The 446,623-nt window shown below is 32.6% G+C and overlaps 18 protein-coding genes and 8 non-coding genes across 33 annotated transcripts; 12 read left to right on the top strand and 14 right to left on the bottom strand.

Moving 5' to 3' along the window:
- Positions 1–14,853: 14,853 nt before the first annotated feature.
- Positions 14,854–17,508, bottom strand: LOC113403695 (sterol carrier protein 2). Its single transcript, XM_026644275.2, has 2 exons — positions 16,236–17,508; positions 14,854–15,653 (listed from the first exon to the last, which is right to left on the bottom strand). The coding sequence occupies exons 1-2, from the start codon at positions 17,340–17,342 to the stop codon at positions 15,150–15,152; spliced, it is 1,611 nt and encodes a 536-aa protein (XP_026500060.1). The 5' UTR covers positions 17,343–17,508; the 3' UTR covers positions 14,854–15,149.
- A 522-nt stretch (positions 17,509–18,030) lies between these two features.
- On the top strand, positions 18,031–20,639 carry LOC113403687 (GATA zinc finger domain-containing protein 14-like). The gene is made up of 3 exons (XM_026644271.2): positions 18,031–18,195; positions 18,352–20,272; positions 20,391–20,639. Exons 1-3 carry the CDS (start codon positions 18,125–18,127, stop codon positions 20,535–20,537), a joined length of 2,139 nt encoding a protein of 712 aa, XP_026500056.2. The 5' UTR covers positions 18,031–18,124; the 3' UTR covers positions 20,538–20,639.
- Positions 20,640–21,371: 732 nt separating this feature from the next.
- Positions 21,372–33,430, top strand: LOC113403677 (myeloid leukemia factor). Of its 4 annotated transcripts, none has more exons than XM_064217603.1 (9): positions 21,372–21,613; positions 21,909–22,075; positions 23,204–23,292; positions 23,909–24,011; positions 26,275–26,395; positions 26,929–27,066; positions 28,294–28,368; positions 29,992–30,033; positions 31,001–33,430. In XM_064217603.1, exons 1-8 carry the CDS (start codon positions 21,561–21,563, stop codon positions 30,023–30,025), a joined length of 780 nt encoding a protein of 259 aa, XP_064073673.1. In that variant the 5' UTR covers positions 21,372–21,560; the 3' UTR covers positions 30,026–30,033; positions 31,001–33,430. The 4 variants fall into 4 exon arrangements, with proteins under 4 accessions (XP_064073673.1, XP_064073672.1, XP_064073671.1 ...); XM_064217602.1 differs by having other exon boundaries at positions 29,992–30,042; XM_064217601.1 differs by lacking the exon at positions 29,992–30,033.
- A 102-nt stretch (positions 33,431–33,532) lies between these two features.
- LOC113394799 (uncharacterized) lies at positions 33,533–44,001 on the bottom strand. The gene is made up of 5 exons (XM_026632228.2): positions 43,882–44,001; positions 37,925–38,653; positions 37,473–37,677; positions 36,703–36,862; positions 33,533–33,912 (listed from the first exon to the last, which is right to left on the bottom strand). The coding sequence occupies exons 2-5, from the start codon at positions 38,301–38,303 to the stop codon at positions 33,745–33,747; spliced, it is 912 nt and encodes a 303-aa protein (XP_026488013.1). The 5' UTR covers positions 38,304–38,653; positions 43,882–44,001; the 3' UTR covers positions 33,533–33,744.
- On the bottom strand, positions 42,273–379,360 carry LOC113394793 (uncharacterized). 2 transcript variants are annotated; one of them, XR_010309412.1, is made up of 11 exons: positions 379,091–379,360; positions 346,591–346,807; positions 324,878–324,923; positions 243,663–243,871; positions 242,495–242,667; positions 222,264–222,436; positions 221,667–221,886; positions 221,043–221,382; positions 219,806–220,913; positions 218,122–218,880; positions 42,273–42,288 (listed from the first exon to the last, which is right to left on the bottom strand). XR_010309412.1 is itself a non-coding variant. In XM_026632215.2 (10 exons), exons 2-10 carry the CDS (start codon positions 346,654–346,656, stop codon positions 218,666–218,668), a joined length of 2,550 nt encoding a protein of 849 aa, XP_026488000.1. In that variant the 5' UTR covers positions 346,657–346,807; positions 379,091–379,360; the 3' UTR covers positions 216,737–218,665. The 2 variants fall into 2 exon arrangements, 1 of the variants encoding a protein (XP_026488000.1); XM_026632215.2 differs by lacking the exon at positions 42,273–42,288 and having other exon boundaries at positions 216,737–218,880.
- Positions 54,631–57,619, bottom strand: LOC113394800 (uncharacterized). Its single transcript, XM_026632229.2, has 5 exons — positions 57,481–57,619; positions 55,933–56,697; positions 55,554–55,758; positions 55,306–55,459; positions 54,631–54,857 (listed from the first exon to the last, which is right to left on the bottom strand). The coding sequence occupies exons 2-5, from the start codon at positions 56,300–56,302 to the stop codon at positions 54,684–54,686; spliced, it is 903 nt and encodes a 300-aa protein (XP_026488014.2). The 5' UTR covers positions 56,303–56,697; positions 57,481–57,619; the 3' UTR covers positions 54,631–54,683.
- Positions 65,713–65,796, bottom strand: Trnal-uaa (transfer RNA leucine (anticodon UAA)). Its single transcript has one exon. It is a non-coding gene; the product is annotated as a tRNA-Leu (tRNA).
- LOC113394807 (uncharacterized) lies at positions 70,076–74,423 on the bottom strand. Its single transcript, XM_026632239.2, has 3 exons — positions 74,280–74,423; positions 73,869–74,051; positions 70,076–70,497 (listed from the first exon to the last, which is right to left on the bottom strand). The coding sequence occupies exons 1-3, from the start codon at positions 74,332–74,334 to the stop codon at positions 70,286–70,288; spliced, it is 450 nt and encodes a 149-aa protein (XP_026488024.1). The 5' UTR covers positions 74,335–74,423; the 3' UTR covers positions 70,076–70,285.
- Positions 84,616–91,460, top strand: LOC113394809 (uncharacterized). The gene is made up of 3 exons (XM_026632241.2): positions 84,616–84,790; positions 90,047–90,252; positions 90,691–91,460. The coding sequence occupies exons 1-3, from the start codon at positions 84,736–84,738 to the stop codon at positions 90,826–90,828; spliced, it is 399 nt and encodes a 132-aa protein (XP_026488026.1). The 5' UTR covers positions 84,616–84,735; the 3' UTR covers positions 90,829–91,460.
- Positions 91,522–95,675, top strand: LOC113394808 (uncharacterized). The gene is made up of 3 exons (XM_026632240.2): positions 91,522–91,832; positions 94,450–94,670; positions 95,467–95,675. The coding sequence occupies exons 1-3, from the start codon at positions 91,781–91,783 to the stop codon at positions 95,626–95,628; spliced, it is 435 nt and encodes a 144-aa protein (XP_026488025.2). The 5' UTR covers positions 91,522–91,780; the 3' UTR covers positions 95,629–95,675.
- Mtsh (mitoshell) lies at positions 97,326–102,815 on the top strand. Its single transcript, XM_026632198.2, has 5 exons — positions 97,326–97,454; positions 98,295–98,382; positions 98,467–101,140; positions 101,218–101,361; positions 101,448–102,815. Exons 1-5 carry the CDS (start codon positions 97,331–97,333, stop codon positions 101,676–101,678), a joined length of 3,261 nt encoding a protein of 1,086 aa, XP_026487983.2. The 5' UTR covers positions 97,326–97,330; the 3' UTR covers positions 101,679–102,815.
- LOC113394805 (uncharacterized) lies at positions 107,588–110,232 on the top strand. Its single transcript, XM_026632235.2, has 3 exons — positions 107,588–107,695; positions 108,482–108,663; positions 109,134–110,232. Exons 2-3 carry the CDS (start codon positions 108,482–108,484, stop codon positions 109,621–109,623), a joined length of 672 nt encoding a protein of 223 aa, XP_026488020.2. The 5' UTR covers positions 107,588–107,695; the 3' UTR covers positions 109,624–110,232.
- On the bottom strand, positions 111,655–111,726 carry Trnad-guc (transfer RNA aspartic acid (anticodon GUC)). The gene has a single exon. It is a non-coding gene; the product is annotated as a tRNA-Asp (tRNA).
- Positions 120,230–124,373, top strand: LOC113394803 (uncharacterized). Its single transcript, XM_026632232.2, has 4 exons — positions 120,230–120,463; positions 120,622–121,118; positions 123,491–123,618; positions 124,019–124,373. Exons 1-4 carry the CDS (start codon positions 120,282–120,284, stop codon positions 124,037–124,039), a joined length of 828 nt encoding a protein of 275 aa, XP_026488017.2. The 5' UTR covers positions 120,230–120,281; the 3' UTR covers positions 124,040–124,373.
- Positions 127,515–133,548, bottom strand: LOC113394797 (outer mitochondrial transmembrane helix translocase). Of its 2 annotated transcripts, none has more exons than XM_026632225.2 (8): positions 133,206–133,548; positions 132,553–132,661; positions 129,659–129,803; positions 129,380–129,547; positions 129,133–129,261; positions 128,624–128,763; positions 128,270–128,398; positions 127,515–127,969 (listed from the first exon to the last, which is right to left on the bottom strand). In XM_026632225.2, exons 1-8 carry the CDS (start codon positions 133,376–133,378, stop codon positions 127,808–127,810), a joined length of 1,155 nt encoding a protein of 384 aa, XP_026488010.1. In that variant the 5' UTR covers positions 133,379–133,548; the 3' UTR covers positions 127,515–127,807. The 2 variants fall into 2 exon arrangements, with proteins under 2 accessions (XP_026488010.1, XP_026488011.1); XM_026632226.2 differs by having other exon boundaries at positions 127,516–127,969; positions 132,553–132,649.
- On the top strand, positions 134,123–142,043 carry LOC113394792 (nucleolar MIF4G domain-containing protein 1 homolog). Its single transcript, XM_026632214.2, has 12 exons — positions 134,123–134,418; positions 134,649–134,877; positions 135,501–136,129; positions 136,205–136,295; positions 136,866–137,078; positions 137,280–137,401; positions 137,949–138,145; positions 138,342–138,517; positions 140,115–140,296; positions 141,008–141,172; positions 141,269–141,400; positions 141,729–142,043. Exons 1-12 carry the CDS (start codon positions 134,224–134,226, stop codon positions 142,023–142,025), a joined length of 2,628 nt encoding a protein of 875 aa, XP_026487999.2. The 5' UTR covers positions 134,123–134,223; the 3' UTR covers positions 142,026–142,043.
- Positions 146,627–199,449, top strand: LOC113394796 (phosphatidylinositol 3,4,5-trisphosphate 3-phosphatase and dual-specificity protein phosphatase PTEN). 3 transcript variants are annotated; one of them, XM_026632223.2, is made up of 9 exons: positions 146,628–147,349; positions 170,293–170,465; positions 188,135–188,276; positions 191,457–191,555; positions 191,676–192,068; positions 192,383–192,480; positions 193,040–193,160; positions 196,648–196,708; positions 198,439–199,449. In XM_026632223.2, exons 1-9 carry the CDS (start codon positions 147,115–147,117, stop codon positions 198,440–198,442), a joined length of 1,326 nt encoding a protein of 441 aa, XP_026488008.1. In that variant the 5' UTR covers positions 146,628–147,114; the 3' UTR covers positions 198,443–199,449. The 3 variants fall into 3 exon arrangements, with proteins under 3 accessions (XP_026488007.2, XP_026488008.1, XP_026488009.1); XM_026632222.2 differs by lacking the exons at positions 196,648–196,708; positions 198,439–199,449 and adding an exon at positions 194,834–195,165 and having other exon boundaries at positions 146,627–147,349; XM_026632224.2 differs by lacking the exon at positions 196,648–196,708 and having other exon boundaries at positions 146,629–147,349.
- Positions 205,510–209,860, bottom strand: LOC113394798 (N6-adenosine-methyltransferase non-catalytic subunit). Its single transcript, XM_026632227.2, has 6 exons — positions 209,695–209,860; positions 209,383–209,547; positions 208,655–208,855; positions 207,904–208,060; positions 206,720–207,029; positions 205,510–206,225 (listed from the first exon to the last, which is right to left on the bottom strand). The coding sequence occupies exons 1-6, from the start codon at positions 209,758–209,760 to the stop codon at positions 205,979–205,981; spliced, it is 1,146 nt and encodes a 381-aa protein (XP_026488012.1). The 5' UTR covers positions 209,761–209,860; the 3' UTR covers positions 205,510–205,978.
- Positions 210,209–210,280, top strand: Trnad-guc (transfer RNA aspartic acid (anticodon GUC)). The gene has a single exon. It is a non-coding gene; the product is annotated as a tRNA-Asp (tRNA).
- On the bottom strand, positions 211,449–213,984 carry LOC113394779 (SCO-spondin-like). The gene is made up of 5 exons (XM_026632199.2): positions 213,918–213,984; positions 213,431–213,706; positions 212,733–212,930; positions 212,173–212,379; positions 211,449–211,677 (listed from the first exon to the last, which is right to left on the bottom strand). Exons 1-5 carry the CDS (start codon positions 213,982–213,984, stop codon positions 211,496–211,498), a joined length of 930 nt encoding a protein of 309 aa, XP_026487984.2. The 3' UTR covers positions 211,449–211,495.
- On the bottom strand, positions 215,534–215,605 carry Trnad-guc (transfer RNA aspartic acid (anticodon GUC)). Its single transcript has one exon. It is a non-coding gene; the product is annotated as a tRNA-Asp (tRNA).
- LOC113394804 (uncharacterized) lies at positions 330,274–333,201 on the top strand. The gene is made up of 2 exons (XM_064217442.1): positions 330,274–330,532; positions 332,527–333,201. The coding sequence occupies exons 1-2, from the start codon at positions 330,352–330,354 to the stop codon at positions 333,054–333,056; spliced, it is 711 nt and encodes a 236-aa protein (XP_064073512.1). The 5' UTR covers positions 330,274–330,351; the 3' UTR covers positions 333,057–333,201.
- Positions 379,361–391,527: 12,167 nt separating the features above from the next.
- On the bottom strand, positions 391,528–391,599 carry Trnad-guc (transfer RNA aspartic acid (anticodon GUC)). The gene has a single exon. It is a non-coding gene; the product is annotated as a tRNA-Asp (tRNA).
- A 4,457-nt stretch (positions 391,600–396,056) lies between these two features.
- Trnad-guc (transfer RNA aspartic acid (anticodon GUC)) lies at positions 396,057–396,128 on the top strand. Its single transcript has one exon. It is a non-coding gene; the product is annotated as a tRNA-Asp (tRNA).
- A 986-nt stretch (positions 396,129–397,114) lies between these two features.
- Positions 397,115–397,186, bottom strand: Trnad-guc (transfer RNA aspartic acid (anticodon GUC)). Its single transcript has one exon. It is a non-coding gene; the product is annotated as a tRNA-Asp (tRNA).
- Positions 397,187–397,276: 90 nt separating this feature from the next.
- On the bottom strand, positions 397,277–397,348 carry Trnad-guc (transfer RNA aspartic acid (anticodon GUC)). The gene has a single exon. It is a non-coding gene; the product is annotated as a tRNA-Asp (tRNA).
- Positions 397,349–446,623: the final 49,275 nt, after the last annotated feature.

The raw sequence follows: 446,623 nt of genomic DNA, 5'->3' as shown, positions 1-446,623 counted from the left end.
TTTTGAATAGTATTTAGAATTTTGAAGAGTTTTAAATAGTACTTACTGGTAAATGAGAAAAATTTCGAAAATGATATAGAAAATGTAAGGGTTTAGTTTATTTCGGATCATGATCAGCAGTTTCATTGCCTCAAACAATATAATGGCAAAGTAACTTTAGGCAAGTATAAAAAAAAATATATTAACTACTAAACAGGTAACAGAAAATGTATGCTTGACTATGACCTCGAATAAAAAAAATATTTTATAAATTTAGCAATCCAGCAGATAGTTTCGATAAAACTTTATTCAGTGAACTGAGAAACTACTGTAAAGATAAATTAGGTGTTATATAATCATATCATTCTCGACCTATACAGCGAGCAGACTGATATAACTGTTATCGTATAAACAAGGTTTCCATAGACAATTGTTGATTCAATTATTGGACATATTCCTAACACAAAAAGAAATACTTTGGTCATTACAATGATACAAATATTATATATAAATTTTTTCTTTCTATGCCGTTTCCAAAAAAAACAGAGGTAATCTTACCAGCTGTTTCGTGGGAACTGTAATACAATACAAAGTTATATGCGTAAATTATTCAGCTCAGCGTTTAACATTCAGTCTTACCTAAATACATAACTATATATATTTTTTTTTTAAGGCAACCAGCTTTCTCGTCGTTTTTTCCAAACCGATCATACGACTTGGGAAAAAAGGAGCGAACACTTTTCTTAAAGGCTTTCAAAGCACATGCAAGCCCCCTGGTGTTACGGATGTCCATGGGCGGTAGTAGTCACTTTCCATCAGGTGAGCCTCCTGCTCGTTTGCCACCTCTACCACACAAAAAAAATGAAAATGCTAATGCTAAAAGATCTTGAGAGGAACCTTTCCACTTTTAAAGGGGAGCTGTTCTTTCTTATCTACAAGGAAAACATATCTATTAGAAATTTTGAATAGACATATTTAAAAAAAAATCTTTTAGTATATTCATTGTCCATGGTAATCTATTAAACTCTTACGGATTTCCCTATACATGTTGTTTAAGGGGTGATTAGTAAAACAATATTTTGTCTTCTTTTTTCGAATCTCAAAACATTGTAGTCAGAAAGAGAGAGAGATAAATCAACGTACCAACGTATAATACCTAAAAGGTTGCTTAAATGTATGGGTAAGTTGTGTTCACTCAATGTTACGTCAATCGTTAAAAGGTCGCTTTATAAAAACTAGTCACATGTTAGGTATGGCACTGAAACAGGTTTTATATGTTATTATGTTATGTTAGTTTATACTTATATATTTACAACTTTACTATATGCCTTTGATTTGATTTACATCTAGATAGACTGTCAACTGAGAACGCGTCGAAAAAAATAATGGCCAATAGTTAGCTACTAAGTACCTACAGGAACAGTAAAGTAGATGCACACCAAGATAATAAAGTTGGCTCGTTCGTTTTCGTTCTTTTTAGTGCGACATAATTAAATATATAAAGATTACCTAATCTAAGAATTATACATATAGATAGTATTAGGTGTTTTAGCCTTTGTTTAAACAATACGATTGTATTTGCAAGGCCTGAGAATTTTTTAAAAGTTTCTATAATGTGTCATGAAATATGAATTTTCGTATATATGTACTTATTATTCTTCTGTACGTACTCTACGTCTCTATGTAACTGAGCTCTACGGCCGGACCGATTTTAAATAAAGTTTTTTTGTGGGATTTGGGTTTACCTTCCAATTGACCGCGGAACTGAACAAGGTTCGAAACGTCAACGCCAAGTATTCCGATATTAGCTGTGGCAGCAATTTGACAAATTGGACCAGGTTAGCCGGCTCCAGTTCGAGATTTTAACGACTCGACACAACAGCTTAGCTACCACTTTACGCCGATTTTTAATGAGAGAGTGGTACTTTACCGCGCGGGCGGCCCATTCGGCTGCAACCCGAAGGCATGCAGCAAGGCACTACCTCTTAAAAAATATATTTTCAAACTAATTAGTCATTACAATTGTAGGTTTAATATAAGTACCTCTACCGTGTGACTACAATGTAGATGATCCAACTACACAAAAAATATTATTGTGCAGACTGTGCAATCACAGGGTCACTTTCTATTCCCTGACACTCATAATACGATCGGTAATCCTACACTACCAAACTGACATCAGCACTGCGATACTATAAACATGCCTCTACAGTAGCTCTATTCTGATAATTTAATTACATTAGAATCCATTTTTTTTTTAAATAAATACTGTACTCACTGATTAACGTTCGAGATTAAGATAAGATTGAGTTCGTAAAATGTCCGCCAGAGGCGCTGCAAGCTCGACGGTGTATCCATTAATAATAAATTGCTTTAAAATTTTAAAATAAAAAAATTAATGTCAAGGTTCGGTTATTTTAAAATTAAAAGCAAGTTTAGAATAATACGACTATACCTGATTGGTAAAGAGTCGTCTAGTTATTATGTAATAACCTGACATCTAATAATCGCCAATTATTTTTTCTTGTTTTTTTTTTAATATTTCAAAATAATTAGCCTCAGATCTGCTGCTCATGGTCATTTAAAAAGTAAAACTAATTCGTGCTTCAAGAAAATAATGCTAACTTATGTAATACTTATAAGGTACATAATACAACGAAATGGTAACTATGCCGCGTATGTGTAAATTTTTAGACTTGATAGGGTAGACTCGGTATAAATGTACCACTGTAGCTACGTATGCTTTGATTCCAGCTGTCAGTCTATGTATATACATAATATGAATATGTAGAGTCTTATAAAATGGGCCATACTCTACAATTGTACATTATAAATTTATTTGATACAATGTTTTGCTTTCTTACAATTGTAAAACTGCAAGAAAAAATCTTAAAAGAAAGAATATTATCATACATTAACGAAAAGAAAATTTATCAATTTTTTCATTGGATAACAAAAATAAAGCTTTAACCTTTGACTTTGCAATAATTCATAAAATAATGGCTGTAAGAGTACGTAGTACGTAGACGTATACGCTAAAAGCCGGGACTTTGTATTATAAACATCTCATTATTATCGTAAAAATTGTTAAGTACTTCAAATAAGTACGTTACATTATATTGATCAATGTTTATGATATGGATAAGATAGTTTAATCTTTAAAATACTATTTGTACCTTTATTGTTGTATGCTTTTAAATATATTAAAAAAAAAATTAAAGGCAATATACATTCGGATATTAATATTTTGTATTTCACATGAAAATTAGTAAAATCACTTTAGTGCATGCCTTGATCCATATATATAAAAAAAAACAAAACATACTTTATTCAAGTAGAACTTTACAAGCAATTTTGAATCGTCATTTTACCATATTAAGTGAAGCTACCACCGGTTCGGAATGTAGATTCTACCGAGGAGATTATATAATATCTTCTGCCTAAAAGTTAACAAGTATTAGCTTCACGCTTTTTTGTCATCTATATAATCTTACTTACTTATTTCTCGGGAAAACGTCGAAGAAAACCGGAACAAACTTGTGTCTGAAATCGAGTCTTCGTTAAACAAAGTCTCGAACTGGGGTCGGCTAAACCTAGTCCATTTTAACCCCAAAAAGACGCAAGTTTGCGCGTTAACTGCTAAAAAAACACCATTTGTCGTATCTCCACGATTCGAGAACATTCCGTTAGCCGCCACAGCTAGTATCGGAATACTTGGCGTCGATGTTTCGAGCCTCGTTCAGTTCCGCGGTCAATTGGAAGGCAAAGCCAAATTGGCATAAAAAAATCTCGGTGTGCTCAGCAAGGCAAGACAGTATTTCACGTCGGCCCATCGTCTAAGACTATACAAGGCACAAATTCGGCCTCACATGGAATACTGCTCTCACCTCTGGGCGGGTGCTCCCCAGTACCAGCTCCTTCCATTTGACCGTATCCAACGGTTTTTCCGAACCTATACGACTTGGGAACCTTCAAGAAAAGAGCGTACTCTTTCCTGAAAGGCCGGCAACGCACCTGCAAGCCCCCCGGTGTTGCAGATGTCCATGGGCGGTGGTAGTCACTTTCCATCAGGTGAGCCTCCTGCTCGTTTGCCACCTATGACATAAAAAAAGAAAAGTTTTATTTATTAATGGTCATTCACACAAATTATATTGTCCTCCTGACTAATTGTATCCACAGTGGTCATTGTCAAATCAAAAGTGGGTATTCCTAGTATATCCTATTCCAATGGAAGTAGGAAAAAAGATAAACAAACCTTAGATTTAGGCATTTCATGCGATTTACTAATAACTCAGCTATATTGTGATCTACTAAGATTTTATGATTAATATATCTTTATTTATTATACAACACTTAACTACTTATTTCCACTTTAATTTTACTTCCAAAATTCCGATAACAGTTTCATCGACGTTCAAAACGCCATTTTTTCGTAAATTCATAGTGAATATTTATCAAGCTCTCGACTAATGATATCGCGTCAATTTGCTTTCAAATGTTTATTTGGTTTTTTCCTCTTATGGTTGGAATAGATCCAGTCAAATTGCGCGAGACATGTTATTATAATACACAAGTGTCTGCGCAAAAACTCTCGAAACCCTCACTCTTATAATCTGGAATGGAATGGGATCGGTACGAAATCTGGTGCAAGAAGTATAATTACGTGCCTTCTGAGGCACGAGAGTCTTAACACTGCTAGAGAATTTATTGATTGGAAAACCCAGTAACTATTTGGACTAATACAGAATTTGAACCTACTATTTCTTTCACGGATTAAATAAATTAAACTAAAAATAAAAATACGCCAATGTTCTATCATTCTAATTGGCCTGCAGATAAATTACGAGCTTGTGCACTCGGGCAAACGAATAAGAATAAATTTAGTTTATAATATTGGAAAATTTACTCCAGGATCAGTGCTTAAACTCGTAAAAACGATAAAACAAATTAACTTTGAACGTAAACTCGGCGGACTGCAAAATCGAGATTGCGCTTGAGTTGCTCGCATAATATATATGTACATATTATAATTAATTACAATCTTGCTTCAATTTGTTACAAATTCTATTTGTTAACAATTTGATGGTGGGTCTTCTTAAGGCAATAAGCGCACGGGTGCGAGTAGCGTTCTGGCGATTTTCCATCCCACAATAAAGTTTTTTAAGAGAACTGTGACGCCTCACTGGTGCTCCAAGAGTTGATCATCAGTACATTTACCTTGCACGCTTGATGGAAGGGCCTGAAGCCAACCACCACATTCCTAATATTACAAATTATTATGTCAATGTCAAAATCTTTATTAAATATAAAACTTTGAAATTCGATCGATTGTAAAAAAACTACAGGAAGAAGTACGTTTCGACGGCGACGTACTTCGACTTTCGATGGTTCGACCTTGAAAGAATCGGTGAACGAAATTCAGCGTTTTAACCGACTTCATTATTTATCTCAAATATATATATTTTTATTTAAAATGGTATATGTGTGGCTTACATTATAGCTTTAAAATAATGGTGGGTCATCGTATATTACTTATGCAATTTACTATGCGGTACTATGCTACGACGAACCGGTTCGAGCAGTTGTAAATAACAAAATATTATTTTCACAATTCAGCCAACACAATCTGGCTACTATTGGGTAATAAACATAATAATATTATTATGACTGGGTGACTAACTTACAAGGCAGATCCTAGGTCAGGACAATAAATAGGCTACCTGATAGTAAGTTGCTCACCACTGCCGATAGATATTGGTACTCTACTAATATAATTAATCATTCCTTACAACGCCAAACCGTCACCTACCTTCAGAACTAAGACGTTATGCCCTTGTGCCTGTAGTTACGCTAGCTCACTTATCCTTCAAATCAGAACACAACAGTACTAAGTATTGCTGTTGGTAGTTAATGAGAAAGTAGTACCTATTACCTATTCCAGTCACAGAGCCTTAATACCTAGGAATTCGCAGTAACGCCTGGGTTAGGAGTTGCATTCCCATACCGACAGATAGAGTTATATTCGCATTTGGCTGTTCCTAAAGATCTGGTAACGTCACCGAAATTTGTCCAGGAAGACTTTGTATATGACAAAACAAATTAAACGTATCGTCGATAAGATGTACTATACATTTGATATACATAATACACATATGATACTAATATTATAAATTCTAAAGTAACTCTGATACGCTTTCACATCTAAATCATTGAATCGAATTTGAATGAATGAAATAAAATGAAATCGAAATTTACTTGGTGGTAGGGCTTTGTGCAAGGCCGTCTGGGTAGGTACCACCCACTCATCAGATATTCTACCGCCAAATAACAGTACTCTGTATTGTTGTGTTCCGGTTAGAAGGGTGAGTGAGCCAGTGTAATCACAGGCACAAGGGACATAACATCTTAGTTCCCAAGGTTGGTGGCGCATAGGTGATGTAAGAAATGGTTAATATTTCTTACAGCGTCTTTGTCTATTGGCGGTGGTGACCACTTACCATCGGGTGGCCCATATGCTCGTCCACTAACCAAAGCCATAAAAAAAATGAAATATGGCGCGAAGCAAGCTCGAACCAAGGAAGGAGATACTATTTTATGCCTAACACCAGACAACCTCCTAAAACGCGACCGAAGCCGCGGTGACTAGTATGTAATAAATTAAAATTCACAACCGGTAAATTATAGAACAGCAAGCGAATATTTTAAACATTTTAATATTGTATAATATATTGTAAATACAATTCATAATGACTAGCGAAATTTGAATATACAAGCAAACAAAAAATAATACTTTAAATTTAGATTAAATCGTTATATCATTAACGGTGAATTTCCTCGTACGTATATAATATACTACTGCATAATAGTTGAACATTTACGGTTTACCCAGAACTGTCTTGATCCAGGTGATACAAAAAACCCCGAGCGTCACATTGGGTGGCGCCCCAGAAGATATACTTAAAATCGTTTTTGTATGGAGATCGTCTGAACTGCTTGCACTGAGGCGCCTGTTGTGCTACAGATGACGGCTTTACCTATTAATATTGTTCATAGGGTTAATAGTTAAACAAAGTTGTTGTTTCTTATAAATATCAAATCAATGATAACAGAACGATAGAAATCAGTGTGAAATTAAACACCGCTAAAAGTATAATGTTTATTATTTTAAGATATTAATACATACATTGCTCATTGCCATTATGAATCAAGTGATAAATTTATTGAATCAGGTAATGAATTTATCATCTTAAATCATGTTTGTTTGTTTAGATCAACTCTTGCAAGCTGAATTAGGACTGATTCCTCTTATCCGAAGTGGAAGTATGTGTGGGTAGGATAAAGCATTTTCTGGTAAGATTTACTTGATTTTATACCCAAGATTGATTCCATACAAAGGCACACCTCAACGGTCACCAGTATTGACAAGAAATTTTGTATATAAATAATTGTTTAAAAAAATGTGTATTTATTATTTTAACAACGACTGACTTTTGTTTAACGTAGTCATGTTGTATTAATAATACTGTTTTATAATACGAACGGAACAAATACAACAGTGACCTAAATTATGACCTCTGTGCTGGTTTTTGAGATAGTGCAAAAAACAGGGTCACCCAGAGTTGGGCATTTGAGACGTTAAATATTGTTTCTATTTATTTCGTTTAATCACATCTTCAATTGTGTCGTCATCTCCAAGGTCCCTGTATTTACAACTATCCGAAGTATTCCCACGTTTTTAAAAACGTGGGTGATTAAAAATAAACCTTTATTCCCAATTAAATAGGGTCTATTTTTATATATTATTAAAAATCATGATAAAGTCTACAAAAATAGTACCTCCGAAATGCGCTAAGAAATATAGGTTATATTTAACAAATACCTAATATAGCATATATTTAACAAATACCTGTTAAGCTTTTAATTAAAAATTATACGGACAGAGTGATGATATTATGGTCACGGGTTCAATCCTGATTCTTAATCCTTTGTGATATTATCTTATCTACTATACATAAAACCTTTTTGCTGTGATATTAATGATGTTCTTGAGCTCAAGTCGAAGATGTATTTTTTGAATACATGATAATATATTGATTGTTCGTAAATCGTTCGCAGCGCTGCGCTGCGCTTCACCGTATGCACGCGGAACCTTTCAAACACTTTCTCTGATTCTACTCATTATATGCAATCGACGCCTTAATATCGCGTTTGTTAATGAAATTATTTACAATTATCAGTATACTTGTCAAACAAAATTAGTTGCAATTAAACGGAATAATATTACTTGGTAATCCCGGAACTTAGACGTTATGATATATTTTTAAAAATGTTCTTATAATGGATTTTTAATTGGAATAAACCATCAACATAATTAGCAAGAAACCATCTTAAAAAATTCTTAACAAAAAAGGCTGTATTCAAAAATATATGTTAAAACTTATCTGCGGACGAGATTGCAAGGTTGCAACTAGATTTCTTCTCCATCCATTGTTATGATGATATATAAGATATTAAGATATATATATTGATAAAGGCAATATATACCTAGCAAATATAATATCCTATTTCTTGATAAGCTATTTCACTTTTATTTTAATGCTATCTTCCCTGGACTGCATGTGATATAAAGTAGTCGTACTATAGTCATTCGATTTATTTGGCGATAACAATAGGTTTTTTTTTTAAATTAATAATTCAAAGGAGACACTTTAAAACACCAATACGAAACATTGTAACTAAACTTTTATTTAAAAAATGAAAACATGTTCCTTTTTTAAAAACATATTCAAAAAGCGAACAGGTTTAACATAACAAAGCTATTAACTTTAACAATATTTTTTAACAGAGAAGTATATTAACATAATATATCTTATACATATAAAATTATAAAATTGTTTGTCTTGACTGAATGAACGCACGAATAAATTAACTGAATCTATGAAAGCTGGAATTCAAATCATACATTTATTTTATAAGGTATGCATTCTAAAGAAAGGGTTTTTGGCAATCTTAACCTAATCTTAAGGGTGTTAAAATGGTGGGGACAAATGAAAATGCGAGAAAATTATCTAGATTAGATTTCTATATCTCGAAAAATATTTAAATGCGCCAAAAAATATTAAGAGAGGATGTCTTATAATAAAACGAAACTCTGCTAAATTTCAGACCAGAATTCAGTTATCAGCTTTCGGAAATGTATTCGAAGCTTGAGAATTACGCAACGCAATTTTTTTTCTTTTCGGAATTACGTCTTTTACACTAAACCGCATTAGCGTGCAGACGCACCTGTCCTCTCTTTTATTGGTGAGTGTCTTATTTATCAAACGATGATTGAATGCTTTATCAAAATACCCGTGTATTGGTATCCGCAATACATCGATAGCATCGATATTTTATCAATAAATAATTTACGTAATATAAGAAATATTACGTCAAACATAATAATAATACGTCTTAGTTTACAAAAACTAACAAATGGTACAAAAAATATTTTTGTATGCCTGATTCAACGTTCGTACTTGTGGCAGATTTTGACAAGCAGGTTTCCTCACTACGGTACCCTTCACCGCCAAGTACGAGATGAATTATAAACACAAATTAAGCACATGGTATTTCAGTCGTTTTTGGCTGAATAGGATCTCGCATAAAACGGTTAAAATTCACGTGTTTCACGTTCACGTATTCACGTTTTTAAAAACAATTTCCACAGGTTAGTAGCCGCACTTATTTAACCATCCAGTAAGCACTGAGATCGTCGACTAACGAAAAAAATTTGAACGGAGCATTAAATGTACAAATTAATAAATTTTAGTGTCTGTTACCGCTAAGTTATGTATTGTTAGGTTTTATGATTTCTTATTATTTATTCCATATTGAAATACATTTTTTTTAAATGAATAATTTTAATTAAAACGTATTATAGTTTACTGCTGCTAATACTAGTTAGGCATAAAAAAGTCCAAGACCTTCCTTGGGATTCAAGGTTGCTTCATACCGAATTACATCAAAGTCGGTTCAATGACTTTCGGTGAAAGAGTAACAGACAAACAGACAGAGAGTTTTTTGGATTTAAAATATTAGTATAGATAAAATCTTTGTTAGCTTAGGATGTTTACGACGAGGATGTGCCAATTCTGTGGCGCTGATCGAGACATTATCCAACATACGATGGAGATGTGCCACGCCTGTGGTGCAGAGGAAAATCTTGATCCGCGTTTGAAAGAACTTAACGCAGTATTAAGTTTATTTTAATGCGTTCATATCTTTGTGTGTAATAGTGAACCTACTATCTAAACTGATCGATCAAAGAATATATTTTGTTATCTTTTTTTCTATAATATAGGTACGCCAAATGGGCCACCTAATGGTTAGTGATCACCATCCTTCATAGTTGCTGTTAGAAATATTAAGGATTCATCACATCGCCAATGTGCTCCCAACCTTGGAAGCTCAGATGTTATGTCCCTTTTGCCTGTAGTTACACTGGCTCACTCACAAATTAAACCAGAACACAAAAATACTAAGTAATGCTGCTTGGAGGTAGAACGGATAGATAACCCTTCTATCAACTAAAATATCGTGTATGTAAAAATTATTCGAATGTAAATTAATTGAGTACAAATAAATCTCGATCAATGACCTGATCTAAACCTTATAGGTATTATAAGGCAGTTTTCGCCATAAAAGCGCCCAAACCGGTAATAGAACGTGGTAAGTATTCACTTTTCCGTCAATTTTGTCTCCTACATTGACATAATTGGTTTCTGATGGGTGTAGTCAACGGCATCATATTAATAAATATCTACTGATATATAGGAAAATATGAAAATACACAATAAGTAATTATTTTAAGTTTTCAATGTGACTCCATTGAAACTGACATTTTTTTTAAACAATGCAATAATTTTTCTTCTCCATGGAATTTTCCTTAGATTAAAATGCATACTTAAGAACATGGGTTTTGAGATTGATTGTATGTTTTTCCTTTCAATCCGTGGCATAGATAGTATGTTTTTAAATATGGAATATACTTTAGAGATATTAAAATAGTGAAAGGCATGAGGTCGCGCAACTCCAACGGCTTTCGAATGCTGCAAAAGTACAAACACTTTAAAATTCGTAACGGATGAAAACGATAATTCTGAGAACATTTAAATTAAATTTACAATATTTATTTTCTTAAATAAATTAGACATATTTTTACTACAAAATTAACTTTTGTCATTATCGTATATATTATGAAATAATTTTATGAAGATTTATGATATGGTATTGTTGTCAGTTTTGTTATTTTTTTTTCCTGAATACCTACCTAATATTATCAATAACCACAAACAATATGTTCTGGAAAATTCTTCATATTAAACAACATAAATCAAGGAAAACGAATCATTTTATTCTTAAATAATAATACTAAGACAATAATTTTAAAATAAAATGTTCATAGTTACTTTCAATTTAATAGATATGAATAGTTTGTATATAAAAAATAATATAATAAGTTATATATATAAGTTTGTATATAATAGTAAAATTTTTGTGTTAATTTATTTTGAACGTTTGTGTTCCATACATATAAAGAGGATAATAATTAAATATTGTGTCTAATGTTTTTGTCTTCTTTAATTACCTATGTCGTTAGCTCTTGCTTTTTCAATATGAGGATGATTTTACATACTACGGGAGTCTGTATGTACCTATATGCTGACTTAACTGCCGTATTTTCCACGTCAGTGTTAGGTTAGGCAATAATACACTTCACGATCCTTTTGCCCTTTTCTAACTTCCTAAATTGTTTTTTACTACGACAACACATTTTTATTATAATTACGATGTTTCTTTTACTACATTTCGTACCTAGTTAAGCCATCACCCAAATCAAATTTCGGGATATAAGGTATTAAACCTTATTTCCCAATTCTTGGCCCGCTAGGGCTGGCCAAAGCAGTTGCCTGCATTGAATTTATAATATAAAATGATGTCTAGACATAATGAATCGATATTTCGTTATAGATATTGATCACTAAGTTATCCTTATTACACGAATATCATGATTCGCGTGAAGTTAGACTATATATTTACTTTAGTTTACATATCTAGCAAAAACAATTGAAAAAGTTACGGTTCACAGTAACAACATATTATTAAAATATTCAAAAAGTTCAATGTGAGGTAGATACAATTTTATTGAATTTTTAAGAGCAAATTTTCAAATGTGTCTAATAACATAACATTGTTTTTATAAAACTAGTCTTCATTCCTATTTATGTATTTATTATGATATCTATTAACACATCTTTTTATTACACTGAGAATTCAGCACGGATACATATCCGTCGCAAATAAAGTTATGTGTATTATCAATAATATTTTGTTATCGTTGATTCATGCAAATTTTTAACGAGTGCATTTGTAAATAAAATTGTTAATTATTAACTTATATTCAGCTTGCAGCTGATGCTGATACTCTTACTATTGGGTGGATTCCGCCATCATGCATTAAATTACGGTTGAAGTGCTTAAGTGCTCAATTAAGGAAAGCACATAAAACACCCTTAGTTTGCTGTGACAATACGACACTATTCAAAACAAAATAATATCCATAAAATCGTTTATCTTCAGTGCGAAAACTTCAGCTCGTTTGAGAAAAATGTTTTCAATCCGAATGATTACTTGTGCTAAATGGACATAGTTTAACATCTTAGTATTTAAAGTATATTCGCAAATTTATATAACCATGACTTTGATAAATAGCGTGTTATTTTTGTTATAATATTTACTTTAAGGTAAACATTGATCGTATATACAAGAGGAAAGCCAGCAACACAAGAGGTTTTTCTAACTTCCTCGACATTCGTCTATTATCCTTCCTTATAATTATGTTGTTAGTTTTGAAATCCCTTTATGTACAAATGAACGTTGAGTCAATGTAAACATCGTTGTACTTGGAAAATTGAAAAATGCTAAGCTACAGTTACAGGGCATCTTTTTTAGTGATTACTAAGTTACTGTTATTTAATATGCCTAATGTATCAGTGCACTTTATAAGGTCATGTCCTGATGTCGACAATTCGACCATATTATTGAAAATTTTGGGAGTATACTTATATAACTTTGCATGATTCGAACGTTTTGCAGATCACTACTTACAATTTTTTTACTGGTAACGCTAAACCCCGTCTATAAAAAAATCGGTTGACAGACAGGATAAAAAGATACTTAACTGTTTTTTCTTTGCCCATTTATATAGATATGTACAAACAGATGATATCTAATCTAAGTGTTTCAACTGCAAATGGCAAAATTATATAATTTGGAATTTAAAAAATATTTTTTAATTAATTAATTTTTTTTTAATTTAATTATATAAGAATTATTCGCGTCATCATTTTCCGTGGTTGCGAGCCACTGCTACCACGCCTAAGCAGAGTGCGGATTTGTTTTTCGCCCAAAGAATCGAAATTGGAATTTTTCGGAATCGAAATTTTATATTGTCAAAATTTCATTCGTTCCAAATATCCCTATTTAAGTTTTTCCCGTTAAGTATTATTATATTGTTTCGTATACTTAGTTATTTAAGTGCTAAATATTAATAATATGCAAATAAAACAATACCTTAACATTATGATTGCCGTATATGTATTTTGAAATGATAAGTGAGCGAGATATAAAATTTCCTTATCAAACAATCAAGTTTGATTGCTTTGCTAGTAGCAAGAAATGTTATTAAAATATTCAAAAATTTCAAATTGTAGTATCAATTTCTTTGACAAACACTTGCAACTTTTCACAATTCAATACACACGGCGCCATCAATCTGGTATGATGATAACGATGGAAGTATTATTATAAGTATATAATACAAAAAATTATAAAAATCAAGGACTATTATAATTGTATTTTTTAAATTCTGAAACGTACAGAATAATGGATATGTTTGTGTGGGTAGAGGCATTAATAAATAAGTATTATTATTCATGTGCATGGACCTTTGAACTGCGTTAGCGACCTGAACGCTACAGTGTTTAACATTTACCTACCATGAACATTACCTATAATCGCAATACTTCATATAAAATCTTAAACAGTACTTAGATCATTTAAAAATGGCATTAAAACCTTTTCATTAAATATAAGTGAGTGAGGTAGAAACTATACCTTAAGTACACTAACGTATTCATAAGCATCCAGATAAAAAAAAATATCTGGCACAATATTAGAGATCTTAGATAAAAAAAACTACAAAACAACGGAAATACATATTAATTTTTTTTATGCAATACACCTTTCTGAGATTAGTACCGAAATGATAGTAGTAACTAATGCCCAAGAAAATTAATCAATTTACTAGCTTTAACTTTTATTGTTGTTTTTACAACTCACTTATATGTACATCTATTATTATATACGAAATTAGTACCTAATCATTGCTCGCTTGAAGGTTATTAGTACATTAACCCCTATTATTATTATCTACATTCATCTACTCAAAAATGTATGCCAGTCCTTTTATTTATAATACAATAAAAAAAAATTGTTATAAGCATAAACAAGGCCTTATCGTCAAATACCTGACATTTGTAATCGTCTAAAGTCTTATATTGTAGATTTTTAAGTAATCAATTTACATTTATCTATATAATTATCTTATTAAAATAAGATTTCACAGACGAAAATATCTAAAATTAAAAAAATACCAATAGTTTTGCCATTTTTCATTTAATATCAATCTGTAACCAAAATTTACAATTTAAATTTAAAGATAAAATATCTTATGTTACCTAACTACTAAACAAGACCTTTTTTTTATTTTTCGTCATTGGCTGTAGATTACGCACGCGCAATCTTAAAGATTACGTAAAAAGAAAAAAAAAATTGATAAAAAATCGTTTAATATAGAAAAATATCTAAACAACAATAATAATATATTTAAGTGCAATTTACAAAATGGAATGATATTTATACAAAAAACAATAGCATTAAAAATATGATTTAATTTTTCTTAACAATATTTTAATATATATTGCACTGCGGTACATCGAAATGAAACTGTCGAGTCTTCAAACTGTCGGCTTAACACCTAATTTATTGTGACGTACTACTATATAAATGCCCAAGACCCATTCTTCCATAACCCAGAATAAGATAAAAAACCAATTTCTAGAGTTATTTTATAGCTTAGAGCGAATTGCGTCGATTCTACCGGCTGCAGATCTCTGTAAGTCAGTGAGCTTCATTGCTAAGCCCATGTTACCCTGAATTTTAATTTTTCCTTGGAAAAATGCTTTTTGAGGATTTAGTTTTCCAGAAATCAAGTCCGCAACATCTTCGTCGTTTATCGTGAAGGTGACGTCACATTTATCCTTACCATTGTACGTAACATTGCCTTTTCCTTCTTTAGCATTTATCACCCAGTATCCCTCGTCACCATTTGGACCATTTCTTACTTTGAAACCATAGATGCCTCTAACTTTTTCAATGAGTTTGTCCTCATCGGTTTGCATCGCTTCCTCGAGGATCTTCATATACTTATATACTTTGAAATTTTCGGGGTTGTTAGTGATGGCAGCGACTTGATTGGGGACAGCATTGTTGAAGCCTTTGCGGTACATGGTGATGACTACAGCACCTCCGAGTCCCAGGTTATGTTGCAAGGCGATACGCGCACGAGGAACCTGGACAATAACATGTTGATTAATTTTATAAATCAAAAATAAAAAGTATGAAAATAATTTGGTAATTTTATTTATCCTTTTATTTGTTATGTCATAACATTTTTGCATCGTTAACAGTTGAATGTCATTAGAGATAAGGTAATCTTTGTTACTGCGGTATTGCTTATCAATAAAATATGACAGGTTTAAGAGCATTGTCCTGTTGTCCTCTTTGAAACAATATCACAAACAATACAAACTAGTAAAAACAAAAAGGAATATTCACTCACACAAACAAAATAAGAAACATATACAACGACTCAAAACAGATTGATCGATTTTTAATAGAATTTGGAATAAATAATATTTTTTCAAAAAATAAACCACAAAATGCAACTGCTGTTGCTACTTTGCAATGTTACATAAACTATATTTTTGTTTCAAATTCATATTAATTTGAAGATTTATTGTAAATAGTGGAATTTTGAGCGTGGAATGCATTGGTACATTACAAAACATATGAGGCATTTCTTTATACCAAAACCGAATACCTTTACAGAACAACACAAGGCCATTTCCACATTTACAATGCATATGACAAACCTGTCTTTCACCCGCTTCTCCACGCAGTTGCCACACAAGTTCTGCACATTGGGCTAAACCAGTCGCACCAAGAGGATGTCCCTTAGCTATTAAACCACCGCTTGGGTTGACCACAACTTGACCTCCGTATGTATTGTCTCCTGCATCAATAAATTTACCAGCTTCTCCCTCCCCACAAAGCTGCAGACCCTCATATGTTATCAATTCGTTAGCAGCAAAGCAGTCATGCAATTCTACAACGTCAACTTGTTTTGGTGTTATTCCAGTTTTTTGGTAAATACGTTTTGCAGCTAAAGCAGTCATATCAAAACCAGCAACTTTCATCAAACTGTTTTGTTCAAACACAGCCGGTGTGTCTGTAGCCATTTCCATACCGATGATTTCGACTGCTTTCTGCTGCAGTCCATAACGAATAACAGCTTCCTCTGACATGAGTACAGCCGCAGCTGATCCATCACTAGTTGGACAACATTCCAATTTTGTTAATGGACCATAAATTCTACGAGAATTCAAAATCTCTTCTACTGTGTACTCCCTTGAGCCTTGAGCTCGGGGATTCTTTGCACCATGGCGGTGATTCTTAGCTGCAATTTTTGCTAAGTGAACTTCTGTAGAACCATATTTTTTCATATGCTCCAAACCTGCATTGCCGAAATACTGCGCAGTAATTGGTGAGCCTGTTAATTCGGTAATTTCGGCCATTTTCAGAGTATGCTTATCCAACGGATTAGTTCTATCGGTGAATGTGGCATTTCCGAGAGCACCTGGAGTCATTTTTTCAAAACCAACAGCTAGTATAATATCAGAAATACCACCTTCAATAAGTTGTTTGGCCAGAAAGAGAGCATTAGAACCTGTTGAGCAGTTATTATTTACATTGTAAATAGGAATACCGGTCATACCGACCTGGTATAAAACCCGTTGACCACAGGTGGAATCACCGAAAACGTAGCCGCAAACCGCTTGTTGTACATCATCGTACTTAATACGAGCATCAGCGAGAGCAGCTTCAACAGCCTCTTTGCCTAAATCGGGATAATCTCTCCCAGTACTGGGCTTGACGAATTTCGTCATACCGACACCAACTACAAAAACTTTCTTAGGCATTTTCGTATTGAATAATTACCTCGATTTCTTAATGTCGAACTGCGATGACCACTGTGAAATTATATTTTCAAAAGACCACAACTTGCTATGTAAATTATTTTCGCGCACGATCTAGGTGAAACTAATTACTTGACAAATACCGACGAATTGAAAGAAATAAACGATATAAATTTACAAGTAATTATAAAAATCTTGCACCTTGTATCGCCAGGGCAACACACAAGTTATCACGTGACAACTCAGTTCGAAATGAATTGAAACAATGAATGACAAGCAATCTGAATCTGCGAATTGGAATTTGAACTCTACTAATTGCATGTTTGGATAAGCGTCCAAACATAAATTTGTATATGATCTGTAAAAATATTTATACATAAATATCTAAGTAATTTGAGGTACTCTTTATCATATTTAAATGTGAACCAAACTGATGGTCATAGTTCATAAAGTGCCTTTTTTTTTGTTACGAATTACGAAACTTGCACTGTTTTCATAATTTCACTATATATCTTAATTTCTTTTCAAATGGTATAACATAATTAAATATTATTAAAATATCCGCGTTGCAAATAAATTCTGAAGAAAAAAATATTATTTCTTTATTTACATAAAAAGCCTGGCACATAATAAATATAAAATAAGAAAAATCACTTCCATTCTTTTTAAATATAAACAAAGGACTATTGACATTTTATATTATTCGACGCAAAATTGTTCCAAATGTAGAAAATCTTTTTTTCCAAACTTTTTGGTATTGTAAATAAAATTAAATAAAAGGCGGAATGGCTCTAGATAGGCAAAGGATTTTAAGTGAATTAGGTAGTGTAATGAATCAGTTAAAAAACACAGATTGGTGAGTTATTTAAAATTATTTTAACTATCTTTTTTAAAATACGCATAATAATAATAATCACGATTTTTGAAATAACGGTGTAAGTTTTATTTGCTTAACTGATTAATCTTTTAAGTTATATTTAAATTCTAATTCTTATTCTAATTTTATTTTCAGTGGATGTATGGGTAAATTATTTGGAGATTCTGGACAAAACCTAGCTTCCCACGGCATTTTTTCGAATTGTAACGCGTATAAGCACGGTTATTGTCATAGTCATGGGTACAACCCATCATGTGGCGAACCTCATGCAAATAATACGCATAACTTTCGTGGATCTTGTTTAGGTCGATGTAATCCACCAAAGTTGTACGCTGATACATACAACTATCTGACTGAAAATCTTATGCAACCAACAATTAATGAAGTATATAACGACTTACACAGCATTACGCCAGCTAATACTGTAATGAATAATCCAATGGCAAAACAAATGGGGTTTCCCACCGAAAATTTTTCGAGTCAAGGTAATATGGGTAACATGCCTAATAGCCAAATACAAAAACAGGGTAATGTTGGCAACTTTAATTCTAGTAATATTTATACTGGTGCCAGTAATATACCACAAAATAATACTCCCACAAATAATCCAAATTTTAATAATATGGATAATATCGGTGGAATGGGACCACAAATTATGAATATGTTTGGAGAAAACCAACTTGCAAAACCTGTTTCATTGCCAACAAACAATCAACATAATCACAATGACAATGTTGCCTTTGTTGGACAACATTATGGCGCCAGTCAACCAATGCAACAAACGAATTTAAATCCTGTACAACATTCTCAACAAATGAGAAATATGAATTCCGAAGGAGGATTTACTAATCAGATGGCAGCAAACAATAATTATCAACATCAAGGTCAACATTCCCAAGGAATTGCCAAATTTAATGAAATGTTCCCAGGTGTTATGAAAAACGGCGATTTAGGTTTTGACCCTATGGCTATTGCAATTCAGATGAACCCTGCAAATCAAAAACAGGCAGCTTTAGATACCATACATAAAATAATGAACAATAATAATGGTGGAAACACAAATGATAATACTGTCAACCAAGGATTTAATCCATCAACAAATAACAACCAATATAATATACCACAAAATCAGATACAAAATAACATACCAACTAATGAAACTTGGCAATATAATGCTTTAAATCAACAGACTAATCCACAAATGTTGTCACAGCAACCAAATATAGCTGAAACTGGTCAATTTCAGCAAGTTTCAAAGCCAATTACTCATCCAAATGGGGTATTTCCTGGACAAACAAATCAGAACGCTTTTGCTGCTGTTACAAATGCACCTTCAGATGGTCAACAGCAACAACTATTACATTACCAGCAGCAATCCCTATCTGGTCCGAATTCAAATAATGTCCAATCGAATCTTCCAACACTATATGATGGAAATACTACTTCCAATATATTGCAATCTCAAACAAATCAAATACCGAATAACGCAAATACTCAACAAATAATAAAAGAGCCGATACTACCAGTAGATACGTCAAAATTTGTAATGCCGAAGCAAAAGTATTACAATTATAATACTCTTGGTCAACCCGTTGAAATGCTGCCAGGTAAAATGTATCACACCCCTGAACCACCTCTACCCCAGACATTATCTCCGCAGGTTGCAATGAAATCAGGAAACAATTTTTCAAAATATAGTAATGTCAAATCTACTGTAAGTAAAACTTCGTTAATGGGCAACAAGCCTGTGGGTAAATGTCCAAGTAGAAATCAGTTACAACAAATTTATAATAAATACAAAGGTTCGCAATCATTCACGCACCAAAACATAAAAGACCAAAGTAGCAAAAATATTAGCCATTCGGAAGGAAGATTTAATTTACCACATAATACACAACATCATTTATCTGCACAGAAAATGCCTATTGAAAATGTCGGTGGAGATACCGTAGCAAATAATCAACTAAATGACGAAAGGACCTATAGAAAAGAATATGTTAGAGAACAAATTGGTGACGCACCAATTACAAAACAACCAGCCAATGTACCGGAAAAGGTAAAGCTGTAGTTACTAATGATTTTTTCTCTTTGCATGTGTAAAAACTTTTTATAAGATTGAATTTATTATACGTAGCTATTATATACAATTATGAAATAAAATAATATTATTTCAGTTGTCTCCGGTTGTTAATCGCAAGTATAGAAACGGATTACAAGACATGGTTTATACGTCATATCCAACTTCAGCTGCTTGGTCTTTCCACGGACATAGTAGAGCCTCGATCTGCCCCTCTGCACATAGATATCGGAATAAAATTTAAGTGTGTATGTTGAAATTAAAGTGCAGTCAAAGTGTATAAATGTAAAATTTAAAGAAAATAAAAGATTTTATTGTGATAAGTAAATATTATATTAAATTTTAACGTTTTTTAATTTCACTTAACCTAAAGAAGTTTGTTGGCTATAGGATCTATTAATCCTATCTAATAATACCGCATACCATCCGACCACTAATATACGCCAGATGTTTGTAAAGCCGGAGCTTGTTTCGCAAAGTCAGAAAAGATCTCTCTGGGAGCAGTCATGTCAGCTATGCTCTGAATGTGAGCTTTCCACAAAAGTGGAGAGACGAGAGGGGATATATTATTTTGCTAAGCGTGCAGCGAAGAAGTATATGATATGAAGGCGTAATTTTTCAAAAAGGCTGCGAAGTGGGACAGTCAGTTCCGCATGATTAGTCAACATTTCAAGATTGACACCTGTCACTTTGAAGTTTGCTATTTAGAAGTTTCCTACTTTTTAATTATTTAGATTATTATTAGTAGGTATACATACCTTCAGTTGGTTTATAATAAAAAGTCGTATTTAGATTTTAGTATAAAAATTTGTTTCTAAAAAAAAAGACTTATTAGACTTTAAATTTTATACCAATACCCTAACTTAAAAAATATAAGAAGTACGTAATGGTACAACAGGTATTATGTAGAATAGCGGGTGTTTTGCGAATAGGGCATTTTTAGAATAAGGTCTATTACACTAGAAATTGACAAAGCCTATTAATTGTTTATTTTTTTTTTGTGGTCCTATAATGTTATAGTACAGTAGTTAACTTATCTGTAACTTTTTTTATTATTTTGTATCTGTATTTATAATAGACAATAATTGTTTAGCTTTAGACAGCAGAGTGGAAATTTCACTGGACTTGCTAGAGATTTCGATTTTTCCTAACAATCGTTTCGTAAAGCGACGATTTCGATTGTCATATTACTTGTAACAAAATAAAAATATTACCAATCTTTATTCTGAGTTGATATTTTATTGGAGAATCGAAAAGTGGTTTTAAAATGTCCCTGTTTGGATCTTTGATGGGCGACGTGGAGGATGATCCGTTTTTTGGGTAATTTTTTACCTTGTTGAAGTACATTATATACAATTAACACATGCAGTACGACATTTTTTCACTATCATTTTAAATATCGTAACCGCAACGCTATCCTGTATTCAACCGCATACGAGTATATTGATTAAAAAATACATTTTGTAATGTCAGGTATCGGTAGAAAAAACAATCAATTTAAAAGTACCTCTTAGTTATATTGATTTTTAACCTTCAAACTCTTCATCTTACATGTAAATCAACCTCTTTATGTGTGTATAATTAAGGGAACGTAATTATATTTAAACTTTCCCAGATCGCACATGAGACATATGCGCCAAATGAACAATATGATGAACTCGATGTTTGCGGATCCCTTCGGCATGCTGAGAGACGGCCCGCTCGCCTTAACAGGGTCACGTCATGGCAGCTCCATGATGCCCTTCATGCCACAGATGCCATCCTTGAATAGACTTTTCACAGGTATTTAAATATGTATATGTAGTTTACTCTCTTTATTCAAATAGTTATATGATCAGAGAAGATCCAGTGTATAGAACATACTACGATTTACACACACAAGGATTAATTGTTCAAAATCTGGTATGTACTTCTGTTTGTCATTGTTTATCTCTTGCTTGCAAATTAAAACAGTTAGGAAACCTACAGGCATAATTCTGTCAATTGTATATTCTCCAATGTACAGTGAAACAGCATGGTGTTACAAGCTCCAATCTGTTTAAAAGGAGAGATTTTTGCCCAGCATTAGAAACATACATGTTGTATATAATTTAAAGATATTTTGAAATAACAATTTGTCTTTTAAAATACTGAGTTTTTTATCACTAGACATTTTGTTCTATTTCTGTTGTGAGTTTTTATAAATATGTAATTGTCTAAATTTCAAAAAAAAAAAAATTTCAACATAATTTATTACATCTAAATTTCATAAAAGTAAAAACATATAAAATTTAAATCAGTCATCCTACTTGTAAAAAGATTAATGACACATACTTGGCAAGCTATTTTCCTGTGGGTGGATAAATGTTTGTCTGAGAATTCCCGTCCAGGTGTGATATATTCCCAAGCCAGTATATTTCTCAATCCTTGAAATTACTTTTAAATTTTGGAGAGATATGTTATTTTCTGGAATCATTAATTTTTATTTTATCATTATCAGTTAAACTTAATATAAGGCTAGCTCAATAACATTGTTATACCTATTAATACTGATGTATAAATCATTTTAAACATAACATAAACTACTGATAATTATTAAGTAGTTTAGTTTAGTTTACAAAACTACAAAAAATTTATGATAAAATGAAGCTGTAATGTTTATATTCTCAAACTGAAAGCATTCATTGTTAACTGCATCAGTGACATCTAAATATTAGTTATATATTAATGTCCTTAATTGAGGTTTTAAAAATACTGATGCATATTTTTGTAATAAATTCATTCATGCCATGAAGTTATGTGTTCTGAATGTAAATACTACCTAACCTAATTGTATATAAAACCTGTTTTATTTATTTAATACAAAAATATTATAAAGTATGTACAATATTAAAAAGATATTTTTTGTAATATTTATAAATTTGTTTTCAGCTGACCTCACTGACGGGCACATGAGTGCAGGCAGCTCTTTCTCTAGCAGCACAGTTGTAATGTCCAGTGGTCCCAGTGGAAGCCCACAGGTTTGAATCCACATGTCTTTTTTTTTAGTTTTGAAAATATGATCACCTTTCTGATTTTGGTGACAGTTGCTATTCTAATCAGTGCCTCGCTAAACGCACAAGAGGCATAAAGTAAAATCCTTTAGTCTCTCCCTCCCTCCTCTCCAGGCTGTTTCAAATAACGGAAATGTATTTATTGTTAGTGTATGAAAATAATTATTGTAAAATATTACATTTAAAAAAAAAGAAAAATTCCACTGAGTTTCTTTCGCCGGTTCTTCTCAAGTCCGAGGTATTTATTTCCGAACCGGTGGTAGATTTTTGACTATAAATTAGCAAGTGTAACACTTCTCTATTGAATAACGATTTTTGACTTTGACTTCATTCCTGTGCCTGATGTAAATTATAAACAAAAATTAAGTACATGGAAAATCAGTGAATCTTGTTGGGGCTTGAACCTACAATCATTTGATATGATATGTGCATTCTAACCATTTGTCCCTCTTGGCTCTTACATAAACTGATAAAGATACACGAATATATATTTTTTTTTTTTTCATATAAAAAAAACATGTCCTATATTGCTTCACAGGGGCAATCCAGTAAACTATATAATTATAACTGTTTATTTTTTTAGGTATTTAGTTCTTCGAGCAGCATGAAGATTGGTCCAAATGGCGTCAAGGAGACACGTAAAACACTGCAAGACTCCCGTACCGGCTTGAAGAAAATGTCCATTGGTTGGTTGAAACATATTTTTAATTCCATATATAATATATATAGTGATCTTGTTAAAAAAATTCGTTGTTGTCAGTGTTGTCGCTTAAACGTAACTTTGTATGTATTGGCTTATAACACAGTACCACTGTAGCTATATGAGCGATGTTAGCAAGGGAGGCTAACTTACGCATACTCACGTAAATGTATAGGGTGGTAATTGGAGGTTTAAATCGGATTATTAGTATTTCCTTAATACGGGGTATTGCTACTATTTTTTTTTTTAAATGAAACATTTTGTAGCTCTCGCGTGACTAGCTTTCGGCGCATTGTTTTGATAAAGCAAATTTAATTTCTCAGCGTTCCAAAAAATGGACGCCATGTTCTTCCCCGCCGAAACTATAACTATATTTTTTCGGAGTCCTTGAAAATGGCCTTTTCCAAGTCATCCATGATGGATACAGATAGATCCACGCTTCGTCCGTAATCACAAACCAAACATAAAATTATCTTGGTCAGCCTGGAACTATTCCAGATTTGCCATTGAAATGTTAACTCGCCTCTTTTGCAGTAAGTATCTATTGAATGGCCTTTATTCTTCACTTTTTGGTCTGCCATTACAATTATTATTATATTTTTAATTGTCTGTCGTCGATGGTCTGTCGTCATGATGTTATCTTCGGTGGATGGAGCAACTATAGAATATGGATGAGCCAAGTCTTCTAATATTTCCACAGAGTCATCATACATATCTTTAACATACGTGGGAATGAAACGATCGGCAGTTTCAAAGATAAATAATTTACCATTGTAAGCACGAATCCGATGAAAAAAAAATGTCCCGCTTTGTTTTCTTCACCGGTTTTTCCGATTTTTCCGAACCGACGGTGTGTAATAATTCTATATTGAACAAAGCTATTTGATTAGACAATCTTTAAAGAGGTATTTGATGATGACGAAGCAAAGATCTCACTGAGTTGTATCGTAATACATATATAAGTCATTATTTCGAGAGCGAAAATTGATATCCCCGTCGTATTAAATATATAACATAACATAAACAGCCTGTAAATTTCCCACTGCTGGGCTAAGGCCTCCTCTCCCTTTGAGGAGAAGGTATGGAGCATATTCCACCACGCTGCTCCAATGCGGGTTGGTGGAATACACATGTGGCACAATTTCGTTGATTAGACACATGCAGGTTTCCTCAAGATGTTTTCCTTCACCGCCGAGCACGAGATGAATTATAAACACAAATTAAGCACATGAAAATTCAGTGGTGCCTGCCTGGGTTTGAACCCGAAATCATCGGTTAAGATGCACGCATTCTAACCACTGAGCCATCTCGGCTCAATAAAATCGGCGTATTAAATATATATTATTTTCCAATTTCGCAAAGTCAATAAAAGACGAGATCAATACGTTGTCAATAGAAGACGATTAATAATTATTATGTTAAATGTAGATACGTAATTGTCTCTAACATGCGTGTGTAGGATTTGTGATTGTTTGCGATTTCTCAACAATTAACATTCGAGTGCAAAGATCCGATACTAAACGTTTCTCTATATCGGCATTCAAGGCTTTGTAACAATGGAATAATGTTAATTTCTTATGTAAATGTAATGTGTTAACGCTTACCTTTACATTATATATTTATGTAACCATTTGTAATGGGTACTAGCTGTTCTGTTCTTCGAGATTATGTTCAGCAATATTCCTATTTACCCCTACTTTTAAGCTTATCACTCGTTTTAGGAGTGGTGACGGCAATAGCCCAAGGGATCAGAACCGATCCGGCGCTGTTACATGTAGTCTTAATTTATATGCCAATAAATGTATATCCAGGTTTACGTGTTATCATTGTCAATTTATATCACGATCAGTTCGAGATTTAGTCGTGATGAGTTACACAACTCTCAGTGAAAGTTATTAACTCATTTAGTCTTACGTAAGTTGAGGTTTCTCGGAAGCCAGAAAAAGTAATTTGCTAAATAATATTTTTGTTCTGAATGTCGTTCTTTTTATTGTCGTAGCTGTGATATTATATAACGTAAAAATATATATAATTTTGTTAACTCGATATTGAACATAGATCAAGTTCATGTTAGTGTCTGCCTTCAGATCTAAATGACACCAAAAGATCTGAGTTCGGTGAAAGTTATACATAATTAGACAATTAATTTATTTTACCTGAATAGGATACTGAATATCCTGGAGAATGTCGTGCCCACTCTCGCTTCCTGTCTAGGTTCTGTTCTAAAGCAGAATTAATGATGCTCGCAGGTCACCACATCGGGGAGCGCGCGCACGTCATAGAGCGGGAACAGAACGTGTTCTCCGGGGACGCGGAGGAGAGGCAGGAGTTCATCAACCTCGAAGAGGAGGAGGCCGATGACTTCGACAGGTACGCGTTTGCATGTTTGCTCGAGGATAAATTGACCAAGTGACAACCTGATTTTTGGGGTAACTTTTTAATAATAGAATTGTGTGCTTCACAAAAGTTACTCGTTTTGGTGCCGGAAAACGCTTTGTGTACTCTGCACCACTAGCCAGAGGTGGTATGTGGATACTGACACGAGAAGGGACCTAACAAAAAAATATTTGATCTCAAGGTACCCAACAGAGACCTATAGATTAAACTTATTATAATTTCGTAGTCCCTCAGATGCGGTGTAATATTTGAACAGGTATAGTGAACTCTACATTGAAGTAGAGTGAAGGAATAAAATAAAATTTAAACAATTTCAAGTGACTACAAAACATTACACGATGCTGACGAGAGAAAATTAATTATAAGATTTTTATTAAGAATTAATGATGTCACAGTGTCGTATCTGTAATTTTCACTCGGCGGGTTAGTAACCCGTCATCGGTACCGTCACGAGCTCTACTGGTTTTTATAAATGCAATAAATGTAAAACCACCGTTCGCCCACAGAGAGTTCCAAGAGCGTGCGGGCGCACTGCGGGCGCGCGGCCGCGCGGCGCTGCCGCCCGCGCACGCGCCGCGCCTCGCGCTGCCCGCGCCGCCCGCGCCCGCGCCCCTCGCGCCCCTCGCGCCCGCCGCGCACTCCAGGTGAGTCGCGGGCGCCCGCCGCACACGCGCCGATTACCGTTTTCGTTATAACGGTTCACTTTTGAAAACAGTACTCGTACCTTGTAAATTACAAAACAAATCGTGGAAAATATTCTCATATCATGAAAACAGAAATAGAATCTATTCAATCAACTATTTCGATATTGTCGAATGCGAGCTACTAAAATTGAATATTTTTTTTTAACTTGTAATACGTTCCGTACACCGATCATCGATATTTCTTTACTGTATAAATGCTTTTGATGTTGACCGGCACAACTTTTCTAGTGCATGAGATATGCATTTTTAAGCGAGGTGTCGGAATGGAACGACTCGTTGCCGAAGAAATACCGATATTGTGACCACTTACGATCAGTTGGCCAAGATAAAACTCTTAACTGATGTGATTCTTTAGTGGAATTGGACTCGGAACATATTTCATTCTCCTCGAACTCGTACTCGAGTACTTACTAGTTCAAAACTAGTAAGCAAGTGGGTTACCTAACGTGCAAACATCCGGCCAAAAGTAATACTTATTATGTTAACGGTTCACGGGAATCGAACCTGTAACCTTTACGCAAGAACAAGGGTTCACCAATCGACAACAATGCCACCAGTCAACAATTATGCTTCTTTTAGCTTTAGTGCTTATTAAATAGAAGCATGTCAATATTTTTCTTAGTATTTTTAAGTTCAATTACTTATTTAAGATTACTGTCTTTTCTTGTATTTAGTATTAGGCTAGCATGACTTTGTAGTGCTATATATTGTATCAAAATTGTGTTGCATTTTATTTTTATTTGGAATGGGTAGATGGGCAGATTTTTATATCTCTCTCTGATATATATTACAATATTATTATGGTAAGTTTTGAGGGTACCATCCGACCACCAGTCCGCCAAACACAAATGTACATTTGAGTTCCGGTATATTGGCTTATGAACAGTCAGTGTAATTAAAGGTTAGTTACACTTACTTTAAACTTCCCTTAATATCTTGGATGCCCGAGCGTGCCGGGCAGAGCACAGCTCAAAGTTAAGAGGCTTGAGACATGTCGCCGCTGGTGGGACGACCCGGGTGGTACCGGACTCGGGAGGATTTCGTTTAGCCTCCAGAGTATACAAAGTTGAGGACAAGTCCCCAAGTCGCGTTCCCAGAGCCGTAGCGAGTCGTAACGAGTCGTAGCGAGTCGTAGCGCGTAGTTAGCAGGCGTGTGTGACGTTGCAGCGCCGGCGAGCGCCGCCACCGCCTGCAGCCGCGCCGCCCGCTGCGCGCCGCCGCCAGCCCGCTCGCGCTGCCCGCGTGAGTAAACCCACCCCCTCCCCGACCATTGCCAAACACGATCATTTTGAAACAGATTTTAAAACTTCCTTTTTTCGCGAGCGATCCAATAGTTTCACAGCGCCCCAGTGTATCGCGGACTACAGGTTGAGGACCACTGAACTACACTAGAAGTATGATCTATTCCAATAACGAGAGGAGTAGGGTAAAATAAACGACTTCGACATTGAATTGACGCGTTAAAGTGGATATGTGTAAATATTGAACTGGAATAGTTTTGTATTGTATTATATCTTGATCAGGCCCGGATTAACCATTTTGGGGCCCAAGGCAAGTCGAAGTCTCTTTACTCATTTCTAACTTTCTATCCTTTTTTTACGACTACGCAATTTTATTTATACTTACGATGTTTTAAGTGTTGGCATTGCGTATGGTAAGCCATAGTTCTGTTCAAATAGAAGAATCATTTGGTTTCTCAAATTTATCTCGGAGCCGGCTTCGGATATTCGGTCCTTAAGACATACTTCAACAACTTTTATCAATATATATAAAACTCTTTTGTTACTGAGTGATTGAGTGACTGACAGACAACGCACAGCCTAAACCTCTGGACCTAGAGACTTGAAATTTGGCACACGTATAAGGAGGGAAATAGGGGTTGACATTTCGTATATAGGATAGTCTGGAAGACCGTCATTTTTGAAGTTAGAAGTATGAAACTTTATTTTTGGGCTACTGATTAAAAATTAGTAGATACGTATTTAAGCGTTTCTGAATATTCTACCCTAAGGATGGAAAATGAGTTAACATTCCGTATACAGGTTAGTCTGGAAGTTTGTGATTTTGAAGTTAGAAGCATGAAATTTTCTTTTTGGGATACCGATTAAATATGAGTTGATACGTATTTAAACGTTTCTGGATATTTTACGCCTATGGAGGGAAATAGGGGTTGATATTTTGTATATAGGATAGTCTGAAAGACTGTCATTTTTGAAGTTAGAAGCAGGAAACTTTATTTTTGGGCTACCGATTAAAAATGACTTGATTCGCATTTAAGTTTTTCTGGATATTTTACGCCCAGGAGGGAAAATGGGTTAACATTTCGTATACAGGTTAGTCTGGAAGTCCGTCATTTTGAAGTTAGAAGCTATGAAATACACAACAATGTCAACAAAGAGGTCTTAATTCATTAACGTAATATTCTAAGTTAATTTGTAAATATATTCAATTATTCATATTCTACGCGAGCAAAGCCGCGGGTAACAGCTAGTACATAATTATAGCAGAGCTATAACTAATTCGCATGAAATTTGTAAATCAAACAAATCAAATCGTTTGTTTTTCTTTACTCCTTCTTCAATTGGAATAGGCTTAATACGTTAAGACTCGCATTTTTGGCCTTTAATTAATCATAGCTTAGATCGTGATCGCGTTTGGCAACTAGCCTACTGTCACGCGGACTTGACGCGCATCATAATATGATATGGAAGGAATCTCGTCGGGCACACGCGTGGTTCGTTATCCATTATAATAATATTAAATTTATCACGTCTTAATACATTTTATATCCGATTATCTAATCATGACTAGATTGCGATTAAAATTATATATTCCAAATTTAAAATTAACGTAATCGATTTCCAGTTCCAGATATTGGAGGCGCCGATACTACTACTAATAGATATAGTAATTTATGTAAAATATTATTTATTTTCATACGCTTTGTATATGCGCTATTTTATTTATCTTAGACGGTAGTTTTTTTTTTGCCTATTTCAGCATGCCTTTTTTATTATTGCTACGTGGTTTTAATGAAATATTTACATTATTTATAAAAAAAAAAAAATCACAACTAAATGGTTAATTCATTTCCATTTTGTTGATAAGGAGGTTTTACTTTATTTTATTACTTAATTTGGTTATTGTCTTTGAAATACGTTGCATATGAATTGTTGTATCTGTGTTAATGTTATGACATAGAAGCATTGTTAGATCATCTTCGTATGTTCTTGAGTAATGTGTTAAATGTTTCGTGCGTACGGAATTAGTTTCATATACATACCAACTTACTCCTTCCTAAAAGGCCGGCAACGCACCTGCAACACTCCTGGTGTTGCAGATGTCCATGGGCGGTGGTAATCACTTTCCATCAGGTGTGCCTCCTGCTCGTTTGCCCCCCTATAATATAAAAAAAAAACTTCATTGCTCTTGGTCTAATTCTCAACTATATATACTCATTATAAAATGTCTTGCCTGCGCGATTCAGAAACTCGAATAAATCAGTCAGCGCCATCTATCGGTACTTTGTTTATAAAATACAGACACATATTGATTTGAGTGAAATGTCAAACATTCGTCATATATTTCATGGTGTGATTTGGAAGTTAAGTTACATATCGAATATATGTTTGAATTGTATTATTATGATACATGTTATGTTTTTATTGAACAACAAACTTATTCTGATAGTAAATTGAATAAAGAAATTTAAAAAAATACGCGGTTTCACGAAATTATATGTAAACAAAGACTGTAATATACTTTATTTTCTCTTTTCTTTTTTGAACTCTAAACGTAAAAATCTTGACAACTGTGTCATTAATAACAGATTAATGATTATTGTCATAAAAATGATATAATTATTATTTTCCAGCTCCGGCGTGCGTGAGGTCTACGGCGGATCCCACCCACAGAGACACAGGCACAAGCACCACAGACACAGGCACTCGCCCATAGACAACTAAATCTATGCGACTTTGAGCGGTAACGACAATTTCAAACGTGAATCTGAATGTTGTGACTATAAATCTGAATTCTTTGTCTACCACCTACCTTAGTGCTTCGTAATCGAGATTAATTAGAATATTTACATATAATAGTACATCTTTGACATAGAGTAACTATTTATCAGAGTTGCAACGAATATTCGTCTATTGTTTTTGGGCTTAGTTAATTCGGCGTAATACCAAATACTGAAAAATAAACACTGTGCCGAATACCACAAAGGTCTCTCTTAAGGACCGGATAATTTAATAAGGCTATATTTACTCATTGCAACTCTTACGAAACCATTTTACAGCCACCTAGCGGCCATGACAAATTCTCTAAATATAGATTTCGATTAGTTAAAAAACGTAGTTTGTAATAAAATCTCAGGAAACTATACATGCATAGGCCTTTACGCTGCTGGTTTTTAACTCGTTATGAGAATTGTCTTACACAAAATTTAAGACGAAATGACGTTTTCTCCATCTTCTCCTTCAGAAAATATGATGTATAAAAATTTTAACATTTATACATATTTTTTGTCTAACTTAATTGGTGATTTTATATCAATCCAATAAAAAATCATAGTAATGGAATTTCTAGAAGATGGTACACGAAACGGTTAGCAAAATATCTTTTTTTGACGTCGTTACCGCTCATACTGCGTGTATATTATACGGTTGACAAAAACAATTAATAGTAGCAATTAACACAAATCCTAGACTTATAGCCCGTTTACATTTAATGAAACATGAATCTTATATTCTTCCACCGTTAAAATGTAAAACTACTAAAATTTCCAGTTTTTTTTTTAAAATTATTATTATAAGTAAATATTTTCGTATTAAAAGTAGAAGCTTAGATGTTTAAATTTAGAACTACGTCGCGTTATTGCATCTTGAGTATGTAAGATAACTCAGTAAAAAATATAAAAAATGTTTTTTTTTTTTTTTTTAAATAATTTTTGTGATACTGGCACAAGGGATAATAAATGAGACTTATTAATAAGTGTCCTATTTGCCCGCCTAATTTCCTACTATTTATAACACAATTTGTCTCGTTCTAAAGATGCGATATATAGTAGTCATTTCCTTTACTTCGGCAGGAATAAATAATATATATGTTTATTTCATTGGTACTTTTTGCTATTATTTTTAGTTTTAAAAATGTTTAATGTAAATTTAAGGGTCAGCGAGAATACCGACTGCTGAAATGGACCGGCTGCTCAATTTCAAAGAAACAAAATTGCGTTTTAGTATGCTCTCGTGTTCTGAATGATTTTCCTATCGACAAATAAAATATTTTCTCACGTGCGGATTGTATACATAAAAAAAACCGTCTGTAAATAGAACGTGATTTTCATCGACCAAAGAAAATGGGTCCTTGAAATCGTTTCTTACTTCTGTCCAAGAAACTCAGATAAGAAAATTTTCTTCTTAAGTTTTAGACGACGGTGATTTATCGTTCATATAGTATTTGTAATCTTAAATGTGACGAGAGCGAATAACTTTGATGTAGTATATTGTATCATTAACTATTATTATGTCGAAAATAATATTATATTCCAAAACGTTTCTTTAATACTGGAAATATATTTTCGCCCTTAAATTCGCCGACATTATAAAATGAAATGTCGCAATGAACTTGACTCACCAAGCCTCATGATACGAATGGGTCAAATGTTATAACATAAATCTTATACATTTTAAACTTTTTGAATTAAAAAAAAAAAGTTCAAAATGTATAAGCGCCACAAACGACAGATTGACTTAAATTTTGATTATGATTTTTTTTTTTTATAATAGTCATTATTTTACAAGATAATATTTGATCCATTTATATTATTATTTTATGTATAAGTATGTTTAAGAATATATAGTTAATAGTCGTGTAATCTCTTAGTGTATTTTATGGAAATTTTAGTATCCCGTGATTTCAAGATGGCACAAAGTAGACAAGGGTGCTGGACAAGCGAATCGCCCATTCCTGAATTAAATTATTTTTATTTTATATGTGTTTTTTAAGCTACTCTGTATATTCAGATACGTATTGCGATTTTCTTTTGTTTAATAGATGAAGCTGTTTAGTGAATTAATACAAGATTATCTTTAATGTAAAAAAAAATCTAGACATTTCTATGTAAATTTGGAAATGGTAGTTCTGAGATAATTGTTTCTCTTATTCTGAACGAACGCGGAATTTCGTAACTTGGTAATCCTATGAAAATATTTTTAGATGTAATATTGATGTTAGCGTAAGAGAACCAACAATTCTTATTATTCGTGTGATCCTAAAAATAAATCGGTAGCTAAGAAAACGCGTTTTCATTTAAAAATTCCAATGCACGCCTTAGAACAATAAATACGTTTAGTATTATTAACGTAAAAAAACGCATGAGTACGTTGAAATAAAACAAATATGGACGTCAAAAATCATATAATAAACCCAGTTGAAATTAAATATACAATTCACCAAAAAAGTAACTTCATAAATAGTAATAGTAAACAATACAAAAAAATATTTACCATAAATTACTAAAATAATAAAAGAAACTTAACCTAAAAAAAATTTGGGCGCCAATTTAATTTTTCATGTCGTCGGCCATGTTGTTATTGCTGGTGTTATTCAACCTCATAATGACATGCGACATATGTCATCGTTAATGTCCAGCAGTTGGTTGATGAATGTGTGATTGGACATCATCTTTGCAAGTTTAGCGATAACTTGCAAAAGGGCTCTCTTCTTATACCTCATCTGTACGCTGCAACGCTCTATTTCCTCTACCACTGAAGGGTCCACCTGGGTTAAAAAAACCATCTTATTAAAAAAATTTAAGATATTTTCCATAGACAGTTTGACAGGGTTGTGCAAAAATATTTCAAGTCAGAGACAAAAGAGACAAAAAAAATATTGAAGAGGGAATCATTTTTATTGTTGTTTGTTACAGCAACCCGGTTTAACTATGAACTGTGTTGAACAATTTCTGCCCAACACAGTTCAAATACTAGTACTAACCAGTTAGACATATTTCTAACATAGTTTAACTATTTAATTAAGTTGTAATTGCATACATTCGACATTTCACCTTTCTACAAATAATTTCAAACTAAGGAAGTTAATGATGGTGTTAGAATTTATAAATCCAGGAAAATTTGTAGTGCTTTGAAAAAAATAAAATATACGGGACGGGATTTTTTAGGGGGTTCTAGATAGGTTCTTTTTAAATAGTCTTATTTACTTTGTAAAGCGCTGTATTTATAAAAATCATTTTCTCAAGTATATACTAAATAGAAACCAACATCCAAACTAATATTATAAATGGGGAAATGTGTTCGTTGCGTTTGCACATCTTAAATCAACCGATCGTCTTTTAATTTTGCGTACACATTTATTAATACACCCCCCCCCCCCCCTTCAAGCGGGCGAATTCAATTATCTCAATTATAGGAAAATCGCGTGCAGATTGTTAACAAACAGACCTTGAAACTTCATGTGTGTCAAAACTTGTTTAAATATTAAAATAATGATTGCATGGATTTATCGTACACAAGGATGAATGCTTGATTGGACATCACGTAATGGTTCAGCCCATCATTATGTTAGAAAATTATTAGTCGAGTTATTGCTATTTTATTATTAGTTATGCAAATTGTTACTTACAATTTGATAGCTATAGTGTGTAATTTATAAAACTAAAATCAAGTGACTTGTAAACTCAGTCTTTACATATTCACAGATTTTGGGCCGTCCGGGTAGGTATCAGGTATTCTCTAAGATAGTTTAAATCTATTTATCGATTCATACATTCAAGTTGATAATATCGGTTTAATATTCGGATTGTAAATACGAATAACATTAATTTATAAATATTAATGAAAAAATTCGTAAAACTTTTTGTCGTATAGGTTATAATTTTTTTTTTTAAGTTTTTACATCATTTATTTCTAAATTGAGATTCTAAATCGAGATGGCCCAGTGGTTGGAACGCGTGCATCTTAACCGATGATTTCGGGTTCAAACCCAGGCAGGCACCACTGAATTTTCATGTGCTTAATTTGTGTTTACAATTCATCTCGTGCTCGGCGGTGAAGGAAAACATCGTGAGGAAACCTGCATGTGTCTAATTTCAACGAAATTCTGCCACATGTGTATTCCACCAACCCGCATTGGAGCAGCGTGGTGGAATATGCTCCATACCTTCTCCTCAACGGGAGAGGAGGCCTTAGCCCAGCAGTGGGAAATTTACAGGCTGATTATGTTATGTTATATGTTATTTCTAAATTCGTTTTGCGACAAACTTGTTATTTAGCAATGTTATCACACTGATAATGTTAGGAAATAATATTGATAAACAGGTAAATTAATATTACGTAAAAAACGTTTTGTGATACATCGCTAATTTTATAAGCACGTTGGAATGATGACGTGTACCGACATTTTTGTATTTTTAATTTATTGATAGTTAAAATATTTATCACTTATAAAAGTTACAACAGTTTACATTTATAAAGTTTTTTTTTTCCATGTATTAACATCACTAACTTCGAAAGACTTTCGTCTATAATTATAATTGGTTGATTTAAAAAAAAACACCTACGCTGTGCTTTCAATTTAAATAAGGAATATGCATTGACTTATGTGTCTACTACTAGACAACTGTTCAAAATTAAAATTTTGTCACAATGATTAAAAAGAGAACGAAAGCGGTTGGGGAGGTTATTTCTTTTTGTGCTTGTCTCTGAGAGTATTATAGTGAATATATTTGATTCAGTAATGGTCATCGTTGTAATTGTATTAAGAACATTAGACAGTAGTTATAACAACGTATAATTAACATTACAGATTTTTGCTTTATTCTTTGTTTAGAATCTAAAAGAAAACGAAAAGCAATCAAATGCTTACTTAAATAATTATGCCTTCAGAAAAGTTTATTGTTCTATTATTTATTTATTTAAATTAATTTATTTTTATCTATTTATGTTTTGGTAGGTATTTGTTTTTAAGTAATCTATATCGGCCTATCTATATACTGCTCCCCTTTAAATAAAACTAGTAAAGAGTAAGCGAAATGGCATATCAAGATGAAGATGATTTGTCATAATTTACATCAAATAATTTATTCAGAAGAAAATACGAAAGAAATTAGTTACTAAAAATGTCGGAATTTATTAAGAATAAAAATAAATCGCTGTTTTCAACAACCGACAGCTCTTTTTGCTTGCTCGCATTTGACTAAATGAGTTGTGGTGAATTGACCGTAACTTAGTACGCAAAATCACAGCAGTGTAAAAATGTATATGTATAAAGTTAATGGGAAAATATGGAAAATTGTAACAAAAAATATTATGTGTAAGCTGATGATACAAATAAAAGCATAAAATCCGTGTGCGTCTCGGGACGCCCGACAGAAATGATAACTTAATATAATCGCTGCTATATTTGCGTAAGAGAAACGAAAGCCAGCCGTAACGCGTTACGTAACGAAGCGGTTTACCTTCCCATAATAAGTTATCACTTCAAAAACTTAAAATTGAACTGAGAATATATGAAAAATAAAGAGCAACTTAAAGGTGAATGTAAATGACTAACGTTTTTGGGATCTGTGAAGGCACTGAATTTGTACTTGGTTTTACGCTTCTCCGTGCCGACGTCGGAGAAGACTGTGAAGGCTGCTTCCTTTATGCGTCTCCCCACGGGAAAGTACATGCCGGCCTTTAGATTTCCCTTTGGATCTCGTGATAGCAAACTCCTGGAACAAGGATGAATAATCTATATGTATTACTTTTAATTATTGTGAAAGCATAATCGTTTTCTCATGAAGACAATCAGGAATTTTACTATTGACTTCCAATCGCCTTACGCCAATTGGTTGCGTATTGGCATAAGTCGTTCTAGTTATAAATTGAATGCGGGTCATTGTCTCTAGCCACTGCTGATCAGACTTCTGACGAGACTTTAGAAAGTTAGTACTGTATACTAAAACGCTGCTGGAGCTTTGTGCCTTGTGGGTTTGTAGATATGATGGCTATCCAATCAAACCTTATATGTGCTATTTAGTAGGGCTTTGTGCAAGCCCGTTTAAGTAGGTATCACCCACTGATCAAATATTTTACCGCCAAACAGTAATACTTAGTTACGTTATGTTAAAAGTATGAACTAGCCAATGTAAATACAGATACAAGATCGGTGATGTAAGGAATGGTTAATATATCTTACAGCGTCATTGTCTATGGGCCGTTGTGACCACTTACGACCACGTGCCCCTTTTTCTGGCTTACCTACACATATATTACCTATATATATAAAAAAAGAAATGCTCCCTATGTAATTATTTAAGTAATTTATCAAGGAAGGTTTACCTAAAATTGTAGACCAAGTTTCGCTTTTCGGTGACGTATATGCTGTCGAGGTAGGGTTGTGCCGCGTAGATCAGCGACGTCTGGTATTTGACGATGTGTCCTCTCGTCTCCCGCTCGTGCCACTCGATGTAATTGCTGTTGTGAGGGTTGTAGCTGTACTCGTATTCCTTGCGGCATTGTGGGTCATCAGCTTTGGTAAACCAACCTATTAAGATATTCTGACATCAGTATTATTCGCTATGTTACGCAAAATAAGATAAATATTTATGAAAACAATTAAAAACTATTGGTCTATTGTAATTTACATACGCATAAAAAGACCTATTTCATATAAGTATGTTCCATTATTAGTAAGCTGAATTGATATTTATTTTTTATTTTAAAAAGGTATTTAATCAAATATAATAGTTTTGTTTCATACGTTATAACTTGTTAATTTATAGACAACTTACCGGTATGTGGATATGCACGGTCGGACATAACAGTAATTATTCGGCCAACATGGTATCCCGGATCGGCCAGCATGATTCCTGGCCGTCCATCTATAATGACCTGAACACCGATCAAAACGTGCTCCTTCTCCGCGCACCCTACGGAATCCGGCGTTTCTCCCATCGTCACGTAGCCCCTCACGTCCACCACCGCCTCCTCACAAGATATCAACGCGGTCGCCGTCGCGAAGCCAGGAAACTTTTTGTCCAAGTGTTGCCATTTCCGAACCAACTCTATTCCCAAACCGACACACGTGTACTTTCTTCTCCTGATCTGTGGTAAGTATTTTTTATAAAGATCGTATAACGGTTGCTGCGACTTAACATGACAGTCGTACATAGCGATGAAGTTGCTAATTGAGTCATAATTATTGTTGACGAGAAAGGTGCGGAGGATCGACTCGGCTTGAGTGACGAGTTCCTCGTGCGCTATCGATGTTAGTTGGAGTGGTTCCTGTGGCTGCGCCCAGCGTGGGGGCGGCAGGGGCTTGGTCAGGTAGTAGACGGCCTGCTTGCGGTCGTCCTTCCCCGAAGCGAGTCAACTCGGCCACTCAGCACCCCAGCGGCCAACCCTCGGGCCCGCCGGCTCAGCCTCTGCCAATATCTTGGGCCAGGCATCGTTTCGGCCTAGAACGCTCTGTAAGAGCGCCTCACGCTTCTCTAACACCGATACTACAACTTTTTCACGCTCTGAAATAGAACAATAAATAAACTATTACTTTTTTGTTTGTGAGAGAGTATAATGTCATAAGTATCTGCCAAAAAAAAACACGTAAATAGATATTGTCTCTTGACTTTTCTATTTACAGAATATACAGAAGTGATTGTATGAAATAATAATATTTAATAGAACTTTAGCTATATGTTTGAAAATAAATATTTTAATCGGGTAAGAACTAAGAAGGTACGAAGATGTTGTAAATGTATTATCCAAGTCACGGATGGTATATAGTTGTAATAGGAAAGTTATGAAACGGGTTACGAGAACCTAAAGTTAGAACTCTAGACACGCACGATAGTTTGTACGTGTTCGGTTTTATTCGTCGACACGCGTCCTTAATTTGCGTATTATTTGTGCATTGGCATTTTTTTTTTAATTATTAAATATCACATGTTCTATGTGCCTTTATGATTTCTATTTTTTATTTTAGTGTACCTGCATATTTACATGAACAGGCACAATTTTAGTTTGAGCATTGTCATTAAAAGTTTTTTTTTTTTAACGAAAATATTCAACAGTCAAAGAAATAAAACGTACAGAAAAATAATCCTTTATTTTAACGCTATGCTTTCAGTGTAAAGGAATAAATAGGTATTAGGTATACGTCTATTCCTTTTATGTAAAATATTATGATATTTTATGTAAGTAAATATATTAGTTTTTCTAAAATGACGTAGATCGTAAGTATAGATAATTAAGAATACAGTTATATGTGTATAATTATCACTAATGAGTTCTTAGTCATGTTTAATTACGATTTTCGCTAAATCAAAGCCAAAATATATATCGCTCTACTATTATTAGGCTCATACAGAGTTTCAGATTTTTTAGCTTCTTATGTTTGAATCGACATTTAACAGGATTCAATTGAATTTAGAACTATCAGCGACTACATAAGCTTAATACAGTAAATTTTATTTAATACAATTTTTTTTTGATTAATTTATAGTTCCGGAATAACATTTCGAATATCTTTATGACATAATTGACATTATGTAATTAATAATTATTGTTAGTGTTGTATTGTTACAGCGTCAAACTGTGACTATCTCTAATGTAGCTGAAATAGCCCAGTGGATAAAACACGTAGAATTCAGTCGAAAGTCACGAGGCATGACTGAATGTTCACATGCTTAATTTGTTTTACACAAATCATCTAGAACTCGGGGCAGTGATGAAAATCATCCATTGTCGGTTAGATGGTTTTTTTTCTACATTAGTATCCACCATCTATCAATGGAGTAGGTAGTGTACTGCCTAATTAGCTACATACGACCATTCTCAATAGAGGATGCCTTTGCCCAGAAGTGGGACGTTTACTTTACGTTTTCAACCGCCGAATATCAAAACGTATTGTTGTGGTCCGATTTGAAAGGTCAGTCAATGTGACTACAGACAGGTGCAGGTAGTGCATTGATAATGTATAAAATGTTTATGAACGCATGTACCTACTTACCTAATGTATGTCGGTACATATGTATCTATAGGTTATTTAAATTTGAATGAATCATTCATTTATGAAACTGATTCAGTCGAACAATAGTCTTTGTTTAACACGAATTTACCTGATGTTTATATATATATGTAGTATAGATAGATAAATTAGAAGTGTTGTATTAGAACATAAATTGTATTTAAAATAAGGACACGTGATATTTCATTGGTTTTTGCTCAGGTTTAAAAAAAAATGCTTAACGAATTCACGATGTCCGTTAGCCCTGCCCCTAAACTCTTCATGTAGGATTTCCCGTCCTATCGGATTATCAGTGTCAAGGAATAGCACTGCATTTTCACTGTTTAGTGTGTTTGCTTGTGCACAATAGCAACTTGCACAGTTGCACAGTCTCTCTTGAGAATGTTTATCGAAGCCAAAATCGTTCATGATTCAGCCAAAATAAATATTACTATTTAGAAAGTAAAAAATAATTGTTTCAATAATATCATATATTAAAATCCAATAACATAATAATTTTTATATCAATAGCTAGCAAACTGAAAATACAAGCTTTCATAAAACTTTCCACAATTGCGTAAAATGAAACGACAATTTCATTCATTCGCGGTCGAATGATTGGTCCACGATCAATGCAATCAATCAGCTGTTGTTGACACGTTGATAGTAACGAACATCGACCTTGTCTCATTCGCCTCAGCAGCCACAGCTGATGTGAACGTTGTACATTCCATTCACTAGTGGCCTTGAATATGCAAATATTATGAAATAAAAGAACTGATATATTTTACGAATTCCACATAACAAGTGAATGTAACGTAAGTATGTCTGTCCAACTTGGCCAAAAAGAATGTTTTAATTGAATATTTTTAATTAATTAAAGTATTTTCACAAATTTCCTCAATAAATAAACAAAACCTAATTTCTTAGAAATAACGTAAATTTACGAATGCATTTCCGTATATAGACGTTGATATAAACTGAATTTGCATACCTATATAAATAAAATAAACGGTATTTTTAAACACGCAAAAGCAAGGTTTGTTTCTATTAATATTTCCTACGAATACGCGTATTTAGCATCAGTGAGAATTCCCAGTTAAACGGTGATTAGTATCACGGAAAATGACTCAAACAGTTGTCAGAAAACGGAGCTATTATGAAATCTGTACCTATTTATTTTGTTAATATATAAGTAATTCCTCTTGTTCTGGTGATTATTACTCACAAAAACTTTGCAAATACTTTTTTAATTATGAGTTGTTGCAAATTAAAAAGTGTACAGGAAGCAGACGAGGTTACTTGAACTGGTTTTGATAGCACGTTTCGCGTCACGAGGCCATTGTGTCACAGACCTTCTTTGAAGGCAAGTGATTTTGTGGAATTTAAACGAGTCACGGGGACAGATTATATATAAAAAAGTTAAAAGGATATGTTAAAATTGTAGAAATTCTTTTAAAATAACTGGTACATAAAAAAACTTACAAAAATAACGTTTCTAAAGTTTTAATAACGATCTAAATTAACTTTACAGTATTTTAAACGGTTCGGTAAATCACGTGTCACAAAGTCGATGTTAGCGGCGCTTATCTTACACGTGATTGGACGTTTGATATTTGGAATTGTTTATGATTTAATGTTGCTGGCGCATTCAATTAATATTATCCTAATTAATATAATAAATACAAAAGTGATTTTATCGTTACCGCTCAACCGATCATCATGATATTTTGCGTACAACTTGGTATACCGAAAAAGACATAGGGTACCTAACATCTGCCTCCCCGGAGTGGCGGGTACTGGTTCTTCATATTATAGCAATCAAAATACGACTAACAACAGCATTTATGTTTTGTTATAAAAACATCTTATCACGATATATTTTATTAAACTATTGAGAATGTTTAGTCTGTTCTTGTTTTACCAATTGTAGTTTTCTACCGATGACAGCATTCGATTTTCGAAATTTTTGATTCGGTTTAAGAAGAAATAAAAATACGAATGGAGGAATAAATTGTGCAAATGAAGTTCGAAAAAGGGACAAAACCTTAACGAAAAGTTTTATTATTACATTCCAATATTCCAAATCTAATTTTCTGAGCCGCATTTGACAGTCCCGGCTATCTCTTATCTACTTTGCATCTCATATTACTTGTCATGAAATGTTCGTGTCAATGCTCTATAACAGGTAAATGATCCCACGTAATGTTATGACGATATACGATGTAAACTTCTCTTTGTTTTCACTGGGTATATGGAAGCATAATTTATTTTTACGTCTGACATTAATTGATTTAAAAAAAAAGTTTTTTTTTAATCATACAAAGGTCTTTAATCATTATTCGTTATTTTCAAATAAAATATTGTGTTAAGTTGGTTTTCCATTCAAATTGATATTTGTTAATAAAAGGGAATAAGTGTCCCTTCTTATATATTTCGGAAGGCAACTCGAATAATCTATAGCTATCACGATAAGTGGTTATTATTTTTATTGTCTTTCAAAGAAACTTATTAATAATCTATTTGATGACGTCAAGTTTCGCATAATTTCGCTTTGAATTGAAATAATTATCGATCTTTTATTTTTATTATTGTAATATAATATACAATATTTAAATTTTATCGTTTATCACGATAAAACGCATTAAAAGATCATGAATAATAAAATTAGTTCCTATAGCACTATCTGGTTTTTATTTTTTATTTTATTGAGTTTGTCATTAAAGAGTATCTATGAATGTTACTTAGGCGGTGATTAGTAAAACAATGCTGTCTTCTTCTTTCGAATATCGAATCATTCATGATAGAAAGAGATAAATTAGTATTTAACTAAACATCCGTAAAAAAAAACATTTATAAATAAGGCGGTGAATTTTTAACACTTGTCAAAGATAAAAAAATATTTTTTTACAATAATAAAAATTAAACATAATAATGCTAAGTAGCTATTAAAACTAGAATTTAGCGTTGTTAAAAAATCAATTATTTTTTGAATTGGCGTTTGCGTCAACGCGTAACGTAATTTTCTTGATATTGTGAATTTGCGTAAAATGCAACACGTAGGCATTCCCATTCAGGCGATACAACTAACATTCATAAGATGTTAATATAATATTTTTATAAATGACTTATTTACTTTGAAATTAGGACGTAGTTGAATTAATACTTAATACAAAATTTGAACACAATCTGTGTTTATGGAAACATCGTATAATTAAACATAATTTATAAATTATGCGCTCATTACTATAGATTGTCAAAGTATTTAGGTATTAAAATATAATTCACTTTATTGTAACTGTGATTATTATTATTATATGCCACCAATAAAACGAAATCAATACTAATTATGATCGCCCTATGAGTCACCTCTTTACACTATATAAAAAAAAAACAATTAGAGAAATTCATAATTATAAGTTTGATATGTTAAGTTTATCAATTAAAACTCGTATACATTTAACAAAATAATTAATCACATTTAACAATAACAAAAAGCAATTAATCACGGCTGATAAAACTTCGGAAAAAAACGTCTAAAACTAAACTTGATACATCCCTAAGTTTTCGCAGTCTTTGTTTATATCGAAAAGAACACAGTTTTAGTACGCAAACGCGGCATTCCTCCACAACACGCGCACATATCTTTGTTACTATGACAACATAAATAAATATCGGCGTACGCTATTGCCTTAAATAAGTCTTGTTTCATTTATAAAATAGGATGTTTAAAACAAAACTCACCCATACAACGGCTAGAAGCCAAATAAAAAAGAAAAAGAAAATCGGCTGCCCCGAGAATCGCTCTATCCGGGACAGTTCTCTCTCGCACGACTACAGACAAACTGGTCGTCGGGTTGTTGTGCTTGCATTATTATACTCGAACTCGCGGTAAAGATTATAGTGATGTACGTGAAGCGTTAACGTTGTCGTTAAATTAGTTATGAGTTTGAAGTTTTACGTAAAAGAAGTTAATGCTTTACCCGCAATCAGAGATAGATTGTAAGATTGAATCTGGGAATAATGTTTGAGTTAAACATTTATTGCGTAAAGAAGTTTCACTTCTGTCAATTTAGGAAACTGTTATTTCTTAATTTCATACTAATAAAAAAAATTAAGACTAGCTAAAGTTGAAGACTAATCTGCTTAATTTGGCTTGTTATATTTTCATGCTTGATTGTTGCTTATATGATTTACAATCGTCATATTTAATCAACAATTTATACTATTAATTATCATACTTAATATAAAAATATGATAGTTTTAGTGTTTATTCAATATTATATGAAAAATACTTTACAGTCAAACGAATGAAAAATACAATTACAAAAATATATAATCGAACACTTCATAAAATGAAAACTTTTCGAATTCGATTAATAAATAAAACGTTATATAAATTAATAAATATTATCGTTATGTCGAGTTACGTGTAACGTTACAACCGTTCCCTCAGCAACGTGGCGACACTAGTTATGCGCATGTCTGAAACTCTCTCATTCGCTCAGCTGACTCATACTATCTCATTTCCACCTTCATAATATTACAGGCATCAGTTGATGTCTCTTTCTCACGATGTTAATGAAATTCTCTACCACGCGGGCAAGTGAATGACAACTTATACAACTTATAACTTTAAAATAAAACTTTTAAATAATCGTTATTTTTATGTCCGTTAAATCAAATTTTATGCGATAAATTTTATTAGTTTTGGTTGATTAATTATTATTCAAGGATAATCATTTTATTTTAAGCTCGAATTAAAATAAATAAAACTTTTATTTTATATCAAGTATTTGCGTCTCACTTTAATATTTTTCACGTGTTAGTTATTTAATTGAACATTGATAAATCAACACTTCGACTAATCTTGATACTTGTGTCATAAAATTTGAATTTACAGGAAACCGTTGGCGTCTATGACCAGCCTTGAATGTTAGAGAAGCGTAGAGGCGTAGCACTTATTGACCGTAGCGAATATCTACTTTGCGGCCTACGAATGAAAATAACGACAAACAATTAATTATTTCCTAAATAAATACCAACAATAGTTTCAATGTTTAATAGATTAAAAATTATGTTTTAATTAATTAATTGCATTAGTAATAATAGGTAAACAGTTAATATAGAAAATAAAAATTGTCTTATTATTAAACATACAAGATGAAAATTAAAAATGTAACGATATTTTACCCAAGTTCGTATATATAAGATCAGTCAGGTACAGTATAATCTGTATCAAAGTTTATTAGTTTCGAAAATGCTAGTCTCAAGATTTAAAATCATCAGACAGGTTAGAAAAAAAAAAAGTTAAAGATCACGCTATGACCTACGGAGGCGGATCGTTTAATGAAAACGAAACTAGTATTTTATAAATACGATTCATAAGAACTCTGACGTTAATATTGTTATATTTAAGCGGTTTAATTAAACACTAGTACAACATCAGATTGTGTGAATTAAGGGACATATTGATCAATTGGTATTTAATTGATTTTTTTTTAAACGTGACAATATATTACATTTTTAGAAATATATATTGTTGGAATAAACATCTTAGCCGAGCGACATCTGCGTCATGTCAAACAAATACACTTTAAAAAAAAAAAAGGCGGGAGTTTTTTTTTGGCGGCAGACAGGTTGGATCGCGATTATCATATTGACTGTGTAGTGTTGATGGTTATTTGTCTTGTAGATTAAATGTTTTTTTTTCTTTTGTGGTAGATTGATTGTTATTGTAAATTAAAGGTCATTGTTGTAAAGGTTAGCCTATTTGTTTTTTTTTCTTTTAGTAATTCCTATTTCTGGTTCTAAAAATATTGTTTATACTAATATTTTTTAAATGCGTTTGTGTTAGTAATATTATCGTTCTCATAACGCAATGATACAAGAGATTTAAGTGCTAAGCTATAAAATATATTATAATTATTGGTATACCAATTGTATACGGCGTCAATGGTGTTATGTTCAATCATAAACAGGACAAAGATACTGCCCATTATGTACATAGCCACTGTACTAATTGAGATAATAAATATATGTAATACGGACATTTAGCAATGCAATCTCAATATTTTTTTTATGTAGTTGTTTTCAACAAGGGCATCGATTATCTAGACTGTCACGTGGTTTCAGTACGTTCAAATTGCTTTCACTGATTACGCCTTCTAACTTGACGTTTTGACATTGACATTAGATTAATGAAAGAGGGGTCACCAAACATTTGTAGTAAATACAATTCTAGTAAATAATAAGACCAGTTTCTACACGCTTAATAAAATAATATCATAATTCGGTGCGTTCCCTTTTCATTATCCTTATCGATATATCACTAAATATTAAATATTTATTCGTTGAATAAATAATTCGGCTATTAAGTTTTAACCAACATATTTTAATTCTGAAGTTGAATTTTTACAGGCTGACATACTGGTACCGACTAGCTGACCTCTGCAGACAAAGGATGAATTTCTGATACATTTTTGTCCTAGTAGGGACCTCGATTTATAGAGACGTTTGTATTAAAACGCAGAGGCCATTCTTTTAATAATTCAAGTTTTTCTAACAGTACTTAAACATATTTCAAAGTAGTTGTCAACTATGTTTAAATTTAATGAGTTGTGTGAAAATAAAAGTTTATGTACGCGCGAATTACGTCGTTCGCAGCCGAAGGACTTAAAAAAAAAACCGAAAGTACTTTAAAAGTGAATTTATTTTAAGTCACAAACTTATTTTACAAATATTAATACTAATTTAATTAGACTACTTCATGGGTTGAGGTTGTAACACAGAATGCCCCCAGAACCAATTATTATAAAATAATATTAATACTTTTCTTAATTCTAAGAGACACAGAAATTATAAAGAAAGATCGGTGTGGCCCGTTGTTGGGCGGCGTGATGATGCGCAAGGGTTGCTGGAACGGGCCGTCGTCGGTGGTCTCGGCGAACGCGATGTCCTAATGTACCTCCATAGGGTGATCGCATACATAACACGCGCAAAATTTATAAAACACAAACTTAAAATCCCCGTTTTACCCCCTTAGGGATGGAGTTTCATAAAATCCGTTCTTAGCTGATGTCTACATCCTACCTATATAAGGAACCTACCTGCCAAGTTTCAAGTTTGTAGTTGTGATAGTTTCTGAGATTTTTAAGTCATTACGAATTGATGACAATTCACATAGCAGAAAATCCTCAAACCCGTTACGTAGATACGTGATACTACTGAGATTTTTTAGTCAGAAAAACTTATTTTTTTACCTCACCTATTTTTGGACCTCGAAGATGATCTTGGTCAAGTCTTTAATTAAAAAAATTATTGGTAAATTAAGAAGTAAACAAATAAAATACTATAACGTTAAACAATAAGTGGTAATTGGAAAAATATCAAAATATGTGTACCCTATTCAAACTATTTGATACTATATCTAAATTAATATTTTAATTGCGAAAGTAATTCTGTCTCCTACGCTTTCACGGCCAAACCACTAAACGAAATTCGCTGAAATTTTGTATGAAGCAAGCTTGAGCTCCATGAGAGGACATAGTCTACTCTTTATATACATAACACCCGATGACAAACCCTTAAAACACTAGCTAAATTGCGGGCGACAACTAGTTGACAATATAATAAAGACAATTCAAAGACTATATATTTTCATATAATTATTATCCAATAGTATAAATATATCTATGTATAACCATGACTGCGATAAACACTGGCCTTTGGACAGCTGGACACGTGATGATAACAATGATATTACATATGCAATTAATGTTAAATAAAAGACAAAGAAATAATTATTATATATAATACTGATATATACTTGTACATATTTTTATTAAGTACCAATGTGTGTCAATATGTAGTGAGTCTGAGTTTTTATGCAGGGTTAATCTTCAATAGCCAGGTTCTTAAGAAGTTGATTTCGTTTAGGTTATTTTGTACTCATTCTAAAATGAATTAGCACACATCGAAGGAGTTGCGATTAAATAAACGATGCTGCTGCCTCTTCTGTGCTTTGCACGGACTCGTTAGAACTTTTAACAGCGAAGAAGAGAATTAGGAGATTAATCTCCGACCACCAGTCGGCGCATATAACAGCCCGACTGCCCATGGTAGGTTCTGTGACATCTGCTTAAAAGAAGCAGTGGACTGAGAGGAATTTTATTGACCCTACCCTTGATTAAACCCCTCGAGATCTGTAGCTTTATAACTAGACCGACGAGGGAATTATATCTGCTCTGAAACTTGCAATATAATTTTTAGATTTTATTATAAATGTTCCCAATAACTTTGTAGTATGTATTTAAAAGCATCCAATCAAACGTCTTAGACTGAATGACATATCACAATAACCTCTTAGTTTAAAATTATATTGTAAAGAGAAACTGTGTTTAGTTTATGTCGAAAATCGGCTAAACGATACAGTTTTCTTTCATTTCGCTCACAACGTTTATTTGTTTAGGTAAAATTTTGCAAACTGAATAAGAATATTAATACAAATATATTATATAATATATTTTACATATAGGTTTAGTTCCATTTATATGCGAAACCGTACCGAATTACACACCTAAGATTTGCTTGGAAGAACTCTTCATATATATTTTTTCTGCAGTTGTACTTCTTTGGCGCAATTTGTTTTCATAGCAAATGATAAGAATGGTTTTTTATGATGTGCGCGCACAGGGTATGATCAAAACTACATCATGAACTGAACCGCCAATGTAGTGTCAAATCGGTCGAAATAGACAAATTCACACCTTAATTTATTTTTATTTTGCACTAGCTGCCCGCCCCTACTTCGTTCGAATTATATTCAAACAAAGTTAACCCTCCCACTCCAATTTGAAAATTTTAATAGGCTTTCTTAGGAAGCATATACATCACGACAGAAGTATCTATAATAAATTTCGTTTTTATATTTTCCGCACATATTTCTTTCCGTAAGAACATTGTACAAAGTATTAGAAAAATTAAAAAAAAAGTAGATTGAAATCGGCGACTCGAGAATGACTCTCGAGTTATTGCGTGACCAAGAGAAGTAGCGATTCATTTTTATATAGATTAAGCAGCGTAATCGAAATTTCCTTTTAAATATATGTACTGGTTGGATGCAATTTATTGCAGGTGAATATCTCAACAGATAAAAAAAGACATAAATGGCCAACACGCGCTTTGTTTTCTCACGTGTGCGATGTATATGTTGCGGTCAAATCTCTTGACCAGTCAAAATTACTTTTAACAGAAAAAGAGGCAAAAGTAATATTGACCGAGAAGGTTAAGCAAAAGTAGTTTTGTCTGAAAATCATTGGTTGCTTCTGACTGCAAATATGCGGTTAAAAGTTGTCTTAACTGATGCTCTTAATAAAGACCACTTTAACTGCTAGAACATCAGTGATTTTAACTAGTTAGATTGTAAATAAAAGTCTATAAAATATCTTAATATTGTAAAATCGTTTATTATGAACGTTTGGTATTAATATATCAATACAAAAAAGTTGTTCTTTTTCCCATTGGAAACCTTCAGTAAGGTACCTGGTCCCCTGGGGGTCGGACCGGTTTATGAGTGATTAATATTCACGAAAACGGATCGGATACTATTCCTCGACACGGATCGGACAGGCTACGGGCTCCCGTTCTTAATTCCGCACGTGGCTCGGTGGAACTCTCATCAGGGGGAGTAAAAATGCCTTTTTTTTTTTTTGTTTAACGAGGAGGAAATGCATTTACGCATGCCGCCCGGTCGGGGGACCGGGACGGGTATGTGGGACTCAACCGCGGCCTAATGCCCCGTGCCAGGGCACGCTGATGCTAATGCCCTGTCCTACCCACTAAAACCATCCTCGGGTTTCCACCATGCCGCCGAGTGGTGAGGCAACGGGATCGCCAAGGGCATGCAACCGCGACCCCACCAGCGGCAGCCGCCGTAAGGCGGCTGAATATTCATGGAAAGCGCGCCTAGTGCGCGCCTTCCCCCTCATCCTCCACGTGGGAATGTGGCGAACTCCCCCGAGTCCGCCACTGGAGGCTGGGCGTCAACGAAGCTGACGCCCTGCGGCGGATAAGATGGTAGGCTCCGCCGCTGACCGCCGGTGTAAAACACCTGGGAGGCTCGAGTAGCGAGCCCTCCCACTCCCTCCTAGCCAACGAGGCCACTCACATGGTCCGCCCTGACGCCGATCAGGGACGTACCAGGAGCGGCCCCGCGGCATCCCTCCCGCCAGTCTTAGCCGCGGCCGACGAGCAAGCTCAAGCCGGCCCCGTTGCCCAGGGTACACCACGAGGAGGTGACTGACATGTACCCCGGGAGTAAAAATGCCTAACCTAACAATCCAATATATATATATATGTAGGTTAGTTTTTTTTTATTAAACTTAACTCTACTGCTGAAAAGCGAACTTTAGTCGCAATCGATTAGTGAAAATTAATCTGAAACAGATCTATTGGGCAAAACCCGATTCTATTTGACTGTAATTTCGGTCATAATACTGTTTCCGATAGCCTGCGGTCAAAAGGACTTTTGGCCGGATGACAGTTTCGACTGCAACATAAACATTAAAATGGGCTGATAATACGAGCATATCTGACATTGCATTATCTACGAGCTCAAGTACACGACATCATTCGTATGGAGATAGTTGATTATCTACTAGAATACCATTATTTTTGCTTCTAAGGCTGCGTGTACATGGTATACTAAAATCGCCGGACTGCAAGTATATCACTCCATATTATAAAACAAAGTTGCTGCTTTTGTCTCCCCGTCTAACGCGAAAAAGACAAAAACCCAACCGAACGAATTTTCTTACGCTTTTAATTAATAGATGGATTGATTCACGAGGAATGTTTAGGTGTATAATTATTGAAGGTTTTGTTTAAATTTGCTTAAATATGGCGATAACTCTGGAAGATGTCATAAAACGACGACGACTGGGAGCGTCGCTGGCGTGCGCCATACCATAAACCCATAGAGCTCTATATTAAAAAATAAACGTTTTATACAGACCAATATTCTACCCATGTGAATCCGGGACATGTAGCTAGATTTTATATATAAAAAAAAACACGTTCAAATATACCAAATTCAGTCAATATATATCAGGTTTAAGTCGGTTAGTGGAGGAATTTTGGCAATCGAGCAAAAATAAAATCATCCGAAAAACAGAATTGCTGGTAGGGAAACGCCGGTAAAGAGCTGAGGTAACCTGGTAAGCCTTGAAACTGGCTATGGTCAATCAAGAAAAGCTTACACTCATTCACGAACAAACTGCGTGTGGCCAAGCCACTTGGTAGATTGGTAGCTTAGTAAGCTTTGTACAAAACCATCTGGGGAGATACCACCCACTAAATAAATTAATCCAAAATCTTAATTAAATATAGAAGCATTACATGCATACATTGATTGACAAATAAAAAACTTTCGGTCAGCGGTTCAGATTAAAACCTGAAAAGAATCGGCGAAATTAACTAAGCTGGTTTGTTTATTATGATTTTTTTTTGTCAGTTTGCCATTGTTTATATTTAATATATCAAATAAATAGTTGTTGTTTCATTGCCAAGCTATGCTATCAACCATGAACAGAACAATTATCATTGTCACAGTTTTGTAATCTAAGCTGTTATGGCCCTTGGGCCTAGCTCACTGATGATTCAAACCCGAAAACAACTATACTGAGTACTGATTTGATTTGAATAATTATTTGTTTTCAAAACAGACGACGGCATAATTTATATATTATCCTACTACACTCAGTGCCGGATATGCGGTTTCCGCTACAATCGCGGTTATATGCTAACTTCATGGTATTATCTAATCATGTCCAGTGTAATAACAATCCGTAAAGTGACAATATATATTTAGACAAGTAATCATTTCATAACTTATTTATTTTAACTTCGATGCAGATAAATTGTAAATCCAAGATTTTTTTTAATTTCACATTGTGTCCGAATATGATCCTTTTCTTACTGTTATAAGAATAGATGGTTGTTCTCTTGGTTTTGACTTCAAATTCCTGAAAGAAATATTGTTAACAACTAAAATAATAATAAGTTATAGTAGAAAGTCGTGTACAAGCCCGTCTGGGTAGGTACCATTCACTCATCAGATATTTTACCACCAAACAGCAGTACTCAGTATTGTTGTGTTCCAGTTTGACGGGTGAGTGAGCCAGTGTAACTACAGGCACAAGGGACGTAACATCTTAGTTCCCGGGTTTGGTGGCGCATTGGTGATGTAAGGAATGGTTAATATTTCTTACAGCGCCATTGTCTATTGACACTTACCATCGGGTGGCCCATTTGGTCGTCCGTCTATCGATATCATAAAATAAAACAAAAGTCGACTACAATATTATGAACGAACCAGTAACACATGGCATGAGATTCATATCCGAATCTAGCTTCGGATTAAGTTAAATATTCATCAGGATCTCTGGCGGGAGTTTTGAACTGTAACATTGATAGTTAAACTCTGTGCAAGCCTGTCTGTGGAGATCAACAGTTATTATACTCGGAACTACATATTATAACAATTGTCTCCATTTGTGTTTCGGTTTGGAGTATGAGTGACCCAGCTGAAATATTTTCACAGCGTAATCTTAGACTTAAAAGTGTAAGTACACTTCTAACAGTGACAATGAAAAATATTATTTTAAATATTATTTATCGTAATGGCATGCCGACAAGTCTGTATTTTTGCCTCGTGATAACGTCTGATAACATCCGATTGCTTAAAGTTGTCAAACACGAAGACAACGATTGATCTTTTTGATATGCAGCAGAAAGAGCTTGGTAAATTTATGGTTGAATTACGTTTTTATGCCGAAGTTAGGTATGTAATTGTTTTGAAGCCTGATTAAATTTTCAATGAGTGTATTGTAATAATTGAATAAATAAAACTTATATAACTAGGTTTAATACATGTATAACTCTTTTCTTCTGTTTTTTTTTGTCATTTTTTTTTGTCATTTTTTTTTTATATTAGAGATGGCAAACGAGCAGGAGGCTCATCTGATGGAAAGTGACTACCACCGCCCATGGACATCTGCAACACCAGGGGGCTTGCAGGTGCGTTGCCGGCCTTTCAGGAAGGAGTACGCTCTTTTCTTGAAGGTTCCTAAGTCGTATCGGTTCGGAAAAACCAATCAATTCACGCTTAAGCCGCTACATCGATCTAGATAAAAATTAATATGGAGATAGTTTGAGTCCCGCGGAAGGACATGCATCTATTTTATTTTTTAATTTACCCCCCGAAGGTTTAAAATTATGGATGACGGCTTGTGTGCTATCGGTAAAGTTTTATAAATTCCGTGCAGGTTCAGCTAGAAGACTATAAATACAAGCTAGTGGCTTTATTTAGTCAACCAGAGTTTTTGCTCTGATAAATCTATTAATCGTGAATTCTACATTTTGATTTCTAAAGACCGCAAGAATTAATAAGTCAAGTGATATTGTGGAGAAAAATTGAATGTGGGCTGTCATATTAGGTAATGTAATCGCCATTATGGCTGTTTTATTCTAATGTCTCTTTAATTGGTTAACATGAGCTTTTGCTCTGAAAAATCTATCAGGCGTATGCTCTTTATATGTATAATTCAAATTAAAATATACTTTATTTAAGTTTGCACGTATTATGATCATATTACACATGATCAATATGTTGATTTTAAATGAAATTTAGGAGTCTTTTTTGTAGAAGAATTAGAACCTAGCTGTTTATCATCTATATGTTTATAATTTTTGTTAAATAAATTCCTTATTTCCTAAGGTTTTTTTATTACATATTTTTTAAATTATTCTTTAACTTGGTCCGGGAAAAAGTCTCTTAAGTAGTAATTTTACTGTAATTTCATTGTTTTATCATGACTATCCCATTATTGAGCAGGTTTACTAAATAAGTAAATAACAAGAACTAAAACATTGTAGTCATAACAATGATTAAAAAATTAATGCATGTTTGTAATGTTAAGATAATTTTTTTTTTAGAAATTTTGTGACCAATCATTATGTATGTATGTATGTATGTGTGTATATATGTATGTATGTATGTGTGAATGTATGTATGTGTGTATATATGTATGTGTGTGTCTGTCTGTCTCTCTGTGTGTGTGTGTGTGTGTGTGTGTGTGTGTGTGAGTTTGTTTGTGTTTGTATGTATGTATGGAGTTATGTTATTTACTCAATTTGTACCGAGCTGCATGAAATAAGAGCAATGAGAACGATAGTAATAGATAAAATACTTTAAACTTTGATTTGGTTAATATGATCTTTTATTTCATATTGGTAAACAAATAATGTTGTTTTTCTTTCAAAAGAGGTTTCTAGTAAAAAGTACATTACGAATAAGACGAAGGACAAAATGAAACAGTCTTGTAATTTTTTTTTAAATTTTATTTGCCCATAAGCCGAATAGTCTAACCCAAAGATAAAACTACAAAATGACACTAAAAATCTACACTACAGTCCCACGATGAAATAACTGACTCCGTTAAAACTCTTTATTCATATAAGGAACTTTCAAATTAGATATAAAATGTTTATGTGCCCGCAGAAAGTTGGACGATCTTGTCGTTGATTCCAAGCAGCTCGGTCATATATTCCTCATCAGTCATGATGGTGGCTAAGCGCTTTAGAACGGACAACAGTTCGCCATCTCTTAAACGAAGTTGATCGTTACATTGCTCTACTTCATCAACAACTTCATCAGGAATCTGTAACAAAAACCGCAATGTAAGTTTAGATATTCATACTTTTTTAAATGTTTATTATAGAAGTAACTGATTTAGATAATTAAATTGTAATTTTCGTAATTTTTATAAAAGGAATTTAACAAGTAGGAGGGTGGATAGCTTAATTCTTATAAATCTTTTAAAATGACAATTTAAGTGTTTGTAAGAGCGTGCTTTAAACAAATACATATATTTTTATTTTGTGGCATTGCGCAAATTTGTCTGCGGAAATCGAAAACTTATCTAGAACATTTTATATAGCTTTAACAAATCTGTAATATTACACTTAGAAAAGACAACAAATATTTGAAATGTATTCACGCTTTGAATTACATGGAGGGCTACAATTATAACATAATTTAAAGTGATGACAATTGCTATATATATATATATATATATATATATATATTATCAAATAAATATGCCGTACCTTTTGCAATTCCAAGAATGAATCAAATTTCAGTTTCTTCCTCTGTTTGCCATTGACGCCGTCAAAGAACATGGTGAACTGCTGATCTTTCTTCTTGAGAGGGAAGTAGATACCGGCGGTCAAGTGTCCTTTAGGGTCACGGGCCAAAAGACTCCTAGGAAACAAAATGAAAACAAAGTTATTTTAAATGCTAATAACGTAAATGCTCTTTAGAAATTGATGTTAAATGACTAGTATTTCTTGCTTACCTTAAATCCCATACTAAATTTCGCTTCTCGGTAACAGCAACAGCGCTTAAATACGCCTTTGTTACATACACGAGAGAAAGACGTTCCTTCACTTTATCTCCTCGGGTCTCCCTTTCGTGCCATTCCACGTAGCTGGGATTGTGGACGTTGAACTGATAGCTGTATTCCTTGCGACAGTGGGGCTCGTCGGACTGGGTGAACCAGCCTGCAAAAAATAAAATAATAAATATTTGGTTACGTGCAATGCATGTGCATACATTAAACTGAAGTTCTACTAGTTAGGATTCAATGTGATTTTACGTTTTTATATTTTCACAACCAAAAATTAAGACTTTATATTTAAGCTAATTAGCTTTGTTTGTCATTGAAAATGTCTTACCTGTATGTGGATAACAACGATCCGCCATTACTGTCACGACGCGAGAGATGTGATATCCCAGATCAGATAAGAAGACACCCGGCCTTCCTGCAACCCTCACATGAAAACCTACAAGTACGTGGTCCTTCTCCGTTTCAATCAAAAACCCTTGAGGTCCAGGAAAAGACGTCGTGTAGTCAATAAGGTCTTCAATATTTTCATCGCACGACACGAGCATCATTGACTTCGTAATACCAGGAAAATCTTTCTCTAGGACCTTTAAGCGCTTCATGACTTCCATACCTAAGCCCACACAGGTGTATTTGTGGGCGCGAATCGGTGGATTATACTTTGGAAAGAACTCAGTCAGGCTTTCATCGGGAGATGCCATATAAGCATCATAGAGATTTACAAAGTTGCTAACGGAGTCATAGTTTTCCGCGACGACAATTCGGCTTAATATCGCCTCAGCTTTCGCGACCAGATCCTCGTATTGCTGTAAGGACAGGTGCAAAGCAGGGCGCGGCGCCCCCCACCGCGGTGGCGGAAGGGGGTGATCGGCCGGCCACTGGGGCGCGGCAGGTTTGAGGAGGCTGGAGCCGAGTCAGCTCAACCACTCGGCACCCCAGCGGCCAGTGACGCGGCGAATAGCTCTCTCCTCGCTGGAGGTGGATGCAACGTCAGTGGGAGCATGGACCCGGTCCATCTCCCGAGTGGCCCCAACGCCGGCCGGCGCGCCCAGAGACCACTCTAAATCCTGACTTAACGGTTTTATATTTAACGTATCTGGAAAGATGAATAATTCCAAATTAGAACGGGCCGCTTGCTAGTATGCTGATTCTGGTAAAAAGTATATTTAATAACGTTCATCATTTTATAATGTGTAATATATTATTAAATTTATCATCGGAAGTTGCGTCTTTAAATTATAAGATTAGGAAGATGACAATTTTATCTTTTTTACATTCAGTTTAACAAATTATAGTATCATTAACAACTCTACAACATTAAAGCACAATTATTATCTAGTAATACAATTTTACACGCGGAAAAACCATAAAAATAATCATACGATCGCATTGAAACGAACGCCTTGGAGTGAGTCTGTTTATAATGATATCATTTCTGGTACATACATAATAATGGCGCAATGTAATACAGTAACCATTGACGCATCATAGAATGGCGTGTAAGATCACATGGAATTAGGGCTTAGGTTAAAGCCAGAAATGTATTATGAGCGTAACGCGATCATTTTGGGACACAGTAAAAACAAAAGATTCATTATTTTCACTTCTAAACCATGAATGTACAAGAAATCTGTTGTTAATGATTGTATATTTCAATGAACATGGGATAGTAAAGCCAATATTATAAGGATTACACTTGTTAAGGGTGGATGACTGGATGTTGTGTAAATCGATAGCAAAAATCAGACGGCGCCTTTGTTACGTCGTCAACTTCCATAATGCCATAGATAAGATACAGGGATTCCCATCCCATGATAAGATTATTATCAAAGCAAAAATAGGTCAAGGTTATAAAACAGTATAAATATATGTAACGTACCCATAGTAGGGGCTAATAGCCTTGAGAAATAAATAAATTGTCCTCTTCGAACTGTTTTTGTTTACTTCACGAGTGAAACTGTTTCGGTCTGCGTAGACGTGGTCTATATAAAGCGTTTATTCCGATGTTCCCCTCCCCTCTACCTCTCGACCGTACGTCATTCAAGTGTTTTGTATGTGTGCGGGGGTATTAATATTGACATGTTTGCGTCTGGGTGCGTTGGCAGTTTCACGTTATTGATGTTGTTTTGTTACTTTTGAAAAACGGAGCGGGCAGACTATTTTAAGAAAAATATGACACACACATATTTGGCATGACAATTATAAGTATATTTTTTTATGTATTTCAGGAATGCACCGGCAAATTAATCATCTGATCGAAAGGGCTCACTCTCTACGATAAACAATAGCAATCGTTGGTCTAGCTAACTGAACCAACGATGCAGTTTACCTGTGTGATGTACTTTCAATTCCCATACGTAATATAAAGTTTTTGGTGTTTTATTATTAAGAAATTCTCTGTAGCAGCCCAGAGATTACACGTAAAGTCATTCCTCCTGCAACTAAAATGTTTTCAGTTGTATCGATATTGTCTTTCGATTATATGAATGAAGGAGTATATGGTCTGCCCAATTGGCTTGTCGCCGTTGATTATGGTCACCGTGGCGTACAGTCGGACAGTTGGACACGAAGAAATAAGTACCACTTCTTATTCTATAATTTTTAATTCGAATTATGCATTATCAGCAGTAATAACAGTTGAGGCAATAAGGGTATTTATATCTTTTAGAAATATCTTCAAAATCAAAATATACTTAATTCATCGAAGATATTGCGAGCATTTTCGGAAGATCATTAAATAAAAATTTGAACTACAACCGGTTGGGAATGTAGATTCTACCGAGAACCGACAAGAAAATCAGTAGTTACACACCGACAATCAGTTACACAGTTTATTAAATAAGATAAATCAATTTTACTTATCTCGTATGGAAATCAACGAATACTCAATGAACACCTTTTTTTGTTTTGGTCTATGGATTTGATTTTACTTTTAGTTTAAACAGTTATAACCATAGTTAATATAAATAGTTTGCAAGTCGCTAAAACATACTTACCGTGTACACAGTCTCACCGGAGGCATCAAAACACAGCACACAGAGACATTGTGTGTGTACAGCGTGTATGTGTGCAAGGTCTACGATAACACTATGAATATAGGTACATGTTTTACGTAAACAAATAACATTGGCACGTGTCCACGGGGTGTATGGTTGTGACTTATCTAATGATAGCTAATTAAACATGACACTAATCTACACCAACTCAAACGTGATTAGTATCGAGGCGTACTGTACCTAACTGTGAAAGTGAAGACGAATGACGGTTATTGTCATCCAACTCAGTAGGTATTCAGGTTCCGTAGATTTTTTTTTTTTTTAACATGTCTAAAGATTTTATTAAATTGGGTTATATATACGTATTTTATATTATTTTATTTTATAGTACTGGTAGGCGGACAGGCTAATTGTCACATTGGCAGATAAAGAATATAAACGATCCCTTAAATCGCTAATGTGTCACTGACCTTGGGGGTTGTAGTGGGAAGGATGGAGTATACGTGAGGTATCTAACCAAACTAAGTAATTTTAGGCAATAGTAATTATTTTATACATATTTACGTATATTTATATCTAACGGGACTTAAATATGTACTTGTATTTATATTTAAGGTTTAAAATAACAAGCATGCGTTTATCATATTGAAAGTAATTAAAAGTTTAACAATTTGTTTAACCTTAATTAAATCATTAACAATATATACTACTGTTATAAATGAGGAAATAACTCTGTCTGTTACCTTTCCAAGCTTAGGAAGCTCAATCGATTTAGGTGAAATTTGTTATGGAGTTTGAGTTCCGGTGAAGGACATGGCTACTTATTTTAATTCACCTCTCGAAGCGGTAAAGTAATTAGTGAGTTTGTATGTCATACAAAAAGCCAATCATTTAGGTAGTTAGTAATACTTATAGCAATTTGTGTTGATAATAAACAATTAAAAATAAGAATTTAATTTGTCGGACTTCATTTAGAGATTGGGCAAGACTAGGTTCTCTGGCTTCTTCGTTATTTGAAATTCAAACAAAGAAGTCACGTGGCATCGCGTGGCGTATTATTTTGAAATAAGCATTCACAGAAATACAACAACAAATTTATTTCGAAATGCAGAAGGGCAGAGTTTAACTAGATGGAGAAGAAAATAAGGGGATTAGTTATCAAGCGCTGTTTTAGTATATTTTTGTTAAGGAAATCTATAAGTTATATGTAGTTACTATTATAAATAAACCTGAGGTAGCCAACTGAGCCCATTTTGTGATAAAAGTGATGTATAAAAAGATTGCCTGGCAAGCAACATTGAATTTTCGTGTGCAATTGTGTTTATAATTCATCTCGGACTTGGCGGTGAAGGTAAATCTCGTGAGGAAACCTGCATGTTCTTCTCCCAAATGTGTCTCTACCAAACCGCATTTGAGTGTATTGGAATATCCACTAAAATACTAGGTACCCACTACGTTTCTTCGGGGGACGTCACAGGAACACTTGCGCATCTTATCATGACGCTCTGACGGTTAGCCAATACCAAGGGTGGAACCCTGGGTACTGAGAAACACCCTAGCCCCAGCAACGCGTAACTTGGCGTAGCCATATTTATTTATTTTATATTTCGTCGAGTTTTATCTCGAACATTTATATAACGACACTGTACTTGACACGTTATTATAAAAATGTCTTCGTGATTCATTTACATAATTCTAAGAAACCTATAGCTCTCTAAGTAATCAAATGTGTAACATTAACATAATCTAATTCGCTAAAACGAATCTATACATGACCGTTTCATCACCGTTATTTACATTCCGTTTAATCACATTATCTGGTAGGTTCAATCCAGTTCAGTCGACGTCGGTGTAAATAATCCCAGGGCTTACTTAGGGTTGTCAACCAAGTAAAAAAAAATATTTCGACCATCACTCATATAGTTTGTATATATAGTATCGTATAATAAACACAGTTAGATTATAATCTATCTCGCGACTGTAAACTGTAGAAATATTTTGCCCAATCGAAGGACTTGCACAAAGTCTGCATTAAACTTTAACCATTAATAAATTTGTAATAATAACAAACTGAGTCATAGATAATATATTCTGGTTGTTTATTTTAATCATATTGTGATTACATTGAGTGTTAGGTAACCCCTGACGAAGCCTTGGTAAGCGGTTCCCAGTAGCAACGTTGTGGCGGGGCGTGACGGCTGACGTCTTTTACTGCGAATTGATGACTCATTGCGTTACATCATAATTTTACTGGGCTCCATACTGACTCAAATGCAATGTTGTTATAATTTATATGGGAACTATGTTTATATAACAATTTTTTAAATAATACATAAAATAAACTATATTTAAGAGTCATTTTTCTATTATAACTATCTACTACTGATTCGGATTTAGATTCTGCTTAGTAGAACCGGAAAAAAAACCGGACAAAAGTCAGCTGATATTTTCAACCATAATATAACTTATCATATGTAGTATATATGATGCAATAACTAATTTATATATTTAGTATCTACTGAAGTTCAATTTAAATTGTATAACTTAAATATATCTGTTCTTTTTTTAAACGTTTATATAAAGAAATATCTATATTACACTATGTATTAGAACTAGGTAAAATACATATTGAATAGGTCTCACATACTGCCCATAGTAACTAAACGTGTTTTAAGTGTTTAATAATAATTGGGTTTCGAATAGTGATCCCTTGGTTTGTAGTGTTTTTATTACAGCTGCCTCGTTTGTTTTTCCGCTATGTACACGGACGTGTTGATCATAAAATCTTTATAATCTTAAATAAATGGTGTCTGCATTCCCGACCTTAACCTATGACTATCCGTAAAAAGAGACGACACGATTCCATTCTCAATAAACATATTAATTAAAGAAAAGTTTCCATCGCCAAATTCATAGTCAATGTATCTTTTTTGGGACAGAAAAAAAAGATAAAATATTGCAGACATATGACGTTCACGATTTTTTCTGTCACAATTGATTTAGTCATCTTTGCTTGATTTTAGTAAAACAACCAAAACAGTCTAGTGGTTAAAATAGATGAATCTTAATCGGTGATTACGGGTTCAAAGCGAAGTTTTACAAAATTTTCATATGCTTAATTTTTTAGATTTTAATTATTCATGCCGTTACATCAATTGACAGCAATTGTGACGTGATCTGAGACGATTCAAAGCTTATTCCATCACGCATAAATGCGGATTGATGGTAGATACAACAAACCGCATTCATGCATTGTGTTGGAATACCGCGTTTGGAAGATGATGTGGCAGAATTTCTCACTCACAGGATACTAGGTTTCCTTACGATATTTTTTTACCACGAGATCACTTATAGGCACATTAATACTTTTTGGCATATTCCCGCTTAAACTTCCCGTGTGCTAACCACTGAATAATCTAATCTCATTGTAGTCCTGGCTTTGAATTGTAAAGGTTATTCAAAGTTGGCTTTCATTTTCAAGTCATTCACATTCATCACCGCGTGGGTTTTGACCGATCCATTGACGTCACGTCTCTTACGTCATTAAACCTTCGTGCTAGTGATAATTCTATGTAAATTAATGACACCAGTGCGAATACAATTATTTGAGCCTCTGGAATTTGGCCAGTTTAATAGAAATAGAACAGAGTAATATTTCAATTTAAGCCTCGTAATTTTTTTATGAAATATTATTATACAATAGGTACTGACTGCTCACGGTGGCTTCTTTCGCATTTGAGGATGGTGGATAACCGGGGATTACGGGCAGGTATTAAGTACCTGTGTTTATTCTTTACCCTGAGAATGTGTAACTAAGACAGAAAAGATTTTAATATTGGTTAGGATTACGGGAATGTCGTTCTGTAATCTATTTTATGAGGACATAATAATAATATTACTATGTAATGTAGTTGTAACTTGCGACTTCGCTCGCGTTTTTGTTGTCGGTCGTTAAGTGTAAGACATAAAAAAGTAGCTTATGTTTTCTTTGAATATAATTTAACTATATACCAATTTTGCTAAAACGTATGCTACTATTGAATGAATGAATCAATGAAGAAATAGGTCATTCGTTCAGAGATCAAATAAACACAACGTCTATGTATGATGTCGACGGTTGTAGACTTGGCGCTACATGTTATAAAAAAAGTCCCCGGCCGCGTTTGTATACGTTATATGTCTGTCTAAACATCTTAAAGTCAAAAACTACCGAACGGGTTATCTTATTATTTTGTTTTTTGTTAATTGGCTGACATATGACGATAACTTACATGGTGAGAGGGGTGTAATGTAAGCCCGTCTGAGTGCCACCCATTCATCAAATAATGCCAAACAGCAAGACAGTATTGTTGTGTTCCGGTTTGAAGGGGGAGTGTGTCAGTGTTACTAGAGGCAAAACATCTCAAGCCCCAAGGTAGGTGGCATTTCCGATTTATGAATTGGTTTCGTTCCGTCTACCAATGTTACAACAAAAATTTGCCGCCTACTAAAAAGTTATACGTATACGATATACGGTATATATAAACCCTTATTCAACCCGTACGAAGCCAGAGTGGATAGCTAGTAGCGTCATTTTCTATTAAATCTCAAGTGGGCGGTCATTGACCTATCCCGTATAACAATCATTATATTCGAATCGATTTAAAAAGGAAGTTCGATAGGGGTTCATTTTGTTTGACAGAATATATAGTTACATTATTGGTTAATTTTCTTTTTGTCAACACAGTATTCTGTAGCCTGTTCTATCCTATACATTTTTTTTTGTAGTATAGGTAGATGGACAAGCGAATAGGCCTGGTGGTAAGAGGTCACCACCGCCCATAGACATTGGCGCTGAAAGAAATATTAACTATTCCTTATATAGCCAAGGCGCCACCAAGCTTGGGAGCTAAGGTGTTTTATCCTCTTTGGACGTAGTTACACTGGGTCATTCTACCTTAAAACTGAAAGACAACAGTACTAAGAATCGTATATTCGTTTGCCGGTAGCATATCTGATAAGTGGGCACTGTAGTGGTACCTCTACAGACATGACATGACAAAACTCCACCATGTATAATTAGGATATACCAAAGTTATATTTTTTACTATTGTTGCTGTTGATATTTCTTTATATATTAAATATTTGCAATGTATTCATTCGATATAGTATTTATTTGAAACGAACCGTCTCGACTTCACAGCGGTCGAATACGGATCTATACAAAACGTTAATCTTGAAGTTGTCTTCAAGATTAATGAGAATAATTTTAGTAAGTAACTCACCAAATGAGTTAAGAACACATTCAGGACAAACATAGAAATATTAATTTATACTTAATAAGTTTATAATTGCTGGATATGTGTATTTGATATGACCTTTTTAAACATAAATGTTATAGTATGAAGTTAAAAAATGTCTTATTTATAAACGAAATGCGTCAAGAACTCGAAATAACCAAGGATCATACAACACTTAACCGATAAATCGGTAAATCAGACGACTCAATCTAATATATTTGTGTGCGTGTGCGCAAACTACGGATGTGTGAGTAATGATATATTTAATTTTATTTGTGTGCGAATGAAGTATAACTCGTTTCATTTTTTTTTAATTTTAAACTTAATACAATTGAATATAAGATTCAAAATTGTTGTTAGCTACGTTATCGCACATTCCAGAGATAGCTAGAGATTTCATTTGTAATTTTCCTATGGTCTTTACTTAAATGCGCAGTTACATTTCTTGTTTATCTTTTTAAATGATATATTGTTGATGTTTTCAGTAACAATGCTCAAGGGAAACCTTCATACATTGCGACTTAATAAATAATACTGCCTGTTCGTAAGAAAATTGTTGCGTCGATTTGTTTGTGTTTTTTTTTTTTTAATAACCTGATGCATATACTCGTATACATTACAAATTCACCTTTTTGCGTTAAGTATCTTCGGTTATAATATTGGCTTTCAGTGTGAATGTGTGCTAAGTCATATGTATTGAATAAAACTTAAATTAAATTAAAACACCTCTGACTCAGAAAATATCAAAACAGTATATATACATACTATCGATCATTGTGAATGTTCAATCAAAAAACATCGGCATCAAAATCAGTTCATCCCTTTAAGAGCTACGTTGCAACACGCAAGGTAAACTGGTAGATAACGCCCGTCGTTTGTAGCGGGGCTTAAAAATATGATGCAAGTTCTATTTTTATTAGCTAATCAGTTTATTATATTTGATACATGATATTATATATAATAGGAATACATATAATAATTAGTTCAAATCTCGTTAAACTCTGTCGTAAAACTCATTGTCTTTGGTAGTTTTTTTTTTTTAATATTTGATAGTACGCCAGATAAGTAATCCAGGCGGAATGATGGATCTATGTCGAAGGGCTTAATGTTTACTAGAAAATAAGGAAGTTATTTATTAAATTGTCTATTTTTAGAAGGATTGTCTATTTGACAGTTTAACAGTTTTCGGTCATTACCCTTATGACATCACGGACCACACCTTTTTCCCATTGTATTATGAGAATGAGGGAAGGCGTGTATTAGATCATTTGCAGACATGGGCACTCACTGACTCACTCAGTCTCACTTGATTATGGCTATCAGGTGGGCTATTTGCACAGGGGTCTTATTAAGGCAGACGCATGTATGTATTAAATTTAAAAAAGTCCCCGTGGCTGATATCGATTAGACAAGGATATCATCAATCAATGATTATACGTTTCGTTATTTTTTTAATTTTGTTTCTTTTTTACTTCACGGTTGGAATCCAAAATAAAAATAAAAGATCGTTGTTTTTTTTTTTGTGAACATTTTTAGTTATATTGGTTTGTCTATCATTCTATACGTGTACTTTGACAAATAAATAATTTGACTAAAATATAATATAATATTGTATTGTAATTTTATTATAATACAATACTTTAAATTGATACTTATAAATAAAATACCTACAATCAGCTTATTAAGTAAAAACATTTAATTCACCTACAATCAACTAAGTAACTAACAATATGAAACTCAGCCAAAATTAAAGTCTTATCAATTATATTTTGTATTCTTATTTTCTGCTAAAAAATATAAAAATCAAAAAGTTCTACAATTTTAGAGTAGTATAAATGTCAGGTGTGGGGTTCGAACCCACGCTCCCTCTCGGGAACCAGAGCTTAAATCTGGCGCCTTAGACCACTCGGCCAACCTGACTTATTCATTGAAGTCAATTATCACTACACATTTCAAAATTGTACACAATATATAATATTTATTAATATTTAAATAATAAATATTTTATTTAAAAAAATTAATTAAAGAAAAATAGATGTATATTAATAAAAAAAATTTTACACATAAGCAGCCTGTAAATTTCCCACTGCTGGGCTAAAAATCCTCAAATCCCTTTAAGGAGAAGGTTTGGAGCATATTCCACCACGCTGCTCCAATGCGGGTTGGTGGAATACACATGTGGTGGAATACACATGTGGCAGAATTTCGTAGAAATTTGACACATGCAGGTTTCCACACGATGTTTTCCTTCAGTGGTGCCTGCGTGGGTTTGAACCCGAAATCATCGGTTACGATGCACGCGTTCTAGCCACTGGGCCATCTCGACAATATATTAGCAATGATAAATAAAAATCGAAAATTTGAGTCCTGAATTTTATAAACTTTAATTTAATTTTTCAATTTTTAATAGTTGTAAGTTAGTTTCGTTTTCTAGATACATTTACCTATTTCGTTTTTAAATGTATAATCTATTACAATACCGCTATTTGCGCCATCTGTTGATAGTGCCGTGACCAATGTGCTAGTGATACCGTAAATACAATGAACTAGTAACCATATTCGATCATAGATGGCGCTACTAAGTGAATATAAACATTGTTAGTGTCGTCCCAAATTACTTGATCTGCATGTTATGGGGGAAGTTTTATAAATATAATTTTTTATATCACCTCAGCACTAGTATTGATTTTTGTATGTAGCGTAAAATAAGGTTTAAAAAATAATTTTTAGTAATTTTTTATTTATTTATTTCAGGGTTCGTAAAAATCCGATTTTTTTATATATATCCGATATATATCTGATATATATCCAGGCTAAGAAAACGAAGCGAATTTCATTATGTAAACACTTAAAAATGTGAAAGGAATTTGTAAAATAATACAAGTGTCGAAATACCAATTTTTTATTAAAAAAAAGTAACAAAGGAATTAGTGTCTATCTATTTGAGAAAGAAATTTTTAATGAACACTTAAAAAACAAGTTCCTTTTATTATTATATCTTCATTTGTTTGTGAGATAAATCAACTCATTTTATTTTAATATTAATTTATAATCGACTAATCATAAAAAGTAATCATTCAGAGTCAGGCCTTAAGCATAGATCTATGAGTGTTGTTCAGAAGATAGGAAAAAATCAATTCATATATATCAAGATAAAAATCAATTGATATATATCCGCGAACCCTGATTTATTTAAATAGGATGAAGACAAATGTTATTAAATCTTTATTTACATAAGAATTGTTAATATTAAGTCCTTAAATATATATATGAATATTAATTAAAAATAGTTACTGTATAAATCATGACAAGAATGTTAGCAGCATTTTCACGTTCGCCTCCCATCACAATTCCGATTAGACCAGTCTTTATAATAAAAAAATAGCCCGAGAAATGCTAATGAACCGAAAAGGCTGATTTTTTTATATTATGTTGTGGGAGGCTTAGAAAAGTTTAGGTTGAAATTATCGACCTCGATTTCCTATGTGCGTTCGCCGCCACCGCCATTTTGAAAAAATGGGTAGAATTTAGTTCTTTGACGGTGACATCCCTAAATAATGCTGCCCATTCGAGTCTATCCGGTTTGTCGTCTCTGTATGAACTTAGTATGAACATGTCATTTTCAACAGACATATCGTGCCGAAACTGATATCAAGGGAAGGGAACCTCTGGATGTTGCTGATGAAAAGTTCCACCTGCGTCAAGTTATACACAATAGAAAGATGCTGCCTAAACCTGTGCAACATTTCGTTTAGGGCCAAATCAGACAAATAATTACGAAAAAACATTTCTTCTCATGTATAAATAAACAATTGACCTATTTGTCCGTTAGCGACCTACGTTTTCGAACTGAATTATGAGGTTTTGACGGATTAATTTATGACTTTTGTGCTAGTTACATTGTTGTGATACAATCTGTCGCGACCGCCGGATGTAAGCTGAATGGGTTTCCTTCTTTTTGTTTAGATATAAAAGATTTTAGGTTAATAAGTTCGCTACATTAGCTGCTATAGTATTCTAGTGTTTTACTGCCCCGTTTGTTTATTACCCAACTAATCCAAGCGCAGGGCTTCAAATGCTGTCTTAGGCTCTGACGGCCCGGTGGAGGCTTTGGCTGGGATAGGCTCATACTCACGTGCTTACTTGCAAGAGGTTAGGGGAGACTGATCTCCAGGCAAATGCCTTTGGGAAAAGTATCCTGATCTTCAATTCGTGCGTAAACGGCCATCGCAATAGTTTTAGGGTGAAGATTTCTAGTAAACCTGTTATCTCCCCGGGGTCTGGGAATGTTTTTTAGACTTCTCCACAAAATATAGCTTGATGTGATTCAAAGGTTAATAATTCTAGGTACCTACTCTTGTAGTTGATACGCGCTTAGGAAAGCACCAAAAATATATCATTCGGTCGTGTCGTATTATTGTTCCATCAGACCATGGATGTGTAGGAATAGAAAGTCAAACTGCCTGTGTTTATGCACACATACATTAATTACATACATTGTTTTATCATTAAAAAGTAGTAATCATATCTTATTGTCTTTGATTAGTACCTATATTTATATAACTACAAGCTGTGCCCGCGACTTCGTGCGCGTTGTTTGGATTTAAGTTACTTGGATATTGTAGCATGATTTTATTATGATTCTTTATATAATTCTAAAATAAAAGTAGCCTAAGTTACTCCTTATTACATCCGCTATCTGCCAGAGAAAGTCCCGTTGAAATCGGTTCAGCCGTTCCAGAGATTAGGCGGAACAAACAGACAGACAAAAATTGTAAAAAATGTTATTTTGCTATATGTACCGTGTATATACATATGAATTTAGTAAAAATGGGTTATTTTAATTTTATTATATGTATAGATTATATTTGACAGTACGCTAGAATAATATGTAAGAATAGGATCTACGCCAAATGTATGTAATAATAATTAGGTACATTTAAAGTGAAAAAAAATAGTTAATTAAGCCGAATAACTTCATAGTGATAATAACACACCAAGATTTTTAAATCATCTCAGTTCACAATCAACAACTTTTCTACGATAAGTCTCCATACAATTAAGAGTTTATAAATTTAAGGTCCTGCTGCGACGTTCAATCGCACACCGTTTTCACCGGAATTTGTTTATTCTGATTTATAAAAACCTTTTACGAATGACAAATTTGAACTTTAATTTTAAAACTTTTAAATTATTGAAATTATCACATTGAAATACAACCGTTTGTACAAAATATATGGTTTCATATTTTACCATTGTCAACATTTGTGATTTCAAGATTTTTTTAAAATTATATCAGTATGAAATATATATATTTAATATATCAATTCCTTTTTATTGTTTACGTAGGTAACAAGGAAAACAAATTGTATTTATTATTTTTCGTTTATTATATTAACATTCGTCACGTCCGTGCAAGGCTTGTGAAACAGATAAATTAAATTTAAACATTTATACCCTGCTTAACATATTTTTATAATACAATTTAAAAATATATTACAAAAGAAATGACACAGAATGGTCATTGCTCCATACATAAATTAATATTTTGTCATCATTTTTTACGTAGTTTTAATACATAGTAGTATGTTGTTGGCGTGTATCTCATTTTCTCATACAAACATACAATTTTATTACATGAATTTAATATTTAATTATGATTTTGAGTAAACATTTTATTCAAAGTTTCACCAATTCACGGCCTCGCTTCTAACTAAAGTTGTTAAGCAAGTGCTATTATTGAGTTCAGATTCGATTTTTTATGATTTAAACTATGCACAACATTTATTGGTAAAGCCATTAATCTTTTCAATTACAGAATATCTTACCATACATACAAGTAATAAGATAAAATATGAGAATATAAAACATCATAATTTGATTATAAAATGAAGTTCACTTTGTATGTTGTTCTTTAGTCAATAGAAGCACTTTTATTGCTTATACAAACTGGATACAAATTGGCTGGAGAACAAAATCAATAAAAAGGTGCTTGAATCGGTTGGAAAGTCGATCGGTTATGCCGATCTTAATCCAACTTGATAATTGTTGTGACCATTTTTAGTGATGGAAAAGCAGGCCAGTCAATGAAAGACTTAATGTTGATCACAAGCTAAACCATTATAAGTGAGCCTTTAGAAGTGCGGCAAAGCCACTGTCAATAAGAATTTCTTCATATACCTCCTAATATTAAAATACCTAAAATACCTCCACGCCACTCCTCACTGCTGTGGGTTCTAACCTAGTTTACATTCATTTACAATGTAATAAAATAAATTATTAATTATCATTTTATGTTCTGAGTCATAAAGATTTTCAGAACTTGTGAACATCAGAGAAAATCCTTTACAAACATAGAAACTCCGAGTCAAATTTAGAAGAAGTTGACTTTACGAGTAGTGTTGTAAACTTAGTAATATTTTAACAATATTAAACCTAAGCTAATAAACGTAATTACAAGACTATGTTTCAATGTCATAGCCCCATTACAATCATCGGTGAAGCACTGGCATACTGTTTCCAGGTGATCTTCATTGTCAGCCTTGTAGCAGTCCTTATGATGTCTAACCCAGCCGCAGCCACGAGTCACTCGGACCTCAGCATCGTGACCCTTGTGGAGAACTGGAAACAATCAGAAGATCAGAGATAATGTTTTTTTTTTTATATGTTAGATAGGCGGACGAGCACATGAGCCACAAGGTGGTAAGAAGTCACCACAGCCCATAAACAATAGCGCTGTAAGAAATATTAATCATTCCTTACATCGATAATGCGCTACCAACCTAAGATGTTCTGTCCCTTGTGCCTATAGCTACACTGGCTCACTCACCCTTCAAATCAGAACACAACAATATTGGGTAGTGCTGTTTGGCGGTAGAATTTATGATGAGTGGGTGGCACCTACCCAGACGTGCTTGCACTAAGCCCTACCACCAAGTAATGTTGGGAATTCGGTCTATGAAAGCATGATGCCAAATTTAATTGTTTTATTTACGAAATACCGTGTATTACTTATATTATAAGTTTACATGATAAACCAATTCAAGTAAACTTAAATAAATACTGTAAAACTCATACAATTAAAAATATTATATTTACAACTCTTAGTTTAACTTTAGTCATGCAAACAAACTTTTACGCTGTTCTTCGATTACCTATTGTGGGATATCTTACGTCGAATGACGTGCTCCTAATTTTGTTAAAACTCGTGAAACATCTTTAATACAATATATAACACGATACGTCTGTTTATAAGAATGCGGAAAACCCCAATTTTGCCGACTAAACTAATTGGTAGGACTGTTGTACTAATTTACAAAGTACAGGATGTATAATGAATAATATTCAAAAGTCAAGTGTCTGTTTTTTACCTGGACCAAGTAAAACTTGCGAACTAACATTATAACTTTATTATAACTCACATATTAATATTTTTTTGAAAATATTCATATCTTATTCAAAATTATGTCTTAGCCCTTGTAATAGTGCAAAAACCTTTATTAAAAGTGGGACGCCTCGCCTGATTGTCTCCACTAGTGACAGGAGAGCTGGTTCAATCCAGAGGATCGAAATTGTGATTCAACGGACAATTGCAGGACCGGATTTAAGAGTCTGGAGGCAGAGAAGTTTCTTGCCAGTTTTTCCCGGTGGAATCTACATTTCAACCCGGTGATAACTTTACTTTTAATATAGTATTGTAAAATGACTTTTGAATTTAAATTTCGTTGTAGTTCCACTTGAATATTTTTATTATGATTTTGATTTTTAGTTGAGGTCCTAATTATTTCTATCAATTTGAACCTGTCAGTCAGGTTTGTCAATAATTGATTTGCTCTTTATAGCAGCAACTCTTAAAAACAGTAATTAGTAATATATTATAGTTGAACTTAATAGTCGAGTTAAATTTTTCGGTAGAGAAGTTCTTATTAGTGTAGAGCATGGATGTTGACAGAGATGGCCCAGTGATTAGAACGCGTGCATCTTAACCGATGATTTCGGGTTCAAGCCCAGACTGAATTTTGACCCACCACTGAATTTTGATGTGCTTAATTTGTATTTATAATTCATCTCGTGCTCGGCGGTGAAGGAAAACATCGTGAGGAAACCTGCATGTGTCTAATTTCAAGGAAATTCTGCCACATGTGTATTCCACCAACCCGCACTGGAGCAGCGTGGTGGACTATGCTCCAAACCTTCTCCTCAAAGGGAGAGGTGGTCGTAGCCCAGCAGTGGGAAATTTACAGGCTGCTAATGTAAAATAAAAAATGGAAGTTGACAGTTTTATAAAATACAGTGTTCAGAAAAGAACATAAAACTGTTACCTTTTTTATTTGGTGGTAGAACTTTGTGCCTTAAACAAAAATTCCTTTACCGGTTTAAGTGTGGTGGTTCCTCTATGCCCTGCGGCTATTATTATATTATTATTATAATCAAAATAAAATTAATTTGCGCATTATATCAATGATAAGTACCCAGATGGCACAAAGGTTAGAGCGCGTGTGTGTTAACTAATTATTGCGGGTTCCCAAGCAAGTACTACTAAATTTTCATGTATTTAATTTGTTTTTATATTTCATCTCGTGATCGACGGTGAAGGAAAATTCGTGAGGAAACCTGCTAGTGTCAAATCTCAATGAAATTCTGCCACGTGTGAATCCTTCTCCAGACCTTCTCTACAAAGGTTACTCCTTACCCCAGTTGGACGTTGACAAGTTGTTATTTTACTATATTAATAGTATTATATACTACGTGGAAGTCACATTATTACATGTGTTTAAAATAAGTATATATTATGACATATTTAATAGTTGTTGTTTATGTTAACGCGTAACCTTTTATCTCAATATATAAAGTTCACCAGTAGTATTTATTTTATTGATCGGAAATGTAAAGATTACATATATATTTACTGTAAAATTACAAACATATGTAATTTTTATATATTTGATTTTAAAAAAATACGTGCCAGGTGCGATTCGGACTCTCGCATCAGGGATTCCGCACAAATTGTAGCTATGTAATTATTTCGTCCATCTCGAGAATTATAAAAACAATTATAAAAACAACTCTAAATTTGAAATAAAAGTCTTATTAAAATATAATGAATGTAATTAAAATGATATTAAATATATTATTATTTTTCAAATTATTAAAATATACTTAAATAAAAAAGTATTTGGTTGATGCGATTTGCAGCATCTAGCGTTCAATGAGGTTCAAGATACAATTATATTATTATAAAAGTTTCATTAAATTAAAAAAAAAATTAGAGATCACGTGTGATGTGTGACACACGTGATCTCTACAAATAAATATTAATTATTTTATGACAAGCTGGCTGAACCTGCGGCTTTACTGCTACCTAATACCTGCCGATTAATCAGTGAGTAGCATTTCGCTTTTAAATATATAGATTTAAAGCAAATAATTTGTTAATTCATCATTAATTTCACATTTTAATTTATTTCTAAGTAGGTAACCGATAATATCTCGTGACGGATAACATAGACGTATTAAGTATTAGGAGAAAATAATGACAATGGAGTACAACAAAATTCCCCCCCTCCCGCCCCCAATTGATAAGTCATACGAGAAAACTCTACCTAGAGTTTATTAATATTTTTTTTTATAAATATTTTTATATTCGAAAAACTAAAACAAGTAACGATATACGAGTAAGTCTCCATTTTTAATTATTATAGGTAGTCGGCGGACAAATAGGCCACCTGATGTTAAGTGGTCACCACTTCGACGCTATAAGAAATATTAATCATTATTTTCATTACCAATGCACATTGGGTGCTAAAATTGTATGTACCTTGAGCCTGTAGTTACATTGACTCACTCACCCTTTATGGTGGAACACAACAGTACTAAGTATTGCCGTTTGACGGTAGAATATCTGACAAGTGAGTGGTACCTACCAAACCAAGTCACAGTAACTAAGTCAAAGTTAAGAATACAAAAATTGTGATTTAAAAATGATTACTTACTAGTCTGAATTATTTTTCTGCAGAACATCTGTTTGGCTGCTGGTGGATTCGGTCCTAAGAACGCGCTATGATCACAGCTGGTGGCGCGGAGGTACTTCTGTACGGTCTCCGTGTCGTAGATAGTGGGGTTCAAACACATCGAGTTGTTCGCGCTGTTACACTCGTAGCAACGGATCGACGAGCCTATATTATATTTAGAGGTTATATATGGAAATACAAACAGAAATAAATCCCTAAAGCCTTAATAAAAATATAAGCTTAAATATAATATTATAAAAGAGAAATTAAATTTGTCTTATTTTTACGAATTAACCGATTGCCGAAAAATTCACCTAACGGATTCCGCAACTTTAACAAATCACTTTTTTTTTTAAAATTATTATTAATTTAATTTAACTTCTGTCAACTTACCAAATTCAACACAAACAGCTAAAACGAGAATTTCCAAAAAATATTTAAACGCCATTTTTTATAAAGCTACCTAACTCTCCCGAGTAAGTGTATAGTTTACGCGTCTCTAAACGACTGATGCGTTTCGCAGCTTTGAATAAGCCGATAACTTAACGTTCACAATGCACATCCTTATTCTGTAAATAAACTCGTATGCGATGTGAATGAACTGACATACTAAAATTCTTTTGTTTATCACAAGTAACCGGAAATTGTATTGAACGTCTCTTGTGATTGATGTATACAAAATTGTCACCTTCGCGAAAATGATATAACGCTTATATACAAAATACTATTTTTTTTTTAAATCATCGTACTATTAATGAACGCAGTTAAAAACACCAGTTGTTTACCGTTAAATCGCGATTCTGATTATTAAGTTGAAAGAATGAAATAGTCTTCCTCCCAAATTCTAGCCCGCCTTTAAAATAATGTACTGAATGTAAGTTTTTTTTTAAATTATTTAATCAGAAACTTTATACTTATTATTGATATTAGATTTGATATTGAAAAGAATCTACACTGAATTATTTTTTTCCTTTAATTTTATACGTGTTAACAATTTTCATAATAGGAAAAAAAATTAGTATAGGATCATTATATAAGCAAGGTTTACTTATGGTTTGATTATATCTATTTATCTATATACTAATTAACATTTTGCATACACCAGTGGCAAAATCACACAAGTGAAAATTCTGCAAAAAATCTGCAAACAAATAAAAAACGAATCGTAATAATAATTAAATAATCACACTAAATAACGAAACAGACATGAGCTAAATCTAAAGCTAAACAGACATAAGTTTGCGTAAAAAATACTTATACAGAATAATGACATATTTCATGGGACACTTTTCTAATACGTATAAAAGCCATGTGTAATTATTAATTGAACTGCCCGCCTACAGTACACGATTCGTCCTCGTGTCTTATTAATTAAATAATTAATACTTCGCGTGTTTAACCAGAATAAGCGCTTTACACGCACTGCTTATTTTGAATTGTGTCTATTCGTTAATTGTTATGTTTGATATGACCATGAATGGTTTTTGTAGATATAGAACAACATAGATAAAAACATAATAATTGTTTTAAAATAAATTCTCTCAATTCTTACTTCATTCATCAATATTGTTATTTTTGCTATCTTATTCTGTTAAGTCAATAAATGTAAATATTTTGTGTTTAGTTATTAAATATTGTATAAAAATAAATACTTGCATGATTTAATGCAGACTGCAAGTAATAAACACCCGGGAAGTAGTATGTTAATCATATTAAATTTTGCGCCTAATATAATTTAATAGCAATAGCGTGAAACTTATAATTGCAAAAAAATTGTATCAGGCGCAACCGCTTATTTTTTTTCTAAATCGTATTGGTTTTATCACTTTGAGCAAATAACTCGACTATTGGTCAAAACTGATACTGTATATAGCTTATATAAAAATGGTTATGCAACAATTTATTTGTAACGTCACTTCTGAACTGTCGGAAAGTTAGTTGTATTGTGAGCTTATATCTCGGTTAGCCATTGTATTTTACTAGCAAATACCACAAAGGGAATATCTGGATTGGTTCGGTTTCTGCGTGTCACATATAAACATAAAGTATCAAAGGAAACATTAATGAAGGTCGCTTATTACATTTAGGTCGAATATGCTGTCAGACAGTACAAATTCTTGAATGAAACAACCTCATAACGCACTTTCGGAAGCAAAATGGGGTCACGTAGTCTCGCACTTGTTGTTGATCTCAAACAAAGGCGGTTAGACACTCCTCTCCAGTTATTTATCAACTAGTCTGTTATTGGACATCCTCAGGTCTTGTTATAAGAATATATTAACAAAAATAAACGCACTTAAACATTATATTAATTTTCGAGTTATATGTCAGGGACTAATGTTTTATTCTTATCTAATATATTTCTATGAATGTAGTTTAATTTAACATATAACACATATATGAATATACTAAAAAATAAAAGCTACTTATTAAGTTGCTCATTAAAAGAGTCATCTCATTAATATCTTAGACTTTAATGAGATAACTCTTTTAATGAGACGACGCGACGACTTGAAATGAATTACTTTGTAGGAAACCACATGGCTTTTTAATGAAAACTGAGATTTTTGAAACAAAAAATTGAGAGGAATAATCGAGGATCTACCTAGATCCTAGATAGAAATATTGATACAGATTTGAAATAATTAAAGGTTTCGACCGTAAATAAGATAAAAAAGTAGTAGGAATGAGGAAGGAAAGAGTTTACAAGGGAATGTAGAATAATGTATTTTTTGCGCCAAAGGTCAATGTAACCTAGGCCTGAATAACAATTTGTATTTAAAACTATTGAATTTTATGTATAGTCTATTTAAATTTGTATCGTCTTTGTATAGATTTAACTTTGGGAAGTTGGGCCTGACCAAATATTCCATATGAGCATCTCTTATAATAAACCCTCTAGTAATAAACTATATCATCATAGTGCTATATTAGAACGTGTATTTTATATTGTTTTGAGATAATATATTTTAAATAATTTATATTTAACAGCTAATATAATTAAAAAGCTTTAGTATTTGTAAAATAAATTTGGCTAGTAAAAAAATCCCTTCCATTAAATTTTTTTTTTAAGTTTTCCACTAAGATAAAGATAAAAATAAATCAAATATCGAGAATTTAATTTTAAACATAAACGTTGCGTTGGCAACACAATGCGTAGCTTTATAAATAGCATTGTTATGCAATATAAAGAGTTACAGGAAGATGAGCGTAAACGCTTGAAGGTCCATATTTGTCAATCTTCAATTACTCAGCTATCTTGATGTATCTCACTGTAAAAATAAATACTGACCACATACATCGGACACATATATGTATAAATAAATGAATTTCGGTATATCGGTTTGAGATTCGTTTCCTTCGACACAACGACAATCGGCATGCAACCACCATGAAATATACAACACAATTTTTTTTATTGAGAAGATTGTACTATTCTGTATATCTGCTATTATATCAGCTGACTGCCTCGTTAATGGTATAAGGTAGCATATTCCGAGGTCGTCAGTGTAAACACAAGGTTATGCCGACAAAGTTATCGGGTTTTTCTATTGAAAACATCTCAGTAACAGCCTGAAGTCTGGAAGTTGGCTGCCATGGGAAGCACGTAAAGCCATCCTGCACCTGAACTCTTTCCTATCGGGTTGTGAGAGTGAATAGAGAGTGCACATGTATTTACGCACACACTTGTGCACCATATCTAGTGCGCAGTTGGCTGGTCAACCTTGAAATCGGTCAGAACGACAATTCTGCTAACAAATTGTCAGTTTGTGACAATCGATTCCGAACTTAATCGTTGCCGTTCAGAAGTTTTTCTATTCCAGTAACGCAACGCTTTAGCGGTTCGGTCGTAGTTGGTTCGAAATATAATAGAGATCGTATCACAACCGATTTAAATGAGTAAAATTGACCTTCAGTTAATAAACTGAGGTTTATTTGAACAATTTTTTTGATGCGGACAAGTATGCTAAGCTCTAATCTGTTAATAGTGTAATATAGTTTTGTTAGATTAATAGATATGCTCCATACCTTCTCCTCAACGGGAGAGGAGGCCTTAGCCCAGCAGTGGGAAATTTACAGGCTGATTATGTTATGTTATGTAATAGATAAAACTGTACTTTTCCATGCCGTGAGAACTTTTAATTGAAACAACACTCAGCTAAAAATGTAATTACCTTTATTTTAAAACCTATAAATGGTGTATGTTTTGTAAGTTGTCCCTAATAAAAAATAAAATTATCTCTTACCGTATACTACGTGTAACCAAGTACAGTCAGCGTCAAATAATTAGAGACGCTCAGGGTATTCAAATAAATAGACACTACCAAAAACTCAATAATAATAATAATTTATTTATTTCACACAGAAAACATATATAAAACTATTACATGATTGCACTATGAGTAAAGACTTAATGTGTAATATAATATGGTCATCAAAAGAAAAACAGGTCAAGTACTGGCTATCCTAGCTAGGCTAAAATTAACTAGCCTGTGTTAAGGATAATCAGTCCTCTCCCCGAAAGTTGTGATAATTAAAATACATTAGGGGTCTATCGCCTGGGTATTACAAAACGTATCTTATGTAAAATGATTATAGGTAAGTAATTAATTAAATTAAAATAGGTAATAATTAAGAGATGCGATTTTTTTGTTGTTTTTGTGGGTGCGGGAGTGTTCGTGCGTGTTACTGTATATGCGTGTGCGTGCGTGTGTGTGCGTGCGTGTGCGTGCGTTTAAGTGTGTGTGGGTCAGTAGAAATTAGGTTATAGAAGTAATATATTTTTCTGTTTCATCGTACGTCTTGTTAAGCAGGAACGCAAATACCATTTTTTTACACTGAGCTAGTGGCAATTTGTATATAAACAGTTCTGCATTCAGCTTATTATATAAGTAAGGACCAAGATAATAACCGAATCGTTTAGTAAAAACTAATTTTGGAGTGTGTAAGCAACAAATATCGGTACAAACAAAGTTTCCTTATTGTTGTCAACAATATACTCGCTCAAAAGGTCGAGACGTTTTAAATGTCATATAGATCGTTTCAGTCAAACCGCCATAAGTATGGTTCAGTCATCTCGCCAATGGTATCCAAGCATTCTAAGTGTTCAAAAATACGGAACACATTAGAAAAATAAACTAGCATATTATAGACATAAACGGCTTCCCAAAGATGAAAACCTCTTTAGGTAATCTAGTATTGTTTAAATTTCATTCTTTTATCTATCATTGCATGTCAATTATTATCTATCAGTTATATCAATATCAAGTGCAATATTAAAGCGAGTTAGTAGCAGTATTAATAGCGTTTCATGCTTAAATATGTCTACATATCGCATTAGTGACACCACAAAACATCGAATTATATTTTTAAATAAGGAAGGTGTCTCCGTAACAGATAATTCAAATGAACTGGGAATATCCGTAAGTATTATGAGTTACATATCGAATTATTTGCATCTCTTTCTTTTATTTAGAGAAACACCGTATACCGTTGGCTACAGAGATGGCAAAGTGATGGTGTATTGCAAAACCATGTTTCATTTGGTCGTCCACGTCAAACAAGTGGAAATGGAGAGCTAGTAGAGGTGGGAGGAAGAATGAATGGCCCCCGATACAAAGCGTTCTCGAAAACGTTTTGCTCCCAACAATCATGATTTTTTGTCCTCATGAAAGGATTAAGTTTGTCCAAGATAACAGTTCCGTGCACAACTCCAAAATTGTTCAAAATTACTTGGAAAGTAATAGGGACCTGGAGTTATTTTCGATGCCGCCTCATAGTCCCGACCTATACCCGATCGAAAATTTGTGGGGCAAAATGGTTCAGATATGGGACAGTACGCGAGCAAGAACCGCCGCAAATTTAAGGACTCACGTCGAAAAAGTTTGGGAGTCCATGAGAGGAGACAATTTTTTGCTAGAATGCAGTATAATCATTGCGAAGACGTCTTTCTGACGTAATTCTAGCAGACGGTGGCTATACACGATTTTAGTTAAATAAATAAAAATCATTAGAGCTAAAAATGTTTGTTTTTTTACACCCGACGAGAGTTTTTAGTGTTCTGTGCGTTCGAAAGTAATTTGATCGAAAGTGCTCATTTTGTCGTTAATATGGAATGTATTCATTTTAATTAGAGACACAAGAAAAATTAAATACGTGTTTTAGTATAAAAATTAATATTTATTTTTTTAACATGAACATGATACAGAATAATAGATAAGCACTCTTGCTCTATGAGATATATATACTAATTCTCATTAATCAATGAGGTTTACATCTATTTTCAGTCAACAGTTTATTGCTTACAATATAATAATGCTTTAATTCGCAAACCAGCCAACCAACCAACCAGCCAACCAGTCAAAAGTATTTTTTCGATTCAGTTAGACAACAAACGATTCTCGACGATATTCGCAAAATAACAATTCCAGAATTATCGGAATTCCGTGCGTAAATAGCATTTCGTATTTTTTTAATATTAAACAATCGCCATTAAATATTATGATGTTTAAAGTGCCTCCTGAAAATTTTACTCATATAGATTTGACTGGTTTGCGAATTAAGTATCGTAAACGACTATGCACGATTTTTTTTAAATAAGACATATCTATGACCTCGTGCTTAAAATGAAAAGGATGGCAGTAGTTTCTATCCCTTTCATTTTATGCCTAAATATTTTAATATTAATTGATGTAAGAAATTATATTTAAAATATATAGCAGTAAAGTTTATTTCTCTAATGTGTTCCGTATTTTTGAACACTTAGAATGCTTGGATACCATTGGCGAGATGACTGTAACCATACTTATGGCGGTTTGACTGAAACGATCTATATGACATTTAAAACGTCTCTACCTTTTGAGCGAGTATATTGTTGACAACAATAAGGAAACTTTGTTTGTACCGATATTATTGACTTTTTGGACGCGTCTATTTATTTGAATACCCTGAGCGTCTCTAATCATTTGACGCTGACTGTACCAACTGCTGCAAAAATTGATAGTATTCATTTTAACAGATACATAAAAACTAAGTTGTAATAAACCAGTAAGCAATTAAATGAAAATTAGTTAAAACCTCTAAATGTTCCATAGTTGAGCTTAGGCCTTCTCTCCTAATCACTTGATGCAAATCTAATTGAAACAATAAGATATTAAAACATATAACAATATAATATAATCACATATTACGAGCTCCTTTTTAGCGAACAAGCCTTATGATTACGAAACATGACGTGACCAATCTAAAATTAATTTTGACATAGCAAATTATATTGATTGAATTATTTGAAAATGGAACACATATATATATTTTAATTACAATACTTTTAGATACAATACCTAACAATTGTTTATCTTCTGTTAAATAGGCAAAAAAGTTCAGTATATTTTTATGTACATACATATACAAATTCTTAAATTTCGACCAATTTTTTTCGTTTCCCTCACATGAAGGGGGGGAGGGTATGTGGGACTTGCCGGTACCTATAAAGCCTAATGCGTCGTTCGTCGTCGTTCACCGGGATTCCCACTTAAAAAACAGCCGTACCCATTCCATTTCTTACGAGGGCATCACAGAACCACTTGCGCCTGCTACCATGACGCAAGTTACAACTTTACTAGGCCAACACTACTTACAATAAAACTTTACTAATCACTTCTTCAATAGTAATAAATATGACGCGAACCACGCGACCCAACTAGTCAGACGCTTCCTGGATTGCAGCTCGTTACTACGTCCTATGCGCAGAAGCAGGAAGGAGCAATTTGTTCGCCTCTAATCTCTTAATGTCGGACTATGCGGAGGTTGAGTTGAGGTCGTGTGTGTTGAACGCACACATTGATAAAAGGTACTAAACGTATATAATAAATTAATTTAAATCCAAAATAATACCCTTTGAGCATACATTGTCGTTTTAAAATTTAGAATACAATAATATAAATCAATATCTATTACCATTTTTTTGACGCCTTGCGTATTGTTTTGATTTATTAAGACTTGTTGTTATCAAACGCTTTACCGAATTGAAAATATATCAGAATCCTTTTTATTTTGTTAAGATTGGAATTCGTATTTTGTGATTGATTAAGGTCTCTACAGGCTCTTATTTGACATCACCTGTTTCTATGTGTGGGTTAGTTTGCTACTGATTTTAAAATCAGTTTCATTGTACGTATACAATATAATCTAGTATTGTAAATTGGATTTTTTTAGTACATGGATTAAAGACAAGATTTTTAATACTTAGTTCAAAAGTATTTTCAACTTGGTAACATGTGAGGTGAGGACCTCGCGTGTCCTGTTTCAGACTGTAGCTGGGATGGCCTCGCGCTACCTTAGGCTCTAGCTCGGAGTGCTTGGGCTAAGATAATTTTCTCTCCGATCCATGTCGAGGAAGGCCATTGCATTGATTTTAGTGGGTGAGAATCCCATATAACAAGGTTCCGGGAACCGGGTACCGTTCTGAAGATTTCCACTTCGTGAAAAATAAATTGTAAGCTTAATACTATAGAATTCAATAAAAATAGGTCTAAACACTGGGTACCTAGAAAAGTTGCAAAAATAGTCTAATTGACGTAAACACTAACGCGTTTAATTCAATAAAGTATATTAAATAGATTAGTATTTTAAATCGAAAAAAATAACAGGAATATATTAATTCAGTGGTAACTATTCCTAGTTTATATGCTGATCAAATATATATTCAGACAAATATATAGGATTTATCAACAAAATCGAATTTAGAAGACTATGAAAAAACGAAAAATTAAACAATTGAAAATTAACGAATCGCCGCCATTGAAATTAATAACAATATTAAACTGCGAAACGATCTATATAAAAATATATAACATAAACGTAGCCAGAACTAGACAGCGATGGTTTATCCCGTGCCACACAGAAATGATACTTTAGAAATTATCAAATGAATCTTTCGCTGGTTTTTCTCACGAGTATTTAAACTGCAATCATATAAATAAAATCATACCTTTGGTAATTTTTAATTTTTAAAATCAATAAGTTATTGTAACGCTTATGCAGAGTTAAAGCAAAAGTATTCCTAGATAATTAACCACTGATAGATTTGACCCTATAATGTGCAATCCCAAATATAATTCAAATAAAACATTTTTTTTTTAAATCAAAAACATATAAATATTAGGATTGAATTGTTGATAATCCTTAATCGAATTTTTAATATCATTGTTTGATTGGGCAGAATATTCTAGTTTTCGTTACTAAAATCGGAAGCGTTTCGATTTTACATTGGACTTAATTGACAAGTTAATAGACTTAAGCTCAAAATTATAGTAGCGTTTCTAATGGCTTAATTTAAAAATAACAAAAACAACATTGGTTCTAAAATCGTGTAGTATGTAGATGTGTATATAACCTTAGGCTGCATAGATAATATATACTTACTTGTTTCAATTCGCTTCTTCGCTCGCATGGGGAGATGGGTGGCAATTATTAGATACCCTATGTATGTTTGGTAAAACGTGAGAAATGTCATGATGAGTTCGGTTGAGTAGTTAAGACGTGAGAGAAAGAAACAAACAAATAACTTTCGTATACATAACATTAGTTAGAATTAGGCCAATAAAATCAAATCAAGTTTATTCAAGTAAACTTCACAACGAAGCGTTTTTAATCGTCAATATTAAAATACTACCACCGTTTCGGAGAGCAACCTCCAGCGAGAAGAAACGGCAAGAAACTCGCATAGTTGCTCTTTTCAAATAAACAGATTAACAATGCTGTTTATTTACAATAATTAGTGTCCTGTGATGGTACCCGAGCTTAAATCCAGGCGCTTTATTCTAAAAAGTACTCTTTTAATGAATAATAAGACTTATTTATTAATTTAGTCTTAATAAACTTTTTAAATTTCGTAAACGGTAAATTGGTTACATTTCCCGGTATCTTATTATATATGCGTATACCATTGCCCAAAAACGTTCTCTTTACCGTATGCAAACGGAAAGTAGGGGTTACAAGTTTATTCTTATTTCTAAGATATGCCTAGCAATATTTCGCCAGTCAAGATTGCCTATAATTAAAACTGGAACGTCAATACTATACGAAAGTGCTCTGTAACAAATGTTTGCGTTAAGGTGTGGCGATTATATGAGTAGTCACTATTTCCCTTATTCCTTCCTCATATCACTAGCTAGATAAAGCCTATGCTCTGCATCAGTATAACCTTATTTAGACTTTTCACATTTTGTTACAAAAGTAATAAGTCAATTTTTATCAATAATTATTCTTATAAAAGTTACCATGCTTAAAATTTAGAATTATTTTGATTAAAAAGTATAATTAAACTATCTTCTGCGCTCAGATTACAGACGGACACGGGGAAGACATTAATTACGTCACAATTTTTCTTTGCAATATTTTCAAAATTCCATAATTTGTTGTAATACAAAATGAACTCAAATAAAAACTCCTTTATTAATTTCATTATATTTCTGTAATCTAATGCAAAAGAAGGCCACAAAATTAATTACTTAAAAAAAAAAATTCAAAAACTTTAAATATTAAATATAAAAACACAACCCTGAACTCGATCAACTTGACACAATTGTCACATTGTATTCAATCTAATTTGAAAGCAGCAGACCTGGATACCAGCCCTTTCCACCTATACCGGTGCGCTCAATATATCAGTCAATTTGCCATGTCGGCCATCACGGCAATTGAATAAGCGGTGCCCACCGTCGATTTGATCATAGATATAGCATAAACACCAGTACTAGTCCTGTAGTCTCGATTCAGTCGCACCGTGACCTGAACCGCGCGCGGTCTTCAGCGGAGAAAACCGGTTCGAGCAGGATTTAACGGCAATATGGCGTTCGTGACGTTTTGCTTTTTGGCGGTATTATGTAGTTTGCTCCAACAAGGTTTGTGGTTTATTTAGTCGAAGTGTTCAATATTGTTCTCTTTTATTAAGATTTATAATTTTATGATAGTTTAGGCAAATGCTATGTCCCTGAAAAGTTTAATTTCCGCTTTTCTGTTCGCAGTATGGACTTGTATTACACCTACTCTTCTTTACAGACTTAGACAATTTTTTATTTTTTTAATTAAAATATATGATATTAACATGTTTAATTTCCCAATAGAAGGTAATTTTTGTATCAGTTTGTTCAAATGACGGCAAATAACTATGCTCTCGCGCTTTGAATCTGTTTTTCTGTCTTTGTGTGTATATGTGTTCTTGACTGATCGCATACCTTGAAAAAAAAACTGTCACGTAAAATCCAACCAATCAAATCAAATTGAAATAAATCTTATTTAAAGTAGTGTAATATGGAAATCACTCCAAAGTGATTGAATCATTTCCATCCTCATACAACAATGTACAGGGAAGCACTTTTGAATAATAATGAAAAAATGTTTATTAAGATTTATTGAACGTAGAGTGATAAGTTTCGATTTTACCGAAAGACCATCTAGACTAGAAATTTATTTAAAAGTTACTCTTTTTATGTATACCACTAGACATTCACGAGTTTTCTTAACATTTAAGTTAAACAACGAGTTACCTATAGTCCGGTGGGTAATTCCCTATAATAACGAGGGATGTCCCATTTGCACATAAATCACATACTAAAACCTAATTGGTGTATTCTGATATATTTAAAACTATAGATCATAGGGCTACGTCGTAGGTTTTAGGTATAAAAACATGGCCTGTGTCCTGCTTGGAGTTCAACCTTACTTCAAACCAAATTTTAGCCGTGAAAGCGTAACAGACGGACAGAGTTATTTATAATATTAGCATAGATTAATACCTACTTATATTCATAAAATTATTGATATTAAGTCTTATTATATTAGTCCACGCATTTATACATTAGAAACGAAATAGTTGCTTGCACTTATCTTAAGGTTTCTGGCATAGAATCATTAGAAGCGGATTTCCTGATAGGAAAAGTAGGGCAGGGCCTAGCACATCTAGGTTTCTAGTCTAGTCGAATTTTTTCTGCTACTCACAGACCCTGTGAAACACACATCAACGTTTAATGACTCAAGAATGCGCCCACATTTCAAATAACCCCTTTAAAAACGAATTAAATGAATGTTTCGTGTTTTACAGTGAGTTGAGGACGGCAATCTTAGGCAAGGTATCAAATCCGCCTCTGATCGGCGTTTTCTCGTATTCGATAATATATATTTTTTAATTTGCATTACAATGCATGCCTCGTGTTACTTATAGTTCGATAAAAATAGAGATCGTTTATGCTTATAGTACTGCGGTTTCTTATTGTTTACTCGAAACGATCGTATTTCTCGCTGTATATCCAGTAATATGATCGAAAAGATACTTGGAAAAACTATACACAAATTGCTTAGAAATATTTATGTGCCATAGGTTTTAGTAGGACCTTTATAATGTCCTTACTGAGTATTTAGGTAACATCAGTTCAGGCACTAACATATATCTACTATGAATGTAGCTAATATTTTTGTAGCTTAATCCACCGCGCAACTGCAATCCGGGTTGGTGGTAACACACGTATCAGAACTTCAATTTAATTTGACACAAATAGTCTTCCTAACAATGTCTAACACGAGATACATTATAAACACAAATTAAACGCATGAAAGCTTATTGTTGGTTGCCCGGGTTTGAATCCGTAACCGTAGTCTGCTGATAAGTTTCACGTGTTCTACCTACTGCCCCACATCGACTCAAAAATGCTTCTTTATTGAATAAATAATTTCACTTTGACATTGACAAACCACTTGTAATAAAGATAAATAGATTAAATGCGCATTTCCTGCTCTACGGATCTTAACCCATCACGCTACTCCACTGTGGGTTGATGTTTATAATAATGTCAGTAATCGTTCGTTGCTTGCGGAGTTCCTTGTGATTTCTTTCTATGAAAATATTAAATAGTTAAAATATTAAAAACAAAATTTTACTTAAGATTATTAATGCTATCACGATTTTAACTTGCGACTTTCGATGAACTCTCGTCAGTAAGTTTCCCTAAATTAGCTCTAAAGATTCGCGTATACCTATATTATGTAGTTACGTTAAAAACATTTATATTTTAGACGTTGCTATTTGAAAATTTCGTGAATTTCTTATGGCGCGGAAGGTAATTGGGCAAAACTTTCATCACCGCCGAGCACGATATGAATTATAGACAAAACAAAATATATAAGGTAATACGGTGGTGTTTGCAGGGTTTGAACTCGCAAAAAATTAATTAAATTCAACTACGCGTTATACTGAATCATTGCAGAATCATAATTCGAATCTGTTATATATATCGTTACGATTATAGATAAAAGAAATAAAAATTCTCTTTTGCACGCAATAAATAAGCTTCTATGTAAATCACCGCTCAGTATATAAACAAATATATGAAGTGAATTTTTATCTATTTCTAATCGTAAGTAAGCTAGAAAATTTTATTCGGACGACTATACTTTTGTAGTGCTAACGCTCTCGTTATAATTGCAATAGTCTGATTGCAGCTTGGTGGTTTATATTGGAGCTCCTCAATAGCTTCTAGTATTCCTACGAGATTCAGCTCACTTCCCTCAGTACCACTATTAAAAATACAGCAGTTGATGAAGGCCGATAATAATTTATACAGCAAGTTTAAATCCGAACGAACATATCTCAGATATTCATGAACTTCACCGTATAGGTTGACGCAAAACATCGTGAACGAAGTTACACATTTTGGTATATGTCAAATCAATTCAAATTCCTGTATTCAATATAGAAGCATTACACTTACTTAACTATTGTGAAATTAAACACTACCACCGGTTCCGAAAAGAAAATACCCTGACCTATGAAGAACCGGCGAAGGAACTCAGTTATATCCGGTGTAAACACCACTGGGGTAGCGCGGTAGATCAAACAATTTCTTTAATAGAATTGGACGGCTTTAATCAATTATGGAACATTATGGGTTGTTAACATAGTTTTGTGTCTGTTGTCTTTCTGTCCGGACTGCCGTTCCAACGGATTTTTTTTATGGTATAGGTTGGCGGACGAACATATGGGCCACCTGATGTTAAGTGGTCACCATCGCCCAGAGACAATAGAGCTGAAAAAAAAATTACCATTCTTTACATCACCAATACGCAACCAACCTTGGGAACTAATATGTTATGTCCCTTGTGTCTATTACACTGGCTCACTCACCCTTTAAACCGGAACAATACAGAGTAATGCTGTTTGGCGGTAGAATATCTGATGAGTGGGTGGTTAAACCCAGACGGGCTTGCACAAATCCCTACCGCCAAGTAAAATTAGGATTATAGGAATGAGGAAATAGAGAATTCAATTTTATGATGTTAGGAAGTCATTTCACATTCTTCAAACCGGAATAAAACAATACTGTGTGTTGTCCTTTGGCGGTCGAATATATGACGAGTGAATGGTACCTACCTAGATGGGCTCGCACAACCCTGTACTGTGAAACCTGGCCATCTATTTTGATTTTGACGTAATAATTATATATTTTTGCCTTCAAAAATATACAAATAGTATATAGTCTACATCTGTCTTGAAACTATATCACAATGTAAAAGTTTTATTACCAATAGATTTTAATATTACTTCGTATGTAACATCGAAAAAAAAACAGAAAGCCATTTTTTTAGGTTTTAAATTCTGAGTTAGGCAACACTGACTTACATCAAATTTGCTTTTAGGTTGACTAAACAATGATAAAATATATTTTGGGTTTTCTTACGCCATTAAATTGTAATAAAAAACCTTCAGTAATGTTTGGTTTGTACGCTTTTCAAAATATTATACCATTTACAATTTATGTCATCCTAGAAGACAGTCAGCTTAGTTGCGGGGTTCTCATGGTGTTCATAAAATAGCGAACTTATAGAGCTGAATTCGATAGGCTTTTGGGGTGCGCAACGTAGCAAGCTCGGCGGTGACCAATAATGATGGCGTTTTTATGAAAATACAAATTAGAGAAAGATGTTTTTTTTGGTAACGCGTTCATCAGAGCAGGTTAAGATGCGCAGAGCATATTCACTTTGCTAGCATACTACACATTCAGTGACTAATGTTTCATAATTATGCAGGTAAATTATATTTCGTGGGATTATGGGATAGTTTATAAAAACAGCGCTAGATTTCTGTAATTTTTATCTTTAAATTGATACGAGGTCAAGAACTGGAAGCGATCCTATTTGTATATTCTTCCGACTATTTATATCTTTATGGGTTGTTGCAAATATTTCTGCTTGGAGATGTTTTATGTCTGTGATGAAAACTACTTATTTTTATATTTTAGACTAGTATTAGGCTTCTTTTAGCAAATAAACAAATTTTTTATTTAATATTTAATTAATAAAAATATAAAAACTTTATTTATTTTTTAAACATTGCGTCAGAAAATTGTATGATCGTATTGAACATAGTAATTAAATTATGTGCCAAGGATCGTAGATACGATTCTATATCTACTAAAAGAACTTGTCAATCAGATTTGAGAGACACAGGTACAGTAACAGTAACAGTCTAAAAAAGAAAAGCTATATTAATTGATACCAAGAATAATAAATGAATTAAGATAATTATAACATTGTCATAACCAAGTTTTTGCTTAAATCGTGTACTAAAACGAACAAATTACGTATATTAGGTAAGTGTTAATCACCAAACAAAAAATTATGTTTTGCACATTGCATTAAAGATCAATTGCTTGGATTGATCTGGTTTAATATTCAATTGCGACATATAACTCACACATAGCCGCGATCAGGGATTAACCATTTCCGGACCCAAAGTACTTCTCGGGTTCCCTTTATCCTTTTCTAGCTTCCTAAACTATTTCTCTTCTATCAATTTTATTCATAATTACGACGGTTTTTTACCTTATTACCAAGAAATGGATGCACCCTATTCAAATAAGTTAAATATTTGACTAAGAGAAAATTTCCAAAGTTTTGGTCTGTCTTGGGATTTCCTTAGTTACTTTTACTGTCTAAGGGACAATCCGGCCCTACTAGTAGTAAGTAGTAACTTATTAAGAATAATAGTAAAAATGTTCATGATATGACTGATTTCTTTATAAGGATATTAACGCTTATCATAAGGAAACCAATTTCCTCGACTATTTCCAAATATCGATTAAATATATATACGAAACTGTCACCAGGTCTAGCCATCACCTGCTATCAATGTAACAGTCACAACGACTCCCGATGTCTGATGGACAAACTGCCCGACTCACTGCGACTGCCCTGCGGTCCAAAGGACACGATGTGCAGGAAAATCTCACAAGTAGTGGAGTTCGAGATGAACGGCATGCCGCCGGACAGCCGCGTCATCAGAGGCTGCGGATGGGATGAGACCAGCTACAAGGTAAGTTAAAAGCTACTATAGCAAAAACAAAACTTGTATCAATAGTTATTTATCTTATTAAAAGAGTGATCTGTGTCACTCTACTAATAAGATAAATAACTATTAGAACTAGGTGATCTTAACAGAATAAAAGTGTTACCGTACTTATTTTTTTAATAACACATATGAAAGAAATGAAATATAAACATCAATACAGGAATGATATATATGTTGGTTAAAGTTCTATAGTAATTTTATTCCACCAATCTGTGCCCAATCGGCGTGTTAGAATAAGGAATAAAGCTTTTGTCCAGCTGGGTTATTATGTTACTTTTCGTACAGAAAACAACATGAGATTTGCTTGAAATTTGTTCGTGACTTACACTGATGAAGACAAATCAAATAAAAATACAATAGATGGGTTTATTGGCAAGACATTTATTCAAACATATGTTACAGGGCCGTTGCTACCAACGTTCAGGGTTTGGAGGCAGGCAGGAGGTGTGTTCGTGTTTAGAAGACGGCTGTAACTCAGCCACGGTACCAGTCGGTGCCACCGCGCTCATGATCCTTACATTCGCTTTACTAAGATTCTAAAACGTTAAATAATCAAATCAAGTGTATGTATACAAAGTTGTTATATGAGAATACAGTATCTTTTAGAATGATTGAAGCCCTTCGGTTGCAGCTACTGGTTGTGAATGATATGTTCGAAATTTAAATAATTATTTAACTAACAAGCTAGATACCAAAGCGAGAAGAGATGTCGATCGACGAAGTATTAAAAAATCAAATACATCGATCACAAACACTGATTTTACGTGTAGATTAGATAGTCGAACGTAATTAAATATCATAAATTACATAAACATTACTGAAATCACTGATGTGCTTATTAAAAACATATCGCTTATTTAATTAGATAGACCATACTGCGACTAGGTCACTACTTATCTAAATGAAGTTAGATGTATCCATTAGGAGTCTATACTGTTACAAATATGACAATGGGTGTGTCGGTTAGCGCGACAGACGAAGCGATAAATAATTTAGCGATGGCTTGTAAATAGACACTAATTAGACGATAACTCAAAAGTAACACTGCCTCTTTAATATTGATCTAATCAGAGTTGTATATGCACTTTATATTGTTGTAATATAGGTATGTGACGTGTTAGCTTTATTGTTGTGTTTGTAAATGCAAAATATTTATTAAAAGTTTTTCACGATCTTGTCTTTTATTATACTGAACTGTAATCCACGTGCCTTAGTCATAACCAAATTAAAAAAAAAACAAAAAACTAGATAGCAATTTTTAAATCAGGATCCGAAGTAGATTTTCGAATAGATTACCTTGTTCACCTTAATCGACTAACAAACTCAATTGTGGTCTTCCGTTACGCAGCATCTCATTCAATGAGTGACATCCTCCTGTTTGGCGTGTGATGACACAATCTGAGTACATAGTAGATAGGTTTCAGTTAGTTGCTATAGGCTAAGTCTAACCCTGGTCTGATTCAGGGTGTAGTTGTGAATAAGTCGTCCAGACATGAAGTGTTACGGCCTTGGACTTCTAACACTTTTCGGACTCATCCATTATGGTACGTTAGTTTCTTAAACTGTTTTTAAATTGCCTAATTATATTTTATATTTAAGCGTAATATAAATAAGAATAGTTTTAATTATTAATTTACAACATACAAATATTACGTTAGTAGATATATCAGTTCATAATATATATTTTTTTTAATTATAGATTTTGATAGCATTATAGATAAAAAATATTAATTTAATTTGAATCATCGTTGATAGCTTAACATTATTGAAATTTTATTCAACAATAAAATTGAATATTTTATCGTTTTAAATATTTAAACGCTTACAATTCAAATTGAGACATAACCGTAAGCCCAACTTACGTTAATATCGGATGTCAAGTAGTACTTCCGCGAATATATATATATAAATAATTATATATAGATTATATATATATATAATCTTTAAATCTCTAAACTGTAAACTTTATATAATATATATAAATACCTTTAAGTTTATTGAATATTCGACATCATTTAATAAAATTAGATTATTTTTCAAATGTAAACCAAAATATATACTAATGAAACTAATTAAAAGCTGCTGTACTAATTACGTCCTTTTAGAATGAAAGAATGCTAGCAACATTCTCTAGATTCTCTAAAGAGTAAATTAGTAGGTATCCTGTTACCAGTGGAAACAATATTATAATACATATTAAGATGTTATTACGAACATCTTACGTCGTTTACATATTATTATGATCAATTACAATTGTTATAAGAGCCAAATCAAAATATACATTATTCAAGTAACCTCTTATAAACCTTTGCATTTTTTATATTACAATATTAATGATTTTTTAATCTACCCCAAGATCAGAATAGTTTATATTACCGAGAAGAATCGGTAGGAGAGTCAATAGTTACTCTGCTACGCCAATTGAATTAAGTGCTAATTGCAAACTAAAAATAAATAAATGCTGCTGGCATTTTTGCCACCATTCCACGCGGACAAGATTTATACAGTAACTATTTTAAATTCATATTTGTTTATATATTTGAGCACTTAATGTTATATATTTTTTTATCATTATTTGTTAAAATAAATATTTATATTCAATGGTCTCGAATATACTCATATTGCAAACTTGAAATTCACGTTTCTTATATAACCTATGAATATTAAAGGAATTTATAAGAAATTAAAATTTTTACCAGTTTAAACTAGTTTACAATGGAACTAGTTGAAATAAAGAAAGGTTATTGTACCGCTCTTTACCAGTTTGAACTGCTTACGTAACAAGATAATGCGTGAAGAATTTAGAACCATTACGAAACAAGCAATGATAGCTCAAGTGAAGTGGTCGGCCTAAGCGGTAAAAATTTAGCAGCCTTCAAACTTAAGTTAGATTCGATACAAGGAACTCATATTTTTACTTTTACTAACAAATTTAAAGTGTCAATGTTGCTTAAAATTACTTCTTTCATGATTAATATTTCCTTTAGCACATTATTTGTTCTTTAAGAGACACTATTGAATCTAACGTATTCACGCATCCTCTTAGTCCACTTATCGTTTAATACACCACTGGAAACAAGAACTGTAGAATAACTTGGTATTCTATAAACCAATCATATTTATGAAATTTTACTTTCATAAGATCTTATCGTTAATAAAAACTTCCGAAACAAGGAATTTTTGAACGTGAAAGAAGCCCTATTAACATGGTAACTTTACGGCTTTACTTTACTTATTACTGGTTTCGTTCTAGGAGGTGGGGTTAAGGAGGTATTCGGTACCTTTTCAGTACCCCTAACCACATGCGCAAACACTCATTACGATCGGTTGAATAGTTATGACGTAAAAACGTAACAAACAAACAATAAAACCAACTCACTTTCGAAATCTTAGCTAGGATTTATTCAGTGTTCAATTATTTAATATGTATAAGTATTACCAATATATTATCTAGCAAATATTTTGGACTTCTAAGAGCAAATTATTCATGTTAATGGCTTAATCAAAATATTATTTATTTATGTGTTCTTGAAATCCCTTTTGAATCGTCATGTTACTGTGTAATTAAATTTAATGCTTCGAAAAGTAGATTCTATCGAGAACATTCGACCAGAAACTCTGGACTTACTATTCCATCATTTTAATCACAGAGTATGTCAGTAAGGTATAATTAAATTCATTTATTTATCCTGCATAGAAATCAACAAATACTAATCTTTAATAAAATCCAATTTACAACTGGACAATTTAAATATAACTGTGGAATCTTATTATAGAATATATGTTTGAATTATCTTCTAACCCTACCCACATTTCGAATGAGGAAGATTTTTATTTTTGTTATTCAATCACCCAAAGATATAGCTTTAGACCCTGACTTAACACATTTTACTCACCTGACATATTAAATATAAAGGCATTTTTATTTATTTGTGTTAATTTAATAAAACATTATGATATTATGTAAGTTACAATAATATCACTATAAGATAAAACTTGCTGAGTCCATGTAGAAAAAGTTAACTAGTTTTCTATATTGTCTAGGATCTGGGTGTTTTTGGTACCGTCGTTACTTTGATTTCGTTAGTGCTTTAGCTACTTACATTACATTGGGATCAGAGTGAGATGTTGTCCAATATTTATTTAATATTAATTTTAAAGGGTCTACAATCTTGTGTTATGAATGCAACAGCGCATCGAATTCGATGTGTTCAGACGCCGTGTTACCAGACAGCATGAAGCGCAACTGTTCCGACCACGACAGGGGAGTGTCTCACACTCTGTGCAGGAAGATGATACAGCATGTTGATTATGGAATTAACGGTCACTTGCCCGAAAGTAGAGTTATTAGAGGATGTGGATGGGATGATACCCGGTACAAGGTAAGGTGTATCAAATATATAAAAATTAAATAAAAAATTACTATCAGTAAATATCCCACTGCTGAGCTAAGCCTTCTTTTATTTCCTCTATGCTGCTCCGCGCGCGCGGGTTAAAACAAATGTGGAAGATTTTAATCTGGCTCATGAAGGTTTCCTGACGATGTTTTCCTTCGTCACCGAACACAAGGTGAATTTTTAACACAAATTAAACACGTGAATGGGAGTGAACCTGATTTTCGCATACACTTTAGTAAACTGATATTTCTTCTTATTCGTAAATATATATAACAGTAAAAAGCGACCTCTCCTTTTAAGGGCAAGATTTATAATGCAGATATCGATCCGCCAATTCTTCAAATAAACTGTGACTTTATCAAATTGAATCAAAACTTGTTGCTGTCTAGTCGTTTTCCTATTCTACTAACTCAACAATCCAGTTCGTCGAAGTTGGATCGGAATATAATCGCGATCCTGTCTTAGCATATAATTATAAATAAGTAAAATTAACCCCCAGTTACGATTAACCTGAGATATATTTTTGTATAGTCAAAGTTAATTTGGAGAATCGGATAATTGTCCCCCTGGATTCCTCATAATGTCCCCCTGGATTCCTCACCGACCACTAGATTGATACTAGTTAATATTTAACAGTTTAATGCATCAGGATAATTTGATATTTCCAATTTTTCTTCGACTCGAGCTTATACAAAAGAAAGATTTTTTAAATTATTATTTAAGATATGTACCTAACATTTATTGTCTGCTAATAGTATAAAATATATATCTATTTCAACAGGGTGTTTGCTACCATCGGTCAGGTTATGGTGGTCGGCAGGAGGTGTGTTCCTGTTTTACAGATCTCTGTAATGGAGCGAGTGACTTCTCTTCTCATCCTCATATCGTCGTCAGTTTTATTTTAATATGCGTTTTTAAATCGCTTAACAACAATATATTTTAAAGGAAAGTAGCTAAATTTTTGTCTTTATATAGATAGATAGTGACAGTTACAAATTTCATTTAACAAAATAGAAATTATATATAATATATAATTTAGATGATCGCATATCTACTTATGATTAAATTATTACGAATAAACCTTTTTTTTTTTATTTCTTCACTTTATTTCCTTAACAACGAATTATTTTTCGAGTATTATAAATGTGTGTGAAAGTTTGTATGTTTGAATGTTTGTTACAGAATAATCACCCAGGAGCTTGGCGCAAAGTCGATTCTGTCGTGAAATTTAGAATATGTTTTTTTATTTATAATATAACAATAAAAAACTCATCGAATCAGGCTATTGAAATAGTTAAGACATAAGGAGCTACTATATCTTTAATTCTGCGGAATAAAACGAAACATTCCAAATTATAAAATGATAAAACTTTTTTCTCCTCAAAAAGGTTGAAACCGTTTACTGAAAAGCAAAAATCGAATGACACGACGTCAAGAAACAAATGAACGAAATCATATGGTTCGTTTCAATTATTTGGCAAGTTAGACATCGTCCATTACACATCGAATATCAGAAAACGATGATGATATTCTTCATAAAGATATTCATTTAGAAAATAAGCAAGGTATAAGTGCCCATAACGGATTCGAAAGATCTAACCATCCTTGTTCTTAAGCGAAAATAACTTGGAATTGAAAAAAAAAATTAATGTTAATTATTAATTAATTTGACATGTCCTTATAAAAACTACTTTAGAGAAGGATTTTAAAGCTGCCTTTAACGGTAAGTGAATATATTTTTGGAAAATGTAAATGATTTACGAAATCTTGTTTAGTTTCGTTTTTAATATGTAATTCTGTTGTAGTTCAATCTAGCAACGTGAACGTCACACCAGCCATCTAGATCACGTTAAGACACGTCGCTTAATATTAGTAAAATAAAAAAGATTAATTACTTATTTGGATAAAATAACTTTTGCTCATTTTAATTAAAATATGAGAAGACTTATGGGATACTTTCTGTGATATCACAATGGCATAGAATTTATTTTAATACCATTTAATTTGATGCTTAGAAAAAAATTGTACCCAAGAAAATATGAAAATTAATAAATCATATGAAAACTATAATATATTCTAGTTATTAGCTTACTTAGTGGTAGAGCAGTCATTCATCATAATATATTCTATTAATGTACCTCCAAACGGCAATATTTTATATTGTTTTGTTCGGGTTAGATAGGTGAGTAAGCCAGTGTAACTACAAGCACGAGGGATATAACATTTTAGTTCGCAAGGATGGTGGATGGTGGCGCAATGACGATGTAAGATTTGTCTAGTATTTCTTACAGTATCAATGTCGGAAGGAGGTGGTGACCACATACTACCAAGAGGTTCATTTGCCAGTTTGTCTAACTATTTTTAATTAAAAAAATGTCCTAATATTTGTCATCCTAATAGTTGTAATTTCATCACGCTGAATATTGCTTGTACTTTTTCTTCCATTGGTTTCGTTACAATTGTTAATAAAGCCCTAAACATCAAAACACAGTGTAGTAACAAAATATAAGTATTTAGTAAGGTTTGCTTTTTTATATCGACTTAAAAGTCAGTCAACGAAAACACAGATTTCGTTTAAAACTCATACCAAAGCGAAGGCGTTATGTAATGAACGTTATGATATTTATTCCACAGGATCAAACCAAATGCAAGATTATGGTGGTTCAGTATCGAACAAGTCGAGAGAGTATCGTGATTGCGAAGGAAGAGAATGTAGCCAAGAGAGTTCTTATTCCATAACCCAAGGAACGTTCTTCCGGAAGAGTTATGGTATAATATTTTCTAAAGAAATCTATGTATATATTTGTATATTTATATATTTAGATAGACTGCCAAGCGGAGAACGAGTCCCAAAAAATAGTGACCAACGATTGACCACTAATTACTCGCACACTGGTAATGTAAATGCAGCACGTTTTGTAAATGGATTTAGTATATAATATGTTTTATTATATATTATATTAGTAGCAACACTGCAGTTTAATTAGCATTCAATTTAAACTATTGACGTGACAAGCATAAATTATATTAGAAAACAGATAACATTTCGTGGATACACTTAATTGGTAGCGGGGCTTTGAGCAAGCCCATCTGGATAAGTATCACCTACTCATCAGATGTCCTACCTCCAAACAAAAATACTTACTAATGTTGTGCACTGAAGGATGAGGGATCCCGTGTAACAGTCACGAGGGACATAACATTTCAGCTTCCAAGTATGGTGCCGCATCGACAATGTAAGAAATGTTTGATATTTCTTACATTGCCAATATCAATGGGAGGTGGTGACCACACCAACAGGCGGCCTTCGCCCTTCGAAGTCTTCGAAGTCTTTTTAAGTCTAGAAATGTAACATTATTTTTCAAACGTTGTTATAATATTCTTCTCTGATCTTTATGATAAATAGACATGTATACAAACACACACATACAAATAATAAATGTGTTAACCATTATGAAAATACAATCTAAGACGTGACTTCTAATTTACACTTCTCTATTGATGTAATATAAAATAATTAATAAAAATAAATACAAATTTCAGTTTTAGATAATGTAATTAATTTAATATTTCGAAAAGTTGTACAATGTTTAACATATTTATTTTTAGGTTGTTCCAATAAAGAATTGATCGACCAGACTTCGTATTGCAGAGTTGTCACTGGACCGGAAAATTCTACTAATCAGCAACACTCCAGGTAATTCATATTATTTTCTGGTTGTTATTTAATAATAATAAAAATAGGTGATGCGTTTCGAATCAAACATTTATTTATTTTCAGATATACAAACTCGTCCGCCCCTTCTTTTAGCTCTCCTCCGAATTCTCCCTTAGTTGGTCTTGTATTTGATCCATCTTCTCCAAACTATAGTGGAGCCGGTATCATGACTGACCATCTTAATCCTGACAGACGTTCACAAAGCTCATGGTCTGTTTCTCACCAAGAACCTATTGGAAGTGGAGTAAAGAAAAAAATTGTAAAAAGTCACGACAAACGTAATGCTTATAGTGCTGATCCACGTTATCAAGAGAAATATAAAGAGATGAGTACAGAAACTGATCATTCAAGAAAAAAGGATCGAAACTTAACATCAGAGTCCACATCGAGTCTCGACTTCTTTGCCGAAGGGGAAAGAATGGTATCAGAACTTTGTAATATACCGGATACAAGTTCTCGTAATGAGTCTCACAAGTCTCAAAAAGTATTAAATCAAGACCAAGATGACAGAAATAGACACGTGGGTTCGTCAGAAATATTACTTACGGCTCTTGATAAGATCGTCATCCATGACCAAATTCCTAATCAAATTGTTCAATTAGCTATCGAAGCGTGCACTGATGCAGAAAACATTGCAATTGCACACCATAATAGGCCTTGTTTCAAAAACATCCATTCTATTTGCGCTAAAACACGATCCAATGTTCAAAAACCTGATAGCGCAGTGGCTAACCTTCACTCGCAAGGTATACCGTGGGTTATAAAAAATTTTATATTTTCCTTTGTAAGGATTTTAGACGGATGGAAAGGAGTTAAAGAATTATTGAGTGAAAAGCATGATACGTTTTCTAGAATAGAAAATAAATATTATAGTCAAAATATAAGAGAATGTTTTGTACAATGGCAAGCGGTTACAAAAGAAATGTTGACGCACATCTATAAGACATTCAAATGTCTTGATCACGGGTTTACAATGGAACAGAAAAGTTTTACTCACAATTATTACGCTACAAACTCAGCTGCGCCTCGTCATCAAAATCAAAGTAAATTTCAGTCTATAAAACAACACATTACTCCAAGACCAATTAATGCTTCTCCATCCTACAGCGTGATACAACCACCATGGCTGCAACCACAAACACCAACGACTCCACAAAACTATAATGAGAGCTCATGGTCGATTAGATCAAGCGTGCCGTATAAAAAATACCCTGTAATACCACCACAGAGTTCTCAAAACTTCTACACACTGAGCGATCAAAGTGAAAACGAAACATATCAAAAGACCCAATATAAATGTGATCCATGCTGCATTCGCGAATCAAAACCGAGGCAGTCTTGGACAATCACAAACTTACCAGATTGTCGAGTGTTAGAAGGTATGTGTCATGCGGACCAAAGAGAGCTGTATTCGCAATTAAAACATAAAATGGACGCTGAACTTGGCAAGTCTTCTGGTCAACCGATATTGAGTAACGCCTCTTGTGAAATACTACAACGTCGTGAAATAGATCTAAAGGCAAAAATGGTTCCTTTAAGTCACGTTGAAAAAAATTTAATACCAAGTATGGCATCGTCAGCTGAGATTAGAAATTGCTACGCGCAAAAAAATAACAGCTGTGGTGATACTAAAGAAGAGGCTGATTTTTTTGCGGCATGGGGTCAGATGGTCCAAAAAGAACCTAGTGATTTTTTGACTCATCATACTCACAACGTACAAATACCTTCAAACGTTGTGACGGTTTCGAATAATATTTCTGGCCCCGTGCAATTTATTGATCCTGAAAATGATGAGTTTCACGAAATATCAAAAGTATATATGAAACCTGGTAGTTACAAGGTGCCAATAAAGCCAGTGGAGACTGTACCTCCATTTTTGCAAAATACTTCTCAAGATACCTATGAGAATCCTGTTGAGGACACTTCGTCTTTGAAAGCAAAAGTATCATTTCAACAAGTTACACTAGCACCGCAACCAAAATATAATTTAGAGTCGTGGCCATGTTTGATGTCAAGACGAGCTGATGACATAGTAATGGAAGAACAAAAGTTTAAATCTTCCACATCTCAACTCTCATGTTTGGATATGCGAGCCGTTGAGGCTCTTGATATATTGAGTTCAATGATGTCTGATAAAGCTTGGGAAGCTGCTAAGCAATCTGCACCAAAATTAATGGATTTTATACATGAAGGATCAAGGTCAGATACAGCACGACTTTACAACGCATTAGGATTACGTACGAACGAAGAATTATCTCAAGATTTAAAGGACATGAAAATGAACACAAGCCCAAATGATCCTTGGACAAACTCCAGCCAGACATCGAAACATATATCTTCAGAATGGAGTCAAACATCACAAACTCAAGATATATCTCAAAATAAAAGTCACGCTAATGATAATAGCCTTAACATGGAAGACAATTCAAACACCTCATGCATCGAACAGGGTAAGACTACAGATTATAACGAACAAGACGATACTGCCAATAAATCTGAAGAGTCTAAAGAAAATACCCGTCGACGTAATTTTGATCAGACTGGCAATTACGTAAGAGATGAAAACCAAAAAAAATCTAGTGGAAAATCAAAGGTTGCTGTCTCTGGTACTTGGTACCATCCTAAAAAAAAGAAACCACTACCGGGTACCGTTATTAAAAAATTTGAGAATATTTTAACTAGCTTATCACAAATAAATGAAGCTACATTTATTCAACGAGATATGGATATTAAAATTGTAAGAAATTTCATAATTTGAATTGTAATAGTAAATTTAAGTACAAAATTATGTCACATACATATTTATGATTTCAGGCTCCAAGATTTTATGAAATTGTCAAATATCCGATGTCTCTTAATGATATATCTACTAAACTGCTAAATTCATCATACACTGAATTTGATCAAGTAGTCCAAGATTTTCGACGTATTTTTAACAACGTCAGATTATATCTTAAGGTAATATTTATTAATACACAAGAAAAAGTAATAACAGTCATCATATTTAAAATTACTCTAGTATATTTTCATTTCATTAATTTTAGAGTTATCCAGATTCAACAATGAAAAAACATGTAAACAAAGTATCGTCTGAATTTGAAAAAATATTAGCCCATGAATTTCAAAATAAATGTGAATCGAGAACAAAAACACACGAACACGATTCCAGAGATCAAAGTAACAAGAAGTTTGATAAAGATAATCTAGTAAAGACTGAAGGTAAGAAAGAAGAGGCTAAGACTGATTCTAAGTTGAACGAAGATGACAAACATTAAACGTACTTTTCATTTTAACATACTAAGTTATTACTTACTTATTATCATTACATCAAACAACAGTAACATTAGTTTTTGAAGTTTTTGTTTTTCTTTAATCCTCTTTATTTATTTATATTTATTTGTTTCAATAACTTATTTCAAATGCTAAGATGTAATCGTTAAATCTTCTATTGTACAAATGTTATCGCAACTCGATTAATAGTTATATTAAAATGAATTCTAGTCAAATGTAAATTAATTTTTAATAAATGTCAGTGCTGTTATCAGATCTAGTAATAAATAAGACTTAATTTGTAAGCGCTTGAAATTTTTTTTTCGAAAGGACTTTACGGGCTTCCAGACTTAGTTTAAACATTTTTTTATTTCAATGAGTATTTCATTTTTTATTTCTTGTTCCATTAGTTAATAATTCACGTCATTTGCTTTAATTAATATTATTTCATGAACTTTATTGTCTTTTTTAATATCTATTAAATTTAAATAAAGAAAAATAAATTTGTGTTCTCAATACGTCAAACAATGCTCAACTTTAAAAAGATCTTATTCATACAGCCATATCATTAATATTTTTGTCCACTTGGCATATAACTTAGTTTTTTATACCACAATCTATGGTGTATTATTAGGCAAAAGTAAATAATTTCAACCATATCCAACATGGCGTCATTAGGTTATTTGGATGCAAAGACAAAGAAATAAAGAAACAAATTTGTATCTGTTTTCCAATTTGCTAGAACATTCTACACAACCAATGTATAATAATTGTTTCCTCATCGAATTACTGAGTGGATTCTGCGTGAGTTTGTCAAGTAATATTCAGGAATAAAATGGCAGTTGCAAAATAAATCTTTATACAATGTAATGTTATTTTTTACCCAATTTGTTCATTTGATCTTTCGCACTAGTTTAATTATATATTTAAAATGATTTTTGATTACATTTTACCTGCCATAGACATTAAGTGAATTCAAAACGACGTCTCATTCGATTATGATTCGGGATATATTTAGTAACGATTGGTTTTTAAATTTTCAAAATTCAATTTCATGGCGTTGAATTAATTTTAAGTATTCATTAAGGTGTTATTTTATTATTTAATTTATTTACCTGAAATTATGGCAAGGAACTTCTATAATAAATGATGCAAACGTTGTTTTGTACTCGAGTTTTAATTAAAGTACCTTTTTATTAGTTTTTCAAACATACTTTACTGGTCAGTTTTGTTTTATTCATTAAAAATGCGATACAAGTTCATTGCAACGGTATCAACGTAGTCTACGTAGTTGGTATTTTGAACTTCGCTATCCTCCAAATTAATTGTCCATCAATTGGTTGAAAAACAATGTCTAGGAGATTGATAGCTTATGAATAAGCAATAGTTGTACCTACATATAACAATAGCTGCAACCTTGGCAACTAAGACATTGTCCCTTATGCCTTTAGTTAAACTGACTCACCCTTCAAACCGGAACACAACAATACTAAGTACTACTGATTGGCGGTAGAATATCTGATGAGTGGGTGGTACCTACCCAGGGGGGCTTGCATAAGGCCCTAACTTCGTGTAAATATTGTCGAAACAGTTAAACGTAATGGTGGCAGCAGATACGTTATTATGTATTACAAGCCAACATACAACATATATTTTCATGGTTTTCATGGTTAACCATATACTGACCACGCATTAAAGACAACGGCGTGAGGAATGGCACACTTCTTTTGTCCAATTGCTTAAGAAACTATTGGTTTTGCTTGCGGATAGTAGAACTTAGATAAGCCATAATTCCTAAGTACCATTAGTTTGCTTCGTACAGACCAGAATAGAAACAGAATGTATGAACAAAACAGATTCGTGCTTTAATAAAAAAATTAAATGGGCTTTACTGTGTCTACGTTTCCATGGATGGGAATGACCACACACTATTTGAACGTCTACTTCTAACAAAATTAACAAAAAGGTTTGAAGCAAAAAAAATCCATTTAACAATGTATTTTTCTAGTCTATACTAATATTATATATGCGAAATTAACTCTGATGAAGTGTAAACCACACATGTCCTTTATGATATATCATAGGCCTTACTTTTTAAACCTAAAACGCGGACGAACCCGCGGGCGGAAACTAGTTACAAATAAACTGTCGCCATAAAATATGTTCCAATTGGCATACAATGTACGAGTAGGAAATTATCACAATGAGGTAAATACAGAAATTTTTCAATGATAAAATAATACTAACGTTATTTAAACATTCAGATTAAACACGATGACTCAAGGTCCTTCAAGCAATCAATTGAAGAGAAATGGAATTTACCTAAAACATAACATTATGTATGAGTCAGGGTCAATGGACAAATAATAAATTATAATTAGTAATGTGTACTTAGAAATCATGTATAGTCATATCTTGAATTATTTTTATAGCACTGTTTTTAGTACCCGTGCAAATTCAGAATACCTCCCGTATCCTGAATCTGTACGGGTTATATTTTCAATTGTTTGTTTTGTTTTTCTTATTTCCGAAAAATAGGCGGCCGAAGACTTGAGCTATTGTAGCTTTAAAATTTGTAATAGTTCTAAGTCGTAATTTTGTTAATGATCAATATTTTGCGGTCCAGTGTTATGTTTCTTTAAGAATTTGTGCTGGTATGTGTGTTTGTAGATATGTGTATGTATGCTACAAACAATAAACATACATACGTAAAGCTTTATTTGGTATTTTCTATCGAGAGATTGCCAGAGGCAGCCCGAAGTTAGAAGTCGCCAGGAATTATTATTACAATATAATAATTATTATTAATCTGTGTTTATTTGCGTTAAACATTATATCCCTTTAGACAATATTATTAAAACATATTCATTTTATTTCAGCAACAGTATGATGTCATACTGTTGCTGAAATAAAATATTATCAGAAAAACTTAAAACTTAAATAAATTGCTGTTATGACATTTTTATAGTATATGTTTAGCTAGAAATGGATATTCAAGTAATCGAGATTATATGAGTAGATATATTTAGCAACATAGAGACATTTCACATCATTGATTAAAAACTTTAAGAAGTTCAAATATTTTAGAAGAAAAAACAAATAAAATCAAAGTTTAAAAAAAATAACGTAGCTTAGGCATGTCAAAAAAAACTTTTACTAAATGTTAGTTAGGCTCATTCCGCGTTATATAACAGCGGGATACCAACATTAACTTATTAAGATGAATACCTTAGAAGTTTAACGAGAATTGTGAAAACAAGACCAACCTTACCCACCCCAGGGTAAATCATACATTTTTAACCGCATTTAAAGTTCGTATAGCGTGCTCTCAACTTGTATGGTAGAAAAGAACGCAAAAGTAGAAATTTATGAATTATAAAATGTAAATAAATAAATCAATAATTTACATTTCAAACAGCATACTAAATATATATTTTTTTTATGTCATAGGTGGCAAACAGGCAGGAGGCTCACCTGATGGAAAGTGACTACCACCGCCCATGGACATCTGCAACACCGGGGGGCTTGCAGGTGCGTTGCCGGCCTTTCGGGAAAGAGTACGCTTTTTTCTTGAAGGTTCTCAAGTCGTATCAGTTCGGAAAAACCGTCGGCGAAAGCTGGTTCCACAGAGTGGTTGTGCGAGGCAGAAAATGTCTCGGTTGGATGAGTGAGTAAGTGTATCAACAGGCACAACATCTTAGCTCCGACTGGGTGGTGCATTGGCAAAGTAATGAATATTTAATATTTCTTACAGCGCTATTGTATATGGGCGTGACCACTTACCACCAGGTGGCCCATTTGCCAGTCCTACTCTGTATAAAAATAAATAAAAAAATAAAACTAGTCTTCTCTCATTTTTTTATAAAACTGCAATTTTATTACAGTACATTGTAATTATTTAACTTGTTGCTTATTTAGATGTTGAAAAAAATGAATTCGGTAAATTAATTACGAAAAACAATAAAACTCTAAAAACAAAGACAGAAATCATTTGAATAGCAATATTGCCTACAGTTAATCAATCAATGACGTTTTTTTTTATTGTATCATTAAAATAGGGGTGTAATAAAGTCGTGTGTGGTGATAAAAATAATCGTAACAGAATAATGTTGCCACTACCAAGATCATTTCGTATTCCAAAAATAAAAACCCAAAAAGATACTCGACGATATCAGACACATACTTCACGCTGAAGAAAGTTCACTCGAGTGAATATTAATTTCTATGTCGAATGCTAATACACCATTGTTTGAATGGATTGGATTTGTTCACTTATGAATTCATTTGTCACATTTTGTTTCATAATTTTTTTACATGCTTCTATTAGCTTGACCTGTATGTATCTGTGTAACGGAATTTTTCAACGTGATTTCTTCAAGACTGGTGAACTTGTAAATTGGCAACCAATGACAGTGCAATAATTGTACCCTAGTTTTTCTTATGGTATAGGTAGGCGTTAAGACTACCAAGATGTTTTGTTTCTTGCCTCTAGTTACACTGGCTCACTCACGCTACACACGGGAACATAACAATACTAAGCACTGTTGTTTAGCGTTAGTATATCTTATGTGTGGGTGGTACCTAACCTAACCTACCCAGACGACCCTGCTCGAAGCAAAAACACCAAGTAGTATCCAGGATAATGAAATGTAATAAAACAGACTTGTATTACAGGTATAACGGCCTACATACCGTCTTCCTAGTGTCAGTAAATAACATTCTTTCGCCTGTTTTATTCGTAGTGTCACTTTGAGTATAAGAGCAAATGGAAGAATACTGAATTATAAAAGAAAATCAGATACAAAATTTACATTCATGATAATGGATTAATTCATGCATTCATAATTTATACCAATACCTGAGATTTTGATCACATTTTGTTTAAATTTATTAAATTACCTACTTATTCTACAAAAACTTTATAAAAATGGGAAAAGCTAAATTTGTAATATTGATGAAAATATATGTTTAATGTAAGTATTTAAAAATGATTGATGATCCAGTCTCAGAGGTTATTGGACCAGTATGAGTAGTTACAACTGATTTACCACTTTTTCTATAGCCATATAACATTTACATGTTGATGTGTTTCGGTGACAAAGAGCAAAGACCGAGACCTACAAATACACAGGATGTAATATCATAGATCCCACGATGGGCAGCGAATTGACGTTACTAGGAGAGGTTCATATTTCTCCCAGTGCATGTGAATAGGACCTACTTATCATCAGGGTCCTAATTAAGTTTCCTAAAACAAAAACAATGGTATAAGACTGTGCATTATAACCAACGTAAAAGAACTTTAAAATTTACATTTGCGATCTTTTTAGGCTTATTTATGAAAGAGTTTTCAAGAATGACAACTGTCAGGGGGGAAGTAAGATCGAAATAAACGAGTCACAGTCGCAATGATGGCCATAAATAGTTTACCAAGAATGGAGCACCTACGGAGAAGCTCTTCGGCCAGGTGGACCGATGACCACAAGGAAGTGACAGGAACCGACCGGATAAGGCTATTTGGCGAACATTGGAAGATGTAGTGGACTGCGATTGGTTGACTATTTTCATCTGTTTTCAACTTCGGCAACGAGGCGATAGGTATTAACTAATCATATTATACGACATCAAGAATACTTTTTTCTTAACTCTTAGATCTAATAAAACACATTTTGGTGATTTTTTATATCTCTCAATATTTCCTTGTCATTCTTTCGGTTCTTTCTCTTATATGACCCGATAATTCATCGGTAATAAATTAAGATATTAAGGATGCCGGCAAAACTGGGAAATCTCTTTGTTCTCTTATCGCGAAAATTGGAAAAATTAAATTATCCGATGTTATTGTTTTGATTCCATCAAGTGCCTTTTCGATATTGATTATTTCGCGATAATATTTTACAATGGTCTGAAATTTCTTGTATAAATTGTGAACGACTGATACGTCGCGTTATCAGTTTCTCCAAACAATACTTGTGATTAAACTGTGTGGACAATTTTATCCCGTTCAGAAATAAATATCAAGGTAAACTGCCCAAAATTATACATTATTGAAATTCATGTTGGTTTTAACTGAAGCATAATAAAATTAAACCCCTTTAAAACTATTGAGTAAATTCGAAGCTCATCGCAGAGAACGATCGTGACCTATCAGAAAGTTACATGCGATTTTGACTGTGATATAATAATGACATTTAAATTAAAAGATATATGCATCAAAATTGCGTATCACTGCAAGTTGATTTGACATTATTAACAACGTATTTTTGTAAAGTTATTTATGTCTGTTATATCTTTATCAATGATATTAATTAATCCATTTAAACGTTATGTCATACTAATGTTGCATATACATATCTATATTACATTGATGATAACAAGGTTCAACAAACGTTAAGTTTTATGCAGAATACGACATTTTTATATCCTAACGCATATTGTAAAAGAAGTAAAAAGTCAAAAATCTTTATTCAGTATAGAAGCATTGCACTTACTTACGTTCCATTAGGAATTTCATCCTGTTAGACTCACCGGATTTTCCTTTGCGTTGTATGTCAGATAGTCATTTTAGAATTTAATTTATTTGATACTACTTTAATTTGAATGAGTAAGTATTGCTGCTATTAATATATTGGTAATTTTTCGTTACTGTAAATGCCAGTTTCACTAGAGAATAAAGCTTAAAATTTGAGAGAACCTAACCTAGTGCTCAAAAAATATTGTATTCCATTTTAAAATTTTATAAATTTTTTATTATCTACCTGTAACCTTAATGTAATCTTAGTTAGCAATATTTCTATTATCATATCAGATGCTGTGGCAGATCTTGTCATTAGCCGGTCTCGTGGTGTCAGTCTCTAGCCACGGTCGTGTGTCGGACCCACCCTCCAGGGCTTCGATGTGGCGCTATGGGTACTCAACACCAGCCAACTACGACGATACTGGACTATATTGTGGTGGCTTCGATCGTCAATACTCTGTAAATCATGGAAAGTTAGTACTGCTTTTTGTAATTCATAGCTTTTTGAGAAAAAACGTTCAACGTTAATTTCCCTTTGTCTATAAATCATATTTTTTGTATTCTAAATTTCGCTTCGAATTATCATATGACACATAAATAATAATAATCAATGAAAAAGCTTAACAAACATTATGCTCTACGCCTAATATTAATATTTAAGTACTAGAATCCCGAGCTGACCCAAGGGTTAAAACGCGTGCATCTTAACCGATGATTGCGGATTCAATTTGTTTTTACAATTCATCGCGGCCCTCGGCGCTAAAACATCGTCTAATTTCAATGAAATTCTACCATATATGAGTCCACTAACGTACCTTGGAACAGCGAAATGAAATGAGCTGCAAACCCTCTCTTTAAAGGAAGAGCAGGCCTTAAACCAGCAGCGGAACATTAACAGATATACTCTTCCCTTATAAGTAATACTTCTTTTTTTTAATTTTAGGTGTGGTATTTGCGGAGACGCGTTTGACTTAAGCGAACCGAGACCTCATGAAATCGGCGGCAAATACGGCTTAGGTATAATTGTCGCGGAGTACGAAGCCGGACAAGTGATCGAGACCACCGTTGAAATCACCGCTTACCACCGTGGTTACTGGTACTTCAAGATTTGCCCTAACCCGAACACGAACGAACAATCCTGCTTCGACGAATACCTGCTTGAACTGGAAGACGGTGGAACCGAATACTATCCGCCCAGCGTAGGCAAATACACAGTGAACTACCGTCTACCTAAAGACTTAGTTTGCGACCATTGTGTCCTCCAATGGAGATATGTAGCTGGTAACAATTGGGGCATCTGCGAAGATGGTTCAGGGAAACTAGGTTGTGGCAACCAGGAAACGTTTGGCGCTTGTTCTGATATTAAAATCACAAAGTCTACAGTTGACGCCGTGGTGGGCCCGATGCCAGTGGAATTGGATACTCTATCTTAAACAAATTATTGCAGTATATACGTCGAAGTCATGGAGCTCTCAATAACAATTCGTCTAGTCAAATTTTATATAACTTCGCTCAATACAAATACAGCGTGATATTTTACATTCACTTAATTATTTATGAAGAAGTCAACTACAACAGCTTCGTCTCGATTTCATAAAATAGATAAAAAAAATTTTTAAATAATATTAATATTCGCTCATTGGTCGAAATTTGACACTAAACATTATTAATAATTTGAGGAATACATTTTAATTTATAATGTATGTATATCAAAAGTAAAATTAAAAATCGATTGAGGAAGAAGACGAAAATAAGACTCCAAATTGTTTTGCCTTTGTCTATTTATATAAAAGTAAATGTTGTTATTTTTTTATTATTTATGATTAATATTAAGCAGTCAGATAGGAAAATGTTCTTTTTTCAAATATTTGTTAACGTTGTATTTTATCCTTAAATTAAGTGTTACTTAGTTACTTAACATTATTTATGAATTACGCTTCAACAAATGCATTTATTTTACAACCAAGTTATTGAAAGCTTTGTGATAAAAAGCGGCGATCTTTGAAGTCAATGTTACAAATGAAATAAAAAAAAATTTATACATACCTAGTTTTTGATTGTCCGATAACGTAATCCCTTTATTGTTTCCAAAAAGATTGATGCAATTAAATTATTCATTTAATCTACATTTATTGCGGGGAAATAAAGTTTTACGATTTCCATTATTTATTGCGAAGATAAGATTTGTCATATTCTATAAAGATTATAGATATTCTAATAAGATTTGTCATATTCTATAAAGATTCATCATTCGGTTTATTTATTTAGAAAACTAAAAGTATACAACAAACATTAACATTTTGCGAGCGTGAGTCACACGTGAGTTACACTCCAGTTTTGGTGTGCAATCACATTTCTGTGTTTTTACTATCTATAACGACCGGTAGATTAAATAATATGAAATTTTTCTTTTTATTTTTGCAAATATATAACTAACTTTTCGAAAGAATATGGTTTAGTTATTTGATTATAATAATAATTTTATTATATAAACTCTTCCTTCTCCTCTGTTGAGAAGACTATGCTTTTCGATATTTCATAAATTTCATCTGATGTTTGCGGACTTATATAAAGATTCACAGGCTCTGACCCATGTATCATAAAATGTCGTAATACAAACATTTTTTTAATGACAAGTAAGGCAAATGGCACTTGAGTCTCTATAAATATAAAAAAAATGTCAAATCATAAATTTAACAAAATTGTCTAAATCTAAATCAAATTGTCTTTGATTATACACGTATTATATTTGATAGAAAAAAGGTAACTATCGATGCTGTATGTCCTTCACGGCACAAATAAGAGAAACATTAAAAAAAAAAAAAGATGCTGTATGTGGAGCTAATATTTGTTGAATTGCAGGTAGTATATATTATATACATATATAATTGTATTTAACTAACTTAACGTTGTATTTTAAATGTTGGAAAGAAATAACTACTTAGTTTCTTGTCGGTTCTTCTCGGCAGAATCTACGTTTCGAAACGTTGATAACTTAATATAATTTTAGAAAAATACTATTTGAAAGTGATTGTACAATCCTACTTGAAAATAATATACTTTGATCAAATAAGCAATACTTATAAACTTATGGGTTTTAAATAATAAAATAATGGAAAAAAATTTAACGCACGTTTGGGTTGCGTTGGAAACGACTAACGAATATTCAAATATAGAACAAAGGACACAACACCTACTACATAAGAAAAATGTATGGCAATGCTTTATCTTCTTCTTTCAATATCCAATTACTGATGACAGAAAGAGCTAAATAGAAGTTTATTATTCACCGCTATACAACTTTTATGTAGTAATAATATTGTGCATGTAAAATTAAGCCATGCTAGATAGTTATAAAAATAATGGAACATTAATATATTTGAATGGTAAGACTTCAACTAAAATAAAATAATTATCCTATAAAAATTATAAACTGTTACAAAAAAAAAACATTAAAAAGTTAACTCCACGGCGGGGAATCGAACCCCGGTCTCCCGCGTGACAGGCGGGGATACTTACCACTATACTACCGAGGATGATACGTAAGTTTCTAAAAATATATATTATTAAGTTATTTATGCATATTAATAATATATCTGTATTTTATAATATATTATGTATCTGTGATAACGCTTGTTTCTTTGTGCCTGAATTCGGTTCAAGTAACAGAACTGGCGAGCAGCACCGTGTGTAATATTACACGAGCCATTTGGAGCCACTTTTGACCTCATAACTCAAAAACTATTCGACATAAACGTGTCAAATTTGGCTCATATATTGAGACTCGCGAGATACATATGTTTAATACTAATCCGCGAAAAATAAACTTTTGTTGAGCAAACAGTCGCACTTTATCATCGATATTTAATTTGATTTAAATGTTTAATTAAATTACATTATTTAATATTTTTATTGTATTTCTACAGACTTACTCTCCGTACCTTGTTGTATTGTTGTATGTTGGCTACAATTTGATTTACATTATTCTAAGTTCCCCGTATGTCTTTGCAGACATAAAGTCCTGCCACCAAGTAAAACTCCGAGTCAATGACGAAGTCGTCGTTTTAGAGTGCAATGCAAAATTTTCGGCATCAATTCGCAATCCTAAAATTCTGATCGCTTGGCAATAAAATGCATACCTACATCTTAAAATAAAATAATTGAATATAACAATTATAAAAAAAGAAATACAAAATATTATCACTAATGAGGTCTTGTCATAATTAAATACTAATTACACTATATGCTAACTAAGTATTATTAAAGTGTCCGCCATACTATAGCATAGCCATTTAAATATTACGAGTACTAAAATACAAATCTAATCAAAGGCAATGAGATTTAGACATAGACAATTTATTACTTTCTACTGGTTGATTTATTCTTAGCACGTTTGATCAATTAAAACTAATTAAGAAGGTACTTATATAAAACTCGTAAAAATAATGAAATCATACCAGACGTATTCCATAAATATGGACATTAAAATATATATTAATCTTATGAAAACTTCTCAGACTCAAGTAATATGAGTAATGTACTCTCAGAAAACTTTATATAACTAATAAGTTAGAATTGTTTGCTTGATTTTTTTTTTTTTAGTTTCAAGCAATAATTACCCAAACTCGAGGCATTTAACTTTCACGTTTTGATAATCACTAATTTATAATAAGCAGAACAATATGTTAATTTTGCGAATTATGTTTTAGCGATAAAGAGTTCGTTTATTTTTTACATTTTTTTTTTAATTAATTTTTATAAGACATAATCAGAGTTTTCTTTTGTTATATTTATTAATTAAAAACAAAACAGTCGATAAAACCAATTTGTCCGTTATACAAAAAAGTATTTTAAAAACATGTTAAGATAACGATATTATTAAGTCCCTTTTAAAATTTAGGTTATTTAAATATTTTATCCTTTTAAATACACATCATAAAAAATTACTTTTATAATTTACCTGATTGTATAAAGAGTATATATGCTAATCTTATATAATTATTACGATCTATTTCCTCGGTAACGTATATTTAATTAAGTACTTTTAAAAGTACCGTTATAAAAATCTGTTCTAAAATTAAATTAGATTTTTTTTTTTATTTTGTTGTAACGTTGCCGAAATATAACAAAATAGTAAATAGTTATGCTTTAATAAAATCTATGTGTCAATTTAGTAGTAGTAAATTATGTTTTTGTTATACTTATTTCGAATTGACAATCGTTACAGATAATGCAATTAATTCGTAATAAGTCGCGGTCGACATGACGTCATGGAATTGTAAGATCAATTTTAGGAGAAAGCGAGAATATTTTAAGATCGATTCAATTAGAAAGGCAGAATGAGAAAAATTCACCATCGGACTTGACGAACAGACGTATTAACCGACGCGTAGAGTGAAAACCATATCGAGTTAATAGAGAAATAAAATACTGCGCTTATAAATTCTATTTTATTCTTAACGTTCGAAATTTGAAATTAAAATTGTGAGTGATGTATCAAAAAAAAATGTTCTTAATTCGAAATATAAACCGGTGTTTGAGATTATATGTTTAAAATGAAGTATGTGTTTATTGTGAATTTTATTTATTTATTCAATAATTTAGTTTTTTCATATTTAACTTATTTCTAAAATGCACCGATAGTAGAACATTAAACATAAGCTAAGTGTTTATTATGGAATCTGCGTAATTTTTCAAGGTGAGTGAGCCAGCAATATATTTTTATTACATGTTTAATGAAGTCTAAATATTTTATGTTATTAAGTGATTATGGATTTTTAGTTTAATTTATTTCATAAATCCTTTTCAATACTTAATTGATATGATAGTCAAAAAATGTATTAACATTTTTCCGGTATTGAATGAAATAAAATAAAATAACGGAATACTTAGATAAGTAATTTTTTGCAACCTTCACCTGTTTATTGTGTGTGTTCGTTTGTTGGTTTACATAAACAATATAATAAACATGTGCGTCAAATCTTGTAGTTAAAACAATTGTTATTTTTATATATTGCTCCCAATTTATTGAGCAGAAATTTTACACAGTATTTTTTACGGGTTATCTAGTTTTTTTAAATTATTATTTAAATAATTATTACTTCTACTTTGTAATTTATCATATTTTAATTAGTTCTACATACGGTTAAAGCATGCCCGTGCACAAACATATTAATAAATAAATTTAAAAAAATTAATAAATTCGTAATTTTTTTTCTTTTCCGCATATTGACATAAGTATTACATTATACATATTGAGGATTTAAATATATATATTAATATTTGATATCAAAATCAAAAAATCAACTGCACAATATTTTACCGCGTAAAATTGTATCTCAACTGCTAGCGGCATTTTGACGTTTGATTCGAAATTTTGTTTCTTTGGGCGAATATAAAAAATTGATTTTGATTTGTATCTTACAATATGCGGTTCAAAACTTGCGAATACAATAAAATTCGTTTCAAGTTCATCTGATTAGCGTAATACGAAATAAAACATATCGGTATTGATAATAGATACGATAACTGTATTGCCGGAAACATTCGCAAAAAGTCATAATGGCACAACAGTTTAATAAAATTTATTCTTAATACAAATGTTTAATAACTTTATTGTAATTTTCATTTAGAATCAAAGTATAATGGAAAAATTTTGAAAATATGAAATAATTTTAAAGCAAAACGTATGTACTTTTTGTGCCATGTATATAATATAATTAAATCCAAACCCACGGATAACAATGTTCTTTTTTTTAATTTATTTATTGGCACAAGTTGCAGTAAATTCGGTTACAAAGTTTCAATATATATACATATTTCTTTGTTGAACTCTTAAATATATTCAATAAACTATTAAAAAGTTTTTTATTTAAATTATTTATGAAATGTAGTGGTACAATATATTACTTTTAAGTTTATTAAAAAAAAAACATTTGTGAATTTATTATTCGTTGGTTTTCGAGCATATATTAAATATAGCATATATATACATTTCACTATGAGTAAATATAAATTAAATAACTTTCCCCATGAAGCCACATTCCGAACCGGTATGGTGTTTTCACTTGTAACAAACTTGTAATAATATCACAATTTTGATGCTTGGATGAGCCTACTTGAATCAGATATTTTTGTATTATTATTCTGAATAAAGAAAAAAAAACATTTTAAACATTATTTTGTATGGTTATAATAATCAATTGTTAATTTCCAAAATCCCTTATATTGCAAGTGCCACAATTGATAAAATGTCTTATTATTTTAATTAAAAAAAAAAAAAACAATGAATATTCTTTATTTGATAATACAATCCATTCGAATCACTGATAAATTATTTAAAAAAATATATCTTACAGACACTACTACTAATCCAGTTAGGTTTTTGACAAAATCTACATTTCGAACGCTTTACATTTAAAACAATATCGTGATACGGTGATTCAAGAAATTACAATTAATTGTATACGGAGTGAAATATACTTCTTACAGTAATGTTTTATCATCGTTATAAAGTCATTGACTTATTTGACTCCTATATAATAATTACTATTAAAGTCTTACGGCATAAACCCTACTTTAACATAGCCTTCTGGCGTATTGTTAAATATTATAGATACAAAGAGATCTAACCAAAGACAATGAGTTTTAAACATAGACAATTTTAATAACATTGTTATCTTAACTTGTTTTTAAAATGCTTTTTGTATAAACACATTAATTTTATCAACTATTTCGTTTTTTTTAAATTTATTTATTATAGATATAAAAACAATTAAGTAATTGTTTTGTTTAAATACTAATTACACTACATGCAAACTATTATTAAAGTGTCCTCTACCATAGACCCCTCTCTAACATAGACTTCTTACTTTCGAATATTACAGATACTAAAATACGATTTACCTAGTCAAAGGCAACTTGATTTAGACAGAAAATTTTACTAGTATTTAATAATTGATATATTCCTAACATGTACCATTGTTAATGAGCAAAGGTGACCTTACCCTCGGAAAGTACATACACATGAAACGTATGCAGGGCCAGACCATAAGTTTAGGGGGCCCTGGGCTAACACTACTTAGGGGCCCACCTAAGACATATCTGAACGTAGACTTGAATTAAATAGATTAAATGGGTTTGATTAATTGCAGGCCTCGCAGGGCTGCAAGCCATACGATCTGTTTAATTTAATTAAGTTATGGATTCATTCGCATTATCGTCTATTTTTGACTTTGACTTGACTTAGCTGAGGCCCCCTTTATTCCACGGGGCCCAGGGCTGAAGCCCAAAAAGCCATATGTTAGATCCGGCCCTGAACGTATACCATTAAAAAAAACCCTCACTTTCAAAATGAAATCTATTTTAAAACGCCAGCAAAATTGACGAAAGTACAAAAATCCTGATTAACCATAAATAGATGCGAAGCGAAAATACGCGACTCGATTCTCTATCAAGTATTAAGTAATCAACTAAATGTATCGATGTGTACTTTCTCCACCAGGAAACCGTATATTTACACTACAAGACTTAAAATTACTAAATGTACTTTAGCTTTCTTTGTCGCAATTTTTATTGCAAAACACGCGCCTCATTAGCAAATCAAATGAGCACATTTAAAGGATAATACGAATCCATCACCTCTTTATTATCTACATTGTATAAAACACACTCGCTTTAAAAACATTTATGTTACTTTTATACTATACTGGGAGTCGTTCGCGGCTTCGCTCGCGTTTTAGGGGTTTGTCGTCAAAAATAACTTGTGGGATGGACATCCTTGGAGTTCAAGCTTGCATCATATCAAATTTCATCATATTCAGTATGGTTTGGCCTAGAAAGAGCAACAGACAGACAGAGTTACTTTTGAACTTAGACATAAGTATAAATTGTATATTTTCATACAAGTAAACTATTTTTGTTTTAGTAAAATTTATTGTTGTATGCTCAATTATGAGAATTATTCTCATAATGTATATATTATGAGGATAGGGGTGAGATCACCTCCGCCCCTGAACATGCACAACACAGGGGGGCCGCAAATGACTTAATATCATCACGATCCCCACAGCCTCTCTGATCTATGCCGCAGACTGTCATCGCAATGGTTTTAGTGGGTTAAAATCCCACATAATCTGTATCCCCAAACAGGAATCCAGGTATTTTACGAAAAGATTCCATTGCCTCAAAAAAAAAATTATTTAAAATAAATACCCATACATATTATATAATAGAGCAATGTTAGTCGATAGTCATCAAAGAGGTTCTGCATCAGCATTGCAAGGAAGTTCTGGACTTAGTTTACGTGATTAATTCTACTTATTATAAACTCCTATTGCGCTTTGTATGGGAGCGTATGAGTCGGTAGGACTAATGACTTGTTTTAATGTCAATGCCAGTATAATTAGCCAATTAGGTACAGGGATATAACAACTTAGATCCCGGGATTTGCAGCACATTTATGGTGTCACGAATGGCTTACGAAAGTAACTAACGATTTACTAAAACTCAATTACAATGAAACTGTTTACATTTATTATTGGTATTTGCGTGAAGATTTTTGGCATAGTAAAGTCCACATCTATTTGTGGCGAGTCGAATCGGATGGATTACCAGATGAGTCGTATCGAAATAGCTGCAGCAAAAAAAATCTAATTACATAACATTGTATAAAAAAAATTCTCCTACTACAAAACTTAATAAGCGAGACTCAAGTGATCTACTGAGTCTTTGTGATGGAGATAGACCGAAGAAAGTCAGTTGGTAACCGGCGGTTGTTCATAATTGAGCTCTTGTTGTGGAACGGCGGATAAGTGTTATCGTTTGAGGTTAAGTTAACTGGACCGTTCAGATGTTTCGTGTTTTTAAGTAATGCCGACTTAGTTTTGTCATATTGGGGTAATTAGTTTGAAAATAATAACGTGAAAAGAAGAAAGGCATTTCAACATTTGGTACCATATATAAGACGCCTAAGAGGACTTTAACCTCACTGTGCTTATTTTCAATCACGACATATATTATATGATATGTTATAAAATTGATAAAAAAAGGTTCATGACCGCGTATCGTAAACAACGGTTGTCTGACGTAGTCGCGAAACTACCTTCTGCGTCGCGTTACAACTTTCAACAAACATTTGTATTTGGTACACATCTGCTTAAAACTAAGTGATCTCTTCTCTTCAATCTTCTAGAAGTGTTTTATTAAAATGTATTCATAATAATATTGCTCAGTCAGAGATTTGTGCACGAATAATGAGTGTATGCTTTTGTCCAGGGTGACAGAGGAGTGCGAAAGTTTTTTGTAAGACAAAAACTTTATCGAAGTAAGTTATATGATAATAATCATTTATATAATATGAAGACAATTTTTGTAGCTGTGTGACAAAGATTTAAGTTTGGATTAAGTATATCATGATGTTTTGGAACCAAAACAATCATAAAAGCGGGTAAATTTAATGTCGCAGTAAAATGGTAAATTAAATAGAAAATAGTGAAATTAAAACAGTTTTATTAGCTAGTAATGTAATTAAGGTTAGTTATGTCTCATCTCATTTCAAGTTTTTTTAATGGTTGAATAACGAATTTCTTTTTTTTTTTTTAATGTATTTAAGCTTTTGCCACAATGAAATCCTTGAAAAACAGCCCAGGATATTGTTATATAAACCGACTAATATTTATCGTAAATGTTTTTCTTTAAATCATTCCAAGAATACAAAATTTATTCAAAGTACAATCAAGTAGTGTTTGTAGTAAGCTTGCATGAAATAACTGAAATATTCTGTTAAAAAAAATAAAAAGAAACTTTCATTTCAACCAGTTAACGTTCGTTCAGGATGCCCACAACGTTCTGCGTGTTAGTGAACTTACAGTAACAAAAAAGCTTTCGAACAAACTCTCTGTACAAAACTTGTTTTAACTCTTTACTGCAACTAATTTCAAGTACGTTCTCTTCGTTAAAATAACGTTTCAAAGCCTTAATCGATAACCCGAAATATATTTTTCTGCAACTTTGGGTTTCATAAATCAAACAAATCTGAAAGTTATTTTTGGACTCTGTACAAATGTTCTTTCACGTTCGATAACAAAATACGTTACAATTTTTTAGTGTAAATAGTTATTAGATTTCAAAAACTAGAAATCGAAATGCTAATAACCGGACTACACAAATAGGCTTTTACAAGCACTTTTAAATCGTCATTTTACAAAACTATATTAAGTGAAGCCACCACTGCTACGGTTCGAAATATAGATTTTACCGAGAAAAACCGACAAGAAACTCAGTACTTACTCTTTTCCAACATTTAAAATACAAACTTATTTAAGTAAATACAATTATATATGTATACAATATATCCTGCTTGGAAGTCAACAAGTATTAGCTCCTTTAGCGCTTTTTATCATGTATACCTATTGTATTGAATAATATGCTTCGTTTTTTGTAATGTATATTTTACAAATGGTTTCTATACCATCGTTTCGCCCTCTTTTAAAGCGAATCCGTAATATTTCATGAGTATAAAACCAAGCTCAAAGCCAACAGTTACTTGAATAAACTTGATAAAACAGTTATTAGTGATTGGTTAGTCGATGACTTTTAGTTTATATTGATTGGTTGATTTTATAAAAGATTGTAATTGCAAATAGTTCATTCAATATGAGTACCTAAATAAAATTATTATTACTCATATCTGTATATATCGGTTCACTAATTTTAATTAAATAGTAACTTAGTAAATGCACAAATCGATTTAGGATACAAAGGGAACAGAAGTATGGAAGTCATACATTTAGTTGTCAACCTATTTCATTTGAAGGAGCACAGCTGTATAACTCTTTGCCTCTAAGTGTTGTAAATTCAAAATCTCTAAATATATTTAAAAAACGATTAAGAACCCATATATTAGAGGATTTCATTGATCTTGTTTGATATCACTACTGTTTATTATTTGTAATATCTTAATTGTAGTTATAATTTTAAAATTTCCTTTGTAAACGAACTTTGTTCTTTTTGGAAATAAACTTCTTTAAACCTAACCTACTTTAGTTTTTTTTACTTATTTCTATAAGTATATAAGTTGTTTTTTTTTCAGATGCTGTGCCACTTTCTGGTCATTGTATCAGTATTAGTGTCAGTGGCAGGTCACGGTAGAGTGTTAGAGCCGCCATCCAGAGCGTCAATGTGGCGTTTTGGTTTCCACACTAAGCCGAATTACGACGATGACGGACTGAACTGTGGAGGATTCTATCGTCAATATAATATTAATCATGGAAAGTGAGTAATTTTGACAGAGGCTTTAATCTCTTGAATTAGGTATTGAATTTTTTTTTAATTTAATTTCTATTTTTGAGTAACTCTTTCTCATCTAAAGTATGAACTAATTATTCAAACGATTAGATACTCAAGATAGGTATATCTGTTGTTATTACTAGATGCGGTATTTGCGGTGATCCTTACGACATGAAGAAACCAAGATCTCACGAAATCGGCGGCGCATATGGACAGGGTATAATCGTGGCTCAGTTCAGAGCTGGTCAAGTGTTCACAGCAACAGTTGAAATAACTGCATTTCACCGCGGCTACTGGTACTTCAAGATCTGTCCTAATTCTGAAAGGAGTGACCAATCATGTTTCGACAAATATCCAGTAGAACTTAAAAATGGAGGATTCAAATATTATCCACCGAAATCAGGAACTCATAAAGTCGACTATCGTCTCCCTGAGGGATTGTTTTGCGATCATTGTGTACTTCAATGGAGATATGTTGCTGGTAACAACTGGGGTTCTTGTGGCAACGGGACAGGAGCACTGGGTTGTGGAAACCAGGAAACATTTGGCGCATGTTCAGATATATCTATCAGTGCGCCGAATTATATCCAAAATGGACGATTTCCGGTCCACCTGGCGTATTTAAATGATGTTGATAAGGGTAAGAGAATGTTCGTTTTTTTTCGGTTGATAGTAATTTCGTATATTTTTTTAAATATTTTAATAGCACAATAATAATTTACAAATTCGGATGGCTGAGACTACAGCAATTCAATGAAATTTTTGGAAATAGTAGGTATAGGTATTTATTCTCAAGTTATAAGCATAACTTAATGGCGGTCACAGGACATCTGTACGCGCTATAAAATGCTGTAACTTTAATTATTGACGTATTAAAACACGGACGCTTCGTTTCGCACTACCAGGAAGTTTCATTAGCATTTGATTTACATTTGCTTTTGTTGCTTCACTTTAATGTTCAGTACGCTCCATCTGCCTTTTGTTTTATATTCTGAGTTTTTACGAATTTGTATGAAAAACACCCCAAATTAAGGAGGATTCAAGATACATCAGATGTAAGGCGGGACACTAACGCAGTGACATTACACTTACTAGTTATTTGCTATTATTGCTTTTAATAAAATTTATTATTTGTTTCGTATCGAATCAACGAATGAAATCGATATTACTTATCGTTTTCACATCTTATATTCGATTATGTCACTATTATACAATCGATGTTTTCTGTAATTGTATATTAGAATGCTAGTCAAGGTCCAGTGACTTGATGTTTGCGTCGTTCATTCTTACTTATTAAGTTTTCAATGGAATAAGTCTAATAACAATTTTATACTGGTAGTATGTCACTGAACATCTACTAAATTGCTGGAACGATTTTATGTTTTTTTTGTATGTGTTCGATTGAGAGTTAATCGTGACGGATAGCGGAAAAAAATTGGTGGAAATTTTAAGCGGTTGCTTTAATGTTTGTTTATGGATAGAATATATCATTTATGACTTTAGTTTTTGATTGCACTGCAATATTAATAATATATAACTTTGTCTGATAAAATATCTATCGATTTTTATCTTTTAATGATACAATTGAACTGCTATTATGCTACCATTCATAGTAATAAAGAGAAATGCATTTAAAGATAATGTTTTATAGTGATATCTACTCTTTTGTTCTTGAACTCCAAAAAGGATTGGTTTATATGAAGTGATCTTTGTTCAATGTTGTACAAGAAACAGAAGTATAGAAGCTGATGTTCAGCGCCATCTAGCGGCGATTTATAACAAATTGGATAATATAAAAATCTTCTCCGTTAAAGATATTATACTGTCAAATATAATAAATATTGCCAATCAAAGTACTATTGGCCGAAAAGCATATTTACTAGCATGGGAAACTATTTTACATATAGCAATCTTGATTATTTGATGGAAAAAAGAATATAGGTATTTGTGGCAACATTACGTATTGCATAATTAATTAAGAAACATTTTCCTGCCTTCACGCCTGCGGAATGAACACAGCTAAAGAATTAATCTGGAAAAAAGTCGCGCCTCTAAGCGTTAAATTATCAACGTGCATTTACAAATATAATATAATGTGTATTGTTTTGCTGTCGCTATTCTTACATCAGTCATCTCACGCACACAGACATATTTTAACCACCAGCGTCACTCATACTAATAGACGCCTATAACTTAGCATGGAGCATGGATGAATAAATCTAAAACCTCTTATATTTTGTCAACGTTACCAATGTCATTTTCTAAATGTAAAAAAGGAATTAATAGAATTTAGAAAAATCTTGGCCTTGGCCTTGCTCCTGTTATATATGTAATATATATAAATTGTTCAGGCAGTACAAGCATTAATTTTACTAATTTAGAGTAGCTACTTCGGGACAAGTGCCACTAAACCCAGGGTGCAGGGTGTACAAAAAACCCGGGCGCTACACATGAGGGAGTCTCTCACCCATTGGGGCGCTTTAATGATGATCAAGTCTTGGACCATCATTGAAGTGCCCCAGAAGGTGTCTTATATTAATTTTTTCGGGCGAAATCGCCTCCAGGCTGTTTCTTATAACTAAAATATAATTATCATTGTACATGGAAAATGGTAAAAAAAAAATATATATCCCGCTGAGTTTCTTTCGCCGGTTCATCTCAGGTCCGAGGTGCTAAATTCCGAACCGGTGGTAGATTTTTGACAATCAATAAGCAAGTGTAAACACTTCTATATTGAATAAAGATTTTTGACTTTGACTTTGACTATACAAAACTTAATGAATTTTACTAATCCTTCTTCGTGGATCAATTCGTACATTGGTGAAAACCGCTAACCGTTCACATACTACCTTGAAAAAAGTATTGCCATTAAAAATATATAAAATAAAGGGCCTGTTCCAAAGATTATTTATAATAAATATAATATGTTTCGGACAACAACTGTTACCGTAGCTGTTATCACTGGCTACATCAGTGTATTGTAATTATCTATTTTTATTATATTTATTACAGGTCTGCTTGATTTACTCCGAAAAATAACTCCAAGTCCCATCAAAAAAAAAACTGCCGTATCTAATAAAAATAAGAAAAATCATCGAAAACCTAGAAATAAAGAGACAAAACACTCGAAACGGAAAAAGGTAAATATCTTCACTTATTGTGCTATTTTTTACAGCACATTGACTTTTTAAGTAAATTGATAAAAGTGTAAACGTTATGCAACACTTTTTCCTGTATCCACGACAGGTCTTAAATATTTCTTAAAAGATTTATTTTTTACCACAATACAATATTATTTCCCAATTCTTGACCTGCATAGGAGTCCTTAGTAGAAACGGGGCCTTATGCAGTTGCCAAATGGAAATGTCATTCTTATAATCAGTTGCAACCAAAACCGACACGACCTAGATTTCATACGCAGGACCAACGGCTCTCCGTGGCATAGAGACACGGACACGGCAAACAAAAGATATAAAAAATCTATTACAATTATATCTCTATCGCCTTTTATAAACCAGCTTTTTTATATTCTTTTTTCAGTTCTGGCAGACTGAGACGTGAATCAAATGTGCCAATAAAGGACGCTCCACAAACACATAGTTATCATTTTATTTAAAATATAAAAATAAAACACAAATAAAACTTTTTAAATAATTTATTCCCTCTATTTACATTTGGTGTTATCTAACATTTACTATCTACAATGAGAATTTAAATACAGTCCGGCACAGCAACATACGCTCAGTTTTATAATACATCAAAACAGGTAAGTACGCAATTTGAACAAATTAGCTTGAAATTTGAGCGACATTATTGCCACCGACTGTACTTTTAACATAGCGTGACACGCAGAACAGATAACATAATAAAAATGACAACAAATCCTTTAAAAAAACTGTGTTAAAAAGTTTGTTTTTTTTTTAATATGAGGTGAATTTATTCAAAGCATATTGATATTAATAAGATGTTTTTCACAGGTTTATTTTTAATTTATTTTTTTAACTTAGAGCCTAAACTAATATGTTATTTTGAAATTGCATTCGTTTTATAAACAAGCTATTTCATCGTAAACTTAGTTGAGTTTTGCTGTTTTGGTTGTTGTTTTAAAATTAACAAATATACAACTATTCGTTCAGTTTACACATTTATTATTTTGCTCATACCTTAAGAAATATCGAAATCGGTGACGCAATCGATCGTACTTACGATTTGAATTTAAAACAAAAAATATATTATACATATATTAATCGTGTATAACAACCAACAGCCGTATATAAATTAATTTAAAAGTATACACATCAGAAGCATTGTTAAATGTACATAATATCATGCTAAATGTATATTATACTTTCAAAGTAAACCCTCACTTATATTTTTCACACGCGGTAAACTCTCTTAGAAAATACTCTTTAATCTATATTCGGTAAGACAACAAAACAAACTTAATTATTGCATCAATCGTGCGCACAACCAAACGTTGGAAGCATGACATTGCAAGCGACGCTAAAGCATTTTGCATACTCACAACCCACACATATATACGTATAGAATTTTACTTTAAGTAACGGTAAAAATGCTTGTTAGGAATATTTTTCTTAAAATTCGAATGAAGTGTCACACTGACATATGAATAGTGCCTTTGCCTCATTACAAATTTAAAAAATAAACTGAATTAAACAATTATAGGAAAAAATATAATTAACACGTAAAAGATACATTACATTTCACTGTAATGTAAAACAACTGTTCAGTATTACATTACACTGTAATGTAATACTATTGTTCAGTATCGTGTCACTGTAATGATACTTTTCCTTAAAAACGTTTTTCAACGGGTGTTTAGTTACAACATGGGTATCTCTCTTTCTAATATTAGTGGTTGTCATTCTAAAGAAGAAGATACAGCATAGTTATATGTAAAGTTGTTCTTTATGGTAAAAAAAATTTATATCATTTGTAATGTCAGCTAAGTGTCAGACAGAAATAATAACAGAATTACTTTATATTATAAACAAATCATTGCACAGTTAAAAATTGACTGCTTATAAATATAAACAAGCCATGTATTAAATTTAGAAACTAAGTTTATAAAACGAAACATTATTGACACCGAAAACACCAATAAATACCACATACATAGATAACAAAAAAAATCCCGCCATTTTCAATGTCAGTATGACATATTTATAACCTAAAAAACGCAACGTATGTTACACATTTTTAAAGTAAAACACAGCCCGTACCTAAATATTATAACGTGCCTAAGAACAGTACATACAATTAATTAATGTATTGATATAAATACTCGAATAACCAAATACCTAAAGCTTAGGTATATAGTCACAGAGCCTTTAACAAAGTAAATAACAACTTTACTCCCTGGTCTAACTTCAATGAACAAAAACAAAAGATAAAAGATAGTTTATTAAAACAATGGTAAAAAACAAATTTGAAAGCTGCAGCGTGAATAAGTATTTCTTTTATAATCAAATACTTATTTTTAACATTTTGTTTCACAGTATAATTTGTGTAGCGTAAATTTATATACTAACATTAGTCAAACTTCTTCTTGCATAAGTAATGTATCTGATTCTTAAAGGAGTTTCACTTCTGTCCTGAGTAGTTTTGTTATTCTAAATAATTTTAAATTGTAACAATTATCTTTAATACTTCGGACATAGTATATAATTTCAAATATACAATTTAATAAAATTTAATCATAAACTCTTCGCCGATAGATTATCTACAAAACTATTAACATTCGTAAATAATGTTCTGATTTTATTAAACCTTTTAAAATATTAATTAAAAACCAACACTGCATCTCATAGATCCTATTATACCAATTCTACATTTCTAGTTAAAAATTGAAAGCACTTCAAATTTGTATCGAATAGTATTGAAAATTAAAAAAAAAAACAGATACACAATACATACATCAATGTAATAAGGAAAAAGTATTCAGTTAATTGATAACACGGTTTTATTCCTTCAATCAAATTGAAAGAACATAGATAATTAAATAAATACATACTTGTACAACAGTTATATTAAGTATTAGTTATAGTTATATTAAGTATTAGTTTATAGTATTAGATACAAAATCATAAGATAAGAATACTTACATGGATACACGGGAAAGCAATCAAATTCGAATGACGTAATATCAATTGAAACTAGGTTTCAGTAATAAACGAGGAAAATAACCAATATTTGGATATTATATCCAATATTTGGTCCAAATTTATGATTTTTTAAAGCCGAGTTTCCTGCAAAAATCTAACTAAACATTTTAAAAAACCTGCCTACTGTTTTGAAATACTTCAAACATTTTTTTACGACACAAGAGAGGGACACAGATTTATTAGCTCTAATCGTGACATTAAAAACATACATTTCCCTCTAGACATGGTATATAATTTTTTTTATTGTAATTTACTGACGCTGTCATTAAAATAGTGGAAGAGAGGATCTACTGAGTTTCTTGCCGGTTTTTTGGTAGAATCTACTACTAATCCGATGGTAGCTTTACATTTAATTCAACACTGTAACACGAGGTTTAAAAGTGCTTTTTGCAAAAATACTTTGATTTGATTTTGAACAATTAACTCATCATAAAAAAGAGGGTCTTTTTTATAAAAAAAAGGGAGCTAATTTTTTTGAAATATGGACACAGGACAGTCGGCTTTACGAGTAAAATAAATATTCAAAAATGGAATAACGATTTTTAAAACAGAATATTATAGAAAACCTTAAGTATTTTACTAAAATTAATTAAATTATGATGCAATTATTGTTGTTTTACAAGAGAAGACTTATCTTGTTGTAACCGAGTCAATATTGTTATATAAATCGAAATGCCAAATCATGTCATCTTACACATTAATTAGGTACTTCAGATATATTTACGTCTAATCACTATTCAAGCAACATCCATAATTACATTGGTATGAATGTATGTATAACTTTAAGATATAACTTTCGAGAAGAAACAAAAAAAGTTGAAAGTACACAAAAAAAGCAAGTAAAAAAAATTAGGTACAGATGTATCAATTTGTTCAATTTAGAAGACAAAATATAATGATTACAAAAAATATTTATGAACTAAAACTGATTCTGGTATTACGAGTACATGACAAAACTGTTAAGTTAAGCTTTAGTACTTCTTAAGAACTTCATGAAATCAAACCTACAAGACAAGACCTCAAACGAATCCCGGACTTTTGATGACTAAAACGCTAAAATGTTCCGATACTAACCCTCTGCATCGGCACCATCGATCCTAGTCTATGGTAGTGTCTACGCACAGCCCGCATGCCGGCGCAGCGGTTAGTCCAGCTCGATGCGCATGTTGGGTGCGAGCGTGCCGCACTGTATCTTGGACTCCTTGAGCTTGCCGAGAGCGAGCCGCAAGTCCTCCATGGTGATGGGTCGCACCGCGTCCACGTACTCGTCGTCCGAGTCCGAGCTGCTGGACTTGTTCTGTTTACACTGGAACAGATTTTATAATGTTGTGACATTTGGAATTGGAATTACAGATTGAAATCCTGATCTGTTTGAATATACAGAAATATTAAATTTATTTTTAATGGTAAGTAAACTTCGCCACGTCTTCATTAAAAAAAAAATCTGAGTCAAGACGGCCTAATGTATAGACTATGTGGATTAAAACAAAGACCACGAAGATGACATAACATTAACAGGATTTAATGTTTCGAAGGTCATTTTTATACCTAACTTTCATACAATTTGACACATGAATATGTAAAGCAAAAGCTCGCGATTGCTCACCTGCTCCTCCCTCGCGAGTTCGTCCCTTGCGAGGTCGCGCACGCGGTACACGGCGGCCTGGCGACACAGCTCGTGCAGGTCCGAGCCGGAGAACCCGTCCGTGGCCGCGCCCAGCCGAGCAAAGTCGATCTGAGGAAGGAACGAATTATATGGAATTATGGAACTACGATACGCACGCGGGCCGACATGTCACACGGATCCGCACACGCACGTGTCCCCGCAATGGGACACGGATCGGTACACGCCTGCGGCCCGACATGTGACACGGATCTGCGCACGCACGCGGCCCAATGTGTCGCACGGTTCCGCGCACGCACGCGCCTCAAGCTGTCACGTCAAAAAAGCAGCACGTACGTCGGCGGCGGTGGGCTCGGCGCGCAGGATGAGCTGCAGGATGCGCTCGCGCTGCGCGGCGCCGGGCATGGGCACGTGGAAGGTGGCGGGCATGCGGCGCTGGATGGCGCGGTCCAGGTCCTGCGGACGGTTCGTCGCACCTGCGGGTCGGAACGGGCAAATAGTCACATTTCACTGTTCATCATTTAAAACACATTGGGTACGGTAGATTTTATTTCCATCATCTTTTTTCTCTCAATTTTTGATCATTATCGAATAGTTACATTTTTTTTTCATTAAATTATTGCTCTTTTGGACAATTAATGTGTCAAATGTAACACCCAAATACAAATACACATTATTAAACAAATAATAATTAATATTGTGACTTAATAGTTATTGATATACATTATAACATTATGAATTCAATGAATTAAGAACATTACAATATTTTTTATACTTCATCAGTGAAAAAAACTAGGTGTGACAACTGCATGCCCTACAAAGAATAAGAAAAAAAATATAATCACCCATGATGATGACAGTGCAAGTGGGGTCTGTGATGAGTCCGTCCCACAGCGACATGAACTGCGTCTTCATCATAGCTGTGGCCTCGTGGTCGTGTTGCGTGCGCGTGCGCAGGAACGACTCTATCTCATCTACAAACAAACAGATACCGATATTGATCAATTATATATATTATTATAATAACAAGAAGGGCTTTTTTTTATTGTTTTGGCATTTAATATATTAATTTCTTAATAAACAAATACTTACCAATGAATACGATACATGGCTGCAACTTGACCGCTAAGCTAAAGACGGCAGCGGCGAGCTTCTGAGTCTCGCCGTACCACTTGTCAGTCAGAAGAGAAACGTCCAAATTGATGAAGCTCATGTTAGCCTCCTTGGCTGTTGCCTTTGCTATAAGTGTTTTACCACAGCCTAGAAAGAAAATTTTACATTTGAAGAAGATAAGCGCCAAAAAAATTAGTTTTAGATTTCGATACATAGATCGAGAACTGATGCACATTGTGTTTAGGTGTAATAACGTACCTGGTGGTCCATGCAACAAGACACCCTTAGGCGGCTGTGTGAGCCGGCTGTCGGCGAAGAGTTCCCGTTTCTGTATAGGCAGGATGACTGTCTCCCTCAACTCATTGATTAAATGATCTAAACCAGCAATATCCTTCCAGTTGACCTAAAATTTAAGAAGAAAATATTGAAATGATTCATTCTTCAGCTATTTGTACGTGTGTAGGTCATTATATTATTTACTGAATGTGTTTATATAACCGCCGAGAAGAAGGAAAACATTGTGACGAAACCATTATGTGCAGTAGAGCAATTTTGCCATATATCACAATGGAGAAATATATTGAAAAAAGTTTCAATCCTTCACGATAGATCGAATAGACCTTGTCTAGCAATAAAACATTTGGCGGCTATTACTTTTTGTTATAAGTAACTAAACGAGTGATGAACATGAGCGTAGAGGGAGGAAGGGGATGAGGACGACACAGGAGGACATGGATGTACTGTGATAGGAGGGATATGATAGAGATGGATGTGATCGATCAGATGACGAATAATAGAGACGAAGGGAAAGACTCGTAGCGCAAACCCCAAATAGATTGAGACACGGCCAGGGAAAAGAAGGAAGACTTTACTTTTTGTCATATTACATTGTTTATATTACAGCTGATCAAGCCTATATGGTAGGGATAGACAAAAATCCGAATAAAAGTGGAAATTCTACAGTCCAAGTCCACATAAATACGACTAATGAACCGATCGTAATTAAACTTAACATAAAGTTTTGATGTAAGTTTTCGACCTAGTATTAGGTATATGGCTAAAAAAGCAAAACAAGTTTGAAACATTTACTAAATTATATTTTTTATTTAATCGTGTCAGTAAGAACTGCACATACAAAAAATAGTCCAGTGCATATTGATTTGATAGTTTAGATATAACATACATACATGAGTTTTATTTATTTAAATTGATATAGTATTCGATACAAACTATTACGATTTTTATCTTTTACGGTATTTATTTCGGTCTGGACTGCTTACCTAAAAATAGGCACTTATCGGATGTATGTTAGATTTCTGGCATTTTACCAATTTTGAAACAAAGCGATCTCACTTGAGTATAGAGATATATAAATAAATAAATACATAGCAGTAACAAATGTTAAATTTATATGATGCTATTGGCGTGTTTGTGAATTAATTTATTATTGTAACTTCAATAATAATTATTTGTTTTGGCGAGGAAGTTAAACCGTTATTGATCGTTATTGTAATGAGCAGCTGAGTCCTGTCAGGTGGAAATATAATTTTAACTCCAGGAACTGATATTTTATCAAAGCCAAGTATTATATATAATACTTGGCTTTGATAAATACATAATATAAAATACATAATAAAAAATTTACTCCGTAACTTCAATAACAATACAATACCCTGGATCTAGACTCACATATATATGGTAAGTCGAAAATTACGAAAGTTTTACTTAGATTTATATTATGTTAACTCTACCAAAAAATCGATTGAAAATATACTCTATGTAAATAGGCTCTTACGCGCAATTTGAATCATCATGTTAATAGATGAATTAAATTTAAATCCACAACCGGTAGAAATAATTTGTTAGTAAGCTAATGAAAAGAACAAACTAACTTAAAGTGATTAATTATAATCTGAATATGTATGTTATGAGTAATTATTAATGAAAGAAAAAATAAAAACGCATTTTATTAACATGTATTTATTTATTTGGAAATGTACTTGAAGCGGATGGTTTACGAAATCAGGGAGACATGGTAAATTAGAGCCATTAAGTAAAAAATTACATAACATCCAATAAGATCGAGATACCCTATCAGGGAGATCAAAAATAAAGTATTAGTGCAAATTAATTTATGATACGATTTTATTAATATAAATTATTTTATGTTTTATTGTGAACTTAATTATTGAATAATTATTAATTATAAGTAGATAATTATAGTAGCAAGAGCAGTAATCCGGAAATATACTTAATTCGGAATTATATCTTCTTTATTTATATATAAATTTTAATGACGAAATAAATTTGCATAATAGCTCCAAAAAAATAAAAACTACCTTTTGCAACTATATACATATTACATGTTATAAATAATCCTCGGAAACGGCCAACAGAGCCTCGAAACATTTTATTCAGATAAGGTTTTGCTTTTTGAGTTTATAGTCTTGAAAAATGTTATATAATGTTTAGATTCCATCATTCTTATCCTTCAACTTAATCTTTTGTTATAACATTTAAAAAGATGTATCTCTATAAAAAATTAACAGTTTATTCTGAAGATTTAAAAACAATTTTCATACACATTTAAACTCATATATTATTTTTTTTTATCATTAATACTTTGTTCCTAAAACCTAATGTCTTTTACTGCCGACGAAAGCACCAACTATTAACCAATCTGTTGCTGTATTTTACCATTTTGTCGAATCTTTCATTCAAATGGAGCTGAAGTTCACAATCTCTTTTACTCGCAAGCAAGAATAAAAATAAATTTCAATTAAAATACTACTTTTCAGGTAAAATCTTAGAACAATATATTTATATTTTTTAGCTAGTGATAAACAGATAAATACCTGACGAGATTATTATACTTATAAATAATACATAAGCGATGTAAATAAATTACCTAAATGTTATATTTTGAACTCCATGTTCTATAAAAGAAACTTTCTTGTGAGTATTTTCATTGAACTAAAAGGACTATTACTCACAAAGATTGATTTTCTAATAAGTCCGAAATTGGATTTTTGCTGTGATAATAGACTTATAAGAGTAATGATTGTGTAAGTTGTTTATAAGTTACCTACTATATGAGGTTTTATAAACAAATAGGTTATGTAACATTTTTAAGAAGTCATCTTGCTACTCACATTGATTTCCTCCGGCACGACAAGCTGTGATGCAATTATCATTTCATGATCAGTGAGTTTGTCCAACACCAGTGAGTGTCTCCCGCCAAGTCCGGCTCTGCAAGATATCCTTAACACATACAAGCTCTATACATCCATTCCATATGTGGGAATGAAATCACAAGGAAAAATTTTAAAGTCTAAATAATCTATGTTTATATATTCCATGAGTTTTTTAGTTTAATGAGGGTCAAATTCTGAGGCGATTTTGGATTGATTTCTATGAAGTAGTTCTAAGAAATATTTCATATACTTTTATCACGTAAACTGATTGGACACACTTTTCTCTCTGGATAGATTAAATATGGCATGGAAAAATAAAACTTTAATAGCTCAACCACAAAGTAAATTATTTTCTTTGTAACTATTAAACTATTTGTCACACATACTGGTAATTAAACATAGTCACTAGTCATATATATATAAATATCTTTCTGGTGTAATTCTCATACATAACTTATTAACATAGAAAAAATAAAATTTGATTAAAAATATGAACTAAATATTGAAAACGAATAACTAATAGAGTTTAAAAATAATCAGAGGCTGAAGAGATGTAAAGATTTTTTAGTTTCAGGTTGCATTGTGCACTTATTTCAAAAATCAATACATACTTGCGTAACTGTTCCCGCGCTCTTTCCTCAGCCTTCTTTCGACTTTTAGACGTTGGATCAATTTGGTTCACAAGCCATTTTATAGAGAAATAAGTCACAGCAGATACAAAAGCAACGCGTATTGCCATTTGGAACACATCGTTCCTCGTAAATGCTGAACCTTCCACCATCATGCCTTGTGAGTATTAGCAAGTTTACCAAGATGTTAAATCAAAGCTGTTCTTCTTATAGCTATGCTATTCAGTTTTAACACAGAAATCAAAATAAGAATAAGAATTTTGCAATTTCCCGTACTGAGCACTAGGTGAATTTCATGTCAGTTCCGTACTTCATTATTCATAGACAATTTTTTTTCATTAGTGTGGCGTTTCATTAAACTTATATTACTATTCTGTTTATTGTGTAATTAGTATTCTAAGCATGTTATAACTAGCTAGAATTGTAATGTTATACTATTAAATACAATTTAATCTAAATAAAATATTTTAAGCAAAATTATCCTGAGCATAAACTTTTACCTCTAATATTAATTTACTTTGAATAGTATAATGATAATATAAATTTTATTAAAATTAAAACTCTTGAGCTTCATTAAAAGGTAATTTATATACAATATAATTTATGTCGATCAGCTTATTTATTTATATCAATATAAAATTCTTCTTCGTCTATAATTTTTGTATATAAATACACCGTGCTTCAATATATAAATAAATGTAATATAAATTATTAAATTACTTAGTTTTTCAATTGAATACATAAAATATTATTATATAAGCTTATCATTTGATAAAATAATATAATTCCTATGCATATGACTCCAGAGTATTACAGTTTTTTTTTTAATTACGTGAATTAAAGTTCAGTAAACTAAGGAGTATTGACATTAGCAATGTCAAAGTCATTTTTATGTGAAGGAAAATGTCATAGTAACGTCATTTTCATGTGTTATAAACCACAACAAATCTAACCTCCTAAAAACGTATGAATATCTTAAAAACACGCATAAATCTTTAACATGAAGAAAGTTAAACCAAATAGACCAAAGTTTACAAACACACGCAAAGTTCTTCGAAAAGAAAAAAGAAAACAAAAGAAAATCCACCGAAAAGAGCATTATTTGAAAAAGAAAAATGAGCCTAATGTTAAAACTAGTGCTGGAAAATTTGTTAAACGTCCAGTTGATAACTCAGAACAAAAAAGCGATATTAAAGTGAGTATATTATTTGTATAAATATGATATTAGATGTATTGTACTTACTTTTATAAACAGTGTTACAATATTTTTAATACAATTTGAAAAAAAAAAGTGTTTATCAAATGAGTTATTAATTTAAAAAAGACCATTATATAAAGTAAATAATTATAATATTCTGCCCTTTTAATATTTATGTTTTGCAATAGATGAATTAGAGAATAGACTAGAAATTATTTAAATTACAGAAATCACAGCCACAGAAACAGCCAACCGCACAAGAGATAATGATAAGGCAGCTTGCAAAAGAGAAGAAGGAAACAGAGAAATTGAAGTCCCTAATGGATTCCCAAAGAAAGCAGATCATGGTAAAAGCTAATGAAGAAGAGGATAAGATGATAAAAAAATTGGAAAAGCAACTTGGATTGAACAAGTCAAAGAATAAAAATAATTACTTCACTGATGACGGACTGGACTGTATCCTTTTTATATAATTATAAATCAATCTTTCTGGAATAAAAACCAGGTATGTTATGGATACTGGAGCCAGGTAGGAGAACCATTAAAAAAAATCTTCTTTTTAATTTCTTTTTTGTGTAGTGTTATACTTAAAGTGAGTAGATATATTAACATTTTTAATGGCTAATTGTTTACATATTAATACCAAATAATGACTTACAAGTAAAGCGAAATTGTATCATTTAATTATGTGTATTTCCTTTATTTCAAGTCCTAAACAATCTAATATCTATATTATAACTAATATCCTATCTATAAACATATCCCAAACCAGTAAAATATTATTCATATATACATAACATACATATCCAAAATCTCAAATCCATATCATGCCTGATAAAAACTAAAATTAAAAAATCTAGACTGGTGATCTACACCAGTTGTTAAAAAAATTAAGTTTGGCTATATCATATTCAGTTAGAAATGGCATATTTTTGGTTTTAATTAATTAAAATTACTATCTTTTTAATTTAACTTTAAGCTTGCCAGTTAAAGTGGCATGGTGATTTAATATTATATCAATTAAATTCCATGTGTATTATCTTACAATATTTATATTTCCTTACAAAGTTTATGCTTAGATCTTCTGGAAATTTGTGATAGGGCAACATCGGAACAAATTGTGGCTGCTGAAAAACATTTAGCCGAGGTTGAAAGAGATTCTGATTTTGAAGAAGATCTTGCAGTAGTCACTGGCAAGGAACTGCCTAAAGGCAATGACAAAAATAAAAGCAAACGTAATGATGATAACTCTGAAGACGAAATGGAGACTGATGATGAAATGGAAGTTGATGAAGAAGTAGATGATGAGGATGATGATGATGATGACAATAAATTTGGACTTGATGATGACCAATTTGAAGATGATAATAGCCAGGCAGAAGATTTTAATGATGAGAACTTTAGTGATGATGAACATGTAAGTGAACACAGTGAATCAGACAATGAAAAAGATAACAAAAAATCAAAAATAAACAAATTAGACAAAAAATCTAGCAAAATCAAAATTGTATCTGAAAAAGATATCAATAAAGTGTTTAGTGAAGATGAAGTGTCACACTTATCTAGTGATGAAGATTTGGATGGAGCTTCTTATCAAGATGAAGATAATAAAGTTGATGAAGTTTCTAGAATTGATAAAACTGAAAAGCCAGATGTGTGGGAAGATATCTATGGTAGGAAAAGGGATAAAGAAGGCAATATCATCAAGGTACAAAACAACAAATTGTTTATTAAATTTGAAGACATTGTATATAAGATTTTATTTTTTCTTTTTTTATTTTAGGAAGAGAAAGGAATTTATATTCCTCCACACTTAAGAAATAAGGATTCAGCTTCTGATAAGCAATTAGCACAACTGAAACGTCAGATCAAAAGTAAGATAAAATAATAATTTTTAAGTTATCTATAACAAATTATTTTTCGTTTGACTCCAAATATCTGTATGTTAATACAAAAACTTAAATTCAGTGGAGTTTTGTGAAAGTTATTTGCTGAACAAATATTAATTAAATTATGTGCCAATAGTTTTTACTTGGTGGTAGGGCTTTTTGATATTGTACCACCAAACAATAATGCTAAGTTTTGTTGTATTCTGTTTTGGATAGTAAGTGAGCCAGTGTAACTACAGCCTCAAGGGACATAACATCTAAGTTCCCAAGGTCTGTGTCACTATTCATGGAGTATTATTTCTATTCCCTCATAATCCTATGAGAAGGCAAAATGGAACAGAGCTCAGATATATAAAGACATCTTCTAAGGTCCTTGTTATTACTCGTTACTGAAAATGTATTGACAGAAAGATCCAAACACTTCTTACTTACTCACTTATGGAGTGAAACTCGAAAATACTTAAGCCGTATATTAAGGCTAACCAAAAGACCAGCGAAACGGTCTAAAGTAAGTAACAGCCTTATTAAAAATAACAAATTTTAAATATGTTTCAGGTGTTCTTAATAAATTAGCTGGTACAAATTTACACTGGGCTTGCACGTCTATTGAAAACTTGTATTCACACAACAGTAGGAACTCCGTGAATACAGCACTCACGGAACTGTGGCTTGAAGCTACGGTAAGCCCGGCCAGCACTCCAGACCGGATGGTCGCAGAACATGCCGCATTGGTGTCGGTTCTTCATGCTAATGTAGGATCAGAAATAGGTCAATTTTACATCTACTTACAGTCTATATTCCTAGCCAGATTTTACATTATTATTTAAAGATAAAAAATCCAAAATTTCATTGATCATTAAGTATTTTTTACGACAAGCAACGCCCCGTTTATTAAAAAATTACAATTTGCTTTTTCTATATCAAAAATTACAAGTAATAAATACAAAATTTCAAAATTCTTCTTTGCAGGAGCTCACTTCCTAGAAGAGTTATCGAGAAAATTTGACGAAATGTTGGAAACACCTCAACCGGTAGAGGATAAACGACTGGATAATCTCGTATCTTGCCTGGCACATTTATATTGCTTTAAGGTGTATATTATCAATAATAAATTTACAAGTGAAATTTAATCTTTTAGAAATATATTTGCATAAACAGCTCCGATTATGATCTGATTCCTTTATATAAAATTGAAGTAAAAAAGCAAAGCAAAAGCCTCTTCTCCCCCTGATTAGAGGAGTTTAGAACTTGTGTAATTACGTTGATAATGAGGACCCGTCTTAATCTAGCCTACAGTTGGTGCAAAAACTGCGCCTCGCAGATGATGGTCAACTCTTGCACCATCGTGGGCCCTTGTTGTGTTTAAGCCGAGGCTGCTGAGTTTCAATGCAGGTTTCTTCGCGATATTTTTCTTAACTGCCGAGTGCAAATCACGTTATGACCTCAAATAAAGCACTTGAAAGCTTCTTCGTCAATAAATAACAATCTTCGGTTTGATATAAAATGAATTTGAGTTTGAAATTTTCAGTAGAAAAGATATTGATTTACCCACTAGGCAGTCATAAAATTTTTAAAAGTCTAAGAAAATACGAAATTAAAGACTGAACACATATATATACTATATATATCCACCTTCAGATCTACCATGCCTGCCTGCTGTACGACATCCTGGCGCGCCTCGTGTCGCAGCTCAGCGAGAAGAGCATGGAGTGCGTGCTGACGGCGCTTCGGAGTGCGGGCGGGCTGCTGCGCAGAGACGAGCCCGCCCGCCTGCGCACCTTCATACAGGACTCGCAGGCGCGCCTCGCGCACGCGCACCACGCCGCCGACAAGGGGTGAGTGAGTGAGATAAAAAATAGAATACAAAGTGTCACGGTAATCTAAATGATCCAATAGGTGGCGCTATTCTCTATCTTCAATTATACACAGCCTTATGAATTATTCTCCAACAGAATCGTCTTCCGTAAACGAAATAATAATTTACTGAATCACAAAAGAAATATTTACTCAAACTAATTAACTTGCTTGCAGGTCAAGGGTGAAATTCTTAGTAGAAGTATTGCTAGCTGTTAAAAATAATAACCTGAATAAAATACCTAACTATGACCCAACATATGTGGAACATCTTATAAAGGCATGCCGCAGCGTTGTAAGACGAGGGAACTACATCACACCGCTTAATATTAGATTAGAAGATTTGTTGAAAGGTAATTAAGTAATTTTATTTGCTTAATGAATAACTACTCGAAATAGAAAATGTGCGCTCGACCGTTTGAATTCTTAAGACAATAGAATTCAGTGGGTTGACGTTATAGATAAAAGGTCCCCTGGGATTTTAGTTGATATGGGGGTCTCTCAAGGATCAGTTCTTGGACTTTTTCTTTTCCTAATATACATAAATGACTTGTTCTTACTTGTGGGGCACAACATGACGCCAACTTGCACTTGCCCCCCCACATAAACGGATTGACAAGCAGACTTAGCTCTGTGGCATTTATTGCGGGAAAAAAAAATAGACTATTTACCGATGTTGATACTATTCGCTTATTATATTAAATATATTATTAATATATTTCAGTTACTTTCATAGAATAATGTCTTACGGTATTTTGCTTTGGGCCGCTATATCCATAGGATATAGTTCTGCAGAAAAGGGCTGTTCGCGCAATCGTAACCTTGGAGCTAAAGAACCACTTAGGCATAAAATTTAAAGAGTCAAGATGTACTGCTTTTCAATATATATTCTGGAATGTTATGCATGTACGGAAAAATATTAATGATTTTGTTATAAAATGTTATACTCATAACATGGTACAAAGAACAAAATAAAACTTATCCTTTAACTCGACTGCATTGAATAACTCTTGTGGCGCGATGTATACGGTTTTAACTCTTCTGGCGCGTTGTATACGGTTTTACCATAGGAGTCCAATGAGCGTATACAATATCTTGGTTGCCAAATTTAAAAACAGTAAAATAATGCATGTATACAATGAGTGAGTTCATGGTTGATACACCTTGGGGTTGAAACGATCTCCTCCCGGATATTTCTTTGTGATATTGGATTTATGTAAACAATCACATATTGACATAAAAAACCTCGCTGAGTTTCATTCGCCGATTCTTCTCAGGTGAGCGCACTTAACGTACAGCGGTACCTTCTTTTCCAGACCGGTGGTAGTGTTTAATTTATATCATTTGACATTACCTAATCTGACATTGAAAATTTTTTTTTTTAAATGTAATATAAATATTTTATTTTGTTATTGTCTATTAAATGTTATTTTGTGTATTTTTAATTTTGGATTATTTTGACTCTGAATTATTGATATTATTTTTAATCAGTTATGGGATTTTATAAATTGATTTATATTGTTAAATTTTACTGAGGAATTATTACAATAATGTTTTGGTAGTCAACTTAACTGACGCATTGGATTACTTTAATGTGAGATATATATATATATATATATATATATATTTTGTGAAAATAAATAAATAAAATTTGACACTCAATAATTAAATATATTGATTTAATTTGATTTGACTAGACGTGTTATTGATCTGTAAATTTAATTTCAAGAACATATCAATATTGTTCAACAACAACAGTCAAAACGAATGTAATAGCGGACGAATAAAGGTGCCATATTGCTTTTTTTTTATTTTAATTTTTAGAAGCAACTTCTTTTAATATTATACTGCAGGACCTCCTCTCCTCTTGAGGAAAACCTTTCCAGCTTATTCGGACACAATGCTCCGATGTAGGTAGATTTTTATTAATTCAACCTAAATTTGTTTAAGCTCATGAGAGAGGCAAGTGGTGGGTAGTAGGTTCAGCGTGGGAAGGCAACCGAATACAAGAGGCTGAGCCGACCGCCAAACCACTACCGTCTACCGACCAGAAACTTCTAGAACTTGCTAGACAACAGCGCATGAATACAGACGTTCGACGGAGTATCTTTTGCGTTATCATGTCGGCTGAGGTTAGTTGAAAACATATAACTAAAATTATACGGCATGTATTGCAAATGGTATATCTGGTTATGACTCGAATTACGATGGTTACCAGGATACTACAAATACCGTAAGTTGTAAGCATTGCCCTAAATTCAAAGCGTTACCAGTTTTTATAGAAAGTCTTGAAAAAAATTGGAAAATATTTTGTTTAATGGACAATGTAAACCAATTCTATTATAAACAATGTTAATTAAATATTATCCTGCACATAAACTCTTTTCGACCGTTTTGAAATTCGGAGGGAATATAAAACGTAGAGTGTCTGTGTTTGCTCACACGAGCACTGATCTCTGCTCCCAATATCAGACTGTCGCCCAAGAGATGGCAAAAGACGTAAAGATTGACGAATGAAACGTTGGCAAGGCGACGATCTCAATTGCAACAGACAGATATAGAAGAGTTGAGAAGTATCTGGAGGGGCCTTTGTCGAAGGACAAGCTGTTGTTGGATAAACCGATCGTCAGTAATAAATACCCTGGTAGTATTAATTGTAACTTTTAGTAAAACAGCAATAAAGGCTTATTTTATAAATTTATTTATCTCTGTGGCAGTCGGTTTCTTAGTTGACTTTTTGAAATTGGTAAGGAACAAATTATAATGTACAGGATAGTATCGTATAAACAAAGGTTTATACTAAATTACATACGTATGTACGAAATTAATTTCTGTATATTCAGGACTACATGGATGCCTTCGAGAAACTTCAACATCTGGGCTTAAAAGGGCAACAGGAACGTGAGGTGGTGCACGTTTTACTGGCCTGTTGTCTGCAGGAGAAGACTTATAACCCGTACTATGGCGTCCTAGGAGAGAAGTTATGTAGTTTCGATAGGAAATATCAGGTAATAGACATTGCTTAAAATTATATTAGAATATAGGTATATTGTACCTTTAAAATTATTTAATTTTGTTTATTGATTAATAACATCTTGTTACAGCTTTCAATACAGTATACAGTTTGGGATAAAATTAAAGACCTCGAATCGCTTTCGAAGCAGCCTATGACGAACTTAGGGCAATTTCTCATTCATCTTATTATGGAGAAGGGATTGCCGCTTTCCGTTTTAAAGGTAATATATAAAAGTCTCTGATAAATATCCCGTTGAAAAAGTAATTGCAAAAATATCTTATATTTTTCCTAATGGTGTAAGCCTGTCCTCATATCACGGGGACTTAAAAGTTTTTACGAGTAAGTGTGTGTTAGGTGGGTTTATGTCACCTTGTCTTAAAAAGTAAATAATAATATCATTGTCAGTTAATGCGAAAGTAACTTTGTCCGTCTGTATGTTACGCTTTCACGGCTAAAGAATTGACCTAATTTGGAGTAAATATATGATGTACTCATACAATAAATCCTAGAACAAAAATAGAACTAATTCAGTATATTTTTTTTTACAGATAATACAATTCTCAGATCTAAACAAGAAGTCAGTAAGATTCATGCGCCAAATACTTCTCGCAATCATCATGAACGCTGATCTCCAGGCTTCCCTAGAAGTCTTCCACAGAATATCAAAATCTCCCAAACTACACATGTTCAGAGAGAGTCTTCGTTTGTTTATACAACACTTTTTAATTAAAAACGCAGGAAAAAAAACTACGATATTAAGCGAAGAAGAAATGGCAACACTGAAGGAAAGAGCAGTTGAAGTAGATAAAATATTAACAATGCACGAAACTAAGTTGAGGTTTTGATTAAATATTTGTTAACGAGTTATGTGTTTCATTTGTTAACATGTTTTAAGCGCAAATACCAAAATGAATTACTTAAGGGCACAGTACATACTTTTCACATTTCAAACTGGAACACAATAATCCTTAGTATCGCTGTTTAACGGTAGAATACGTTGTGTGGACGGTACCTACAAAAGCCTTGACGGAGCTCAACTACTGAGTAAAATAAATGGCGACTTACGAGTAATATTTTTCATTTATCAAGAAAAAAAGTACTTTAGACTTTTCCAAGATTCCAAGAAACTCAATAGAAATTATTAGAAATGTGATTCTGTCAGCTTCTCTGTACTTTCGTGCGATTTGAGTTGCAACTTCGTAAATTTAGTATATAGTAGTGGTATCAACGTACTATGGAGTGTGATTTATCTCAAAGCTTTAAAGATGCTTTGCGACACGTGTAAAATCCTAATACTAAATAAAATTTCTTGTTCCCATTGATTAATTAACAAACTACTTGATCGTGTTTGATTAGATTTTGAATCATTACGACGAACAATATATTATTTGAAAGTTAAAGAGTTTATTTCGAAAATGCCAAAGGAAACCCAATTATTATTACTTACAAATACCAAGGGCAGGTCAAACTTGTATCCCTTCAAATATTTTATTTGGTATTTTATTTCAAACACAGTACAACAACTTGCAAAGATTATGCAATATAAAATATTCTAAAACAAATGAAATCTAAAGAAATGAACTGTTATTTTTATTTCATTCCTTGTACCACCTTTTAGTTCCCACTAAAAAGTATGGCTTATATAATTGTGTAGATGGTTGTATGAATAGTCAGATATTTGGCAAAATGTATGTACTAGCTTTCGAAAGGCGCATTTACATTTGTATACAACTTCATTCGCTCGTGGACATTATTTATGCAAATATAAGTCGATACCTTCATATATACCCCACAGTCAGTCGTTGTCATGCGAGCTATCTTATCAGCGTCTGCCTTCGGACTAGTTATTATCTACAATCGGTAAACGTTGATAACAAATGAATCAGTTAGCATAGCAACGACAGCCAGTCTACCTGGTACATACTTTATTGTTCAAATATAACACAACAAATGTCCATTTTGTATGCAGCTGTTGATATAAAAATTATTAAATAGCAAGTAGTAAAATTATTATTACCTAAACAATATCCTACAACGCGTTACCATGTCATAAAATATCTAACTAAAAGGTGTTTAGTATCTTATACGGTATATTTCTTTAAATGATTCGTATTATGAAAGTTGTATCTCATTAATAAGTAGATAACAAAGAAACTTCTCGTTATAACGTAATTACATAAAATTTATTCATTTTCTATTAAAGTATGCATAATGTGTTTTAAGTGTATACAATAGTTGTTTCGAATATGACCAATAATTCTTTTTTTTTTGTATGCAACAGTTCGTTTTCACATTCATCACAGGTATAATGTGGTAATTAATTTGCATCTGGTATCGCCCGCTTGGAATTCATTTTGTGATGAGAATAGTCCAAGAACTGGTATAAAACCTTTTATCCATATTACCTCTGAATGGATGAATAAAGGAGCATGTATCCTAATATCCTAGGGGCTTGAACTTGATTCTTACAACATTTCATTAAAATCAATTCAGTGGTTTATTCGTGAAATAGAGAGTCATATGAAGTTACTTTCCCATTTAATACAGAACGTATGTATTTATATATATATATGAATATGGGTACCTATTACAAGTATCCAGCGCTTATATATTTATTATTTATAAATAAGCCTACCTAACTATGTATTAGATTAAACTATGTAAATTTCTAATTGATTTAATTGTTAACGCAGGAGGTGTGAAGGAGACCAGCCGACTGTAAAAATTGATTTCCATAATGTTATGTATAATGAATTTGATTTCTATCAATTTAGTGAGGTTGTTGCCTTGTACCAGCAATTAAGGCGGGGTTTGAAAGTTATTGCAGAACTATAATATAATCAAAGGGTACCTAGATGAAATAATAAATTTTACTCCATAGCCTCTTTCAATTGATTTTTTCAAATAAAGCATCATTATGATACGTCTTCGCTTAAGGTTATCACGATAATTGAAAATGGCGTAAGTAAATAATATTGTCATTTTTCATCTTTGACTAAACAAAGCTTTCTTTAATGAGCTTTGTATTAAAAAGTATTTTTTTAATTAAATCTGGTTTAACTAAAATATAATTTAACCATGCAAAAATAATTTAATATTAATGTTGTGGTTTTAATAAGAAAGATGATTAAGCAATTTTCGTATATACATACAATAATTCGTATATATACTTATAATCTAGTCGAACATGCATTTAAATCGAAATTATTAGTAACTTAAATCTCTATATATCTAAGTTCTCACAGAATAAATAATAGTACTTACCTATTACTTCCTTAGTTTAAAGAGTACCTACTTAGCTAAAAAAAATTGAAGTCAGTTTTATGTAATATTTTATCTCTTATATTCTGTCCCTACTTTAAATAGTTTTTTCCATTTCATCTAAAAAGTTCTTACAAAATATAGTATTCATTTTTCAAGTATTTTCATAGGTTTAATTTTTATTCTCTGATGACAGAAACTATGACGATAATAATTATGGTAATGGGTGATTTTTATATAGCATCTTAAATGTTTATAATTCTCAACATATTATAAGAAAATTACAAAACAAAGTAGTATTTTATGTACATTTAAATAATGTTTTAAACATAACGATTTAAAATATGTCTTTAAAATATAGTACTTGAAGAAAAATATTGTGATTTTGCACCAAAAATATAACATATGTTTACTTAATGAGCTACCTATTGGTAGATTCGATCTGTGTTATTATATTTTTGTATCAGTAAACGTGCTACTCAATTGCTATATTTGCATTTCTATGACCCAAGCTAAACTGTTTTATATCAACGAGTCCTGAAGTATGAAAATTGCGTAAACGCAAATTTCAAATCAAGTTGTAATTCATGCTCGTGTAACGCGATGCATGCACGCAGGTCGGGTGGCAGCAAGCTGTCTACTCGCATCCGATGGAATTATCTACGCTAGCATAATGCGTACATGAATTATACCGATATTTGCAACGTGGGTGTGTTCTCTCTGCATTTTTTTTTAAATATAAATCGATCGAACAATCTTTTTTTAAAAATAATGTGTAGGTATTATATATAAAAATATTGATCGATAATGTTTTTGGCCTGGATTAACCAAAGGCAAAGTAGGCAACTGCCTGACTGCGAGTGAGCCCAGCGTTACGTAGGGGCCCCGTTGTCTGACAAAACTAATCTAATCGAAGTTTTGGATGGACGAAAACTGACAAGTTTAGTATTTGTTAAATGTAATGATATTTTGATTGATTGTTTCGTGTTTCATCTTTCATATTTTCAAATATAGTTAGAATTAAAAAAACTCGAAACCGTCAACTATAGGAAGAAACATGAAGGTTAAAGAGAAACAGGCAGTAATATTTTTTTGCCTAAAGAAAACCTCTTTATAAATACATTAATTCGACCCTCTGATCATGAATCTATAATCTCCAATCCATACATTTCTCTGTACTTACTTAAAATTTCACATTCAAAATTTAAGAAAAAATAAGTTAAGCACTCGCTAACTTAAATATTTGTGTAAATCTCATTTGATAGGTACTTACAATGTAAATTTGTCTTTTAAAGTGATTTTACGGTATTCAAGCGCTGATAAAAAACAGATCATATTAAAGTATAAAAAAAGCAAATCTGGTTTTTATGGAGATGCTCGGAGACGAGGATCGTAAAGATTAAGGGAACCTTGAGGCCATATTTGTATAGTCATATTAACTGAAGTTTTATTGATTGATTAAAGGGCAAAAACGCTTTTGAGTATGTACGTTTTTGCCTATCACTCATTATTATCACGTGGAATTCGTACAAAATCACTAAATAGATGATATTTAAGACACTTCTTGGAAAATACCAAATACCACGCATGAAAATTATAAAATAATTTTGTTTTGAAATATTTAAATATAATCATTATGTATTTGTCTTTAACATATAATACATCTATATCATGATCATAACTTATCTCAATTGACCTACAAATACTACAAGCTACTTATTTCACTTTTTACAGTTAGTTGGCAGCAATCTCTTAATTTTGTTATTAATTTAATATTTCTTTCGGTTATAATTTTGAAATGAGTAAACAGTAAATTAAAAGTTTATTAAAAAAAAAAACATATAATAATTATGTTTTAAATTTGTACAATTTTATTTTAAATTACATTTTTACAACCGATTTAAAAACTACTAATTTTGAACGCACCTTGAGTAAAGCTAAAACTAACGCCATCTATGTGACTGATGAAAAACCACATGCATTTTCTAAATGAGTGGTTATTGCCTAATTTAACTACATAAACTCATATTCTAAATTCCAAAATTGTAATAACTTTATAATTAAAATCATGAAATTATTTTTTTATTTTTAAACTTATAACAAAAATTAGAGATATTCTATTTATGCATTCAATTTGAATAGTGGCGCTAAAGTATTCTATCGTCGCGACACCTTCCGAATGAAATTGAAAGCTGCAATGAACAAAGAGAGCTAGCTAGCCACTACTAGAAATTAAGGTTGTGTTTTATCTCTGTCTGATAAGTATGCACGTTTAGTGTGCGAACGGGACGGCGTTTAGACTTTCAGCCATCAATTCATAACCATCTTTCTTTCTTGTGCAACTGTTTCTCGTCGGTCGTGTTCTAGGATCTAGTGCTAACACAGGATGGACGCCATTCGTGCGAGATAAATTGTGGCATCGCTCGCGTAGCGACAGTGCGTGCATCGGTGGCGGGCGTGGAGTATGCTATATGTGTGACTGGTGCGTTCGGGTGGCCTCGGTGTGGTGCGGAGTGTGTAGAGTGTCCGGGGAGAGCAGAACGGTCACAGCGAGGACTCAGCAGACCGGCGGGCCGGCTAGGCTGTGTGGGGAGGCATGGCGGGCGCGAGCTGATCGGGCAGTCGCGGCGTCCGCTCGCGCTCCGCCGGCCTCATGCGAGCGCCGGAGGTTTTATGGGTATTTGCGTGAGCTGCCGGCGCCGCGAGCGAAAGGCACCCGAAAAGCGTTGGGTGCCAGGAGCGGGCGGGCCCGCTAAGGGCGCGGCGGCAGAGTTGCTACCGCGGCGCGTCCACCTGCCAGCCATGGCAAACTCCATTTCCAACATCAAAATGACCAACCCTATCAAGGGTATAGTGAGCAGGCGTCGAAAACGATATGTAAAGGACGGCTTCAATTTGGACTTAGCATGTATCCTTTTTGTGAGTGATGTGTGAGGTTTGTGGTATTTAGTTCCTCGACATGGTAAGTGTGGTAGTTTTTAAGTTCGGGGACATCATAATCGTATCTATTTCTATTTAAAAATATATTCGTATAACCCTTTCGCAGTACGAGATCATGAACTTTATAACCTGTGTTTTATTAATATCAACAATTTTACGTCTTAGAGGTTATAACGCGAATAGGTGTCAAAATAATCAAATTGTATTGCAATATTCGGGTGTAAACATTCAAGAAAGTGGACAGACCAGTTGTATTAAGGTTACAATGGTGTCTAAATTGCATTTGAATACACATTATATAGAAACTGAACTAAAATAACACAAAAAGAACCACTACTACAGATATAAACCTTGATAACTATACATACATAGACATATAGCCTAGTGATATCTGGCATAGCAACAACTCATAACCTATATATCTATAACAGGACACATGCAGTTACTGTTATCTGATTATCTTTGTGGTAACCTAAAGATAAGCATCATTTAGTACTCTTGTGTAAATTTAAGGTAGGCCTTGGGGCCGATCAATGTCAGAGTAATACCATTGTTAGTTTGAAAGTTTTCTGAATGCCATGTTAGTTTCTCTTAAACATTTACATGCCTATTTTGAGTAAAAGTTCTATAGTGAAATGTTGATTTTTCACTGCCATAGGTATTTAGTTCTTCAAATTTTAGTAGTAATTTATTAGCAATAAATATAACAGTAATCCATTTCATTTCAAGGTACAACCAAATCTTTAATAATTGTTCATAATTTATTTAGTTGCAACTTGCTTTTTAATTTATTGTGGTTAAATTTAACTTAGTATAATATTTCTGAATTAATAGCTTTCCCGATGTACTTCATACTAAGAGTATTAATTATGAAAAATGCCTGTGAATCTTATAGGTGGGTCAATGAATATATAAACTAAGACTTAGTATGTTGTTATACATCTATACTTATCTGTAGTAATAATATAAATGCGGAAGTCTGTTGCTCTTTCAAGGCTAAACCACTGAACTGAATTTATATTATGATATTAGTATGAAGCAAGCTTGAATTCCTAGGAAGGACATAGGCTTTTTATGCCCAATACCTGACAACCAGCTTTTAAAATGCAAGGGCAACCATTCATATATTAAACCTCTACAACATATTAAATTAACTACAAGAACGGAAATCAAAATATTTAATGTTACTTCAATTTCATTTATTGCTGCTCTAATGTTGTATTTAAATGAAGACATTTAATATAATAATTATTTAAATTTAAATAGTGATACTGCTTAGTAATAAAATAAATCTGCAGGGATATCAAATATAATATTATAGTCAAAATTATTGAAAAGGGAAAGACAACAAATATCTAGAGATATAGTAACATTAAAAACAAATGTCCTGTTAAATTTAATAAAATATTTTAAAAAAGTATCTAATTTGAAAGAAATTATTATCATTAAGTATTCATGGAGATGTCATTAAACATTTCAATGCTAATATAATTGTATTAAAAATAATTCAACTTGACTGATGAACAGTAACAATATGAGAATCATACATAGAGTTATTGTATGTTTGCGTTATTTATCTGTAGTAGTAAAGTTGATTCTAAATACCACAGCCACATTAGCAAGTTTTCGATATTAAATTTATTCTGTTTCATTTATTTCCTCAAGATCACAGGACTATTTATATAACTATATTTGGTTACTAAAGTGTGATCTCTGTTAATAGCTACTCTCTTACATAAGGTTTCAACCAAGGTCAGGTTTAAGGGAGCCCATCTGGAAACACCCCTGGAACACAATAGATTTGCAGAAATGTAAATTTCCAAATTCTGACAAGCAATAAAACTTTATATAATATTTGTTGAGGTTTTCAATATCTACATATTATTTTAAAATTATTTCTGTATTAAATTTATATTGATACATCCAACTTAAAAAAAGTTTCATAATATTCAGAAAATAAATATGGGCCTGTTTCTTATCCTTTGTTAGCCCAGTGCTTCCAGACTTCTAATGGGAGCCCTGGTCTAGAAGTTTAGTCACGGTCATGAAACACTCTGCTAAGAATAATATGAACCTTTGTTTTAAGTTTGATATCAACATATAAATTGTTAGACTTATTAATAGTATGACTTTTGAGTTAATAATGTTTCCTATTTTAACATTGGGCATAACATATTTTCCTTTTTTGATTTAATTAAAATATTTAAAAAAAAATGATGCAAATATTTCATGGATATATCACTATTATAAAATGAAATCAGTATATTATTTGATTACAAAGTCTTTAAATTAGTTACACATTAAATGATAGCTCATTACCACATGTGGAAGTAAAAGACCTTGAAAAAATGTACAGTTCAAAAGAGTAGGTATACCTAGATTTAACTTGTCTATTTGAGAATTGATATGAACCAAGTTATAATTATGCACATAAGTTAAAGAGAAGATCTATTTCGTGTTTTATTAATATTTAATAATACACATTTTTATATCAACTTCCTAAAATTATTTTTTAAAACAATATTTTACTAACAACAGATTATATCACGTGATTAGAATCAGGTATTTTTAGTTAAAAAGATAAAAAAATAGTTTTTATATATATTTTTTAAATTACACGAATTTTTAAATTTCATAAAGATCCTATAATAGTTTTAAAAGAACGAAAGGGTGGTGCATATCGCAAAAGTATACGAAATATAACCATTTATATGCGATGTAATTAAAATGCGACTATTAACGTCCGCCATATTAGTAGTCTGTTGACGTGAAATAGTGCAAGGAATTTCATGAAACCTCATTTCTTAAAATTCGCTGCTATTGCGGCAATCAGGGAAACGAATTCGCTAAATAATCTTTGAATTTGATATTAAAATCGTGAATATGAATTTAAGTTTATTTGTTATATTGATTACTAAGTATTTATTAATTGATACTCGCATCCTTTGGTGGTTGTAACAATAGTTGCATGTATTAAATTTCGCTTGACAACACAGATCGATTTTATATTTTACGATTGAATTGGGCGTTAAATTTCGAAATCTAGACACTTGGTAGTTGATACTAATATCAGCAGATTAAATACAACTTATAAACAGAAGTTCATCTAAACTGTTTACATATACAAATAAATGTTTATTTTTATTTATTTTATTTATTTTTGTAATAACTGAAAACACTACTAAGTCAATATGTAACACTATGAGTAGCTGTGTTTCGCGGCTTCACCTGCTTTAAAATTAGACTACAGACGTGCCAAGCGTTAATTCCATGTTCTTATATACAAATTTATTTATTATTGATACATCAACAGTAACAAAATGATGATGTATACATTTTTGTTTTATTTAATTATTATAAAAATACACAAATCAGTGCTCAGTAATAAGAATGCTTATTGTAGCTTCCGTTTCTATTAAACGTTTGATTTATATGTTATTCGATATATATAACGTAGAAATAAAAACAATACAATGTTTGTATATCTAGTTCTCAATCAGGTCTCCGGTTTAGATGTTTTATAAACTGCACTGACAATTTTATCAGTTGAATAGTTCATTCACCCGCGTGCACGGGTAGCGAAATATACGATTTTAATATGTATTATCATTATTGATATGATTGCGTTTTTATAAAGCTCGTAACGAATTGACCGCGTGATCGAAACAATTGTACCTACATATATAAATAAGTCTTGAGTACCGATGTTGCTATTATTTATTCTTAAAAGTGACGGTATTCAAAATATACTTAAATTTTATGTCATGTAAATTATTGGTCGAACCATATTATATTTGATTATTAATTGTTATTATAATATGAAAATTATTTTGAAGAACTAATGTCGTAATTAATAACTTCCTTATTTTGATATAACTTTGACTCATTAAATTAATAACAAATAAGTCGTGTTTTGATTTAGTTCTAGTAAAACATTTAGGGATAAAACGAGTCAGAGATTTATTGTCAAAATAAATTGAATTTGATTACGGCAAAATATTTTAAAATGCCAATGAAAGAAAAGCAGTAGGTTCAGACGTAACCTCTTGAGTTCTTTGTGGTGTATAAATTCCATTAAAAAGTTTTTTTTTTTTTTTTAAATAATTCGATCAGCCGCGGGTTCGACTTTCGCTTGATTCTCAACGTTAAACTGCATTTTATGGTATTAATTTATATATATTAATAAAAAATAAAAATTACCGTATATAGTTACTTAAATTGCTAATATTATAATATTGCCAAAATAAATGTAAAATAGTTTTTGGTGATGTTTCGACAAGATGCGAAACGCAAAATCGATTTTAACGTTGCGTAGTCGATTATTCAGTAGTATAATAGTCGTATATATATACATATATATTAAATTGAAAAAAATACTTTAGTTTAACATACGCGATAACAAATTGATAACAATATAAACTTGTACAGAATGTAGTGATAATAAGCTTTTACGAAGATCTTTTCTCTCACTAAGTCGCTCTCCTCCATGTTAAATTTTTACCGGGGTTCTGTAACAAAATCTAATTAATCTAATTTGTATATTTTTTTGCTGTCTTTACTCTACGTTAAACGCCTTACGCACACTACGACATCTTGTAAGCACGGGCTAATGCGTGTCGATAATTTAACGTCTGTGAATTAATCTTTAATGTGTTTTTTTTTAATCTCTTTAACTGAGACTTAACATAAATAATTTATTAAGTTATTTGTTCAAATTAAATTATCGTGTTATTGTGTAATAGAGCTTAATACGTAATAGATTGTCGTAATTGGTAATTTCTGCTTACATTGTGGATGACGGATTGTATTTTGACCACTGACGTTAATGATGTATGACATATATTCTTACGTAACGCTAATAAGGTTTTATAGTAAATTATTGCAACTTTTTAATTTTCAAACCGCAAATTAGACTAACAAATGCTAAGTTACTATTAAAGCTATATATTTATTGTTGTGTATATTGTAAGATATACTAGATAGATAGACTAAATAGTTTTATTGATAAAGTAATGTTTTTTTTGTTTATCAATTAAAAATTATCGTTTAATAAAACGAAAGACTATTAAGACAAAATAATTTTAAATAAAGCTTTTACGTGAAAACGCATAATTCATAGGTTTATAAAAATTAGCTACGCTTACTAATTTTTTAATTTTTTTTTATGTGATTGGTGGCAAACGATCAGGAGGCTCACCTGATGGAAAGTAACTACCACCGCCCAAGGACTAATAATCGTCTTATCATATAAGATTTTCTTACAAAATTCTTATTTCAAATGTTCTTGATGTTAATCTTATTGACTACTCTTAGACATAATCTTTTAAATTTTATTTAATCAGTAGTCATTCATATGTGTTTTACTCATATCGTTTTCTGTGATTATATTACCTTGACTGTCGGATGAAAATACCAGTAGTCCGACCATCAACCCGCCCCAAAACAACGTCGTAGAAGACGCAGTATACACGCTAATATTATGTAAAAGTTTTTATATTTTAAAATATAAATTAGGTACTAGTTTTCGCCTGTAGCTTTGCGCCACGCGTTGGATTGGGGTGAGGGGCGTTCATAGGTTTTAGGTATAAAAAGCCAATGTCCTTCCTTGTGGTTCAACATTGCTCCATAATAAATTTCATCGAATTTGGTTTAGCTTTTTTGCCGTCAAAGTGTAACAGATAAAGTTACTTTCGCATTTATAATATTAATACAGATAAATTACACCCATTAGAAGTCATAGCTGCCCACGCTTATACTTTGACTCGTGTCGGTCGTGATCCACTGGATTGGCTTTAGACCACGAATCCTCCGAATTCTCCGAATCCACGAAGTAGATCTGGATGAAGAGGAGACAAGTAACAAGTCTCTATTGAAGCTAAGCAGATTCTAATGGCTTTTTTGCGAAACATCTCCGGTTTGATATAAAATCTCGTTTAATAATTTATTTTTAATATGCTAATGAAATTGCGTCTATATTCATTTAAATAATTGTGTCTTAGAAAATGACAAAGCATCGTAAATAATAACGTTGCACGTGTAACCAGTAGATTAATCGATTCTGTTTTTTTTTGTCATTTACTCGACTGTGAATAGGTTAATAGGGGTAATGCGTTTACCTTATATGTAAGCGCCACGGCTTTAGCCTTAACTCCACTGCTAATTTTGACAAATTGTTTTGTTATTTATTAACTAGCTGTTACCCGCCCGCTTCGCTTCCATATTCAAAAATGTATAGTTATCGTCCCCAGCTTCGCTTGCGTTTAATGGTCTGGTCAATGAAGTAGCCCATGTCTTTTCTTGGGGTTCTAATTTTCTTCATAGGAAAAATCATCGAACTCATAAAATTGGGGTGACTGTTAGTGTGCTATAGGTAAAGTTTTATAAATTGCGCGTGGGTAAAGCCACCGGTTCAGTTAGTATAGCCTAAGGCAAATGGAGTTAACAGATAAACCTTAAAGGTCTTTCTACACCAAGCCGATCGGGCACGACAATTTAGTGTAGGAGTTGCACTTGATCGATACGATATTTTATGTTAAATCAAACAATCCGACGACTGTCTCAAAAACAACCTCGGACTAGACGATCGAGGCCGATCGATTTTGTGGAGAAGTGTCATAACGGATTATCACGTGTTCAAATCGGCAAGCATCACGGATTCTTATTTAATTTGTTTATAATTCATCTCTTGCACGGCGTTGAAGGATACAATCATTGTGAAATCCATATGTATCGAAATAAACACTATCACATTTTCCTATAGCGTATTCCAATCGAAAAAGAAATAAAGATAAACAAACCTTAGTACTAACAGCTCTGCTATATTGTGCACTAGAAAAAAATTTTGATTAATGTATCTACTATTTAAATATTTATATCCACTTTAATACGACTTTTAAATTTAAAATGACATTTTTGCGCGGATCCATAGTGATATGCAGATTATTAAATATGATATCGCGTCAATTTAGTGTCAAAGTTGTTAATATTGCTTTGCTCCTCCATTGGAATTGACTATACATACCTATCCACCAACCCTCATTGGTAGGAGGAAGGTTCAGGAAAGGCCTTTGCCCATTTCGAATGCTTGTTAGATACAAAAAAATGTGGTTTTCGTTACGTTCGTACAAGTGCTTCGTTTCGTAGGTTAAATGACGTCATCAGAAATCAACTAGCGTCCGGAAGCCACCTTATTGTAAAACCTGTTTAAGCGCTTGTTCCTTTCTGTGCATCTGCGACATGTATACGGACCATAGTTATTTTAAATAACAACCTCTTGTGAAATAATTTTACATACAGATACTGTCTGTTTTTATGTATGTAGTCTTAGTAATTTTTTTTTTTATGGCCACACGGAGATCTGTAAAGATCTGTGAACTTTCTTAAAGCTAGTGGGTAATTGACTTATGGTTGATTATCTTCCTATTAATCAGTTTTTAATTTTATGCCTTTTTTTAATATTATGACTTTATTTACACAATTTTAAATGTATATAGTATAATAAATATATGTATTTAAGATGAATCTGGTATCGAATTGGAATTAGGAATTTAGTATAAATTCCAGTTTAGATAACTTCAAGTGCAATAGATAATACATATCGATACAAATATTTAACTATTTGGTACCTAGATAAATGTGGGTCCTCGATTCGGTCATTTTTATGTAAGGTTTTATAAAATGTTATTGATATTTTTTTTTTAATAATAAACGCTACGAACGACACTGAAATAATAAACGTAATATACCAAAGACTGTGCTTGTGTGTTGGTTACTTATTCGACGAATTCGAATAAAATTTAAAAAACCGATTACGTTATTTTCGTTTAATATAAAAAGGTTATAGTATGTTTTTTTTTAATTAACGTCTATCGCAGCGATCGGTTTATAGCTTAACAAATAAATACTAAGAGAATCCAAGAAAGAGATGTTTCGAAATCGTCGCTAGCAATCACCGCGGTCGGAAATTAGTTTAGTGTGCTGTACCTCGCTTCGTAGCCGAGATTACAAAACCGTAGTCGTGACATCCAACGAATGACCTTATACAGATTATTTGTTTAATAATTACATTTTTACAGGCGATTTTTAGGGGTCAGTGGGAAATATAGCTTGACAGTTTTAAATATAATAATTTGTACATAATGGGTTAATATAGCCCAGTTGATAGAACACGTGAGTCTTAATCGAGGGATTCAGAACCCGGTGAATATTGTATTGCAATATTGTATTACGTGTTTTATTGATTTGGTTAAACTTCGCCTTGTTGAAAAACGAAATTCTGCAAATCTATATTCACCCATCTGTTACAAGGAAAGCGTTACTAAAAGCTTTGAACTCAACTATTTTTATTTTATTTAAAATAGGTACATAAAACGGGAAATCGGTCACATGATGGTAAGCGAAAGCCCATAGACACTGGCATTTCGATAAATATTAACCGTCCTTAACATCGCCAATGCGCCGCCAACCTTGGGAACTAAGATATTATGCCTTTAGTTATACTGGCTAACTTTTCAAATCGGAACACAATAATACTAAGGATTATTGTTTGGCTATAGAATACGAGATGGACTTAACCGTGAATGTAATTGGCCATTTATAAGTTGTATATTTGCTAGTATTTATGAAATATTGTCTACGTCATTGCGTCGACATAATATGAGTGATACGATGTTTCCCAACGTATTTGTACAAAACCCAGTCGGTATTTGAAATCGCGAATCACTTTTATGTATAATTTTAAAATAATATATATTTTACAGTTATTTGTTTATATTCTATATATTTATTTATTTAAAATTCCTTTTAGTCATAAATGTAGTATTTGTACGGAACCAATATATTAATTTTCGACTCGCCTTACATTCCTTCATTACGAAGTTGGAAAATCAATTTAGAATTTAAATTTTTTTATCTCTGAATACGAACTGGCTGTTTTTTACGGTTCTGCTGTAGATTTAAACGGTGCCTTGTTTCCAATTTATAATCACTTGTAATCGGAATAATAAAAAAAAAAAGAATATTTATATCATAGACCTGTTTCAATCCTCTAATTGTATTAATTAGCGGAGTAGGCTTGGTGCTTATTTATATAACACGCTGTGTCAATGTTTGTTGCTAGATACACATGTGTCAGGATTTCATCTGACACCTACGGGTTCCCTCCCTTAAGAGGTTTTCCTTCATCTCCAAGCATGGGATGAATTTTAAACAAATGAAAATCAGTGGTGTTTGTCAGCCCCGGTTTGCACAGGCAGGCTTCGGTTATCGTCTAATACATATATTATAAATTATTATTAATGTTATAACATGATTATTTGTAACACGTAAACATATAATCAAGTAGAACTTAATATCTGCTTAATAAAAAATTTAAAATCACTTTAATACAAAGCACAAAGTCTAACAAGATGAAATGTTGCACTTGTAATTCTAATGGAACATAGTCGAGAGTAGAGAGATTTTTTTTTTTATTTGAATCAAAAATAAACTGAACTGGGAGCCAGTTGCCTGATGGCCGCAGAATTTTATAAATATAATAACATACATCGTACCTTTATAAGTTTAACACAGATTTTTGGCAAGCGTATTGTTTAAAGGCCCGTGGTTGTCAGACAGTTATGGTAGGAGATATTATCGTGTTCCAAATTTTAATCGAACATAATATGGTGCGAGTAATATTTAACGCGTCGCTGTATATGGACGTTGGAAAAAGTTTTGAATCGAAAGTATTGTAGGTACTTATCCCTACCCATATATAAATACGTTATGTAATCTGTATAATTGTGTTATATACTGACATCAATATCAAGCTGAGATAGGCCAGACTACCTCTAGCAGCTCTTTAATAAATATAAGCTCTATAATAAAGATTCAGTGTCTTTAGAAATAAATTACCTGAGAAAAACTGCTAGAAAATTATTATAATAAAATTTAACTTTTTTATATGTATGTACCAGTCAGAATAACTTTGTATTAAAACATACACCTACATACATTTTCATTTATAACTGTTGTCTATGGATACTTAGCATCATTATCAAGCATAGATAATATATTTATAAAAGATGAATCTTAAAATTAAATTTTGTGAATTTTGTATGATTACTTTTTCCTTGCACGTTTTTTTATTGTATATTATTAAATCTATTTTCGATTTAAGTTTTGGTCCGTTATACTAAAAATTGTTATTTATGATAATTGAACTCTCCGATCGTGTCGGATTCGCCGTCCCAACGGATCCCGAGAGTCAGGTAACAGAGAATGCATCTGTGTTTGTGCATACACCTGTGCGCTAATATATATCTCGTGTAGTTGGCTGGTCTCCCTTGAGATTGAAGTCGGTCAAGAAGCCATCATCGAATGATTATATAAGAACACGGCAATTGAAATTCACGCTTGTCAAAGGAGAATCTGCAAAGTGCAGCGAACTCTATAATAATATTTTCTGAAACCTCCGAAACGCGAATAACGCTAATATGTCGCTCTAGCTGTTTTTTTCAGATAGGCATTACAGAACTACGTGTACTCGTTTATTATAGACTAGCTGTGCCCGCAACTTCGTGCGCGTTTGAATTTAACAAAAAAGTTATTGTTGTAGCCTAAGTTACTCGTTATTACATCAGCTTTCTGCCAGTGAAAGTCCCATCAAAATCGATCCAGCCGTTCCAGAGATTAGCCGGAACAAACAGACAGACAGACAAAATTAAAAAAAAATGTTATTTTGGAATATGTACGGTGTTTATATATACGTATGCATTTAGTAAAAAGCGGAATGAATTTTATACCAGTTTTAAAACGTTATATTTAAATTAAATTTGAATGTATACAAATGTTCCCAATGTTAAGTTTTTGATGGAATTTCCTGAAAGTATAATTATGTCCTATAATAATAATAGAAAACCGCATTGTGGTCACCATGCTGTCTGGCTCTGCACACGTAATCTAGTTAAGTAAAGACTTGTACGCTGAGAGCTAGCAGACACTTCAGCTACGTGTGACGTACAAAGAAAAAAATGTTTCTTATTATTTTTTTAATTTAAAATATTGTAATTGCATTCGAATATGTTTTAAAGTAAACTCTATAATTTTTAAATATTGTAATAAATGCAATACTACTCAGTGACATAATCAATTACCTACCATGTGACCCTTAACAATAATATACACTTACAAAGTTGACATTTGCAAAACATATTCTGTGACATACTTTATGAAAGTATATCTAGACATTTGACAGGCAGACATTTTTGATATTTGCCAGGTCAGTGAATTGATATCACATTCAACATGAATACAGGTGAGATTGAAATGAATTTAAATTTCGAACAGAGTATGATTTTCCTATTCTACAATTTTATACGAAATCAAGTATACGAAAAGTTAGCCGTACGTTATATTTATTTATTAGAAATATTTACCACAGTCACAAGGGACATAACATCTTAGTTACCAAGGTTGGTGGTGCATTGGCTATGTAATGAATGGTAATATTTCTTACAGCCAATGTCTACGGGCGGTATTGACAACTTACCATCATATGGCCTTTTTGCTCGTCCTCCTACCTATGTAATAATATATATATATATATATATATATATTTAGACATTGAAGATAGATAGAATGTCTACTACGCTTGTAGTCATACTGGTGAGGTGACCGCTAGCTCTCGTACTAATTAGTTCGGAATTTTATTCTGAGTAATTCATATTATTATATTATTATATGACTAATATAAATTTTGCTGACTAATATAGTTTAATTGGGATTTTTATGTTGTATATTTATCATCAGAATTAATTTAAATGTATTTTATAACCTAACGTTATAAGTAGGTATTCATTAGTCAATTGTATAATAATTTATCTCGTCGATAACTACTCTGTACGAGCTTATTCATGTGAATATCGCAGATTATGTTCTGTCTTTGACAGTTGGGAACTATAGTAGCGTTGTTATGTGTTTATTCTCCAATCTTTGTTAGTTTTAAAACACTGTATTGTATGCGTTTGGACAGATCTAAAACTCGTTAAATTTATTATAATTAATAAAAAGGCCTTATATTACCAACATGGTTACATTGCTGATAAAATTAAGTTGTAAATTTAAGTGGTTTTTATGAAACTCTGAGTTGAAGGCTTCCTCAGGAGATTGTTAGATTTCTCCATATTCATTCAACCAGTATGATTCAGCTATACGCATGATCTTGTCCTTATAGCGTGTGTGGTCTTCTTAGTTTAGTTTTGCCAATCGGTCCCATTCAAGAATTCAACTTTTTGGCACATTTATGGTCCTACAGTCTAGCATAGCTTTATTATAAATTAACGTTTGAGCAATTTAAAAACGTTCAAGTTCCGAATGGCCGAATGGTGCTATACATATGTATATGTAATATATATAGATTAAGCGATAATGCTTTACCCCCATATACGTTGTAGTCGGTTAAAAGTCAGAAAGAGAAAGTCCTTAATCAACTTTACTTTAATATAATTTATATGGGTAGATTACTTATTATAAAATCGGTTTTATGGTAATAACGGCACTAGAGCTTTGACTACTTAATTATTGAACTAGACTCGCCTTTGCATGCGATTTTGTTCGTATTAGTTTTCGGTTTGTGTGATGTTTTTGTAATCTATAATTCTATATTATTCTTTATTATATAATATCATAAATACTCTGTCTGTCTGCTTTAATTTGATGATATGCAAGCTTGATCTCCAAGGAAGATAATGGCTTATTTTTTATGCCACCACCAACCCCTAAAATGTGAAAACAGATTTAGAGTAGGTAAATTCAAATCTTAACCGATAATAATAATTAAAAGTTTAAACAAATAAATAAAATATTATTTACGTTATTTTGTTTGTTCTTAAATTAAATTTTATATGTAGTTACATAAATTTAAATAAAAAGGTTATTTAAATAAAAAACTTAGTATGTTTAAAATTCGAATAAAATTATAGTTAAATACAGTAAAAATAATTTTAATGGATTTAGACGTTATCACATTTGTTACTTCTAAATATAAACACGCGAGATTATGATCGAAAGATATGAATTTTAAAATAATAATTATTAACCATGAAGCGCCATGTTTTTATGTAACGGTTTTTATTTTGTTTTTATCTAATGTCTTAGCATGAGTTGATTTTATATGAATACTAAACATAATATAAATAGCTGTACAAACATCATTATGTATATTCAAAGACTTGAATAACTAGTTGTTTTTAAGCGGATACGCTTGTGTAGTGCTCTGCCTGAAAAAAAATTGACTATCATTACATTTATCATACTAAAATATTCTCCGAAACTCGCCGCATATTCTGATAAAAGTTTTATGTATATTGGTATAGTTGTTTTTTTTTTTCAGTTAGGGAAGCGAAAAAGCATCTTTTATTATAATACTCTATTTTATAGACACGAATAGACTGACGAGCAATACGGTTGAAAGGAAGAAAGACTAAAGCGTCGAAATAAGGCTCTCGGGAAATTTTGGCTCTTTCGCATTACATTATTTGTACTGGCAATTTTTTATATTCATGTGCAACAAATAAGGAGAAGGAATAAAAGAATATGCCGAAATCGAGCCGAGATTGATGTTAATTTAAACTTTTTTATTTATAGTAGAAATTTTATTTCACAATATTATAATGGCTAAATAGAACACGTGGATCTTAGCCGTTGAACGTAGGTCGGGAGTTACTGAGTGTATCACGTGTTCATTGTTTTTTTTAATAATCATAATACGTCTCTTTTGCTTACTTTAAGAGAAATATCGTCACGACAACTGTATATACACGGACTAGCAATGGACAGTGGTGAAATTATCTTAAAGCTTTAGTCCAGTTGTGGGAAATTCATTGGCCATTGCTTATATTACTTAGCACGTTTTAGTTTTAGTATTACTTGGTGGTAGGACTGTGCAAGCCCGTCTGGGTAGGTACCACCCACTCATCTACTCAACAGATATTCTACCGCCAAATAACAGTACTCTGTATTATTGTGTTCCGGTTAGAAGGGTGAGTGAGCCAGTGTAATCACGGGCACAAGGGATATAACATCTTAGTTTCCAAGGTTGGTGGCGCATAGGTGATGTACGGAATGGTTAATATTTCTTACAGCGACTTTGTCTATGGGCGGTGGTGACCACTTATCAGGTGGCCCATATGCTCGTCTGCCAACCAATGCCATAAACAAAAAAAGGTTTTCGTTTAAAAAAAATACTTGACCAATATACTTACCAGAAGATGCTGAACGTTTCAATGAAAAATAATATATACATATATTCCTTATAAATAAAGTACTACGCTTCGAAGTTCCACCAACTTTAAGACTATTGAAGTGACGGGTGTGAGTTACATGTTTTTGTATTATAAAATAAAATGTTGATTTGCAAAACGTAATCGGATAATATAAAGGTCATTTATATAGTTAGATTCTTTATTCTTTTAAAATGATCGTATTTATTACTTTTCGTACAAGTGTATAATACGTTATAAAAGTTTACAATATACAGTCGTAATTATGTTCTCACGGCCCTCAATTAATTAATTTGCTTTGAATTTGCATTACATTTGTTTCGAATTAGCTTATGTTACGTTTAATTTATATATTTAATAGTGGTTATCATTCGACGCAATGAAAATATAACTTTTTATATAAAAATAAAATGAAAAATTCATTCCTTGCCCTATTTAACGATATTGGCTTCTTTATAAATTTTCAATGGAATATTACGTTCGTTATTAACTAACAGACATTGAAAAACAAATGTCGATCTAGATTAGATTTTTGTAAGTTAAATAATTGATTGTCTACGAGTCTTAATTATCGAAAGTTAATGTTTGTAAGTTTGTTCTCTATGCTGTTAATCATTCTTTTGTGTTGTTCTGCGTATGTCTGAGAAGGTTCCTAACTGAAAAAAAAACAAGTATTTTTCTTCTTCTGTTTGTCCGTCAGAACAATTTTACCTATTACGCTACGCTACGGATAGCTAGTTAGATATAAAAATAACTCAATCGCATAAGTTTATATGCCAATAAATGAAATACTCTTCAATTATCCCCCCGACGTATAAATGTAAAATGAAGCTAGTAAACTAAATGTTTGAATATAAAATTCCGTTGTCATGGCAACATGATTAATTCTTTGCTCTGTCCATTAGCAGTAAAGTGTCTTTACACAATACTTAATGGTTTAAAATAGTACAAACTTCTGGAACCTTGGAGCGGATCGTAACTGCCGCGAGTGGCATAATTTATTTATATAAAAAACTGGTTTAATTCATTTGAGGTTACGTCGATCCTCAACTAAAGGATTGTAATCACAGACGCACAGAAAAGTAGACTATTCGTGTAATATATATTTATGAAAAATAAACTATACTTTTGTGAACGTTATAGCGTATATGTTATAATAAAAATGATTTACGATTCCCAAATGTAAGCCCATGAAAACAGATTTTCGTTAAGAAACACGTTTAAGTTTTTTTCCTGGATTTTGAAAAAATATATTTTTTTGTTACCTAGATGTTGATACTCGTTTCGATTTTCATAGGATTGAATATGATTATAATAGCTTGTTATTTTAGCGCGAATTATTAAGTTTAAATGCTGATAATGTGTTACTAAACATACTCATAATGGTTAAGAGAATGAACCTTGCCTTACTACTCAAAAGTACTCGCGAACAAATAAACAAACCAACTATACTTAGCTTAACGTACTTTTCATTATTTTATTCACAGATGTACAGAAATTCATAAATAATTAATCTCCCACGTCTATGGCTTATGTGCTCTGTAGCTTCTTTAAATCTACGGTCACGCTTCGACCCAAGGTCGATCTTCAACGTGGTACAGCGGGAGGTATTAACTAATATCGTTTTTGGAACTAATCTTAAAAAAGACATTCTTGAAATTTATGTCAAATATTGTCGTACCGGATAAACCCTTTACTGTAATATTTTGTGGATTATGTTCTTTATTTATATGCTTTTTTACATTTATTTGAATATAATATTTCAATTATAAGTTAAATTGATATTTACGATTCATATAAACGTCTTATTTTTATGGCAAATAATGACAGTGAGTACTTGTATTCAAAAACGTTAGGGCATTTATTTTTATAACTAAAAAAAAACTTAAATGACATTTGTCCACATAATATATGAAAACATAAGTATTCATTTTAAAAATACTTATCAGAATTCCTTATGTTGCTCATTAGAGCTTGATTCTATAAATGGATACAAAACGTGTGTTTACTTGGATATCAATTTTGGAGCCAAATATTTGGCAGATGCTTGGCACGTGCAGCATCTTTGTAATTCTAAATTGTGAGTATTATTGCCATTAAAGCGATAACCTTCCAAATATAAAAGCGAATAAATACTTCATACCACACGTGAAATAAAAGATGATAAACCATACATTGTAATGAAATCGCTTACGTACTTTCATTCCTCATCGGTTAACATTGTATAAACTATGGTGAAAATGTACATAAAAAGAACCTCGTTCATACAAATATGCTGTAGAAAAATAAAGTTGAAGCACTTGGCAACACAGCTCGTCGGTACGGGCATCGCACTCTGTATTAAAGCTACACTTAACGATCTCAAGGTCGTTATTCAATAGTGAAATTAAACGCGCTTAGCAACAATGAACGCTTTACATAACTGGGCTGTGCTCACTCTTAATTAAGTTTTATAGTCTGTTGCGATTCAAAGAGCTATAACCTAATGCTTGATTTTATTGATCCTCTGATAATATCACCTTGGGCTATGGTGAATCAGGTTTGGTTTTTGCTACCGTTTTGCTATCGAGTTTTGAGGGTGTGATAGAACTTAGAACTAGTTTTATTCAAAAACATATTAAAAACTTTGATTAAAGATTAATTTGTATATATTTTTTTACGCTTAATGAGTTTTAGGTGTTTGAAAAAAAGCAATGAATTTCTTAAATTATTTTCGTCTTTCTGCGAATTATAAATGGTATAAAAAACATATATATGTATATTTATAGATATACCCATTTCATCACGATATTTTTTTGCTCAGTTTTACAAAATGAACGGGCTTCTTAGTATTATCCTATAAATCTCACAGAGATATATGTTCTATCTACGTTACTAAAGATTTTTGGCAAGATTACATTTTAATATTTGAGCACCCAAATAAAATTAAGACCGTTTTCGTTCGCTGCCAAGATTTTCAGGATAAACTATTTCATTGGGTTGATATTATCGTCTTCTGAGTAGGAAGCTTTAAGTTAAATTAAAACAAGTTCGAGATTTTCGCAATTATCTTTTAAGTTTCAACTTTTTATCTTTTGCAAAAAGTAACTAATTCCTTGTGACATCCAAGACATAATGGTTATGATTAATTTTATAATTTTGCATTCTTAAGTTTTTCAAAATATTCGACGTGGTTATATTAGCATAACAACCGAAAAAGAAACTGCTGTTAGCCTGTTTTTAGTTATGAATTTATAAATAATGCGACATCATACGTTAAATTTATTTGAAAGTAGAACGTTCAAAAGATAGTACCAGTTGAAGTCAGTCATAACATTAATTCACATGGTCAGAGTCCAGACGAAAGTCTGCAGTAAAAGTTACTTATTAAGCATGTAGGTCACTTGGGGTGACATTATTAAATTGCATTGTGTATAGCATCGGCATTTTACATAATTGCAGATAATCCCCGCTTGTTTGACGTGAGTCAGCGAAGTTTGCTTATTGTAATTGGATTTCTTTGGGTTGTTGCACTTTCCTTTTAAGTCTGCTATTGTGAATTCCTTTGTATGCGAACGATTCACTATTAGTAACTACTAATTTTATTTAATCTGTAATTTATCATTTCGATAAAATATGATATCTTTTTTGTTAATTACCGCTATATAAATTAATTTAATTCCGTTTGAATTGGATTTATGATGATGATTGGAATAAATATATAAATCACAAGATTTACTATGTAATGCTTCTTAATAGCAAATTATGTTGATGGCAAATATTAATTTTAAAGACGTCTCATTTTAAATGTTTCATTTAAACAACTGTCATAAAAGCTATCAGTGGTGAATGATTAACTTAGATCGATCATTATTAATCATCTTGAATTTATAAAATTTTTATTAACTATTCTAAATGAGATGAGATTTAAGATTTCTACAGCGTTGACAGGCAGCGGTTTGCATGTTGCAATCTCTAACGCACGTCCAATTTACGAATGATTTACTCAACATATGACAAAAGCTATAAAATATCTTCATTAGTCTTGATATGATACTTAGAAGATTGATTACTACCGTTAAATATGTGTTTTACGTGTTTATTGTTTTCATTTAAATTCAACATTTAGTATGAATGGAAGGTATATTTCTCAAGAAACCTCTGCTATATTTTGCCACATCACGTAATGTTACTTGAGTTACAAGTGTAACTGCCATTACTTTAGCGGTCTAAGCTGTGCAAGTACATAATTGAGTACCTTAATTGAAGTCGACTTCACAAATTGCATCTTGCGAAAACAAATTCATTGTTATTCAAGCAACGTCGAGGTAAATAGCGCCGTTTTAGATGATAGTAGTTAGACATGCCCAAGATTAGCTCGGTCTGAGTTTACTTAAACAAATCTTGTCAGACCACTGAATACAAATACGCAATACAAATTTAAGTAGCACTCAACGTTTCTAGCATAACTAAAAAGCTTTTGTCACTTTCGTTTTAGCGCTCAGGTTACCTTTTAGTGGCGCCCCGAGCAAACACCGAGGATTCTACGAAAATAATTAAATTAACGGCAACGACCCTACGTGTTCATGACTAAACCATCAACTCTACATCGCACGATTGAAAACTAAAGTAAATACATTAATATTTTGACCTATTCGTTTTTTAAATGTTTTGCTTTGTAAATTAGTCGAAGTGAATACATAATAATATCGTCTTTTCAGCTGTAGTTCAGATTTATATCGAGTTTCATACTCTCCTTTATGAACTTATGAACATTTATAAAATTCATATTCTTAAAGTGCCATCTTCTATCGAAGTTCGGTGAGCATTGAGGCTACCTGTATTTTCTATGCCACGGAAGCCTCTGAATAATGAACGGGTGCTTTTTTCATACCATTGGTGTAGGTTGTTTAGCCAAGATCTTCTACTTCGACCTACACTTCGCCTTTCTTGGATCTTGCCCTGCGTGATATAGTAACTAGTATTTTTGGTTTCTCATAAGATTTCTCTATCTATTTAAGTTGATTTTGTAAATTTATAAAATAGAAAAAAAATAAATTGAAAAGATTTCAATATGATATTTTTAGTATACATTTTGACAGTTATGGCCAGCTGTTATCTATGAAATACGATTATCGTTACTTAAAAGTTGCTTTTGAAATCAGAAAACTTGTATCATAATAGCCATTTCATGTCATGCCAATCCATTTGTCTGGTCAACGTAAGAGTTGGTTCTCATTTACGGTTTTTTTTTTAATTCGTATTCCAGCTAGATGTGTTACGTCATATCCTCGCCATAATTTCTCAACTTCATTAATTTTTCTATGTTAACAACGTCTGGAGGACTTGTGAAATAGATTTCAACTATCGATAAAAATTATGCGAATGGACATTAGACCGTCAGATTTTGTCACGAATCTTTAATTGACTTAAATTTGTCTAAATGTTTAGTGATAACTAAAAAATAATGCTAATTTATGTTAACCCAGATTTAAAAGTAACAAAACTTTTATTAATCATATTTAGGCTGAAATGAGACACCGTGAGTTATTACTTTGTGTTAGAAACTCCTGTATTGCGTTTTGCAATGTAAAGTAATGATATTTAATAGATTCGAGTATGTACCGCCGTTAAGAACACGTTCCTGAGACATCAAAATACGGCAATGTAAGGTGTCCCTTAAAATAATCACTTGTAATATCGACAATGGCACTAAAAATTAACATTAATTAATTAATTGTCAGTCGTTAAGTAAATAATTCGAATGAAGTGACAAAAATTCACAAAGACAATTCGTTACGACTTTTGACAGAATATAATTAATACATTAAAATATACGTAACGAAAAAAAATATAAATATGCTTAGTCTCGCTAAAATAAAACTGAGATATGAACGTCGATAACGGGGAACGGGGGACTTCGGGATTGTTTTTTTAAAACAGACTCAAGCAAAACTATTTTCAATAGAGATACATGACAGGGATATATGACAAAAGTATAATTCCGACCTCTTGTTGGCCAAGTGGAAATTTGGTAGAACTGGTTAAATAAAATTTGAATATATTATATTTGTTAATCATAAAACCGGAAGATCGAGATGTGCCAAATACAGTTAGAATGTTAATTAGATTTCAATAATAGCATTTAGTTAAAATTGTTATGAAATCCAAAAAACTTTCTGAGGAATCTTTTTATAGGTTTTGTTTTGAATTTTTTTTTTAAATACCTAACGTTTTTTTAATATAAGCTTGAATAAATAAATCTCGTATAATTTTTGAGTTGTGAAAGGTTGGTTTACATGTAATGTAGCGTACTAATGAAGGTCTATTTGTTAATTTCCAGTTGTCGTCCTTGATGTAGCCATTACTATCTTGTAGTGGATTGTTGTAACAATTTGAAATTTATCGCATCCGGACGTACTCGGTTTAAATGTTCTCGATATAAATTTTGCATTAAATCTTATCTGTCCCTCAGACTTTCCATAATTTTGCATTTCATCATTTAGATTGTATGTGTCGCAATCTATCGTCCGGTCATCGACTCAAACATTACTTGGACAATGTCATCACGTCGTGTGCAATTAAGCTGTTCTAGACAAAATTATGTGTTTTCCTTAAAATCAATTTTAATTATTTGAATATATTATGTATTAAAGTTTTTCCACTAATGTAGTTTCGTTGTATTTTGTATCGAATTTTCCTCTGTCTTTAAGGAATAATTCTCAATAATATGAAATATAACCAAGATGTTGTTTTACGGCGTCATCCACCTGTCATATTATTTGTCGTTAAAAATAAACACTTATTATTATTACTTATTGATTGTAGAAAATCTACCACCGGTTCGAAAATATGTTTAAAAAGAACCGGCGAATGAAACTCGGCGGGCGTTCTTTATCTCAAATTTAGCAATTATGGATTTAATTATGTCACCATAATTTTATTATTAGATTAAGCCGCTGGTATGCTTGGTATACTTACTTTAAACTCTATATCATAGGTTTTATTTGAATCATATACTAGAATACGCCCGCGTGTAAGGAAGATGCAGTTATTTGGTAACCTATATAATTTTTTCAATGAGGATCGGTTAAGTAAACTGAAAAAGTCACAAACAAATTTAATTGTAGTTATTTTAGTTAATTTAATTATGTCTCTACGATACAAAACTAACCGCAGAAACCTACTTGAAGCTTACTCTGGAATCAATTTAACGAAGCAAAAATAAATTGAAATTAAATTTAACAATTCTAAAGTCATTAGATTTGTTATTCGTATTGTTATAATATTATTTATCCGGTCAATTGGTCTAATTTAAGTCAGCTTCGTGAAGGTCGTTTCGAGATACAAATTAGTAAATAAATATTTATCAATATTATAGAGAAGAAACAGCTAGCGTAAGAATTGGGTAATGACATTGAGGTTTTGATTTGTAATTTAAGGATTGTCCAAGATTTTCGGAATCTTGCCTATTTCTAAAAGAGTTGAACGCTATTTTTTAGAATTCTATCAATACGAATACCTAACAATTTCTCCAAATTTTCTCCAGATTATAATATTAAAGGTTTATACATGTAATGTAGCTGACAGTGTTGTACACGGTATCTCTTTTAAACTAATTGACAGGGTAAAATCACTTTGTATCTATTCAATCTCACATATGCAAAAGAGACGGGTTTATTTTTGGAGCCGTCGGTTTGCTTAAATTTGGGAATTGTGTAAAATAAGTCGCCATCGATAAGAATAGTTTGGCTTAAGTTGAAACTAGTTTGTTCGAAGCGAAGTCACTGGTAGCATCATAGCATCAAACGGTGCTCCTAACTGTTAAACCACGTGACTTTTGCGTCGTACGATAAAAAAAATATCGTCATATGCGTGCTAGTTGGCGCTCGCTCGGGGTAGATCGTCGGTGTTAGGCATGTATGAAGCGTATGTCTATCCTTAGGGTTCATACTTGTTTTATACTAGATTTCATCAAATTATTTTTAGTATCTTGGCCGTTAAAGAGTAACAGATAATATTAATATACTTTCGCAATTTTCATTTACGACATTTTATGTTAAGGTGGTGGTTGTTGAATATATTTTTTTTTTGTTTCATTTCTTTAAGAACAATTGGAAAAAGGAAGGTACTTTTTATCCTATTCCATGTATCAATCGACTTCTATGCCTTAATTAACTTCGTCCGGCCGTTCGAGCATGATAGAGTAACAAACTTCCACCATTCGTATTTGTATTAATAGTATGATATCTATTTTTAAAATGTTACCTAGGGAATAACTATAGGTGAAAAATTTCGGAAGATTTGATTTTTTTTTTTTATATAAGTGGTTGACGATCATTAAATGCTTGGGTCCTACTATATATTGTATTTTAGTGTCGTCTTATATGTATAGTATATGGTACAATTTTAAATTAATTTAACTATAATATTTAATATCGAAAACACAGGTTATAGTTTATATTCAAAGCTGTTTTCGAGTTCTGTTATATAATTCACACGTTTGGTAAAAAAAAAAAACTTGTGAATAAAATATGGGTTGTGTTTAACTTCTTATCTGCTGTTGTATTTGTATTTATCGTAACCTTGGACTGAATTAATTGATGTGTTTATTTATATATGTATTTTTTTATCCAAAATTTCCTCGATATTTCCTTAACATCGTCACCAGATATAACAGATAGGCTGATAGCCATGGGTTTTCCCGCTGAGAAGCTGGAAGGAGTTTACAGGAATCACATAGATGAAGTCTACAGGTTCCTGGAGCAGATGCACAAAGATCACTATAAGATATACAACCTCTGCGCGGAGAGGTCATACGACTCCAATAAATTTCACAAGAGGGTGAGTACCGTTTTTATCAATTTACACTTTAGCTTTTTTCTATGATAATATTATACTTTTATTTTAAAATATATATCATACAGCTTTTCGTGGCTGTTCTGGATTCTGAAGGAAAATCATTGAGTTCGTCGTAATTTTCTGGTCCCATAAAGTAATGGAAATTGTAACAATTCCTTCAGCAATGATGAGCTTCACGATATAGGATAAGTGTTTATTGACTCAATTCTAACACAGAGTGTGTTTATCTATAATTTACACAGCAAACACATCATGTCGATATAATATTATGATCAATGAATGAGAATATAATTAAATATAAATTGACATTAAAATTTCGAAGTCAAGAGCGTCGTAACTGTTCTCGTGGGGATTAATGTCATCATCGTCATTCCTGTTTAATTATTTACGTTTTAACCAAAATTGAAAGTTTATAAAAACATTAAATCAATAACACTTTTGTTCTCGTACATTATGCGTTTAAAATATTTGGTATTTTTTCCAAATAACATGTATTAATCTTGATTCATGGCGGTGTTCATAGACCTGCCCCGATTTGAAACACTTTTCTTCGCGACTCGTAGAAATTTGTAGTATGAATTGTTAGTTACTTGGAACCACGCGGATGTATACGTCAGAACCTCCATTTGACCCCACGAGTCAGGGACACTGGATATCTACCAATTAATATAGTTAATGATATAACTTCCTAGATAGGTGGCTAGATTATAACTTGTTACGAATTAATTAATAGGAACTATTAATTATTGGTATTCAGGAAATGATGAGGTCTTGTATTCGTTTGCTGATATCAATACAATTTATATATATAGAAAAAAGTCGTTCGCTTGGATTGCGTAATATTGGGAAAAGTACGTGGTGATTTTTAATATGGTATGGGTTGGCGGATGAGCGAATGGGTTACCTTATGGTAAGTGGTCACCACCGCCTATAGACAATGGCGCTGTAAGAAATATTAAACATTTCTTACATCGCCAATGCGCCACTGGGGACTAGGGTGTTATGTCCCTTGTGCCTGTATTTGGCTCACTCACCCTTCAAACCGGAACACAAATATACAGAGTACTTCTGACTGACGGTAGAATACTACCAAGTAAATATTTATTTCCATATAAGTAATTATAAATAAGTATACGGCTACCATCAAAAGGCACTACGGATTAAATATTTAAATGAAATTAATAACCGTCTCATATCAGTTCACTATTTGTCTTTTTTTGTACATGTTTTATTGCTGGTACGATAAATAATTTAACAAATTACTAGGTAGGTAATACTTTTTGTTCGTAATGTCAAATTTATGAAGGAAATGCAATCGAATATTTATTTACATCGATGATTTCAAATTGATCGTCATATACGAAGGTCATATACGAAGTGTGCGTACGTTTTTTGTGTGTGTGCTGTATGCGTTTTAGGAATCTTAGTTTCATTAAAGGTAACACGTTTTATGAGGATTTATCGTGATTTTTTTTATATTTTGATCTTATAAATATACGTTGAATATATATTTGAATTATTTAATATGATTTTCTCTTCTATTTATCTTAGTCAAAATCGTATAATAATTCATTTAAGCAAGATCTTACAAAGATATCGTAATCGTCATAAAACAAAATTAAATTTAATGTGACGTTAGCACCGGTTTGGAAAGTGGATTCTACCGAGAGGAACTCATGTTTATCTCTAGTCATATTCATGTACATTACGTAAGTCACGTTATATATAAAGATATATAACGTTATATATATATAGACTAAAAACTTACATGGTGGACCATGTTAATCCAGAACGGGTGAGTGTATTTTATACAACGCGTTTTCTCCAAGGGGTATTTCTTTACCAGTGAGCATGAGATTCATTACAAGACACATTTTGTTATTATAGAATATGATGTACTGGCCACCTGATGGTAAGTGGATCGCCATAAATATTGGTTCCGTAATTTTTTTTAACGATTCCTTACATCGTCATTGTGCCCCCAAACTTGGGAAATGTGCTGTCCCTTGTGCCTGTAGTTATACTCCATTGGGCTAATAAATAATTGGACTATCAAATGTATAGATATTATTTCAAATCCGACTGGCGGTTCCAGAGAAAACAAACTCTTAAACATTATTATATTACTATTGATTAGCGCATGACAATTCACTAATTCTTCCCTGGATATGAACCCGCAATCGTCGGTTAATATTTGTAAGAAGAATTGAGAGAATAAGTAATTTTGAAATAAGTTAAACATAGCGTCATAAAACCGTGACTTTCATCATAACTGCGTTTATTGCAATTAATATATCTGCGAACACGTAACAGTGAGTCACAGAGGCGATATTCCTACGTGACGACACCCTCGTAACCAGACCTCAAATAAAGAAACGATTACAACTGTGCACGCGATATTGAACATAATGTTTAATTATGTTCGATAAACGTTCGCCTCGTGGATAGACGTTTAAAGGATAATGTCATTTAATTACAATGCAAATATCAATTAACTATACGTTTTCCTTGTAAGTTATTACATACAAATTTGAACCTTTGTTACAGGCCTGTCGTTTTGTGTTTATTTTTCCTCGAATATAATTCTACCCACATACTAATCACGTGCAACGTCTTAGACAGGCTACAGTTATAAAAATAATGTACTCGCCTCCGATCGCAAGGGATCCAAATAAACACGAGAAAAACATAGTCCATAAATGTGTGCTTAAATACGGCTGTACTTTTCGTTACTATATCATCATAATCTAAAGGAACCACCAGTAAGCACGCAGACACCACAAAACCACAATCCCTTTTCATGTCTCCCGAAGCTGAGAATCCTACGAAATTACTAGTAACGAAAACAACTAAAAATTTTTTAATTTTTTATAGTCTTCAATAGGTCAACGATTTACTGATCGTCTAGTGATGTGAAAGTCGTTAGCCTGAATTCGACACCTTGGGCTATTGTCATCACTCTTATTCCAACTTTAACGCTTAATTCGAGTTTTCATATTGTTTACACTTAAAACTAATTCATATGAATCGCGATAATATATAATGGTTTGCTTTAAATAGTTTGTTAAATGACCATTCAAAAGTGCTTGTAAAAACCTACTTGAATAAAGTATATTTTGATTTTGATTTTTGATCAAACACTAATTTTCATTAAACTAGAGGAGGCTTTACGCCCAGCATTAACCTCTTACATTCAAGCCAAAATACCATAATTATATTTATTATTGAATGTTTTGAGCGAACAAGAAATCAAAAAATCAAAGACCTAAAACAGAATAACGTTACCAATAGCTGTTTTTTGTGCACATTATATCCCTTTGCGATTGATTGTATCGATATTATTGATCCTTTTTTTTTATCGACTCGGGTAAGAATACTTCAAGGGTGGTCCCATTTCATTGAAAATAATTCACCGCTGAAGGTAATAAACAAGGAATTCTTTAAACGGTGCTGTCTCATTAGAACAGAGTGTTTTAGGTTTAACAATATTTTAATATACATATTGTTGTTAGGCTTCAAAGAACGATATTATTTTTATATATCCTTGTCGGAGAGTCACGTGTCCCTTATAATAAAAATATATTTATACTTGATTTATAAATAAATATGCGTACTTTATTGGATTTGGAAAAAGTTGCGTGTGATCAGCTTAGGACATCTATTCTTAGATAAGCATAGATGTCCTAAGCTGATGAAAGATATCTTTGCTTCAAGTTATATTAAAGAGAAATGAAATGTCATAAGATTTATGTGCCAGCTTCTAAAGAAAAAAAAATCTATTATCAAGATCATCGATCATCGAAAGTATTGCACATTCGATGTTCCAATAAGGAAGTTATTTTAGGTGGACGTTGATTAAAGCTCAGGGTTGAGTTTCTTGTCGGTTCTTCTCGGTAGAATCTAAATTCCGCGCCGGTGTTTAAGCGTTTAATATTGTTTATTATTTATTATTTATTTATTTAACTCTTTATTGCACACCAAATATACACAAAGATACAAAATATGTTTTCTTTAAAAGAAAATTGGCCAAGCAAAAGGCGGTCTTAAGGCTTATAAGCCATTTCTTCCAGACAACCTTTGGGTTAGAAGGATAATGTGTATGGAAGACGGCAATATGGTGGTGCAGTAAAAACTTACATTATGAAATAATAACGAATACAACTCATGTTTATTGACGTATCAAAAGTTTTATTCGGCCCTACTTATAAACATTGTTTAGGGTTAGTTTGAAAGTAATATTTCGTTGATTTACCATCCAAACTAACTTCTAACTTAAAGACATTTGTAGGTAGCGTTGAAAATCTATACCAATATTAAAAATTGTGAAATTGACCGTCTATCTATCTGTCAATCACGTCGGTTTTATGTATAGAAAAGTAGTCTATGTCCTTCCTTGGGATTCAATCAAGCCTCATACCAAATTTCATGAAGTTCGTTCAGCGGTATAGCCGTGAAAGTATCACGAGTTACTTTCGCATTTATAATGTTAATACTTTGAATAATAATAATATTATAAATTGTAGGCGGTGCAGAGAGTTTTTAATATTGACTGTAAGTTTTTTTTAATTTACTTGGGACGTTGCAAGAGCAAGTACCAAACAAAAAATATAACATCTTAGTTCCTATTTTGGTAACGATTTGACCATGTCTAGGGGTGACCACTGGCCATCCTGTGGCCTATTTGTCAGCCCACGTACCTATTTCAACTAAAAAATAAGTAATAACTTTTTTAACAACAGATGTTTCATAAACTTTTATTCTAGAGAGGTATGGAAAGCGATTTAAGATATATATATTTAATTATAGATATGAATATAATATAAACTTACGAGATACTAATTTCGTGTCCAAGATCGCACGTCCGGGAAAGTGTCAGACTATGTGTCGCCCTGTTGCCCTTCCTTTTGATAACGATAAGAAACATCGACTGGTGACTGCAGATTGGCGCGCTTTATCGTTTCAAACCGTTCTATTTCTACACAGATAAATACGTCTTTTCTTAACATTTATTAAAACTAAAATGTTCAGAACGAAAAAAACAGTTGGAAATTTGTATGTATATGTAATTCACATTAGGAAATAAGATAAAAATACTCAATCACATTTAGCAACATATTAAAATTTTCAATTTCGATTTGTGATACGTACATCCATATCTACGTTGACCTCATAAAAATAACAATGGTCCTAGCCGAAATCAGAACAATGCTGCAAAAGTATCGAATTGGTACGTTGTCATACTATGGATTACGATGTAGGTACCTAAAGTTCTATTTCTACTAAATGGGTAAGCATGAGACCGCATACTCGGTTCTGTCAACCGCAGGCCTTATCTTGTCGAACGAGTTAAGCTGGTATAACATTTGTATAGCAAGCTATGGATATGTGCAGCGATACTTTTTTGTTATAAAGTGACGAAGCCTTGTGATGTACCATACATAGTTGGTTATCATTTTTAAAATAAGTTTAGAAAAGGTTAACTTTGAATAATTTTGTATATGGTTCATACGTATTTTTATTACTAGATTGATATTTTATTTAGACTAAGTCGTCAAGTGGGAATACTCTTGAGTTTTGATTTAAATTAATAATAATGATAGATTTAAGTTATGTAAAACAGATTTTTAAACTCGCCTAGAAATATATGTATATACAATTATACATATATAATGTTCGCCTGTTTAATTATTTCGCATATATGACTGAAACGATTTTATTACAATTTTACTTCTTGTTTAATTTATTCTGTTAAGGGTGATGAGTAAATGGGCCACGTGATAGTCTAAAGTCACCTTTGCCAATAGGCTGTCGACCGGCAAGCCACATCTAAACCACTCCTGGTGCTCCTTAATTGGCAATCCTTCAAACCGTTGCCAAACATGAATTTTAAGATGTCATATCGGGTAAAACAAACCGAACACAGTACATAGTATTGGTGTTCGATGGTGAAAAAAGTGATGTGTCACTTGGCACCAACTCGCCCAGACTACCCGGTACCGGTAGTCAACTACCCGGTAGGCTGTTATAATGTTAGTTAATTAATTTTCGGTATTAAATTAGAATAGAAATAATATATATCTATACATTCTTAAACTATTTTAACTTCAAGTAGTATTGTAATGGCCGTTATCAGACAGACATTACAGTGAAATGAGGGCGTTATGTACCGCGAAATATCTTTCAACTTTAATAGAATTAATTTATGATAACAATGTACGAACTGCAATCGATTTCGTCTGCGTTATGTCTAGTGCTTCGCAGCCTCGTGTTTTATGTTATTTGCAATTGTTGAACAAGTTACATCATGTTTTGTGACCTTGGATTTGCACTTCGCTAGAGACCTTCGATTAAACATGACTTCCACTTAGCCAATGCGCCAGCATTACGTACGGCTTGAATTTTATATTCAACTAGCTGTGACCGCGACTTCGTGCGCGTTTGAATTTAACAATAAAAGTTATTGTTCAGTTCGCAGATTTTACTATAACTTAGTAATTCTTTATTAGGCCGTTTTTGTGATATTAAGTCGTTGGTGGGAGACGTGACGTGACGGCGGCGCGAGGGCTGCGCGCTGTACTGGGCAGTATTTGGACATTGCAGCGTGACTTTATAAATAAAAGTAGCCTAAGTTACTCCTTCTTACATCAGCTATCTGCCAGTAAAAGGCCCGTAAAAATAAGTCCAGCCGTTCCATAGATTAGCCAGAACAAACAGAAAAACAGACAAAAATTGTAAAAGAAAAATGTTTTGGCTTATGTACCGTGTACATACATATGCATTTAGTAAAAAGCGGTTATTTTAATATTTAAAACAGACACTTAAATTTTATTATATGTATAAATTATAGGATATTGTTTCAAGAAAATGAGATTCACATTTGTAACGTAAATATAAACTGAATATACCTGAAATATATTGGATTCTCAAGATGTAATTAGATTCAGTGGTTTTGTTTTAAAAGAGCAACAGACAGAAAGACCGAGTTACTTTCACGTTTATAATATAAATATAGATTAGTATAAATAATATTGTTACTAGCTTAAAACCCCCCTTCCCCCCTCCACGGCTTTACAATGGTACAATATATTTATAAAGAAAATGATATGACATCAATAAAATTAATACTCTATAGCACAGAATAATGTAGCATTTCTTCTTCTACCAGCGACAATTTTATTAGAATTGGTTCCGGAGATTACCCCCTAATATACAAACAATTTTTTTTATCTCTTTATGATGTTAGTAGGTATAGATTCATTTGCATAAGTATGTGAATAAAATACAGTTTCATTTAAATATTTTTTTGCCTAATAATCAACGAATAATAATACATATTATCTTGTATTGAGTAACGTATCTTATTTATTAATGAATTAAAATTAAACATAAAAAAATCGGTCTATATATTGGCAAACATTTGCCGTAACTCTTCTTGTTAATATTTTTTCTACTACCATTATTTTGTTTACGTATATAGATTAAATAAAAAGTGTTCTTTTTTTTAAATGTTACGACTACGAAATTTCCCCGTCTTAGAACAACAAGCGCGGATGCAAGCAGTGTTCTGGCTATCTCCCCGTTTCAGCCGTTTTCCTATTCTACTAACACAACAATCCAGTTGCGGTTCGCTCGAAGTTGGATGGCAATAGAATCGATATTGTATCATAACACATATAAATAGTAAAAAATAATTTATAAAAAAATTAAACCGACTTCAAAATTAGAAACAGGACTTACAGCTTTAGGACTTACGGAAAGGTAAACAAAATTAAAAACCGGATTTGTCAAGATATACCTAATTCAGTACACATGCCGAAAATTTTTGAGGTATTCTAACAATGTTACATACGTAGATGTCCAACTGATAACCTCCTTTTTTTGAAGTCGGTTAAAAACTGGTCCTCATTTGCGATTGAGCTGAGGTTAATTTTCGTGAAGTATAGTCTAAGTTGGATTGAATAGAGCCTGGAACGTATCATAATTCATAACCATAATTAGTAGAATTGTATGTTTTATTTTGATTCTTGTCCGTGACAATCGTTTGAAGAATATTTGTAATCATCTACCTTGTATATTGTTGTATCAATAATTTACAATATACGTTGTGAAGGCTCTTGCTGTAAGGCCTTATTTACCTTACATTCTCTTATCATGGTTACAATATATGTATACAAACAGTTCGTACTATATTATATATAAAAAGTATGTTTGTGATGAATATACTTTGACACCGTTTAATCGATCCATCAGTATTGGTACATATTTATTATATATATTTGTACATGTATATTTAATGAAATAAATACATTTTAAATTCATCTTATAAAATATTCTTAAGGCTTGTTATACTGTACAGTACACTGATTATCATACAAGATATGTCAATATAATTGTATACGTTTATTATAAAATATTTTTTCGGAAACTATAGTTTATTACCGGTTCTTCGCTTCGATAGAACCTAGAAACGGAACCGTTGATATGTTTAAATTAAATTTAACCTCGTAAAACGACGATTAAATGTGCTCGTAAGAGTACTTTAATATAGTAGGTAGGTATATTTTAATTTTGAGCAAGGTTTGTATTTTAGCGAAAACTTTTCAGAGGTATTGCAGTTTGCAGCTGTTTCGTTAGTATTGCATATATATTATCGACCTCGTAGTGTGATTCCTGGAAGTGCGCCGCAATCTAAAACAAAATGTACTGACAGAACAATCGATATTGTTCCAATCTCTGTCTCGTCGAAATGTATTACCCGAAAATGGTGTATTGTTGTATGCAGATTTTAATAATTTTTAACGTAACATTTATAAGTTTAAAAATACCTTATTATTATATTTGTATAGGCGAATTATTTGTTACATATAATTTGCTTGTACATATATAGTCATGAATCTCTGAATTATAACCGATGTATTCGCAAACTTCTGATTGTTTTTTTTTTTAAGCGATTGTCTTCATTGGTTTAAAAATGAGTAGAGTCGCAATTTCAATAATCTTAAAGAGATTTTACGATGGTACAAAGTAAGTATCCTTATTCTGATTTCTTTCTCTTTTGAGGTATCTGCCCTCGTACGTACGGTTCATTCGAATCCATTCATCACAAAAATACGGGAAAATAGTTCTTGTATTATGTATGGACGACTAAACAGGACTTAATAAATATATAAATCAGCAAATGTTTATTTTGTTATGTACAACTAAACAAAACTATACGCCATACGATACATATGTATAACCAATATATAATTATGTTTTTCGTAGTTTCACCAGTTGATGATTTTTTTAGTCATATATCTTTGAAATAATTGTGTTCGTTCTCCTTTTGATACGAACTGTTGAACGTATATATTTGTTCAATACAAATATCAATTTCAATAAGCGGGTATAATTAAAATCATTTAAACGTGTCGCTAATACAATAGTATTATGTTATATCACATAAAACATCTTCAATGTTTACGTAATCTCTCCAATTTCCCTGATAAATGATAAACTATCACGCACTCCGCGCGATACGGGCCACTCGTGAATAATTGTGATCTTAAAGAAAAACTTTTGAGTTGAAAACTAATCATTTACGGCTTCGACTATAAATGAAGCTTATTATTTTATTATTATTATATTCCTCCTTTAATAGTAGTGTATTTTCTCCTTTTGATCAGTGTATAACTATAAACTCGCTCAACAAATTTTGTCATTAACAGTATTTATGTTCAAAAACTTAATGGTTTTGGTCTACTGTATTGAATCAATATTCAGAAGTCCAAATAAGGAAAATTTTGAGGTTCCAAGAGCTGAATCGTTGGCATCGCTTTTCATGAGGATAAATTATGATATCAGGTCTCAAACTAATTTCACTTAACGCGTAATAATTTCGTTTCATTACATTTAACGGTTTTTATATGAAGAAGTGCTCTGGTATATAAGCCAATTAAATGGAAATTTGATAATGTAGGTCATAAAGGCCAAGACCAAATGGCATAACTACTGACTTAAATTATTATTTTTAGGAAAAAAATTTTTTTTTTTTTTGAGATTTTAGATATCTCAAAATTTTAACCGAGTGGAAGTTCAATACGATCTCTTAATAAATACCGAAGTCGATTTTCATTAAATTATTTTCAACGCGGTGTTCATGCATGCATGATATAATTTTATCAAATGTTATACTTTTTGCTTCTGCGCCCGATAAGAATTAACGTATGATTAATAAAAAACAGACAATTAAACACACCTCCGTTAAGTTATATAATACTGTGAAGATTATGAATATATATATTTGTATACATAGGATTTATTGTATGAAATTTATCGTTTTATTTATAATTTATTTTCGTAAAGATTATCATTTTAATCCCATGACATTAATAGATATAATAGATTAACTTAATAAACAATTGAACGTGATGGTTTGTAATGAAGTCGTTATAATTTTAAATAGCGATATTATGTAAATAAAATAAATATTACATTATTTTGATAGAGAAAAAGAACGTTTTTTTTCCTAAATTAAATTCATTTTTCAATTGTGTTAACGTTAGGGGTCGTTAGGTTGTGTATGAAATAAATTTAATTATTTTTTATGACATTTTGATGCAAATTTATGTTAAAATTCGAAGAATATTTCTTTTTTTAAAATAACAAGAATATAAAAAATTAGGTATATTAATACTTTTTAATGAACTATCCATATATATCAAAATATAATATTTAGAACAGTCACGCGAGATTATGTAATGATTCTAATGATACCCCACACAGTGTCAGATATTTAAAAGGTGTGGCGGAATAAGGACATATACATACATACATACCTACTTTGAAAACATTGCAATTTTTCGGACAATTGTATAATAACTAAAAGCATATCTTAATAGATTGATTAAATGTATTACGTATGTAACTAATCAGATCCACCCCTTTATAAAGCTTCTTCAAATCAATTTCCGAAGCCATACGAAGGCGATGAAATAAATTATTTATAAATGATATTAAATGAAACTCAATAATCTCGTCGTTTACATAATCTGTTTACTATCGGCCGTGAATCAATAACTTTTTTATTTTATTTTGATAAGCTTTTGAAATTGGAATTAACCAGTTATTTGGTGTTGTCAGGGAAGACTGAATTTCTTGATATTTTTTGGCGCGTAACGTGTGTATTGGTAACCTTGTCTCGGCTGTGTATGGGGTATATTAATTGTCATGGCGAGCGATGATCGGTATAGAAGTGGATGCTGTGCAGTCTCAGTCGATCTAGTGGATAAACAATCATCTCCATGTAAAATACAAAAGGGTAAATAATATTGAATGGTCGCACAGTGTCGAAGTATAGAAACTCCCATACTTGCTCTTATAAAACAAAACGGTTTTTCAGTGGGGTTAGTATCTTCAGTTATTGTTCTTGGTCAGTATTGCGTTGGAAATCGAGCCTAAATTCAAGTATCTTTATCCAAAAAGTATTATTTTGATGAGTAATAAGATTTGTTTCGTGTTATTAAAGAAATCTGTACGATGCCCTGCCGGCTTGCGATAATTCCTTCTCGCGATGTATTATTTCGACCGTATATACATATATATATACATTGACCGCTAGCTTTTGGCTCGTTATATGTTTCATATTATTTTAGGCTTGTGGATCCTAATTTACTTTCACCTGTGACTTTGTATTTTCAAGTAGGTAACATAAGTCTTTTTTTTTTTTAATTATTTCCCATCACTAAAGATAATTCAGAGCGTGATATAATCACGGAATTCGGACCGTATAAAATCTTTCGTGCTTCTTATCTCTGGTGTCTAATATATTTCCACAGATTATTATAATATGTCTTATCAAATATTTGACAGCTGCGTTTTGGCGCTTAAATTTTTTTCGGCCGACACATAATATTTTAGCCCCCACTAGACTTGAAGTACTTATTGTATATTAATAACATTCAAAGCTATGCAATTATGATTTTGTTGATATTATCTATTCTGATCATAAACGTTTCGCAAATTTTATTTTTAAGAAGCTTTAATTAGCTCGGCATGTAGGTAATCACCATATTCTAGGCGTTTTATGATATTGAATTGAACTAGCACACGTACTAATGTCCTATGACAATATATATAATCATATTTACCTAGTATTCTGGTCAGGTTACTATAAAATAACAAAATAAAAATATAAAAGACTAGAGTGACAGCTTGCCTACATACCGTCCTCTAAGTGTCGGTAAATGTTACTCTGGTTATTAATTTAACTATTATATTATTCAAAGTTATATTTGATGCATGCATTTTCATAGATAACTCTTAAAAAATAGATATTGTTTGAGATTTATTTTTAGAAACGCGGCTTACAGTACATTGAACAGGCAGAAACCGTCACGTAAGGAAGGAAAAGCGTTTTAGCCCCTCCCGATGACCTATCCCTCTCTATCTCGCACTCTTCGTCTCTTTCTGTTGTATAATAATATTTAAACTTATTTTATGGTATTGCTTTATGTTACATGGATTTTTGATAATAATTTCGTCATTGCCATTTAATTATTATCAAACGTTGTTAATTAATTTTATTGTGTCTCTTATTTAATACATAATATATAACGGAAGCTACTTTATTCCAACCAGGTGTCCCACGATACCTGGCGATTTTTTTTTTTTTTTTTCAAGAGATTATTTACATTAGACCGATGATGTGTATCAGTGTCTATATCATAGACAACGTTTATACAGAACACAAACAAAAAACAATAAGTAGTTATTACATCATAATACATATTCATCGTTCACGTTGTTGTCCGTTTTTTTTAAACACTTTTAGTGAGCTCGCCCACCACCCGACCGTGTCACGACCGTGACCGCGTCGTTACACAAATGTCATTATTTGTTAACTCAGGGCTCCGTTTATCGTTAACTAGCGTTACGGTCAGACTTTACTTTAGTTTTACAATCGAATATTAATATTTTAATATTATAAAAATGTTGTTTACACATATATCGCGAGACCGTAACTAATTAAATAACTATAAGCAAATTATTGAAAACGTAATATAAATATTTACTACGTAACATACGATTAAGTTTTGAATACATAACATGTCGTTGAGTGTTTTAGATAAAAACGTTGCATTTTATAAAGAAATAGTCTAACAGATTGTTATAAACAACAGCTCTATATTTTTTTTTTATAAATGCGTTATAGAGACGATTGATTTTTTTTTTTGGAAGATATTCAATGTACCACCCACGTGCTCACTGGGAGCAGCCTTTAACCGCTCTATCTCACCATGTCATTATTTGTTAAGATCCAATGGAAACGCTTAAGCCTCTGGTCAATGACCTATCCCCGATTCTTGGCCACGGTGAAGTGTTTTGAGACGATTGGGCAACAAACGAATGCGATGAGAATAAAACTTGCTTTATCTGTACATTGAATACTATTTACTATCTTCGACATTTTGATTAAAGAACACTCTTATATCTTGCAACTATAATAATAATAAATATTGGACAACATCACATACATTACTCTAATCCCAATGTAAGTATCTAAAGCACTTGTGTTATGGAAAATCAGAAGTAACGACGGTACCACAAACACCCAGACCCAAGACAACATAGAAAACTAATGAACTTCTTCTACATCGACTCGGCCGGGAATCGAACCTGGGACCCATGAAAACCGGTGTACACACTACTCGACCACCGAGGTCGTCAAACTATAATCTACATATATTTGTATATAAAAGCGAAATACCACTCCCTGATTAATCACGAAATCTCAGAAACTAACACCTACTAACTTGAAATTTAGCAGGTAGGTTCCTCATAGGGTGTAGACTTCCGTTAACTTTTTAGTAGTTCGTAGGTTTTACGAAACTCCATCCCTAAAGGGTTAAAACGGGGGTAAGTTAGTTTTCATAAATTTCGCGCGAGTAAAGCCGCAGGTTCAGCTAGTATTATATATTATTATTATTAAGACAATGAAGAAAAAATTGTTGAGATATATCTAATGAGTTCGTAACTAAAAAAGTACGTAAAAAGAGAGGAATTATAATTGAACTAGTTCAAAGGGTAATGTGCCGTAGATTCAGATGAAAAAATGTTCTAATTACGACCACTAAAGGGCGAACAGCGACCACACGCCGTAATGTATACCATGCACTATTATAATTATTATGTTAATAAATTGCTCTGCTCTGCTCTGTGGTTTCCGCTTTGATCGTTCCTACTCCACCCCCAAGGGCCTTAGTGTAATGTTACATAGTCTACAAGCATCAATATATTTTTTAAATTGACTCGGAGATTCTCTGTTTAGCGTTTACAAACAGACAAACTTTCAACCTTTATATTATAGTATTTTAAGCAATTGTCAAGTTACATTTACGTAATACATATAAGCCGCTACAATGTAGGTAGATTTAACACTTGAATAAAGTATTCTATGTGTATGTTAACTTATTATACAGGATTATTGGTAATTCGACGTATTCCCGTTAGGAGGTGATAGGGGTGATTATTTGCGATAATTTTAACCCCCATATGCATGATGCAAAAGTGAACCATTTTTGAGTTATCACGTTTATTAGATTTTTTCAAAATAAGTCAAAATTGCAACTTCAAAAATTTATTAAAAAAAAAGTATCAATTATAATCTATTTTTTTCTTCTGATATTATTTCAATATATTTTTTATTTTTTTCCCTCAATGCCTATATATCTGATGCCCATATGCCTGAAAAACAAAAAAAATCATTATGAAACTTGTTCTGCAGATTATTTTAAAAACATAATCGTTTACTTAGCTTTCCGAAAATGTATAAAAACTAGGAATTTATTTCAAAGCAACCGAAATAAAATGATCAGAAAGGACGCTGGTGTAAATTCATATTCGAACATGACCGAATTCGGTCTAAAGGTCGCTCTTTAAAATTCCCACAAAATTGATTTAAAATAATAACCAATGTAAAAAAACTTACTTATTTACTTAACTTACTTAATACAAATTTCAAATAAAATTTAGATACATAAACAGTTCAGTAGCTAAGTTACAATTAAGATATTTTGTAATTTAGCCTAGTTCTTGCTCGAAGTGACTTCCCCTATTGGGAACGCAAAGTCGTCAAAAAGTCATTCTTTTTCTAAGTTGTGACTTAATTACCGAACTAGTCAAATTATTCCGCATTGTATTTGAAGCGTTCATAATTCTTATTTTAATATCTTCTGCGGATGACACAGGCGAGACGTCATAAACTGGGGATTTCATGTGACCCCAAATATAGAAATCAACCGGCGTTAAGTCCGGACTCCTCACGGGCCACGGGATGGGTCCCCTTCGGCCTATCCAACGTGCAATCCTAACCAAAATGCAGGACATCCATCTTACTGGTATATCATATTTTGCCTAGTAGCCAAAGGTACGTCTTCGAGGTGGCCACACATTTTATTTGCCAGAAAATCTTCGTAAGCTGCAGTATTTAGATTGATTGGTAAAAAATATGGTCCGATTAAATTGTCAATTATTGCCATCCAGACATTGACCGAAAAACGGCGTTGTGACCCTTTTGGCCTCTTTTTATTAGGGTTTTTGTCCACTTTTTCACTCCAATAATATTTATTGTGGTCGTTAGTAATACCATCTTGATCAAATTTGAATTCGTCGGTCCAGAGGATTTTTTTCAAAAAAGATGCATCTTCTAAATCCTCATTAAGCATGAATTTACAGAAAGCAACACTTCTTTCAGCATCCTCTTCGTAAATAACGTGCACAGGATTTAAATGATAATACAAAATATCTTAATTGTAACTTAGCTACTGAACTGTTTATGTATCTAAATTTTATTTTAAATTCTTATTAAGTAAGTAAGTTAAGTAAATAAGTAAGTTTTTTACATTTTTTATTATTTTAAATCAATTTTGTGGGAATTTTAAAGAGCGACCTTTAGTACGAATTCGGTCATGTTCGAATACGAATTTCCAGCAGCGTCCTTTCTGATCATTTTATTTCGGTTGCTTTGAAATAAATTCCTAGTTTTTTTGTTTTTCAGACATATTTGAGGGAAAAAAATAAAAAATATATTGAAATAATATCGTTTTCTGTCTCGCATTTTTAAATTTGGACCGATAATTATTGTTTAAATATTGAAAAATATCCAGTGTTTAATCGTTTTTAATTGAATAAAAAATATATTGAAATAAGAATTACCAATAACCCTGTATGTATATTCATATATTTACATTTTGTGACAGAAATATTTATAAAATAATGCTTTTAAACTCTATATATTAATAAATTACCGTTAAGTTTATTGCGAAATATATTATTATTTGTAACCCCCAGAAGGTCAATGGATATAGGATGGTGTTCGATTCTGACCCCTATTGTGTTCAACATTCGGTGCACTTAAAGATTATATAGAATATAGAATTGAAACATTAGTAATTCTTTGTAAACATGCTTTGCTAGATAGTTTTCTAAATTTAAATCAACTTCTTTTCGGCTTATTCTGCGATGAATGTTTATAAGTCGTACAACGTTTCCAAAAAGGTTTTATATATATATTTGATCCTGCATCAAGGTCACCTTATTGATTATGATCGTGTTCCCTTAGTTTGTTTGAAATGTCAGTAATTTTGGTACGATGTACGAAATCCCAATATAAGTCGCGACCGCAGACCACTTCCAGTAAAAGGTTTCTCAGGCGATTTTCTGAAAATATGCTAACCACATTCCCACATATCCGACGCACACGTCTCCGAATGAATACAACGTAAACTCGACTGTAGCGTTACGTGAAATATCCTGATTCCCATCAACTTTATTGTCTACGTCTTATTTGTTGGGTTACTCTATTCGACACGAATAAATCATATTTGTATTTTATTACCAAAGGACTTTGTGTCTAAAGACAAATTGACGTTTCAATCTTCGGTTATTCATAGCCATTCGTTGTAAGTAGCAAACCAATGGTAGCTTCTGAATAACGCCTCGTATAAGATTCTACTATCCGTCGGGCTTGAGGGGATATCTGTAAGTAACCAAACTCACCGTTTGCTAAGAGATGCAGCGTTCTACAGTCTCGCTTGCAAATTGTCGTTTCAAATCTATAGCTATCTCATCATATCATATAAATTTTATCTACCCGTCTCGCTTTCGCATGAATAAAGTTATCACTTTACGCCATAATTTCTTTTATGGATAAATATATAAATAATTATATTATACAATCAGTATCGAGTTAAGTTGTGTGCGATTTATTTAATTATTCCGTGTTTATAAATTCTTCTATTTCGTGTGTTTATTAAATATATTGTATATGTGTGTTAGAGGTACAACACACATAGAAACTACGGTTCCAAATTACGAAGTATAGTGTGTTGTATAGCATAGTACTTTTTTATTTATATTAACAGAAACTCCTTAATTTAATACCTTTTTATATTGATAAGGGTGAACCCTTTAACAGTTTTAACAGTTTGAAAACTGAAACAAATAAATTGAACCGACCATTCATTCGTTCATTCAAGGGGAAACGTTCTATGAAACTTTCAGACATTAGATAGAACTAAACGTTGTGAGAACAATTTTGTAACATTCAAAACAAAAGACAATTGATGATGTATTATGGTCGTTAAAGTTATATATAATTTTATTATTTCCAGGTGGAGCGGTTCGCGTTCGAAGACCATGCACCGCCGAAGATAGAACAGATCCGGCCGTTCTGTGAGAACGTCCACGAATGGCTGAACAAAGATTCGCGGAACGTTGCTGCTGTACATTGTAAAGCTGGCAAAGGACGAACAGGTACGATATTGTTACAATAATCAATACACGTGTAAAGAATCAATATAGTGTGGTAAGCGAAGTTTGTTTTAATCATCGTTTCCGCCCGATATTCATTGATTTTTGAGTTTAAGACAGTACACCGAATGCTTTTTGTTACCAACAAATATATACGTATATTTTCTATTAGCCAACCATATTTAAAGAACACTACCGTTTGTGACAAATATTTGTCTTGTTGATATGAATGTTTGTCGTTGGCTTGGTGTTTGTGTGCCTTCAGACACCTCCGGCACGAGGTATTCCAGTTATTTGTACGGGTTGCATCGATTCGAAACGCTTTATGGATTGAAATACCTTTATTCGGTAGTCAGACATTTGCGGCGAAGTATTTTTCCCGTACATAAAGATTTGTGGAAAGTTACAAGTTGATATCTTATCTTTAATCTAGGTTAAGACCAGTTAAATACAAGAGCTGTTTTGTGGATTTACATTTAAAGTGTTAACTATTTGACCATGCCATGCTTAATTAATTAAGAATTGGCCGTAAAGCACACACACACAAAAGGTTGTTGTCAAATGAAAACTTTAAATGAATAATCTTATTGAATCGATCAAGTAATTTCATCCTACCGGGTCAAAGATAACAGAACAGACGAATATATTAGCAAAGGTCGAGCATGTGTAGACCTTCGAATCAGCATACGAATACGGTTAACATCTAAAAGGCGCGTTCATGCGCCTCCCTCGCCCATTCCAGATATTTATCGGAACCGCTTCGTTCAGATATAATAGTTTCCAAGCAGTTTCGATAACAAAAGTCGACTCGGCAAATTACACGTGCTCATTCAATTCCCTTTGATGTCGTTCACTATTGTCATGCAAACAATAAAATTCTCCCAAACTCGGGGGCGTAATTGCGAAATTTCTTTACGACCTATAATTGCCCGAATTGCAAACGGCGGAACTTTCACGCGTTGTCGTAAATTTTGCGCAAGGACCCTTTGGACGGCCTCCTTTTTGTGGTCAACCCTGAAGGGATAAAAAAACTGGCAAAGCCATTCGATATGAAAGGAACACGTTCGGTCGGGCAAGGATCGTGATCATTTCTCTGTTATATATTTTTATGGTTAAATGTGTATGTGATAGCCTTAATTTGTTTTCTTTCCTTTGTGCTGTTTTTTTCATGAGATATATTTTTGATAATTTTTATCTCATAGTTCGAATGCATTTTACTTATAATGTGTTCTAAATCTGATTTAAGAAAGTAGGTTATCAATTTGGCTGTTTTCTTTGGGCATTTTACGCGATATCTTCGCCTCGCCAATTGTGAGCGGATTTTGTTGATAAATTTTTATTAAATGGGATTCCACGCGGGGTGGTTGTCTAGTTACTTAAACAAACATATCTATACACAGGTAACGTCTGTTGGGTTTTCCTAGTTTTATATATTATATAATCACTTTATAATATAAGAGTTCCTGTAGTATAATTCAATAATCACTTATAGTAAACAATGAACACTCAGACACACTACACTAGGCGATTGAGGTACTATCCTCTTAGATAAACTTCAGAACAACCTGTAATAATACGAGTAGCATATTTCCATCCGACGAACGTAGGTTTCCTCGCGATGTACGTTTTGCCCTCGAGAATGATCGCGGATCAATTCATCAAATAATAGTTTTCGATTCTAATATGTAACCTTGGTTCGATTTGTTCAATTAATAATTAATTTACTGTATAATATGAGAGTGTAATTTTTACATTTTCGCTTTATATATTAGTTAATTAAAAAAAAAAAAAACATGTTATTTTTATAAACTAATAAAAGTTGTCTATTAAAATATTACCATTCGTGTCTGTTTGTGCCTCTCTTTGTTTGAAATATTGAACGTCTTTTTCGTACAGATTAATATTTTTATGGAATGTTATGTTATATAAAACTGTGATTTGTATGTATTTTGTACGATGACGGACTCTGTAAAAAACTCTATATAACGATCACTAAAAGTAAAGTAGTACATTAATGTACTGGATTACAGTATGAATAATTAATATATTAAGGTATACAAAGTATAAATATACATATATTATGATGATGTCCTCCTGACCGATATCGGCCACGGCCGTTCTCTTGGGATACTAGCCAATTTCGCAGGACATATTATAAATGCACGAGTGTGCGAACTGAAGTGCAGTCTTTATTGCTCTCTCATAATCCGACGGGACTGCAAATACGACACGATGAAAGACGAACTGATAATGACTCGGCAAAACACTCGATAAATTTATTACCGACTGATGATGCTTTATAATCGAGCTTCTCGACCAAGGAGGTAGCTAATAATATTAATAAATATATTCACTCACAAAGGCGCGCCCCTCCATGTTAAATAGTAATCGGCGTGCATTAGTATGAGTGAGTGGCGTTCGTGCTTATATGATGTCGTAGTGTGCGTGAGACGACTGAGAGTAAAGACAGCAAAAAAATACAAATTAGATTATATTTGTTGAGTTTATTTTATTAAACATTAATTAGTTTTACGTGGAGGGGCGCGCCTTCGTTAATGAATAGACGTATAATGTAATATTATATTACAATTTAATTCAATAAGGAACACATTAATAGAAGAGACTCATAGGATTTTATATTCGTTGGAATTTGGTTCGATTCGTAAATTTAATTTGGTAATGGGTAGGGATGGATGTTCAAATGAATGGTATTTTTGATATTGACGAAGTTTGTTAAATTTAGACCTTAGATTGAAGGGAGAGGTTTAAATTAAGTAAAATGTATTATAAGAATATTACTTATTTCAATGTTTTCCGACAATTTTGGAAACTTCAGTTAGATAGTCTTAGACGTTAGAAGAATGCGGGTTAATTTTACTCGAGTAATTATAGTAGTAGTATTATCTCGAGTAAAATATATTGTGATTTCTTTTTCTCATCTCATTATAATCTTTTAATTTTGTTAAAGTAAGGTGGTTAATAAAGAAGACTATATACATATCAGATAGATTAGATCCCAGACCTCTGTTATATTAGTATATGTTTTAATTCCCTTTCTCGTCCCATAGTCCCATGTTAATTTATTGCATTACTTAAAGGAAAATTCTAATCAACCTTACGGATGGATTTGTTCGTAATGTTGAAAAATGATTTAGAAAATTAATATATTCAATTTGTTTACAGGAACCATGGTGTGTTGTTATCTCCTGTACAGCGGTCAGAAGGCGACGGCGGACGAGGCATTAAAATTTTACGGGATAAAAAGAGCTCATGACGAAAAAGGTAAGGGCTTCAAAATATTCTGCATAGTCGCTACCGACTACAAGAAATCTTTGTAAATGATTTGAACTATTGTCGTGGAGGAGGGTCAGTAAATAACGTATCCCGGGGTACCGTCCGCAGGCGTGACGATCCCGTCGCAGCGGCGCTACGTGGAGTACTTCGCGGCGCTGGTGCGCGGCGGGCTGTCGTACCGCGCGACGCGCGTGCACGTGCGCGAGCTGCTGATGTCGCCGCCGCCCGCGCTGACGGGGCTGCAGGCCACGCTGGAGCTGAGCGTGTCGCAGGTGGAGCCGCAGTTCAAGGCGCCGCTGGGCGCGCACGAGCTGCGGCGCCACGACAGCGCGGCGCGCGTGTCGCTGGCGGCCTGCACGCCGCTGCAGGGCGACGTGCGCGTCGACGTGTACTACAAGCCCAAGATGATGATGCGCAAGGAGCGCCTCTTCCACTTCTGGTTCAACACCTTCTTCGTCACGGCCTGCGTGGGCGCCACGCCCGTGCCGGCGCCGCACGACAGTGAGTGCCGCTCCTACATTCGTGATCCCTTTGAAAATTATATTTACTGTAAAATAATGGCCTAATTCTAAAGGTTACACTGAAGACGATACGCGTGAAGTACGATACTCCCTAAATACAGTATGGAAAAGTTTATTTGTTGATAGTTACTATTGAGATCTAGCGGGTTATTAAAAGAGCCAACCCGAACGAAGATTTTTTTTAAAATTTAGAACAAGAATGAAATACACTAAAATTTCAAAACAGCGTTGTATAATACAGCGTACATATAATAAAATATTTCATGTAGTTAATATTATAACTATTCTTCACAGGTCCCAACTTAGAAACGTTCAAGCTGACGCTGGACAAGTGGCAGTTGGACGACGCGCACAAAGACAAACAACATAAATTATATAGTCCCGATTTCAAGGTAAAAATTAAATTTTAATATCGTAACTAGCCTTTCGTGTTTTTTATACCAATTGTATACATATACATACATTAATGTCAAATTTGCTTCGTCGTCGTCGTCGTTTGTCGTAAATCCCGAGATCCTGGATTCGAACCCCAGGTTGGGGCGATAAAAAAATACTTGGTTTACTATCGAAACATTCTCAGTAACAGCCCGGAGTCGAAAAGCAAGTGAAGCCGTTGTTCTACGTCATCATCATAAACATCATAATCATCATCGTTATCATCATAAACATCATAATCATCATCGTCATCATCATCATCGTCGTCATCATCAACAATATTATCGTTGTCATCATCATCATCGTCATCATCATAATCATCATCACAATCATCATCATCATCGTCAACATCATAGTCGTCATCATCAACATCATAATCGTCATCATAATCATCGTTATCAACATCATAATCATCATCGTCATCATCGTTATATATAAAGATGATTTTTAATCCAGTTTTTCCCATTTAATAATGAATATTTCGAGCTGGTCGTCTAATCGCATTATGTATTCCAGGTGGAACTAATAATCCAGAAGCAGCCGGAGTCATCCACGTTCAGCACGCAGTCGATCCGAGCGCCATCCACGCCCTCCACCGCTTCCTCCTGCTCCGACGCGGACGAGCACTGGGACTCCGGTGAGCCGCCCCGCACCCGCAACCCTCCCGCACACAAACCGACCGCCCCCCACACACCTCACACTCCCCCGCCCTACTGTGACGATAGGACTCACAACCCACCCGCACACACTCCACCCAGGCCCCACACTCCCCCACCTTACTGTGATCATAGGACCCTGTGTATGGACACGTCCTTTGAATTGAAATCGTTTCCGGACGAGCCTGTGGGGAGAAGTAAGCATAAGTCGGTCGGTGTGCCCGCTGGGGACTTATTATGTGAAAAGTCTTTGTGTTCGGATATGAGTTACCCGTTGTCTGTGGACGGACGGGGCCCGGTGGCTATGTGTCACGGAAGGGATAGTGTTAGAGATCAGAGTTTTGGTGATATCGATGGTATGTATGATAACGTTCAGTGTCCCGTTAACACAGAATTGTATCCCAAAAATATGAATACCAATAGTAGCAATAGAGGAGACTCTCAATTACCGAACTACGACAACTTATATCTTGCAAACACAGACAGGACGAAATACCATGTTAGTCAGGATCCCCAGTCCGAATATTCGGTAAACAGAAATCTTAATCCAAGTCATACATGTAAAGATACGGTTAACAACGGAAATAAACATCATATAGACGAAAGTCTCTACACGCGCAGACCCGAATATCCCCTCAAGGCGGAACGGTTCACGGGTAATCCCGAGTACACGATCGAATCGGATTTATACGTTAACAAACGTAACTATCCAGTTAACACCGTGTTCACAAATAAAATGGAATATTCCTTAAACACTAATATCTACCTTGAGAAACAGAGCTTAAACACTGTTTATCCGACCGAACCGGAATATCCCATCAACCAAAATTTATTCCCCGAAGATCCCGAATATACAGCTAATAAAGAAAAACTAACCGAATATCGAGTAGATACCGGATCGAGTAAAAACGACTTAGATAGGAAAGATAGGAAGTTCAGAGATGCGCTATGCAAGCCTAGGCTCTCCTTGGGTGACATGAGGGCTTCGTGGAGGGAATTCAGCGGGAAATTCGGGGAAAACCGCAAAAAGAAACATAGAGATGATTGTCAGTAGCTCCGTCATATACATTAACATATAGAACTATGTTTTATAATATAGAAGAAATAAGTTTTAATGTTAAGTTTGTTGGTGACTTAATTACGGGCTAAATAATATTTTGGGCGATAACTTAAGCCATAGTAAATAGTATTACTGGATATAAACATTCGCGCTCGAAAGTTAAATATATATAACAATTTTTGATAAAAATATTTGTACATTGACGAATGGCGAGGTATCTGAACGATTGAATGATTCCCAAATTACTATTTAGCTTAATATTCAAAAGTCGAACGGTAAGACTAGAAATTTTAAATTAGGAATGGAAGTTGAAGGCTTAACTGTAAATGAATCGATGTTAGATTGTTTTGTAGTCTATATCATAATGGATTCAAAGGGATACTGACTGCATTGAGTGTGATGACCACTCCCGTTTTAATTATTAAATTGATCTCTTCCACACTATGTTGGACATATTCCTATTCCGTTGTAAATTCTGGAACTTTTCTTGAGTGAGTGCCCGATGACCGAGTTTGTTTGATATGATCGAAAATTTTTTTTTTAACCAAACAAAAAATATTATCCGAAGATAATAGACATTTTTCTTTTTTTTAGATAAAACATTGAAAATGAGCTCCTCCGTCTCCAAAATTTTCGAATTTCAAATAGCCGGTATGTTTCAATAGAAATTGTCAATTTTATGTCTATATGTAACATTAACTGAAGTAAACAATAATAATAATTTTAAACATCTTCTATGGAAATGGAAACCCTACATACCATTCTTACACCACTCTCTGAGATCTAGACAGTGATTGTGGCGTGCGAGTGAAATGATTCACACTAAACAATGCAATTATAACTAATCGTTCTACTCTGTTTAATTAACAACACCATGTTTAAAACCTGATAACTCCATGATAAATATATATAGTTAAGATCAGAACACAGTATTTAGTGTTCTTTATTTAAATTATAAACAAATCCTTAAAAAATATATATTATATGAATATTTTGTTTTTTTTTTAACTGATATCATAAATACCTCAGTTTGTATTGCATGACAAAAAAAATAATAATAATAAAAATTGTGCAGTTTAAATTCCATATATCTTATATGTGTACTATGTCAGCGGTCTTGGATGTTATCAAAGATCATGAGTCTAGCGTGAGTCAAATATTATAGTATATTAATTGATTTGAACATCAATTCTATATTATGAAACAACCCGGTGTTGCTAGTTAAACAAAGTACGATCATTTGAATGTTTATCGAAAAGTAACGCTCGAATAGGATGTATATTTTATGCGGGCTCTAAAATTATATGTCACACGTATTTTTTATTATCGGCTTTTATGTTGAATGATTCGTAAATTTGCGAAGTTTGTAGTTGTGTGTTTTATATTTTGTTTATGATTGTTATATTTTTTTAAGACATATTCGATGGGATAAAACTTAAAATAGTTTTTGTATATATCGATACGTGTGGCAACACAGGTATAGAACTTTGTTTTTTTTTTCTTACCGTTAACATTGGAGGCGAGTAAAGATATTTTAAAATTTTGATCTCAAACCGATAACGAATTTTCAAAACAACTTTATTTTTCATAAAAATAAAATATTGGTCACGTGTATGAAAAAAATGTCAATAGATTGTTAAAGATTGTTTAGTTCGAATGTCTTGAATGAGACGTTTAGATATATTTCTCTATTACTAGAAGCGGAGTAGGTGATACAGCCTGGAATAATTTTGAAAGTAACTTCTTAAGAAAAATATATATGTATATATAATTGAAATAATGTATTTGTCCTGGTGATATAATGAAATATTTAGCAATTAGACACACATAGAATTATTTGAGATCATCAATAAAATTTGCAATTTCGTGGTGTTGGTAATAGTAGTAAAAAGGATACTGTACGTTTTTATTCGAAAACACTTTATTCAAAATTTTATCAAATACGTAATCGCCAATTTCATCTTCTTTCGTTTAAATTAAAACCTTTGTATGTTTACAAATGTTTTTCAATGAGGCAACACAATGTCATCAAACATGATGGTTCCGTTTAGATCGATTTATGGTCACACAGTAGTCTGATACAGTTCAGAATAATCGGTTAGGATGTTCATGAGTCAGTGTCGTGTAGTACTGAGCCAGTCAGGACCGGATTTAAAGTACCGGAGGCCCTGGGGCCACAGAGGAGTGGAGGCCCCCAACTATTATGTTACAAATTAATTTGAACAATTTAATTTCTGTCAGTAAGGTTTGTCAATAATTTATTTACTCTCTGTACGAGTAAGTTTTAAAATAGTACTCAGCAATATTACTACAATTCGATTACACCTAGAGATCTAAACCTAAGTTAAGTATCGTGGGGCCCTCCCCCTCCCCAAAGCCGGGCCTGACTGAGGCTGGTGTGCCCGCAGGGGCGGGGTGCGAGCGCGTGGGGCGCTACCGCCCGCTGTCGCCCGACAACAACACGCACACGTAAATATACGCCTCCTTGTGCTCCAGACGCGCTCATTCACGCTCTTGTACTTCTTGTATCACTCGTGCTGTACTTATTACTTTTTGGGTGTGGTCGTCTTTATTACTGAATTCTAAAAAAATAAGTTTATCGATGAAATCCATTGAGGTGGGTCACGAGTAGAGATTTAGTTCTTTTACAATGATGGACTTTTTTCTCGTTACACTTTTTTTTAAATACATTTTTTTACTTTCTAACATGAGGCACATAACATGCGACTGCTTCTATTAGTTTCGGCTTAGTCCTCGCTGATCCATCTCAATTACTCACGCGATAGAACAGTTTTTAATGTAAATAGCCATAAACGAATACAATTGATTACTTAAATATTATTAATTGAAGTTGCCTGAATGAGCCTTTCTTTTGATCATATAGTGTTTGATAATTTTGAAATAATATCTTCACTTTTATTTAATATATTGTATTTGTTTTGTCGACTGTACCGTACGTCAAACGCTGTTGATCATATAGGAAAGTCTATAGAGTATTTTGTTTTTTTTTTTTTGTGAATAAACTCGTTCAAAGCACGTAACAATACTACACCCCGGCTTGCCCCTATGAACTAAAAATATAATCGTGCTATTTAAAAACATTTTGGAAATGGCCTTTTTGGGAGAAAAAAAACATTCAAGAATTTTCATTAATTAAAAATGAATATTAACCAAAAAATCGCCATTTTCAAGACCGCTTATAATGAGATACGTACGTTTCGATTGTTTTCCGTCACCGCTTATTCCTGTTCGTAATCACTCGACCCATTTGTTTTAATTAATTCTTCGTCAAAAGTAAATATTGCAAACGTATAAGGCCTGTTATACACCGATGGGCGGGAAAGAGAAAAGAAAGCGATATCTTCACTGTGGGAATAACGTTATATGATGTTGATTATTTCATATAAAACACTCTTGCTATCGTCATGCTCAGTTTGGTGTATAACGGGCCTAATATTCATGTTTCCAGATATTTGTGACGCCTCTTCTTATAGGTGTTGAAATTTCGCTTATAATAATGTGCATGCTTAAAAAATCTTGGACCGAACATTGCACCATCTCATTGTAAATAATTATGTACAATAATAATGTTGGATCAAATATTCTGTCCAAGCTTGGTGACCGATTTTGTGTTTGTATATATGTATTTTTGTAAACAGGTCACGCTAATGTCCTTGTGGAATGTGTTTTGTGTAAAGGTTTTTTTATTTATAACATTATTCGTGACACCCGTACAGACGTACGACTTAAATGGATTATGTCCACACTATAAATATTAAAAATAAAACGCCCAAACGCGGCTTTATTCCAATTCCGAATAAGTTTCGTTTGATTTGGGTGTCACAAATATGTGCAATGTTTTCGTACACCGTAACCATCATTCATTCCTCACTCGCTTCGCACAACCCTGAACGCATCACACATGCCACACAATTTTTGAACGCCTTTTTTTTTAATTTACCTTTTTGCTTTTATGTTTTGCGCTACGTCAGAGGCGTTTAGAAATTGAAATTAACTCGTTAATGATTTTTGAACTTTTTGCATCTACAGTAAAATTGTACTTTGATTCTTATTTCTTTAATATGCATAGTTAGTAAATCATTTATCTCTCGAAGGGTCAGAAAGTTCAGAATCGATTAACAAAAATGTGGCATATGTTATCGTTCCGATAGCTTATATGGGATTCTTACATTTTTCAGGTGAATCCACGTACTTGTGAGGGTGGCACGTGGGATCAGTGACCTCCGCACCTATACATTACCGCTTACCCTCCGCCGTACGGCAAAGGCTCGAACTCTATCTCGGTGCCGTAAAGACTAATTTCGTTTGGAGCCTTTACCGTAGTGACTTTGCTAAACGATTAGTGTTCTATGTGTGTTTACGATGTGTTTATAAGTAATTGTACGGGCTGTGCCGTCGTCCCGGATTCTGGAACGTTCGGGCTCCGAACCGATGTGATAATATCGAGTGCTGAACGATTTTATTGCCCAGGCTGTTGCGCGAGTGCGGACGTAGAGACCGGAGTAGCGTGTAACGACTATACATTGAAGTGTGGCCGTTTTTTCTTCTGTCGGTACCCAAGAGTTAAATGTGGTCACAATGCTCTTATTGTAATCAAAACTAATTCTTATGACTGATTGAGTACATTGATTTATTATTAAATTGATTACGTTTTTTTTTTAATTAGGTAGCCATTGCAATTTTTCTAACATATAGATTTTATGGGGGACAAAGTTTTTAAATTTCGAATCAAACAATCATTCAATCCCTACCCATGAAAAATAGATGTGTTTTTGTTTTGATCTTATCTTACTGTTATTTATTTTTCGCAATTTGAAATTTATATATCGAATATTAATTTAAAAACATTGTTCCGTTACATATTTATGACTAATTTATAGTTAATAAAGGCCAGTGTCGAAACGACTACGATGTCGTTCACTTACTGTAGGTATTCAGACTTTACACAGCGTTAATATTATTTTTATGTGAAATATGATTGAAAATTATACAAGAGAATGATGTTAGCATGTCGAGTTAAATTTTTCATAAAATTCAATAGAAGGTAATGAAGTTATGGCCTACGTTTATGACAACACTTTATAGTAATAACAATTTTTGATCTTTCAGTCTGTGTTTAAGGAAATATGGAACCAATTATCTGTGGTGCTCCTTCGTTTTTGCATCCTTCACGTAAAAAAAAAAAACAAAATCTTTTATAATCTTTTACAAGTGTCAACTTACACTGGCGAGTTATATAATATAAGCTTCAAATACAGTACAAAATACTTCATACAATAACTAATAAAGAAAATAAAATCTTTAGGGTTTTTCGAATTTCTTAGGAAATATCTCCAATCTCTATAGATTTTTTGTATTGCATAATTTCATTAGTTTTTTTTTTATAACTATTTTATAGTGAAATACAATGCCGTTCGGCGAGGCAGATAATCCCACCATAGACCTGTCGATGCACTAATTTCAACTAAAGTAACAAAATATCGAAGTCTCGTAATACATATTTATACTTGATTGTTTAACTTGCTGGTTTATTTGTTATTAATGCATTGAAATTAAGGTCCAAATTAGTTTGACTTAGTTCCGAGTAGGACAGTAATATTGTATAGATTCGAAGATCTCAACAACTGCCATCTTTTTAGGCTACGTCACTGTGCACCTTGGGATTTTTTTGGTCATACATAACAATATTATATATAAAATACTTTAGATCATATTTATTTATAATAAACTCTTTTTATTTAATTAAATTCCAATTCGAAATACATAAAAACAATAAAACTACTAGGCTTAAATAAGTATATTTTTTATTATTATTATTGCAGCAGAAAATTCCCAAGTGCACACGTAAATAAGTAAAATTACCAAAACTGTTAGCGCCTTTTTTCTATTTCCCCCTTTCAGCTTTATGAAATTAAATGAATTCTATCCAAAGATCCAATAGTACTTATAGTCTTTCAATATAATATCCATTTAAAAGATTTGCCTAATTTATAATTAAACTTTTACACAAACATTAAATATATAATTCAATTTCATACGAAATTGTATAAGAACTAATAATGATACTATATATTTTTTTTAATTTAAGTTTTATAAAATTTGTACGAGTTCTCATGAAAATATAATATGTCTTCAATAGATTCGAAATTCAAATACAAAGTCAATATAATATAAAATATAAATAGTTTAGGGCTGTCAGTTAATACACCATTGATTGGATCATGGACGATAATACACCTGGTTTCACATAAAATGCAGATTTTACTTGATGCGATAAATTAATTATATTTTATTTTAGAATGACCCAATAACAAATACCCCTATTAAAAAAAAGTGTGATTTTATAAATTTCATTCTCAGAAATAAGGAATTTGGCAGCCCTATACAAAACATTTCAATTAAATTATGTTCAAGATGATTGTAAAATATTTCATTAATTTTACATCTCATTATACAGTTTTGTTACAGTAGCCTGTTAAGATTAGATATTTAAAATGATGACGAAATTTAATTCTTGTTCTCAGTTATTTGTTGCAAATATGCAAATACAAAATTAATCGGCATAATCAATCTAATCTGTCATCAAAATAATTTTACATACATCAGCTATTATTCCGTTGATTGCCCATTGATGTGTATCAGTCCTTAATTGTTGACGCAGAAATCCTTAATGTTGCCAGGATATCAACTTTACCTTACATACACATTACATGCAGCAGAAACGCAAGTTCGTAAAAAGCCCGAGCCCAAAGAGGTTTTACTTAAATAAAAACTATGAATACAGGTTTGAGATATGCAATGTAAATTATATCCTATATTTTAACTTGCCACCGTAGATAATATATTAAAATTAAAACGAAACAATAATGCATGTGGTTTTTGTTTCTTGAAAAGGATACGGCAATGAACTGATGTTGGGCTCTATGAAAGCCTTAATAATCAGTTTTTAATTATTCAATCGACTTGATATTTATTTTATAATAAAATGTACTAGAAAATTCTGTAAAAGACTCGTAGCTCCTAGTATTTTGTATTTGTTTTTTAATTTAATTAAAAAGGTTGAAAAGTAAGTAAAATTATTGAAATATAAAATTTTACTCTGTTATGTTCATTTCATTTTGAATGTTTTATGTAATATTCCAAAAAAAAAAATTTTTTTATAATTGTGCAATCGCATTTCGTTTTCGGATAAAATTCGATCTTAGCAACCAACTATTGCAGGGCAATTATTCTCAATTACAAATTGGAGTTTTAAAATGCATTTAAAATAGTTCTCATCTGTATGGATGCAATAGCAATTTTTAGGTGATTTCTATTATATTATATGTACTTTTAATGAACTGTATAACTCACTACAGTAACTGTAAACATCACAGGATCAAAATCGACTCGATCGTTTTTGCAATACATTTTCCTTTTAAATTTGGATAGAATTATAATATATTTATCTTTAATAGACCCACCAAAATAGTTTTACTAAAGAATAAATACCACCCTAAAGTTAACAGGACTTAATTTTTTTTTTTATAAATTTAAAAATAAGAATGTCATAGTATTAAATTAATGATTGTGAAAAATATATAGAAACAGTCGGAGAAAATAAATACGATTTTGTAAATATTGTTATTAATACATTAGTGTTACTCAGATCTGTTTTTTTTCTGTACTATAAGTTAAATGTGACATACCAGTTACAAATTTGAGGTTATGTTTCAAAATGGCGGGCCCATAGTTTGGCTTTTAAAATCAATTCTAGCTGGTTTCTATGACGTTTTAGGTACGTTAAGATAAGACTAATAATGTGTTCAGTACTGATTGGAAATAAAATAAGGCGAGTGTTCAAATTAAATTGAAGTACCGATAAAAACGCAAAATAAACGATTCATTATTAATAAACCTCTACAGGTAGTGGTAAGGATACCCTTGGTACTTTTATTGCTATTACGAAATAATATTGAATTATCGTGTACCAGTCTTTAACACATCTATGTTTTAATAATGGTAGAACCATGTGATTGATTTTAAATTAAAACAAAATACAAAGAAAACAAAATTTAACTATATTTTAAGTATATTAAACTCACCAAATTTATATTAAATATTTAAATTAAAACTCCATCCATATTGAAAAAAGAAAAACGAATGTTGTAATTTGAGATTCGTATTACATTTAAAAAATCTATTATAATTTGAGAGCGATTTTATTTTATATTCTAATCGGAAATAAGAAAATTGGCCTTTACTAATAAAATATTGTTTAAAAAGTATCAAGTTTTCCGGCATGAGTCACCGATTACAAAATGCTCATGTTGCCATGAGTAATAAAATTCTATGGAAGGTCAGCACATGTGTGAAGCTGACGGTACGATAAGAGAAAAGTTAGATAGGCTAGGTTCTAAGTTAGTTTAAGAACGTCATAGAATCATCTAAATAATAGTAGGTTTTTCAAAATTAACAATTAACATTATTTTCGGGGTTCGGTTTAAAACAATAGAGTGCGTTATAAATTTTAAATTCTTAATTCGAATTTTGAACATTGAGACAATTTAATTTATTATAACGTCACGTTAGTGGTCTTTCGGGAAACTGTTTTAAGCGTTGTAAGTGCTCTGTTTGTTTATTTAATACGTAACCCCGATTTTTTCGTATAGGTTTAATGAAATAAGGAATTTTGGGCTAAGGCTGTCGCAGTCACACGAATGCTTCCAAGTTGAAATGAAATTGTTTAACTTTTTTTTTTTCTTTTAATTAAGTGTCATGATTTTATAACATGTTTCTCATTAATTAGTTAGTAATTTAATTCTTTATTGTATTGCTTTGACTTTCAAAAAGGTACCAGCGCATCTTTACGTTTAGGATTTACGCTTAAGTGATGCGTTGTTTGTTAGCGGAATAAAATACTTGCGTCCGGATTTCTATACGCGTTTATATCATCGAGTACAAATTTAGTATTTATTAGTTGGTTCCGTATCGGACAGATTTTAAATTAAGTGACTTCATCTGAATGATTTCTTAACGAAATTTTTATCGCAACGTTTAGTATTAAACGTCCCATTCCAGATTAGTGTTGACTATTATTTTGCACGAAAATTTTCGTTATCGGTTACTCGCTAATATCCTATCCCTCTTCATAAAAGGTTTAGCTTTAAAGATTGTTGTTTGCCTTATAAAAAAATGTGATCTTATGACGATTATACTTAAAGGTCGCAGCTCGCCGCAATCGAGTGTGTGTACACGGTCTAATGCCTAATATATTGAAAAATTCAAACAAAATGGAGCTCGTTATTTCGATATCGAAATGAGTGATTTTTATTCAAATTATATTTTCTACTATTGATCGGTGCGTGTACATGACATTGCGATCGCGACGCTGAGTGAAAAATATGCCTTGTATAATGATAACAAAATGAATTATGTAATATAAGATTTGACATTGTGCGGCGTTACGTAGGATCAGTGGAGAGTTGTGTCAATTGGATTCAGAATACCGTGCGAGGGGACTTTATGGATTCCATTGCAGATTACAGAGCTTAGGCCTGAGTACTTTTTTATCTGTGGATTGTCTACGGTTGTAATTTTTTGACAGAAATAAAGTCGGTTATACAAACGTAAATAAAATTTTCTTTTTTTAATATCTAAAACGACTGTATTTGTATCTTGTACAACTTACACATTGACGGATCGATAAAGTTCCCTCAGCAGAAACTATATTAACGTTTTTTTATGAATCGTAAGAAATTCTTAGTTCCACAATAATTAAATAAAATATGTAAATTTTTTCTTATCTTAGTAAGTAAAAGATCTCATATGACATATTTTTGTTTTGTCTTTTTTATATTTTGATGAACTTCAGAATAGTCGAGTTGATTTAAAGACAACCTATGTAAAATAAAATATATTGATGTATATACTATTGAGTTTTATTTTATACCATTCCTCCTACGGATAAAAATATATCGCTAGATCTCAACACGGAGAACTTATATATAATTTTAATTAATAATATAAAGACGACAGTGAGTTTGTTTGTATGTTTATTACGCATTCATGTAATTACTTCAGATACCAATCACTGGAATGTTGCACACACGTCAGGTATACAGAAAAGGATGATGATTATGCTCTGACCGATTTAGGCGTCTGCCGCCTATCTTGAGGAGCCCAGCTAACTCCCCAGAACGTATTATAGTGAACGGGTGTGTTCACAAAAACAAGTGCACTCTATTCCCTCGCTCGCATAATCCGATGGGACGCCAGGTTCAGGTGCAGGACCTACGGCTTTATGGGCTTACCGAGGCATTATTATTGAGAATTTTTCGATGGAATAGCCCAATAAATTTGCAACGGCCTGACCTGGAGTTTAAACCCAGGAGCTCAGGATCTGCGTCCGTAAATCATCAATCATCGTAAATCGTAAATCATCAATACATAACACCTGGCTTCTGTTTTTGAGGTTTGCAACTTATTTTACCACGCTGTTCTGATGTACGTTGGTCATACACGTGTGGCAGAATTTCATCTGACGGTTTTGGAAGCAAGAGATGAATTAGTAACACAAAATAATCATATGAAAACTCGGTGATCCCTGCTCAGTCTTCAACACTAAATTTTTGGTTAAGATTAGTTTTTTCTACTAAAGAAAGAATTAAAAATACTTAAACAATATTCGATAAAATTCAAGTTTGTTATTTTTAATTAAGCGAATGATTACACTTATTTATAGTAGGCCTGATAACTAACAAAGCTGTTATCATTTCGGAACTTTTTATAACTCTTTATAATTGAATTTTACTGAGTAACATTTTATATTAAATTAATGGCTCTGTTTGGTTCTGTTGGCATGTTAAATATGTTAAACCAAGGAATATCTACCCAGTGCCGTCTCAAGCTACGTGCCCAAGGGCCCCACATAAAATAGGGGCCCTTTTGTTAGCATATTTACTAAAATTAAAAATCTAGCAAAATTTTTAACAAAATAAATAATTTGCTTGATAAAGCCTGATAAAGATGTTAGTTATTTCTTACAAATTTGGCGATTTCGAAAATATTTATAGCAATCAGCGTATGCACAATGTGCGAGGGAAATTTTTAGTTCTTCGGCGGCCCGTCAGGATGGAGGTCCTGGGCATATGCCCCGTGTGTCCTTATGGTAAAGACGGTAATGTATCTACTTCAAAATGACAACACTATAAAATAAAAACATCAAACTATGGAGGGAGATCTTTCAAATTTGTAAATAAAGAACCACGTAAAATATATATATTTTTTTATTTAAAAATACTCAATTATACAGATATTTCGAGTTGGTATATAATGTAACGGTCTACAGCGAGACATCACTTTAACCGTAGATAATTTAATTGGATTTTAATATTTCATAGTTGTAAAATTTTACTTCACAGTTGATAATATATTTTCTTACAATATACTTTAATTGCTTGTCTATTAAAAAGTAACAATTCACAAATATTTTAACATGAACAAAAGTACAGTGGACAATTTACAATTAATATATAAAACTCGGCAAACATTCATAGATATTATTTATATAAAAATAAAAGATATTACAACACGGTCACAATATCTGTTCACCTCGCTGCAAGGACATTCCTTTTATCTCTCCAGACATTGTGACCAGATCGTTATTTCACTGCTTAAATCTAACATACCACAATCAAAGTCTACGAGCAAGCGATTAATAAGGAACGTATGCGACCGCTAAATCGCACCTCTTCCCCGACCTCTGCCTCTGAACCCACCTCTCCCCCTGGGCCTCGAACCTTTACTAGTATTCGGTGGACTTTTGGGTCTCAAGGCCTCTATTCTCTCAGTGCAACCGGTCGTTTCTCGACCCTCATTAAAGTATGAAGCGTACAGTTCAGCATTGAAGTTTGAGTTGGTTAGTTCGTGTCCAATGGTCACCCAGCCTGGACGAATTGTGGAATCGCGACCAAAGAGATGTACTCTGAAACAAAATTTTATTCATTTACATACACTTAAGTGAATACATAAGAAATCAAGCGACATTATTTATATAAGTATTGGCAATTTTTAAAATAATTAATTCAAATAAATAATCAAATTATTATTTTTTGACAATCTATTGATCTATATTTAATATAAAAAGAAAGTCTTGTATCTATTTTAGGACAAAATAAAAATGATAGTAAAACCTTTTTATATTAACATAAAAACTCTAAAAATGAAAACACTAAAATCTCTATGCAAACTAAGAGACTAAACACTTCAAACTGCAAAAATGAGAAAGCCTAAGAATAGGAAACATAGACAAGTATGTTAGTCTCTTGGGGATGAAAGCAGTTTGACATATATAAAATAAAGAAAATTTCAGATGTAATTTAAAAAAAAAAAAAAATTTACGCAAATCAATAGTATATCTCATTAATATTATCATGTCTATCTGTTTTTATATAATTTAATGACTTAATCTAAATTTACCTTCTCCGTCCCAAACAAAAGTGCTCCATGATATGGAATATCTCAATTGGTTTCTCCGTACTTCCAAATTCAGGATCCTCAGATATAATCAAATCAATGTCAACATTAGCATGTATGAAGTCACCATCTACTGATCTCCTTACAGTTCCCTTGATTCCCATAAGACAATGCTCCTTGGTCCTCTGGAATACAGCATTGTGTTCCAGATTCTTCGAGTGGCCAGGGTTCTTGATGTTAGTTTTAATCCAGCAGATATCTTCGCAGCGACGGAATCCCCACTTTTTTAGACACTCTCTGCCCATATCAAGACCTGGCATGTATTATACTGTATTGTTAATATTAATGAACAATAAAATTTCTTTGACATCAGAATTATGTTTAAATATAATTGAAAAAAAAAGATATATTTAAAAAGGGATGGATAGTGGAAGGGCCTTTAGACTAAGACGATCCAAATATGCATTATGCTGTGAAAGCAGTCAGTCTGTCTGCATATCCTGCGCGTAAAATGCGCGTTCACTACGAATACAAAAAAGGAAATGATGATGATTGATGAGCGAATTCATAGATTTAGGGTGGGTTAGATACCGCAAGACGGCTCTATGTTTGTGCTTTCCATAAACTTTACGTGCTACTATTTCAATAGGTGTTTGATCGCCGAGTTATGTCGTCAAGGACATAAAAATGATAAATTTTGCTCTTCTAGAGTAGTAAATCGAGTCATCAACTACCACCTAAAAGTAATTTTGGTGCTGAAATAGCTGTAATTCATTTTAAAACCATTTATAACGGTGTTCAAGGTTAGCTGGGGTGACGTCATCGTAGGTATGAAAAAGAAGACTCGCTCCGTTTTCATACTGTGTAATGAACATAGGGTAAACTAACTAGTTGATCGGTAATAGACTGGATCTAAAACATATATATTTATTGTGTCAGGGAATTGACTACTATCAATTTCTTACCCAAAATTTAACGTTTTATAAAGAAGTTATATAATTATAAAGAAAGAAGCTTTAATGTTGAACCAATATAAAAAAATATAACGGAAATGCCATCCATTACAAGACTATATAAAACTATATATGAGTTACATACTTTTAGCAGGATTGCTATTTAATTTGTCACTTTTGTAAACCGAGCAAAATGGTCTCATTTATTTTATTTACTTGGATGTAATGAATTACCTTCTGAGCTTCCACACCATAGGAATACAAAGGACCTGGGCTGTGCGATGTGATGCAGCTCCAGCGCCAACACGTCTCGCCAGCGCCAACCTGCGCCCAATGGAGGCTCCACCAGAACCACATCAAACTTGCTACCCATTGACTTGAGGTCGAAGGTCTGAAATTTAGAATTTGGTACTCGGAAAAGATATAAAAAAAAAAAAAAAGATAAAGCAGTTATTGCTTCATTAATAAAAATTGACCATTATGAAGCTGAATACCTGGATATCTAAATAAATTCATAGTGGAATGGAAATTACTTTTTTTTTATAAAGTTACCTCTGTCTTAACTTCTGTATATAACTATGAAACATGAAGCAAAAAGATATCTTTTTTCTTCAATATGTTCCCGATACAAGTTTCACTAGTATTAAAATTAAATTAATATTATTTTCTTATTTACTTTACAAAGACTGAGGAATAAACAAGTTACATATGAAGGTAAAAGTACTTTGCCCATGGACACTAACTCTGTAAGAATATCAACCATTTCCTATATGATCAACCATAAAGTTCCCAGAATCAGTTACACTGGCTGATACGAAACTACAGATTTATATTAAATTAACTGGTGAGTAGGTACTCACCTAGCAGGCCCGCACAAAGTCCCGCCAGTGGTAAAAATTCATTGGTTTTAAATCACAGTCTTCATTTTCATAATATGTGTGAAATGAATACAGAACTCTGTCTACAGTTTTATGTTTAAACTTACCTTTAGGTCACATTTTAAGTACATAGGAGGAGTTGCAGTTCTTGCTATTAATTCATCTTTCAACTTTATTAATTCTCTAAGTTTGGGATACTCCTCAAACCTATCCGCTAAGCCTACATCACGTATGAAGTTCTGTGGTCGCTGTCCTGTGTCGACAAAGTGCTGGCAATAATCATTGTGTGGATTTGATGACTGCGTGCCCTGTAAGATAATGTATTTCTATTATATATCTTGTTATCTTATATTATAGTATTATATACACATACAGATATATTTTTTTATATATTAAGCATTTAATTAGAATGATTACTTATTACACATATTTTATTTAATCTGCTTAGACTAAGTGTTTGTATTATTTTTTAACTTTATTGGTGAATATATAGATATATATATATTATACACAACTAGAATTGTTCTGTCCCTTGTTTTAAGATAGAACTATTTTTAGTATTGGTATAGTAGCAGGCAAAGGATCAGCCAGATTTATATCATGTGACTTTACAATTATAGCTTCAGTTTATAAGTCATTTAACTATTGAATTATAAATAATTATTTAAATTAGTTTTCCATTTTAAAAGTACTTATTCAATTTCAATGCTCTCTTACTACAATAAATATTTGAATTAATAATTTATTTCAAAACTGCTACATATCAACATTTTAAATGATTTTTTAAAATATAATACAATAAGTAGTAAAAACTTTGTATTTTAATGAAACAAACCTTCAAAAACGTAGAGGAATCTGTATAAACAAGACTATCGGGTTCCTTTTGCACCGGCTTCTCGTTTCCATCGGCACTGAATTCGGTAGCAGCTTGTTTCTTAGGCAGGACATCTAAAGACGCTCCTAAAGCTTGCCGAAGTTCGCTTACGCTTGATACACCTAACTGTAAAATAGATTTTATGAAAAAAAAAATTATTTAAATAGTTTTCTTATGATCCACGAGTTATATTGTTTTTGTTGTAACACTTTTTAACAAAATATACAAATCAGCGTTGGCATTATCTAAAGATTGTATTTGTGACATATTTACCGTTTGGGCCAGTAATTTCTTTCGTTTTTGAGATCTTTCGCGGAGTTCTTTTAATTTTTCACTCATATTTACGTTACAATTATGATTGTACACATAGAACTCATAGAAGCAGAAGTTATTTTGTTATGTGATTAAAGCGTCCTTGCTTTTGTAGGTTGACAAGTCGTGACAGTTTAAGTGAGAATGTGACAGCAGGACAGAGTAGCTATAACAAAATATAGTTCAACAGTTTTCATCAAATAATGAAATAACCAATCGAGTGTAAAGCGATTAAAATATAGTTGTCCTTTTATAACTAATCTAACTAGCTAACCTATAACACCAAAATTAATTTTAAGTATTTATAGTTTAGAATTAAACATAATATAGGTTTAATAAATGCAGCTTTTATATTATATTTTAAAGAGTGCATGAAAATGTACTTTCTTTTATCTTTTTAACTGTAACAGTATAAATTAAAAATAATTATTATAATTTAAGAACTAGATCGATATTTTTCATCTTTTAGTCACCATCCTCGGTAGTATAGTGGTAAGTATCCCCGCCTGTCACGCGGGAGACCGGGGTTCGATTCCCCGCCGTGGAGTTATCTTTTTTTTCGATAAAAACATATTTCGATACTATATTTTTTTATTGTATACTGATCATCTTAATAAAAATGAAATAGCACAATATTATTTTAAAATACCTTTGTGAGGAAATATAAATTATTAATTAAATTCTATATACATATTTTATAGATACGATTTCAAAATCAGATTTACTTAGTTCAGACTAGCATAGGATATAATAGCAACTTAGGGTCGAATTATAATATTTGAGTCAATATTTACGCTCGCGTCTATGGTGTAGAGCGCTTAAATTGCTGGTGACAGTGGGAGTGATAGCAGTTTGTAAAAATGAAAACCATGAAAACGAGGTCTAATAGGTCTTTATTGCTATTGATTTCCGAGGTCTACGAGTACATGCACCCTGCTGATTCCTGCAAATACCTGTATCCAGCGGGACTAAAATGGTTCGGTCCCGCAAATACCTGGACTGTAATTATCGTGCGGAATTCAAGTGCGTCATCACTCAGAACGCACACAAAAATTTTATCATAATTCTAATCTTATACTATAAATACGTAAGTGATTCAGTTTGTTACGCTTTCACGTCATGATCTTATCATGTAATTTTGCATTTTAAAGCTGTCAGGTATACAGAAAACATATAACACTTCGTTTTATACAAATATAGATATAGTACCTAGATACAGTAGCTAGTTTTAATTTTTCTAGGCGTTTGCACAGGATATTAACTTCTTTGCCGTTTAAAAAATTAATAGTAAGATACTATTAAAGTAAATTTATATGAATTATATTTTGTTACACTTGAGTGTACCATCTGTACTAATATTATAAATGCGGAAGTAACTCTGTCTGTTGCCTTTTCATGTTCAAATCGGTGAACTGGTTTAGATGAAATTTCGTATGGATTTTGAGTCCTGAGGAAAGACATTGGCTACTTTTTTTAGTTCACCCTCGAGGAGGAAAATGTAGGGACAGTTTGTGGGCTATAGGTGAAGTTTTATGATTATCAGCTTCAGTTCAGCTAGTACTATAAAATACATATATGCGAAAGTAACTTTGTATGTTACGCTTTCACGACTAAGGCACTCAATTTATTTGTATGAAATTTTATGGGGATTAAACTTAAGCCCGATGAAAGGAAAGTTGGAGATTTGTGTGTCTCAATCTACTAAAACAACATAATTATTTGTATCAAATTAAAACATAAGCTTTATTCAATATAATATGGTTTAATTGTTTTGTTTCGAGCATTCATTGGCTGGCACGCATTTTCCCTTTTCATTTCTAAACAGGCCGCGCTTACAGTGGCATCCAAGATGACAGCGGCGCGGGCGCGTGCACGCATGCGCGTTACATCTCGCTTCACAACCGTAATGACATGTGTACTCCTCGTTAGAATATGGACATTTTCCTGTAAACAATAAAATAGTTGATATTTTATATTAAAAATAAATTGAAGAGGTGTGATTCTGCCTCGTAATAAAAATTGCGGGCACACTAAAATATAAGATACGAATTAAGGTGCACTAAATGCACGAACTACATACTCGTATATGTGGAGATACAAATTTTACAATAAATAAAATTTAGGTAATCTAGTCAGGTAAACCTTGGTTATATGGGATGCATACCCACTAAAACCACTGCGATGGTTGAATTCGATATAGATCGGAGAGTATGTGGGATCTATCATCCCGGCTGACGTCCTCGTCAGGTCTGTTTGAAATAGGAAACATGAAACCCCATCTCACACGTCCACGGCACGAGGGGTACGCCCTATCTTTTAAGCCCCAGGCGTCGGGGCTTTTCCGACGTAGACCCTACTCTAACACGCAATTCCGATCATCGAGGCAAAAAGTAATAAAATAATTGAGTAGTTAAATTAATCCACGTTACAAATACATACGAGGAAGACAATCCTTTTCTTCAACACAAAGGCCAGAATAATGACGCAATAGTGGCGGTCGGCATAGACATCCTTGTGTGCACGTAGTCTCTGGGCATTGTGGTGTCGGCTCGGAACAGCTCCCTTCACACCAGCCGCACCAGACGAACACTTCGTCGGGCAGGCATTCGTCTATAGACGGCTCGTTGCTGCCAATCGTTATTACAGCTACGAAATAACTACTATTTTTTCCAAAAGTATATCGTGTTAAACGTTTTGAAAAATAATTGCTGATCACTATAAGCCCACATTAAGTCGGTACTTGGCTTTATAAAAATAAAACAAACCGATAACCAATATACTAGAAGTAAATATAATATTTCTATGTCCAGGAAATATCATTGTATATAGCATTATTGATAACATAAAATTTTATTAGAGTTGCATCTGTCGTGGTCTTGATTAGTTAAAGTTGACTGATGAGTTAAAATCCGAATAAAATGTTTAAAAGGGCTTTAAGTATACATATGGATATACAAATATTACATCAAATAAAATAATACTGTAGTAAAATATTAGACCTTGGGGGCAATTCTTTAACAAGATGCATTGTCCATCTGGTGCTTTCAGATAGCCATCATCACAGAAGCAGCCGGCGATACAGCTACTGTTACAAGGTGGGTTTGGGTCTGAGCATGTTTTATCACATCTCCTGCAAGAGCTGTACACCTGGTGGGCGCCACATGCCAACTCGTATGGTAGAGGAAGTTCGGTTACAGCTGCAATACGATATATTTTCTTGTTATCTCGTTATGGCGAATTGTAAATGGAAGCCTGTTAAGTTGGAGAAGCCAAGGTACGGATATCACAAAATTTCCTTTGCCAGAGAACGATTTTTGGGTTTTGTTTTCCAAATTATGTTACTGAATTATATAAAGAACTACCTCCTCTGTAATTTCTACAACAGACGAGGTTCATAATATTCTTTGCTTCATAAGTTTTGTTCGACGGGAACAAAACAATTGGGAAAAAATTGTAGGTGCTTACGTGTGAAATTGTATACATGTACCTCACATACATATAATTAAATAGTTCAAGAATCAAAACGACGTCTTTTGTAGTCAATTTTATACGTAAGAACGTTTATCGTAAATCTTATTTTCATTATTATTGTTTACTCACGTAAGAAGACATGTTTAGAATATGTAGAATTGAAATAATATTAGTTAAAAAAATTACAATGTAAATTGTTGAAATAACTTCAAAAATGAATACGCACGAAAATCGTTCCTTTTTAGTCGAGAACATTCTTCGTATTTGAAACATTGGTTATATTTGTCTTCCGTCGATTTTTTATCACAGAAACATCCACCCCAGGGTTCTGTACATACATTTGTGCCATTTTCACAAGACTCGTTACAAGATTCGCAGAGTTTGAAAACCTCATTTCGGGAGCAATCATAAGTTATATTATCTGAGTAATTTCGTTCCACTTTTTGTAATGTTATGTTGATTTTTGATTTTCCTGCTGTATTTTGTTTCATTTCTACTTCGTCTGTGTGAAATGAAAATGTAAAATATAGTAATATATAATATTAAAATTAACTCCAAAGAAGTCTTTTACGAATAATGTATTTATTTAAATTTAATGTCATCCAGGGGACATGGACGCTGTTCCTCTTTTCTCAACCAATCGATAAAAAAGACGATAAAATTATAAACTAATAATATATTTATTACTTGTTTAAATAAAAATATTTACTTACTAGCAATATTTCCAATAACGACATTATAAAAGACAACACTCAAACAAATGTACGTGTTCATATTCATGTTGGCTTTCTCTTGGTTCTGACTAAAATGACACATTACACGCATCGGAAAATCGCAGTAGCGTAGCGGAGCGGCTTATTCGGAACATAACCACGCCTGCTGACAATCGGCGGAATACCCGTGTTTAAATCTGGCTTTTTTTTTCAAAAGGTATAAAAACGTTTGCCTAACGTTACCTTTAAGAACTATTCCAAACATTATATACTGCTAAGTACTTTATTGATTAAGGTTTATTTTTTGGTTTGTTGATGATTGAGGTATTATATATATTCTGTCATTTTGCTAAAAAATAACTTTACATATAAGTAGTAAATTTATCGACATAATTATACATACAGTACATATTTTAGAAGCCCTCCAAAATACTGCTGCGTTTACACACAACTGCAGCAGGATAGGAGATAAAGACATGCGATTGCGACGACCTGGATGTGACGATCCAACAATTACACTATTGTTTCGCGATTTCAGGAAACATTTCTGCCATCGAGTTAAACGGCATTAAGCGCTAAATATCTGACGGTAAAAACAAAGCACGAACAGTATTATTTATTATCCTTTACTATAATAACTTTGATTACAAAAATAAGGGCTGAATTTAATATTCATTTCCATGTTTCCTTATACGTTATAATGTTAAATAAGACGAACAATTAATCTGTATACATTAAATGATTAGAGCTAATCATATCTAAGACCTAGGGGTCTAGGGTCTAGGTTTATAGGCAAAATTAAATTATTACGACTATCATATATATTTTTGTAAGATCTCAGTGTAATGTTGTTTGCGTGAGACACGACTTCTAAGGAAGTATGCTTAGATGGCTTTCTGTGGTTACGACTTGATAACATTGAGTATTGCCGCCGCAGGTCAACAATTTTCTTAATGTAACCCGCCCTCTTCTCTTTTACCTCAGAGGCTTATTTTGCGTAGAAGACATTTCAAAACTATTTATATTTTAATATAGCAATAAAGTGAGAATATTATTACTAATTTCAAATTAGAATAGAATACGCGTGTTATAAAGAAATAAGAAATGACCCTAGCTAACCTTAGCTTACTTAAAAGATACTAGAATACTAAAAAAAAGCGAGATTCAGTAAAAATCAACCAATTAAAGCAACTTTTGTGTAATTGCAATACACTTATAAATAATATTAAGTCACGTTTTGCTACGTATTTTTTTTATTAATTTGAATGCCATGTCTAAATCGTTGTTCTGAGGTTTGAGTCCAATTCCATTCATTCAGTAAGTGCTAGCGGATAGTATTATCTATTTTATCCATCTTTGATTTTAAAAATGTATCGGTTTATTTGAATTAGAAGATTACTATTGTTGAGTCTTTTTTCTTTATTTAAATCCGATACTTGTATTTATCTCCATAACAATAATATAATGTTAAATTTTTTTATAGAATTAACGTAGTCCGTACTTTAATTATTCGTATATTGACATAATACATTTAACACAAAAACTTTAATTCATTAAAAATCTGTGTTGAATAAGAAATAATATGTTAAAAAAAAGTATTAACAAAAAAATGATAACTCCACGGCGGGGAATCGAACCCCGGTCTCCCGCGTGACAGGCGGGGATACTTACCACTATACTACCGAGGATTGTGATTAGTGAAGCGAAATAATCATATTAAAATTACAATATAAAACAACATTTACAGTCGACAACATAAGTCTATAGACTATTTATATTTATAGATTCACCGATCATTATACCAATGTAAACGAATTTTAACGCTTCTTATAGCTTCAAACATTTGACTCTCAGTCAAATAATTATAATATTATCAGCTAGCGACCCGCCCCGGCTTTGCACGGGTGCAATGCTGATTCTAAATATAGGTACTACAGAATGTATTTACAACTTTCACAGTATTTCAGTCATTAGACAATGCAAACCGCTATGTCCCTGCGTTTTAAATCTGTAATAACTTCGAAAATATTAATATAAATTACATGCTGTAAAGGGCCTTATTGATTTATATTAAATGCAAAATGTATTTAAGTACTTAATTGGATTAGGACCATTGCTGTATTGCTTAAAATCGCTTCGAAAATAAGCCATTATTTCTCGTAAAAAGTAAAGGATAAAAAATGGTTGTAATGGGCTATCCCTAAGAGATAGATATATACCATTCCGGTATTTTTTAAAGACCTTTTTAAGGTGTACAATACAGTAGTAAATTATTTTAATCTATCTCGTAGTGTTCAGCCACCGTTTGCAATGTAAGCGCAAAAAATGTGTTTATTTACGACATAACTCCAGACACCTCTAAACTTATGATTCATTCTGTGTTTCTCTACTATATTGTACATGTATTACAAACCCAAACCTTGTACACATAAACCTTGCTCTTGAATCAATCTATCTATTAAAAAAAACCACATCAAATTCCGTTGTGTAATTTTAAAGATCTAAGCATACACAAGGACAGACAGCGGTAAGCGACTTTGTTTTATACTGTGTAATAATTAATTCATATCTACACCAACTAGTCTATCAACAAATTGTATCTCTAGTGTATTTTATTTACGATATTTAATTTTCAAGGCACTACTATTGAGTCAAAACTTGCAATTGAAATTTTATGTTCAAATCTATTTTTAATATAATATTTTGTATTCATATTAAATGTTATAGTATGTTGTCTAAAATGAAATTAGAATCGTGCTAAAAGCATGCATACTCTCGCGAACACGATGTAGGTCAAGAAATAAATTAAACAACGAGTACTTTGAAATGCGCTATATTTTCTCTCAGTTGCAATAAACTACAAAGTTGAAATATACAGTAACGTAAAGTTATAAGAAAATACAACATCTTCACATAAAACCAATCCTCGTGCGGAAACCAAAACCGTGTGTGTGTGGCAGCCATAGTTAAGGGGAAGTTAATAAAGTGTAAAATAATTTAAACTAATATTTATTTACACCGACAACGTGCAGTGATTTATGTCTGTTAATATGTCTTTTTGCATGCGAGCTTTAAAAAAAAAATCACTAAATATTTCATTAAATAAACAATATATATTTAATCTGCCCGACGACAGGGCCATTTGGGCCAAAAATCAAATATTAGAGCACCAATTTGTGTTATTACGTCATAACTTTAAATATGGCTACCAGTTCACCTTTGACTAGACGAAAAATCCACCAAGAAACGAACTTAGAGGCAAAATAGTTACAAAACGTTCAATGCAATTCAATTATAATAACAATTTTGTATTATTATTAAAAATTTGTAATTTTAAAAGTAAAATGTTCAATTTCGCTCACAGTTTTGCCTCTAAAATCTACAGAAACCTATCAACATAATCTACAATATGAGAATAGTTTTTTTAGTCGTCATATAAAAAGGTATTTATTTATACACATCCAAGCCCGGCAGGATTTTAAGCTATATTTAGTATTTACTGTATAAAAATGGCCGAGTACAGTTAATTTATAATTATATTCTTTTTAATTTCAATTTACAAGAATACTTCTATGGATATTATTACTATTGCTTAAGATTTCTTCGGAGGCATTTAGTTTACTACTTTCTTATGTTACATATGAAAGATTTTGCTAGCCATACCTATTTTACATATAAATATATATGTTACAAATAGATGTTTTTATATTGCAAAATGCGTTATTGTTTAGATTTATTTGTACAAAATTTAAATAAATGACGTAACTATTTTTGGCTGTATAAGATTAAGTCTTTGGCCGAAATTATAATCTGTGCGTCTTTTTTTTTTAATATATATTATCATTAATAAAATTTATCGGTTTTTTTTGGTTCGTTTTATTTAGATTTTGTACAAATAATTGAAATATATTTAATGTAAAGGTAACATGAAACGAAATAGATAACACATTGTACATAAAGGCACAAATAATTTAAGTACCTAAGTTTATTCAAAAACTTACATTAATAACTAATCTATAAGATATTATATGTAACTTGTTATTCGTATATTAAAATATATGTAAGTTACATTTAAATTAAGTAATTGATCATTTATTTTCACATGATACGCGGTAATACATATTAAACAATTCAAAATTGTTTACATATTATATCGATATATGAATGACCCTATTCGTTATAAGACTCGCATCTCATATAATACAACACCCTCTTAAAAGCACGCTAACATTTTTGGCACCCTACAAAATATCTAAATTCGTCTGGACTATACAAACTCATTCGTATTAAACTCTTTGCTACAATTAATTATGTACCTACATAGGAACAAATGTATTCTAAGGACTGTCTGTGTATGTACTAGAGATATGTACATTTGAATTTTTGAATCGAAGGTCAATAACACGTCACATAACAACACTATGTTTAAAAAAATATTCTCTTCACAAAATAATACGCCAATTTAATACTATTTATTTATTTTATTATATGGATGAATAGCATATACTTAAATACACAATGTAACGATCTTAAATACAAAATTAACTAAATGAATTCACAGATAGTAGTGATGCGGAAGTGACTGAAAATATGGCTAACGAAAACTCATTACGAAGTTACCTCGAGGAGAATCAACTCGGGACAAGGAAACAAGACGGCTGTATGCGTTTGACAGACGATTTGACACTAATGACAGATGGTTTTGACGCATGACAGTTGCATTTCCACTCTTGACAGCGGCCGGCGAGCTAGGCGGCGTGGGCGTCGGCGGCGAGCGCGGCGCGGTCGAGGCTGGCGTACTCCTTGCCGGAGCGCGGCCGCGTGACGTGGCGCTCGGCCGACGCGTCGCACGAGCTGAACGACGACACGGACAGCGACTCCATGTAGTCCGACGTGTCGGACGCGCCCGACGACGTGCTCTTGTTGGTCACGTGGCTGTGGCGCGCCGACGAGTCCGTCTCGCCTGGAAGATTAAACGGCCTGTGAGACGCTTAGGTAGCGAGGTAACATCGCATACCTCTGCGGCATATACTCTACAAGTCAAAATCGACCACCCATAGTAAACACTGATGATTTTGATATTTTGATATCTACATGGACACCAAAATAATTAAAATAAAAAGATTATCAGGAAACTTTAACATTCCTTATACATAAAAAACCTGTGCAATAAACCTGGAGATATGACAAGTACCTTTAAGCCATTCGCAACAAATATGGTGACTCTAGCTAGTCCAATTACATCATTTATGATAAGAAAATCATCAAAGCTGAACAACCTTTGATTATCAGGAAAAATATATAATTCTTGTAGCATTATTTCGTTTAACAAATGTTAAAGTTAAGTTAAGTCGTATATCATATCATAAATTTGATTATTAACATCATTATGAGCGACAAAGATAAAAACCAGGTAACTGACACTTAAAACTTAAAAAGCGTTATAAAATCGTATAAATCTTGAACAGTTCAACAGATAAACAAACTAATTTAAAACTAACGAGTACATCGATACCTCCGACGCATAAGGTCGTATGTTACGAAACTATTAATGTTGTTTAACTTTTTAGTTTTCATCGCTTTGTTTATATTCTTTGACAGTACCTAATAATAATATCTAGATCAAGGTGTTTTTGAGGTTCAATTGGGTTTATACGTTGGAATATTTTTTAAATCTCTTTGCAATGTAAGCGAAATATTGATTATTTTTATGTTATCGACAGATTGTATAATCAAGTTTATCTGCAACTCAGATAAACTTGATAGATACTTCAGTAATCCTATAAAAAGTTATCTGGCTTTGATAGCGAATTTCATACGTCCTTGATTTTATAAAATCAATATTTCCAATATCATACAATAAATATTAAATATAAAAAATAACTTACCAATTCTCTTCTTCCTTCTGGTCAATGTATCTACTTCACAAGAATTGGATTTGGTCATTGTAGCGACTTCTTCGAACTGGAATGTCAAGTTTTTAAGGGGATCCGAAGAATTGGATTTCAAAAATGTCGCGTGGACCGGCGTTAGGGTGTTCCTAAACGACTTGTTCTTATGTTTCTTACATGATTTGGAATTCGTGATCGGCGATTCGAATTCATTGAAATCGCCTTTGTGATGCTTCAAGGATCCCGTCGAGACTCCGGAATCGTTCGAACTCGATGAATCTCTGTTTTTGTCTGATTTACTCGGAACGCTTGACGATCTACGAATTTTGACAGCGTCCCTGAATCTCGCGACTAAAATGTTTTCTGTCTTTGGTTCTGGCGATTTAAACACTTTGTCCTTTTGGTTAAATGTGTCTGTGTTTAAAACTGGGACACCTTCGTTTATACAATTAGTTTTGCACGTTCGCCTTATGACGGTTGGCGTAAAACATACGCGAGCGTTTATGCTGAAGTCATCGTCATGCCTCTTGGTGAAGTCTGCGGAACTCGAACGCCTCGTGCTGATTGTATTATCGGTGTCTGAATGTTGGGTCGGATCTGACAAGTGACTGATTCTGCTGATGTTGTCGGAGAAGTTTTTACTGTTACTAGAGCTGCTGATTTCTAACGGTTCCATGTGCATGTAGTTTATATGATCGTTGCAACAGTCGGTCAGAGGATGGACTGTATTCGTTGTCGCTGTAGATATGTCATCGTCGTGTTCTGGTATATCTTCTAAAGCGTCTAATTCTTCTTGACTGAAACCAGCGTTCCGGAGTATGTGTAGGGAATTTTCGAAATCATCTAATGTTGTTCTATCTATGTTCGCGTAGTTGCTTAATTCTATCGGTTTGATGGATGTCGGGGTAACATTGACGTAGTTGGAGTGCGATTCAATATTGTTGTTAACACTAGTATCACATGTATTGTTGTTGTCGTGTGTTTGGTTCTCGTCGTTTTTGGTTTCGTTGAGGGCGCAGCCACATGACTGCCCGATCAGACATTTCAGTTTCTTTGGTGTATCGTACAAGCTTGCTGCATCAGAGATTACATCTACTGGATGCTCCTAAGAAAATAATAAAAAACTTATTAAGTTTAAGAACCGTAATTTTACAAAGAAATAACTTGAATGTGAAAGGAACTAGGAATATACCTAAATCATACAAGTAACAATAAGGTATGTAAAAATAAGTACCTGTATTAAAGGCATTGGCGTCTTTGGCACGTCATAGTTTTCGTAAGGACCATTGAATGTTTTCTTCTTGCAACAGCAAGGTTTCGGTTGTTGCCAGCATTGGCAAGTGTTACCAGTCTTCACTGGCACGGTTGGTGTGCAGCAACCAACCGGACTGGATCTTTTTGATTCAAAACTCTTATCAAGAAGGCACGCGCTGCGAGGCACTGAGTACTCAGAGGCACTACCGCTGGACCTCGAGTAAATGGAGGCTCGGTCTGAGTCAGAACGCTTCTCCATTATGTTGTCCATCGTCCACACTGGAGACATGATTGATCCGGGAGTGTTCATTGTAGATGATCTGGAAGTATTTGTTTTTCTATAGTTAGAAGTATCAATAAACGTTATGTGCAGGAAGTATATTTTGTACATTTTATATCATAATTGGTGATCGAAGAAAATTTTATGAAGTCGTATATCGTAAATCATTAGTAATATCTAAGCAGCATTATCAACACGAAAGCCCACAAAATTCATTACTAAGATATTTTAGGATCTAGATACTGTATTAATTATTATACTGTCGATATATTTCAAAATCGCTCCTAAATGTATAAATACAATTATAATTTCAAATACACCAACCTTGTCAAATGACTGATCTTTCCAATACAGCTGGAGCACCTGGGCAGAGAAGTAGGACGTCTAAACTTGTCCTCGTTACTGTCCAGGCTAGTGTCGAGGTCGGACAGGCAGTGCATGGTCTGACTACCCGGCGCCGCCCACGAGGGAGACACAGACCGCATTGACTGGTTGAAACAGTCGTCCATACAGGAGCTCGTGTCGGAGAAACGCTTTTCTAAAACTATAAAAATTATATCGTTATAATCTTCTCAGATTTTTACCGTTAAGATGGCCTAGTGGATATGCAGACATCTAGTTAACATCGCATGTTGCAATCTGGATGATCTCTACTAAGTTTACACGTGCTCAATTCGTGTTTATAATTGATTTCATGCTCGGGAGATACCATTTTGGCATATATGTCTCCGGATTAAGGTACAGTACATTCATAACCTTCACATTATGTAAGACTAGTTCCACCAAAAAATATCTTTAGTAATCGTTTACGTTGCGAAATAAGTATATTACATTTCAAGTCAATCGGAGTTTAGAGATATATCTAAGCAACAGTTTTGGATCTCGTTATAAGATAACATTAAGATAAGATTTTACACTCACCGGATCCACTCCTAGACGCTACACTCAAGCGGGAATGGGCCTCGTGGCTATAAATGTTGAGGAGTTCTGACAGTTCTCTGCCGCCCTCCGCCGCGAATACGAACAGCCCTTCACCCTTTCCGCACCTCGAGCCTCCCTCTACGCAGAACCTCTTGTCCACCATGCCAAATCTCCTATTGATGAAATAACATATGTAAGTAACAGCTTGCAAAATTTTCAGTGCTCGACAATTTTATTTTTAATTTAAGAAGAAAATCCCTGTACTTGTAAGTACAGAATATGAGTACAAAGAGAAAAAATAATTACTTGGCATTTTGCTACCTCGTAACTCAGTAGCTTACAAGACTTGTCCTTGAGGTTGGATGTTAAGGCAGTGATAGGCCATTATTGTTACCTTTAAATTTCAATTTAATAACCTCAAAGGACAATGACTTTTCAGAACACAATAAATCGGTCTAAACGCTCAACTAAAAACTAAATAAAATATAAAGTTAGTCAATAAAAGAACAAACAGTCATAAATAAATGTCGAAGTATTTTATCATGATAAGCTCAATACATTTTAAACTGCGAAACGAGCAATACAAATTTTGATAGCAAATACTAAATAGAAAGACAAACACTACGAATAGACATAGAATAGACGTTGTAAACACACATATTGACGTACAACACATAATTCCCAGATAAAGTCCATTAGATGAATTAGACTTTATTTTCTGAATTGCTCCGTTGACAGAGGCGGGATAGCCCACCCGTATGTTGGCGATTAATTGAGAAACAGTACTTGTCTTAATTAATTGTTAATTTAATGGTCCCTCTATGATTGACGGTGTCTGATTGGAGATAAGTTTTATTGATGTTTTCGTTTATTTTAAAGTAGTTTATGTCGGTGTTAATAGACGCATCGATCGAGAAGAAGAACGTGACTGAAACTTGTGTTTAAATATTTTGGGAAAATTTTAGTATCTTGCATCGCACACTATTATAATGTGCATTTAAGTTATTTGCAAGATTTTCTCTGTTTGGTAATGATTACTTTGGGAAGATATCTACACTACACTAGAAATATTAGGCATGGTGTTTCTAAAACAATAATCAAATTGTTTTTCGATAATATATAAGTACTTGTACATACCTAATTATTGGATGACTGGGTTTAACATCGATTATATAACTTATCATTTGCTCAACGTTTCAGAAGAGCTACACCTGTGGTGGTCACGAGCTGACTGACATGTCACCCGAACCCGAGTAATATATAAATAGATATAACTATCTGAGTCCTGCGGTTTCATCCGTTAAATTTGGATAATAAAGACCCGTTTCACGCTTTCGCATAACTTATGTTAAAATAGCGGTCTTTAGGGGAATAGTTAATAGTTAGATGACCATTTTATGGTAGGAATATTTATACAAATAAAATCAAAGGGTTAGTTCAACTGTATAAGCTTTATATTATAGATATACATAGCGAAGAAAAAAAATAAACATGTATGGTGTATATTTTCTTACACAATTTACTGAAACGATTTGATTAAATCTACTACAAAAATATTACGTTCATACAAATGATCTTTAAAAACACAGTTAAATATAATAAATTTCGAATAAGTTTAAAATGAGACGATTTCAAAAAACATTTAGTCTCGAAAGATAAATTTAATTTCCTCCACGTAGACTCGGAGATAACGTAAATTGTTTGACCGCGATGGAATTTCATTTCCTACGATATCACAGGGCGGGAATTTCCAGGATGCCTGATATACCCTGGGACCGTCTTGATAGCATAGTGATACTGGAAGCGACTTGTAAATGTCTTTTGGACATTTTAGAACAAAACAAATTTAAAAAATTGCGAGATAATATTTTGGAGTAAGTTTAAATTGTCAGGTGAGTCAGTCAAGATGCTAGACTTTACTTGGTGGTAGGGCTGTGTGCGAGCCCGTCTCGGTAGGTACCACCCACTCATCAGATATTTAGCCGCCAAGTAGCAATATTTGATATTGTTGTGTTTCGGTTTGAAGAGGAAGTGAGCCAGTGTAACTACAGGCAAAAGGGACATAACATCTTAGTTCAAATGGTTGGACGCATTGATGATTAATATTTCTAACAGCGCAAATGTCTATGGGCTGTGGTGACCACTAAACAACAGGGGACCCATTTGCCGGTCCGCCTACTTATTACATAAATTATTAAAAAAAACATAGCGCGTGTATCTTAACCGATGATTGCGGGTTTAAATGAAAGGCAAGCACCACTCCATTCTTCTTCCTCCATCCTCTCCAACTCCATTACGGCTCCAACTTTCTCTTCAAAGAGAGCTTTAGCCAAAGCCAAGCCAACAATGGGACATACACAGAACATTCAGTTTACTTATATTTTTGGGTGCATTGCTCTCGTGATGTTTAATAATTTAAACATTAATAATAAAAATATATAGTTTAATGGTCTACAAAACAAAATGACAATCACAAAAATACACATGATTACATTTTTCATGATGTAGACACGGCATGCGTTTAATATTAAGTACCAATTAGCGTCTAGTCCATGAGAGCAGCAGATACCAAGCATACATTTTTTTTTTATTTTAATTTGTTTAATTTGATGTATTTAATCTATTGAAATATTTTTTTTAAAACAATTTTTAATGAGGCTATAGAACAGTCGGCAAAAATTCTTATCACAAACTGCATTGCACCACAATTTTTTTTATTTATGACATAATTAATATGAATTACTTTGCATGGACGCAAAAGTCGTTTATCAATAAGGAAAATATTTTACGAGAGAGAATCTTTGCGACAAACCAAACTCAACTTCGTTCTGGACTTGGACTGGATTCGTTGATTTTTACTCAAATCGTATAGCAATGAATTATGATATATAGGAATTAATTAATCATTTTTACCGCATCCAGTGTAACGTTATCCAGTTTTAGTCTCTGGATCGCTGACTATATTTTGATTCAGAATCAGACGGTCTTTGACTCCTGTCTTGTCTCGCAAATATAAATTTCTTTCTACGAGTTTAAGACGTCTGTTGAATATATTGAAAGTTCAGTGTGAGAAACTTTATATTGCCACTTTGTACTAAGGTACATGGTTATGGTTGCCAACCATCACCGTAGATATAAAACCTCTTTTACATTTATATTCATGTATGTATTTATGTCTCTTTGTATTTTTTGCGCACTACAAAAGTTATTTCCTGCGCTTGCTAATATCGGCTACTTCGTAAGTTAATCTGTCTGTTATATACATATTATGTTATATATATTTGATTTCTTTTTTAGTATATATAATTAAAAATGATGGACTTTTAATTTTGCTTGTTACTCGACGTTTGATCTAGACAGGGTCTGATTAAAGTTAGCATATTTGATTATGAGGACTCTGTGCAAACCCAAGGGTGTTCTACAGCCAAACAGCGTTACTTAGTATTCTTGTGTTCTGGGAAGGGTAAGTGAGCCAGTGTATCGACAGGCGGAATAGACAAGGCAGCATAACATCTTAGTTCCCAAGATTGGTGGCGGATTGACGATGTAGGTAAAGGTTAGTAAGTAAGTAAGTGGTGGTGAATAGTAAGTTACTATTACTTATTAATTGACTCCGAACAATGTCATGGTAACCGTTAGTGTTTTAATAAAATAAGATACCCTTTTAAATGAGGCTCTTTACCATTTTTATAGCTTTGTTTTTAGTTTTCGTTTTATTGATAAAAAAATATATCATTGTTTATATTGCAGCGCGCTAGACAACGGAATCTTGTATTCTGAAGTCGTCAAAGCGGTTTTATTGCTGGCTAATGTTACAAAGCGTGAATGTCTTTTTATAGTTCCGATATAATCTAAAATTAACGTTGAATAGTTCCGCTCGTAAAACATATAAACGCGTTACGAGATTTCTCCCAAACCGATGCGCTTCCGTGTTGAGACATCGCCACACAAACTATAGTGATTCAAGTAAAAGTAAATATTATATTTATATTTCTGAAGTTTATTTTGGGAAAAGTGCAACGTTTCTATGTAATGTTTGAGTGAAACGTTTCTGGTACAAAAGTGATAAGTGTCAGTTAAGACCAAATGAGATGTGTGTACGTTTAAAATAAGAAGGAGAGACATTTGCCAAGTGGTGCTTCACGTTTGTGCAAGAAGTATCCTGACAGTGTGATCTCTGATAATGTATACATACATTATAAATGTAAAAGTAAATTCGTCTGTCTGTTTGTCTGTTGCTCTTTATGTGCCAAAGGATATAGGCAATTTTTTTAACTGTATGACTGACCTCTAGAATGCGAGTGCAGCCGTGGGCGATTATTATATTGATTATTTATTACAATTAAATAATATTTCTTGCTTACAAACGTATAAAATATTGTAAACAACGAAAGGATAATATTTTAATTTCAACTTAACGTTAATTCTTTTTTTATTTCTTCGAAACAACATACAATTTTAGTATATATTCACGTCTGTATTTCTTAGTATTAATATAACGAAATGTTTAAAACTTGTTATCAGACATGTAGGATGTTCGTTTTAATTATAGATTCGACATTAGAGATTCACAAAAAATATATATACATTTAAAATATTAACATTGTCACTATTTTAAATAAAATCAAATAACACATCCTTGATACAACATGAAATAGTATTTCGTTTGTGATCTGTTATTCTTAGTAAGTTAGACTATGGTCTAATTACGTGCAGTTATTTAAAAATCAATACCAATTTTTCTAGAGAAAACGAGTAATATGATATTTCCGTTCATAGTCAATTAAACGTGAAACATTTCGTAACGTTCTCGAACAAAAGGCGTAGTCGGTAATTACTTTTCACTGTAACAAAGAGATTCTGTTGGTTACGCAATTAACAGATGCGAGGCGCCATCATAATTATTTCGTTCGGCACAGGTTTAGAGGAATGTATGCAGAGGCACATCTACTAATATATAAGGTAAAACAAATCGCCATCTAAGTTAAAGTGATTTGTACTCCCCTTTGAATGAAATGCTGGGCTCAGACACTGGGTCTGGTCAATAGTAAAGCCGTTGGTCCTCTGCCTAAACTCTAGCCGATCGTTCGGATATCCAGTCGGATCCATCGTATTATGGTTTTCGTCAAGTTATTCTATGTAGGTAACAGCCCGGATTCAGATTGTTACATTTTTCTCAAATGATCATAGGCTTTAAATATACAATAGAAACAAGTTGATATATAAAATGATAAAATATGAGTCCGGACAGTTAAGCGTAATAGCAGAGTTCTCGTAAAGCGCTGGAGCGCTTCAGGCTCTTCTTTCAGAGCGCTGTTCATTCAGAGGAAAACGGCCAATAATAATGTTATATTCACAAGGCATTTCTGTATAATGTAATTGATGATTGGGATCTGAATAAAAATATGTACGGAATAAAAATACAATATATTTTTACGAGTAATGTTTGAGTTTTTATATTCGTGGATTTTTTCTTATTATTTATAGAGCCGTCCAGAAAACGTATAGCAAGCCTTTTTGTGCTTATATGAATATTGTCTAATTAGCCTCCTTTTGTAAATACTACAGTTATAATTAGTAGGAAAGACTTTTGCAATTTTGTCACCGTAATCTTGGCGCGACATCAACAGAGGTGTGAGTTCTGTGTGTTTCTGTGAATTTGCTAACCGCTATGCATTAGACTTCCATATTTATAGTAATAGCCTGCAAATCTCGTGCTGCTGGGAAAATGTCTTCTATAAAGTGGTTTAGTTTGTTACACGACCTAAGTATTTATCCGACAAATGCAGGTTTCCTCACGCTGTTTTCGTGCAACGCCGATATAGATCAAATTAAAACTGTTGGTCCGTATTTGACCCCAAAACTTTTGGTTAAAATCAACGCATATTATCTACTAAGCCATTTTTATGAAATAAGCGGGATAATGTGCCATCTGATGGTAAGTGGTCACCACCTGCCGTACAGTTTGGCGCTATAAGAAATATTGTTCCTTACATCGCCAATGAGCAACTAATCTTGGGACCTAAAATGTTATGTCCCTTATGCCTCAAGTTAACACGGTTCAGACATATTTAAGGAACAAAATAGTTTTCAGCTACACTATGACGGTTCATCTTCGAATTACAATGGAGGTTATTCGGGGGCTATGACGAAGGGGCTATTACGCATACAGATATCATATACAACGTTTTCAAAAATGTCTCGTATATACCGATTCATTCGTTAATCGCATCACGTAGCTATTTTATGAAGGGTCTTCTATGAATAAAAAGTAGTAATCGTTAAACCATTGAGATTTAAAAGTTAAAAGATTTGAATTAATTCGTTTTTTGTTCGAAATGTAAAGTTGCAATTTTTTTTTTTTTTTACTTAGAATTGCGGTTGACAATTTCCTGGATGGATACAGGTTACCGTCGTTGTCAAGGGGTATATAATGAACCAAACAATATTGTACGCGTCAGTGAATGAATAGTTCTATAAAAATGTATTTATAAAAGAAAACAATACAACTCATTCTTTATAAAAGTTTAATTACGAAAACTGGTTATTTATGACTTGGCTTCCTGGAGATATATCAGTTTAGATGAAACTTATGTGATACGAAGTTTTCTTCACGCGTCATTAATTTCCCGTATCATAACTCTATAACCCCCATCGCGAAAATGGGATAAAATTAAGTCCCTTATGTGCAGCGACGCATACGGCGTCTGACTTATAGATAAGTTCTTAATCTGTGGATAATTTACCCAAGTCCCGTACCTTGTACAGTGACGTCATGTACTTGACTTTAATAACTTATTTACAAACAGACACTCCAATTTTATTATATGTTTATAATAAAATTGGAGTGTCTGTTTGTACGATAATACGAAATCAGAATATACTTTATCAAAGTAGGTTCTTAAAAAGCACTTGTGGATCGTCATTTTACATCTTTAAGTAAAGTGAAGTAATTAACAGCTTTTAAATATACTATTGGGCGACAGGCTCCTGACTTTTAGTGACGGGTTGGAGATTATTCCACCACTCTGCTCCAATGTGGTTTGATGGATTTACAAGTTCAAAAATGTACAGCTATCAACGACTCGGAATGTTGATTCTACCGAGAAGAAACAACAAGAAAGTCAGCCGTTAATCTTTTCCATATATCATTAACAAATACAAATAATTATATATGTATATATTTATTTATGTATCATGTATTCAAATGAACAATTAATAATACTGAGATTTTTAATCATCCAATGTAAAATATTGAGTACTATACCTTACTTATTAGTAATCGTATTAATATGAAAAACGAAATGTTTGTGAGGATGGCTGTAACTTTGTTAATCTTTCAGGTAAAAACTACTGAACGGATTTGGACGAGATTTAAAATACAGATAGCTCATACCCTGACCTAGCATATAGGCTACCTAACACCTGCAACGATCACCGTCAATCGCGAAAGTTGTCGTGGGCGGAAACTAGTGTAATAACAAATACAATCAAATCAAAATATACTTTATTCAACGAGGCTCTTAAAAGCACTTCATGTTACAGTGTGGAATTAATGTAAAGCTGGTAACTGGTAGCCGATTCGAAAATTAGACTCTAACGATTTACTCTTTACCACAATTTTCATATAATGTCAGTATTAAATTTTGATATATTCTGCCTAATCTCAATAAATACTAAGACCATGCTTTTTTTATCTTTATTTTAATCGTGTATCGAGTAATATTCCTATGAAAAGAGTTTACACATACAGAACATACGTAAGTATCAGTGAAACTGTTTAGACTTAATTTACAACGAATTCAGTACTGGTAATTTTTTTTTTATATTCAAACGAAATTTTAAGAGAAATTATACAGGTATGCAAAATTTCTTATCGTCAGAAAACAGCGGTAACTTTTACTGTAATAAATTGTGATTTTCTTGTTTTTGATTTTATAATTATAGTTCATTGCATAACAAAATTAAATTGCACAAAAAGCGAGCTTGCTGCTACTGCATTCTCTGCTGGCCAACCATAATGGGATGCACGAAAAGCGTGTTAGTGTGTGGAAACAAAGTAAAATTAAATATATATACTCGTATAATAATATATATGTACATACGGTATGAAAGCATATATTTGTACTACTTGCCTGTTTATTGTTCTCTTTGCACTGTTTTTTTTTTGTATTTATATAAGTTGATCTTTTTTTTTTTTTAAGTCTTAGGTGGCAACCGAGCAGGAGGCTCACCTGATGGAAAGTGACTACCACCGCCCATGGACATCTGCAACACCGGGGGGCTTGCAGGTGCGTTGCCGGCCTTTAAAATGTGTAGTGTAATGTGTAAGTGGTGGATTAAGCTCCATATCTTTTCCTCTCTGAGACAGCAGGCCTAAGCCCAACATTGGGACATTACATTGGGACGTTACAGGCTGTAATTTTTTTCTACGATCCTTCGTTAAGCCGGAGAATAAAGGATTTAAAAAGGAAATCTTTTTGGTAAGCGATTGTGTTAATCACGGTTTTGGAAATATTCAGATATTTCGCTAAAACAATATCGGATAGCGTTGAAAAGTTCGTTGCAATGTTCCACTTTATATCACTTTAAAAAACGTTCACGAAATGTTTATATTCGACGTATATTTCTTTTTTTGAAAACAAAAACTAAAGTGTTTTCCAAATGAAAGCTTTATTTATAAAGTTTAAAGTTAAAACTAAAATATTATACTTTGTTTTAATATTAGTATATTTTGAACACGTTGCTAACATATGAAAAGACGCAATTACTTTTCTAATATTATATAAAAAAAACTATATATGTGTTTTTTTATTCTATTCTCTATTTTATTCTCTGCTATGCGGACAGCTTATATAATAATAGAAGATTGAGAAGAAGAAGATTGAAAGAAGATATTAGAATTTAATTGTTGTAAATAAGTATTGTAGTGGTTAAACCAGTTTTTAAAATTGATTTATAAAAATGTTTTACAAAAGTTATAATCTTCAAGAAATATTGTAATTCATGTTTTTCGAAGATTTCTGTATTTTACATTGTATTCAATTAGTGTTAAAATATTATCAGTTGTTTTAAAAAATACTCAATGGGTTACCTATTACAAATCATTCAAATAATAGGTATTCTATACGTGTAAGTCTTACATTAAAACATTTTTGAATCTTAAATATATCAACTGTACCACCGTTTAGGAAAGCAGCCTCCAGCGAGAAAAAACGGGAACTCGCAGTGTTGCTCTTTTCAAATAACCAGATTTACAATGATGTTAGTATTCACAATTATTGTTCTTATAATTCTAAGTGCATTGTTGAAACCTGAGCATAAATCCAGGCATCTTTATACAAAATGTATTCGATTGTGAATTATCGTAGTGTACCTAAAGATCGACTGTTTAATAGAACTCTGTTTATATTTATCACGGAACCAGAAACTCTTCAAAACATATTAAAATAAACTTCTCTTTGTTTTGTAATATCTAATGGAAATTTCAAAAAATTTTAATTCATATTGACGGATAACAATTCTAAATAATATAATATTGGAAATCTTAATATTTATCTGTTTAAATTAGTGTTAGTTACACTCCTCATAAAACATTTATAATTTTAATTTCAAAATCATGAATTCGTTCGTCACGGTTGGTCCATTTCACGTTGAATTTTATGTATTTAACTTCAAGTTTTATTACTGTAATGTTATTGTATTGTCATCGTTTCTTTACGATAACGACAACTACGGCACTAAGGTATATAAATAATTCGATACAAATATTATAAATAAAAAAAGGTAAAGATTTGTTTTCGCGCTTAAATAAAACTGTTAATTTAGAATTATTCCGTTGTTGCATGGTGGCATACAGCCTATACATTCGATTTTTAGCATTCGCCTTCAGTCGAGACAATTCTTTTTACAATCTCGTATAAATTGTATTATTACAGGCTAGGCTGCAATGTTTAGTTCTCCTAACTCACAAATGTAATGTTTGAAACTGAAGTAATACAATAAAGGCTAATGCTCTTCACCAAGAGCAAGTTCGTCACCACGAACCGCTCTAAAGCGAGTGAAACTGCGCGGAAAGGCTTGTGTTGTTTAGAAGTTTCTTTTTATATCATTTATGGGTTGAAATATCAGATTCGTCTTTTTTAACATATCTCTAAGAGCCGTTGTCTAATGTGAGAAGGTTTTACCATATTTTGTATATCAAGGGATTCAAGAACCTACATTCTTTTAAAGATTGCCAATATGAAATATAACATAAGGTAATTACCTATTTATGTTATATTTCATTTTCGCCGGCACCAAACAGAACTGATCGAAAAGTTCTTTGAGGAGAGTCGCTTAATTTAAAAATCTAATAACAGCCAATATTAATTTTCTCACTAAACTTTAATGTACAGACATAAAGTAGTACAAAAGTTAAAAGATGTTAGATAATTAAATGTGTTTAAGAAGATATTTCATGGCGAGCATTATCTTCGAATAAAAATTCGAATAATTGTGTTAGCGTGTACACATACATTTAAAAAAAGTAAACTAACTCACTTTTAATGTCACATAGGCCCATTTCTTCTTTAGCTCCTCCTCAAGTTAGGAGTTAAGTCAACCATGCTGTTCCAACATAGATTAGTACACGATGTTGAGATAAATTATAAAAGTAAAAGCGCACGAGACGAATTATAAACTACGCATATGCAAATTTAGCTGGCCCGAGTTTGAACCATTTTAGGTTACTACTATCCATATGTTTCAACTTCTGGGCCATTTCCGCTATGTTTTGAGTCATACTCATATATATTATTTAAAATAATATTATCGACATAGAACGAAATAGGGATCGAGTCATGTCAAGTCAAGTCAAAAACATCTAAACATTTTTAAATATAAAACAATTAAAATAACACCAAACCAACTATAACTTATTACCTTTTTAATATACGTAAAAGTGTACAAAAAAAATACAAGATATATTTAAAGTACACTAGTTATCGCCTGCGGTTACGTTCGCGCTTAAGGAATTTTTCGACAAAATAAAGTAACTTATGTCATTCCTTGTTGTTTAAGCTTGCTTTATATCAAATTTCATCAAAATCGGTTCAGTGGTTTTGAAAGAACAACCTACAGACTGACTAAGCGTCAGAGTTACTTTCGCATTTATAATATTAGTAAAGATAGTACAAGACAAAATTAATAGAGACTGCTTAAATCAGTTTAACTGTAAATTTCTAATTTGTAAACCAAAGGACCAAAATCGCTTAAAATGTAACTCTTAACCGATGGCTGTTTTCAATTATAGCCGTCGAAAGGTTAATTACTGGAATAAGGAGATAAAACTGAAACATTTTTAACAATTACGAAGTTCACAGCGTTCTCGAATTCGTCTAAAATTTTCAATTCAAATATTAAATATGATCCAATCTTACAAGACTTGAAAGAAAATTTGTTTTTTAATTGGCTTCCATCTTGATATTTGTAATATATATTACTTCCGACGCTTCTTCAAAGGCTGCTTATTATTATTCGAATTCAAAATATTAAATTATAAACACCTTAATGAGATCTTGATAAAAAAAAACGAATAGTACCTAATTACATGTAATCAGGCAAAGAATATAATACTATAGAATTGTTTGTTTTATATTAGCAGCCTGTAAATTTCCCACTGCTGGACCAAGGCCTCCTCTCCCTTTGAGGAGAAGGTTTGGAGCATATTCCACCACGCTCCTCCAATGCGGGTTGGTGGAATACACATGTGGCAGAATTTCGTTGAAATTAGACACATGCAGGTTTTCTCACGATGTTTTCCTTCACCGCCGAGAAGGAGATGAATTATAAACGCAAATTAAGCACATGAAATTTCAGTGGTGCCTCACTGATTTTGAACCCGAAATCATCGGTTAAGATGCACGCGTTCTAACCACGGGACCATCCCAGCTTGTTTTGTATTGTTTGTTTGGTTAATATTATTGTAATGATTGGGACGTCTGATTATATTGTTATGTTCGGTAATATCTCGAGAGTGGATTTAATTAGTCTGATATTACATTACAGATACGATATCACTTAGGTCGATGTAGAGACGACCTTTGCCTACCTAGTGAGACGTGTAGTGACTGTTACTGAAATGTACAATAATGTTTATGAAAAAAAAAAAGTTACTACTATTTATGGAAGAAGAATCTTTCAAGGATAATAATACCCGTGCTAGAAAGCCCGCAACTTTATAAAAAGGGCGAGAGAAATAAAGGATTGTGTACATACGACCTATTCGTATATATACACTCCGTTAACTGTATCTGTTTATTAAGTCCAAGTAAAAATAAAGAAAATAAAAAAGAATGATTTTACGTGTGTGTGCGTGGATTAAAGGTTACTGAACTATTTCGTTCAGTAAGTGAATTATAATTTTAAATGTAGAGCAAAATATACCGCTTAAAATATATATATGGGAATAATTTTCACAATCACATATTACTTTATAATATACTTCTGTTCGAAACTGAAATGAAATGAAATGTAAGATTTATGTATAAATTAACATCGAAGTTGTTAACACAAATGTAGCTGTCTTGAAGAACATAAACTTTGTTAACAATTAACATCTCATACATAGTAAACGTTACGACATATTCAACCACGCATTTCCTGTGCTTTACGACCTTTTAATATCACTCGTAGACCAATCTACAAAACGAACACCGAATATTAAAATAGAAAATGGACAAAAAAGCACAACAATAAAGTCCCATTAATAGCACCCCGGTCGTGTTCCCTTTCCGTTAAACGTTGCTTTATTTGGCGTGACATATCAGGAAAAAACCCGTAACTACTCGCCCGTAACACCCGCCCGTAACTCATCCATCATGAGCGTCACTTTTTTAATTGCAGTTAATTTCGCAAACACCTGTGAGGGCTTTTATAATAAATACTTCATTCGGCTCGACGGCACTAATTGATTGATGAAATAAGTAAATAAACTTCGGTAGGTTCCTTGTAGGGTGTAGACATTAGCTAAGTATTCGACGAAACTGTACCCCTAAGGGAGTAAAACGGGGCTTGGAATTTGGTATTTTATAAATTTCGTACGGGTAGAGCAGGTTTAGCTAGTCAATAATATTGTTTGCTACGAGATATTAACGTGTTTAATTGACATTTGATTTTTTTTTGTTGTATATCTTAACTAACCGTTAGGTAAGTAAACAGTCACCGGATTCATATATTGATTTTGTATGTGAAAACGACTAAAATATATGGAAATTACGTAGGTAATCAATTTAGTACCGGTTCAATTATTGGTGTATTGAATATGTCTAAAATTAATTCGTCAAAAATTATCCAGTTCATTTCGTCTAGTCTCTACCAAGTAGTGGTGATTTTGAAAATTATTCTTCCATAATATACTAAATCACATTGCTAGCATTAGTTCTAAATCTACTATAATACACCAAATCTTAATACTATTAATGACGAATCGATTTTATTCATAATGGGTCCAATACCACGAATAAAAAGAGTTTTTTACTTTAATTAATTCTTTAAATTGGATTTCCGACCGATGGGATAGACTACAAGAAAGGCTAACTAGTCATACGATCGTGATGTTGTACTGTTACTAATTGGTTATAAGCATTGCCTTAGGCATTAGCCCAGCAGTGGGAAATTTACAGGCTGTTAATGTATGTATTGCTTAAATTTTCAATGTAATATTTTTGATACTGTTTTTTGTTTTTAATGGACATACGTCGTATCCTAAATATAAAAAATAAACTTTTAATTTATTTATCTTTATGTATAGTACTGATTGGGTTATAATAAACTTATTACCATCTTAAATCCCCTCCCCCTCGGTATTTGATTTAACTCGTTTTTAATATAGTATAACTTCTTTCGCATGCCTTCCTTCAATGTTTATATTTTTGTAATATAAGAAGCTATTGGTTAAGTTAAATGTTTCTTATATTATTAAAAGTGATATTACTGTTTGTTTCCAAACTAAATAAATGTGTATAAACGCTTCAGCTCGTGATTCAGGACGATACAAAATCCACAGGGAAATGCAGCGAAACGATCTAATAACGAAATTAAAGTCGTATCTATGGTCGTTGGCTATTGCTATTGAAATCATTTATCGAGGCAGGTCACTGACCTTTCGTATACTTTTCGATTAGTGTGAACTTTGAAACTATTTACAAAGATATAACACATAAACCTCTATATAACCTCTAATAAAGTACATATGTAGTATATAAGTACGCATTGAGACCATTGGTGAGTAGTTGTTGTATCAACGAAATTATAGTATTATTAATTTTCAATCAATCAAACCAGTAGAAGATACAAACTCCGGTTCATGTCAAAATTGGTTCTTCCGGAGCTAAAATGCCACAGACAAGCACACAGATACCCGTTAAACTTAAAACACGTCTATTTTTGCATCGGGTGTTAAAACTTTTTATTAACAATAACGTCTATTTATTTAAATTTAATTTGAGTAAGGTTTGTATCTGAAGCGTTTTGTTTTTCTTTAAATTAAACATATTCACGGGTAGTTAACGAGAAAACTCTCGAATTTATACGCTCGGTTTACAAAATTAAGAGTTAACAATGTTTTTTGTTTAACCCATTTAACAGTTACGTGCAGTAACGAAAGGTATTATCAGCATCCCGGGTAAGATGCATTCATTACAATTATGCAGATGTGTTTGTTCTGCAAAAGTAGCGACATTTTTTTATAATAAGGAGTTACATACTGTTGTAGACTTTTTAAAGGTTTTTTGTTGGTAGCGATGGGAACATTGAGGTTTAAATTAAGTGAATTTTAATAAGTAACTTTGGAAGCATTCTATTTTAGGGTCAATTATCGATTTTGGTTATCTTGGCGCGACAATGTTGTCGTTCAGCTACAAATTATTTTATCATCATTCAACTTTTGTTGAAGTATTTTTCGTGTAATATTTATGGGCAGTTAAAACGTCCTTCGTTCCTTCACGCGTAATAAGGTTTAAATTTTATTCATTTATAATCTGTGTTATTAAATATAATATGTCAAAATCTGATTAAGTTGTAATACGAGCCGACTGATTAATTGATTCACTATTACTGGCGCAACCGAGTGATTTATCATTATATCCTGTTACTGTGTTCGATAGCTACAGCCATTAGTTCGAGATGCATCAAGATTATTAGGTTTGATTATAAGTAACATACGTAACTAGAATAATAAACGATTTTGATTTATTTACACAACTTGCCGCCCGTGGCTTTGCTCGTATTTTAGGAGTAAGTTCCAGGTTTTCGCCTTTAATTCATCAAAATTGGTATAGATTTAGCCGTTAAAGAGTAACAGAGACAGACAGAGTTACATTCGCATTAATAATATTAGTATAGATTAACTAACACAACTTGATACTTAAGTTAACTTAAGTTTTGAAAAGTTAAATCATAATTACTTCATATAATTTAAATTACGATTTGTAGGGTTTGTTCTATGCTTGTGAGCTTTCGTTTTCAGCGTTTCTGACACAATTGACCTAGGTAAATAAATATATAGAATATTAATAATAAACATTTATAGACGTACGAACTTTGCTATAAAACGGTACCAAATTGTTATGCACAAAGGCATAAAATATAAAATAATAACTAATTTTGAGTTTACAACATATGTTTCCAAAGTTCTTAAATTGTTAAAATAAAAATACCATAACCAACTAGCGACATCTAAAGATTTCGAAATGAACTAAGCCGTTACATCTTTCGATTGATAAATTTAAATCCGTTCTACGTTTTACGTAAGTCAAGTTTACAATAACCTGTACAATTTTTTAAATAATCCTGAATGAAAGATATATATTCAATATGTTTATAATTAACGTAACAGCCGGTCCCTGAAAATGATCCATCACGTTGATGAGACAGGACCATAATTGACGAATTCGTATATTACCAAAAATTGCCTCCTCTGCGAAATATAGGCCATATGCGATATTGAATGATGGACTAATTAAAATTATACAAGAAATATTTATTTATAATTACATAGATCCGCTTTCATATGAGAACAATAAGGGTCTAAATACAGTCTAGATATCAAATTTTTTTTTTGCTGATTTTCCGGCCAGAAAGGTTGAAATTGTCGGCTTTTCTCTACTATTGCATGCATATAGTATATATCTTTCTCTTGAATCACTCTGTTTATTTATGAAAACCGCATTAAAATCTGTCCATTCAAAAAGTTCGTTCTTCGTTCTGAAAGATAAACATGACATCAAAGATGAACAGACGGCGGGAAACGACTTTATTTAATTCGAATGATAGGCGATTTTATCATTTACTAGCGATTTCTTCCAGTCAACATATAGTCTCCTAACTAGAGACTTGAATATTTTAATTTAAGTACATACTTATAATATATATTAGCCAATCTGCAGTGGAGCGGCGTGGTAGACTTGTCCAGCAGTGGAACAAAAATGTTTCCTATTAATATAAATCTCATATCAAATATATATGGCTTAATATTAAATCCAGCAATGCATCATAAAAAAATCAAGATATTCTTAGTTTTAATATATATTTAATTTTATATAGTTAGTTATGTGTAATTAATTTCAGAAAAGGATTTTCTATTGCGATACTTTCCGCAGAGTCTACATTCCGAACTGGTACATTTACATTTAATTTAATCCTGTAACATAATCTTTATATTACTGGATTTATATGGAGATTATAATACTGAAATAAATAATAAAAATAAAAATACTTATATTTTTATTTTCATTTGATTCGGTTTTAAATTTCAGTGCTTTGATTGTAATTTGCTGTCGAAACATTTGGACTTTGGAGCAATAGAGGGAACAAAAATAAAATCCCCAGCTCGTTCAGTCTCGACTGGTGACAGGAGCTGGTCCATTTATCGCCCGGGCGATGGGGAATTGCAATTTAACTGAGAATTTTTTGCATTCTTGTCAACATTCTACGCGATCATGATTTGTATTAATTGCTTGCAATTTTACTAAATGTCGTAAATGTTTTTATTTTGATTGCACTGAACTCTTACTATCCGAAGTTTTACGTGATGGTGATGGTAACCCTTTGTAGGTCACCACTCAGTCATTAGATATTCTACCGTGATGCATTGATGCGTGAGCGGTTATGATAAGTTACCATCAGTTGGCCCATTTGCCATCCTGCTCACTTATATTAGGTTGAAAAAAAAATGTTAAGGACCATTTTGAACTTAAAAACTTATAAGCATAGTCCACCTTAGGAATAAAACCATCCTAGATACTTTTTCGATTATGAAAAATCATAAAATATTTGATAACTTGATAAATATCTTGCCGAGTTACTTTCGTCGTATCTTCTCAGGGCAGTTCGTTTTTACGAACCGGTAGTAGTATTTTACTTTGTATATCAATATCAAAAAGTAATTGAAAATAATATTGAATATTATTTGACTTTGACGAAAGCAACGGGATAAAACTAGCGTGTAGAGTGCATATTATGTATATAATATATCCAGATATAAACGCTTTAGCTCATGCTATTAGAAGATAAACAGCAGGGTGATGGCTTCGCAGTATCCATTATCGCCCATCGGAACATAAGCAACTCTTCATCGGCTTTAATAGCCGATAAATTCTCTTGGAAAAATTCTAGAGGGAAAATTTGGTCTAGCTTTATTATCCATTATAAATGTTACGATCTACAAAAATAAAGCAACATTATTGAGCTTTAAGAGACATTATCATTTTTAAATCACATGAAAATTTAATTTATAAAAGTAGGCGCGAGGAAATTTAACTCACAATTTTGTAAGCATATCTTGACCATTAAACGAATAATTCCGAAATGTGAATAAATATTCGCAAATACACGATAAATTTACGGCCTCACTTAAACGTTGTTTAGATAAATACAAATTTATCTCTTTCTGTCATCACTGATTTGTCATTCGAAAGAAAAAGAAAGCATTGTTTCAGTAGTCACTCACTAAACAATATTTGTAAGTAATTCTGAAAATGTCTATTGATCGCTTTTAATTCAATTGCCACGGAGGTCGTCAATTGCTTTTAATGGAATTGACGACCTCCGTGGACGAGTAGTGTGTACACCGGTTTTCATGGGTACGCCACTCCAAGGTCTCGGGTTCGATTCCCGGCCGAGTCGATCTAAAATAAGTTCATTAGTTTTCTATGTTGTCTTGGGTCTGGATGTTTGCGGTACCGTCGTTACTTCTGATTTTCCATAACACAAGTGCTTAACTACTTACATTGGGATCAGAGTAATGTGATGTTGTCCAATATTTATTTAATTGCAGGTAGTTTAGCAGGATTTATAACTTCAGAATAAGAAAGAACAATAAAAAAATACAGAATAACAATTATAAAAAAAATATATTAACAAAAGACCAGCTCCACTCAACGTTATTGACGGTGACGGCGTGGGCGCGCCGACAAACACCAACCGACATGATTTATGGACAGGTCCTCGAAATCGACGACAAATTGTCGGCGAGTGCGGTTTAAGGGTCTATTTAAGGGCAGTTCCTGCTCCCTTTTCATGCTAAATATCGTTTTATTACAGACCTAATGTATTTTTTATACTGATCGTGATTGTATTCAAGGTAATTAGTTGCAAGGACAGTGACTCAGATTTTCTTATTAATTCTGGGATATCTGTTTTATTATATTAGGTATTATATTTTCCATTCCATTATATTTTATTATAGCATAATTTTATTACAAAGGAGCTGCAATTAAAATCTAAGCCGTGTCACAGTTTTCCTCATTTCATATCTTCTGAATTTATGGTTTTTTAAATACGAAAATCAAAAAAGTTAGGTCAAGTTAGGATAGGTTGACGATTTTTCATTTGCAGGCAGATTTATCTCCTTACTTCCCGAATCCCCGAAAATTATTTGAATTATCTCCATAACTTTGCGAAGTGTTGGAAGTAGGCGTCTAAATCTTTCAAAGCCTATTACGATGCCATTCGTTAATGTTTATCTTTGGGTACGTTTCGACAAGGAAATTGTAAAGTTTGAGAACGTTTCGACAAAGTTTGTTTCCTGTTATATCCAAAGTTAATTTGTATAAATAACAAACGAAATATAAAATAATATTAAACTAGTACAAATTTAAATAATGAATACTGAAAATGAATATAATCAATTGAACAACGAATAATCCAACGGCATTACACCAACGAGGCTTGAGGGTTGAAAAAGTTACGGCTTTAACGAAAATCAGATAGAATACTAAAAGGAAACTACGCTAGAAGTGAGCAAACCAAAAAGTATCCGGTTAAAGGTGGAAGTTACGTCGGAAAACGACTCTTTCCGCTGCAAATTTTCAGCCGTGTTGAGGTAAGGCTTTGAGCAAAAACTCCACGTGACTAATTAAAAGTTTTCGGCGAATTTCGGTCGGTGAATTAATATTACATAACTTTAAGCGGATATTTAAGTAGTTCAGCGCACAAATTTAAATTTAATTTCTTCTGTTTAAATAAACATTAAAATAATTAATTCAACTTTAACCTCATTAAAATAATAACGCTTTAATCTTTAAAGTAAGTTGACGAGGAAGATTCAGCGATACAAATTATCTTTAAATATTGTCTATTAAATATATAAAGGACAATAGAGCGATACTCTGGTATGACTGTTTATTTAAAAAACAACTATTCGGTAAAATTAAAAACAAGAACAAATCAGTAGTTGATTTTGAAAATGATTGAATTTCAATATATGTTTGCTATGAAAATACTTCCAATTTTCTTGTAAATACGACATATATATCAAGGGAATGTCACTTCGCTTTAAATATCGAAACGAATCCACGATGACGTGAAGAACTGGGTCAAACTTGGTAAAGACAAATAAATGGTTTCACCGCAATGAAATATTGATGATGTTCTGGAGGAAGTCGATTTGGAAGATTAGGGGTCCTCGACAATAGCAGAATTCCAATCGGGGCTGCTTTGTCTTTATTCGATAACAGATGAATGGCTTACTATTTGTTGCATACGCTTTTTATCGCTTGTTCGAGAGGGTTACTCGAGGGGATTTTTATGTAATACTTTGAATCCAATCCAATCGTATTTGTTTGTTATTTAAATTGAGAAGTAACTTATTTATAAATAATATAGACTATATTTGATGTTTGTATTTTTTTTTAAATTCAATTTATTATTTCTTTGATATATAATCTGTTTCTAGTTTTACTATTTCTTACCTTAACAATTTAATATCCCAAAGTGCCAGCACTTCAGGAGGTCGCGAGGCACACAATGCAAGCCTGGGTCCACATGCGTGTAACCTCACCGGTCCAGCCTTAATCCCTGTGGGGGTTGGAGCTGATATGATGACAGCTGCGAATTCTTTACTACTGCCTAGATTGTGTTGAACCTGAAAGAAATTCTGATTTAAAGACTGTATACAATAATACCTAAAGGTACTTTAATGTGGTCAGGGCTGTTTACAATTAGAACTTGTCACATTCTAATGTTTAACTGTCGATGTTGTTACGTCATTTGAATATTTTATCTGTAGTCGTCGAGATATAAGACATTACTCGTCAAAGCCTTGTAATATGCTACTTTTTTATTAATATAACTTTATTTAAATCTAAATAAAAAAAAAAAATGAGACGTAATATTTAGTATTTGAATTGATAAATCATGAATACATTGTCTGCTTCATTTTGACTGTTGTTCTGCCTTTTATTATAATAAATTAAAGCGTAATAATATGGCTTAACGTCGATGAATGTCGAATGAGTTAATGTTGACCTAAATAAATAAAACGACGGGAGATGGACAACTCTTCGGTACTTTGTACTGAGTAATCTGGTGAGAAAATTGTTTTAGCGCTATTGCGAGTTCGACATTCGAATTTAGCGGAATTCCAACATTAAGCATGAATTAAGTTTCTCTAATCTTTTGTACATAGTGAATACAAGTTGAATTGAACGCGTTGCTTTGTATCATAGATCAAGAGTTCAACTGTAGAATCAACTTTTGAGTTTTACGTTTAAATTCTCTTCAATACGCATAATTGTTTGTATATGACGAGGCAAATTAGTTGTCTTTTTAATATCTATATTTATCCATTATTAATTTTTTTTTCGAGGTTCCATACATCTTTGTCTATATAATTATTACGATACAATAAAAATACGGCAAGTGTGTTTGTCGTATGCTATTCAACAATATTCAAACATAGTTGGGGTGCTTCTTAATCTTGATGTATTTCAGTTAATAAAACTATTACTGGTCATTTGGATTCAACATTATTCTTTTAAAAAAGTGTTCTTTTACAAAGAGGGTAATGATGTGGTATACTGGGGTTTATGATTGTTTTTTTGTGGATGGGTTTGAAGCTAAAGTAATTAAGAACCTCACCTTAACTCTCCATTGTATAAGTATTTCCCTCGTATCAAAAGCAAGCACTGGGACGACGTCCTCGCATAGTATGGCGAGAGTGTTGGACTCCTTGTCCAAAGTAAATCCTGACTCAAAGCCGAGGTACTGCTGGAGTGACAGCGACGCTTTCGTCTGTCCGTTCTTCTGTCTTTCCTTAAGGTCCTTGTACAGTTGCAGGTGAACGCAGTCTGTGAAAAGATAGAAGATATTATTTTAACGGCGCTCAATAAATAATTATTAAAGCAAGACAATATTTTATAGATATGTACAAAAACACAAAATGTTTTATAGAAAGCAAAACCTTTTGTTGGTAGTTCTAAATAAATAAATAAATAAATAAACTAAAAAGTAATTTTGATATCACAAATACAAGTTAATTTTTCTTAGTTTTCATCGTTTATTTTTATTAACTTTTAAATATCGATCGGTCTCAAACATCCATTCATGTGCAGTGTTATTAAATAATTAAATCTCTCATATCTGTTCAAATAATTACGTATCTATGTTTGGTAAGTTGCAGTTGCTCGTTAAATACGAACTTTTTGATAACAACCTTGTTTCAAAGAATTTTAAAGCTTAAAGGAGCAGCAATAAAACAATTTCTCAACATGAACAAAGCCGATACATCGGAACCACGTGCCTAGAGAAATTTCATTGGCTCTAGAAAATGGCGGTCGGTTCTAATGAAAGCCTTTGCGAAACTCGATCCACGGTCTAATGAGGCTTTCGTAATGATCGCAGCGTTCAGCTACTGACGAGAGTACACTTATTTGATCGGAATTTTTGGACTTGATACTTTAATGCAAGGGAGCAATGAACGGCAGGAAACAGTGGTAAAGTACAGGTCATTTTAGTGATCTAGAGTCCTTGGGACGACAAACAAATTAATTTGAACAATTTCTGACAGTCCGATTTTTCAACAATTCATTTACAGATAGCTATTTTCTTTTCCCCTCATAAAAAAAAAAAACAAAAAAATATTATCTTGTGGAATTATATATATATTATTTTGTTGGGTCCCGGGACTGTTGCCACAGATTCCTTAATTCCAGAACTGGTCATGAATCATGGTCAGAATAACCAGAGTACGATTTTGGAGAACCGGTAACTTTGGTGTACATTGGGTGAGTACTGAAAATTTTTCATTCTATGTTTAGTGGGATATTGACGGTTTATATTACTTATGGTGTGAATAGGCACAAGTACACCACCATTGGGTTGTACGTTTGTCCTCTGCCTTCATAAATATATTACAAAAAAAAAACCTATAAACGTTAAACCGGGTATATTTTACAAAAGATTTACTTATTGTATATATTTTAAAATGATCTTGTAACTCTAAACCCATATGACAGTTAATTTACATAGAGCGATTGCCTTCTGACCTTTGCGAACATTTAAAGGTGAACCGGTGAGACAACGTCACGACATTAAGACTTTAAACGTTACATATACCTAAAATCGAACTCACGATCTCCGAAGGTACGGTTCACCGTTAAGACCATCTTTAAGCTGATCAGATTACGATAAAAGATATTTTTAAACTTCGAATTCATCAATCAATGGAAACAATTACATCTATTCTATACATAAGTATAATAGTTACCTTCTATATTAATATTATAAATGCGAAAGTAACTCTGTCTGTCTGTTGCTCTTCCACGATCAAGCCATCGAATTTGTTGGGATTTGTATGTAGATCCCAATGAATGAGATGGTTTTTATGATGCCCGACTGAAAGATAACTAAAACAACACGTGCAAGATACCTGAAGATGCGTCGCGTTTCGGAGAAGGTTTAACTACTAAATATTATTACATAAGTATCTTCGCTTCAAAGTTTCGCCGGCTTTAAGTTTATAATATTAACGAGACAGCGTGAATTTCACATTCTTGTAGAATATAGATTATTTACCTCAGTGAAATAATCGTAAATGTCGTGTAGTTTCTGTTCATATACCATACATACCGTCAGTGGTAATGAAGTAAACTAAAGGCCAAAATGGTATTTTTTGATTTTAAGATTTAATGTAACGATTTTAAACCTCATTTCTCAATACGTACCATATTGGCGCTTAAGCCTCTTTTCCATTTCACTGTCTGATGTTATTTTAATTAGTGAAATTTGTGTATAGTTATTTTATAAAAAAACCACGACCACACAAAGCGGGAATCACAAAGCACTAAACAGAAATTACACACGAAACTCAAACACGATGATTAGATCCGAACACAGACGAGTCACGTCGCGCCAATTAGAAAACGGTTCGGAATTAATTTGAAAATGGAACACTCGATTTTGATGTAGTGGATGTCATGTGTCCCTTGTTAGGACCTTGACTCTAATTTATGTTTTAACAGACGAGACCAGAGTTCAAATTGCTTTGTATACAGCTAAGTTAAAAGCAAGATAATAGATAGAAAACAGAACTTCGTCTGGATAATGTTATTGAAATTTATACTCTACGTAGTACGTTCAAAGTTGAAAATCGAACGGTCAAAGGCGATGTAATTAGTAAAAGTGTCCTACAAGGACCCATATTTTTTAGACGTATATATTTTCCCGAGATAGATAATTTATATACGAATATGAATTTTATTAATTCAATAAGCGAGACTGTTTACTTTTATTTTTCTACGAGAACAAATTAGCGACTATACCGCTCATGTATGTGAGTATTTTGTGTTTTAAATGTCGTGTACAATAAAGTCCTGGTGGTAGGGATTCGTGTAAGGGTACTTATGGAAGCAGATACCACTCACTCATCGTATTTCAGTTCGAATGGTGAGTGAGCCGGTGAATTAAAGACACAAGGGACATAACATCTTACCTTCCAAGGCTGGCAGGACATTGGCGATGTAAGGAATGGTTAATATTTCTTATAGCGAAAATGTCTAAAACCATCAGCTGTCCCATTTGACGGCCGCCTATGGTTTTAATAAAATAATACCGGCTAAGTGCGAGTAGACTCGCGCACGCATAGTTCCGTACCATTATCTATAAAAACGGCATAAAATCATGAGTGTTGTAAAACCCCTTAAATATTTATTTTATTCTTCTTTTAAGTATTTGTTGTTATAAGGCAACAGAAATACATCGTCTAACTATCACGGTTCGTGAGATATAGCCTGGTGACAGACGTACAGAAGGACGGACGGACGGACAGCGGAATCTTAGTAATAGGGTACGTTTTACACTTCGGGTACGGAACCCTAGAAAGAGTAATATGTTTGATTTGATTTTTATAACATATGATGTAGTAGCAGATTCCTGTAACAGCGTATATATATTTATATGTCCATAAAGTCCCGTTTATATCGGGGTCACGATACAGCGAGTTTCACATCGACCATCGTTTATCTGATTGTCCGTCCATTACGGAATGACACAGGAATTTATGTATAGATTTCTATTTAATGTTTCCTTCGGGACATATTTCTTGTTTCTTTTGTATCGACGGATATTAATATTATTCATAGCTATCTATATTTACTAATACAAGAGGAGTTTTCTTAGCGTCTAACTAAAGAAACTTATACTAAACGTTGCAGCACGTTTAGAAGGTTTATTGTATAGCATTACTATAGAAATAGTTGCGCTTCGCAGTTTCGCGCGCTTGTAATCGAAGCAATTGTCTGATAAGCGTTAATTTCATACTTCTGGTCCTTTATATATTTAAATATTAAAAATGATAATATACATCAAACTTATACGAGAAGATTCATCACAAGATGTTATTTAATCAGTAGCTATGCTTCGCAGTTTTGCGCGCTTCAAATAAAAACAATAGTCTTGATAAAGTTAATTTCATAAATTAGGTCCTTTTAAAAATATATATCTAAAGATAAAATTATATATTTTGCATTCAATTAAAGCTCGTCTCGTCACAAACGAGGCGATCATACTCCGTGACCGCATTCGCACACGGAAATTGTAGCTGTAACAGCAGGTACAGTAAAGATTCTCTTCACAATGGTGGTTCCATTGAATTTAACACTGATATTCTTTAGAAAAGAACACAGTTCAAATGAATGTTGTAGGTTAGAAATATTTGAACCTCGTTTATCATTACGTGTGCTTATTAACAAGATTCGGCCGTCACGAGAAATATAAAGTTAAACATTTAGAGTCAATATAAAATTGTTGTAAATATATTGTGACGTAACTGTATGTATTTAAACTTTGTTAAGAACATTCCGAAAGGAGTCTGAAATTCCAAGATTATAAATAGATCTGACAACTCTCTTTGGCCAAAAAAAATATCTGTAGCGTACCCAGAGTACCAAACACGTTTCATATTAATATATACATATATTATATTACATAGGTATCTATAAATTATGATTGCTTCTCAACATTTTTTTAACATTAATTATTTATTTTCCTAAATCGTCGTTTGGACTTTAAACCCCCCTGGTTTAAAGTAATATGAATGTTTTATGATCCCTTACAAAGGGTATCGACCTTTCATAAAACTCAATCTAACCTGTGTTAAGCCAACCGAATGCCGACATTGCCGACTTTTCACCTACTCCCATAGCAAATAAAACATACGGACGAAAAATCGTAAATAAACGCGTCTACCATTCGAATGACCTATAAACTTTTTAATGATTGCCAGAACCTGGTGAAAATATAGTCTAATGTCATCTTTGTAGATTACAACATCATAATCTTGGGAGTAAATTTGTTCCCTAAGGGTGTTTTTAATGAGCGGAAAAATATGTAACAAGCGCCTCTGCTCTATTATTTCGTCGTTAATTCATTTTAACATTTTTATTGATCACACTTGTTTCTAAGACACATTAGGATTTTATATTTAATACATATTATCGAAACTGTTCTGCTCCTTAGTGGGAGTAACTGATTACTTCATTTTTAAAATTGGAAATAAAGTCGAATAAAGTTGTCTATAATATCAAACACTTGCAAGATTAGATACAACATAACTATGTTAATAAAAATAAACTATCTATCATTGTAATGATTTAACTAGTTAAACTGTACGTACAAAAACTGCGCAGTCCAATTAAGATAAACGATTTAACGAGCCACACTTTAACTTTATCCAAGTTCATTTTACTTTCTTTTGCACGCGCTTAGAAACTGCTAAGTAAACGCGAAGTTACACTCGAGCGAGTAGCTCGGTTAAAAGTCAAATTTCTGACCGTCAAGAATCATAAATCCTCAAGGAAAACTCAGTATGGGTATATCCGCGTGTATCGTTAGACAGGTGAATTTATAATAAACATCAAAAGAAACGTGCTTAGCGACCGTGAAGTGTATTGTGCCTCGGTAATGTCACCTGTACTTACACGAAGCACTTGAGAATGGTGCTTTTATCAATATATGAATGAATTTAATATATTTTCTCTTTACGTAACGAAAGTTAGGTATTGAATGTTGTTGCGTGAATAAGAAATAAACCAAAGATGTAACATACAGTTGGAACGTAGTTGTTTCCGCTGTATATAAGAAATATTTAACAACAGTAAAGAATTAAAATCGCGTGTGAATTTAAATAATAACAAAAGATAAGTTTAAAACCATTGGTAATAGAAAAAGGAAAAGATGAAAATAAAGGAAGTCGCCTGCAGAAAGCTTTTTCGTTACGTGACGATTTCTGCTCGTTAAAGATTACGAGAATGTACATTTTTTTTTATTTTCTAATATTAGCTATTTATATTTTTATTTTTGTAAAATTGCAACGATACATACAAAGTCAGCCATATACAGCCATTTCAACTCCATACATATGCTGATAAATCGAACGAATTCATTGAAATTTTAAACTGTGTTCCACCATTTAAAAAAGGCGTATTAGTCTGTCAGTTAGCCAAGAAAAATTGGCTCTAATTTGTCCGTTTTCAAGGCTCCCCGCAGCGTTGCGTCACGTACCAGAGTCATACGTGACAGTTTTGCGAATAGCCACCAAAATCCCTTGCATACCACATACTAAGTATAAAAGTCAGATCGACAAATTTGAGTCCATGATTAAAGTCAGGTTGATAATTTCTAGCACTTTGTAATGTTGTAGGTGCTGTGACAAAAAATCATCAATCAATTACCGTAGCATGCACAGGCTTTTACGGACCATACCAGGCACATATTCTACCCCCAAACAGCAAAACTTAATAGAGGTAATGTTGTGTTCCAGTTTTAAAAGCGAGTGTAGTTACAGGCAAAAGGGACATACCATCCTTACAAGGGTGATAGCGTATTGGTGAAGTGATAGATAACCGAAAAAAAAAAATGAATCGGATGATCATAAGACTAAATGTGCATGGATGAAAACAAATTAGCGTAGACCCCAAATGAATTGAATTATACACTTATAGAGCCTTCATATATATGAGAGGAAAAGCTACTCGTTTAAAATATATATTGACAAGTATGCAGAATGCAAAATAATCGGAATGATCTAAACTGACCACGCGGTATTCATACTAACGATGCTTTAGCTAAGGACTCGCCTCCACTTGTCAGATTTACTCAAATAGGTAACAAGTACGTCTGTTGGGAAATGGAAATTTGAACGCAAATCATTACGCGTTGTGTTAGCGGAAACGAACGAATTTCATAAAGTATCCGAAAGTGGATGTCACTTTCAAAAGATACGTCTCGTTAAACGTTATACTTTGTGTTTAAAGTTTATGCCGACATCCACAATAATTAGCATCGAAACTAAATTATATTTTTAAAATTTTAATTAAATTAATTCATTTAATTTAAAGCAAAACAATATTATCTAGAATAATCCGAATAAGTCTCCGTGTAACAATTCTTTATTCAAATAAAAACTAAGTGTTTATGAATAAAATATAGGGTTGCCTCTATTAAGGAGTATAGAGGCTTTGAAATTATGTATTTGCGAATTTGAACTTTACCACGATGAGTTTAGGGTGTTTATTTTTTATTTGATACGAAAAGCTAAGGAGCTGTCCTATGGGACACTTCTTTTAAGGTCCATGAAATGTTTGAATCATGTCCCTCTAATATATTTATAGGTGCCGTGATAAAAAAAACTTACTTTTAAAATTGTACATATGTTATAGGTTTGAATTTTATTTGTTGTTTATCACTCAAAAACTATTAAACTCACATAATACTTATCTTAAGAATAGGTAATATGTTTTATATTTTAGAAACTTTCTTTAAAGAATGGAGTGTTCTGGGTTCACATCATAATACGGAAATTATATTAGAAAACAAATTCTCTACCAGCCCGTATGGGAAGTAGTTATCTTCGTATATACACATAGACTCTGGGTTTGTAGAATGTAAACCACTTTTACACTATATTTTGAGTCCAATACTGGGCTGTGGTGATTTGGAGCTTATTCAAACACGTTGCTCCATTTTGGATTGGCGGATATACAAGTGGCGAATTCTCAGAGACATGCAGGTTTCCTCACAATGTTTTCTACCGCCGAGCATAAAATGAATTATAAACACAAACTGAACTTATTATTAGCTTGTAAATTCATGGCTTTAAACCCGCACTATTCGCTTAAGCTTCACGTGTTTGACCACAGTACCAATACCATACTGTCTAAGGTAGTATGACTCTATGATTAATGTATTCAGGAGCTTTTGTATCATAATTACCGATAGGTTAATAATGATTACAAAACTGTAATCATTATTTTCATTATCATTAAGTCGTTAATATTATAATTGAGAAGATGAAGTTCTAATTAACTTCTTTAATCATCGTTCAGTCTTTTGTACTTTCACTTTGGTTCTTACGCCATGAATGCTTCAGGCTGCGAGAGACCTTTGCGGTAATAAGAAATCTCCATATCATTTAGGATGTATAATATAATTAATATCACTCTTACTGCTATGATATTAAGTACTATTTTCGGTAATTTTAAAACAAGTCATATGATGAATATTCGTAGACGCATGTATACATTATACAATTTAATATTTGTAAATAATTATTGAATATACATCGCCCATGCGCCACCAACCTTTGGGGCTAAAATGTTTTGTCCCTTGTCCTTGTAGTTGCACTGGCTCACTCACCCTTCAAACCGGAACCCAATAATACTAAGTATTGTTGCTTTGCTTGCTTGCACGAAACCCTACCACCAAGTGACCATACAGTACAGTACTCTAAGTCTCATTTACCACACTTACATGTATACGTAATATTTATAAAACGACGACAAATTAAACACCAAATTAAAAAACAAAACAGCGTTTATATTGTGGTTAAAATCAGAAAGCCTAGTTAAGTTTACTGGTCGTATGTTGGGCTTAGACATAAGACCAGGTGGCAAGTAAATTAGTTGGAGCCATAAATACGGAACCTTTACGAAGCTGTGCGGTAAAAGTAATATATTAAACGACTCGCAATTAACTTCATGTCAAACACAGCATACTCTTTTTTATTTATTTTTAAGTGCTTCTGTACAATTGAACACTATTAATAACGTTATTGATGTGGCGTTTCCTTGCTCAATAAGACAAAGATATATACAGGTGGTTAATAGTATAGAAGATACAGGGTTAAGTAAACATGCGGGTTTAAATCCAGGAAAGTATTAAGTTTCCATGCATGCTTATAATTTGGACACAAAAAAAATATTTCCTTAGAATGTTCATTGCTGTAAAGCAGCTTGGTGGCTGGCTTTAACCTGAGTTTTGTATGTGTGTACAAATAAATTATATAGTTGTCTCAGTTTTTTTGCATGTGCTAGTGAGATGAAAATATAATGTGTGACGTTGTCTTTTTCGAGCTCGTCACGTGAGATGTCATGGTGAGAACGTTAACGTATAATGATGAACTCATACTACCAAATGCAATTTCATACTTAAATACTTACTTACTTCATATTGCAAGTCGTACTAGGGGTACTGTGCAAACTGTGACCGAGACGGTCGCTGTACTTTTATTGTTCCAATTAGATTTCAGTATATAATTAGTATAACAAAGTAGGATTTAAATTAGTACTTATTAAGTACTCATTTACGTCTGTAACTGTTTTCATAATAATATTAGCTACATTATAAGGTTCTTAGGATACTGTTCTCTTATTTTAGTAGTCGCAATTTTAAACCTTGAATTCGCTGCAGTAAAATAAATTCTAATATGTTGAAGATTATAATCAAATTTTAAACAGGTTACAATTACGCCGAGTCAAAGAAAAAAATGTAATTATTCAATAAAAAAATATATGTATACCTATAAATCAACTAATAAATCAATCAAATAATAAATAAGCAATCATTCATTTAAAACACTATAGTTTTTACGCAAGAGTTCACACGCTCTGTTATCATGCGATCGACTCACGCGCAGGTAACGGAGTGGACAGCCCTGACATTATTTAATAAACAAATAGTCGTATTCTAATATGTACTGAATAAATAAAACTTAACTTATTACTAATTACACTAAGTAAGACGTTGTTTATTCTCAGTTTGGGTATAATTGATTATTTGAGTATTTTACGTAATTATTGATTGTTAAGTGTGCTGAGATGTAGGTTCCCGATGCTATCAGTTTTGGAAAATTATATTTATATCTTAACTAATTATATATTTTAATAAAGTGAGGGTGAATGTGTTTTATATTTCATCTCGTTATTATTATTATTATAAAGATATTAGATTATTATCTTTTAATTAATAGCAGCAAACATCAATCTTTCCTAAATGTAACAATTGTTTCGATATCGAAAGGATAACGTCGATGTTCTAGTTTTAGCTTGCGTCTTTGCTCACATATGAGGGGGCAAAGGGTCAGGTAGCTTACGTCTTTTGAGAAGCCCCAGAAAACGTGTATGCAACATTTTATAATGATCGGTTTATAAGTCAAACGTGAAAATCGTAACGGACAAATAAATTAACTTTCATATTCATAATATCAGTTAGTTTTACAATTACAAATCCTTAGCTAAAGTATGATTTGATTCATAAAACAAAATCAAAGTTACCTTCAACTCAACTCTATTAAATATAACGTCCCGTAAGAGTCAGCAAAGAAAATTCGAGGTGGGAATTTTCACAAAAAAAAAAACATTCGTAGACTGGATATTCGGTGGGTTAACTCGTAAATTGGGGTTTAACGAGGAAAAAATATCAAATCGCCGGAGCCAGGGTTGCCAAATGTGCTCATATTTTCGAACTAAATAAATCATAGAACTTTTTTTTTTTAATAAGCGAAGAAACCTTGTTTAGAGAGTGTTGTTATTTCAGGATGTACATTCAGACATTTATGAATATTTTGACATGCTTTTAAATTTTGGAATTATAGACACAAAGAACAGGCACCTTAATTACCAATCTTTCGAAGAAAATAAATGTTTGAATATATTTTATTTTCTAAATTATTGTTTTATGAGTTAATAATTGCACAGTAGAAATAAATGTTATAACATTGATAACCGAAAAATTGCTAGCGTCACGATCGTTAAAGTAACTCCTTTGAATTTGAAATTAGACTAGAACTAGATTAATTCAATTGAACTTATTTACTAGATTAATCTTATATTTTTTTTAGTTTTCTTTCTTATTTATTTACTTTCTTTTGAATACCAATTAAAATTCAAAGTTGATTTATATATCTACGAAAATTTATTTATTTTATGATCATCAACATAACACACAAATAACTTAAACTAAAACAATAATAGTAAAGAGCAGACGAAACCTAACAGTAGGTTACACAGATCATTTAAAATTAGAATAATATAAATCGGAATACTGAACAACCACTCGGAATATTAATAAATGTATATATTTGGTCAATATAAACAGTTCACGACAACCTTAACAATATCACATTAACTTGACCCGCTGACAATGTAACGTGGAAATAAGGAAATACATCACATTTGTTCGAACGGTTAGAGCCACGCTGACACACACAATTTTATCGTATTATATCGGTACGTTGGACGCGTATAAATTGTTTATTTTTTTTTTATATTCGAATAGAAAGGTTACAATCATATCAAATTTATTTATTTATACGTCTAGATAGGTTGTCAAAGCTGTTTATTTGTCGAAAAATAGTAGCCAACAGTTGGCCATTAAGTACGAGCACCGAGTGTGCTTAACTAGTATGACGTTTAGCGAGTGTCGAGTTTCGCAGTCACGCACACCAAGATAATAAAATTGGCTTGATTGATTTCGATATAATCTAAGTATTATATGTATATAGTTATATATAGTTTTTAATATATTGAGATTACGAAACTTTGTCAAAGGTAAAGTAAGGTACATGTAGTTGGGTACTGTAACTGTAATTAATATGTACTTTAGGTTAAATCATAGGTCAGTTTTGGTGTATGCACTTAGAGATGCAATGTTTGTTGTGTAACTTTGTCTTGCTACGATTGATTAATCTTATATTTATGTACGTCTGCTTAAACTTACGAGTTATGCAACTAATTGAGGTTAAAAAAATGTTAATTTATTTAATAACAATTAAATCTCTAACTAGTGGCCTCTTGACTCTAACAAACATATTAGACTCCCTTCGGGATGTTTTTATTGTTGACAACAATAAATACATCTTCACAATGTAGATCTTTTTGAAATATTCCGTAGTCATTTGACTTGGCATATTACTCAATACAAGATTATAATAATGATTTATGGACTAAGTATTTTTTATATAAAATTTAATTGTACTCTATTCAAATACTCTGTCGTCAAAATGGTGGAAATGCTTTTTTAATAATAGTTTTGAATCTATCGGCTATGATAACGTTATATCAATCGGTTTATTATTTTTTTGTAATAAAGAAATAAACTCGCCTTTTCATATAATAAATTACTTATAACATTATATTAACAGCTTCTAAATTTCCCACTGCTGGGCTAAGGCCTCCTCTCCCTTTGAGGAGAAGGTTTTGGAGCATATTTCACCACGCTGCTTCAATGCGGTTTGGTGGAATACACATGTGGCAGAATTTCGTTGAATTTAGACACATGCAGGTTTCCTCACGATGTTTTCTTTTACCGCCGAGCACGAGATGAATTATAAACACAAATTAAGCACATGAAAATTCAGTGGTTTTTTTTTATTTTATTTCATAGGTGGCAAACGAGCAGGAGGCTCACCTGATGGAAAGTGACTACCACCGCCCATGGACATCTGCAACACCGGGGGGCTTGCAGGTGCGTTGCCGGCCTTTTAGGTAAGAGTACGCTCTTTTCTTGAAGGTTCCCAAGTCGTATCGGTTCGGAAAAACCGTCGGCGAAAGCTGGTTCCACAGAGTGGTTGTGCGAGGCAGAAAATGTCTTAAAAATCGCGCGGTTGTGGATTTTCGGACGTCTAGGTGGTGCGGGTGATATTTGGAATTTATAAGGTGCTTGTCTGGTTTTGATTCCGAAATCATCGGTTAAGATGCACGCGTTCTAACCACTGGGCCATCTCGGCTCACAGTTACTTATATAGTCGTCATTAATTTCATCAAGTCTTCGATATAATAAATCACTTCAATAGAATGTATGTGTGTATGACATGTCGTGATATAATCGGATTGTTTTTCGTTGTTCGGTTTGTTTGTCACGATGTTCGATTACGGTAATACGAAGCAAATGTCAGGTCGCGGTCGTTATTGTCTCGTTATAAAGAACATGTGTGGAAAATCATATTGGTTTACAATTGTTTATGCACGTGTTTGGTTTATACAGGATGATTCGTCGGTTACATGGGTTATGATTTTATAGCATCTGTATCTGTATCTATATTGATTACCTCATTGGTTTAGTGGCTAGATATATGGCCGAATATCTCGGGAATCAAACCCCAAGCCGGGGCGATAAAATGTTATTGAATTTTTCTATCGAAGCACGTGAAGGCGATGGTCCTGCGCTTGAGGTCTTGCAAGTCGTGTCGGGTTGCCGTCCCATCGGTTAATGAGGGGAAAGGAACCTTCGTAGTTCGGTAGTCGGTCATTACGATATCAAGCGGTGTTTCCTTGGATTTGGGCCCGTGACCAAATATTACGAAACTCATAAGTATTCTAATCATTGAATATTAAACTTTTTTATATAATAAATAAAATTGTTGACATTGTAATCCGTATTTCAAAATCTGCAATTAATGTAATTGTTCGAAATTACGTATAGCCTCTATTAAGGCGTATTCAATAAGGATCGTGCGTATACCATTAGTGTCATGTCACCCAGAATCTAAACACTTACTGATTTTGATTAATAAGATGCCATTGCATTCACAGAAATGAGGGCTGACGTAAGCTGTATGATGCCATCAGCACACGGTCGATCCGCGTAAAACCTATTCCGAGCGGACTTCTACTTTTAAAGATCAAGAGTTTTCGTTGCGTTTTGAAATAAGAAAAGAAAGAATAGATACTTATTTCAAAATTATACATTTTTTATGTTGAAATGAGGCTAATGTGCTTTAAATTAGTGTTTCTAGGTTAAGGTGACTTAAGTGAGTGATCATTTCGTATATTTGAATGACGATCACTAAAGTCAATTGTACCATTGAGATGCGGTGCACGAACGTAGTGACCGAATTAATCTAAAATTTTACTACATTTTAACACAAGTATGATTAGCTAAATTGTCTAAAATGTTTTACGTTCTGTTAATAATAATTTACCGGCGAAACGTATCATAATCGACTGTTATTTTAATTTAGTGAGCAGCAGCTTGTAATTATATTACTGCTCGGTTGCTTTTTTTTTAGGTTCGTAGCTTATTCTATCACTCTTCTTCAAAATAGGTTGGTCGAAGCAACGTATGTGCAAAATTTTAATCCTTGAACATGTTCTCTCATTTATGGGTAAACTCATTGATGATTGCCTGGATTTGAACCTACAATATACGTTAATATTATTGACGTATTTTAGCCACTGGGCAAACACGGACTTTATAAGATGATTCATTAATTATTCGAAAAATAAATTAATTAGTAATACATTTTTATTCGAATTGAATTAATTACAACGAAATAAATAGAAAATCTATGAATGGTAGTTTGAATTTAAAGTCAATGGCACTGAATCCAAGACCTTGACCTCTAGAGCTAGTGGTATTAACATACAATGTATTGAGGATATGACGCTTGTTGCGACTGCCCCTCTCAATATTCACACTCGTCTAACCTCCACATTCATTGTTTTCAACGAGTTGGTTTTTTCGTTTAAATAATAGAAATACAAAGTAGGACAGTAGTGTCATACATTTTTTTATTAACTCGTTTTATTTTTAGGCACTGCAGTGAGATTCTGTAAGATTTCACTTCGTATCTCACTCGTGAAATCCATTTGATCCCATATATTTTATAATTATTATAGCAACCATATCACATTCTGACATTTCATAATCATGTTCTGATATGAGATCCGAGTTTCTTGTTACAGGACAGCCCTACTGATCGTAAATCTAATTCGGATGGTTTTTAAGCTATTATTATATTTAAAAAAAAACTATTCATATGTTTGTATATTTACATGAATAAATATGTTATAAAAAATTATGATTAAGATATTAATCATTGAACATCACAATTTTTGTGAAGTGTTACAAATATTAATGACTAGTTTTCATCTACGTGCTATATTTTAGGCTTTACGTACAGTAAGGCTTGGGGTTCAAGCTGGCTTTAAACCAAACATCATCAAATTCGGTTCAGTGACAGCAGAGAAAAATACTTTCACATTTATAATAATAATATAATAATAAATAAACAGCCCGTAAATTTCCCACTGCTGGACTAAGACTGCCCGGTCGGTGTTAAAACTAGATCGATATTGAAAAAAACATTAAAACCCATTTATTTCCAGTTCACAACATCTATTTGCATACGAACACATACCTTTATAAACAAGAATACATTGACAATAATCGTGTGATAAACCCTGACGGAATGAAGCTCTACATACATACATTAACAGCCCGTAAATTTCCCACTGCTGGACTAAGGCCTCCTCTCCCTTTTCGAGGACGGAAGGTTAGGAGCATATTCCACCATACTGCTCCAATGCGGGTTGGTGGATACACATGTGGCAGAAATCTGTTGAAATTAGACACATTCGCTGTTTTCCTTCACCGCCGAGCACGAGATGAATTAGAAACACAAATTCAGCATATGAAAGTTCAGGGGTGCTTGTCTGGGTTTGAACCCGCAATCATTTGTTAAGATGTATGCGTTCTAACCACTGGGCCATCTCGGCTCCCATAATATTAGTATTATAAGTATATATACATTATATTTATCTTTAAATATTTTTCTTTAAATCTATATATATATAGATTTAAATAACAACCCATAACAGTGCTGCTGATGAGTAGATTTCATTACTGCAATAAAAGTAAGCTGTGCTATCTTAAATACATTAAAGTTCAGTGGTGCTTGCCCAGGTTAGATCCTGAAACTGTTAATGTTTACGTTTTCTAATCACTGTAACATCTGGGCTCTAACAATATGCCAATATATGAAATACACACACGTACAAAGTACGTCATACATTATTAATGTATCTTTAGATTAAGAGCTAGGAACCTCCAATAACGACGATGACTTTGCTATTATAATCCATTACGAAGCGATTTTCTTTAGATACGAACTGCTTATTGATATACTAGCTAAACCTGCAATTGTACCCGTGAATTAAAAAACCTTACCAATAGCACACCAAACCGTCACTGCCATTTTAACTACTCGACGGGTGAATTTAAAAAAAGTAGCCTATGTTCCCGGAACTCGAACTATCTTCATATTAAATGTAATCTAAATCGGTTCAGCGATTTAAGAGGTAACAGACAGAGTTACTTTCGTATTTATAACATTAGTATTTAGTGTAGACGTGAAGGTACTGACTACCTACTTCAAGTTTATTCGGAAAATTTATTACGAGTAATATTTTAAATGCCAACTGTCATGAAAACCGATCTTCATGAAATTTGCATACACTCGTTTTTGTGTTGGTAGGCGGACGATCAAATAGATCTGACGGTACGTGGTCACCACCGTCTATAGACTTAGCACTGTCAGCAATATTGACTATTTCTTAAATAGCCAATGCCACCAATCTTGGAACTAAGTTTTTATATGTCTTGTGCCTGTTTTACACTGACTCACCCTTTAAACCGAAAAACAACGAAACTAAGTATTGCTGCTTGGCGGTAGAATATCTGATGAGTTGGTAGTACCTACCTCGATATACTTGCACAAAGTTCTACTCACAAGTTAAAGTGTTTCGATTATGTTGAATGTGTGATCTTGTATGTAAAATTTTTAGTTTGCATAATTACATAATGTATAATATCTTATTAAAAAAACAACATATAATACGTATTTTTCTCTCTTAGTTTTTGATTTCTACTGCTGAAAATTTTAAAGTGTAAACGGTGTTTCCCAAGAGATAAACTGTATACCTTCCTATTAATTACCCCTTACTTACAAACTGAATAACAATACTCTAAAACGAATATAATACTTAAAAACTAATTGCTTTCCACTATAAATTTAAAAAAGAATACCTACGAAAGAACGAGAACAAGTTTGGTTTACGTTCAGGTAAAATTCTCACAACAAACGTCTTAGAACAAAAGTCGCCAGCCGAAGCCGTAACGCCATCGAATAAATCCCCATTAACGGGTAACTTCAAACTATAAACATTTGAACTGTTTACAAAACTATCGTCACTTCGGTATATTTGTTTAACAATGCTAATGTCGCCAGTTCGATTCTCGATTGTGACAACGTGAATTAATGAGTCTGTTTACTTGCCCCCGCGGTTCCGGGCATCAATCAAATCCAAGAATTACTATCCGATGTTTGTTCGATTTTGACTATAATTTCATTTGAATTAGGTTCGGTTTTTGTATGGCAATTAAAATTGAATCGTTTCTGAATGGAGTTATTTTAGTAACTATTTTTATTATAACACTAGACGACTGCCCGCTACTCCATCTACGACTATTTTATTTTTTTCGTAATTCCGTTTATTTCTGAGTCCACATTTTATATCCACGTCAAACCTTATATGTCAATCTGACGTAAATAAAAAAAAAAGTATATTACAGTACTTTCGTGCAAACATTCATAACAACATCCTATGTTTTGTTACAAATCGCCAAGAGTGTTTTTATCGCGCCATCAACGGTCACAACGCGGTCAACGACCCGACACGTGACAGGTGTTTTGCATGACTCATGCGCATGTTATCCTACAATGATTTTTAATGTACGATACATGCATAATTTTTATCTTGGAATTTTTATTGCATTATAATATCTAGTTATCAAGTTCTCCCTTATTTAATGAAGTAGTAAATTGTTTTAATTTCATTGTTATGTATATATATCTTTAGTACATTATGTAACTTACGGTAATGTAGTTAAGAAAGCATTTGGTTAAATTGAAATTCAAGTCACCGAGTGCAGGTTCAAATACAGAATATCTCAAATGCACATACATATATCCAATGAATAAAACATTTAACAATCTGTCAAGCATATCTTATTATTCAATTATCTCCTAAGTTTTATACACAGGAATTTAAAGATCGATGTTACAATGGTAAATAAGTTTGACATTGCGAGATCAAAGCCACTTAGTTTTTGTTAGTCATTAGTATTAATAATTAAATTATAAAATATTGATATTAATATTGCAACCCGTGGTAGGGCTATGTGGAGTCCTGTCTAAGTGGGTTCCACCCACAGTGAGTCAGCTAGTACGCCATGGTAATTACAGAGGCGACTTATCTTAGATCCTGTCCTTACGAGTAGTATGTACTTAGTTTGTATTTACAGAGCCACGGGCAAACGTAACATTGTCTATTACTAATACTATAAAGGACTAAAATGTATTTGTTTGTAACGGGGTAAATCTCCGGAACTAATGATCAAATTCAAATATTTTGTCGCTGATATAAAAACTCATTATTCCTTTATATAATGAAGTATTCTATGTTAATAAACTGTACTCATACTAAGTCCACCCCGGGTAACTAGGAACATATATTTTTTAAACTGTTATACACTTGTTTTAAGAAACAAAATATATGTATATAGGGTGACTATTTTTATATATTTAAATTTTATACAGTATACTAGCTGTCGCCCGTGGCTTAGCTCTCGTTTTAGGTATTGGTTGTCAAGTGTTAGTTATAAAAAAGTAGCTTATGTTTATGGTTCAATGGTTTGAATGTGATAAGGTAGCTCAAACTCAAATTCCTTTAATCAACATAGAAGCATTACACTTTCTTATTGATGGTCAAATTAAACACTACCACCGGTTCGGAAAAAGGAACACCCTGACCTGAGAAGAACCGGCGAAAGAAACTAGCAGTCAGAGTTACTTTCGTATTTGTAATATTAGTAAAGATTTTTCTCAAAAGGTTTGTAAAAAACTGTGTCCATTTAAGTTTATTAAGCACTTTTGGAATATATTAAATATTTTAATTCGATCCATTAAATTCGATCATGTAATGAATATGTAAACCAAATATATTATGTTATAATATAAATCATAAAACACATAGACATGGGGCCCATAAAAATGATGTATTACATCCTCATTAGCCGCTAGATTAATTAATTACAGCCATTACTATTAGCGATGGCTAGCTTGTTAACGGTGTGGTAAAAAACACAGAACAAACACTATAACAGAAATGCCATCAATTACTAATATATTTTACAACAAAGAAAACTAATCACTTGACGCATTGATAATTTAAATAATCCTTTGTTTATTGTGACTTTTGGTATATATCACATGTATTTTTAAATAAGATGTTTCGTCCCTTGTGCCTGTAGTTACACTGGATCACCCATCAGACCAGAACAGAACAACACTAAGTATTGCTGCTTGGCAAGAATATATGATGAGTGGGTGGTACCTGAGTAGCAACAAGTAGAGTAATTAAAAGTATTAAACATAAATTTCATGGTAACAGTGTTTTCAAAGATAAATATTAAATATAAATATTTTATTTGGTTATAGGGTTTTGTGCTAGACCCGTAGATACTGCCCACCTAGCACATTTTCTACTGAAAAACATCATTAGTATTGTTGTGGTCCAGTTTAGAAGCGCATTGAAGATACAAGGGATACTTAAATTTCCTTCCTTGCATCAGATGACCTATTTGCCAGTCTTCCCACTAATCTATACTAATAATATAAATGAGATTAACTATATCCGTCTTTCTGTAGCTCTTTCGCAGCCAAATCACTAAACTGAATTCGGTGAAATTTGGTATGAACCAAACTCCAAGTCCAAGGAAGAATATAGCCTTTTTTATACTGAATACTAGTTGGAAATAAAAAAAATAGTAAAGAATGGTGAAATTCTCAATATTACACTCAAACAGACTCATGCCATTGCTGCGCTTCGTGTTTGTTCTTCGGTACAATATGATGACAATAATTAATTGATCGATGTAACATAATATGTCATACATAAACATATAAAGATATAGAATTCATTTGTACTTTGGTATTTAAAAATTTAAATTCCAAATAAAAAAAATATAATATTTACATACCTAAATAAATCTGCAATGACAATAGTGATGTGTTGTTTATATAAACGTTACGAACAGAATCGACGATTCGAGAGGAACTGAGTAATAATGATTCAGGCCTCGTTGATAATAAATGATAAAAATATTTATCATTGTCTCGTTTGCGACTATACGACACCCGCTGCTTCGCACCTACTTATAATATGCATCGAGTTGAATTTTGTTTGTAACTTAACATCCTTCCTGCTGGGGGGATGTTATTGAAGTTCACCATAGAGGTAGAATATAGTTTGTAATTATATAGTTTCTGTTTTAATTTTAAATTCGATTAATAATTACAATAATTACTAAAGTTTAATTTACCCCCTTCGGCTCACGTAGTAGGTACGTATTAGCGGGTTGTTGCTAGTTGTGTCCTCGGTTTAAACAATGTAGGCAGTTTATCGTTATTGTAAAAATAAATTGTGGAGGGCATTGGATCGAATTGATGTCGAAGTTTTTATAAAGGTCGTTACTCGATAGCATAGTTTGATCAGCTGCAATCCTTTTATAAACGCACAGTAGTGGGATGCTCAGTTAGAGATCAAATAAACTGACACGATGATCTTTAGGTAGCGCTGCCGAAAATATATTAATGAAAACGTCTGAAACTATTGCGCTAATATATAATAGTACTAATTATCGCCAGCCACTTCACTCGCATTTTAGGAGTTGATCGTTAGGTGACATAAAAACCCCATATCCTTCCTTGGAGTTTAAGTTTGCTTCGTACCAAATTTCATCAAATTCGGCTTAGTAGTTTGGCCGTGAAATAGCAAAAGACAGACAGGCAGACAGAGTTATTCTCTTATTTATAATATTATTACATATATATATACAATGACGATGAGATTTATATAAGGACATAGCAGTTATATATATATATATGTATATATATATATTTATTATATATATATATACATATATAACGCTATAAATATGAAACTATGTAGTTGAATTATGATTTCACGCAGACTAAAGTTACATAATATACCATCTATTAACAATCAATCATAATACAGTCACCTTGAAAACAAATCAACATCTGTATTCATTGCACTTCACCCAATTAGAAGGTATCAACGAACAGACGGACTTGCATCATTTAATAAACTTATATTGATCGCCCACTTGTACACTAATTGATAATAATTAATATGCGATCCAGTTTCCAGTTAGTAATTAATAAAATCGTACATGGATGAATTAAATGCACTTGTTTTGGTCGGTGTTTATTAGCTTTCATTCATTTGGTAGCGTTTTTTACTGCAGTAGCTAAACCTTCACAAATTAAGTTAACTCATGATATTATACAAATGATAATGTTTTTTGTTAAGCGATAGAGGTTTTTGTATGATAATGAAATAAAAAGCTTCGATTCTAAGAATTTACTCAGATTTTCAGGTTTAGAAAGAGCCGATATATGCCAGTGGTTAGACCGCATGCATCTTAACTGATGATTGCGGATTCAAACCCAGGCAAAAACCACTTAATTTTCATGTACTGAATTTGTGTTTATAATTCATCTCGTGCTCGGCGGTGAAGGAAAACAGCGAATGTGTCTAATTTCAACAGCATTCTGCCACATGTGTATCCACCAACCCGCATTGGAGCAGCGTGGTGGAATATGCTTCAAACCTTCTCCTCGAAGGTAGAGGAGGCCTTAGCCCAGCAGTGGGAAATTTACAGGCTGTTAATGTATGTATGTATGTAGAGCTTAATTCCGTCAGGGTTTATCACACGATTATTGTCAATGTATTCTTGTTTATAAAGGTATGTGTTCGTATGCAAATAGATGTTGTGAACTGGAAATAAATGGGTTTTAATGTTTTTTTCAATATCGATCTTGTTTTAACACCGACCGGCCAGTCTACTCAATATTCCCTTTGGAAAACTATAGCGGCAGTGCAGTTTTACGACGCTTGTCCGTGGACGGCGCGGAAAAACGGTTTGAATGGAAGCTTTAATTTGCTGCTGTTTGGTAAATGAAAGTATCGAGTGTTTATTTCATTTACATATTACGAGAACGTCTCTCGTTGATCATTTTGTGAGTAATTGATGACGGTCAAGAGGGCCACCTGAGTGGTACCACCATATATATTGGCACCGTAAGAAATTTTAAGCATGATTTAAACCTCCAACGCGACATCAACTTTGGGAATTAAGTGACAATGTCCCTTGTACCAGTTACACTTCAAACCGGAACACAACAATACAAAGTATTGCTGCATGGTGGTAGAACATATGATAAGTGGGTGGTACCCAGACGGGCTTGCACAAAGCCCTACCACCAAGAAATCAAGAGTTTGACGTACAGTGCCTTTCTACGTTTACACCGTTGATTTGGATAATTAATGAATCGAGTTGGTGGCAATACTGTTTGATGGCTGATTTACTTTTAAGAGCGGGTCACCCCGAATGGAGTTGGAAGTGTCATGGCGACGCGAGTCGTTATGTTTTGACAAGCGACTCGAATGCGATGGTTGCTTGCAAACCCTTAAGCTCTTAATCATTCAATTATTTAATTATTGAATCAATCAATGCAGGGATTAGACGATATTAAATACGTTTTATTTTGTGAATATCTCCATTGCACGCCCACATAGTCTTCCAAATGTCGGATCAATCGCCGAAGCCAACTGTTCGGCATCTTGCTCTTCCGACATATATATTATAATTCAATATATATATTAATTGATTAAAATAGTATATTCGGCCTTTCACTATCGAATTGCAATAAGACATTTGACAAGCTCGTAACATCGGTTATGTCTGATACTCGTAACAGGAAGCATCAATAGACTATCGGTATTATGAGAATGATCTTAACAGCAACACACTTCTTATAAACGTTTAGCGGGTGTATAGTAACAATGACATCTCTTTCTGTCATTACAATTTGACCTATGAAAGAAGAAGATACCATTATTATAATAATAACTTATTTAAGCATTATATTGCGTCATTAACAAGATTATATAGTTATTAACGCCCGCCAACAAACGAAGCGACGTTGCTCTATTTCTTAACACATTTAATTTGCAAAAATTTGTTAAATATATAAATTAAAAAAAAAACACAATTGCCCTCTAAGATCATCAAGTCAAGTAATTTGTAAAAAAAAAAAACAAAAATCAAAGTATACTTTATTCAAGTAAAGCCTACAAGCACTTTTGAATCGTCGTTCAACACTAAACTATTTTAAGTAAAGCTACCACCGGTTCGGAATGTAGATTCTACCGAGAAGAACCGGCAAGAAACTCACATACGCAAAACATCTCATATAAATTCTCGAGGGATAAAAAGGGCACATTACTTTTCATTACACGAACACTTATTATCGTAAGATTAATATAATAGCAAGAGTTACTTTATAATTTAATTAAAGTCCTTGTAATACTTTGTCAAAAACACAACAAATTGTCCGACTTAATATAATTCACATACGAGTATATGCATCATCTATACTTCTATATTAATATTATAAATGTGTTAACATTAAAAAGTAACTCTGTCTTTCTGTCTGTCTGTCGCTCTTTCACTGCCAAACCAATGAATCGAATTCGGTGAAATTTGGTATGACGTAAACTTGAACTCCGAGAAAGGACATAGACTAGTTTTTTGCCTAACACATGATAACGAACCCCTAAAACGCAAGTGAAGCGCGTCAACTAGTAATAATATATATCTAAGCCTTTCTCTTGTAACGATCTTTCTATTGGTGAAAATTTTAAAAGCCACTACTTATTGGTAAGTTCGAGTATAAAAACATTCCTACAAGCTGTTGGCCGTCCGATGTAATTGGTCACCAACGCTCATAGACATTGGCGCTGGAAGAAATGTTCAAGCATTAACCATCCCTTACATCGCCAATCCGCCACCAACCTTGAGAGATAAGATTGTTGTCTTTTTTATTGGTTTATCGATTAAAATGTTCGATGTTAATATTTAAATTATTTTGTGCTCACTGGGAGTAGTTTCTGCATTAATTTGTTATGCAAGTTATTTAGTTTTACTTTCTGAAACATGCATCGAAGGTCCTTTAATGGTACTATCAACCTTATTAACTAATGATCGATTGTGTTCACTTCACTAGTACCAGTCAGGACACACTAAAAACCTAAATGGGGTTTTTAATATGGCTTGATGTTAGAATATGAAAATGTTACAAGTGTATATTATTTATTATCCTGTGTGTGTGTGTGTGTATGAGTATTAATGATAACGCGCCCAAACATATAGAAACAAAAACGAATAATAAATTAATTGTATGGCAAAGTCAAACTGTCTCCATTCACATGGGACTCCATGTTTATTGACGTCCACTTTGATCTTTCAACGGGATAGTTTCATGCAAGATGATTACAAAAATTAAGATTTTGGTATTGTTTTTTTTTTTAATTTCTCAATTAGATGTAATATCACGCACTGGTGCTGATTCTGTTACACGTTTCAAGTAAGACAAGAATAAATTTGCCGTTATTTTTAAGCCTTCATAAGAGAGAGAGAGAGGGTTATATCTTCCTTTCGAAACCATTTAGAAATTTATAGAACGGAATCAACAACACTATCAGCGTTATGTTAGTGAAAAAAATTAGTGTAAACATATACGTATATATGTTGGTATGTTTTCGATTGCTTCGTTGGTCTGTTAGTTAATAAGGCTGCAGAGATACTGGGCTCAATTATCAAGTTTGAGAAAAAATGGTTACTGAGATTTTCCATCAGGAAATTCTCAGTTGCAGGATTCGCTCTCGAAACTAACACATAACTGGTAACCAGTTTAATGTAATAAATAAAAGGAATTCAATAAATAAGTATAATATACACACAAATCATAGTAGACTAGTAATGAGTAGTCGGAAGTTATAAATGCTATGTTGGTCGTCGATGTATGCTGTCATCCCTCTAGTCACTTACAGGCCAATTGAATTTAATGGAGTCGCTACGTGCGAACTAAATGTACAGTCTATATCTCAACAAACCATCTCAGAACATTATCACCTCTATAGAATTGTAATAGGTTTCATTTTTCGTCGCAATCTTAAATATTATTAAGCAATTGTACTGTACTATTGCGTAAACGTCTATGGAAATAAATAAACAAAAAAATTGGTCTGGATGCGATTTGATCCTACACACCGACATCCTGTTTAACAGCTTTATTAACAACGGTTACCTATCTCATTTTTCTTAATACATTTATTTAATTATCTTTTAAACTATATTGTTTTTTTTTTCTTAAATATTCTTAAAACCATCACATTAGTTTTCTCAGCCGGTTCCATTAAAATTGTATTGTTTGAAATGAATCATCCCGGTGGTGTGGTATTTAATCGGCGGTAGGTGACTATACAGTCACGTACGGACAATTTTCAGGTGTTGAAAAAGAGTAACTACTGAGATTCTTACCAGTTCTTCTCGGTAGAATGTACATTCCGAACCGGTGGTAGCTCTACTTAATATAGTTTGTTAAATTACGATTCAAAAGTGCTTGTATAAGCCTACTTTAATAAAGTATATTTTGATTTTAGGGTAGGTTTAGGTCAAACCCGCATGGGTAGGTTCCATCTACTCATCACCTATTCTACCGACAAACAGCAACATTGAGTATAATTGTGTTCCGGTTTAAAGGGTGAATGAGCCAGATTAACAGGCACAAGGGACATAAGATCTAAGTTCCCAAGCTTGGTGGCGCATAAGTAAGGAATGGATATATCTCTTACGGCGTCAATATCTATGAGCGATGGTGATCACGTACCATTGGCAGCCGCCTACCTATTTTATAAAAGAAAAAAGTTGTCATCAATCAATATAAAACCGAATTATTATAACTCCAACATATGTACCTTGAATACAGTACCTTACATATTATAATTATTTTAGCTTCCTATAAATATGTTTACAGATAACGGTGGTCATATAATTATGAAACAGAATATATTTTTTTCATAGACATATTTAAAAACATTTCACGTACGGACAATATAAGGAATAGTTACAAACAAAGGTTTTACCTTTTTTATTTTGTTGATGATCTATCTTTTATTATCGAGGAATCGAATGAATTCTCCGCGAATAACTTCATATTTTTATCTATTACTCAAAGGCATTTTTTTATCTATAAAATAAAACATTCCTGAAATAGGTAAAATAAAATACTTGATATCCAGTTCCGGTCAAATTCTTGGATTGAACAAAACACGATGTATATATACATCTGGGCAAGATATTTTATATACATATACAACTGTGTTTAACTAACATAACTTTGTATTTTAAATGTTTGCAAAGAGTAACTACTGAATTTCTTTCCGGCTTCACTAAATATGATTTTATAAAATGACGATTCAAAAGCGCTCGTAAAAGCCTACTTGATAGAGTATATTTTGATTTTGTATATATCAGTTAAAATTAAGTTAAATTATACAATGGTTAATTTCACAACAACTGTTCGGTTGATGTCAAACATTACCAATGACTAAATGCTTTAATGAACACGGTACATGTTTAAAGTTCAAATATTAAACAATTCGTAATATATAACGTAACACTAGCTTTAAAATGAGATAAAAATTTGTTCGCCGTTAAGCCATAAACCAAAGCGATAAAATAACACTTAAATAATACTAAATCAAATTTTAATTCGTACGCGTTAAGAGCCATAATCCCTTGTCACTCATAAAAAATAACCCTCAACTGCCAAACCCACAATTATGTCCCAATATATCAAGTTTAATAACTTTTAACCCGTGCGTGCTGTAATATTTCTATCTGAAGCTATTAATGTAACTATATTTTTATATGGGTGCCATATTTTTATTAGGACATCGCTCATCCCGACTTGAATACGGATCGGGACAAAAAAAAGTATAAACGACATGACACAATAATTAAAACATATTTATTTTAAAATATATTGTTTTGACTTTGCATGTCTATGAAAGTTCGAGACAAGGAATTGAAATTAATGAGCAAGACAAAGACGCTCAATGAATGTGTTTTAAATGTTAATGTATTTACGTGTTTTTTTATTAAAAGTTAAACTATAATAATTTGCAATGTATTTGTGTAGTCTTGGTTTAACTATATGTATAAATTTATAACAAAAACATCAATTTAGTGAAGAATATTAGCATCAGTGTTACGATTAATACATAAATATGTCAAATATTTACAATTCAAAATCAAAGAACATGTGTCAGTTTATTAAAATAGGTAGTTATATCAAATTGTCCGATAGTGTATTGTGTACCTTCTATTCAGTAAGGGCCAATTAGTTCAAATATCTCATCTTTAATTAACTCTGTGTCTATGTATCTGTCAAAGATTTATCATTACTCCTTCAAGATGTTTATTATTAATTTGAATAATTTGAAACGTCATTTCAGAAGCCGTGCTATATATCATATCAATTGAAGAATTTATAAATGGAATTATGATAATGCATTGTTGGAATGCCCAAGTCGTAATTGGAACTTATAAATACCTTTAGTTTTGATATGTAACTATGAATATTTCGAAGCCGAACTAACGATGTATTCATACGGGTTGATAGATATTATATATTTCCGACATACATATGTCGGATTCCTCAAGGCTTTGCTTCGCCGGGCACGGGATGAATTATAAATTATTTTCGTATTTATACACATTCGTTGTTTTAACAAATAAAATATATTAGTAATCAGAATGTTAAGTCCGGTCATCGACAACCGACTGATGGGGATCTCGAAACAGATAGCCTGCGGGCGGACGTTCACGTTAACGCCAATCTAGCGTTATATTGATTTATTATGCCCTGGGAGGATTTCCGAACGGACAAGGGCTGTCAAAGGGACCCGCGTTTTGAGTAAAGCGGGACTATTTCTTTACATTTAACTCTTTTGGAGCTGATAAGGAAAATATAAGTCTACCTTTTTTATTTATTATATTTTATCTTCGGTTCAGAGTATTAAACAGTGTATTAAAAACTGATTTACAAAAAAAAAAACATAAAATTAAGAGTTTTTATATATATTTATTTGGTACGTTTGTTATTTATGAGTGAAGGCCCTCAACGAAAAAATGTTTTTATCTCTATGCCTGAGTTACACTATCCCTTTTATTTGTCTAAGTTATTGCGGATCCGCTTGTGACTATTTTCTGTTGGGTCAATTGAGAATGTGAGTATTGTACGTGAAGTGAGAATTATAAAATTGATTGACAATATCTGACAACCCTAGACAAGACTTATGGACTACGGACGCTCTGTATGTACATTTTTATTGATTTTTTACCGCAAATTTTTTATTAAAAACTCGTTCAAAGTTACGTAACAATGGTTTTTAATTATATTATTCTTGTTTAATTTTGGATGTTGTATAAAAAAATCCTGTTTTTATTATCTTTCTGACTGTAGAATTGAATTTAAATGAATTGATTGTGGACTTTTTGATATTGTTATTCAATTAGGCTCTAACACGCACTTTAGCACTTTATTCATATTATAGTAATATGAATAAATAGTTACCACTAATGCATAGTTATATCCAGTTTATTATTTATAATTACACATATATTTATACAAAATAAAATAAAAAAATCGATCAGTCGTTGAGTTAAAAATACGAAAAAACGAAGAAACTTTCAAGCTTTTAATCGAATTCAAAGAATATCTGCATATGAGTTAAAATATATTCAACCAATCGCCAAAGATTGAATGCTGGTTTTTTTATACGCGTTACGTAAAGTTTTTTTTTATGTTATACCTGAATACAGGCCTATAATAGATCCACAGATAAACGTAACCGTCAATTGTTTTCTTAATTAAGTTCGAAATTTAAATTGTAACAAGTCTTGTTGTGTTAAGAACATTAAGATTTATTTGTTACTAATCGTTAATAGTGTTAGACAGAAAAATGAGCCTGTCTTCCCTTGGAGTTCAAGCTTGCTTCATACTAAATATTATCAACGTTAGGTGTGTGGTGTGGCCGTGAAAGAGCAACAGACAGATTGACAGAGTTTCTTTTGCATTTATAATATTAGTATAGAAAGTATGGATATTAGAGTTTTTATATTTGTCGATCTATACAAAATAGTATAAAACCTGATTATTATCAAAATCAAAATATATTTTATTCATGTAAGCACTTTTGAATCGTTATTTAACAAACTACATTAAGTGAAGCTACCACCGGTTCGGAATGAAGATTCTACCGAGAAGAACCGATAAGAAACTAAGTAGTTACTCGAATTCGACATTTAAAAATACAAAGTCATATTATTTAAATAAAATTACATATGTGTATAAAACATCCTGTCTGGAAGTCAACAAATATCAGCTTCATGGTATCATCTATATAATCTTGTATTGAAATAATATGATTTCTGTCCCAATGTAATTTTTTTCAAATGCTTTGAATTTATGAAACGGCAAAGTTAATCAGTTATCACAGATAAAAATCTATCTGTACATCAGTTACAAGCAATAATTGAAGAGCAATGCATATTGGAATGCAACTCTTAATAAATATTTGGATCACAAGATAATCTCGCGTTCGTACATCGGTATGTCACGTAAAAAGGCAATAATGTTGCTTCATTGCTGTAATTGACCGATGAATCAAATTGATGCCTAAATATTATACTGGATTCGTTATTTAAATGTTCGTAATTACTGTTATACCTTTGATTACGGAAATAGTTTTAATTTATATCTTTTCAAATTAAATGTGAGTGATTTCGACTGCCTCGTTGATCTAGTGGACATGAGGCTGTAGATCCCGAGATTCTGAGTTCAAACTCCAGTAACAAACTATACCAGTATAAACGTATACGGTTAATATTTCTAAAACAGTAGAATCTAATATTTTTCGAATCAAACGAAAGGAACACCGTCGATTCTTTTGTAACTCAGCGAGTAATTTATTACGCTTACATCTCAAAATGATGTCATAAATGGTTGCTTAGCATTAGCATTAGCAGCCTGTAAATTTCCCACTACTGGGCTTAAGGCCTCCTCTCCCTTTGAGAAGGTTTGGAGCATATTCCACCACGCTGCTCCAATGCGGGTTGGCGGAATACACATGTGGCAGAATTTCGTTGAAATTAGACACATGCAGGATTCCTCACGATGTTTTCCTTCACCGCCGAGCACGAGATGAATTATAAACACAAATTAAGCACATGAAAATTTAGTGGTACCTGTCTGGGTTTGAACCCGAAATCATTGGTTAAGACGCACGCGTTCTAACCACTGGGCCATCTCGGCTATGGTTGCTTAGTGATCGAATATATTATCAAGTTATTGTTGACATTTCGATAACAGATATTACCCCGATCTAGTTTTACCCCAACATAGTATAACGTTAAAAATAAAACTGTGGATTTATTGTTGATATAATATTTGTGTCAAATTTTATTTACATGTAGTTTTGAATCGAGTTTAAAATAATAGTTAATGAGTTTGATAGACTCGGGACTTAATATGGCGGTACGACCCACAGGGCTAAGCAATAACGTTTAAAGCGGTTAAAAGCACACGTAAAAGTTAATAGATGATTTATTTTTATATAAGTAAGCGAATCGGCAAATGGGCCTCCTGGTGGTAAGTGGCCGCCATCCATAGACAATGGCGTTGTAAGAAATATTAACCATTCCTTACATCGCCAATGCGCTACCATCTTTGGAAACTAAGATGTTACGTCCTTTGTGCAGTTACACTGGCTCACTCACCGTTCAAACCGGAACACAACAATACTGAGTACTGCTGTTTCGCGGTAGAATATGTATTGAAACGTTAGGTTGCATTAATATATATACCTATTTAAAATATGAAATAATATATATATATAACATGTTGAATAGTGGATTCATATCGCCATAGCAATAAACGTTAATTATATCAAGTGCATTTGTATAATTCATATCAGTCGGACAATATTTGTTGAAATCGTAGGGGCAAACATTTTTCCGTACACTTGATACAGAGTTCAATACCCGCTGAGCAAATATATCATGTGGCCCAAATCGACTCGCTCCTTATAAATTCCAATGTTTTGAATATACCTGGAGCTATTTTATATGGTATTACTTTGGGCGTACGTAATAGGTATTATTATACGTATTCCAATGGTATATCGAAATAGTATTTGGTATATTCAAAGTATAGTGGATACAAATCGCACTTTGATAAATGTGAAAGTTCATGACTCAATCAGAAAAAAAAACGGTTGGAACAATTTTAAATTTGGAATTAAGATATCTTAACTAACCTAACCTAAGTTACATCAAAGACAGGCCTAGAACATTAGAAATTTCCAGAGAAATTATGGTATTTGACGATTTGAAATTCGAAACTGATATATTTTTTTATATTTAGAATTATTTAACAAATGTTACGTAATCTGTGTCCAGTGGCCAGCAGTTCATGCTGATGTAAGGATTGGCTGATGTCATCTCTCTTGTCTCCGAGTTTGGCATTTGACATCTCATTCGAGATCGAAGTGGCTTAACTGTTTTCCAATTTTGAATATAGAATTTGTTCTATTTTTTTTTTCAACGATGATAAATTATGAAATAAAGATGCGATATTTAATACAATATTATAATGTTAAACTTTATTTTTTTTAAAGGTATTATACAATAGTTATCGCCCGTGTCTTTGCTCACGTTTTAGGGTTATACGATCAGGTGTTAAGTAAAAATAGAAGCGTATGTTCATATGTAGTTTAAACTTGCTTTATACCAAATTATATCTAATTCGGTTATGCGTTTGGCCGTGATAGAGCAACAGACAGACAGAAAGATTGACAGACAGATTTACTTTAGCATTTAGAATATTAGTATAGATTATTATATACTCTATTAATATAAAATATATATAAGTTATCAAATATAAATTCTTTAAATTTATTTTGTTTTCACCCAAACATATACAAACATGTGTATCTTAAATTATATTTTAAACGACCACAGATAAAACAAACATATTTTTTAAAAATGCTAGTTTTATCGTGCAGCGGGGTCACTAATGTGCCGATCGCTGGGGCGGCGTTGTGCCGGTGTTACGAGGCGTTGGGGACGACGGAGGTTCTGTGAGGGTTGGCTCTCTCCCTTATTTGAATGTATGGTCCAAAGTAATAACAAGGAAATGATAAATAACGTCATTCTATTTTGCTAGCTATTACCCGCTCGCTTCACTTGGCATTAAATTAGAAAATTTTAACTTAATTCAAAAATGATTGATACAGATGATTCTGATACGTTCAGTCGTTTACACGTGATTACGACGCACTAAGAAAAAAAATACATTATATATGTATATATTCTTAGTGTAGACGTGACCTTATATTATTAGATGTAATAAAAAAAAATCTGGAAAATACAATAACAGGTTTTATTAATATTATTTGTACAATTAAATTAATTTTCGTCGGAAACTGTTTAACTCTAACAGTTTTTTTACATTAGTATTAACAGCCTGTAAATTTCCCACTGCTGGGCTAAGGTCTCCTCTCCCTTTGAGGAGAAGATTTGGAGCATATTTCGTTGAAATTAGACACATGCAGATTTTCTCACGATGTTTTCCTTCACCGCTGAGCACGAGATGAATTACGTATATAAACACAAATTAAGTACATGAAATTCAGCGGTGCTTGTCTGGGTTCGAACCCGAAATCATCGGTTAAGATGCACGCGTTCTAGCCACTGGACCATCTCGGCTCGCCTCTTTAACTGTTTAAATATCATTAATAATACTGTATGAAGAAATATGTGTTGTTTAATAAATTCTTAAATCATAAATTTAAATCTCGATAACGTCTTACACGATACAAGAATATATGGATGATAAAAAAGCGAGAAATTCGTATTATTTTCCATACGGCATATAATAATATTATTGTATTTGACTGTATTTTCTTTCAAAATAATACTTCTGAGTTTTCGACGGTGTTCCGTGGGATAAACTACATTTAATTTCGTCCCGTGACGTGTCAAAACAAATGTTGATTAGAGTTCACTTGTATAAAGAATATTTTGATTCCGTGTATCGTTAAGTGATTGTTAAGAGTAATATCGTTTACTTCGGTTTTACCAATCGATAATATTATATGTAACAAGGGACGGGACATCTTAGTTACCAAGATTGGTGGCGGTTGGTGGTAATTGAAAGTCGGAGTGTTACACATACTTATTGTACGCGCGAGAGAAAAGTGGACTGTAGTTAAGGAGTAAAGGGGAGTTGTTACCTCAAAACCGGGCTCTGACTTATGAAGACACGTTCTTCTTGGGAGCGCTCCCTTGGTCTTCATACACTCGAAGAACACAGCCAAAGGGATGGGTGATATTACAGGTGAAGGATAAGTCCGTTACAGAAGCTAATTTCAAAAGCGCGGCGCACTCACATAACACACGTTACCGCGGCTCAAACGAGAAGGGAAGAGAAAGGAAGTACGTCATACGTCAAATCATTCCATAGACAAATATTGCCGTTTCAATGTACGCATAAACCTAAATACGCTACACTTATTGATAGTCAAAAATCTTCCACCGGTTCGGAGGTTAATACCTCGGGTTTAAGAAGAACCGGCGAAAGAAACTCCAGAGTTTGAGTAACGATTAAAATTTCTTACAATACCAAAAAGCAAAATAAACTTTATTCAAGTAGGCTTTTACAAGCACTTCGTGAAGCTACCACCGCACCGGTTCGGAATGTAGATTCTACCGAGAAGAACCGACAAGAAACTCAGTAGTTACTCTTTTTCAACATCTAAAAATATATCCTGGAAGTCAACAAGTATTATGTAATATCAATGTTTACGAACAGTGGTGACCATTGACAATAACGTGGCCCATTTCCCAATCTTCAAACCTCCTTAAAAAATAATACCGAAACGCTACAGTTCAAGGTTTAAGGCAGACGTGCATCCACTTTGAACTAAAATGTTTCAGCCATTAAACTTGAAAATTCGTGCACACCTGTCCAGGGTAGCTGCCGACCGATTTTGAATAAACACGTGCCGCTATTGTACTGTATGTAATTACAATATTTATATAGATGGTAATAAGCTTCCGCACGCCATTATTCTTAATGTAGTAAGGTTTGTATTTATTCGTGTACGAGTCCAATGACTTAGTGTATAGAACTTGTGGATATTTAATAGATTTTACTGCCGCTGTGTAACGTACACACCGAGAATGATACTTTTGGATATGTATTGTATCGACTTGTTGTGTATATCTTTCAAAGTATACCTATATTATTAAGTTTAAAATTCTCGTCTTCTATATTTACAAGCTGTTAACACGACGCAGAACTTGAAAATATGAAAGCCACGGTAAGTTTTTATAATATACCTATAATAAAGGCTCACCTGCCCATTTAAACTTGAACTCAGCTATAGTTTTGCTGTTTAGCGGTAGATTTACTAGGGGAGGAGAGGATTCACGACCTATGTGGCTCTAGTGGCTCAGGTAACAAGAGTGCACTTGTGTGTGTGGACACACTTGAGCATCGTAGTCTTACGCAATTGGCTTGTCTCTCTTGAGAATGGTCAGTGCGAGTAATCGGTCAGGAGGATATCTTAAGCTGCTGTATGAAATCAAGCTGCTAGATCTACCACGATATGAAATCCGTTGTATAAAGATTATTTTCATTTTGAGTGATCGCTTACGACGATTTAGTAACATGAACATGGAATATATAATAAGACTAGCTTTGCCCGCGACTTCGTGCGCGTTTGAATTTAACAAAAAAGTTATTATTGTAGCCTAAGTTACTCCTTATTATATCAGTTTTCTGCCAGTGAAAGTCCCGTAAAAATTTCGTTCCCGAGATTAGCTGGAACAAACAGACTGACGGACAGACAGACATAAATTGAAAAAAATTTGTTGGTATATGTACCGTGTATAAACATATGCATTAAGTAAAAAGCGGTTATTTTAATATTAAAAACAGATACTCCAATTCTATTATATGTATAGGTGACCTGTGAGAGGTAGCACTCATTTGTTCAAATATTTGTTTAATTATTTGGAAAAACCAGCAACCAAATCATTCACTCCAGTACTTAACTATAACAGAAATATTTCAAGTTGAACATCGATAAAAGGCTTCGAGAAGGTTTGGTTATTGAGGAAATCTCACTTAATAACCATATCTTCTTGTTATACTAAATCTACATGGAGGGTAAAAGTTCTAAGATGTAACCCCCTTGAAGAAATTTGAACGATTAATTCCGTTCCTCAAGTCTTTATGGAGGGGTTGGTACTTAATTAATATCTAATTTAAAGGGTTGAGCAAGCCCAATCTTCATTAGGGTGAACAGCGGAGCGAAGTGTATGATTTCATCTGCTTTAATCATTTTGTATGTAAACACATGTATTTATGAAAATTAGTCTGAAGATGTAATTTATTTCAAATCTTTTTTGATACAGCCGTTGGTGTGAGAATATCGGACTTGATTTTTGACCTTTTACATCATTCTTTAGTTCTTAATGTTACTTGGCGGTAGGGCTTGTGTAGGTACCATCCACTCATCAAATGTTCTACCGTCAAGCTATTACTTAGGATTGTTGTGTTCCGGTTTCAAGGGACAATGGTACTTCATCTCGGTTCCCAAGGGTGGTGGTGGATTGGTGATGTAAGGAATCGTTAAAATTTCTTATGACGCCGATATTCAGTGGTGATCACTTACCATAAGTTCTAAGGTTTCCCAGTCTTATGCTTTAATACTTGGAGGGATATTAAGCTAGAGTAATGACAAACTCAAGCGTTACCTAACATATCATAGTAAGCATTACATTGATAATGTAAATTTATTCTTATAATGCCAATGTGTATATGGTCCAGTGGTTAGAACGCGTGCATCTTAACCGATGATTTCGGGTTCGAACTGTTAATGTAAATGAAATGTAAAAAAGTGCGCCAGTGTAACTATAGGTACAATTTATGTCCAGCAGATGAAAATTCAGTAGGGCCTGTCTTTGAACCCGTTAACGTCGGTTAAGATTCGTGCGTTCTAATCACTGGGTTATATCGGCTCGTTATTATAAATTAAATCAAAATAAAATATATTATTTTGTATTGATACTGGTAAATAGTCGGTTAATATTATTAACCGACTATTTTTAAATATCGAATGTAATTTAAGTTAAATAAAACCGAAGGGATATATATAAGGTATTAATATAATTTATTTTTAAATTCTTTCAACGTTAAAGGTTGATTAAAAAAAAATCCATAAACTCGTATTTCATCGTATGCACATAAAAAGTGATTTTATTTACATTTCTTTTGGAATGCATATGAGTTTATTAAAGCTAACTTTTTCATTCCGCTTTCCAATTATTGGAAAAATAATGTGTTGTATATTTTTGTCTGGACGTTATTTAAACGGTTAAGTTTTTTGTCTGTTATTGTTATACTATTGAAACTGCGTTTTTACCTATATCCTATTCGAATGGAAGTAGGAAAAAAGATAAACAAACCTTAGATTTACGTATTTCATGCGATTTGCTAATAACTCAGCTATATTGTGCACTACTAAGAGTTTATGATTAATATATGTTTATTTCTAATACAACACTGCACTTAACCACTTATTTCCACTTTAATTTTACTGACAAAATTCCGATAACAGTTTCGACGTTCAAAACGCCATTTTTTCGTAAATTCATAGTGAATATCATAGATTAATCAAGCTCTCGACCAATGATATCGCGTTAATTAGCTGTCAAATGTGTATTTGGCTTTTTCCTGATATGGTTGGAATACAGTATAAAGCACATAAATCGTCACCCATTTTAGCCCTTGAGGGGTGAATTAAAAGAAGCCTATGACATTCCCCGGGATTCAAACGATCACCATTACCAAATAGGTTCTGCGGTTTAAGCGTAATTATCCAAATCTGATTATCTCTGGTTAGTATCTATGACATTTGACAGTACGCCAGAAGGCTGTGTATGAGTACGGTCTATCTCGAAGGGCGTAATAATAAAATTAGTACATATATATAACAAAATAATAACTCAGTAGCTTTACATTATCTCGAAGTGAATATTTGTCCGTGACGAGATTAATGTTTCATTCGAAATTCAAACTTTATTTGAGTGAACGTTTTTGACGCAAGAAATATTGAACAAACGAACAAACTTTACACAGATCTAGACGATCGGTTTAAAATAAGAATTGATTATATTTTTTAAACAAAAAAAAAAAAACAACTTAATAAACGTCATATCAAGATGTATATTTAACATTTTAAATGTGAAATATTTTTTTACATCTTCATTAAAATAAGTCCAAGTGTCCTCGGATTATTTTAATCGATCCTCAATTAAATTAAATAAATGAAGTTTCATAAATATAAAATGGAGTATGTTACTAAGAACTGGATATGTTAAAACTATATACATTACTGATGTTATTAACGTATGTTTATAATAATTGCATGTTCTATCAAGCTGCGTCAATACGGGTTGGTGAATAGTCACATGATATTTCAATCTGTTGAGGTCGATTACCTTAGTCATGTATCGGCATATAGGGTATCTTTGGCTAATGGTCATAGTAAAACAACTGTCTATCTCTTTGTTATCAAATCAAGGCCGAATTATCGTTGTGAAATTTGACATTGAGGTAGCCTTGAACCTAGATACGGACAAAGATACATTTTAATATAACGAGCAGAAATACCTTACCACAACACGACCCTTGAAATACAAATGAAGCTTTCAACAGTACCTGAAACCAAAAACCAACAGAAATTAGTTATATGTTTAAAAATTTTAATCAATATCAGTTTAAACCATATATAATGAAGTCCTGTTGACCGAATATTGGTGGCCAATATCAAAGATTGGTTATTTGCAGAGGAGATATAATAGCTGACAATTTTGTTTGCAAGCACTTCGATGATTCACCCGAGACGATCGGAGAAGTCATAGACTTAGGACTTCATTTGTTTTGTAAGGTTGGCGAGCTAGTCAAATAAAGGGATATTTCTCTACATAGTATCAAACAGTCACATCCCGCCGTCTGTTCCTACGCTGAGATTTTATAAAATACGCAACGGATTTTCATCATTCATCAATAAACAGTGATTCAAGAGGGAGGTTAACATTTAAAATGAATGCTCATTATAGTGCAGAAAAGCCGAGCATTTCAATTTCCTAGTCCACATAAATAACATTTTTTCTTTTTTATATATTTGTTTTACAATCTTAAAGTTGTATAAATACCCTTATTGTACCCGCGTGAACCCGGGACGAGTAGCTAGTTACAAAATAAATAATCCACAAGAAGTTGTATTAATCATAACAGTTATAACTATTTTAATTCTACCCGTCCGAAGTCGGAATGAGGAGATAGCCATAAGCGGTTATGCCCCACTCTCTCATGCCTCGTATAACCTTGAATAAAACCTCTTTGTTCAAATGAAAAATGCGATTAATGTTAAAATAACAACTGTATAATTATTTAAAAAATATTTTACTCAAGAACTGGAATGTAGTATGGCGGATACCTTTTAGATATCGTGGTTAAATTTGTAATTTTAATTGTGGGAACTGTTATTTTTTTGAAGGCATAATTTATTGGCGAAAGAAGCTGCCCACAGTAGAGTCTTTGGCTGAATTGTAAAAAAATAATTTTCGAATGTTAAGGCGATTATTTATTTTTTGTGATGCTTCCTTTTAAAAATGGAATAAGGTACATTTTTTTTGAAAAGGCTTTAATTCGTAACTGGCAATAATATTTTGCATTCTATATTATATTCGGTTTAGTGAAATTGATATAAAATTCAGTTACAAGAAATGATTCACAAAAACCAACCTCTAAGCTAGTACAAGTGCAAACGTACAAATAAATTCAAGATATGACATATGGCGTTTAATATTAACTAACATACAAACAGACAGGGAAACATCGTCGTTTCATCAACTGGCAAGCGAATGACGTATCGCGTAACACCTTTTAAAAAGAAATAAATTATGCTCGCCGGCACTCCCGGTGACAAACAATTCCTTATCGCTAAGCCACCCTTCGATCCGGGACGTCACCGAGACCGAGACGTTTCCTAGACGTCAATCAGGGTTTCCCTGCCATTGCTCACTGACAGCCCGGAAAGTGGAATCATTTTTTGAAAAGTGCTATGTAAATTTGGGCGAGACGGTTAAGTTTTGGGTGCAACGATTTTTAGGGTTTCATAAGATAATTATGAAAAACCCTTTTTAATTTATTTCCATAAAATTACAATATATATAAATTCACTTGTGCTAGATTGTGCCGCGGTGGCCCTTTTCATGTGTTACAAGTGTATCCACCAATCCGCATTGGAGCAGCTTGGTAGAATGAGCCAATGATCCAAACCTTCTCCTTAAACCGGCCGTAGCCCAGCAGTGGGCAACAGCAGTGTTAATTTTCAGACAGGGTTATCATTCGCTTGCGTTTATTTCAGTCTGTCTCTTTCATCTTTGGTCTGTAACTATTCTCTTGCATTTTTATACTATATATATACAGGGTTATTGGTAATTCGACGTATTCCCGTTAGGAGATGATAGGGGTGATTATTGGCAATCACATCACATGAAATCCCTAGTTTACGCCGTCTCGTCTGTATCATCCGCGGAAGACCCCTAAATAAGAATAAAAAAAGCGCCTAAATATGATGCGGAATAATTTGACAGTTGAGTTCTAAATTTTATTTTAAATTTGTATTTTAGTTTTATTTACATTGGGTATTGTTTTTAATTAATTTTGTGTGAATTTTAAAGAGCGAACTTTAGTCCGAATTCGTTCATGTTCGAATACGAATTTCCACCAGCGTCCTTTGTGGCGTAAGTTTCATAACGATTTTTATCGTTTTTAAGGCATTTTTGTGGAAAAAAAAAAATTGAAATAATATCTTTTTCCGTCTCGCAATTTCAAATTTGGAACGATAATTATTGTTTTAATATTGACAAATAACCAGTGTTTATTCGTTTTTATAAATCAGAAGAAAAAAATAGATTTTAATTGATACTTTTTTTTTAAAACATTTTTGAAGTTGCATTTTTGACTTATTTTGAAAAAATCTAAAAGACGTGATAACTAAAAAATGGTTCACTTTTGCATGATGCATATGGGGGTTAAAATTATTGCCAATAATCACCCCTATCACCCCCTAACGGGAATACGTCGAATTACCAATAACCCTGTATATATACATAGCATTAAATTTAGTATATTTGTTTATGAGTAGGTATAGTCAATAAACAAACAGACAAACAAATAAACAAACAGATCGTGTAACATAAATATCACTTAACCTCGCGTTTATATTTCTCATTTAATCTTTATCGTGTTTCCCATTTAATTTACTTTACACGGAACACAACACGCGAGTACAGTTCTCGATCATTCGTTCACTATAAAGTTCATTCAAAAGTACGTAATAGAAAACATTTTCTTCCGTAATGCATATATATGTCTTTTGACAGGTCGCGTTTTAACAACGAACATTAATATTTTATCGACAAATATTTAAAGTCGATTCGTTTTACACGCAAGGGTGAGAAATGAATAAGGCATTTCCTATTAATGTACATGTTTTTATTTGTATACGTGCTATAAATTATAATGTACGCGTTTGGGTGTTTGTATGAATTGTATTTTGACATTCAACGTGAGCCGAGGGGTAAAATATGAAGTTAGGTTGTGTTTGGTCTAGTGGCTGGCTGTAGATGCCGCGGTCTTTGGTTCGAAGCCCCTGTCGGTCATAAAGTTTTTTTTTATGGTATAGGTTTGGGCCACCTGATGGTAAGTGGTCACCACCAGTCACAGACAATGGCACTGTGAAAATATTAACCATTATATCGTCAATGAGTGACCAACCTGGGGATCTAAGATGTAATGTCTCTTGTGCCAGTTACATTGGCTTACTCACTCTTCAAACGGGAACTCAACGATACAGGGTAATGGGTATTATTATGGCGGTAGAATATCTCATGAGTGGGTCGTACCTACTCAGACGGGCTCGCACAAAGTCCTACCACCAACAAACTATTTATTTTCAGCTATTAAGCATTACTGTCGAAAAATTTTTGTATCAGCCCGGAGTCTGGAAGGTGGAAATGTATTTTGGAAAGCAATTAAAGTCGTTAGTTCTGCGCCTGCGCAGTTTCCGAATTTGCCGTCCCATCGGATTATGAGAAGTATTTGCGCACACTTGTGCACTATAGTCTATCCTGCGTATTTGGCTGGTTTTCCTCGAGATTGGCCGCTCTGGTCGACTGTGGGTCGGGACGACATCATCACCATCACAAAAAGCCTTAGTAACAGAATTCTTAAAGGATTTTTAGCAAAGTTTTTTTTAGCAATTTGAGTGATGATTTTTAGCATAGTTTAAAATACATATGACATAATTAAATTGAGGTTTTGGTCTCTTCTTTTCGTTCTAATATAATTGAGAAAACGCATATTCCAGACTATGCACATGCTGAGGTCGTATAGACATATTTTTAAAAGTTTATTTTAAAATAAATACGGTGACGGAAATATGATCATAGCGTTCGAATCGTGCTAATTTGTGCGCGGCGAGATCAAAGGCCCGAACCAATTATGTCGGTGCGTATGCGCAGCTAAACGCTCCAGTTGGAATCTTATTGAGGTTCTAAGTGACAAGTTAACTATGAGTATTATTCATTCCTAAATAAAATGGAACAAGGGATATCTAAATTTAACTTGTATGATAGATTTGAAAACAAATAATTAACAAATTCGATTTCAATCGTGTTTTAAATTATCACATAAGTACGTAATTGCGAATATTGACTGATTCACTAATATTTTCCAAAAACTTCAAATTAAATAATTGCTTTTTGACAGACTCAGACAGCAATATTATCCATTCTTTGGTACTATTTTCTGTACCATAATATCAAAGCCTATGGACGATAATAAGAACAGCTAAATGAATTTTAGTATTATGTCTGACAACAATGTTTAGACTCCTGTATTAAAACACTGCCTTACTCACCCTTGAAACCGACGCACGGCAAATGGCAATAAAAAATATTAGTAATAGTATTACTATTTGGCAATGGGATAACAGATGATAGGACCAACCCTACGAGCTTACACAAGCCTCTACCTGTCTAGGTATTTATTCCCAATATATATTTTAACGCTTAGAAGATTTCATAACCGGGTAAAATTTTATAACGTTGCCGTTATCTTGGACCACACAGACATTTTTGTTAGCAAGACTCCGATACAAGTGTCGAAATTCTTGAGCCGAGGTTTCGGAGATAGCGTTGTGAAATATGGTTTTAATAAAATGCCGCACCCGTCAATGTCACTAGCGGTATATTTTTATTAATACGCTTTATTACTATACAATTTTTTTTTACGTGACAGTATTTTATATGAACGCAAACGTATACATTTTCTAGTACAAGGAAACAAATGAAAAGGCTGATAATTTTTTTATTGCATAGATAGACGGGTGGGAAAATCGGTCGCCTGATGGTAAGGTTACCAGCACACAAAACCATTTACGCTGTAAGCAACGTTACCCATTTTTTACAAAGCCTATGCGTCACCAATCTTGGGAGCTAAGATGTTATGTCCCCTATGCCCGTAGTTACACTTGCTCGCTCGCCCTTCAAACCGGAACAATGCTAAGCTTGGCTGTACCTATGTCGGTAGACAAATGATAGATTTGCTCGTACATAGACCTACCACCAAGTAAATCAAATGAAATCAAAATCCTCTTTACTGTACATCAGTAAACATAAAGTTGAATCACATTTAAGAAATATGCACATGAGGCGGCCTTATCGCTAAACAGCGATCTCTTCCAGGCAACCTTAGGGTAGAGGAAAGAAACAGATATAGAAAGAGGTAGGGGTGTACAAGGCAGATATAAACATAATATATGAATACATTACAGTGTAATAATAATATATTTAAAATAAAATAATGTACAGTACCCGGTGGCTAACAAGCATACATATATATATATATGTATCACATTAGATATAAATTATATATAAAATTAAACTAAAATTGTCTCGAACAAAATACAACATTAAAGTGCAAGATAGTATTGTTTCAACATAGTTTTAAATGAAGCAAGTGATTGTGCACGTCTTACTTCAACAGGAAGCAAGTTCCACAGACGAATAGCCTGAACAGTAAAGGAATTTGTAAAGAATGAAGTCGTATGAGGAGGAATTTTTAAAAGTAAATTATCTTCAGAACGAAGCGTTCGATTATGAGTAGTACATAAAAATTTTAAATTCTCCTTTAAATAGAGCGGAGTTGAAGGATGAAAAAGAATTGAGTAAAGAAGATGGAGAATATGAGTATTCCTGCGATAGCAAATTGGGAGCCACTTGAGCTTTTTGCGAAAGTCGGAGATGTGATCATGTGATTTACGAAGACCAAATATGAAACGAATGCAAAGATTTTGAAGACGCTCAAGCTTGTTTAATTGCTCCTCTTTTAAGTCAACATAGCAAGTGTCAGCATAATCGAGAATTGGTAATTATGAGTCTCTACAGATCATGTTGCAACGATTTGTCACCTTTATATATTTTATACGGTTGTTGTCAGTTGGATTAGTTTTATATTTTAATTTGGCCCGATTTTTCTTTTCTTGTATTAGTCTAATTTCTTGAGTAAGCCAAGGCGCTGGAAGGTGTTTTATTCGGACCGGTCGAATTGGTGCGTGGACATCATATAAGTTAGTTAAGTAGGAATTAAAAACCTTAACCTGCTCGTTGATGGATTTGCAATTGGAGACTTCAGCCCAGTCAAGCTTAAGAGCATCTTCCCTTAGAGCATTCAAGTCCATTCCACCAAAATTACGCTGCAGAAGAATTCTCGATTTGGCTTTAGGTGGTTGTAAATTATAGGATAGATAGAGTAAATCGTGATAGGAAAAAGCAAGAGCAGAGCACTGACCATATTTTATAGCATGGTCAAGGAAAGAGACAATAATTAGATCAAGAAGAGAAGGAGTGCAGTTAGAAAAGTGTGAGTAGCATCCAAAGGTAAAACTTGCAAATCAGCTCCATTCACGAGAGATTTCAAACGTGAAGCACGATGATCGTCTTTTAAAAGACAGGTATTAAAGTCACCCATAATCAGAGTATGATTATACAAAGGCTTATATTGCTCTCAAATTTTTTCAAATGAGAAAAAGTAGTCAACTGTGAGGCATAGGCTATAAAAAAATCCCAATAAAAGCTTGGTATGGCCAAAAATAACTTCGATAAAAAGGTATTCAGGACCTACAGTTCTTTAGGTTGGCGACAGGTCAATAACAGAAACATGCTACCAGGACGGTCATCTCATTGATATTGTATAAACTACTCACGTATGATACATCAGTTTCTCAATTAACTACTGTTTTTAAGATGTTGATCAAAATTAGATTAATAATTGCGACTTTCATTCGAACGCTCATTGGTCGCCTATTACGTCATCAGGCACCGACCAATGGCATCCCATTTTAAAGGCCTAGTTAAGACTTTGATCAGCGTTTTAGAAAATGTAAGCTACTTTCCCAACTAGCCCGGTAATACTTTGTATTCTACCGCCAAGGAAAGAGTATTGCAACAGAATAACTTATTGGTTATATCAAACAAACATATTCGATTAAAATATTCAAAATAATTCCATCAAGGACAGTTAAAGCTAATTAAAATCAATCATTAATAATGAAAACAACTTTTGATGACCGAGAAATAATTGTGACCAGAATCAAATATACTAAGTATTGTATGTTTATTATTAAGGCTGGTTGTGCTATTTTAAACTCTTTTGTATGTATGTACATTTTGTATAATTATAGAGAATATTTCAAGGTGACTATTATTGATTTCGTTTTGAATACGTAAACTAAATAAAACATTTTAATTGCCCTTCAAGATAGCAGTAATGTCGACTCCCCTTAAGGTTTTAAAGTCCCCACGTGATGTTTTAAAATAACTTGCGTACGTCCGACTTATTTAATGATGCCGTGAACATTGTTTATTTCTATGTTACTCGACTGCGACTCAGAGAAGAACAGTTTTTCGTCTCATTTGTATGATTGTGATAGGAGTGAGTGAGCTACACTGACTTTTTTCCACTCTGATATCATTCGTTCTTTATTTCATTTGTTATTCAATGAGTAAACGTGTATGTCACTCGGCTGGACATAATTCATCTCGATGTTCTGCAGGCGATAGCAGGACACGAGGTAGGCCACTACGTCGGAATACCCGCAGCAGTAACTTATAGGTACCATGGAACGAATCACTTATCAAATAAATAGATTTGTTTCTTTTCTACGTTTTAAATATCGAAGTGCAAACTTCTTTAGGCGGAACTCATTGCTCTTTGTAAACCTTCTCTGACGTTTGATGCACAAATTATTCACTAGTATCACGACTAAGTAACAAGCGATTACTTATATATCGATTGTACGTAATTATATACATTTGTTGACCCTTTACATAAGATATTGAATTGCGATAAGGTTTAATAACGAATACGTCTAAATATGGAAGACGTCTCTCACTGAGATTACATCCGGAAACAATACTTTACGATAAGGAGTTAATGTCCTTCCAGTAATGTTATTTAGATGAGGTGTGATTGGCTGAATTTTCTGCAGAACAATAATGTGATTGGCTTAAAATATTTAGTCACAATAGCTCATCATTAAAAAAAAATCATCGGAAGTTCAACACAAACAAAAAAACATTTAGTTGTATGACCTTTGCTTTGTATTTCACAATGTTATAGATTTTATAAAATACATTTTAGATTTTTTATTTTAATGATGTTGGTAGGCGGACGAGCAAATGGGCCACATGCCGCACCGCCGCATTGACACGGCCAATGGGGTAAGTGGTCACCAGCGCCCATAGAAAATAGCGTTGTAAGAAATATTAACCATTCCTTACATCACCAATGCGCAACCAACCTTGGGAACTAAGATGTTACGTCCCTTGTGCCTGTTTTTACACTGGCTCACGCATCCTTCAAATCGGAACACAGCAGTACTGAGTACTGCTGTTTGGCGGTAGAATATCTGATGAGTGAGTGGTACCTACCCAGGCGGGCTTGCACAGAACCCTACCACCAAGTAAGATATATAAAATAATTGTACGAGTATATATTCCAGTTTCAGAAATGCTGATCAATGTCATATTCACTCTTTTGCCTTTAATATAAATTGCTATTAATCAGTCAGTTAACTTTCAACAAATTCTATGAAACCAGAGAAAAGTCAATGAAAACGATTGCGTAGAGCCCAAATGTTTAGCTTTTTTATTCTATAATAAATCTACCTAGCAGTTGTTTTTAATATTTGCCACGTAACTATCATTGTCAAAAGGATATTACTCGATAAATAATTTAAAAAAAAAATGTTGAAAATCGTCAAATGACGTTGTCTTTCATGAAAGTTTTTCAAACAAACGTAGATACTCAGAAGTTACTCTGTTATATGGACTAAACTTTACTCATTTATACAGTACCTTTCGTTTAAATAATTATATAATCCGAGTTTGCAAGAAACTCTTTAAACGACGTATATTTTGATTTACTTACCTTTTGGATTAGGATATTACATAGCGACCTATTATAATAAGTCAAAGAACAATGAAGGAGTCAGCTTTCGTTAGAGTCCTGTTATGGTTTAATATTATCAGATTTCATAAGGCTGTTCACACTGATTCAATAGCGATTATTAAAAAATTGACTATGAAGGATGATTGAAATATATGTATATATCTCATTGTAGAATGAAGAAAGAATAAAATATCATTTGAGTTGGACTTCTTTAAAGTACAATCAGCATACGGGCGTATTAAAGATTTCTATGTTAAGATGTGGTTTATGGGGAAGTTCTGTAGGGACACAAATAATTTTATATATAAATTTTATATATATTCTATTTCAATCAGAAAATTAATAAAGATATAAACAAACCTTGATTTTACGTATTTATTGCGATTTTCAAAAAAAAACCAGCTATATATATTGTGCGCTACTAACAGTTTTTAATTAATATTTCTTTATTTATAAAACGACACTATTCTTCTTAATTTAACTTTTAAAAGTTTCGATAACAGCTTCGTTGACGTTTAAAACGTAATTTTATCGAAAATGCATAACGAATATCATAGGTTCAATTTCAATTCGATGTCAAATGTTGTTTATTTGGTATTTGTCCTCTTGCGGTTTTTTTATTTACTTTACAACATCCACGGGCTCACAGCTGCCCGTGCCTTTTTTTACATTTTATTTTTATAAATTGTGGCGTTATTTTATATTTTTACTGAACATCAGCAAATCTTCGCTGGACTTCGACCTTGTCGTCTTCTTGAAAGACGTGGCCCACACTGACATTATTTTTTTTTTCAATTTAAAATAATATATAAATAGTCTATAATAAATAATATATGATAATATATAAAAATACTGTATATGGTGATTTTTTTTTAATTTTTTTTTTAATCCTTATTACTGCAATCCAGCGGGCCCTGCTCCGTGCTCGATCAGAGAGAGTCCTCTTGCGGTTAGAATACTCTAGATCTTGTATAAGTTTGTGTTTGTCCATTTTATGAAAGACTGATGATATTTTCATATTAATTTTTAACTGGTTAAATTATAAAGCTATAATTACACAGGATAGCATGTGTACAAGTGCATAGCGTCATTGTCGCAGGTTTGTAAGAAGCCTTAGATCGGAGGTCGAATTCAATTAGTCCATTGTTTTGTTTGTTTATACTAAAACAATGCTGATGCATATATTATATAAACGCAACGATCGCGGTTATGCGATTGGACACCAAAACGTGATCCCCAAGATTTTTAGACAATGCTGAATTAATTTGTGACCTTTACCGAAACTTTTGATCCATTCAGGGCCTATATAATCATTGTACACATATTCAACATATAGTTAAACTTTGAACTGACATTTGTGAAACGATAACTCAGTATCGGACTTAGTAGAGTACTTAAAGGAAGTGAGTTTTAAAATCGAACAAGTGGAATCTCGCAGGCGCGTTTTCGTCTTTATTTTAAAATATTATATATAACGTAAATACGTAAACCTACTATTGGTTCGCAATATAAATCAAGTAGTTACTCTTTTATTTTGATGTTAATAGTTTATTTTTATAGAAGCATTTTATTCAACATACCCTTTTTTAAATAACACGTCAGTTTTGTCTGTGGGATTAGTTTGAACATAGCTCTAGGGTATTGAACTTGTGATTCGTTCTTAAAGCTTTTGGATAACTCAACTAGTGGGGGTACCCGATGATAGAAAACAAGTAAGCACTAACCAATTCACCAAGTGTATTCCTAGTAAATAAAAAAAGTTATTCGCTCGGTTTTAGATTAATATTTTAACAATTAATACTTACATTCCATTTTATTAAATCAATGTGCATTTATTAATAACTCAACTGTCTTTATTTTTTTTATAAAATAAATAATTTTAAATTATTATTGATTTCCAAACTTTAAAGCATTGAAATTTGTTTACAGAAACGTAGAACGGTTACGATCACAAAGACGAATTAGACAGCGTCGTAAATGCGAAAGTAACTTTGTCTGTCTGTTGCTCTTTCACGGACAAACCATTAAGCCGAATTTGATATGAAGCAAGTTTGATCTCCAAGGAAGGATACAGGGTAGTATTTTTATCTAAGGCCTGACGACAAGTCGAGAAACGCCGAGGTACAACATTTTTATTACAATTTTAATAATTACTTAAACATACATAACATAAAACATAAACAGCCTGTAAATTTCCCACTGCTGGGCTAAGGCCTCCTCTCCCTTTGAGGAGAAGGTATGGAGCATATTCCACCACGCTGCTCCAATGCGGGTTGGTGGAATACACATGTGGCAGAATTTCGTTGAAATTAGACACATGCAGGTTTCCTCACGATGTTTTCCTTCACCGCCGAGCACGAGATGAATTATAAACACAAATTAAGCACATAAAAATTCAGTGGTGCCTGCCTGGGTTTGAATCCGAAATCATCGGTTAAGATGCACGCGTTCTAACCACTGGGCCATCTCGGCTCATTACTTAAACACAGCTTACTATTTATACTTCGTATCCTGTGTTTGCAATCAAAGTATAGATTTCAAACCAAGAAACAAAATCAAAATATACTTTATTCAAGTAGGCTTTTACAAGCACTTCTGGATCGTCATTTAATAAACTATATTAAGTGAAGCTACCACCGGTTCGGAATGTAGATTCTACCGAGAGGAACCGGAAAGAAACACAGTAATAATTTTTTTCAAAATTTAAAAATGCAGTTAATTTAGTAACTTAAACTTTCCTACAATCTTGTTAAATGGCAATTCAAATGATGCTCGTAGCGTAACTTATTAAAGTACTGCTTTATTTGATTGACAACCGTATTCTCTGTAGATGTATACGTATATACTGGCAACATCAAAGTTGGAAACTTAGCAGCTAACGAGTTAAATCTACGTCTATTTCTAGACAAGGAAGCATTGACTCAAGTCTCAGCGAATGACTTCCAGCCGCGATTTAGACAAATCAGAACTATCTGCGAATACCACTTACTCAATAATTCAATATTACGTTGCATTTTGAACCTAATTATTATAGCTTTAAGATTGTTTTCATTCTATATTAGACCGGAAACATCAGTGCCCTCTTAAAATTCCTCGAGTGATCATCGTTTTATTTTGTCTGTTATGTTGAATTAGTAAGCCTATTGGGATCAAAGTGAGATGTTTTATTATTGTATCAAAAATTTGATGAACAACTTCAATATTTATTATAAGACGAGAAATTATTTTATTATTAAACTAAAATTATTAAAGAATTTTCGTAATATAGATTCAACTGAGTGTAACTGCCTGTAATAGCGCGACAAACGTACGTAACTTTCACATTTATTATTACTTAATATATGCGTGCGTTGTTGGAAAGTAAAAATTTCGGTATGTGATCTTTTACAGCGAACGCTCGCAAAACTGTAACAGTTATATCAAAACTTCGTACGGAAGATTCATCGGTCTTAAAAACGTCATATACACAATACATATTTTGTAGATAAGTCAGAAACCACTTTTTAAAATAGAAAATAACTCTTTATTTATTTTATTTTTTATTTATTTATTTATTTATTTATTTATTGGAAAAGTTACACCATCAACTTATCAATAAGCACTTAAAATTAATATCTGACTTGGGTAACGTACAAAGTGATACGTCTTTAAAGATGTAAACAACATTGACCTTCTAAAATATTTTTGATAGGAAACTATATAAGCCAAACTAACCTATATAAAATATAAAATTAAATTTTTAAAACTAAATAATAATTGAAATTAAGATAACAAGAAAAAATACCGTACTGAGGAATATAAAAGCAAATTAGAAGATTTATAAAAGAAAAAAGAAAAAATAAAACTTAAATTTATTACTTATTAGGTATGAGATCGAACAATGAGATCTTTGGAATGTTTAATAATCAAACTCTTCAAACAATCACACGGTCCACAGTAATTAATTAAAAATATCCTAAGAAGAAGAACGATGGCATATTAAAAACCGTGATAAATATGAGCCGAGATGGCCCAGTGGTTAGAACGCGTGCATCTTAACCGATGATTTCGGGTTCAAACCCAGGCAGGCACCACTGAATTTACATGTGCTTAATTTGTTTATAATTCATCTCGTGCTCGGCGGTGAAGGAAAACATCGTGAGGAAACCTGCATGTGTCTAATTTCAACGAAATTCTGCCACATGTGTATTCCACCAACCCGCATTGGAGCAGCGTGGTGGAATATGCTCCATACCTTCTCCTCAACGGGAGAGGAGGCCTTAACCCAGCAGTGGGAAATTTACAGGCTGATTATGATTATGTAAATAACGTATAGTAAAAAAAAAACATGGAAATTAAACTTAGTAATAAACATTTACATTTAGATAAGAATGCTTGTGATTGTGATCGAAACATTGTTTGTACCATGATGGTGGTAATCGTTGCAAAGTCTTATAGCAGATGTATATTAGGTAGTCATATAAAATACAACAATAAACATAATCTCATGAGAGTGTTTTATAAGTCTGAATAACAATTTAATTTGAACACTATTGTATTTTAAATAATTACCTTTATGAGTAGGTAACAGTCATCACATATTCAACCGCCAGACAGCAATACTTACTACTGTTGTGTTGTGTTTATTATTGTTGTTTGAAGGGTAAGTGAGCCAGTATGACTACAGGCACATAAGAACAGCTTCCAGTCTTAGCTCCCAAGGTCTTGGCGAAGTTTCACTTCACGTGTACGTCACGTACAGATATATATATGGTGATTCTAATTTATTATGTATTTATGTATATAATATTTATTATATATTATATGCTGCTAACATATTTACTACTATTTCACGAGTCCATTATTTGTACAATAGCTAATTGATGTTTACATGCGTATATAGTTTTGTAAGTCATAAATAAAAATATATATGATTATGTTAATAATGTTGAAAATGATTTTAACATATATAAGATATATCGATTTATATTTGAGACATTAGATTATATTTGAGACACACAACATACTTATAAACACAAGGAAAATTAATACAGATATTTCGTCATAGACAGATGTTATAATATTTATTTATTAAAAATTAGCTGCCGGAGGCCGACTTCGTTCGGGGGAAAATTAATATTATTTAAGTACCTTCCGATCGAAGCGCCACCTACCGGGGTTGAATCTACTCAAATTCATCATTCATTCACCCAAAAAATTCATCGTAATCAGCCCAACTATTGAAGATGAATTCAGCTATATGCACGTACAATAGATTTATATATATATAAATAAATAAGTCGTCTTGTAAGCTATCATTTGCATCCGAAATTAAGTTTATTTTACCGAAAACAAATGAAATATAAAAGATTTAACAGCACCGGACAATCTTCCAAATGCATTTGTCTTGTTCCGTATTAAGTCCGACCGCGCCGACCTCGTCTCTGTCGGAACTTCCTAGACTATAAATTAGTCCTCTAACTTCGCCTTACTAAATTAATATTTGAGCAGAAACATCCAGATCCTAAAATTAAACGTGCTGTAATTGCAATATATTTATCTTGATTCTCGTTATGACACTTTCTGCAAAGTACAATAATATTTCATTTAAAAACATATATACTATATGTGTACCTATATGATCTTTTTATTAAATATATAATATAAAGTTTCCACAACAACGTTGCCATTATATATTTTTATATTAAAAATGCGTGTATTGTGATATGATATATCGGAAATCAGAAATCGGAAGGCACTGTTACGTGTAATTCTCATAGGTAGCACCTCTTTAGCTTCTGACCTAAACTAATTAAAATAAGCCCAAAAACTTACTATATTTCCAACATCAGAAATGAGGAATATCCATACAAACTTTCATCTCCCATTTGAAGTCTTTATTGGATGAATTTAGAAAAATCTTCTCTTAGCATACCTACATTTCATAAAGAATTTCAATCAAAAAATTAAGTCCTGTTAAACCCATTGGTATATGCTGTGCGTTGTATGACAGTAGGTTATTTTAAAATGTTGACGTAGTTATATATGGAAATACATAAATATTGACATATTGGGTAGAAAATTGTTACATAATTAGTTAAATCTTATCTAGATGCTCATGGGATGAATAAATAATTATGATAACTCATTTCATAAAAATAAACATCAATTATTATACTAAATATCAAAATTCTTTCATCAACTTTAAAAAGTAATAAATAGATCTTGTATATAAAATATGAATCTTCAAAGATTAAAATATCACTGCATAACAAGGTAAATAAGATAAAAACAATGGAGACATTGAGTAACTCGATCCGTAGCGAAATGAGGTGAGTTCACCAAATGTTGGCTATAAAGAATTTCCGGTCGATTGGTGTCGATATCGGTTCGGCGCAGGCGGCTGACGGCGTGAGATAGGAACTACACTTATGACTTGGTTACAGCATAATGTTACATACTCAGGTCTATTCAAACATATTTAGTAAACATTTTGTTATGGCCTCTTTAACTGGCAATAATATTTAGTACTAGATGAAAACCTGTCTTTGCTCGTAGCATTTACTTTTAATTTAACTTTTATTTTTTATAAACGATGCGATTATCATAATCATAATCAGCCTGTAAATTTCCCACTGCTGGGCTAAGGCCTCCTCTCCCGTTGAGGAGAAGGTATGGAGCATATTCCACCACGCTGCTCCAATGGGGGTTGGTGGAATACACATGTGGCAGAATTTCGTTGAAATTAGACACATGCAGGTTTCCTCACGATGTTTTCCTTCACCGCCGAGCACGAGATGAATTATAAACAAATTAAACACATGTAAATTCAGTGGTGCCTGCCTGGGTTTGAACCCGAAATCATCGGTTAAGATGCACGCGTTCTAACCACTGGGCCATCTCGGCGATTATCAAACATCTATATTTTTTATTTAGGAGGTGAAAACTAACAATAATTATTCTTTACACAGCTTCCTGAACGCACCCGTAAACGTCAAACATGGCCGCCCGTCATGGCGTCATGTAGTTGGATTTTAAATCGAAATATATCGATTATACGAATTTTGTGTATTTATGTTGTCGACTAAAAATCATTAGTTTTTAACGATGTATAATTGAGTATAGGTCTTTTTCAGGTCTATCGTAGACTTGCACGAAATTATTACTATAGATATAAATATAAATACTTTGTACCTAAATATAATGTTATGACAAGCTATATCGTATTAAAAAAATAAATTGGAGGTATATAAGCGTATAAAGCTTTGTGTACGCAGATCTGTGTAAGTACCACACGCTCATCAGATATAATTCTTCGGTAATATTTAGTATTGTTCTGTTCCGATTTAAAGGGTCAGTGAGCCAGTGCCCAAGGATTATAGCATGTTAGCTCCCAAAGTTGGTGGCACATTGGCGATGTAAGGAATGTTTAATAATAATTACAGTGTTAATGTTTATAGGCTGTGGTGACTAGTTACCATCAGCTGCTCCAATTGCCATTCCTACTTATATATTGTATAAAGAAATCCGAAGAGAAACTTAGTATTCCAGTCCGAATTAAAGAAATCATTTCTTCTACCTTATGTAACCTATTTATTGAGAAAGGTCAATATAACATAACGCTACGGCTTACGTTTAAAGCGGGAGAACCGCAGGGAGCAGCTAGTTTAGTTAGTATTATCAAATGCTACCTTAGTTTTAGTGGATGGTTTTGTTGATATAATTATCACTAATGATTGCCATTAAGGATCATTTAGTAAGATGTATATTAACCCTCTATATCTATGTGAAATGACGCATTTAGGTACAACAGTCATCTCCTATTTACATACATAATCTCTAAACTATTTGCTATTTCTTTTCAATTACATAACGGCGAAAGAGATGGATTTATTTTTCTCTGCATTTTCTTTTTTTTAAATAATTCAAACAAATCGCTAAGGAATAATATCATATTACACAACTTGGTCTGTTTTTTTAATTGATTCACTGTATTGTTTATAAGCTTATACTAATATTATGAATGATGTCTGTCTTTCTGTCTGTTTCATGGCGAAAATCACTGAACCGATTTGATGAAGCAAGCTTGAAGGAAGGACATGGGCTACTTTTTATGCCTACGACCAGACGACCAACCCCTAAAACATTAGCAAAGCCGCCGGCGACAACTAGTGATAATATAACAATGATTAAACATTAAATGCAGGAAAAAACTGTATTGGATATGCAATTTACTTGTAGTCTTATTATTTGTAGTTCCGTCTTCGTGTATTTCTGATTTGCCTAAAGTTTGACTGGTAGAATAGGCATTCTCTAATCCATTTAAGTATCCTTCAATTTCAACCACACCTTATTGTTTCACAGCAATATTCTTTAAAATAAAATAACGCGAAAACTAATCCTGTGTTGCAAATAATATACAAGCGCCACAGCCATCTAATTTATTATAAGCCCGAAAGCCGTCATTAATTACGCTTATAGTTTGTTTAAATTTCAGTGTTTCAAATAACATTTCAACAATACAATATCGTGGCAGACAAATGACAAAAGTCCAAGCCTTATGTGACCCAGAATAGCTTTTTAACCGTGACCAAAGTTAAACAAAAGCGTGGTCTTTCGGAGCGAACGCGGAATACCCATTGAACATATCCTATTGTACCTTTGTAAATTTTGAACATAAATTCTGTTAATTGTTGACCTTTTTCGCTCGACTGAGTATTTTGTTTATTCGTTTATGATTTTCAAAAGAAATAATTGCTGATAACTTTCTTAATTTCCGTCATCCATACAAATCATGAAACTGGCTCCGAATATTTGTAAATGTTTGTAGAGAGATTTTTTTTATGTAATTTAATTTTGGAACATGGATCATCGTTAAGCCACGATAGAAATGAATTTTTATTTGCGTAATTTCAACTCAGCGGTGAGGAAAACACATCTGATGGAAACCGGCAAGTGTCGGATGAAATTTTCCTAAATGTGTATTCATTAACGAGCCTCTTCGTTCTTCTAACTTATAACGGTAATTATAGGTTCCCGATCTATATGATCCCAACCTTAACCGAAACGCAACTGGATCGTTGCTTCTATAGAATAGGTAAACAGATGACCGGATACGACTAAGTCTCGAATCGATTACGATAAACCGAAAATTTACTAGTACAATTGGTGAATTGGCGTTATGGAATATACTCCAAACTTCTTTTCTTTCTTATATACAGTAATGGAATGTTATTTGTTACAATTATTTTATAATCTCGTTGCATCCCTTATGTATATATTCTTGGAAACGTCCTTCATATTGTTCCGGTCTACAGGGTTACATGTAGGATGTATTAATTGCATGTAAGTGATCTTACATTCCATGGTTGATGGCACATTTGTTTTTTTTTCAATTCAAGGGCATTGTATATAACATATATATTATATAATAATTGTTTAATACGTGTCACAAGTTTATTGCTTAGTCTGGGACGACGAGATTGAAAAATACGACAAGAAGCGCGTGGAAGTATAAAATTTGTTGTTGATTTTACTGCACAATTAATAATTACTTATTTGTATTTAACTTACTTACATATGTAATGGATAAGAGTAACTGTTAAACTTGCCTTTCTTCTTTCTGGGAACTTAAAACTTAATATCGAAAATGACGATTCAAAAGTCACTGTAAGGGCCTCCTCGATTAAAGTATATTTTGATTTAATTCGTATCCATATAAATGTAAGTTTATAAAATATGATCTGATTAAGCAAAGAAACAAACGAACCATAACTCTCAGTTTCATATTAATAAAACAATTCTAGGTAGCCTAAGGACGTATCTAGGACACAATTTGCATGACACAGCCTCGGACTCGAACGTAAGACAATAACATGGAGTGCTCTACATAACCATCTATGGACATTAGCATTACAAAGCTAGCTTTCATATTAACGTTCTAAGAGAAAACTTCAAATAAATATTCATCCAGGAACTGCTGGCTTCGCCGTCTTGACTTCAAGTTGAACTGGAACTTAAAGGAAAACAAGTCGAAATAGTTTGTCTTTTGTGCTATTGTGTAAAAGATCACATAGTTTTTTTTTTATGTTATGACGGACTGGCGTATTGGCCATCTGATGGTAAGTAATCAATACGGTCTATAATGATTGGCGATGTAAATAATATTAACCATTCCTTACGTCGCCAATGCGCCACCAACGTTGGGAACTAAAATGTTATGTCCTTTGTGTCTGTTGTTTTACTGGCTCACTTACGATTAAAATCGGACCAGTAGTATAAAATCGTTTGTGCCGACTGATAATATTGTATATTAACCTGGCCAACACAAGTTAGTGTAGAAATCTGAAATTTGCAAAGAATGCAGTTTTGGAAGTTTCAACTTTAAGAGAAATTCAAATAATTGGGAAGATAAACTTTGAATTTACTCGCAGAACAGGTAGCTGGTAAAATATATAAAAGTTATAATAAAGAGTATCTTAATTTTGACTTCACTTCATTCACTAAAAATAGAAAAAAAAACAATTGCTTACATAAAATATATTAAATCCTTACAAAACTAAAATTTATGGTACTTCTTTACCATGAAGTGACGTCTTAAAATATGTATAAGACTAATTTGAGACCAGTGAAGTGACAAAACTACCCTGACAATAGTATGTACATCAACAATATAATAATGGTTGCAGTACTTGTTGATAAAAGTACAGCTACTTAAATGATCAAGCAGGTAGATAACAAACACTAAGCCGCTCGAGACATCTTTAGAGTACTTAAGGGTTTCTGAACGAGACAATGCTTTACCTAGTAACGGGATGGGCATCTATGTGTTGGTAGATGTGACTAAAAAATCAATGCAAAGTCATTCGTATGGCGTGTATATTTATATAAAGCCACTTATATATAGCGAGGTTCAGGATTTAAACCCCTGATCGGATCGCTAAAAATATTGGGTTTTCATGGCGAAAAATTCTCAGCAACAACTAGTCTCGAAGTTGGAGTTAGGTACAATCCCGTGCCTCGGAAAGCCTCGGAAAGGCCTTTGCGGTCGTGTCTGCTTTGCCGTCCCATCGAATTACGTGGATTCGGAGAGTGAGAGTATAGTTTGAACCTGCGTTTGCGCACACACTTGTGCACTATAATTCTGCGTAGTTGGTCTTCCTTAAGATTAGCCGCCGTGAACGAAGTCGGTCAGGACGACAACATCATCATATCAGCAATATCATGGGTAGACGATAGTGAAAAAAACAAACACTATACATACAAAATTGTCTAAAGTCAATCAGACGGCAAATGCCCCACTGCTGGGCTAAGGCCTTTTCTCAAAGAGATTTTGAACTTTCATCATGCTCCTCTAATATTGGTTAAACATGTGACAGATTTTCATTCGACACACTTACGAAATGACTTATAAACACATATTACGTACACGAAATCTTTAAGATTCTATGAAGTAAAAATAACTTAATTACCTTTTATATATTTTTCTTTTGTTTTAATACTAGTATTAGCATCATAGAGGTGAATTATGAATCAGGTTAAACGCATTATGCCCTTTAATTTCGTTGTCAGGTACAACCATTGAGAACAGCTGCCGGAATACGGTATCCTTTTATACAATATCGTTTGATGTAATGCCCACAGTTATGGCAATGGCGAAACTACTCGGGCTTAGTGGTCGGTTTCATATATCAAAGGGAATGCGATTTATACTATAGTTAGATGAAAGGGACAGGCAAAGGTTTAGGAAGGAATTTTTTAACATGTTTATGATCGTTAGCTATTATATTCAAGTAAATAATGTATATATGTTTTAGCTCAAGATCTTTCATATATTTTTTTATAAATAAATATTGGACAACATCACATACATTACTCTGAACCCAATGTGAGTACCTAAAGCACTTGTGTTATGGAAAATCAGAAGTAACGACGGTACTACAAACACTCAGACCCAAGACAACAGAAAACTAATGAACTTTTTCTACATCGACTCGGCCGGGAATCGAACCTGGGACCTCGGAGCGTACCAATGAAAACCGGTGTACACACACTACACTACACTTACTGGCAAAGAACCATAAAAAAATATGATTGATGTAATTAAATAAAACAATAAAATACACTTTTATTTCCACCTAAATGCATAAAAGTAATATATTATAAGTAAATGGACATTTAAACCGTTGAAAATATAAGCAGATTTATGTGCCACAAATAAAAAATATATGTATTTTGCTTTGCATTAGAAAAACTTGACTTTTTACTAATAATTGTATCAAATTTATTATTTTACGTGGTATTATTATTCATCGTTAACTCAGTGTTAACAACTATATTAAACAATATTTGTTGTCGTAGGAAGTCAAAGCGGCTATTTGCGAACACGCAAGTAACTTGTCGCGTCAGAACGCAACCAGAAATAAGGAAATAATATTAAAATTAGTGCATTAATTTGAAGATGTTATTAATTTATACACCTTGACGTATTATTTCAAACACGGACAGAATTTTGCATACATTTGTGTCAAGATTCATGACATCATCACTATAAGTTTTTTAATTTATTTTAGGAAGACCGACGAATAAATTTTGGCTTGTTTTCTGTGATATTCTTCAAATATAAATCCTGGCGATGTGGGAAATATGAACTGCTTCCGACGTGTCTATTCATTTAACTATGGGATCAAATATGTCCTGTATCTTGATGTTTTGTGTCTGTGGTTTTAGCTGATACAGTCAGAATCTATGAAATATTACTAAAATCGTAAAAAAATATATATAGGTGTAAATAAATATAGGTGTTAAATGTAGTTATTATTTGTGCAAGCCCGCCTGGTACTACTCATCGCATGTTCTACCGTCCGAAGTATACCAGTGTAACAGGCATGAGGAACATAACATCTTAGTTCCCGACGTGGAATATTGCCGACGTATTAACTGCCTCGGTTAATATTTCCCACATACCAATGTCTATGGGCGATGGTCACTACAAATTTTACATGTTTTAACTAGTTAACAATAAGTTGATTTTACTTAGCCATAAATAGCATAGCAATGTTTCGAAGCGTTGCATTAGAAAGGCCTGGGGGATACAAAGTTAAACTATTTTCGTTAGACGCTAATCACAGCCGTTTCTAGCAACAGTGACTCTGGTCACTTTACGATACTTAACTAAAAATAGTCAGTTTACAAAGTGGCGGTAAACGTAACGTAAACAGTTACGTTCAGATGTTTTCGTTTGATGAAGCGTCAACGACTTCACTTAAATTCTAATGCTTAGAAAAAAGTGTTTAGACTACGATATCTGATCACAGTCATAATATTAAGAATAAACTTTATTATTAGAAAGTTAAGGTTGATATTAGTACATTTCGGGGTAGTTCTAAGAAAAAAGTCGTTGGGAATAGAAGTATTCGATTTTATGCTTTATGTAAGAAGATTTAAGGTTTGAAATAGTTTTGAGTGTGTGTTACCACGTGTGTGCAGGACCAAGGCGTCGTGGAAGTTATTTAAAAACTCAATTGTTTATAGTTTTTGTAACACCTAATTATCGTGTAAGGATACATTTACAACAGATAGAATGAGATAAGGGTGTAGGAATAACAATGTTCCGGATTTGAAGATTTTAGTTCCTAACTCAGTCAATATTTCATGTATTTGATGAAGTCATGATCAGTTTGGCCGAGCTACTGACCATTTCCGCAAGGGATATTACTGTGCAGATATGTGCGCAAATACAGGACAATGTATTTTCTTACTATTGTAATTCGACTCTTCATAACCAACAGCTATTCATTGCCTACCAAGAAAAGGCAAGGCAGAGTATGCGCAACTTCCAAGCTTCGAGCTGTGACGTATCCTTGACGTTTTTACATACATACCTCTATATAAATGTATTATAAATGGAAAAGTAACTCTGTCTGTTACTTGTTCGCGCTTAAACCGATGAATTTATTTCGATGAAATTCGGTGTTGAGATAGTTTGAGTTCCGGAAAAGAATTTGACAATTTTTTTTTTATTCATTCCTCGAGGACGTAAAATGGTTTTTGAGCTATGTATATGTACAGTTTTAAAAATTAAAACTCTCCGGTTTAGGTAGTATATTATATTTAGTTATATAAGTTAAATTAAATTAGTTTTACCTCTATTATAATAACGCTCTATTTGCCCTTAAAAGTGTTCTGCGGAGATTGTGATTTTTTTATGATTTAATTTTTATTTTGTATCTAAGTTGTATAACATTATTATCGTAATATAGCGAATAAATAATATTATTTAATTACACACCAATATGTCTTATCGTGTCATCAGTATTGCGAAAGAAGAGGACAAAACATAACGTAACTTTACAGCCGCTATATAGCGTGTTTTAGTAGTTTATATCATTCCAACGCACACGATAGCATATATCTCTCTCTCCCTCTATAAGATCTCTACATAATAAAAGATTCAAATTTAATGCGTATGTGTGATAGAGTTTTTATTACATTATAAACATTAAGTTGATGATTTAATTAATGAGACTTATCTTCAAAGCCGATTTGCCTACCTATTTACATGTTTAAAAGTTTACATAAGTTTTTTTACCTTGATAAATCGTGCTTAGTATGATAATAAGGCTCACAAGGTTGCGCACGCGCCGAGAAAGGTAAAATTTTATCGGACACTAATTCAATGATATTTTTGTTATTTTATTGCTCGGAACGGGCAATACAATGAGTGTTTTACTTTGAGTACTATTATATATTAATATAATTTACTTGGTGGGAGGGTGCAAACACGTCTGGGTAGGTACCACCCACTCATCAGATATTCTACCACCAAACAGAATTATTTAATATTGTTGTACTACAGTTTGAAGGGTGAGTGAGCCAGCGTAACTACAAGCTTAAGGGATATAATATCTTAGCTCCCAAGATGGTGGCGTTATGGTGACGTAAGGAATGGTTAATATTTGGTTTAATGCCTATGTTTACGGGCGATGGTGACCACTTACCACCATTACTTATTGGACCGTCCACCAAACAATATCATTAAAGAAAATCAAAACGTTTCAACAAATAGTATGAAGTTCATAATTACTTACTTCGATATTAAAATTTGAATATTGGCAGGAATGATAGAACTATTTCCCCATTGAATCGAAACTCCGATTCTCTGGGCGAAAGGTTTATTACCTTTCGCTAGATTCGAAGTGACAACTAATCGTAATTGTTGAATGGTATGTTTTCTTATAGCAAATTACATTAAAAACTTACCCATTTAAAATCAATCGAAGTACGTATAAGTATTTTTATCAACGTAAATTTAATTCAATGTAAAAAACGAATCTTAAAACTCATTTCTGAACAATACAACCTGCACATACGAGTTCCTGCAACAGGTGCGCGATTCACTGCTCACATCGGCGCATGCGTAATTTAAACACTATACGCATCAGTTAATATAATGAGATATTCCTTAACGAGCAATTGCAATGTGTACAACTGTGAATGTAACCAGTTTTTGTTAAAGAAGGTGCTGCTTGTTTATTAAGCTTAAGTTTAGTTTAGACGTTTTTGATGTGAAAGGCATTTGGCGCGCCTTGGGGGTAAGATTCGTATGACGTGACAGTAGACAGCGTAACACTCTGTTTTTTCTCCATCGTCAGCTTGTCTTGTACCTTTACGATGTACTTTGATGTTATATAATAAAAGGAAATATGGTTTTGTTTATTTTCAATATAGATAAGATTTTATATCGAGCTCCACCAAATAAAAATAATGGTAAATATCCCGTATTAAATAAATCAAATCAAATCAAAATATACTTTATTCAAGTAGGCTTTTGCAAGCACTTTTGAATCGTCATTTAACAATTTAAAGTAAAGCTACCACCGGTTCGGAATGTAGATTCCACCGGCAAGAAATTCAGTAGTTACTCTTTTTCAACGTCTAAAAATACAGTCATGTTAATTAAATACAATTATATTTGTATGTTATGTCTCCTGTCTGGAAGTCAACAAGCATTAACTCCACGCTTTTTTATCATCAATATACTCTTGTATCGAACAATATGCCTTCTTTACCAATGTATTTTTTACAAATGACTTGAATCTATGAAACGGCAAAGTTAAAAATGTCTGCGGAATTTTATTATAGAAGCGGATACCTTGCCCCAAGAATGATTTATTGACTTTGCGGAGTCGGAAACTTGGCGTTCTAAGCTTATCCTTACTTCTCGTGCACATACAATGATTATCACTGATTCTATCAAAGTGATCAATGCTACTGTGAATATACATAATATTGTTGTAATTCAAATGTGTGAAATACTTGTAGTAATTCAATATAGATATTTCACATCAGTCAGTGATAGCCAGTTTTTAATTAATGAACATATATAACTAACATAGTAAGCGACTACCAAGTCGCTTACTAATAATTGTACATATATATATGTACTGGTCAGTCAAAGGTGTAGTCTTAGTTACGTACAAAAATCATAGTTTTCACTACCTTTTTGCAAATGTTTAAAAAATGACAAATAAATGCAGATCTCCAAGTGACAAATTAGTTGTTCCAGTAAATGTCACAATGACTGATTAAAATAAAGGAAAACTGTAAAATGTAAATAATTTACAAAATTTCGTAATTATTCACGGACAGGTGGTGATTGTGACGTTTTTATCTTTATAATTAAAATGCCTTGTACGTGTACGCTGATAAGGAGCAGGTATTGGGTAGTTTAATTAAAATACAGGTATAGCTGCGCCCAAGGAATGCGTGCCATATACATTGCCGACAATCTCCAATCCCAATAATCGTTGAACTTTCGTTTTTTTTTTTAATAATAATAATTTAATAAGAATGGTCAATTTATTTTTGTTCTTTTTATGAAATAAAAATTAAGCAGATTGTTGTTCAAATTTAAAATATAATTAAATAAGGCTTTTCAATTATAAATCGTTGTTTTATAAGATTTAATGTTTGACCAGAATTCCGACAATGCAGATTGTATCGAGATAAATCGCCAAGAAATAGTTACTCTTAATCATATTCAATTTATTTATCCCATGTGAAAATAAACGTAGACTAATGTGCCATAATGCCAAATAATTATTCGTCAAAATTTGTTTGTCACAGTAGTGACTATAATTACGTCTTATGTAAAATAATCAACTGGCTAACTATTACACTTTCGCATTCCAAAAAGAATTCACTTCGTATCTCACTCGTGAAAAGTTGACATCCGACTTACGGTGTGCGCCATTATTGATTGATTATTATATCATATTTTGTCAATTCATGCATATGTTCTGCGGTGAGTTTCGAGTTTTTTCTTACCGAATATCTTCACTGTGACTAGGATTTGATCCATCGGGTAAATAACTCTACATTTTGTTATAATTTATTAATTATAAATTTGATACTTTTCGACTATATTTATGTACATCAGCAAGATATGACTTCATATAAAACATTCTAAAAAACAAAACAAAAGCTCAGTTTGCTAATTGCATCACTAACGGCAGCTAACATCTGTACGGTCAATACAAAGGGATTAAAAGATAACGAAAATCGGTCAAACTGGACAAAGAACTGGATTAAAACTCTGCGAAAACAAAGTTCGAACAAACGAATGTATCCTGCATGTAAATGTCATTTTATGCAATTACAGATTCCTTCCTAGTGTTCAGTAGAGTTAAGTTCATCTTGTTAATGAGTTGCTTTGTTGTTTGTTTCAACCTCAACGAAGTCTTTTAATTTGTGAGATAGATATATGAAGATAAAGTTGAAGTTCATGATCAAACCCGACCAAGATTCTTGTATTATAAATTTCCTTCTTATATTTTTGGTGTCATGTAGCACAGACTTAATGGAAGACAGCCGAGGCGACAAACACTAGGTCAAGTATGTAAAAAAACTTTTAGTGTTATTCTTCGGGTATCTCCATCTTTTAATACACCTTAAAAGCATGCTTGAAGGTGAATCAGGGCATAAAGTTGCCCCATTACATCTTGGTTCTTAAAATATGTTCCATTTCAAGCAATTCTTGTTGAAGTATATTCATATCTTAGTGTTTGGTTAGAGCCTTAGAATTGAAAGCAACAATTCTTTGCGTTGCTTTGTTCTGATATAAAGAGTGAGTGAATTGTTGGCAAAAATATAAACGAAGAAGTTCCATGCAAATCTCGACCAAGACAGCCATTCTTAGGGGGGACTACCCAACTTGCCGGCGCAAACTTAAGTGAACTCACGATCTGATGCTGCGGCAATTCGGTTTAGATTACAAGGCTTTATTGGCCCGTTGTGGAACTCCAACCTGAGACCTCACAGTCTATAACCGTCTTAGTGACTACATGAGACAGCAGGACCACATAACATATAGCGCTCACTCCCAAGTTTCAAGTCAGCAGAGTGGGTTGCAAGTTCGTCAATCTATTCAAAGCAACAAGTGCTATAGCGACCAGCTGCAGCTAATGCTAAGGGAAATTAATGTACCATACAATGTAAATTGGACTCAGAAGCCCATTTACGAGCGGGTTGTTCTAAACCTGAAAGCGAAATTAGAATTTACGTCACTATATATTTTGTTTTAGTTAGAAGAACTACTAAAATTCTTTACTCAGTTCATTTGTACGTTAAATGTTAATTCGATGACTTGTTGATTGGGCTGAAATTTTGAACTTTCTTCGGTGCTAGTTTTGCAGTGTTTAATACACCATACAAAATATGTTTTAGATTATCAATCAAGATATTTGTGATTTATTTCATAAATCATCATCAAAATGGAATATTTATCTTTTTAGGTCAAATGCAAACTGAATTGGAACCACATCTTATTTTAAGAAGTCGAAATTTTACATGATTACATTTCAAGGGTAACCATGTACTGAGTCTATAATTAAGGTTGGCTTTAGAAGAACAATCTCTTCAACGGTCAATAGCATAGATATATAATTTGTATACAAAGGCTTGACATTAATTCTCTTTAATATCATTTGTAAAATAAAATCAACAACGTAAGATAAATTTTTGTTCGTTTTCCATCAATACAAGAACACTGATTACAATCTGCCTCGGACAGATGTCAGATGACAGCTGCATTGTTATCGGCTAGCGGTTTTTTGATTGACAGATCACCTGCCTGTGCCATTTTTTGCAATATGTTATCGGAACTTGAAAATTTAACTTGTATTGAAGATTATCTTGATATTTTACTCTACGGAATAACTTGTGGTTTATTTCAATAGAATTCCTATTGTGAACCTTATAGCTTATAAAGATTTTAAATTAAATTGATATATATACTATTTTAATAGTAGTAGCCTGTTTATTAAATCATATTTTTAAATACATTTTATTATATTTATGTGAAATGGAACAAAGAGTTCATTTTAAAGTCATTAAATAATCTTTTAAGGACTTGATTTCAAAAAAATATATTATTATAATTTATCTACGATTATTAAATTTAATATAAATGTTTTTATTTGTAAACTTTGTAAGCTACCTTTTATAAATATATATTTTTTTGCATTAAAACGTCGTTTTAATATTGAAAAGGTGTCGTAATTCAAAGTAAACTCTAATAATATTAAATTTCTTATTTCGTACAATTTGTAATAAGACTCGTAATAGAGGCGTTGAACACTGAGAAACAAAATTAAAACATTGCTTCCTCTGGTAATACGAACCCGATTTATGGGACTGGAATTCAATATACCTTAGTACATTGTCATAAAGGTCATTTTTATTTGGAGATTTAAGAACAGATTACGATAGGAAATAAAGCCAAGTGTACACTATCGTACAAAAAATAAATTAATATTATCATGGAGATTATTTCTAAAGTAACAGCTTGTAAATGTCTTAATAGCAAAAATTTGATTATCCTCTTAAAGACAGTTATGTATTAGCCTATTCTACGAGATGCACTGGTGAGGGATAATAGATACAAATGTGGCAGAATTTCATTCGACGTAAAACAGGTTCCTATTTAAGACCCGAGCTGCGGTTAAAATACGCGTTTCTATCCAGCTAAGGATATGCCTTAAAATACAAAAGATGAGCAGAGTTTCAAATAATACCGGACATTTTGCCATATAAGTCAGGCATATGTTTCTTAAAGTCAGATGTACAGACTTTTCAAAAAACCGGAATTATGTGAACCGAGGCTTAAAAGTCACATATCTGACAAGTAAATATTTCCGAAGTCCGGAGACGTGACCGTTTAAGGCAAAATGTCCATAGCACCTAGACCTACACCTGGCAACCCTGTAACCCATAAACGAAAAAGTACTATTTGACGTCGTGTATCTGCCCTAAGCCCTGCAACAGCAATAGAAAGCGGTTACTGTCGGTTCTTTTTTTGTGGGGTTTTACTTTTTTATTTATTTATTGAATCGTGAAATTTAGTGAAATAAGTTATGTCAATTTCTAACTGTACAATAGAGTGCAGCCGTTTTTATGAAATCCAAACATAGTTATATTTGTGTAGATTGCATATTGAATTTTAAATTCGATTATCTCGTAAGTCGTGACATTTGAAATTAAACTCGTATTATATTTTGACAAAAATAATTTGATGGTAGGGCTTTGTGTAAGTCCGTCTGGACCACCACCATCAGATATTCTACCGCCAAACAACAGTACTCAGTGCAACTATAGTATGTAGTTGCACTGGGTCACGGGACATCTTGGTTCCCAAAGTTCGTGGCGCATTGGCGATGTTAGGAATGGTTAATATTTCTTACAGCGCTATTGTCTATGAGCGCTGTCAATATTCTGGTCTTTCCTCCCTGTCAATACTCTGGTCTATTCTTCTTTTTAACAAGAACAGAATACCAATATGCATACAAAACTCCTAAGGGGGTAAAACAGGGGTTGGAAGTTTGTGTTTTATAAATTTCGCGCAGGTAAGCCGCAGGTTCAGCTAGTAATCTATAACGTACAGGGCATCAGGCATTAAGAGAACTTTTCGTCCTAAGAATAATATGTTGGTCGTTATAAAAGCCAAAATAATTTATAAATGTAGACAACTGTCTTGGCAAACACGCATTAAATATCTGAATGGATTTTTCTGAAAGCTATTACATGGGTTTACTGTGCATATAAAACTTTAAATTCTTAAATAAAATACTATTACATTAAAATCTCGTCACCACACAATCATAAATGGTTAAGCAGTCATGCAATATTAACAAATGATGAGGCTTATCTAACCTCATTAAACACTCATCGGTATGGTTAAAAGGAAAAAAAAAAAACACTAAAAAATAAACTTCCTCGTTCAAAACCTTGGTTAGGTTTTTGTTATTCATGTTAAAACTAACAAGATTCTACAAAAGGCAAAAGCAATAATCTGTCTGTATGTAAACACCGCAAAAACCCTCACACTTCCACCTGTCGGCGATAAACGCGTTGCTGGAATAGTGATGACCCTCTGCCCTTATCGATGTATTTTATTTTATTTTTTTATTAAGTATCTATTAAAAAAATATTATTAAAAATCAACAGTTATTGTTATAAAAATAAACTCTCATAGCAAGATAAATAAGGCAATACGTATAAATAATATTTTGATATAATGTCTTATCCGTCATAATTAGTTTTTTGTATTTTCATTCTAAACTCTCTTAGTTTAGGTCTAAAAAATCTACTTAATCATTGTAATTGTTATATTTTTTTCTGATAATTGATAATACTGATGAAAGAGCGAGGTTATTACAACTAATCTTTAGGAAACTATGAAAAACTATTTTTAAAGTTCTCATTTGGTTAATGTGTTCTAAATTTAAAAACTTGGTTTCACAAATATCAAAAGAAATATGAAGATTTATATTTTTATCTAGTTTTTAAATCACGTGCACAGCGAGAAATCCATCACCCGCATTGTCGGAGATTGCGAAAATAAAGCCATCGATCAAATATCGACCTCGGCTGGCATCACGTCCCTAACTCGCTAACTTGTTATCATTTCGTGTTTCCGTGAGCAATGTTAGTCAGTAAAAACGTTTTATATAACTTGGGCCTTCATTTTAAATGCACTAAGGTACATAATTGTTTGAAATTTATTACATTTGAAGCAATTAATTGTGCGCTTACCCACATATAAAGTTTATTGTTTAAAGAGTATGTTAGGCTTTTATTTGATAAGCATCCGGTATACTTTACTGTCTTCAATGTTGTATTTGGAAGGTAATTTGGATAAGAAGTTTACTGTACATTTTAAACAACGAAAGAGCACTTTACGCGACTAGATTTGCAGACATGTATCTCTTAGATTTGATTAGATTTGGTTTGCAGAATTCATTGTGATATTACGATGCAATTTAAATGAGGTCATTTCATATCGTTTCAATTGAAATTACATATCAAATGAAAAAAGAGTTTCGTTCAATATTTTAACGATTTGTTTTTTATACTTTAGCTTATAATGTTATGTGTAGTTTTGTTAGTTTATTCGCAAATTTTAATTGTCTTATAACGGTAACATTAGCCTTTCAAATACACATTTAGTACAAAGGAATTAGTGCATCATATTCTTAAATACGTGTGATTGTAATACATATGAAGGCAATTTCTATGAATTACTTTCTAAGCATTCTGAATAGAATCACCAGTTTAAAGCCTAATTAATCACGATGAAAGGAAATAAACGAGGCGTTTGAAGCCGTTTTTTACTTTCCCTTGGAGTTTTTGTTTCGTTTCTTTGAATATATCTAAGTAATAAATAGTTACTGATAGTCGCGAGTGGTTTTGGATAAGAAGCATATAACGTGAAATAAGCCTTTGGATATAAAAATAGGAATGTATAAATGTACTGCAGCTGAGCAAAGATAGGAGGTCCTTGTCGTTGGGTGTTGAGTTTAATCCTCAGTTCTTATTATGGTCGATGTAATTGTGAATGTATAATTGTTGATGTGAATTAACTCGCATTCTTTTATTTATTGCCTGCAAGTATTAATCACGAAAAAAGTGATGCTCGATTTAAATGACGGATTCAAACTATTTTGCTAAAGTATATAATTATATACAGTTCTAAATAAATAATCTGGGTTTGGTTTAAGAGTTGAGGTTGGTTATCGATGCAGTTATCGAACATTAATAAATTTAACATTGAAGTCGGTGAAAAAGGAGACTGTATTTAAAAATGTTGTGGTTTTTGGAAAGTAGAAATAATCATACAGTCACACATATTTAGTTTTGCACACGATCAAACAACAATAACTTCATTTATTTTAACAATTGCCAAATTGGCAACCACGTGCCATTTTATTGCTTCTCTTTCAGTGTTCAATTGTTCTTTATTTTTTCCCACGTTCTCTGTTCGAAATATAAAATAAATATACTACATTTGTGTTATGTGTGCATTTATGTCATTGGCAGGTAGGTTGGCGGATTGGTAAATGGACTACCTTGGTAAGTGGTCTCCACTGCACAGATTTTTACTGTAAGATATACTATTCATTACTCATATCACCAATGCCCACAACCTTGGGAACTATTCTCGCCCTTCAAACCCGTTCAAAACAATATTGTTGCTGATTACGAGTAGAATACATGATGATAAGTATCTTCAGCTAAATCCGTCACACAACTACTAAGCCATCACGGCTGTTGTAAGACCTACTTAATTATAACATCCTATAAAGATAATGTTTCTTCGATCACATAATAAACTAGACAAAGAGATCATTTAGAAGCGGCCACCGCACTGTAATTAAATACAAATACTTCAATTCATCTCCCTCTTATAATTGCTTTATCATCCATTTGATATATTCCCGTCTCACTCTAACATTCTAATCGAGAACATTAAATTCAATTACATAAGATTAAACAGTAACATCTCTATTTTTATAGATAAAATAAAAGGTATAATAAATGGGTCACCTGATTAAAGGTCAATTTAATCATTACCGGCACCGGTCTCTGATGGGAAAAACTCTTTTAAAACTACCGACAAGAATCACTGTTTATATCTCAAGAGAGGTATTTACTGACAAGTTGCTATCAAGAGAACTGTGCTTGGTAACTTGTAAGGATGAAATCAGAAATGAGTTTATTCATATAAGAACAGTTTTAGGTTAGATTAGGAGACTGAAGTGGTAGAGGGTTGATCACGTATGCAGGAGGACTGATGAAGATGTTTAGTTTTAGAGAAGAAATTCGAAAATAAATTTAATGAACCCGTAAATTATGGGTAAGCGCTTCTATTCATTTGCTGCTAATTGCAGTTTATTAGATACACATGTAGCAGGTTTTCAACTAACGTAGGTTTTCTCACGAGATATTCCACAGTGCCAAGCACGAAAAATTCCCGGTGCTTGCCCAGATTTGATCTTGCGATCGTAGGTTAAGATTAGGTACACGTGTTCTATCCACTGTACCATCAGGTCTCGTGAAAATATACGTTCCTTTTAAGCCAACATCAAACAAGGAACAATTTTTTACGCTCCAGTCCCTATAGCCCCAAATTTAGTTACAATTTGCAAAGTTTTTTGTATTATTATATTTATCTTTGAAGGATAGTATTGACAAAGAGGCGGACTAATTCAAAGTGGTCTATCCTAGTGTGGTTGAGGGATAGCATCAAAACCAGGGACTAGAACAAATTTGTTCCCTCTGAGGATTAGAAACTGTTGTGTTCCGAAGCCTTTGTAACAGTCGTATATACTGCTATATACAAGCTTGACATTTCGTAATATCAGTTGTAATCAAAATTGGTATTAAAATGTCGACTATGGAGTTCGAGATTAATTATTGTAATGTAGATTGAATTTTAATATTAATGAAAATGATCATTATAGATTTTCAAAAAAAATGGTGAAATAAAAGCGCTTCCTCGATTTGGTTATAAATTAATAATTAAGAAAAATCTTGGCACATATAATAATGTATGATTAAATGAACAAATATTTCAAGCTTTTATTTAACTTGCAATGTGTTCAATTACTTCGACAAGCTTTTTTATCATATAAATTGTGTCGAATATGTCAAATGTGAAATGACGTTATAAATTAACAGTAAAAGTTTGTTTTTTCTTTTTAGCGCATTTAAATAAAAGCGTGTTTATAAAAAGGTTCTCGACTTTTAATTTATTTTATAATCAGTATCATGCAAAGCGATCTCTCTGACAACGAATGACACTTAAAAATCAAGTCACAAAACCACAAAAGCAAACCGAATCACTATAGATCTTTCGCGACACGCAATAAATACAAAATTCATAGAAAACAAACAAAGTATTTGACAGATTTATAGAACAAAAATAACATCCACGCGCACCTCAAGCGATCACGGATTCCTTAACTGTGATGTCACTGTCGCTTCTCAGGAACGACTATTTCGAGCGTAGATTCGTTTGCAATTGACAATGTGTCAGAAATATATATATTGCTAGATGTCGTCCGCGGCTTCGCTAGTGTTTAGGGATTGGTCGTCAGGTCCAGGTTTAAAAAGCATATGCCTTTGCTAGGAGTATAAGCTTGCTTTTTTTCAAATTTCATCAAATTCGCTTCACTGGTTTTGCCGTGAAAGAGCAACAGGCTGACAAACAGAGTTTACTTTAATATTATATTATTTTAGTATAGATAGTTTTTATTTCAAGGGTCATTGAGCCAGTACAACTGCAGGCATATGGGATATAACATCTTAGTTTCCAAAGTCGGGGTCGCATTGGTGACATAAGGAATAATTAGTATTTATTAGAGTATCAATCTCTATGAGCACTAAACATATGATTTAAAAATAAACTTGTTTTTAAAAACACTATCAATCTACCTCATCGCTTGAAACTGTAGTTACTTACTTTTACAGCTTTTCCTTTTAAATAATGAATGGGACAAAAGTATAAAAATAAATAGTGAGACAAAAAGGAAAAGTGTTTGTTAGCCCATATCCTTGTGTACTATAATAACTCCCGTAATGATTTGTTGAAGTAGCAGAGCATCGATCAGTTCAGATCTCGACCAAAACAGCAATATAAAACATTGCACTAACAAAACTAACCTCACTAGAAGTGTCTGTTCTGGCCTTTACTAATAAATATTCATTAATCTAATTAAATAATAGATCTAGAAACATGGAAATATAAAAAAATATAAATATTTAAAGTAGATTTTATCGTGCATTTAATATATCTAGAAATGAATGGATGTTGGTATGTTTGAAAATCAAAAACTTCGACATCGTGACTGATTACCGTGAAAATTTGATACAGACATCTTTGACGAGTATCGAAATTGCTCGGTATATTTGATTGCTTGTAATATTTTAGCGCGAATCGTATAGCATATTATTCTACAAACATATTTAAATATTCATTGACAGAAACGCATGCCAGGAATTAGCTAGTATATTATAAATGTTACACATTTACGAACATATTAATTTTGCATACAGAATGTTAATTGTATATTTTTAAATTTGCATATTCAAACTAATCTATGACATAATCTTTTTTAATTTACAACGCGAAATGTCAAGATCGAATTGATTTATAAAAGAGATAATTCTAATCTTCTGTTAGTTTTTTTTGTATATATTTTGAGTGTCCCGATGTATTTATCGTTGAAAAACCTCTCATATTTCATAAATAGCCCCGACTGTAGAAGCTGGCAGTATGGATACTTCCTTGCCTCGGAAAACACAGATTAGGAGGGTGCGCTTGTGTTGTGTGTGCACACACTTGTGCACTATAATATGTCCTGTGCAATTGGTTAGTCTTCTTTGAGAATAGACGCCGTGGTCGAAATCGATGGGATGAACATCATTACAAGATTAGAAACGAAACTTTCTCTGCGTATACAATTTTGCCAATATATACATACGTTATGTTTTACGGTCCTTTTATATGACTTTTTGAAAACTTTGTTGATTTTTATGTTTATATTTTTTAATAATAGATATCTATCAGTCGGTTTGTGTCACAACAGTTGCAATTCTGCCAAAAAATAAAACGACATACCTTTTTCAAAATCACGCTTAGTTTTTATTTTATGATTATTGTATTTATTATTACTAAAATGGATTTAGTATGCACAGAGCTTTACCGTTTTATAGTCAAATGCTCGTGTATAACGGTTCTAAGTATTGTATCAGAACAAACAGTTTTGTCTCTTTTCTCACGGTGCCGGTGATCGTGACTTATTATCGAATGTTCTGGACGCTTTTAGTCTGTTTGTCTATCGTGGGTGGAGGCCCTGAGACAATAGTCGGATGGAACCTCGTTGCATTATTTGGTAATGGAATTCAGTGAGATTTCTTTTTGTTTATAGTAGAGCGAGTTTATGTTAGAGTTCATTTAAAAAGGTGCTGCAGTAAAAATATACTTGGTGGTAGTTAAAGCCCGTTTGGTTAAGTACCATCCATACATTATACATAAATTTTACCGCCGAGCTGTTATAATTAGTATCGTTGTGTTCCGGTTTGAGTGAGCCAGTGTAACTGCAAGCACTAGGGTTATGCCATCTTAGTTCCCATAAATTTTATTATTCTATTAGTTTAGCGTAAGTGATTTAATAAACCAGTTTTGTTTTAAATAAGTATCAATTCTCACCAAGACTAATATTATACTGTACTAGTATATATACATACATAACCAGTAACTATGGAAAATATTCGTGAATAAAAATTAACATTTTTAAAACGTTATATCTTATAATATATGTATAAATATGTTGAAAGAATAGCAGACGAATGTCTACGGATAAGAAAAAAATCTGAATTAAAAAAAAAAACAGCACGAGTAAGGCGTATGATTCTTATAACTGATTCATTATATTCGTGTACGGTATATTTTTTGTATTAAATACTACATTAAAATTCATAATGTATTTTATTCGCGTATAAAATGGAAAATGTGTTTTTTTGCGCGGAACGTAACGGTTTCCAAGCTCTCTAAACAAAAATCTTAATTTCTATAATAAACATTGTTGCTCGCATTTTAGGGGTTAGACGTCACGTGAGTGCGAGTATACATACATGCTATATTTTTTATAATGCAGTGTTATATATTTAGTGGCACGTTAGACCTCATACACTATTTTATTTCAATTAAGAACCGAGACTAATCTGACCATTTTAAACTACTTCAACATAATTGAATTTCACCCGAACTTTTGGTGATGCCAAGAATTCGATACATTTTAAATATGAATTTATAGGCCCACTTGTTTTCTTGTGGTTGTCAAGTATTATTTACACAAAGCCTTTATAAATTATAGACTATGTGTTGTTCTGATTATTGTTCATTGGAATCCATTCAGTAGTTTTTGCGTGAAATTGTAACAAACATACATACAAACTTAAGCCTTTATAATATATGTAAAGGTTATTTGTGAAGATAACCTCCACAGATTTAATCTTAGCTGCTGAGATTTGTTGTACGCTTGTTAAATTTTGGTAGCAATAAAAAAAATAATCAATAGTAAGTATATTCAATTATAAACTTAAAATAAATTTATTTAAGACGTCGACAAACAATATAAATGTGGCTAACGACAGGAACGTGGTTATTAAAGTAGTAAAAGAAAGATGACGCCTTCACACTCACAGCTGCATGCGACTGGGACCCATACTTAAATACTCATTACTATTGGTAAGCGGAAGCAGGCCACACTTGTCAACGTGCAAGTAACGTGGATGGAAGTTTGATTCTATTCGAAACTAGTTATGAGATTAGAAAATGAGATAGCTGTAATTTATTTGGGAATTATAATCAATAGTAATTACGTTTGATTACTCGGTGCTCTTAATACGATGGTGTTTATTGATGTTGTGTGAGTTTAACGCGTGTGCATTGAAATAAAACTGAATATACTTTTTTCGTGTAATTTTGTATAGTGATTTTACTAATTTGTTACAAGTGATTACCATGGGTTCGTAGTGCATATTCACTAGAGATACACTTAAGTATAAAGTCTAACGGAAAATTTTATTAACCAAGTGCCACTGTTTTTCAAATGCTTAATATATTTTTATAATTCATCTCGTATTTGGCGGTGACGGAAAACCCGCATTTGTCTTATTTTAATTAAATTTTGTAACACCAACCAACCACCAACCCACACTGGAGCAGCGTGACGGAATAAGCTCCAAATTTTCTCCTTAAAGTTAACGGAGATCTTAACTCAACAGTGGAACATTTACTTTGACTTTAGATTGCATAGATGCATAGATTTATCACCAATATTTTAATTACTAACTTCATGAGTTCGTTTTCAGTCGATCAAAAGTCGGTTATTTTTTCCTCTTAAGGAAAAGGTTGAACCTTATTAGACGAGTAGTCGTTATAATCTTTAATACGCTGTATCAGATTATTATAAACTCGAATAAAGTACTTAATACTTAGTATAGAGCTCGTCCTTTTTAAACCAACGGCCTTCGTTTCGGATTCACGTTTTCTAACCACCGCACTATCTCAGCTATATGTTTAAAACAAAATTTGAATAGTTCAATGTTTACACTTAGATTGAAGCTAAAACGCGTGTCCATTTCACCGTTCAGTGGTTTTGCGCTGACCAGAGAAAGTTGACCTTTGAGTAGACGCTGAGGACACGAGTGCCAATTCGCTTGTACGTGAACCTTTATAACGCCGTAGACTGCAAGATTGAATGCATAATTTCAAGGTATCTCTCAACGCTAAAAGGTGAAATCTAACCAAAATTCCAATGTTTAGATGTTACAATAGAAATTAAAGTCCGCTCGTAATAATAAGTCGGATAAATGTATACATTTGCAAATATAAAAAATAAAGGGACTTCAAACATTTCGATAAAGCGATACAAACACAACGAAATTTTATCTTCTTGATCAAGAATATAGCGATAGAAAAGAATGTACACGGCGTCTGAAAACGTATACGAAGGCTGCGACTTAGTACCTTTTGTATCTTGGATAAACTTATGAACAAGCAAAACTCTTGTAGAAAACATTATATTAAAAGCTTTTTCGATCGGCTTATCTTCGATGGACTAAATGTAAGCAGAAAGAGTTCTTAGGCCTTTTTTATATTAAGAAATTAAAAATGTAACAAATAATTTGTCTACTATTAAAGTTTTTGTTCGTTTAGATTTAAATATATAGCATTATACGAGATGACATAGTTTGTTAAAATCAAAAAGCATAATTGGATGCTTATAGTGTTTCCATATGCTTATTTTATGATTATTATTCATCTCAAGTCTCTGTGCAAGTCAACCTGGGTAGGTACCATCCACTCATAAGACATTGTACCGCCAAACAGTAATACTTACTACATGACATCTGAGTTCCCAAGGTTGACAGGGAATTGGTAATGTAAGGAACGGTTAACAATTCTTACAACACCAACGTTCATTAGCGGTGGTGACCACTTACCGTCAGGTGGCCCATTTGTCACACCAACACAAAAAAAAAACCACTTGTTATTCGCTAAGCCACATGGTGGAATGGGCTAGAAAACTTTTCCTCAAGAGAGGCCTTTTATCCACAGGAATCGGAGAGCCGGCACTTGATATTTTCGGTCGAATAAAAAGCAACCATAATCGGAATATAGGGTCCAATAATAAGTTACATATCATATGCCCAATATGAAACCCTATTATCTTCGATTGACATTTAAATGATTTAATTAAGATTACAAGATACAAGGAGCTTACGTATACAGACAATATTTTCCTCATTTTGCCAATATTTCACACGGAAAGTAATTTTCCTGGACGCATGATTTATTATAATATTCATTATATATACCTTTATTGAATCACGCAATAATGGATGAGGTGAGGTCTTATTATTATTTTATCTTCAAAATATTTATTTACGAGCTGCCCTCGTTATCGTGGGGGTTGCTAATAGTAGAACAATTTTTAGTACCAGGGATTTAGGAAGGGTTCCCAGGGCTTAATTATGCAGGATAATCTTATTTGCTGAAGGTGTGAGATATCGGACTGGGTTATTTTCAATTTAAAGGTTATATTTAATTTTAGTAATATTAATGCTGACAAGGACACTTGGACTTGTTAGTGGTCACCCTTCGCTCGTAGACTAAAGCACTGTAAGAATATTATACCATTTAAAAAATGGTCAGTTCTACCAACGATGGGAGCTCGATGTATTTTCATGGGATTATTTTGTGTTTGTAATGCATAACATCTCTGCTCGACTGTGAAGAAAACACGATGCATATGCATATGCATATTGATGCAGCTTGGTGCAATAAAGTCTTAGGCTTAATTTCAAAGAAGGAGCCCACAGAGGAGGACCTATACAGAGTGTTCTTTTTTAGTCAATAAATCTTCAATTCAAAACCATATCAATTCAATGGTTTTTTATTGAAATTTCATTGCGTGTGTGTGAGTTTACATAAAATACTTTTACCATAAAAGCCGCTCACTTATAATTTTCTTTTAAAAAATGTATACATTTTAACATTTCACAAGACTGTAACTCTTACCAGTAATTAAGATACGTCGTTAATCGTCATATTGTATGAAATTTCTTTTTATACCGACCGGTTCTGAAAAGCCTTTTTAGCATTAACTTGTACCATATTTGTTTAATGAAAAGCATTAAAATTAATGAAACTTTCTTTATATCATTGAGAGGAACTTATTTTTATTGGAGAGTGTGGTCACAGCTTAATGCACGTCCTCCCCAAAATCGTTTAAGTTGTTTTGGCTTTAGTATATAAAGGAAATGTATACATTTTTCGTCTTGGCTGTACGGGAGACGGGAATTAATTCGATTTAATGCACGTGTCTAGATGAAGTTAGAAGATTTATGGGAAGATTCGTCTAGAGTCTAGACAAAACCGGTTTATCGGGTAAATATTAATTTTGAATGAGATGATGAAATGGATTTTTTTTGAATTAATATACTTGGTGTACGTGCCTTTGGTGTATCTCTATATATAAAATATGCAGTATGTTCAAAGAAGGTTTTATATATAATATTACTATATAGCTGATTTACGCCGTGTCGTCCGCTTTAAATTAAGACTCATGAGAATTCATGTTATTGTCAGCATGATTTCTATTGAAAATAATAATTGATAAAATTTTCACTTTTGCCTTTAACTATGTCCAAAGGAATAACATTATATTAAACAAAATAAAATTACCTTTAAAATAAATTAAATTAACAATTCAAACGTGCTTATGTCAGCGTGCAACAGTAATGACATTAGGGATACAACATCAAGAGGCTCACCTTGGTCTTACTGAGAATCACGCATTGATCTTGAATGAGATCACGTAACTAAATGCGAACCAGTTATAAAAATATATCAACAATGATGACGTTGTATATTCTGCAAGTTCAAATATGGAACGGTATGTGAAAGGTGAGCTGTCATTTTGAAACTGCTGATTTTGGTCCTTATACTATGATCAGGTGGGAAACGAAAACTGCGGATTCAAACCCGGGCAAGTAGTACCGAATTTACAAGTGCAAGTTTATAATTCATTGATGACCTCCGTGGTCGAGTTAGTGTGTACACCGGTTTTCATGGGTACGTCACTCCGAGGTCCCGTGTTCGGTTCCCGGCCGAGTCGATGTAGAAAAAGTTCATTAGTTTTCTATGTTGTCTTGGGTCTGGGTGTATGTGGTGCCGTCGTTACTTCTGATTTTCCATAACACAAGTGGTTTAGCTACGTACATTGGGATCAGAGTAATGTATGTGATGTTGTCCAATATTTATTATTTATTTATTATGACGTATAGTGAAGGAAGACATTGTATGTCTGATGAAAATCTGCCACATCTGCATCCACCAAAACCCATTGGAATAGAAGGTCTTAATTGACGGGGACACTCACTTTATTATATCGTCAAAAATTATTCTTCTAGAATGTCCTTCTAACCACCTGTGCGGACTTATTATAGTCCACAATTGTGTGTGCAAATTCAAGTACCACTCGTTTTGTTTTCACTATCACAATCACCTTCGAAATTCACTAATAAAACTGACATCTCGTCTCCGGACAAATTAAATACGGAACTAAATAGTTAAATAAACGGTGTTTCGTTTGTAGTTGGCAACGCATTGGCGGTTTAGGTCTAGCCAAGTTATTCCAATGTATATGGGCAGAGGTCGTTTACATGCGCGCGTTTCTGGTCGCTATTAAGATATCACTAAATACTCTTTGGAGACAATCCAATTTCCTTTAATTATAATGTAATTAAAGAGTAACCGAGCTCTTTAAAGCCACTTTAGTTTTCTTCCTGGTTATTTTTTTTTTCTGCAAGAATGCCATAGTCTGTGTAGTGATAACTAACTTAATGGTCTATTTAAAATATTTATATCGTAATATACATGACGATTGGTTTACAGGCGAAAGTTAGATAAGCTTTCAATTTACATGATTATTCCGACATCTTTAACAATCCTTAACAATTACTAGTGAATAACTCCGTTTACCGGTGGAAACCGTGGTGAAAATGAAAAACTGTTCTGTAATCGCATTGCGACTGACACACGCGGCTCGGGTATTTTTTTTTATAAATTGTAGCGATACACTTCAATATAATGTTCCAATTTAAATTGGTTACACGATTTTATCAGCTATTAAAATCTGACATTCGCATATTGATCCGTGCGGGAAATTGAACCGTTGAAGATGACAATGCATCTGCACCAGACAACCCTCGCAGTATAACCACAGGTTTATTTGAACGTTTGAATTTAAAAACTAAATTATTCTAAAATCTAACGTTGGATGGAAATTATAAGCAACTAGCGACCCGCCCCGGCTTCGGACGGGTGTAATACTGATAATAAATATACTTTAGAATGTCATTATATAAAAAGTTCATAGCTTCTTGTCATTAGACAATACAAACCGTTATGTTTCTGCGTTTAAATCTGTAATATCTACGAAAATATTCATTTAAATTACTTGATGTAAAGGGCCATATTGATCTATATGAAATGCACAATGTATTTAAGTACTTTATTGGATTAGGATCATTGCCGTATTGCTTAAAATCGCTTCGAAAATAAGCCATTATTTCTCGTAAAAAGTAAAGGATAAAAAATGGTTATTATGGGTTATCCCTAAGAGATAGACATATACCATCGCGAATTTTTTTGAAGACCTTTTTAAGGTGTGCAATACTGTAATACATTATTTTGATCTATCTTAAAGTCAACAAAAATAAATTATATAGATATTTATATATCCACTCGAACGAAACTGTGTTAAATTTGTGCGATTTAACACAATTTTTTTAAAAGTTTTATTTCTGTTTCGGGCCTGAAATTTTCTTAACACTTCCTTCATTGAAAATATACCGTTGGTAACGAACGTGCAGTCCAGTTCGGACTATTCCCTCAGAGCGATTCGTTTTGCGCAGTACCAATGTGTAGTAAACAAAACTTACGTCCATAGATATAACGGCATAAGGATTTAGGGGGTCTTTGCTTATCACCTAAACTTAGAGAACCCTTCGTTTAACATTAATCGTGGATTAGACACGTAGGGTAGATCAAAGATTTGACCCTACACAATAGCCTTTATTTCTAAAGACACAAGAGCTATAGTTATCTGATGTCTGTTCGTATATTAAGGTGACAGATTATATTTTTTTTATCGTAACTTGAACTCTATGAGTTGAGCAATAAGAGCGTTTTGTTGATGAAAATTCTATATAAATTTGTTAGGAGACTTTGATTACTTTCTCTACTATTTGTTTTGGTAATGTATTTATTTGTCAATGTAAAGAATGGTTACTACCACAATGGCAACAATGTATGGTCAGGAGAAAAACTATAACGTGATTATTTTAGTATTCGTTTACGTTTCAATCTTTTATGTAAAACAAATGCGTCTTGGCCTATCGCGGGTACAATAAGGGCCTATGTACAAGTTTTAGTTTAAAGAACAAACACCCAAAAAAAATCTTGTTTTTCTCCGGTCAGTAAGTTGAATTTCTCGGCTTTTCTCAACTATAATATGCATGTTTTAACATATAAAGCTTTCTCTTGATTATGTCTGTATTGAAAACCGCATTAAAATCTATTGCGTAGTTTAAACGACCTAATCGTACCGACGGCGCGAAGCGACTTTGTTTAATACTATATATATACATACATGTACAGATATATTAAATAAATAAAGTGATTAACAAAACGTACCTGCTACTGGAGACAGCTTTCGCATGACACACCATCGCGATTTCCACTGGAAAAGAAAATATTGTGTTAAAATAATAGGCTAAATATTATTATTTTTAGGAGTTGAAACGACGGTTGATCAAAATTTCTTCTAATCGAATCTTACGCTTTCAATCCCTGTTACACCGAGTTTTTATGTGATTAATATGTGGCGAATGAAGAAAAATGTATCGGAAGAAATTCTGCTACATATGCATGCCCATACATATGTAGCAGAAGCCATGAAACTATAAACTATAATAATCTGAAGATTCCATGTAAATAGGTTTAGGTATTTATCAAGATGAAAAAAAATATTCGAAAATGCTTGAAAAAAAAATGTAAGAAGTTTTGTTTTATATATGTAGAATTGTTTATGGGCCACCTGATTAAGTGGCATTTAATTGGCACTGAAAGAAATTTTAACCATTCATTCGCCATTGCGCCACCACCCTTGGGAACTAAGATGTTACGTCCTTTGTGCCTGTAATTACACTGGCTTATTCACTCTTCAAACATCAATACTAAGTGGATGGTACCAACCCAGACGGGCTTGCACAATCCCCTACCACCAAATAAATTATAAGCACAAACCAAGCATATGAAAACTTATTTGTGACCAAATTCGAACTTATAATTTCCGATTAAAATCCACCCATCTTAGCAACGAAATCTACTCGGCTCATTGGACCGCGTAACATTTAGACATACAGGCTAGTATGTAACAGTACTAGTATTATTCAAACCTATATAAGTTAAATACTAAACGAGAGAACGCTGTGGGAAATCGTTTTATACATAATTCCTCAAGCTAATGTTTTAGTACTGACGCAAGAGAATTACCGTAAAACAGAAACGAGCGGTATCGAACATTGAATTATGCATTTAATGATGTCATTACTTTATAAATGGCATTCAAACAATAGAAGGGTTAAATATCGTAGTATAATACACGTTTAAAGGTTATTAAAAAGGGCTTTGAACACATTCTTTGTGGTTTAGTTATGTTACGTTTGACATAACATAACATACATATATGTATTTAACTAACATGACTGTATTTTTAGATGTTGAAAAAGAGTAACTACTGAATTTCTTGCCGGTTCTTCTCGGTAGAATCTACATTCCGAACCGGTGGTAGCTTTACTTTAAATAGTTTGTTAAATGACGATTCAAAAGTGCTTGTAAAAGCCTAATTGAATAAAGTATATTTTGATTTGATTTGATTTGATACGAATCGTAAGTTAAGTTTTTTTACATATCTATATAATACTAATATTATAAATTCGAAATGAAATCTGTCTGTTGCACTTTCACGGCCAAACCACTGAAATAATTAAATTGATATGAAGTAAGTTTGAATCCCAATCAAAGGTATATTATATAACACCTGACAACCAACTCTTGAAGCCCCGGCGACAATTAATGTATTTATAAATTTTTTCTAAATTTGTTTTTAAAATAAATTACAACTGTATTAAGTTTTAAGGCAATTGAGAGAATCGTATATGAACAAGCAGGAATAACAAAGAATCATTTATTCTTGTATTTATTTATATATAAATAATCAAATTTAAAAAAAAAATTATTATTATTTTATTCATACAAACAAATTCGATGTGTTACGTTTACCTGTAAACATGTCACTATGTAACCATTCACCAGTTAAATGTTATAAAAGCCTCCTCAAAGGGAGTCTCCTTATCCTCCGAGAAGGTTAATCCTCCACGCTGCTCAAAACATTAATCATGAGGCAGATTTGCCCGAAACATGCAGTTTTCCTCGAGAGGTTTGCTTACCGCTAAGCATGAGATGAATTATAAACACAAATTAAACATATGCAAACTCAGAGGTGTTTTCCCGGATCGAAACTCACGATCTTTTAACTTCCACGTAACGATTAGAAAAAACTAGCTTAATAAAATCAATACTATTGAAATGTAATATTATCCTATTAAAAATAAATGCTACTAAGTCTATGGATTTTATGAAACCAAAATAATATACTTTATTATAACTTGTAAACCATACATAATTGAGATGGAATTCAAAATAAAAAGTAACATTTATTTACCGCTGAAATTTAAAATATAAAATTAAGTTTTGTATAATATTCAAAAACGCCTCACTTGCAATAAAAATATATATAATAAAATTTGGCCTTAGTAGTCAGTTAGTCTTGGTTGATATCTATTCATTTCTCATACAGATTTGCTTTGCCTTTCGAAGGAAATAGCTGCGGGCAATCAAAATCAAAATCAAAATATACTTTATTCAAGTAGGATTTTACAAGCACTTTTGAATCGTCATTTAACAAACTATTTAAAGTAAAGCTACCACCGGTTCGGAATGTAGATTCTACCGAGAAGAACCGGCAAGAAACTCAGTAGTTACTCTTTTTCAATATCTAAAAATAGTCATGTTAGTTAAATACAATTATATATGTATGTTATGTCTCCTGCCTGGAAGTCAACAAGCATTAACTCCACGCTTTTTTATCATCAATATACTCTTGTATCGAACAATATGCCTTCTTTACCAATGTATTTTTTACAATTGACTTGAATCTATGAAACGGCAAAGTTAAAAATGTCTGCGGAATTTTATTATAGAAGCGGATACCTTGCCCCAAGAATGATTTATTGACTTTGCGGAGTCGAAAACTTGGCGTTCTAAGCTTATCCTTACTACTTGTGCACATACAATGATTATCACTGATTTTATCAAAGTGATCAATGCTACTGTGAATATACATAATATTGTTGTAAATATACTGTGACGCAACAGTCAGTATTCCTACTTTGTTGCAAACATCCCGAGGAGAGTCTCTAGCTGTAAGATTATAAATAGACCGGATTGCTCTCTTTTGTAAAATAAAAACAGATTCAATATCTGCAGCATTACCCCAAAGTAATATGCCATATGACATAATACTGTGAAAATAACCAAAATATACTAGACGAGCGGTATTAATATCAGTTAGTTGTCTAACTTCTGAGTCTTCCTGTCAGGGATGATAAATGAGGACTCCACTGAAGTTTGGAATCCAATGCTATTCCCAAAAAAACCGCACTATCGGCTACATCAATACAGATTCTTAAAGTTATAAGCGTGCGACAAAAAAGTCGGTGCTTATTCCACCGTCCCTAGATAAAACTAGATTCGCGGAAACTGTACATACAAAAATCTCATTTATATAACTATTATAGGCATTAAAACAATTGGATTTTTTTAAAGGCTAAAAAGTCATTCGAAAAAAACAGTGTTTGTTAACTATTTATATTAGAAATTAAACACTTGAAACAAAAGGCGAAATGTTTCTTGTTTTTGTAATCAAGCTATCTCCCTCACTCTGAACAAAACAATACTAAGTATAGTTTAGCGGTATTGTTTAATAAGTGATGAACGTAAGGTACCTTTACAAACGAACTTGCCCAAAGCCTAACATAGTTAAGTGTAGTTTTTATGTTACATAAACAATAGCAACCCTGGCTTCACGATTTCAATTCGCTAATAAAGTAAATGATATGATACAATTTTATATCCTGTAGCACTCAGGAATAATGGAGAGATTTCTACCAGTGAAAATGTTTTTAAAATTACAGAGATTACCCCAAACAACAACAAACAAAAAAAAATTGCCTATTTATAATGTTATATAATCTATATATATAATTAAATTGGAGTGTCTGTGTGTAATATTAAAATAAATATTTTTTACTAAATGCATATTTACACACAGTACATATAACCAAAATAACATTTTTGATCAATTTTTGTCTGTCTGTTTGTTCCGGCTAATCTTTGGAACGGCCGGACCGATTGGTTGGATTTGTTGGGACGTTCACTGGCAGAAAGCTGATGTAAGAAGGAGTAAGTTAGGCTACAACAATAACTTTTTGATATTTAAACGTGCACGAAGTCGCGGGCACAGCTAGTATATATAACATTAGAGTAGACAATAAAGAAAGATTTTTACGCTCACCTTGTCTGAATTTATTAACATCCAATTAGACATCTAAACGATCGCGGCAATAAATACCGGTATGTTTATAAATATTAATTTGTTTTGTATCCGCGTCTATCTGATTGTCAACTGAGTAACCGCAAAGAATTTAATCGCGTGTACAAATGTTCAAGTAGCATTTAATGTGTACAATGTGAACCAATAAAAATACTCAATGATTAATCACGAAATCTCAAAAATACTTACAAACTAGAAATTTGGTAGGTAAGTTCCTTATAGGGCGTAGGCATCCGCTAAGAACTGTTTTATGTAACTCCACCGTAAGGGGGTAAAACGGTAGTTGGAATATTGTGTTTTATGAATCGCGAGTAAAGCCACAGTTTCAGCTAGTATTAAAATATTTTCTCAATATGGTGTGGAATCTGTGTCATTACAACATTGAGCTGAAGACTTACTTAACTTGATAACTTCGATTATTTATACACGCATACCTAGATAGATTGTCGCATTAGAAAAAACTAATACAAAAGAACTAAAACAAACAAGTCAACTTTATTATATTTGTGTGTGTCAGCTACGCTTTACACTCGCGAAACGTCATACTACTTTACTAGTGTGCGTGTTCGCTTTAACAATATATCAGTACATATAAATAATCAAAGCTTGTTTAGAATAAAGACGTTCATATTTATTTTAAATAATTTTTCAGTTATTATTGGTGACACGGATAAATATGAACAGAAATTAACCATCCTTTATATATTGTATACAATATTTACATTATATAAATATAACACTATTTAAATTATTATATGGAACGATACTTGACAATGTAGGTTATTATGATTTAATAAGTGGGCTTTTAACAGAAACACGGCGCCTATACTATAATTATGACGAGGGTAGTTATGTTAATCTGTTTGTTTGTTTTGCTCAGATTCACTAGGCAAATGCTAAGCTAATATTGATGGAATTTTTACATAGTTTAAAGATAACCAAACTATTAAAAAAAAGTAAAGTAACTGCCAGTAAGTGTCCCATCGTTGGGAAGACTCCTCCTCTTTTTAAGAGGTTATTCCACCACGCTACTCCAAAGCGTCTCGGTGGTTATGAGATACGAAAGGAAAGGTTTGTCTCATATATATATTAAAGTGAAGCACTTTATGACTGGTCGCGAAGTAGTCTCGTGCTACCAATACACGCGCGTTTAAATTCCTATGCAATTGAATTGTATTATAATGTATGTTTTTTATGTAAAACTTTAAATATACATACATAATAAATTTCGTCATTACGATCGATTAAATTAACCCGTAATATATACATCGGTTAAACCAATAAAAACCGATGACGAAACGAAACATTATCGATACTGCAGCGCGATACTTGCGCGACGAGTGACGCCACAGTTCCGCCGCCATGACGCTTAGTCGCCCAGTGTGTGCCACATAGAACGCACGTCAATTCGTGATCGAATAACACAATCGAAATGTTCGACGTAGACCCTGAAAAGTTGATCAAAGCAATAAAAACGCGTCCAGCTCTGTATAACAAGAATGACAAATTGTACCACAGCCATAGAAAGCATAAAGAGAAAATATGGCGCGAAATATGCGAGGAAATACACGGGAATTGGAACCAATTGAACCAACTGCATAAGATCGAATATGGTATGTAAGCTAAGCATTCATGACGTGCGAACGATTGTGCCAAAATATAACGGACTCTATATGAACCGAATAGAGTTCTAATTGCGAAATTGGTCTTTTGGTGATAAGGTATTTAGTTGTATAGGAAATATTGAAAAATAGATAACAATTAACTGTTAGTGCTCACAGTATGAATATACGTAAGCGAGTGTTTGTACTTTGATACGATAGAGATACCGAGAATGCATACTTATGAAAAACCGGTAACCGATCTAGGCTTCGCTTGTGTTAACAAATAAACAATGTAGGCATCTATATGGTTCTTGCTAGTCTTTAAGAGAATATCTTTGAAAAGGTTGAGCGGCGTTTATATTCCAAGTTAAGTCTAGACTAGTTTTTAGATTAAAACATTTAAAGTATTTGTCGTTATTTATTATGAATTATTTCAATATAAATATTTTGTTATACTGTCGTTTAACTCTTAAATGATTTATTTCACTCAAATATCTAGTGGTATGTGCTGTCGGCGATATATTACTCTATTATCCAATATTAAGTAAATTGAAATTATATCATAAAAATATATATATAATATATATAAATAAATATAAATAGGGACTTATAAAATAGGAATCAAATGTTTTAACACTGATTTTAATGAAAAAGTAAATATTTCCCCGAAATTGCTAGTTGCGAAAATATACATTATGATCAAACTTAATACCGGAATGCTTTTTTAAAAGCACAAGTATTTAGTTTGTCTCTCTTTTAGCGGTAAGAATAGAGCAAATATCACTACTTTCCCGTGATCCTTTACGATGACGAGCATCGATGAGGCTTATTAAAAAAATCAAATGTAACCTAGCTCTCCACCAGAGTCCGATTATCCTTATAAAAAAATCACTGAAGTATTTCAATCAACGATATTTTACGTATTTCAAAACCTTTCCTTGAAGTATAGAAATTGATAAAAAAAGATTTTACTTTCCTACTGTGAGGCAGTCTTACTTGACGTAAACTGTAAAATATGATCAACGGCAATCTGCCTGTTCCTCAGAACTATTTGAGTAATTATACATTAAGGAAAATTTCAAGTTTGTAATAGAATCCGCCAATCCACCTCGGTCATTCAGATCGGCCACAAAAGTTATTTTCCCGTATGCAAATGAACGCACTTTTGACCTCGATAAACACAGATATCTCAGAAGATACACGAAAAAGTGCGTGTCATGCGATAAAAATACGTGCATGCTTAGTTATTAACATAAATAATAACGCTCGTGTCTGTGAGACCGCGTAAGGTTGTTAAGGATTACAGGAAATTAATAAATAATGTAATTTTATGATATCAGAGTATTTAATAACATCTGTTTTTATATGACGTATATTAAAAATGATACATTTAACCATAAACATTAAATTTAATTCAAAACACCATAATCTCTGTAAATTTATTATTGGGCGTGGGGATATAATAACCATACCGGCCATCACATTCATTCGTTCTCTAACATTTATACCATATTTCATGTTAATCTGATGGTAAATATTATGTATGATATACATAATTAGACACTAATGAGTAGATTTATTAGAGTAATTATTTTAGAGTTTTCGTAACAAATATCTATTGTTAAAAAACCGGTGAAATAACTGCTCGGAAATGTCCCAGTGTCGAACAAACGCCTCCTACTTTAAGGTGTTATATTTTAGATACACATTCAGCAAATTTCATCCGATAATAACAGGTTTCCTCACGGCGATGTCAGCCTGGACTTTTATTAGCAGTTTTCGGTTCAAAAGTATCTGCTCTTATTTTTAGAAACTGTTAAATACTGTTAGACTAACGTAAAATGCTATGTTGAATAAAACATCATAATATATCATTTTTATTTTATACGTAAGTTAAATCCTTTTGTATGTAATGGAAATTTTCTAACTTTACAATACATTTGGACTTAAGTCGGAAACTTCACGGAACTGGCTCCAAAGTAAAATCCGTTTTAAAATTTCAGTCCGAGAAATCCAGAAACGTTGGAAGAGCTTGCGGACTTGTTTCACAAGGGAGCTGGCATTACAAAAGAAGGAAAACATAAAACGAGAGTCTGACCAACACGTGAAAAGAAGGAAGAGATATGAATATTTCAACAATTTATTATTCCTCATGGATTCAACAGATGGCACAGAAGAAGCCAGAGATAGTGACGACTCAGCCGATCCTTTAGATAATAGTTATCAGCCGGAAGAAATCATTTACGACTATGGCGAATCTTCGAGCGACGTTAAGAACATTCAAAGAATGAAAATCGAAAATCCCCCAGAACAGCAGTATCCCCAAACACAAATAGTTTACGAAAGAAGCAATACGTTAGAAGAAAAAATAATAGATATGTTAAAGGATATTAAGAAAGATGAAGACGATGAAGACAGACAGTTCATGTTGTCTTTGGTACCAAGTTTTAGGAAGCTGAATGCAAAACAGAAATTGACAGCGAGAATCGAAATGCTAAAAGTATTGCAAAGTATAACGTTTGAGCAAGATTAGATAATCAATTAGAAAACCATAATACAAGATTATAGAATTTGTGATAATTGATGTAAAATAAAATTTTAATTATTACATAGATATAAGAATGTTTTTATTATAAGAATAAAATTGTAAAAATTATATAAATATTTTGATTAAATCATTGAAGTGTTTTTTTATAGCGATGACACCATTCTTTCAATTTTAGTGATGATGAAGATAAATCGTCAGATAAAAGTGAAAAGCTGTCTCGAGGGACTTGCTTTGGTATTATTTTAAGATACAAATCTGTGACGAAAACAAGATTATGAATTCTTTGGTACGAAATTATTCTACTAAATTTTTCATTTTATTACTCGAACCCAAAAAGATCATAATTGTATGAATAACATTTTATTAATTATTATTAAAACGTTAAAAATAACCCTAATAAGAGTAAAAAAACTTTTTTAAGGAATGTATTGGGCGGTCGTTCAATAACATTGTGAAATGGTCGGAACTTTAATTAAAACATACCACGTACCTTCTTGCGATTATTATTAGATACGTTATTTTCTCGGAGACAGAACCAAAAATGAAACTAAAATAAAAATTGCCTTCTCCTCTAGTGTATATTGTAACAAGTAAATAAAATTGAAAGGTCTATCTGTGATTTTGAAATATTTATAAAGACACACCTTTACACTTTTATCTTATATCACACCAAAACAATCTTAGTTTTTCTGTACACGGTAATCTTCAAAGCGGTTAGAAATTACAAACATAATTAATTGGATTATTACAGAGGGTATCAAGGTACAAGGTAGGTATTTGTAGTTTAAGCATAAAAATATTTCTTCATTGTTGTTCGAAATACCATAAAAGTATCGTTAAAAATCTTACCGAGTACTCGGGTAACAGAGTAAAAAAGCTACTATAACGGCGTATACGAACTCTGGATAGTCAAAACCAATCTAAATTCAACGTCCACGCAAACGCAGTCACGGGCAAATATAACTTCTCAAACATTCTCTTTTATTCGTTAGTTACAGAAGCGTCCCGTGTCTCGCGCGCCTCCACAATTCACTGCGGACATTGTTACGTATTTGTTTTGCCATTTGCAAATAGATTTAGCATTTACTGTTCAAAGAAAATCTAAATTTGTATTTGGGCATCGAGAAATGGAGATGCTTTAGCGGTTTTGAACATGACTAGCGACTGATGATTCATTTGCTTATTTATTTTGACTTCATTTATAGTTCTGCTCACATCGAGTAAATATAATTTGAATCAAATAAATGAATTTATGATTGGAAAGTAAGACCGTAAATATATCAAATAAATATAGTAATATTCATTTCTGAATGACCTTTGGCACTGTTATGAAACATTAACGTTAGAAGCGTGATCTGGTGTGTCATAAATGTCAAAACAGATGGGATATTGCATCTCGTTTCTGTATAAAGTCCATTCAGAATGATAAAATTTATGGGATACGGTCCAATACAGCGGTGCCTGCAGGCAGTTTCCTGCAAAACCGGTTACGAATTGAGTATGATGTAAACTATACCGAAATTGAAGAGAGCGTTAAGTTAAAGCAAAATGTTTAATTAAAATACAAAGCAAGAAAGCGTTTCAGATAAATCTGGCAGTAAAAATAGCTCTTAATGATGACTTCTCCATGAATATAACAATACAACAGTAAATGAAGAGCTTAGGTGACGCTTATGTGAACATACATATGTCCTTTAGATTTTGTTGAAAACAATTGTCTCAAGATTACCGTGAGTTTGGCTCAATTGTCGACTGGATTTAGTTTCATAGAAATGGCAGGAGAGTGTGTTTGGACAAAGTACAGCTCACATGGAAAAAAAATTTACACAATTTTTCGACCTATGATATCATTCGTATCACTACGTCACAACAATCGTCTGAATTGTACAACAATATTATTAATTATGTTTATTGAAAATGTAATGACTAATTAGGTTTTGGATTTGAATCAACAGTTATTTGATTAACTCAAAATATTTAAATTTAAATAAGAAATAAAAAATCTTTTAAATGTAACTTATGAGCTATACATTAATGTTATTTTATTCTTAAGTCTGTTTAAGTAATCTCACTAACCGAAACGATGTTTGCAGGAGCTTCAAAACTAGTTGTGACCTGTATTTATTTATCCGATTAGCGTTAATTTTCATCTTCGTGGAAACCTAAGTTAAGAAATACTTAGTTTAAGAAATCTTTATTTAACTTCAAGGGCGTAGCGAATTGGATTCAAGTGTAGCAAAATGATTGGTCACAAGGCTTTCAATAATGTTATGTAATTATATATATATATATATATATATATATATATATATATGATAATGTTAATATTTAAGAGTTGAGATGGCCCAGTGGTTAGAACGCGTGCATCTTAACCGATTATTTCGGGTTCAAGCCCAGGCAAGTACCACTGAATTTTCATGTGCTTCAATTGTGTTTATAATTCATCTCGTGCTCGGCGGTGAAGGAAAACGTCGTGAGGAAACCTGCATGTGTCTAATTTCAACGAAATTCTGCCGCATGTGTATTCCACCAACCCGCATTGGAGCAGCGTGGTAGAATATGCTCCAAACTCTCTCCTTAAAGGGAGAGGAGGCCTTAGATCAGCAGTGGGAAATTTACAGGCTGTTAATGTAATATTTGTATTGATTAGCTGTTGCTGGGACTTTTCTCTTTGAATATTTATTAATTTTTATTTGATTTAGCTTAACTAGGATCAAGTATAAAAAGACGATGAAAAAAAATAAGTACCTATCTCTCCGGTAGATAAGTAAGAAAAATTGTAGATCCTATTATACATATTATAAGTTAACAAGGACCTTTTATAAAACAAGCTCTGATTTAATCTATGTTTTAAAATGAATGAAATTTACTATACGAGATTGTCCAACTAGCATGTAAAGTGTGTGCAAAATTTCAGCTTATGCGTTAGTTCATTCGGCTAGTTAAATATTCAGTAGCAAGATTTCACTCACACGTATAAACAGGTGAAAATAAATTAAAGTATAAAAAACTATATTGGTAATTCATAAATGTATTGATCTTGAGAATTAAGCTCGATTTTTAAAAGACCAGACCTAGAAATTTTCAGAGCTGACACGACCCGTTAGTTTAAAATTTTATCTAGAACTTTCCAGTAACAGGTGATTATTTCGCACTGAATGCTGGTATCAGCTAGCTGTAATTTTATGGCACATCTGCCACTTTCTATATGTTTATACCGTTTTACAATAACGGTTGTTCGTTTCTTTGACTGTTTCTAGATCAGTCTTAATATTTTTAAAATATTTTATAGCGTAAGGTGTAAACAAGGTTATCGGGAGTTTCGTATAACGCATCAAAATAAAAATGACAAGGTACCAAACGGTAAAGAGACATAATTTATTCAAGGATACATTACTTTACCATTTGGAACCTTGCAATATTAATTACATTACGTTTACGTGTACATTGCGTTACGTTTATTTTAAGTTTATTTTTTTTGGTAAATTTGTTAGAGGTTTGATGTTTAATAATTGAATCATGAAATGAATAGAAATTAAATATAGCAAGCGGAACGGTTATTTTCTTATTATTAAGCTTATGCCCAATAGCAATGACAGTTTGGTCTCACCTGAAGAATAGACCAGACTATCACAGCCCGTGGACATCTGTAACACCGAAGGGCTTACATGCCATTGCTGGCCTTTGAGAAATTACTAGGTTTTTCTTGAAGGTTCACAGTATCGGTTCAGAAAAATCCTCGACAAAAGTTTGTTCTTCAGAATAGTTGTGTTAGGCAGGAAATGCTTTAAAAATCGCGCTGAGGTGGATTTCCAGATATCGAGATGGTGTGGTGGCTATTAGAATTTAGAGTCTATGTTAGTTGTATACAGAATAATATCCACTACAAATCATTTTTACACGGATTATATTACTAATATAATAATAAATAGACACAGTGTATTATATACAAAATATTTTGTGAATTCTGTTGACGGTGGAGCCAATCTACAAAGGATTTGCTCCAGGCGAAAACACTCAGTAGAATAAGATATTGCTTACCATAAAATGCTTTGTCACTGGAATTGAACCAACATACAAATATTTCCAATTCAGCTTGCAATATTTGACCCAAACAAACTGGCAAATGTTAAGCTAAATAAAAGCATGTAAAAAATAGCTAATCCGCATCGTGCTTCATCTATTGTATACTTATCATAGAAACATTTATACAAATACCGACAACAGTACAAAATGTAAATTCAATAAGAGCAACGTCACGTTAACACGTTAAACTCGAACACAAACAAGTATTAATTTTTATGTATAAGATAATCTGTGATAAAATTTCCAAAAGGTAACAACTGCACTCGAGGGAATAAGCGAAGCGATCCCATCGCGAATTAATGAAAATAAAAGCTAACAATCGGACGCAATCAAAGGAAACATTGGCACAGAATTGGCAGTTTCACGATATCCTATATTTCGTTATTAGTTTATTTATGTGTGGATAACAATTGATTTTTATTATTAAAAGTAAAGTAAAATATATGTCACAAAATCTTATATAGCTTAATCAACATATTTTTTATCATAATTTATGATTTTATAACCATATCTATATTATATATATCTTATGTGCATGTTAGTGATATGCTAAATAAACAATATTTGTGTAGATAGCAAAATTACAGAATATTATAAATGAATGAGACCTTATTTTAAGCTTAGAAGTGCGTCCCTTTCCATGACAAATAAAGTATTTAAATACCAACTTCTAGAACATAGCAAGAAAAGATACAGACAAAAGAAGGATTGAAGACATGACACCCAATCTAAAGTTCGTCCAACATTGTTGTCGAAATAAGTCAATTGTAATTTAATTATTTATAAACATGCACTTAGTATGTCTCACTGGTGTGACTGAGGCATAATAAATGATTTTGTAAATTTTAATATCTGTCCTATATTGAGAATGTGGTTCTTTCTCACTGGCCTAAGAGCCTGTCTGGGTACGAGCCTAGACGATTGCCTCCTTACACGGACTTTTCCATATCGGTAGCCACGGCTAGCACGTTCATCCTTTTGAGTTGAAAGACCAGGGTCACGCTTGATCCAGTGATGTCCCAAGTACCATTTGATCGATCAGGCCGAGATCATACAGCTTTTCGTTATCGCTTTGCTCAGTAGCACGAGTGTGTCCACTCATTTTATACTTCATCGATCATAAATATTATTGATAGTTTAAGCGAAGGTTACCTCATACAGTAAATGTACATTTACAACCGGATTATCTCATTCATTGCTTATTGGATACATTTATGTTTCGATAAATAAATAACGTTCGTTTATAGTTAACCATTTCTGAACGATTTTATTACGATTTGTATTTAACTTATTGAATATATTTTGTTAATCAATGACGACCTCCGTGATCGAGTAGTGTGTACACCGGTTTTCATGGGTACGCCAATCCGAGGTCCCGGGTTCGATTCTCGGCCTGTCGATGTAGAAAAAGTTCATTAGTTTTCTATGTTGTCTTGGGTATGGGTATTCGTGGTACCGTCGTTACTTCTGATTTTCCATAACACAAGTGCTTTAGCTACTTACATTGGGATCAGAGTAATGTATGTGATGTTGTTGATGTTGTCCAATCTTTCTATCTTTTTTTCTTTTGAAGTGTTCATGATTGAACTTATTTTAATAATATCCCTGTTGCTGTTATTTGGTCAAAATATTTTTCTTATATTGTAAAATAATTATCGATACAACTTTTTTAGTATCCAATTGATTGCCTTAATATTTAAAACATCACTACTAGTAATAATGTCAAGAACATTACGACAATAAAAAAAAGATTTATTACGTAGTGGCTATAAAAAAAAAATACAGTGAAAAACGCGTCGAAACGATTTATGTGTGTATGTACATATTTTTTAAACAACTTTTTTTTTAATAAAATAAATTGATATCTTAAATCGAGAGGTAATTAATATTGAGATACATTAATGAAAAATAAATTATACATATAATGCAAGCGAGTATTATGTATATACAACTAGCTATCTGTCCCGACTTCACTCGGATCCATTAACGGACTATATATAATTTTTAGATAGAAGAACATATTTATATAAAAATAAAATATGATTGCGTTTGTTCTTTTCTATAATATGTATGTACGTGTATTGTACACCTACCTCTTGAATCTGTTTATTGATAAAAATCGCATTAAAATCAGTTGCGTAGTTTAAAATATTTAAGCGTACAGATGGCGGAAACCGACTTTGTTATTTACTATGTAGATATATTTAAAAAAATGGAATCCCTTCGCTACCTATTTTTTTTTTAAATTTATCACTAAGCACCTAAAATTAATAACTGATGTGGGTAACATTCAAAGTGATACGTCATTAAAGTCGTAAACAAAATTGAAAAAAAAAAAATAATAATAAAGAATTCGAAACGATACGAGGTGATCAAATTGTAAAACCACAGGAACAGTTAAATAAAGGTAAATATAAATGTTGTATCAACATTACATTGAATCGAAAACCCCGAGGGACCGAATTCACACAAACGATCCGAATAATGAGCCGACCTTTGATTACCGACTGTAATGAAGCTACGAAATTTCACGTTGCCCAATTTTTATTGATTAGAAATTGTACCAAGTTTCATTGTTTAAGTCGCAAGTTTATCGTTGAATTGTTTTGAAAGGATTTATTAATGATGTAATTTATATAGCAATTCAAAGTCAATACTACTTCTATATTTATAATACGTATACAGGGTTATTGGTAATTCGACATATTCCCGTTAGGAGGTGATAGGGTACGAATTTCTGCCAGCGTCTTTTGTGGTCATTTTATTTCGGTTGTTTTGAAATAAGTTCCTAGTTGTTATACATTTTTACAGAGCTGATAAAACGGTTATGTTTTTCAAATAATCTGCAGGACAAGTTTCATAACGATGTTTTTTGTTTTTAAGGCATTTTTGTGGAAAAAAAATCATTTTTTTTTAAATAATATCTTTTTTCGTCTCGCACTTTTAAATTTGAACCGATAACTATTGTTTTAATATTGACAAACAACCACTGTTCATTCGTTTTTTTAAAATCAGAAGAAAAAAAATTGATTTTAATTGATACTTTTTTTAAATAAATTTGCATTTTTGACTTAATTTGAAAAAAATCTAAATAACGAGGTAATTCAAAAATGGTTCACTTTTGCATTATGCATATGGGGGTTAAATTATTGCCAATAGTTACCCCTATCACCTCGTAATTTTACATAACATTTTTTTTATTTTTTATTATTGTTATAATATTGACAGGATTTTTTTAAAAACAATTTAATTTCATGACATTTAATTAATTTTAATTATAAACAATTATTTTATTGTGTCTGTTATTTAATACATAACAATATTTAGCGAAAGCAACTTCGTTCCAACCAGCTACTGTCCCAAGACACCTCTCGTTTTTTTGTTCGTTTAATATTATAACTCATTATTTACTCTATGTATTGTATACTCTATGGTCCAAAGGTAGAGAAGCAAAAGCACGCAACCGTGTCGAAAGTCAGACCCTTGGTCATCGCTCTGAAACCGCAAAGTTACTTGCGATTGCTCGCTTGAAATGCTCTTAATAACCACATAAACAACAGGCAAGCGGTTTTGTTTACTTTGAATACTTTTTTGCCTCCCTCCCTAACCTTAATTCCGCCTTATCCTGGCATCGATTCAGAGAATTAACTAAAATCCATTGTTACGTTCCTCCTCGTTTTGGGATATACGGGGGTTACGTGCGTATATTACTAATACTGAAAAATACAAGTATCATAAATTGATATCCGATAGACAGAAGTATTACGTAAGAATTTTATATATATTCAATGTTATTCTCTTACACTTATTCTACATAATTATATAAGAACTTCTTTGTAATTAAAACCTCAATGTTCGTTACGTGACGTTTTTCATTCGTTCGCAAAATCATTCATTCAATTTATACGATGTCAGACTTTGACAATAAAACGTACACAATTGCGTGATTGCTTTCAATAATGTATTTAACAATAAATGATCGATCCGATTTTGGGTTTTAAAATATTTTTATAATATATACGCAAATCATGTGTTTACGGATATGCGAATTTTGGACATGGCGCATCTCATCCTGTGCAATTGCCTTGACATGTATTACAATCGGTTTCATTTATGGACCATTTCATACAGTCATGTACTTAACAGGTATCGTAAAGTATATATTCTGTATAAATATAGAACAGACTTTAATCCTTTAGTTTAGAGTTAGCGTTTACGTTTACGTAGCAAAAAACCTTCCTCTTGAATCGATCTATATCTTAAAAGAACGGCATCAAAATCCGTTGTGTAATTTTAAAGATCTAAGCATACATAGGTACAGACAGCGGAAAGCGACTTTGTTTTATAATATGTAATGATATTATTATTTTGTATGATTTAAATATATATTTATAACAGATTCATTGCTTGAACCATAGTCGATAAATTGTGTAAATATTGATCACGTGCACACTCTTTGAAAATTCCGTAGCTGTTATGTCACACGTCACGCATTCTCCACACGTGACTATTTGTAGTAAATGGTAAAATTATCATCTATTGTGATCGAGTCGCCTGCGGTTAGATTATCGATAAAGACGTTTAAATTACGAGAAGCCATGTACCATTGTATTTTTTTTTTTAAATATCGAACACGTTCTATCATTGGGAGTTACTATATACTATAAAAAGAACTAGGCTGTATAATAATTACAATATTCTAGATATTTCCACGAAACTTTAGTTCGCATAAATATTTTTATGTTTTCAACTTTTAAAGTTCATAGATTCAGTACATAGGTGAGCCTACGTCATCGATCTTCTATGCAAGATTTCACATACATGCTCTCCAGTGTAGGTCAGGATCTCACTTAACGGAGTTTTTCTCGTTTTTCAACCATGAACTTTAAAAACAATTTTCAAAAGTCGTTAAGATAAACTGTTTCCATTCTAAAACTTATCACACATAGAATTATATCATATTCAAAGAAAGCCATAACTAAGTTTGAAAATACAATAAAAACTATAATAATCCCGTTTTTTCTAGACCATAAACCAGAAATGTCCAAGCTGCTCCAGAAAGAGACTAACTTGGCAGTGTTCCTGTGGTTCTTGGCTGGTTTGATGTGGATAATATGTCTATCAAATGTCTTCCTGTTTTTCGCATGTTTAAACAAGAATGTTAAACTTATAAATATATACATAATATTAACCATTATACAGTCGATAGTATCGTTCATATTCTGTTTAAGATATCTTATATATTGCACAATGATTGATACGCATTGTTTTGACCACTCAGCGAGGAAGGAAAACGATGTAGGCGCGGCGGTCGGCGTGATGCTGGCCGACTTGTGTTACATCGTTGCTTGGATTGTTGTCATTTTTGTTGTATGTAACTTTAAATTGACTTTACAATAAATCAATTTCTAACTAATGATATTTGCAATAATTTTTTTCTCCTATAAAATAACGGGAAGCTTGATTAAAAGCCTAGTTACGGTATATAATAATAGACTACGATTAATGATTGCGTGTTGGTTGATATAAATATTTTGATGAGTTTTTTGTATGCTTGTGAATTTATTATGAATTTTGCATCTTGTCTAAGTAATTATGATTTAAGTACTGAGATAGTCTAATGAATAGTACACGTTGATCTTGAAAGAAGATACGTTAGTAAGTTTACAACAGCATAATTTGTTTTTATAATAAATCTCGGGTTCAGAGGCGAAGGAAAACATCGTGAGGAATCATGTGAAGGATGAAATTGTCAAATGTATCCACGAAGCCGCATGACGCCAACATGGTTGAATGAGCCTTTTCTTTTCGGCTTTTACCCAGCCGTGGGTATTTTAGGGGTCTTACCTTACCTATACCTACTTTAACATTTACCTTGAATAAGCTTCTCGTGAATGAATTATTAAAAATGTTACGATAACAAATTTAAATGAATTTAATCGAGTTTTTACAATTATTGTTTTAACAGACATAAAATGAAAAGACATGAACAGTTACAAGTAAAATCAAACAAACACAGCTATTAAGTTTTTCAAAACATTTTATTAATTAATATATTTTTTTAAAAGAGATTTTATAAATTACGATTATAATCATCTGAAAATACTTAAGTACGTACTATATATATATATGTACGTAATGAACTTCAAACAAGCCTTGCTTACACGCAGTTGAAACGTGCTGAGCCTACAGAGCATTCATAGAATTGATTTTCTTCGAACTGCATTTTGAGTTGGCTGTGTGTGGGCTTACACGAGTTATTTGTTTATATTGTTAATGACTTTCTTTAGTCGAAATAATTTAATAATTTTAGGCACATTTAAAATTTGTGGACCATATTCTGAATTTTTTTTTGGTACGTGCATCAATGCCCATAGACATTAGACATGTAAGAAATAGTAACCGCTGCTTACATCGTCAACGCCCAACCCACCTTGGGCACTTAGATGTCCCTTGTGCCTGTTACACTAGCTTACCCACCCTTCAAACTGGAACACAATAATTCTAAGTATTGCTGCTTGGTGGTAGAAATTATGATGAGTGGGTAGAAAGTACCCAGGTGGCTTTGCACAAAGCCCTATCACTAGTAATTTAAATATATCCCGCCTGAAAATCCAGATATACTATATCCAAATAAGTCATGATGTCTGAGAAAAGTGAGTTTATCTAATGAGATAGTCAGATTTACAAGACTGTCACGATTATCATATTGTATTGATATGAATGACGTCAGCACATAGCCAATATGGCGGACATATGCTTTTGTATCTTAATAATAAATTGCACAACGAAATGTAAATTTTAATTAGGCCTTGATCTTATCTATAAGTTCATGCCACTTCCAACTAGAGCTAAAAGCATAACCTTTATTCAATACTAGTTGTTGCCGGTGGCTTCGCTCGCGTTTTAATGGTTGGTTGTCAGGTGATTGTCCTTCCTTGGAGTTAAAGCGTTCATCAAATTCAGTTCAGTGCTTTGCCAGTGAAAGAGAAACAGACAGACAGACAACAGAGATACTTTCGCATTTATTATATTGGCATAGAAGTATAGATGAAATCATTATTTTATTTTTCAATTAGAAAATAAATAAAACTAAACAAATATAAATAATTAAATATACTAACTACCGTAGCCCTGCACAAAAATATTATTTGGAACACACTTTCTGAATCACCCGTAAACGTCAAACATGGCCGCCCGCTGAACTGTCATGTCATTAAATTTCATGGATTGAATATCGAAATATCTTGAATATACGATTATGCGGATGTATGTAATCGACTCAAAAAACATTATTTTTGAACTATAATTAAATACGAACACCACAGACTTGAGAAGAATTAGACAGCACAACGTAAACGCTTGGAGTAGGAAAATGGGAGTATTTGTAATGACTTGACAATATTTCGACCCTTGGGATTCATAATGTTTGATGAGTTAACACGAAAATCTTACACGAGGGACCGCACTGAAAGTTTTTACATTATAACCTCTACGTTGACATTTTCATAACATTTTCTCGTTTTGAATACAGCAATGTTCTTAATTCTCCATTAGGTTCATACCTATTCCATCTCTTTACATATCTAATTCAATTTATGTCGGATTCAAAGACAATAAAAAAATAATAAATGCATCTATGCCCTATTAATAGTAATATGAATCGATAAGAGAGTATAAACGACCACATGTTAGAACATTGATATGTTTGTCACGATTTGAGTTGTTAATTCCGGGCGCCTAGTCATAGCACAGTACTTTGATGATATCTATGTTAACCGTCTGATTCATGTGTTTCCTTTCGATTAGCAAAGGGCCCGTGATTAGGGAATTCCATTCTTATCACCTTGTTATAAGTGCGATTTTATTGTTTTGCATTTAGATTGTTTAAGTCGAAGAAACGGCTACTGTTTTGGCGGCTTGTTTTGTTTTAATTCCTGGTATAAGAGGCTTATGGTTACTTTTGCGTGTTGAGAATGCGTTGAAAATTGTTAATAAATACCTAATATATTGACCTACTAGCTGTGCTCGCGACTTCGTGCGCGTTTGAATTCAACAAAAAAAGTTATTGTTGTAGCCTAAGTTACTCCTTATTACATCTGCTATCTGTCAGTGAAAGTCCCGTCAAAATCGGTGCAGCCGTACCAGAGATTAGCCGGAACAAAACAAAAATGAGAAAAATTATATTTTGGTATTTATACCGTGTATATATACATATGCATTTAGTAAAAAGCGGGTGTATTAATATTACAAACAGACACCTCAATTTTATTATATGTTGTATGGATATTATTTGTATGTATTTTAACTGTCTACTATTTTTAATTGTCTTGTCAGTGTAATGGTTAATATGAGTGATTCAAACCTCGTTGGACCACACTTTAGCTAGGAAGTCGGCTGTGTTCCGTTCCTTCCTTCCGTTCGTTCCTCCGGTCGAACCGCCGTCCCATCAGATTATGAAAATAATTCAATAGAGTGCACTTGCATTTGTTTGCGTATTTTTTTTTACGGCACCCATGCCTATGGGCGGTGATGACCATTTACCATCACGTGGCCGATATAGTTGAGACAAAGGCTCGACCTAGAGTAGGCGCTTATACCCATTGATTGAATTAAGTATAAAATATGGTAGACGAACGCTGACTTGAATCGTGTAGTATAAAACCTGGCGAACTACTAATAAAAGACCATTAGAATCTTATCATGATTTGCCATCTGTCTGTCCGCCATTGCTAGCAAATTAGACATGAATTGTATAATTGAATATATTCAATACACAACAACACCATATAATGTAAAATAGACTTTATTTCTATAATTTTACGTCATATAACCGAAAAATAAATGCATTTGAATATGTTCTACGTACTTTTCAGTTAGACTGTTAGAGTAACAGTATGTGGGCGTCGTGGAATATACTACATACATATATATCTTATCTCAAATTGACATATTTCTGAATATCGATAACGTATCAAGTGATAGGCAAATATGTTTATCATTGTTTGAAGGTGAAGTGTAATCAATATTCGTACCTAAGTTGAAATGTATAGAGTAGCTTTTCGAGTATATCTTGCGATTCTTATTAGTATATCTGTGTTTTAAGGTGTACAGAGGGGAGATACGGTGACATTGCTTTGGCATGTACGTGTTTTAATTCCAATAATTGCTACAAGACTGACACTGCTCAATTTATTGGAGACTGTATTGAGGCCTCATTCGCTCAACAATAAATTAATTTCCCATAACCCCTTTGTTATTCATAGCTTCGATCTTGATCGATCACATTCTCATGTTACGTTTTGGAAAATAAAATGTTTGCCTGTTTGTTTGTTACGCATATTTTATTATATTTGTTAGTTACAAGAAATATACTTATTTCTCATTTCGCATAGACAGCTCAGATAAAATATCTCGTAATATTTAAACAAACCTTTTTTCCGTCGCGAAATTTAACAGTGCCCTCTATGATGGAAGTGGCAGGACTAGAGTCCGCCATCTTGTTTTTCTGACGTCACGCGCCTCGATCACAGCGCCACGGGTGCCTCATATTGCACTAGGAAGGCATAACGGTCACTTCACTTTGTAACGAAAAACACTTGGATGTTCTCACTTTGTCGCTCTATTTTATTCACTTCAAAAATGTTGACCTGTAACAAAATAAAATGATTCTTTGTACAAAGTATTTTCAAATATATTAGTCATATTTATTATTTAAATATGCTTCTAAATTTTGTTTAATCCTGCTTTTAAATTTTGGCAGACTGGCCGAAAAAATGTCTACATCAATTTTTTGATTTTTTATAAGTAGGTTATTATGTCTAGGTAGCCTACTTATGATAGCATTCTGCCCCAAATTCGTTTTTGAACGTGGAATCTAAAAAGGAGCGTATTTACTTGCACGGGGAAACTTTGAGGGTGCATTAATATTAATTTTTTCTACGAAGTTGGGACAGTCTAATGTACCGTTAACTATTTTGTAAAGAAAAATCTGATCCAACAAATGTCTACGATCGAGCAAGCTATTTAGCTTAAAGTATTCTAACTGACTATGATATGTAGGCAACTGTTTTACCTTATTGCATTGATATGCAATGTGCCATAGGAAACGCTTTTGAACCCTCTGTAATCACAGGCATGAACCAATTATTTTTGTTCTCATAGTTAACGAGTCAAGTGTAGGCAATGGTATATTTCTTACGGTGATAAGTAATGATGTCGATGGGCGTTGATGATAACACTATCATAAAAAAAATGCATTGTAGTTCGTAGTGCAGATGCTCAAGAGTAACAAAACAAAAGACGTACAGTGATACACCCTAATCAGTCAAACTTAATCACATCCTGGCAACAGATAGTACGTGACGAAGACATTATAATTTATTACAGCAGAATTTCTAAATTCATTTCAGAAAACGTATAAGTACATCTGGAGACGAAGCGAGATCGCGTCGGCATCGGCATAATAGACAATCACATCTTTATGAGGTTAAATCGTTATTCGATGGTAATGCTACTGTTTGGTGCGAAATTTCGTTGGAATCTTTGAGAATATCACAATAGCTATGTATGTTATGAGTATTGTTTTGTTTTAGACAATTTGTATTTAATTTTCGTATTGTCTATTTAACAGCTGGTATCTATGTGTGTATGTGTGGGTTAAATCATCTGACTTTTAAGCTATTTTACTGAATTGAATTGGTTGAGCTGAAATTTTGATCACAACTGGTACTGTGACAATACAATTTATCCGTTATAGACTTATAGTATCCGTATCAAATAGTGATTTATTATTAAAGTATTTCTTTGTAATGTTACTTGTTTAGCCATCTTATTAAATTTTATATGTTCTCTTATTCGGATAGAGGTCAGGATCGACAATAGGGTCTCAGTTGCAACCTATACATCACTAAGTTTAATAATTGTATTACAGATTTTGGTCTATTAGTGTGGGGAGAGTACTTCTTTTTAAAGAAAAACCTTAACGTAATATATATCTATAAATAATTTTAATCGTCATCTTACATAATATCTAAAGTTACTTTCATTTCGATATTTAACTCAAAATTATACTGGAAATATGATATCAATTATTTACAATTTAAATTGTACTTTACGCTATCTCGATTTCAGTGGAGTTATGTAGGGGCAGGCGTTTACATTTTTGTATAAAACTATTGTATTATAAATTGCGAAAATAACTCGTGAATAACAAATGCACCTGGAAAATGTTTTCATAAAACAACGGTTGGAAATGCCGCTTCCATTTCCAGCGAATTATAAATTCGAAAACCTTCTAACGTTTAGTTTCGGGTTTGAGTTTTGGTATCAAATATGCATAGCTTTTCAGGCTGAATGTCCACTTAAAGTTGAGATTTGAGTTTATAGCGGCATATAGGAGTATAGTATCCAATTCACTGGATAATAATATAACATATATGGATTGTTTTAAGGCTTATGGTTAGTGTTAAGGCTCAACTTTCGCTCTTTGGTCCCAACTTGTGTAAGGACTGCACGACTTTCTGAATTCGAAAGGTTTTTTTATATCGGAATTTAGTGTTATGATGACTGATTGTTCTATTGGCTAAATTATAAGATCACAGGCCCCAAGGTCCTGGATTTAAACGCGGTAAGGTGAAGGAACTACTTAGTAGCAGTACGAAAAGCTGGCAGTGTCAACACTAGCGTGGTTCGGAAAATACAAATCCTATGGTTCTACGCTTGAAGTTTATTCAGTCGCATCGTATTGCCGACCTTTTGGATTATAGGATTCAGGTAACAGAAGTGCACCAATGTTCGAGCATACACTAAACAAACATTGGTGCAACTTTGCGCACTTCCGTTGATCAGGCATTTTACAAGTTATAATGTATATATATTGTGGCATATATTAATTATATAAAGCAATGTCAAATGGTTGCTCAACCTAACAACGTTGACTGAAGTCAATATGAGTGCATATTTAATTACTTGTGTTGTTATGTGGCGACTTTCAGATTAACTTCGATTAAAAACGTTTCGATTTTTCATTTGTTCCACCATAATTTAAAAATTATTGACCAGCTGTGGATGTTTGGATATTGGGGTATCTTTTGAAACCTTACGTCATTCCGAGTGACCCCGGCTTTACACTAATTCGATCATTTATTCTGGGCAGTCGTTAAAATGTTACAATTATCATAACTGTAACTTAATAATAATAAATATAAATATTAATATTAATTACATTTTAAGTTCAGTTACGTTCGTTATTTCGAACCGAGGAAAGAACTGTTATATCTGGATTTTTTTCTCTTTTACACATAAAATATATGAATAAAAAAATCAGAATCCCTGGTGGTATTCTTGATCTGATAGTGATTAAGAGTATGTACCTTCGAAACTCTTAGTACCAACAAAATTTCAAATTAAATATTATCATTGAATGCTTTTGAATTATTAATCACAAATAAATACATTATTCAAAACGCGTTATTAAAAAAACAAAATTAATTAAAATTATATTCAGTGACGTTTTCGCCCTCGTCCTATTCAAATAAGTTTTTCAGTAACTTTAAACTTATTTAATTTAATCTTACTTTCAACACAAAATATCTTATCTTGTTTGAAATTTATAATGTAATGTATTTATTATATGAAAAGGCTCAATATTTTTTTTAACTAGTTAATGCGCGCGGTTTTCTCCGCGTTTTATAACTAACATCTATAACTACATTACAATCATATTAAATATGTTGACATTAATTTATACACAGCCCCCTGGGTCCTATAATTAAACTTTGACAATAAATGGGATATGTAACGCAAAATATCACGCAGATGAATGAGTCCGAACAAAATCTTAAGCTTTATAATATTTGTATAGAATAAAATAACATATTTAAATTTCTATGTACATATGTAATTATTTTTTATAGCTTGATACTCAGTCACACCAGAACGGCTAAACGAATCTGAATAAGTTTGGCACAGAGACAGATAATAGGCTGGAGTACTTTTATCCCGGAAAAAGGTATCAAAAATTCTCACTTCGCGTTCCCCTCACATGCAGGCAAGCAGCGGGCGGAAACTAGTATTTCAATATTTAATAAATATGAAAGCAATTACATTATTAATAGTGTCAGTTAATAGTTTAATAATCTAAATATAAATAAATTTTTTTTCGGATATCAACATTTTTATAATCAAGTTAAGAATTGTCTCTTTTTCAAAGTACTACATACTCTGTTAAATTGGAAAAACAGATTTTTATTAAAAACATATCGAAATGATAAATATGTGATTGTTAAACTTTTACAAGTTTCTGTCGCGTTCGTAATTTTCGAAATGAGCACCACGGAAACGAAATGGTCTATAGAACATTTTTTCTAATCCTCCACATAAAAGCCCCATGTGTGCCATACGTTATGGCTATTGAATATAAAGGCCCTGAATTACCCCCACGGGCGCAATAATATCGATCTATCTGAATCCTTGGATTTGTAAACATTACTGTATCGATTTTAAGATTTTTTTTTGTATTTATACAGCATGATTATTATTCGTCATATCTATTATTATGTCACAAATATTTATATAATTTGATATTTGTTGTTCTAATTTCAATGCCACTTAGCGTTTAGATTTTTATTATTTAATTATAAAACACATAATTATTGTTCGAATATAAAATTTTAGTTCTTTAACTATTTATTTTAAATATTTTAATATAAATAAAGTCACAACCAAAACATTTAGCGATTTTCAGCATCAACTAAACGGATTATTAATTTATTAGTCGTTAGTTAAGCTAAAGTTATATAATCTGTACGATTGTGATTTAATCAGCGGAAAAGTAGGCGACGGATGACCGAGCTCGCGTGTCACACGCGTATATATTGGTAAATTGAGGAAATTATTACGTTGTTAATAAGCGATGCATTTATAATTATACAGATGTTCGTTTTCATTAAAAATCTTGTTGCTTCCTATAAACATCCTGTACAGTGTAATTTGTTTTATGGGCTCCTTTGGAAGCTGTATTGAGTTAAATGAAACACAACCAAAAATATGTTCATGAAAGTGTTTGGATTGTCACATTACAGTATTGAATTAAATGTAAAACTACCGCCAATTCGAAAAGAACGACCAATGTGGTCGAGTAGTGTGTACATCGATTTTCATGGGTACGCCACTCCGAGGGCCCGGGTCCGATTCCCGGCCGAGTCGATGTAGAAAAAGTTCATTAGTTTTCTATATTGTCTCGGGTCTGGGTGCATGTGGTGCCGTCGTTACTTCTGATTTTCCATAACACAAGTGCTTTAGCTACTTACATTGGGATCAGAGTAATGTATGTGATGTTGTCCAATATTTATTATTATTATTATAAGATTTCGCCAAAAACTCTTAAAAGAATCAACTCATTTTTATTTTAAATACATAAAATGAAATATATCTGATATCTTTGAACGCAATAATAAATAAAGAAAGTAAAAAAAAACACGCTGTATATAAATATTTAATGGACATCTTGTCAAGGCCCCCTGAATCCTTATTTGCGAAAACGATATTTCGTTATAATAATTAATATCCACCCCATTTTCGATTAGCTCGGGCTGGGGTAGTGTCACGGCATACAGGGGGACGTTAAAATTAATTTCCTAAGTGTTACGAAATAATTTAAATGTATAATGATTCGCCCATGTTCTATATGAACGTTTTTTTAAAAGGTTTTATTAAACTTCAGTTGAAGTATGTTTGTGTCTAGCAAATGATTTTTAAGGACATTTTAAATGAGAATGAGAAGCAACAGTAAGAAATTCGATGTATTTATTCTTTTATAACAATTAAACATTACAAATACAAAAAAAAATGTCTAAGTATAAATTATATTAATTACAAAATTTAAACACTATAGACGAGATTAAAACAAGAACTGAAATATAAATTTATTTTTCGTAAGTTTTCGTTTAGTAGGTATGTATTTGTAGTACAAAAATCTACTTTTATATCACATTTGACGAAATTCCTTAAATTAATTTCACTATTAACAAGATGAGATTGACTGTTACATTAGTATCATCAGCTGTTACGCATCTGCTTCTAAGAAGTTCGAAATCGCTTGAAACATCCTTAGCACACAATAGCGACATTGTTGAATTCGCACCCACTAGATAACAACAAAGATCGTATTGTTGTTCTTACATCTGCCCGATACAGATAACTAGGGTTGCCTCTACACAATTAGAATTTGACTTTTTAATTTCTTATAACATTTATAGTGTGTAAGATTATTGAAAATTAATTTGGAATTACATTTATGGGGTTGTTGTTGTTACTAGTTGTTGTCAGGTGTTAAGTATAAACCTTTTTATGAGAGTTAAAGCTTCCTTCATATCAAATTTAATCAAATTCGGTTCCAGTGGCTTGGCCGTAAAAGAGCAACAGACAGACAGACAGACAGACTTTCGCATTTACAGTATTAGTAGATTTGATTATATTTATTTTAAACACATAGAAGTGTATACTATAGGCGTAATGAAAAACAAAATCTTTCAATCGTTCAATTGGGTGCAACTAACTCAAATTACTATCGATCAAAAACAATTTGACAATGTTTGAAAAAGTTCATCTGAACATAACAAAAGACAATGTTTTTCAAATAATATGCTGATTTCTTAAAATGCCACCATTATATAAGCTAAATACCGTACAATTTACATATATATATGTATGTAAATGTTTTTAATGCCATTACCTTTAGCACTCGTTACAAATTGATTACGATACGATATTGTTTACGATAAGAAGTCAATAATTCAACGCAACTAGTAGGTATTTTAATTAACATTTAAAGCGACAATATAATTGATATTTGAGATAAGACAAATGAGTATTTTATACAAGAATAATAACGATATTTTGTTGGCAATTGTGATGAAATACGAACTTGGTATTAGGGCTTTGTGCAAGCCCATCGGGGTAGAAGGCAACCGCTCATGACTTATTCTATTAGTTCGTATAGGTATACTTAGTATTGTTGTATCTCAGGTTGAACGGTGAGTGATCCAGAGTAGCAAAGACACAGACGTTCAATCTTAGTTCCCAAGATTAGCGGCGCATTAGCGATGTAATAAATATTTCTTGTGGCGTCAATGTCTACAGGCGACGATGATCACTAACCCTTAGATAGCCTATATAAAATAAATAAAATATTACGTTAAGATATCCTATATCTGATACAAATGTTTCTCCCGAAAGGCAATAAAATCACTGGCACTGTAACAACATTAATTACAATACAATATAATACAAATGTACGTTTATTGTGTATCAAAGGACATATTAACCTATAGAGATAGGTTGTTAAAAAAGTTTGTACAAAAGGAGGTCTTATGAATGTAGTGTACAAATGTTCGTTGAAAATTATTGCATGAATTATTAATTAATTAAAAATAACTACATATTATAATGTGATCGTAAAACGGGTGCAACTTAATGTATTGCGATGGGACATTTACATAGCAACCCTAAACAAGATTTCAAGCCTGTGGTCAAAGGCAGACCACCTGTTCACTTTTTTTTTCGGTCATTGCTCGAATCCACATCTTTCCAACAAAACTATATGACGTCATGGCCTTGAATACCTTCAAGGTAAGTGGCCATAAAGTCATAAAAGTTTTTGTTAGTCATATTTATTGTTTCATTTTTTTAAACTTGTTCTTTATTGTTCAAAAGTATTTGTTTCTACTACATAGGTATTCGTTTTGTTTTATCTGATTTTTATACTTTTACATAAACTGTGACAAAAGGATATGAGGCACTATTCACTAAAGACGCAATCAAACTAATCTCAACTAAATAAAAAAAAAAAATTACAAACTTAAATTTGGAACATAATTTATCAAGACGCGAATATACATATCGATTGATTTTTTAAAATCGACTTTTACATATTCGTCAGTTCGTGTTTTTTATTACCTACTAACTGTCATGGACTCTTAAGATAAAAGTGAAGCCTAGTTAATAATCTTTAATTTTACAGAAGAGGACAAAAAATGAACCGCAGCATCTGCTAGCCCTACCGCATCGGACCATTCCCGATGGCCAGACGTCAGTTGCCACCTGCTGGTTGTCCGATTCGTTTTTCTTTCTCCCTCACACATATATCCTTTTCATCGCACGCTGTATATTTGAACAACAGAATTGTACTAAAAGTAAATAAATATTTAAGTCTAAACTTCTTTAAAATGACTTGCATGATGGAATGTTTGAAATTAAATTCTTTTTAACATCCATTAATTTGACATAATGAAAAAAGAAGTTAAATTTATATAAAAAAAATAAAATGACTGTTATAATTACAATTTGAGTTTAAAATTTAAGTATTTAAGAGATAGGTTATTTGTACGAAATCTATCCGATTTTTTGTAGAATAACACATTTACATTATTGCAAAACAGTTTGAGGAAATTTTATTTAACCCAAGGATAAGAATACTGTTTGGCTAAAATCTTAGACAGCTCTTTTATCAAATATTTTTCTTAGAAGTACATAAATGACTATTGATTAATATTCTTTTATCCGAGAATTCAATTTTTTTGCATATTATTCTGTTCTACGATTTTTTTCATTAAATTATTGTAAAGTTTTAGAAGTTTGTTGTTTATTAGTAAAGGAAATATAACATTTTAGTATTAACTTTATATAATAAAGTATATAAGTAAATAATAAGAGTAAAAAGGCGAAATATGAATATTAAGTTGGTATATTAGTATTCTATACTTTTAAAAAAAAACGCTTATGTATTTATTGAAATATATATTAAATAACAAAGATTCATCGACCATAATTTCCAAAAGATTTAATTAGATACCTCCAACCCCTACAAAAACTTCAACATCCGCCATATGCTGCGAGTGCAAATCAAATCGTAAGACAGCGACTAAAATCACACAACTAGTTATAACCTTTATGTTAAGAGTAATAGAATCTAAAATCACTTGACAATAAGCCTATTTTCCTTGGTAACTGCTAATGAACATGACATATCACCAAACAAGAATCAACTCTATTGTCATATAAAGAAAGTAATTTTTCGTATAAAATACATTTTAAAGGTAAACGGCGCGAAATTCTAAGGATGGTTTTCGTTAAATATGGCAATATGGTAACTGTGACGTCATCCAGTTCTCATGGCGCTACTGTATCGTGATTTTAATTAAAAATTTGATATGGACTTAATTAACCAACACTTAGCAGGTTGCCTGTTTTTATGGAGACCGTATTAAGTTTAAGACGATATGGTTCAGGAGATCAATGACTACGGATCTTAGCAGATGGTCGAGGGTTCTAATTCGGGCGTTATTTTTGCAGTAAAACAATTTTTATTCATCGTGTACTGTAAATATGAGACAAATGTAAACATTGTGTGGACTACATATTATATCAGTTTCTGAATCCGCAGTAGAGCCAGCCAAGGGCTTTAGGCTTCAGCCTTACGTAAAGCCTACTGAGCTTGAATGGAGCGCTAACGTTTTGATATATATATGAAATTCAATTGGTCATTCCGTAGTATCTGTAGATTAGTTTGAGTAAAACTATAGTTAATTAACACTAATATTATAAATGCGATATTAACTCCGTCCGTCTGTCTGTATTCATGGCAAAACCAGTGAGCCGAATTTGATGAAATTTGCTATGAAGCAACCTTGAATTCCAACGAGGGACATACATAGGCTACTTTTCATGTCCAGCACCTGACTACTCATTAGTAGAAAGCGAGCGACGCTGCGGGCGACGACTAGTAGTTAATATTCTAAGAGTATATTACGGGTTCTAGTTTTGCATAATATTGTAGAACCGTATAGCATAAAGTTAGCTTACTCCAACAGGCGGTTCCGATGCCGGTGATACACATGGACAAGAATTTCATTCGACACGTACAGGTTTCCTCACGATATTTTCCTTCACAGTCCAGATATGAATTGAAAACACAAATTAAGTAGTTATATAAAAAAATCATTCTTGCCCGGGTTTGAAGCTGCAATCTCCAGTTACGATTTCCGTGACCTAGCCGTTGGACCTCAGCTACAATGTACGCATTAAGCACTTTGATATTTCGTTAAAAGGTTATAAAGGATTCTTGTTTAACGTCATTTATTTAATAAGATAATTTTACTACCTGCATTACACTTAACAAACGGCGCCTGGCAGCTAAGATTGCGCCATATAAACTTCAATATAATAATAGTGCCGGTTAGGACGCGTTCATACAAAGCGTGGGAATAATGAAAAATAATAAAGGATTGACAGTGTAATTAAAACAATGATTAATACATTATAGATAACAATGCAAAGTAGAATAAATGTATTTAAGAAGAGGCGTTTGTCAACTAATGAGAATTTTTTCTTCTGAGAAATCAGTCAATGTGTAAAATGTAATACATTACATATTTAAATCAATGTAAATTAAACAGTAACCAAATCTTTATGTCTAAGTATATATTATTTCGTTATGAAATATAAGGCTCAATACTTCTATTAGTTAAACTCAAAGACGAACCCATGCAGGAGCTATTATGGTACATCAGCGTGTACTCGCATACAGTTGCACCTTTATTATCCCATAGTCCATTGGGACGGCTAATTGTAGTATTTGAAATCACATGACTTCGGGATCCGCAACAATAAAGCTAACAGACTCTAGACCAACGAGGCAGTTCGTTTCAAGCATAGTAAGTTATGATATTAACAGATTAAACGCAAACAACTCACGGTCTCATAAACTTCATCTCGAATAACTGGTAATTCAACATTTCTGGCGTCATCTGCACATGGCCTTACGGAACGATTTGGCAAGCTCGCCAACTCACGAAAATTAGACAGGACGATCACGATGCTACATTTTAGCGCCGTACACTATATCGCTTCTTTTATAATTATGTAGTCGTTGGTACTTTTTGGTATTTTTATGTAAAGGATCGTTGAAGCCAAATGGATTTGGCAACGGGTCAGAGTTTAAGGACATTCCTATGTATATGTCGTTAGGGTGTATAAGCAAGGATAAGCTCGGTTAAGTACGTTGTTATTACAGGACTTGTGTAACTACATCACTATAGAACTATAGAAGCATTCTTTGTTGGATTTTATGGTAAAGTTTATTTAAACGAAGGAACGACTGATATTAACTTTTTGCAGTAATCGTTCATGAACAAGTTTGGACGAAAGAATTGGACATGTTTAGAAAAGTAAAGTCAATGCTGCGATTAAATTTACTAGGAACGGAAGTAACTTTAATGGTTTTTGCTAGCTCATCATGCTAGCATTAGGTTCAGTTCTATTGATGAAATAGGTAAAAAAAAAAAGTGAGTATGTTTATGTGATGGCCATCGGGGTATATCACTACAACTATGTGCAAAAAAATTAAACAATGTCTTAAATGAATATTAGAGGTAAATTCGCCTTAATACGTTTTGTGTCGTAGTTTAATAGATAAAGAAAAACATTGTTGAAATATTTTTAAAATCGTTTTGTGTTAAATTATTTTTCTCGAAAAAAACAAAGGTATAACACTGAACAGCCTTTTAAAATACAATTAAGTTGCAAGGCAATGAGCCAAGTGTATATATGTTGATTCAAATGGTATTTTTTGTTATATGTTAAACATCGTTCAACTGGATTTTACTTATTAGTGCTTCGTATATGAATTTGAATGCGAACGGAAATAACTGAAGCGTTTGAATTAATTTGCCATTGGAGGAGGTTGAAGATGCTTAGAATTATAAAAAAAAATGAGTTAAAAAACTGGACGTACTTGATTTTTATAGCTATATGTTACTTGAAATAAAATGTCATCCTTATTCCATGAACATAGAGTTCATTTTTCAAAGTGAGTAATGCAAAATCATTGCTGTTAATAATTTAAAATTTGCTTAGCGAATTTTAAATAAACTTAACGAGTGTGAAACGAAATTATAGCTTACGTTCGTTCTATGCAATAAAATTATAGCTTGCTTTAGAAGCACGGAACGTTAAGCCAGTAATAGCTTGGGAACTAGCGATTAGATATTTCAGTATCTGGTTCAAAACAGACTAAGGTTAGTTAGTTGGTTTAAAATTCGTTCATTTTCCGTTCATTAAGCTCCTTTGAATGTAAAACTGTAATTACAGTTCGTTCAATCGAGAATCGAAGATGAACTGTCAATATGTTAACTCCTAACTATTTAATCAATGGAATTCATCATCTTGAATAACGCTTTAAAGTATTAACTTAAATAATTCAAAATATTCATCATCTCAGTCGATTCCTTCCAGAAGCACTTTTGAAAGGCAATTTTACAGAATTATAGTAAATTGTAATACCATCACTTCGGAATGTAGATTATACCATAGAGAACCGGTAAGAAACTCAGTAGTCAGGAAGTCAGTATTATTTTTCATCAACCATATTACGTATAGGTATGACGGGCGTATAAGCCATACGATTGTAAGTGATCACCATCATCCATGGACACTGACGCTTAAGAAATACTAAGCACCCTTTAATTCTCTATCGTGACACCAAGCTGGAGGACTAAAATGTTATGTCCCTTGTGTCTGTATTTGGACTAGCTCCCTTAAAGTATGTTTCCAGACGTGTTTGCAAAAAGGTCTACTACCGAGATCGAATAATTAACGAAGAATCACACCCAGCTGTTTCAGCATCTACATAATCATGCAGTCTGTTTAATACGCCTTATTTATGAATACTCTTGATTAGCTCTTTCTTTTGGTATAAAAGTCAATTATAACGATTCATTCTTTAAATACAGCTGGAAATATTTGTGATATGCTGCTTATTGTCATATAAAAAACCTAAGAATACATTTCACGATTTAAATATTCGATTGTATCCCATAATAAAAATTTAATTACGTATTATGAAATTACACTAAATGTTATGAAGTAATAAACTAACAAAATAAGCATACGAAAAGTAGAAAAGACGCAAAAAACAATTAGTTTAACCCAAACCATAACACACGCTCTGCTGGTTAAGATTATAACGTGCACTCGAAAATAGACTTTTAGCTCAAGGTGCATGGACATAGAATCGCATGTATCCCAATTACATATTATTAAAACATACTAATAAGCATAATTTCAGAAATAATTTTAGTCTTTATATCAAATGTAATAAGGGCTACATTGCAAAAATTTAAACTGCAGTTCAATGTACTGACGTTATATAGTAATTACCTAATTACGAGCTGTGTTTGATGAACAAGGATAGTATCATTAGTACGGGTACACTGGTAATTAGAGGTAGGTATAATAACGGTTTTCAAGATTTAAATTTCGAAGACCAATCGTATTTTAAAAAAATAAATTCCGCCCCAATTAACTTCTGAATATGATTAGTTCGTTTAAATTTATATCTCGTACAGTATGATTAGGTATTTATAAGACAATCAATAAGATAATAATGGCTTCTACGCCTTCGAATTAATCAAATTCTTTATATATTTTGATCAAACAGGTTTTTAAGTGCACTATTGCATCGACATTTAAAATAAAGATTGAATTAAACGTAAATGTTGGAAAATAACTACTACCGAATTCGTTGCCGGTTCTTCTCGGTAGAATCTACATTCCGAACCGGTAGCTTTACGTTTATTCAAACTCTGGAAAGTGACGATTTAAAAGTATCCGCTACAAAGCCAATAGTTACTATTTTTTATTAATGAAAATACATATCTATATATGAACACGCGAAGCAAAAACTTTGTACTCCTTTATACGAAAAATATGCGGACGAAGGCAAATGAAATGAAAATGACATAATCAATGATTGTCAGATGTCAATGTCAGAAAGCGAACATTTTTGTTTTTATAATATACGCTAGGGATAAAATAATATTAGAATAAAAAATCACACGGTAATACATATTTAATCAAAATTAAAATATAAAGTATATTTATATTCAAGTAGGCTTTTACAAGCCCTGAACACAGATCACAGTTTTGAATTGTCATTTAACAAACTATATTAAGTTACTCTTACTTACTCTTTTTCAACATCTAAAAATACAGTCATGTTAGTTAAATACAATTATATATGTATGTTATATATCCTGCCTGGAAGTCAACAAGCTTTAAATCCACGCTTTTTTAGCATCTATATAATCTTGTATCGAATAATATGCCTTCTTTACCAATGTAGTTTTTACGAATGATTTGAATTTATGAAACGGCAAAGTTACAAATACAAAACATTCATAGTTTACGTTCACACTACCAATGACAACAGATGTCAATGTTAAAAATCAATCGCGTTTTTTTTTGACATATGAGTTTTTTTTATTGTAATATTGACAAAGTATCGTCTAGTTGAGCCTAATCTTTTAAATCCATGGGTCTTACTATTGTTAGCAATGAAAGACTTAGTGAATTAATTAATGAATTAGTAACCACTGCTATTATTATGATATACAATTTAAATTACAAACATCTATTTAAACGCCGGAAATTGATATATGTATTATGAAACATTTTATTAATCATAAGTTCCTCATACATTAAAATTGTAATAAAATATTATATATTTTTTTCGCCATTATACATATTTGTTATCTAGTCCAACGTTGCGAATTAGGTGCTCCCGTCGTGGACAATTCAATTATAATATGAAAATATAAAGTAGCTCCGTCTGTGTAGGTTTAGTATATTCTACCACCATGCAGCAACACTTGTTTTTTTTTCGATTTTAATTTTTCATTCACCATATACCAATTGCCCGGGACCTAATTTAAAAAAAAAAATGTTTCATTTATTTTTGTCATAAATATGAGTTTATGTTTTAAGGTATCGTGTACGTTGTTAATTTTATTGCTCCGGCTCTTCCTTCAAACCGGAGCTTAGCGATACAAATTACCGTTTGACGGCACAACTGGTCCTATGGGTACGTCCAGTCTGCCCGCAAAGCCCTACTATTGAGTAATACTAACAATTTGCTTAAAATTAATTTATCGACTTATATTAGTAGACTCGCTTATGACGTAAAATTAAAACTAGCCGTTCCCCGCGAGTCTTTTTTTCTTGGAGCTATAAATCCCTTTGTCCTTGTCCAACACCCAGGCTCCATTATTGATATAACAAACAAACAAACAAACAGGCAAATATACCTAGTATTAATATAGACTAGATGCATTTTACGAGAAAGTAGCTCAATTAGGTACTACCCTTGTGGGAACCTTATCATTTACAATTAAAATTACTTACTATGCAAAATATTTGAGGTTAATTTACGGCAATGTGGACTCGTAATGAGGCAAGCGGTCAGAGGAATCCGTAGCTTTAAATGAGTATAATGTATTTTAAGTGAAACTTCACAATGAGAGTAAAATGACAAGGTCAACATTCTATATTCCATTCCAATCGAAGGAGTTAAACAAATCTTAGATTTACATGTTCTATGTGATTTGCTAATTAAAAGTAGCTCTTTTATATGCGCTACAAACAGTTCTTGATTAATATATCTTAATCTACGTATTTTTTAGCACATTAGCAGCCTGTAAATTTTCCACTGCTGGGCTAAGGCCTCCTCTCCCTTTGAGGTTTGAAGCATATGCTCCAATGCGGGTTGGTGGAATACACATGTGGCAGAATTTCGTTAAAATTGGACACATGCAGGTTTCCTCACGATGTTTTCCTTCACCGCCGAGCACGAGATTAATTATTAACACAAATTGAGCACACGAATATTCAGTGGTGCTTGCCTGGGTTTGAACCCGAAATCATCGGTTAAGATGGACGCATTCTAACCACTGGGCCATCTCGGCTCATTAATGAAGAGTGTCGTAATACAAAATAACTAAAACAAATGAACCAACTATCCTAATCTACACCCTATACCAATAATTGATTTATGTATGTACACTTTCATTGTACTTCCAAATTTTCGATAACGCTTACATTAATTTTATGATATCGGGAGGACGAGCAAATGGTGATGACCTGATGGTAAGTGGTCACCACCGCCCATAGACAATGGCGTTGTAAGAAATATTAACTATTCCTTACATCACCAATGCGCTACCAAACTCGGGAACTAAGATGTTACGTCCATTGTACCTGTAGTTACACTGGGTCACTCACCCTTCAAACTGGAACGTCAATTCAATGTCAAACTTGTTTACTTGTCTTTATCCTAGGAAATAGGCAATACGTGTCTTTCGAGTGTAACTTCCCACGTAAAAAAACCATTTCCGTCACTAAACTTACTAAGTTGCACGCGCATAAATTTTCCTAATTCATTACTGTAAGCGAACCTGTGGTATCACGAAACGTGTGTTTTAGCATTATATACACAATTCATAGGTCTGTACTACACGTGTACAAAATAAAATCAATTAAAATATATTTGAAGCATATATAAAACAGTCCTATAATTGAAATATAAATGTCCTAGTAATTAGAACCAACTGTCCTCTCGTATCATTTTAAGCGATACTATTTTGTACTAACGGAAGCGGTTTTATAAATCGCTGCCGTTAGTACAATGTTAAGGGTCTGTGGATTAAATCTTACAGATATAATCAAACCGACTTTCTAGAGTACAAAATAATTTTACGCTTTTGCTTGCGGTTTTTTTTACGGAGATCCTTAGTTTTTTGTGGTTTGTCAATTATTTAAACGTATAATATAATATTATTTTTATTAATTTTTCCTTTAAATTAAAATTGATACAGTCTTTGGTGTTTTTTTCTATCAATATTATGAGTTTGTTTTTGAAATGTTTTTATTTTAATTTAAAATAGCAATATTTATTTGTTGTACTTAACTTAATCTTCCGATCTATTAAATCACATATTACATTGGATATATGTAAACATTGGATGTATGTAATTGGAAAAACTTTTGTTTGGCAGTAAAATAAATGTTGAGTAAATGGTGCTAGCCCAAGAATTGGACGTAGCCTATATCATGTATGTACCAGCAAGTAAAATTAGACCAGTACAATTTCGAAAAAAAAACTGTCATATTTTGAATATTATAATTTACGAGGCGTTGCGAAAATTAAATCATAGAGACATTTAATTTAAGTATAATAATCTCAGCCGAAATCTAACGATCTCTTGCAGCTAGTGTAAGGGGAGTTAATATAAATAGACTGAAATACAAAACCAAAATAACCCCACACCCCGCCGACTCTACTAATGGACTAGAAAAAAAAAAAACAAATGATGTTAAACGATGCTTATTACCGACGAAGTTTTTGGAATTTACAAAATTATTTCGGGGTAAAAAATTGTTGGTTTATTTCGGTTAAAAATGGAGTTGGGTTAAAAAATGGTATGAACGTTTGAAATATATAAAATTTTAATCGATATTTTCGACATTGTTATCAAGTAAGGTATTTATTTTATTGTGATAATTTCAATTCTAAATCGAGAATTCGAGTTTGCGCAAAAGAGCTCCTTGATTGTATATTACGAACCGACTAACCCGTGTCGAAATTCATTTCTCCTTTATTTGGTTAACTAACAATATATAACATTTATTTACATTTATGACAGTTTTAAACTTATAAACTACTGATACAAAATAATAAGCTAATTATAGGTAAACATCGCATGCAACGCCGTCGTGTTATTTTCACGCTCAGGTTATTTTGCTAATAATTACGCATATTTAAATTACAGCCAGACTTACTATCTCATTTTTAATATTAGTAAAGATGATTTCTTTAAAGTCTAATCTCGTATAAAGTTTATAAGCGCTACGCAAGAACATTATAACAAGGTCGAGTCGCAATAAATCAGTTTGTATCTTCAACAAGAATCACATAGCTGCGTACGCAATTTATACTTGCGTAATAAAAAGTACCTCTTAAAGTGGTCTTTAAGAATTTAAACCGTTACAGATTTATACTTTATGTTACAAGTTTCTATAAATATTTTCGTTTATAAAATTCATTTCGCACGTTCGTAATTCTATTCGACCAGCTTGTATGCCAATTCCAATAAAATTGTCAAAAAATAAATAGATTTCCATTAAAAAAAATTAAATAAAAACTTTTTCGTTTCAAATTCTTAAGTACAATCTATATTCAAAGCATTTGGTAATTAATTTATAGATAATAAAAAAAATGCTAATAATTTTGAACACGAAAAAAATGAACCTACGATAAGACTATAATTACATACGACGCCGCTAAAGAAGCGGTATGTTTTGTTTTGCATTTGTACGCGGCTGAATGTATCACGGTTGCTGCTCTATAACTGCGCTGTGTGAAAATAGCCTAATGGTTTTTTTTTTATGTCAACTGTCACTGTCATTTGTGTCTTGTATTGTGTCACTTATAGGCACTGATAAATTGTTTTACTAGATCGATTAATATTCTTTATTTATTCTCCATCATGACTTTGATGAAATAATTTGTCTATATTTAGAATATCTAAAATTTCTTTTTTTTTTTTTAAACCCGATTAAGTATAATCTATGGCAAATCAAGTGTCATATATAGTACATTAGCAACGCTATGGTATAACCTCCATGTCGTGTTCATGTTTATTAGCAGAGATTGTTAACTATGAATATTTTTATCTACATATCACAATAACTTACTAGCACACATATATTGAATAAGACATTTAAATAAATATGGTTTTAAATGTTGCCACATTTTTTTGGATAAATTGTAAATAAATCAGTGAAATTATGATCAATAAACACTTGACGTTATAGAAAGTTACATTTGTGAGCATCAATTAAATACTAATAACAAAATGTCTGTGATGTACATCGTTATGTTATAAGAACATATCATTTAATTAGTTTTACTTAATTAGCGATACACATACCGACACGCGATTTCGTTTGTAACGATTAGTCAATTTAAACGAAACGCCATTTTGATATAGATCATTGTGATATGTGTGCACAGTTTAATCTGACATTTAATTTTTATCTTCAAATTCTTAGTACTAAATAGGTAATCATTTTATTTAAGTAAAAACGTTATGAAACTTACATTTAAAATAAAATTTTAATTACCTTTTTTCCTTTATATATTTTTTATGAAAAACATTTTTTGAAATTTAATTCTTCGCTTGAGAAATTTGCATAACACAACAAAAAAAAAAAGAAACTCGTTTTCGTTGATAATAAGTAGGTACATTTTGGTCGTTTGTAACTTTAACAGCAATAACAACACCACTATCAAGGAAATTGTTACTGTTCCAAATTTAAATAATCGAACGAAATTCAAAGTTCAATTATATCTGTTGAAACCAATAGGTAAGCGAAGCGGTATAGGGCAATGAACAGGAATATAATTCTTATTGCATTTAAAATAAGAATCAAATTGTTACTGAGTACAGCAACGAGTCCCTTTGTGTCGTCATTTAATAAACTACGTATACTATCTAATAGTAGATGATCGCAATCTGTGGTCGAAATGTGGCTTCAATTATTTTATTTTGAAAGAAAAAATTAAAATCTCGCGATCGTATATCAGATGTTGTTAACTTTTTTTTTTATTTTGTAAAATGAAAACAACAAGTTTTTCAAAGCCCAGAAGAAAATCGAGTATTTTATGAAATTCTTTTTTTAATGGTCAAGTGATATTTATTAATTTTTATAAAGCTTACAGGAAATTAATTTCTTAAACTCTATAAATAAAATTCTTAAACTCTGTCAAATCGTGTCGAAAACTCGAAGTTATAATATATTTAAATAGAAACAACTTTGTTTCATGGAAGGTGTTCAGTTATTTTATGAAAACTACTTGATTTCTTTAAAAATATATATAATATCATACAAATCAAATCAAATCAAATCAAAAATCTTTATTCAATATAGAAGTGTTTACACTTGCTTATTGATTGTCAAAAATCTACCACCGGTTCGGAATTTAGCACCTCGGACCTGAGAAGAACCGGCGAAAGAAACTCAGCGGGATATTTTTTTTTTTTTTTTTTTCATTTTGCATGTACAATAATTATTATATTTTAGTTATTTGAAACAGCCTGGAGGCGATCATTTCATTCCCAAGGTGTGCAGTCAACTAAAAAGTCATTAGTGTTGTAATATCCTTTAGCACACAAACGCTCTTTAACGATTCTTTTGAATTTTATAATTGAATAATTTTGAACGTTTTCTGGGATCCTGTTGTAAAAACGTATACATTGCCCCAAAAAAGAGTTACTAACCCTGTGTAATCGGGTACTTGGAGTAACAAGTTTATTCTTGTTCCTAGTGTTAATAGAATGTACGTCACAATTTCTGGGAAAATCGTTTATGTTTTTGCGTACATACATAACATTATCAAAAACAAATTGAGAAGCGACAGTCATTATTTTAATTTCTTTAAATTTATCTCTTAACGAATCTTTTGGGCCCAGGTTATAAATTGCACGAATAGCCCTCTTCTGCAGTACAAAAATAGTATTAATGTCAGCTGCATTACCCCAGAGTAGGATGCCATACGACATTATACTGTGGAAATAACTGAAGTACACAAGGCGAGCCGTATCCACATCAGTCAAAAGTCTAATTTTTTTTACCGCATAGGCTGCAGAGCTGAGTCTATTCGCCAACTTATTTATATGGGGGCCCCATTGGAGCTTAGAGTCTATTGTCATACCAAGGAACTCTGTTGATTCTAAAACATCTAATGCTTCCCCGTTTAAGCATACACTCGTTTTGACACATCTTACATTGGGAGTAGTGAATTTAATACATTTAGTCTTTTTACTATTTAACATTAAATTATTAACACTAAACCAATTTATACCATAACGGTTACCATTCATAACCTCGTAATTTTTTTTTTTAAGTAAATATTTGACAACATCACATACATTACTCTGATCCCAATGTAAGTAACTAAAGCACTTGTGTTATGGAAAATCAGAAGTAACGACGGTACCACATACACCCAGACCCAAGACTACATAGAAAACTAATGAAATTTTTCTACATCGACTCGGCCGGGAATCGAACCCGGGACCTCGGAGTGGCGTACCCATGAAAACCGGTGTACACACTACTCGACCACGGAGGTCGTCAATTATTATCACCTAAATTACTATTATAAATACCCTAATAATTCTAATACAGCGTTGTCACTGCGTCGTTGTTGTTTTAGTTTGTTTAGTTGTGGATTATGAGGTCCCCGGTTTTAATCCCGTGTTGGGTCAATAATAAGTATTGATTTATGTGACGAAATTCTCAGTAGCCGCACAGAGTTAGGAGTTCGCAGAATTATGTTCTCGAGCCTCGGAGGCCAACTTAAGTCATTAAATTTTACGTCCCAGAAAACTACGATAAAAATATAATAATAATAATCAATATTATATAAACAAAAAATTACTGCTTTTATGTTTAAAATAGAATTCTGTAATTATTTTATGTAACGTCAAGAGCAAAAAAGTTTAACCTTGCTGCCGTATATAATGTAACTAGACTTTCAATAGTCGTCACTACATTTTCCTGCAATATATCAAGGCTTTCCGCAATTACCTTTCCTTTTTGTGTTCTTGTAACAAAACAAATGCCTTTTATATGACTGAAAATTAAAAAAAAAATGTTTTCGTTATATGATATTCTTTCAAATACATCGTATAGATTCGTTTCGTATTACCTTTTTAAATATTAATTAATATATTAACTACATACCTTAATTGGCCTATACGACCTTATTTTTATTGTAATTGTTTAAATATTGTTCGAATTTCAAATTAAACATATTACTATATTTTCTTTAAAATGCTTATTATTTTGTTATATTGTTGTACTGGCTGATGATACTAAATGTTTAATAATATTATTTAATAGTTTTTAATTAAAAGTGAAAGTTTTTAATGTTTTATTGAAAATTATAAATTATGACAAAATAACCAACATTAAAGCATAATTTCTTTTTTTATTATGAAATTGTCTGTGATTATATATTAAACGTCAGTAAATAATACTTGAGATAATACATATAATATAGTATATATATACCACAAACAGTACTTTACATTTTATTATATATTATGTATACATATCATTATTAGTTATCGCAATACTAGTGATACATTTAAAGATAACTTTTAATTGAAAATTGGGTCAATGAATGTCTTTATTCAGCCTTGTATAATTCTGTTAAAAAAGTATTTTCTTTAGTTTACTAATTGTAGTTACATTTAATGTAATACATTAGTATTGTTTTTAATTATGTAACAGTTGTATTTTTGTTTATGAATATAAATATTTAGTACCAGAGTTAAGAAAGACACACTTAGAATTTTTTTTAGTTAGTGATTATAAGTAATTGAAAGAGTGTTTTCTTGTCATTAAACTTTACTCTCAGTCACGCACACTAAGACATATTATAAATACGAGCATCACTCAGGCGGATATTAATTGAACGTGGAGGGGCGCGCCTTCGTGAGTGACTAGATCCATATTTGTATATATTTCGAATGACTTATAATGATAATGATCGTTTCTTGTTTTTTTTTTACTTTTAAGAATATAATGATAATGATCGTTTCTTGTTTTTTTTGGCTTTTAAGAATCTGTCATTTTTGGCATCTTTTTTTGTCAATTAAGTGAGCCGCATTAAACAACTTCTTAGCCTTGATGATTATTATTGGACTTCTTGTATTTATTAATTCCAAATATAAATTTTCAATTCCAAATAAATTCCAAATATAAATTATTTATATTTGGAATAAAAGCCGATATCCCAGTGTTTAGAATACGAGAATCTCAACCGAACAATGCGAGTTCGAAATGGAACAAATACTTGTATTCATGTGCTTAATTTGTGTTTATAATTCATATCGTGATTGGAATCTAATAACATATAAGTATATACCTACATACCTTCCACGCAAAAAGTTAGGAAGCCTTAGCCTCTAACTTACCTTTATTTAAAAGCAGTAAACGATTCATATTTCTGGGATCCAAGAACTGTTCAGGTTTTTTATTCTATTGAATTGCTAATTCCTTGTATATTTCTTGGGTTCTTTGCCATAACAAAGATTACTTTATCCAGTCGTTTTTCAAAGATGAGTACTCGAGAGTTCTGCACAGATTTCCCTACAGATGGCGTCATCGACGCTTAAGACGGAATGGCAGCATTATATCAAACGCCGCTTCAGATATGAATATGTAACTTAGAAAGTGCCTCGGGCTCGTTACTTAAGGGTACAGATCTTGTATAGAAATTTTGCACACAGATTTTATATTATATACCTATTTTTATAGTTATATATGACTTCAGCTATACATAAGAGTATATAGCTATATATTCGACACATACAAAATCAGGGTAAATACAAATTCGCAGAGCATTCGCAATTCGAAGAATGGCAAGTGCCACTTACGATGCCAATAATTAAATGCCAGAGGTGATCAAATTGACCAATTACCTGGTAACATTCTTTGTTAACTTTCCAATTTTTTCATAAATCCGTAACGTAACTTTCAAACCAAATTACTTTCGTTTCGTAATTTTTATAGATATTGTAATATATATTACATCTGAGAAGACGAAGAGCCCATTCGTTTGTACGACGTATTAAGTGGTCTTTAAAAATAATAAAGAATGAGCTTAGCGAAGGAATGAAATTTAAGATTCGTGCGAGATATAGTTTTGTCTCTTTTTTTGAATTCTTAATTCGGTCGAAGTTTGTTTTTTACGTCTGAAATGTTTAACCTATTTTATAAGACACCACAATTAAGAAGGATATTGCAGTTTGTTTGTTTTTATTAATGTAGTCCAGGGATCTAAGAAAGTTGAGCGGTTTTGAAAAATAAAAAGAAACTGTTGCTGTTTTTTTATACTGTTTTTTATAAGGTTCGTTGATGTTTTTGATATGATGATATGCATCAGATAGGTGCTCTGCTTCTAAGTAACGATTAATATTCAATTCTGCTATAATATGCTGAAATTTTATACGATGAAACAGGATAATTTTATCAGAATAGAATTATTAATTTAGATTAAAGACGGCATATATTATACAATTAGCCCGACTCGCTGGCGTTAATAAAAAAGAGTAACATACAACAGAATTCAAAATATTGACGGCCTAGTCACATACCGATAATTACAGAAAAAATTTTTTTTGTAATAATTATTATACATAAATTTATATGTAGATTATTATAGTATTATTTTTTCCGAATAACGACACGGACGATGATCTTTTAAAGTATGCCGACAAGCATTTTTTTTTTATTTAAACTGGTCGTGATTTTTCATATACCTACAGTTCGTAGATTGATTAAAGAGGTAACACGAAAAAGGTTCACAAAAAAATATTTCAATACGTTTTGAGAATTGAGGCTTTTGTTCAAATAATTTCTTAATTACCGTACCGAAACTTGTTCGAACGAGTACCTATTCGGAGTTGTTTTTTTTTTGCATCCGTTCGAACCGGTTCCAGGCAACGTGGGTCTAGATTGGTTATAACAATAAACTTTATTAAAAAAAAATATAATGAAACTATATACATGTACATAAAACTTTTTATTTGCTTTCGACATTTATATTTTTCTTTTAATAAATATGACGAAATAGTTCTTGCCCGCGGCTTGAACGACGAACGAAGTTCTTGGTCGTCAGGTATTTTTTTTTTTATTTACTTTACAACATCCACGGGCTCACAGTTGCCCGTGCCTTTTTTTACATTTTATTTTTATAAATTGTGGCGTTATTTTATATTTTTACTGACCATCAGCAGATCTTCGCTGGACTTAAAGCTTGACGTCTTCTTGGTCGTCAGGTATTATTAGGCAGAAAAAGTCTTCCTTGGAGTACAACCTTGCTCCATAACAAATTTCATCTGATTCGGTTTGTTGATTTTGCCGCGGAAGAGCAAATATACAGACAGACAAACTTTCAAATTTATAATATTAGTATAAATGATGATGAAATGAAAAAAGTCTTTCATTTCCCGCCATTTTTAGTATGTCAAACCGACAGAGTAATAGTTACTATACACACCATGTACATATAGTTTACATAAAAAATATTAACCAAGAACGCAAACGTATTATACAAATAAAATTTATAAAATCACGACCACGTGTCGTGATGTAGTAGAAAAAAATACTAGCAGATTCTGTTCCGATTCTCTCGGTGAAAAATTGTTATTAATAACACAATGTTTTTGTACTATTACTCAGACCCCGAGCATTATTCATTATTTCCATGATAATAAAAATAAATAATAATTTAATTTTAAACCGTATAGCAACATAACAAATGAACAAGAAATAGGCTGTATAGTTTCTACACAATTAGTTTCATTTTTAATCAGTTTTTTATCGAATTTTATTATCTATGGTCATAAAAAAATAACTCGTGTATATTGTGTTAACAATTGGTTTTGTATTACAAAACCGTGAAGGAACTTGTTTCCAATATTTACTTGTGACCACGACATTGTCATGAATCTCATAAGCAGAATATAATTTTATTATACTATATATATTTTTATTATGGCATTGGTTGGCGGACGAGCATATGGGCCACCCAATGGTAAGTGGTCACCACCGCCCATAGACAAAGGCAATGTAAGAAATATTAACCATTTCTTACATCACCCATGCGCTATCAACCTTAGGAACTAAGATGTTATGTCCCTTGTGCCTGTGATTACAGTGGCTCACTCACCTTTCTAGCCGGAACACAACAATACAGAATAGTGTTATTTGGCAGTAGAATATCTGATGAGTGGGTGGTACCTACCTAGACGGGCTTACAAAAAGCCCTACCACCAAGTAAAAAAAAATTATACTACATATATATTATATGTAAATAATTTTGTACGTATGGATGTTCATCACTCATTCACACACAACAGCTGAACAGCTGTTTCTGTTAAACTCATTTCGAATCTCACTCGTGAAATATGATCACAGTCTTACGGTGATACGCTATTTTAATGCGTATCCTTTACGTGAAAGGAGCCCTTTGCCCAGAAGTGGGAAATTAACAGGCTGTTACTACTAATACTAAGACTACTTCCCTATCAACGAGATAATTATTATTGAAGTTACATATCACTGTACGTTAGCACCGTAGACACCTCATACAGCGGTCGTGCTAATATTTCTCGGGAAAACGTCGAAGAAAACCGGAACAAACTTGTGTCTGAAATCGAGTCTTCGTTACACAAAGTCTCGAACTGCGGCCGGCTAAACCTAGTCCATTTCAACCCCAAAAAGATGCAAGTTTGCGCGTTAACTGCTAAAAAACACCATTTGTCGTATCTCCACGATTTGAGAACATTCCGTTAGCCGCCACAGCTAGTATCGGAATACTTGGCGTCGATATTTCAAGCCTCGTTCAGTTCCGCGGTCAATTGGAAGGCAAAGCCAAATTGGCATCAAAAAAGCTCGGTGTGCTCAGCAAGGCAAGACAGTATTTCACGTCGGCCCATCGTCTAAGACTCTACAAGGCACAAATTCGGCCACACATGGAGTACTGCTCTCACCTCTGGGCGGGTGCTCCCCAGTACCAGCTCCTTCCATTTGATCGTATCAATCGTAGAGCGGCTCGAATTATCGACGATCAAGCCCTTTCCGATCTGCTTGATCCTTTGGCTTTGCGTAGAGATGTTGGATCGCTCTGCATCTTCTACAGAATTTATCACGGGGAATAACATACATACATATAACATAATCAGCCTGTAAATTTCCCACTGCTGGGCTAAGGCCTCCTCTCCCGTTGAGGAGAAGGTATGGAGCATATTCCACCACGCTGCTCCAATGCGGGTTGGTGGAATACACATGAGGCAGAATTTCGTTGAAATTAGACACATGCAGGTTTCCTCACGATGTTTTCCTTCACCGCTGAGCACGAGATGAATTATAAACACAAATTAAGCACATGAAAATTCAGTGGTGCCTGCCTGGGTTTGAACCCGAAATCATCGGTTAAGATGCACGCGTTCTAACCACTGGGCCATCACGGGGAATGTTCCGACGAATTGTTCGGATTAATCCCGGCTGCTGATTTTCACCTTCGGACATCTCGTCAAAATTCAAAATATCACCCACACCACCTAGGTGTCCGAAAATCCACAACAGCGCGATTTTTAAGACATTTTCTGCCTCGCACAACCACTCTGTGGAAGCAGCTTTCGCCGGCGGTTTTTCCGAACCGATAACGTTAATCAAGATAATGTTTGTAAATCTACCGCCGGTTCGGAAAGTAGATTCTACCAAGACGAACCGGCAAGTATCTTAGTAAATCACTGCCTAGAAATCAACAAGTCCTAAGGTCCATTGCTTTTTGCTATATAATCTTATATTAAGTAATCTGCCTAAATTATTAATATACATTTCGATATTAATTATTTTTCAAATCCATATTATTAATGTTTTCAAATAATCTGTAGATAAGATTAAGCAACCACAAATTGTACAGTAGTTACAATTCATTACAGTTAGAATACTCCGATGATATAAACAGTAAAAATATCATCATTGTTTTAGTATTTAGGTAAATGTGTATCGGAATCTATGTGGTGTAACTCAATAAATTTTACCGATAAGGTCACGTTCTTACTTATAATAAATGTAGAAATATATGTATACATATCTACTCTAAATAATTCCATAATACAATTTACACAAGCTTGGTAATAAAAGTCACTACACGTTAATGTGCGTTGTCTTATAATATAGCATTACTTTCTACCTCTGTTTGTGTATGTGACTTACCACTGCAAGTTAGTATTATATGTTGTCGCTTTAAATATTAAACAAAGAGTGCCTAGTATGTCCTCCTTTCCGATTTTGGTCAGGGGAATGTAATCATTGCCCTCTTCCATACTCCGGACTGTTACTGAGAATTTTTCTCCACAAAACCCAGTTACTTTTGAATGGATGAAACTGAGGTTTGAGCCCACGACCTAGGGATCATCAGGCTCATAAGCCAATAGACTAGTGAAGCAGGCAAATGATGAAGAAGAAGGAAAAAAGTAAACTATTGTTAGTTATGGAAGCAATGCAACTCTGTACGTATCCTTTATACTTAAATGCATTGCAACCAACCAGACTAGTAATTTTAGCCGTGACCAAAATCGATAAAAAATATTTTATTAATGTCGAAATATTAAAATCAAATTATTAATTTCCAGAAAAGAACATTTTTACAGGTAAGCACGAGTCGCGGTATTTTCCACTTCTGCTTGCACCGGGACTTCCCGGTGAGCTGTATCACGAAGTTTTTACGGTCAAAAAAAACAGTTATAGTTTGAGTAAAAGTATCGTATTCGTTTTATTAATATTGCAAGTCGTCAAAAAAAGAGCCTGATCTTTTGCTATTTGGGTTATGTTGTTCCATAGTTTTTGCTCCACAACGGTATGTAAGAGTTTTTGTCACAAAATCGGGGTTTTTTTTTGTAACTGAGTAAAAACTCATGAATCCACTTCCTGGAAAAACTGTTAAGACTAATTTTAAAACCAAATGCACTATGCAGATATATTCACAAAAAAGGTATTGTAATAAAACACACAGTAAATCAAATGCTAATAATACATTGTACGAAGACAACCACAATGTAAGTATCTAATAGCATTATATTTATAAAATATAATATATGTTTATAATAAGTCGTGGGTCAAACATTTCACAGCTCACAATACGACAAAATAGCAATACGCAATGAAAGGAATTCAGTGGATAAGTTTAAACAAATCAAATACAAGGAACAGAATTAAAGTTCCGAGAATAATAAATGTTATAATTGAATACTTTGTTTAAAACTAGTGCCTATTCTTAGAGACATAAGAGTTATGTTTATTTTGTTACCTGTGTGATTTCTTTAGGGTTGACAATAATAGAAATATTATTATTACAACGTGGTTGACTTTATGTACATATTTGTATCGGTATTTATAATAATACTAGCCGATGGATAATTAGTTTTGTGGAGAAATTCTTTGTGGGTATTACTATCAATAGGAACCTTTAAGCCTGGAAAGCTCAACGGCATACAGATTTAGCGATGTGAAAGCAATTGTGTGAAAGAACCAATAAGGCTCGATCCCTACCTCTTTGGTAACTGTCATCCCGTGATAAGATGTAAGGAATAGAAAATCAGTTCCTTTAAAATACTATACTACTCTATAGTAGATAGAATCTTAATATTTAGGCTCCATGTTTTAAACGTTTATAAAAATGTTGAGTCTACCTAATTTTACTTATTAATGTATCACTGCTGATTCTCTTCTTTTAATTGAGAGGCTTTATTACACTAAGTTGATAAGCCTTTAGCCTGTAAGATCAATGTGTTGTCTTCAAACCCTATCTAAGTCTTCTTCCAGGGAATATCTCACAGGTAATAACGTGCACAAATTTCTAGTATGAAAAGTTTTAAATAAATTAATAAATTAAAGAGACAACCCTATTTTATATGCACCTATTTCTAGGTAGCGTCGGTCTAAAAGGACTTTATAAGCAATAATAGCAGAGCGGTTAATTGATACTAGTTTTCTACACCAACCGCAGTACCTTTGTGGTCGGAATTAATACATTGTTTACGGCAAATAATCTCTGTTTATTTAATTAGGTAATGGGATTGTTGAAATGGAATTATTTTGTTTACACATTCAAAACTTAAATTTAGTTTTGCCTTCTCAATAGTATCGACTAAGTAGTGGTTGGTATTTTAATATGTCGTTTCAAAAGGGCCTTTATGAACCTTTGAATAAAGAATGTTTTTAATTTTTAATTATTTATAAGCATATTGTTTCTCCTTGTCATATATTGATACAACAGTCTTCTGTTTTAAATATATAAGATTAAGAACGATTTTAAGTTTAAAGTCTGCTTTGACGCCTTGAGAGATTATTCAACTACATTTTATGCAGTTTTATTAAGCAATCATATTTGCCCGGCGGTTTATCTCGCGTTAAATTTGTCTTATATTGCGAATTTATTTCTAAATTGAATAAAGAATTTTATGCCTGGAATTAAAACCTTTGAGAAATTTAAATACCGTCTTTAACAATAACGACATTCTTAGAAATACTTATTCGTGTAATTTTGTAAAAATGGTAAAGAAATTTTCCATGCATTCTTTGTCTGGCATTCGAAATTCAACCTTGGACGAAAGTCTACTCGATAACAAGGTTTCAAAATCAGTCATTCTTGCGTCAGTTTAGCTTTTGTTCTTCTTTTAATCGTCTTAGCCGTCTGCATAATAAACACATACTGGACTAAGGTCGTAATTACGTGCAACTTACCTTCTAAGTTACCCACCTAAATATACTTTTTTTTTTAAATACTAATCATTTCTTCAAAGGGATACATAAGACTTTATTTGTTAACTAAAAATTAGTCTTAGTAAGTCATTTGCATTATAGGAATAAGTAATTTAGCTGCACGAGCGTTAATACAACTTCTGTTCTATTGACGAATGAACGTCGAACGAAAGGAATAGATTCAAATCCAGACAAGCACAGACAGGCACCATAGCTCTTTCTAGCTCCTCCTATTCTGTAAGGTTTTCTCACAACGGATAGCAATCCGAGACAACCTAAGAGAATCAACGAATAGGATCACCGGCAACTACCAATCCACCACCCGACTCGGCAACCTAGGTCCTACAGCTCTGCAGCCTTATAATTTAACCACTAGAGCAATCAGCAACAGCTAGAAGTAATTTTATCGAAAAAACAATAAAGGACCAGCAATATTTTTAATCATGTCTGTTTAAAAAACGTGTATTAGAATCTACATAATTGTATTTATAGTCTATTCAATATTTAAATCGAAGAAGGAATAATTATAAACAAACGTTAGATCTATGTATTCAAATATCTCGGCTATATTGTGTACTACTAACAGTTCTTAATTTATATACCTTTATATAAGATTTTAAATTAACATGGTTATTTTTATTACTAACAGTATTTAAAACGGGATATTTACCATGTTCGTAGAAAATGTCGAAATATCGAGCTCCACCAAATAAAAATAAAAAAACATGGTAAATATCCCGTTTTAAATACTGTTAGTTATATACCTTTGTTTATAATACAACACTTATACTTAGCTACTTATATCAAATTCAATTTTAATTCCAAAATTCTGATAAGTTTCGACGACGTTCAAAGCGCTATTTTTTCGCAAATCCATAATGAATATTTTCTACGTTATTCATTAATTCAAGCTCTCGACCAATGATATCGCGTCATATCAATGTCAAATGTTGTTTACTTGGCTTTTGTCCTCTTATGGTTGGAATAGACTATAAAATGAAATCGTTCCTTGGAGATGAAAATACAATGAATACTATGCTGAGTGGGCACTTTATATACCGATTCATTTGTTCATAATAACAATTATTGTTTGTTTGTACGTTATAATTAATTTCACAGATATAAAGCCCGTAAACATTTTTCTATAATTCAGAAATACATTTTCAATATAATTATAAAAGGTCTAAACAGTACAATTTGAATTTGTACTGCTCCGGTTGGCTTGTATAGTGGCATAATACAAACTATACATTATCTTTATTTAAAGTAACATTAAATATAAAAAGAGGAAAGGAAGAAAGGAAAGGAAGGAGGAAGGAGAGAAATATTCGGCAAATTCGACTACAGCCAGAAATAATTAAGCGTTTTACTTGAGAATAGTGATTATATCGCCAACCCTGCACGGTTGCAATGGTAAGTGAACAGTGCTAAAGTTTATAACGGTCTTTTTATTAAATTTATAAATTTAAAAAAATATATGAAAAAATTTACGTAATTAATATATTTTCAAACGGATATAACTTTTGCAATATATATTTAAATATCACAAATTTAACTGGATAAAACCAGTCTGAATTAGTGACGGCGATTCGAAATTATATATATATATATATATATATATATACCTATATAGCAACAAGCCTAGCCTATATATATATAATTACAAATGTTCAATTAATACATTAACTGTTGTATAAATTCTCATTAAAGACTATAATAATAATACACCATAATACACCTATGTTGTATCTTGTAGTTTGCGATATTGAATGTCAAGGCGGCATTAGACGCCAGTATAATGGTTAAACCAGTAATTGTTAGCTACGTGGAATGCAGACACAATTACTTTCATTCACACGATAAGCGATACAGAGGTAATCTAAGTATACTTAATAAACAGATAATGATGCAACTACTTATTATAGATAAAGTTTTGCACGCAATGGATTCTTTTAATAGTTTAAGAATAATGTCAGAATTTTGAAATTGGAACGTTTTTTCTTCAAAAATATCAAATACTTACGAACTATAGATTTAGAGGCATTCGAGATTGCCATAATAAATTCATATTTACTAATGAAAATACAAAAAGTATATAGACCCTAAACTAATATTTTTTTTAAATATTTAAATTAATTTTCGATATTCAATTTCATAGATTGCGATAAAAAAATAAAAAACCGTTTAAAAATATTTACGAAATGCACCCAACATTCAATTCCTCGAATAGAAAATAAATCACATCTGTCTAGACCAGAGCTCGTGTAATAATACGCAGACTGTCTTACGACTTGCTAATAGCTTGGCATTTTGTATAAGAATTTAAAAAAATATATAATATATAATCTATGCGAATGTTCATTTGTGTTTTTCGATAACTGTAGCATCGACAGCAATAAGGTTTTATATTATTAATATTGTCGTAATGACGTTAAAAATACGTTGAAAACATTTACACAGGTGCGTAAAATTATAAATGGATTGTTGTTACCAACCTTGATGTAAATGCGGGTGTTTCTGTTTAAATCAACTAAATTTAAATATTTATTATAGTATTAGACGTAATTACGATTAGGATTGTACAGTGTTTTTTTTTTATCAACCAACTTTGATAAGTCCTTATCGAAAGTTAATCAACCGCGTCGACTAACAAGTAACAATTGTATGATAAGAAAATATAAAACAAAACCAACCGTGAAAATCCTTAAAGTGTCTTACAAAATCACACCACTCAAGATTTGCAACATTCCAAAATGCACCACAATTATTACAATTTCACGTATAACTGTTATATTTTCACATAAACACGTATCCACACTCGGCCTATCACTGTTACACTTTCGCAAAAACGAGAAGAAATGTTTGGCGATGTTTTTTTTTTACGAAAGTTATCACGCGACTTCGGCGAGCGGTACGACAGTACTACCTCGCACGGCAATCCGTCGTGGACTGACGCGCGAGGAAGAGAAAGGTCATATCGAATTTGAATAAAGAGCGATAGGTGTGAAAGAGATGGACTATGGGAATGAAGTTAGTGGAAGATCACGGTATGACCGAGAATGACCACATAGCACGCATTTTGTTTTGTACAATGATTGCACAAATTGAGAGTTGGCGCGTTTTTGTTACGGGCCACGTGTTTAAATTTATATTTTTAAATAGCATAGGAACAATTTAGTTGAGTGCTTTTTTGTTTTTAGAAGCACTTTTAAACTTAACGATATTTAATAACTCTAGTTAGTTTTAAACAAAAACGTAAGTAGTGGGGTCGTTTGTTATTTTTTTAACTATAATAAAAAAAAATATATTGCTTGGCATAGTCTTCAGAATCATTAATTACTATCTGTACTTATCTATACTATATTACCTAACTGTTATTGTAATTAAATATTTTTTTTACATATTAGATATTGTTCAATAATTTTATTAAGAGAACAAATATTAAATCAAAAATATTATTATAAGTAATACTTATGTAATTTAAGAAATAAAACAATGAAATGATTACTAAATATAATGTAAAAATGTAGCCTCGATACCAATGCATAGTCTAACCTTCTTTTTGTAATCAACGCGTAAGATTTTTTACTTTTTTCTCGAAGCGTTGCAATAAGGCGGATAAAATTGGCAATTGTTTTTTAAGTTATGCGAAAAGATAAAACTTTTAGGGTTCCTTGGTTAAAAATAAACATTATTTTATATATTTAGGTTTGTAGGTTTTACATAAGTATTTTTTTACACTTTGTTATAATATTTGTAGGGCTTTGTGAGTGGTTTGGTGTCTACCCAGACTGCCCATCCGGGTTACCAACGGCTCATCAAATATTTACGATCATAATTGGTATTATATAATCTTATGGTAAAGACTGCAGATAGCTATAGATCCTAGGCTTGAATTCGGGGAAGAACCTCTGAATTTAATACCTACGCTTAATTTCTACTTCAAATTTATCTCATTATCAGCGTTGAAATAACGTAAACAAACTTTCATGCTATGTATGAAACTCTTTTCATTTATATTGGCCATACCGTAATGGAGAAGCGTGGCGTAATATGCTCTAAACATTGTTTAAAGGATAAGCTGATACTGATAGCGATGTCATCTTAATTTCAAATTAAATCCTAATATAGCAATAGTGGTCAAATAGATTGAAAACATGGCTGTCACGAGACGCGGATGAGAAACATCGAAACAGATAGTTATTGAAAAATTGTATTATTAAAAGTAACCGATAAATAAATATGAATTAAAATTAATAACTTAATAAAGTATTTTTTATGCTTAGTTTTATAATAATAATTATAATATGGCAGTATGGTGGAATACAAGAGTCATGTCGTTTGCCGCAAATACATGTTTAGCGATAAAAAAAAAACTTACCTTATTGCTTTCACAAGTGCACCTATTTTCATTTGAGACGCTTAATTGTTTCAAGACGGATAAAAATGTGTACTCTTTCTATTTTTTCTTTTTTTTTTGTAATATAGAGCAAATTTATTCAGGGACGAATTTAACAACGTTTAGCTATAAGGACTTTATTAAAATGAAAAGGGCAACCTTTTAATAAAGATCTTAAAATAAAAAGCTTATTGTAAAATTAGGAACGAATTTTTATATTAAGTACCCATTTTTTCTTACGTTTTTTTTTTCATGTGAAAATGTTCAATAGGCATGTAAGGGCCGTATATTATATATATATAAATTTCCTTTGTGATTAGTTAATTCAGTTAGATAATATGTTGGAATTTTTAATTTAAATAGTAATAATGATGACGTCACATTGACTGATTGCCACGGTGACCATTATCATTGATAATAGATTGTGCTGGAGACATAACCTATTGTGTGTGTGAGTCTGCAAACACAAACTTGCTATATTATGTCACTCGCATAGTCTGATGGGAAGGCCGATCCGACACGATCGGAAGAGTTCTCAACAACCAACATTAACAGCCTGTAAATTTCCCACCGCTGGCCTCCTCTGCCTATGAGTAGAAGGTTTGGAGCATATTCCACCACTTAATACGTTACTCCAATGCCGATTGCCTGACTGGACTAATACTGAGTGAATAAGTATGAGTAACATTCGCAGTAGCTGAAATTGATCATAAGGAAATGTAACTTGGGATAACGGTTTCTGTATCACTATAGGATTGTTAATTTAATTAATTCATTAGTTGAATCTATCTCGACAAGCTAACATAGACAATCGGTCAAACCTTAGTTTAACATAAAACTATAGTTAAAACGATTTTCAAGTTATACATCTAAAAAAATCGATTAGAGGCCTACGTTCATTTATTAATATTAAAATGATTACTATGTTTATTTTTATCTTAAACGATACGTGTACAATATTTTAAAATGATATTTTTGTATTGTAGCAATACTGTATGCAACAATTTAATGCGCCATGTTTCTAAGCGGGAGTCGTTTTAAACGATTTTCGTTTACATTTCGAATTTCTGAACGAAAATTTAAATATGCATCTTCAATACATTAAAAATATTAAAGAAATAACAATTTCAATTTAATTTTGATTTAACGAAGTATTCATACTTATCAATATAAATATAATATTAACTTTGATAATTTTATTATGTTTATAGATAAATTAGTAAAAATTTTAAACGAGATACAAGTAACGCGAGGAATAATATACGGGATCGTACGCCGCATTAGCACTCAACGGACGGATAGATAAGTTAGCAAAATGTTTATATTTCAAAATAACACGGTATAAAACCATTATTTTGTATTATAAAAATAATTAAGTCCAGTTAATTCACAAAATTATGTCATTTCGTAAATGGAATACAAAGAAATGAATGGAATACTAAAAAAAAAAAAAATATATAAACGTCACAATATGGGCTTTTTAAAAAATCGTTCGAATGTTCAGTTATTGTTTCTTCTTAACCTTAATTTACTAATTTGATTTCGGCACCACTGAATTTTCATGTGCTTACTTTGTGTTTATAATTCGTCTCGTGCTCGGCGGTGAAGGAAAACATCGTGAGGAAACCTGCATGTGTCTAATTTCTGAAACGAAATTCTTGCACATGTGTTTTCCACCAACCCGCATTGGAGCAGCGTGGTAGATTATGTTCCAAACCTTCTCCTCAAAGGGAAAGGAGGGCTTAGCCCATCAGTGGGAAATTTACAGGCTGCTAATGAGTGATGATAATAACATTTCTAACGTAGTATAAAAAACACTGTTCTTAATAAACCGGTTTTTAGATATTCAAACTGGCAAATGATTTACCTAACGGTAAGTGGTCACTTCGACCATATTGCCGATGAGAAATACCACCGAGCACGCGGCTAGTGGTTTGAGCAGAGATAGATATGAAACAACGTCAACTGACTACGGAATGTCGACCACGGAACCTTAAAATGGCAATCCCAAAACGTAATAGCCGAGGTGAAAAACTCAGAATATTACGAGAGCCGTTTCGAAAAGTTACAAGTAAGTTTATATCAGTTATTCTTTGTTTCTTTCTCTTTGTAAATTTTACGCTCTTTGTTTTATCTGTTTTTTTTTTTTCATTAATGTTAACAGTACTGAGATATTTTGAACCTGGTCTAGCGCGAGTTTAAATCTTATAATATTATGGTTCCGTATAATAATTACAATTATGGTGTATTTGGAGATAGTTTTCCAAACATTGAGTTTTTTACATGAATTCGATTTACGCAGCTTGCCTTTTATTATCATAAAAGGTTAGGTCTAACAAAGTATCTAAAGGAATTTTGGAACACAATTTTAATCTAAAACCTCAATTTTGTTTGACTATGTAACTATTATGATTAATGACTTCGGATTCAGGGTCAATAGAAAACGCTTAGTTCTTTCAATTTTACCAACAGCTTGGAACTAATTTACTTGGTGGCAGGGTTTTGTGCAAGCCCGTCTGGGTAGGTACCACCCACTCATCATATATTCTACCGTCTGTTGTGTTCCAGCTTGAAGGGTAAGTGAGCCAGTATCTATAGACACAAAGGACATAACATCTTAGTTCCCAAGGATGGTGTCGCATTAGCGATATAAGGAATGATTAGTATTCTTACAGCACCATTGTCTATGGGCGGTGGTGACCGCTTACTATCAGATGGCATTTGCTCGCCAGGCTAACCATATAAAAAAAAATTATAACGATAACTCTGCTTTTATATTCTAGACACATTATTCAAACTAATCAAAACCATTCGATTAAATCAAATCGGTTGTCAATACAAAAATTTGGTGCCACTGAGTTAATCTGACGATGGAACTAGGTATAGCATACTTATGTATGGCATAGGAGTTTATACTCTTCAACGTCTTCTAGTAAACCTCTCGAGGTCAAACTCATTTGGGGTGTTTTGGAGAGTTGGATTCATTACAACTTAATGTAACTTAAATAAAACTTTATATTAGATTCACTTGTAACAGACGTGTAAAATTAACTTAATGAATACGCAGACATTATTAACTTTGCCGTTTCATAAATTCAAATCATTTGAAAAAATACATTGGTAAAGAAGGCATATTATTCGATACAAGATTATATAGATGATAAAAAAGCGTGGAGCGTACTTGTTGACTTCCAGGCAGGATATATAACATACATATATAATTGTATTTAACTAATATGACTTTATTTTTAAATGTTGAAAAAGAGTAACTACTGAATTTCTTGCCGGCTCTTTTCGGTAGAATCTACATTCCGAAACGGTGGTAGCTTCACTTAATATAGTTTGTTAAATGACGATTCAAAAGTGCTTGTAACAGCCTACTTGAATAAAGAATATTTTGATTTTGATTTTATTTACATAATAGTTATTAACATTGAGACCATAAATATATAAAATTGTTATCTATTGCATCCAGATAATTAAACAAGCATTAAGAAATATTATTAATTATATTTATAGCTATTGCTTGCAATAACTGCTATGAAATTGTAGAGAGGTTTCCTCGCGTTTACCATCAGCACCTAGCACGAGATCAATTATTCAAAATATACTACACGTATTCAAGTAGCAATAACTTTTGAATCGTCATTTTACAAAACCATATTAAGTGAAGCTGCCACCGTTTCGGAATGCAGATTCTACCGAGAAGAACTGGCAAGGAAATAATTCGGTATTTTAAATACAATGTTATGTTAGTCAAATACATAGCTGAACCTGCAGCCTCTTTACCCGGGCGAAATTTATAAAACACAAACTTCCAATCCCGTTTTAACCCCTTAGGGGTGGAGTTTCGTAAAATTCATAGCGGTTCATAGCGGTCGTCTATAAGGAAATTCAACCTGGCAAATTCAAGTTTGTAGGTGCTATAGTTTCTGAGATTTCGTGATTAATCAGTGAGTGGTATTTCCCTTTTATATATGTATATAGATTTATATTTTTAAATGATTTCATTTATGAATGTGAAACGCTAAAAATACCTGTGGAATATTACAATACATACAATAAATTAAGAATACATAGGTAACAAATGGGTATATTGTCTCATTCACCTTTCAAACCGGAACACAGCATTAATCTTTGTCACGAAAATGTTGAATTGCGACATATATCAATAAAAAGATAAACCATCATTCTTACTCGATTACCAACATCACTTGATTAGCCCTAATATAAAGGGAGTACAAACTCCACGGAAGTCTTCTAAGTGTTCCTTAATAGCAACATCAATAATTTAACATGGTTTCAAAAGAACAATGACCACCATACACCAGGCACGTAGCTTGTTACAACAAAGGCGGTCTTGTGAAACGGCTGAGGATCCGAAGTCCAGCAGAACGGAAACATTAATCGCTGTAATAAAAAAAGAGTTTTATTAAAAATAAGGTTTTATATTATTAATGTTCTAATATTAATTATTATTTTCTCTTCAATTTATAATTGGCGTATTGTTTTGCGTATATCTGTACCTCTAAACTACTTTCCACGTGACATGATTAAATAAAACAACAATAATATAAATTTAAATTACCCCATCCAGAGCAGACCACAATACTTTTTAAAAATAACTAGTAAATCACCCGAATAGCCGCCAATAAATTTATATGGTACGGGTGTATTATAGCAGTCGGGAATGATTTAGCTTTCTAGCACTGAAAACATTTTTCGGATGTAATCATAAGTTTCGAAGATTATCCCCCACATACAAACAAACTAATTTTACCGCTTTATAAATTTAATAATAATACAGACTTTAATTAAACGGGTAAGAATTATTTATAAAATTTTATTCTCAATGATCAAATTTTTCCATTCCAATTTTAAAAAATGCTGATGTCAAAATAAAGACTGATCCAATGTTCACATTTGCACGTATCTATTAAAGGTGTTGTCTTATAATTTATGATTTTTAATACATATATATATATTTTTATTTATATATATAACAATAACTTCCATGAAAATCTTAAAACAAAAGGTTACCAACAAATGGCATCGAAGTATTAAACTCAGATATAATTGTATAGTTAATTCATAATGGATGTATTTAAAACGCTACCTTCTATTGTAAAACCGCATTCTTATTAGTGAGTGAGTGCTGAGCTTTTTGCTCTGGCTTTTGAACGTTACTTGACTTCGGGAGAGGACGAGAGTTTTAGCCGTTTATACAGGGTGCATTTGCCACTGGAATCCTTCGAGATCTAACTTCGATTGCGTTTTTTTTTTGTGTGAGAAAAACCGACCTGAAAATGAACAGGAAGCGAGGTGAAGCGTTCGTTTTGCTTTTAATAATGGTTTTATATATCACCGACGAAACGCTTGGAATTTATAAAGTGTTGTTCTTGTTGCCATTGAGACCTTGAAACCTATTTTGGGTGAACATTCTGTGAAAACAGTAATCTGAAACAAAAATAAAATCTTAAAGGATGGTTGTAAAAAGCATTTTTAATATTCATGTTTTATGTGAGACTATAGATTTTTGTTTTGAGATTTTTTTATACTATTTATTGTTTGTTGGTAATTAATATTTATCTATATAAATAAATGTAAAGTGAAATTATTATTTATTTATAACAAAGGTAGAACGAACCAATAAGCTAACTGATACCAAGTTCCCATCATCGCCCAAACACACTGGCGTCGTAAGAAATATTCCTTACGATAACAATGTATCATCAACCTTGGGAACTAAGATGTTATGTCCCTTGTACCCGCAGTTACACTGGCTCACTCATCATCAGTTTAAAATCACCAATCTCTTCCAACCAACCTTATATTTTGTTTTACATATGTATATAATGTATAGGTATTACGTATAATGTCATACTATAAATAAAAATATATGATTAAAAATAAATATTATATACCTTTAAAAAAAGTTGTCTTAATGTTAAAAAATCTAATTAAAATAAAATCTTGACTGCCCCTATTTGCTCTCTTTACCGCAATTTTAGCATTGGTTTTTCTCTGAAATATTTTAAGAATTCATACAAAATTATGTTATTATTTAATTAACCTTAAAATTAATTTGACGACCTCCGTGGTCGAGTAGTGTGTACACCGGTTTTCATGGGTACGTCACTCCGAGGTCCCGGGTTCGATTCCCGGCCGAGTCGAGGTAGAAAAAGTTCATTAGTTTTCTATATTGTCTTGGGTCTGGGTGTATGTTGTACCGTCGTTACTTCTGATTTTCCATAACACAAGTACTTTAGCTACTTACATTGGGATCAGAGTAATGTATGTAATGTTGTCCAATATTTATTTATTTATTAAAAAATAAAAAAATATCTGTCTCATTGAATTTATAGCCCCACTGTATAGAGGTCATTCTATTAACCCATAACTAGTAACCTTTTCAAACAATCAGAAAATCATACAAAAAAATCCACTGCACGCGAGTAAATAAAACAATTATATCATACTAACTATAATATATTATATAATAATATTTGAATTGTATTGAGGTGATAGATGATATAGAGATGATAATCATATTAGAATAATAATATTTATTCCATAATAAACAATGTAAAATTACTAACAATAACATTGTTTATCGTCAAAATATTCCTTAGTAATTATGGAGAGATTTATTATCTTGACCTTAAGCCGACTATCATTAAAATATGACCTGTTAATTAACACGACATATAATATATTTATGTTATATATTTTTTATATTGTCACTGTTATTATTGGACTTAGTATTATAATTAAATAATTATACTAATTTATACGGATTGAAATATGAAATATTTTAGTAATCTCAAACATATTGTCGAACTATGTTAAGTATTAAAAAAAGTATTAGTTAAAAGTATTTTCGTGATGTTATGCTATGTTATGGCTTGCTATGTTATGTAGATATAAATAATTAATGAATAATAACAACAAATATCCTGCGATAAGTGGTTAGAACACGTGAATATTAAACGGAGATAGCAACTTTAAAACCAAACAAACTATTTAAATTATTTTTACATCGCATGGGTCACCAACCCGCATTGAAGTGTGATGGAATGAGTTCTAAATTTTCTTCTCGAGAGAAAAACGGGTTTTTGCTCAGGTGTGAGACTTTTACAACCTTTAGTTTTATCTACGGCTAACTCCTCGACGCGGCTTCGCAGCGCACGCAACGGAAGATCTCAAAAAAAAATATTCCCCCGTTTTTGCAAAATGTTTCTCTGATACTCCACATCTATTTGTCATTTCGGGAAATTATGTAGCCTCTAGCCTTCCTTGATAACTGGACTATCTAACACTGAAAGAATTGTTCAAATCGGACCAGTAGTTCCTGAGATTAGCGCGTTCAACCAAACAAACTCCTTAGCTTTTTAATGTTATTACAAAGATTATAACAGAGTGAATATAAAAAGTTACTAAATTCTAATGATCAAAATCAAAATATTCTTTATTCAATTAGGCACTTTTGAATTGTAATGTTACAGGGTAAATATTTATTACAACATTCAGATAAATATTACATAAATTTATAAAACTTAATTAAATACAGATTTATAAAAAAACAAAAGGTAAAATCTTTGCCTTGTAGTCGATGGTATGATAATAAAAAAAAAGTACCTCGTTGACAAGTATTTATTCTATGAATAAATGATGTTTTGACGATTTGCTTCAATGTTGAAAAAAAAGATATTTCGCCGCTGAAATCTAAAGTGCTCAGTAAGGATGTGTTCATATAAAAGATATTCTTTCACTAAGTGTAACAATTACTATTTATTAATAGAATTAAATAGAGGACGATTCTTTGTTATATATACACAAACCGTATACTTGTATATTTATATATTATAATATGATATATGTACATACATAATTTCGGACGACTTATGTTTATATTAAATAACCTGTTTTAAATGTTCTAAATAATCTAATTAGAAATATCACGTTATAAATAAAATATTTTATTTGAATGCACCAAACATACTCTGACTGATATTCCTATTCTTTAAGTGAGTTTGTTGATGATATTAAATTGTAACGCTGTCTATACATGTAGGGTCAAGATAGATACATGGGTTTTAACTGAAAATCGCTGTTTCATATCCATGCGAGAACCACTGAGTTTTCATACGATTAATTTTATAATTAATTTTGTGCTTGACGTTGAAGTAAACATCGTGAGAAAACCTGCATGTGTCGAATTAAACTCTGCCATATGTATCCACTAAACCACATTGTAGCGCACTGCAAAGCGTGTTAGCGTGAGCTCAAAACTTCCTTAACAGGAGATGAGGCTAAGTTCCGTTTAAGGAAGTTAGAAAAGGGTCTTACAAAATACGCTTTAATTGGTGCCCTATACATAACTGTTTTGCTATACGGAAACAGCGTGAATAGGGCAAAGTATTTTAAACATTTAACCATTGTGAACACGCCCTATTGTCACAGATGTTTTCAATGGACTTTGATAGTGAATATGAAGTGTCGCAGCGCATAGTTCTGCTTAAATCTGCCTCTCTCTGTCGACTAGTGTCTGGTATAATTATAATATATTTGGGTAAGACGTCTTCGCTCTTTCAATTTAAATTCGGAAGAGCTGTTTTCATTTGTCGAAAGCTAACTCCACGCCTTTTATCTTCCATATAGTTTTACCGAGTAATACAGTCGAAATGAATGTTTTTTAACCTAAGATTTATATTTGTTAATTGGAAAAGCTTTGAAAATTAATTGAGGTATATATTAACTATGGATTAGCTGGTAATTTACAAACACATTGCAATGCCTACGTTGCTGTGTTTGGATTTTATAGTTTAATCGGTAAGTTTTGAACTATTCTGTTATGTAGCTTAATAATAATAATCATTGCGAGTGCTTGCTAGAAAAGTGCTCAGATCGACAAGTATCTCCTTCGATATCAGTGTTATTAATATTAATTTACATAACAAGTTAAGCTAATCTGTGGAAAAGTTATTTTAATAGGGATTGCGATGTTCGAATACTGGCTTCCGCTACTGTTATTTTTTTCATGTGTTTATTAACGCATTTCAAGGCTATTCTCCCACATGTCGGTATATGCATTTCCTCTAAAGGAATAAATATTTTTACCCAACAACCGAACATTTCCCGATTAATTACAAATACATTTAAAAAAACATGACACATTTATTTATGCGTCAGTAACTTTTCACTCATACGTTGCACAGAAATTCGAACTTGATAAATTCAATTTGCTGAAAGATGTTTTGTTTCCATATAGGTACCACCCACTATAACAAAATATTTTCATTTGGTATATTTATATATTATACTCGTATAATCATCAGTAAAGTGACGTTATCACTAATATGACAAACCACAATGTAAACCGTAATAAACTGTATAACATTTGCTGATAATTACCTTTAATTGCTTACGATTATGTCTATACGAATAAATAAAATTATTCTGTCTGTAATATCGAAATCACTGAATTTTTCATGTCAATATAGTTACATGCAAATTTATAAAAATCAAACAACCATTATCGATATTTCTGTTGTTTCAATGTTTGTCTAAGATAACCTTCATAAATAACCTAAAATGAATATTTTTTTTTGTTTATGTAACAAGTGGTCAAAGAGCAGGAGGCTCATCTTCATCAAGAGGAAAGTGAGTACCACCGTTTATGGACATCTGCAATACCGACGGGCTTGAGCGGTCCTGAGAGGCAAAAAATGCCTTAAAAATCGCTCGTTGTGTATTTCCAGAAATTAAGGTGGTTTAATGGAATTTGGAATTCTGACACGATGTCCGATAGTAATATTCAGCGTCCGGGATTAATCCAAAGATACCTTGGAATATTCTCCGTGAAAATTCCAGTAAAAGACGTTATATACACAGCTTATACCGGTGTACACACTACCCGACCTCCGTGGTCGAGTAGTGTGTACACCGGTTTTCATGGGTACGCCACTCCGAGGTCCTGGGTTCGATTCCCGGCCGAGTCGATGTAGAAAAAGTTCATTAGTTTTCTATGTTGTCTCGGGTCTGGGTGTTTGTGGTACCGTCGTTACTTCTGATGTCCATAACACAAGTGCTTTAGCTACTTACATTGGGATCAGAGTAATGTATGTGATGTTGTCCAATATTTATTTATTTATTTATTTATTGCAAATTATCGTTATTTTTTTACCACTTACAACAACTTAAAGTTTATTTACACTTATTTAATGTTTTATGTCTCTAATAATTAGTACAATCATCAAAAACTATAATTAACATTTATCGAAATAGATCTGGGATCGAAAACAAACATTATTATACTTCAGAAAAAAAAAAAATTAAGAATTCCATTGCACAAATCCGATCAAAAGTAAATCCGTGGAGCAAAGTTAATAAATAATTAAATATTTACAAATAATATTAATAACAATTTGCTTACATATGCAATAAAACTTATCTTGCATTGTTAAATATTTTAGATAAGTGTTCAAATGTTAAATGATAATAATGAAACCAATTTAAAAACAGCAAGACGATAAATGGGAGCGTCGTTACTCTGGAGTGTCCTTTAGTTGCTCTCAGACGTCTTTTAAGATGCTGTTTTATCTAGGGATTAAGTCAGACGATGGCTGCTTAATAGAGCGTTACATTTTGTTAATTACTAAAAATTTATGAATATATTTTCTTATTTCATATTAATTTTAAGCATTTGTAATATTAAAACAAAATACAATCCTCCCCGGCGGGGAATCGAACCCCGGTCTCCCGCGTGACAGGCGGGGATACTTACCACTATACTACCGAGGACTATATTAGTACTGATAAATATAAGTTCAGTAGAGTTATTCTGTAATCAGAAACTCGAAACTTAGCACAGAAAACCAGCGGAAATAAAATAATTATAAAATGTATACGTGTCTCAAAATACTGTCTATTCAAAAAAAAAAAACACGGCATGTCATTTGGTCGTCAGTCGTCGGTCGGTACCTACAGTACTTAGGAGTAAGTTCGTTCCTTCATTATAGTGGTTTTTTGTTTTATTTATGTGTTTGTCATTTTGTATATTAACGGTTGTTAGTTTGGATAGAATTTGGATTATAAATCTAATTATTGTTAAAATTTAAGATTATTTTTAAATAAATTAGTTTTAGGTTGTTTAAATTGTTTTTTTTTTAATTATTTGCCCTTCTGATTACTAAAAATATAATTAAATATAATTATATAATTTATTTATTGTTAGTAAATAAATTATATTTATCTAAAAGCAGAGATCAAACTTTGTAACCGCTTAGGGTTACAAATTTTGCCTTACTTACTCCTAAATATATTTGTTATAAAGTCATTAAACCAAACTTTCGAATAAGGACAAAAAAAGTAGAAAAAAAAGAAATAAAAAGCCTATGTCCTTCCTTGGGGTTGCTTCGTAGCAAATTCACAAATTCGGTTTGACCTTGAAAGAGCAACAGACAGACAGACAGATAGATATATTTTCGGATTTATAATATTAGTAAATATTAATAAAAGTGAATGTTTGTCCTCTCCTAAACCATCTGATTGTGAAGAAACTTGTATGTACAATAAGTTTCCTAGCACAAAAAAAAATACAAGAATTTTCTTTGTACATGTTGTCCTTCAATGTAAACATTGTGAGTAGATTGTAGTCCCTTATACGAAGTCGGGATGAATAACTTGTATTAAACAAATACTGACCCCTTTAATGATGTGATAGGATAACCATCTAAAAGAACATCCGAGGATAAGTACCATATAAGCACGTACGTATTATCTCCTAAGCATTGTTATTGCAAATTATTTATTGAATAAATATATAATGTATTCTTTATCGTCTTGAACTTAAAGTGTTGTTAGCATTTCAGTGATTTAAGTGAGACTAACTAGAACCCAAAGACTGATAGTATCAATCGGAAGCCGTCAACCGTTGACAACGGATGTCGTTGTTCGACATCGAATCAAGGAATGGCTGATTCATTGTGGTTGAATTCCGTAGATACTGTATACTGTTCTCTGTTAACGAAATTATGGTCAATGTGTATAATAATATGTATGTATAATAAATTATAATATTCGAGAATTAAGTAAAAAGTACTTGAATTAATATAAATATTCAATGCTCTAGAAATAGTGCCGGGTGTTATACGTTTTGAATCGCCATCTCAATTTAATGCTATTATTTTATTTATAATAATGAGCAAATAATATTTAGAAATATTACGTTTTAAATAAGCCACAGCTTATTAAATATATACACAGTAAGCATAAGTACGTATGCTTGGTTTATTCGCATTTTAATATATTTTTGAACTAATTATAACTACACACTGCCTATTATAGATCTCTTTAGATGTTGATGCTTGAATGTGGTTATCCTGGACATGACTGACATGTGTTCTCATTACAAAGTGACGAAGTAAATAAGTTGGATATATGTACATAATATATTATATACTGGCCTGAAAAATTAACGCTCTTTTTTCAATTGGTGTCATTGTCCAAACAATGTAACATAGTGGAACAACAAAGTTGAATAAGTCAGGTGGTCTTGTCAGTCATGAAGAAATGTGGAGGTTACTTTTTTTTCTAATGTACTAATAAGGTATTATTTCTCCACAGAGGTGTAATGGGCTGTCCATTTAATTCTTATGTCATGTTATTTATAATTGTCATATATCCAATTATATCATTCAATGCGCCTGTATTTTATTGCCAGGCAGCGTCAAAAATTTCAAAAGTATTACATCACAATATTATCTGGCCTTTATTAATTACCTACTTGACAAATATCCACGAGACTAAGAACGAATGGCCACCCTACCCAAACCACATGTAGCACGCGCCAAACAAAATATCCAATACTGGGGTAGGTCACGTGATTAGCGTACCACATTATCCAAAACAATTTATTACATACGGAACACCTGGAGCTTGATAAATTGTATAATCATGACCATTAGCTTCGTGATTGGCTCGTGTTAGTAACTATAGGGTAAGCACGAAATTGGATCCGAAGTTTGCACCCCAGAATTTTAAAGTGAAAAATGCAATATGCCAAACTGATTATAGAGTACACATTTGTTGGAAGGAGTAATTAATTATAAAAGTGAATACTCATGAGAGTTAATTTAATATGACGAATTTTAAATTAGTATTTTTGTATTTTAGATATATATGATGCACGAATATTTTTTTCTGCCCGTATGTTTCTGCCCGATACGTTTGGACCGGTATTATTCGTACAGGATTACCCCTAAGATTTCTCGCTTATTTAAGATCAAAGTCAAAAACCTTTATTCAAAAAATTATAGTCTAAAAATCTACCATCGTTTTGGAAACGAATACCTCGGACCTGAGAAGAACCGGCAAAAAAGCTCAGCTATTTTTTATAAATAATAAAAAATATATTTTCGTTATTTGATACAGTATGCTATATTCCTTAAAGCTGAAATTCCATAGAAACCTTTTTAAACGGAAGCTTACATTATTATATAAACCTATGTTACAAATTAGAGCATTCTAGAGACATTATACTTGGCTGTGTGTTGATATTATTAGCACAAACTATATTAAAAGTAAGTAAACATTAATTAAGCATTTGGCCCTGCAAGTAATCACATATCATCTGATTGAACAATCCCTCGTCTGATTAAAATATTTAATATATATACATGAAATATTTTGGATGATATCGGAGTAAAATAACACACAATTGTATATTTATCTAAAACAGAAAGGTTTAATGTTATTATAAATTAAATATTTCAATTAATTAATATCAAATATTTACATATCCTGAATCGTTATCTACTAACCTAAAACAGAAAAATCGACAATTAAAGGTTCTTTACTTACAATATTTTAGTTTCATGAGAAACATTTTTTAAATATATTACTTGACAAGCAGGCTTAAAATCCTCCTTCTTGAATCCGCTGTCATTGTTATTCTTTAAGTGCCAGATCATAATTTTTAGGCAGCGCTCACATACTTGTACATTAGTCCACGTACACTATATACAGTGCACAAAGCTTACATACATATGTTATATTTATAATAATTGGGGTAAAATCACGTATTTGTACATGCAGTTCTCATTTATTGACTTTAATACGCTTTACGATAATTTTAGACCCAATTATTTGACCCACAAAGTTAACTCTTTTATTATTTATTTGTCTGACAAAGACTCTCAAAACTGAATATGCGTAGATAAAAATTGTGACCAACAGTTTGTTACCGACTTTAGATATTTAGATTTTGATACATTGTTTAATAAAGCGAACATATACAATACTTTAATAAATCACAAACTATATCCTACAAATATTTTAGTATTTCATTTCCTTTACGTTTAGATTTAAATATTTATTCGATTAATAATATAGTTTTTATTTTGACTAGAAATTAAGCTTATAATTAAAGTCGGATAACCAGCCATTCGTTTGGCTAGATTCGTTTGGCGAACAAGAAAGGTGTGCTGACAAATAAATACCTATATTACATAAGTAGTAAATGTTTTTAATTATAATTAAAAACCTAACGTCGAAAATAAAGTGTATTCGTGAAAAATAGAGTGTTGTGCAGTTTGAGTGATTAAAGTAATAAGGACCAGCTAGTAAAACAGTATGACGTTTGGTGAGTGTCAATATTGTCGTGTTCCAGCAAGGTGAGTAAGCCAGTGTAACAAGGGTCATAACATCTCAAGGGCGATGTAAGGAATGGTTCATTTTTTAAACGTTGCCAATTGTTATAGTCTGTAGTGACACATTTGCCCGTCCTTCTACTTACATATATCCTATTAATTTTTTCTAAATAATTTGACATATATAAAAAAAAAAAATTCACAGATGTATTTATATTTTTACTTTTATTAAACTTGACATGTTTGTATGTATGTGTGGGTTAAATTTAGCAATTGAATTACGAAACCACTTTCAATCATCTAACTGATCCTTTACGCACAAATGTCTCATAATTGTGACAATACTATATTATTTACAAATATTATGTTTTTTTTTTTAATATAATCAAAAATTTATGTCAATAAGGAAAGCTTATCTCTCTCATATCAGATTCCTTCTAGCCATAGTGTAATTTTAGTAAACGAATTATATAAACGAATATTTTGATGATTTTTTAAAATTTGATATTGTATTAAAAATATTTATATATAATTGATCTAATTTAATTTTTTTGTTATATGTGAGTTTCTTGTTACATAAGTAAAGTATTTTTATCAAGCCATTCACAATCCTCGGTAGTATAGTGGTGAGTATCCCCGCCTGTCACGCGGGAGACCGGGGTTCGATTCCCCGCCGTGGAGTTAACTTTTTAACGATAAACACCTATATTTAATTTATATTTGACATCATTACATGAATAATTAAACCTTTCAAATATATATTTCAATGATATAAGTAAGCTATAAGAAAATACATTATTATAAATTACTATTTAAAGTTATTAATGGATCCTTTACGCAAGACATTTATTTTAAAAACAATACAAAAGCGTTAATGGAATGTTCTATATTTAAATCGTGATAGACGATAATGGACGTCGATTGTTCTATTTTGGTGCGTGTGCGCATATCCGGTTGGGAAAGGGCGAGTTTAAATTATTACACAACTATTTTAAGTTAAAAAAAAAAACTGCTCTGTATATTATGTTGCTTGTGATTAAGTTTATTTTAAACTGGAAGTAAAACAGTACCCTAATAATAACTTTCTTATATGTATTAGTAACGAATGCAATAAAATTTAGATATTCTCGGAACCGATGGCCTTTGGACGAAAGCTTCTCGTATTTAGTGTACAGTACGTAGGTACTGAGTCCATGACGCCTTAGGGTTGGTTATAAAACACATTTACTCTATGCCGTGCCCGTTTGGTGGTGAGGTGACCTCTAAACATCAGGTGGGCCATTAATTACTTATTTCGCAATCTTATAGCTATATTTGAATCGAACTCATTAATCATCGTCATCTTCATAAGCCCGTGTTGGCCCACTACTGGGCTAGGCCTCTTCCATGGCACGATTATGTACTCGATCTCCAGCTCTTCTTCTCCAATCCCTGCCGGACTTCGAGTATCATAAATAATCATATTATACGGAATAAAAAAATGATCCCTTTTTAATTTAAATGGAGTAGAATAAAGTAGTTGTGACCACACATAGGCAGATACCTGATACACACACACACAAGCTTTAAAATGATTTATAATACAACTTTATAGAGCTTACTCATATAGTTAAAAATAAAGATGCGTAATATAAATCAAAAATAGCTACTCATTGTTAAAAAGTAAACTCCACGGCGGGGAATCGAACCCCGGTCTCCCGCGTGACAGGCGGGGATACTCACCACTATACTACCGAGGATTGTGATTGTGATGGTAAATATACTCACTGGTTACATAATTAGGACTAAGATTCGAATAAAGAAATGTAAAATTGATAAAAAGCTTATGACTCCACGGCGGGGAATCGAACCCCGGTCTCCCGCGTGACAGGCGGGGATACTCACCACTATACTACCGAGGATTGTGGGAGATGCAACAAATATACAATACTATTTGAACTCGCAGCTTCCCCGCGTCTAATTCACCTTGTCACGAAAGCATATCGCCATCGTGCTATTTTAACGTCTCGATCATTTTCTGATAATATATATTTCAATTGTAGATATGACCTATTAATTATTTGGAAGCAGCGTTAACCTTGTGTGATAACTGTTGGGCTGCAACACAAAAACTTGATCCTCAAGACAGCACTTCCGAAATTATGTCTGAATATCTCGTCTACAATCAAGACTAATTTTACTACAAATTATTATTATAATTACTTCATCTCCGAATCAAAACTTAATCCTTGCCGTTCAGCCATTTTCCTATTCTTAGGAACAAGGATTCAATTGCGGTTCGGATGAAGTTCGATCGGATTATAATCGGGATCGTAACGTTACATATATAAATGAATAGAATTGGCCGTCAGTTAATATTAAACTGAGGTTTATTTTTGTAAACAATAGTCACAGTTGAATTAGGAAGGCATTCGATTTCGATAATCTACCATATTTTTACGGTTAGGATGCTGTATTTATAATTTATCTTAAATATACAATATTAAAAACAATTTCCGTTGTGCATAAGTTTTCGACAGAGTCATGTAATGCATTAATGTCTTGCAGCGTAATATATTAAAAAAAAAAAAAACGCGCGGTCGCCTGTCAAAGCTTGGGCTTTTTGGCGCGAAGTTAGGTTGCTTCGGACATACTATTTCTAAGTCATAGAAAATATGTCGTTTTGGTTGGTTTTTGTTATTAATTTAAAATAATTAATGTTATCGTTGATTCAGATAGCTTAGTTTAATATGGCATTATCTCTTCTGATCGGTAAGAATATATTATATAAGCTATTGCGTGTGACTAAATTAAAATGATTCCTAAATTATTTTATGGCCCCTTTGACTCTTGCCCATATGTCAACGTAAAAGTAATCAATATAAAATAAAAACTTTGTAATACGTATTGGAAAACAATCGCGTCACACCCTCGCTTAACGCGAGGGTGAAGACATTATTATTAGAGCACGCATTGTTTTTTTGTTTGCTTGTCACTCACCCAGAACTATTAAAAAGTGTTATTCTGGGAAACAATATACGAATAATGAATTAATTCTTTTTTATAACTTTTTTTTTTATTAATATTCGTGTTCGTTTTCAACTACCTCTTAGCGTAGTCAGAATGTTATTCTCTAGATAAATAAATATACGTTGAATTAATTGAAGAAAACAGTGATCAAATAATATTGATTATGTCTTTCTAACTCAAAGGAGACTAACCATTAGCCGTAAGCTTGAAGTTCAGCCAAGATCTGCTGAGGTTCAAATGTATAAAAATAGAATGTTAAAAAAGGTACGGGCAACTGTGAGCGTGGATGTTGTAAAATTAAATAAATAATCAAAAAAAATTTAGCTAACTAGCCACTTCATTGTGTGTGTGTGTGCTAACACAGGAGCACTTTCTTCTATCTTTTATAATCCGATTGGACTGTCAATCCGACACGACCGGAAATAATTCAGCGGCGCAGTACCAAGGCCAAGGGATCTTTCATCTTCCAGACTCCGAGCTGTTACTGAGAATTTTTCGGCGGAAAAACTAGCTTGAATCCAGAACCTCGGGATCTGTGGCCTAATAGTTTATGTATATATCACAGCCAAAGTAATAAATCCGCATTATAATTATATATATTATCTAGCCATTATTTAAAATGTCTACTCAATTTAGATAAACTGATAATTGACACAGAACTAATCACATTAACCATCAACTTTATGTAATATCTTCGAAGAGTTTGATAATGTAGTAAAACAATGTATCGGTAAAGATTATAAAATTATATTTCAATTTGCCTTAAGCATACCTAACTATACGTGTAACAATATTATACTGTTATTTGAAAAGTAATAATTATAAGGTGTATTTTAAGAATTAAAATAACATTGTAATTTATAATTATTATACGTTAATTAACATTGTTATTTAAATTTAATTTATAAAGTAAATTAGACCGTATTTATTACTTTGGATAACCTTGACCCGCTATTATCAATAATATCCGGATAAAGTGATTAATTTATCACATTGTCTAGTCAATTTTGCTATTATTTATAATAATCAGTTGTTATGTATAATACTTATTTAATAATATATATACTAGACGAAACAATCAAATAATGTTTTTAACATTAAAATATATCCATGTTAAAGTCCACCAATGCGGGACAGAATTATTTATTACACATTTAGTTTCCGGTATGATATGCTTCGCTATCCGTCGAGAATGAATTAATTATAAACACTTATTAACTACTATGAATTACCTAAGGGTTTTCAGTGAGCCTTAGTCGCTTACTCGGGTACAAAAACGCAATTTTCGTATAACATTTACTTTTTCTAGCGCCAGGGCCCATGTCATGTAAACTCGGTTTACTATCAAATAATTCTTCCTTTTGACTTCCTATTCAAACACCTGATGTTAGTATGATGGTTTACAACATCTAATTAATATTGTATCTTATAATTTTATATAATTTTCTGTGTATATACCTTTTTATTTTACCTTATCTGTACAAATGTACGGCGCAGTACTTTTTGATTGATATCATTTTAATTTCCCTCTAAATAGCGGTCAATTTTCGATGTTCTTTTCTCTCAAATAAATAAAAATGAAAATTTATATATTTTTCCTTCAATATTAACGTATTATAAGACCTTTATTCGACTCGTGTCTAGTACGTAGCTAGTACACGTTGAATATTCCAAGGAACCCCAAAATACCGTTTAACTAACAATTAAAGCGGAGGAAATGTCTCTGCTCCACATATTGTATCGTAAATTTATTTTCGTATCGTGAATAAGTCCGTTTCCTAATCGCTTGTTATTTGGTTTGTTTGTTCGCTAGTGGGGTGCGATCATTATTTGTTTTATTTGAAATACACTCGATAAATGCTACTTCAATGTTTCGTATATTACTTTTATATTCATTAATAATTTATAGCTTAAATGGCCCAGTGGCTAGAACGCGTGCATCATAACCGATGATTGCGGGTTTAAACCCAGGCACCAATGATTTTTTGTGTGCTTAATTTGAGTTTATAAGTCAAGCATGCTCGGCGGTGCAGGAAAACATCTTGAGGAAATGTGTCTAATTTCAATAAAATTCTATAGATATAATACCCGCAATACAATACGCGCAATGGAGAGGAAGCATAGCCTTAGGAAATTTTCATGCTGTTACTAATAACACAAATTTTGATCAATATTTAATTGTCATATCCACTGGGCCATCCCGAGTTAAAAGTAATGGCTCAGCTAAATTATATTATCTATTGTATATGTACTATTAGGATATTCTTCTAGCGATAGTTTGGAGATAAGGCTGTCTGAATACGCACAATGCGTACTCAGTACTCAGTTATGCTAGCTAATTCTATAAAGGCTATACTGAGATTGTCATTCATGTCCAACTATTCAACCGAACAACACGTAATTTTGTATATTAGGGGTGCGGAAAAGAACAGGGGCGTAGCCGCTGTCGAAAACTAGTTTATGTATTATGATTTTGTTATTTATAGTACAAAAAAATTAGAAATTATAAAATATGTATTTAATACGAATTCGAGCAATGCAGAACATTTCACGGTATATCACAGTCTTTTCGAAGACCATGATGGTATATGTTCAGCCAGCGTTTGCAATGTAAGCGCAAAAAATGTGTTTATTTACGACATCACTTCAGAAACCTCTAAATTGTACAGTGTTTCACTACTATATTGTGCACGTATTATACATATAAACCTACCTCTTGAATCAATCTATCTATTAAAAAAACTGAAAATCCGTTATATAATTTTAAATATAGCATACATAGGGACAGACGGCGGTAAGCGACTTTGTTTTATACTATGTAAAAAAACACAAAAATAAGAAATTATAACATATACATCTAATACGAATTCGAGGAATGCAGTACATTTGAATAAAGGCTTAAGTTATTTACTAAGCGAATCCTGTTAGGGAACAGGAAAGCGCAGATATAAGAAGATTATTTAGGGCATTAGTAGCTGTATCTTGCTATTTTAATTGTACTAAAACATTTCGCTCTTTGAATAATGTTTGGATCTATTGGGGATCCTACTTTGGTGGCGAATAGAACATAATTAAATTACATCGTATTTTTCTCTTTATTCTGTATTCCTTTTTTGTATGATATATATTAATAACCATTCCTTACATGGTCAATGCCCATCAACCTTGGACAAAGCCATCGCAAACTATGCTGGGGCCCTTGCGTATTCATGAGTTTGTGGCCCTTTTGGTAGATATTTACTACCATGCACAAATAATTTGCTTATAGCCAAACCTTACCTTTCAAATAAACAGTGCGGTAATTTTCGTAAATTCGTAGGAATCTGATTGGTAGTACAATCTTATGGATATAGTATACATATTTCTATCATAAAAAACACGTCAATAACTTTCTACTTTTAATATCGACTGTCGTCACTAGCCTTTCGATAAATATGTTAGTTATTTCTTACAGATATGGCAATTTCGAAAATATACATAGCAGTCAACGTGACCAAAAACGTGTGAAAGATATTGTTGGTTCTTCGGGGCCTTCACGATGGGGGCCGTGGGCACGTGCCTCGTGTGCCCTATGGTGAAGACGGTAATGACCTTGGAAACTAAGTTCTTGTCGAACGTTTTTACAGCGAAAAAGAACGGTGCAAGGTGCACTCATTAGCGTTGTGTTTTGTTATAAAGTTCTTAAGTTAACTATAAATAAACTTTCCACATATATTATTAGTAGATGTACCAGCAGGCTAAATAAACTTTAGTTTTAAAAAACAGATTTGAGAGCAGTATTTTTGAAGGTATGCTTGTTTTCGAGCGCTATGAAAAAAATATCAAAGTAATTTCCATGGTGATGAAGTTGCTCGCTTAACCGCCAATTAAGTTTCGAGTCGCTCAAATTAGACAACTTGACACTATCTCATTTGACAATGTTTATTTTGAAACAAATATAAATTGTGATTATTTTTGATTTATTATAATAATAATATATATTATTTTATTAATAAGTAGATTATATTGTTATTTTATTGTAAGCAATTATTTGCAACGCAAAAACCATTTTTTATTATGCCAAACAAGTAGAACTTACGCGCGTACATACAATCAGACATACGTACCCAGACATACATATGCATATTTTGAACTTGTCGCTTTGCTTCCGTAATAGAATAACATGTCTTTTAGAAAAATTTTAGACTAGATTTCGCCCGATTTTTGGGTGTAAAACGTAGCTTATGTTGTCTGTTGCGCTTCAAGCTTGCTTCATTCCAAATCTTATCTCGAATTGGATGAAATCAGGTATGAAGCAAATTTTAAATCCAAGGCTGCACATAGGTTACTTTTAATGCTTATACGTGACACCTAAAACGCGAGCGAAACCGCGATCGACAACTAGTTATTTATATGTGTGAAAAAGATTATATCCGTCATTGTGTCCATTTATCTATCATCTCAATTGGTGACAGGAGAACTGGATCGTACTTTGCCAAGAGTACCTAAATTTCTTCATTCCGCCATCTTCATTTATACAACACCCACTTTTAACCACTAAACTATTTAAGTGCTTTGTATTAAAAATTCTTATATAAATAAAATATTCTAGAATAGATAACTAACTACTACTACGAATTAACTTTAATTAAAATTCAGCATATCATCCTTTTAATTGATCAAACAACAAACGTGTAAACGAGACAAAAAAGAGAACAGAGTTGTTATGACCTTAAATATAATACCTGCCCTTATTTCATGAGCTTCAAACATCGTGACATACTTGCCGATTGCTCATTTAGGATCTAGTTCAGCGTACAGGCTTAATGCAACCCTGTTACAAATGTTTTGGGAGTTGGCACGAACTGCAATGAGATTACGAGTGTGGAGTGCTTTGTGCATTTAGCTCATGCAAATTTTACACGTTTTAGTGCAAAATGATAATGGTTTATATCGCTCGTGAAAATTATGGTTGTTATGTTATTTGTTAATTTATTTTTTGAATTTAGTTCTTTACTGGTAGAAATCGTCACGCAAGGAAAGAGTTTTATGCCCCGTTTCACTCTCTTTTATTCATTATCATTTCATATGCGGTTTTATATCATATTATACAAACTGTTTGTTTTTATTTTAATTCATTTAATACAAGGGATTTTTAATAACAATTTAATTTTTTATTCTCAAACGTTGTCAATTTATATATATTAATATTTATTTCATTGTGTCTGTCCTTTGATATATAGTACTTTTAGCAACCAGCGAGGTAACAAACAAAGAATATCACAAACAAATCCCGCCAACTTCAAAAACAAAACAACATCAAATTTAATCAAAATGGCGTACGTGACCTTAATCACGACTAACACTGATTATCACCATGGTGCGTACCATACCACCGATGATAAGGCAAATGTCACGTTACTTCTGAGTTATTTTTCCTCAGGTGAAAGGTGAAGGTGCATGAAAACTCCTTACAATGTTACACAGCGAAAACTTCGTCCCAACTTCGTTTAGAAGATTATTAATACATAAGTGACTGTCTGTATAGCTGTCAAGAGATTACTTCAAAGTCATCGTATTGATATTTGCTCATTAACTGATTACTTAATGTTTTAGAATAATGATATTAATATAGTTATCCATCGATAGCTTTAATAAAATGTTATTTATAACCTGACGTAGTGAAATTTGAATGGATAAATCAAGAAATGAGAAAGGCATTTAATGATATTAACGTTACAGATTACAACTAAAGTGTTTTGCTCAGATAAAATAAAAAATCTGAAAGATAGAAAAATAATTGCACTTAGCTGTAAATGAAGGTGTCTGAATGAAAACACTATTGAGAAATATAACTGACTTTATTTTTGTCTTAATACCACAAAACAGTCTTTATAATTATAATGACGTCATCGTCACCGAGATCAAATAATATCCGCTTAATATTCCTTTTACTTTCAACATAGAAACATAAAATGAAAATTCCTTTGAGAAATTCTTTGAAAAACTGCAGCTAAATACAAAATCAACAATCACATTCAAACCTAAGGAAATCATCCTAATGTCACCATGTTTTTATAAATGTATGTTGGTCTATTTGTTTCCGATTAGACTTTCCCCCGATTTGAATGAAAGTTTAAATATATGTGTGTGTATTTTTTCATGGAGTAGGCCTTTGTCCAAATTGTAACTGGTCTCTGTATTTCGCTTCAGCAAATCAACTTCTATACCATCGAACCGACGCCATGTCTACTAAAAGAAAATTAATAATTAATATAATTCAGATTAAGGAATATAATTCGGATGCGAGAAATTGGCCATCTGACGGTATGTGGTGAATCTGTCTGCAATTGCACTCACCGTATACAGCACAATTATGGAATACAGAGTTCTTATGAGGTTAGTCGCTAAATTGCCTATTTAGAATAGAATTGTATTGCTTTTTACTACACCACAGAACAATGTTCCAAGGAATTTTCCTTTAGTGTAGTATTGCCGATATTAATACGATTTTTGTATTGCAAAGGTATAGGAAAATTTACAACGTACGGCCTAAAGTTTTTTTAAAAAATCTTAAGAAAACTAAATAATCACTGACGGTGTAGAGGGCTGACCTCTTAAGGCTTAACTACCAGCAAAAAATCAAATTGGTATTTAGCATAGCAATGTGCCTCACTATACCATAATATAATTTATACTTGAATTTCTCGTACAAATCTCTTATCAATGAAAAAATTACTTAGAATTTACAACGACAACGGAATCCTATTAAACATCACTAATGGAAAGTCGTACAATACGTTTTATAGGTCTACTCGTAGATTGATGGGGTCCTCGCCCTGAAACCGAAGGACAATTTACCAATACATCTTAAGCCTCCAATAGGTTTGCGAAACGTCCAATGTGCCCAAGCGCACTGCCATAAATTTATCTATCGTCAATATTAGCGAATTACAGGCTTTACGATCGTGTTTGCCTTCTGTCTGAACTGGATTTAGGTATCGTGATATTATGTAATCTAAGTAGATTACATGGAGACTCATTTATGTAGACCTTATAGATATAATTTGATAGAATTGTCATACGTCCTTCTTATCTAGATATGTTTATTTTTATTAAACGTAGATTATTGAGGAAAAGAGTAATTAATACTCCTTGGAAATTCATGCTGCGTTCTTTTTACTAAAATCTACTTCCCAAACCTGAACCTTCCTAAGATCTTATTTATTTAGTGAAAAGTGCTCGTAAAAGCGTATAGTACGGTTGAATTTTATGTTCGTTTTATTTGAAACTAGATTCTCATACTTTGCACTTATGGTTTTTTAAGCAAGCTGATTCTTAGTCGGCTTCAATAAATCTCTACCGATGCCCTTTAATTTCATTCTCCTGTCTCATTTTAGTACATGCGAACACACTGACCTCAATAATACATCGTTTCATTAAGTACAACGGTAATTTCTTTTATAAGCAATAGAATTACAATTTGTTTTTATATAATTAGTAGAGAGTATGAGCCGAGGTGGCCCAGTGGCTAGAACGCGTGCATCTTTACCGATGATTTCGGTAAGCAGGCACCACTGAATTTTCATGTGCTTAATTTGTGTTTATAATCCATATCGTGCTCGGCGGTGAAGGAAAACATCGTGAGGAAACCTGCATGTGTCTAATTTCAACGACATTCTGCCACATGTGTATATCACCAACCCGCATTGGAGCAGCGTGGTGGAATATGGTCCATACCTTCTCCTCAAAGGGAGAGGAGATATTTCTGATATAATTTTTCCTCCAATTAAGCGCGAAGCTTAATTAATTGTAAATTAATAAAATAATTAATAAATTAATTAATTGTGGTTTCGACAATAGCCCAAGAGGTAAGGATCGAATCTGCGACTCACACCGCTAGGCGGACCAAATATGCTATTAGAATAAAGTATTTGGTAAATAATAAACGGCAAACGTAGAACGTACTCAGTATGTTTTAATTAATTAAAATAAATAAGTTAATTATTCAGTAATCATTTTTTAATAAGGATTACATGATGTATATTTTAGGATTCGTAATATTAACAAATGGTAAGAATAGCTTATAGTCAAATCATAACATATTCAAATAGGCTTATACAAGCACTTTTGAATCGTTATGTCACAGTGTTGAATTGAATATAGCTACCACCGGTTCGGAAAGTAGATTCTACCGAGAAGAACTGGCAATAAACTGGATAGTTACTCTTTTCCACAATTTTAATTACAGAGCAAGTACAAATTTTTATATATATATTTCTTTTTCAATATTTTTTATGTAGGATATTTAATGTTTTAAAAAGGATAATTAAAATTACAGGATATTTAGAATATTTAAGCCTAGAAATAAAAAAAAACTACACACATTTTTATCATTAATATTATATTGTATTGAATATGCCTTATTTAATGAAATATCAGATTCTTAGAAACAATTTATGGAATGGTTATTTAACAAGATAAGTTAAATTTTAAGCTAACATTTTGGATGGTTTTGGGACAAAGGCCCAGTACGAAAGTACGAATTGGTCTCGAGCTGGTCTCGACGGTTCCGTTCCATTATTATTATTATTGTTTATTTATTTTATTATTTATTATTAAAGTAAATATACAACTAAGTATTTTGTGAATATTTCAAGTGCCTGTTGCCATTATTGATATCGATCAAAAAATAGCGTTTGTTGTATGGGAATCCCTTAAATTTTTATTTTATGTTATTTTTATTATTTTTCGTTATTGCGGCAACAGAAATACATAATTTGTGAAAAATTCAACTGTATAGCTATCACGTTTCTTGAGATACAGCCTGGTGACAGACGGACGGATAGACAGCGAAGTTTTAGTAATAGGGTACCATTTTTAGCCTTTGGGTACGGACCCCTAAATAAGGGTTTATAGTTAAATTTATCAAATTGTTGCTTTGCCACATATAAATATAATTAAAACATGACTATATTTTCGTATTATGCGTTAACGTCCCGCTGTATTAATTCGTTCTATACCGGGAAATTAATGAATCGATATTTTCTGGACGATCGCCAGTAACGTCGGCCACATCGGTAATGAGAAAAATTTCAACGACAACCCGATCTGATTTTGAAATAAAACTTTTTCGATGCAATGTAATCGTGACATACTTTATTGTAAACTTCGCTTTTAAAATCGCGATTTTTAAGTAAAGTTTTACGGTAGTTTTTTTTTAATGAGAACGGAAATCTATTCATCAACACAATTCAAGATTGATGGATTGAGGTTTCTTTATTTTACTAAATATTAAAATTTGGGTGATTTTAAAAATCAAAAACTGTTTGTATGGACCGGACATTTCCTTTAAGTAGAAGTTGACAATAATGATGGTTATCCCTTTGAGGCGAATTCGATGTAAAAATATTTAAATATAAACTCGCGAATCTTTGTTCGGCAAAGGCCTCTATTAAGTAGATAGATTTGGAGATTATTCCACAACAGTGATCGAACACGAGTCGGAGTCCTTTATAGAATTTCAAACACACTCGACGCTTATAAAATTGGGCACGTTTATTGTAATCAACTTTGCTGCTTAAAACTCATTGGGGCTTGCCCGGATTTCCGAAAGCAACCTTATTAGACTTAAGTCTTTTATTTAAATTCTTGAAACGGTTATCCTAAAATTAAGCTGTGACTTGAGAATAATAAGAGGTACGTCCTAATTTGTTCGCTATTAGTGTTATAAAAAACAAGTTCTTCTCATTTCAGCCTTCAGTCTCCAGTCTCGATGACGAGAACAGATGCTTTCCGAGGCACTTGCTTCTTCTATTCACTTCTGTTGAGAATTTTTAAACAAATCTTTTTCATTTAATTGGATGTTTCATATGCTGGCAATATTGGACTCAATCTAATTAAATAAGTTGAGGAATTCAATTATATCGGGCCATAACATATGTGTGTTTTCTTTGTTGAGTATTTTTTTTTAATAAAGTAATAAACAAAATCATGCCAAAAGAATAAACTATACTTGAGAGAAGTGTTAAGTGCGTCGCGTCAGAAACGTTACGGATTTGATATTAAATTCTCTTTAAAAAAAATTGCTCTTATTTAATATAGCAAAGCGGTTTGTTGGCAACAGTATAAAATAAATCAATCTTTATAAAAATCTTCATTTAGATAATTAATAAACTTTAAACTCTTTTAAAGCAATAAACACTTCGATGTTTAGACAAAAACAAGAATTCCACAATCAATATCGTATTCTATAAAAACCCATCTAATGTGGGTCATTACCACATGTGTTACCAGCAGATGGTATGAGGGTGATGGTTTTTGTGCCAACTAAATAAACACAGCTAATTCCGACCGAATATTTAGTCATTTGTTTATTTAGGAATTTGTCATTTCCACAAATTATATGAGGTTAATACGAATGTATTGGGGCTAATAGAATATATCCATGTTATTGTTTGTTTAAAGAAGTTCCTTTATGTGGCTTACGGTTTGAACTGGCGGAAGTCATCACGTAAGAATAAAAATGCTATGTCTCCTCTAAACGACCTTCTCTTCTCTTTTTTTTTTCTTTGTCCTCATAATACTATACTTCGACACCGTGACGTTTGACGATTACCTTGAATACATAAATATGTGTTTTGGAGAATAATTAAATTTTATCCAATTTGATGCATAGAATAATTATCGCTGCAGTATATCAACTTTTATACTGTTCATAACATCATGATCATAATTTTATTTTATTTTCATTAGGACCACCAACAGTAGATACAATATCACATCCTAAATAAAAAATTACATTTCAAAATCATCAAGGCAAAAGTCCTACTACTTACAGGTAGTCTCACCTTGCATTATCATATTACACAATGTAATTATTGCAAATATGAATTAAACATAAGCATAATAATTAAAAATAAGAAATACAATACATTTTTTAAATTATTATATAATAAATAATAATTAATAAGATAAACCATATGATTAGAATTGAGCACAAATAAAATTCTTTATTTTTCTATTGAATTGAGGTCGACTATCGTGACATATGTCTAAATCTTTTACTTTAATACTGATGGTGATGTATAATAATGTTACTCTCGATATGATGGAATTCCTACCTAGTTGCGTTTTGTATAATCTGGTATAAAAGAAATGGCTCATATTACGGGAATTAATGTGAGGGACGTTCAAATAGAATTTTGATAAAAGTTCCGGACAGTCAATATTACGTTTATATTAATAAAAACTATTAAAATCCCGTGTTAATTTAAACAGTAACAAAAATAAGTTAATTAAACTTATACTGTATAAAACCATGTTCAATGGAATATGTATGTCGTATTCAAAAATATTATAAGGAAACAGTTTTTAACAATGAATAAGCAAGCGTACGATTACTAAATAAAGAGCAAACTGATTATTCTGTAAGAAATAACAATATTCTAAAGTTTATCATATAATACGACAAAGTTATTAAATTTCTTTCGTCTAAATGGATAAAAGAAATTTAATAACTTTGTCGCGAAAAACAACGTCACGCCCGAACAAGGCACATTATAAAATTCTTGACACAGATTATATATTTAACAGATAATGAACACATCATACTTAATCTATGTTAAAAAACTGGTGTTTTCTCTTCATTGACATGTGATAGAGATCTAGACTGGGAATGTTGTATAGGCTGTCTAGGGCTTAGGAAATAGGCACATCTCAGGCAAGTTTCTCTTACGGCGCCAGCTTGGGAAACCTGTGCCGTACAAACCATTGAAAAAAAAAGCAAACCGGCTGATATTTCTATGTTATCTACGAATGAACTTGACATTACTGACGGTCTGGAATACATTAAAATAATGCGTTGTTGCCTTAATAAGGATTAAGTTACCATTTTGTTTATATTACAAAGATTAGTCAAAATAAGTTTGCGGACTGACATTAATTGTTGGTGATTAATTATTGTTTTTGTTTTAAAACATTTATTAACGCTATATTATATTTTAAAGTTTTGGTTCAAATTATGATCCCAAGATGTTTTTTCGGTATTGAACCTTTCTTTTGAATGTTACTAAGTCTTTATGATACTAAAAATCTCTGTAATACAATAGTTCATTAGCAAAAACTAAACGCATATTAATGAACCACGTACTCTAGAAGTTACGCAAATAGTTTTTGTCTTTGGTATTTTCACGCGCTTTTATTTAATGTCATCTGTCAATATGGGTTGAATTTTGCTATTGAATTTTAAAACAGTTTTGTAAACACCTAAGGAAAGTGTTTTTTTGGAACGAAGTTCTTTTGCACTTTTTGCAGTTGGTAGATTGAAATGGCAGAAATAGTCACGTAAGGAAAAAGTGTTATGACCCCTCCAGGAAACCTTTCCCTCTCTTTCTTTTGCCTCTCTCTCTTTCTTACATACACGGTTATATTTAAATTTATTTTTTGTTGTTGTTTTAATTATTGTCATTTAATTATTCTCAGACGGTGTTAAATTGTATATTTGAGTCTATTAACATTTAATACACGATATATAGCAATAACAACTTCGTTCCAACCCCCCCACGTGTCCCAAGAGACATCTGCTTTTTTTTACTTTTGGAATAAAAAGACGTCAATGAATATAAAACGTCGTAATTATTATTGTAAATTTTTTTCTAGAATTTAGAAATAAATAATATTTCACACAGTTTTTCAAATATAGGTGATCTGTCTATAAAATGTAAGGTATATCGAGTCTGATAGTCGTACAAGTAAACTTCAATTTTGGTGCACATGTTCTAAACAGGTTATTTTCGAAAGGTTTTGTTTTATTACGTAAATATTAGTTATACTTTTTTTTTGACACATTTCTAATTTTTGTGATTAAATTTTGCGATTTGAATGGCATTTGGTAACTATTCATATAAAAAATACACAAAAAATTGAACTATGAAATAATGTTGTGGTGGCTAGCCATTTTTTATTCACACATAGACATAATCGTTTACCACACTACAATAGAACACACATTATATATGTATGTGGTGACCAGATCTTAGAAATGATCATTGCATAATGTGGCCGATCATTTAAAGAAATGACTGTATTTCATATAGCCATCAAAACGTTTAAATTAGAGCCTCTTACGGTAATGTAATGTAAAGATTTTACGACTTAATCACCAATGTTTGCGTCCGCGCGAGCGAACATAGTGCGCGCGAGGTATCAGATGAAATGGTGTCGGGCATTGATGAGGACGATATGGAGGACCAATGAGACGATGCAACCACAGGACAAGACAACCAACAAATGGACTGAGATACCTCTAGGCCAATGAGCTCTTGACCTTTTAGGTCAAAATAAATTGACGCGGCAGCCGACCTGCCGTTGAGCAAATGCCCGGATAATGGGGTAACTTCAAAGCCCTTACCCAGATTGACTTAGGCCCCACTCTCACTTGTCTTTGCAGACAAACATTTATATTGCTTATGTATAGCATACATCGATAAAATAAAAGTAATTATTATTATTTATCCTCAAATTGATTTTGTGATGCTGCCTGGTAATTAAAAAAAAACAGAACAAAAGGAATATTTCCTGGAACTCCTCACTTTTAAAGCATTTGCTAATAAAATATCAAAACGTCTGTCAGTCACGACACGACAAAAACGCATTCGGGATTCACCCCAGTTGTAAAACGTATGATACGGACGAAATGCTTTAATTACAACATTAATGAGACACGTGACCTAAATAATGAATTACGTAGGAAATTATATTCCTGGCGTTCATTAGTTTTAATAGAATAAATTGGACATTTTTTTAGGCTTGGACTGACAAAATTATAGATGTATAAAGAGTTATAGATACGGCAATTAAAACTAGAAAACCGTTGTTTTGTTTATGTACAGAGAAAGACTTGATTTTTCATGATCAAATCGAATTATGAATAGTCACTTTACAAGATTATATGAAATGTAAAACTAAAACCGGTCGAAAATGTACGAGTACATTCTAACGAGAAGAATCGGCAAGAAACTTCGTTGTAACTTCATTTCATATATTTTCAGAACATTAAAGATGACCAACTAAAGTATTGTCGGTAAGCTTTCAAAGCAAATACAGAAAGCATCATTAAAACGAAAGATGCTTAAAGAGGGATAAGTTTAATTAAATCTGCGTCTTCTTTTTTGCTTCTATACGATAATTCGTAAGCGTATCCATAATGAGCATTTCGAGCAGTGCCATCTCCGTCCTCAGTACTTTAGCGCACAAGTTGAACACTCTTGGAGGAGCTTGGAATGATATGAACACCTTTGTTAGGAGAGGCACGATTCGGTTTTATGTTTTTGGTATAGCATTAGTTATATTTTTATATTATAAAACAGTAAGTTAAGAATCTAAACTAATAATTTATTTATTTATTATTAAGCAATATAATATAAGTGTTAACTGACGTTTAAGTAATTACCAAAACATACGTCGTAATGCGCCACCAATCTTGAGGACTAAGATGTTGTTCCTTGTCTGTTTAGTTACGCTAACTCACACACCTTTCAGCCAGAATACAAAAATACTAAGTAAGTTTTTTGGCAGTAACATATCTGTTATGCATCTCATACTTGGCTTGCCACGTGAGAATGAAATTGCACAAAAGATGGACTTTCTCTACTAGTCGATCTAAAGACAGACATACTACGAATAGAAGTGTAATAAAATAAAATATATATAAATAGTTAAAATAATAATAACACACACAACATTAATTTCAAACGGTGTAACTATACCCTCATAACAATAGAATAAGTTCCAACAACCCTCCACTCAAACAGATGGTAGCTGAGCCTAGCAGTAAGTAATTACACTCGTTTATTTTTTCGTATTTTTTATGAATATCCGTCTGTACATTAAAATAATCAATTAAATATATTGTAAAACTACATTTTAACGCTATAGTTTATTGATACGCATATACGATAATACAATATACGTATACCTAATACGTGGTATTCATATTTTGACAGTGATCTAAATGTTGAATGTACAATGGGTGTAGTGTATCAATAATTCCAGAAGCGTGTAACCACACGAACCGCTGTGTTGCACAGCGCCAAGAGGGTATAACGTCAAATGAATCATAGCACTCGCCGTACTGGTTTACTCTACTTTGCTCATTTATTAAGTAAGGATTTCGATGAAATATTTTTATTTAAATTTATAAATTATCGTGTTGGTAGTTTTACTGTTTTGATTGGGTTTACCTATATTCCTGCGCAGAAAGTGCGTGGTCTGTCCTGAACTCGAACCCTTTCCGGTCTAAGAGAGAGTGCAAATGTGTTTGTGATCATATTGAGCATAATAATATCTCCTGTTAGGAAAATATTATCTTTTTTTATAATAGATAGGCGGTCGAGCCAATTAATTGTGATTGGACACCATCACCCTCTTTTTATCATTCTCTATGAAAAAACGCATTACGACTCGTTGGTACCCAGGACGCTCTAGTACACCGGAATACCCACTAAAAAATCAAACGTACCCTCTCCGTCTTTTCGACGGGCGCCACGGGATTTTCGCATGCTACTGTAACGAACACCATTACCCTAGATGGACCGTCTGGCATTCTTTTTAAAAGGGTATCTAGATTTTTAAAAGTAAACGAGAGAAAGTTTTCCTTGTATCTTCGACACGTATACTGAATTTCATGCTCAATATTTTTATTTCTGAACATATTACTTAAGGAAGTCTCAATTATTAATAACAAAACCTACAATATAGTTAAAAAATATATTGTATAAAATTTATGCTGCATAATAAGAAAAAATAATAACTACATCTATATATATATTTAAAAAAAAACTTGCGTTGAAAATTTAGTCATTTATGTTGACAAAAAATATTTAAAAACTTTCCAAAGTAATAAAAACCAACCAAGATGACAATCCCTATCGACGTACTGGCAAAATAAAACAACGCCCAAAAAAAGCAGTTCACTTCAAAATAAAAATATTTGAAATTATTTCATAACAAGTTCAAGTGCTAAGCGGAATATACCAGTTGCAAGACGATATTAATAACATTCTAGAAAGACAGACAGACTTAAACAAGGCTGCATTGACGAATCAAGCGTCCTGTCAATTACGGTAATTATTCGTTAATTCAAGATAAATTATACTTAAACGATAGCATCTAAAAAGCTATAAGTTTTAATCTTGACCTATAATAAAAGATCTGTATTTTACAGCACAAATGCAAGAAAATAATACACTGATGTTACGTGGGCCCAGTCGCCCATTGGCGCATTGGCAATGTAAGGAACGGTTGGTATTTCTCACAGCGCCATTGACTATCAGGTGGCCCATTTACTTATTCCAGAAAATTAAGGACAATTGTCTCCAGCAGATTCAAATTTGGACAATATAAACCGCTAAGATCAAAATTATATCGTATCAGCCACTTAATTTGGAATCGGTGATATCTTTTAAAGTATTCATTCGAATTATATAGCTGGAATACAATTATAATTTATATTAACGTCCAAGGTTACTAACCCATTGATCTGAATAAGCGTTAATAATTTACCTGACGGCAGTGCTTCGTGCAAGCCCGTCTGGGTAGGTACAACTTAACGCATTATTAAATTTTTATGTTACGGTTTGAAGGATGAGTGAGCCAGCGTAACAGGCACAAGGGATATAATATTATCATCAGAGTTCCCGTGGTTGGTGGCACATTTGGTGTTGTAAGAAATGGTTAATATTTCTTACAGCGCCATTGTTTATGGGCGGTGGTGACCACTTACAATCAGGTGGCCTATTTGCCTGTCCGCATACCTATATAATTTAAAAAACCATTTTAATCAAAGTTTCAAGAATACTAATAAAGTCTTTTGAAGTTCCTTGACATGGATTTGCTTCAATTCCCTAATCAAAGGAGTATGAAATAAAAGAAACGCCTTCATCAAAATTCTCTTAACCCATTTACTGCCAAAGGACAACCAAAGGACCCTTGTGACCCGATGTCGGTTGAATAAACCCGTTTCCGGTTCGAAATACACTAGTATTTGGTTATGGTTTTTGATATTGATTTCACATTTAAATATTTATTATAATACTAGCTGTTACCCGCGGCTTTGCTCGCGTAGAATATGAATTTATTTACAAATGAACTTAAAATATTACGTTAATGTAAGACCTCTTTGTATACCACATTGGTGTGTATTTCAGCCCTTAGGGTAGAATATTCAGAAACGCTTAAATGGGAATCAACTCATTTTTATCGGTAGCCCAAAAATAAAGTTTCATGCTTCTAACTTCAAAAATGACGGTGTTCCAGACTATCCTATATACGAAATGTCAACCCCATTTCTCTCCTTAGGCGTAAAATATCCAGAAACGCTTAAATGAGTATCTACTCATTTTTAATCGGTAGCACAAAAATAAAGTTTCATGCTTCTAACTTAAAATATGACGCACTTCCAGACTAATCTATATAAGAAATGTTGAGAACCCCTATTAAATCCCTTAGAGATAGAATATCTAGATACACTTAAATAGGTATTTAATCATTTTTAATCAGTATCCCAAAAATAAAGTTTCATGTTTTTATCTTAAAAAATGACAGACTTTCTATACAAACTTTTAACCCTTATTTCACCTCCGTAGGCTAGTATATGCAGATACACTTAAATAAATATCTACTACTTTTTAATCAGTATTCCAAACATAAAGTTTCACGTTTCTAATTTAAACAATTACGGACTTCCATACAAACGTTCAATCCTTATTTCACCCCTTTAGGGGTAGAATTTCCAAAATTCACTCCTTAGTGGGTGTCATGATATGTTAGTTTATAAGTGTACAGACTAAAATATAAGTTTTATGCTTCTAGTTCTAAAAATGACAATACAATAACTTACAACCTTTCAGCCCCCTTTTCAACCCTATACAGCACTTTTTTCCAAATAAAAAGTAGCCTATGTCCTTTCTCAGGCTCTAGAATATTTGTGTAACAAATTTCATTTAAATCGGTCCAGTAGTTTTGGCGTGAAAGCGAGACAGACAGACAGACAGACTGAGTAATATGGATTAATGAGAAGAATTGGTGCTGATTCTACCATGTTGCTTCAATCTATATGTCTATATGTTACAGTAAAGTAATAAATCCGGACGTCATATATTTTTTACATTTACATTACATTAGCAGCCTGTAAATTTCCCCCTGCTGGGCAAAGGCCTCCTCTCCCTTTGAGGAGAAGGTTTGGAGCATATTCCACCACGCTGCTCCAATGCGGGTTGGTGGAAAACATGTGGCAGAATTTCGCTGAAATTAGACACATGCAGGTTTCCTCACGATGTTTTCCTTCACCGCCGAGCACGAGATGAATTATAAACATAAACACAAATTAAGCACATGTAAATTCACTGGTGCCTGCCTGGGTTTGAACCCGAAATCATCGGTTAAGATGCACGCCTTCTAACCACTGGGCCATCTCGGCTCTATGTCATATATGTATATGTAAAGAAAACCAAACAATACAAACGCTTTTTCATTGGTTGTTTTCGTCGAATTATGACAGTTGTCAAATATATCTTTTGATATGTAAATTAATTAGCAATTTTTAATTTTTAAGTTTTATAGATATCTCGGTGAGATTGTCTTTGTTCATTTTTCGACGAATAAAATTAATTTCTAAAATTCAAAGTAATCAATATTAGTTAGTTATCTAATTATTCTTTATTTTTTTATGTGATAGGTGACAAGCGAACAGGAGGCTCACCTGATGGAAAGTGACTACCACCGCCCATGGACATCTGCAACACCGGGGGGCTTGCAGGTGCGTTGCCGGCCTTTCAGGAAGGAGTACGCTCTTTTCTTGAAGGTATTTTTTTATTCATGTTGAGTTATTTGCTTAAAATATTTAATTTATTACACAAATTATGACACATTATATTATGAACCAAATAGACTTTTACGTGTATTGGTAATGTGTTAAGTCATTGTGAAATGTATGATTTGTTAATTATAAGTAATTTAACATCGGACCACTGTTGCCAAAAAAAAAAAAAACAATTATTTCACTCAAATCAGTCGCTTCCCTCGTCTGTGCGTATTTACTAAATTTGAATAATTGTTACACTGCCTAGTTAGTTTACATGACAACCATTCATTATGTATAATAGTTATTTAATAACTATGACTGTAAAATTTATATAATATTGCAAATACAGGGAAAGTTCAAACAAAGTTATTATTACAATTAAAATCAAAATTTCCAAAAATGTTCTCTTAGCGGATAACTACGTTATAAAATAAACCTATGTTCTAATTTTCGACTCTTTAGAGTCTGTAGTTTTGGTTGTTTTACTATATAGTCAGTCAAATTTTAACTGTAATGCCGTCTGGTAAAAAAAATATGCAAGCACAAAAAAAAAAACAAAAATACAAATTAAAGATAGATACTCCAAAAGCACGGACAACATTTCTGTGGAGATAGAAATTTTATAAGTATGAAGACGTCATGGAAATGAATGCTTGCGTGGATGTGAAAACACGATCTCATTATACCAACTTCGTTATAAAATGACGACATAAAAGTTTTATAAAATGTTTTATTAATAAAATAAAATAAAATAAAATAAAATTTCTTGACACTTAGTCGGATTATTAGACAAAATGCCTTTTGTCATTTCACGAATCACTGTAGAGCAAAATGTAAAATAATTTGATGACTTAAATTCAATTGGGATTAAAGAGCATTTAAGCCTCAATGGCTATGTTGTTTGGACTAGCGATGTGAAAGACACTGATTTGATTAGTTTTTTTTCGTTAAATTTATTTTATAAGGGTAAGCGAGAACATTATGGCATTGTCACCTCAGTTCGTATACATTTGCAGAGTAAGAAGCATAAGCCACATAATTCATTCATATTCACAAATTATAATATTCAACAGAAAAAAGCAATTTTCGAACAAACTTGGAATTCATCGTAGAAAATCGTTAATTCCAAAAATTGGTATCCGATATTGTATATAACATTTAAAGGACACAAGTATCAAAATAGCATATCGCGGTATAAATCGGTTTTCACCTTTTCACGAGTGAGTTACGAAGTTGTCGAAGTCAGAAAGACGAAGACAGAATAACTCTGCCAGATAAATAAAGAAAGGATTTGACTATCTAACGTAAACTAGAAATGTATAAAAACCAAGTTGTTACACAAGAAGTGTTATATAATTGTTCAAATCTTGCTGACCATGTGATAGATTGTTTAGATGAAAGAATAGGAAAGCCTATAACTTGTAAATTTATTTAGAGTTATTGTAGCAGACATCGATATTTCTACACACACTACCTTAGTATGACGAAAATCTGTACGTCAATAAAAATCAAAAGGTTTATTTATAAAAACATCAAAGTTTTCCCGATTTAAAAACAATTTTGTCTTTACGTGTTCAAACAAAACGAAAGTAGCGACGTCATAACCAATAACGTTTTCGGGATTTTCGAATACACAAAGACCAAACACATATTGAATTAGGGGTTAAACCGAAACTATTGCGAACGAACAAACAGTTTTCTGACGCAAATAACCCGTAATCCGTTCAAATCCGCTCCGCTGGCTTTATATAGGGCCGTTCAGACCCGCTCCCATTGATTCTGCGTTTATTCACGTTGACGTTTTTGGGTTTAGGAGGTATGTGTTATGCGATATTTCCGTCTTGTACTTAGATTCGAAACATTAACCGTTCATCTGCCGTGTGTTGCATTTTGTTTATTGTGTATCCAATGGTTGTGCTTGCACTTGAAGATTCTCATCATACATTTAGAGTCATGGGCGATGAATTGACAATGTGAGAACTGGTGTCCCACAATGGCATTAGTAGTGAAGAGGTTATTTTATCTCAGCAGCTACCAGTTATTCATCAATAAGGATAAGCGTGCTAAATGTCAAAATTATACTCTTTCTAGATTCTTCTATGTATTTCCATTAATTCGAACTATCAATGTTCCAAATGAATATAAATATGTTGCCTAGATAGGTTGCGAGCAGAAGCTACTCTGTCTTTTTATGACAAGGCAAGGATGATCTTATTTTGTTATTTTATAAGTTTATTTCTTATATATGTCAGTAATCAGGTGGAAGTATAATTAAAATAAATCAATTTTAGTTATTCACAACAAATGTAATACAAATTTTCTATGAATTTAACAAATTAAACAATAAAATTAACTTAGTGAGTAGGTAACAAATATTGTATTTAATATGATCAAACTATTAGAAAAAGCTACAGGTGTCCTCACAGATTATACCAGCAGTTCGATCCTTCAAACGGATCTTAAATAATAAGTTACAATTAACTAATGCCTCTATTTTATATGTCAATTCCCCACTGGTCTAGGGATAAACTGCTAACACTATTATTATTATTTTTTATTTCCTTTTTTTATGATATCGGTAGGCGGACGAGCAAACAGGTCACCTGATGGCAAGTGGTCACCGCCCATAGACAATGGCGCTCTAAGAAATATTAACCATTCCTTACATCACCAATGCGCCACCAACCTCGAGAACTAAGATGTTATGTCCCTTTTGCCTGTGGTTACACTGGCTCACTCACCCTTCAAACCGGAACACAACAATACTAAGTACTGCTGTTTGGTGGTAGAATATCTGATGAGTGGGTGGTACCTACCCAGACGGGCTTGCACAAAGCATTTCATCAAATTTACTAAATTAGTATGTAACTTTTGCCTATGGCGATATTTATTAATAACTTTTTGGCATCACAGACATTATTGTGATCATTTTAACGTTCAATAATGCGTTTTGGCATTGCATCAACCTATGACAGCGCATCAAGAGTTCATTCTACCACACCAGAGGCAATATTCGATTTAAATATTTAATATTCGAATTTTAAAAATATTTGGGCTTCTTTATTTTAAGCTCAAGTTGATATATTTATGAATTATATTAAATACTTATTATTATTGTTTGTAGATAAAAGAGTTTTAATTATTCCATTTTCTCATAGTGATAGATATAAATCCACTTATCCCGGGATAGCGGATGAAAGCGGCCGTTGAAGTGGGGAAAGGGTAATCTGACACTAGCCATTCAGATTCAAATGATGCCTTTTATAATCGTTTGAACGTTTCCGATTGCGCTTTACCCTTTCTGTTTTAGGTACAGATAGCAAAAAAAGTTTTCATTGCGGATAATACCAATTTATTAAACATTTTGCTATATAAGTCGCATCATTTATTATTTCGTATTGTCAGCGCGATTTTTTTGAGAAATTTCTGCCTCGCACAATCACTCTGTGGAACCAGCTGTCGCCGGCGGGTATTCCTAACCGATACGACTCGGGAACTTCCAAGAAAATAGCCTCCACATTATATTAAAAAAATCGTTCAAAGCCGGCAACGCACTTTAAATCCTTCCGATGTTGCAAATATCCTTGAGTCGTGGTAGTCAATTTGCATCAGGTGAACCTACACTTTGCCATGTATTCCAAAAAAAAACCCGCGTCTTCCCTTAAATTGCTAATGATAAATATCGAAAAAATTGATGATGGTTGTTGATACTAAACCACACCACTGAAGCCACATTATACCTAGTACCTACCTATATCTTACTTGAATACCTACGACACCTTTGATTAAGGAATGGCATGTTTTCGCGTATGCATAATGTCGAACAGAAAAAGTATGAAATTACATATTTGTAAGGACACCGAGTTCATTAGAGTGTCCATTCGCTTCCAGGTACATGATCAGAACAGCTTAAAAGGAACAAATTCTAGTATTACCATCTAAACCTCTCTATAGAGATGTTCCTTACTAAGATCACCATTACGACATCATTCGCTATTAAAATAGTAAGAAGTAGGTTAGAATCGACTTCCGGCATCGGCATATTATTGTATATTTTATTAGCTGTACATAAAATCGTGAAATACTTCTGTTTGTCAGATTATATGTTTACATTTACATAGAAACTTTTACATTTACAATATTAGTTAAGTTTTTTGTCAACGGTACTTAAATATTTACCCGCTAGGCACACGCCTATCAAACTATTCGGCATCGAACAATACGTCGACAACTGAATTCGTTAGACACGATCCACTGAGCCCACAGATTACTAACCGTGTAACCTGATCTGTTTTGTTATTGACTTCTATTCACTTCGTAATGTTTATATTTACAATCATATCATAATTAAGTAATTATTTATTCATCTGGGTACTTTTTAAATTAATAATATATGTTTCATTCTAATATTATTAACTCGTTTTCGGCCGCGGAATCGCTCGCGTTTTAATGGTTGTTTGTCAGGTATAATTCACACAATATCTTTAGAAATGATAGCCCTTGTGTTACTCTGATGTAAAAGCTATATTATTGAAAAGTTTCATTGAAATCCATTTGGTAGTTGCGTGAAAGTGTTACAAACATATGAACTTTTGACTTTATAATATTAGTAAGTATATAAAAGGAGTTGCGTGTTTAGGAGTTTGTGACGGAATTAATCTCGGTTGGCTGGAGGAATTTTATTTTTTTATTTATTGAAAAGTTACAACATCAACTTATCCCTAAGCACTTAAAATTAATATCTGATGTGGATGACATTCAAAGTGATACGTCTTTATAGTTGTAAACAACGTTGACCTTCAAAAATATTTTTTATGTTACCAAACTAACCTATATAAAATATAAAATCAAATTTTAATAACTAAATAATATTTGTCACTGAGACAAAGATAAAATGAATTCGAAATAAAATAATTATTCATGAAAAATATTAACTATAGTACGAAACATATATTTACGTATACCAGCACAATATTTTTCACTTATATCTTGGGCTCAGATCCAGTGTAGGCTAATTGAGTTTTTTGTCTTTGATTTGTGTTGCAGGCGTACAGCATACTGCTTTTTGGAAAAAAAACATGTTTGTAAGACTGTCAATCACAATCGATGCTAAACAGATTTTTTATATTATACTAGCGACCCTTCCCGGGTTCGCTCGGGTGCTATTCTACAATTCTAATACTAAATATATTACAGAATGTCTATACAACATCGTTCAAAACTTTTTTGTCATTAGATAATACAAACCGCTATGTCCCTGCATTTTAAATCTGTAATGTCTACGAAAATATGCATTTAAATTACATGCTGTAAAGGGCCATATTGATCTATATTAAATGCACAATGTATTTAAGGTACTTAACTGGATAAGTTTAATGCTGTATTGCTTAAAATCGCTTCTTAATTAAGCCCTTATTTCTTGTAAAAATTAAAGGATGTGGACGGGCAAATGGACCGTCCGGGGGTAAATGGTCATAATTCCTCATAGACTTTATCAATTGGCTCAAAGTCAAAGTCAAAGTCAAAAATCTTTATTCAATATAGAAGTGTTTACACTTGCTTATTGATTGTCAAAAATCTACCACCGGTTCGGAATTTAGCACCTCGGACCTGAGAAGAACCGGCGAAAGAAACTCAGCGGGATATTTTTTTTTTTTTTTTTTACCATTTTCCATGTACAATGATAATTATATTTTAATTATTTGAAACAGCCTGGAGGCGATCATTTCATTCCCAAGGTGTGCAGTCAACTAAAAAGTCATTAGTGTTGTAATATCGTTTAGGAACTTCTAACTTTTGGAACTAAGATGTTCTTTTGCTTATAGCTACATTGGCTTAGTCACTATTTAAACCGGAACTTAGTAACACTAAGTATTACTGCTTGGCGTCATAATATCTAATGAGTGGCACATCCAAGGCGGGCGGCTCTATCTCCCAGTAAAACCTTATTAGCACCGACTTCAGATTTTTTTGTAGTATGTAAATATATATAGAATCTTTTATTAAAACCCGATAAAAAAATAGGTATGTTTACATTAAATTTTTGTGCATTTTTTTACTTTAATTTATTTTTTATGTATTATTTGATGTATCATTTTTTTCTAACATTACCGAATATATTGTTTTATATACAACTGAATAGTATTATATTATATACATATGTATTGTGTTATTGTTTGAAGGGTTTTAATCTTTTATCTCAAAAATGACCTACTTTCAATTTATTCCGTTTCCTTCCAATTTTTCCTTTAGAAGAATACCTTTGCCTAGCAGTGGGCTATAAAGAGCTGTTATTTATATTCACTGCTAACTCAACACTTACCGAAATAACGTTTCTGTTCGTGACCTCAGATTTACTCAAAGAATATCATTTTCCTTATCAAAAGTAACATTTACAAATTAATGTAATTAATAACGGAGTTCAATTTAGCAGCCATCTGCGTGAACCCTCGTAGATTCGATTCCCGCATAAATAAAAAATCCCCACAAAAAAAAATCAACCTTAATTTTCGTTTTACGCAAAATGAATAATGAGATAGAGTAATTTTGCGGTCTGATTTCGACGTTGATTGATATGTATCATTTATTTAAAAATAAACAAGAGTTTCATTGAGTTTATGCAACGAAATCGTAGATTTGTATTTATTAAATAATAATTTACGACCTACCTGGTACGGATGAGTAGGTACCACCCACCTATAATATATTCTACCGCCTAATAGCAATTAAATAGTATTATTGTGTTACAGTTTGCAGGATGAGTGAGCCAGTATGAACAAAAACATCTTAGTTCCCAAAGTTATATAAGAATGGTCAATGATGACCACCAACCATCGGGTGGGCCATTTTAAAGTCCGCTTATTTATTTTTATAAAAACCAAATAGTCTTTATGTCGAAATTTAATTCCGAATCTGACCGAATATTTTGATACAAATTCGAAAATAGAATATAAAATTGCATAGAAATTTAGGTTAAATAATAAATAACAGAGGATCGTAACTTTTGAGTTATCTGTATAGACGAGTTTTACTGTTAGTGGCGCCCCGATGTCGTGAGGTCGTTAAGATACAAGATGGTGTAGTTTCAGTCCCACTGGATACCAATCATCATATTACGTTCAATAGATATGTGACCCTTTAATGTGTTAGACATATTAACAAGTGGTTTCTTGAGTGTTGCCAGTTCTTAAATAAAATAACAAACTTTGCATGATTATTTATTATAACCTTGATATTCAAATGTATTCGAACATTCAAGTTTAAAGGAATGTATAATAATGGATATATCTAGTTGGTATAAATCACGATGGCTAGAATATAAGCAGACTTTATCAGTTTATCTGGGTTAAAAAAGGGAACCAGAACTATAACGCCTTAAAACACTTCACACACCTAAATAAAAAAAGTCCGTGTACTTATGTACGCACGTTAGAAGTTCTGCTTGTTCGGCGTAATTAAAAATAGTTTTTAATTACATGCAAATAATTAATTTTAATATAATAATAATATCTACTTATTAATAATAAAATTACTATTATTTCATAAATATAATTTCTATTTTATTCATCACTATAACGCTCACTAATAAAATTGAATTTTCATAATTTTATTTTTTTAATAAAATAATCATTTTAAAATAGGATAAGATGTGAACTTGTCTGCTTCGACTTCTTGTGACTAAATTGGTGGTTTAGCGAGTAACTTCATCATGTAGTTTTCAAGTCAACCTGAAGGGCTGTTACAGTTATAGCTTAGCAACTGTTTCTACCAAATATTTGTTGCTGTTGATATCAAATTAATTTAAAAAAATATAAATCGGTACCATGGACCTATGCAGTAGCATAATACTCCATAATACTGATTTATCGGTTGCAACGTTTATCAATCTGCAACAAATATTTGATAGCAACAGTTGCTATGCTATAACCTGAATAGCCCTGTTGAGCGCATCATAAAAATTCACTCTTCATGACGAGCCAAAAATATATAACTTGAAAACCCTAAAAAGATTGTTTTTTAATTAAAAAATATTGCTTCTTTTAAACAATTACTTAATGCATTGAACTTAACCAAAGGATAATACCCGGATACTCTAACAGAACCTATTAAATCTGTCATCAAAAACAGATAATATAATGTTACTTACACTTAAAACGGTCCCATGTTATCTGTGGACTGTGGTATCATTGTCGCGACACCTCATTCACACGCTCATTACGACAGATTAAAAAAATATTAACGGGGGAAAGACATGAGATATGTTTACTTTTTCTTTTAAACAATTGTGTTATTTAAACTGTATGTCATGTTTAAGTATTGTAAATATTTAAACGTGTAATATTATAGTTGGGTGGTTAACGAAACAAACTGTTTTGTCTTTGCTTACTAGGTATTTGTAGATATTATGAGACGTTACGTCATTTTAAGCGAATAGTAGGTGCATACTATGTAGTATTATTATAATTGTTCTCGAATTTGTACTTCCCTTAATCTTCTAAAAGAGGTTGCATGGACGAGATCACTGTTATCGATAAGGTGAAGTTGCATGCTTTATACTTCGACTGGTATTTTGTTTTATAGCTTGATTTTATAAGTGTATTATGATTTGTAAAAAGTTTTTATGGTTTTTTAAATTAGTGTTGCTTAAACTTTTCGTATATGATGTTGTTAGTTATACAATTTATTATATTAATTAGTATATTTTATACGTTATTGAGTTCAGTTGACCTCTAATGGTATAGTCAAAATTGAACAAAAACTCAATAACTTATTTTTCGTACCATATAATTTTCTCTAATGTACAGAACATTAAAAAGTGTTTATTGAGTTTCTTGCAGTTTTTTCTTGACCTACATTTATACCTGGAAGATGACATTTAATTAAATATTATTATAACATTACGATTCCAAAATGCCTTTTTGACTTCACTTGAATAAATTATTTTGATTTTCATCTCCAGAAAGTAATTACAGAATATGTATTTTACAAAAGTCAAATCCATAATATTATAAATTAAAAGAATTTTTACCGCTGAATTTCAATCCCGATGCTATGACGGAGAATGAACCAACGTTCCTGCCATCTGTGGAGACAATAAGGCAAGGTGTTTATATGTATACTTTTAATTACGGTCTTTGCACAACTAATCCAAGGTCCAAGTGTTGCAACTGCGAAAAAAAACATCTAGTTTTTACTTTATTCACTTTTTTCTAAATATACTATTTCTAGTTACAACATATTTTAAAGCGTGCACATTGTAAATGTTACGAGCTACCCGTCTTTGCACGAATAGAACAAGGGTCCACATGAAACGTTTAATTAAATCGTTATACACATAACGCTTCTTACGCAGTGCATGCCAGTAAAGTTGCCAGTCCCAGTCAGCATGATTCCAAGATCTTCAAAAATAATATTCAATCAATTATACACCTGAACCTTATGCATCACGCCGTCTTTTATTGAACCCGTGTAAAAATCCGTTCGGTAGCTTATGAGTTAGTCGCGTTAAAATTGACAGACGCGGCGGGAACATCGGTTATCTCTTAATTCTCTTATCATTTCTTGATCGATCTGTACGCTGTTTTGAGTTTTACGAAATAACTTTACGTATCTTGGGACATGACTGTGGACTGACTGACGTAAAACTAATAATAATGTTTTCTAAAACACTCGTTTGAATGATGGCTTAGTACACATTTATAACAAGTTGACATCGTATCGCTTGTCCAAAGTTGACAGGTTCAATATTGACTATTATTGTTATATAGATTCACAAAGCGGGTACTTATTGTAAGGTACGTAAAGTCTATTTTCCTTTGAATGTGATGTCATTTTTACGACCTGTTCACAAACTTTGGTGTGAGGTAGGTTGTGATAACGTTACGCGTACACTAATATTGATTTTCTCATAAATTTAAGGCGGCGTGGAATGTGCATTTTTTATTTATGAAATCCTAACCCAAACTGTTTATATTATATTTCAATTTTATTTTCTCCTTTTTAGTAGTTTCGTTCTTATGTACAATCAAGCTCATATCGTTTTTGAATAATAAAAAAAATAATTGAATTTATCGTTTAACATCATCATCATCATCCTGCCCTTATCTCAATTTTACTTGGGGTCGGCGCAGCATGTCTTCTTCTTCCATACTTCTCTGCCGGAGTTCATCTCACTAGTAACATTCTTTCTAACCATATCGTCTTTCACACTGTACGTTTTACGTTTTTTTTTTTTCTGTACGTTTAGATCTTTTCAAGAGATTTTAATGTGTTTTTATGGATAAACAGAGTGATTTTAGAGGAAGGTTTTATATGTAAAATACATGTATATTATATTGGACAGAGCCGAGGATTAAAACTTTCCTAAAAAAAAAAATATGTTTGTTCTTCAATTTATAAGTCGTATATAGACCCTTATTTTACCAATAGTATAAATATGGCTAGATATGGCACTTACAATTAATTAAACATCTGATTTACAATAGATATAGATTATAAAAGAAACAAAAAAGTGGTACAAAAAGTGATCAAACGATCTTTAGATAATAGACATTTCGCTTGAATAAGCGCTAAGGACGTTAAATACGTTTATACAAAGCGATCGAATTCAACTGAGTCTGTACTTTACTTACTATGTTGTCAAGCCAACAGAGATCAACGGAATTGCTTTACAAAATCAAAACGTTGCGAGAATAATTGCTCAGATTAGTATTACCGCTTTGATGTTTTTCGTTTCTTAAATCAAATTCCTTTACTAATTAAAGAAGCATTATACTTACTTATTGCTTGTCTAATTGAACACTACCTCTGGTTCGGAAAAGAAAATGACCCTGACCTGAGAAGAATCGGCGAAAGAAACTCAGCAGCGTGATAAATTTTACAAAAATATTACATGACATTTTACATTAACAGCCTGTAAATTTTCCACTGCTGGGCTAAGGCCTCCTCTCCCTTTGAGGAGAAGGTTTGGAGCATATTGCGGGTATATGCGGGTTGGTGGAATACACATGTGGCAGAATTTCGTTGAAATTAGACACATGCAGGTTTCCTCACGATGTTTTCCTTCACCGCCGAGCACGAGATGAATTATAAACACAAATTAAGCTCATGAAAATTCAGTGGTACTTGCATGGGTTTGAACCCGAAATAATCGGTTAATTTTTTTAAAAAATTTTAATAACAAGCCCTTCAAAAACATATCTAACTTCGTATTTATCTTAATATAAATAAACTACCACATTATGCATATTCAAGTTAAGTACTAACTTAGGTACTACTAAACTTCCTAAGTTAGCTTACGAATCCATATTATGAAACACAACAAACACTTAACGAGTCGCGCCAAAATCGACCTTACCGACCGAGCCCAAAATAAAATTAAATGGCGCTTTAACTTAGATTAGCGCGCTTTTGTTTTTTTTTATTATATTTAGGCATTTGTATGCATAAGGGAAGCGTTTAAACATACATATTTTAATGTACTTTAAACTCTCTTTATAATACTAATTATACATACATATGTACATATATATAACATACATATATGTAAATAAGTATTTTCTATCTATCAACCCACATTGAAGCAGCGCGGCGTGGTGACATGAAAAACTCCAAATCTGCCCAAGATTAGAAGAAGCCTAGGTCTCCCAAGATTTGATCCATTTACTGGCTACCTTCGCCCCTCCCAGAAAATACGCGAGGAGCTGCAGATACGTTATATCGACACGATCCCGCAGCCTCTCCGAAGAGGGCCGTCGCAAAAGTTTAAGTGGGTAAGAATCCCAGTTTTACGCGGTTCGTCCCCCAGGGATACCTTAAAAAAGGACATTTATTGGCTTAGCTATAGTATTTTTTTTTATGTTAGAGGTGGCTAACGAGCAGAAGGCTTACCTGATGGAAAGTGACTACCACCGCCCATGGCCATCTGCAACACCGGGGGGCTTGCAGGTGCGTTGCCGGCCTACGCTTTTTTCTTGAAGGTTCCCAATTCGTATCGGTTCGGTAAAACCGCCGGCGAAAGCTGGTTCCACCGAGTGGTTGTGCGAGGCAGAAAATGTCTTAAAAATCGCGCTGTTGTGGATTTTCAGACATCTAGGTGGTGCGGGTGATATTTGAAATTTTGACGAGATGTCCGAAGGTGAAATTCAGCAGCCGGGATTAATCCGAACGATTCCTCGGAACATTCCCCGTGTTAAATTCTGTAGAAGATGCAGAGCGATCCAACATCTCTACGCAAAGCCAAAGGATCAAACAGGTCGGAAAGGGCTTGATCGTCGATAATTCGAGCCGCTCTACGTTGGATACGGTCAAATGGAAAGAGCTGGTACTGGGGAGCACCCGCCCTGAGGTGAGAGCAGTACGCCATGTGTGGCCGAATTTGTGCCTTGTAGAGTCTTAGACGATGGGCCGACGTGAAATACTGTTTTGCCTTGCTGAGCACACTGAGCTTGACCGCGGAACTGAACGAGGCTCGAAATATCGACGCCAAGTATTCCGATACAGTAACTTACAGTATTATTTTATCCGACGTTTTTGGAAGATTTTATGACATTGCAACTTTTTGTTAGGTTCTATGATTTAACTGCTAGCTTCCCGTAGAATTCCATCATGTGGTTTTGTACGGATACAATAAGGTATAAAGTTACATTCGATATTCAAACGAAAATGACGACGACATTGCAAGACCCGCTTGTTTTTTACGGAGGGATCCTATTTGCTTTATAATATAAAAACTATCGTGGTCAGCTTGATAATGCAATACTACCGTAAAAAAAGTACGATCGCGGTTAAAAGTTTCGTATTTATTTTCTGTACAATATTGTAGTAAAAGGAGGTTGACTTATAGTGAAACTCCTTATAAAAATAAAGTAAGATTTAAAAATAGAATAAGATTGAGTTATAAGAGTATTGCGATCTATGTACATATATTTGGAATGAAGACAATTTGAGTCCCGGGGAAGGACGTAGACTATTTTTTAATTCACTTCTCAATGAGATAAAATGGGGGACGGATTGTGTCTTATAGGTAAAGGTTCAGTCAGTCCTTACTAATAATATTATAAAGGCGAAAGTATCATACAAATATTACATGGATGAATGGATTATATTGAAACTTTACACTAATCTAGCATGTACATCACAATAACGCATAGAGTATAAAAATAATATACGCGAGCAAAGCCGCGGGCGATAACTTTTAGTAATATAAAATAATGACCAGCTAAGAAAACATAATAATCGGTGTTGTTTTTTAAGCCTTATACGAATGTTCCTGGAAATAATATAATATATAAATATAATTTCCGATACAGGTAGTTTATTTACCGAAACTCGAAATATTGTCTGAAATACGAGAAACTTCGATAAGAGATATTTCAAATAGTCCAGGAAGCTATTTTATTTCTATGGTCGGGATTTAATACTAAGGAAAATTATTTATAATTTCAAAAAATACTCTTTTTATATTTAAGTTTATTAATCAATTGATTAGTGAAACAGTTGTTATGGAATGACAATATATTTATATTGAATATAATTTGTATTGAAAATGGATTTTTATTATATTTTTATCATAAATAATAAATTAATTACAAGTTTACAGCGAAATATTATTATAATAAATATATCTTTTATAAAATTGTAGTATAAATATATTTAAAATGTTAGTTTGATTTATTGAAATGAATTATAATATGCTCTATGTTATAAGCTATCGTCTCCCGGTGTACGGCCCACAGTCAGGTGCGTTGTTTAGTTGTGAAGGTTTCGACTGTTATTGACGGGGGTTAGGGCTTGCGCGCTATTCCATTGAATTATTGGCGAAGTTTATGAGTAATTGTCGGTAGCTGTGCGGTCTGTTTTGTTTTCGATTTGAATTAAATAATAAATCGTGACTATTATCGATGATTTCAGTTCGAAAAAAAAAGTTACGGATTTAAATATCGAATGTGTTCCCCGCTCATTAACACGACGCCATCATGAGGCTGCTAATTGATATTGAAATCAGGCTTGAATTTTATGGCGAATGAATTATTGCTTTTGTTTCTGAGTAATGTTATTTGCTGTCGTGTTTCGGTAAACTGTTTTGCATATTCCAAATTTAAAATATTAACCACTGTCCACAAATTTTGGTGTTATAAAAAATATTAATCTTTTTCTAGATCCGTTATGCGTCACCAACCTTGGGAACTAAATTGTTATATCCCTTGAGCCTGTAGTTGCACAGGAGCAGTAAAGTGGAATACCCTCCAAACATTTAACTCTTTAAAGAAGAGGAGATCTATACACAGCGTGGGACACTTAAATGCTGTTAGTTTTTTATGTACCTTAAGAGGTAGATAGATGTCGTTGACCTTGATCGTTTGGGTGTTGTCGATAAACGTCCTTAGCGCGTTTATCCAAGCGAAATGACTATTATCTAAATACCTTTTGACCACTTTTTCGTTTCTTTTATAGTCTTTGCCTAATTTAAATCAGTCAAGATGATTATTATTTTTAATGTTTAATTAATTGTAAGTCGCTCGATCGCTGATATTAATGAATACGCTGCGATTTCTCACATCGAATGATATGAATGTATGAAGTCGACATTTTTCTTGTTTTTTATTTTTTTTATTTCATTCTTTACCCGAGAAAAAGTAATGAATTAAACTCATGCCTTTATGTTTTGTCTAACGTCTTATTTTCATTTAAAGATAGTAATCTAACCTTTTCGAATTGTCCACTCTCTCACTGCAGATTGGAGTATTGTTACATTAAAAAATATTTTTATAATTTTAACTTTTTTTTAAATGATATAAAACGTCATAAAAGTGTCAATTCGCTAAAATCCGTGCCGTTAGCCCATTTCCCACTTCCCCTATATCGGTATTGCTAGCTCAATACATCGTTTTGGCATTTTCTTTGAATTTAAATAATAAATCTAATTCGTTTGTTGTATTTGTTGGAAGTGATTTTGAATTGTTTCAGTTTAATTTATTAGCTGTCATCCAATAAAGGGTTAGTATTTGTTTGAAAGTGTCGGAAATTTATTATGACAGATTTATTTTACCTAAAATTGGCTTTTATTAAATAAAATTATTATTTCTTTGATTTAAATATGGATATAATTCCTATTTTATTTTTGGTGGTGATACTGGCCACACTCCCGCACCTTTCGAAGTTTCAAGAACTTTCGATTTCGTTCTTTTTGCATTTTTACATCGTCGGTTTAACACCGAATTCAAACTTCGAATTCGACATACTGAATATATCGGTGAGTTACCTTAATAGTTGAGTTTCTTAAATTGTGATTGATTATTACTTCAGTGCTTTAACAGCATATATCTTTTCAGAATATATTTATAATGGAGTTTTGAAGTTTTGATAAAACTTTATACAACATATTTCTACCGACTTTAATAAAAATGTAAGTCTTTAATTCTTGTTTTTGCTTAAATGCGTTTGTTTGCAATTCAGAAAGTCGTCGTCATGTTTAATTTGTGATTTACAGTGATTTTTAACCCGTTGGAATGATTCTCCGGAGTTGAAATCGTCATATAAAGTAAGCAGGACTTTAAAGCTCCAAAAGGTAAATTACTGCTTACATCTCTCGTTGGTTGGCTTGGTTATTTACTTGATTATTGAACCTGTATATTTCGTATTGCAGGAGGTTTTTTTCCTGGTTGAGTGTGTCCAGATAGCTGCTGGTGCAACTCCAAGGATGGCATGCCTGTTCCCTTAGATATAAACAATATCCACGTGTAGCTGGAAATTTGGTGATGTACCCACTTTAATTTTTTATACAAACTTAGTTACACCGGCCTGGCGAACGGTGTATTAAATAATTAAATATACAATCTTTGAATCGTCAGTGGCGCCTAAATTTTAATATTTAATAAGATAAATTATAATGCATTCAATTTTCAAACATTCCTTTTATCCCGAGTGACCCACTCTGAGTCTAGCTGGCATATTTTTTTAAATTATTTATTGTACCAAAAGCTGTAACTAAACCTATTGTAAGATTTATAACTTTTGGTTTCTACAATTAAATAGTTATATAACAAAACTGTTTTCTTCAAATCCATACCCACAGTAAAAAGGCTGTTACCTTTTTTATATATAACAATTGCTACTGGCTCAATACATAAAGTACATACTGATTTATTGTATTTTTATAGTAAATTATTAAATTAATGTAGAACCCAATATTTAATTTCTATATGTATAATTGATTTTATGTATTTTATAATGTATTATTTTCATCGATTTTCATGTATTAATTTGTTAGTACGAATATTGTAACTTTTCTTGAAACTATTGTAATACCGGGAAGTGGATAAAATAATTATAATTCTCTTTGCTGGCTCGTGTGGTAGTCAGACATTAAAGTCAAAGTCAAGTCAAAAATCTTTATTCAATATAGAAGTGTTTACACTTGCTTATTGATAGTCAAAAATCTACCACCGGTTCGGAATTTAACACCTCGGACCTGAGAAGAACCGGCGAAAGAAACTCAGCGGGATATATTTTTTTTATTTGAAATTTTTGTTATTTGAAACAGCCTGGATATATGTAACTGTAATGATCCAACAATATAAAGCGAAGAATTATTGTGTTTGAGTTAATCTGTACTAATATTATAAATGCGAAATTAACTATGTCCGTATGTCTGTTGCTTCACAGCCAAAATATAAAAATACTATAGGAAGTTTACTTGTGGCTTTGTGCAAGTCAGGGCAAGCCTGACTAAGTAGGTACCACTCACTCATTAGACATTCTAACGCCATCAGTAATCAGTATTGTTGTGTTCCGGTTATAAGGGCGAGTGAGGTAGTGTAACTACAGCCACAAGGGTCGTAACCTCCTAGTTCCCAAGGTTGGTTGCGCATTGGCGATGTAAGGAATAGATCAAATATAGTAAAAGAGGCAGCGGCTGCTGTGAAAGGGGAGGGCAGTTAATAATCAACTTAGATTATCTGTTCGATAATTTGGATATTATTTAAAGGGTCGCTCTCTAAATGACTGTAATAAAGGACGAAACTATTCTGTTTATTAAAAGGGACGTCATAGCGTCATAACTTACAATTTATAACATCGTGGGGTAGTTACCCCGAATATATGAAATTGTTAATGGTATTAATATTATGATGAGTTTTGTGTATATTTTTTATTATTACAGCATTCGTTTGTTTATTGAAGAGTGCGGAGAAGGCTCGTAGAAATTCTTAGTCAAATTCCAATTAAACATTTTTACTCCGTACACAATATCTAAAAATCAGTCTCCTCAATTCAAATGCATATATTAATATATTATAAATATTAATCGCGAGATATATATACGTAAAGATAGACATTTATTGCATATTTTATCATCAAATGGCAATAATTAGGATTGTTTTCTTTCGGTTTGGAGAGTGAGTTAGCCAGTGTAACTACAAACACAGCGTTATAACATCTAAGGTTCCAAAGTTCGCTTATTGGCTATTTCCGAGTGCCAATATCTATATGCATTGGTGACTTATAAATGCAAAACTGAATACACATATAAAAAAAAAAAAAACTTTGTTCGTAATTTAAATTTCTAATAACTTATCTAAATACAACAAATATTATACAAAATGATTTGCATTACATTACATCAGGGATGCAGCGGCACGAAGTTTCACGTCCGCTGTTATGTTACCTGCCTTGCTTAATAGGTTGCTTTCAGACAGATAGACAGCACGGATAACTGTATAGATTTTATTACAAAGAAGGAATAATTGTATTTATTAAATAACGGTTTTCAATAATTGGGTAATGCTCGTGATTTAGATTTATTAAAAAACATCAAAATCAAAATATACTTTATTTAAGTAGGCTTTTATAAGCACTTTTGAATCGTCATTTAACAAACTGTATGAGTATAAGCTACCATCGGTTCGGAATTTAGATTCTACCGAGAAGAACCGGCAGGAAACTCAGTAGCTACTCTTTTTCAACATTTAAAAATACAAAGTCATGTTAATTAAATAAAATTATATCTCTATGTATATAATTCATCTAGTCTGGAAGTCAACATGTATTAGCTCCACGCTTTTTTATCATCTATATAATCTTGTATCGAATAATATGCCTTCTTTATCAATGTATTTTTTACAAATGATTTGAATGTATGAATCGGCAAAGTTAAAAATATCTACGAAATTTTATTATAGAAACGGATAACTTGCCCCAAGAAAGATATATATATATACCTAAGAGTTTAAATTGTAAAATATGACAAGAAAACCGCTGAGATTTTCAGCGGTTCTTCTCAAGTCTGAGGCGTTTTCTTTCCCGTATCGACGGTTTTCCCTACGTTGCCTATCATTAAGTGAAATGCAACTGTATTTGTTATATAAATTAGATTCAAAATTAATATTTTCAGCTCTCAGTGTATTTTACTGCCATAGACTTTTTTTTTGCGAGCACTTCAAATTTGTAACAAAAATGACAATCCCAAGTAAATCAAGCTTACTGATAATATGATTTGTGTTTGAATTTTGAATATGTATCAAATTTTTTAATATAAAGTTTTAATGTTCAATGGTTTATTAGAGCTGGTTATGTTATGTATAAATAGTATATAGGTATGTACTGATAAGGACACGCAGAAGATATAATAGTGTGCGTGTAGTCTTTTATCATCTGATTGGCCGGAAATCTGATGCAACCGAAGATAGTTCAGATAGACCAATGGCTTTACGTAGTTCCCAAGACGCGGGAGTTTAATTGAAACATTTTACTGAAACGATCCGGGTTTGAACGAAGGACCTCAAGCTCATAAGCCAGCAACGAAGCAGGCATGTATTATGTAAATATAACTTTAACGAAGAGTCCTTATGTCTATGATTGGCTCGCATAAGTATAATTTTTGTATGATATGTATACGAACGAATTGAAAATATTTTTGGTGTAGTTAAAAACCTTTAGTACTGATGACACTCCGTGGTCGAGTTGTGTGTACACCGGTTTTCATGGGTACGCCACTCCCAGGTCCCGGGTTCGATTACCGGCCGAGTCGATGTAGAAAAAGTTCATTAGTTTTCTATGTTGTCTTGGGTCTGGGCGTATGTGGTACCGTCGTTACTTCTGATTTTCCATAACACAAGTGCTTTAGCTACTTACATTGGATCAGAGTAATGTATGTGATGTTGTCCAATATTTATTAAAAAATATTATTATTAAAATATTCTAATATTAAGCTTGTTTGAATTTAAATCTCTATAATTTCTTTCATATCTTCTCATAGTCCTCAATATATATAATGCATAAATTTTTATATTCAGTATGTAATATATTTTATTATATCAAAATGGACAACATGTAGGTAAGTAAATGTAGATTTTGTTTTAATGTTCTTAATTATTGTATTTATATGATATTTTGTGTGTGTGTCATGCCGTATGCCGTTACGGTATACTAGTCTTAAGCCCAAGTGTGTCCATTTTGACAAGCTTTTTTGTTAGTTTGTTTAGGTCAAATATTGCAAGCTGAAGAACCAATTCCACGGATTTGAAATTTTATGTTGGTTAAATTTCGATGACAATACATTTTTATGGTAAGCAGAACCTGTATGTATCCGCAACTACCTACAAGGAACTCTTAATCGGTCAAAGTAACAAATAAAATGAACACCACTTTTGATTTAGAACTGTTTCCAACTATTATTTTAATGATGCAACAGCAAGTGTGTTCGAGGCTTTAGTAAATTATCTATTCTGTTGGTACAATGTCAGTTTATCTCTGGATTAAGTCTGTAAGGAAATCGGCGGCCACACGCCGCGTTTATTGTTTACGGGCTCAGCGCTTGTTACCTATACGTGTAATAAAATAGAAAATATACGGAAGGGATTACTTTACAAATAAAATAAAACTAAGTATCATACTGTAAATATCCCACTGTTCGGATAAGGCTTCCTCTCCTCTTAGAAGGTTTTGTGCTAATTTCACCAGGCTGTACATTATGAGCCGAGATGGCCAGTGGTTAGAACGCGTGCATCTTAACCGATGATTTCGGGTTCAAACCCAGGCAAGCACCACTGAATTTCATGTGCTTAATTTGTGTTTATAATGTGTGAAAACATCGCGAGGAAACCTACATGTGTCTAATTTCAACGAAATTCTGCCACATGTGTATTCCACCAACCCGCATTGGAGCAGCGTGGTTAAATATGCTCCAACCCTTCTCCTTAAAGGGAGAGGAGGCCTTAGCCCAGCAGTGGGAAATTTATAGGCTGTTAATGTGAAATGTAAAAAAATGTACATTATGAGCTGGTGGATACACTGATACAGATATCTTCAAGCTTAGCTTTTTTCCTGCACTACTGAGTAAAAAGAAAATGAAATAAACGGGATGCTTGTTCGCTCTAATCGCTGGGTCATTTCAGCTTAACATAACAAATATATCATTTTAAGCCTGATTTTAAATAATATAAATTTTAAACAATAAAAAAATGACTATTACTCTGAGAAATATTACGTCAAAAATATAAAAAATTCAAAAACTGAACTGATTTACCAATAGTTGTGAAATCACTGCCGACTTCCAAACCCCGAGCGGCAACTGAAAATTTGGCAGAAACATAAATATTTTTTTCTTGTCTCTAACCAGAACTTAAACCCGGTACCTCGAAGCCTGCATAAGTATAAACTAGCCACTAGACCATCGAACTAAACAAAATACACCGCTCACAGAGTAATGTAAATGAATCGTTTAACATTACTCGAATCGCGATATTTAAACCGTAATGCTCATAAAACACGCGATGTTTCCGTTACGCCGCCGCGTAAAAACATTCGTAAACGAAAAAGATTACGAAATAAAGTAAATAACCTTTAGAATGTCTCCACTTTAAGTACTTTTAGATGTGACGATTAAATTTGTAAAACAACCTTTACTAGGTTATTAATTATTATATGTATTAAAAAGGGTGAAGTGAATATTTATCGAATTTTAAGCAGGATATCAAAATAATAATTGAATGAATGGAAAATAGTATCTAAGGAGTATCAAAAGAGTATCCTTCTTGTTATCTACATTCTGAAACGGTAGCTTAGATGATGCTAATGTATAGTAATGTTTTCAACTTAGTAACATTATATGGAAAACACCCATAAAAACTACGCAGTTTTTTTTGTAACTTCAAATCCATATCCGACTCGCATACTACGGGTTCCGTACGACTAAAATATATGTTAAATGACAGACGAATAATATTATTCAACGGTTTCATTTTTTTGGTATGATAACTTGCTGATATTAAAATATCGTGTAACATATATGGCGCAGTAGAAAGATAAGCAAACGCCTTAAGAGGAGAGTATGTTTGCCCAGCAGTGGGCTATTGGCGGCCTTTTACTATATGAAACAGTGTTTCACGTTTCGAATGCAATTGGTTTTGAGGCAATATTGATTTTTTTTTTACTCAAGTTTTGAGACAAAAGTTTATTAATATATACCAAGAGCCTATTCCAATAGTAGGCGTTGAATGGATATGATAACATTATGAAATTAGGAAAAAAAATATGTTTTGAATATCAGTGAAGTTGGCATCGAAATTGGAAGACAAAGGAAGTCTTAACCACTTATTTGTGAATAGAGTTGTTTCATAAAAATATACAGGGTTATTGGTAATTCGACGTATTCCCGTTAGGAGGTAATAGAGCTGACTATTTGCGATAATTTTAACCACCATATGCATAATGCAAAAGTGAACCATTTTTGATTTATTATGTTTTTTAGCTTTTACAAAACAAGTCAAAATTGCAACTTCAAAAATTTATTTAAAAAAAGGTATCAATTAAAAACAATTTTAATTGATACTGTTTCAAATAGCTAAAATATAATTATTATTGTACATGCAAAATGGAAAAAAAAAATATCCCGCTGAGTTTCTTTCGCCGGTTCTTCTCAGGTCCGAGGTGTTAAATTCCGAACCGGTGGTAGATTTTTGACTATCAATAAGCAAGTGTAAACACTTCCATATTGAATTAAGATTTTTGACTTTGACTTTGACCGATATTGATTGATTACCTATAGCCATGTATAAAGAACTGTTAGCTCAGCTATGTATAATATTCGAAATATGTCAATTTAACGTCAAAGTTCTTTAATTATATTTACTGGTGACTTCCTTGGAAAAGGCTATAGTTACAAATGAGACAACAAGCCGACACGATGCAAGTTATCGTATCGTATCCGTCACGTAGCGTGTAAATGATTATTTTCTACTTTCTTATGATGTTTACGATGAATATCCCACTGGTTCTATCGAGATTTTACGACTGTATCCAAATAAAACGAATCGTTAAATATAAGCCAGATCCGTTACTTTTTAATTTGCAGCGCTGAAATTATTTAGGTGTTTCGTAAAATATATGTGTTATTAAAACGTTAGGCTTCTAAATTTTAAATTTAAGATCATTTATATCATTCTGTTAAATAAAATTTTGACATTTTATTTATAACATTTATTTCACAAAATATTACGTTATACACACATATTTACATAATGACGTAGGGTTATCAATTTTTTGCATTTGGTGATTATTATTCAACTCGCACGAGTATAATGCTGATACTAAATATACCACAGTATGTCTTTATATAAGTACAACGTTCACAGTTTTTCAGTCATTAGACAATATTAATATATATAATATAATAATTAATAAAGTATTAAAAAAATTACACAAAAAAAAAACGAGCAATAATATGGTTACAATCGCATTTATCTATCTCTAAAATTAATCATCAGATCTTTACGAACGACAAGCAAATACAGGTGCACTCTTTATCCCCTCACTCTAATATTCTGGTGGGTTGGTAATACTGATACGTCCGAAAAGAGTTCAGGCGCAGGACTGGTCTGGATGTTTGAAATGTGTACCATCGCGAGTGCAAACATTTCCAAATTCCAGACCAGTCCAGTTACTGAGAAATTTTCGTTAGAATGACTCAATAACTTTTTATGGATCTAACCTGGGGTTTGAATCCAGAACTTAGGGGCTTGTAGCCACGTGTATAGCCAACCAACGAAGCAGTTTTGCAATAAATCTCTTCCGATCATAAAAAGTGTTCTGATTCAAATCCGTCTACATATGACGGAGTTATGCCCGAAAATACATAAAAAATAATACAACATCCAAAATGAGAATCCTCATTTTATGTAAAACATTTAGCAACATTTTGTATATGTTACCGTTTTTTAACATTGCAGCATATCTGGATTTCAACTTGAGAGTCTCGGGTAACTTGGTCGTGTTGTTCGAAATAATCGACCCAATTACCTTAAAAGTATCATAAAAATAAGTTAGGTATTATGTTTTTTTTGGCCGAGTCTTGCAATGGTTTATACTTCATTTTACAATTGTACAATTCTGCTATTTACAGAAATAACAACAATTATCAATTAAGATTACTCAATCACTCAGTGCTTTTCAAAGTTTATAACGTTACCCCAACGATATGTTGTAATTGTTTGTTTCGTAAACAAATTAACGCGTCCAATGTGATTAATAATTCCCACTCGACAATCGACATTGTAAATTTTATTGTAAATATTCTGAATTTATTACACGGATACGCTTTTCATTGAATTAATGGCACGGAAATTAAAAACAAAAAATAACGGTCGGAAACTTTTCCATTCGTTTGTTTTTCGATGTTTAGCTTGAATTGGAAAATTCAAATTTGGAACGGGCTAATTTGTGTTTTTGGATTGAAATAACTTTTGGTCAAAATACGTGCTTATATATGATTTTTTTTTTCATAAATAAACTTATATACAATAATGTATGTATAACTAAAATCTTTCCCAATGTATAAAGTATTATACAATATAAGCGAGAACCTTATTTATTTTATTTTATTTTATTTATAAACACTTTATTGCACACAAAAGACAAAAGATACAGTGTACATAACATTACAAGAACATATAACAAAAAAGAGAAGCGTGCAAAGGCGGTCTTATTGCTTAAAGCAATCTCTTACAGACAACCCTTTAGAGTAAGAATTTGTCTGTGGGAAACGGGATGGTGCAAACAAGCATGTTTTATTCTTAAACAACTAAAAATTAAACTTTAAATAATACAAATAATATATAACAAAATAGATATATATAAGTTTAATAAATACATATGTATTATATATACCAAATAATTATATAAATAAAATTATATATATAGCAGAAAGTTATACTAAACATATAGAATAAAAATAAAACTTACGTACATAAAATATAATACTTAATAAATAAATACTAATAGTATGATAATATAGGAAATAGTATTTACGCAGATTGAATAGATAAATAATACTTATGTAACCTATTTTTAAATATATAAATTGACTCAGATTGACGAATATCGGTAGGGAGCGTATTCCATAGCTTTGCAGCTGTCATCGTAAAGGATTCGCTATAGAAGTGGGTATGAGCGACCGGCAGTGACAGTTTGTTGTCAGAGCGTGACCGCAGTTCATGTGGATATCTGACGTCAGTACCCACAAAACAGAACCGTTCCTTCAAATACGCGGGAAGAAGAGGATTATAGAGGATAGAGTAAAGAAGAGATAACATGTGCAAGTTGCGACGATGTCGAATAGTAAGCCACTTAAGTTGCGCCCGATATTCGGAGACGTGATCAAATTTCCGTAGACCAAAGATGAATTTGATGCAAACGTTCTGTAACCTTTCTAGCTTATTGAGTTGGTCCTCAGTAATGTTTGTGTAACAACAATCTGCGTAGTCCAAAATAGGAAGTAGAAGAGTTTGACATAACGTGATTTTAGTCTTAATGGGCAGAAAGTGTTTCCAACGTTTTAACAAATGAAATGTGGCGAAAACTTTTCTACTGACTTCAGCAACTTGCACAGTCCAGGATAATGTATTATCGATAAGAAGACCAAGGTTTTTAACGGAACTGCTAAGTGACAAAGGCGTATTGTTAAAGATGATCGCAGGTAGGTTGGCGTAATCAACTTTAGTAAGTAGTTTGGAGCTGCCAATAATAATGACCTGCGATTTATCTGGATTTACAAGAAGCCCGCACGTCTTGCTCCAAGTACAAATTTTATGCAATTCCTGGTTCAGCCTCTCAATAGCCCCTCCGATACCTGTTAAGGGAGCAGAAACGTAGACCTGCAAGTCGTCAGCATAAAGATGAAAGGAAGACGAGAGGAGATGGGATACAGTATTAATAAAAATGGAAAATAAAAGTGGAGAGAGGACACTGCCTTGAGGAACACCAGATGAGAGAGATTGGAGGCTGGATAATTTATTATTAATCCGTACACATTGCTGACGACCAAACAGGTAGCTACGAAACCACTCACATGCATCGGAAGAGATATTAATCGACCGAAGCACTGCCAGCAGGAGATTTAAATCAACCGTATTGAACGCATTACTGAAGTCCAATAATGCCAGGATACTAACATGTCTGTTGTCCATGTTAAAACGTATATCGTCGCATACTTTAAGTAGGGCAGTAGTAGTACTATGACCTCTCCGAAATCCTGATTGGAAATCAGAGAGTACATTGTACTCTGCTAGATACTTTGTTAATTGAAGATGGACAATACGTTCTAACACTTTAGACAGAAATGGAAGGATAGATATTGGACGAAAGTGAAAGAAAGATATGGGATTTTTGTTTTTGGGAATAGGAAGGATATAAGCTAAACGCCAAGTGGAAGGGAATTCATTATGGTCAAGGGAGAAATTGAAAATGTGAAATAATATAGGGAGAACATAATCTAACACAGCAAGTATCATTCTACGGTTGATTCCATCACATCCCATGGCATCGGATCTTATTGCAAGGATGTTGGCCTTAACGTCACTAGCAGTAATTGGGGAAAAGTGAAAAGAGGGTCTGTTAGGAATAGGCAAGGATCTAAAATGATTTAAAGTACTAATTATATCACTGTTGTTCATTAGGACAGTACTAGCAAAAAATCCGTTCAGAGCATTGAGATCAACAGTATGAGGGATCCTGGATGCTTGTCGTCCAATACCTAGAGATTGTAGGAATTTCCATGTCTGAGAAGAATTGCTGTTCACAATCTTATCTTGTATATATTTACGTTGAGCATCTCTACATACTTTACGGCACCGATTACGTAAACTCTTATATTTCACGAGGTTGTCAATAGTTGGGTTTAATTTAAATTTTGATTTAGCTCTGTCACGCTTCTTCATTAACTGCCGAATGTCCTGAGATAACCAAGGTGCAGGTAGGTGTTTGAGCTTGATGGGACGGAAAGGAGCATGTTTATCGAAGAGATCATTTAGAGAGGAGTTAAAAAGTTCAAGTTTCTCATCGATAGTAGAAGCGTTTAAAATTGAGTCCCAATTGATAGCACTAAGATCCTGCATAAATTTTTCGTTGTCAAAATGTTTGAAGCTTCGACGCATGACCACAGTGGGTTTAACTTTCGGCGGACGTACTTTGTACGACAGATATATTAGGTCATGGTACGAAAAGGCTTCAGCAGGTAGTTGTCCGTGAATTTCAACATGCTCCAAGGATGAAACAAAGGATAGGTCAAGTTGGCTTGGGATGCAGTTGGGAAAGTAATGAGTGGCATTGGATGGGAGAAAATTTAGATTGGAGCTATTAATTATGTTCAATAAGCGCTTGGCACGAGCGTCATTTTTGATAAGGCAGGTATTGAAGTCGCCCATAATAATAGCATGGTTAACATTAGGCAAGGAATTTTCCAATAGACTTTCGAACGTGTCGAAGTAGTCTATGTGGAGCGAAGGACTGTAAAAAACACCGAGTAGTACCTTAATGTGTCCAAATATAACCTCGATGAGTATGTGCTCGGCGGATTCAGAGTATTGGGAATCGGATTTATTCAGGATAGTGAAAGGAATGTGGTTACGTAAATAAATAGCAACTCCTCCGCCTCCTTTTCCAGTTCGATCATTGCGGATAAGATGAAAGTTAGGTAATGAGAAGGAGGAAGAAGGAAGAGATGGCTTGAGGAATGTTTCGGAGATAAGGATAGCGTGAATATTAGAGTTGCCAAAGGAAGATAAGAGATCAGGATAGTGAGCTGGAATACTCTGCGCATTCAAATGAACAACATTAAAATTTTTTGGGAAAAGAGAGAAGGTTGAATCAAGAGAAGTGGAAAGCGGGATGTAAGTACTATGAAAACTGTCAGCCGAAGAGGAAAGTGATACAAAAGTGTTATCATCGTCTGAGTCAATATTCAGATCAATATTATTAATACTCATACTAAATAAATATAAATATATATATAATAAATATATAATTAAGATTATTATTAAGACATTTAAAGTAAAAGTTTTCGTACGAAGCATATTGTTCTATAAATGATAAGGTCATTGATTTTTTTAATTTAATAAATTTTTTTGGATATATTTTGTTCTAAAATAATGACTTGATAGTTGGTGGTAGAGCTTTGTACAAGCCAGTCTGGGTATGTACCATCCACTCATCGTATATTCTATCGCCAAACAGCAGTACTCAGTATTGTTGCCTTCCGGTTTGAAGGGTAGTGAGCCAGTGTAACTTCAGGCACAAGGGACATAACATCTTAGTTCCCCTAGGTTGGTGGCACATCAGCGATGTAAGTAATGATTAATATTTCTTACCTTGACCGATTATTATCATCAGTCCTTCGTTCGAATAAACCTTAAAAAAATATGTATTAGACATCAAATGTCTTTTTAATTTAGTGCAAGTTGCTAGCGTGTTATTAATCCCGGTAAAGTTCCGCTTATAGTGTAATCCGGATAACCACAGTGTCAAAGGGAAAGTTATCGGCGATTTAGCGAACAATAACTAAGTTAGACCTCAATCTGCGTCTAGGTGATTGTTTTAAAGTTAGACAAGACGGGACAAGTTCGCCACAGTCGTAAGGCTAACGGTCCATTAAATTCAATTTAACGCGACGCTTTTATGAGTCCCTGGTATAATATATAGGATAGAATTACCAATATACGTTTTACCAATTTATATTCTGGGTTCCTTTATAGAATACTAGTTGTTGTCTGCGGATTTGCTCGTATTTGAGGGGACGGTCGTCAACTATTGGGCTATATAGTTCGCTTTTTCAAATTCGGTTCAATGTTCAATGGTTTGGCCTAAAGAGAGCAACAAACAAACAGAGACTAACAGAGTTACTTTCGCCTTTATAATATTAGTATAGAATACATACCGCCCGCAGCTCTGCCCTCCTGTATTTATTAGTGGTGTTAGGTATTCTATATTTTTTTTGAAGCCCTGACGACGTATACGGAAAATTTCACGATAATCGGTTGAGTATTTAGAAAGTAAAAATTTTATCTAGCAAAAAGAGTTTCGTATTTAAAAAAAATAATCAATAAAATTTGAAAAGTTTTATTCTTATGGCAAATAGATAAGTGATAGTTATCACAATTGACAGTACATTGGCACCGTATGAAAGTTCAATAATTTCTTAAATTACCAATGCATTTCAACCCTTGAGAACTGAGATGTTACGTCATTGTGCCCGTGGTTACACTGGCTCACTCGCCTTAAAATCGAAACACCACAATATACTTTATTGCTGTTTGGCGATAGAACAACTGCCAAGTAGATGCTTAAATGAGCGAAATATACTTAATTTTGACATTTTGAAAATTAATAGTTTCATCTCAGACGAAAGAAGCTATATTGAAAAGGCTATGTTCAGTGGACAGTTGCCCTTGTCCAGCATGTCTGAACAAGTTTTCGGTAGATTTCACAGGAAGTGTCTTTCAGTCTGTCTTGTTGGCTTAAGCAAATAACGAGCGATGTCTCCTTGTAAGGCTAAAGGCGAAGACTTTGGACAATGTTAAGTTAAGGCACGATTAAAATCATAAATGTGAATATAGATTCGAACAGTTTATAAGGCTGAATACTTTACGATTGTAAACCGTAAAGTGTAGAGGAAAATAAATGAAACGATATTTTTTCAGGCGTTTTGTGACATTTTCAATGTATTGTTGCCATTTTATTGAAATTCGAAATCTATTTTTTTTTTATTTTTGTATTTTAATAGCTTCTTTTGTAAAAGTTATAAATTTAATATTGATTAAACATTTAGACAGAGTTATCAAAGGCTTTCAAATAAGCTACTAATAGTCGTTAATTTAAGAGTTATGTCCATGGTGGACCTCACCTTTAAATAGTCAACAATATACATAAATTTCAATTTAAAATAGACACTGACGAAGTACTACAGAGAAAACGCACATTAAGACCAAAATAAAATAAGCAAAAATTTTATCTAGAAACTAATTTCAGTATTGTCACTATCGATAAAAAACTGCGTTCA

The sequence above is a fragment of the Vanessa tameamea genome, chromosome 17 (assembly GCF_037043105.1).
Source record: "Vanessa tameamea isolate UH-Manoa-2023 chromosome 17, ilVanTame1 primary haplotype, whole genome shotgun sequence".
NCBI lineage: Eukaryota > Metazoa > Arthropoda > Insecta > Lepidoptera > Nymphalidae > Vanessa > Vanessa tameamea.
The sequence above is the reverse complement of the archived record's forward strand: the minus strand, read 5'-3'. Positions and strand labels throughout refer to the sequence as shown.

Coding starts and splice junctions, on each gene's coding strand:
- LOC113394798 (XM_026632227.2), bottom strand. CDS start 209,760: ATGAGTGAAAAATTAAAAGAACTCCGCGAAAGATCTCAAAAACGAAAG. Junction 209,548..209,694: donor AGAAATTACTGGCCCAAACG/GTAAATATGTCA, acceptor TCTATTTTACAG/TTAGGTGTATCAAGCGTAAG. Junction 208,061..208,654: donor ACTTAAAATGTGACCTAAAG/GTAAGTTTAAAC, acceptor TCTAAATTTCAG/ACCTTCGACCTCAAGTCAAT.
- LOC113394779 (XM_026632199.2), bottom strand. CDS start 213,984: ATGAATATGAACACGTACATTTGTTTGAGTGTTGTCTTTTATAATGTC. Junction 212,931..213,430: donor ACTAAAAAGGAACGATTTTC/GTGCGTATTCAT, acceptor ATCGTATTGCAG/CTGTAACCGAACTTCCTCTA. Junction 212,380..212,732: donor GTTAAAGAATTGCCCCCAAG/GTCTAATATTTT, acceptor GTTATTTCGTAG/CTGTAATAACGATTGGCAGC.
- LOC113394809 (XM_026632241.2), top strand. CDS start 84,736: ATGGCGTTCGTGACGTTTTGCTTTTTGGCGGTATTATGTAGTTTGCTC. Junction 84,791..90,046: donor ATGTAGTTTGCTCCAACAAG/GTTTGTGGTTTA, acceptor AACTGTCACCAG/GTCTAGCCATCACCTGCTAT. Junction 90,253..90,690: donor GGGATGAGACCAGCTACAAG/GTAAGTTAAAAG, acceptor CATATGTTACAG/GGCCGTTGCTACCAACGTTC.
- LOC113394804 (XM_064217442.1), top strand. CDS start 330,352: ATGTTCGACGTAGACCCTGAAAAGTTGATCAAAGCAATAAAAACGCGT. Junction 330,533..332,526: donor ACTGCATAAGATCGAATATG/GTATGTAAGCTA, acceptor TTAAAATTTCAG/TCCGAGAAATCCAGAAACGT.
- LOC113394797 (XM_026632225.2), bottom strand. CDS start 133,378: ATGATGGTGGAAGGTTCAGCATTTACGAGGAACGATGTGTTCCAAATG. Junction 132,662..133,205: donor GCGCGGGAACAGTTACGCAA/GTATGTATTGAT, acceptor GTATGTGTTAAG/GATATCTTGCAGAGCCGGAC. Junction 129,548..129,658: donor CTTGTTGCATGGACCACCAG/GTACGTTATTAC, acceptor TTTTCTTTCTAG/GCTGTGGTAAAACACTTATA.
- LOC113394805 (XM_026632235.2), top strand. CDS start 108,482: ATGCTGTGGCAGATCTTGTCATTAGCCGGTCTCGTGGTGTCAGTCTCT. Junction 108,664..109,133: donor TACTCTGTAAATCATGGAAA/GTTAGTACTGCT, acceptor TTTTAATTTTAG/GTGTGGTATTTGCGGAGACG.
- LOC113394803 (XM_026632232.2), top strand. CDS start 120,282: ATGCTGTGCCACTTTCTGGTCATTGTATCAGTATTAGTGTCAGTGGCA. Junction 120,464..120,621: donor TATAATATTAATCATGGAAA/GTGAGTAATTTT, acceptor TGTTATTACTAG/ATGCGGTATTTGCGGTGATC. Junction 123,619..124,018: donor AACACTCGAAACGGAAAAAG/GTAAATATCTTC, acceptor TTCTTTTTTCAG/TTCTGGCAGACTGAGACGTG.
- LOC113394807 (XM_026632239.2), bottom strand. CDS start 74,334: ATGGCGTTTAAATATTTTTTGGAAATTCTCGTTTTAGCTGTTTGTGTT. Junction 74,052..74,279: donor AGCTGTTTGTGTTGAATTTG/GTAAGTTGACAG, acceptor AATATAATATAG/GCTCGTCGATCCGTTGCTAC. Junction 70,498..73,868: donor CAGAAAAATAATTCAGACTA/GTAAGTAATCAT, acceptor GATTGTTTCCAG/TTCTCCACAAGGGTCACGAT.
- LOC113394800 (XM_026632229.2), bottom strand. CDS start 56,302: ATGGCATCTCCCGATGAAAGCCTGACTGAGTTCTTTCCAAAGTATAAT. Junction 55,759..55,932: donor TCGTTGTTATCCACATACAG/GTAAGACATTTT, acceptor TATTTTTTGCAG/GCTGGTTCACCCAGTCCGAC. Junction 55,460..55,553: donor AATTTAGTATGGGATTTAAG/GTAAGCAAGAAA, acceptor TTTGTTTCCTAG/GAGTCTTTTGGCCCGTGACC.
- Mtsh (XM_026632198.2), top strand. CDS start 97,331: ATGCAAGATTATGGTGGTTCAGTATCGAACAAGTCGAGAGAGTATCGT. Junction 98,383..98,466: donor ACTAATCAGCAACACTCCAG/GTAATTCATATT, acceptor ATTTATTTTCAG/ATATACAAACTCGTCCGCCC. Junction 101,362..101,447: donor ACGTCAGATTATATCTTAAG/GTAATATTTATT, acceptor CATTAATTTTAG/AGTTATCCAGATTCAACAAT.
- LOC113403687 (XM_026644271.2), top strand. CDS start 18,125: ATGGCTCTAGATAGGCAAAGGATTTTAAGTGAATTAGGTAGTGTAATG. Junction 18,196..18,351: donor CAGTTAAAAAACACAGATTG/GTGAGTTATTTA, acceptor TTTTATTTTCAG/TGGATGTATGGGTAAATTAT. Junction 20,273..20,390: donor CAGCCAATGTACCGGAAAAG/GTAAAGCTGTAG, acceptor ATATTATTTCAG/TTGTCTCCGGTTGTTAATCG.
- LOC113394796 (XM_026632222.2), top strand. CDS start 147,115: ATGGGTATTTGCGTGAGCTGCCGGCGCCGCGAGCGAAAGGCACCCGAA. Junction 147,350..170,292: donor CTTCAATTTGGACTTAGCAT/GTATCCTTTTTG, acceptor CATCGTCACCAG/ATATAACAGATAGGCTGATA. Junction 188,277..191,456: donor AGCTGGCAAAGGACGAACAG/GTACGATATTGT, acceptor ATTTGTTTACAG/GAACCATGGTGTGTTGTTAT.
- LOC113394793 (XM_026632215.2), bottom strand. CDS start 346,656: ATGGCGGACTCTAGTCCTGCCACTTCCATCATAGAGGGCACTGTTAAA. Junction 221,383..221,666: donor AAGATCAGTCATTTGACAAG/GTTGGTGTATTT, acceptor AAATACTTCCAG/ATCATCTACAATGAACACTC. Junction 218,881..219,805: donor CAGAAGGAAGAAGAGAATTG/GTAAGTTATTTT, acceptor TTAATCTTCCAG/GCGAGACGGACTCGTCGGCG.
- LOC113394792 (XM_026632214.2), top strand. CDS start 134,224: ATGAAGAAAGTTAAACCAAATAGACCAAAGTTTACAAACACACGCAAA. Junction 137,402..137,948: donor CACATTTATATTGCTTTAAG/GTGTATATTATC, acceptor ATCCACCTTCAG/ATCTACCATGCCTGCCTGCT. Junction 141,401..141,728: donor TGCCGCTTTCCGTTTTAAAG/GTAATATATAAA, acceptor TTTTTTTTACAG/ATAATACAATTCTCAGATCT.
- LOC113394808 (XM_026632240.2), top strand. CDS start 91,781: ATGAAGTGTTACGGCCTTGGACTTCTAACACTTTTCGGACTCATCCAT. Junction 91,833..94,449: donor TTTCGGACTCATCCATTATG/GTACGTTAGTTT, acceptor TTAATTTTAAAG/GGTCTACAATCTTGTGTTAT. Junction 94,671..95,466: donor GGGATGATACCCGGTACAAG/GTAAGGTGTATC, acceptor CTATTTCAACAG/GGTGTTTGCTACCATCGGTC.
- LOC113394799 (XM_026632228.2), bottom strand. CDS start 38,303: ATGTACGACTGTCATGTTAAGTCGCAGCAACCGTTATACGATCTTTAT. Junction 37,678..37,924: donor CCGTGCATATCCACATACCG/GTAAGTTGTCTA, acceptor ATATCTTAATAG/GTTGGTTTACCAAAGCTGAT. Junction 36,863..37,472: donor AACTTGGTCTACAATTTTAG/GTAAACCTTCCT, acceptor TCCTTGTTCCAG/GAGTTTGCTATCACGAGATC.
- LOC113403677 (XM_064217601.1), top strand. CDS start 21,561: ATGTCCCTGTTTGGATCTTTGATGGGCGACGTGGAGGATGATCCGTTT. Junction 27,067..28,293: donor GCGCCCGCCGCGCACTCCAG/GTGAGTCGCGGG, acceptor GTGACGTTGCAG/CGCCGGCGAGCGCCGCCACC. Junction 28,369..31,000: donor AGCCCGCTCGCGCTGCCCGC/GTGAGTAAACCC, acceptor ATTATTTTCCAG/CTCCGGCGTGCGTGAGGTCT.
- LOC113403695 (XM_026644275.2), bottom strand. CDS start 17,342: ATGCCTAAGAAAGTTTTTGTAGTTGGTGTCGGTATGACGAAATTCGTC. Junction 15,654..16,235: donor GAGAAGCGGGTGAAAGACAG/GTTTGTCATATG, acceptor GTTATTGTCCAG/GTTCCTCGTGCGCGTATCGC.